General features: G+C 43.1%; 6 protein-coding genes and 1 long non-coding RNA gene across 32 annotated transcripts; 5 read left to right on the top strand and 2 right to left on the bottom strand.

Annotated features, from left to right (window-relative positions):
- The first annotated feature begins 67,395 nt into the window (after nt 1-67,395).
- GPR20 (G protein-coupled receptor 20) lies at nt 67,396-78,099 on the top strand. Its single transcript, XM_051802075.1, has 2 exons — nt 67,396-67,576; nt 76,764-78,099. Exon 2 carries the CDS (start codon nt 76,784-76,786, stop codon nt 77,843-77,845), a length of 1,062 nt encoding a protein of 353 aa, XP_051658035.1. The 5' UTR covers nt 67,396-67,576; nt 76,764-76,783; the 3' UTR covers nt 77,846-78,099.
- A 43,359-nt stretch (nt 78,100-121,458) lies between these two features.
- SLC45A4 (solute carrier family 45 member 4) lies at nt 121,459-209,842 on the top strand. Of its 7 annotated transcripts, XM_051802068.1 has the most exons (9): nt 144,058-144,176; nt 146,333-146,457; nt 171,797-172,417; nt 197,578-197,766; nt 200,128-200,307; nt 200,415-201,490; nt 201,592-201,691; nt 202,696-202,907; nt 203,701-209,842. In XM_051802068.1, the coding sequence occupies exons 3-9, from the start codon at nt 172,174-172,176 to the stop codon at nt 204,061-204,063; spliced, it is 2,364 nt and encodes a 787-aa protein (XP_051658028.1). In that variant the 5' UTR covers nt 144,058-144,176; nt 146,333-146,457; nt 171,797-172,173; the 3' UTR covers nt 204,064-209,842. The 7 variants fall into 7 exon arrangements, with proteins under 7 accessions (XP_051658026.1, XP_051658031.1, XP_051658025.1 ...); XM_051802066.1 differs by lacking the exons at nt 144,058-144,176; nt 146,333-146,457 and adding an exon at nt 121,459-121,710; XM_051802071.1 differs by lacking the exons at nt 144,058-144,176; nt 146,333-146,457 and adding an exon at nt 122,013-122,299.
- Nucleotides 209,054-244,159, bottom strand: DENND3 (DENN domain containing 3). Its single transcript, XM_051802022.1, has 23 exons — nt 243,972-244,159; nt 238,787-239,051; nt 238,119-238,234; nt 237,472-237,611; nt 232,021-232,132; nt 230,805-230,924; nt 229,830-230,048; nt 229,410-229,531; nt 228,769-228,924; nt 226,531-226,627; nt 224,416-224,519; nt 223,947-224,131; nt 222,828-223,349; nt 222,074-222,336; nt 221,421-221,591; nt 221,110-221,239; nt 220,515-220,622; nt 219,563-219,702; nt 218,255-218,415; nt 217,184-217,317; nt 216,903-217,018; nt 216,658-216,795; nt 209,054-213,717 (listed from the first exon to the last, which is right to left on the bottom strand). Exons 1-23 carry the CDS (start codon nt 244,053-244,055, stop codon nt 213,517-213,519), a joined length of 3,804 nt encoding a protein of 1,267 aa, XP_051657982.1. The 5' UTR covers nt 244,056-244,159; the 3' UTR covers nt 209,054-213,516.
- A 44,579-nt stretch (nt 244,160-288,738) lies between these two features.
- On the top strand, nt 288,739-298,658 carry LOC127477579 (uncharacterized). 2 transcript variants are annotated; one of them, XR_007906987.1, is made up of 3 exons: nt 288,739-289,693; nt 295,244-295,322; nt 298,560-298,658. It is a non-coding gene; the product is annotated as an uncharacterized LOC127477579 (long non-coding RNA). The 2 variants fall into 2 exon arrangements; XR_007906986.1 differs by lacking the exon at nt 288,739-289,693 and adding an exon at nt 291,912-292,820.
- Nucleotides 298,659-321,924: 23,266 nt separating this feature from the next.
- PTK2 (protein tyrosine kinase 2) lies at nt 321,925-512,694 on the top strand. 18 transcript variants are annotated; one of them, XM_051802056.1, is made up of 36 exons: nt 321,925-322,067; nt 337,007-337,065; nt 362,723-362,749; nt 403,931-404,157; nt 416,054-416,220; nt 423,601-423,688; nt 437,033-437,112; nt 438,584-438,646; nt 442,685-442,739; nt 446,449-446,589; nt 447,321-447,398; nt 447,958-448,065; nt 449,052-449,169; nt 455,903-455,933; nt 458,096-458,148; nt 466,142-466,225; nt 467,392-467,409; nt 471,248-471,304; nt 472,712-472,732; nt 473,803-473,900; nt 476,600-476,684; nt 479,230-479,330; nt 480,612-480,727; nt 482,821-482,921; nt 483,818-483,907; nt 485,206-485,410; nt 491,476-491,587; nt 493,959-494,045; nt 495,250-495,387; nt 496,728-496,859; nt 503,132-503,194; nt 505,476-505,515; nt 506,174-506,283; nt 509,891-510,046; nt 510,508-510,588; nt 511,457-512,694. In XM_051802056.1, exons 4-36 carry the CDS (start codon nt 403,963-403,965, stop codon nt 511,664-511,666), a joined length of 3,282 nt encoding a protein of 1,093 aa, XP_051658016.1. In that variant the 5' UTR covers nt 321,925-322,067; nt 337,007-337,065; nt 362,723-362,749; nt 403,931-403,962; the 3' UTR covers nt 511,667-512,694. The 18 variants fall into 18 exon arrangements, with proteins under 18 accessions (XP_051658016.1, XP_051658004.1, XP_051658003.1 ...); XM_051802044.1 differs by lacking the exons at nt 321,925-322,067; nt 337,007-337,065; nt 362,723-362,749 and adding an exon at nt 379,515-380,420 and having other exon boundaries at nt 506,177-506,283; XM_051802043.1 differs by lacking the exons at nt 321,925-322,067; nt 337,007-337,065; nt 362,723-362,749 and adding an exon at nt 379,515-380,420.
- A 1,150-nt stretch (nt 512,695-513,844) lies between these two features.
- On the bottom strand, nt 513,845-515,164 carry RPLP1 (ribosomal protein lateral stalk subunit P1). Its single transcript, XM_051802079.1, has 4 exons — nt 514,965-515,164; nt 514,783-514,857; nt 514,554-514,671; nt 513,845-513,966 (listed from the first exon to the last, which is right to left on the bottom strand). The coding sequence occupies exons 1-4, from the start codon at nt 515,034-515,036 to the stop codon at nt 513,887-513,889; spliced, it is 345 nt and encodes a 114-aa protein (XP_051658039.1). The 5' UTR covers nt 515,037-515,164; the 3' UTR covers nt 513,845-513,886.
- An 8,010-nt stretch (nt 515,165-523,174) lies between these two features.
- AGO2 (argonaute RISC catalytic component 2) lies at nt 523,175-576,232 on the top strand. 2 transcript variants are annotated; one of them, XM_051802064.1, is made up of 19 exons: nt 523,175-523,338; nt 539,957-540,152; nt 543,957-544,077; nt 549,384-549,565; nt 550,825-550,961; nt 551,165-551,299; nt 552,477-552,564; nt 553,247-553,394; nt 553,580-553,699; nt 553,832-553,954; nt 554,784-554,917; nt 557,152-557,336; nt 559,317-559,476; nt 561,578-561,668; nt 562,703-562,897; nt 564,042-564,176; nt 564,907-565,008; nt 565,385-565,584; nt 565,848-576,232. In XM_051802064.1, exons 1-19 carry the CDS (start codon nt 523,308-523,310, stop codon nt 565,954-565,956), a joined length of 2,592 nt encoding a protein of 863 aa, XP_051658024.1. In that variant the 5' UTR covers nt 523,175-523,307; the 3' UTR covers nt 565,957-576,232. The 2 variants fall into 2 exon arrangements, with proteins under 2 accessions (XP_051658024.1, XP_051658023.1); XM_051802063.1 differs by having other exon boundaries at nt 549,381-549,565.
- Nucleotides 576,233-576,716: the final 484 nt, after the last annotated feature.

Here is a 576,716-nt window from a genome sequence, read left to right as displayed (position 1 = left end):
ACCATTCTGTGATTCTATATCCAGTAGAGCATGGCCCGGCCTTGTTTGGACCTGGGAGTACACCCAGAGGAGACTACTCATACTCTACCCCATCTGGTCAGTGCTTCACCACTGGCACAGACCACCTGTCAGACATGAAAACAGGCTTTGCACATAAAATCAATTGGGGTTTTTAACTCTTCCCCCCATGACTAAGGAAGGCAAAGACCAGAGTCTCCATGGTGGCTGAGGAGACAGATCCTACATGAACAGGCTGGTAAGCAAGGAAAGCTGACACGAATTGTGTGATTTCCCAAGTCATTACACAGAGTCGGGTGGGAGAAGGGGGAGGAAACTCCCCATGTGCTGCTGAAGGCTCAGGAAGGCTTTTAAGCCAGATGCCAGCTTGGAAGAGGGTAGACTTGAAGCGGGTGGTGTGGCCAGAGCTGTCCTTGGATTCCCCCAGCAATTCCCAAGTGCTCGGCAAGGCAGATCTTTATCTCCTCACAGGCTTTGAACCACACAGCTGCAAGGGGCACTGCCTCTGCCGTTGTGCAAGAAGCAACTGGGCCTTCAATCAGCCTAATTGCTGCCTCACCTCTCCACCAGGAGGGCCGGGGGGACTGCTGAACACTGCGTGTGCTCTGGAGAAACACCCACCCGCACTCCTGCCTGTACACGCTGTCTCCTACCTCCTGCATTCCTCCTTGCTCTCCGTCACTGAACAACGTGCACCCCTGTGCAGGCCAAATCCCAGCTCTCCATGTTAGGCTGCTGCCACTCCATGCACAGATTCCTGCCCTCCCTAAGAAAGTCCATAAAGTTAGGGGTTTACTGAAAGGTCTAAGTTGGCCACTCAGGGACCTGCCCAGAGAAGCTGTGGATGCCCCACCCCTGGAAGTGCTCAAGACGAGGTTGGACAGGGTTTTGAGCAACCTGGTCTGGTGGAAGGTGTCTCTGCCCATGCCAGGGGGTTGGAACAAGATGATCTTTAAGGTCCCTTCCATCCCAAACCAGTCTATGATTCTATTCTATGATTCTATGATCTCTTCCCAACTGGTGCCATGGTGCCTTAACCCATTCTTAGTTGATGATGTTGGTACTGCAAGCCCCATCACAGCCCCATATTGCAATGCCTTCAGCCCTGCAAACACTAACATCAGTGAGATCCCTCCAGCTCTAGGTGGGTGTCCCCAGTTTGGTCTCATCCCTGACTCCCTTTCCAGTCATCAGAGATCAAGAGACAACACTCCTGAGAATTGATTCAGGAGGGACTGATCTCATCCTGGCACGGACACTTCTTCCAGAGCTCCAGGACCACAGAGGGACCCCAGATCTCTTAGTTGACACAGAGACATCCACACTGGAGATATCCAAAGCCTTGGGAGATGACCCATGGCTCACAGCCCACTCTGTCCATGTTATTAACCCACCTCAGCATTCCAGCTCTCCACAGAGCCATGGAAGCAGAGGTTGCAAGGTCTCAATAAAGCCTCAACCAGCCATAGTCCAGGCTCATGAGACTGCATAAAAAAATGCTTTCTGAGGGTCGCCTTGCTCCTTGTTTGCTATGTGCTGAACCATGGTGAAACCTTTTCCTGCTTATTTTGGACTGCTGCTGGCTGTCATAGCCAGCTCTGGCTCTCCTTGGGCACAGCCCAGCTCTCATCACTGCTCCCAACAACCTGCTTGGGATCAGCCCTCTGGCAACACCTCCGCCTGAGGACATTCTGCTGCCTGAAGGGTCTTCCAGCTTCCCTCTAGGCCCACAGAGTCTTGCACCATCACCTGTGCAGGGGTGAAGGTCTCACCTCCCCCCAGGATCTGGGGGACCCTGTGGGTCTGGGCACGAGGCACAGGAAGGTGGGAGGTTCTGCCCTGCTTCTTGATGAGGTATCTGGAAACTCCCATGCACTCGGGCTGGGAGGGAAATTAAAATGTTTGCAACAAATATAACTGAAAAGTCAAGCGGGGCCTTAGGCACTGCTCGGCAAAGGCACAGGAACGCCGATCGTCGGGGGTGGGTTTTGCCCTGGGAGCTTTCCCTGGGAACAGAACAAGGAGGGGAAGGACTCTGCCCTGATTCACGGGACCATCTCCACGGTTCAGAAAGGGCGTCCTGCAGATTCCCTGCTCCATGCCATGACCACAGCAAGGAGCAGTGCTTCCCTGCCTGAGCCACTGGCCGGGCAGCACCTCCAGGCAGAATCTGTTTAGTCCGGGGAGAGCAAACATTTGAGTGGCAGGAGGGGAAGAGGCTTGCAGGGAGCCTGGAAAGGGCTGAGTCACTCGCTGTCGGCGTCAGCAACTGAGGAGAAAGCGTGACTGCCAAACAGCCACCTGGAGCTTCGTCAGCTCATCCTTAAAAAAAAAAAAAAAAATTAAAAAAAAAAGGAAAAGACTCAACTGACAGCTTCTCCCGCATCCCACTGGAGAGCTGCATGTGCCGCACGCAGCCGGGGAGTTCCCCGCAAAAGCAGTGGCTGTGGAAAATGCCCTTCCCTGGCTGCAGGTGCTGGTTTCTGTTGCAACATCTGCCTTGGGGCTCGCAGAGCAGAGGAGGCTGCGCCGCTCTCCCACAGCAGCCGGGCAGCCTCCAGGGACGTGTCACGGCCAAGCCGGGGCTCGGTCCAAGGACCGGGGGCGGAAGATGATTAGAGACCTGACGGCTCGGCGCTGAGAGAAGCACGACGCAAAAGCTGCCCCCGCCTCGCAGAGATAACTGCGGCTGACTTCAGCCAGGCACTGACTCACCTAAGCCTGGGCATCTCGTCTGGATATCAGGTGGAGACAGGGAGAAGCAATGCATTTAAATGAGCTTTGATCTTTAAAGCAAACAACGCCAGCTTGTTTTGCAGCACTCAGGCAGCCGTGGGTGACAGGGAAGGACGGCCAGGCTGGTTTTGGGGGGCCCCATTCAAGGCTCAAGTTTTTTGTGGATGGATGGTCAGCACTCAGAACAAGAGCTGTGATAAAGGGCTGTCGTGAAAACTCACCTGATGCTGCCAAATTCCAGGGCTGAACGTTTTGGGGCTCTATCTGGGTTGCAAATCTGCCAGGGAGACAGCACAGCTGGGTAATGCAGAGAGACACATGTCTGTAACTCCCCCAGCTGTAGCCAAATGACATATCTGGGAAGCAAAGTCTAGTCCTTCTCGTTGCAGGTCCTCAGTTTGTTCTATCTCCAGTCTCCATCCTGGGAATATTTCAGGATAAAGCTGTAAGCAACTGGGCTGACCCTCAGCAACAGCTGCCCTGTTTTGAGCAGGAGACCTCCTGAGGTCCCTTCCAGCCTGATTTATCCTGTAGTCCTATGACAATGCCAGAGAAGAAAAGGGCACCTTATAGCTCATAGGGTGCAAAACTGGGTCACTGAAAGAGACTCCAGAGAGATACTTCCCTCAGGGCATGTACCTTCTCCAGACACTGCACGTGTTTCCTCCAGCTCCTTCTGTCACAGTTATGGTGTCCAAGAGGGAATTATGTCCAGACTGCCTGCTCCCCACACAGACAATTCAGCATCCTCTCCCAAGTGTGGACACCAGAACTATATATTGTACCCAGTTTCATAGAATCATGGGGAAGATGCACCGAAACAGGCTGCCCAGGAAAATGGTGGAGTCACCATCAGTGGTGGTATTTAAAAGACAGGTAGATGTGGCATTTGGAGACATGGTTTAGTGGTGAATATGCTGATGCTGGATGGTTGGACTCGGTGATCTTAGAGATCTTTTCCAACCTTAATGATTCTATGATTCTATGATTTTATTTAATGTCTTCGTAGTAAGAGAGACTGACTGGTCCTTGTGGGTGTCTGTCTTTTCCCACATAATTTTTGTCCCCTCCCAGCTTCCTTGGGAGCAATTCCACCTTTATTTCCAGCTCACTGGTGAAGAAGGCTGCACGGCTTTGGGCCAAGGATTTTCCACTGTAGAAACAGATCTAGGCCCCAGTGATTCCACACTGATCACCACTCTCTGAGATCTGTCAGACAGCCAACTCTTAGCTCATTTAACACAGGCTCTACTGATGTGTGGTGCTTTTTTCCCCTCACTGGAATGCCACGCTGTACAACTCTAATATTTACAAGGATGTTGCATATGCACTTATGTTTATGGACCAACTTTGGGATCCAAAGGAATGAAGTCAACGTGGTACAACAAGATCCTTTTCCATAAAACCACATGGACTTGCATTTTTTACATTTCCGTTCTTTATGTTTCTGTTCTTATGCTTATGATCCTGAATCAGATTTTAGATCAGCTTGTTTTTATTAACAATCAGCCTGTTGTTATTAGCCTGACATCACTCCTAGACATGTCTGGCCCACAAAGGCAGTTGAGCTGCTCAGCAGGCTCCTGAGGCTTAGCACCACGTTAGCAGGGGTACCAGAGAGCAGGAGAAGATGCTGGCCCATGCATCAGGGCCTTTGCACTTCCCAAGGAACTGAGCTCTAGGCTTGCTTGGGTTGAGCCTGAAGCAGCTGCTCTACATCCAAGAACCGATTTCCTTATTTTGTTTTTAGGAAACTCAAGTAGAAGACATATAATGGCAGCATCTAAACTCAGGAGGGCTCACTGTGTCTCTGTGCACAGTGGCCAAGCAGAGGAGATGGTTGTGTGGAGCCTGGCAGGATACACCAGGTGAGACCTGAACTCACCTCTACAAGCTGTTGGAGAGGCACAGCCACAGTGACCCTGAAAAACCCTTCCTGTGGGACAGCAGCGTGCTGTGGTCCTTGACCCTTGGGCTGTGGGACAGTAGGGATCAGGCAGGATGTGATTATAGAATCACAGAATCATTAAGGTTGGAAAAGACCTCTAAGATCATCAAGTCCAACCATTAACCCAGCACCACAGTGTCCACCACTAAACCATGTCCCCAGGTACCACATTTACATGTCTTTTGAACACTTCCAGGGATGGTGACTCCACCACTTCCCTGGGCAGTCTATTCCAATGTCTGACCACCCTTTCAGTTGAGCACAGTTTTAGGGTGCACAACTTTAGGAAGCTGTTCCTCCCGTGAAAAGATTAGGAAGCCACAGCACTATTTCTAAAACATCAAAATCTACCCAAAATCAATGGTGAAGCATCTGATATGTTGAGGCCACTGAATCACACCATCAAACCCTGTGTGCCCATTTCCATGTAGACCCTCCTGTTGCCTCATCACAGATTTTGCTTGGAGCTGTTTGTCCTCATTTTATTCCACAAGTGCAGCTTCCTCTATAATGGGTGCCTCAATTCCTGATCTTCTGGGTCCCCTGGAAACCCCTAAAACTTCAGTGTGAATAAGAAAATGCCTCAGGAAAGATGCTTCAGATTTTGGACCACGCCAGATCCTGGTGCCCAGTTCCACCGCTCCCTCTCCCTGAACTCACACCTACCCCAGCCTTCTCCTCTCTCAGCCTGTGCTCAAGCAAAATCATTTCCACACTAAAAAAACCCCGCCAGTCAAAGAATCAGCCGCCCACCCGTGCTCTCAGCCTGCCACCGGCGTAGAGAATCCCCGTCCTTAAGGACACAACCTTGAACAAAAGCCAAGGAAGTAAAAAAACAAAACAAGCTTCTCTGCAGCCTGACCTTTTATTGTCTGTGCGGGGCTGCCAAACCAAACCGCGCTGCGGGTCCTTCCCGCTCCCTGTATCCCGTCTGAGGTTCCTCCCCTCCCTCTGCTCACGCAGTCCCAGCCCTGGCTGTGTCATCGGTGCTTCCCAGGAGTGAGGAAGACAATAGGGGGATCCTCGGGGTGATGTGGGCGGCTTCCTCTGCCTCCATCCAAGGACGTCCTGGGGATTGGCTCAGCGCAGGGTGGGATCCGCAGTTCCTGGCAGATGGAGCAGGGAGTGAAGGTGGAAAAGCATCTGCAGCCTGGTGGGCTTGGCAGCATTAGAAGGACCGAAGGGGACACATCAGGTTCAAATAATTTTCTCCCCTTCGGGGCCCACACAAGACACTTCAGGAGAAAAAAAAAAAAAAAAAAAAAGAAAAAGAAAAGATAATCCCCCTGCCAGTGCCTGGTGCCGGCTGCCAGAAGGAAAGCTCGGCTCAGGGCTCTGCTTGCCTCAGCAGAGCCTGCCTGGCTTTTGCCACCCCTCACATTTCCCCAGCAGCCCCCGGCTCAGCTCGAACTCCTGAGGACACGAGAGGAGCTGGAGCATCCGAGGGCCCTTTGCTGGGACGTGGGGAGCTGTGCCCTCCCTGCCTGCGAGCACACAGCCAGGGCTTGTCCACATCACACAGAACCAGCTGCCTCTCATTTGCAGTGGGTGATAAATCCAGGCAGGAGATGACAACCCAGCAGGATGGATCCAAGCGTCCTTCTCTTTCAGTTCCCTTCCTCCCATCACACACAGCTGGGCTTGCCCAGTCCCATCCCATCCCATCCCATCAAGAAGCCATCCCTCCTGGATGGGGAAGGAACTCCAATGACTGGAGTATCTGCTCTGTGCTTTTTGCTTCTGTTAGGAAGCAGAGGTTGTCCTGGCCTCCCCTTCCTGCTGGAGGTGGAAAGAGATGCCATGAGGTCTCTGCTGTTAGACCATGCAGGAGTTCAGCCACATTGTCCAGCATGGACTTGCAGTGACTGTTGGACTGGGACTCCACACTGAACACCACCATGGTTTGGTAGACAGGATGGGTGAAAAACCACCTGGTCTCATGGTTTACTTCACTGTCGGCATCCCCTCCTGCAAACAGGGCTGTTCCAAAGGGGATTTACAGAAATGAGTGTTTTGCTATGGACAACCAAGAGTGGGGGTGCCCAGCCATCCAGCGTTCCTTCCACAAGCCTTGATCCAGCCCATCACAGGAGAATGGGAGGTGCTTTAAAAGCCAGTGTGCCGTGGATGAGGCTGCATGGAGACCCCAGCACTGAGGGCTGGGGGGAGGGGGAGTGTCAGTGTAAACCCTGGCACTCCTGTGACATCCTGGAGCCTGGAAAGGGGCCAGAGATGTCAAAGAGGAGGGCAAGGCCAAGCAGGTTGTGAGCAGGATAATGGCAAAATAAAGAGTTGTATGGAGTTTCTGCCAACCCTTTACTCCGTGGCATGAGGGAATAGTCCATGCCTGCAGAATGATGCATCGTCAAGAATGATGCAACCTCGAGCTGTTGTCCCACCTTACCACCCCTCCTAGCCCACGCCAATGTTTCCTCCTGTACATCCATGCCCCTGCCACTGACCCCCACTTTCCCTGTCCAGGGCAGGGCTTGGCTGACCACATCTGCACGTTTCCATCTGGGAGAGCTGATGATTTGGGACAGGCTGTAGGTAATGCCTTTGATGTCTGGGGCTGCTGAGATGGCTGAGCAGAGGCAGCAGCAGGTTACAGGGGTTCCCATGGACCACAGACTCATAGAATGATTGCGGTTGGAAGGGGCCTTTGAAGTTCACCTAGTTCAAACACCTGGCAATGAGCAGGGACATCTTCAACTACATCATGTTGCTCAGAGCCCTGTCCAACCTGGCCTTGAATGTTTCCAGGGATGGGGTATCCACCACTTCTCTGGGCAGTGCTTTACCACCCTCATTGTAAAAACTTCTTTCTTACATCAAATCTAAATTGGCTCTTTTTCAGTTTAAAACTATTGCCCCTTATTCCACCACTACAGGCCCTACTAAAAAGTTTGTCTACACCTTTCTTATCAGCCCCTTTTGGGTACTGGAAGGTGCTATAAGGACCTACTTCTCGAGCTTGTCCAGGTCTCTCTGGATGGCACCACCTCCCTCAGGCACATCCTTCAGGATGGAAAGGCACAGTTCAGCCCATTTTTTCACCAGTGAGACTCTGCTCTTCAAACTGCCAAGCACAGGGAGGGCCCCCTCAGTGTCACAGTCAGTCCCAAGGGCAGGGGTTGCTTTTCCCCTGCAAATCTGAAGGGAACAAAATCTCCCTGAGGGCTCTTCTGCTCGGCATCGTTTGGATTGAAACTGCCCGGATCACTCACATAAATCTTGCTTCTTTAGGAAAACAAGGGAAAAAAGCTGGGGTGTGGTGTCAAAGCAGCTTACTGTGCCAAGAGCACCCCTGCTGGGTTTTCAAAGCCTTCCCTGGTGTCTTGCAACCCTTCCCTGTCATTGGCACTTCAGGGAGATCATAAACCACCACTGGACTGGCACATTTTTGGGGACCACCAGCCCTGGAGGTGATGGAGAACAATGTCTTCTCTGCAGACCTACACAAATTGCTCTGAGCCCAGCTCTGCTGCTGTCCGGGGTGGACAAGCTGTGGATTCATCCCATTCTGAGGAAAAAAAGGGCTCATGACTGTTTCTCAGCTCTGGTCCCTAAAAGGAAAGTGTGGACCTCATTGAGGGGATTTCTGCACAGTCTAGTACAGTTGTGCTCTGGTTTATGGTGCATTTTCCATCACACCAGACTTCTTCTATAATAAAAAGTGAGAAGGGATGTAGGAAGATACAAGCCTCAGGTTTGGGCTTAGGCCAGGGCTGGAGACATGCTGGACTGGGGAAGGAAGGAGGAGCTGTGGGATGTGGCTTCATACTGATGCTCGGATACATTTGGGAACACCTTGTTCAGAGCTGGAGGCTCGTGGAGGCATCTCAGAACCTACCAGCAGCCTGGGGAGGCAAACATCACTGTGAGCTGGAAGAGGAGGCAGCAGGAGAGGGCATGGATGCAGAGACAGCAAAGGAGGCTTGGGGTGTAGCCTTGAATCAGCCACTGATCTACTGCTAAATCGATTCTCATCTTTTAGAACAGCCTAGATCCTTTTTGGGGGCACAGTTTTCACTTGGTTGTTGTGAACAGTGGCTGGTACAATGGGAATGGCTGGGGCACATGGCTGGGATGGGAGAACTGCAGGTCCAGCTGTCCTTAGCCCAGCCAAGTGCTGCCCCAGTTGTACATGGAGCATCAATGACCTCTTCAGGAACCCAGCAGCACCATCACACCCTGAACTTCCCCACATGAGACAATCAGGGCACGGTCCTAAGGCAAAACTCTCTGGACTGAGTCAAGAGAGGGAAATAGAAGGGATGCAATTCATGGCAAGGCAAACTTGCTTCTGCTTCCCTCCCCCCACTACACCTCCCTGCGGGAAACAGTGGGGAAAAATAAAAGGCTAAAGAGAATAAAAGAGTCAAAATAGAATAAAAGAGAGTACCTAGGAGCAGGGCTTTGAAACTCCAGTTTGAGTGGACTTGTCCCTGTGCCAACACTGTAACAGCTGGGCAAGGCCAACCTGACCATCCCCCAGGCAGGCCTCATGCATGGCAAATACATCAGCCATGCTGGCAGCTCTCTTTCATTAGTTTCTTTTAAAAAGAAAATTATATAATTAACTGCAGGCCAATTAAACACATCAAACAATCGTTGTTGATAACTTCTGTCACCCTGTGCTGTCAGGAAATGTGAGAGTGGTAAAACAGGTCTGTCCCTTGGAGTGGGAGTAACAACAAAGTGAGATTTGCCCTGATCCAGCACCACAGCCCCAGCCCAGGCCTTCTGCAAGAGCAAAACACATGCTGCAGAAGTTTCTTCTGTTATTATGAGAGGGACCAGTCAAATTAAAAAAGCAAGTCTGTAGAACAGCAAGTGCAAAAGGTCCTGGGTTATTTATAAAGGGCTTTTAAGTATATTAGGCCTAACAAGTGCTTCTGCAGCGCACACTTGTGCAGGTGTGCCACCAGCAGTCAGTCTGGTGTCTTCTGGGATCAGTGCTGTTGAATGTGCACCCCTCGCCACAGCCCACTGACAGAAACAAGCCTGTGGTGGTTTGGGTAGGAGAAAGGCTGGCTGGAGGATTTGCATGGAGCATCTTTCTTTGGCCAGGTGCTGGAATGTCACCTCCTGGGAGTAGGCAAGAGGTGTTTGCTCTGGCGTGTGGTTGGGACTTCGGGCTGGGGCAGTTTGAGGATGGCTGTGAGTGTAGGGTAGCTCGTCCCGTGTTAAAGCTGGGGACTCCACCAGACACTACAGCCTGTTTCCCACAGGATTTCAGATTCCCTGACTTCTGTTTGTCTAGTTCAAGGTGCACCCAAGACTCTCATGGCTTGAAGATGTCAGGGATGGGCCGTGGCTGGTCACCTGGATGCCGGAATATCATGAGGCTGCCCTACATATCTCCTGCCTTCCTGGCTTCTGTGGATGCCACCAGTGTGGGTCCCCAAACCGCACAGCACCATGGCTCTGGGACACAACAGTGGGAAAACACACAGGAACATGAAGCTAAGAGCCCTCCACATGCTCCCATCAGGATGGACAAGGTGTATCCCAGCTCTTGACACCCCAGGGCTCTCAGCTTTCTGCTGCAGGCTCAGAGGAAGTCTGGCATCCACAGTGGGTTTGCCATGAATATTTTTCAGTGTTTCTCACCTGCTAGTCCAGGCTCTGGAAGAACTGAAGCCACGTACAGCAAACTGGTGCTGGAAAACCTACTGGTATAAGAAAAATAGCCCCAAGATGTCATTGTTCCAGACAGTGCCGTGCAGGAGGGTAGGAAGCTGCTGCAGGCATAGGTCTACTGCTCCTCAGGCTCTGGCCTGCAGAAGGGGTCTCTTGTATCCTGGAAGAGAACAGATTCACCAGGGATGGTGGATGGACCCTGTGCATAGCCAGGGATATGCTGTCACAATAGTTACAGGAGATTGTTCTTGAAATAACTTCACTGCTGCTGCCTTTGGAGCAACTAGACCCAACCTTTCTTGAATGAAGTCTGCCAGGACCAGCCCAAGCATTTACTCCTGCATCCTGGCTTTTAAGAAGCCCAGGAATCTCCAGAGCAGTGGTCCTAGGAGGGTGCAGCAGAGAGACTGTTCTTCCAGAGTTTTTCCAAGAGGAGCCCCACGTGACCCTGTACTGAAGCCATGCACCTCACCTTGGACTTTCAGTGTGCCTCAGCTAAAGTATTCCTTGGGGGGTGCAAAGGCTGGGGAGTTAGGAGTTGTCTCCTGATGGGCATTTATTAGTAGCAATGTACAGAAGGTGTCTTCTCCTGCCCGTGATCAGACACAACACAGGCTGGGTGCACCCCAAATTGAGCAAAATATCTAAGCATCCTTTCAGCTGGCTGGTGGGGCTGGATGTTCATGGGTGCCTACATCAAACTGGGTAATGGGAACTGAAACCTGTGAGATACCTTGTAAATGCTGACTCAGATCTTCTTCTCCTCTAAGTCATTTGTATTCATTACTTATTGTGCCACCATCTGGGGAGCTGACACACAAAAAATGGTCCCACCATGTGGTGAGGCGGATAGATATGAGTAAAGGCCTTAGATTTTTTTGGCCTTTATCTTAACTACACAATTTGAATGCTCTTAGGGGGTTTCTCTGCTTTTTTCCATTGCAAATGGAAAAGGGAATGATGCCTTGTGCTTATAGGTGGCCATATGATGTGCTTGCTTATTGGGCTAATAATTACTGGGGAAAGGTTAATGAAGGGCAGATATTTGAATAGTTAAATCCTTTTTTTTTTCTTAGTTAAGCAACAGAAAGGGTTGAATACCTTGACTGGTGGATCCATAAGAATTGTGTTCCCTGTGTTCTTGGACTAAGTTAACAAACATTTACAGGCTGGGGCTCTGTGATTTAAGCACTCAGCTGTGTGCTTAAATCTCCTTGGCCTCAGTGGTGCTTAAATGCAACCTTGTGAAACGTGCTAGATGTGAGGACCTTGGATTTTTTGGATAACAAAGACAACATTTGTCATTGCCAAACTAAAGGTCACCAAGTCACATTGCTGGCTAGCACAAAGCCCTTCATCCCTTTTGTTCTCCCTTAAATGGTGAAATAGTAGCTGACTAGGTGATTTTAACTTGTTTTTACTCTCCTTTTTTTTTTGTGGCAATGCTGTTGGTTTCTAAATTGCCTGTATGAAAATCTTTTAACCTGAGTTCTAAGTTTGTGCTTTTTTGATTTGTTTTTTTATGGTGCTGGTGCTGCTGTAATACAATCAGGAGATTTTTCTCATATCCACCAGGAGAAGAAAGTTTGCTGAGAACGTCTGATGTCCCTTTTGTGTGTGAAAATGCAGAAGGACTCACTCAGCAGGTGGCCAGAATGGTTGCTTCTCATTCATCTCTAAACGAGGCTCATGGAGCACCTCAGGAGATCAAACTCCCTTATATTCAGTGTGTGCATTTCTCTTTTCCTTGCTCTTGGACTCCCTCTGCTGATCTCAGTGATCTGTTAGACAAGAAATGCTGGTGCCAGAGCCAAGCAAAGAGCAGGGAGAAAACAGCTGTACAGCAAAAAAATGAACCAATTCATCCCAGATGAAGATGACCTGAAATTCAGAGGGCTGAACGGAAACAGCCACAGTGATAAATGTAGATGTGGCAAATTCAGTCCCTGATTTCTTTTGTCTCATGACCAGTGATAGGACCTGGGATTCTTGGACTGTCCTGTGCAGGACCAGAAGCTGGACTCAATGATCCTTGTGGACCACTTCCAACTCAGGATATTCCATGATTCTATGATTCTATGACCCTTTTCTTGGCATCGTGCCCCAGTGTGAGATGAGGTGACCATGTTTGTAAGGGCAGGGCAGGAGGCAGCTTTCCACTCCTCCACCTCTTTCTTCACAGAGCAAAGCTGTCCAGTGCTCCCTTTTCCTCCCCCAGCCTTGCAGTGACAGGGGAGGTGACCCTGTGCAACCCAAAATATGCAGGATGAGGGGTACAGATGGAATTTACCTTCCTTCACCCTCTCCAAACCATGACCAAGGACATCTGTCTGCCTCTCACCCACCCTCCTCTGTGGATGCCTCTTGGTCCTTTGGGGTGATTTTTAGCTCTACCAGCATGCTACCCCTCAAAAAAAAACAAACTCAAAATTAGAAGACTCATTGTCCAGAGAAGCTGGGGATGCCCCAACCCTGACAGTGTTCAAACCCAGGTTGGATGTAGCCTTGAGCAACCTAGTCTAGTGGAAGGTGTCCTTGCCCATAGCAGGGCAGTTGAACTAGGTGATCTTTAAGGTCCCTTCCTACCCAAACCATTCTGTGATTCTATGATTTTTATGATTCAGCTTTGGAGGCCTGAAGAAACACAACCCACAGGGGCTCAGTTAACCTTTCCCCAGACAGCCTTGCCTTTCCTAAGCCAAAAAGATAAGAACTAAGAGGGCTGCTGGGAAGCAGGGGAGAAGCACAGAGTTGCTCTATGTGTCCTTCTGAAAGTCCCAAAAGAAAAAGGTCCCTGACAAGGAGTTTATTTTCATTAAAAATGACAGGCCCAGCTCAACCAGTCAAATAAACAAAGCAAGTCTGTAGAACAGCAAGTGCAAAAGGTCCTGGGTTATTTATAAAGGGCTTTTAAGTATATTAGGCCTAACACCAAGATAAATCAACCCTGCTAGGATTCCAGAGGCATATCATATGTGGCTCTAGCTGTTGTCAGCTTTCTCCTGGAATATATTTAGTGGCCTGTTATCCTCCAAAGCCTCCTGGTTTTTTCCCTAGTGACTCCCCCTTGAAAATTAATACATTGGGACCAGACATAAGTTCCTGCCTTCAGTCACATATTGACCAGCTCAAATCTGTAGAATCACAGAGTATTTTGGGTTGGAAAAGATGTTAATCATCTCGTTCCAACCCCCCTTGCCATGGTCAGGGTCACCTTTCACTAGTCCAGGTTACTCCAAGCCCTGTCCAACCTGGCCTTGAACACTTCCAGGGATGGGGCACCCACAGTTTCTCTGGAGAACCTGTGCCAGGACCTCACCACCCTCCCTGTAAAGAATTTCTTCCTAATACCTGATCTAAATCTACCTTCTTTCACTTTGAAGCCATTCATTCCCCCTTGCCCTGGCACTCCAAACCCTCGTCAGAAGTCCCTCTTCAGAAGAGTTCAAATCCTTGCCATTGCATTCCACAAGATATTGTGCTGCCCAGAATGTTATGGAATGGCAAAGGACACTGCTCCAGACCAAGTTTGCTCAAGTCAACCAGTTTAGTTTCTTTCTTGAAACAGGTTAGTCAGTGCAGAGGGTCACCAACTTCTACCACTGAGAACTTCAGTTCAAATAAATCTGAGCAATTAGTGCTCAGCTGTTCAGAAGGAAGATGAGGATGTTTTGGATCTTGTGGCATTTGTTCACATGGCCAGTTGAAGACCCTGCAATTTGAATAAAAAAAACACAGGTGATTTGTGGAAGGGACAGAAGGGGTTGGCTCTGCTGACTCTGGGATGTGGAACTCTGGGAACCAAGGCAAGGCCCAGAAGCAAGGCAGGTGAGAGCAAGGCTTAAGGTAAAACCTGGCTCCTTCCCTTCAAGAGCTGAGCCCAAAGTTCATAGAGCAGCTGGAGGAAATTTAGGGGTCTGGTCCAGCCCAGATGCAGAAATACCTCATTTTCTGACAGCAAGTTCTTCATGTTCATACCATGGATGAAGTCAGTGATGGGAAACACTCACATGTTGGTGGCAGCTAGCTCAACCTCTCTGCATTTCAGGTCACTCCTTGCAGTGGCACGAGCACAGAAGAACTTCTTTTTGGGTGCTTTCTTCTCCAGTCCCACCAGAACAACTCTGTATCTTCCCAGAGCCAGGGTGCAGACCTAGTCCAGTACAACATGACATGTCCAGGACTGCAAAGAAGAAGAGGATTTGAGTCTGGAAATCGTGGTGTGATTGTTGGAATTTTCCTGTGCAGGGTCAGGAGCTGGACTTGATCCTTGTGGGTCCCTTCCCACTCAGGATATTCTATGATTGGCTATGGAACTGTCTACATGTCCTTTACTTTATTCTAAGGGTGCAATCTATTGTCCTAACACTGCTGTTAGATGGAGTATTGCCACTGATCTCCAACTGCAGCATATGGGTGTCCTAAGGGTCTGTGTGGCCTTCCATATGAATCTCTTGGGTATCCTGAGGTATTTTGAAGAGTACCAGCTGTTTAGGCAACGTCACCATTCTCTGTAGGTTCCCCAAAACTTGAAAAAAACTTGTCCCATTTAGTGCCTTGCATAGCAAAGTTGGGGAGAGTCCCATTTCCAAGTCTCATTCCTAGCTTTTATCGTTCCAGCTCCTGTTTGGAAAGGATGTCACATAAGGGGAGGGAACTTCAGAGGGAAAATGTTCTTAGAGCAATGTTCAGATGGGTGCCCATCATTGGGATCCCAGCTCACTTGCCAAAAAATCTGGCTGTTTTTTCATTTCTGCTGGAGGAATCTGGACAACTGGATTCGCTCTTCCAGAGAGGTTTTAGGACAGGCTTTTTGTCCTCATTTTGTGATGATGTCAGGTGCCCCTCTGTGCCACTGCCTGGGAAGGTGATGGTGTTCTTCTGTCATCTCAAGGCCAAGGCCAACATCACAGGTAAGTTTTCTGAGAGGGAATGCAGAGAGAGAAGTACCTGGTTTAGGAAATCCTTTGGATTTGCTTTTTGGTACCGAATGCCTCAGCTGTTTCCAACTTATTGAAATTAACTTCAGTTTAGTAACACCCAATAATTGCCTAATTGGTTTTAATGAATTGACTACATACAGCCCAGAAGATACCAGCTGGGCAGATCCCCTGCCTTTCTGAAAAGGCTGCAGGAATTGTCTGCTGGAACAATTGCTCAGCTGGAAAGGCAAGTCTTGCAAAATCAAGCTTCGCTGTGAGAAAAAGCTGTGGTTTTGCTCAAGTAATTCCATTTTTCTGTTTGTTTTTCTTCCCGGAAAACTCAAGTCAAATGTCATCATTTGAATAAGGTTGGTGCCAGACATTTGCTTTTAACTTTGTGCCGTAACACATACAGAGCCCCAGAAAACTCCTTCTTTCAGGTGATGCCTGTGAGCAATTTTCCCTTTTTCCTTAGCCAGACAAGAAGCAGATGAAAGCCCTGAGACTGAGGAAAATAAAAATTTGTCTATTGAGTCTTACATAGGAACTACTATTGTTGTTTTACCCTCTGGATAGGAACCAAACCTGTTTTTTCAGTGTGACACTCAGCTCTCCATCTTACATAATAAAAAATTAAAAGGTCATCTGTCTTAAAGACAGAAGTTAGCCAAATTTTAGCAACCCCGTGGACTCAGATGCCCCCTGTAAAGAACAGGGGTCCAGCCTCCTCTGCCCAGTGCTTTGCTTGCTTTCCTCCATTCCTGCACTCATCAACTTGCTGTTTGATGCCCCAAATATTTCTGAGGGAAGAATCAGGCTGAAAATGCTGAGAATGAGGGTCATCTCTCCTTGAGTCGGGCTGAGACCAACCAGGATTGTTCCGACCAGCTCTACAATCCCAGGCAAGCATTTCCACGCTGGAGCTGCTCACAGCCGGTTAATTCTGGAAACTTGCACCAGATGGCGTTACCAGCCCATCTCCAGCTTCACCTCTTAAACAGGAAAGGCAAGTTCTTAGACATCCCCGAATCGTTCGGGTTTAGGGGTATTTTGTGTGCTAAGGGCCGAAACCTGCAGGAGTCCCACTGCAATGGTCCATGTCAAGGTGTGCTCCCTTAGGACTCACTGCTGTATCCTGCCAATATCCTGTGAGGAACAGAGAGACAGGAGAGCAAACAGCCAGCACTGTGTTCAGTTAGCATTTACAGAGGTGGAATCATGTCTGGATATAAGGGCTCAGAGCGGAGTGGGGATGGAAGGTGCCGAGAGCGAGATCAGGGCTGAGCAGCAAGAGCCAGGAAGAAACAGTTCTGCCCTTTGGCCCAATAGAGTCACAGAATATCCTGAGCTGTAAGAGACCCACAAGGATCATTGAGTCCAACTTCTGCTTAGGAGACTCCAAGAATTCCACTATGTGCCTGAGAGCATTGTCCAAATGCTCCTTGATCTCTGGCAAGCTTAGGGCCATGACCACCCTCACCCCATATAGATACATAGATATTCCCACCTCAGTGGGTTAAAAGCAGCTTACACAGAGCCCTGGTAAATGCACGTGTTCCTGCTCACTGATTTCAGCCCCCACATGCTGTGACACCAATTTTACAGTGACATTAAACAGGTTTTGTTGTCTCTGAGTTTTTTGGGGCTCCCCTCCACCAGTTTCCCTGAGTGGGGCCCTGCTCAGGGAGACAAGCTGCAGCCACCTCGGTCTGCCTGGCCACAAGCATTTCCATCACCCTGATGTATGTTCCCAGTGCTCCCAGAACCTGTCAAGGAGCTGCTCAGTAAAGAGGAATTGGATTTATAAAGCTCATTCCTGGAGAGGAAGTGCTGGCAGGGGGACAGGACAGGTCCTGCACATTCCAGCTTTACCTCTGGTCAGGTGGGATCACAGCTCTGCAACCCAAAGGGCTTGTCCTGCTGTGGTGAGTGGGAGGTAGAACTCATGTCATGAGCTCTATAACTCATCTCCTGCCCATACATTGGCTTGGATCAGGATGCAGCAGGAGCAGGGTTGTGGACTGTGTATGGAAACACTTCCTGCATGGATACAAGCAGTGTGAGGAGCAGAGCTGGACAGAAAACAGGCCTGTCAAGACATCAGGTGAGAAAACTAATCTTTTTCTACATGAGCCTCTGACATGCTGGTCTGAAAAGCAGCAGCCAGTGGGCTGGGCTGGCCACATTATCTATGCAGCCAGATGCACAGACTGAAAGTATTACTTAAAAAATGCAACTTCCCAGCCTAGTTCTTCTCTGTCCAGCATTTTTGGTTACTATTTCTACCTGAACAAGACTGTGAATGTGATTTACCAGTTCAGAGAGGAGCCTGGCCTCCCTCCTATGTAGAGGTGAAGGGTGGCTCTGGAAGGAGGCAGGGAGAAGGTGGCTGGGTTGAGGAAACCAGTCTGGCCTTACTGGGACATGGTATTTGCCATTGCCTGCTGCAGAAATAATCACCTTCTCTGTGGTGTGGTGGTTTGAAAATCCTGGTCACAGCCAGCAAAAATTTCCATTCTCCATTTCTCCCCTGCAAGCACAGCCTGATCCCAGGGGAATTCTGCATCAGAATGAAAATATCTCCTAACATTAACATGTGCAAAGGTTTAGACCAGGCTGTCAAACAAACCCTGATCACTCGTTGTTTAGCAGTTATGGATCCAAGCTACGTAAATCGGTTACAGAATATACTGGGAATCCATCCACCTTTCTCTTCTGGAAGTCTTCAAGGAATTTAGCCATGGCGTGTCTAATGACCAGGCTGATTGCTCCAGGCAGTCAGGCAGATGTGTTTGCAGGTGGTGTTGACCCCCTGTATGACAGAATGAACAGGATAAGCACCATCTGACCACGGGAAGAGCTCAGGGAAGGCACGGAGGGCAGGATGCAGCAGCTTGGAGTTGGGTACCTGCCCAGGGTTGTCTCTCCCCCTCTATTCAATGGGGTGGGTAATACAATGATTTCCTTTCTCTCATAACTTCTAACTGAGAAAAAAAAAATTAAATCATCAAATTTTTCCCCAGAAAATCAAAGAGAATGGGACAGGTGCAGTTCCTTTTTCTTGGCCTGTCCACAGACAGGTCTCTTGCCACAGTTCCCATCTCTGTTCCATCCTCATCCAACTCAACTACCCATCTTCCAACCACTGCCATAAGTGAATCCACATTTACCCCTTTTATTCCAGAATCCTACAGGCTGGAAGGCTACCAGCCCTTCCCAAAGCTGGGCTCGGAGCTTTCACAGTCAAAGTAATAGAGCCCAGTACATGGTCAGTCTTCATCACTGCAAAAACCTGTTGCTGTCACATCTCCGTTACTCTGCTTTTTAAAAGCTGGTATTCACAGGAGCAGGGATTTGAACCACTGTGATCCCTGTGCTGTGGGATTTTCACATCCTCCAGGCTCAGATAAAACAGCACACAGGCTTCCTTCCTCTCTGGTTTTGACCCCAAATTCAGTCCAGGACCTGAGAAACTTTTCTCAACCGAGGTTTCATTGAAATGGGTATGTTCCCATGGAAACTTTCAGTTTCAATTAAATCAGCATTTTTCAATGGAATAAAAAAAATCATCAGAAAGCATTCCAGTCTGTCTTAGAGAAATTTACTAATATTTACCTCAAAAGAGACCCTCATGGCAGAGTTTTTTTTCACTATCAGGATGTTTGGGAAAGGCTCTGGGCTTTCAGGTTAGGCTCAGCAATCTTCTTTCTGATGTAGAAACAAGGCATGGAAGGTTTCGGATCAATGACTTTAATATGTCTTTACTTGATTAGGAGTGTTAGTGTTGGCCCTTCTCAGTTTTGCTGAAAAACCTTTTCTGGATTCAAAGGCATAATTACTGCAATCTCTAAATTCTTCAACTGAACAGGGAAAGGAGGCTGAATCCTTAATAAAGACTTCCTTCCTCCCAGTGTTATTTATTCATTGGATAAAGATAGTCTAAAATAAACAGAAATTACTGGTAAAGACTTAAAAACTTCAGTGATTAAAACATCATTTCTCCTGTGAACACTCCACATAAATTCCTTGATTCTTAGGACACTATTTCTCAGTTTCTCCAGTTCAGACTAAATGAACTCAGATGGTAGACAAAGCCAGTCTTTATCACCAACAAAGGCTGCAGATTTTTTGGAAATAAAGCACTGTGCCCTTTGTGTTTTCTGAGCTGGAGTTCCTTAAATTAGGAAGCAGTTAGGACAAATCGTGGTAAAAAAGAAATGTTTTCTGGCTCCTGATCCTGCTAGAACTCAACAAATATGCAAAAAGATGGTCAGGCAAAGGATTTGATACCAACAGAAGGAAAGGACTTTCCTTCTACACAATACATGTAATTAATTTGCGTGACTCTTTGCCACAGGATGTCATGGAGGCCAACAATATGCATGAGATCACAAAAGATTTAGTCAAGATTGTGAAGGATTTCATTGGGACAACGTAGCACAGTGATCTTGGGGCAACTTCTGCATCAGGAAATCCCTTAAATACTGACAAGTAAAGGCAGAGTCTGCCAAGTGGCTTGCTCTGGGCATCAGCATTTCTTTCTTTAAACCCACTGAAGGGGCAGCAGACTGAGATGCACTGACAGAGTTTAGCAGTTACTTATTGACCAGGGTGGCAAGGAAAGATTGGGGATTAAGGACATAATTCTGTATTTAACAGGATTTGGAGAACAGATTTTCAACTGCTGTAAATCAGTTTGTGTTCCCAGTTTTCCAGGAGACTCTGGAGATTTTCCCCTCCCAAGATCTACCTCTCCTTTTTTTTTCCAGAATGCCAGGACATCAATTTCCAGCATGCCCTCAGAAGCATGGATTGCAAAGGGTCCTAGCAAAGCTCTTGAGATTTATTGGAGGTTTCCACACATCCCTTCACTCTCTGGACCTTCCTGAGATGCTGACTGCAGCTCTGTGCCCACACAGGCTGTGCAGATTTCATGAGGGAGATGTTCACACACTCCACCATCCAGTTGCAGGGTCAATGAAGGTCAAAAAGGTCAGAAGCTGTGCGTTTTCCTCTCTTCTCCCCTGACCTTGAGCCTTTTTCTCTCCTTTCAGAACTGTGTTCGGCAGGGAGGTGGGGAATTTCTTAGGAGAAGTGCCCCAAGAACAGCAACACACACCTCTTGGGCTCCACCAGTCACTTGGGCTTTGAGTGGCTGAAGAAAGGTATAAATCAAGCCTGGTAAACTAACCATGATAAGCCAATCCTCAAAAATAAAGGCAGAAACCCTCTCTTGCCAACAGAAAGATACTGTGATACTAAGTACAGGGTGGGCAGCTGCTTGGCAGCCCCCACTCATTCCCACAGGACAACTTTATCTGTTCCTACAGGATTTGCCACCATCTTATAACATTGTAAGGTTTCTTTCCCTGTAATTCCCTGAATAAACTTTTCTAATATCCATAATGTGAACTGATCCCAGCTGCTCCACAGGCAGATGGCTCCATCACAGATTGGTATCAGATACTGACATAACACTCCAGAGCTTTGCCTTCCCTGCTTCCCATCCCTTGTGATACCCTATTTCACAGGAGCAATTCCCAGACAGCAGCTCAGCAACTAGAAACGATATGTAGAGAGGGGATCTGCTCCTGCTCTGAAGGATTTATGCCAGCTGACTCAGATTCCGTAGGCAACCAGGGAGAAATGTTGTCTCCAAACAAGGGTAATTTGGCTGGCAAGTTTTGGGGTTCCTGCTGGTTGACAGAGACTCAGCCTGGGATGGTGGCAGCCCCTGGAAAACAGGTGATTTCAGGCCTTTCCCTGATGGTTTGATTAGCACAGATCCCCTGCAGAACTGAGATCATCCACCAAGTTGTTTGGGATGAGAGGCTTGGGATTTATTGTCCTCTGAGACCAAAATATGGTATTTCTGCTAAAAGCTGAGAGAACATTAAGAGACCTGTGATGAGTAGCTTACTGCAAGATGGTAAACAGAGAATTAAAATGTCACATTCCCATTTATTTATTTGATTGAATAAATATGGGTCCTAAAATGGCAACATCCACCTCTGAACCAGTGGCTCTGCCAGTGTGGGGTTCAGTGAGGTTCTGGCATGGACACCTCACCCAAAAGCAGATGCAGGTGGCAGACCTGTATCTCTGCTGCACAGGGGTGACCAGGCTTAAATATACACCAAGGCCTGGTGCACACCCACTGTTCATCACACTCACTTCTGTCAGGGGCCTGACAATTAGGGAGTTGTCTTGTCTCCCTGGAGATGAAGCTGGGCATCCCTCTGGGTGCATGGGAGAGGCTAATCCAGAGGTGGCCCATCCACACCACAGGAAGAGGCCCTAAAGCACCACAGCCACACAAGGCAAAAGCAGCAAACATCAGCCTCAGAGGCATGATCCATGCTGCACTGCATTTCAGCTTTCCTTCTGCCTCCAGACTAGGGAGACCCACACGACCACTTGCACCAAATACAGACAGCAGTGCCACAGGCTACTCCTGCCTCCCATATGCTCCCATCACCCAGCAGCCAGATAAGGCTGTTCCGTGAAATCGAGTGCAACAGAGACATATTTCAGAGTTAAACATCCTGCTGTTCAGAAGGGGCTGCCAAAGGGGAAAAAAAATTAGTTTCCTTTCTTGCTTTACATTTTTCCAGCTTTTTACAGCTGGATACACCTTGAGGTCTTGCTGGTGTTCATTAGTCTTCTCTCCCCTGTCCCCACTGGATGGATGCATCTCTGATCCGGCACAGGCCAGGGACACAAGGTTTTGGAACCCTGAAAACCCAATGCCTGATACCAAGAATCACTATCCTTTTTCCCCAGTGCCAGTTCTGATGTCCATGGCTGTGTGGTTGTGGATCTCAAGACAATGTCACTATGCCCTCTGAGAACACCTCCTTTCCTAGGCATACTTTGGAGCCCTCACGCATCTCTAAAATAGAAGAGAGCACTGGGTCAAGACTAGAGAGAAATCTCAGGTGTCCTGACACTCAGTTTTCGTTTCAGCATCACTCTCCTTCCTTGTACCAAAAGAAACCTCACCAGGAGGTGAGGTTCTCTATTACCATACAGTTTGTTCTTTGAAAGCACTTTAAAAGCACTTCATCTCCCTTTGCAGTGGTGCATCCTCTGTCTCCTGCTCCCAGCTCTTGATCCCTTCCTTGTCCCCAGAGAGAACCAGATGAAAAAGTAGTTTCTCCTGAACCTTGCACACAGCAAAGGGCTCAGAGTAACCCCAAAAACCTGGGACAGTTTAATCATATGCTGTTTTATCCATTTAACTGACTCAGCTTTTTCTTCCTGGACTGCTTTTGCTGACCCTGGGATGCAGTTTGCTGCCCTGCCCTTGCAACCCAAACCATCTTCCCAAACCCAAATTCCTGCAGTAATCCTGTTCTTCATCAAAGAGGAAAGTCCCTTTGTAGCAGATGTGCAGCAGCAGAGAGGTTTTTGGCTCTGCCCATGACCCTGGGAGGCTCCAAGTCCATCCTTTCATCCTATGGCACCTTATCCTCTTTCTGGGTCCAACCACTGTCCCATGTTAGACACTGATGTGGACGTGAGCTCCTCCAAGGAAAAGGAGACCAAGGTGCCAGTGGATATTACAGCACTGACATCTGGATTTACACTTTGTTCCTCTAGTCCAGACATCACTTTTCACAGCTCATTGCTCTGCTTTCTGTCCAGCCCTGCTTCTAATTCCCCCTCCCTCCCCTCCCTTTACATATAGATGTTTTATTGCAAACACTCTGGTTTTTATGACCGGATTTTTCGTGCTCTGGACCACTTCCCCCATCAATTCTTTTGTCACGTTTACTGTCAGCTGCTCCTGGATAAAAATAACAAGATTAGCCAGGTTTCTTGTGCTGATCTCTGCTCCAGGGGAAACCTGCAGAGAGCAAAGGTAAAATTACACTGAATATCCTGTCAGGAGAAGCAGTTGTTAATAATAATACACTGAGTGAAGCGCACGGTGCATTATAACTCACTATTTAATTGAAATGCTGACCTTCTCTGAGGTCTTCTTCTTCTGACCAAAGAGTGACCAGGTGTTCATTAGACAGCCTCTCACAGTCCACCCCAGCCTGAGCTGGAAGCACACAGATCCTGCTGTAATTTTCCATAGAGACCCTGTTCCCATCAGAGCTGTGCTCTGTCCTGCTCCCACCCAACCATGGGACCCACCAGCCCCTCTCCCAAGCAATCCATACTGACTGATGTAAAAGGCATCATGCCATGAAGTTAATTCCAGAAGAAAACTCACCCATTCACAGACCCAGCATCTTGCCTCACAGCCCCATACCAGCAGTGTTTCATTAGGAATGGGAACAGCTCCAGGGCCAGGAAAGCCAGCTGGTTCTCCTTGTCTCAGTCAATCCTTGCTGCACCCTGTCAGCTTTGCAGCTAAGAAATCAGAATAATCCCTAATTACACACTTGGAGCAGCTAATGGTGGTTTTCTGCCACCTCAGAGTAACTAAAACTAGAGAGGGATCTTCATAAAACCCACAAGAGTTCAGTCAAGTAGAGCTGATTCTGTTTCTGCTCTTATCCCAAGCCCAACAATCATTATTTCTATGTCAGCAACTGTAGTTCTGCAGGGAAACACTACTGGGATCACGTTGGAATGTCATTTTCTATACTGGTAAACCACAGGCACAGTTATGACTGTTCTAAATGATTCTCCAACACAAAAATCAGGAGTTAGTGCCAGGCTTTCCCACCAGGTAACTTGCATACAGCCACCTCTCTTTGGATGTAAAGAGCGTTCAGCAGTGCAGATGTGCCCAGGTCATTCCCACTGAGCTCAGGGTAGTAGAGAATTCCCTGATGCTGGCAAATTTACTGTTGCAGACATCAGTGGCCCATGAAGATGAGCTGGCATCACATCTGCTGCCCTTCTGGCCTGAGCATTACTCAAGATGTAGAGCTTTGTAGGACTATTCCTTATGGGACCAGGAGTCAGTGTGACAGCCAGGGATTTTGCTTGTGTTCATGTTTGCTTACAAAAACAGTGACTGTAACTCATCCTTCACATCAGTTCCCAGCTGCTGTGACCAGCAGACCTGCTCTCTGCTGGTCTCTGTGTCCAGGAAAGCTCCATCTCCCTATTTGCCCTCCTCCAAAGCCGTTCTCTTGGCCAACCCACCAACACCCAGGCCTGGTATTAGGAACTCCAAAACACCTCCCAGTCTGAACCTTTCTGTGCCTCCACTTCTGTTTCTCTTGCTCTTTGTATTCTCCAAAAGATTTAACCTTTGCACAACAGACCTTCCTTGGCTGGTTCTCAGATAGCAAAGAGAGGGCACAATCGGGCATTTTTCTTCTCCACAGCAGAAACCTGTGGGCTGCAATTTTAGCTTTTTCTCTTTCCCTTTCCTTTCCAAGGCAGGTTTGACTGTGTTTCACATGGCAGCACACAAGGGTTAGTGGGGATTCATTTGAGCAGTGCTTCCCAAAGTTCCATAGAATCCTAGGATGGTTTGGGTTGAAAAGGAACTTAAAGATCATCTTATTCCAACCCCCTGCCATGGGCAGGGGCACCTTCCACCAGACCAGGTTGCTCAAAACCCCAACCAACCTGGCCTTGGACACTTCCAGGGATGAGGCAGCCACAACTTCTCTGGGGAACCTGTGCCAGGGCCTCACCAACTTCACAGTAAAGATTTTGTTGCTAATATCTCATCTAAACCTGCCCTCCTTCAGATTACCCTTTGTCCTGTTGCTGCATGCCCTTCTCTTCCAGTAGATTGCCACTGTCTGGCAGAATGAAAGCCAGTGCTGAAAAACAAGCAGGTACTGCTGCTCTAATGAGAGAGAAAGCAAAATTCATTTCACTTTACTGCAGGTGTCCAACAGTCAGACATTAAATATGAGCTCATCATTTAAATTTTTTGTCTTATTGGTGTCTGAATGGACTGTCCCATGTGTGTTGTAGCTGAGTGTTTTCAGATGTTAATTATTTCTGATAAAAATATCTTCCTATAAAGATGGAATATTCTCCTTTAAGTGTTTGCATATCTGCCATATAACAAGGGTTACAGTAAATGAGGTCTGGATTTGGCATAGAATTCAGCTCCTTGCAGGGAAAGAAAAACTTGATTTAGAGTCTAATAATTTTCTTTTGAAAATGATGCTGAAAAAATAATTTCTCAGGGTTTCTTCACAAGCGTAGAAGGCAATGTGGTGCAGCAGCTCATAAACACCTGGATAATGCAGCAGCTTGTCTCTAGGGATATGAATTTCATTTATATTACAAACTAAATAAAGATACTAAAGTTGCACAGGTTTTTCATTTGCATTAATGAGACTGAGAGTTTCACAGACAAAATGACACAATTGTGACTACAATTGGCAGGAGAGCACAGTTCCCAAGCTGACAGGAAAAAAATTTCCTGTCCAAATTGGATTCAAATCAGTAGATGCCTCATTTTTCGTTTCCTAGAAACTGGAAGCTTTCCAAGCATAGTGCACACCCACCAGAATTGGCATTTTATCAGTTCCACAGCCAGCAAAGCAGAGATTGATACCAACTATGCTGAAGTGCCGGAGGCAGCACCCACATTCCCCTGCTCCCGGGGTTCGCCACTCTGTGGACTCACCCAGGGCTCCAAAACTGGCAGGTTCAAGAGTTCCTGACCTGCAATCCTGGCCAGGTTCCACTGAAGCCTAACCTTGGACTCAGTAAAATCACTTTAAACCCAGGGGTTTTTTTCAAACAAAGAATTTTGTGTTTGCTGAACTGGTATTTTCCCATGACTCTTCGGCAACAAAAAAATAAAATCAATAATTCCAGTTGCTACAGTGGGTCTTTTATGTGCCTGCCCTTGATTTTACACTGACATCTGTGCAACCTCTCCTGCCCAAGGAAGGGCCAAGCATACATAACATAACCACATAGCCAATAAAAGTGGTTATTTCAGACAGCCTGGAAACAGGAGATAAAACCGCAGATTAAAAATAACTTAAACCCAGATGAAGTCAAGGTTGAAATCCTATCAGCAATTTTCAGGTAAGCAAGTTACAGGATGCCGGTGCCAAAACAAAGCATTAGAAATGCTAGGAAACCACTTTAAATTTAAAGAAATCCAACCAGTTTAATGTAAAGAAATGCAAAGTTAAGATAGTAAAAAATACTAACTGTAGCAAACTCATGCAAAACCCCACTGCACTACGATATGTGCTCTAATTCTATTTTTAAGTCATCATATAGATCGAGATGCCCAAGGTCACATTGGATACTTTCATTTTTCTCTCTTGTGATGCAATTCAGACAAAATTAACACACAGACGTCAAGAGCCTTAAAAAAAGCAGTTTTGCAGAAGTCCATGTAGGCAGTGGAATTTTCTTGCAATAACAGTCTTCTTGCTGGAGTTGTTTAAATCTGGATGAGGCACTTGAGAACGAAGCAAAGAGACAATCCCGTCCTGCTCCTGCCGGGGCATGTGGACAGGATGACCTAACAAGTCTTTCCCATCTGCCATCCCTGTGGTTCTCTGAGAAATTAAATCCCAGGAGACCCAGGGCCTGATCCTGAGAGGTGAACCCAGAGGACCACACTTCACCCTACTTAGGGTTTGCTATTAATAAGTTTGTGTCGGGGCCAATTACTGGCATTTGCCTCTTTCTCAATCCTTTCAGTCAGAACCTCTTGGCATTTAACGATGTGATTTTTCCAGCAATATGTGGATTGCGTTCACTTCTATGTTTTTCCCAGCTGTCTGACTAAGAAATGTGGGCCGACTTGGTGAAATCGAGGGTGCCAGTGCTAAAGAGATGGGCAAAGATGTAAAAAAAAAAAAAAAAAAAAATCCCCACACCCACATTTTGCAAATATTTGTGCAAAGTTAAAAATGAATCTGCCTCTCGTGTGTCTCCCCTTTGCTGAGTTTATAGTGGGAATGCCAATGGATGAGTTTTCTGGCAGCGAAACTTGGTGTATAAAGCACACATTAAATGAACATTCAAAAATACTTCAGGAGGGTTAATTTTCATGGCGCAGCCTCATCCTAGATGTCATTAATCTCACCAAAGATCAAAAACATTGCTGTTTAATCTGTGTACCCTGCAAAAAGTTAACCAGACATGAAACTGTCACTGACTGAGAAATATTTACTACCACTAGATGAAGAATAATATCCCATAATGTGTACAATCAAGAAAACCTTCATCCCCTAGGGGATAAATTAAAAACAGAAAAGGAGGCTAAATTCCTGGCATATGTTATTTAACTGAATTAAGTTCTCAGCCTTCATTTCAGTTTTTTCATATGTGCCTTCCAATATGGGGAAAACATTTGACAACCTCTTAGAACTGTTCAAAAATTTTTGGTGGGAAACTACTTATTTGTATCAAATCCACCATTTTCTGTCAAACTGGGAGTTCACACAAGAAGTTTCCATTTTTCATGTAATAATTTTAGCCAGCAAAATTGCCCTGGGACAGACATCTCAGTCAACATCTAATGGATTAGAAATTAAGTCACAGAACAGAGAATGGTTGATGTTGGAAGAGATCACTGGTGGGGTCATCTGGTCCAACCTCTCTGTTCCAGAGTGAGTTACTGAGAATTTGAAAATTATTTTCACTTGACTTTCAAACACAGAAAAACTGGAATTTTAAATATTCTAAAAACCGCATGATGTTTACAGAAAACAGCCTTTTTCACATGCACATCCGGGGGCAGAAGGTGGCCTTCTAACACATCAAAAGTTCTTCCCCATGTGCTGGCACTGCTGACAAGATCAGCAGCAGTGTTTATGCCATCCTACTGTGTCCTGTGACTGGCAGCTCCAAGAATTTGTTGTCACACCACAATGCGCTGGATTCCTTCCCCTTTGTGATCCAGTGGATCAGATACCCAGGAATCAACTGTGGAAAAATGCTGGAAAAGGAAGATGGCATCTGGCAAAGACAAGAGCCTCCAAGTTACAAGAGCTACAATTCAACAGTACACATGTATACTGTAATTCCTGCAGCAAAAGTGGCTACACAGATTTTCCAGGCCTTTTCTTGCCAACATAGACAGAACTTACTGGATAGAACTTACTACATCTATTCCATAACAATCCTTCATGAGTCAATAAAGAAAACCTCTATTGAGCCCAACTTCAGATCAGAATACCTCTCCTTGACACCTCAGAACAATATATTAAGGGGTCTTTTTGTGTACAACTGGGTGATTTTCGCCTTCTGATCCATTCCTTGGTTTCCATTTGCCAAGTCCTGTCCAGTTTTCACAGGACCACTGTTCATGGTGGAGGTGAGGGATGGCTGCCCAGAAAGGCCACTGAGCAACAGGAGGATCAAAGGTGAAGATGTCCAAGTTGAATGAAGAAAATTTAGACATGGTGCCTCGACAGATGGTAAGGACCCGGGAACAGGCAGGAGCATTGGAAACAGATGGTCTTTCAGGTCCCTTCCAACCCAAACCATTCTGTGATTTTGTGTGCGTGATTCTATGGCATTCCTGGCTCTCTCTACACTTTTTGATACTAATAGATCTGTGTCCATCTTGGACAGAACCACATCATGCACCTGAAGACAAGGCAACAAAGAGAACCTCCTCCGTGCCATGGTGTGGTTATACTCATCATTCCTGCCCCTCCACCCAAGGCCTGTGTCTGGATGCACAGATTTCTCAGCACAGTCCTGGGAAAGCTATCCCAGTCTGCCCAAGCCAAGGCACGTATTTCCTGTCCACATCTGTCCAGCCCATGCAAAGCCATGCCCTTCCCAAGGTGACAGATTCCAACAGGGAAAAATTCATACCTGTTTATCTGAGCCCTGAGAAGAACAGAGGCAGCCAGGGTGGAAGAAATTAGCACTGCTCTGTGCCTGGTAGATTCCTGCGTCTGTACCTCATCCATGAATGGAGGCTATTCCTCTTCAAAGAAAGATCATGTTTCTCTCTCAGTCAACAGCAAAACACCCAGTGACTTCAGTGGCAGAAAACAGCCTTGGGGAAAAAAAGGGTGAAAGAAAGGCAGCAAATTCATTGTTGCCATAAATGTGTCTGATTTCAGCTTTCTATCTGCAAAGGCCTTGTGTGAGCTGACCTCCTCCGTCACCACCAGCCCTCAGCCTGCCTGTGGGTGGTCAGGGCAGGTTCACAGCAGGGTGGACGTAGATCAACGAGCTGCTGAGCATCAGAACTCTTCTCTGCCCTGCTCCGAGGGGAGGTCCCACGGGCTGAGATCTCCCATGTTAGGTAGTGCTCAGGAGACACGCAAGTCTTGCCAGTCCATCGTGCCAGACCCAGGAGACAGATGAGGGAAATCAGGCGTAGGGCTGGGAGCTTCCCAGCACTGCCACACAATGTTGTGATTCAATGGTTGCTCGTTCCCTCTGAATTTCAGAGGCCGTGTATGTCAACATCATCCCATGCTGCTGACACCATGCAGATGAAGGTGATAGTACTGGGAAAGAGGCATCTGGGTGTTGTTTCTAAATGCAGCTTTCTTCAGGGTTCTTTATTTCCCAGGGAAAGGAACAGAGCCCAGGCTCCAAGGTAGCTTGCCAGGGAAGGATCCTGGAGACTCCAGCTCTGGGAATTTCACCTGTGAAACATCCTGGAGGTCCACAGAAAACCCAGCAGCCTCCACATAAAGCAGGAGAGAAATATAGCAGGAACCAGACAGATGTGCCCTACAGTCTATTTTGCTTGGAGCTTTACGGACCCAACTGGGCCTGTTGGTATGTCAGTGCCATGCAATATTCCAAGGAATGGAAGGGGCTGAACTATACTACCCATCATGAGGGTAATTATTCTTTGTTTGTCAGGTCATCTCTTGGGCAGTTAGTCTGGTGGGGCAGAAATAGCTTCTCATGTCATCTATTTAAAAAACCTTGCTCATGAAAATCCCACAGAGAAAATTAGAACATGATAGACTTGGAAACACAACTGTTCTCTTGTACATATGCCAATTTCTTTTTCTTTTCCTTTTTTTTTCCCCAGAAAGAGAAGTGTTGACAACCTTTATGGGGGAGGAGGAAGAAATATTTTGTAAGATGAAAGAGGGAGGCAGGTGCAACATGAGCTCTCATCTCACCAAGCTGTGGCTGTCAGGAGAAGGATTAGGGCATGGGATTCTCAGGCATTCATCTCCAGCTCCTGTATAAACAAAACTCTTATCCATCAAGTGAAGGCTTTATGTCCCAGGGAATGTAACATTTTTTCTCTTGAGAGCTCTTCAAAGGAAAAAGAAATGTAGTTCCAGAGCTGGACAACTTTCTTTAAGTCATTGTCACAGTTGATGTCACCATAAATAAATAAAGGAATGCTGGGGCCAACCAAGACAAAAATGTCAAATTCTTCCTTGAGCAGTTACCTTGCATGCTCTGAGAGCAAAGCAAGCTCTTGCCCAGCTGTCCAAAAGGGTCTTTGGAAAGGAACAGAGCCTGAAAAGGCCACAGAGACCTAATTGCTGACCCATATTGTCAGGAGTGCCACCATTTCCCTCAATGGGACAGAAAAGCCCCAAGAAAATTGTACTGCAGGCCAGTCCTTCCTTGTCATCCCTCACTTTGCAAACTGCAGGGTACAAAAGAAATCTATGTGGTGTGGCCAAGAGTTTACATGTGGAAGATGGTGGTGCTATTCTGAGTAACAAACGTTTGTTCTTTCCTCCTAAATTTGTCTGAAAGGAATTAAAAGACGATGAAATGGTTTGCATGACCTGCACTTCGGAGGCAGCGCAGGTTGAGACTCCCTCCAGATGAGGACACCCAAGTTTAGGTGCTGAATTTGGTGCCTGAATTTGGTGCCTCCACTACAGGCACTGGAGTTGAAGTCAGTAACCCTACAGCTCAATCCAGCCTGACCCACACTAGATACCCAACTTGGGGTGGATTTATTTGCCTGAAAGGAAACACCTAGAAACATCTGAGGTGCCCAAGGGTATCTAAGTCATCCACATGAGGCTGCTGAGATAAGACACCGGATCCATTTCAAATGAGGACTGTTTCAGCAATCAAATCCCACCCACAATGACCTCTTGTGGGTCAATGACATTGACAAATCAGGTACCCAGATCCATCCTCAGGAAACCTGAATGCTGTGTTTGCCTAAATGATTCCAGAAAATTTGGAAATAGTGCTAGGCAACTGTGCTCTCATTTCTGATAGCACAGAAACCCATACCTTCAGCTCACAAGAGTGCCAGACCATCATTTCTCCTGAACACTCTGAGGAGACACCTCAAAAGAATCCCCATTCTCCAGCTCAGTGTCATGCTGTATTAACACAGCCCCTTGATTTTCAGAAACATTCATTATATATTGGGCGTCCCACTGTTTTTGCACCATTTCCCACCTAGTTTTTTGCAGTGGGTTTGCTAGTGATGATGGAACCACCATCCAAACTACCCTGTTTGATATGAGTTTCTTCATCCTAGGAGGCTACATTTGAATGTTGGTCATGTCAGCCTATGACCACTCCGGCTCAAAAAATAAGAATTCAGAAAAAAACTGAGTCACTAGAGGCACTGTGTCTTCCTCTCTGTGTCTGAACCCAAGGTCAGTATCTCCTCGGTGCTATTGGAACATCTCCACTTGGTGTAGATGTCTCCACACTGTCAGTTCCTTCAGCATGGAGACCGAAGCAGCAATAAAACCTAAAAGCATCCATTCTCCTACTAAAATAAAGATTTCTTTGACTTCATCCAAATTGTTTTCATTCCCTGGCTCCAGTGCACCAAGCTGTACGTACATCACCTCTCCTGGACCTTTCCTCCATCCCCTGGGACTAAGAGAGAACAAGATGTGTGAGTCAGCATCCTGCCTCCAACAGTGGACGCCCGAGAAAGAACATGGGCTTAGAACAAATATATAACAATATTTCCTTAAAACACTTCCCAGCATTCAGCAGCTTGTGGGTTGGGAATTTCCCAGGTAAGAATAGGGATCTCTGCATTTCATAGTCTTCAGTGAACTTTTCTTCCAGACTTTCCCAGTCTCTTTCTGAGCACATGCAAACTTTCCAAATCCAGAACGTCCTGCGGCAAAGCACTCCACAGTTTTTATAACACACTATGTGAACAACTTCTTCTTTTCTTCAGCTTGGATCTCAGTAACTTGTGTTAGTGTCCTCTAGTTCTTGCATTGGCAAGGGCTGGGAAAAGTCATCCTCTGGTCCCCATCTTTGGGCTGCTGGAGTAATATTGTCATAAGTCCCAGCAGTCCTCACTTTTCCTAAAGTCCTAAAATCTGGCAGCGCTGCTTCTCACCAGAGCGGGTCAGCAGAGGGAGCTGATGGTCTGAGCCCTTCCAGTAGCTGATGTCTCTTTGCGTGTTGCAGCTTTTAATGCTCAGTCTAAATATAAAACAATACCCATTGTTTTTCCCAGCTGCACAGCTGAAAGCTTCAGAGGAATGAAATCAAATATCCAAGTAAGGCAATGCAGTCCAAAGGAAGAATACTGGTACATAAGAAAATGTTTTATTCTGAACAAAGGCAGATTTCAGGACTTGTCCTAAGACAGCAGCCAAGAGAATGAGAGAAGCAAGAGAAAAGAATCCTGATTCAGACTCCTTGACAATGTTGATGACTCGACCTTGACATATTTTTAGCTAGTTGCTCTCATGTGTATTAGAATATGAGAGTTCCTGCCTTGACTATCATGTACCAGTGGGATCTGCAGGAGGAAAGCTTAAGTTCTGTTGGAAATCCCCTTTAATCCTAAGAGACATCTGAGGTGTCTGTGCCTCAGTTTCTCCACACATTTATGCTTTGTCTGTCTTTATTATAGTTGCATCAGGACAAGGATCATGTCCTAGAATCACAGAATCACAGAATGGTTTGGGCTGAAAAGGAACTTAAAGATCATCTCATTCCAACCCCCTGCCATGGGAAGGGACACCTTCCACTAGACCAGGTTGCTCCAAGCCCCATCCAACCTGGCATTGAGCACTTTCAGGGATGAGGCATCCACAGCTTCTCTGGGGAACCTGTGCCAGCCTCACCACCCCCATCATCCATATCCCATGTTCAGTTGGAGGAATTACTCATCTACAACTGCCTGGAAAAGTTCAGTTTCCAGAGTCTTCCCCCAAATTCTTGGGAACCTCTCCCCTGACCCTTTCCAGCACTGTAAAAAGACTTGGCCTCAGCGTGGGGGAAACCAGGAGCGGGGGGGAATGTTGCTTAAGAAATGAGAGCTGCCATGAGATCCAAGATATGGGAAGCTCTGTCTGCAAACTCTGATTTCCCCACGTGTCCTGAACCTGAGCCCTGGACCCACCAGCTGAAACGGGCTCCCTGGGAAGCCAACTGCATCACAAGAATCAGGGGCATGATGCCCTCCAGTCCTCCAGAAACCTCAGGGGGAGAAAAATCTGGTTTTGGCCTGATTTGGACCCAAACCAGCTCATAAAAAAAAAAAATTACAACCTAACACTCGATGACATTTCCCGACGAGCAGAAAGCCAGCGAGCTCTCCCTCCCCTCCATCACCCCTGGGTTTGGCATCCTCCAGGGCCCACGTGCTTTGGCCAAGTTTCATTTGATCCGCAGCGCAAAGGAGCCTCCACGTCTCCGTTTCTGGCAGCTGGATTCCACCACCGGGTAATTCTGTGGCTAAACTGTTTAAATAACGTTAATGGCTTTACAAATTCACTTTCAAAACAGCCTGAAGTGTAAAGCCAGCGGAGCTGAAGCCTCATGCTGGGGCTTAGGCGTGTTTAGATAAGAGTGGGTGCAGAGTAAGCTTTCTACACGAGCTACTCAGGAGCCAGGAGCCAGGAGCCAGGAGCCAGAGATATCTGTAACTACCTCTCTTCCACTGCCATGGGGTAGACATTTGCTGCAGCAGGGCAAGGATTGAAAGCCAGCACAGCTGGAGGCTTTGGGATTAGTATTTTTGTTCTTCTTGGCAGCCAGCTCCCTCTGTGGCAGGTGCTGTTGGAGAAAACAACAGCAGAGCCATGGGTGTTCTCAGGTTTTCAAAACACCAATAAATAAAATTTTTAAAAAAATAAAAATAAAAGGGTTTAGCTGAGAGTGGTGAACGTATGATGAAAGGTCAAGCTTTAACACAGGGCAAATCTGGCTCATACCCACCTACTTGAGGCAAAAATTGCAGTTCTCTGGCAGGTGTCCTGCTCTTAGCTTTTATTCAGGATGCTTCCTGGCTCCTCAGTTGGTAAGGAAGAGGTCGAGGAACATAATGCAGCGTGCTGGAGAGCAAGACTCAGCACATGAACCCAGGGAAAGCGCAATCCACAGGGATAAAAGTCCAAAGGCAGAGGCAGAAACATGGCAATGTGGGCAGGGGCCACATTTCCCCATCCAGACCTTTTCTGGATTCAGCACAGGAAGCTGCAAATAGCAGAGCTCTCTGTGATTGTGTGTGTTTGTACACTGGTACCTGCACAGCCTTTGTGTCCACCCTGCAGGCCATGCTGTGATTGTGACAGTCATAACAGCATCACACAGGATTATCTGTGCCTGTTAGCAGCCCAGATTTCACAGAGGTCACCCCTTGCATCCACGTAATCGCAGTTGTACTGAATAATCTCCCTTGGCCAAATAAAAATAGGTTTAGGCTGTGTTTGTGCTTTGATTTACATCAGGATAAATCAGCTGTTCTGCCCCAGTGGTCGGCTGTCTACAGGCGAAGGGAGAGTGAGATAAGGTCAGCACAGATCTTTGGAGTGTCTGAAGCAGAGATTTAATGTCTGATAGCATGGCTTAAACCCGTATTTAGGAAACCAAACAAATTCAAAAGAAAAATTAAGTACATGTTTTAACAATGGGAGGGATAAACTACTAAAACAAGTCAGTAATGGGAAGAGGTGGATTTGCCAGTTCTTGATCCCTCAAATGAAAACCAAAGGCTTTTCTAGACAAACATCATTTACAGCAAGTGAGATGCTCTCTGGAACACCCTTCATTACAAAGCATGGAAGATTTGGGGTTCACACCAAGCAGGAAAGATGGGTTTGCAGCCAGTGTGGAGCCATCCTAATACCAGCTAAGAGGAAAACCAGATATGACCAGGTAAGACCCAAAGGCCAGACACAATCCACACTCCCAAAAATGCATTCATCCTGTCCCTCAAAGCTGTGTCCCAACCTGAACCAGAAGCTGAGCCATCCCTGGAGCCATTAAAAAAAACATGTGCAGGTGGCACTTGGGGACATGGTTTAGTGGTGGCCTTGGCGGTGCTGGGTTAATGTCAGACTTGATGATCTTAGAGATCTTTCCCAACCTTTATGATTTTATGATTCTATGAAACCATTGGGCTCCAAACATGCTCTGCACAAAGCTGATGGTGGCACAGACCTTGCACGTTCCCAAGGCTGGGTTTGGGGGGACAGTTTCACACTCAGAGCTGGGTTTAGGCACTCTGTGGGTCACGGTTCACCTTGTCATGCCTTTTCCCCATTGCACAGCTCTGTCACAGCTTCCATTTCACTCACTGGGGACTGGCAGGAGTCACTGCTCTCTCATGAGTTCCTTCCCTCCAAGTGATGAGTCATTTTCCCAGTCAGCTGAACACTGGAACAGAAAAAATTCCAATATACACTGGTCCACCAAGCTGCCCAATGCCCCTCCCTTCCCCTCCAATTGCAATCCCACAGATTCTGTGAAAAAGGACCTACGTCCAGAAAGATAGGAACAAATCATTCAAAATGGGAAATTTGGGAGAAATTACTTCAATTTGTCAGGCCAGTAGATGCTTCTCAAACATATCGTTCAATGTGTGCACATCTGGAGTTAAAACAGATGGAGAATAAAAGCATCCAGAGATTCACATGTGATGGTTGACTACTGGTCATCTACAGGATCCTTTTTCTTAATACTTCCTCCCAGAATTGTTTTGGGCAATTTACTGAGGAATGATGCAAAATCCCAAGGCTGCTGAAGTCAGGGAGAGGTCTGCCAGTGACTCTGAAGATTTTCAGTGTGGTTTTAGCCTTGATAGGAAGAGAGACATCAAATCAAACCACAGAGTCATAGAATCATCAAATATCCTGAGTTGGAAGGAACCCACAAGAATCATCCAGCCCAGATCCTGACCCTGCACAGGACAACCCCAACAATCCCATCATGTGCCTGAGAGTGTTGGCCAAACACTTCTTGAACTCTGGCAGGCTTGGTGCTGTGACCACTGCCCTGGGGATCCTGTTCCAAATGGAACAGGAAAGAGGATTTGGAGAGAGGCAATCTCTGGCCAGCACAGAAGGAAAACCAGTCGTTTGCCACAGTGGTGGTTGTGGAGACCCTGCAGTAAACACAGGCCACTGAAGGTCAGGGCTGGTCAGGCTGGAATCTCAAAGTCAAGCAAGTGTAAAGGAGAGGGTGGAAATAAGAGGTTTGAAGACAAGCTGTATCCATTACTAATGCTGTCCAACATGGCAACTTCCTCCTGGCCCAGCAGCAACCTGGAACATACCACGGCATGGTGATGGACATACCACAGCATGCTGCCTGGGATGGACCTGGCCCATAAATCCCAGTTTCTGAATCCAGACTCATCTCCTGTAATGGATACTGGACAACCTATCTCCTTGGCATTGCAACCTGTTCATCACTCACCTCAGCTGGGCTGGGGTCATGTCCCCCCACAGGCTCTGTTCAAAGCACCCACAAAGGAGGCAGCACAAGTCCATGTTTGCTGAAGATGGACACAGCACAGCAGCCTTCCTTCATCTCTCCCCAGGAGAAGGCAGGCCTATGATCCCACCCATGGAGGTTCAAGGGGCTTTGCTCTTCCCATCCCCTCAGTCCCCTTTTCTTTGTGGCCTGTCCAAGGTTGTAGGATGCCAAAGGCATCTCATGCTGCTCCAGGATGGTTGTGGCTCCTCCCAGCTCAACCTCTCCAGCAACAGTGCCCTGCATTCCTTCCCCAGCTCACTGCAATGCCAAGATTCATGGCTCTTCTCCTGCCATAGGGGAACTCTGAATTTCACCACATTTCCTGCAATAGGAAAACCAACACCAAAAAGTGCCTTTTTATACATTCTACCACCAACCCCATTTGTTCCCCTGGTCCCCTGCCCATGTTGGGCACAAACCCAACATGCCCCATGGTGCTCCCTACACAACAGTTCTTTGGGGTGCCCCTGTCCCGCACCATCCCCTACCCCTGAGTCATCACAGATGCCACCCACATCCACAAAAATGTGTCCCTTCCCCATGGAGCAAACCCTGGTCATTGCCATGCCCCCAGATGATGGTGCACGTGTAGCAGAGCAGATTGCCCAGGGAACACACCCCTGCTGACCAAGGCATGGGAAGTATCTGTGGTGCAGCAATCTCTCTCAGCATGGGCAGCTCTCTTGAGAGCTGAAAAACTCAGCAGCACATTTTATCTTTGAGGTCCCCAACCTGTTGTCATGTTTGGTTCCAAGTGGCCAAAAGCCTGAAAAGTTAGAGCTGGGAAAACCACAGGGAGAAAGATGGACAGGCGCCCATTTCCTTACAAAACTAAGCTAAAAATAAGGCAAGATCAAGCCTTGAGAAGCCGCCCAGGCCATCCCTTTGTGCCGAGGTGGGACCACTTCTACGAAAGCATTTGCGACAGACAATATTTTTAGCCCCCTCCAGCTCCTCCCCAGGCACATTGTGTTTGACCCCACCATCCTTCTCCTTCATGTCAGGGGCACACCACAGGATCACCCCTCTCTTCGAACAGTGATCCTTCCCTTTTCAGGAGCTGTTTAGAGACCTGGAGGCTGTTCACCATCTCATCCTCCTCTTCTCGCTCCTGTTTCCAAATCCATGTCAGACACACAGGCACCAGCACCCAGGGATTCCAGCACTTGCACCCAGTCAACATAAGTCACTGAAGCAAAGAGCTCTTCCTTGATTTGTACAAAATAAAATGGAGTACAATTTGTTTGCATTCCATCTATTTCTTTATGGCTAATTTCTGCTTCTTGACTCCATGGATAAGATTTTATTTCCATTTACTTCCCTGGGAGATGCTTTCCTACAGTGAATGCCATCTGCTTGATTCTCTGGTCCCTCCTTGGACCATAAACACCCAAATTTCCTTGTGCTCCTGAACATGAGATGGACCAAGCAGTCATATACAGGGTAAGATGGACAAAACCTGAGGGTGTTCTTCAACCCCCTGAAACCCACATCCTCAACAGGGGCCACATCCTTAGGAATGTCATTCCTGTTCTTTCCAAAAATCCTTCTCTCAGCTACACCCTGCCTTGAGAGTGGTGTCCAAGGAACCTGACTCTCACCTCACCCTGTTTTGAGTCAGAAAATTTGCCTTTCCCCATCTTCCTTCCTTTCTCCCACTCTGCCCCTATGGACCAGCCATCCCCTGTGGCTGTTTAATCCTGACTAAGATGTTCATTACTGTCTCACTGCAGCAAAATCAGAATTTTGTCTTTTATGTTAGGAAGTGAGGCTCTCCTTGTTTGGGGGAAAAAAAAAGGTTGAGGATTTATTGAGGGGGGAAAATGTAATAAAATAAAATCAAATAATAAAATAAAATGTAATAAAATACAGTGCAATAAAACAAAATAAAAGCACAGAGAGGAGTATAGTAGTTAACTCTCAGAACCATTAAACCACACATTTTTTACTGCCTATGTCCATGATGGGAAGACTTTGATCTGTACTGAAAATCTGCCTTCTCAGCAGCCCTTTCTTGTCCAACGATTTCCAGACAAGGGTATGTCAGCTCTAACCACGGTAGCCAGCTTGAAATGCTCCTTTGCAGCCAAGGAAACTGTAATACAGAAGATGTGACAAAAAGGGATTGGCAGATTCAGGAAGGTAATTTCCAGAAAAAAATCTTCTGGCTGGTGAGAAAAGGATGGAAAGAAAAACTTTCCTGGGACAGAAAAGCCTGTGGAGGGAGACAAGAGAATGCAGTGCTTCAGACACTCCAAACACCCAATTCTCCAGAATATAAAAATAAAACAAAGGAACATGAAGGGACAAACAAATGTAGGATAGGAACGAGTTAGTCAGAAATTCTGGAAAAGGAAATACTGCCTTTTCCAAACATGCTGGACAGGAGAAGAGCATCCAGCAACTGGGTACCCAGGCCCAGCAGGATGAGGGATCATCAAACATTTGCCCCTCATCCCTTCCCTCCTAGCTGGTGGCAGGCACAACACCCACGGTGACAGTCCCTCCAGGTCCATTGCAAAGGTCTGAGCAAGAGGAAAAATGGATCCTGCTGGTTCATGATCCAAAGGGGAGAATGAGCTTTTTGCAATTTCCTCCTCCAGTGTTTTCCACTGCCATATCTCAGGGTAGCTTTGACCTGTGCTTATTGCAGCTGCTTTGCAGTGGGATAACCCTTCTTCCCTTTCCATGCAAAGCCAACTTACCCAGTTCTCCAAGGGACTGCAGAGGGATAGAAGATGCTGCAGGAGTCCCCAGGGCCCTGGTTGCACAGTCATGTTCCTGGAAGGAGAGGGGATGTTTAGCCAGGGTGATTCCTGCTCACTGCTCTCTCACACACAGCTGGAGTTGGCAGTTTCAGAGATTTGGCTCCAAAGCTCTGTGTGTGATTTCAAATCCCGCAGTCTTTGCTGCCTCCTTGCATTGCTGCTCGTTTTCCATGTCCCTGGCAGGTGAACAGGGAGGAGATGACACATACCCTCATGGGGCTTGGGTGATTATTGCTCTTGCTGCTCACATTTAACAGCCACACGTTCCCATTGACATTTATTTCAGATGCCTTCTGTTTCTTCATGAAATGTTCATAACCCTCTGTGTAGAAAATTTAACTGCTCTAAGGATCAAGCTGTGCTGCTCATTCCATGTGGGAAGGATCGGAAGTGGTTTAAGTGGGGGTTTAAAACTCAGATTGAAATGATGGGCTGGAACAACATCTTGGTTTGGAAGCAGCACGAAAACCTCATCTCGGGTTTTGGCAAGCTGAAAGTTAGGAGTGAATTGCATGCCAGAGTCTTTCAGGCTGGAAAAAAAAGATGAGGGTTAGGAGGGATGACAGAGATTTGTAAAACCAGAACAGAACAGAAAGGGTACTGATTTTTCATGGTCTCTTTTAATGCTAAATCTAGGCTTTTAATCAAACCAACACAGCAAAGCTTCAAGGCAAATGCAAGGTGTTCTTCATGTAACGTGGTCAAACTGTAGAAATCCTCATCACAAGTTTTTGTGGGTGCTAAAAACTGCACAAGACAACAGTACTGTAGGTGATGAAGAAAAATACAGAGTTGCTAAATATGTAAAACTAACATGCAAAGCTAACCTGCAACTCATGAGACCTTTAATGCACAAGTGTTGGAGTTAGGAGAGGACTTGGAGGAAAAATTCCATGTGGGCTTACTGTATATGTACAAGCAGATCATAAAGCTGCAACTACCCTGTGAGCACAGAGGGGACTTCCAATCACTCTGGGTTGGGTAGCACACAGCAGCTCAAAAATGTCCTTGCTCCTGTCATTTCAACCAAGAGAAAACACAGGCTGTGCAAAATAGCTCAGTCACTGACAAGGGACAGTTTGTTCCTTCTGTTGATTCCCTGTTCTGACAGGCCCTTCTCCAGTAATGATAGGAAGCTTTTCCTTTGTCCACCAATGTAGTCACTCCATCATAGAAGGCCAGTGGGTTGGTCAGGCAGGACTTGCCCTTGGCTGTCCCAAATCACCTCCCTGTCCTCCATGTGTCTTACAGCTTCTAGGAGACCTGTTCCATGATCTCCCAAGGCACAGGGGTGACGCTGACTGGCCAGTCATTCACAAGTTCCTGCTGGTTATTTTTTTTTTTAATGAGTGCAACGTTTCCCTTTTTTCAGTCCCTGGAGATCACCTGGCTGCCATGACTTTTCAGATATCTTGGAGAGTGGCTTGGCAACTGCATGAACCAATTCCCTCAGAATTCTGGGATATGTCTTGTCAGGTCTCAGAGACTTATGTATGTTCATGTTCCTCAGGTGGTCATGAACGTGATTTCCTACAGGGGGAGGGACTTTGTTCACCCAGCCCCTGCCTTGCAGTCCACCCAATTTAACTGTATAGATCGTATTTATGTTCCTGGGATGCTCCTGAGTAATTTACTGCTGCAGACACAGCCTGTGCATCCTCCCAGTTCCAGTCATGGTGGTACATGTGAAAACAAAACAGCACAAAGGCTGAGCTGCAGGGACATTGAGGTGTCGGACAAGGTGAGTTTAGCTGTGACTTAAACCCCTAGTGTTCCTCATGACATGTGTGGAGATGAAAACATTGCCCACTTGATCCAACCCTGGGGCTGATGTTCCTGAGCATCAGCAATATCTCAGCATTGATTAAACACTCAGTCTCCCCCTCAGCGTGTTTGTCTCCTGCTCTGTGCTCTCAAGCTCAGACTTCCCTCAGGGGAATTGCTGCACAACTTGGCTTTAACCAAAATAAACTGTCCTGGCACAAGTTCCTGTTTTTTAAGATATAACTTTAAAATAACAAAGAGCAGTTTTTCCCCTTCTTTGCTCTTACAGGCTCCATTGTGAAAGCTTCAAAGATTGTCACCTACAACACCACAGTGACCGCAGAGAACCCATCTATTTATTCTCTCATGAGAGGCAGTTTTGTAGCCAGCGCAGATTTATAGGTTGAAAACAGTCAAGATTTTCCATTACTTGTAAACTTGTGGAAAAATCAGAGGGACAAAGACAGCTTGGGGCTTCCAAGCTATAAAACAACCCTCAGCCCATCTGATTTTAAGTGTTTTAGACTTTATATCAATATTGTTCTTCCACTGGGGGGGTAAGAAGAGGGACTCAGTAGGAAGAGGGACTCTACCCCAACAGCAGGAGAAATCTTTTGGAAACAACAACAAAACCACAGGCCTGGGTAATCCCTGTTAATGAAAACAAAGCTGCAGCTCAGATTGCATGCATAAGCTGGAATCAGGCAGATTTATTCCCGTGGTGCTGTGAGACCAAAGAGATATCAAAGTGGTCCCAGAAGTATTTTGGAAACTCTCCAAGTGCATCCTTCTGTCATCTTCTCTTTCCTCTTTCAGTTTGAAGGAATCGAGCCCCAAGTGCTGTAATCCAGCTTGGATCTCCCACTCCGTTCCTCCTGTTATTTTAACTTTAGGCACAGCAGTCCTTTGAAAAAGTGCCCCGTTCCCACTGCCTGGGAGCTATGGGAAAAAGCTATCTTGGTCCTATCAGGAATGTGCCTCGCCTCTGCCCTGCAGTTGTGTTGCCTTCGGAGAAACTGGTGTCACGAAGCACTGGAGAAGGACAGGCCACAGCGTTCCCTTGGAAGAGCTGGGGAGAGGGGGGGACAAGTGGATCAGACTGTGCTGTGCTTTTGCTTCTTAGAGCTGGAGGGAAGTTGGAAACACCTGGGTTGTTTTTCCCTGCTTCTTGGGAATCAGAACATTTTAGAGAGGTGGAAAGTTTAGGACAACATTCAGCAGGGATATGAAAAACCCATGCCCTGTGAGAAACTGGAGGCTAAATTGGACTTGATGATCTTAAAGGTCTTTTTCCAACCTTTATGATTCTGCAGTTCCATGATTCTGAGTGACATGCTGGAGAGCACCTCACAAAGGCTGGGAACCCCCACATTTGCAACTGAATCCAGACTTTTCGGGCTGGTCTCTGTTAACTAGGTCTTCACAGGGCATAATGGGAGCTCAGGCACCATGGATACATGGACATGGAGACTCCTACACATCTGGGTCTCCATCTAGAGCTGAATCCCACCCTGGAGCTGGTGAGATGAATTCCCACCTACATGGCCAAAGGGTTTCGTGGGTGTGGGGACCATGGGAATTACACAGCAAGGGTTGAGTGGGGAAGAGCAGGTTTTGTAGGTTGGGTTTGCTGCATGTTCTATCTGACACAGCTCCTGGAAGTTCATCTTTAAACACAAAGGTTCAGCCTCTTTGAAGGTGGAAGAATTTAAGTGAAAAAAGGAGTCCAATGAGCAGGGACAGACCCACAATGTAGGCAGCTGGTATTAGCCTTCTAGCCAGGAGGGATGTTAAAGTGGAAGACTTACATGCTGAACAGATACATCTGGCATTCCACAAGTACAACCCCTGCTCATGGAAAGTTAGAGTATCCTGCCCCAGATTCTCCAACAGAGCTGCAGGGAGTGACCAGGAGAGACACGCTGAGAAATTGGGACACCCAGTCTCAGAGGATGAGAGCCACCACCCTCCATCACACAGTCTATGCAAGCTGTGATGAAAGATTTGTCCGCCCAGGAGCTACAGGAGATCCACAACCTTATTAATCTGCTTATCAGCCAATATTTCCAAGGGTATCTCAAATACCACTAAAGGCTCCCATTTGGGTGACTGGAGCCTGACCATTCCTGACCATTTGACTCAACCACAGATTGAGTTCAAGAAGTGTTTGGACAGCGCTTTCAGGCACATGGTGTAATTGATTCTTGGGGTGAACCTGTGCAGGGCCAGCAGTTGGACTCAATGATCCTGATGAGTCCCTTCCAACTCAGCATATTCGATGATCTTCTCATACACCCAAACCCAGCATCTCCATCTGATTTGGAGGTTCAGCTTGTGACACCTCATTGCTCAGAGTCCAGAAATGGGTGGGTCTTTCTTCCCTTCATATCCATAGCAAAATTCACACTGAACTCTGAGGAGAGAGCCAGAAATTGCAGTTCTCAGTGGTGGAAAATGAACAGACAAGTGATGAAGAGGGAAATCACAGAAAACAGCTTAGCTGAAGCTCCCCCAAACCACTGCCATTGCCCCCTTCACCTCAGCCAGCTCCTCAAGCACATGGACCCTCATTCATGAGTGAAACTTCCAAGGACATTGCACTTGGCACCTGAAGTGTATCCCCCAAATACCCTCAGCTGTGCAAAGCGTGGTTGGCTCCAGTCTGGAAACACAAGCCACTCTGAGAAGGGCTCTTCCCCCACTTGCTGTGATTGGATAGAACTGGTTAATCCTTGGTGCTAGGCCAGCTGCCCAACCTGCCTGTGGGGAAGACATCCAAACCTGAGTCATCCTCAAGTGATTCAGATTGTTCCCTCTAGCACTTTGAAAAAGGTTATCAGTCTTCTTGCTTCAGGCCAGAGCAAGAAGGATTGATGGATACAACATGCACCACACTTAGCCACCTTCAGTGTGATTTAGGACTGGCTATTCACTTGCCCTCCACAGAAATCCATTTTCCACATGTGAAATGAAGGGATTTGCACTTCTCTGAAGTATCTGAGTGCCTCAGGAGATGACCTTGGGCTAGCCAAGCATCTACTGGACCAGGAGCCCATAAAAAGCAAAGCAAGCGGTGAGTTAAGCCCTTGGTATGCTGCCCTTGCAGCAGCTCTGCATTGGCCAGAGCACAAAGCCCAGTCAAAGAAACAGTGTGTCCAGTCCAAACACATCCTAGAGCTGGGAACAGCACACTCTCCATAGACATCCCCAGGATCACGCTGTTTTCCAGGCCCTGGAGAAACCTGGATGAGAATGCCTCATCTTTGCTGAGCCACCAAAACCAGGAGAGGAGATGATAAGCATCCAGCCACAGGTAGTCACTGCTTCCGTCCATCCTCCTTTGGAGCAAGCAGGCTCCTCATCTGCAGGCTCACAGACGGGTGGGATCTCCCTCACTGGACATGCAGCTGTGTCAGTGTGTGTCTTCTGGTAAATAACTATTCTGCACCTACAGGAGGGAGATGGGAAGAGCATCAGGGATACCTGGGAAGGACTAGGGTGAGCTGGTTCTGCAGCAACACCCCCAGCACCACCAAGCTCCACACTTGGTCATCCATCTAGATGCTCACTGAGCTCACACCTGCCTTTGCAGGCACCCCAAGGAAGGTCATACCTCAATCCCACCTGTCTTTTGTCCCTTTTCAAAAGGCAATCCAACAGCTGCTCAGGTTCTCTGCATCCAACCTTTGGTCTTTCCAGCCTGGTTTCTGGTGGAGACGTCCAGAAATTTTCCTTTCTCTGAAAAGATCCTGCCTTGCCTTGCCTTGCCTTGCCTTACCTTGCCATGTGCACATTCTCCTGCCCAGGGCTGACAGCAGGTACCTCACAATTTCCATGTATCCTGTCCACTGGCTGACTCTACAGAAGAAAACAGAAATTACACAACAAAAGGAAATTGCCTGTGGTCTCTCTGCCCTTCAGGAGGGCAGGTGAGTTTAGATAGAGCCCACATGGATATGTTTTGACCCAGCAAGGAATTACATGCCAATTCATCAACATCCACACACACATGCCCACCTCTGGCATGGAAGATACATGCCTTCAGGTGGTCATGTCTTAAGAAGCTGCCAAGAAGGCAGCTACTCGAAGTGGACCTGCTGGTTCACTTGCCAGATGCACTTGCTTAACTATCACAGGCAGGGATCAAAGGTATAATTATAGCACTTTTAAGACCAAGAATAACTTAAGAGGAGATTTAGGAGTCCTTTTGACTGAGTAATGAGCTAAAACTAAGAACAAAGCAGATCAGAATGTCACTTGCAAATACAGACTCTTTCCAAATAATGGGGTGTTAGAATAGTTCTAATTAGATCAAAGAAATAAAACAGAGGTCAGAACAAATACAATCTAAATGGGAGGTCATGTTTATGTCACCATGCCCCATCCAAAGCAGTCAGAAGTAACCTTGGAAGACCTCAGAATCAGAGGCCAATTCTGGTAACAGCACAGAATATCCACACAACCCCCATTTGTTCCTTAGCTCTTGATATGGGTTTGCATCAGAGCTGTCAGACAAAGAGGAGTAACATCACTTTCCCATTAATCTACGGCCCACATGGACACTGGGTGCATGGAATCAAACCAATATACAGCTGAGATCTCCTTCTTTCCCCCATTTTTATACCCATTGTCTTTTGCCAAAAGCTCCCAAAGCCATCAATAGCAATAAATCAATAACAGTCCTGCAATCACTTCCAGAAATGAAATATGTACCTGTTTCTATTGAACTCCTAAAGGAAAGGGGTTGGACTCCTTGCTTAAGCACACAGAAAGACTTTATAGAGTGCAAAATAAAAAATTATGAAATATACCAATGAACTAACTATTCCTTAAACATTTTACTGCTTCCTTTTGTACTAATACATCTTCTTGATGGCCTTGAGGCTGAATGGATGGAGGGAGCTTGGCACTTTGGTGCACATTGACTGAGCTCACACAGCACAGGCCCTCTAACAGGCCAGGCTGGTACAGTGGCACAGAGGGTGATGTTGGAGGCCAAGTGCAAATCAGGGAAGAGGCATTTTCTGAGTTCAGAAGGACAAAGACTCATGGCATTGTGTCCTTAACAACATCTGACTGAGTGCAGCACTGCAGTCATCTCCAAACAATGCTGAGTCCATGCTGCTGCAGCAAGGGCTAGTCCTGCTTCCCCTTCCACGACCTTCGAAGCACACATGAGCTCCCACGCTCCTTTTCTGCAGAAATCCTGGTCAGGGAACTGGTCCAGCATGGGATTAAGCAATGTTTGATTTTTCTAAGTCCCTTTCACTTCAGTTCTCTTGATTCAGTTCCTAGGAACCATCTCCAGCATTTGCCCCGTGCAGATGAGTCAGGAGAAACCCGCAGCTGGGTGGGAGGGAAGGGTGCAAAGACTGCAGAGCTCTGACCAAAGCAGAAGAAATCAACAGCACCTCAGGCATGACTTCTGCTCACCTATAGACAGCAGAGGCAATTTCAGAATGTGGCCTCCAGCCTTGAAGAACTGTCACCTGAGAGCAGTAACTTTGTCACCGCTGCAAGATCCTTTTGACCTTCCCTGTTCGTATCTTTGCTCCATGCCAGAGCAGACATGAAAAAAACCCACACTGCATTCGTATCCTTTTAAGGTATGACCAGAGGAAACTTTGTGTGTTTCAGACACAGGCTCAAAAGTCAATTTGTCTCTAGGAGCATGTCACTGCACACACCACCTTGCATGGGGATGGTTTGCCATATTCATACAAGAGCAAGACCATTTTGAATCACAGTTCAGGGACAGCACAGAAAGTTTCCTTCCCAAGGCAGGTTGCTGGCACCCTCTGATCTGGGTGTAGTCAAGGCCTCTCATTAGATACACATACCCCTGCTCATGGGAGGAGGATCACTCAGTCATGAGCGACCTGATGTTTATACGGAACATAAATAATAATAATTTGAGCTCCAGCTCAAGGTTTGTTTGGTTGTTTTTTCAAAAATTGATTTTGGAAGCCCTTTTACCCAAAATAACTATTCTGGAGAAGCCAAGAAACAGCTAATACGTCTCAAACAAAGATACAAAAAGCCCTGTGACAGCTCTTTTATTCCTGTCAGAGTGCATGACACATTGCCTACCATAATTCGTGGGGAAGATCCTGCCTGGAAGCCACACAATGGAAAGGAAAAACTCCCACTATTTTCACAGAGTCATAGAATCATGGAATGGTTTGGGTTGGAAAGGGCCTTAAAGATGAATTAGCTCTAACTCCCTTGCCATGGGCCAGGACACCTACCACTAGGTGGAAGGTTGCTCAGAGCCTCGTCCAACCTGACCCTGAACACTTCCAGGGATGGGGCATCCACAACTTCTCTGTGCAACCTGTGCCAGTGTCTCACCACCCTCACAGAAAAGAAGGTCTTCTTAGTGTCTAATCTAAACCTGCCCTCTGTCAGTTTAAAGTCATTCCCTTTTGTTCTATCACTACAAGCCCTTGTCAAAAGTCCCTCTCCAGCTTTTTCAACAGAAGACTTGGCTACAAAGGATTAACTCATTTGATTTCATCATTAGTGTTCACATTCTTTACACTGTTACTCATCAACACGGTGACATGGCCTAGGAGTCCACCTAATACCAACAGGTTGACTTTGGCCCAACAAAGTCCTGGCTGTTCCTCCACTGGTTGTACTAATCTACATAAAACAAGCGTGTTATTTTCTTTCCAAACATCTCAGCTCATTCCAGCCACAAATCATTGAGTTCACTACACCCTGAGAGTAAACTGGCTGAGAGAGCAAGGACACCCTTAATGAGATCAGGGCAGGCAGAACTTGAGTCCATGAAACTGGAAAATAAAGGGAATAGCTACTTCCCTCCTTTTTCTGCTCTGGGATAGATAAATCCCCCTAATGTCCAAGTTCATGTTTTAATAGAGATGGTCATTGATTATATACTCTCATGTGAAATGGAACCACAGAATCAAAGAATCATTAAGGCAGGAAAAAACCTCCAAGATCATCAAGTCCAACCTTTGACTGAACACCACTGTGGTAAGTAAACCATGGCACTGAGTGCCTCATCCAGTTGTTTCTTGAACACTTCCAAGGATGGTGACCCCACCACTTCCCTGGGCAGCCCATTCCAATGCCTGACCACCCTTTCAGTGAAGAAATGCACATTACTTCTCTAAGTCACTTTAAGTAACCAAGGTGCAAGTGCCCAAAGGGGCACCTTTGCCTTGAACTGGTGTTCCCCTGGTACCCAGCTTATAGTAACTCTTGTCAAAGTTGGGGACTATCCCAGCTGGTGTTGGCACTGCTGTTATGCTGCAGGGCACCCATCCCATTGGAGTGCAAGGATGGGAGCAGGTGGTTCCATCAAAAACCCAACCTCCTCCACCAGAGGTTAAACCAAGGAAAATTCCCAAGTACCAGGTGATCTGCTGTTTACCAGTCAGTCATGTATGTCCTTCTCTGACCAACTGAACTAGGACTCATATGAGTTGTGCTGTTGACCAATGGAAAGTTAAGCCTTAAGGGCTCCAAAGATTGGGCAACCGAGCCTTAAAATCGCTGTGCTTTGCCAGTTTGTCTGAGACACTTCAGGCTGTACAGAACATTGATGCTGGGCTTTTATTTTTATTTTTAATCTTAATTTTAGCCAGAATGGCAGAGTAAGAGGATGGAAGAAATGTAGTAAGTATATTTGAAATGGGCATGGAATTTTACACAGGACAGAGCTCCCAAAAATAGCTCCAAAACAGACTGCTTTAAAATATTTAAAATGACAGATTTTATTGGTGTTATAAGGGTGATTTCTCAGGGCTCTATTTACTGTGGCAAGCCTAGAAGGGATGGAACATGTATTGCTACACAACAGAAAGCAGGAGATTTGCCATTACACAGCCACACAGCTCATGAGACCAGGCTGCTCCACCATATATGCACATGACAGTGGCATTGTAGTACTATATGGTCAAATGCTTTTGTAAATACTGATTAAAGACCCCTGGAGATTTGCTCATGTCACAGGAGAGAAAGAGGAAGGCTGAAGAGGCAGATTGGTTGCTATCTACTTCTTCACTTGGTCACTGAGAAAGGGAAGAAAAATATCCATGTAACTGCTGCCACATGTTCATTTGGTAAGTAAACTCCTTGTATATGGTTTTATGTTCCCCTAAGTTATGGTCTGATACCTAAACTTCTGCAAAAGGAGAAAGGAGGGAATGGAGAAGTTCTTAGAAGAATGAACTCAGCCTGAGTTCCCTCCATCCTCACCCTGAAGCTCCCTTCACACATCAGCAAAATAAGGAAAACACAGCTCTGAATGCAAACCTTCAGCTCTGGTAAAGGCACACTGTGAGAAACAATAACCCCTGGCAGGGCTCCAAAGGGATAATTATGTCCTTATGAGCCATTGTTTCCCATTGATGGACCAGCTCTCATTCACAAAAAGCTGCTTTTGCAAGGCAAGAGGAAAAAACACATTTGGAAACACAGAAATTAGTCCCAGCATGGTCAAGGCACCAGGGGAGCACTGTGAGAATCCAGCTGTTATTTACCCTGGACTGCTGCATGGACAGTGTTGAAATATCTTCATGGACACTTGCTTTCTGCTTCAGTCCCTTATGCCTGTAAACTTTGCTATGGAGTTTTCTCTATAGAGCTAATGTTCAGCTTCAGGACCTCTAGCAGTTCCTCTTGATTTTCCATCCCACCGACACACACCATGTTGATCACATGCCTAAGGCACTGCTCAAGGGTTTAAATGAAAGCAAAAGAAGCTGAAATCTGACCTGGTTTCAGCCCTCAATTGATCACTTGGCCAAGTGACCAGATCACTGCCCACCCCGCTTGGGGCACTGTGCTGGGGCTCAATTGGGTTCTGCACTTGGTGGCACCTTGAGCCATTGGAGTTGTCCTTCAGTGCCTCTGGGAGCCCATGCAATTAAAGATAAGCAAACAGAGGCCAGGTTAACACCTCTAAAATGCTGACTGCACGTGGGCAACAGACTGGGGACCCTCCTGGCTTGTGTTGAGTCTCTGTCCAGGCTATCCAACTGTATTGACTGGATGTCCAGTGACTGGAGCCAGAATATGGGCACCCAGAGAACAGGAAAATACCAACATTTAGGAGTCTTCACATCAGACTGAATTCAGCTGTCTGTGCCATGATGTCTAGTGATGTCTGAGGTGCTTTACTAAAACCCATGCTCCTCACAGGGCTGGGACACAAGGCACAGGTCCTACTGAAGACCTGTGTGCTCAGTGGCTCCTCAGCATCTCAAATGGGACCAGGCACCTCCACACAGGCAGTTTGAGTCCAGTCCCAAGCTTCTTTTCTTTGCTTCCTCCTGTAAGCCAAGCCATGGTGATCCATGCCATGAACTGCACTTCCCCACAGAGCCCACAGTGCCAGGTTGAACTGGCTGCCAGCACCCATTCAGTGGGACCAGCCATGGTAACACACTCAGCTGGCTCTGTAGAAGGACACAGCAGGCTGTCTGGGAAAGAGGAGATGTCCTCTGCAAATGCTTTTGAAGCAAAGATCTCCCACTCTGCTCATAAGGACTCTGAAAGTGGTGTGTCCTCCTGCCCTGGGTGAGAGGAATTTTTTATGGCAGCATGAAGGGTTCAACCCTTGTTGGACTCCACCTCTGCATGATCCCTTTTGGAGGGGCCTCTGCTCTTCTGGAATGATGCAGATTTGCCTGCCTGCAGAAGTGGTTTGGAAGCAGCTGTTGGAGCTGAGAGATCCCACTCTGCTCTCTCTCCCTGGGATATCTTGAACGCTCACATCTTCAAAGCACAGAGCCATGCTCCTGCAGCCTCCAAGGACCACCTTTGCTCCCAACACTAGAAAATGCAGGAAATATTTTCTTCCACTCTAGAAAGCTCCTCAGATATGCGCCAAGCTAAACCTACACTGTCACAGCTGCTCTGTGCTCCTCTTACACTGCGTGGGCTTGGAAAGCTCATCGGCTCATTTAAGTACCTAAAAAACTCCCCAGCAGCTTGAAGCCCTGTGAGTCTGACACTGCCTGGGGTCCCTGTCCTGGGAGAAGGGGGAAGATGGGGAAAGGAGCATCTTGCTTGGACTCATGAGCAGATGAATATGCACCAGGACATCCTGAAGGCAAGGAGCAGCCGAGTCCACCCTGCAGGGCCTGGAAAGCTGCCGTTCAGCTTTAGAGAGGAAAACATCCCACAGACTGCAGCCACACAGCAGAGGACTTGTGGCACCCCTTCTTCACGGAGGGTTTGGCAGCCTAAAGCCTCTCTAGCTCTCACCTCAAGCTCAGATGTCTAGAACTGTGGTCCTAAACCTCCCCTCCACCAGCTACATCAGAACCTGAAGTCCCTAGTGTATCTAGGGGGGTTTTCCCAATATTTTGGGAGGCCGAAGCTACCTGTTTGAGCCATGAAGTAACTGTGTTTTCAGATCTGGTCTTGTCACCAGACCCATCTCGCTGCTGAGTCTTGCTCAGATCAGTGGCAGTTCAGCCCAGGAGGCACCTCAGCACAACCAGCCCTACGGAAGAGCACCAAAGGATGAAGACCTGTTTATTCAGATTTTTTTATCCAATAGCTCAAAAACTCACTCAAAATGGGGAGAGAACTCTTTTTCTCACTGCAAAGTCCCCCTGTACACACGGGGGTTCAAATCCACATCACCTGACCCTCAGTTACCCAAGATAAAATATCTGCAGGTGACAGCCTCATATTCACCTCTGTAGAAGTTCTTCCAGTTTCCACTAGGAATCCCTGTACAGACAGGGATTATTATTACATAATTGTGTAGTTACACAGCCAGGGTCATAGAAGAGATGCCATGGCACTCCCCACTCTAATGAACACCAAGATATTTCCAGAAAATCAGATCATGACTATACTTCTCCATCATTAACAGGGCAAGGGCTCCAGGCCTCCAGCAAGAGCCTCCTGTCTGAGAGGTGTGACAAAGAAGAGACCCCAAATCTCTGTCATCCTTCAGTGTTATCAGCATCTACCCATCAAGAATTATTCAATGAGAAGCCTAGATTTCTCATTTGAATTGAGACCTCTGAATCATGCCTTTCAAGTCCCTTCAGCCGGATGCAGTCCCTGTGGTGGCTGGTGGACCTCATTTCCCAGAGAAAGGGAAATGAGGCTCTCATTTCCCTCTGAGAGCCCTAGCCAGGATATGTCACACTTTGCTTTCAATCCAACACCTTCATGATCATAAGATCTCCCCGAACAACCCTTCACAGTCTCTAAAAACTGTGAAAGACTGTAAAAATCCCTACCAGGTAAAGGAAGAGTTAATATTCCTGCTACCTGGGAGGTTATCACTAAAATGGGACTCCTGCCCAGGAATGATGGCTTTATGGGCACAGGTCCACCAGGATGATTTCTTCAGACCTAGTTGGTCTGCCTTCTTCTGTTCAGGAGGTCCATTTGTAGTAAAAATCTATAAATAGTCTGATAGGTTGGGAGAAGAAATGAAAAAGGGCCAGTGCTGGGTCATTTAATGTATAGACAAAGACATGTTCACTTCATCTGCCATGTAAATCTCAACTGCTCAAGTTTATCATTCACTGCCAAAAATGCTATTACAGCAGCTTTAGATTTCAAAGACAGTTTTATTCCTGTTTCTGACTGGCCTTTGGATGGATTTTTCAACTCGGAAAAAGAAAAAAAACAGTTTATGTGCTCTGAACTGGAGTTTAGAAGGTTTAACACATTTCTAAGTATAGACATGGTGATTTACAAGGACCTCTTTTTGTGGTTTTTATAAGACTCTGTCTTTCTTCAACCATGAACAGCATATTGGTTCTGACAAGGACATCAGGAACCTTTGAGATTTTAGCATTATTTACGACAGGGAGTGTGTGATCCAGTGGATAAGAAACTGGACTTATTACTTGGCTCTGCCACAGATGTGCTGCACAACCTAAGAGCTTTCCCTTTCTGTATCTCTTCTTCTCTGCAGCAATGGTACACTGAGATAAACAACTATTTTCTGACAACTGTTTTTCAAATAAACCAGCATAGCCCAATCATTCCAGCATCACCAGATGATGCCTCCTAGTCAATAATCCCTGCTCCCTGCAAGGTTTTATTGTTACAGCTTCCAAGGGTCATCCAAACCACTCACATCAATGTCAGCAGGTAGTTGGTGCTCTTTATGAGTGCTGGTACCTGGATTCATTCAGTCTAATCTCAGTGCTCACTCCTAAGAGTTCACAATGAATGGTTTGCATCAAGGTATTGTATGAATGTGCTAATAGTTGATGACAGGCCAGTTGTGTTAAGAGGTGGGCAAATGCACCATGGAAAAGTGATCCCTGATCCAGAGAGAGCACAAGTTTAATTGCAGATGTGCAGCAGCTCCATGTTCACCATTATCTGAGGCTCTGTGATCCCAGTGCTCAAGGATTTGCATCACACTACCCAAGTGAATGGTCACAAACCCCATACAAAGCTATCAGCATTTAGGGCATGAAAGTCTTAGTTTGGAATTCCTGAAAGTTTTTTGGCCCTGCAAAGACATCTGGCTTTGCTCCAGGCCAGAAAGAAGCCCTAAATCTAGGTGTGATTAATCTGCTGTGAATAATTCAGCATTAAGATCACACTGGCAAGTTCCACTTTCTGATGGTGTTCTCCACATCCCTCACAAGCATCAGCCCTTCATATGCCCTGAAAACAGGGATGCAGAGAGCCAGGGAGGGATGTGCACACCTTGCAGCAAAAACCCCAGAATAAAACCTGAGCCTTAACCTGACAGAGCAGGACCTCAATAGGAGGCAAGTGCTCTCCAACCTCTCTATGGAGAGGTGAGTTATTCAAGTCCTTAAATCTGAATACTGTATTCTGTGACCTGTAAAATGCTGATCTGATGCACAGGCAGGTGAACACTTACCTACAACCACACGGCCCATGGAACCTGCATCTTTAAGACCATCCTTTGAGATGGTAAAAGCAACTCAAATTACCATGTCCCTATTCCCTGGAGACAGACACTGGTCTGGGCACAGAGGCAGCACAGATGGACAGCTGTGTCCACGTAGGACTGTGTAGGGGCACTAGACCTCCCTCAGCCCTCAACATTCCCCCTGAACCAGCACCCAGGTACAAAAAGGTGCCAAAGGTCGGAGGAGCAGGGTCTGTGCTCCCAGTCAGGGTGCTAGTGTGGGAAAGCACCTTCCTGTGCAGATGCACGTGGAGCGAGAACAATATTTTACACGGGCAGTTAGTGACAGGACAAGGGGAATGGTTTTAAACTGAAAAAGGAGGTATTTAGATTAGATGTCAGGAAGAAATTCTTTACTGTGAGAGTAGTGAGGCCCTGGTACAGGTTGCCCAGAGAAGCTGTGGATGCCCCATCCCTGGAAGTGATCAAGACCAGGTTGGATGGGGTTCTGTGCAAGCTGGTCTAGTGGAAGGTGTCCCTGCCCATGGCAGGGGGGTTGGAACAAGATGATCCTGAAGGCCACCTCATAGTGATTTCTGTGTGAGGGTCAGGTCTCCAGCGTACCCATGTCCAGCTGATGAGCTACATCCAGGATCCCCTGGTCTCCATAAGCATCCCTTCTTTCAGCATTAGCCCCTAAAACCTCCCACCACTGGCTACTCACATCACAAAAATCCATCTCCAGTTCATCCTCACTCCTGTCTCTTTCCGACCCCTCCCCTCCCCTCTCCCCTGAAGACATCCTTTTACCAAAACGAGCCGTGGAGGCACTAGAAAAGACACTGACGTCAACGTAAAAGTAAACCAAAGAGGTCTGGTTCCTGTATCATTCCTGTATCATCCCTGCGCCGGGCTGAGCGCTGGGGAGCGAGCCCACGGTCACTCGGTCGAGGAATCTGGGAGCGGGCTCAGGGATCAGCAGCTGAGCTTTCTCATCCCGGCTGTGTGAGTGAGTAGTGGCTGCGGCGTGTTTCGGGCTGGGAGTGAGGGGGGAGAGGGAGGGAGATTCACCAGCTGCAGCTCGGGAAGGCGGAGTGCTCCGGTCCCGGCTGGGCTGAGGCTTTGAAGACATGGGGATGGGAGTCCTTGCAAGCCGAGTCTGGAGCGAAGCACAAGGATGTGGATGCAGTTTGGCTCCGTGTGGGTTGGAGCAGCACTGGAGAGCAGGGTTTCCTACGCCAGGTGCTGGAAGGGTAGAGGAGGGTTGGGGAGTTTGGTGCATAGGAAAAGAACACCTTATTGAGGGAAATGTGGGGGTTTCTATATAACGAACTGATCAGTTTGGATGCCAAACAGCCATCTGAGGGGTTCTACATTAAACCTTGAGTATTGCTGGTAAACCTCCATATACTGATCATCTCTGCCAAGCCCAGCTACAAACACACCTATGCATCCCACAGCTGTCTCTGTATAGAGATGCAGAGCTAGACACAAGGTTTTTAAACTCAGGCCATGAAAATGTGTTCTGAGGGGGCTCAGAATGAACTTTATAGTGTAAGCTTAGGAAGCAGAAAACTTTCCCCAGGGAAACAGTACGGAAATGTCCTCACTTTGACTGCGGATGGGGGAAGTGGCCGGGTCAGAGCTGGGGTGGGTGAAAGGGATGAATGGCCTCACAAGCTCCATTGGCAAGTCTCTGCCAAGTGAGACACGTCTGGCCACAGACAGAGCATCTCCTGATGTTTACATAAACTGTACTCAGTGGTAGTTGTGATGAATTGGCAACATGGCTCTTCGGACTCATTACAGCTGTGTTTTGGTGACACAAGGCTCCTTTTCTTCTAACATTTCTCACTCACCAGGGCCAATTGCTCTTCTTCAGCAAAAATCCAGCCCTTTTCCTGAAATGATAGGTCCTTCAGCAGAGCTAACTCCCCCATTCAGAAATAAAAGAGTGGGCATACAAGTTTAATACCTATTACTCGCGCGTGACAGTCCCAATTGAAAACCACCCAGGCAAATGCCTCTGTCGCCCAAGATCAGATGCAATGCTGCCTCTCAGCTCACCGTGTAAATCTCTCCCTGAGCGGGGAAAAGCTGGGCAACCGTGGAAAAAAGGAGGCAGAAATACCTACCACCTGTTGTAGCATCTACCAGCCCGAGTGAGGGCAGAAACCCCTTTACTGAGGAACTTTTCTTTGTGCACAGGAATCTCTGCCAACCCACAGTTAGAAAGAAAATCCCTCCATCCCTTCTTACAAGGACACATGGCAACTTAGCAATGAAATTGAGCAGCTACTTCATTAATCTATCTATTTCTGAGCATTTTGTTTCACTCTGCCTAAGCCTCCTTCCCCATCTCCCCAGTGTGTTGAGATAAAACACAGACAAGGAGCCATTTCTTTCCTTCCGCAGAGCATAAAGGTGGCAAAAGCACCCTACAAGCCTTCCTTCCCCCACTTTTGAGCAGGAGGCAAAGGCCAAGGAAGGAACTGTACATGAAACATCTCTCACAGCACGTTCTCCCAGCGGCAGAGCAAGCAGAACAGAGGAGGCTGCTGAACAGAGCAATAAATCCCACCAGGCGCACGTACAACATCACCACAGCTCTGCTCCCCCTTTTGTGCATCGTGCCCTTGGGTTGACGTGGTTCCCACAGGGATACAGATTGTCCTGGCCATACATCCCCTTTGCACTCCAACTTGTCAGAAAGGCTGTGGGATTTTGGCTGTCCACGTTTTAACAGGCTGGAGACATGTAAAGAGGGATGTTTAGCAGGCAGGTACTCAGCACATTCGGGGAAACCTCACCCATGAAGGAGATGTGTGTCCTGACGCCAAAAACAGAGACATCCAAATTCCCTACACCTTTTTAAAATGTGAGACAAAAAATCTCCAGTTGTTTGGACTTCAAGTCCGGGTTGGGTGGGGCTTTGAGCAATCTCGTCTAGTGCCCCGGCCCACAGCAGAGGGGTTGGAACTAAATGGTCTTTAAGGTCCCTTCTGACCCAAACCATTCTGTCATTCTTAATGCCTATGATTTTCCTTTCCATCCTGGGCTGTTATAGCAGGTTTCTATAAATGCCCATTTGCCAGGTTTAGGCAGAGGTGAAACAATATATTACCTAAACATGCACATTAGTGAATGTTCTGTGGCATTCAAGATAAAATCTGCAGTCCCTTCTAAGGAATATCTTCTGCATCTGTAAATAGTGTGGGGACTGTGACATCCCTTCTTCCTCTCTCTTTTACCTCTGATCCATTTTTCATCCTTGCATTTTAATTTGTATCTTTTAGCTGTACAATTTTTTGTAGATCACAAATAGCCAAGCAAATCCTATTGATGGCTTAGCAGGGAAACACTTTCCATCCAGTAAATCCCAGAGAGGCACAGAAGAGTCCAGCTGAGCATGACAAAGTCCAGAGACAGCAGTAGTTGTGCTGAGGTGAAGGATGAATCAGGGGAATAGAAAAGTGAAGGTCGGAGCAAAGGGGATCAGTAAAGCTGTGGGGGTCAGATGGGATTAGGCAGAGCTGGCTGTGACACCCAGAGAAATGATGTCACCCATCAGGATGACACTAACCAGGGATGCTGCTGTTCAGTCTCAGCATGATATTTACTGGGATCAATACACCATTAGTGTATAGACACAGAGGAACTGAATTCTTTATTGTCTCTTACACATAATCCATAAAAGATGTACATCTCATCTATCAGAGCCTGAAAAGCACCTTTACAGCCATTATCACACAACAGAAAGGATGACTTCTTCCACATTGATGCAAAAAGATTTACTGTCAAATGTCGCCTCCTCTTCATGGCTCCAGCTACCTTCTCTACAAATACCTGCCAAAATGATGGGGATCTAGGAAATACCCCTTAGGTTAAAAACGTAGGGTATGGATTCCAGTCCAGCAGATAGCTCTCTGTCCATACATGCACTGAGGTTGTCACCCTCTCTATGGGACCTGGAGAGGTGGATTTGGGTCCCTTTGGGGATCTGCCCCTTAGTGAAGCTGTCTGAAGTAGGCTTTGGCCTCATGGATGAGGTTAACCTATGTTAGAGTAGCTCATTCACCACAGGAAGGCATTAGCAGCTGAAATGTCACCGAGCTCTGAGCACCCAGACCCACACAGAGACCACAGCAGGAGTTTGTAATCCTCCAGAGTCCTTCTGGAGTGATGAACCCAGAAGGACTTCTCTGGGCAACCAGTGCCAGTGCCTTACCACCTTCACAGTAAAATTTCTTCCTCAAACATAATCTAAATCTCTCTTTAATTTAAAATCATTGCCCTTGTCCCATCACTATCTGCCCATGTGAAAGACATAGAATCATAGAATGGCTTGGATTGGAAGAGACTTTAAGCAGGACTTTTAGCCAGGTGCAATTTCATCCTCATCCCAAAAGTCTGTTTCTGGCAGGATGAAGAGGGAAAGATGGGTTGTCATGCCAGGTTTCACCTGCTTGGCACTCACAGAGCTGCAATTCCCCAGCAGCCAGGCTGACTCCTTTTACCCGCGTTGAATACGCCAAGCAATACATCTCTGAGAAAAATCCAGGCTGCCAAGCCATGTTATGCTGTCTCCAGCTACCAATTATGCAGATAAATTGATTGTCATTAGAGTGATGAAGTTGCACAACAAATAAACTTTCAGGACCAAAGCAGCCCATTTTTCACACACTAGCCTCAAGGCTTCCTGCTGCTTTGATCAAACGCACAGAAAATTGTCTCCAACCCATGGAGACACAGACTTGTGAAGGCTGGAGCAAGCCAGTGAGGGGCAGAGGTTTAAAACACTCCAGTAACTGAACATTTGTGGACTGCTGTGCAAGGCAGGTTGAGCAGGGGCCATCACAAAGCTCACTCTGAGCAGCCACTGCCTTGCAGGACACCCAGGACTGAAATAGCGAGGGGCAGACGTCAGGAATCAGAGTCACTGGCAGGAGAGAGAAAGGAAGAGGAGTCGTGCTGCCTCTGGCCCCTGCCCAGATTAGGTCTGTCTCATACCAAGGCTGTTCATCTCCCACTCACAATAGTATCATGTTCACCCAGACAATCAGAGCTACTAAGACACTGGCATCAATAAATCCCAGAGGTATTATTCCTCATGAGCAGCTTACCTAAGAAAGAGTAAAATTTTTTTAAACATGCTGATTTATTAATACACCCAGGATAGATCAAACCACTAGTTCTTGCCCGAGGAAGTTCAGCAGTGGAGTTCAGCATCTTGACTCATAGTATTGGGACTGATATATGACTAATTATGATCAGATGGCATATCTAAAAATACAGAGCCTGTGGTTTATTTTTCTTGGAAAATGGAAAGACACCCAAAGAAGCACAGCCCAGTTTAGCAACCACAGCAGGCTGGATTTTTGCTTTAAAGAAGCCAGCAGAATTTGCCCCAAAGGAGGTGCCAATTTAGATTGTGTTACAGCCATGGGATTAACCTGTGGCTCTAGCACTGTGGGGGCAGCCCCCACTGCCCTGGCTGCTGCTGTGGCTCTAACTCTGAATTACAGAGGCCAGAGATGCTGATTGCACCTGACTGTCCCAGGAGACACAAGCAATAGGATTCCTCTTACTCAAAGGAGGCCTCTACACTGAGACCACCACAGTGTGGGCTGGTCATTTAGTGCAGACTGGTATTAATGAACTAAACCCTGCGATGAACCCCCCTTGCACCATTCCCAGGGAAGCTGCCACAGACATCTCTGCACCTGTTGTCAGGTTTGCCTTTGATCTTCTCTTTTCTAGATTAAACAAGTCCAGTTCTGCTGGTCTTCCCTGATAGGTCAGGTTTGCTGGCCCTCAGGTTATTCCCACTGTTTTGGTTTGGGCCTTTTTAAAGACAGAGACACATCCCCCCTTCATTAGTCATTTCACACTATTTGTTTCATCTAGTAGTGCTTTTGTAGAAAACAATCCCTCCAGGTGACATGAAGGGCATGTCAAATAGCACTCCCAACATGACAAAGACTGAAACTATCTGTAAGAAGATGAAGTTATGGAAAGGAATGATTCAGCAGTGGCAGGTTGCGTTTTTGCTTCTGGTAGAAAAATTGCTTTGAGGCCTTAAACACAAACTGGAGTTGGGTCTTAGTGTTCCCTTCATCCACTGCCCACACCTGAATGAGTTCAAGGCCTCCTTGATCATCATCAGTGACAATTTGATTCTGTCTATAACCTTATCTGAGCCAGAGAAAATATCCCCCAGGATTTCTGAACCGTCGTGTTTCCGCCTGACTCAGGTCTCAGCAGGTCCCCTCTACTCCATGTGGGAGACAAAAGGGTCCATGACCCAGTAGCAAAACCCACCACAACACAAACAGTGCCTGCTGAATTCTGCTGCCCACCCATTTGTTTTCAAGAGAAAATTGATTATTCTGGCATTGCAATTTCCAGTAAGGAACCACTTTAAATCACACATATGATCCCTTCCTTCCCATTCTGAAATCTTCCCAGGGTACTTTTGCACCTTCTGTTTAGAGGGATCATTTCAACCATGGGGAAACTGAGGCACCTCCCCAGAAAGTGGGGGTTTTGTCCCTGATGAGGCCCCTCACACGAAACTCACTGTGGGAGCAGGAACTGCCTTCAAGGACAGGATATGTAATTCCAAGCAGCTGAAAACACAAAGGAAAACACCTCCTCCAAAATAACAGGGAAAAAAAGTTCAGCAAATGTACCAGCCTCTTCCAGAGGCAGCAGTTTCAGGAATCACTTGTAACCAGGCAGCAGGGTGGTTGTTGGGTTAGGGGGTTTTTTCCCTCCCCCAATGGGGCCCTTTCTTTTCTTCTTGTTCCTATAGGGATTTTCATCACTGTGGCATTTCCTACGATAATCCATCAGACTTATGCTGCCCTGTTCCAGATCAGAGCACTGCTGAGCTCTGTGCATGTCTAACAAAAGACAGCCCTGTCCTGAGCCATTCAAAATCTCTCCAAACCAGGCGAACAAAGGGGAGGATCAGCATGTCTGTGGAGAGAGAGCAGGGAGAGGATGTCTTTCTCTAAAGCCTTTTTTCAGGATTGTGGGTCCAAATACCAGATTTTCTGAGTTGCAGGTGTCCTTCCTCCTGGGCCAGGTTGCTCACACAGCAAAGGACCTCAAAAATTCAACAGATGGCCCCGGGAGCATCCCGCTGCCCCTTTCCAGGTTTGTGGTCACTGCTAAATCAGAGCAGGTAGAGATACCAGACTGGTTCTCTAAGGCCCCACTTCTTCCTTGCCATGGGTTTACAAATGTCCCTCTGTCCTCTGCATCCTCACAGGGCACAGCACACCTTGAGTTCAAAGTTTTCCAGTTCAGCCCTGTCACACTGCGCTTCCCACCTCTCCAAATGCAGGAGCAGAGTGCTGAGAGCTCCCTGGGGGCTCCCTGAACCACCCAGGACTGCAGATTCCTGCTTTGCAGCCCTCAAACCAGAGCTGGACAAGAGCCTTTCCACCCAGAAGGACTCTGACCTCCCAGGGCATGGTGCCCAAGCGGTACCAAAGCCCAAAGCTTGTGTAGCTTTCCCCTCCAAGCATCAGTGTGCCTATGAGCCCAGTGACAAACAAAGCCAACAGGAAATACTTTGCTGGGAATTGGGGAGAGCTCTGCAGTGAGGTTGTGACACTGGACATCGAGTTCTTGGCAATTAATTTCTGAAACTTTGAAAAAATATCAAGAGAAGAACAAGACGTGGTTGCTGGCCAGACCTGGGCTGGGAGGCCAGAAAGGTCAGAGCAGGACCCTACAAGGGATCTCAATGTGGTTTGGATCTAGGGGCAGCTGAGACATGACATACTTTATTGGGTGGCCAGAGGGTCTCAGTGGCTCACTTTTTGCTGGTGCCTTGACTGAGAAACCTTGTCAGAAACCTCACTGTTGTGAGACCTGTGGTGAACTGGGCAAACTGGGGTGGAGAAAGTGATCCTGGCTCACCCTCACAGAGTACATTTATACCAGGACAGGGCACATCTAACTTCATAACCCTTGTCATGCAAGAACTGGTGAAAGGAAGAACCAAGGACCCTCCAGACAAGCCACTCAGAAGAGACCTCAGAGTTGCCCACAGGAGCAGCTCACACTGTGCCCTGCAGAGGTTTTCATTTTTCTTCCAGTTCAGCCTGGGAAGAAAAATGGAGGGGGAGGCAACGGTCAGCAAAGTCAATTCCCAACTATGCAACAGGCAGGCAGGAAACTGGCTCCTCCACACTTCCTCCCCCTTGCCTGAGTCATCTAAGAGGAGCCAGGACTGTCATTTAGGCGACACTTGTCTTTCCCTGTCTCTCATCAAACAGATGAATTGCTGCTGGATCCCATCAGCAGAGGCTCCATGTGGTGACTGATCTCCCTCCTTGCACAATGGGAGCCTGTCCAGAGGCAGGGACACACAACAATGGTGGCCTCTGGCCCTTGCAGTACTCTGAGGACTGGGAGTGACAGCCCAGTGGGTGCTGGAACATGCCTGTGATCCCAAGCAGTTGGCAGAGAACACCACCCTGCTGAGCTGCTGATGTCAGGTAGGTGCAGGTGCCTCTGGACCCTGCTGAGATGCCATCTCAGAGGCAGCTGGACCATCTTTTATGGCTCTCCACAGCCTCTGTTGCCCATGCTGAGAGTTAGGTAAAAGGCCTTGGGAGTGTTGAACATGATCAAGGGGGAGCAGTCCAAGCCCTCCTTCTCCAGGGAGGAGTAGTTGATGTTTCTTTGCCTCTTTGGAGTTTCTATCCCAGCATTGCAGGAGAGGGACAAACGCTGTCTCTTAGGGAAGAGGCAAAATCTGTCTAAGAATCAGTATGGGGGCTCTGATCTTTTCCTCCAGTCCCTCCAGCTCTCATCTTAGGCATAACCACCATGAATGTCTCAGGGTTCAGAGCCCAAAGGGGTCCCAGGATCTCCCAGATGTCCCAGCGTAGCAAACCTGAATTACCATGAAACCAGCAGAGAACAACCTCTCAGTAACCCAGCAGCTGAAGCCTCACATTCCTCTGCTTGGCTCCAAATGAGCAAGTGCCATGATCTAAAAGCCAGGCTGGATACAGATGTCAACCTTGATCTTTAAGGTTGTTTCAGCTGGACTTCCCATTCATTCTACAAAAAGTACCAGGAAAAAAAACAGATTTGCTTTCAGGATCCATCCATTTACCATGTTATTGCTTCCACCAAGCACTGGCTCGGGAGTCACCAAAGGGGAGTGTGTTCCCACGCCGCTGTCCCAGGTTTTCATTTGAAGGCAAGGCAATGTACCTCTTACTTCTCAAAGATAAGGAAGTGTGGTGGGATTGGGATTGAAACACACCTGATCAAGCCCCTTTGCAAGGAAGGAAATTCCTACACATCTGGGGAGAGCCTCAGTGTCTGCAGATTTCCCCTAAACCAAATGCTGTCTGGTGCTTTCCTGGCAGCCACCTCTGTAAAAGGTGGAGGTCGTGGAGGGTGGTCCAGCACAGCAACTTCTCCACCCTTGGCTCACCTGTGGGAGTCTACACAGTTCTCTGGGTCAATTCTGAACCTGATTCACAGCATCTCACACCAGCCCTGGAGATTGTGGAGAATTAAGATTTTAGGGCTCATGGGCAGTGCATATCATAGAGACACACATGAATGTTTTTCAGCACTTTTTAAGGTCTGGGGATCTTCTGGGACAGATATATTAGAAGGAAGAGTAGTTGGAGAGGGTAAAATGGATGTAGACTCTCCTCTGTGCCCTTAACTCTATCTGCCATGGCAAAGAGTTACTCACCTGGTAGGGAGCAGAGCCCACGTAGTTCCCACTCCATCAAACCTGCAGCTACATCAGCAGGGCAACTTCCCCTGCAAGCAGTTTTCTGAGGACAGGATTGCGCTTGTGTGTGTCTGTTGTGACTGTGGGCATTTAATCACTTCAATTTCTCCTTCTGGCTCTCCTGCCTCCCGGTGCAGGACCAAAACAGTGATAAAATACCTCAGGAGAACATTCAATGGAGGTGGCCTATGGTCATGTGAGCTCACTTTCTCTGAAGCAGACAATAAAAAGGTTTTCTGGACAGCTCAGTGAAGATCTCACCCTTCAGTGTCCTCCATGCAGCAAGGATCACTTTTTAGTGTCCTCCACACAGTCACAACCATGGGTAAAGGCTACTCAATTTTCTGACCTCTGATTCTGTTATGTCTGTGTCCAAGACCCTCTTGGGTAGGAATTCTCCTTCACTGCTGGAGAAAATAATTCATTTGTGAGGATCAGTATAACAAAGCTGAAACTCAGCTTCCTAAATAAACCCAGGCACGTTCAGACACTGGGTTCTGGTTTGGGTCAGAGGCATCTTGAAAGCTGATCTGGCCACATGCCTTAAGCCCATCTCAGCTCTGTTATAGTTTGCTGCACTGTGCCCAATCTCAATCTCTTCTCCTGCAGCAGGGGGTGAAAAGGCACTCAATTCCCCTTTTTGAATAGGACTGGAAACGTACACCCTTCTGACAGAAACAGGGGAGACATCTCCCCAGGGTGGTGTTCAGTTTTCTCTCCACCTCCTTCAAGAGCTGCCTGGTCTCCTGCTTTGCTGATCTATGCCACAGAAGACTTCTAACCAGAGCCCTATTTTGCGTGGCAAGGTTAATGGATTCCTAGGAATTACTATGGGATAGTAGGATCCCTCCCTGCTGTAACTATTAATCTTTCTCCTACATGCTGATTTTGACTGAGCCAACACCTTCTTCCACCTACAACATCACTCCAATATTTAATACCATTGTATATTCAATGAACAAGCTTGAAAATTTTCCACTTACTAAAAGTTTACTTTTTTTCCTGCCCTTCCCCCTCCCTCTGGGAGGGTGATAAATGACTGAAAATCAAGATATGATAGAAGCTCTTCATTTATCAGCTACTCCTTCTGAAGCCAAGTGTGGGAACTGGGTCTGGGACAAAGTATGGCCCTGAGCCCGGATGTGCCTTCTCCACCTTAACAGCAGCATCTGCTTCCCAATATGGCTTGTTCTGCACTATCTCAGGCACAACTTGAAACTTTGCAGCTGTTGCCACTCAGAGTCTAGCTCTAAATCCAGTGAGGAGGGAGAGGCTGGGATAGTGGGGGAGTGCAGGGCACTGATTATCCCGTGCACAGGGATGGGAACATGGCTGACGTATTATGTGGAAGTACAAAACCAAGCTAGTCCTCACATAAGAAGGGCCAGGCAGTCCCAGAGCAGGTGAACAGGCACAGTTACCAATAGCTCATCCCAGAGAAAAGTCTCCTCTTTCTTACAGTCTCACATTTGTAACTACAGAGAGACATTCCCTAAATACAAAAATGTTGTTGACAGGCTGAGGCATTTGCCACCATGGGCATTAAGAATAATTGGATCATAGAATCACAGAATGGGTTTGGCTTGGAAGAGACATTAAAGACCATCCAGTTCCACCATCATGGGCAGGGATACCTTCCACTAGACCAGATTGCTCCAAGCCCCATCCAACCTGGCCTTGAACACTTTCAGTGGTGGAGCATCCACAGCTGCTTTGGGTAACCTGTCCCAGTGCCTCCACAGGGTCCAAGTTCACCCACCCCGCCCAACGCTGGACCATGGGTTGGTTTCTTCTCTTTTGTTCTTCCCCTGTTGAACTCCAAGGATGGAAGTGAAGGCAAGCTGATCACCCAGACAGGGCTCGTGGAGACCTTCCAACCACACTTGCGTCCCAAGACGTAAGGAAAAGCAGATGAGAGCACAGGCACGTGCCTGAGCTGGAGGTCAGTTGTGGAAGGCTGGATGCCCGGATCAGAGGTCTCATAAAGTCCGTGAGGATGTTCCTGAAACTGGGGGAAGAATCTGCCCCTCAGTGTGAGGAAACTCAAAATAGAAAATCAATAAAATAACCAGACCAAAAAGATCAGCTCCGTCTTCCTGGGAAAGATCCAAGAGTGAAAAACTAATTCCAGAAAATGAGGTCAACCTTCTCTAATAACCATAGCTACTGTTTGTGCTCCAGTGAGACATGCATGTGTGGAGTTTACCTCTCCTCTATTTATGGATTTGGCCTCTTGACCTGGAATTCAATGCCTCTCAGTTGATCCTGTCGTGTTGTGACGGGCCATATCCTGTATGTTTATTGTGTTGGCACCAGCACTGTCTTTATCTAAAGGGGGATGGAAAAGAGCAAGCCAGGGCTGATACTAAAATCCAGCATCCATCCTCTCTGTCTTTCTAAACAACTAAATTTGATGGAACTTCTCTCTTTTTTTTCCTGCCTTTTTTCCCAAAATGGACCTCTAAACCCTCCCGAGGAGAACATCTGTGCAAGCCCCACAAAAAATGTCTTTTTTGGTATCCAATTTAGAGCAGAAAGTGGGACTTCAGGTGGGACTTTGGGGGATTTAGGAGATTTGAGTCCTTAGAGCATCAATCAGCAGAGATATCTTGAAAGCCATTCTGGCCGCATGATTTGAACCCACCTCAATAATTGGATAATTCATTATGCTTGTTCCAATCTAAATCTTTTCCCAGGGAGCCAAAGGTGAAGAGATACTTAAATCCCCCCTCTGAGAGGGACTTAATACCCACAATGAGTCCACCACCAGTAGGGAAGGGCTTTGTGAGGATGGAGGAACATGCTAGGGGGGTCCTCAGTGGAGCCTCGGACTCTCCATTGCTACCCATGCTCAGCCATTTCATCCCAATCCCTGGATAGATCTTATACCCCCTCTCCCAGATGGCTGCAGCCAGCACCACCAAAGTGTGCACAATCATCCTGTGCCAGAGTTTTTATCAGGGCCTGGACAGCTGGGTTGGTTCAAAGCATGTCATAGGCTTTGTGGCATTTGGTTCGGCACCTTCCTGCAACTGCCAGGGATGCCTCTGTCTAATCCCAGTTCACAACAGGAAGATGAAAAGAAGGGTATTTTCCTCATGTCACACGTATTTAGAGTGGCCTTGAGCTGGTGAGTTCTCAGCAAGGAGATTTCATTCCCACAGAGACACAGGAAAATTGACCTGGGGGCAGCAACATCAGTTTTAGTTTACTAGAGATGTTCAGGCATTAGCACCGTGAGTAAAGCTGGAGCCCTCTTTAGCATTTACAGCACTTCATAAATTTCAGAGAGATTTAGGGCAAGGAGCCAGATGTTTGGGGAGAAATTCTGAACACTAAAGACAAGTGGAAATATTTTTTTTTTTTTGGTAGTGTGTATTTTTTCCCATTAGTTGCAAGGCTATATTTAGAAGAGAGAGGGGGAGAGAGAGAGAACACGAGAGAGAGATTAGGCATTTCTTCATATTCCATAGTCACTCCAGTTGTTCTGCTTGTAGGAACAGATGTCTCTTTCCTGGGGTGATAGCATTCAGAACCACAAGGAAACTTTCTTGCCAGCAGCTCCTCTAACATAGAAAGGAGGTTGAGCGAGAGGTAAGTCAGTCTGCCGTGGAGGGATACACTGCAAGGTCATTTGCAGTGAATGCTTTGGGATATTGGTCAGAGAGTAAGGGGGGTATGGGATGGGAGAAGAGACAGTGCGGGGACAGGAGGGATTTGCTGGAGACTGGACTCCAAGCCTGCAGTGGAAAGCATGACTACTGCAGCAGGGAGCCCTGGCAGGGTTGGCAGAGAGAAGGGTCCTGTGCTGAGCAGGTGGATGAGCAGCTCGGGAAGTCTCTGGCTCTGCCTGTGCAGCAGGTGTGGAAGTTCATCAGGAGGTGCCTGACCTGAAGAGCCAGGCCATGACAGCAGCTGTGAGGGGCTGCGAGGGGCTTCTCCCTTCTGAGCTTCTCTGCTCTTGGGTTTTGGGGCAGTGTAGTGATATTTGGTTGTTTTTCAAGAAGATGGGGAGTGATGAGAAGTGTGAAAAGTTACTGGCTTTCCATTATTGAAAAGCGCTGTTCCAGCTCTTGTGAAGAGGGGTGTGATGTCTTGTTTGTACCTGTGTACTCCCAGGCATAATTAACTTTTGGCAAAAAGCATTCAGGAAGGTTTTGGAAGTCGGGAGAAGAGATGCGGTACTGCCTGGAATGGGGTCAGCTGCAAGTGGGGATGTTTTACCTGTTTGGACACAGCAGGGTGCAAACTCAGCTCTAGGAAAGGTGCTGTTTCCCTTCTCTGAACCCACTTGCTGAGTCAGTTGAAAGAGAAGCAGATCCTTTCCAATGTCCTTAACCAAACCTCTTCAGAAATGCTCCCTGTTTTCATAGCAACACACCAACAGCACAGACTTTTTCCAGGTTAACCTGTTTAATCCAAAATTTGCAAAACCATGAAGGTGCTGTGGGGTTTGCACAGCACGGTGTCATATGCGCCTAGCCAAGGAAACCACTGAAACCCATCTCCCAAAGGGTTAAGACCTGGTTGTCTATCCTGGGATGCCTCAAAAACTGTCTGCTCCCTGACTGGGTCTCTCATCTCACTGCATTCCATGGGCCAAGCCCACACATGGCTCTGTGCCTCAGTTTCTCTCTGCAGTCAAGAGAGCAGCACAACCTGGAGAGGGTGCTGGGAGGCAGAGCTGGATTGGTGGCAGGTTGGCCTGCTCCTCATGGTGCACCTGACCCCTCCACATCACCCCTTTATCCCTGCCTGCATCAGTGTCACCCTCATTCCTGGGGTGTGAGCATTGTTCCATCAGTCCTGCATTTCCAGGCCATGCAGGACCCCAGGTATTCCCCAGCAGCAAACGTCTGCTGCTGCTTTTCCTTCCCTGTCCTTTTCAGCTTCTTGCCAAGGCACAGAGCAAACAGGGAGCTGAAGGCAGAAAGGGGGAAAGTGCTCAAAGATTGCAGAATTTGCAATTAAAAATTTCCTTCTCAAAAGCAAGCAGCAATTCATGGGCCAGATGTTGCTCAGTTTAATCTCTCACAATGTTTTTGCACTTGCCTGTGAAGTTCCTGAATGTGCCTATATGGTAATTTCCACTGCAGGGTTCTCCTTGTGCACAGCCACGATAGCTGTTATTCCAAACTGACATTTCTAGCACTTTGTCTCAGGCACCCTTGAATCTCTAGATGGATTACTGTAATCCCAATAAAATCAAACTATTACAACCTCCCAAGAAGACAGGTTCAAATTCATCTCTACTGGCTGGACCCAGAAGAATCCAAATCCATATGTTTTGTTCCAGGTCTAGATTTTAAAACAAATGTTAACCATCTTGGAAAAAATTCCCCCAAAAATACGTGGTTTCCCCTCACATATACAGGTTCACAAGGGACAGAGAGGGATACAGGCAGGAAGTCATGCTCTGTTTTCTCTAAAAGTATCAGAGCTGAAAACACACAGCACTTACTGCAGAGATGTCACTCCATGCTCCCTTGTGACAGATGGCACTTGGTACGAGCCCCGACAGGGTATGAGATATTGGTCCTTTAAATGCTGACAGCATGATTTATACAGCTTTCACCAAAACATTTAGTGTTTCTGTCATTCCAAGGCCAAGATCTGGTAATGCAGAAAAAAGGGACATGAAAAATACAATGGTATTGGTAAGGCAATGTTTCAGGAGGGACTTTTCTACACAGTGGGGTATAAACAGGGAAGAAGAGGCAAAAAGCCTTTTTTAGCACCTTTATTATAGGTGACCAGTACTAGCAAGCCTCAACAAAGATGTGCTGAGGGACCTCTGCGTGCCCATGGCTGCTGGGTGGATATTTGTAGGTCTGGAGAGGCAATGTATGTACAATCCCACTTCTTTGTTTGCTTCCACACATACATCTGAGCTCCTTCTTTCAAAGGCTGATGCATTGATTTTGCAAACAGCCACGGAGGAGGTATAAGCTCATCCACCAGCATGTGAATTTCCTGCTCTGTGAACCTTTGGGAGTTTCATTTCCTATTTTTCATGTATGGTCAGAACAGGGCTGAGGAGAACCACACAGATCTTTCCAAGTTTTAAGCAGATTGTCTCTGGGCCATCCAGGACTGGTGATCCATCACCTGGTTTAAAGCAGCAGAGTGTTGGTATCTGGGCCAAGCCAAGTGGCATCTGTCCCATCTGGGTCACTTTGCTCCGTGAAGAAGAGGAATGCAGTTTGGAGAGTTGTGCTCTCCTCTTCTAATTGGCACTGATCCCTCATGGCCTAGGGCGACCTGTTGAGCTAAATCATTGCTTGGGCACCCACGGGCTATTGCTTGTCCCAGGCTGAGCCAGGAATCTGGGTCCCTTGTTCTCAGAGGATCAGATTTTGGCCTTGAGCTTGTTGGAGAGCATGGAATCAATCCATGTGCACACACAGGATTGAACACAGCATGGTGGGTGGAGCTCAGATCACAACTCAGAGCAATATGCATCACCCACCCAAGCAGGGCCTTGGAGATTAAGGGCCACATATAGGCAAAGTGGGCACCTCAGGCAGGAGTCACACAGCTCAATAGCACAACAGTAACAGCAGAATAACAACCAGCATTGCATCAACCTCCACACATCCTCAGTCAGTGATTGTTTGCATGGCTTGGAGGACAACCCCTGGCTATTTTCTGGGACTGGACATACAAGTTTTCCCTCTGGCCGGGTGGGAAATCTGATACTCATGGCCAGCATTAGAGTTGCAAAAGAGGGGATGTCCCCTCTTTACAAAGGAAATTCACACCTTTCTCCTTCCAAACAAAAGCTGTAATTCAGCAGATGACCATTCAAAACACTGGACAAAGCCAGAGTTGCTGACCATCTTCATGACAGGTGGGCAAAACACACCCAGCAAATAGCTATGATCTGTTCCCAGTCAGGCTGGTTCTGCCATGATTTGGTGCAAATCTGAAGTAATTTCTCTTTAGGAAAACAATGAGAAGCAGGCAATGCTCTCTCTTTTCAGAGAAACCACCCAGCCCCTGCCAAAGCAATTGTGAATTTGCAGGGAATACAACCTAAATGAAAGGATGTCTGGTGGAGAGTGCTAGCAAATGTCTTCCAGGTTCACATTAGAGGAAGCAAGGATCACTCTCAGTGATCAAGGATCACTCTCAGTGCCTGTTTGTGTGGTTGTCAGCTCTGATTTCCTCCGTACTCCTAATGTTTTTCAATCTACGGGCTAATTTCAACCAAAATTTGGCAGAAGGGAAAGATCACCTTAATTTTCAGGAAATTAGGCAGCAAAGAAAGGAGAAAGTCAAACAAGTGTCGGAGCCAAGGGAAGAGCTGGAATGTGAGTGCTCATTAAGGCAGCCAAGTGTCCACATGGGAAAAAGTTATAATAAGCATCTCAAGCAGGGCAGAGCATTCCCCCAGCCCTGCAAGTCACTGCAAGACACGAGGCTGTAAGAAAGCAGGTGCCATTTAATCCGACACTCACAGAACTATGTGTTTTGTGTCTCCAAAGTACCTTTTATGTCCATGGCATTAAAGGGGAAGGAATAATCCAGCTCTGGACTGGGTTTGGGTATTTCCAACTGCAATTCCCTGGCAGTTGGGTGTTTCACACACTCAATCCAGCCATCCTCAGATCTGGAGGTTTCTAAGAAACATTAATGCCCAGGAATCAAGTGAGAGCAGAGATATGATGCCTGCAAATATGGGATTGTACCTGCCCTGAGAATGACCCCATTTCTGCTTCAGGGTGGGATCTTTCTCCCCCAGACATTAGGTCCCCTCTCGGAGCCTGAAGGCTAGCTGTGCACCAACTCTTCCCTTTCAGCAGCTGGATTCATTCCCTTTCTCTCCCTTTCTCTCTTTGTTCCCACTGTCAGCAAACTCACCCTCCCCGGGCTGAGCACGAGGCACACAGAACAAGCTCTACCACATATAGGGCAAGGTCGACATGCACAAAAACACCATATTTGGCCAGTTTGAGCCATAGTTGACTGAGAGCTTGCCAGAAGGAGAATCATACAATTTAAACTGAAAGAGAGTGAGTTTAACCCTTCCTTCATAAATATGATGATAAATCACCCAGGGAACTTTAAACAAGGGGAGGCAGCAAAGCTAAACACATGCTGCTGCCACCTCAGGCAGAGAGTAACACCAGCAAGCAGGACAGGGTGAGGGGGATAGGGGGGATGATAGAGGAGCCAGGTTGACATATCGGACTTTTTGGTTCAGGACAGGGAGATGAGAAAAGCTGAAGCTGTTTATACTAAATAACACTCAGGCTTGTTAATGTCCTTTTCAACTTTCCGATCCCAGTGAGTGGCTCTGGTGTTCTCTGGGTCTGCACACAGAGATCAAATCTTCACACAACAATAAATAACCTTCTTGGACAAAGCTCAGTTGCCTGACCTGCCTTTTCTTCTGTATCCCATTGTCTAAATCACTGAGCCAGATCCAAAAGTCCCATGGGCCAAGGAAGCGAACCCTGTTAACTTCAGCAAGTGGAGGACGAGGCTTGAGGCTGACACCAAGCAAAGAGTTGGGAGAAATGGAATATGGGGTGATCAGGGATCTCCTCCTGAGGCAGATGTAGCACTGAGCTGCCCATGCTAAATGAACAAGTGTGATGCCAAGCAGTGAGTGAGCAAGGGAAGAGGTTGCAGTGACCATCTGCTTCCTATTTGGCCCAAGAGTGATGGAATTGGTTGTGTCATGCAACAATGAGAAAGTAATTCAGAGCAGGGTCCCCTCTCCCAGTGCTGAGCAGGGACCTTTATGAGAACAAGGAAAACCAGGTCAACCTCCAGTCTCTGTCCCTCCCCTTATCCCATGTCTACCCAGATGTCTGGTGTACTTTTAAGGAAATGCTACCCACAGTCTCCCAGACAGAGAGACAAAATCCAGCCTGAGAGGTATAATATAACAGCATAGGCCAACTGGCACGGTCAGACAGCGCTCAGAAGGATGCATGTTTACCCATCTTGGGTTTTGCAGACCGCCAGCTCCAAAAAAACAGGTATTGCATGAAGATCTGGGGTGCTGAGAGCTGAATTAGGCACAAAGAAGGTTGAGCTCCAAGCTCTTTGAGGATTATAGGAAGGGGGTTAGCACAAAAACTATTTACTCTTTAAGTTAAGGTGGTTGTGACAGCTCTGCATGAGCTCATGCCATAGCTACAAGTAATAAATAGTGTGAAACACAGCAAAATAAAGGTTTGCAGAGGCTGCAAAGCTTCATATATGTTTAGCCATGCCCCTCACTGACTTCCACACGCCACCACTCCATGGTGATGGGTAGCAGAACTGACTCACTTTAACACCTGCATGAGTATTTCTGATGGCAGAGATCTGATTGGGGTAATTTTAGGACTTAGAGAGGGGAAGCACTGAAAATCTTTGGAGATGTTTGCTTTTGCTCAAACATGAGGTCAGGCTGCCTTTCTGTGCCTGCTACAAAATGGGGCAATGTACCTTTCTCAAGGGCTTGGAGTCCCACAATGGAAAAATCCTTAGTAGCTGTAAGGGTTTGGTCCGGCTCCATCTCATTAAAAGCACTCAGAGGAATTCTGTTGCTTTGCTAGTCTAGTTCTCCATCCTTTCTGCTTGTGAGCCATGAGATGAGGGCAGTCCCACAAAGAAAGGAAGAGGCCATTCACCCAAACATCCATCAGTAGCTATTAGATTAGAGGAAGATTTTTCCCACCACAGCCCAAGAGGCAGCTTTTCCACAGCTTGTCAGGGAGGAAATCTTCAGGATTAATTAAATTGGCTGGGGCTTCTTTCATGTAGTTGTTTAGATTTTGAGTTCAGATAGGGCAGTGACGGACTGGGAAAAGACACAAGCTCTAATGCAGCTCCTCCTCTGCATATTCAGTTTGGGAAAGAAATGTTACCTGTTGTTTTTTAGCAGGTAAAAAATCTGGAGTTTATTTCACTGCACATGGGGCTCAGTGGAAGAGGTGACCATACAAGCCAGGACATTGCATATGCTGATGATTTTAACTCGTGTGCATGGACAGTATTCATAGTGGATCCCTTTCTATTAGTCTGTAACCTACATCCCTCCGTGGCATTGTGAGGATGATGAACATCTGAATGCACTTGGAGTTGCTGATTTCACAGAGGCAGGACAGGAAAAATAAGATGAATATCAGGTGTTTGTGATAAAGGATCTGAAACTGAAGAAAAATCTCCCAGAGGAGGCAAGCTACTAACGAGATGCAAAATCAGAGCAAAGAGCCAGTGCCACAGAATTACAATGAGAAGACAAATGCATATGCAATTCAAAACAGTCTAATGCATGCTAAGGGACGGGGTGGGTGATTTTGTCTTCTCCCCTTGCTCATCTATCTGTCTGAACACAGATACACAAGATCACACTGCACTCAATGGGCAACAAAGTCCTTATTCCTTGGCTTCCGCAGCGCTCTTCTTGAGAGCATCTGCAAAGAGAAAGCTGGGAGCAGATCCAGGTATCTGCTCATTTCAGTTTGTTTTTGCAATTAAAGAGTGAAACAAACAACTGGAGGAGTTCAGATGGCGAGAATTTTAGGAAATTATTAGAAAACAGGCCAGGGTTTTGCATCTTTCCCATACATCTTTCTCTGGTGCCAGACTTCGCAGATCCACTACCTTCAGCCAGTCTTGGGGTCAGCTTTTCCTGTTTTTCACTGTTGGCACAAAATGTAGAGACAAGACTGTCCCCCAGGAGTCTGTAGGCTCAGTCAGACCCAGACAAAATGCTGTGAACATGTGCCACCGCAGCTCAGTGCGGGGTGAGGTAATCTGGTCACTCCTGAAACACAAGATGTTCCAACATCTGGTTGCTGCTGGGGATGGCCTGATGGCAGAAGTAGACAGAAGTTACCATTGTTCCTATTTGCCCAGTAGTTCTTTGGGACATTACAGGTGGCCTGAGCCCAGGCTTCAGGATTTCAGTCCTACAGTGTACTCTGCCACTGGGTTTCATCTCAGAAGGACTTTATGTTTGAGCACCAGACATTCCAATGGACAATTCAACTCCTTGGACTTGATTGAGTGGCTACCTAAACAAATTGCCATTTGATTAGAAATAGCCTTTCAAGTTCAAGGATATTGAAAACCAGCTTTTTCTTTCACTTCTACAGACTAGGTGAGAGGCAAGAGGAAACTAGAGCAATTCCCAGACTCCAGGCCAACAAACCCAAGCTTCGTCATGATGGCAAAATCACTTCTCCAAGAATTTCCACAGGAAATTTCATACCTGGTCTTCTAAATTCTCAGTCCTAATCTCTGCTTTTGCTCAACAAATGTTCTGCTTCACATTCACCTGGCCTGAATGAACCATACAGAATATCCACCACCGGGCTGTAGCACCCCATGAGGACTCTTGACCTTGAATATTTACTATTGACCAATCACTGATGAGACACATTTGCTGTATCCAGGAAATGCAGAGAGACTTGGGAATCTCTTCTCCTAAATCTCAGTTCCCCAGCTCTCTATCCCAGAGTGCTGGAAGCCTTCTGCTTTTGTCAGGGGGTGTGGAGGAGTTTGAGAGCTGGAGAGTTACAGTTAGCAGGGATCTATCTGTAGTTCATTAGCCCGACAAATAAGCTTCTGGTGGCCAGGCAGGAAAAGGCTTTGGCACTCATCAGGCAGGCTCAGAGCTGCTGTGATGTTTTTCTGGACATAGTTAGAACTGTTCCCTGCGAAACATTTGCTTTTGGCCAGCAGGAACTCTCAGGAGGATCCACTTTTGTCCTAGGTAGCTTTCTCCCCTGCTTTGTCCATGGCCACCAATGGCTTGAAGCACCTCACAGATGAAGGAACACTTTTGGTCCATCCTCCTGATCCCCCTAAGCGGCAAAAATGATCAGTGCAAGAAAAAAGCCAGCTGCCAGAGGATGGGGTGTGCTTGGGGAGCTGGACATCCAGACTTCCCCAGCAATTCAAGTCTTCCACTCTGAGACATACAACCAGGCACCCTGAAGTTCTATGAGCGCTGGGATTTGTGTTTGTAGCTCCTTGTTTCCTAGTACTTCCACACTTGGCTCATTGGTAGCAGAGATTTCAAACCCTCATAAATCAAGTCTTTCAGCATCATTCTCTGCTGATTCAAGCTGATTTTTTTAACCTCAAACCCCTGCCCAGCCACTTTGAAGTATTCCAGACATTTTGCAACCATTTATTTTTATTTAAACCAGCCAAGTCTCTGTATATATTGTGACTCTCTTTTTAAAAAAATCTTTTTAATATACAAATCAGTTTAAAATAGTGTATAAGTCAGGAATGATTTGCAAATTAAACTGTCAAACCCTGGCAGGAGTAGTGGCTGACGCCCTTAGCTTGAAATCTCCCGTCTGCTGTTGCTGTGAGTGCAGATCTCTATAAGATGCCACACAATCTGCTTCTGCTTTCCTGGAAGATTCAGCCAGCCTTTGATTTCGGGAAAGTCTTACAGTCTCTGAAAATGCTGCTGCATGTGACTCTCTAATGGGATCACCTGCCCAGGGGAAGGATATGATATTTTAGGAGACAGATGCTGGGGCTATGGTTGTGCAAAGGTCTTCTGGCCTTAAAACCACTTTTGCACAGGGAAGAGGAAGAGAAACTTGAAGTGAGGATTGTGTGTCTTTTTCAAAACATGCATCTGACACCACTGGAAGACAGTAATTATAAATTTAGATGTTTTCCTTGCAATTATTGGTAATCCCATATTGGCAAATGGGGATCTACTCCTTGGGATGTCCAAACATGTTGGTTGAAATGTTCTTAAGGTGACAAGATTTTGAGCCCTAAGGAATTTTGACTCTTTCTTTTCTTCCAGATCGCTGTCAGTCAGCAACCATGCCGACCTCCTCCACCCAACTGCTGGCCCTTGACTCCATCAACTCCACCCAGCAACCCAACATCAGCATCTACTTGTTCTCCAAGTTCATCCACGAAGACAAAGAACTGTCCACAGAATTTTACAACCTGTGGATTGTCCTGATGGTAGTCAATGCCATCATTTTCCTCGTGGGTGTTGTGCTGAACAGCTTGGCACTGTACGTCTTCTGCTTCCGTACCAAGACAAAAACCACCTCTGTTATTTACACCATAAACTTGATTGTTACTGATCTCTTGGTAGGCTTTTCCTTGCCTGTCCGGATCATCATGTTCTACAGCGCAGGGGACTGCCAGCACTGCTCCTTGATTCACATCTTTGGCTACTTTGTCAACATGTACTGCAGCATCCTCTTCCTGACGTGCATCTGCGTCGACCGATACCTGGCCATCGTACAGGTGGAGGCCTCACGGAAATGGAGGAACCCCACCTGTGCCAAGGGAATCTGCGTCTTCATCTGGATCTTTGCCACAGTGGTGACTTTCTCCATCCTGACCATGGCAATAAAGTTTGCTGAGTGCTGCCTCTCCAAGATTCTGGTCCTGATGGTCTGCGAGTACTTCTTCCCCCTCATCATAATCATCTTCTTCACCACAAGGATTATGTGTGCCCTGTCCAAGCCCAGCCTCATGCACCAGAGCCGGGAGAGGAGGATGAGGGCTGTGCAGCTCCTGATCACCGTCCTCATCATCTTCATGATCTGCTTCACTCCTTTCCACGTGCGGCAGGTCGCAATTTCCATCAACCCAGACATGCCCCATAATGTCAGCATCCTCGTCTACCATGTGACAGTGACCCTGAGTAGCCTCAACAGCTGCATGGACCCCATTGTCTACTGCTTTGTCACCAACAACTTCCAGTCAACCATGAAAAACATCTTCAGGAAAGCTGAGCCAGAGCAAACCAACGTGGACATCCTGGGCATGAACAAGAACTCCAAGGGCTCCAATGCAATCATCGCCTTCTCAAACACAATAGGGAGCCCTGTGAGCTTGCCATCACCAAGTGCTGTCCAGATATAAACAACATCTGGTGGGACATGCTGCAGTAAACCAGTGCCATGATGCTGGAATATTACTAGGATGCACGATACTATTGTCTTTGAACTCTTTGTTTTTTAGGCTGAGGTTCAGACTAACAGTGGTGGAATTTGTTCCTCAAGAACATTGTGGTCTGTTTGGAGAATGGAACCTACAGTGCTGTTAGTACCAATATAAAGAGAGTCTATTAATGACTGTTCCCAACAGGGAAGGTTTCTTTGTATTTTAATACAGACATTTTGCTAGCAACAAATTCTTTACTGTGGTTTTCTTTTCGTGTTTGACATCGTAATGCAGGACTTCTAGGATTACTTAGAAAACAGGATATCTCTGGTTTGTAATGAAAGATTTTTGTGCCTTGGGCATGTGCTTAAGAATAAACAGTTAGAGAGATGTTTCCAGAGCTATCTGCTGCAAAGATTTTAGATGCCAATGGAATTGGAAAGAAAGTATTTTAACCCACATGTCACTAGTAACTACTCATTTGTTCCTGAAAAAGTCTGAACCTTCTCAGGGATGGGGAGATGAAGTCAAGGTGTAAAGTCTCCTCTCACTGTTTCAGCTATAAGAAAAACATATGTGTGAGTGTATATGTTTTCATACACACTACTTGGGCTTGGGTAGAGGTTAAGGATATGTCCCACCTGTATTTGGACACTAAATCTCCTAAACTACTGACAAGCTTACAAAAATCTGTGAAAATTAACATACTTCCCAGCAAACTCTGCTGTTCTGCTCTCTCTCTCTCTCCCTGAAGAACAGCCAAGATGAAACCCAGAACCAGACTATGATGCTGTACTAGTCTGGTTTGGTTTTTCTTCCAGGTATGTTGTAAAATCAAGGCTTGCTGTCCTAATTCCCACTATCAGTCTGTCCAATCAGTCACTTAAATGCTGGTACTTCCAAGCAGAGAAAAAGATCCATCTCAAGTATATAGGCTGAAATTCACTCCTGTACAAAGTCACTAGGATGATCTAAGAGCCATGTTTAAAAGGTGTGTGAAGGTAAGGATGACCCAAAACTCTGTCCACAGTGGTGGGTAAATGTTTTAGATGACATTGTACCAATGAAACAACACAAATACAAAAAAGTTATCCTGGGAAAACAGCAAAACCTGCAGCATGAACATGAATAACAGTTGTTGTTGCTCCAAGTCTCCCCACTCCCATGTCTATGGACACTCCAACTGGAAGACTACTAAGAGTTCATCAAACCTGGCTTTTCCTGGTACTCTCTGGTACCATTCAGAACAGCAGGCATTGGTCCAAGCTAGGGCACCCTAGAATACTCTGCTTCCCTGGAATCTGACCATGGGACACTCATCTCCATTTCACAGGAACACAACACAACCAATGCCTCAAACTGCCTCTTGCAGTGGGGTTTGCAAGAGTTTGCCACTTGCAACACATATATATGTTTCACCCAAACTGTTTCCCCAACCAATCAATATCAGTGGATATTCCAGTTCCTGTTCCAGACAGTGGGGTCCGTGGGGAGTGATTCAGCTCACAGAATCAGAGACCTCCCAGCTGAGTGATGCCTTCAGCTGTAGCTGGTCCATTAACTCAGGCTCTTGATTGCCCTGGGACACAGTAGTTGCCATTGCCAGGACTGTGACCTCCTTCCCCAGCACTTCAGCTGACTCAGTGCCCTTCTGCTGGGATCTCTACTCTTTTGTAGATGTGGTGATGAGGGACATCAACACTGTGGCACAATCCCATGGGAGGTAAGACTGTTGTTCTGGTCATTGTTTCCCATTCTAGACATGGTCATGAACATGGTGAGCTTTCCCAGGACCTAACTGTACTGTTGTTTCCTTATACCTCATCTATTTCCTTAATCCTCTGACATAAGCACCTCACAGCCAACACTTCTGTTAAATGATTCATCAGCACACACAGACCAGGCTCTGCCTTCTCAGCCAGACTGATCGCTTCACATTTCTGACACGATTTTCTGCCAACGCCTCATTTGGAGAAAATAACGTTATGCCTCAGAGGTCTGCACTTCCCTGCAAACCCCCAAAATCTCATGCCCACCAACCCACCACATAGTCTTAGACCTTTCCATGCCTCCTAAGCTGTTTGTAATGAAAAAGTGTGTCACATAAACAGAGCTGTTAACAGCACTACCTTTTGCCAAGGCTACTCAGAGAAACAGGAGGTTGTTGTTCCAACAACCCACAGATTCACACCTCCCATTCTCTTGCTATCAACAGTATTTTTGCCATATACAGCAAAGTCTTAACATCTTATTCAGTGCAGTTGTTCATTTGAGGTCAGTATAAAAATCTCTAAGATGATTTGCTCAGATTTTTTAAGTTCCTAAACAGCATCTCAGTCTAAGCTCTGTCTTTCTGCGGTAAACTTCACCTATGGTAGTCTGAACTCCCTTTACTGCCAGTGTATTATTCAGTCCCCATAATAACCACCCAAGACTGGATAATTCTCCTTATTTTGTAGTGCCTATTGTCTTATCCAGAGCTTTCAGTGGTCCTTTTTCATTTTATACCAGCTCCAAATCAGGGTCCCTTATCAGACACAGTCTCCAAAAATTGGAAAGAGACCAAATCCTTCACTAACTAACCTACTTTTTGTGACTTCTTGTGCTTTCTGTTCAATCTTTACTGCTTACACATCTTGCTTTTCCTCAGGGTGCAGCACTTGCTAAACTCTGTCCTGTTTAAAGTCACCCATTTGTGCTCAGGGCACAAAGCTGAAACTCAGAACTGAAAACTCATCTGCCATCAGAAATACTCCCCCAAAAGGCAGAGTTTTGAATGGGCACCTTCCACCTGCCAGTTCTCTTTGCTGCTGAAGCATCCCTCAGTTCTATGTGTTTCTGGAGACTGGGGCAAAGTCTCTTACCCCTCGACCTGCACCGTCCCTCCACTCAGGGTATCTCCTTGGGTTGCCTCTTAGCGATCTCCAACACGGATTGCAATAGTCCTGTTCCCGCCCCAACCTGCCCTTTCTCCAATGAGCACAGCCACAGATGACACCACAGGGAAGTCTCCAAGGGCAAGGTGAGAGATTCCATGCATCATTAAATACATGCAGAGACTGCTAAGGCAAAGCATACACAAGCCAGCTGTTGCAGGGTAGTCTCTTATGCAGAGTATTTAAAGATTTAGACACTGAATTCCCAACGATTTCAAATTAAATCCGGCACTTAACAACCTTTGAGGATCTGTATCATTCCCCAGAGGCTGAAATAGTAATCAGGATGGATGGGCATTGCATGTCATACTGCCACCACCAAGCCTGTAGTAGACAGAATACAGCATTCCCTAAAGAGCTTAACAGCAATAAAGAGCTCTGTAAAAAGCCACGACCTCTCAGGGAATTACAGCATTCATTCCTCTTTGATGTACTGTGCTTCTCTTGTGCATCTAAAATCCTGTAAAGTGAATTAGAAATATCCTCTTCTACCAGCTGCCCAGAGGGAGGCAAAGAAAGATGGTGAAAAATCTCACAGGTATTTCTTGGGATGGATCATGGCCATTCCTGGGACACAAGGTCTTTGCTGACCATGAGCCTGAGTCACAACACATGGATGTCTGCAGTCTGTTGGCATTCCAGGGGATGGGTATCCAGGAACATCTGAGCTTCTTTCTCTCCCTACTCTGTGTCTCACCTGTGTTGCATCCAGCACAGCCCATGTTGTCTTTGCAAAGCTTTTCCTGTTACAGCCCAGAAACCTGTAGCAAGGTAGAGCTGCAGAATAGCCAGGCCTCAGTCACACTGCCAACATATCAGGGTCCAGCAAGGCTGAAAATCTTCAATTCTGCACCAGTAAAGGAGCTCCTAACTCCACACATGGGGTTATCTGCCAGACCAGCTTCCTCCAGGGCTCTGAGCAAGCCCTGCCCTCCCCCCACAGCCATCTGGTAACTGCCAAGAGGAAACTGCACAGCCACGTGCAAAGGCAATTTCTTCCTTCCTTGTCCCCCTGGGTTTTGCTGTCCCTCAGATGTGTGCATAGCAGTCTCATTAGTCAGGCTAATCAGCATTAATAAGTACTGCTGGCAGGTATGGGCTCCACTTGGGGGAAGGCTGAGAAAAGTAGAATTGCCCCTCTTAGGACCATCAGCACAGGCCACTCTGCCTATTCTGTACCTTCTGTCTTCCAGGTGTAAGGGCAGAAGTGGCTCTGGCGCAGGATTTGGGAGAAGACAGGTCTGATCTCCACAGCTACTCCAGGACAGAGGAAGGTGGGGAAGACATTGGAGAGGAACCAGAGTCAGAAAGTAATAAGGGAGGAAGGGAAAGGAGAGGGTTAAACACCAAGCTGAGCACAGCAGAGGACAGGGCTTATAAGAACAAGGATGAGGAAGCTAGGACAGGGGAAAGTGGCCAGGGAGCACAGGGACTACCCTGTGCAGGGATACCCAGCAAAGGATGACACAGGAAAACAAGTGAGGGCTTGGCTTGCTTTTCCCCTCCTGGGCATCATTAGTCCCAAAACAGGAGCACTGGGAGGATGCCAGTGTTTGGATCAGAGCTGGAAGACTCCCATTTTAGGAAGAAAAAGCCTAAAAGCAGAGCACTTTATCCCCTTCCCATGGTGAGGGCCAGGAGAGGGACGAGAGTGATCCCTCCCATGTTCGTCTGAGCTTTAGGGTCTTGCAGTAGAAGACAGGAAGGTCTCCTGCATGCTGGGAAAGAGGAAGAGGGTCTTCATCCCTCCACCTTTGGGAAGAGGGTGCTGGGGATGCAGGAAGGGGTCTGGTGTGGTGTGGGTGCTCATGGACTAGCAGTAGTACCCATTGTGTATGTTGGCACATACTGAGCAGGATTGTCTTGGGAAGTGCTGGGTGACACTTATAAGAGATGGTGCCACCTGAAATGACACATCACAGCACATGTCCCATGCTCTGCAGGGCACCCCAGGCAGAGCAGATTGGGAGATGACAGCATGTCCCCAAGGACAAGAAATGATTGATCATTTCACTGCAGTATTTCAGTGCTCTGTGGTGAGTACTGTTTGGCTTTTGGGACCTAACAGGGATGCAAGGGGGAATATCCACTGCAATCATAGACCCGTAGAATTAAGTTGGAAAGGACCCATAAGTTCCTCAAGTCCAACCATTAACCGAGCACTGACAAGTCCATGTCATTGGACTCTAGTCCACCAAACCATGTCCCTAAGTGCCACATCTACACATCTTTTAAATATCTCCAGTGACTCACCCACTTCTCATCTTTCTCATTCCCTCTTCAGATGCTGCAAAAAGCACCAAAACTTCCCTGGCAGAGATGTGAGTTTTTCTAAGTGTTTGTAAGCTGCCAGTGCTGGCAGGATATCAAGGTCTTACTTCACGAAACTAAGTTCGTGAATCCTTCTTCAGGATTCTTGACTATAGTGTCAGAGATCAGAATAATTCAGGCATGAAGGCATGGCTCTGAGTTCTAACACAAGTCATTTTGTTTTTCTTTCATGGCTATACATAGAGATAACAGCCCAACTCATGACTGAGGTTCTTCTTTCCAGTGCTGTGCAGCAAGAGCGAGCCTGTCAGATGAAATAAAGCCAAGTTTACATGTAGGAGAATGTTCTTGTTCACCTCACAGCAATCTCAGTGAAAGCTCACAGAGAGGAGCTTCTGCCACTCCAATGAGAAGGTAAGCAGAATCATGGAATCATAAAATATCCCGAGGTGGAAGTGACCCACAGGGATCATCGAGACCAACTCCTGACCCTGCACAGGACACCTCAAGAATCCCACCACGTGTCTGAGAGTGTTGTCCAAATGCTTCTTGAACTGTGGCAGGCTCAGGCTGTGACCACTTCCCTCCAGAGCCTGTTCCAGTGCCCAACTCCCCTCTCAGTGAAAAATCTTTTCGTAATATCCAAGCTAAACCTCTCCTGACACTGCTTCATGCCATTCCCTTGGGTCTTATTACTGCTAACCAGAGAGGAGATCAGTGCCTGCTCCTCCACTTCCCCTCATGAGGAAGCTGTAGACCATGATGAGGTCTTCCCATCACTCTTGATGTTATGTCCTTTTGACTCAGTTTGAGCTGGACACTTAAATCCCTTTACCAGCCTCCTTCCAGTCCTACCACCCACTCAGCCCAGTTCTCTCATGTAACACATCTGACTTGCAGTTGCTGTAAAAGGGCTGAAGGGGACATGAAAAGCTGATCTTCCTCAAACACTCTGCTCTTGAATGCAAGATGAGATGGAGTAGGTGCTGCACAGCATGTAAGTCCTCTTGTAAGAAGGGAGATCTGACCTGCAGCTGCCCACTAAAAGATAAACACAGGCAGAGGTCAGAATGGGCTGCAGTGCTGTGCCTCAGTGAGTAAATGTGGCCCAGAGTTTGGTTCTCATGTGGCTCATGCAGGGAAGTATATCTGAGCACCAGCTGATTCTGTGACAGCCATGTAGAGAAGTACAGTGCTTCATGAATGGGTAGAATTGCCAGAAACTCTTTTATTTTGTCAAAATACCAATCAAGAGCTCTGATCTAAACATATCTCCAACAACCATATCAAATTTGCTCTTCTCAGTGGGAATAGCCAAAGAAGAAGCACTAGTCTGAGCTCCACCCCCAAAAAAACATTCTTGGGGATGCCCTGAAGGCCTTGCAGGAGACCCCTTGGCTTCTCTTTCATCCCTTAGTAGACCTTAATGGGACTTTCCTGACATGACCTTAAAACAAACAAACAAAATGCCCTCTATGTGGCTCAAGTACCTAGGAGCAAAATAGCAGCAAGGGTTTTACTCAGAGCAGTTTTACTTCCATCTGCTCCAAAAGAGGCCTCTAAAATAGGCCTAGAAGTGCTTGTTTGTCTCTACAGATGGAGAAAAGTGCAGATTGCTGCAGGTCAGTTAAAGAGATTCCCCCAAGAGACTTGCCCAGGGGAAGTCCATGCTGGAGTAGGCATGGCATGAAAGCCTTGGACCAGAGCCCATCCTTTGATCCCACAGGCAGCATCTCTCCAGCCAGAGAAGGACCCCTATAAATTAATTCCTGAAGTTCATTAGACAGGAGACTAGACCAAAGCCTAGTATGCAACCACTTGATGTTTTGGGCAGCCTGGAGACTGCCCAAATCATGTCTTCCCAGGGAATGCCTCCCTTGATTGATATTATTTAGAGTTGGAAATGCCGTCCTGCCCGCATCGCTTGGAAAACACGGTGCGCTGGAGACGCCGGTTCTGACGGACTCCTCTGCACAGCTGCCCGTTTGCAGAGCATGTGGTGGGAATCTGTTGATAGGCTCTTGACAGAAGTTATGGCTTGTTTATCTGGTAGCTTTACTTTGTGCCTCCTGCCCAACCCGGAAACCCTTCCTCTCCTAACCTCTTGGCCTGCTGTTATATACAGAGGAATCTATGCGATAATTTTGGTAACCATGATTCATCTTATGACAAACACTGCATAAAGCAAACAGATTTGTACTGTCATAATTAAAGCAAATGATTGGGTGGTTTATCCATACAATCCTAACAGTTCTGCCACTGCTGATGCTGTACCTGGCCTGCAAAGGTTTCAGCAAGGCGCCGTAGGGTGTATTAACCCATCAAATATCAAACCAGGCACGACCCTGCTGCTTCCCAAGGCTGGAAGGACTTGGAAGTCTGTAGGACTTCTTGTTAATTTTACTGCTTGCCTCACAGAGATGAGAAAGCCTCTCCCAGTCATCCCAGCATGAATCCCTTTAAATTTGAGTCCTTTTTTCAGAAAAGCCCACAGTTCTGCTCTAATTTCTCTTTGTGGTTTAGTGAAGATACAGCTCCTTCTTTGTCTTTTCAGTGTTACATTCCAAAGCTATATTTGCTATATTTGCTCTGTTGTCTAACAGATAACTACACACTGAGATGCCAGACGTTTTTTTTCCTCCCAGCAAAGGTATTTGTAAACATCACTCCATTTCTGCATTCCAAAAAAATTAAATTGCTCAGTCTCTTCCTAGGAGGCCTGTTTCCAGGGTCAGACTTTCTGGTGGTTATTTGTTGAGCTTCTTCAGATGTTTCAGCTGCCTTTTCCAGGTCAAGGCATCAGAGAAAGATGGGGATGGGGAAAGGAGGGGTGCTAGTCCATCAGTTGATTTAATGTAGGTTAAGCTCTTTCTGTACACAGGTAGGTTGGGGAGTGATACAAATGGACTGAGGGACACAGCTGCTGCTTAAGGTGCAGGAGCATGGTCCTTCTGTACCCACCACCCAGAGCTAAAGGTCTGCCAACATCAATTGGTATCCTTAATGTTTTTGGCTTCCTTTAAGCCCCTACACTATGTGGCCAGACCTGTTCAGCAAAACCCACGTACTCTGCATTTGGCAGCCATGTGTGTAACCCTTCCAAGCCCACAAGGACTGGAGGAGTGTGCAGGAGGGTGTTCTCTGCACGTTGTCTCTACAGCTGCCATGTTTAATACCAGCAGCAGCTGCTAGTTCAAGGCACGAGGACGTGCCATTTGCAACCTGACTTTCAGGATCAATAGCACAGCTGTTTGTCCTGCAAGCTCCTGGGGAGCAAGAAAAATCAATTAGTTCTGCTAAGAGTTTTTTGGAGGGTTGTTTGTCAGCAATGTTGAACGAGGTAGCAGGAAAATCCGAAGGGAGAGACTCACAGAAGAGGGTAGGACACCTGCACAGAGGCCCAGGTGTGCAGCTAAGGGTGGCAATGTAGAGTGTGTGTTTGCAGTAGCAACTGTATGATGGAAAAACAGGTCAAGGAGCTGGCAGAGGCAGCTGAAGGCAGGGAAGTCCTCTCTTCTGTGGCAGGCAGCAGGAACCTGTTTAATACACCAGCAAATTCCTGCTATGTGATGCAAATAAGACCTCACCCAGGTCCCAATCCAGCACCCACTAGCAGCCAGGGAGGATTTCAGTGGAGTGTTTGGTGTCTGTTCTGGGGCTGTTCCTGGGAGTGCTTCTCACTTGCAGTTCCAGTGGTGTGCTGCAGTTGGGGACTTTGCAAGATCCCCTGCCCAAGGACCCCAGCACCTGGCTGAATACCTGAGGACACAAACACCTAAAAAGCAGGAAAACAAATGCACTATAAATCCAAAAAGGACAAGTTTGTGCAACAATGCTTTGGGTGTGCATGTGACAAGAGAAAGAGACACTTCAACGTGGCTGGGGAGAGGACTCACAGACCCTCACCACGAGGGCACAGACCGTGAAGGGACCCAGGAGATGGTCTGCAGGACACAGGTACAGCAGGGAGGTGTGGGGTGAAAGCAAGAAGGAAACTGAGGCACAATCTCTGCATTCAGCCTCTAGTGAAAGATGTCAGGAGTTTATCTGCACCACACCCATGGGTCTCCTTAAGGGGAGTTTCCCCTTCCCATGAGTCGTGTCTGTGGTGGGAGAGCAGACAGTATTGTAGGCACCAGCAGATGACACGAGCAGATCCAAAACACAAGATAAATTTTTTTTGGGGGGGGGGTAGCCTTTTAATGCAAGTTCAGTGGGGAAGGAGATCCCTTCATTCTATCTCCAGCCACCTCAATTACAAAATTTCTTTCCCATACATGGCAAGGTGCAATGATTTTTTTTTTTTGCCCTGCCATCAGCAAAAATCTTTCACAGATTAAATGTTTTAATGGCTCTCCAGGGGAGCCTCTTTGTCCAGCTTGCAGTACATAAAATCACAGGAAATAGCCTGCCTGAGGGCTTTCCAGCAACTGGAGAGAAGATAAAGCTGCTGGACATAGGCGTAAATATCCCATCGGTTCTTTTCAGTCTCAGACCTCATCCTAAGAAGAGGTTCATCCCTTTTGCCTGCAGTCAGACCAGAGGATGCTCAGCACCAGGCAGGATTGGCATCACATCTCTCCTGGGCATTACACCAGAACAGACACCCCATTTGTCCCTGGTCCTTTCATCTTTCCGTGCTTTCACAGCTCCTCCCAGCTAGAACATACATGATATATATAACATATTGATTAAAATTAATACGTACTGTTAATTTTTCCTGAGCAGGATTTTGACCTAGGTTTCACTTTTTAAAAGTCCTGTGTGGGGAAGGGCACAGGGCCAAGGCAGGCACATGGTGGAATGAAGTGCTCCTGGTGGGCAAGTTGTGGCTGAGTGCTTGAGTGCTTGATTTTATTTTTGAACTTCACTTCCAGTCCACCCAGTCTCTCCAATTCCTCACAAGCTTTGCTCTGCCTTTATACCCGTGTTAGAGTCTCCTGCCCTCTCACCCGTCCTTACACCAATGCACCCGGTGAACTGCAATCCAGCTCTTCCTACACAGAGGTGGGATCCTAAACCTGGGCTACTCCAGCAACCCCAAGGCTGCTCTGCACCAACAAATTTGGTGTCACCAGCCCCGTACAGAGCAACTGGCCAGGAATCCCCGGCCTTGGTTCCCTTCCCGCAGCAGCATCTGCCGTGCCAGCATCCACATGGGGACCATCACAGGAGCTGTCCCCCAGTATCCCCTTCCCAGGCTTTCTGAAGCAGCTCATAGCAGCTCCACACCAATTTTGCTGTGTTTAAGTAACTTTCCCAAGGCTGCTTAGGACACACAGCTCAGTCCAGGTGGCTGGTATCCTTGCGTTGAAGGAATCTTTCCATTTTCCCGCATCTCTTCCCTTCCCACGGGAACAGCATGCCCCAGTGATGGGACACTGTGTTGTATCCTTCACTCACGTGAGCACTGGACATGGATACTGTTTAGGGAAATTTTATAAACACATACAGCAAGTTTAAGCTTTCTTATTTATTTCAACTGTGGATAACAAAATTCCAAACTTCTCGAAAAACAGCAGTAGATCCGCAATTTTAAAACAAGGTCAAGGAATCATAATTTTTTCCTTGGAAACTCTTTTTTAGATCTGTAAACTAGTGCATGGATGGGAAGAGGGAGGTTTGCTGAATTTCTCCACTGACCCACAATACCTCTGCACTGCACTGATGCAATGCAGGGAGGATCTGCTTGTAACATCCTTTTCTACAGCTTTTTTGGATATTCCACAACAGAATGATTTTAGCAAATACTCCATGGCAGTAGTTTAAGAGGTCTGATGCTGCCAGCCAAGTAGTGACCAAACCAACCACTGCCCTCTGCTGAACACAACCCAGAATCCCCACAGAGTTCCCATCCAGAAAATCATGGTTGAAATCCTGTTTTGCTGGGAGGATGGGAAAACTTAAACTACTACCTTAGATCATGAATCTCTCCTTCAGGTGAGCTGCCAAAGTGGTGTATCCCTGCTGCACCATTGCATCTCTATGGCACATTTTAATACCTACTTCAACCTCAGTTTCCCTCACTAGGAGAGCCCCAGGAGCCCTGAGGGTTTCCTCACACACACCTTGGTGTGCTGGACCCCAAAGAAATCCCTGGTGGGGTCTCCTGGCAACAGACAGCATCATTTGTACATGGCCCAGGGCAGTAAGCACTGGTGAGGCTGCACTCCAAATCCTGTGCTCAGTTTTGGGCCCCTCACAACAAAAAAGACACTGATGTACTGCAGTGTGTCTAGAGAAGGGCAATGGATCTGAGGAAGGGTCTGGAGGACAAGTCTGATGAGGAGCAGCTGAGGGAGATGGGGTTGTTTAGCCTGGAGAAAAGGAGGCTTAGAGGGGACCTTATCACTCTCTACAACTACCTGAAAGGAGGGTGTAGCCAGGTGGGGGTCATCCTCTTTTCCCAACTAACAGTGATAGGACAAGATGGCATGGCTTCTACTTGTGCCAGGGGAGGGTTAGATTGGATATTACGAAAAATATCTTTGCAGAAAGATTGGTCAAGCACTGGCACAGGCTGCTCAGGGAAGTGGTGGAGTCCCCATCCCTGGAGGGATTTAAAAGATATGTACATGTGGCACTTAGGGATGAGGTTTAGTAGTGGACTCGGCAGTGCTGGGTTAACAGTTGGACTTGATGTTGTTGCAAATCCTTTTCCACCTAAACAATTCTATGATTCTGGGATTTTTTTGTACCCCTCAGAGCTTGTTGTATACCTATCCCCAAACCCCTGAGAGTCAGTCACCGCTGCCCCCAGGGCAATCCCTGCTTCAGGCCCTCCGTCTTGGCTGGAAATGGACCCCAGAGCTGCTTTTATCTGAAGACAGAGGGTGGGGAAGCACTGGACCAGATTGCATAGAGAAGCTGTGGCTGCCCCATCCCTGGAATTGTCCAAGGCCAGGCTGGATGGGGCTCTGAGCAAACTGGTCTGGTGGAAGGTGTCCCTACCCACGGCACAGGGGTTGGAATGAAATGATCTTTGGGGTCCCTCCCAACCCAAACCGTTCTACGATTTTATGAAGACAAACAAAAAACTGTGTCACAGTTCATGACAAATCATCTTGTGGGCACAGCAGGGGAGGGGGCTGATGCTTGCCCGTGCCTTGGGAGGGGGACAGTGGCGGGGAGCTGCATGTCCCTCCCGAGGCCCCTCGGCACCGTGGCAGGGCCCCGAACACGGGCTGGGCAGTTTCCCCTTCCCCTTCTCCTCACGCCTTGCCCAAGCTGCGAGCTCGGAGCTGATTTATGGCTGCTCGGCGGGGCCTCGCCGGGCCGAGGGGGCAGCGCGGGGGAGGCTGAGGAGAGCGGGAGAGGCACCGCGGGGCCGCGAGATGGCGCTGCGGGAGAGGCCGAGGGGGAGCAGCGGCCCCTCAGCGACATGACCCCGGTCCCTTGGTGGGGGCTCAGACCTCGTCCCCTCAGTGGTCGGACCCCCGTCCCCCAGTGACAGGACTTCCCTTCTCTGCGATGGGGGGCTCAGACTACATCCCCTGAGGGAGAATCCCTGCTCTGTCCCTTAGTTTGATCATGTTCCCGCGGAGATAGGATCCCCCTGCTCTGCCGTGGGGCTCAGACCTCATCCCCTTGGAGGCAGGACCACCCCGCCCTGTGGTGGAGCTCAGACCACATCCCCTCAGAGGCAGGACCCTCACTCCATTCCTCAGTGCAGGGCTCAGACCTCGACCCCACAGAAACAGGACCCACAGACCCTTAGGTGGGTGCTCGGACTGTGTCCCCTCAGAGACAGGACCGCCCTGCTCTGTGGTGGAGCCCAGACCACAACCCCTCAGGGGCAGGACCCCCACTCCATCCCCTGGTGAGGTGCTCAGGTATCATCCCCTCAAGGTCAGGATTCCCTGCTCCATACCCTCCCTGACAGAGCCAGGCTGTTGGAGCTCTCCACACTGGTCCAGTGGGATCCAGGCCAGGTATTGATGGCCATTTGCAAGAGGAAGGCAGCTGGCACTATGGCCATAGTAAGGGACTCAGGGCTCAGCAATACAGAGAGCCCAAAGATGCTTGAGACACCCCTGTTTCCTTCAGCCTGTGACACAGGAAATGGGACATGCACCTCTCTTCACCCACCTCAGCACATAACAAACATGGGTTTGGCCCCAGTGCTCAGCTGCTCTGAGCACTGAACTGCCCAAGTGATCCCAAAGTCAGTGGCAGCCAGACACAGGACAAGGTCAGGGCTGAGAACTGTCTTTGGACAAGGTCACAGCTGGGAATCGGCTTTGGGTAATGATATGCAGGGGCAGCTCCTCAAGCCAAGCACTGGAAGGGATGTCAGCCTGCTACAGACCTTGCTCCTCTTCAGGTGGTGGTTGCGGCATCTTTACAAGAAGGGTTCCCCCATTCTTGCCTTGGCAAACTTTTGTGTAAATGACCATGGGATAGCCCTGGGATAACTTTTCCCACTGCAAGTCCCTCCTCTGTACTTGCTGTAGCCCTAGTCTGGTCTAAATAACCCCTTTCATCCTGTAACTACATGAGGGGGTCACTATCTGTGTCTTGACTTGTTTTTCAGGATGTGTTCAGTGTCCCAGACACACCTGTCTAGAGCTGCTGTGATGATCTGGAACTCATCCACTTCAGGGACAACTGGTCCAAGCCCAGGCCTCCAAGAGAACTGCAGTTATCTGGCCTGGGAACACTGCTGGAGCCAGGACTTGGAAATGCTCTGGGTCAGTCATATCACAGGCAGCAGGTATGGGAACGCTTCAGCTCCAGTATAAACCTGCATAGTTATACACTGCATTACACTCTAACAGTTTCCTGTCTGAAATTCATTTATTTGTCATCTTCTTAGTAAATCAGAAGGGAAAAAAAAAAGCTATGACTTATCCCTTCCATTCTCAAACACAAAGCGCTCCTGGTTGGGCAATGCCTGCATCAGGAATTTCCTTTGGGTTACGAAGTCACTACGGAAGGAAAAGGTCCTGATGGAAATAAGTCACCACACATCAGTCCTGGGAACCACTTACCTTGCAGCGCAGAGCCCCAGACCAGGTCACCATGGTCACCTTATGCATTGTCCCCAGGCAGTAGCTGCATGTCTGAGAGAGCCCCCCAAAAGCCTTTCAGGGTCTTACTCGATCACCACCCTCCATGGGCATCCTCAGCAGTTCCCAGTCAAGAAAAGAGTTGAAATAAAAAGGACTTAAAATCTTCCAAGGACAAAGTGCCATTGCAAAAAAGGCAGGAGACAGCGTGTTGCCAAGGTCATGGATCCATGTCAAATTATGTCACCCACCCTCTGCATTACAGAGAAGGAAGGACCCAGCCCTGTTCCCCTCTGACGTTAGGTCTGACTCTGAGATCATTTTTGGGTGTGTGGATGAGCTGGGCACTTGAAACATTTCTTTCTCCTTCTAAAAGCATGAGTGGAGTGTTCGACCTCATCCCAAGCTGATTTTCACTTGGGCCAGTCTAATGCTAGCTGGGAAAGGAAAAACCCCAGAAACAAATCAAACTCGAAGCTGAGTTCTGCATTAGGGGAAAGGTTTCCTTCCTTCTGGCAGAAACCCTGAAACATGGGAATAATTCAACATAGTCAAAATGGCATGTGACAAACTGAGAACAGCAATGATCATCTCCTTCCAACGCCTTCCTGAGAATATTGACAAATTCCACACCCTCGCCCTGGCACTTTTCCTATGCAGTCCCTTCCTCAACTTTACTTGTTGCACACTGAAACAGCTTTGATGCCTTTCTTGGAAAGGTGTCCTAAAACATCTCAGAGGCTTAGAAATACTATTCTCCTTCCCTAGCTGAAGATGCCCAATTTATTCTCACCTGATCCTGCATTGGTAACAACTTTTAACATAAATACCTTTTACTGCAGCATATTTAAGATAAATACTTCTTTCGCCTCCAAACTTCTTTGGCTTTGCTTGCAAAGAGCACCTTTCAAGCTTGGTTGACTAGGTGATCCATATGTTCTTCTCAAACAATACATTCCCCTTTCCCTGATCCAAGGGTAGACTCTGAGACTGGGCTGAATTCCACATCTTGTAACCCTCAGTGCTTAATTCCTCCTTGGTTTTCCTTAGGCACAGAAACTTCAATGATTCAAAATGCAACAAGGGAGCCAATATTTCTATTATACCTCTTCCATCCCTCACTGCACGTACCATGACACACAGCCTGCTGCAAGGCCGTGAGGCATCCATATGCTGGGAACATTTTTTGACGTTCCTTTCCTAATCCATTTGAACCCTAACAATTTGACAGGTCAGGCAGACCTAACAGGTTTTGCTCCCAGCTGTCACAGCAGAACAGAAGAGCTCATCCCCCTTTAAGTAGGACCCAAAGGACCCAGGAGGCCAGGGCACCCTCCAGCCCTGTGAAATGCACAATTCGATGGGGTGCTCAGGGAGACAATCACTAGTAATCCTGGAGCCTTCCCTCTAATCCACACTCACAGGGACAGGGCATGTAACCTGCCTGTGACTCATCTGATTCTCAGGCAAACTGCCACAAAGGAAGAACACTCAAAGTGGCCCAGGACAACTCTCTGCTGCTTTGCTCCAAATAAAACAGGAGAAGGAGCGGCAGCTGCAGAGCCTGTTTCCAAACACAGAACCACAGTGAAATGGTGACACAGCAAATTGTACAGGCCCAAAACAGAGCAGGGCTCTGACATAAGCAGCCTCTTCTACAACCCAGCCTAAAGAGGGGGGCAGCTCGCCTGGTTGGCCATTTGATCTGTCTCTGAGTGACAAATCAATGCAGAGAAGTGTGGTGATGCACCAGTCAGAAAGAGTTGTGTGCAGCTGCCAGGCAACTCCAAAACCTTCCTCCTTTCCCCTTTTTCTGCAGTGTTGTATCCCCCTTTCTGCAGTGTTGCTATTTCAGAGGCAGAGGAGTTCCCAGCCTTGCAGATGAAATGTAGACTCCAAGGAGGAAGTGCAGTGCGTGGTTACATCTGGCTAAATATCCACATGGAGAAATGATACCACTCTGGCACTGTTGTCCATCAGGTCTCTGGAGTCTCTTATACCCCCTACCCTAAAACATTAACCTACACTGGTAGATATTATGGTTTTCTCAGTATATTGACACCTTGCTTAGACACTATTAAGCCTTTATATCACCACTGTGAGAACTAAAGTAACTTTATTTCTAAGTAGCTTCATTCACTTTGCCCTGGTTTAATTGAACAGGCTTTCAATTCAACTCTTTCGGTAGTCCAGTTTAGCTTGCAAAGATGTCTCTGCAGAGATGAGGTCCCACCTAAATGCTCTGTGCTGCTTGGTGCACATCACAGGCTTCTCCGAGCTTTAGTTTAGCCTAGTTCTGGAAATGGAAGCTCTGGAAACCCCAGTAGGAAGGACTAACCTGGATAGTATTTGTAGGGTGCTATCTACATCTGCGCTGAGATGATTCAACATAAGTGTATTTACTCTCCCTTCCACCTGCTCACACAGGACCTAACTAATCCTCTTCCTACTCATGTCCATCTGCTGAGCTGAGCCCAAACCTTTAGATGTGAGTTGATACCAAAGCCAGAGTATGGGAGGGCAGAGAGACATGGGGAGAAGAGCAAATACAGCTACAGCAATCCAGGGAGAGGAGCTAGCACAAGCTGGCAGGAGCAGAATGGGATACCTGGTCTAACACCCCTGCCCTATCTAACATCCCACACCACAGCTTTGGTATCAACTCAGATCTAAAGGGTTAGGCTCAGCTCACCAGATGGGCATGAAAATGGAGCAGGGATGTTAGGTAGAGCAGGTATCCCTCTGAGGCTGTGGGGTTGTTGACAAGCCTCAGGCCATGGTGGTTGAAAAAAAGGAGAGTGTTAACAGCTCAGAGAGCAATAGCATAGGACACTGGCTCAGACTAATTCTAAACTCTTAGTCCATCCTTTGTACACACAGAAATGTGGTGGAAGGGGGTCCACCTTCACTCCCAGAGAAAACAACATCCAAGTCAACCTCTCCAGTAGAGGATGACCCCAAGTCAAAGACAAGGAAGAGGAAAAGTGGCTTTTGTGAAGAGGCCCAGCTGTACCTCAAATTCTCTTTTGCTGACAATTTAGAAACCAGCAAAGCTTAGAATCACAGAACCATAGAATATCCAGAGCTGGCTTTGTGCCATTCCCTTGGATTCTGTCACTGATCACCAGAGAGAAGAGATTAGTACTTGCCCCTCTCTTGCCCTTGTGAGGAAGCTGTAGATTGTGATAACTACTCCCCTCAGTCTCCTCTTCTCCAGGCTGAACAGACCCAGTGGTGTCAGCTGCTTCTCATACGGCTTCCCCTCTGTCATGGTTTGAGAGCTACAGGGAACCTCAAAAATCCAATTCCCTAGTCCAAACCCCCTCCCACATCTCAACCCAGTGTGAGATGGTTTTCCAGACACCACACGAGACTCAGAATGGGGGAAAAGGGAATATATTACAATGACTGTATAAAATAAATACTACAATACATTATATACAATCTTAGCTATCTCTACCATGACATTAACGTATTTACAATGGATCAAATCTCTTCTCCCCTCCAAATAAAAGTCCAGGAGGGAAGAAGGAAATGATCTTTTCTACTTTCAGAGCAGTAGTCTCTAAGGCAGCAGGCTTTCTTCTTCTCATGCATGCAGCACCTGTGATTGGATCTCTGCCAGTACTCACGAGAGGGTATCCAAGCCCTCTCAACCATTCGTCTTCAAACGAGGGTCTTCTTCCGTAGGCTGTGTTCACCAGGACAAGGGTCACTTCACTACGTCATATCACGAAGTACAGGGGTCTTCGTGACAGTCCATATCTTCAGGGGATTCAAATTCCCCTTTGCAGAGCTCTGTGCTCTGTCTCAAGCAGCGAGGGGGACAAGGTCACCCTCTCCGCATTCTTCTCGGAGCTTTTCAGCTCCTCTCTGTAGTGCATGTTGCACTTCACCCCTCCCTTCTAGGAAGTGAGGGGTCTCCAAGGAGTTTGGAGTCTTTTGGTTCAGTTTCTTACCCCAACTCTGTCTCTGTCTGAGCTTAGTTCTGTTCTCTCTGCTGCTGGCTCTCTTCTCAGACAACTCTGTGTCTCTCCTGCTTGGCTGTAATGCCTCTGCTGCTTCTTATCTCTTCTGGCTCTCTGCCACCACTTCTTCGGTCAGTGCAGTTCTGCCGCTGCTCCTGCTGCTTCTTGTAGTAGAGAAACTTCCCCCAGCTCTTAGCTACAGATGCCTGGCCCAGTTTAACACTTTTCCAAGTCTCTGTAGCCCCCCTGCCGGGGGCTGGGGGGAGCCCAGAGGCCCCAAGGGGCTCCGAGCCCCTTCCTCGTGGCTTTACAACATGGCTACTTCTTCTACAACAAAACTACAACTACCTTCTCTTCCCTTCTGCTTGTGATATGTTTATATTTTGCAGAAGCACTCATTGGGTAAAACCTCAAAACTTCAAGAGTCACCACCCTCTGGGGTTTTACCATTTTATAACTGCAGGGGGAAAACTGTTTCCCCCCACCACACCCTCCAGACCCTTCACCATCCTCGTGGGCCTCTTTTGGACACTCTCTTATGGCTTAATACCTTTCTTATATTGTGGTGCATGCAGATCCTACCAAAGCAGAGAACATGATGGATGTCTTCAGGAGGACTATCAAGCATGCAAAGGGAAGCTTACAGTAAGATGAAATGAGATACTGTATTTTTAAAAGTGTAAATTATGTCTCTGCTTGTATGTATAGATTAGATATCCCACAGATTGAAAATTTTGCATTTCCAAGAATGTCCAAACTGATCTGTATCTTCATAAAAGCTTAGTCTTCTGTTAAACCAAGGAAATGCATCATTTGAAGGAAACCTTTGTGCACTCCAGACACTAACTTCTCCAAAATCCCCCCAGCTGAGACAACTTGCTCAGAGACTTCACTCTTCTGCTGCAGGACAGGCAGTCACTGTGTTTCAGCTGACATTCTGGTTCTAGGAGAAGGTTCAAGTCTGCCCAAGGTTATAACCAATAAGTGAAATTAGCAGTGGCTTCATCTCAGTTAACCTCAAATTGCCTCTGTCTACACAGACGTGCCTTGAAGCAATTGAACTCGAGCTTTCCCTTGGCACTGGATCAAGCGCCATGGATTTGCATTTGAGTTTTAGCTCATACTTCACATAACATTTATGCAGACAACAGGCACATATGAGCATTTACCATCAGCTCCCCTTCCTTCATCCTGTTTCCACAGCAAATCGGTGATGAGTGTTTCTGACAGGCTTTTAAAACCCAAATGGTCAAAATAAATAGGTTTATTTATAAGTTTTATTTATAAACTACTAAGGCTATAGGAATAAAATGAGTCTGCCACTCAGCTGCAAAACTTTAAGTCGTGACCTTTAAATGTCCCTTGATCCCAAACTGCTCTAGGATTCTACCCAAGCCCCTCCATGCACAGGACAAGACCTTATCTGTGCACAGAGATTGTATTCACATGTGACACATGGTCACTACAGGTGAAGAGTTAGAATACTTCCAAATTGTTCCCTTTCCCCTCATCATTCCCAGAATCTTGTGGCACAGAGGTCACTGGAGCTACCTTCAGGGATCTAGTTTCACCCACGGAGTCCCATTGCCTTCCCCACTGGGAGACACAGGCAGTTAGAAAAGCCAGTGGTGCTCTGGAGATCCTGGGAGTTTGGCTCACTGCAAACAGGTGCAGGAGCTGGTGATGCAGTTTGTTTATACAGACCTTGCTTCTGTGAGTGTCCCACGTTGCACCCTGATGTTGAGTAGAGCCCAAACCCATGTGGACTGCTGTATTAGACCTCAAACACTGAAGTTCCCAAAGAGTTTGAGTTTTATGCAGATCAACACAAGCCCTTACTTGACTATGATGAGGCCTTTTATGTTCCACAGGCCATGAACCACCCTGTTGTCATGATCCAGCAGCACAAACACTGGCCTCATGGTGTTTCTGGCATTGGACGTATTGGGGAAGGCTGATCATGAAAAGAAATGAATTAATGGTTAATATTCAGGGGGGGTTGTGTAAGTACCACTGTCAACAACTCTTTATTCTTGCAAAATATAGCTGTGGTGTATCGCGGCCACACCTCTTCTGCAGTGCCCTAAAACTGGCAGCAATACCTTGCTGAGATGTGCAGATGTAAGAAAACACACAGCAAAAAGGACAGAGCCTTGGTGCAGACAAGGACAGAGTCGTGCCTTGTGCCTTCCCAGATCTCATGGGTGTCATTCAGCACAGCTCCCCATGCTTCACCCCACCAAGCTCTGCAGGAGAACAGCCTTCCTGTCACCAGTGATGTGCAACAAAACTTCAACAAATGACAAGGCTCCTTGGGAACTGTCCAGAGGAACTCAGGCATGGGCCAAAATTCGAAGGTGGCCTACACAGAGAACAAGTTCTCCTGAGATACCAGCTTTCATCCTCCTCTTTTGGGGATAACATCCACTTGGTAAATAAAAATCCATAAAAGTGATACAAAATGAACAATGGCTGGAGGAGGTGGCAGAAATCTGGCTCAGAGGAGACCACAGGCTGAGCTGCAGCAGATGTCTGCTTAGACACCAGCCAGACAAAATCCTCTTTTGTTTCTTCCCTTACAAAATAGCAGTCAGATCCACCTCAAGATCTTTTGATGTTCCTGAAATATTGTGGGGTCTTGGCAAAAGACACAGTGAGATGCCTGGGACTTTTTACCTGTTCCATGCATCTGGTAGTTGAACTGCATTTCTCAGGTCAAAAGGAGAGGCTGGGGCTTTTTTATTCCAAAAGAAATTCCCAGTTCCCTTCAACATTTCTGTTTCTTTAGCACTTTGGAAAAATCTTCCTTTGTGTTGATTTTCACTCCCATCTGAAAGTCTTTGCTGTTGGATCCAGGTGCTGCAAGATGAATCAGATATTTCCAAGGAATGAAAATCTGTCCCCATAAATGACAATGTGTCCCTTGCTTTTAAAACAAGAATCATTGGTATTGATATATTTGACAATAACAATATTACTGTCTGCTGGCTCATCTCCCTTCAATCTGTCCCCTTTCCCACTGTCCTTCTGGATATTTGCAGATTATGATGTTGTTTTCCCATCTTATGATAAATCGTCCTGCAGGCAGTTAGGTACCCACACGTATCATTGCAAGGTGGTTTCTTACTCTTTTTTCCTTTCAAACCGTTATGAACTGGAACAATTTCTACATCTATCACTGCTTCTAAATTTCAGACCACCTTTCTCAGTTGTCTCTAGAAATCAGAGACTCACACCAGCCCAGATCTCTTCCCTCAGCCTGCTCTGAGGCTCCATAGTCACTGGCAGTACTTGTTTCAAACATGATTTCACAGCAGAGACAAAACAGGAGGATGAATGAAAAGGACATGCTCACAGAAACTTCCAGAGACTCCTTTCTCTAACAGCCACCCGGGTCACAGTCCTGATGATCAGACAGAGACATCTGGAAGACATCTGTCCTTCCAAGCCCTTCAGAGCCCTCTGCAATATCTCTGCCTGGCCAAGCTCTCCAACCACACTGGGCCATGAGGGACTGCACTGATGAACTGCTCCTCCAGCAGACATAAAGTACATGTTGCTGAGCTCTGGATCTTTTTCCCTTGGCCTGTTTATAAGAGAGGATGTCGGTGTCAGGCACTTCTCGCTCACTTGGCCTGGCTGTTCGGCACAGGGGAGATGCCAGATTTGGGCCATTAGTTAGAGGCTGCCTGTTTTTCCCTCTTAAACCCCTGGTGCTGCACTTGGAAATTTTGGTCCAGAATTTAAGCAGGTAAAAATTATTATAGCACCACCAAAAGTGTTTAAGTTGCTGTAAATCAGGATGGATCTTCTGCATCCTTTGCCTCTGGTGCATCCCTGCATGTGCTGTGACTTAATAAGCCATAACTAAGAATAACATTTAGCCTCCCAACCTCAGTGCTGTCCAGAATATCAAAGTAATTCACCACAAGCGTAACAACATGACTTTCTCCTGTCCCTCACTATCATAAAAATGTCCTCACCTCCCACATTCAGGGAAAGAGTGAAGTCACTTATCCTCTAAATTGCACTGAAATCAACAGAAGGAGCAGAGTCCTTGTTTTACCTGATGTTCCACTTGAGAAGGAGCAACATGAGAGGCTCTGTCATGGCAACTGCTCGTCCCCAGCAGACGAGCTGTCTCCAGGCCTCTCCGATTACATCTTTGCCGTTATAATTCACATCCTGCACTTATTAGTGATAAGGTCAATGGGAGCAAATACAATGGGAGCTGCTGAAAACTCTGTTGTTGCACATGCTCCCAAAGACACTCACTGTGCTACAGAAACCAAAAATAACTTCCTGGTCTCTCAGAGCAGCATGGAAAATATTTCCCTGTATTTTCTAGGTTATGGATAACTTCCCTTCTTTAGGTTTGCAGTGGCTATTTCTCCAGGAGAGCTGAACACAAGTATCCCTTGGGGCATGTGCCGTTTTCCTCTGCTCTCACCCTGGAGACCTCCATGCCCTCCTTACAAGGGCAGAAATTCACTCTCCCTCACTTCTCTAACACAGCTCTAATTCAATATATATTTCTTTCTTTTTCCCAACATCCTCAGACTTATCCTCTTACTTTGGGGCTCCTAACACCTGTATGAGGGTGTGAGGTCTCAGTGCACACCCATAGCAGAGAGCAGTGACATTGCTTGTGTCCTCTGCTGTCCCTCTAAATGAAACACACAAAACCCCTGAAAGCCCCAGAGGCTCTTTTCTACTTTCCTAGTAAAGAGAAGGAAGTGTTCCAGGAGCTTCATTTCTTCCCTAAGAGCAACCACATCTGCACTGCCAGACAGCAAGACAGCAATGGACCAGGAAAATTACTTCTGCTCAAGAGATCTAAGTTTTTGCTTCTCCCTAGCACCATTTCTACCCATGCTGTCTGGCCTGGCTCTGAGTGGCAGCTGCAAAGACTGCACTGGCAGGGTCTGCTCAACTTAAAAGTTCAGGAATTATTTTTAATGGTCTGCAAACACAATTTGTTTTTTGACATACAGTTGCAAATTCCAGAACCACAGTGAGTGTCAGAGGAGATAGGAATGGGATATGAGAATACAGCTGGGATGACAGTGAGCAAGAATTGTACCCAGGGACCTTTGTGAAGGTCAAATCCTGCAGATAAGTCACCACATCATAAAAACCATTAGCACAAATGGTTTTTCCAGTGACAGTCCCAGTCCCTTCCCCTCATGTATTTTAAAATGCAACTCACACACACAAGGAGTGACCCTAGAACTGCCATGGCAGTGACACCTGGAGACCCTAGACCCAGCAAGGCCCCACTGTGCTGTCATATTGAGATGGGGTAAATCCCTGACCCCAACAGGGATAAACAGGCAGGGCAGAGAGGGCAGAGCTGACACAGGCAGTGTTGGGCAGGAGAAGAAGGGATTCAAAGCCCCTTCACTCTAAATCTATTATTGCAACAGTCACAGACAGGGATTCCTTTGCTGAACTGATCAGTCTGGCTGACCCCAGGCTCCCAAAAAAGCACATGAACTTCTGTGGTTTGAAGCAGGCTAAAGGCTTTGACTTTCCCTGATTCAGCTGCAAAAAAACACCGGCTTTCTTGACAGCTACAGCTGTGGTAATGACTCACTGTCAGAGCAAACATCTGTGTCTCATCTAACATATGGAGCAGCACAAAAAGGGACCAAGTTATTCTGCAAAGAAACCAACAATGACCTGATGATCAGGCCAAGATGAGGAAGGCTTCAAGCTGGTCTGCACTGCTCTGCAGATTCCAGACTTCTGTTAAAATGTACGAGGATATGCAAGACCTGGAACGGGGTTTATGTGCTGTTTTCTGACCTTATATGCTGCATCCAGTTAGAGACACTGAGCATCACCACTTGAGAGCAGCCAGCTGCTTAGGAAGCAAGCCTGAATTCTGTAGGAAGGATTGAATCCCGCAGGGAGAAGTAGGATCTCCTCTGAAAGGTAAAATTCCCAGCAATCATTCAGATCCCCTCCAAGCCTATGAAATTCTACCTTCTTCTACTTCCTGCTCACCTGAAACCAAGACCCCAACACTTAGACTCTGGTCTCCACCTCCTTGACCCCGTTCTCCTTGATTCCCTGTCCTTCTCAGGAGCAGCCTCCCCTGCATCCACTCCTAAACCTCACCAGTGTCCTTCCATCCCTTCTACAACCTCCATGGCCCAAACCTTGGGTGTTTTAGAGCCAGCCCATCCCAGCATAGGGAACCATTTATTTGACTCCTGCTGTCTTATGGGATCAGATGTGACAGCAATGAACACAACAGAAAAACTCTTCACTAGGGGAAATACAGGGAGACTGGAGTTCAGATCTAATGACTGGGAACCATTTCAAGTGTTAATCATTCTTTGTTGTTCTTTATCCAAGTTGAAGCTAAATCTTAATCTCCTTAATCCCGCTATTTCCATGTGAAAGGTCTGCGGGCAATGTGAGAGATAAACTCATTTATTTCTCTTAGAAGTTATGTCAAGGAGCACAACAGGAAGATCCACATAGGCAGGAATTTTTAGGTACAGTCCCCCAGGGTGTGAGAGCCATGCTCTTTTTTCAAACCTGATTAATTCTGCATCAGCTGGGCACATTACAGACACCATTTTCCTGAAGTCTACAGTGTATTCCCTGGGCCACAGCTGCTGCTTCTGCCACTACTTGCTATTTGTGGAGTGATTGCATCTGACAAATAGCAATAGGGAGAGATTTCAGGAATGACTCAGAGGCAAAGGCAATTTCAGATCCAATTTTATATCCAAGGACAACTTTTCACTGGTTACAGAAATATGAACGGATGAGGCTTACTCCCACCGCAATACCCTCTTGGGATCTTATCACATCCTAAACCATGAGTATCCATCACCCTTCGCTATTTCTTTGCTCCAGACACATGGGACAATGACTTCAAGCCCTCGGGATGTTTCTTGAGTCTCCCCCAGGTTGGTGACAGTGTGTTGGGTTTGAATGTACCTTTTTATCCCTGAAGGAGCTGCTAGAGATAGACCTCTCCATCCTGTGAGTCACAAGGATTTTTATCTCCAAGCCTGGGTGTCCTGAGACATTGCACATAGCTGTGCTGGGATCTTACTGACTTGCTCATCTAGGGGCCATCTACGCCTGTCATTTTTGCAGCCCTTCTGCTGTTTGTCACTTCTGGTGCTTCTACACCCATCTTCATCCAAAGTCCATTCCTTCCAGTCCCAACATTTCCATTATAACTCCCCAACACACACACAAATCCCTTGTCCCACTGACAACACAACACCACCTTCATGATGGTGCAAGATGTTGCCACACAGGAATCTGCACATATAGACCTCATCAGCAAAGTACATCCAAGACTTTTGAAATATAGTCTCAAGCTCCTGTGGGAAATACTGCAGGATCAACACATTCAGGCTGTTGCTCTTCAAATGCCTTTACTAGAAACAACTGTAAGGTTTTAGCCACTTTGGTGTAATCAGCCAAGAAACACTCTAAGCCAGGGCTGTATGTTCACACCGAGCTGTCCTCAGGGGATCATTTCTCTTTGCTGGTAGAGCACTGGTGTAAATTTATTTCAGGGAGGGCTAAGACAACAGAAATGCTCCCTTCCTCCCCTCCAGCACCATTCCACAGAGCAAAAGCTCTCTCTGCCCCATCCTGGGCAGATCTGTAGCATGCTCCACATCCACCAGTTTTACAAAATATAGCACCACTGGGCAGCACGTGCAGCAGAGGCATGGTAAGAGCATCCTTATGCTGTAGTGATGAATTATGCAGAGCAAGCAGCCAACCTGGCAATAATAGTGCTCAAGCTGCATCAGGGTGACTAGAATCGAGTCTGTTTCCCTTCACATCCAGTCCTTCCTGCAGCGCCACTCAAAATCCATTCAGGAAATGGAGCAGCAAGTGGCAGATGTCAGTAGAGCAGTTTGCAAGCTGCAACGTTGCTGAGCTTCACATACAATCCCAGAGCTGGCACAATCCCCACACAATTAAAAATGGATCCTCAGTGCTCAGTTTCCAAAGTGCCCAGGATATTATTTACTGGTGACAGACCATCAGGCAGGGTGGGATACGGCCACAGAAGTGACTTGCCTGCACCTGCAGGACTCACCTGTTAATGGAGGCCTAGAGAGCCCTTGTCATCCACTGTGGACAAAGTTGCCCCTGTTACCATGCCCCTGCTATCTCTGCACAGAGAATCATTGATTCACAGACTTGTTTAGGTGGGGAAAAACCTCGAAGATCATTGAGTCCAACAATTAACCCAGCACTGTCAAGTCCACCACTAAACCATGTCCCCAAGTGCCATAGCTACACATCTTCTAAATAAAGGTGACTCAACCACTTCCCCAGTCTGTTCCAATGTCTGACCACCCTGGTCAGATCAGGTTGTTCAAAACCCCATCCAACCTGGCCTTGGACACTTCCAGGCATGGGGCATCCACAGCTTCTCTGGGCAACCTGTGCCAGTGCCTCATCATGCTCACAATAAAGAATTTCATCCTCATGTCTAATCTAAACCTACCCTCTGTTAGTTTGAAGACATTCCCCCTCATCCCATCACTATATGTCCTTGTCAGAGGTCCCTCTCCAGCTCTCTTGTAGCCCCTGGCTGTCTGAGCTGCAAGCACACATTGATGGCTCATGTCCAGCCTATCATCCACCAGCACTCCCAAGCCCTTCTCCTCAGGGCTGCTCTCAATCCATTCCATGCCCAGCCTGTATTTGTGTTTGGGAATGCCCCAATGCACATACAGGACTGTGCACCTGCCCTCGCTGAACTTCATGAGGCTCTCGCAGTAATGGTAATTAACTGTAGATATTGACACCTATTTTTACTGTCACTGTTACTAATATTAATGATATGACCACACAACCACTGCCTCCTTATCCCAGGAGTTAACACTGGTGATGGTTGTTCCATGGAGCTCGTGATTTTCTCCTCTTGGCCCGGGGCCACGGGAAGGACTCTTTGTTACTCAGTGCCCTGTTTAATCATTTACACCAGAGGAAAGGTGGGACAGACACCACGTTCCCAGGATCTCAGTGCCTGTCACTGTCAGGTCTCCCAGCCTGCCCATCCTGCTTCTGCAACCCCACACCAGTCTGGCCCAGGGACTCAAACCCTGCTGTGGCAGGTCCTCTGGGAAAGCTGAGTTATTTGGAGGGGTTTCAAGCTGCTGTTTGAAACACATCCAGCCACAGATCTCTCAGGTAATGCCATTCCTGTGCTTCACACTATGTGCCTACTTGACACACACCCAGTTTTTGCCCTCCCCACCCAAGGAGAAACAAACTCCTTCCCACCCATGAGACTCCCTGTCACACCCAGGGAGCCCTGGCCGTTACCTGGTGACCTGCCAACAAACACAATCTCTGTGCCACAATGCTGACACTCGTTCTGAGCCCCAAAATGTGCCAGTGGTGCCTGGTCCCTCCCCTGGAGTCAGGAGCACCTCTGCATTCCCCACCCCCAGTGCCATGCATTGGAGGTATTCACACTCCTGGTGGGTGAGCCCCTGGACCAAGGAGTTCTCTGCCTGTCATTCTCTGAATCCTCTGCTCACAACCCCAGAGCCACAAGCACCGCAAGCACTGTGGGAACAAGAGCATCAGTAACACATAAACAGGAAGACTAAAAGAAACCTGTATGTCACAGGTGGGAGGGCCTTGTTTCCAAAGTAGTTGGGTGGATCTTCAAAGCACTGGGAAGGACATGTCAAGGTGACCTTGTCCTTCCCTCTGCCCCAAGGGAAGATCAAGCGTGCCTGAACCAGCCGTGAGAGCTCCCAGGTTAACCTGACCTTGGAACATCCAGGCCCACAACATCTGTTGCCTCCAGCTCTGCCAAGTCCCTGCCTGAGTCTCCCAACCCATGAAAGGAGGAACTAATAGAACCAGTGGATCCATTGCTGGGTTACTGGAGATGAAGGAAGGGGGGAGGGAAACCTTTGGCTGGTGATTGATGATTCACAGACATGTGGTGAAAAGCAATAAATGAGCATGGAGTGTTGAGCACCTACGGGTGTTTACACCTGCTGATGTTGATATAGCTACAAAGTTACACAAGATGATCCAGGAGTGCATATGTGCACGTTTGGTTCTCCTTGTGCTCCTCCCAGCACAGCATGGGCATTTGCCTTGCAGAGGAGTTCCCAGGGCAGGGGTTGAGACCAGGTTTCCAAGGGGTACTAGATATCTCCTTTTAACTTGTAGCAAGCCTTGCTTTTGTATCCTATTTGGCATGGAAAAGTGTGGGAATCACAATGTTGGACTTCCCAAAAAAGGTCAGTGTTTGGTAGATTGGGCCACCATCCTACTTTAGTCAGGAAAGTGGCAAGAGGATCATTATTATTTGGGCCCAGCACTGCATATATCTGACATTCATGAGAGCACATGATTGCAAGTACACCCAAAAGGGTATTTTAAAAAGGGTAGCATTTTCATGGCACTGATATCCTCAAGATTTGAACTCTACTCCTCTAGAAGACATCCTGAGCCTCCAAAGCTGGTTGATGTGGGTCCAGGTCTCTGATCAAGAAGGGAGTCTGATTGGAGATGGGAGGTGGTGAAGGCTTCAACATGGGCTGTGGGTACCAGAGCCCTTTGGATGCTGGGGCTCAGGCACAGGCCTATTTCAGATCTCTGAAACCATGCATGGGCTGCACCTCCACTGGAAAATGTGGGGAGCCACAATCAAAGTGAGGCTGAAAAACAGGCTTTTAAGCCCAGATGCTCTCCTGCAGTGTAACATACATTACAACATACATCCCAGAAACCTCCAGTGACTCCAATTTGCCAAAGGACCAGGGGGAAAAAAGCAAATTCAAATAGGATTTTTTTCCCCAATTGGAACAATAGTTTTGGCACCTGACAGAAGGCCAGAGCAAACTCAGCTGGAGTCGGTTCAGTGTCCTATACCTTATTATGTTCCTAATTTAGCTCTTAAGTCACTGCTCCAGTCACTGCTTAGAACACTAAACCTGTGTCATTAAATCATCTCACAGCCCTCCGGGGAACAGATAAGACTCAGGATGGCCTCTCAGCATTACTGTGCAATTTAGGTCTGTTTAATTCCTGTTAGCTGAGAAATATGATGAAAATGTATCTAGGAGACCAGTAATCAGCCATACAGCTTCTATTCTTGACAGATGCACAAGCCCAGCTTTCCACTGATAGTAATTGCTGAAAACTGGGACCTCATGATTTATCCAAGGCTCTTAAGAGCTTGATATCTGCTGTTCTTCCAGCATGGAAAAGCAAAGTTTAAATATAAAACCTGCCTTGAAAAGTTCTGTACAATCCAATCAGCCAGTAAATTTCTTACAGATGATAGCACGGTGATCCCGGCATAATCCAATGTTTCATAAATGTCTTAGAAGATTAAGGCATCATTTTCTGCCCAAATGACAGTGGAGATTCACATCTCTGCAGAGTAAACAGTGGCAACACTCTTGCATAAGAGCCAGCAATATTGTTAAAATTCTCCTCTGTGCTTCCTTACAAGGGCAATTACATAACCAGAAGCCTTCATCTATCAAAATAAATCCCTTTCATTGAATAAGATGCTGTAGTGTAAGTGCACAAGCACACATCCATGGGAAGGAAGGGAAGGTGGCTGGATTTCGTTGCCTGACTGACCTGGAAAGAGGATTTTACCTCTGCAATGACTCATCCCTGCTGGCTGTTCTCCTTGGTTGATTTCTAGCTCTGACTCATGAATCACAGTCCCCAACATGCCAAGCACTAGGCTTACAGTCACACATGCCCCATCCTTTACAACAAACAAGGACTGCACCTGCAAAGGAGAAGGGGTCAGAGCAAGGCTCGGGCTGAAAGACTTGCAGGTGCAGAACTGCCAAAGAAACCTCACCACACAGCTGCCAAAATTTTGAAGAACTAAGATGCTGTCCTGCTTAGCCAAGCTCCCTTAGGGAGCAGTACTTCTGCTGCTCCCTCTGCCAGAGGGTCCCTTAGTTCCCGGTTTATCCTAAGCCTCAGTGATATCTGGTAATCAGGGCAATTCCTGCCTGAATCTTGAGGTGATGGCACACAGGAGCAGGTGTCTGCACGTGAGCTTGTCATCCAGATTCCATAGCATCCATGGGGGGACATGACCTGGGATGAGATGTCCTAGTCATGCCTGTTTCTGTCAATTTATGAAGGGTGAATCTGCCACAGTCTGCAGCACCCCAGCTACTCCTGTGCATGAGTTCTGCAAACAGATACAGCAATGGGCACCTTTGTCACCACTTCCTGATACTACACATAGCAGCTATCCCAGGAAACATGACATCAACATCACATATACATGTCTGGAAGGACCATGTCCAGTTATAAAACCACCAGATATGCTAACTAACCTGGAATAAAAGATCCCTGCTGTCTTCTCCCTAACAAGGCACCCTGGGAGAGCCTGGGCTCTGACCCAGGTTTCTGCCTCACAGGGAAGCCGTGGGATCTCTTGCCCTCACTGGGGCTTTCCCTTGAGCTGGTAGCTCAGATTAGCATGTTTATTGCCCTCAGAGGAGATAAGGTCAAATTGTACAGCAGTTCTGAGGACACCCATCAGGGGTTGGGATAGGCCTCATGTCTCTCCTCTTCTTATTGCCTCCCATGGTGCATCTCCAAGGGGCAAATTAGGGTCAGAAAGGACCGGATTTAACATGCATGGTCTCCTCTGAGGCAGCTGAGGAGGGATGTAATTCACTGAAGTGCCTTCCCTCAGCAGGAGAAACCTTCCTGACAGCTGGTAATGAAATAGCAGGAAACAGTATTTTCCTGCTCAGGCCTGGCAAGCAAAGGCACAGAGGGGGGAATTCTGGCAGAGTTCCTCTAAGAGAGCAGAAGGTAACATGATAATTGGATGAAGGCAAATGGGAAGAAAGGAGGAGGAGGCCATGACAGCAAGGTCTCCAGGGAGGAGGACAGAGTCTGCAAGACAGCTCAAGACAGAGCTTGAAAGGGAAGGCAAGGAGCACAAGAAAGAAGAGATGGAACCAGGAAAAAATGGGGCAGGGAGGGAGGGGCAGGATATGGGTATCCCCCAGAGAGTTCCCACCAGGAGCAGACACACAGAACATCTGTGACCTGCTGGTGTGTCTGGGCCTCCTAAAGGGACCATCTCCCCTACAGAGTAAAAACATGAAACCACACAAGTTTATTTCTGAAAAGATCCTACCTCATACTCAGGCTCATCCACTTCTTATCTCAAAGTCTCATGTTATCTTTCATTGCCATTTCTCTGGCTTCAGTTCATGTCCGTTGGGTTTCAAGGATAAAACAGTGCAATGTCATAGAACCCCTGAATGGTTGGGGTTGGAAGGATCTTCGAGATCATCTCATTCCAACACCACTGCCATGGGCAGGGACACCTTCCACTAGACCAAGTTGGTCAGCCTGGCCTTGAACAGTTCCAGGGATGGGGCAACCACAGCTTCTCTGGCAACCTGTGCCAGGGCCTCACCACCATCACAGTAAAAAATTTCTTTCTAATATCCAATCTAAACCTGCCCTCTTTCAGTTTAAAGCCATTCCCCCTTGTCCCCATGTCACCCCACCACGACCCAGTCAACTTCAATACTTTCTTCTAGCAAACAAATAAACTTCTGTCTCTGAAGCTGCAGCTCGTTCTCATGAGTGGCAAGAGGAGTTGATATGACCAGCACAGAGACACGTACCAAGGCTGTGGTCCTCCTTTCCATCACCCAGGCCCAGGCCAGCATGACCCAGCCACAAAGCCACAAAGCCATCCTCCTGCAGTGTCACAGTTTGGGTACTCTATCAGCTCATCCAGTCCAGGACTCACAGTATGGGGAACTACAAGCCCAATGAGAGAGGACCCAACAAACCTCTGCAAATCGTTCACTGCAATGAACAAGCTGTCCTTTGAGAAGTGGATCAGTGGCACATGTTTTGAGGAGATTGGAAGGGTTTTTACTGAGAGATTTTGGAGATTGTTTGAGACACTGTTCTGGGGTAGTATATGTGTATGTGTCCTCATAGCATTGTATTTCCATTAGTGGAGGCACTGAAAGAGACTTTTCCTCAGTCCAGCAAAATATTTGCAAAAGTGGTAGCACCTTTGGTATCTACAATCTTCGGCACTTCACCAGACTTGGCTGCAATGGTGAAAAGATTCAAAGCTATGGAAGAGTGAAGGGGGGGAAGCACTTCAAGAGAAAGCAAGACAGTATTAGCTTTTTATCTCCAGTATATCAGAAATCAATATCCTCAGCTATTGACTGTGATATCCTGCTATTGAGGGAACTGGTCCTGAGAAGCTCTGAAAAGATGGCTCAGTCATTTCAGGGGTTTGGGATGATTTCGCCACTTCCCCTTAGCATTTTCAGGAAAAGCCTGGCATACAGTGGGAGGAGGGGGGTAAACACAAGGCGATTGTCTGAGTAACTTTCACATACGTTCACAGTTCACACAGGCGGCCGTGCCGTGAATAGACCCATTGAAAGGGGTTTCAAAGCCGGGCACGAGATTGGTCACAGAAAACAAAGTTTTTGTTGGAGAGTATTAGCCCTGGAACTAAATACCTGTTGTGCTCTGCCCATGGGAAGGCGGCAGCTTATCTCCCCAGCAGTGAGAAAGCAACACAACCACACCAGCAAAACAACAAACAGCAGTGGGGTTAATCAATAACACCCAAAAAAGAGATAGTGCAGAAACAAGCTGTTAATACTGTGCTCAGAGGCCAGACCTGCTCTAGGAAGCCACTTTCAAGGAGGAGTCACACTCAAGGAGGAGACAAGAAAAAACTCTTTGCAAACAATCCCCTGTGAGGGTTCCATGGGTTCAGGGAAGGTAACGCACAGGGTATGGTGAAAACCGAGGGCACCTCTCCATCCTCCGAGTCCCAGCAGAGTAAACGTGATGCTTGGGACAGTAGAAATGTCAGAGACTGCACCAGGCAGAAGGAAAAATACAAGGAAAACTGCTGATGCTGCAGTCGAGGGGATTGAAAAGCTGAGCTGACTTAGAGCAGGTCACTTCCACAGAGTTTGCAAACTGCCTTGGAATTATCCGGTCAAATGAGCGTTAGATAAGCAGAGAGTCCTTTTGGGCCTTCAGGGGAATTCAGACAAGAGGGTTATTCAGCAGCTGGGTGATGACTAAAACTTTCTGAGGCAGGTGGGGGATAAACCCCTGCTGTGACCCGAAGACTGAGCTGGTGCGGAAGGGCAGGCTGGGAGGGTGCCTGAGGAAACCGGGGTGGCTGAGTTGGGGCAGGGTCCAGCTCCATGTCCATCCTGCTCAGCCACCACATCCCCGAGCTCTTTCAGGAACCTGATTTCAAGATGGGATTTTTCTTGCTCTGGTTTATTTCTCAGCCAGGTTTCCTAAGTGACCAGGAAATCCCCTTGTGCAATGACTGTGCATGACTGCAACTCTGCCCCTGCCCAACCCCTTCAACTCAGGAATTTCAGAAGTCCAAAGAAAGGTTTTTCCTACACATGGTGTGAAAATGGGTGGGCAAGGAGAGAGAGTTGTTTGGGATCAAAGGGTTTAAGTAAAGCATGGGGTCACAGTCCCTCTTTTCCCTCCATAACACCAGGGATAGGACGAGTCTCAGCAAAAACCTGGAGGATGCCAACCCACCAACACACATCTAACTGTGGAGGTGGAAGGGAGATAGAGAGCATTCCCATCTGGTGGGGACCACCTCTGCTGTGCCTGCTCTGGGACCCTGGTGAACACACTGAGACTGTGCTGGAGAGAACCACATCTGCGGTCTGGCACTGGGCTATCCAGCCTGGCTGGAGATGGAGAGGGATGGGAGACAGGAGCCTGGCTTCTGCCCATGCGTCACTGCAGAGCTGGGCAAGCTGCCTGTTCCCTAATGCCTCCAGTTCTGGCAAAAACTAGGATATAGCTCTGTCACCATGTTGGGCTCTGAAATCAACTGAAGGAGGCAGAGAAGTGCGTGAGCCACCACAGGCCTGTCCTTGTGACCCTTGAGAAGGAAAAGGGCACAGTTTCTTCTGCAGCCAGCGGGCAGCAGTGCCACCTACACCAGCTGCTGATGATTCAAAACCTATCAGTGAGGTTAATGAAGGACACTGAAGTCATTTCTTCCCCTTCCTCTTGCTTTCCTCGCCTTGTCAAAACAAAGACTTTCTGTTTCATGTGCAATCTGAGGACCACGGAATAATTTAGGTCAGAAAGGACCTCTGGGCATCTCCAGCCCAATCTCCTGCTCTGAAAAGGGTTATCTTCAAACTTGGATTAAGATGTGACTTCTGGTTATCTACAGGCGTGGAGATAACACAGCATCCTGTGCACCTACTCTCTGAGTGAAAAAAGTTTCCTTTGCTGTTCACGGCACTGTTACAGAAATGTTCAGACTGAAGGGAATGGGGATGTTTTGTGTGGATGCCCCAGAAGGAACAGATGGCAGGGAAGGGTTGCACAAGCAGCACATTCTGGTGGTACCTGGCGGAACAAGTCAGCAAGATCCCAGCACATCTCCATGCACCATCTTGGGACACCCAGGATAGGACACAAAGGCCAGTGAGTAAATCCTGGTGACTTAGAGACACGGGACAGGATGGAGAGGTTCAACAGGTGATATCTCTTGTTGTCCGTGGCTTTGCAGGGAACTCTGGACAGATGGTTTGGACACAAGTGTTTTGGTGCCTAATTGGTGGGTACACACTGGTGCTTGTGGGCATGGAGGTCTGGATACAGTGAGGGACAACAACTTTTGTTTTGGATTGGGTTTAAAATTTAATCAACTCCCAACAAATACCTCCTGCTATTTGTCAAATATCTGCGTGAGCATCAAGAACAAGCTCTTGCACTTTTGGCAGCAAATCTTTAAGTATTTTCTGATGACAACTAACTTTCTCCACTCCATTTCATGTGTCTACTCAGCTCTGCCTGATAAATTGGCTTCCACTTCTCCATCTCTGCTGCGCAAAAACTGATTAGGAGTAAATCTAAAAGAAACAAACAATAGAAGTTTCCTGACAGTTTGGAGATGAAAGGGTGCTTTTAAATCATTAAGAAAATAAGTGAGGGGGGGTTCTTGCTCCAAAGCAGGAGCCCAGATCAGCTTTTAATTATTTCCTCGCCCCTACAGCCCAAATTGGGAAGTTATTGCCCCGGCTGGTTGAGCTCATTGTGGCCCAGAAGAGAGGGCAGGAGGCTGCAAGACAGGATGTCTGGGCTCCCTTCTGACTCTGTCCCTGACATGCTGTGGGAAACACAGCTCAGCCCTGCTCCTGGTGGGCTGCGCCTGCCTGAGCAGTGGGTTCGTGCAGCACGTGTCACTGCAGCTGTGGTTTTCACTGACCAACCACTATGGCATTCTAATGTTTCCTCGTCTTCTGGAAGTGTCAGGAAGATTAGTTGGTGTTTGCTCAGGGCTGGACAGATGTGAAGGGAGGGGAAAGGTTCCCTGCCAGCTCTTCCTTCTCACGGAGCAGTTGTAATTCTCTCTCATGTTTTCAAGCCCTGCCAGGACCCCTGTGCTTGCCTTTGCCTCTTCCCCTCTGATGGCCCTTGCAGACCAAGGTCCCAGAGCACAGCTTCTCCACCCATGGATTGGGCAGCCACATCTTCTCTAGCCAACTCCATTCTCACAGTAAAGAATTTCTTCCTAAGATCTAATCTAAACCTACCCTCTTTCAGTTTGAAGCCATTTCCCCTTGGCCTATCACTCCAGGCCCTTGTCAGAAGTTCCTCTCCAGCTCTCTCATAACCCTTTTAGGCACTGGAAGGTGCTTCAAGGTCTCCCTGGAGCCTTCTCTTCTCCAGATTGAACAATCCCAGCTCTCTCAGCCTGTCTCCAGAGCAGAGGTGCTCCAGCCCTCAGAGCACCTCTGTGGCCCAACTTCCTGTCTGGACGATCAGAGGAACGTCCTTATCCCCAAAGCTGACTTGGCCATCAGCTCTGGGGCATAAGAAGTGCCCCTCACCCCCACCAGCTCTCCCTGCCTTCCTCAGACTGCACTTGGGCCAATGAAGGCAGCACAAAGTCCCTTTGACTGAGACACTGTGAGGGGGAATTGAAAGTAGTGACACAGCACCACAGGTGACCCACGCCCCAGTGCTACCACACTGCACCACAGGTGCAGGGCAGCCTGGTTGAGCACACTCTGCAATGCAGCAGCCTTTCCTTCGTGGGTGGCCAGCCAAGAGCTGCACTGGCTCAACAGCACAAAGCCAAGCCAGGAACTGCCTCTGGCAGGGACATCCCATTTGACTCAGCTGTGGTGTCACTGGGTTCTTCATTCCTCATGCTGAGCACTGTCTGCATCCATCAAGCACCTCCTGACGCTTCCAGGTCTGCTCTGAACTGCCAGTTAGCAGCTGGACTACCCTGTCCCACAGGTCCCTTCTCCTGTGTGGCCACAGGTCAGGGTATAACATGTACACAGTTTGTAGAAAGCACCAGACAGACCATGTGTGGCCACACTGGTCGCTCCTGCAGCCCCATGAGACTGGGTATGTCAGGAGCTCTGGTTTTGTGGCCATGTCCTATGTTTGGCAGAGCTTCCCTTCCCATCATATCTCAATCTTCTTCCCAGCTAACACCCCTTCATGTTTCCCTTTGCTCCAACCCCTTCTCTAAACCACAAACTACAGTAAGCACATGCTGCTCTGCTCCACTCTGCCCCTCCAGAGAGCTGTGGCCATTTCACCAAGCCAACACTTCCATGGGGACAAACACTGTGGTTTTAATGAGCCCCGTGGGCAATAACCACTGTGAATGCAGAAAAGCAGCAGCCAAGCAGCACCACGGGTCTCCACAGCTGAACTACTGTTCGAGAAATGAAGAAATCCTATTTCATGTGACTCTGCATTTGCCCTGCTCCACTCCCTCTTTGCTGCCTGAAGCTTAGACAGTGCCACGGATTCACCCCCAGGAATGACAGGCAGGTGAGCTCTGAACTAGTTCTGCTCCCTCACACAGCCCAGTACCTGCAAAATTCCATATTGCCACCAGCTGAACCAGCTGCTGCTGGGTGTTGCTGCTCAAAGTGAAGCATTCCCATAGTTGGAGGGATGTTTCGTTAGGCCTTTACCCACAGGACTTTTTTAAATCTTATCCTAACATAACCAAAAAGAGGACAGGAATCTCATCAGTCAAAGGGACCTTCATCCAGACAAGCTTCAAACAGTTCCAAAACCCTTCCCACGAGGCAGGTTCTGGAGTGACCCTGCCATGAGCAGCCTCTTTTCATCCAAGAGCCTCTGCTGGGGCAAGGCTCCTGCTGTTGCCAAACTTCCCAGCTCTGACAGAGGACAGCAGTATGAGGCATAAAGGAGAATTTATGCAGGATGCATCCACTTCTCAAGAACAGAGAGCTGCCTCCTGGCATCCGGGCCCAAGTCAACCCACCAGGCACAGCAGCTCACCCTGGTCACACATTCAGCCAAGAAGCAAATGAAGCTCCTGTTATTAAGAGGAAAAGAGTTTCTCCAATGCACTGTGGTGCCTGGCCATGGTTTGCAAGTTGGTATTGGAGCGGTTGCCATGGCACTGCAAAGTAGGAACATTTCTGGGCTGACCAGGATTAATCATGGAATCACAGAATGGTTTGGGTTGGAAAGGACCTTCTAGACCATCTCATTCCAATCCCCCTGCCATGGGCAGGGACACCTTCCACTATCCCAGGTTGCTCCAAGACCCATCGAGCCTGGCCTTGAGCACTTCCAGGGATAAGGCAGTCAGAGATTCTCTGGGCAACCTGTGCCAAGGCCTCACCACCCTCACAGGGAAGAATGTCTTCCTTATACCTAATCTGAATCTACCCTCTTTCAGTTTGAAGCCATTCCCTTTGTCCTGTCACTACATACGCTTGCCCAAAGTCCCTCTCCAGCTCTCTTGTAGCCCCTTTAGGTACTGGAAGGTACTCTAAGGTCTCCCTGGAGCCTTCTCTTCTCCAGGCTGAACAACCCCAGCTATCCCAACTTGGCTCCAGAACAGAGGTCCTCTAACATCTCCGTGGTCTCCTCTGAGCTTGCTACTTATGCTGGGGACTCCAAAGCTGGATACAGCACTACAAATGGGAACTCAGAAGAGTGGAGTAGTGGGGGAGAATCCCCTCCCTTGACCTTCTGGTCACATTTCTTTTGATTAAGCAGTATCTTCCTGAAGAGCAGGTTCCACTCACCAGCACATCTCTGGTGTTCTGCTCTGCTTTGTGTGTGTTCATCCGAGTGCCAAAGGAGCAGCTCAGGAAGGGGTCCAGGAAACATGGGAGTGGGCTAAGCATAGGACCCCTGCAAGCTTTTCTTGCAGGGAAACAGGTGTATTTCAGGCAGAGACATTGCACATCCACAGGCCTCCCTCCTTTCAGGCACCTCTTTCACTCAGCGGTTTGTGGCCAGAGCAAAATCAAGGAGTGAGGGTGGCTCCTTCATCTTCCTGCCAAAGTCTCCACAAATTTATGGGCACAGGAATCAGAGATTTTGTGAGCAAGGCTGCAGAGCACCTCATGCTCCATGTAATGGACCACAAAGCTTCTCATGACTCTGGCTAAGAGGGACCAGTGACCAGCTGCTGTTTCAGAGTCACAGGGTTCAAGGCACACGGAGCAAACAGCGCTCAGCAATCTGCCCCCTTGCAAAACCCAGCACTGACCGCCTCTGCCAAGCCCACAACTTCCTTTTGAGCAATAGTTTTGCTGTGTTGATTTGGAGAACTCCAGCAATGGAGAACCTACTGTGCACCAGCTACCCCAGGTGGCTGTTCACAGTGGTCAACAGCCTCCACCACTTAAAACCAAAAGGGCATCGGACTGTGAACATATCTGGCCTCTGCTCCAGACCACAGGACATGGTTTGGTTTTCTCAGTGGGGCTGGAGTGTTGTTCACCCCTTGGCACCTCTTTGCATCCACTTCATCCAGGTCAGCTCCTTCCATTCTGCACTTCACCACTGCTTTGGGCATAGCTCTGACTTGTCATCCCTGGTGGCTAAGAACAGCCCTGCTCTGTTCCCTATTCTGATCCTGCTCTGAAATCCCCTGGATTTCCCTCAAGGCCAATGTTACACAAGATCTTCTCAGATGTTCAAAAAAAAGAAGAGCCACTCCAGGGGCTGGAAAATGCCAAACCAGCATCTGCCAGGCAGGTTTCTCTCAAAGAAATAACAGTGGGGGTGCAGGAGAGACACACAGGACCTGTGGATGTTAATATCTGGGGGTATTTTTACTAGAACTCAACATCATGTGCTCTCAGAATCTCTATTGACCCCCAGCACACACATTTTCAGTGACCTGGTAGTGTCAGCAGCCTGGGAACTCAGTTTCAGTCATCCTGCCTTCTCACAGGCCCACGGGCAGAGGCAGGTAATCTGTCGCTGGAGCATCTCATCCTTCCTGACAGAGACTGCTTTCAGCCTGGAGACAGACACTTTCGTGGTACTCAGGTCCAGGGTGCAGCTTGTTCTCCCCAGGTACGTCAGATCCCTGTAGGCACTCTGGGCAACTACACGGAAGTGTAGGAGGGTGGAAAAGCCCGGATCTGCCTTGTCCTTGAGTCCAACCCCCAGGCAAGTGGGTTGTTGAACCCATGTGAAAACCTGACAAGCACTGAGAAACCCAAACCTCTTAAGAGCCTTTTGCATGACCTCAGTGACCTCAGCTGCAAACCCCACCCCCACTTCTGCCTTCTACATCCCTGCGGCCACTCCGGCTGCGCTCTGGTTCCCTCATCAGCGGTGCTTTTGAACTTCCTTCTCAGCATTTAGTGCTGCCAGAGAAGCCACTTTGCCTTTCAGCTGCGAATTTCACGGTCATCTCTGATATGTCAGCACCTGCCAGGTGGGACACCGCAGGATCCCTGAGCAATGGAAGAGCCGCAGGGATGATCCACGCAACGCCTGGGCTGCAGCCGGATCTGGAGAGGAGCGAGAGAGGGAGCGCTAGCGTGTGAGATCTGACAGGCTCATAACAAACCCAGCTGGCTGGCACACACACCGAGCCCAAAACACCCCAGGCCACCCCCCTCCCACCCTCCTGATACCATCACACCCCTCTGCAGTTAATTAAAAAAGGATTAAAGCAGGCTGTAAGGACGTGGGCGATGGCTGAGGTCAAGGGGCGCCTTGCAAACCTACGCCAAGCCCCGCAGCTGGTGCTGGGACAGTGGGCTGCCTGCTGGGGATGCCAGCTTCTCCAGGAATAAGGCAGGGCTGCTTGCCTCTGGCAGTGATGCTCTGTACGGATTGCTGCAGGGCAAGGATTAGGATCAGGGTATAGGAGCCTGCAGGGAAATGCTTGTCCTGCTGGGAAGAGAGCAAGCAGTGGTTATGACATTCCTCTGAGGCCTCTGTGCTGTCCTGCTGGCCCTTCCCAGGGTTTGTTTCGCTGTGTCTCCTTCCAGAGCTCACACCTTTATCCCACATGAGCCACGTGCAACCATCCCAGCCCTGGCAGTGAGGTTCAGCTCGGGCAAGCAGCTCTGTCACAACAGTATAGGCTGTTCCTGACTGCTCCCCATTTCCCAAAATATGACTGTTTCACCAGGGCAGTGCTCAGAGGCTTTTTCCATCCAGAGTGATGCCAGGTAGATAGGTCCTTCCCACATCCAGCCTCACAGAAAGCACTGGGAATGTGTCTGTGGATGAGGGACAGTGCCAAGGAGTCCCTCGCCTTACCTGGCCAGAGGCATGGTCATAGATGGCTGGAAGTCACCTCTACATGGGTGACTTCCTTTAACCCTGGGATTAAAGCCTCAGTATCAGTGAATTGCACCTTCAAGGGGGACACTTTTTCGCAAGGAAGTAGAGAACACCCTGGCTCACTCTGAGGGCACTCCTGCCTCGTGCAGAGGTCTCCAGGAGCAGATTAAATGGCATGTGTTGGTAGCTCCCACATGGAGAGGAGCAAGGGGCAAAGCTCAGCAGGAAGGGTAAGGGCAAATGGAGATACTGTGGGAGCTGGAATTTGCTGGCACAGAAACAAGGCCATGGGGCCAGGTCTGAAATCCACCTCTGAGTGACAGGACATGCTGTGTGGTGGCAGGAGTAGAGATGTCTCAGGCTGGTGGATGACCAGACTGCACCAACGTTCCTGTGGGGAACCCTCCTCCTCTTGGCTTGTGTCACCAAATGGAGAACTGACCTGTAGGATACAAGTTGGTTCCTCATCAGCATCATGGTCCACCCAAGCCTAAAACATGGGGCCAGTCATGGCACCCAAGTGCTCCCCATTTGACCCAAATCAGTCTCACATCCCCTAAAGTATTTCAGTTCAGCCCCAACCCACCTCTTTCAGAGTGGGTTGGCCAAAACAAGCCTGAAGAGCTCAGTGAAGTTCCTCATGGTCTTTTCAGCTGTTTCTTCTATGAATTCATTGACTTTCCCTCCACAGCCTATGGGACCCCTGCTCCCCTAGAGCAGGATGCTCCATGCAGGGCCTGACCTCTCTTTTAGGTGTTCCTAAATGCTTCCAGTCATAGAATCACAGGTTGGTTTGGGTTGGAAGGGACCTTAAAGATCACCTTGTTCCAATCTCCCTGACAAAGGGAGGGAGGGACAGGAACACCTTCCACTAGATCAGGTTGCTCCGAGCCCCATCCAACCTGGCTTGGAACACTTCCAGCGATGGGGCATCCACAACTTCTCTGGGCAACCTGAGTCAGCCCCAGTGACCTCAGTAATTGCTGCTGTCCCCTAACCAACCCATCCTGCCGTCACCCAGCCTTGGAAAGTTTTCTCCCTCCTTACCTTGCACTTGCCAGAGACTGGCTGATTCATCCACTCTGCCTCAGGCATCCCACGCAGCCACTGATGATTGAGTTACTTAACAATTAAGCAGAGCCTTAAATCTTTGCAGCACTTAACATGTATTGACTAATTAATCCAAGCCTTATCTGAGGTAAGTTAGTTCAGTCTTGTGTGTAGCTTCCAAACATGCCCACGGCTGCCTCGTGGGTCAAAGGCTGAGGCAGCTCTGCAGAGGTGATAGGAGGTCCACCATCCTGATAGGAGGCCTGTGCAGCACTGCCCTTCTGTGCTGTGACTTCAGAGGTCACTGGGCCCAGGGGACCATGTCCCCAGCCCAGGACTCTTGCCAAACTTGCCCTCAAATGGGCTTTTCTCCTGCATCTTCTCTGGCCTTCCACAGTTGCTTCACTCCCTTCTCTCCCACCCAGGGGGGGCTCCCTGCACAGCCAGCAGCTGAAACCAACTTGCTGGGACAAGCAACAAGTTGCCTGAGGCTCTGCCAGACCTTGAGCACAGGTGGGAAAAACCTTTCCCTGGGGTCCTGCTGGCAGCCATCCATGAGCCCTGCTGATGCAGGAGAGCAAACCTGGCCTTCGGACAGCGATAGGAGAGCACAGCAACTGCCCTGCTGCACCCTGCTCCAGCGCCAGCCGGGGGGAGCCAGGCTTTCCCCACAGCCTGTTCACAAGGGCTGTCTCAGCCACATCAAACCCCACATCCCTGTCTCTCTGTCAGCAGGGAATGAGGCCAGGCGTGGGAGGCAGGGAACCCATTCCCTGCGTGGATGAGCTGCACAGGAGCTTCGTGCAGATGAGCGGGATGGGGAGGTGCAGAGATGCACCCAAGGTTATGCAGAGAGCCCATGGCAGAAGTCAGTGCCTGGACTTTGGGAGAGGGAAAGGAAGGGGGTTGCAGTAGCTAAAGTTATGGGTAGGGACTCAGAATGCTGAGTGGGATTCCCAGCCACACAACCCCTGAGGCCTGATCCTGAGCAAATCATCTATTTTTCTTCCAATGCGGTCACTTTAGTTGCAAGACTAAAGGAAAATCCCACATTCTTGTGCCACGCAGGTTCCCAACCTTGGCTAAGGCCAAGGCAGACATTAAAAGTTTTGCCATGCCATAGGCCTCTTGCACTGGAGCACATGATCCCCCCAGCACAAGGTACATGATGGTCTTTGACATAACACCAGCACCAAAATGTTTCGGCCCACCTGAGTCCTTTGAGCAGCTCATGCCCTTTCCCTGCCTCCCTGTCACCACTGGGTTTCAGCTCAGTGACACCCCCCTCCCCAACAGCAGGTGATGAACCCAGAGAGACACTTGATGTGAAGGACCTGGCAGCAGAAAGGCACTTTGTCAGCCTGGGGAGTCACAGAGCAGCCAGGTGGAAGAAAGCTTCATCTAAAAAACCTCATTTAGAAAAGCCAGGACCAGCAGAGTGGGGATCTGCACAAACCACGTGGAGTCTGTAACAGCAAGGTACTGGTTTGAGTCAAAAAGCATCAACCTGCACATTATAAAGCCACCTCTGCTGCTTGTAAGGGTGCCCTTCATGTGCCCTCCACCTTGTGCTGCTGAGGGTGGGGTTCCTGCCTACCCCATGGATACACCATTTGGTTGCTTTTTAACACATAGTCTAATAACACCAAATGCAGATGAGAAACTCCCCTTCCTGTGAAATTCATCCCAGAAAATCATGAGTTGTAAAGCAGAGCAACTTACAGACCAACACTTTTCCTCTAGGTCTTAAACCATCACATATATTAAGAGGGAATTTTTTTTTCCCTCAACTGAATATGTGCTGATCTCATTCATCCTGGGAAAAGCACGGGGTGTTCTCATCCAGGCTATACCTGGCAAGCTGCACACACTGTGACAGAGGGAGAGAACTTCTGAGCAGGCTCTGCAGTGGCTGCTGCCAGGCTCCTTGTGGCTCATTCCCGGAGCAAGAGGCCGGCTCCTTCACCTGGCATTCTTGGGAGAGATGAAGGGTAAGTCAGCAAATCAGCTTTATGCACTGCAGTCATCCTATGCTTTCAGCCATGGTAGAATTAGCTCAGGTTGGGATTTGCTAGTAGCCGGGCAAAAAATATCTGCAGGGCTTTTCCTCCCCATCTCCACTTCCCTTGGAAGGAGAGAAGACAAGAAAACGTTTTGAACGCGCTGCGTTGGAGGCAGGTTGTGCGGGAGCCGCGGTTCCCGGCGAGGCTCTGCAAGCACTGCCGGGGAAACCAACGGGGAACGTTCCTGATGCTATTTTAGACACCGGCAGAAAACGCCGGCTTAGCAACACCGAATTCGACGGGGCTGCACAAACCCCGGACCAGCGACAGCTCGCCCGAACCGCAGGGACCCCGAGCGAGCCGCTCGCACCGATGTGCGGGCTGTCGGTCGGTCTGTCCGTGTGTTTGCCAGCCACGACGCTGCTTTGACATGTCAGCTGGTGAGCCGGCGCCTGGATGCCTCGGTGTCACGCAGGCAGCTCCGTTTGAGCCCTGGGGAGAGCAGCTTAGATCCGCTGACCGGGGTTAAAAATGAGCCGCAGTTAAGCTGTTGAAAGGGATCCGCGCTGCCGCCAACGTGAGTGCTCCGCGCCTGCCAGGGCAGGTGGAAGTTGCATGCCTGTCTCCAAGGGGGAATGCGGCTCTTGCCGGGTGACTGCCGGCTCCATCGGGAGCCTCCTGGCTTGCTTGCCTGGGAAAGGATGGAAAGAGGGCATGCTGCGAGGCTGCTGCAGCCGGTGGGTGCTGCTGAAAGCAGCGTGTGAGATTAAAGGCGGTATCTGAGCATAAAGACACCAGAGCAGACCCTTGGCTTAGGAAAAATGAGTATTGCAGGGCTGGGTACTGCAGAAAATGTCCCCTTCATAAGTCGGGCTGTGTTTGGAGCAAAAAGAGCAATTATGCAGATTCTGCTGCAAATCATTTTGGTTGGGTTAATTTGGGAAGAGGATGTTTGCTGGCAGCCTGGCAGAGGGGTTAAGATGCAGAATTACCGGATCAGGCTGGTGTTCTGAAATGGTAGAATAATCCCAAGGCAGAGTTTGTTGTGATTTATCTTCTGAGATTGTCAGGAGCAGGGAGACCTTAGCTTAGAGGGCTTCTCTTAATAAAATAGAAAAAAAAGATTTTGAAATACAGAGCCTGTTTTGCAAAGCCCAGACCCCACAATGATGGGCACTGCTGATACCAGCTGTCCTGCCTTCGCTCTGAATGCCAAGCCTTTCCAGAAAGGCAGCTTGTAAAGGCCCTGTCTCAGGGAAGTTTTTTACTGCCCTGGTTTTGCGCGTGGTGCATTCGCATGTCCGTGTTTGGGGGGAAGAGGCATGAACTGCTCGTTGTACCCCAAACCTGACTGTGCAGCCATGGAGTTACTGTGGTGGGTGTTACGCAGGGTTGTGCTTCTAAAAGCAGAGCCTGGCTGGGTTGAACATGGTGATCCTTCCTGGAGCTTTCAGTGCTCATGGGTTTGGGCATCTCTTACCTAAAACTGGTTCCTGTTCCTCAAAAGCTGGTGTCAAATGCCCAGTGCTCCCATGGGACCTCCTGCATGGACACCGCAAGGATGAGAGGTCTTAGCTGATATGCAGCTCCAGCTGGGGTGACATAGTGAAAATGCCACAGAGGGCAGCTTGGCAGGGTTGATTTGGACAGGATGGAGATTGGAAAGGAGGGTAAATAGCAGTGAATCCTCCTGGAGAGGAGGTGACCAGGGATCAAAAGGGAGAGATGGCATTGGTGTGTGCTGGGACAGTTCTGGGATGTGGAGTGGGCAGGGGTATGTAAATACACACTCAGGTGACACAGGGACTGGTCCCTGCTCTAACCCATCACTGTCTGTGCTTGGCAGTGAGTGCACAAAGCCACAAATGAGAGATGTTGCACGTTTGCAAGAAAAGGGGAATTTGCTCCTTTCCCACTTCTCTATTAAACTTCATATTGCAAACTCTGCCTCAGCTCTCCTTCCAGAGGGAAAAGAGCAGTTGCTGTGAAGGCTCATTTTTTTAAAAGCAGTAGGATAAGAAACCTAAAGCACAACCTTCTACCAGCATAATTCTGGTCTAATTCCTAGTGGCTGTTTCAGGACTGACCATAAGCAAACCATTCAGCAGTGTAAGGGCACGTCCTCTGCAGGAGCAGCAGCCTGCCTTGGATGGCTACTTCGTTTTCTTTCACTACAGCTTTTGCACTAAATTTATGGCCTGTATTGTTTTGTCTATTGCTTGAGGACAAAGGGTTCTCTGTACTGAGCAACCCTATTAAAACGTGCCTATTAAATCTCACCCCATGAAACCACAGGGACTGGCTGCTGTGGGCACTGGGGGCAGTCCTGCTGCGGGTACTAGTCTTGAAGGTTACAAGAACCAAGCACAGACCAACAGCACTGTTATCAAAAGCTGGGGGTCTACTGGTAGGAGAGCAAGAATGGTGCATGAGGGAAGGCTCACAGCTCCCTGCCTTGCAGGAGACCTTTCAGCTGCCTTTTACCTTCAGCCTTCAACTCAGATGAAAAAGGAGACAAGAGTGAAGGCTGTTGCTTCATGGCTTATTGACAGTTTGTCAATCAGGGGTTGGAAGAGGGCTCCAGTTAACACCTGGGCATTCCTGTAATTTAGTTCCTCCAGCAACTAATGCTGGTTCACAATTTGGATCTCTGGAAATCTCTTCATCCACCTCTGGAGCAAGGCACTGCTTTGTTTGGCAGGGATGGGACACTTAGTTAGAACCTGCTGTTGACGTGGGCACAGCATTTTATCCCTCTCACCTGAAGGGACAAAGCCCCACCAGCAAACTGCCCCAGGCTGAGCTGCTCTCCTGGGCTGACAGCCTCAGGGTGCCTCTCTCTGCCATGGAGTCGTGTGTCAGTGCAAGCTGCTCTGAGAACATGGATCCAGACCCAAAACTAGGTGAGGGCAAAGACCTCCAACAGCCCAGAGCGAGGGGGATTAAATCACATGCAGAGCAAACCCCTTGCCAGTGGCTGCACCGTACGCTGAAGCAACTACACAGCCCACAGCCCTGACACAAAACGACTGAGGGAACAGCAGCCAGATCATTTTTCTTATGAGAATGCACTATTCTTGAGCAATTTTTCCAGTACATCCCACGCAAACAGGTTTTCCTTGAACACCACACAGTGGCATTTGCCATCTCTTGCCAGCTTGGTTTTTTCCTAATTGTAGGGGTTGGGAGGGCTCTCACGTAACACTTGGTGTCTCTGTGCTGGTGGGTACAGAGCCTGAGGGGCGTATCCTCATGAAAAATCCAGCACTAAACCATTTCATATGACCAGCTGTGCTGAAATCATAGAATCACAGGATGGTTTGGTTTGGAAGGAACCTTAAAAGATCACCTAGTTCCAACCCCAAGTCAGACAAAGTCCCACCTTTCTGCAGAAACCTGAGGCCTTTGACCTGGCACACACATACCACGTCCTTCCTCTTCTCATCATCACAACAGCCTTCCCAGGAAGGGCACATTGACTCTTTCCAGCTGGCATGCAGTGGATTACACTGCAGGAGCAGCGTTGATCCTTCAACACTGGCACTAGCTATTGTTATCCGTGATATTTTACTGTATCAGCTGAATTCTTTGTGCTACAAAGAGAGATGTGGAGAGAAATGTATAGTGTCTGACCTGGAGTTTGAGCTATGATGAAAACAGGGAGATTTTAAGCCATTTTTTGGCCCAATTTATCAACTTCCATTGCACAACAGCACCTCGGGGCAGCCAGGGTGTATCACCAGATACATTAATTAGCCTTCTTAGTTAGTGGTGAGTGATGGACATGTGCTATTTGTTCACAGCTAAGAGAATGAAATGGCCAGAGTCTCCCCCTTCCCACATGGGAGAGATGGAAGGATGTTTTTACGGGAGCAGCTCTGTTTCTTGGTAGATGCTTCTTTTTGATCTGGGCTTGCAATCTCGTCAGGTCCTTCATTTCTGTATGCAGGAGGGAAGAGGAAGCAAAAGCAGCACAGCTTCTCCCACTTGTCTGCCCCTGGTACCCCACACACTGACCTGATTAGAAGGGCAGGGGAAAAAAGGTATTTACCCAAGATGATCTAATTAATATTTCCAGGGTTGTCTTGTTCAATAGCAGACTGATATTCCAGTTCTCCCTTGATCTTGATCACCCTGAAAAGTCCATTAATTTTAACCTGTTGAAATAGGACCAGGGGATATAAAACTTGAGTTTCAAACAACAAAAAACAAACAGAAATTGAGTATTTTCCTTTACTTGTAATGTGACACACTGAATAATGCTCAAAAGTGGCAAATGCCTGGGGAAAATTGTTTCATCATCAATCAAACAGTTTTGCAAGGGAGAGAAGAAGAAAATCCAACAGTCATGGAGTCCATGGATATAGTGGATTGAGCCCTGTCTTTCTGCAATGGAAGCAGACTGAGTAACTTCCAGTGTCTCCTGTACTTGTCCTGTCAGATCTATCTGAGGGTATTTGAGATCATTCTTAGTTTATCTTCAGACACAGGAGCAGCTTCTGTCTGGGATCATGACTGTGCCATTAGCTGCAGACTCCTGGGTGTGATTCCTGTGTTCATAGTCAAGCAAGTACCTGTTGGGAGAGGGAGAGGATGAGCTGGGTTATGAGCTGGGTTCTTTGTGATCCATGGGCCAATTTCCACCACCAGAGGATTCAATGTGCTTTGAAAGAGAGGCGAAGGAGTTTGGGAAAACAATTCTCACACACTCAAGTCAACAGAGAAAATGATAAACACACAAAATAAAACACAGCTTACCTTTGCTTTAGCAACCTGTGAAAGCCATAGCAGCAGTGCTGCACAGGGGGGCTTGGCATGTTCTCCTCCAAGAATTAAGTAGCCCCAAAAGTGGAAAAACATGGACAACTGCCAATATATCCTGCAGTTTTCTGAGCACTCTGAGCATCCGAATTCACCTTTAGGCTGCAGAGCAGGCTGCTATCAGGAAGCTTTGGCAGTGACAGTGGAGAGGCTGGATGCTCTTGGCATCCTTTTTGCCAAGCCTGTTGTGCAGCCAGGTCTGCAGAGCCGCACTGGGCACCACAGAGAACAGTGGCCTCTCCTGAGACTGGGCAGGAGCTGTGTCTCTCCACACACGGGACAGTATCCACTCCAGCCTCCAGGACACAGCCCTGAGAGCGACGGGGACGGGACACGTTGGCTCTTTGTGTGGAGTCTGGGCAGACACATCCAGGTCACTCGCTCCAGACAGCATTCATGACCTGTGCCTTTGCTGTTTTCCAGCCGCCCAGAGGGGAGCTCGGAGCCTTGGCAGCAGCCCTGCCACAGTCCCCAGGGTCCCTGCTGAAGCATGGCTGGAGCGTGTGGCAGCTCAGGCACTTGGGAAGATGCCACCACGTCCGGCTTGGATGTGATGTGCCTCATCCCACGGTGCCTTTTGGGTTCATTTGGGCACTCAGCTCATTCTTCCGTGGCTGAAGGGAGATCTAAGCACAGGATTTAGCTCATCCTCCCCTTCCTTCTCCTCCTCGATCCTCTAGAAAGAATAAATGCAAAACAGAATGAAAGTCATCCACGGCCAAGGCAAGTCCATGCTAATCCCTCTTTGGAGTCTTGGCTGAGTCCTGCATTCAAGCTCTGGGAAATATTGGGAAATGGATAATAGAGCAGGAAATGCTGGATTTTGGTAGCTGAGAAAAAGAGAGGCACACATTACCCATGCCATAAAGAGAAAGGGGAGGGTTTCCCTCTCCTCCCCTGATTTGGATGCTGGAACTGACTGGACACAAGTGTCCAGACTGTGTGAAAAAAGACTGTGCCACCCTTCTGGTCAAGCTGAGGGACCAGACTGGGGAAAAGCCAATGGCTTGAAGATCACAGGCAGCTCATGTCGATGCCTACCCATCCTGAGCCTGCTCCTGTGGCATTTTCAGTAGACACCCTTTGGTGCATTTGAGAGGGAAAGAAAATCTGTCTGACAGCCCATTCCTCTAGCAGACCTTCTCTTCTGTTTCTGAGCCCAGCTGCCCATCTCAAAAAAGACTTTTCTCTGCCATCCTGGAGAAGGAAAAGAAAGCACAGGATCAGCTGAAAAAGCTGAACTGGCTGCAAGCAAACCCAACACCCTCTGCAACATCCAAGAGACCAGAAACTTCATTTGCTCTGTTTCTATACAACTGATCAATTGAAACCAATCGATGAAATGCTGTGGGTTGCTGTGTTCCTGCCTCCACCCCATGGGCTCTGCCTGATCTGAGCAGCAGATTGGAGCACACACAAGCACAGATCCTCCAGGGACATCCCAAGTCCTCCTGCAGGCTTGTTTTGGCTCTGAGAAAGCAAAGACCAGCTCAAAGCATTCATCCTGGTCATGGGATTTCTCATGGGTATTATTATGTAAAGCTCAGCCTGGATAAAATGGAGTTTGACAACCCTTTCCTCCCAGGCCTTCTCCCCATATATTCTCTGAACACAGTGGGCAATATGATGGGTTATCTGCCATGCAGGCAGGGCTCCTCAATGCCATCTTGTACCTCTCTATCCAAGCCCATGAGTTTAGGTTGCAGCTAAACCTTGTGCATTTTTTCAAGCTCAGCTTCTCCAGCCCCACAGGTCTCACATAGCTCTTTCTTCCTACCTCACAGAATCATAGAATCACAGAATATGCTGAGCTGGAAGGGATTCACAAGGATCATCAAGTTCAACTCTTAGCCCTGCCCAGGACCATCCCCATCACCTCATGTGCCTGAGGGTATCATCCAAACCCTTCTTGAGATCTGGCGGGCTTGGTGCTGTGACCACTTCCCTGGGGTCCTCCCATGGACCTTGATCACACTTCACTCTTACTCATTTAGGATACTGCTAGATTTTTCTCCTAATTTCTTTATTTTGCCTTGCTTCCCAGCCTGTGTCCCTCCAGTGGTTCATGCCTTCCTGTAACACTAAACTCAGGTCTTCAGTCTCAAAGTCCTGTGATGTCTCTGACTGTAGCCATTCCCACCAACAACCAGCCCCCAAGGGTAGCCAACCTCCTCCTACTTTCTATCACATCTTTGGAAGTGCTCCTCAAAAAACATCCAAAAATCAACTCCACCAGTCTCTGGTAGAAACACATCTTTGCTCCCAGCATCTGCATAATGGTCGTGTTGCCACACAACACATTGGCAAACATCACTTTCCTTCTCCACATTCCCGCTTGCCTGAGCCCACCCATTTTCCTATGTGTTAATCTTGTAATGGCAAGTGAGGGTTTGTTGCATAGCACAGCTTAGCCCAGCTGCAGCTTCTCGTCCTATGGCAACAGAAACCAGCATAATAACAGCAAGATGATGACTCATTAAAACCAATAACCTCAATAATTAGGCTTACTTAACTTTTCCAATTGTATAAACAACTGAGGAAAAAAAACCAGGATCTTATGCTTTTCCAATATTTTTTCCCTTTTCCAGTTTCTCACACAGAAACTGTCAGTATTGGGCACTTGTCACAGACAAATTTCCTCTCTCTCCCAACACAACAGTAAATTCATGGAGTGAGGGGAAATGATTGCTTTGCCCATACTCTGTGAGTGCTGAAGACTCCCCAGCACCTCTGCTCTGAGCAAGGAGACCAGCTGCAGCCCTGCCTCGGTGCCAACACTGCTCCAGCTGCTGTTGCTATAGGGGAAAAAAAAAACAAAGGCAGAACTGTCCAAGTTTTGAGTTCCTGAAAAAATCTGTTTAAATCAGCAGGGACAGAGTCTGGATGAAATTTCTCTCCATATATGATGCTCAGTGGGTGCATCTCTGCCACCCACCACTGCTACTGGTTGAAGCTGTATCCTGGTACAGCCTCTTCCCTGCCACCCCTGTAACCTGCCCCTCTCTAAATAACCCGTACCTGCCACTGCTTCTTGTCAGAGGCAGAGGAGGAGGCTTGGACCAAGGGAAGAGCTGCCCACAGGATCAAGAGAAGGAGTCTGTAGGACAAGGAGTCACTGGAAGTAGGATCAGACCTCGAGAACTTGACAGTCAAACCTGCTCTGTAAACCTCACTCCTCCCCTCCCCAAAAAAACCCCCAATGAGTACAATAATATGGTGTTAAAAATGGAAAGTGCTTATGGAGAGAGATCAGCTGCTTTGTGAGGCAGCTGTATGTTCTGAAGTTCCTTTTGATGTAAATGTGTGAAATTACACATTTACTGCAGGATTCAAATGTAGCCATGGCAACATGGTCATCAAACGGTTGCATATGGAAGTGCAAATCCATACAGGTTTCTGGCTGGTGAGATTAAACTGCCCAGAGACAGGGCTCAGTGTACGCCAAGCCCAGGCCCTTCATGCCCAAAAGGAATCAGCTCTGGCTTCTGTGCCTGGGAAAAATTACATTTCTTTGCATCCAAATTGGCTCCACTCGAGTGGGCTGACCACCAAGCAGCTGCAGGAGGGCACTAAACAGGCTGTGCCCTCAGCAGAGAGGTAGCATCGTGCACCTCCCTGCACAGGACGACCCTGTCCTCAAGGCTGGATTAAACAAACCCCTTTGCTCAGCCTTGCAGGGGGCAGGGAGAGTTCAGCCAGGAGCTGTGTCTCTGCAGAGAGGGTTTAAGTTACACCTGGAGCACGGTCAGTCTGTATTCATAGAATCCCCGTGCACAAAAACAGGCTGGGCAGCCAATGGCATCCCTTCTCCCACGGCGTCCTCATGTGACAGCAATCTGGTGACATCTGAAGAGGGGACAGCAAAGCTGGCGTGTGTACTGTCTGCAAGGAGGAAAGGGCTGTGCCCTTAGAGCCTCAAGACCACGACCTTGCTGGTCATTGCTTGGAAACAGGGCCAATCCATTAATTTTCCACAGTTGTCAGTTCCAGGCTGAGCCACAGTGTCACAGCCAAGGAAAGTCAGTCGCAGCCTTCTGCCTTGTCCCCTGGACGTGAGGCACAGTCTGAAACCTCACACAGACTGGGCTCAGATCAGGGTCCTGGTGTGCCCAGAGTGACGAGCGTATCGTCAGGTGCACTGTGAAACAACAGGGGAAAAGAGAAAGAGAAAGGGGGGGGGGGGGGGAAGGAAAAGGAAAAGAAAAAGGAAATAAAAAGAAGAAAAAGAAAAAAAATGGAACGTGCACCCCAGCACGGAAACAGGCCATTGGGAAGGAAATAAAAGTTTTAAATAGACACTGAAAGATTGGCAGAATTTGGCTGTAAATGAAAACAGAGTAGTGGAAGGGCAGAACTTTGTCCTTGTTTTGCTTTTTTTTTTTGTTTCCCAGAGACTTGATGTGGCTCTTTCACTGAGAAACACAAAAGTAGGGCACAGTCCTCCAGCAGCCACCCTGGGGTATCCATAGTCTTGAGGTTGGGGACCTGCAGCAGGAGCCCCGGCATCCCTCTGGAATCAGCTTAGTAGGACACCTAAAGCACCTGATGGCAATGCCCCCAGGCTGTCCTATAGGAATTCACAGGATGGCTTCCTTGGTAGGACGTTCCTAGAGTTAATTAACCTCTGATCCTGATTTCCAGCAGGAACACCTCTTGTTTCCATCTCTAGCAAAAAGCTCTTCTGGTGCTTTGTCTAACAGATGAGACAGCCTGCTTGCACCTGGCACCTTCTTCTGCCGCAGGTATTTCTGGGCAAAATCCCTTTCTACCTTCCTTCCTGCATGGTAAACATCCCACAGCTCCACCACAGTTTCCAAACCTGTGAAGTCCCAGATCAGCTATCCTCCTGAGCTTCTTTCTCTGCATCTTGAGGTTTTGCAGCAGAACCCCTTTACCTTCTCTCAGAGACTATTTTGAATGGTGCTGTTTCACAGGGAAAAAAATATAGGCTCTCATCACTAAAGACACACCTTTTCAGTAAACACGAGGCTTTTGATTTTAAAGGTGACAAATAGTGCTTCTTAATTAAAAACAAAAAAATTAATTTCTCCAAGAAGATTTTGAAAATTAAGAAAAACTATTGCTGTGTTCATTGCTGTTACCCAGCCAATTTTCTCATCAGCTCCTGCCTGTGACCACGCAGATACAGGTCACACATATGGAATCGGCATCCCAGGCTGCAGCAGATTAGGTATCAGATTCTTGGTTGGCCGTGAATTATCACTAAAATGAAGGCACCCCAGCCCTGCCGTTAACGCTGCCTGATGCAATGCCCAGAGTCCTGTGATATGGGAGTGCCCGTGTCATCTGCTCCCCAAATTGGATCTCTGCTCCTTGAGAAAACGGACTAAACCCTTTTAAGAGGGGAGGCAAAGCTGTTGCCCACATCTTCTTGTTCCCCTCGCTGCAGCCCTTTCATCTCAACGCTGTATTAGCATTCTGGAGAGCACTAATGGGTTTGAAGTGGCTTAAAGCCATTTTCTTTATTGCTGGATTAGTGCTGGGAGGGTATGAAACTGCCGGGGCTCGGCTCCGAGCACGTCAAGAGCTTTCTGCTCCGAGCAGACACGAGAACTCAGAGCCCCAGCCCGCCTCACACAGCCCAGTTAACTGCTTTTATGAATGGAGTTTAAAACAACACACGCCGTGAAGCTGTTGCTAAGAGGCTTTTTTTTTTTTTCCTGGTGTCCTGAGTGCTCCGGCCAATATAAGCTCCAGAGCTCCGGAGCACCACACAGCCCTGAAAGCAAGGAAGTGGGCAGGAAAAGCAAAGCACAGGTTCCCTATCTGTTCCCTGCCTGCCTTCAGCTGAGCAATTATACAACTCCAGATCTGTGATTATTCCTGGCAACGTTTGTTCATCTCATGGGAGACTTTTGGAACAACACGGTGCTTTTGTAGGGAGTGTCAACCACCAGGCGAACGTGCCTTCCAGATCTGATTTTTTTTTTTAAAGATGTAAGTAATTGTTTCTTTACAGATTGGTCTTTGCCTTTTAATGACTCACATTTCTACCTTGTCAGCTTTCAGCACGAGCCCTGCCCTCCCTCCCAGTGCTACAATCCTCCCAGATCTTACCCACGGTGCCAGGTCACCCAGGGTGAAATCCTGAAGGATGAGAATCCATTTTGTGGCATCCTGTCCAGTTGTTCTGCTTTGGAGGGCTGCTTTTTTTGGGGGGGGGCTGCAGAAACTACGGGTACGGCAGTCAGAAGGCATAAAACTGAGGTACAAACCTGCCTCTAAAATATTCAAATAGTATTTTATTTTTTGGACAAACCTAAATTTTCACAGAGATGGCTACAGACTCTCAACCCTGGCACTGCTGCTATGCCAAGTGTCTCATTCCCATTCCAGCCTCCCGTGGTGCAAACGTGCTCTTCAAAATAAAGAGGGAGAAAGCTTAAATATCCCTAAAACTAATTCTTAAGCTTTGAGCTCAGTGCAATATAACTGCAATTTTTTAAGAGGGTTTTTTTTTCTGTAACTTTTCCCCCTCCACCACCCTCCAAAAAATGTATTCAACATGAGGCAGGGAGCAATTATGGAAACTTTCAGGCTGGATAGTTAAAGCCAACTTGTAAAGTAATTTGAAACATAGAAAGGAAAATGTTTGGCAACGTGGGATAAAAGGTGCTGTGTAAGGGGAGGATTCTTTCTTACTGCAAATTCTCCTCTCTGATATGTTAATTGTGTTTGGCCTGATCCCTTGACAGTTCATTAATTTTTTGTCCAATTGCAGGCTGTTGAGGGCAGATAAATTTCAGGCTATTATGGGAACACCCTAGAAGTTTGTATAGAAAGGAAACTCTCTGTTTCCTGTATCATCCTTCTGGGGATCTTGAAAGAGTTCACAAAAGCCACTTAAGCAAACTTTCTTTGCTGGATAACGGAAGGAAAGGAAACTGTGAACAAGCAAACAACACTCAATTCCATGAGACAAGAGATACTCATAGGTCATTCCAGAGAAAGTGAAGTCCAGGAATGCAACACACACAGGCACAAAGAGAAGATATTTTGTACTCTGAAAATAACAGGAATTTCTGCACCTATGCACTATTTCTGATTTATTTAAAGGTAAATCCTGCAAACCACCAGTGAGATGGGTGGTGGAACATCTGTCTCTACAAGGCATGAAATCTTTCTGAAGTTTTTTTTGTCTTCAAATAATATATCGAGTTGGAGATGGTCATGGATCAGCTAAACAGCTTCTCTTTCTTCCTGTCACTGACAGCACGGCTGCCAGGGCTCTGCTACAACCAGCTGGGTGGGTTTTGTCACCTACAGGTGGAAGGTGAAGGTCTGAAGAGCTGTCAGTCTTCCTGGGGGATACAGGCAGAGCTCAGAGGGTTGGGGCAAAACATGGCATCAGGTGTGCAAATGCCTCCAAGCCCTGGAAATATTGGGGCCTCCAGTTCATTGGCTTGTCCCTGTTTGTGAATTCCATACCAGTTTTCTAAGTAGGTTGGTCCAACAGTGTGTCCCCTTTTCCGAGAAGTTTGAAATGTCTTGGCTTCAGCTGCATTTCAGAGGGAGATCAAAACCACAGACTGGATGAAAGGCTGCGAGTTTGTTAAAATAAGCTCTAAGAGGAAGAGATTTGCAAGTAGCTCATCTGGAATATGGATTCTGTGGTGTTTGATGTAAGTAAATCCACGTGGTAGAGAGACCTTGTGTCTGCTTAAACCACAGGAAAACAGGTTGAAGTTTGCAGCAAGGCACAGACCTGTAAGAAGAAATGGTTTGGGGGAATACTTGGTTAGCAGTAAGTTACCTATGAGGAGAAAACAGTCTATATTTCAGCTCAGCTCAGTGTTCCATAGACCCTGAATACTTCTCTGAACTTCTCAAGCCACACTCCAACCATAGCCCCACCAGACCACACTGAGAGCTCGTGGGGAACAGTGTTGCTCACCCAGACAAGAAAAATAAACCCCTTTTCATGGGCTTGTTGGGCGTCTCAGAAGGGAGGTGAAAGACCAAATGAACTGTGTCACTGTCAGTGTGAGTCTGAGAGATAAGAATAAACAAGAGGTGACTGGTGTCTGTACTGTACCTGTTGTATCATTGGAGAGAGGATTTCTGCCTCCAAGGACACTGACTGGCAATTTTTGAAAAGCATTTATGTAAATATCAATTGCGAATACATTTTTTCTGGCAGATTCTGCAGCATATGCTTCTGGTCTGACTAAAACCACTAACAGGGGGAGGAAAAAAGAGCAAGGAAAATAAATGAAATTTTTGCCAGCTGGAAAAAAAAAATTTTGTTTGAATTTGGAACAATCCACTCAGGCCAGGTCTTGTTTAATTGGGACTGAGGAGGGACTTTTCTGGCAGAAATATAGCTAATTACTTGACAGGAAAAATTCAAACTCCTCAAAACCATTTCTCCTCATTTCTTCTCAAAGTTATCCACAGCAACAGTGGTTCTCTGGGGAGCTTGTTAAACCTCCCAGACAACCTCATTGCTAGGAACTTTCTCTCCTCTCACTTTTATGAACTTCTTTATCTTAAGCCATAACCTCCTGAGTCTGCTCTTGAGGTTGCAAATGATCTCCATTCAAATCATCTGTTGCCTTTCTGTGCTCCAGCCCAGGTGAGGGCTAAGACATCCCTGCAGAGAGCATCCATCTGCCCAGCATAAATACACCTCCAGTCCAGGAAAATGGGCTGAAACCTACCCAAGGAGAAAGGTCCTTTATTCCTATTGTGACAGTAATACAAAACATTTGGTCCTATCAAAGTAGCCCTGGGTCTTTGAGGTGCTTGTCAGGAGCTTTCACCAGGCTCCCTGTATAACCAAGGAAAGGAGCTGCTGAACTAATAGGATTGTCCAGTGAAGAAGAGCAGCAGGAAAGCAAGTCTCCATTAAAATGTTTCTGGTCTTTTTGCTGTTGGCACAGTGCTTATGCACACAGCTCTACAAAAGAGCAGTGCCACCTCCAGATCCCCCTCCAGGAGGTTGTGGTGTAGTCCTGAGAAGATCTGGGAAGTGTTTGAAGAAGGTGATGAACTTGCTTGAGATGGAACTGGAAAATGCAGTTTTCCAGTTTTACAGGGGTCAGAAGTGAGAACTGAAGGGTGACTTGTTCTGTGAAAGAGCCTGACCAGGACCTGCCAGCCTCAGCAAATTCAAAAAACGTGTGGGACTGTCACACCAGTCAATGTGTGAGGTGTATTCAACAGAAAACTACTCATTTTTTATGCAGGGTTTCCCACCAAATCAACTACATGAACTGACCCATCCCAAGCCTAAACTTTTAAAATTCCTCAAGCAGAGTTCTGGAGTCCCACAGTGCATTGCCATGTATTTACCACCCAAAAATGTCTGCAAATTGCATTAATTATCCTGGATTCCAAAATGCTTCTATCCAGTAGAGTGGTTTATGGAGAGCACTGTATTTGTGTGGGCCTTCATAAAGTGCCTCTGTGGAGTTCAAGGAGCATCTGGGCAATGCTCTCAGTAATATGGTTTAGTTTTAGGTCCTGTGAGGAACAGGGACCCTCCCAGTTTGAGATATCCTATGATTCTACAGAGGATCAGCAGACGAAAAGTTGCTCCTTTTGGGAGCAAGCAGCTTTAAAATTATTTAAGCTGTAAAGTGAAACTAGAGCCCAAGAACAGCAATGTGCAGTATCCACACTGTGCTTCAGATAGAGAGACTTCCACAAACCCAACACTGAATGAAAATCAATGACTGGGCTGATAGTTCTAGGACAAGGGGAAAATTGCTGAATATACTTAACTCAAAACAACTGTTTTGAGTTAATTCCAAAAACTGAATTTTCCAAAAACTCAACTTTTAGGGGCAGCAGGGGGAGTGATTAAAATAATCCTAAAAAAATCTCAGTATTTTGTAGGGGATTTTAATGGCCACTCCAATCAACTTTGGCATTTTATTTTTTCCTCAAAGTTGGAAATTACTTTCATATGAAACACTTCAGGGTCTGCAGCTGTTTGGTTCTCTGGTTGTGTTTGGAAATTCAAGCAATTAGAATAAAAAGTATTCAGTCAATTCAGTTTCTCAGTCATAACTAAAACAGCCTGCTTGGGGTTATTCTTGAAACTTGGGTTGCTTAAGTCATTTAAATAGATTTCTATTTCAGAAACAACACGAGAGCCAACAATTTCACAATTAAAAGCTCGAGGGCTACAAAACTTGGCTTCACCTAAGACTCTTAACATTGTTTTTCATTATCTTAATCACTAGTTTCTTTACATACTAATTTTCCATCCCGTTGCCAACCAGTGCCAATCCAACTTGCTTTTTCATCACCCAGGTGAGTGTTACTCATGTTTTCATGGAAATGTGAAAAAAAAAAACAACTGAATACAGTCAGCACAACAGTGTCTATTTTTGCGACTGCTCATGGACCTCTGCTAACACTGAGTCATAGCTGCTGAAGCCACTAGCTCAGGTGTAGCTGCAGAGTTGTTTCCTAGGATTTTCCAAAAATACGGAGAAGGCTGATGGTTTCACAGATGCAGTTTTGATGACACAGGGCTAAACAATTTGTTTATGCTGGGACCCAGAATATTGCAAACACCAATTAGGTATGTGACCGATTAGGCAAGGGAAGAGATGAGATAAATCACAGCACGTAGTTGTAACAGGCCTTAGCAGAGCAAAGAGTAAAGTGAGTCCTCCAGGAAGGCTACAGAGGCTTCAGGTCCCACCTGGTGATCAAAACAGATGTGCCCAGTAACACCTGCACAGTTTGGATCCAGCTGGAGCCATAAGGCTGCAAAACAAGCAGGCAGCGTGAACAGGGATAAATGCTCAGTTGACTAGAGGTCATCATTTAGTGTCTAGAGCTAAAACTAAACACTTGTGATCAGATAAAATGCAGTATTTTGTTCTGCTCTGGGCTAGCCCAACAGATTAACAACTATTAATTAATCCACAAAACATTATGTTGTTATGAGAAAGCACTAAGTAACCAAGAATTATAGAATGGTTTGGTTGGGAAGGGACCTTCAAGACCATCTAGTTCAAAACCCTTGCCATGGGCAGGGAACACCAGACGAGGTTGCTCCAAACCCCTTCAAACCTGGTCTTGAACACTTCCAGGGATGGGGCATCCACAGCTTCTCTGGGCAACCTGTTCCAGTCCCTTACCACCCTCTGAATAAAGAATTTCTTCCTTATATCTAATCTAAATCTCCCTTCTTTTGGTTTAAAACCCTTCCCCCTTGTGTTACCACTTCCATATAAAAAGTCCCTCTCCACCTTTTTTATAAGCTCCCATTAAGCACTGAAAGGCTCTAAGATCTCTTGAGTGAAAGTTCAGCAAATTTGACTCTCTGGCATGTGGCAGGAGCCTGTGCAGACAGAAAACTAACTGGTCTTTTTTAGATATTCACCAGTGTAAACTGGCAATAATACCAGTCAGCTTTCACCAGGGTAAAGCTAATACGAATGAAAACTTGAAAATCATCTCAGACTTAAACACCCTCCTGTATTTCAGGTTTTGGTTCAGGATTTTGGTTCTTTGCACATCCAATATGACGAAAATGTATCTGTTTTTCAATAAAAGTGGAGCGATCGAAACACAAATATCCCTGTGCCGCAATGGAAACCTCATAAACATCACAGTCATGGCTTCATGAGGCAGCTCAGAAGGAAAACTGACTAATCTCAGCTCATTGCCCAAGCAGAGAGAAACAGAACGAGTAAATAGCATTTAAAAAAAAAAGAGATTCTGGTCTCTCCATGGCAAGGGAAGCAGTGACTGAACTGAACAAGCCATGCACTTCTCAAGTGCTGTCTAGCAGCGTCTTAACTGCTCTTGGCGCTTGAGGACTGAAAGCCACAGTTCTTGAAGGACTGTCAAGTCACCCCTTGTCACCTATAAACTGCTCTGGAGCTTAATTCCTCACAGTTTTATTGTGAAGATAATTATAGACCATATAAACTCAAGAGGTAGGATAATTTTTGCAGCCATTAATACCAGCTTTTAGCTGTGCAAACCAGGAAAATAATGACAGGGAACTCTTATTCTTCAAGGCATGAACTCATGATGAGACCTCACAAGTGGCAGCAGCAGCAAACCCCATTTTACAGCCTGCAAGGGCCTCTTGGGATGTAACAGCTATCATGAGCTGGTTTTTTTCCATATGGGGATGGTATGGGAAGGTATAGCTACTGCTTTTAGAATCCTAGAATCATTTCAGTTGGAAAAGACGTTTAAGATCATAAAACCCAACCATTAAACCAGCACTGCTAAGTCCACAATTAAACCATGTCCCCAGGTGCCTCATATACATGTTGTTTAAATGTCTTCAGGGATGGTGACTCCACCACTTTCCTGGGCAACCTGTGCCAGTGCTTGACTACTCTTTCTATGAAGACATTTTTCCTAATATCCAATCTAAACCTTTCCTGTGCAATCTGAGGGCATTACCTCTGAGCCTACTGCTTGTTACCTGAAGAAGAAACCAACCCCTACCTGGCTACACCCTCCTTTCAGGTAGTTGTAGAGAGAAGGTCCCCCCTGGAGCTTCCTTTCCTCCAGGCTAAACACCCCCAGCTCCCTCAGCTGCTGCTCATCAGACTTGTGCTCCAGACCCTTCCCCAGGTTATTATCCTTCTCTGGACACACTCCAGCACCTCAATATCTTTCTTGTCATGAGGGGCCCAAAACTGAACCCAGGATTCGAGGAGGGACCACACCAGTGCCCAGTACAGGGAGACTCCATGTTCCAGCTCTGGAGGAAGGCAAAGACATCTTCACCATCCTGTTTGCTCAGGACTGTTGACATTGCTCTGGGGTGACATGAACCCACTGGCTCCAGATGGGTGGACTTTGGGCTGGTGACAGGGCAAAGGGCTGAGTCACGCTCTATACCTGCAGGTCCTGTTGGAAGCCATTTGGCTCTCAGACTTCAAAGTCAGTTTTGGCCACCACAGGCCACCTGAACTGACCTGCAAATCTGCCTATCCGGGTCCCAGTCAAAAATTCACAGGGTCTCCTGCCGTTCATAAAAACCTTCTTGAGACTCATCTACATCAGGCAAAATATCTTTGGTTGACTTGCCACAAGTCTGCATCTGTAGAAAACAGAAGCATCCCAATGTCTTTAGGGGGGGAAAAAAGGCATCAAGGGACACACGCTACTTTATACAACCATTAAAGTTCCAGCATAATGACAGAGTTTCATGGGGAAGGGTGGGGAGAAGGGAAAAGAGCAGCTTCAAGCTCAGAGCCTGGGTTTCCCATCAGATATTTCACCCTTGGTGAGAGATACCCCGGGGCTAAATTACAGGCCAAATGTGTAAAAGTTGAGACTCACTTTTTCATGTCCTGTTTACAAGTACCCTGGCTGGGAGACCTCACCTGGGCTTCTGGGTGCTCAGATTTGCTTCAAGCGTAGCCTCGGGCTTCCCAAACCCATGGCCACTCCCAATTAGGAGACACCTCGGAGAGCTGGCTGTGTCAAACACCATTACGTCTGAAAGCAAGTCAAAACAATCCCGAGGGCTTCTGTCCATCCACATGAAGAATTACCTTTTTTTTTGAAAGTCACAGCTTTGAAAGGATTTAGGAGCAGTGGCAGTCTCAGGAGGTTTGGATGAGTTTCATATAAAGCAATTCACACTAGATCTGAACACTGGCAAACAGTCAGCTAAATCCATTATCGCATGATAATGCTCAAACATTTCATTAAGTCCTAACCAGCTGTCCTCTGCTCCCTTACCCCTTTCATCATACAAACATTTCTTTAACTGTCTGAGGGAGGGGAGAGGGAGGATCAGACACAGCCTTGTAAAATTCCTTCACCCGCTTGGCCCGCAGCAAAGTTATTTCTTTTGACACGTGTGTAAAATAATATTGGGGGTGGTGTTTGTTTGGCTTGGCTGGATGGTGAGTTTTCATAACAATTTGGGAAGCCAAGTACCTGCGAAATGGAGTACAGAGAACTCACAGCAGCTTGTTGACAATCCTGCCAGCTGGTTAATTAACATATCTCGTTAAATAGGGAAGACCCCTCGCTCCAGTGTCTATGCCAAGACACAAGGCAAGGCGTTCCGAGCACGATATTGCTCCCTAGTGTTCTGAGGTCCCGTAGCTTATTCCTTTCTTAAAGTTCTTGGGCACTCCATGCCAAACAAACCAGGGGAAGCGAGAGATTGGTACCTTGGGGGGTTCTCCAACTTCCCAGCTCACAAAGTGGATATGTGCATAAGAAGAGTCAGAGAGATTTTAAGGTGACTTCGGGGTACTTTCTTTAGGGAAAGCTTTCCCCAAAGTGCCTCAAATCTCTACACACTGCGCAGGGACGCTCCAAGGAACGGGATTCATCACCCTGCTGAGGAGAGGCAGACCCTCACCCACACCGGGGAGCAGAGTGTGTCTCTAATTCCCTCTAAACCACAGTTCAGGGGCTTTTCTCCCAGTCCCTCTCCCAGGCAAACATAGCACACGCCTGGACAGCACATCAGTCTCCTGACTGACACTCATTTCTCCCCTGCCAAGACATGAGAATGCGTTTATTTATTATGGGTTAAATATTTGGAGTTGAGTAAGAACCTTAGAGGGAAAAGGTGGGTCTGCTTCCTTGGGTATTTTTTTTCCACCCCCTCACTCTTGTTATAAAAAAAATTGGATTTTTTTAAACTAAAATGTTTGTTTTATGGAAAATTACTCTTTCTGACTTTAGGCTCAGCTAAGGGCTGACAATTAACAACTCTTGAGCAAAAATAAAACGAGGAAATACAATGGAGAAATATCTGGACACGTCTGGACATGTCCGGACATTGCCAGAACGGGTCTAAAATGTCAGGGTGAGGTAAGAATCACGCTTTGCCACAAAAGCAGGCAACAAAAACACTAAAAAAAAAAAGTACTTTTAAATTTTTTTTAGCTATTTTAAAGCAGAGTGTCAAAACATTAGGTAGTCCAGTCTGCCACAAACCTATGAGTAACAAGAAGCACACCTTAGAAGTTGTAACTACATCTTGAGATCCCTTCTCAGTGTTTTCAGGTGTGTTAGGGTCTCATAGAATTTCCACTAAAATCGCCGAAGTCTTTTCTCTCACCACGGGGTCATTAGGCTTTTTTACTTCTATAAATACAGGCACATTTTGTTTCTTCCATGGAATAAACTGCATTGTTTTATTAAGCAATATCACAGCTGTGATACAAAGGATGTTGTTCTACTGTCAAGAGTAGGTGTTACACTGGGTTGTCATCAGTGTGGTAGCTTTATCTTCACCATTTGGCTAATTAAGATAATTATTTTGCCACTTTTTGTATCTATAAACATCAGTAACATGTCTTAAAAACAATCATTCTTCTAACAGACTTCGGGAATCCTCACCAGAGGATGGATAGTTTACTGAGTTGTGCATGACTGTGGTCATGCAAGCTTTTCAGCTGAATTAGCCTAAAAATAAATACATATTGATAATAGCATTGTAGAATAAATTATTAATGCCAGTTTTTGTTTCTTTAGGGCTTGTACTAGAGCCTCTTTGTTAGACTCCAGATTCATCTTGGTTTTTAATAGCACGTAGATGTGTACAGTTCTTCCATTTTGCCTTCTGTGGTTTTCCTTTTCTGAAGTCTGGTATGCTTCGTGGTTTATTTATTCATGAGCTGCAGAGAAAGAAGTTCACCATAAAAAAAAATTGTTTTGGAATATATACTTAACGGCGTGTCAAGAAACAGAAAACAATTACACTTACGCAACGTAACGTGCATTTTTACACGCCGCTCGCATGCTGCTTTATGCCTCCCCAGTTTATGTAAGTAATGAAAATTAAATATCATGCTACTCTGCCCAATGTAGTCAGCACAATTAAGGCTAGGAGATGTTAACTGGGAATAAAAAGAACCATGGTCTCTTATGGCAAGTTTGCAGCGGGTGCTTCCAATGTGGCAGGGCTGTGGCTGCCACAGGGAATGAAGCGTTTTAATGTCCTGAGGGTTGTGTTCCACAGATGTGACAAATACATGACAAATGCCACATGTCACCCTCACCATGGTGGCCTGGCACACACATCCCATTGCAGTGCTAGGCTGGACATGAGAGATGCCTCGTGGCCTCCGGAGAGCAGCAGGGGTGAGGCAATGTGGCAGGATGGGAACCTTCCCTCTGGCCAAACATGAGGAAAGGTGTTATTTTTCCTCACGATGAAGGACAATTCTGGCAATTTTGGGCCAGAGTGTTTGCAATATCTCAGGTAGAGAAGGGCACCCATTCCTGCACTTTCCAAGCTGTTGGTTCGGAGCTGTGCTTGGCACAACTTTGCCTGACAGGGACAAGGGACTCCTTGTCATGTTTCTGTGCAAACACCCAATACCTCAGTGGGTACAGCACAGGTGGAAGGCTCCATTCACCCTCAAGTTGCCACTTGGGCTCCCTTTCCAACCAAGAACCCCTCTTCAAACCGAGAGCGGTGCCAGCAGGCTCATCCTTCCCCGCCACGCAGCAGGAATAGCCCTGACACAAAATGGGGAATGAGATGCTGGAAAGCAGTGCCATGGAAAAGGGTCTGGGGGTCCTGGTTGATGGCAAGTTGAATATGAGTCAGCAGTGCCCTGGCAGCCAGGAGGGCCAACCGTGTCCCAGGGGTCATCAGGCAAAGCATCGCCAGCCAGGCCAGGGAAGAGATTGTCCCACTCTGCTCTGCACTGGAGTGTCCCCACCTTGAGTACTGTGTGCACTTTTGGGCACCATGATATAAGAAAAATATTAAGCTATTAGACAGTGTCCAAGGGAGCACTACAAAGATGGTGAAGGGCCTTGTGGGGAAGCCATATGAGGAGTGGCTGAGGGCACTTGGCTTGTTCAGCCTGGAGAAGAGGAGATTGAGGGAGACCTCATGGCAGGTACAACTTGCTTGTCAGGAGAAGTGGAAGGGCAGGCACTGATCTTTGCTCGCTGGTGACTAGTGACAGGACCAAAGGCAAGGGCATGAAGCTGTTTCAGGGGAAGTTTAGGTTGGATATTAGGAAAAGGTTTTTCACTCAGAAGGGTGGTCGGGTACTGAACAGGCTCCTCAGGGAAGTGCTCAAGCACCAAGCCCGACAGAGCTCAAAGAGCATTTGGACAACGCTCTCAGGCATATGGTGGGATTTTGTGCAGGACCAGCAGTCGGACTCGATGGTCCCTGTGAATTTTCAGTGTGATTCTGTGGCTCTGTGGCTCAGTGACACCTGCCCCGCCATCCCCCTCCCCGGCTCCCCTCAGGTGGGCGCCCCTGGGGGGGACGCCAGGGTGCCTCCGTAGCCCCCCGCCCGTCACCAGACAACGCCCCCCGCCCCCTCCCCAGCGAGGCCACGCCTACTCATACATATTCATGATGCTCCGTGCCACCCCTCAGAGAGACCACGCCCCTCATTGCATATTCACGACGCACCCCCTAGACCCCAACGGGGAGGCCACGCCTCTCGTTGCATATTCATGATCGGGGGCGGGAGGGGGCGGAAGCGGAAGCGGAAGCGGTGCCGGTTCCCCAGGTCCCGGTTATAAAGCGGCCGCCGCTGCCCCGGAGCCGCCGCGCTCGCGCCGCCGCCGCCCGTGACTGCGTCCCTTCCCCACCGCCCTCCCTCACCCCCTCACCCCCCCTCCGCCGCACGGAGCAGGTCCCGGGTGCTGGGGGAGACCCGGGGGCAGGTAAGGGGGGCGTCGGGGTGTGAAAGGTGATTGGAGCGAGGAGGAGGTGTGGGAGAGTGGGGCGGCTGGGAGCGGTGGGGGGAGGGAGGTCAGGGCTTGGTGGGGGTGAGGGAGCGTTTGAGGTGAGGGAGATGAGGGGCGAAGGGGAGAGGGAGATGAGGGGCTTGGGGAGAGGGAGATGAGGGGCGAAGGGGAGAGGGAGATGAGGGGCGAAGGGGAGAGGGAGATGAGGGGCGAAGGGGAGAGGGAGATGAGGGGCGAAGGGGAGAGGGAGATGAGGGGCGAAGGGGAGAGGGAGATGAGGGGCGAAGGGGAGAGGGAGATGAGGGGCGAAGGGGAGAGGGAGATGAGGGGCGAAGGGGAGAGGGAGATGAGGGGCGAAGGGGAGAGGGAGATGAGGGGCGAAGGGGAGAGGGAGATGAGGGGCGAAGGGGAGAGGGAGATGAGGGGCGAAGGGGAGAGGGAGATGAGGGGCGAAGGGGAGAGGGAGATGAGGGGCGAAGGGGAGAGGGAGATGAGGGGCGAAGGGGAGAGGGAGATGAGGGGCGAAGGGGAGAGGGAGATGAGGGGCGAAGGGGAGAGGGAGATGAGGGGCGAAGGGGAGAGGGAGATGAGGGGCGAAGGGGAGAGGGAGATGAGGGGCGAAGGGGAGAGGGAGATGAGGGGCGAAGGGGAGAGGGAGATGAGGGGCGAAGGGGAGAGGGAGATGAGGGGCGAAGGGGAGAGGGAGATGAGGGGCGAAGGGGAGAGGGAGATGAGGGGCGAAGGGGAGAGGGAGATGAGGGGCGAAGGGGAGAGGGAGATGAGGGGCGAAGGGGAGAGGGAGATGAGGGGCGAAGGGGAGAGGGAGATGAGGGGCGAAGGGGAGAGGGAGATGAGGGGCGAAGGGGAGAGGGAGATGAGGGAGGTGAAGGGCTGGTGAAGGCAAGGAAGGGTTTGAATTGAGGGAAATATGGGGTTGGTGAAGGTGAAGAAGGATTTGGAGTGAGGGAGGTGAAGGGCTGGTGAAGGCAAGGAAGGGTTTGAATTGAGGGAAATATGGGGTTGGTGAAGGTGAAGAAGGATTTGGAGTGAGGGAGGTGAAGGGCTGAATGTGAGGAACGGTTTGGGGAGAGGGAGATGATGGGTTTGGGGTGAGGGTGATGAAGGGCTAGTGAAGGTGAGGAAGAGTTTGGGGTGAAGGTGAGGAAGGATTTGGGAGGAGGGAGGTGAAGGGCTGAAGGTGAGGAAGAGTTTGGGGTGAGGGGCTGAGAAGCTTTTTTGGATGAAGGAGTTAAGGGGCTGGAGAGGTGAGAAAGCAGTGAGGAGCTTTGGGATGTGGGGTATGTGAGGCCATAAAGATGGAAAGGGAATGAGGACCTTGGGGGTGAAGAAGATATGGGGCTACAGAGGTGGAAACTGGAAATGTTATGTGCTGTGGTGAGGGATTGGGCCAAAGGAGATGCTGGGCTGCAGAGATTGGGAAGGGGTAAGGAGTGAACAGTGGGATGAGTAAGGTGAGGTTGGAGAGACTTCTTTGGGGTGTCTGTGATAGTGAGTCCTACAGAGGTGAGGATGAGAGAGGTGGCTTGTTGCCCCTTTGGGATTGTGTTGGGTGGAGACTGTGCTGAAGGAGGACCTGACAAAGGGACCAAAGATGGAAAGTAGTGTAGTTTTTCAGACTATTAAGCATCACTGGCTTGCCATTTGAATAATTCCACACTTAATCTGTAACCTGATCTCAATGGTTTATCATAAAACAGTCTCCCTTGCCTGATAGGATGGTGGGAGGGTACTGGGGGAATAAATTAGCACTTAACTCTTAAATCTCTCATGACAGCAGCACTTTTCCTTAAGATGATGTTATCAGTGATTTGCAGCTCTAAGATGCCTTAATTTAGTACTTTTAGCAGGTGCAGAAACTGCTTGGCTTTGAGAAATCCTCTCCCTGTGGGGCAGTTTTCTGTTGGAGTGATTTGCCTCCAGTATTCTTTATGTATAGAGGGGAAAAAGGAGGGGAGGAAGAGTTTTAACCAAGGCTCTGACTTGGCACTGGGTGCTGTGAGTGAATCAACGTTGCTGGAGCTTGGCTAATGCAGGGAATTACAAATGGGAGAGGATGGGAAATATATTGCAGGACGTTGAATGTTGGACAGGGGAGATGATTTTCTCTCCTTCAGGAAAGGAGATGTTGCAAGAAGTGGATCTGCAGGGACAGGCAGCACTAGGTGCAGAGCACAGACAAATAACTGCAGCATGATGAGGATCCATGGGAAGGAACTGCACTGTTACAGGATGTATCCTTTCTGCTCTGTAAGAACTGCTCCAGTGTGAGCTGCGTCATGTTCCACTGCCTTGATCAGACAGTGCTGCTAAAATATTTCATGAGATATGGCTTGAGCAGGTGAATTTTTCCTGCTTCCCTTCAGAAGTCAGACTTTTTTTGTAAATACCTGGCAGAGGTGGTTGGTGATGTGATTGCACTGACATGGCTTGTGTGTGCCTTCCTCCCTCCCACCACTATTGCGAAAACAAGGTCCTCCTCTCTTGGTTTGTTTAGTGACTGTACTGGATTGATGAAATGTCCAACAGACCTGATTTTTTCCTTCCTAAATAAGAGGTTTCAGACAAGAGATTAAGGTATTTACTCAATGCTTTGGCTATAAATGCTTCCAGAAGTGCATTTTACTGTAAGTTTGAAAAGATGACAGTACCTTAATCTCCTAAAACTGCATCCAGTAGTCTCTGAGGCATCCAAAAACATATCTGAGTTCCTGTGTCTGTCAAAGGTAGTGGCAGCTGCTGTCTTGGAAGCGAGAGCTTCATTCCTCTATTAATGAGATTAAATTGGATATTTAAGGGAGTTTTCATGACAAAATAACAATTTCCATGATGTAATGGATGGGATCAGTGGAACAACTTCTATTTTAGTTTGCTGTTTGTAATGTCAGGGACTGGTTTACACGAGTTGGCTCGTGCCCCTCCTAGCAAGTAAATGATAGCAGTTCTCATGCTCAATTATGTATGACTGAGGCATCTTCAGTAAAAGGAAAATGTAATGGTTCTATGGATAAACCCTCCTGTGTAACTGTGGGTTAACCCCTGCAGGACCCTACTGCTCCTTGGAAGTCTGTTGCTGAGAAAGGAATGAGCAGTACCTGCTCATCTTGCTTGGATGCTGTGGGGACTGCCTGCAGTCAAGGGCAATCCCCTCCCTCCAAATTGAAATATGCCTTAAAAATTCAGTCAGTCTTCAATACAGTTGTATTATCCTGCCTTATGCTGACAAGGGAGGTTGTCTTTTGCTGGAGGTGTCCTTCCTTAGTGGTGAGAAGGTGGCAAGAACACTGACTGACAGCTGGTGAACTTGCTGCCCCTTCTGTGTCATGTTACAACAAAACTCATGGAGTGCAACTCTGTTCATGTGCCTTCTCAGTGGGGCAGCACAAGTGGAATATTTTCATGGCATCCAGCGAAGCGTGGTGTAACTCTGACTGAAACAATGCACATGCTTGTATGTCCAAGTGCATGTGACCTTAAATTTTCACACTGAAGCAAATGTTGGAGCCTGTTTGAGGAGCTTTCTGAAGTAACTGCCTTTATTCTTACATGTGGAAATGCAGGCTCTGAGGAGCTTAGAGCAGGCTGAAGTTGGACCCGTCTTACAGGGCTGTGACCTCCGGGGTTAATTACCTTTACACTCGTTCCAGTCCTGGATTCACTGACAGCTACAAAGTTAGGACTTGGTGATTTAATGTGGCTCTGCTTGTGTGCTGGGGTGGGAATGTGTGGACTCTGCCTCTATCCCTGTGTAAATATAAATGGATCATTTATAAAAGTAATGAGAATATTAACGCTGGATGGTACCTGCAGAGTAAGTCACCAGTGAAACTGCATCTAATGTTTGAAAAACCTTCTTAAAGTCAAAATGTGTTGCCAACTGAGTGGCTTAGAAAAGATGTTGAGGCTTTGAGAGGCATCTTATAAATTCTTGGGTGGAAAGATGATGTCTGGAATGACCTGGTAGCTGCTAGGTACTGCCTGCAGTTGTGAACACAGCTGCATGTAACACTTCAGTACTTCCAGTAGACACTGATTTAAGCTATAAACAGTTGCTTTACACAGGAGCATTTGATCTTGTCCAGCTTAGTCTGTAAAATCTGCCTGTGATGTACTGCTGTCATCCTTACTTGAACACCTCATGACTCCCAGCATCAATTCCTGGAGTGGGAAGCCAGTTTCACTCGCAGTCTGTGGGCACCTCTACTTGAACATTAGACAAAACCAGTGCAATCCTTCACATTGCCCATCACAGGCTGCAGCTGGCAGGTCCTTTTGAGCTTAACCAGGGGTCTGTCCCTCTGAACAGCACAAGCCTCCCTAAAATACTCACACCAAATGATCAAGCATGTGTGTTGAGCAGCAGTGCACATGTGCTGGTGTCATGTTTGAAGTGAAAACAAGTTTCACTTGCCCTTCAAACTGACTGCAGTGTGATGGGCTACTTTTAATAGTGTCAAGGCTGTTGGAGTTGAAATGGAGCTTTCCAGTTGATCTGCCAAGAGACCCACTGTGGAAGCAACGGGGCTGTCGTGACAGGGGGAAGCTTTAGCAGCTTGCAGAGTAACAAATAACATGAAGAACTATTTGTGCTGCATTTTAGTTTTGCAAAGGTCATTTCCCATGACCTTTATATCTGTAATACTTGCAAGATCCCAGGCTGTGACCTATTCCAACTATGAGCATAAGATTCATCAAAACTGCAATGGAACAGCCTTGTGTGCAGTCATTTCCCTTAGAGATGGGTTAACTGATTTGATACAGATTCTGTTGGAGGTCCTGGTCCTTCAATTTAGTGTCAGCCTTACTGAACACTTCCACTCAATCTGTTGATTTGAGGATTACAGAGTGTAGCAGTCATAGCTTTCTTTAATATAACAGCACGAAACTGGTATGAGTGGTTGAAAAAATCCTTCTCCTAAGCAGAGCATTACACCTGCCTGGTAACTGCTGTATTGAGTCCAATAAATTTCTAATGGAGTTGTGTGTTTAGGTCTCCATGCAAAAGCAGAAAACAAATGATTCTGGTGTGTCCAGTTGTCAGAGTTGAAGCAGAATGCTGTCAGGATGAGTGATACCACATGTGTAGCTTGACAGATAGCTCATGTTTCAGCCTGAGAGTCACCTTCCTGACAGGAGATCCTGGAGACCCCAGAAACCAAGCCTGGAAGCAGACCCTGCTCAGCTGTGGAGTGCTGTGAACTAAAGACTTAGCATGTTTTTAGTAAGCTGCTGCTGGTTGGGTGACTCTTACAGTCAGCAGCTTATCAGTCACCCACACATCTTGTTTGGGTCACAGCCCTGCTTGGAGTAACCACCCAAAACTTCCACTGGTAACAGATATCATGTTCTACATCTGGGACTGTTAGGGGCTCCTGAATCCAAGCACTGGATAATTATTACTATTCTGAATAAACTGATTGCTCTGAAGTGTGGTACAGAAGCATAACACTACTCCAAGTGGATCAAGATACTCTGCATGAAAAAGAGCTGAGTTCATACTATTAAATCTAGAGCTCAGATAGAGTTGCCTGAGACTGAATTTGCCTTGAGTTAAAAGCTGAACTTTGGGCATCTCAGCGATGGGTTCAGAGCTCTGCAGTGTCTGAGCCATGGAGTGGTTTGTGCTGTGAACTGGCACACGGGAGCTATTAACTAAAGCCCCTTGTTGCTGGTGCTTCCAACAAGTGCTGTGCAGTCATTTAGACTGCCACTGGCATACGGCTTTATAACAACTTGGGACAAGCAGCCAGGTTTCCTCATCAAACTTGCGCTTGGCAAGTGACTCTGGCAAGCACCAGGACACAGGGCTTTTGTTGGGTAATGATGGGGTTTGGCTTAGGATCTGCTCCTGACCTTGGTTTTCCCTCAGTGGCACGTAGTCTGCTCCAACATGAATATCAATGTATAGATGATGGGAAGTTGGTCTCCACAGTTTGGACAACTAATAAAACTTAAAACCCAGTTAAATCTGGGGAAGACTTGATTTCCAGGACTCCTATCTATGAAGGATACAGACTATTAAATTGATCTCTTTAGCTTTAGGAGATCTGGCTGACCCAACACTTTAGGCTTGACTCAGCCTCCTTTGCAGTGTTGTATGAAGACTGACTAATCTGGTGGCCTGAGGTGCTCTGGGAATGGACTGAGACATACTTTCCTTGCACGACTGCAATTGTGAGTCAATAGCTGCTGCTCGTGTAGCAAGGCATAAAAGGGCAGGAGATAAAGCTTAGCCCTAAGGAATAGACCAAAGATGCTTCTAAGAAAGCCTTGGTGTGTAAATGGCAGCAGGAAAGCATTACCCCAAACTGTTTTGCTGAAGTCTGAGGTGGATTTTATCAGTGTTCTGGGGAAAGTAAGGCTGGTGCTCTCAGCAGAGTGGAGAGAGGACCTAGTTTCCTCATCTTGTTTTAAATGAGAGCTCTAATGTTTTTGTAACTGAAATTGAAACCAGTGTTATGCTGACCCTGCATATTTTCTATCCTCTGCTGGCTGGCCTGGACTACTTCTGCATGCAGTATAGTTCATTTATTTTGGAGACTTGAAAACAAGCCATTATCACCCTCTGATGCCAGATAAATAAATGATCTAACTGGGGGCCGAGCCCAAAGTGCTCTTTTACAAAAGCACAACTGCATGTCACACTTATCTTCTGCATTCTGTCCTTGAATATATGATCAGTCTTTCTGGACCACATCCAGAAAACAGTGGCTTAACCCAGCAAGCGATGACCGCAGAGCAGTCAGATTTCTGTGCCACTTAATTTCCTATCATCACTTATGCTCAGAAAACAATCTTCCAGAATACACTTAATCTGCTTAACCTACAACTTGCTTATCAATCATACGGGAGTACAAATAGCAGGAACAGGAATTAACTATTAAATAGTCTTGATGCTGGTTCTTTGCTTCCAGGTAATGAGAGTTTCAGGGATTTGTTGGGTGGGGAGAAGGCACATATGCTGGGTAAAAAATACTCCTCCCATTTTATGAGGGGAATATCTGAGCAAGTACACTGGCCTGAGCAGTCTGGCTCTGGGTACTCCCAGAGGAGTGATTTGACAGTCTGAACTATTGCTCCTTGGAGTAGTGTGGCTGGCCAGCTAACTCCCAAGAGTTCAAAAAATAACCCAAAACAAATGCACAAACTTGCTTTAACACCAGCACATCTAGTGCACATGTCCCATTTGCAGTCTGAAATGTATCTGGGGGAATCAGCTTGTGCTATGGGCTTGTTCTTTTTCTTGGCTCTTGTGCTGCTTCTAACTGTGGTGTAGGGAGGGAATAGGCTTGCATTTCTCAGCACTGGAGGTATCTTGATTGTTTCTTAACATTGTAGCACTTCCACCTGCCTAAAAATCAAAGCATTTTCTTCAGTGGGCTTAAAAAGAGTGAATGGGCAGTTACTTATCTGTCCCCTTCATGTTCCCACATTTATTTCTGGCCTTAGGAGCTTGTTTTGCTGCTTTGCTTTCAAATCACCTTCCCAATTTGTCATCTTCCCGTTTTGTCTGTTCAAAACTTTTCATGTGCAGCTGCACAGGAGTAGATCTCTCAGTCAACAGGAGAAATGGAACTGAATCAGATAAGGTATGTCCTCTTCCAGATGGTTGCTCTGCAATAATTTGTGTGGCAGTTCAGGGTGCCATTTGAAAATAAGCCTTTTGACCCTGTAGTACTAGTAAGTTCTAGTCTTCTTTGTATGCATATGACCTGGACACTACCACAGCCTTTCAGTTGTGTAGTGGTCCCCAGTGAAGCTATATATAAAAGGGTTTGAGTTCCCATACAGTGAATTTTGTCCTAACATCTTCCCCAGGTGGCCATTCATCTAGTGACCTTGGTATTATATGGTTAGTTATCTCTTACTAGTTAGGAACAGTAGGATATACTCGTGGGCAAGTAATAGTCTTTGATGTGATGGCTTAAGATAAAGCCTCACTGCTTTGTCTCAGCATATTCTTAGCCTGTTCATGGCTAGATCTCAATAATATCACTTTGTCTACATAAAACCTAATGAGTCTTAGGGGTGTTCAGTATAAACTTGACTCTGTACTCCTTGAACAGATTTCCTTGCATCATCCCACCTATGTACAAGTCACTTCATGGAAAGATAGGCTCACACAAAAAACTTCCAATGCTCAATAGCTGCAAACTATTAAACATGTACTTTCATCAGCCTACAAACTTCCAGGTCATTCCAGCAGCCCAACCTGCACAGTATTTCCCTGAACTGCACTTAGTAGCTTTCTCTTCCTCATTAACTATGCTCCTAAATTAACACTTTCTAAGAGGTCAGTTCCAGTGCCATGTTAATGCTGGTTACTGAATAACTGGTTGTAATTAATGTGTGAATTTATCATTGCTACAATAATGACTACACTGTTTCCTGCACTTCAGCCTCTTTCAGGAGCTTTTGGTGAACACTCCTGTCTGCGTGGCTCTGTGAGGAGCCTGTGTATTGCTGAGTATCACTTGCAGGACCCTTCAATGAACCTGACAAGTTGCCTTAATTGTGGATCACAACCTCCTTCTGCCTGTTTGGAATTTAGTGATTGATGTGTCCCTGAAGGTCTTTGCTGATTTCTGAAGTTTAGGGGCTTTCCTGGTTACAGCCACTTGATGGGAAGTGGTCAAACATTCCAACTGGAGAAAGCTTTAAGTCCCCACATAGTAATTACAGTATTGACTGGAGATATATATATATATATGTATATATATATATATATACAGACACACACACCATAGCTCAAAGAAGACAATTTTTTTAAGTAAATAGGGAATAAGATTTCAACTTCACATGCAGAAATTGCTGCTGTCCAAATGAGTTGGAAATCTCACCTTAGGAAACAGGATAAGAAAGCTGCTGCAATTCTGTGCTTCAGGCATTCTCAGTTTGCCTTGTATGTGAAAAAAAGTCTCATCTAGAGGTGTTGGTAATGGCTCCCCAAACTTCAATACTAAAAGCATATTGTCTAATAAGGGCAGAGTCTAATGTCATTATGTTTAAATACTTCAGCTCTGTATTTATAAAATTGCCATGCAATTTACTGTCAGTCTTGCATTTAAATTGGTGTGGTCAGGGTGGAAGTACTGTGCAAATGAAAGCAACACTTTGTTTGTCTCCAGTAGCAGCATTCAGTTCATTAATATTGCATATACCTGTAACTTGGAAAATTAGTTGGAAGCCTACCTGTGGCAAATATTAAATAAAAATGGGTTCCTTCCTTTTGCATCAATGACTGTCCAGCATAATTTTTAATTCTTACCTGGTGCAGTTATACCAGTGCCATTATAATGCTTCATTTTCTTGCTGGCTGTTGATGTAGGGATTAAATAACTTCCTTTCTCATTGTCTGGGTAATAGTCATATCTTTTCAAAGAATGAGAATAACAAGAACACTGGCCAACTCTTGGCTTTCACCAGAGAAATTTTTAAAATGTTGGACTAGACTGAGAGCAAAGCAGGAAGCCAAGGCTGGAAAATTCTCTGCTCTGTCCTATCTGATAAAGCAAGAGCCCAGAACTTTCCTTCCTTAATTTGTTAGCCTCACACGGCAAACTGGAGCTCTAAGTTGTTTGATGTGAGCAGCTAAGACTACAGCTATACAAATCTGACATTTTGCATCTGAAAGGACCTGGGTTTGTAGTAATGCTGTGACCCTTCCAGCCTTGCAGGAAGGAATGAAAATCCAGCTTACGTGGGTGATGAATACATCTCACATTGCTTATATCTGGGCCTGTAATATAATGTTACAGCTGCACTCCCCAGACTGCTAAGTAGGAGTTTAGGCACAGAATTAAACTGTAGATTGTGCAGGCAAAGCCTGAAGGTCTGAGTAGCTCTTTTGATCACTGAGGTGCAGTGTCACAGTATGTGGGCAGGATGTATCCAAAGTGACAGACGAGTGTCACTGTTCGCAGTCTCGTGGGATTCGAAGTGTGGCTCCAGTGTAGAGCTGCCAATGCTTCTGAAATCAGTGTCATCTCAGCAAATGGTAGTCAGGCCTGCTCCTCCTGGTAGGAAGTGTTTAATAAAAAGCATGTGAGAAGGCACATACATGTGTGCAGTTTATTTTCTGTTCAGCAGAGAAATCTGGGATCAGGCCACTCAAGATCCTGTCCGGATGGCTGACTTCCCCCATGTGTGTCCTAAAGTAAACTGGAGTCTTTTTGATTGCATTATTTTTCAGAAGGAATTTACATTTTGTACCTGGGAGAGCTGTCTCTGCTAATTCCAGTTCCATGTTTTGAAGGCTGGTAACACTTTATTTGCAGAGTTTTGGTCTCCATTCCAGTGAAGGTTTGAGCGTGGATGATGCTTACAGGACAAGTATTCTTCCATCAGGCAAAATACAGGATATAGTTGCACATTTTATATTCATCCTGTTTCTCCAGACTTCACATGTGAGTGGTGAGCAAGGGCACACCAAGTCCTCAGAGGAAGATGGAAAAGCTTTCCTGGCCAAGACTTGTTTGAGTTATCTCTAGTCAGTGTGAACTGCAGTGTGTGTAAGTAGGAAGAATTGTACAGGCACCACATGAACTCTTTTCCTGCAGGATTTGGTCAGAGCACAGTCCAAAAAAGGCCATGATTGGGGGTTTGATCCCCGTAGGGGCCATTCACTTACAATTCAGACTCAATGATCCTTGTTGGTCCCTTCCAGCTCAGAATATTCTGTGATTTAGTTTTTCCTGCTAAACTAGGAATTTGTTATCCCCTAACTGTCTATCCAAATTAACTTAAACTCACTCCACTGTTTGATTTCAAACCAGGATGCAAGATAAGCATAGTGATGTCACATCACAGCTGTTTTAATGTGGAACTGAAGCTTAAATTTAAGTATCTTTTTGCTTAAAAGGAAAGGTTTAAAACAAAATAGAAGTGACCTTTCGAATTATGACTGGTTTACTACATGATCATCTGTACTTCTCTAGAGAATGTGTTTTGCAGAAATATTTATGTAGAGGTAATACATTGAACTTTGAAATTTGTTGCTGGAAGAATAAAAACTTAAAGCTCTTACAGGATGATAAATGCATTTCACTTAAATGACATAAGAGGGATGTGGTGCCCGTTTTATCTATTAAATTTTGACTGCTATACAAAGCAACATTAAAATATTTCAAGTCTATTTAGGCTCTTAACCTAAAACATTTAAGGATTTCTTATGCTTAACTGCTGATTGCTTTAATCAAATCTTATTCCTCCCAAAAATCTGGCAGGTGATTGTTCAAATGGTAAACACATTAGTTTATTGCATAAGCTGGTCCTGTAATTGAAAAAGTAAAATGACTAAGCACAATGTTCTCAGTAAAGATGCCAAAATAAAATACAGCCCAGAAGGGCAAGCCATGCTTTTCATTAAAATAAGCTTCAATAACCATGAAATTTATCACCCTAAGGGCTTCCTCACTCTGACAAGCAATTAAAGTGTAAAATGTCAAATTCCTCTATGTACTGACCAGTGACTTGCATCAACTTTAAGATCTTTTTTTAGTCAAATAGTAGATGTACTTTCTTGTTCACAAGCTACAAGAAATTGAGTTTTCTTTTTCAGCTTCCTGTGTTACTGCTGAAGGCTCACACCTACACATGCAGCACTTGCAAATGTCTGTGCCTTTGTGTGTCCTGGTAGGTGGGAAACTGTGTGCTCACAAGTGAAGATGTAAGAATGGCAGGGAGCAACCTCAGCTGGTAGAGCCATGGGATGTTGATCCATGAGTGTGGCAATGAAGGAGTGAACCTGCTTGTTGTCTTCCTCATGAGGGATAACAATTCTGTTACTGGTGTAGAAAATATGCTTTAATTCTGGTTACAGCTTGGGCCAATCATTACCTTTCTGATGAAGAAGAGATCACTTCATGTTGTCCTTTCAACAGCTTTCATACTTAAAACCCTCTGTCAAGCTTTTGTTTAGATAATTAGAATAATATGCCCTTCAGACTTTGTAGTCACATCTTCTGGCTCCTGTCCTTTTGATTATTTCCTCTCTCAGTTTTTTCTGGTTGTACAGCGTGCTCTGCTCACTGAAGTGTTTGGCTTGAAAGTTGTTGTGATTTGATGAGGAATTATTAGTCATGTGAGGTGCTCCTCACTCTAAGAGAACATCAGAATAAAAGTGAGAATATCTCCTTTCAACAGGTTACTGACTTGGGTTCTGCTTCTCTGCTGTAATCCACAGGTCTTCTGAAAAATGTGTAATCCCTTCTCTAGTTGACCTGCTTTCAGGAGCAGTGTTTCCATCAACGTTTGCTGGTTTTTGTTTTTATTTCACACTATCCTTTGCAATCCTCACAGATCTCTGTTCACTACACCTGCTCTCAGTGCATGAGCTGATAATACTTCTGGACCAACACCAGAAAGCTCCTGAAACCCTACTTGGAAATACTGTTTTGGAGTCAGCTGCTCTTCACAGCAAAAGTTGTGGAAGCTGCTGTTGTAATGTCCTCTAAGTCCACCTGAGCATCCTACCCACACTGGTTTCATCTAAGGTTGACAGAGCCTGAAAATAGACATACATGGCACATACTACAGCTTTTTAGTAAAATCTGTGAAATCCTACATGACTGCTAATTTATTAAAACCTGCAAGTGTTTCAGAGTAGGATTTTTCCTGGAAGACTTCTTGAGTGACCAAATCAGGCAATTCTAGTTGTCCAGAATCAATTCTAAAATCTCTGACTGGAACCAGAGGTCTATAACAAGCTATCCAATATGCCAAAGTGCTTACAAAGGCTTTTAGAAATTCTAGGGAAAATTAATGTCACCACAGCATGACCAGGATTACTGCCAACTGCTCAAAGCCTTGATATTTTTGGTTTTCCTGCTCTTAACACCCCTATACTTTAAGCAGGTGTAGCAGCTCAAATACTTAGGACTAATATGCACACCATTATGTCAAGGTAACAACTTTTTATCTGATTTTCAAGGACTTGGCCAAGAATGTGGTGAAGTTGAATGATAAGTCTGCTCATTTCCACAAACTGTTGCCTATAAACACCTTGCAGACATTGAGGGAACCAGCCCAAAGCAGCAAAATAATTCAGGGGTGAATGTTCTATCCCTTATCAACTCCATGTGTGATAAATGGATTTAGCTGGTTCTAATGTTAGACAAAGGAATCTGTAAGTGTTAACTGTCTTCATGGGAACTGGGTTGGAAGCCAAGCCACTATCTTGTACCAGAATAAACTGATAAGAGAATACATTCAGTTAAAAGTAGAGCAGTTCTTTAAAGAAATAGTCTGAAGACCTAAAACTCTTGAAGAAGTTGAGATTAGGTAATGTTATGTGCAGTATTCATTCAACCTGACTACTTTAATTTTGCAACTTTTACTCATCCCTTTGTTGTAGAAATTACAACTGTCCTGCTGTTTTCTCCCACAGGTGCAAGCCTGTGATTTCCTCTGCAGCACAGAAAGAAAACACCTCTTTGAAATTCATCTAGTCAAAGACACCAAACAGCCTCAGCCAGGTGTTTGTGTGTTGACATCATACCTGGTCTGAGCTCTGCCATTAGTGATGCTCCTTGCTTGGGATGCTACTGTGGGCAGTGGTCATCTCCTGGAAGATGAACATCAAATCAGTTTTGAAAATGGAACAATTTAATATATTATTGCAAATAGAAGCTTGGAATAGTAAGTTGTAAGTTGATTAGGAGTGACAGGTCAGGGAGCTGGAAGTGTAGCATCTGGAATATTGTAAGGTCAGGCTCAGTTTTCCGGAGAAAGTGAGAAGACTGTCCATTATACTTTTAAGATCAGAGAACAGAAAGCACTGAGAGCTTACAGAGCTGAATGCCCTACCTTGCGGTGTGCCTGTTCTCAACAGCTGCTGCTGGACCACAAAGATGATTAAACCAGAGAAAAGAGTAGAGACTAAAAATCTTGTACTGGTATTTCTTCTACTGCATGAGCAGAGCAGCAGAGATGAATCCAAACTGAATGTGAGTGCAGCAGGATGAGGAAAAGTCAGTGATGCGACCACAAACTTTAAGCAGTTTAATAAAGGTGTGTGCATGACAGAAGATGAATGAGAGCTATTTAACTTTCTTCATGAAGCCCACACTGTTGCTAGATGTTATTACTCAAGTGTAGAGAATGCTCCTATCAAACTGTTGAAATTCATAAGCAGGTATCTTCAGTGCATTGAAGGCAGCATTCATGTATCAGCTCTCAGTTTGGTCAGCTGTTCCTCTCTTACGTTCTGGAACAGCTCTACAGCCCTCAGATGGGAGGTCTTTTAATGTCAGGTGCTTGTTAGACTAATCTCAAGACTTCTCTGAGCAAGACAATTCTGTTCCTGTTTATCCTTCAAATCAACCCCCACCAAACACTTACCAAACTGTAGTTGTTGTTCCTTTTAAAGAGGTGATACTCAAAGTCTTCATCTGTATTCACTTGACCAGTTCTCGGATCCTAGATTTAAGTGGTAGCTGTAATTTGCACCTACTCACATAGTCTGTGGAGTCCCTTTTATATTCCTTCCTCGGAAGATGGCTTACACCGACTCAATGTGTATCTTGGTGTCTCCTTAAACAATAGAGGCACAAAACCAAACTTATCTTGTCAGGTGTTCAGGTTGTTGCTTCTTTCTCTGGATTTCCCACTCGGCTTGAGATTTCAGGATCTATCCAGGGTATTAGAATGAGCAACAAAGATTGCTTGTTCTCTGAGTATACTTCTTAGAGAGGATCCCATGCCTTTCTGAGGATATTAGATGTCTAGTAGGATAACCTGCCAGCTCAACTGTTACATTTCAGTATTGTGCTATTCTGTGCTCTGGAATTCTGGCATTTCCCTCGTTTTGCTCTTTTCATGCGCTGCCTGCAAATATTAAAGCAACTCTACCTGCTCAGAGAAATGCCGGTGATACTATCTGACCACAAATTCATTCTGCCTCTGAGAATGATCTGGAAAGGCACTCTGGCTGGTATGCAATTAGCCTTGCATAAAGAAACAACCACTAGATTAGCTTTGTTTTCTAGACAATCAATCATGTTTGTATAGGCTGAACCTTTCACTGCCCTGTTCTTTATGCCAGCAGCCCTGCTTTGAATCTTACAGGTAAATTACATTGGCTAGGACTTGTTGACTTTAAATATCATTTTTATGCAAAGAAACTCTCTCCTTCCTAAAAGAAGCCTGCCTAGTTCTGTAGAAACTATTGCAACAATATTTTGTTCTTATGGATATTCAGGAAAAGCTGCTTTAGTATGTGTAAGATTAATTCACTGAGGATGTCTTAGGTAATTCAAAGCTGCATTATCTGATAGTAACCTCGAACAGAAAATGCTTGTGAGAGACTGGATGCTTTTCAAACAGCATTTATTTCTTGTTTGGTTTCTGGGTTTGTTTTTTCTTGGGTTTTTTTTGGAGAGAGGTTAATGGTTTATAAGGGCAACCAATATTCAAGGTAGGTAAATGTACATTAACATCTTCACTGCCTTTGCAGCCTGCTTGTGGTAGCCCCAGCTGGCTTGTAACATTGTTATAGTGCAGCTGATGAAACCATCGATTCCTCTTAACCACTCTGCCCCTGGAAAATTGTCCCTGTGGGGATTTAAAGGAGTGCAAGTTCTATGCTCCAGATGATGTGATGATACTTAGAGTTGCATGGATGAGAGATGCCCCCATCTCACAATGCAGCTTTGTCCCTAAAGGATTCTTTGGGTGATATGTAGAGTTTTCCTTGGAGGATGGCAGCTGTATATTGTACAGGAAGAGTTGATGGACTGACAGAGCATGCTTGAATTGTCTGAAAGGGACAGGACCAAACCTAGATGAGATGTGTTTACTTTCGTTTTCACCTGCTGAAAGTGACTGTCAGCTGCAAGAACTGTAGTGATTGCACTGACAGAACAGCAGGATATAAACACTTCTTTGGTGCAGATCTGCTGCAGGTCTCATCCCACAGAGGTCCAGATGTCTGCTGTTAAAGTGGCATGGATGCTGGAGCTTGTACATCCTATAAGAGAAGAACAGCTGACAGTCATTCCCAAATTAGGTAAAAATGCCAAATTGTGACAAGCCTTTGCCAAGTGTTTCGTAGTTCTACAGAGTCACAAATGGAAGAGATCTGTGTCCTCTAAATATTTTCCTGCTAGCTGGTCTTCATGTATCAAGTCCAACTGCCAAGCACTTGTACCCTCTTATTATTTTAGTGTACGTGTCAGTAAATAACTTATCCTGCCAGTTCTAACAGGGTTACAGCTTGGCAAAACACATTGCTAAAATACCATTCCTTCATAATCCAAAATCAAAATATGCCCTGATCAAGCTGCTCTTAAATGTGGCCACCAGCTTTCTACAGGGCTGCTGATAAACCAGCTAAGGCTAAAGCACATTATCTGCAATAAAACTGCCAAAAATGGATGGTTTGTAAATTAGCCCAAGTGTTGTCTGTTCATTACCTGTATTTTTGTCCCCTATAAGGCGTAACCTACTTTACTTGAAGTACTGCTTGTGGAAGTTCTTACTGTATTGTGCCTAAATGCTCTGGATATGGGCTGAAATCAGTGTGGTGATGCAACCCTTCTAAGGACTAATTTAACCATATTAGTGACCAAACAGTATTTCTCTGATTTTCTTAAGGTTTGTTTGTTATTGGGTTTAAGAGGGGATTCTTAATTTCGTTTATCTTACACCTTACTTAAAATATACGGGCTGTGCATCACTGCTAGGTCAGTTCAAATGTTTATTTAAATAATTGAGGACCTAAATCAAATAGCTCTGCTTCATGGCAGTATACATAAACACGTCTGTCACGCTGGTATTTGGGACAGCCTAAAAAACTGGAGCAGGGATCTGCTCAAGTGCTCTAAGCAATGCTTTTTATGGAGTGTGCTTTCTCAACGTGTGTTTGTAACTATTTGTACTTCTAAAGGGAGGCACTGGAGGTGTTTACCGAAGGTGCTGCACCCTAAAACTGCAGTTTTCTCTATTAGCACCACCTCATGCACTGCAGGTGTGGGGCAGGGGGTGAGAAGCAGCTATTTCACCACACCCTTTGCAACGTGGTTTTAGGAGGAGGCGAGATTCCTTTGATGCCAGGGAGGAAGTAAGTAAGAAATAAATTTTTATCTCTAAACACCTTTTATTCATTTCTTTCAGTACTACAGCAGTCAGCTCCATTTAATACTTCGCCAGGGGATGTCAGAATATTTTCCTTGGCCCAGATGGAGGGAAGCTCTACGAGGCTTGGGTGGGGAAGGGAAGGGACCTCTCTCATTTGTGCTGACAAGGACAATTTCCAGCAATCAGGATGAGCCTGTGTGGGCTCACACTGCAGGTTAGGCTGTAAACGGTGGCTTTTTGCCAAGCCATCACAGTGATGAGGGACCCGTTTGATCTGCGAGTCCGCTCAAAGGAGGCAAAATGAGAACACTTAGTGCAAGATGATATAACCAGTTATATATAGTTGTTTACAAGCCCTTCGGAGAATCTGAAATGTGAGAAACCCTCTTCTGCCTTGTTTTGGTTTTTCTCTGAGGGAGTAATTATTTCCTCAGACTTAGTAAAATCCGGTCAAAACCTGTCTTCTCCATCTTTGTTGGAGGGTGAACAAAATTCTAGGGATGTTTTCAAAACCTTCCTTTAATGGAGTTTTCTGAGATTGAATGATGGTAATGCGTTTAGGGACTGGTAATTGGAGATAATTCCAATGAATTAGACTTTACAGACGTTAATGATATGCTAGAGGAAGTCAGCTTACGAAGATCTATGCTGTGCTCTTTTTTTGTCTTGATCTACTGAATAGCTTCTGTAATTGTCTAATACATATTCTGGCAGTATTTGGGTTTCTTAAGCATTTGCAGCATGAAGAAGCCAGCCTGTGAATTTTTAGAGCAGAGAATATAATTGGTTTAAATGCCAGTACGTGAAAATAATGTGCTTTTCATCGTAGGTACAGTAACATCTGCAAGGAATGTCTAACTTTGCAGGTACAGATGAAGTAATCAGCTTGACTACTTTTATGGATGAATATTCATGCAAAACACTACTCTCAACCTATTATAGACAGTATTGCTCATTCTGGAGAGTAACTTGCAAAGGTCACTCTGGTGTACTTCATTTCCCACACTGCAGTCAGGAGGGGACAGCCCTGCTAAAGGAACTTGCTGAAAAAAATGCTACTGCCAACAATGTCCTGATAGGATTATTCTTGCAGCACCAGCCCCACTGGGTTGGACATTGCCCTTCCTCCTGCAGGAAAGTGGGACTGTTGCAGTTAATCTACTTGGTAATGTATTAAGATGTTCTCTGATTGATAGCCTTAGTTTTCTAGCCATTAGGAAATTTGCAGATGACACTAAGTTGGGGGGGAGTGTCAATCAGCTGGAAGGCAGGAGGGCTCTGCAGAGGGACCTGGACAGGCTGGAGAGTTGGGCTGATTCCAGTGGGATGAGGTTCAACAAGGCCAAGTGCCAGGTCCTGCACTTTGGCCACAACAACCCCCTGCAGCCCCATGGGCTGGGGACAGACTGGCTGGAGAGCAGCCAGGCAGGAAGGGACCTAGGAGTTTGGATTGACAGGAGGCTGAACAGGAGCCAGAGTGTGCCCAGGTGGGCAAGAAGGCCAATCGATCCTGGCCTGGATCAGGAACAGTGTGGCCAACAGGTCCAGGGAAGTGATTCTTGCCCTGGACTCAGTGCTGGTGAGGCCACACCTCGAGTGCTGTGTCCAGTTCTGGGCCCTCAGCTCAGGAAGGACATGGAGGGGCTGGAGCAGGTCCAGAGAAGAGCAACAAGGCTGGTGAAGGGACTGGAGCACAATTCCCATGAGGAGAGGCTGAGGGAGCTGGGGTTGTTCAGCCTGGAGAAGAGGAGGCTCAGGGGAGACCTCCTCACTCTCTACAACTCCCTGAAAGGAGGTTGTAGCCAGGTGGGGGTTGGTCTCTTTTCCCAGGCAACTATCAGCAAGACAAGAGGGCATGGTCTTTAGCTCTGCCAGGGGAGGTTTAGGTTAGATATTAGGAAGAAATTCTTTACAGAGGGGCTAATCAGGCATTGGAATGGGCTGCCCAGGGAGGTGGTGGATTCACTGTCCCTGGAGGTGTTTAAGATGAGACTGGATGTGGCACTTAGTGCCATGGTCTGGTAACCACAGTGGTAGTGGATCAAGGGTTGGACTTGATGATCTCAGAGGTCCCTTCCAACCCAACTGATTCTATGATTCTATGATTCTTTTCCTCTGTTCTACCTCATAGAGACAGAGGGAGTGAATCCTTTTATTTCTGATGGGAGATAATGCTCTTGTTCAAGGTTTAAAACCTTAAGGATCCTTTTGTAGGGCATTGCAAGCTGGGCCATATTTAGCTTGAGCCAGACTAAAGTTTTTGCCTATCTGACCAAATCAGTGGGTTTTCTTAGTGAAAGTCATTATTTGCAGCAATGTCAGCCCTTAACAGCGTATTTGCACACTGGGCTGAATAATCTTTGTCGCATGAGTTTTTTAGTTCTTTGTGCTTTTGTGATGACTCAGTTGTTATTTTTTGGTTTTGCAAGTTCTTGGCTGTTAGTGCTTGCTATCTTGCCCTTTACGAGATTTTGAGGGTAGAACCTGCTAACTGGAGATCCAGCTGTCACAAATGAGATATGCCTGTCTTTGCTGTGCTGTGAAACTGCTTCTTTGTGCCTGTTTTTTCTCCAGCATCACTGGTCCCAGCTGTTACGTTTGCCACAAGCTCTGAAGGCTTCTCTATTGCTGTTTATGCCCATACCCCCTTAGCTGTTTACTTTTGCAATGTACCTGTATTACTAAACATGAGGGTAACGTGAGCATCTATGAAGTTTTTAACCATCAGTAAAACAAAAAGTACGTTTAATCAGATAATGCCACCTCTCCAGTTTAACAAAATGAAGTATTTCCTACTAAAAACAGCAGCAGCAGTGATTTAACAATGTAATCTGATCCAATATTAGTAACAGACTGTGCCTTTGGGGAGCAGTATAATATCCAATTCACTGAATAAAGTCTGTCTCACATTAAATTCTGGATCCCTCTTAAAAAGATGGCTTCCCAGAATTGTTTCAGTAATTTCATAAAGACCTGTGATTTCCTACCTCTTTTTCCCAGTAATGAATGGAGAAATTACACTGGCCTCCAAAACACAAAGAATGATTAAATAGTGTTGTCTTACAAAGATGTCACGAGCACCTCCATCTCCCCACCTTACCTCTTGAGCTTTCCATTCCTCCTCATGTGTCTGGGCAGGAAAAAGCCCATCAAGGGAGTTTGTAATTCCCACATTGCCATCTGTGACTGCTTTGCTTCCAGCAGGAGCCAAAATCTTACTCTTGGTCACTTTCTGAGTAAGCTGGGAGGGGGTGGAAGGAGGGTCCCAAGAAAGCCAAGGGGTTTCTAGTCAAGGCCATGTTTTATTTAAACAAGTAGGCAGGAAACCCTCTGGAAGATTGAACATTGGCAGGGCTGGAGTTTGTAAGCCTGTATATGTCAGGTTTGTATCCACACGAAGGAAAGGGTGCAACAAGTCTTCATTAACCCTTTTGAAATGAAGAGGTTCACACCCTTGCTTTTTAGGTTTTGGATTGTGGTTTAGATATTTATTTGCTGGAGGAGTTGAGAATATCAGATGTTCAGCCTTAATAGTAGGAAAGCTGCCAACATCATCTGCTTCTCTTAGATGAATATGTATTTCAAACATTGTGCCCTGGCTTAAACAGAAGGGCAGGGGTTGTAAAAGACAACAACTGACTTACGGTATGTGAAAAGTCCTGAGGGCAGGCAAAAGTTTGTGTTGGAAGAAGTGGAAAAAATGCAGTTTCTCCGTGTGAGGTGGATTGCTCCATATCATTTTAATTCACAACGTGCTGCAGAATGACTTACCCCCGCCCAGACCTTGCTTCGGTGGCCTAAATTGTGTTGTAGCCTCGAAAGTAGGTCATGTTGCAAAAGCACTGTGCTGCTTCCAGTGGCTTTTTTCTTTGTTGCTTTTTTTCTTTTTAAATCTCAGGTTTCAATACGAACTTGCTAAAAATCTCATCTAAGCCTGCAGTCGGTGTCAGTCGTAGGGTTGTTGAGGCGTGGTGTCCTTGTTCAACAAGCTGGCTTATGCTGTTGTGTTTCAATGCCTTTGATTACCTGAATGTTGAATTAGATGTTAGGACATGTCAAATGTGGTTCTTTATTGCACCCAGTTAGCCTTAACCCTTTTGCTTTGGCAGGCTTTTAGTGATTCACAACAGGCCAGGCCAGTTAAATGTAAGACTGGTTTAAAATGAGACGTTGACTTTCAGGATCTGGAGTAACATTGCTCACATATGGGTCAAGTAACATATGGTATAACTGATTTTTAAAAATTATTCCTGAACAAGTGTGGTCTTCTCCCTTTGATAGGGTTAATACAGCTGTGTCTTTAGAAAGCAGTAGCTAAAAACCTTTCTATGTTGGCATTTGACTATGTCAGAAGCCTTAATGGGAATTTAAACAACTACCTGCCTGTGATTGCTGCCCTTTTGAACCAAAGGCCTCATGACTCACCTGTGTGATGGTGCTTCTACAAAGTCACAGAGTTTGAGTCTACACCTTTATGAGGGAGCAACCCAATCAGATCACAGCAGCATTCAGCCCTTCCGCTGAACTTCAAGTAAGTCTGTTGAGCACATTTGTCCAGCTGGGCCAAAAACTCCAGGCATGTTTTCTAGACACTCTTCTTCCTACTGCAGTGACTGAACACTTGAGTACTGACATGGGCCAGAAAAACTTCCCTTGTGGCCAGTTCTGTTACTATAAACAGCTGCTAATAATTAGCAACAGAGCCGCAAAACAACCGGGCAGAAAATAGCTGCCTCTTGGCCGAGTAAGTGGTGCTCTGCCTTGCATCTGGTGAGTACAAGGAGGCAGAGTACATGGAGAGCTCTCCCAGCATGCCCCAGGATCCTTCTGCTTTCTGAACAGGTCTTGATCTGGGCAGATTAGTTTTTGACCTTGTAGCCACAGAGGTGCATCAACAACTTCTTTGCGAGCTGCAGTTTCACACTGGCTTTGGGTATTGCTGCCCAAAGGAGCACTTTTAGCTGCCCCTCCCTGTTGTGATGGGCTGGATCTGTGTGGCCCTGCAATCAGGTAAAAACAACCTGGCTTTATAAAGGATTTCTTTTGGCTTCTTGGATGCGTTTCTGTCAGTTTAGTTTTCGGCCCAAATCAGTTACAGTGTGTAGTTCACGGCTGAGCCGCTCGTGTTGTGCGGAGGAAATGGCGGGAGTAAGGAACCAGGGGCAGAGAAAAGGAAGAGCTGCTGCTCTTAGAGGAAGTACTTGTTTATACCATCTTAAAGTGATGGAGAAACCCAGAGTGTCAGCAGTATAATAAGGGACTAATGTATTCTATGTGGTATTTCTATACAAAATCAGTTGCATTGGCTGCTTACAGAGTAATTTTTAATGTATTTTGAGAATTGACAAGTTTTTGTGAGGTGGTGTTGTAGCCACACTTGCAGAGGGGTGAAGGTCAACCTTGCCTTTAAGAGCTGCTTTTTCACAGCAGCATTCTCTTTGTCTGTTGGTGTGGTGGAGCACAGAGCATTTGAACTCAAAACATTAGCAATTATCCTTGGCCAGGTGCCATTTTACTCTGAAAAAGGCACAAGCCCAAACGATGCATCGTTTCGCAAGCCAGTCAGATGCTGAAGCAGAACCCAGTGTCCACTTTGAGTTGAGTTGTGGAAGGAATAATAAGTGATGTTTGTCTGCAACGTGGGGGTAGAAGTGTTCAGCCAAACATTTATTTAGCCTGAGGAAAAGCCAGATAAACCCAGAATGCCTTTCTTTCCAATGCTAATATTAAAGCTAAACTTAAATCAGCCTAGATAACTTTTCAAGATATGGCCATATTACTTGAAAAGCTGAGCATAAACCAGCTTGGCAGAAAAGTATCTGGCAAATGACTGGGCACTTTGAGGCTTGCTGGACTGACATGATTCACAGGTGAAATAGAGTGGTTATTAAAATGGATGTCTTGGGATGCACTCAGTGAAGAATTGGAGGAGGGTAAGGTGTGAGGCTCTGTGAGGAACAGAAATCTGGATTCTTACACTTTTTTATCAAACAAACATTTAAATATTTCTTGAGTTAGAAGCACTTACTTGGGTTTTTTGTTGTTTATGGGTTTTTTGATGTGTTGAGCAGAATGGATCACTGACAGGTCCTAATGTGACAATGACAACTGTGACCAGAACCATTAAAGCTACTTAAATTCTGTAAGAATTGGTTCTTAGCTATTTTCCCTTATGAAGTTAGTGGTAAACAATGAAGAGACATTGTATGCAATGATGACTCAAGTTGTCTCTTCACCCTTCCTTTCAGCATGAAGAAGGTGGAATTCATTTAAACAGTAGAATCTAACAGGAGTTAGATTATTTCCTACATCACTAGATGATAATCCCTGTGAGCAAAACTGAATGCAGTTCTTTGTGATTTGAGACAACCTTGGTCAGAATGTATTCTCCCATGTAAAATGTCGTGATAATGTAGGAGGCAGATCTTGAAGACAAGGGATGACTAAATAAATTATTAGAAGCTAATGCAATAAACTTTAAAGACCAGGATGAAAGAATGGGTAGTTTGCTTCAGCTCAACCCTCTCCTTTTCCCCTTAGATAGTCAACAGTGTTTGAACAGAATTATCTCAATCCTTTGTGGTTTGCTCATTCCAGTGTTTCTTGGGCTCAGCTTATTTTCCCTACAGTGCCTTGGGGTTTTATAGCTGGTGCACACCTACCCTGTTGAGATTATTTCTTACACCAGTAAATGCCTTAAGGATTGCCTAATGGCTTCAGAGGAAGAAAACCCTCTAAAAGATTTGAAATTGTCTCGTTTTCTTCAGTTGGACCCATTTAACTTTATCTACTTGACAAGCTTTATTACTGCTCAAGAAAATACGTGTGCGATTTTACCTGAGACTTGCTGTGTACTCCCCAGCTCACAGTCACGTGCTTTGGCACTGGTTCAGGGAATCTGGTTTCTTTTCAAACAGTGCATTCCTATTCCTTGTTAGCAAGAGAGATCTGGAAACATGCATTAAAAATAGTTCAGTCTTAAAGATTTGGGCAGGATCACCGTTAACCCCCTTTATTTTGGTATAGATGGTGCTGCCAGTCTGCTGACCTCCAGGTCATGATATCACAAATGCAGCAGCACTGCTTGTCAACCCTCAAGTCCTGAACTTAGACACAGAAGTGTGATAGAAGTCATTTGCCTGAGGCATCTTGTTGTATAATTGTCTGACGTGGGCTTTTTGCATCTTAGTGTTCACTAGGGAAAAGAAAACCACTGAATTTTGTGGGCCACAAATATGACCTATATAACACTTCCTCTTCGGAAAGCCCTAAAGAAAGGCAGTAATTTTCCTCTGGTTCTTTGATGGTTCACACATTTCTTTCTGCTAACACAACCTGTTTGAGGCACAGGGTTATTGTGATACAGCCTTGTCGAGCCTGTAACATGTTTTGTGCTCCACTTAGTCATGACTTAGGCCTCAGTGGAAGATAGATAGTAAAAGTGTAACAGATAAGATTGGAAGCAATTTGAGCAGCTTTATAAAATTATGGTTATAGATTAGTTTTCAGGATATATTACTTGCTTGTTTTGTTGAAATATTAACTATTGCTTTACAGATTTTGTCATTGCCTCAATGTGGCCAAAGGTCAAAGTAAAACACGTGCAATTAAGTTGAAGAAGAGCCAGTGTGATCAGGCCCCTCCTTCCATAAACACTTGGCAAGATCAGTATCTGCATCTAAACTTCTCTTCACACCAACCTCTGTACAATGCCCAACATGAACCTCTTCCATGGCTGAAATTCTTCATTCTACTGCCTTATTTGTTGTTAATCATGAAAATGCCCTTCAAAACCAGCCATGAAAAACAATTTGTGCTGGATGCAGATAGAGGAGAATCGCTGTTTGGTATTTTAATCCAGCTCCTCTTCAGATGCCATTTATTTTGAAGTTCTTTGCTGCATAAAAACCTCTGTAATATTTACTTCCATCAGGTAAATGAATTTGTCCTGGGTAAGAGAGAATGCCACTCTTCAAACTTGCCAAATTCAAAATGAACTTGGAAAAAGCAGTGGCAGAATCTGGATCAGTCTAAAATGAATATGAACACAACAGAGCAGGGCTTAGGAAAGAACTGAAGACCTTTCTGAGAGGCTATTGTTATTCTCTGGCTCTTGTATTAGACGTGCACTTGGAGTCAGATGAAAGTGCTGCAGGAAGTCTAGCGCTGTGCTTACCACAAAATTGACATAATGGAACAGTAATTCTCTGTTCTTTTAGATAAAACCTGTCCATTGTGCTTCTTGCTGCTGCACTTGAACACTGTAACCGCTTTTTCTGGCATGTTTAAAATGTGCTGTTCTTATCTGTGTCAATTACAGCTTCAAAGTCTACCTCCATCCACCATCCATTATTCCTGGCTCCTAAATTATCTGATCACTTCCCATCATCTTCCACTTCAGAAATAACTTTTTCAGTCATCCCTTAAGAGCCTGGCTCAAATGGGCTAAATCTCAGATATCCTCTTTTGTCCTGCCTCTTTATCCTTTCCAGGGACAAATGCTCCCAGCCTGGTGTCATCCCTCCTGTGTGTGCAGGCTGCCCCAGTGCATCACAGAATATTCTGGTGTGATGAATCCTCTGTGCCTTGTCCTGCTACCCTGTCACTGCATATGGAATGAGGTGTTAATGGAAAGGGAATTAAATCCTTCATAGGCAGTGACAGGAGGGGAAATTAGACATGAGAGAACAGTGGAGACCTTAAAGCCATCTCGTACAGGAGTGTAATCCATGACCCTTAGTCTGGAATGCAACACACACGTTCTGAGTGATTTTGGAATAGTAAGAGCTAATGTGTACTTTCAAATTCTACTGAATGTCTTTTTGCCTAGGTCTGCCAGCAATTAAACATTTTGTTACTAGTCTATAATTAAAATAATTGCTCCTACTCCGGAACATGTATTTTGTAGGCTTTACTCACTCAGAACTTGTGTTATGTGAAGTGGATGTGCTTTTTAATACATAGAGTACTTTGTATTTATGATAAACTACTTGCATCTTCTGTTAATTCTGAGTGGGTGGAGAAATGCTTTCTTGAGTCCTTTTTGTTGAGTTATTTAAATGCTTATAGATTAAAACCTCGAACTCAAAACTTGGTTTATAGAACTTGTTTAGTAAGTTACTTTAACTTTCTCATGTGATTTAAAGGTTTGTCCAGCTCGAATGAAAAATTTAATGTTAGTTTGTTGATGAGGTGATCAAATATAAGAATTGCGGTAATCCTGGGGAGCCTGAAAGATGAAAAAACCCACACCAAAAAAGCTGATTTTGAAAGGGAGAACAAAATACATGCAATAAACAGCTCGAAGGAGGTGTCAGCAGGAGGGAGTGCTCAAGATGATGTTCCCGTGATGGCCTTCTAGTAGAACAGTATCTCAGGTCACACTGGAACAGAGCTGGTGTTGTGACGTGCTTTAAACACCAGGCATGTCAGCTGTGTCCTAAGGCTCATTTTTAGGCTCACCACTTAATGATCTGGTCTGTGCTCAAGCCCACAAAGAGTTTTTGTTACCAGAGCTTAAGGGACTGGGAATTGCAGTGTGGGGATTTCTCAGGCCAGCTCTGCTCCCAGAGCCCACATCTCGTGGAACCATTTCCCTGAGGGGTTTTGTCCCGGGATAGGAGTTCAGTCACACAGTGTGCATAGATGTAAATATGCTTCCTTCTAGTACAAATATCATGTAATCTGACTTCTTATAAGATACTTTGTCTCTTTCTCATAAGTGCTTGAACTCATTTTGATTGACATGCCACAGTATATAAATCTACCAAGGTTTTGTCTATGGCACAAAGGAATGGAAAATACAGGAGAAGCTTGTCTTACCTGGTTGGAATATATTTGAATAATTTTAATGTATGGTGGGAGATACTGTACCATTCTGCTTTCATGAATTTCAGCAGCCTCACAGGCTGTGGGAGTAAGATGCTCTGGTCTTGTGTGCAGAAAGATGAATTCATATGCTGTATATATCTTCATTAGAAGTTGAAATATTTAAATATCGCTCCTTAGTTATATTCATCATGGCTTGTTTTGCTCATGCTTGCTTGAGGAATATCTTCAGTATAAGATGGTGTGATGGTTACTGCAAAGTAATTGGCAACTTCCAAAAGCCTAAATGGAGATGTCTGTGTGACCATGGCAATTGATGAATCATCTTCCTGGCATAGTGCTGGAATATCCTATGCTGTTTCTGAAATGGAAGCTGCTTTAAATTTCCCAGAACTTGTCTTATGCTCAGTGTTCTGAGGATCTCAGACAAATACCCTGATATTCTCCTGTGGCTTTGTGTGGGACCACAAACCAGAGGAACTTGAGTACAGTAAAGCATCATTTAAATACGAGGCGTAACTGCCTTTCAATGGAAAGTGCAGAGGTAGGAGGGAACGTGGGATAAAAGACCCTGTGCTAGGCAAGGACAATGGAAAGCAGGAAACAGGGTATATGGTTAAGGGGGGGGGGCACAATATCCTGAAAAATGCTATTGAAATTTTTAAATGCTTGCTTTTTGTTGCAGATTAATCAGCCACTCGATGGGGATTAACAGTGGAGCACCTCTTTGTGTCGCCTTTCCACCTCTCTGTAGCACGAATAACAACTTCAGCACTTCTTCAATAATAATTATGAAACTGGTATTAACTGAATGGCAATTATGGATTTTTAACTCTAACTCACAGTAAACCAGCAAGCCATATGTTGAAATTCCTACCAAATAGCTTTTCGTTCTTGATGTCTCGTATCTATACAAGAAGTTGCAAGATACCTGTTTGTACAAGAGGAATATAAGCATTACTTGCCTGAGGAACAGAAGCAGAAAAGAGAAGACACCCTAACTTGTTCGTGGAGTTATGGTAGTATTATTTATATAGATATAACAAATATATATATATTTTTATGGTAATGAAAATGGCTCCTCAGAATGCTGACTCGGAATCTATGCAAGTTCAAGATCTACCTGTGGCACAGCTTCAGAAACCAGAGAACAAGGAGAATGAAAGTAGGGAGGAGACCATTAGTGAAGGATCCATAGACCGGATACCAATACGCCTGTGGGTGATGCATGGTGCAGTAATGTTTGGCAGGGAGTTTTGCTATGCCATGGAGACAGCTTTGGTAACACCTGTGTTGTTACAAATTGGTAAGTAATCCTCGTTTCTGTTAGTCAAAGCTTTCTGTGTATTTTTGCATTGATTGAAGCCAGAGGAAGAGGGGAGTGGTGTCTACCAGCTCAAAGTGCACAAGGTAAAAAGGTTTTGGGGATTTTTTTCATTATTATCTGTGCCACAGGTTCAACTGTGTAAACATGTTTAGGTGGGAAGGATTTCTATAGGCATTCATCTTCTGTCTAATATTGCTTCCCTCTGTAAAAAATGTAACCTGATTTTAATCTATAATTCTTTACTACAAGGTAAGTGTCCTAGAAACTAGAAACAATATTAGGCTATAAAGGATTGAAGTGAAGCTTTTTTTTAATTTATGGAGAAATGCTTTAGGTTGCAGTACTTTAGAATAAGCGGTTGGATAAATGTGTTTTTCGAGCTACTAGTCAAATATTGCATTTATTTCAATCCACTAGTGAGTCTTGTTTTATGTGATTTATCTGTCTAGTTTATAACACATGACTACATATGAATAAACCACGATACCAATAGCCTTAGATGATAATGGGGGGTGTGATGAGGTTTAGAATAGGCGTAGCCAGTGTTAAACTTTGTGGTGAGTCCTGTCATTAGCTTTCCAATAAACTGTTTACAGTGTTAACAGTATCTGGTATTACCTTTATCAAATCCAAGAACTCATTTTCTCAATCAGACATCATAAAGTATTACATGACACTGAATGGAAATACCAGGCTGACCGTGGTTCCATGAGGGAATAAATCAACCATGTGTGTGCACTGTATAATTGTATATACAATATTTGTATATTATATGTTTGCTTGTGCTTATCTGTGCAGTTGTGCCTTACAGCTTGCTCGACTGTGGCCAAACAGAAGCACTCAACCAACTAGAAAACAATGTTCAGTGAATACTATTTACAACATCATTAAAAAATTTCAAGGTTGGCACCTTGAATGAAACACCCATATTTTTATATTTGATATGAGAAAAGGGCATTATAGTTTCAGCTTGTGAACAAATCCTTTCATGCAGTCTTCCTGCAGTCAAAAATGTATTTTCATATTAAATTGCTATTTGGTTTATTTTGAATCAACAAAGGAGTGAATAATCAGTGCAGTTAGTGCCATGGGAGATGTTGATGAGTTATGCCTCCATGTTTTCCTGGAAATTTTCCTTTTTAGAGCTCATCATGGATCTATTGGTGGCATAGTTAAAATAGACATTAAAAAGCTCCAAATAGCTTTTCTAATCGACCTGACTTGCTAAATAAAACACAAGCAACTTCATCTAGGAATTGCTTGTAATGTCCATAACTTGTTTTGAGGTTTCGTGGTTTGGGTAAGTTGAGATTTAGAGACTTAAATCATTTGTACTGGCAGCATTGGTTCTGTCACTGTCTGCCTTAAACTCAAACTTGCATCCTGCTTTGCATGGAGATGATCTTTTTTAAGTGTCCTGTCCCTTTTTGTTGGCTTTGTTTGTGCTGGATGATAAATGCATGTCTGGCTAAGCTGACTTTACCTTACCATAGGGTAAGGTCAGACAGTATAAATAAACCATCCTCTTAATTACTGAGCACTCTACCAGTTTACATTTCTTTTGTGAGCGTTTCTAGCTGTTTCCTCCAGATAATTGAGAAATATCTCTTCCCTTCCTTCCCTAACCCCAGTGATCAAAATAACGTTGGGATTTGGGGGAAGGGAAGGAGAGAGATCTCACTTCCAAAAAAGCTGCAAATCGACAAGAGTGATGCCAAAGGCTGTGGGGATGCAGATGATGTTCCATGCCATAGAGATAAGAAATGGAGGAGGCTGTTACAAATATTAGTGCTTTGGGAACTAATTGAAATTTTTCGTGCTCGGCTCATGTTCCCTCAGCAGGGGAATAAACAATGTTGGATTCACTGAAGGGTTAAAGTTATTCACGGGTGACTTATCTGGCCTGTTTGGTAATTACCTCTTACATGGGTCTGTTTACCTTTATCAACCCCAACATCTGTCTGCCTCAGCATGAGCTATATTTATTCCTCACTGGAGGGGGTTGCAATATTACCATTGAACTGCTGTAATATTCCCTTTGCATCTTGTTCTGGTAAAAGCAACGTTCAGTTTCTATGAGATTAAATTGGCTCAAGCAACCATATTTGAGAAGTGGCACCTGGGGAAGTGTGGTGACTCAACCAACTTTATTTATAATAAATTGAAGAACAAGAAGCCTTTTGGGCATCCAAAAAAACCCCCAAAACCTCCTCACAGAGTGTGCTGAATATTAACAATTAAACTTTACAGTGTGTTCTGTACCTCTGAGAAAACTTTGGTCACTGGAATCATTTGAGATTCTTATCAGATGCCGCCATGAAAACCTTGGGCACCTTAGTCTGGTGTAACACACTTTCTGTTTGCAGGTAATTTGACTTCCTTTGCAGTTTTTGGAGCCTGGATCAGAGAGGTAGTTATGATTTGGCAGATGAACAACGAAATTTCATCAGCTGAAGGAGATACGGTCCTTTGGATGATCCTTTTCCAATTCAGTGGTGGTTGAATTCTCATTGTGTTTAAATTTCCTGAAGTTCCCAAATCTTAACAGAAGAACTAAAGGCACCACTGAAAGCTGCTTGAATCAATGGATACTGTGGAGAGGTTATGAAGTGCCTGAGTTGCTGTATCCATACCAAAAGAAGTTCTGATTTCTGACTTCAATCATTGTTTTTATTGCTGTGTTTAGGTCAGAAATAAATGCAGCTACAAACCTATAACAGCCTTGTAGTCATAACTGGGCTTTAGTAGCTTAGCAACAAGAACAAGCCAAATATATATTACATGTTGTTTTTAATTCTAACTTGCTCTTTGGTTTCTTAGTGCCTGCATCTTAAGAATTCAAAATGAAGCAGCAAACTTTTTGGGAAGAATTCAGAGGATGTCAGAATATAGCAAATATGGGAAGTGGCAGCCTCAGTCCAGATGAAATTATGTTAGTTCACACTTTCAGAAGTTATAATCTCTCAAAATCTTTATTAACCTTTCTGAGACTTGTTCAATGAGCAGTTTGTCCCAGCTAGTGTTAAAACTTTACCAGAAGATAAACCTTCAGCACTCGAGGTTTACTTGTTCAACAGCCCAAGGGTTTTGAGGAACTGATTCCATGTTACCCTTGGATATACTCTATGCATTAACTCTGCTGTTTGCTTTCCCTCCACATAAACTACTACAAATTCCATAGGAGCAGGATGAGGCCTTTGTCTTCTGAAACATCTGGTACTTAGTGCTGCTTATCTGTGAGAGGGAATTAAAATCCCTGCTATTGTTTATAAATGACAGTGTATTTTCTTCCATCATTGAACTTGGCTGCTAAGGATTAAATTTCTAAAACTACTTTCAGTTCATAAGTTCATGGAAGATTTGGATACATGATAAAATTATTTTGGAAGGGATTTTGCTTGAATAAAAGCAAAAGGAAGGGAAACTGATGACTGGTGTGGTGTAAACTTGGAGAAACTGTTATCTTTTTGAAGAAACTGGTTCAATGAAATCACAGTACATGATTTCTGGTAATAACACTTTAAACCATTAATAAATAAATAATTTGGTAATTTCGTATTATTTCCATTGTAATTCAAACAAAATTGGAGTTGTAATGTAAGCAGTAAATCCCTTTTAGTTCTTCTGAAAGGTGGGATTCATGTGCCTGTTTCATTAGGACTGTGGAAGAAAAAAATCTGTATGTTGTGACTTGGAGTGGCTGCTGCTTTCAGCATGAAAACCTCACTGTCTGACTAATGAGTAGTGGTGGCTGTAAACATGAAGTTTCACGTTTTATATTTAATATGATAAAAGCTTTGTCAAACCTTTACTGTTGCTTCAAAGGCTCTTTCAATGCTATTGAGTGTTTTATGAATAGTTAATAGGCACAGAAGTGACTGTCAGCACCAGAGCTGTTCCTCATTCCCCTGCATAAATTAAATATATTACACCAGTGCTTTTAAAAAGAAACCATGTACATTTACATTGTTTCATGAAGAAACATAAGGTAAATCAGTTTACATGTGCTGCTTACCTTTATAGTGTCACTTAAATTTAGGGATGTTTCCCTAGTGTGGTACAGGAATAGCCTTGGGTTTTCTGCATTTCAAATCTGGGTGCCTGCATGCGATGGCATTACTTTGTTTTGCTGTGAGAGTTATTTGGTGCTTGTAGTGAACATAGGCCAGTCTAGCATTAAATATTGAAGTTGGTCATTTTAAGCTTAACCCTGAGGATGGTGGTGTTTTTAGGCAATAACACTAAGGAGTAGCATTACTGCAAACTGTGTATTTCAGTGCTAATTAATAGATTTTACTAAGGAGAAAGACTGAGCTAAGCAGAGCAAAATAACATAGATTATTTTTGTTTGGAAAAGAAATTATTTCTTTCATTAGGTCCTTTCAAATCAACAAGATACTATAGTTGCTCCTATCTCATATATGTAGGAAAGCTGCTCAGGGATTTGGGCTGTTATTTTACAGCTAAAGCATTTAGATATAATGTCTCAGAAAAAAAATAATTATCTAATATTCAGAATTCACCCAGCCTGAAGCTTAGCAGACCGTGCTTAAAGGGTCTTGAAAATCTAGTTCATGTGAAATTGCCAGTATGGAAAAAGTGTATTAAGCAATAATTCAAAGTGCTGATTCTGAGAAATCTCTATGGTAGCTGAGAACTCATTATGCTGAAGAGGTTGAATATTACAGAGTGAACTCTTTTAGTGTGAAGTGGTGACTGTCCCCATTGAAATTTAGTGTTGATACCTGCCTGAGAAGAATGGGTGTAGGTAGAGGGGAGATTATGGAGATGTATTTAGAAACCAAGCATGAAATATTACGGATAAATCAGCTCCTAGGTCTGTTTCTTCAAAGGAATTAAGGTATCAACTGCTGACTCAATTCGGTGTGGAAGGAGGATAGTCTTCCTAAGGCTAAGCCTGAGATCAAAGGAAATCTAAAATCCTTAAAGATCTGGTGGGGCAGGCGGGAACAAAGGGATTGGATGGGCTGTTAGAGGCTGCCTATAATTCAAGTGTAAAAGGGCTGAGTGGCTGGAAAACCTCTCGAAGATGGAGGAAGCTCTTCAACACAAAGCAGCACTGACCCTATTTCAGCTCAGCTCAAGTAGTCGAGTTTATTCCTCATCCCTGCCAGAGGTTACATTAAGGTTATATGTATTTATAACTGTCTTCCATTGCAGCTGTGGCTTACCTTACCTTGTCTTACCAGGAAGAAACTGAGTTGCTGTAACCTGCTCTTTGACTCCCAAAGTTAAATTCCTGTTCAGTCCAGCTGCATTTGATGCCAAGAGTGAACTGCAGGATCTGAAATCCTCCTGGGAAGAATAAGTGGCTTGAGAGCTGACCTGTCCCAAGAGGGGACTGTAACATGGCTCACCTAAGGGCAGGAACTGAATATACAGTGGATCCAGAAAACCTGGAATAATCAACAATTAAATACTTTTTTCAGCCTTGTTAGCTTTGCAGTTAGTCTATAAGATCATGTCCAGTTTGTATTCAGATCTCATGTGGTGAAATGCATAAGACTGCAAATATTGTGCCTGAGGCACATGTAAATTGCTCTGTAAAACCTCCCCACCCATCATTTTTTACTTATTCACTAATTTTATGCCCACCAAGGGGTTGTGTAAGACTAATTTTACTGTCCTTTTTGGTTTTTTTACCAAAAAGCATGTCAGGCTTTCATATCATGTATCACTCTTACATAAAATATGTTTTGACCTCAAAGTAATAGCAGCACAGATTTTGAACACAGATAGCCCTAAGTGGAAGGTTTGGTTAAAGATCTGTTTAAAGCACCTGTAAAAGAAAGGTGCTGTGGAACTATTCAGATTTTTAATCCTGAGGGCAGTTGGGAACATGTGCTTTATTTTCATAGCAAGGCAAACACCACGTGGTCTGGCAGTTGTGCAACAGCCGTTACTGACAGCTTTTTTTAATATATAATGTTCTGTTTTTCTTTAAGGAACACTGAATTTGGCCTTCAGAGGCACCACTGATAACACACAGCAGGTTTTGAGCTGGGCTAACGTGAGGATTCGGGCTGGCTGTAGGGTCATACAGACTGTGGGACTTTGGATGAAAAGCCTTTCTAGGAGAGGGAAGTTGAGTGCAAACGACTTCAGAGGCTTCTCCCATGGCACAAAATATTCCTTAGCAGTAGGTGACTTTTTTGTTCCCTTTTTTTTTCTTTTTTTTGACTGAATAAGGTCTGCTGAGAAGCTACTTCTAAAATAAGGTTCATGCTTACTACAGTGCTGTTTTTTCCCCTTCCAAATCTTTAACAAAAGTCCTTGATCTTTTAAGTGTGTACAATGGGAACGTTAATGCTTTTTTTTCCCCCTAGCGTAGAGTGCTCACAGTGAAAAGTGTGTAAACACTTTTTTGAATCCTCAGAAGTTTTCCTTTAAAGGAGCACATGACCAATATATGACTTAACAGGTCTGAGACCTGTGGACTGATAGAAGCAGGACGTGCTCCAAGGCAAAGCAAACTGTATAAAACCAGAGACTGTTAGCAAAGGATGGGGTTTAAAAGCAGATTTTTTATTTCATTGTTCTTTAGTCTGTGATTTGTCAGAAGAGCTTGAGGCCTCCAAAAATAATCACTCTCTGAAAAGGAAATGCACATTTCTATCTTTATGTATCTTCCTACCAATAAGTCTTCCCTGTCCAGCATGCTGCTTCCTTTTTGTCTGGAGTAGCCAAGGTTTAGGAGAGACCAAACTGTTTGGAATGACTTAGGTGTGCATACTTTGAGATCTGTGTTCTCCTCCTTTCCCAAATCCCTCCTCTCCTGCCCCAAAGAGATCCAGTAAAGCAGCAGAAATAAGGACTATTTAATAACACTGCTACAAGCTAATACTGGTGAACTGGTTATGGACTATATTAAAATATTTTTTTATTTTAATTTAAATATCAGCCAGTAGCTTTTTTTTTTACTCTATTGTAAACATGCTTTTGACTTCTCTTTTACCCTTGGGTCACTGAACTGACTTGAAATTCTTTCCTCCCACACACAGTGGACCCACCTTTTTTCAGTGAAGGCAAGCCAGTAGGTCTTCTGCTGCTTTCAAGGGCAGTTCTAGAGTGGAAATGGGCACAGATGGGAGTCAAGGAACTGCAGGATCCTTGGATTTTTACTAAGATTTCCTTTGAGTAGTAGGGAAAGGATGGGAGAAGTAGGGACAGACTTTGACCTCCTGGAAATGTGCTAAAATTGAATGGTTTTAAACACAAGTTATGCAACCTTTTCCTGAGCCTACACCCATCCTCTTAGTCTGCTTTCCATCCACATCTCTTTATACTCCTGTCTCAAGACCCTGACCTAGAGTAGGATGTCAGTGAAACTGTAAATGCATCTGCACGAGTTTTTCTGCTCAGAGTTTGAGTTTGACCCTTGATTCTGCCCAAGAGGTAACTTTGCCATAGAAATAACACAAGAAATTATAGTGCTGCCATGCTCCTTATTACAAAGTAATTGCCACCAGGGCAGTTTTCCAACAGGCAATTGCCTGTTCTTTACTATAAAAAGAAACCTTTCAGCTCTTGGATGGAGTTCTGGTGGCGGAGACTTGCAGATGCAGAGCTGAGCTTTGGGTGCCCAACATTGGAACTTGCAGCTCCAAGACTCAAATAAATGGGTGTCTGTTGAACATGGATTGTGAAACAGGTTATGAAAAGGGAATGGCTGACAACTCCTCAGTGAACAGGAGTCTTACTTTCCAAGGAAATAAAATTAAAGCCACTTTGGAAATGAAATGAAAAGAATGTCAACAGGCTGCTGGCAAGTCCTGTAATGCTTTAATAAAGGATTGTCAGAGCTGCAGCCCTGTGAGCTATGTTCTCCTCAGTCTCCTGTGTGCTTATTGCAACAGTCATTCTGTTGTGATGCCCCATTGGGATCCCCTTTAATAATCCTCTTTTCACCAAACAACAGTTGAGGAATTTTCAGATATGCTTCCTGCAGGCTGTTTTGCAAGAAATTATTGGAAACATTTTGTGCTACTGATTCAGTTTGATGATAAAATTAATACAAGTCCATTTTAACTAAAGAGGGGAAACTCATGTCATAGAGTGTATTTACATTGGCTTGGATAAATCCCCTATAGCTCAGGTCACTCCATAAACATATTCCCCTCTCTGAAGTCTTGAGTGACTGGGTACAAAGCTGCACAGGTGCAGATTTTTCCACAAATAGATAAACCAACACTGTATTAACACTTGGTGATCTTTAGTTGGAGTCTCAAGGTGGATTTTTTTGCAGTGTAGTAGGTGCAGAGTTTATACAGAAATAAATTGAATTTAAGAGGGTTTCATCAGACAAGGAAGTATAACCAGGCCATAATCAGAATGGCCTGGAACCCTAAATTCTGCAAAGAGTAGATGGCAAAGGGGAGGGAAAGTCTTTTATTTGGTGGCAGTGCTGGACAGGGAGTGGCTGGGGAGAGCACTGGAATACTTAGTGAATGCTATTCAACCTGGTAGGTGATTCCAACTGTGCTTTGAAACTGAGGAGAGATTTGAGTCTTTTGCTTATTGTCACCCCTTAGTAACAACACTAATCCCCATTCCCACTGCTGGGGAGGATGTCCAGCAAAGAGGGTTTCCCCCTTCCAGCAGCTGTCCTTGGAAACTGTTCCACTTCGTGTAAAACAGCATCAAAGTTCATGAAAGCAGGTTTTCTAAATAGCTGCTGTCCCTGTTTGTGGTGAATCCCAATGTGAAGTAGGTGCTTTATGAAGTTGTTCCAGCCTTGAAATGTCCCTTGGTCCATGTGCTGCTCTGAAAAATAAAGATTTGGATGCTTGAACCCCTCTTGAGCCTGGGTAAACAGAAGGATTTGAGTCTGAGTTTCTGTTATTTATAGGGAATGGTGACTCCTGGATGACAGTTCTCTGCAGCAAAGTTAGGGGCCATCTCACCAGGCTTTTAGGGTGAGGACAGAGCTTCCACACTCAGTTCCAGAAACCTTCACACACTTCTAGAGCAGACTACTTTTACCTACGGAGGTGCTGATAAGGAGAATGGTGAAGAGAAAGGCTCCGTCACTGCAGTGGCCTGGTTCTGTCCTTGGTGTCAACTCTGTCTTTGGCGAGCGTCCCACCACGAGGCACTGCAATTGCCTTTAATATGCTGATACATTTTGTATAAATTCTGCTCACATCATCTTAACCTTGAATTTCTCTCCTCCCCTGGATCCCACTGTCTGTTCTTTCTGGCTCAAGTGATAAACTGGGCCGGATCATTTTCTATGTGTTCTCATGTATAGACTGTATAAAAACATTAATTTCCTCCTTTTATCAGTTGTGCTGCTCTGTAAACAATGGTCTTTCAATAATTCAGTCTATCAGAATTGAGGTCCCCCCCAGATAATCTGCAAATTCCAAAAATATCCTGCTGGCTTTAAATGAGCTCTTGATCTAGAAGTGTTTTAATACCTCTTACAAATGTTATATCTGGACACTTCTGGAAAGTGTTTCTTTGGAGAATGGAGATCAAGTTCATGCCCTTCAGAGTTCATGTAGGTGGCAGGAAAATTAATATTAAATTACATATTCCAGAACTAGTATTAAACTTTGACACTCTAGGAGAAATCTTAACAAATCTAAGCCCAGCAAAGCGCTTTGGGTATTCAGATAAATGATTGTTTACCGGGGTTAATTACTTGTAGTGGAGACAGTTGCAGCATTCACTGTTTTCTTTGCCTGATTTGGAAAGTCAGGCATAGTGTCCTACCAAGCCAGACATTTTCTGGTAAAGAAGAGTCATTACAGGCATATCTGCTGTCCTACATGGCCTGCATCAGGTGACTTCAGAATGATTGTTTATTGTACTCAGATGCAAATTAAACAATTGATGTGGCGATGGGAGGTTGCTGCAGCCTTGGAAATGTCTGAACTGCTGTTTTATTCCACAGAAATGAAGATCAGATGCCTCATGCTCTGCTCCTTTTTTCTCCCCTTGAGTCATTATTCTGTAAAACTTTACGAAAATAGGTTTCTGGTTGCTAGATTTTGGTGTCAGCTTATCACCTCTGTAGAGGTTCTGCACTACATCTGCCTTTTTAGAAAATCTGCTTATACAAAGAGGTTTTTCAGTAAGGGGTATAGGCCTGATATTAGTGCCTTTGCAACACAGAATCCCAGATTGATTTGAGTTGGAAGGGACCTTCAAGACCATCTCATTCCAACCCCCCTGCCATGGGCAGGGACACCTTCCACTAGCCCATGTTGCTCCAAGCTCCATCCAAACTGACCTCAAACACTTCCAGAGATGGGGCATCCACAGATTCTCTGGGCAACCTGTGCCGGGGCCTCACCACCCTCACAGTAAAGAATTTCTTCCTAATATCAAACCTAAACCTACCCTCTTACACAAACTAAGCGATGCTATAAGAGCAGAATGAAACTTTGTCATCGGCCTGAAATAAAAATTGAACTTGAATTTTTTTCCTCTTCTTTCCTTTACAACAAACAGAAGTGTGCCAGAAACACAGTTTTCAAACCCAAACAGGGTAACATCTCAGAGGTCATCACTAGGACCTGTGGAGAGCAGCAGTGTTGACACCCCTTCCCCGGGGACGTTGGGTCCACCCAGTGCAGACACCCTGTAACTGTGGAGTGCATGGGGGAGCTTCTAGGATATTTGGGGACAGCATGAGAAAATCAGATTATGTATCAGTTGAAAAGCTGAGGGTGGCTTTTTCTCTGTAATTTAATTAAGGAATAGTTTAACAAGTGCTCCCCCTTCTCTGAGTTAGTCAAAGTCATGGGTCATAAATCTTGTGCCAAGGACTCCATTGGTTTGGATCACAGCGTGTGCCAGAGGTTATGGAGATAAATGAAGAGAAAGGTTATTTTTCTGCACTGTGTTTTCTTACCCTGTTGACATGGAAAATGTCTTCAAATGTTTTTAAGCTGTAACCTTCAGGAGAGGAGTTTGGTACAACTTTCCCTTCATCAGATACGAAAGGATTGCCAAATTCAATCTTGAAAATTATTGTGGTTTCAATCTTAAAAAGTATTCAGGTTCTTTGTCGCATGACTGGATAATGCTGTGTTGCTGACTACACCTGTAACCTATAGAACTTATATATATATATGTATATATATTATGTGACATATATTTAACATATATAATAATATATACATATGTAATAATATATACATGTATATATAATATATAACTCATTCCATTCTTTTGTAAGTTCAAATGACAAGAAAAAGGTTACTAGCAGAGTGATGTAAATGAAAACAGCTTTTCACAATAGGATAAAAACACTTGTATGGTTGTGTGCTGGTTTAAAAGTTAACCAGCAGGGGGAATGAACTCAACTCAAAGGAGAGATTGTAAGTCAGAATAACAATTTATTAAAATAATACAGTAAGTACAATAATACAAACAAACAATTGGTCTCAACCCACAAAAACCCAAATGTATAACCCAGTACCCTGGGGCCTGAACAAAGTGGTGTTCCTTGGGCCCTGTTTGAGTCCAAAGTAAAGGGAGAGGGGAAGAACCTGCTGGTGGGAGAGCTGCTGCAGTCTGGCCAGAACTGGTGATCGCAGTCCAGTGGTGGTCTAAGTCTGGTTGAGAGCGATGAGATGCAGCCGTCCTCTGGATCCCACAAGTGGGTTGAAAAATGTTCCAAAACTCCAAGATTATATATCCTCCAGTTCAGGCAGGAATGTTCAGTGCTCCCCTCAGGGCGGGGAGTTCCACAAAGGGTGTGAGGACAGAAACATCCCCCTATCTCACAGGCCTCTTAACACCTAGTTTATAGCCTGAGGAGTCAGGCTCTATGGGCAGAGGGTGCGAATAGTCTATTGACAACAATAGTCTAGTTTCTGGGAAATGACATGGAAGGCTATAGAATACAGTTTTGGGTTACACCCACCATGATGAACTGATCTCAGCTGTCCTAACTAGGACAGGTTGTTGGAAAAGGGTTCTGTTCTGCTTTGTCCCCAGTGGGGCCTAACTCTCATAATTTGCACATTTGGAAAGGAAATGTTTGCTATCTTATTGGCTAGTGTGCTCTGCTTGTTTGACTTCAGATTTTATTACTATCAATTCCAGTTATCTGGTGCAAAGTGACTCCATGGATCTCATTACCCTTCACATAGAAATGCCAGTTGTATAATTTTTTGAAACAGCTCAGTGAGAGTTGAGGAGCCACTTCTCTGGGACACAGTGAATGAGTTATTTGGAGTGATGCCTGAGACTCTGCTCTAGTTACCAAAATTTCCCGTGTATGTAACTTTGTAGTATGACCCTGCAAGCTCAAAATACTAAGATCAAGGGTTTTATTTAACTAGAGTTTAGAAGACTTCAATGTGAAAGCAGCTCTGCTTTTAAATCTCTCCTGTACACATGTTCCATGTAAGTTAATGTTCAAGCCAACACATGCAAGTGTAGGAAAGTTTGAAAGTTAAAGACAGGCTCCATAAACACCAACACTGTCTAATCAGCCCCAAAATTTCATCTGAGAGGATGATTTTCTATAATGCTTCACCCACAACGCGGGTGGCTGATGGCATGAATAGCTATAGGGGAAATACACATTTTTTGTGGGGAGACACCCTCAGTTGATTAAAACTCTTTGTCTCATAGTCCTCTCCAGCATTTTTACATCTAGAGATTAAAACCACTGGTGAACTGCAGTGTTTTTGCTGGAGCAATGGTCTACATGGAAAGCTCTGCCTGAAAACTCCAACCTGCAGTTCATTTGTTGAAGCAAACAGGGAAAGCACTAATAGGATTTATGTTCTGCTTGATATAGCCACATGAGGAATTAACCTCAATAAAGGCAACTGTGTAGAGGAATGCAGTTTCTCTTTAGGAGCTTAGTATGGGTTATTTGCAGAATTCCTCTGTTGCTGGGTTTTTTAAGCATACAGTGAATAATGTGTTAGAGGAATCAGCGTGTTTCTTTATGTATTCATTCATATAATTCAACAGTACTTTTAAAACAGCAAATAATTTAAAAGGAAATGTGCTACCATTCTCTGCTGAACCTTTAGCTGGTAGAGCTTCCCAGTAGCACAGTTCTGACTAAAGTGATCCCAGGCAGAGTGTTTATTCCCAGCATAAACAAACCTATAGTCCAAAAGCCTTTAGAAAGGCCAGAAGGTTGATTTTTCAGCATGGTAACAATTAACAATACACTTTTTGTAAACCTGTTATGGGAATGGTGCCTTTTTGGGAGGCTTTAAGTATTGAAAAGGGGAGTAAAGCACTTTGAGACCTCACGATGACAATGGCCTAAGGAGTGTAGGTAGAATCAATTCAACTTTTTTCCCCCTCTGGCAGTTTGGGCATTTCTAGCTGGATAAAAAAAATTACTTCTAGAATATGAAGTGTCTATTGTGTATCTATAATGTTTATTAGCTATTTTTTGTGTTGGGTTCAGGCAGGGTAATTATAGAAGGAACTGCTTGTACCATCCACTGACCCTTAAAAGGACTATGAAAATGTGATCCCGGATGAAAGGTAAAGATCAACTGTCTGGTCAGTAATCCTTGGGAAGATGGAGGTTCTCAGATGGTGTCTGCAGGGGTACACAGGCCAAGAACCACCTCCTTGGGTCACTGTGTTCACATGGCTTCCAAGAGTGTAATCAAGCCTAAAATTGGGGAAGGAGAGGATGACTTTTATCAATGTGCAGAGACAAACTCCTTGGGTTTTACTCTCAAGGCTGGAAATGAACTGTTTTCCTTGCTGTTTGCAATTCAAGGGCACAAATATCAAACTGACCCAACTCCATCTGGCTGCCTGCTCAACAAAAAAATACTTTTTTGGCTACCCTCAAGTCTGCTTGCCTTCCTTTTCCAAGTTCTGTTCCTGGATACACTGCCCAGATGCCATGCTGGGCTGTGTACATGCCAGTCATTTGTTTGGCAGCGTGAACCAGATCCTTTATGATTCCCGAGGGCTTGGGGGTCAGTGGGGTGGAACGGACACATCAGGGGTAAACTTGTGCTGCAGTGAATGGGAATTAATATCCAGGTGATGCCTTCCAGCCCAGTGTTTGCTACAATAGTGGTTTAAAAGCCTTGACTGTGAGCAAGTCTCAGAAAATTTGGGATGTCTGAGCCGTGCTCTTCACCTTGCCCTTGCTCAGTTTTGTCAGTCAGGCTTTCACCTCCTCTCGGGGTCTGGATAGAGCAGTGTGGAAGGGCAGTCAAAGCTTCCCTTGGACACAAACTGCTTGCCCTGTGGAGCAGAAGAGGACCAGAGCTCCAGGGGCTCAGGCTGCACCTGCTGCTGCCTCATAGTGCTGTGGGCAGCCCCCTATTGAATAGGTCTCTGTTAAGCAAGTATGATTTTAATTGAAAACTTGTTCTTAAGGTGAAACTCTGTTCGTTAACCAGATTTTTTTAGGCAGTGGGAGGTTTGGTTCAATCTGGGTTGAGTACCCAGAGTTAACAAGTCAGGTTTGGATCAACTTGGACAAAAACAATAGGTATTAACACAAGTTTTTGGTTAGGATTTGACTCAGTTGTGTAAGTAGATGATCATATCCCAGGGTATTAACGTGTTAATCACTGCAACAAAAACTCCAATGTCAATTCACAGCACAGGTTGCTCGAAGTCATGCTGACAGATTTTCTGTTGTATATGTAAGAGCCTCTTGAGTTTGGGAATTCTAAAGGCATTTTGAAGCCAAAGTGCCTTTGTTTATAAATGTGCCGATACTCTGGAAGTGGTGACAAAAAGCCCTATTGAGCTTTGGATAAACTGGGATGCTGCATATCTTCAGGCAACACATGTCACAGTAATTGATGTGTAATCTTGCAGTGAGACGAGCAGGGAAGTGCTGCAGAGTTACGTAATGAACTGGGGCATCACGTACAGCTGATGCATTTTAATTACATCCCGTAAGGGCGAGGGAAGGATCAGTGTGGGGAAAGGGCTTATTGATTGCTGCCTTCAAACACGGGGCTGCATACATTAAGACCCTTGGGAGTGATGGGAAATGGATGCTGGTGATGCTTGTGTGCGTGACCTTTCAGTTCTTCTGTATCTGCAGCTTGCTCAACTGGCCAGTGACAGGAGAGACAGGCTGGGAATAAATACATTGACGTTGTGAAGTCAGCCTCGGGTGGTTCTATTATAGAGAACACAGCCTGTGTTTTTCTGGAACAGGGAAGAAAGTTTTCAGCTTTTTATTTGATGTAAACACCTCTGTTATACCCTTAAAACTGCTCTGCAGTAGTGGTTAAAACGAAATTTTTTTATTCCTGCTGGTTCAGCACATTAGAAGTTGCATCAAATTTAATCTATATTCCATTTCAGCTCATTAAAGCACTGTGATGCAAATTTCTTGTTAGTGTCAAAGTGATATATTTCTAAATATTGGTTAATAAGTGAGAGAGGAAGAAAAGTTAAAAACAAGTTTCCCAAGAGCCAAAAAGGATGGCACAGATAATCTAGAAAACTCAAGTGAATCTGCTTCAGCAGTCGATAGGAGCTCTTGGCAATGTTTTTTCCTTGCTCTCTCTGGAGCTTATTTACCTGCTGCAGCATTGGGAAAGCTTGTTTGGCACTCTCAGTGTTTGTGCTTAAAACGTTCAGCTTCTGGCTTAAGTAAACCTGGCACTTCTCACTGGTCTGAATGTACCCTGGCAAAAATAAATACCATGGGTTTGATAAGGATATAATTCCGTGGAACCTATAGGAATTGCTAATTAGCTGTAATTAAAAAATCTACAACAGCAGTTGATTCTTTGTTTTTAACTTGAGCAAGGCATGTCATAGGCATTGCCTTCGATTCCTTCTCTTTAGCAGCAGCAGGAGTAGCAAATAAATCAAGTAACAGACATATATGCCAATACTGGATAAGGAAGTAGAAAACTGGATTGTTGTAAGGGCAGTAAGCTAGAAATAGCTTACTTCTACCTGAATTACTGCAGGTTACTCCCGTGAAAGTAGGTTAGTAGGAGGGTTAGAAACTTTAAAATAAATAATTGAAGCTTTAAAAGCTGTACTTGGCAGCATTTGTGATCATGCTAAAAGGAAAACCACATTTGCCTGCCTGTAGATCAGCCCTGGTGTTCTCTCTCTGATGCCTCAAACCTCAGCTGTTCTCAGGCTTTTGCTTCCCCTTTCCCCCCTTCCACACATACCTTTGGCTCCCTTCTCCTAACATACGCTTCTCTTTCCTGACACAGCACCATAAAACTGGGTTATAACCAGAGATTGTCAGGGAAGCCACATAAACCTTTCTACAACTTTGGCAGAAGGGCAGAGGAGGAGCAGAGCTTAATGAAACACTGACGGCTCCCACGGTTGCCAAATATGAGAAGGGGAGGACAGTAGTAGGAGGCTGAGAAGCATTAATTGAGCAGAGACAGAAAATGGGAGAGCTGGATGATGAAATCCTTTAAGAGGCCTGTCACTTATTTCCTTAATTCCATTTTCCAGAAGTGTTATTTAACCCACTGTGGTTGCTGCTGGCGTGCTGTTGCATGGGGGATTTCAAAAGGCAGAAGAGCTTTGCCAGAAGGAGATATTACTCTTCTGCAGCTTAAAAGCACCTCCAGAACTCTGTATGTGAAACACCACACTAATATTTCTGTACTGAAGCTGTTGAAGAGCAAGAGCTTTGTTTTATTACCAGTTTGGTTGGTCTTTCAAAATGGGTCTCTCTAGTCTAAGTGCAGACATGGCATGTTAATAGTTTCCAAATTTTTGGAATTTGTTTCTGCTGTAACAGTGTGACTTGTTTGCATCCAGCTCCTGAGGAAATTTAAAATTTGAAATACAAGTTTTAAGGAAATGTTGGGCAGTTTTCCTGCATCTCAAACCTAATGTCATTATTTTAATTTTCCTAATTATTTGTTCCTGTATCTCTAATGTAGATTCAGATTTTGTCTATAATCTTGTCCTTATGGCAAGGAGTAGCAAAAGCAGACATGTGAGTGCATTTTAAAGGCCTGAATGTGCTGTAAGATGTTTGGATGCCACAGCAATGCAGGGAGCAGGTTCCTGTCCTGGAAGAGGATGGCAGACATGCCCTGGTCCTCTCCCCTGCAAAGTGTCTCTTCAGTCCTGTGGTTTTTTCCCCAAGCATTCCAGGTGGGCTCCAGCTGACTTGTGATGGTCGTTCTGGGAAGAATTTTCTGCATTTTGCCTTTGGATTTCAGTCCTTTTGAAGTACTATGCTATTTATGTCCTTGTAATATTCCTATTAATGATCTGTTCTCTTGATTATCGCTCCCTCAGTGCTCATAACCCCATCCAAATGGAGGCATTTATCCCTCCACTCTCATGTCCCAGAACAAATTCCTCTTTTGCACAGAGCTAACCAGGAAGAGGAGGAGGGAGAGGGGAGACTTCTTGCAAGTGGGTGATGTTTGTGCTCCAGAAAAGTGTGTTCAGCTTGCCGGGTGCACGTCCTCCTGCCTGTGAGATGCATATAATGTGCTGACAGCTCGTGAATGTTGCAGGCTAAGCAGAAGATTTGACAGGCACAAGAGGAATTTCAGGATGTGAATTTTACCAGTGGGAAGATTGAAGCCACAGTTTTGATATTGCTCCTGTTTTATGTGATGTTTATGCAGTAGGTCACTCCCGAAACACTGAGCAAATAAAGATGCCTGACAGCTTGTTGGGCAATCATTTTAGGGTACAAAGCCAGCAGCAATGAAAAACTTCATTTTTGCTCTGAGCTCTTCCTCCTGAGCTTGTGCAAATAAACTGAGCCTTTGATCACAGGTATTGATCAGTATAATTTTTCTCCAATGTTGTTGTGCTGTTTGCTGCTTGTTCCGAGTGGCTTCTGAGCAAATGCTTGGCTTGAGGAAGTGTCTTACACAGGCTGAGCAGGAGTCACTGAATGAAAAGCAAAACTTTCCACATAAAAATCAAGTCCAGTATAAGGCTTCATTTCTTCTGCAAGATACTGTAACATTTGGGTGCAAATTAGAGTCTGCCTTGTCTCCTGTGCTACCAGACTCTGATTTCAAGTAGCACTTTCAAATTATTTCCTTCCTAAAAGCTTGTATTGTCACTACTCAAATCATGATAATGGACACCAGGAGAAATTACTGTGCTTTTTCATATCCCTTCCCTGTTGGTCAGAATTCCTATTTCAATGCAGAAGTTAAAAGGTGGTTTCTCATGGGTGCAACAAACTCTATGTACAATTGCTGACTGTACACCAGTAGTACTCAGACCACCAGTCAAGCCTATTCCCAGTGCATTGATTCAACATATATTGGCTCAGGAATGGGGTTTTTTTGGCAGTTCCAAGTCCCACACAAGCTCTAAGCCATTAGAAGTCCTAAAATCTGAGGGGAGATAGCAAGAACCAAAGGATTTGTGGTCAAATTTTCATGGTGATGAAGTTGTCAAAATAGGCATTGCAACTTGTTTGCAGTTTCTCTGGGGGACCCAGAGGGAGGTTGCCCAGAGAAGTTTTGGATGCCCCATCCCTGGAAGTGTTCAAGGCCCTGGGGCTCTGAGTAACCTGTTCTAGTGGAAAGTGTCCCTGCCCGTGGCTGGGGAGTTGAAATGACCTGGTCTTGAAGGTCCCTTCCAAGCCAAAGCATTGTATGACTTTTATTCTATGACCCAAATGTGTGGCAACTCTGCATTTTTATTTTAAATATGACAGTGCATATTTGGGTGCCTTTATGTAATGATGAAGCCCCCATGCCTCATATAGACTAAACTGCTCGAGTTTGCAGTGGTTTCTACAATTTTGTTGTATAAGATGAAAAGCAGATACCAGGATTCAAACTTTTCCACAGCTCTTTGACAAGCATTGGTTCTGGTTGCTACACTCCTAAAAAACCCAGCCTTAACCAAAGCAGCTTGTATAAGCAATGCATTTTTAAGCAGATCAATGTGAAACATTTTTAGTAGCACACAGTATTTATACAGGAATGAAATTGTGGAATAGAAAGTATTTGCAGGGCATGAACAACTTCTTGTGTTCGTTCAGAAATTTGTATGGTGTTTACTTAAAGTGTATAAACAAAGTCTCTAGGTGATGATTTCTGACAAATGAAAATAGGACCTTAGCATCCTATTCCCATATCAGATCTTATTGTTAAGCTTATAAAGAACTATTTTTCCCCCAATAGAACTTATCAAAAAGAGGTTTTGAATAGAAACTGCTGCATGTGACTTAATCTTTCTTCCATGTAACTCGTGACCTCACGCAGCCCTTAGACTGATGGTGACACAGTGAGCATTTCCTGTGAACCGTGAGCAGTGCTGGTCCCACTATTGTTGGGCACTTTTTTTGTCTGGGAAAAAACAAACCCTTATTTACTAGAAGCCAGTGTCCTGTTTGTTTGTAGCTGGCTGGGAAATGCCATATTACAAGGGTCTCAGTGGCAGTCGTCGCTGCTCACAGAAGCTGTTGTTGTGTTTTGCTCTTTTTCTCACTGATTTGTATGAGACTTTAGAGTCTGCCTTGTGACCTGCTCCACATTCAGTTCACAAATACTAACCTTGTTTATCCAATATGTTTTTTTCCTCCTCGGTGTTTCCTCAGATTAGCTGTCAGTAAAAGGCTAAATAATAATCCTCAAGGTTTTTTTTTAATTCCTCCCCCGTGAGGCCACTGGGATGGATGCTTTTCCAAACTGGCCTATAGTGGTTTTGCTGTAAGAGCTGCTACCTGGCAAGGCAAGTGTGGTGGTGGAAAATTACAGACAAAATAAAGGAACAGCATCAAACTGGTAATGGGATGCAGCTGCTTTGGCCTTCCAGTCAGTATGTGAGTCTCAGCAGCCTTTGGTGAAGGCACATGCTGCGTGGAGCCGCTCTTGGCCATACTAAATCAGTCCCAGCCGAGCTGCAGCCTGTTCCAGGTGGATGCAGCAGCTCTCAGCAGTTGGGACGTTTCACATTTGGCTGCAGGAGGCTGTGGCAAGGCTGTCACATGGATGACAAGCTCTTGGCTGGGCAGTGCTGCCCTGAAATCCAGTCAAAAGCAGCATCCCTGCATCTGTTGTGCACGTCAGAGCCTGGATGCTGAAGGGCTGCCGGCCCAGCACATCCCTGTAGCCAAGTTATTTAAAATACACACTCCATCCGAGTCCTTGCCACTGGATGGGGGTGTCAGAAGGAACTTCTTGGTGTCAAAACATTCCCTCTATCCCCACATTTCTGTTTATTGTTGTCTTGTACTGGCTTGGCTGCCTTCTGAACTGTCTTCCTATTTTAAAATATTGCATAAAATTATGAATTTCTGTAGGTGTAGCAGCATATATATACAGAGAAAGGACATGTAATTACCTTCCACAACTTTCTAACGCCCTTGCAGACAGAATTTCTATCAAGTTTCATTATTGGAGCTCATTCTTGTGAGGCAGAAAACCTCTGGAAGACTTGGGGGTTTTTCTGTTATTTATACACACACACACACACACACACACATACATATGTACACACACACAATCTCTTTAAGTATTTCAATTTTCAGTCTTATTTCTTTTGCTTCTCCTGCCAAACCACGCATGCCAACCTAAATATGCATATCATGTACGCAGACATTCGAGGTACTAAAACCAGAACAGCCTCTTTTAAGGGAAAAAAAGTATTTTGGGGTTGGAGTTCTCCTTGTCTGTCTGGAACTTTCTCATTTATATGAGAATGTCTAGCACTAAAGCTGCTGTTGAAAGGATTAAGGTCCTGGAGGCTCTGCCAGCACGAAGTGTGAATTTTAGGAAGAACATCTGCAGGGTACGTTTTTAAGTCTCACTTTGTGGGGCAGTGGGGGTCACGCTCAGTGCCTTGGAATGCTCTTTCCTGGAAATCTCATGGTAGAACAGGGCTGTGAGCTTTAAAAAAGTCTGACTTCCCACAGCAACAGTGCACGGACATCAGGTGACACCTAAATCTGTGCAGAGAGAAAAGGCTCTCCTGGGCACCAGAACTCTCAGAGTTTTGGTGGACTGGGCAGACTGAGCATATCAATAACACATCTCAACTTCTAGATATAGGAAGCAAACATTAAAGGAAACTCTGGATAATTCACTTCCCTGCCAAGTGCTAAAATGATTGCTCTGCCTGTACATTGCTCAGGTGAGGAGTCTCAGACAGGTTCAGGAGGGAATTCTTCTGCCAGTAAATTCATTTTTCTTATACTGCTGTAGTTTAGCTTTCATGAGCACCCCTTCCCATCAGCAATCTTCTCTAACCCCACTCTGTAGTTTTCCACTCAAGTAACCAACTAAATTCTGATGTGAGGACCTCACAGTTTACATACTTACAGTAAAGCCGTACACTTAATAAATTATAACTGTTTTGAATTCTGCACCACTGTATGTAAAACACACGTGATGATTTTATGAACTGCTGGCTTACACTTGGAATGCAGTTTGTCAGAGCCCTGCCACTTAGGCTGTGGAAGCAGTCCCATGGCATGGCTTCTCCAGCAGGAGAGAAAGCAGGTTGTGCTCATATTGACGATTCCCATTACACAATCTGTGGGAATGGCTCGTGTTTCACTTGAAAGTTATCCCTTTCCTGTTTACTTGGGGGAGCACTCAAAAACTTTTTAGAAATTCTTCCATTTTTCTTGGCATGGAGCTATTAATTCCCGTATAGATTTTTATTGTGGCCTAGATATAGAAACTGCTGCCAGCGAGTAGTTCAGTAAAAAAAATATCAAAGTGGTTTGTCTAAAGAAGGGACTCCAAACATAATCTTTGTGGGGTTTTAAGTGTCCTTTTTACTCTTCCATGAAAGCTACATCCATAGTTCCATTCTGAGATCACTGAGATTCACACCTCTTGCAAAGTAAGCCATTTTCACTGTAAATATTTAGATTTAGGCTTTTATTTATAATACTTAGATGTTAGGAAGATCACCCCTTTCAGTCAGTGAAAATAAAGCCTTCCCAAGAAAGCATTTCATTCCCTCTTCTCTGACTCATACATGGAAAGGTAAAAATCCTTGATTTTAGGAATGTAACAGAGGTTGGGTAAAAACCCTTCTTTCCTTTCTTTTACTGACCTGTAAAGTCAAAGCAGAATGTATACCTTAATCTGATTTTGAGTTATAACATTTTTAGTAAGTACTTGAAGTCAAGTACTGAGTGTTTTTAAATAATTTTAGGACATTTTTATGACAGTTAACTGTGGCTGTAAAGCATAAAAAAATACCTATCTGTCCAGTTTAGAAATGTGCAGGTTTTACAGTTGAAGGGCAAATATTTGTAAACAGTTTTTAATTCTCTGCACATGTCATTTTGAATCATCATTTCAAATGGATTATGTGTTTCCAGATCTTTTTTTTTCTAAAATTTCTATACACCACAAGGAAGTGTCATTGCAGACTGGAGACAAAGTCCTCAAGGACAGAGGGACAGGGAGCTGTGCCAGCCCCTGGTGTCCCTGGATATGCCCTCTCCTATTGCTTCTTCCTCATATACCAGAGTTTCCTTGTTGTTTCTGCTCAGAGTCTCCATTAAAATGAGTTGGTTGTCTCAATGGATGTTGGAATGTTAAAAGAGAATCTCTTAATTAGGTTCATTTTTCTTAAATCTGTCTATTTAAGGTTGTTTATTCATGTGAGATAGGATGAGGCTTATAATGTGGGTGACAGAGCTCTTGCCAGCCCTCACCCCTGTGTTTATTTAAAGCCACTGTGTGATTTACTGCAAAACCTTCCCAACGTCTCCCAAGTGTTTACTGATGGATGAGCTCGATTGAGACGCCCCAGCTCATAATTCACAAGTCACAACATAATTCAGCAAAGAAATGTCTGCTTTCAGCACACAGCACTTGTGCAGTGATACAACATCGAGTTATTCCAGATGTTGGTGATCCATACAATAAAGATCCCTGGTGTTGGTTCAGCTGCAGCTCCTCACTTTGTTTAAAACAGACTCTGCAGTGACTTTGGCCTCACACAGTAGCAGCCTCTGGTGCTTAACCACTGCTCCCAGGATGGCTTTGTGGAGGCAAAGTGGGATGAATATTTACACGTTTCTTTTTTTTTCTGTGTCCTGCAGAAAAATAACTCACCCTAAATGAATCATACCCAGCCCACCATTTAGTTTTACTTTCCTTGAACCAAATGTTTCCTCTTCCCCATCATTATAAATATTTTTTAAAATATTTCTTATTTAAATATTTATTATTTAAATATCCCTGTGAATTGTGCCAGCTCAGGCATTGATGAGCATCATCATCCTCATCCTGGAGCAGGTGAGGGGCCATTTCAACACACAGTGCCTGAACCTGCTTTTGTGCTTAGGACACTGTTAAACTTGGTGAAATTTAAAAGGAATGTTAAAAACACGGGGACATGGAAGTTTTGCCTGCACTTTTACTGGAACTACTGGCTTCCTGACTTGCACCTTTGATGAGGATAGTGCTCATGAAGAGAAGCTGGGTGGTGCCAACAAATATTGGGGTCTGGAGGGACAGTGCCAACACTTGTGTCTACTTGAACAAAAGCTTTAAACCTAATATGGACACACAGACAGAGCCTGTGTCTCAGCTGAAACTTCTGTGTCAGCCAAGACATCACCAAACAGTAGGAAAAGCTGAGCAGGAGTGTTTTGAACCATGATGTGACCATGGTGCCACATGTACAAACCCAACCTGTGCAAAAGGAGTCAGTACTTAAATGGTAAGTGCTGACCAGTACAGGCCTGGAACAAGGAAAGGTGGCTGAATCATGGTACCATCCCCTGTGCCAGGGGGGAATGTTTGGACCAAATGTGGCATGTTTGGTCCGAAAACACGGGTGGGGCAGTTTCAGAAGTGGCAAGTCTCTTCCAAAAACTCTGTACTCATCAGGGCAGCTGTGGCCATTCACTTGTCCATTAGCCAAAGTTGAGTCCAATCACACAGACCTTAGCCTCAGAGCTGGATTTCAAATTCTGATGGTGAAATTGGTTATTTATGCCAAAAACTAGCTTATTTTCCTATCATTTAATCTGTGTATCACACACAGCATGCAGCACTCTTGGGAAAATCTGATTTATCTCGTGGAAGAAGTCAGCATTGCTAGTCAAGATTTGGTGGTCCTTTAAACAGCAGGAGATTAGACTTCCAAATTTGCAGCAGAGGCTATTCTGGGCAGGGATTGGTATAATCCTGCGTGGTAATGGATGCCTCAGTGTGCTGAACAGGGAGCACAAGGTACAGGTTGATCTCTCCAGCAAAGGTCAAATGCTGCTCACTCTCACCATATATGGGTTTGAATAATAAATGGTTTTCCTTCCTGGGATAAAGACACTGACTTTTTCTATCTTGGCATCAGCTGGACTGCAAGAAATGGATTGTTTTGTTTTTAATGCTTTGCTAAGAAACACGTCAGAGTGGTTACCTGCCCTGTGCTGATAAACGGGAGGGAGGCAGAGCCCAAAGGAGCTGGCTGGTGCTGTGGGCCAGCCTGCCATCTGCAGGCCACTGCTGCCATGCTGGGGACGTGGACAGCAGGGCTCTGGGGGCTCTTTAGTCTCCAGAAATTATGTGTAACAAGTTGTTTTTTCCTAATAAATGCTATGTAATAAATCCAAGTTTTTCCCATCCGATCCTATGAATAGTCACCTCTGTTCTTAAAAAAACACAACCAAGGATAGTAGAGATAAACAAACCTTCTCTAGAAGCTGATGAGTAATTGCTAATTGGTTTTTTTATTGTCTGTTGTTCACTTTTATAAAAAAATTTTTTGTGCTTAGAAATTGGACATTTCATATGACAGTCAAATTCTCTCCATCGTTCTCAGTCCATTAAATGTTTAATGACTCTTTATGGGGATGGCCTTAGATGAACAGCACCACTATAATGTTCAACTGTCGAATCTTAGAAGTTTTGTTGAGAAGGGGATATGTGTATATGACAAACAGGTAGCTTCCAAGCACCCCAGAATCTTTGTTTTTATACTCCACAAATGGTTAGTGGATACAGTAATTTAAATATTCTGATTGTTACCTTCTTATTGCCCAGGTATTTGAAGGATAAATGATCTGTGCTTTCCTTAGCTGTTTTATTAACCATTGCTAAGAAATCTCAGCTGAGTTTTTAATTTGGGAGAGAAGTCACTGTAGTTAAATTACTACTCAATTTACAGTTTTCAAAGGTATGACTGAATTTCCTGTTTAAAGTGAAACCTTTGGTGTGCACCACATAGCCCTTCAGTCGTTTTTGTCTTTCTTTTAGGTCTTCCTGAACAATACTACAGCCTCACTTGGTTCCTCAGCCCCATCCTGGGCTTGATCTTCACTCCGCTCATCGGTTCGGCCAGTGACCGCTGCACCCTGAGCTGGGGCCGCCGGCGGCCTTTCATCCTCGCCCTCTGCATTGGTGTCCTCTTTGGAGTTGCACTTTTCCTTAATGGTTCTGTTATAGGTAAATAACAAGGAACCCCCTTGCCTGTGTCTCCTAACACACCTGCTTTAAGGTTTTAGTGTAGGAAGTAAAGATAGTGCTCTGCAATTGGTGTAAGGGTGTAAGTCATATTTAATATTAAAATCACGAGAGATCTCCACAACCCTGCACTTGAGCTTTGTCCACCTTGTGTGGTTTTATTCTTACTCACAGGTTGCTGTGCTGGGTGTTGTGCAGTCATGGCTGTTACTGGTAGCACAGTGTTATTAATACAACGATTGCCAGAATAAAGTTTGCAGTCTCTGAGACGAATTTGGTCAATCCTTGACATGGGAAAATTGTAGCAACCTGTTCACAGGGAAATGTTTCCTGTTGTGATCCATTTTCCCTTTAATGCATATCTGGCAACACATCCTGTTTCCAGCATTATTTCAAAAATTATCTTTTCACTTTTTCTTGTGCTTTTCTTAGACTCAGTATTGAAATAGTCCAGAACACAGTTAATATTTGTTTATCAAAAACCATGTGGGAAAATAATTTTTCCTGAACCCCCATCAAAGCTGGTAAAAATAGTTTCCCTTGAACGTAGTTTACTACGGAATTTAATCTACAATCTCTTTGTAAATTTAGTGCAGGAGAGGTGACAGCAAGAACCTTTGGGGAATTGTTTACATCACGGTTGGACTGATGCAAACGAAAGGAACTTAGCACCTAATAACATCCTCTTGGCTCTCTTTTTTTGGGTTAGGTGCAGCTCTATTGTGAAAAAGTTAAAGTAATTGAGGGAAATGAGTGGAACATTATCTTGGCTCAGCTTGTTAAAGCCAGACTGGGATGCCATATGATGGGTTTCAATTTTCTGCAAAGTGCAGTGAACAAACTATTCAGATAAATGACATTTAGCTTATGCTTTTTTAATTTACCCAAGCAATAAATATTATTTATTTGAATTGCTATCGTATGGCATCAATTGTACTTTGTTGTGGTGTCTCAAAGGCTTATTCCTCCCCCTCCAGATGTTTGCAGGATGTTAGATGTAGCCCTCTTACACGATTTTAAGTGACAAGAAGCTCCCAGTTCCATACAGGAGTGTCGGGTTTAGGTGCCATCGATACCTGCAAGCAAACCTCATGCTCAGTTTATAGTCTTATTTTCAAGACTTTTAATAAATTAGCAAAAAATATTGTGCTAATCTTTTATTTTTCTTGTTCACTTTCCTACCCTTAGTCTACAGTTACTTACAATCCTAATTGCAATTTGGGGAAACAGGAGATGCTTCAAAACCGCGGGGGTCACTGTATTGGACCCTCTTCCTTAGTGTGGCTTTTGCCAGTAGGAGTCATAGGGAGGGGAACAAGGAGCACAGAGGTTTGCTAATCCCAGTAATGATACAACCATGTCCCAGGGGACAACTGAACCCTTGCTCTCTCCTGCACTGTTCAGATTTCCAGCAGATCTAAAGCACTGACACCATTGGTGTTTTCTGCTGTAGGGCTTAGCTGAGCCTGGAACACTTATAACCTTCTTCAGCCTTCAAAGCACTTGGTATAAATGAGGATTGAATATGCAGGAATCAGCACTTGAGATTTAAATGATTCTTGGTGGCTTAGCCAGTTCATCTCCTTCCACAGTTATTTTCATCAGTTACACTAATGGTTTTATCAGAGCCTCGCACGCGTAACTTCTAAATCTCTCTGATTCAAGTAATTTCATGCTTTTGTCACTGGTTCATCTCATGACAAATTATCCAGCTCTACACTAATGCTGCCTTTCTACTTTGCAGACAAAAAGCATTTCATCCCGTGCTGTCAACAGAAGCTGACTGATGCCTTTTGCAATGCAAAATACCTTCATGTTGCTTCATCCTTAAAAGTTTTGCTTGCAAAAAGGGATCTAGAAAGTGGGAATGTTTAAGAAAAGCAAAGAGAGAGGCAAAGGGGTTAAATTTCAGTTTATCCTGGGGTACTGTGACCCTTGCATGTAAAGCACCATGTCAGGAATGCTGTCAGCAGTGCAATTACCTGTGGTTGTAACTAACAGGTGATATATCTAATTTTTGGTGTTCCCCTCTCCCACCATGTCTTTTATAAAAACAGCCTTCAGCAGCTGAAGGGAAATACATGGGAGGAATATGAAATAATTTAAGAGATACTGCAGAAATAACATTCTGAAAAATAAATATCAGTCTTAGGAACATAAGAACATACTCTTTGTCCCAGACCTTCCATGATGCCAAAGAGCTGAAATTGCCAATTTGCTCCTTTGTAAAGGAATGTTTGCAGCAAGCCTGTTGGCCACCTCTCTCTTAAGGAGTTAAGCTTGCTCTTAGGAGTTTTCCCTTTTTGAATGACATGCCCAGATTCCTCTTCCCTTTTCCCTCAGGTCTGGCTATTGGTGACGTCCCGGACAAGCAGCCCATCGGAATCGTCCTCACGGTGCTCGGTGTGGTGGTGTTGGATTTCTGCGCTGATGCCACCGAAGGGCCAATTCGGGCCTACCTGTTGGATGTGGTGGACAGTGAAGAGCAAGACATGGCCCTTAACATCCATGCCTTTTCAGCTGGTATGGACTTAGCTGAGATGTTTTTGGCAGCAGATCAGTCTTCCTGATGACCAAATTGTGACTGAATTGATTTTTCCTGAACTGACTTCTTTTTTTTTCTTCCACAGGCCTTGGAGGAGCAATTGGTTATATGTTAGGAGGGCTGGACTGGACACAGACCTTCTTGGGTGGTATTTTTAAATCTCAACAGCAAGTCCTTTTCTTCTTCGCAGCTATTATTTTCTCTGTCTCCGTTGCTCTCCACCTTTTCAGCATTGAGGAGGAGCAATATAACCCTCAGCAGGACAGGATCGATGAGGAAGGAGACACGCTGTCCAGTGTCAAATTCAGTGGCAGTCTCCCCCCTCTGAATCGACTGAATGTAATCAGTGAGGAAGAACCATATGGAACTTCCATGTTCCATGATGAGGTTCAGTCAGAGCATGATCTCAATATGGAGTTCCTGGAGGTGAACATTGTGAGAAGCAAGAGTGACTCGGTTCTGCACATGCCTGATGCCACACTGGAGATCGAATCAGAGCTGCTTTTCCTGCACGACATCGAACCCTCCATTTTTCAGGATGCTTCATATCCAAACACTCCCCACAACACAAGCCAGGAGATCATGAAGTCCAAACTCAACCACCTCTCTGCTTTCCTCAGGGACAGTGAGAAGGAGGAGGAGATGTTGCTCGATAATCGCTTAAACGAAGATAAAGTCCCAAACATCAACGGCTCCCTACCAAAAGAGTTCCTCAACGGGCACGCCAGGATAGGCATGAAGCAATCCAGCACTTCCAACTCCATGCGGAGGCGGCGGCACATGTTCTACCGGCAGCCGTCCTACACCTTCTCCTACTACGGCAAGATCGGCTCCCACCGGTACCGGTTCCGCCGCGCCAACGCCATCGTGCTGATCAAGTCGTCGCGCAGCATGAACGACATCTACGACATGCAGAAACGGCAGCGCCAGCGGTGCCGCCACCGCAACCAGAGCGGCACCACCAACTCCAGCGGGGACACCGAGAGCGAGGAGGGCGAGACCGAGACCACCGTCAGGCTCCTGTGGCTGTCCATGCTCAAGATGCCGAAGGAGCTGCTGAGGCTCTGCGTCTGTCACCTCTTGACTTGGTTTTCCATCATCGCCGAGGCCGTGTTCTACACGGATTTCATGGGACAGGTCATCTTCCAGGGCGATCCGAAGGTAAGGGGACGGTTCCCATGGGCAGACCTGCTTTTGGGGTTCCTCGTTTCTGAGATGTGCTGGGTACAAGAAAGCAACATTTGTGTTTGTGTCTGTTACAGGCCCCTTCCAACTCGACTGAGCTGCACGCCTACAACGCTGGGGTTCAGATGGGCTGCTGGGGGCTGGTGATTTATGCTGCTACTGCTGCTGTTTGTTCGGGTAGGAGACTGCACAATCTCACAGTGGAATGCACCTCAAACATGTATTTATTAGAATATGTGAATTTTAACATCATAGAATATCCTTACCTGGAAGGGACCGAGGATCATCGAGTCCAACTCTTGTCCCTGAAATAGTTTTTGCTTCAGTTTGCATCCACCTCCTTGTTTGGAGTGAAGGATATCATGGAAAAGCATTTCACATGGTCATAAGGGGAAGGGCTTCTTTAAAAATCAATGTGAAAAAGTTCCTCCAAATGTAGAGGTGGAAAAATGAGCAGATGGTGAAGTGGCATAAAGTACAAAATGAAATCAAAGGATCTTGAGTGGCATTTAGCGAGTCATCAGGAAACTGAAATCATGCTTGGTAGAAGATTCAAGCATATGTTAAGAGGGTTTTTGCAAAGATTGTTTTTAAATCAAAATTATAAATATGTATTTCTGAAAGTCATTCTGCAGATAATTTGGACTTGGACTAGACTCTAAAATTGAGAGTTTTTGCCAAACTTAAATTCTGCCTTTTGCAGCACATGTGCACGCACGTCTGCACAGCTCAGTGGGGGCGGGCTCTTCCTGAAGCAGGAATTCATCCTTTTCCCAGTGAGGACTGGGCTGTGCTGCTCAGAGAACCCAAGTAGGCACTGAGCATCCACGTCCTAAACAGCACTTCGAGCTGCCATGGCCACATCAATACCCTAAAACTTCAGTGACTGAACTGGGATTTAAGGGGAAATGGTTTCAAACTGAAAGAGGCTAGATTTAGATTAGGTATTAGGAAAAAATCTTTTCTGTGAGGGTAGTGAGGCACTGGAACAGGTTGCCCAGAGAAGCTGTGGATGCCCTATCCGTGGAAGTGTTCAAGGACAGGTTGGATGGCCTCTGAGCTCTAGAGGAAGGTGTCCCTGCCCATGGCAGAGAGGTTGGAACTAGATGATCTTTAAGGTGCCTTTCAACCCAACCTATTTTATGATTCTATGATTTCTGTTTCATTCTTTATCTCTGCAGCCTTGTTGCAGAAATATTTGGATAACTATGACCTGAGCATAAAAGTGATCTACATCCTGGGCACGCTGGGTTTTTCCCTTGGCACTGCAGTGATGGCCATGTTCCCCAACGTCTACGTCACCATGATAATGATCAGCACGATGGGAATAGTGTCCATGAGCATCTCCTACTGCCCCTATGCGCTTCTGGGACAATACCATGAGATTAAACAGGTATGTGGAATATTTGAATCAAGGCAGAGCATTCTTGTTTCCCTGAAGAACACAGTGGCAAAATGGATTTACTAAATCCCATTGTTGGAGATACCTGCTTTGCTGGGATGTGTGCCAAAGCTCTAATGGATAGTTAATAGCAGGAGATGGTACTGAAATCAGATGGTCTTGGCATCGAGTTGGCTCAGGGAGTCATGACTGCACATACCCTGTGCATATGGTAGACAAAGAGAGATTAAATTATTATTGGAGTATTTACTATGTACATAGTTGTTACTGCTGTCTTGGATGTGGTGCTTTAGTGTTACTCAGTCTTGGACATTGAGGTGAGTGTGGAAATGCAGCTGTAATTTTGGGGAGACAAAAGGCAAACTGATTCTGCTGGAAACAAGGACAGTTTTACTTCTTTTTCACCACTATTCTGTTTGGATTGCAAATTACAGGAAGATCATTTATTACAACATGTCTCTGCTTTGGGATCGGGAGGGAGATTCCTTTTTATAATCATAAAAATAATTCCCACCAAATGTTTCATGTAAATCTATTTTAAAAAAAAACCTAATCTTGGAGCTCACTTGTGCCACAAGTGACCCAGCAAATACCTGCCTCATGCTGCAAGGTGAGGAGGCTGTTGATGAGTAGATGAGGAGACTTGTTTCTCTGGAGTTGTGATGCCACAAGGAGGACGTGAAGTCACCCACAAGGCTGAGAAGTTCAAGGAAGGTTCTGCATTTGAGTGTTTGCTTTCAGCCACTGTTTTACCTCCCCTAACACATTTTTTGTCTTTTCACAGTACATTCACCACAGCCCTGGGAACTCGAAGCGAGGGTTCGGCATAGACTGCGCCATCCTGTCATGCCAAGTTTATATCTCCCAGATCCTCGTGGCCTCCGCGCTCGGCGGCGTGGTGGACGCGGTCGGCACCGTCAGAGTCATCCCCATGGTGGCTTCCGTGGGGTCCTTCCTGGGGTTTTTGACAGCCACCTTCTTGGTGATTTACCCCGAAGTGAACGAAGAGCCAAAGGAAGAGCAGAAAGGACTGGGTCCTCCGGAGGCAGCCGAGGGCGGCGGCGCGGGCGTGGAGAAGCCGACGGTGCTGAAGCTGACGCGCAAAGGAGCCACGGCGGCCGAGCCCGAGGGCGAGTCAGCCGTATGAGCCCCTCGCTGCTCACCCACATTCCAAGGAGTGCAGGTGCAGGATCAAGAACTTTTGTTGGTTTCGTTTTTTGGGTTTGGTTGTTTGTTGTTTTTTTTTTTTCAGGAAAAAAAAAACAAATTAGGACCTTCACTACTCGTAACTAAAATCTGCAGAAGAAAAGGCAGTTTCGTGCAAAAGTGTAAATGAAGTTCTGTAGTCCTTCCTCTAGGTTTGAGCGGGTCGCTCGGATGCTGATTGCTTTCTCTACAACTTAGAGACGTCATTTCTGAACACTTTTTTTATTAAGAACACATTTAGGTTTCAAGTAAGTTTTATTAATCTGCATGAGACTCACAGTGTATACAATTAGCAGTTAGAAAAAAATTCAAGTTTTCGGCTGTTTTTAAACTAACGAAAAATGGAAGCGATCTCCACCTCTAGTCTCTTGCCATTTTTTGTCTGAACATTTCAGATTTCACTAGTGTAATACCCGAATCAAACGCTCAGACAACAATCATTTTTTTTTTCAGGAGCATGGTATTACTGGTCTGACAGCTACTTTAATTTTAGATTTCATGTTTTTGTTAGTGCAATTACTACAGAATCCTTTGATTTGCAATTATTTTGAAGAAAAGCAAAAGCAATTACTGCGGTTTCTGAGAAACTGCCATGAATTCTTCTTTAGTCATAACTGTTCACAGCCACTCCCAAATCTGCTGCTCTTCAGGGGAGGGTGACACTGTGTGCTGTATTTCAGCTCTGGACGGAAGGAGCAGCAGCTGGGAGAGGTGACCAGCACTCACAGGTTTTTTTATCACAAGTGCTGCATTTTATGAATGTCGTTGGAATACGCTGTGACAATTTTTAGCTGGGAATTTTACGTGCTGTGGTGAACTGAGGGGGGTTTTCTTGGCATTTAAACCTGATCATCTCTGGATGAAGCTGCCACGGAGAAAGGGCGTCTCCGGGATCAGCTTCATGGGAGGGGGCGTGCGGATTCTCTTCCACAGGGAAAGGAAGTCGTGGATTAATTGCACTTTTTATGATCCTTTAACCTCCTGGCTGGGAGCGCCGCAGCCGAGGTGAAGGCACGGGGTCAGTACAACAAGGTGAGCCCAAGGCCTACCTCTGTCACTTTATGGCATAGTCTGGGTTTGTAAAAATCTCTGTCAGAAACAGTTTTTTAGGCCTTAAAATTCCAGTGTTGCTGTTCCAGTCCCTGTGTTAGAGGAATTGTAGGCTGGAGCTCTCCCGAGCTGCCATTCCAGTGTCGTCAACACATCCTCCTGCCCCCTTCCGTGGTTCAGGACACAGCTGCAGTGCAAAGACATTCTTCTGGGAAGAGTTTGCAAGAGTTGTGCTAGTCTGATTCAAAATAGGTTTGGATCACTATCCAGCAGCCACTTAAAGCAACTTTCGAAACCAAACTTAGTTTGTCCTTTGTCAGAAGAGTTTGTGATGCTCTGGACTCGTTTTGGGGTGGGCCCCCGGGCTGCCCTCAATCCATGTGCTGGACATACACAGAGCGGTGTGACATTCCTGCTGCCTCAAACTCCTCCTGCTCCAAGACTTTCAAATGCCTGTGTCAATCATGCTGCAGTCCAGGCAAAGAAGCTCTACTTCAAAATGAGAAGCTGTTTTTAATACATTACTTGAATTGTCCATGTGTTTGAGAAATGGATGTTTGAGTGTATTTGAGGGCTGGCATCCCTGTCGAATTCCTGGTGGCATCCATGGATTTCTCAGCTGAAGGCTTCCAGTCAGCACCAATGGCCTCTGTTGTCAAGGGTGACATCACAAAGTTCTGAAGTACATGTGATCACACAGGATGTAGGGGCTGGTTTTTTTAACAAGTATCTTGAGAAACTCTTTTTTTTTTTCCCTTTGGGGTGAATATTTTTTTACTGAGAACATGTACTGTGAACTGTGTTCAGCCAGGGGAGCGATACTACTGAAGGGTATGAGACCTTACTGAAGAAATCAGTCATGAGAAATCCTTGAACTGAACTTCTGCCGTGAATTTTATCATCTCAGTTACATTTAATATATTCTGGTGATATTCACTGTTGCAGAGACGAGTGTTGTGTTCCACCCTAGAACTGGCATTCGTGTAAGTTACACACTTTAAAGTGGCTTTAATGTCTTAGTTTTGAAGCTCCCTGAAGATTCTGCTTTCTGTTAAATGACCTCTGTCAAGTACTCCTCATTTTAATCTCTCCTGCTGGAAAGGGTCTTCAGCAGTTTAAAAACCTGCATCTTCTGACCAGTGCCAGCCTTACCCTTTTCCCACGAGTTCCATTGATCAGCCTGGATCAAATCCTGGTTACTCCACATTGCACCTTCTAAGCCAAGCTCTCTTTTGCTGCACCATCCCACTGACCAAGGACCTGCAGAGAGGGAGGAGAGGTCAAAGCTCCCTCTGACTTCACACCCACCAGAGGGACCATGACACCATTTTGGGGGTGAGCTCACCCACGTTTATTGAGCTTTCTCAGCCAGGGAAGGGCGAGGAGGGAGGAAGGACCTTTCAAATGATGTTTCCAACCCAGAGGTTTCAAGCAAAGGCGGGGCAGGGCCAGTTTTGTCCTGGGCAGTGCTTGGGACAGCTTCATTTCTAAGAACTGGATGTCAAAATCCATCTCTAGAGTTGTTTGTGGGGCTCATAAGGCAGGAGTATGCGGCTGCCGTAGCAGGAAGCTGATTTCACTCCCCAGTAACAGTGAAGGAAATAATTATTCATTGTAAACACACTGAAATATTTGTAGTGTTGCCAGAAGAATTAACTTGGGCAGCCCCAGCCAAAGCATCTCCTCCTGTCCCTAGGCCAGCCTGGGAAACCCCCACGCCACCTTTACCTGCTGAGGGCTTTTCCTTGGATTTGAGTTTTCTTTCTCACCCCAGCACTTCTCAGGGTAGAGTGGGCAACAATTTATTTCTTCATCTGTCCCTCACCTTATCTTTTGATACAGAAATGATTATTTTTTTTGCCACAATTTAAAGTAAAGTTATACAATTTTAAGTGTTTATTGCAGAAGTTGTGGGAAGAGAGATTTGAAGTGGCTTTTTCGTTGTTGTTCCTTGTGACAACAAGCACCACTTTTTGTTTGTGGGTATCACTGTCTACTCAAAGTCATCCCCTTGGACCTTCACTGCAGTAGGACTGAAGTTTGGTGGTTTAATTCTGCGTTGCTTGATACTATAAACAATTTGAACCTGTTCTGCTGCAGTGACACCTCAGACACGAGGCTCAGAGTCTCCAGGGCTGGAGATGTTTGATGTGAGAGCAGAGAAGCTTTAACTTCCACCCCTTGGAAAGGCAGAGTGTGGGTTTGGCCCTGTTGGGTCATTCCAAGAGTCCAGTCAGATCTGTGCTGTTCGTGGATGGCAATTTCAGACTCCAGAAGCAATAATTTCTTAGGAATGTTTCTCTTCCTGCTGGTTTGATGACTTTATAGAGATTTATTGCCTAAATAGCCTTTTAATAACAGGAATCTGGTGTTTTGCTGGCGCTGGCTGTGAGCAGTTATGGGAAGACTGGGGTTGATCATCACCAGGAGGGAGGAAGCCAGTAAAGCCAACAGAGGTCCTTCTCCCCTTTCCCTTGGAGCCTCTTTCCAGGCTCTGAAATATTGGGCTGGAAAGGAGGCGGCTGCAAATTCACCCTCCTGGTTTTCCTGCCAATGGATGGTGGCACACAGACCCTGGGATGGAGCAGGATGTGTGGGGTTTGCCACAGAGGCAAGGACTGAGTCTTTCTTTTCTCCCTCCTATCTAATCTGAATCCCCCAACATCTGGAATGACAGTGTCAACAATGGTGCTTCTTGCCAGGTACCTCGTTAAAACCTGGTTCCATCCTTAGGAACAGGTTCCCTGGGTGAGCTTGCATTCCTCCAGCATCCACCACAAAAGGCAGGATTTTCCTGGCTGGCAGGTCTCACAGCCCTGCAGGCTGAGTCACATTTAGGGGTAAAGGTGGAGAAAGTCAGTTTGTTCTTGAGAACACTGCACCCACATCTGGGCAGGAGGGAAGTGCAGGGAGGGCAGGTGCCTTCCTGGAGTCCCTGAATCATAGTCCAGTCACTGAGATCTGGGGTTTTAGAGGTGTGTGTGTGTGTCTGTGTGTCTGTACGTTTTCAGACACACTGCTCAGTCAAAATACCTTTGGGGGTTGTGTGCTCACTGTCACCACTCCACAATGTCTTCAACTGAGTTCTTCCAGGTTTCCCCTCATCCCAGTCCGATGCTCAGCTATAAATATGTATCCTATTTAAATGAACAAGTAAACTCCTGCATGATATTCCAAGCACATGTAGCAGCTTCGGCATCTGAAGTATCTGTTGTGAGAGAGAAGTTGGTTTTCTTTGCAGCTGTTTTGTCCTCGTTTCCTTTGAATAGGCCAAATAAATGTAACGGACACCAAATGTTGCACAGAAATGTTGTTGATGACTGTGTGGAAGAAATACCAAATTTTATTTTTCTTTGCAGAAACTTTATGGTTCCAGAGAGTCCTTTAGCTGTTTTCCTTCCTTAAACGACAAAGCTGAACATTTGTAAAGCACGTCAAAAAAGAAAAAAAAAAAGGTCATTTGGAAAAAAAAGGGGAGCTACCCAAAGTTTTCTGTCTTGTCATGTTGCATCCAAAGGAGCTGCAGAAGGTCAAATACCAACTGGGGTTTGATTCTGAGGCTCAGCAGTTCAGAAATTGCCTTCGAAAACAACAAAAAGGCTCAATTCCTTCTCCTAACACAGCGCTCACTCCCACCGATCTGCTCATTAAGATGTTCCAGGTTTTCCTGGAAATCACCTCCTGGAAAACTTGATTTGGTTTGGTTCCTCATCCCGAGCAGCACTGTGGCTTCACCTGAAACCCAATGTCACCCTCCCTGCCCCAGGGAGGGCGAGGGGTGCCCAGGAGGGGCAAATACAACCCCCCCTAAAAGGAAGCATCTGCTATAATTAAAGGGCTTTTGATGCCCTTGTGACCTGCAAAAATTTTAGGGAAAACCCAGGACACAGTTCAATTTGACATGCTCTGGCACATTCATTCTTAAACTTGGAAGCTGGGAGTGAAGCTCTGGGCGTGTTTAGCCAAACTCTGGATCTTCTCAGTCCTTGGCAAGAGCCGAATTGTAATAAATAACCCCAAAATTCAGACCTTTCTCTCAACAAATTGGCAGTTCCCCACGTGAATTTGGTTTTCCTGATGTAACATGAACACTAAGCCCTTTTGGTAGCCAAATGACCAGCTTATTTTAAATGCCTCATATTACTAGAAAGCTGCATATAGGCATCTCATAGCGGGGAAAAATAAAATTAAAAAAAATTTAAAAAAAAAAAGAGAATATTTAGTTCCTTTGTGAACTGGCCATATGACAACTACTTTTTTATCAACTTATTAAGTTGGGGCACTATAATAGCTCTTGCTGAGTTTAGCAATGTTTATAAGCATGTGTTAAACACATAATGTTGTTTTATGAGGAAAAAGGGATAAAGAAAAGTGATGTCACAGATGAATGTTTGAGTGCGTAGACGGCATAATGTATGTATGATTTTTATTTCTACACTGTTGAGCTTATTTTCTGTTTTAAGGTTAAAACAAAAAAAAAAAAGATTTGTTGCATGAGAACTGTTTTATTGTGTTCTGCACTTTCTGTTCTTTTTTGTATAATCTTGATTTTTTTTTTCATTTACGCATAGAAAAGGAAAACAAATCAATTTAGAGATATTCTACTCCACGAGACATTGTGTTCCGATCCGTTGTTCCGAAGTTCGATCTTAATAAACATTTCAGTAAGAGTTGGTGGCTCGTGTCCCTGTGGTGTTTGTAGGGAAGGGGAGGAGGAGGACACCCGGTCCCTGAGCTGTCCAAAACAACACTCACCTGCACCCCAAAGCTTCACTGATATTTCCAAAACCGCTCCTGCCAAACAAACATTGCCTGGCAAAAAAAATCAAGTGTCACAGTTCACAAATGCTTGGTGAATTGGGGTCCCTCGGCACAGGACGGCCTGGGAGTGTTTCGGAGGAAAGAAGCATCACCTGCAAGTCCATGATTCCATAGCCCTAAGCAGCTTCCAGAGAATTCAGTTCCCATCCAAACTGATCAACCTCTTGGGCCATTGGGAGTGACAAGAAGGGAAAGCCGGAGGGACCCCTGGATGAGATCACAAGCTGACAGGGTTAAACTTGCAGTGAAGAGCTCAGTTGTCCCGTTTGATTCAGTTTGATTCGTACTTTCTGTGACAGATTTGACCTGTGACTTCTCCTGAAGGAAATTCCTCATAATCAGTATCGGCAGCTCCAAGAATTCAGTGCCAAGTCAATGCCCACCCAGAGTTTGGTTTATTTTTGACTTAACACGGCTCAGCCACCATCTTGTCACTCGACTGAGGTTAAGGAAGAACTGAAAACATAAAGTAAATCCAGCTTTCAGCCGATTTATTAACTTGCTTTTTCACCAGCACCGAGGGAAGAGCACGGGAAGGAGCCTCTCCAGATTCCTACAGGACACCCAGACCAGGCTGGTTTTGGGTGGATAGAGCTGATTTACTTTGTAGTACCTACTACAGGGCTACTATGAAGTGAGCAAGTGACGAGGGCAAGAGCCTCCCCTGCTGGCCCTGGGCTCCTCCTTACCTTGGGGAAACTCCACCTGGAGAGCCCAAAGCCCCCGCTTGGCTCAGGGGATGTGACCCATCCCTGGCCCTCGGAGAGGGACAGCGATCCCTGTCCGGAGCACCCGGTCCCTCCTGGGGCTGGGAGCGGCTGCTGGGTCTGGGCTGGCCGGGGAGGGGGCGAGGACAGAGGGGCTGGGTCACTCCCTGAGCTGTTTGTTACAAAACAGCTCACAGGGCCTTGGAGCGGCTGGGAACGGCCCGGGGAGGAGCTGTTCCAGCGCGGCCTCCACTTCTTAGTCTTGACCGAGGGTAGGGGCAGCAGGACAGTGGCCCAAATCCTGGGGGCAAGGGTGGCATGTGCTCCTCCAGCTTCCAGCCCTGAGCAGGCAGCGTTTCCCTCCTTTCCAGGGGGCTGCACCAAGTGGGATTTGTGCAGCACCATCCCCGTCCTGACACCTGAGTGGGAGAGGAAAACTCCCCCTGGAGAGGGGAGCCAGATCCCCGGGAATGCTGCAGGTGACAGGTGGCACATTAAATGGATGCAGACGGGTAAGAAGTCCTCGGCAGGGGGCGAGAATGGGCTTTTGCTCCGACAGGATTACAGGGACAGGCAGGATTCAACCGGCACCGAAGGAAAAAGGGGCCTGGTCCCACGAACAGACCCCCAGCAGCCCGGGGGCGCGGGCTGGGAAGCAGAGGAAGGGGCTGTTTCCTCCCTCCCTGCATGGCCCTGGCGGGGAGATCACAGCCAGCACACGACAGCCTGAACTTCCAAGCAGCTCCATCGCCACAGCCGGATTATTTCTGGAAGCAAACACTGCCATCCCTTGGTTTGAGCGTAGAATTACAGAATAGTTCAAGGTGCAAGGGACCCATCAAGTCCCAACTCCCTCACAGCACTACCAAAAACTGAACCACATGACGAAGAGCGTCGTGGGCTCCCTTCAGGTTCCCCCAGTTCAGGGGACCAGGAAAAAAAATTAACAGCAAAAAGGAGTTGAACAAACGTTAGCCTTGAGGCTTCCAAGAAATGGGCAGTGGCACAGTGGCACAAGGCTGATCAACCCACAAACCATCTGAGAAGGCGAAACCAGGTTTAAAAATTCTATCAGGAATAAAAACCAATGAAGGCAGCGACAGGCAGGCGGCAGGTTGGTGCTCCTGGTTCATTTCTGCAGCCAGGGAAAGTTCATTAACAGCCCCCGTGTTTCTGTGCAGAGAAATCTCTGAACTCAGTAAATAATTCCTGTCACCCCCAACAGCCAGAGAGCACCAGGGGAGGAAAGAAGGAACCTGGAAGTCACAGATGTGGGGCTCAAAGGGGACATGTTACAGCAGAAGCTGCTTCAGAAAGGAGAATATGCAGAGAATAAAACCAGGCAATTATTCTTCACAGCACACAGAGGATGAAAGTCAGTGCTAAAATCATCACTCCTGTGTATGGAGTTACACAGGAAAAAGAACAAAGAGAGGCCAGAGTATCAATATAGTGTTTAATATTCTTACATTGATAAAAAAAACCTAAAAAAGAATTTCAGGTTGCCATCATATGATAAAAACTTTTATCACAGCAGAAATATTACATGGAGTACATTTCCAGTCATTTACCCTTCTATTAGCCCTACAGTGGTTTATTTGTATTAACAAAAGTAGCAGCCCATTTTTGTCCTTCTATTTACAGTATTTTAAACACTGTTTTCCACTGTACTCAGCACTGATACAGGTAAAACTACTCTGCACGTATTTATTGTTTTACTTGTATTTGTCATCAGTGGAAAAACCACTGTGCATCAGGCAGGGATCAGGGAACGCTGCTCTGGAGACTCCCCCAGGATGCAGCCCAGTGGTGTTCACTCCAGGGGTGGAGGAGGAGTTTGAGGACCCTGCAGAATTCAAAAATGAAGCAGGTTCTACCCAAAATAACTGCAATTCCTCCAGCTGCAGAAAGAGGGACTGAAGGGAGGAGGGGCAGGGGTTGGTTTGCATAGGGAGTGAGAGGTGCTTCCAAAAGCAAATATATACAGGAATTAAATAAATTAGTGCTCCAGATAAAAATATTCAGTTTCACAAACTTTTAGAAACACCAAGTGCTGTGCATTGCCTTTAAAGGAAAAACAAGTTTAAGAAGTAAAACAGTCATTGAAAATATCCCAGTATCTTGTCTCAGCTGCAGGAGCTTTCAGTGCTGTGGGGGAGAGCCTGTCAGTGTCTGCATTTTAAACAAAACAGCCCCATAAATCCCACCAAGGGTAGGGATGCTCTGCCCAGCCACAGCTCCGAGCTCAGCACTGACAGCAATTCCATGAGTACAAGTGCACTTGGTTTTTGTGTTTCAGTGCCCATTTCCAGCTATTCCAGGCTGTGAAGCCAGCATCAAATCCCATTTTTAGGCAACCCTGCACTGCCCAGAGAGAGCTCCCATGGAATTGCTGAGCTGGCTCCAGCATTCCCAACACCACCTGCACCAGGCAGTCTGGCCTGGAACCCTGACCCTCCACACCACCTCGTGTCCAGTCTGAAGCCAGTGACCCCCCTGCTCACACTTCCATTCCTTTATCAAACGTGCAGGAGCAGAACCAGGTGTGAGGGGAGATTTGGTTCGATTTCCATTTTCCACAACAATGTAGGGACTGAAATAACTCAATAAATACAACACAATAACACTGACAGGTGGTTGAAAGAGACGCCAAATGCTGGAGTAAACACAGCCCGAGGTCTTCGCCTTTTCCCAGCACAGGCAGACACACTTGGAACAGTTTGTCTATCCAGCCTTCCCAGCACAGGCAGACACACTTGGAACAGTTTGTCTATCCAGCCTTCCCAGCACAGGCAGACACACCTGGAACAGCTTGTCTATCCAGCCTTCCAAATGGCAATCTTGCCTTCCTCCTTCCCAGAGCCGCTGAGGACGTACCTGTCCTCGGCCGAGCACAGTGCCCTCACCGCGGCCGCGTGGCCGACCAGCTCCTTCTCCACGCTCCTCCTCTCGGCACTGACCACGTAGATCTTCCCTTTGCTCTTGCCTTGCAGCTTCCCACTGCTGCCAACCCACAGCTGGGGGAACAGAACAAACCCACAGTCACTTCCACTGCTTTGCACTGCAGTCCAGGACACGGGTGAGGAGATTTACGTGGGGTTGGGACAGTGAGGGTTTTACTCCTCTGCTGTAACTAAAACTGCCCAGAGACAGGAACAGCTGTCATGTGAGCAGAGGTCATGGAATGCCAGAATGGTTTGGCTTGGAAGGGTCCTTAAAGGTCATGGAATTCCAACCCCCTTGCCACAGGCAGGGACACCTTTCTCTAGACCAGGTTGCTCCAAGCCCCATCCAGCCTGGCCTTGGACACTTCCAGGGATGGGGCAGCCACAGCTTCTCTGGGCAACCTGTGCCAGGGCCTCACCACCCTCCCAGGAAAGATGGAAAAGTCAAGATTCCTTAGGCTGGAGAGCATCTAAGGAGGGATCTCATCAAGGTTTACAAAATCACAGAAGGGCAGATAAGCAGAATATAGAAGCACTGCTCAACACGTCCCAGAATGAGGGAAGTCAGGGACGTGTGGGAACCAGTAAGAGTTCAGTTTCACTGAGAAGAAATTACTTCTCTGTACAGGGCTGGCAGTGAAATTCAGGAACCTGCTGCTCCACGAAACTGGGGCACCAGCAAGTTGAAAATTAAATCAGAGCCACAGAGACGGGGTCCAAAAGCACATTGAAAGAGAGAGGCTCAGGTGCACACTTCAGTAGTAGCCCTAAAGATGAAAAATGGCTTGCTTTTAATTAAAACACTTTAATTAAAGCCTGTGACTGACAGCCCTACCAGTGTTGTTGTCAGCCTTTACCAGGCTGCAAGTTCACAGTCAGTGACTGCACTGCTGTGGAGGAGGCAGGGCACAGAGGGGTGTGAGGGTGGCACAGGGTCTAGTTGGAGGCCTGTCACCAGTGCTGTCCCCAAGGGTCAATACTGGGCCCAGTATTGCTTAACTTTTTCATCAATGATTTGGATGAAGGGGGAGATGCCTCCTCAGCCAGTTTGCTGATGACACAAAGCTGGGAGGAGTGGCTGAACCCCCAGAGGGCTGTGCAGCCCTTCAACACCTCGACAGGCAGGAGGGATGGGCAGAGAAGAACTGTCTGAAATTCAACAAAGGCAGATGCAGGGTCTTGCACCTGGGGGAGAATAATCCCATGTACCAGGAAAAGCTGGGGGCCCACCTGCTGGAAAGCAGCTCTGTGAGGAAGGACCTGGGGGTCCTGGTGGACAACAAGGTGTCCCCGAGCCAGCAATGTGTTCTTGTGGCCAAGGCCGATGGTATCTGGGGTGCACTGGGAAAAGCATTGCCAGCAGGTCAAGGGAGATGATCCCACCCTCCACTCAGCCCTGGTGAGGCCACACCTGAAGTACTGTGTCCAATTCTGGGCTCCTCAGTACAGGAGATACATGGAGCTCCTGGAGCAGGGCCAGTGGAGGGCAACTAAATACAATTAAAGGACTGGAGCATCTCTCTCACAAGGAAAGGCTGAGGGAGCTGGGGCTGTTCAGCCTCAAGAAGAGACAGTGAGAGAGAACCTCACCCATGTCTGTCAGGGTCTGCAGGGAGGGGGCAGAGGATGGACCAGGCTCTGCTCAGGGGTGCCCAGCAATGGGACAAAAGGGAATGGGCAGGAACTGATGCCCAGAAAGTTCCACTTGACTGTGAGGAAGAACTTCTTTCCTGTGCAGTGACTGATCACTGAACAGGTTGCCCAGAGAGGGTGTGGAGTCTCCCTCACTGGGGATATTCCAGAACCATCTGGACACAATCCTGTGCCTTGTGCTCTGGGATGACCCTGCTTGAGCAGGAGGGTTGGATCAGATGACCCACTGTGGTCCCTTCCAACCCTTCTGTGATTCTGTGGAATATGGGTACTCCACCTACTCCACCAACTCCCCCTTTGGACAAACAGGGTTGCCAAACTGTTGGCAGGTGGAAAGATGGCACAGTGAACACAGGTTCAGGAAATGGAGCATACAGGGATATTTTCCAGTCCTTACTTTTGTATCAATGAGCTGGACTACAATGTTAGTTAAAGTGAAGCTGAATGAGGAGTAAGTGTAAGGGAAAAGGAACAAAGTTCTTCAGTGGAACAAAAAAGAGAGCTTAATGGCTTGGGGGTTTCAAACAATCCTCTCATTCCCTTAAAGCAAAGGTTAAAGATATCAATCTCTGCTTTGGGGAACAGTATCTTAAAAGGATTTTCCATTTTAGTTCACAAACCTAACCAAGGGCTGAATACAGAGAAAGCTTCCCTATTTCATTAGGCATGTCATGAAAAAGGTCATTTTTGAGGAAGGAAGGAGGGTAAATCTAAGAAAAAGATTCTGAAGGTTGCTTTCCCAGTAGATAAATAAATACATTAGCTATTTATTTGAATATTAATTAACCCTGGACCTGCCCATGTGGTAGCACAACTACAATCATTTGCACAGCTACTGGTACCATACAAAGAGCAGGTACACAGAGGTCCACAGTGACATGGACACCAGATGCCAAGGTAGGAAGCTGTTGGCTCCTTTGGTCTCTCTTGAATTAGGAATGTGGTAACTAACCAAGGAAAAGGTCATGTACAAAAACAGGCCAATTAATTGGCATTTATTGTTTGTCTGTTAACCTTTTTTCAAGGCTTAGTCTGAGGAGCCCTGAGATGAAATATCAAAGGATGTAAACTTTCAGCTTCTACAGTTCCCTGAAATGTCAATGACTAATAAATGCCACCATGCATTTAATTACTGATGAGGCTTCTGGCTTGACATACATTTTGGGGTACATCTGTAACAGCCAGTTGTGTTGGACAAGGCATTAACTCCTCTGATTTCAAAGAGTAATGAACACTCCAAACCTGTACATACACACAGCCCCAGTGTGGAAGCAATTACAGCCCACAAGAGCTACAAACAAACAAAACTCCAGTCAAGAAATCCACAACAGGTAAAAAAAAGCCCAAATGCCTTCTCACCTGATTTTTAACTCTTATCATACAAGTGATCTCAGAGCAATCTTGAAGATGGATCTTCTCAGGGGTACTTGAAAGGTCTTTGGTGTTCCAAATGTACAGGTCACTGCTCCCTGAGTAAAATGCCCACATTTCATCTCTCTAAAGCACAGAAAGATATGTTTGACATGAGCACTGCTGACAGGAAATATGTGGCAGTAACTAGGGCTTGTAAAGCTACATGGTCATGATTCCTGTAAGGGTAATACCTCAGGAAAGAGCTGGAAGCCAAGAAAACAGGCACACACATCCTCCAGGTGATGCTCGATTTTCATCTGCAGCTGAAACTCATGAGTTGACATCACAAGAATGCAACTCCTGGTACCTTCAACATTAAAGATAAAGAGTTAGTAACAGAGGTGCCTGTTTCTTTCATTTCCCCAAAACATGGAGATAAAAGGTAAAATAAAATGGATGCACCTAACAACTGTCTTATTTCTTTATCTGAAGATGATTTTTTTTTTTTTAATTATTTGAGGAATGGACTTACAGCACCACAGTTGGTCATTCTGCAGCTTGATAGAGGTGAGATTTTGGCAGGGCAGCTGAAAGACACGGTTCACTTTCAGAGTGCTGATGTTCCAAGCAATCACTGTTCCATCTAAACTGCTGGAGTAAGCTTCACTGTTGGCATGGATTAAAAAACAATAATAGTACAGTTCTGCACTCTGTTTAGAAAAGAGTGCAGACATAGAAGAGACATACTTGCAAAATAAACAATTTTACAGTAAGACAAATTAATGTTCCCTTTTAATTCTTCACAAACTCTGAGTCACTGGAAACACTGCAAGCTAACTCAGAGCTCGTGTTACATCGTGCATGAGGAGCTGATTACAACAAAACATTCCCTGTAATTCTTCTGAACGTTGCTGCCTGATGGGATTTTTTTCTCTTAAGACAAAAACATCTCAAAACTGGTTTTCTTTGCTAATGCACCTCAGAAAACAAATTATAGCATCCCTTTTCTTTTTACCTTTATCATTTGCTGCCTTAGGATGACAAAACCTGTTTCAGGAGGTTCCAAGAACACCTAAACAAATCTTTCCTGAAACCCAGTTACACCTGCTGCACCACAGGCTGGCTGACCACTGTGCCTGACCTTGGAGTTGCTGTTCCCATGGGAAGACAGCAGGGTAAGGCCTCCAGCCAACACTCTTCCCCAGTGCTACCAAAATATCAAAATCACTTTGCCTGAACAGAACAGTAAATGTATTATTTCTCTTACAAACAGGCAAGAAAAATCCAGAAGCCTGCTGTAAACATCTGGTTGATGATGGGCTCAAAGCAAAAGTGAAGTGGCCTTCAAACTGCATCTGTATTGATTCATCACTGGATGCTGCCAATTCCTGGATGCTCTCATCCTCATCCAAAAGAGCATTCCTTTATCCCCTTTGTTCCAAATTAAACAGTGCTCCTTATTTAAAAAGGAAATTCCTAGTTGAGCATGGACAATATGGGAGATACAAAAATGGGCTAAGTGAAGGCTTATGTTAGCAGAATAAGCCTCCCTGTTTGAAACGATAAATTCTTTCCATATCTAGGGAAATCAAATTAGATGTACCTGGGTGTTCCATTCTTGCTCTCCACAATGATGTCTGTAACATCAGAGCGATGATCATTCAGTTGTTTATTACAGGACATACTGTGGGTGTTGATTATATAAATAATGGAGTCCTGAGAACCAATCCACACTTGGCTCTGTTCCACCATGACCATACAAGTCTGGGGAGAAAAGGCAGGGTTAAACAAAGTCTGGAAGAAAAAAAATCATTCTTTAATATAACATGGCAAAAGGCTGTGTTCAGATGCTACAGTTTTCTGGTGATCACAGCAAGAGATCAAGACCTGGCTCTCCAGTATTCTGTCCTTTGCTCTGCTCTATAAATAATGTGAGAGGTCAGAGCTCTTTGCCAAGTCTGTCCTTCAGAAAATAGGATTAATAATTTCTCTTGGGAACTGACTCAAAGGTGTGTTTCCTGGCCCAAACCAAGTTACAAAGGGCATCAGGGGAACCACAGCTTCTGAGCTGGACTGGAAGTCAAGCTACCTGCCTGATATAACCCTATTTCCTACTTTAGTTAGTAGTGTCTAAGAAAATACTGTCTCCTCTACTGTCTCTGGAATGTCCTTCCCTCAATCACAAGCTCTTCATTTATCTCCCTCCAGAGTCCCATCAGTTGCAAATTTTTTTTCTTCTTTAGGACAGGTCAGTATCCAACTCTTCTGGAATTCCATCCTTCCTCTTCACCATCAGCTTTACCTCTCCCTTTTTGACCCTCCTTCAAACTCATCCACAGGGATATATTTCATCTTTCACACAAGTGATACATCCAATCCCTTTTCCTGTGTGCTCTCTCTGCTGTTTTTCACTCAGGCTGCACTCCTGGTTCAGTTCTCCCTTTCATCAAGAGTTATTCTTTCAGCTGGTCTTTCACAAGCAACTCTTTCACCAGCTGGCTGAGTCACCTTCTTTTACCTCTCTCTCTCTTTCAGTAACATCTACTTGTTTTCCTTACACCTTTCCCTAATTTGCAGTTCTTCTGCACATTTTTGTCAATTCTTAGGATTCCTCTTCTCATTTTCTCTTCACATTGATTCTTTTATTCTTTCTCCTGAGCTGTTTCAAACCTGCCCTCCTGGCCCAAGAACCCATCAGGCCCTCCCAGATCCAGCCCATCACTTCTCACCAGTTGATTTGTTTTACTACGAATCCACTTCCTCTCTTTTCTCCTTTCCTCAAAAATCTCCATCTTTCCAAGTTAAATGAAGCCCAGACAACTCAAAAACTTTTAAGGAACAATGTGATTCAGGGCCACAGCAACAAACCCCCCAGCCAAAGCAGGAACTGTGGGACCTGTGCCAGCCTTACCAGTTTAGAGCGGCCCATTCTGAAGCAGTGCTGCTGGATAGACCAGGTGGAGGCATCAAAGACCACCACCCTCCCCTCATTTAAAGCACACCAGAGTTTTGGGTGAGCATTGCCAAGTCTTTCTGAAGGGTCAAGGTGCCCTAGAAATGAAGCAGAGAAGATGAGAGAGGTAGAAGAAAAAGCACTTCTGGAGACCTGCAGGAAAACCATTATGAGGCAGAAGCACATCTGTGTTCTGGGACTTGCATCACCAGTTATTGACTGACACAGCTGGCACAGGGAATTTGTGTGAGTTCTCATCTGTTTTTTGAGTTCAGCCAATGATTTAATCTTACACTCCAAAGTTATTCAGAGCAGGGATAATCCCTTTCTTTGATGACTAAGTGCTGAGCTAACTGGGATTGCAGGAAGGCTATTTTAAGCCCTGTGAAACTCAACTAATAAATCAACTCTCTGTCTGCTCCATTAGAGCTTCTCTTGGAAGCCTCATACTATGAAGAGAGAAAAATCACCATTGAATCCAACACTCCCCACACTATTCCTTGCACTGTGGTTCAACCAAACATGTGGTTCAAACTCCCACAGGAGCCCACTGAAAAATAAAAACATAACAGTGAACACTGATCAAGGGTGGAGCATCATCCACCCACCCTGCTCAGTTAAGTGAGGCAGAAGTCTTAATGAGCACATTAACACAGAATTGAAGTCTATGATATGGCACATATGACACAGAAAGACAGATTAAGGCTGTGAAAACTATGCCTTGGAGTGCCTTAATATGCAATATTGCTGTTCTTTTTTAATGACTTTTCTGGTTTAGTATTCAACACACAACCAAAGCACATCAGAATGGGAACCATCAGGCAGGCACAATCCCAGGTGTTGTGAGATAATGTGCTTTTTGGGCTAATTAGAGCTGGGCCAACCTAAGGAGAGCAATACATCACCTTACCTGGAGTATAAAGCAACACATCTATTGCCTGTGGAAATGTCTCTCCAGCTGAGGGGTTGATCTTGTGCTTTAATGTCTCTGAAGTTGTTTTGGGGACCATCATAGGCACTAAAACAGATTTTCAGAAGGCCATGAAATGCACACTTATGCCTGAAATAGATCTGTGGTTCTTATTTTGCACTATTTATTCCCATTTCTCACTTTTCTCTCCCTCTAGCCTTAGCTGACTAGTAGAGCCCAAACACCATTTGTATGAATTCTGGTAGCAGAGGGATCCACCACCCAGGGAGACTAAAAAAGCAAGACAAAAAACACAGCAGCCAACATGGAGACAGAAGGTTCCAATGCACAGAAGCAAAAAAAACAAACCAAAACCAAACCAAAACACCCCCCCACACACCTTAATAAACCCTAAACTTTCTATTAACACTATTTAATAAACTACATAATGTGAAAGTGCAATTAGGCACAAAATACAAAAAATACTTTTTGTATTTCTACCCATAACCAGTTTGAAAAACAGAATATAAACAGAAAGAGCAGAGACAGATGATGACACACCAGCAAGGCTTTGGAGCATTTCTGTGTGACTGACCTTCATTTTTCATCCTGTCAAAGTAAGACAGTTTAGAAGCTGCATAGATGCTTTTGGAGGACTGCAGGGCACCAACCACAGCATCCATCAGGAGAACATTTGTCAGTGCTTGCTGAATATACTGAGGATCCTAAAGACAAAAGCCTTACTGTAGCTTATCTGTTGCTCATTATTCTTACAAGTCATCATGCCCAGCAGTCAGAATGTCTGTCGTGCCCAGCACAAACACCAGCCAGTGCATGGATTATTTAGAACAGAGACAGAAAGCACATACTTCAAACTTAATTGGTTACAAATTCCCATATTTATACCTTGTGATCATCTGCCATTTTCTTTCCAGCCCACATCTCTTTCACTATCAGGTACCAGAGATCACACTCAGTTTTAAGGTTGGCTTCAAAGACTGCTTTTTTAGATAATGTTTTAATCCTCAGAGTAGGTATTCTCAACAGAAGGAAAGCTACGGTCGTGCTCTTAACGTCCTGGAAAGGTATGGAAAAGAGAAAACAAGTGGGATGTACCATGCAATCCCAGCACTCAGCCTACAGGGCAACTTTCTCTAATTATAGCTGATTATTTCAATTGTCCATACACACCATTAAGCAGAGATGGTTTTATGAAAATAAAAGTTCTAAACAGCATCACACAGATTTTGTTCCACAGTGGATACAAGCTGATACCTCAGTCACACTTAATGCTTTTGTTATTAAACTTCTCTACTCCATAACCGATGTACTGCACTTTGCACACTTCTCTGCATCCAGAGGTTATGACATCTTAATTTTGGTCATGGAATTTTTGGTCCAAAACCCCAGAATTTTATGTAATCACTCACTCATTACTGACTTCAGCAATGTTTCCTACTCTCCTTACTGAAACTTTACACTGAGAGCCAGATCATCTTGCAGAAAAGAACACTGCCAATATCCATAGTCATGCCAGAGAGCAGGAAGTTGATGCTCACCTCTATATCCCTGAAAGCAGCAATCTGGACATAGCCAGGACACCCCCCTTCAGTCAGCAGGAACAGGCGCTTTTGGGTCAGAGCTATTTTCCCCACCCCACAGTTGGTTTTCACTGAGCAGGATAACTTGTAGACACACTCATTTTTATCCAGGTGCTCTATCACTGCTGGTGGCAGATTCACCTCTTGAGCTTCTGCTTCAGTTTCTTTCCAGTAGTTGTAGAAATCTCTGAATGTTTCAGGATCAATTTGCTTCTGCTGTCCTAAAAAAATTTTGAAAACCCTTTTACTGTGAGAAACTATTATACAGATTTGCACAGAAGGGTGGCTTCAAAAAAGACAGTAACTTTCAAATTGTGCCTCTTTATTGCACATGCAACTAGAGACGTTCTAGACATAGAACCTATTCTCCATAATTATCCTAATTAAATAAAAGGGTCCATAAATTCTGTAAACTGATAATGTGAGTCCTTCAAGGGTGCTTGCAGTTGCTGATGGTGTGGAGACCCAGGAGGGGTCTCTCTGTTTGGCACATGACCCTGAGCAAGGGCAGTCAAACCACCCTCTGATCCAGCAGCTGCTCAGCGAAGAGTCCCCACAAGAGGACACTCACAGACTAGTCAGGCACAAGGGTCTCAGTGTTCCTGGGGCACTGGCAGACTAATCAAACACCAAGGGTTTGACTAAATATCCCCTTTTCACATGGCAGTGCTAAACAGTAATTAAAAAAGGAAAACACCAGTCTTACACTCACCCACTGTCAGGGCATCAAATAACCGGTGGATAGTGTCTATATCCCTGACGATCCCAGATTCCTGGATCCTCTTCACAAAGTCATCCAGCTGCATGTGTGTCTTTGGCAACTCGAAATTTTTCACGTGGTCATCTATTTTCAGAACTTCCCTTTGTTTTTCCATCACTCGGCTTATCAGCCTCTTGAGCTCGGGTTTGCGGTCTGCCTGCAAGCACTCCGAGGGAGGCATGGTCTCCACTATTTTTCTTACAAGATCAGTGGGGAAAATTCTTAAGTCTGTTTTTTCTAGGTTCTGAAAGTCAGAAAGTGCATTTAGTAGTTTCCCTTGCATCAAGCTAATAAGTCCCCGGAGGTAGAAGTACCTTGCCAGCAACGCGGAGTTCTCGGGGGGTGAGGTGTTGATGGCTTTGCTGAGGTGGTTGAAGAAGTCTGTGTAGTAGGAGTGAACACACTGGAACATCAGAGGGAAGTGGATTTCTGGGATTTTGAAGGTGCTGATGGATTTGGAGGGCATTTTCACAGCTAGAAACAAACACCAGAAGAGTACTTTGATTAGGGTAAGGAGTAAAAGTGGGAGCACCTTCATAACAAGTAACACTGAAAACAAGGAGCACCCCACCACAGCAACAAGCAATTGCAAGGGAAAAGGTAAGATTACAGCTGTGCCAGGGACACAAATACAGTTCTGTGTCCATTGTCCCTATTATCAGAATATTCCCTAATCTGAAAATATCAATTCTGGGAAAGAAAAGAAAAAGGAAAAAAGATTCAAAAAAACCCATTCAGTTTCTTCTAAACAGCAAAAGGTTAAGTTTGTGTTTAAATTAAAGGTAGTGGAGAACAGGACATAAGGTGGATGAGGACAGGGCATGGTTACTGACTCAGGAATCCTTCCTCCAATCAATCCCATTGGGACCAATGAGTCTTTTGTGGTCTAGCAAAACTTACAGCAGGTTCCAGACTGATTTCACAAGCATGGACAGGCCCCAGGTCAAAGTGACCCAGCTCACCATTTCCTCCCAGCATCTGACACCATTTCTGTGAATTTTTTTCACTGATGTCACTCAAAGAGACACCAGAAAAAAACCACTGTATTTGTTCAACACATTCTTCCCTTACCAACAACACCTGTTCCTGTTCTTCTAAGTGAGGAGTTTCTGGAGGGGCCCTCTGGCAGTTTGATGTCCTGCAGGTTGGGCAAACTCATCACCATGCGCCGGCTGATCTTCTGCTCCGGAGTGAGACGTTGGGAAGCCATTTTCTCCATCGTCAGCCTTCTGGGGCTGTGAAACACCAAATCAAACCTGAGAAAAGTGAAAATAGTACAGAACTGGTTTTAGAACTCAGTACACACACACACACACTAAATTAGTGCTTGGTTTTATTTTTTTGTGTAATAGTATTAAATCTACCATGTCAACAGCCAGTGGTTCATGTCACTCTCTTACAATAATCTTAATTAAATGAGTTGTCAGTTAGACAACTATTATTTAGAGATGACCTCATCTCATACCAGTAGTCAAAAGGACTTCTGTCAGTGATCCCAACAGAAGACTGAAAAACAGAATAAGGAATGAGAAAACTTTACCCGTCCTCTTCAGACTGGATGCTCAGCTCGAGTCGAGCAAAGGCGTCCATCTTCCTGTTCAGACGAGCTTTGAGGAAAGAGTGAAACATGTAGGTCTCTAAAACCTGTGAGACACAAGGGGGTTAACTGTGGATGCTTCATTAATTACTTTTTTATGAGCATGTTTTGCTCATTTTTATTACCTTTACATATGCAAAGCAGAACTTCCAATTTAGCAATCACAAACACAAAAGGACTGGAAAGCTTCCACAGAAAACTAACTCAGTTTCCATTCACCTTCCAGGCTTTGGTGGTATTTGCTCAGTGGCAAACAGTAATCTCAGACTGCCCTCCAATACATGAAACCAAACACAAAAGAGAAGTACTGAGCAAAACACAGCTACGAGATTAATGTATTTTCTGCCTAAACAAAGTGCTGATAATATTGCCTATAGTGTGAAAAAATAGTTTGGGGCACTCTAAACTAACATTATGCCATCATACTGAAAAGACAAGTGAGTCATCTTTTCCCCTGGTAACCCCAAAAACTTTTTCCCTGCTCAGGTAATTATTGTGGTGTCATCCTGAAATAACTTCTAAAAGGTCAAACTGCTACTTTTAGGACAGAGAACACCATAAAAAAAATGCCAAGTATGACTTAAAAAGGGGGGAAAGCCACCATCTTCCACCTCTGCACATTAAAACAAGGGAAAAGCTGGGATTTGTGGCAATACAACGTGTATTTTATAAATGTTCAAATGCCTCTTATCAATCCATTTGCAATGTACTGTGGAAAACAGCATCTCCAAAGCATTAAGATTCCTGATTTTCAGTAATTCTCCAGTAGATGGCAGATTTTGCTGGCAATTGTATGTACAGGAGTTTTAGTTCTTTCTAATGTTTTTTTTGAGTTCTCTTCGTATAATTCCAGATACCACTAGTAACTACTCCATACTGTGTTATTTTCTAAGATTTACTTGAAAGCAAACCTGCCACTTTACTGTTTAATATTTAAGTGAGTCAGCCACTCAAAGCTCTTAAGTATACACATCTCTTCTTAAGGATGCACATCTTAGTCTTAAATTATTTTTAAATTTCAATTCATAAAATCGCCACCATTTCATTTATAGCATTAGAAATTGCTACTGAAAATATTTTAATTATTTCTATTCATTTGAAATCCCAGTCAGAACATTTCCAATTAATTTCTCTCCTGAGGACACATTAATAGGTTCTTTTTAACTTTTCCTTTTTGTTTGTTTTTGAGAATGTTTGCTAGTGCTGGAAGCTTTATCCAACAAACATTATTTCCCATTTAGGATTCATCAGGTTGTAACCTTTAAATTGGCAGATATTCTGCCAAGTTTGGAAACTACTACTTAATTAAAATTTCCTTACACACTGACATCCTATTTAAATGTATGTTTAGAAATTTTTAGGGTATGTTTCAAGCAGGAAACAAAAAAGGTGTTATAAACCACAAGCAGTTGATGTTAATGATCAGATCTTTTTGCCAGGAATAAAACAGTTACTCCAGAGAGCCAAAGGAGAGCAAAGAAAACCTCTGTAGCTTTCCCATGCACCCATGGAAAATAATTAAAAGCAAATATAAAACAGCAGATGCATTTCCTTACATTCCTTGTTAAACCTTTCCTTTGACCCACTGGTTTGTTAAACAAGTTACAGTATCACCAAAAAAGGGAAGAAACACTAATATTTTATTTTTTGAGAAGCTGAAGTAACAGCACCACATGTCTTGCTGTTGGTTACAGTAAGAAGCTACTTAATAAAGCACAGACTTGCTGAAAATTCATGTCTATGAATGGAATTTGGTCCAGTCTGGACAAGTGCCTGTGCTTAAAATACAGTTTAGATGTAGCTTTACTGACCATCTGCCATAGGATAATCTCACCCCTGAGGAATTATTTAATTTGCTCTGGAATTACATAGTACCTTGCTCTCCAAAACTGTGTCTACTATTTTATCTGTTTGTAGTAAATAAATTTGGTAAAGCATTCTGTGAAAGCTGGTGGTTCAACACCACTACACAGACCAGACTGTGACTATTCTATCAATATTTGGCATTAATCCTAAAATACAGATTTATTAATAACAGAACCACAACACTGGATTTACCTTTTTGTAAAATGGCTGGTCTCTGATTGCCCTTGTTTTCAGAAATTCTTCACTGTTAAACACTCTGTGTTCATAATTTAGATGGTCTTTTACCTCCCTGGAATAAAAAAAAAAAATAAATAGATAAATCTGCTTGGAGATTTGTAAGCAAGTTGTGCTTTTGCAGCAGCAGCCCACTGGTACTACTGGAAATATGCTGCAGTATCATAAGACAAAACAGAAATCTGCAGTATCAGAAGGCAAACTCAGCTTTAATGAACAAGTCTGAGTTACTGAATCATAGCAAAAGAATTCAAATTCTCATAAGAAGTCAGGCAGGCCACCTGCTGCCACTGCCATTTCAAATCACCAAATCCACTTAAGATTCTGTGGGATTTAGGAGACCATGAAGGAGACTCCATAAATCATGACTTAGGCTCCAATCCTGGAATTACTTTTACATACACAGTTCCTGAATCACAAACCACCCATTGGAGCACGAAGAGGACAAGTGTACCCATCACAGGTCATTTGAAAGATGTGACCTGACCTCACACTGTCCCATCACACTGCATCTGTAACAGGCACATGAAATACAGGGCTCTTCTTATTACATCTTATTAGCACTTTAACAGGCCACAGGGGCACAGGGAAAAAGATGGTTAATAAAAGCACATAGTTCCATGTAATTCCACATCATTTAGCACTGTTTGCTTTAAACATGGAACCTCCATGCACACAAAATCACTGCTGAAGACAGAGCAACTGGCAGCACAATTGCATCAGAGATTTACTTTCCTTCACTCCTGGACACTGGCAGAATTAGAAGACAGAAGAAACAAGGCTGAAAAAGAGAACAAAGAAAGAAAGTTTGAAGGAAAGGAGGAAGAAAGCAAGAGAAGAATCAACCCCTTTGTGACACATATTATCTCTTAAGAGAGCAAAGCATCTGTTTATTTTTTGCAGCCAAATGTTTAGTGTATTAAAGAGTTCAAGTTTGTTATGAGCAAAATGCATTTCTCCTCATCTTTGTCTGCAATTATTGTTGCCAAACACTAAAATCCACCAAATCTCCCAGCAGAAACACACCAGGTTGTAAATGCATTTCAGTTTCCACATCCAGCTGTCTGTAAAGTGTGTTCCATTCCCCACATCCAGCAGCTACTGTCCTTCCTGGAGGGCCCAGCCACTTGTAGGAGTACTTCCTAAGCTGATCCAATAACACACACCTGATATTTGCTCTCAGTCAATTAACCCAGCACCTTCTGACTGAGGGTGTCAGGGATAATCCATGTGAGCAGTTTGGTAGCTCATGCAAAGGGCAGCACCATCTCCAGCAAGAGGAGGCAAGGAATAGCTGGGGATGGTTACTTTGCCCAGCTCTTTGCAGAACTTTGTCCCTGTAATCAGATTCTTTAGGAATACCAGGCAGGCAGTTTCATTGTCATAGTTGAGTATGTTACTATCTATGCAAAAAGAAAGGAAGCATATGCAAACCAGCTACCTATTTTCTGCACCTTTTTGTAGGAATCACTCACCCACCCACCACACTTCCATTCTCTCCCCAGATATAAAGTAACAGCAGGATTTACAACCATTACTCAGACTGATAAGATAAGGCAGCTGTGGGTATCAACATATTAATTAGATTAAGAGCAAGGAAAATTAGCATATATAAAAAAAGAACAAAACCATCACATCACTGTTACAATGTCTGTCCCAAACACGGCCAATACCCAGCATCTCTTATCATGGAATCATGGAATATCCTGAGTTGGAAGGGACCCACAAGGATCAGGTCGAACACTTTGTCCTTGAGCTTAAACAGCTCCTCTCCCTCCTCATCCATTCTCTCATCCATTCTCAGCCATTTGCTCAATTAGCCAAAACACATCCAGGTGTTCTGATCTCCAGATCCTGCTTTCAGCTCTTCTACCCTGTCCTGGTTTGAATTCACGTTCCTCTAACAAGAGTGGCCAAGGCTGTGTCCTTGACTGACATCCCTACTGGGCCTTCAGCTTTTCCAAGGACTGCACTTCTCTGCCTGGAATCTTCACACAAAAGGCAAGTTCAACATTAGAATAGTTTTATCTAAGATATTCCAGCAATGTATACCTCCTTCTCATATTCCCTCACAAAACCAAAGAGCTTTGCAAAATATCTCTAAAATAAGACCAAATGAAAATATTTTGAGTAACAGGGGAAGGGTCTTAACCAGTACCATATGCTCTTAGAATAAAAAATAGTATATCCACTCACCTGAAGATATTAACAATTAACTGCAGGGTGGTTTGCTGAACCTCCATGTTGAGTTTCTGCTGCCAAGCCCTTCTGCGAGTTTGGAGCTCAACAAGGTCTGTGCTGGCTCGGAGGTGGCAGAGCTCCAGATCATAATGCAGCTGGAGACTTTCCACTCTGCACAGAGAAGAAAATTATCACCTTACATCCTAACCCCAACCACTGTTTTCATACCTTTTAAAAAAAAAAAAAGTCATTTAGGCCCCGTGCATCTCACAGCCAGAGAAGTGCAAGATTGATTTGCAAGTGCTGACAAGCTCCCAAGATCCCTGGAGCCCCATTAGTGCATGTAAATCACAGTGCACTCAGTCTCCTTTGTAAAGAAGAGTAAAGTTCAGAGAATAATCTGTATCAATAATAAAAAAAAGAAACAAAGCATTCCAGGTGTTGCAAAAAAAAAAAAATCTTGTGACAATTACTAATTGTAATATGCAATATGACTACTTGTATACTAATTAATTGAAATTTTCAATTTGCCCTTACAAAATACAGTGGGGTTTATATGAAGGAAACAATAATAAATAATGCAAAATAAAAACCTTAGAAAAAGCATCAGCAAAGATTTAGGCACTAAGATAAAAATATCTTCAAAATCTTGTCACCTTTTAATGAAAGTTTCCGCTGCTTGTGCTGGAACATCTGGAATCTCAAGTTCCTCTTCAGCCATTTTTGAATGGCTGATATCTCCATTATCTATATTAATTAGAATTAAATCTTCAGCTTCCTTTTAACAAAAGAAAATAGAATGACTGTAAACATACTTATATTGTAAAAAATATTTACTTCTCCTTTGCATACTCTTCAGACAGTTGATGATTTCATCAAGGAGTTAAACCAGAAAAGGATGGAAATTTCTTCCACAACTTGAAGATTGTATGGATAACTAAATAACTACTTCCAAGAAAAATAATGTCATTAAATTAATAGATTTTAATCTCAGCACATAAATGCTTAGTAACCTCATGTAAGGGGACAAATGCACTGCAAATGAACAGCAAGAGTGGTAACGGTCTAAAACTTACTGTGCTGACTTCGTCAAAATGATCAATATGACACCCCATAAGGAAAGATGTTGGAGCCATCACAAAATCCAGCATCTGACGAGAGAGAATGGGCACAAAAGTGTGCTGCCACTGCAGAGGGTGAAGGTACAGCATAAAGCATTCAGCAACGAGTGTCAGCAGAGCCCAGTCGGAAGAGAAGAAAACTATTCTCTGCTCGGTCAAAATACAGGTCATAATCTGAAAAACAAACCCAAAATGTTAAATGTTTAAAAAGGATTATCTGGAACATACTGGATATGCACAAATATTGCATCTGCTTCTGAAACTCAGCCTCACAAATTCTGATTTTTAAGAGCTACCTAAAGGCTGAGGAGGTTTTTCAGGAGAAGTGGCACCAAGAACAGTGATGACCTCAAACAACCTAATTTAACTCCACAGGTGGTCTTGGAGCAGGGAATTGGATCAGGAAGCCTACAAAGGATGCTCCAAGCCAAAATTATTGTAAGATTCTGTGAAGCACTGGAAAAAATTCTTTGTAAAAAGCTTTTTGTTATTTTCCTCTCTTTCTACATCATTTACACTTTATCTGTATGAGAGTGCCAACTGTTTTCAATCCTTCCTACAGGTCCCTTTCTCACACATGAAGAAAGTACACGAAATTACACATGAAATGCATGTAATGAGAACTCAAAATAAAACCTGTCAATCAGCTTGGGCATTTACATTTTAAAATATATTCTTAAGAAATTTAGCACCTGTTTCTAAACCACAGGGGAAAAGAGTGCAATATGCCTTAATCCAATCTGGTCTATAAATAACAAAACTTATTATTAAGAAGTATATTTTATTGTGCCGTATCTCAGAACTAAGACTATTATGAATTCCTGGGTTTATAAAGTTTTTTTGGTAAATAAACATCTTGATTTCTTCCTAAACCACAAGTTACCAGTACTGTCAATCTCTAAAATATTTTAAAGCATCAGTTGGTTTTACCTGCAGCACCTGCTCTGGCTTGAAACAAAGCAATGGAAGATGAAGATCCAAGTCAATAATTGGACTGTCCGGATCCTCTCGTGAAGGAATTATTATCTGAAGTGGTTTCATATTAAATACCTGTAATAACACATGGTTTCCATTTACTCCTTAAAGAAAATGTTCCCACAGCACATTTAATTTGGGATTTTAGTTCCAACTACAAAATGTTAACGTTAATTGAGAGCAAGAAGACAGGCATTTGCGTACCACGGAAAAGTGAAATAAAAAGAGGGAAATATTAAAAAACATAATAACTGGTTTGAAAGATTAATATGGACTTGTCTCCTCTCTTTCTCAAGGGGTGTTTGGCCAATAAACAAAATCTTTTAACAGAATTAAACTTGCTTTGTTGTAAAGCAAAACAAAATAACTGAATTTACATTTGTAGATACAACTGGGAATCCAAAACAGAAAACAAAAAAAGCATGAACAAAATAAGTGAGTTTAGGTGGCCACACTAAGGAAATAAAACAAGCCAAAAGGAATGAGCTCTCCCAGTGTTTCAAATTCTCCAGCTCAGATCTCTGGGGGTCAGATCCTGCATGTGCTGCATATTTCAGCACTTGGCAGCTGGTTTAGCCCATCACACAGGCAATTGTCCAACTATGCTATTTTTTCCTTCACTCCCAACCCCTCATCCCAGGGTCAGGGAAAGCAGCTAAGGGAGAAGGCCATGGCCAAAGCACTGCTTCCCCATTGCAGCAGAGAAAACAGTGTGTGCTGATATCACTGACTTCTGGCTTGACTTGCAAAGGGTCAGAAAGAAGAAAATACAGCCCTGAATACAAATGCTGATGGGAGTTTCCCCTCTCAGCAGCCAACCCAGGACACTTCATCCACCACACACTGTTCTGCTGTTCCCAGACCTACCCAGGCATCATCTCAGCCCACAAAGAGCTGGCATGAGCCAAATCCTCCCTAGAGGAATAATGCAAAGTAAAGAACATGAGTGGTATGCCAGTGCTCAAGCCTGACCCTGGCCACACTGTTGTTTTCTGACCTAATAATGCACAGCTTGATTTTTAAAGCACAGGTATTAACATCAGTTTCACATCAACAGATACAATCTCTGACCTGACACTCAAGAATGTTGCCCAGTTTATAGAAAACAGCACCTTGGTATTTTATAAGACATAATGTTGAAGTGATTATGAAATTCAGGGTGAGTAGTTACCAAGTGGAGTGGTCCTGGTGGCGGGCTGGGAATTAAAAACAGCTTTGCTGCAAATTCTTTTATGTGCTCCTCAACATCTAAATCCTTGAAAGGTCGTAGATGCACCAGTAAGCTGTAATTAAATTATAAGAAATTACTTATCAATAGTAACATGCAAACACAAAAAAGCCTTTTTGCTGATAATCTAGAAAAAAAATACTAGGAGCAATGAAGCTATTATTCCAACTAATTAGTTTCTAATTTATTAGATACTTGAGCAGCTCCATTTAATTTTAATGATGCTGCTGTGTCAGAAGCAGTTTTTTGGTTTTTTTTTTTTACTTCCATGCACAAAATACTGCTGCATCATATCCAGTCCAGAGGACTCAGCACAGTGGGTCCCAGGATGGCCAAAGAAAACCACATGTGAGATGAGAGGGTGAGATGCAGCTAAAGGAAGTGTCTTACAGAGGTTGCTTGAGGAACCAAACACCCACAGCTGCAACACAGTGCCTTGGTGTTTCTTCATTCCCAAGTATCAGACACCAGCTCTGGGATGGAAAACAGCACCAGAGGAAAAGAGGTTGTGGATATGGGCTTGACTGCAGAGGAATGTGAAGCAAGAGCCACACTTAGCTGCAGGCCTAGGCCTGGATGAACCCTGCTCTTTGCTGTCATTCCTGCTCACACAAAGAACAAGAACATTTGTGCAAACCTGCCAAATGTTTCTGTTTCAGAACTGTATTACCCTAACAAAGGTCAGTTTTATATTATCAAGGTTTATATTATGCACCAAATCAATTCAGGAGCATCTAAACATACACACTATTAAGACTGCAAACTTAAGTCCAACAGCATTTCTGAAATGTAACAACTAACAAGTAGGATATTTGTAGTCAGAGAGGGCGTTTCATTCAATAAAAATTTCAGGGATATGTTAGCAGCAAAAAACCCAAATCTTTACAAAATGAGAAACCTAGGCCTGCAAACCTATACATACAGAAACTAGGAACTGAATATGGTTATCTTCTCCCTTGAGGTTTTACTTCAGTTTGCAGGTTTACTGGTTTCCTGCAGAATACTTGCTCTTCAGGAAGAAAGTGGTCTAGAAAGTAACGGAATAGGTAAAAAAATACATGTGAACCCAGGACACCATATCAGTGTATAGCATTTGGATTCCAGAAGAAAGATATTCTGTCATATATTACTGCACTTCTAAATGAGATATTTAAATTCACTATATTCCTATTTGGAAAAAGCCCTGGGCTAAGTACTAAGCTGTTATATATATCCTCAAAAAGCCCATCAGCTATTCACGGGTGCAGAGGGAGCAGAGAAGTGGAATTTAAGCATTATCAAAGAAAAACAGACACTAGATTCATCAATTTAAACAAATACTCTGTCACACTTGGTAATGCCTTAGGTGTGACCTAACAGAATAGGTAGACCTGTTTTGGCTTTTTTCTTTTGAGACAAAAATCTGGTCTCAAGAGATCCAGTAAATGTCACAACAGAATTAATGTGACTGAAAAAGCAGCAGATGCACAGAGAGGGCAGTCAGAGCTCCCTAATCAGGACACGGGGCCCATTAATGCAACTTAACAGCAGCTGACAGGCCTGCACTGCAAACTTCTGCTGAAATAATGAAGTCATCTCTGAAACACTCAAGTGGAGAGCTAAGGAGTTTATGAACCTTTCATTACTGCTATTAACTGTCCACAGACAGGTGTTTCAGGAAGCAAGAACAGCTCAGAATAGGCCCCCTCTGCTGCCTCAATGCTGGGAGCTATTTGCACACTCCCACCTTTTCTGAAGGCAAGGACTAATACACAGGTTGGAAGATTTACTGTTTGAATGGAGCCTATTCATCCATCCAAGACAGGAGTTCATCCAGGAGATTACTGCCAGGAATATTTCACTTCTCATGCAGTGTAACAAATTCAGGTAAAACCACCTGTGCAAAGTGCCTAAACCTCTCAAGTTAAAACTGAACATTTCAAATAATGTAGAATAATCCAACAGCCACTGGGTTGTGAAATGGTCTATGTGCACATCTGCTTGCTTTGGAGACAGGCAGACACACTCCATTCAAATTGTTCTGGATTTGGAAGCACTGTGTGCTAGTAAAATGGGAATTAGTTATAAAATAATTGGCACTGAATACAAAGACCTTTGTTACTATGATGATAGTTTGCAAGATCCCCTTCTAATTCAAAGCACCTACATGGATTTACAGTTTGATGTTGCCTGTGCATTTCAGTTTTTAATCTCAGTCTGATCTCAGTTTTCAGCTGTGATTTCTACCACACTTTGCCACTTGAAAAAGTTTAGGAACCTGGATTTTATCTGGGAATAATTATGACAATAGAATAACACTGATGACTGTTCTGACTGAAAACAAGTACCATCCCCTCTACAAGCAATTCTGTGCACTCAGGTCCTGAAGAAAATAATCTATGAACAGCAGAGTTCTGAAGGAAAAGGAAACCTTTTGCTGCAAAAAAAAAGTCCTGAATGGAAGCAGAACCCCTTTAATTGCTACTTCAACATCAGGTCTTCAGGAGCAACAGCATTCTTCCACTAGTTCTCACAAGGAAAGGGCTACACACTAGGTAGTTGAGGTTCACCAGCAAGTGTTTTCAAATCCCCTGACTTAGGAATGGGTAATCAGTGGAAGCATCCTGCAAAACTCCACTGCAGCATTCCAAGGATTCCAGTGTGCTCTTGGAGGTGTTATTATTTGTTTAGTACAGGAGGCACTGCTACTTGAGGACACTCAGTCAATGAAAACACTTATTAGATTTTTAACCCACTGGCCACCTGATTACAGCTAAGGAATCCCAAATTACACACAGTAACTCCCTTTCTGCTTTACAGAGACAAAACGTCGATGCTTTGTCATGTTACAAGAAGCCGAAACATTTCCAGCTGTACAGGGCACTACACTCAAAATACATCCTAGAGTCTTTGCTATAATTGCTTATACTGCATTCAGAACATCCACACATCCCAGGCGCTGTTTCATAACACATGGAAGAACCTCAGTAGCACAACCAAAATAAGGAAAACTGGTACCTCTTCACCCCTTCCTTTCCCTCTGCCCAAGTGCACAGTGAAATATAAAAAAAAAAAAAAAAAAAAAAAAACAACAAAACAAACACTAAAACCAGAAGGGCAGACACTCTGAAACTGTCCACTAAGTAGTATCAAGAAAAATGAGATTTAGAAAAAATTCCAGAAGAAAATTTAATGGAAACTTCATCAGTTGAGTTTCCAGTAGAGTGGGAAATAGCAACACCAAATGAGCTTTGTCACTCACTCACTCCCTTTCCTCCCAGTCACACACACATCTGACAGATGCAGAAGCAAAAGAGCTGTGCAACTACGTGACAAATTCCCCTGTTAAGAGACCAGGACAACACACAGGACTCACACAGAAGGTTACTGTCCTGTTGAACTCCCCTATAATTATTCACCTATTTACAGATCACTTAAAGCTGAGATGGCAGGGTACTGACCAGTGTGAGCTCCCCTCAGAGTCCAGCACAGATTCAGTTAAAAGGGAAAAGCACAGACTCAGTTAAAAGGGAAAAGCCATCCATGGTAGTAACCCTGGACATTAATGCCTTAGATAGGTGCCAAACCTTACTATATGTGACCAAGGCAGAGGTGTTTAATTATAATGTTTAAAATACCCACCCAGAGGCAGGAGCTTGCCCCTCCAGAGGGTTAACTCCACCTGCTTCTTGTCTGCTCTGAACAGATACGAGGCCTAGAAACATTTTTATAACTTCTGGAATTTTCCATGCTTCTCCTGAATATTTTCCCACTTCTCCTTTAGTGGCCTCTTAAAAAACCCATTTGCCAATCAACTGCTTCTCCCAGCTCAGAGATGTCTCACTTCAGAGAGGAAATTGCTCATTTATGACCATACTACAAAAACCACTGATGAGCACTGGAACTGTAAAGCTGAATCCATACTATTTCCTACCCAGTGGAAAGCTGGTGTGAGGTGAGCCCTGACACAGCTGAGCCCACAGAATAAAAGCAGGTACACAGCTGAAAGAGCTCCACATGCAGAGCAGCATTTACTTGAGAACTGAGACTATAAAAAGGTAATGAATGAGTTCCTGCAATACCAAGGGCTGATGTAATGGACTTAAATATAAAGACCGGAAAAAGTGATCTGGGTGGGAAAAGAGAAAGGAAAACAAATATTTCCTTTTTATGTCACTGAACATATCAATGTTCCATCGTGTTGGAGTCCTTTGTCCACATCAAACCCCTGTACTAATGCTTTGAAAATGACAGAGCAGAGGTCCAAGCCCTTAAGGACTGCCAGAGTGACTCATTCCCGATCTCACAGCTTTTCCAGAGGCAACATCCCAACTGCCCAAGAGAAAGGCACTGCTTTGTTCCTCAGGGCTCTCTGCACCAGGGAAAGCTAGTCAACGCTCCAACAGATCCAAGCCCACAGCACAGGGAAGAAGCAGTGTGTGGAGGGGGGAAAGGAGTGCTCAGGTCTCATCCTGGAGTGGAGCCAGGTTAGGGCCTAGTGATGCACCTCAGCCAGTAGCCAGGGAGCACATCCTTGCTCATCTCCTCTGGATACGATCACTGGCACAACAAATGGGAATATATAAGCTCCAACCTAAAACCCAACATCTCTCAACTTATGTATAAGAACAAATTCCAACTCAGCATATTCTGTGAAAAAGAGAACACCTGGCTTCAAATTTGACTCTAGAAAGCTTGACTGGAATTTAGTGAAGAAAACCTCTCCAAGTTAAGACACCCAGTAATACTGAATGCACACAGACAAGATCCCTGGTGTCAGGAGGTTTTAATCCATAATAGATGCACATAGATCTTAACAATTTAACAATAAAGTAACCTCAAAGTAAGTGAAGTTACTAAATAACAAGATAGACCCATGTTCACTCACCTTCCAAATCATCTACACTGCAGAGTATTTGAATGTTTCTACCAGTGTATCCCAAGAATTTCTCTCCAAGTAACCACTGTACTTCCTCAACTGACTTAGGTTATTTCTTTAAAGTGTCATTAACTGTTTACTAATACAGATATTCATGTTCTTATGACATTTATTTGGTGCATTATAAAGAGCTTTTTGTGCACTGAAAGTGATTTTCACAAGTGTGTGAAAATTACAGTTAATCCTCTTCCAAAAAACAGTATCTGTGAGAAATCTGTTCCCTGCACATTAGTATTTTCTAGACTTAGCAAAAACCTCAAAGAACATGGAGACAACATTCAAAATTTTCACTTTCTGTCTGGACAATATTCACACAGAATTTCTTCTTTTCCTCTCCCACACATCCCACACTACCTTAACATAAAATTAACCACTGCTCTAGCATTACACAGCTCTCCTGACCACATCATGCAAATTCATGCATTAAAACCTGCCCAGTCATTTCCAGCAGAAACACACAGGACAGCAAATCTTACCTAGAGAGACAATCCTTGAGGGCATTAAAATATGGATATCTGGATATAACACAAACAGCAAATGGCACAAAACAGACAGGCACCTTCCCAGTCTGCGCTGATTCCCGGTGGGCCTGCCTGTTCCAGGAGATCCAGCCATCCTGCAAGGAAACTACACCTTAATGGGTTCATGTCAATCATTAATTTATGTCTGATATTTTCTTGAGAACCTTAGAGGTAGGATACCCAATTCCCTCTAAATTTCAAAGGGATTTGGATGTCTGTCTCCCTTAAGATCTTCAGAAAAACGTCAGCCTACAAGACTGAAACATAAGTATTAAAAAGAATTTCAGCACAAAATGTATTTAGAAAGAACACAGGGTACAGTCTTCACCAAAAAAACACCCAAGGGATAAAGTCTGCTCCTAAATATCCAAATCTCCTAAATGAAATCCGTAACAAGGTTTTCCTAATGCAGTGTGTTCCAAAATAATTCAATCCACAATGGCAATGTAAAGTATGATTTGCCCTGTAGTCCTTCTAACATAAAAACATATCTGTTAACCAATTTCATAAATTAAAGCTGACATTATTCTCCAAGTGTTTTGCTTTGTTTTATTTTGTATCTTTTCATATGTTCTAACAAAAGCAGGAGTTAAATAACATACTTGCATGGGCTGGTAGTGCTGTGCAACAACACCGTATGTTCTGTTACCACAGACGTCAGTGAAGACCAGGAAATGAATGTGGTCCTCTTTTGATTCAGAAGTTACATAAAGTCCTCCTGAAATGAAAGCAGAAACCTTTTTTTAATTGCATAGTTAACTGCAGCTGCGTGAAAAGCAATTAATGACAAATACTGCACATGGCCACTTCATTTCAAGAGAAATATCTCATTTTTAAGGGATTAAAATGCACATATACAGTCCATTTGATCTAAGGGTTGTTACAGAGGCTGCAAGCTGCACACTACTGAACAAGCAACAATAGAATTATTCTCCATTTTCAGTGGCAAAATACAATAAATGGGCTTTTTCCCCTTTTTTTCTTTCCTTTCAAGATGCTAATAAGGTCTGTAATAGTGACATGCATACTAAAATTTCTGCAATTAAACCTGGAGGGAACATTCACTATTTCAGGTATACCTAAATACCAAATGAAAAGTGAGGGAGTTCTCAGCCATTTGGGGGGCAAAAAAATAGTCTTTAAAGTGTGTGCATGTGTGCACTTCACTCAAAGCAAGATTTCCCAATGAGGGCTAAAAAAATACAACTGGCTGTGCTATGGGTAAAACAAATCTATACATTAAAACAGCTCTCAGTGAGCCCTCATGTACCTGGGAAGCACAGCTGTGGCAGAGCAACAAGATCAATGTCCTTGGGAACTGTAACATCTTCTGTGTCAGGTGCTTTCTGCTCCCCGTTGACGCTCTTGACGTTTTCCATCTTGGGTCTCTCCTTCTTCTTTCGGAAGGACCTGCGTTTACTTTTATTCAAGTTATTGCCACCATGGAGCACCTGAACGTCATCTCTGCTGATAAATGGAGGCACAAACACAGAGAGGACTTCTGGATCAAGGCTTCTGGGTTTTCTTTGAGTGCCCTATTGAAAAAAAAAACAAACAAACAACAACTAAATTGACGCTTGTCCTGATAGGTTTTTTTAAAATGACTTTTAACCCTGTTTTCTCTCTACTCCTAAAACTGTGGGTTTAGAATACACTTTTTCTTCTTCCTAAATAATCAATTTTTCCTTCTAATTTTTTGCTTTACATATGTTAATGCAAGGGAAATACTCTGTGAATTTTCAGGAGGCAAGGAATCATTTTCATCATTCAAAATGGACCATAACAACATTATGGTTTGGGCAAAAGAAACTAACAAATATGAAATACGGTATTTCCTCCTTTGCAGTGTTGGGATATACTTAAGCTATACTTAAAATAAACACTGGCAGTAAGAGAAAACAGGCAGCAAATAAATGAAAACAGAGAAAAACAGCAGAACTTCCCAGATAAGTCATTGTTCAACTTTAGGAAAAGCTACATTTTCACTCAGAATAACCTACAGGAAAAAAAAGGGAAAAAAAAACCACACAGGATTTCACAAGACAACTTTTAACTTTATAAGGCAATTAAAGAAAGTGCAATTAAAAATCACAATCACTGTAACAATAAACACAATTTTAAGACACTGTAAAACATGAAGCCATAAAAACCTCTCCATATACTGAAGACTGAGTGGAAGAGGCATCCCAAGAGCATGTACGAAATTACAGCATTTTTACAACTGGCCAGAAAGCCCCCCCAGCCTTGCAATGAAAAACCTGTGGAGGAAGCAACTAGAGATTTCCTTGTGCTTGAGAGCACTTTTTGTATTCTTGACCATATAGTAGAGACAAGTAGCTGCCTTTTCAATTACTTCACTGCAATTGTAATTCTTCCTGCAAGGTCAAAACAACAAATAAAAGCTTTGTTTAGCCAACGGATATTTGGAAACAGGAAAGGCGAGTCCCACTGTGGCTAAAAAGCTGTTTCATTTTCGGCTTTTTGCTAACAGCTCCAAAATCAGAGGAGATGAAGCCTATGTGCTTGCTTTTGCCTTCAGACATGATGCAAGATGCTCCTTGAGAACCACTGCTGGCCTCATTCATCATTTCCCTAATTTTTAAAATAGCTACAACATACGAAGCTCTATTGCTTCACTGAAGCCAATCTTCCACTGTCCAAGTCTCAGCTCATAGATCTTAACAGATGAGTCCCCCAATAGCTTTTTTCACATTTGAGCAGCATAGGAAAAATACTTCATGATGCATTAGTTATTGTATCTTAAGCTCCATAAACTCCACCGTATTTATAATAGGATACTCGAAAGAAACTACTTCACTAAAAAAAAGGAGTGAAAAAATACTCTTTAATGAACACATAGAGTGTGAATTAGAAATAAATTGGAGTGAATAAGATAAAAGTTCAGATAATATCCACTGGGATATTCAGAAGTTAGCAATGACCTTAAAAAGCCCGTCACAAATTGGGGTACCGAGATCCACATCCTCCCATGCTAAAAACTTGAGGTGTCATTTTCCTTAGTTGGTCTGGAAACACAGATAATCCAACATGATCACTCTCAAACTAACACGCAGCTAAATATTTCAGGAGGAAATTCAGAATTAAGGCTCACCCCCGAGGCTGTTATGCAAGAAAAGCACAGACCCACTCAAACAGGAGCAATCTCAGCTTGGCAGATTTGCCCCGCCGAGGTTTTCACACAGAGCTGCTTTGACAGGGCAATCCCTGACTGACACTGAAGGCATCTTTGTGCTCCAAAGTGCTGGATGACAGCCAGCAACTTAATGGCCTTAGCGTAACAGCTCCTGAAATGGCAGGTCCTTGATGTCTTGAACTACAACAGAGGCATTAAACACCATTTTTTTCTCACAGAACAGCACTGTCAGCACAGTCTCTGACCCAGTGACTCAGTCACCAGCATTCAAGTCAGCTCATATTAATGTCTCGGCCAAAGTCACATTTCCTTACTCCTTCACTTCAGGGATAGTGAATGGGCAGTAACAGTAACACTTGTTTTTGCTATTCTTTGTCTCTGCTTCTACTGTTACTTCTTCATTTTGAAATGTTTCTCTTCTGTTGCTCTCTACCATCAAATCTCCTTGCATCACACCCCCCATAAACACTAATGCCTTCTCTTTCCCGCGAGTCTGCACAATCCCACAAGTCAAGGATTTTATTCCATCGCCATTTACTGGCTCTGTTCCTATAACAGTGGTGCCATAAAGGACATGGACATGAGACAGACTTTTACAGTGACTGCAGTATTTAGACACAAACAAGAAGGAGTGTGTTGAAATCACAGATCAGAGCATGACCTCAGCTTTTTGGTGTTTCCTTGATCTCATTCTCCTCTTCCCATGACTGAAGAAGTTGATTTCACTTTGAATGTCATGAAAGAACCAGCTTCTTTAAGGAATAATTGGGTAGGGAAAAGTCTGAAGACTTATAAAAATTAGGTTAGACTTGACAATTAGGTTGTAGTGACAGAAAAAGAGGAAATGGCTTTAAACTGACAGAGGGCAGGTTTAGATTAGATATTAGGAAGAAATTCTTCCCTGAGAGGGTGGTGAGGGGCCCTGGAATAGGTTGCCCTGAGAAGTTGTGGATGCCCCAATCCCAGAAGTGTTCAGGGCCACCTCAGATGGGGCTTTGAGCAACCTGGTCTAGTGGAAGGTGGAAGTGGAAAGGGTTGGAACAAGCTGATCCTTAAGGTCACTTCCAATCCAAACCACTCTAGGATGACCTCTGGAGATTCTAGTGCAACTCTTTGCTCAAAGCAATGATAATGTTGAAGTCAGATCAGGTTGCTTTGGGTCTCATACAGTGAAGTTTCAGAAGTCTCTCAGGAAGGAGATTACTCCCCTCTCATGCCCCAGCCCTCACGTAGCTCAATTTATGTTGGTGTCACTCCTGTTTGTCAGCAGTTCTCTAATATCTAAGCTAAACCTGCCCTCTGCCAGTTTGAAACCATCCCCCCTCGTCAAAAGTCCCTCTCCAGCTTTCTTGTAGCCTCTCCATGTACTGAAAGGCTGTAATGAAGTCACCACAGAACCTTCTCCAGGTTAAACAGTCTCAATTCCCTCAGTCGTCCTCACAGGAGAGGTGCTCCACCCCTCTAATCATCTTCATGACCCTCCTTTACTTTAGAGACAAGCTCTGTACCACTCACTGTGGTGGGTAGATACAGAACCCAACAGTGGAGCTGACAGGAAGATCTGAGACAAGTCACAGACAGCTTGCACATGATACTTGCCAAATCAAAACCGAGCTTTAGAGCTGCAGATAACTTAAGGGAAAGAAGCTTCACATTGTCTATTTTCATTCTTACAAAATACACACCTTCAACATTAAAAAATAAACCTCCAGCTGAAAACAGATGCCTTTGATGGCTTCAAATTGAAATGTCAGGGTGACAGTCTTCTTGGCAATAAGGACAATTGATGGATGACAGCCCAGAAAATTCTGTTTCATGAGCTTCAGTGCAAAACTGTACTTTTTTTCCTGGAATCCCCATTGACAACAGGCCAGTCATAGAAGGCTTTTCTTACTTTGGAAGTGAGTTCTATAATATTCTCATTGACTTTATCACTCCGTGTTGCAATAAAGTTAAGAATGCACAAACATGCTTTCAAGACCAAGATTTGAAGCACGATCAAGATTTTTACCTACTGTAAATATCATCAGAGATCCACTACTCTCCACTGAAATGTTCTCATTTTCTGTCAATAAGGTCTCTTCTTTCTGCATTCACTAAAATTAGACATAAAACATGTTCCACCCTTTCCTCGTGTAGATAGTGTTGCAGAAGGAAAAGGAAGTGGAGTAAATCTATAAGCTTGCCCTAAGACAGTGATTGAAATCCCTGCAGTGCAACAGCTTGTAGGGACCTTACTGTAGTTAATGTTGATAAGAACAGGGACTACTTTCTTTTCTGACACCTTTTTGTATCTTGAGCAAAGAAACAATTCAAAACCTGTTGTGTGATCAGAATATCAGAATGCCTTTACTTTCTGTAGCCAGTTTCTTATTTGTTGTTCCACAGGGGTTTTTTTGAGAGCAACGAGATCAAACTGAGCAAACTGGAACGAATAAGAAATTCCCCTTCTTCTGGGTTCACTTCTCAGGCAGATAACGAAACACCACATGCACCCCCGATTTCACAAGTCTGGTGGTGACATTTAGGAACTGTATTCCCATGCTGAATGTACACATGAATGAGACCCTGGAATGCGAACCTCTGCTCGGCTGTTATCGCTTAAGGGGCTGACATCAGCAAAAGTCGCCTCCTGAGCGGGCGAGCAAGCAACGAGCCCAACAAAGACCTCTTTATCTAATGCTATTAGAGCGCGCAATCAAATTCAAGTTCAAGCAATAAGAGCCGAGATCCCTGGGAGCTGTTTTGGCTTTTCCGCACGTGCTGGCACCGCGGCAGTTCCCACAGCCATTCCCGAAGCTTTTCCCACAGCGGGGCGGCTCGTGGGTACGGGAACCAACGCCCTCTGCCCATCTGAACCCAGCAGAATCGGGAGGAGGGCTTTCGCTGTGAACTCGCACGTGAATAATTATATAGTTATAAACCGCACATTCAAAGCGGAAACCAACCCATCGGCTCCCGCCGCATCCGAGCGGCGCCGGTTGTGCCAAACTCAGAGCACTGAGCTCACGGCTGTTTAGAACTCGTGTTTTCCTCAGGATCTCCAGCGGAAGACGGGACGTGGATTATCATCCAGTCGAGGACACGCGTTTTGCTGTCCCTGCTTGTATGAAGCTACAGTGAGTTCTCCATCTACACTCGGACCTTTGGAAAAGTGAGATCACCTCACACCGCTACCAAACTCCCCCTGCCCTGCTGACGTCCGCCTGTCAAAACAAGTTTTTGCTGAGGTATCTCAGCCCCATCCGCGGACAGACGCTGCCCCACAGACGCTGCCCTGCACACCCGAACCCCCCCTCACCTGGAGCAGCGCCCGCACCCGCTCCCGGGGCGCACCGACCAGCAGGCAGACCTCCAGCAGGCCCGAGGGCAGCAAGTCCTCCATGGCACGGCGGGCACAGGGCAGCTCCTTCCCCCGAGACAGCGGCGGCGCCGACTCCGTCCGCCCGTCCCTCAGGACGGCCGCCCCGTCCCGCCCTCAGCGGCGCCCGGGCCGTGCCGCGGGCGGGACGGACGGAGAGCCCGCCCTTCCCAGCTCGTCACGGAGATGCGAACGCTAATTGGCCATCTCTCCCGTCGCTCTAAGGAGCTCCGGCCAATAAGAACAGGAGTACGTGTGAAGGGGCGGGCAGGAGCGGGGCTTTGGGAGAAACTGAGGGATGAGAGTTGAGGGCCTCGGGCGCTCCATGCGGGGGGCTGGGAGAGGACGGGCTGAGGAGCGGGGACTGAGAGTTCGAGCTAGGGGGTTGAGAATTGAGGGCTGAGGGACTCAGGGTTGAGGATCTGAAGTCTGAGGGGCTCGGTGCTGGGGGATGAGGAGTTTGGGCTGAGGGGTTAATGGCTGGAGGCTGAGAGCTGAGGACTGAGGGGCTCAGAGTTGAGGGGCTGAGGCACTGAGGGGATAAGGTGCTGAGGGATCAGGAGCTGCGAGATGAGGAGCTGATAGCTGAGGGGTTCAGGGCTGAGGGGCCGGGGTCCAAGGAGTGAGGGTTGAGGGCTGAGGGGCTGAAGGGCTCAGCTGAGGGTTGGGGGCTGAGGTCTGAGAGTTGAGGGCTGGGGAGATGAGGGGTTCAGGACTGAAGGGATGAGGGTCTGAAGGGCTCAGGGTTGAGGGATGAGGGGCTGAAGGTTAAGCCGAGGGCTGGGGGCTGAGGGGCTCAGGGATGAGGGGATGGGGGTTGGGAGGCTGAAGGCTGAGGGTGCAGGGCTGAGGCACTGTCGGCCCTGTTAAAGACCGTAGTGATGTAGTTCATGATTTACAGTCATGTGATTTACTGGTTGGCATGACCAAGAACTATAAGATTTGCTAGTTTTAAGCAACAAGTTGAAGACCAAAGTTGGAATGAGAGGAGCCTGCAGTTGCTGCCCCATCCCTGAAAGTGTTCAAGGCCGGGTTGGATGGGTCTCTGAGCAACCTGGCCTAGTGCAAAGGATCCCTGTACGTGGCAGGAGATTAGAACTGGACGATCTTGAAGGTCCCTTCCAACCCAGACCATTCCGTGATTCTTTCTGCACCGCGTTTCACTGCCCCACTGGGACAGCCCCAGGGAAAGAAGTTTCCTGACCCAAGGGCAAGTTAATTTTTTTCCATGGGCTGTTTTCCCAGAGGGGATGTTGGCCCCAAGGAGCTGAGGTGCCTCAGGGCTGCCGGTCGCCCTGTCAGACATGGGTGAAGTCACGGTCTGGCACTTGCATAAGTGTAGCAAACTCCTGTTTGCTCCAGGTGACTCAGCAGGACTGTGTCACTTCAGCAGGACTGTGTCACTTCAGCAGGACTGTGTCACTTCAGCAGGACTGTGTCACTGCCACTACGTGAGAGTCTTCTATTTATGTTACCATGGGTCACAGTTTCAGTGGGCTGTAGGCACAGAGCTGATGCTTTCCCCTCCAGAGCAATGGGGCTGCCTGCACAGCAGAGATGCAGCACAGGGAACTCCACGATTTCTTTTTGAGCTGTTTAATCTAAACACACTGTGAGTCACTCTGTATGTATTGGCTCTCTGCAGACCTTCACTGAGAGAATGTGTTTCCTCTGGGACCAGTACCTGAAACTAGAGAGTGGTTTCTCTGAAACTGAAGGTACAAGACGTAGTTTCATCACAGTCACAGATATGGTTTTTTGTGGACTAGTGTTCACGTATTTTAAATGCAAAAAAATCCCAGTATTAATGGTTCCAGGCTTTCTCGAGTTTCTTCTCAGGCCAGGGGTCAGAATAGACTTCCTCAAAAAAGCACAAAGCAGGTGGGGATTTTACTATCTGAATTCTTGTGGTGTTAAAGCTCAGGATTATGTGGCCTCTGGTGTTCTCAAATTTAGAGGAAGACACACATGCAGAATGTAGGAAACTCTTTATATAGCAGTAACTAAAAGAAGGAAATTCTTGAAAACCTGGAAGTTCAGAGATCACTTCTTCAAAGTGATAGAAGAACATAGGCTCAAAGATTTATGTTCATGAACGTTGAGGTCATAAGGGATTGTTAAAATGATCTTGTTTGGCCTGTGTAGCCCAGCTCCCAGAATCAGAGTGATTCCTGTGTTAACTCTGTAACTTCTGGCTGAGGCCATGCAATTGGAATTGTTAACATTCACTGTTAAAAGTTGGGCATCTCATTTTTAGTTTCAAGTTTTTAGCTCAGCTCTTTGTCACTGGATCACGTTACTTTGGCTGCTGCTTGAACAGACTCTTTACTACGAAAAGATTTCTCCCTGCAGAGTTCAAGATTATCAATGTCTATTTCTAAAAGATTATACAACTCATATGTTTAAAATTCCTTTCCTAATCACTTGTGTGCATCCTTTCTCAGAATTTTCCAATATTATTTTTGAATTATGAATGCCAAAGCCAAGCCTTATTATTGCTGAATATACAGTGGTAAATCACATTGCTGTTTCAGACTGATATCCCCACCTAATTAAAACAGAGACAGACAGATACATGAATCATTCAGAAAGGGTGTAGTGTTTAATTAGTTATCCACTGCAACCCTGTATGGTTTTCTTAGGGTTATTACTTCCAACATGACAGTCCTACATCTTACATTGCTTGACCTATGACTGTGACTGAGCATTTGACCATATTAAAAGAAAATAACAAATGAACAGAGGCCATTAAGCAGTTCAGGTCACCCTGTAGTTAATTAATCTGTATCATGATTATTTTCTGATTTCTCTGCTATATGCAATGATAAATACTGGATTATTCTTGTTCATAATTAATGTAGCCCTCAAAGCAAGGATGAAGTTATTATCAAAACAGAACTACAAGATGAAAGGTACTAATGTGAATCTGATAAAATCTTAAGAACCCTGGAAGTGGGGAACTTGTTATATGGGGGTCACTATAAGAGATGAAATAATTCACAGTGAGAAGAATCCCTCTGTGCTACGAAAAGACTCATGAGGCTGAGTAATTTTTTCCTAGGAAAAATTGTCATCTGAGGAAGAAATGCCAGCTTTTAATGTGTGTTTTCTTTTTTGTAAGGTCACAAATACAGTAAATGTTTGTTTGTTCACTATCTGAAGTGGTACTGGGCTGCTTAAAGATCTATGCAGAAAAAAACTGCTGTTCTTGATATGTCCTCAACATGGGAAAGGCTTTATCAGACCTGCGGGGCTGTATCTGAATAATTAAAGATTCCCCTGACATAGAAATCTCATTTACCTTCCAAATGCAGTGTTCCTGTTTTAGCCAGACCGCCTCTGTTAAGGGGAGAAAATAATTTCACAAGTGGTGTTTCTTTGATGTGATAAAATAGCTCTGAGTGACTCTTTGAGTCGCAGATGCCTCCACTGTGAACACCCCAGTCCTGAGGGATGTGGGCCAACTGAAGAGTCGGGCCCCTGAATTTTAGGAGAGCAAACTTTTAGTTTTTTAAGGAATGAGTGAATGGGACCCCCTGGAAAACTGCATTCAAGGAGCTGGAAAGATCTGGCAACTCTTTAAGGACATTATTCTTAGAGTGCAGGAGCGATTCATTCCCATGTGTAGGAAATGAAGCAAGGACAGGACGAGACTGGCAGGGGTCAGTCAGGACATCCTGGTCCACCTAAACTGTAAGAAGGAAATGGAACAAGCAGTGGAACAAGGGACATATATCCTGGGAAGAATATAGGGACGCTGCCTGGATGTGTAGGGATGGGATCAGGAAAGCTGAATTTGTCAAAGACTGTGAAGAATAGTAAGGGCTTCTACAGGTATGTTGGCCAAAACAGGAAGATTAAAGAAAGATTCCACACACCCACACACACAGAGAGAAATAAGACAGGACAGCTGGAGAAAAACATGAAGAAGGCTGATTTTCACTCCTGCTTGTTCACCCTTCCAAACAGAGCTGAGAACTAAACACAGGCCAACTCAGGGCTTGTATATGAACTCTCACAGAGTTTCACCATGATGGGTGTCAGGACTGCAGGAATTTTCCTTTTGAAGCTGGATATAGACATCACTTGTGTTCTGCAGGTTTATTGATGCTGCTGCTCAGTTACATACTGTGTCTTTGGCTTATGATTAAGGCTGTGGCACAGCAGTATTTGCAGGTGAGAACTGAAACTCAGAGCACTGCTTCCTTCCACTACCTGGCTCACAGAACTGTACATTGCCCACAGAGGTGGTGGATGCCCCATCCCTGGAAACATTAAGTTCAGGTTGGACGGGGCTCTGAGCAACCTGATCTGGTTGAAGATGTCCCTGCTCGTTGCAGGGTGACCTTTAAAGGTCACTTCCAACCCAAACTATTCTATGATTCTGATTTCTGTGTCTGTGCTAAGCAAGATTGCATAGAGAAGTCTTTATTCTGTCTGGTAAGAATGGTGTGCTCCAGCCAAAGAGAAGACAGGACATACAGCGTGAACTGTGTTGCTCTAACACGTATCAGACAATTCTTTGCTGTTTGGAAGTCAATGAAAAAGCACCACAACTCAGGATTTTAAACCCCTTGTCTCTAAGCCCAGTTCTTGTCATCAAGGTCATTCACAGGGAGGAGGATTTATTTTGAACAAAACTCAGGGAGTCAGTTTGACATATTCTCTCCAACTTCAGTGTTTCTCATTTCATATTCCGTCTTCCAGAATAATGAAGCAGGAGGGTTCTGTGAATCTGCAGAGAAAGATCTTTGCTGACAGACATAACATTTCTTTCATTCAGGACACTTCACCTTCTAAAATTATACTGATATTAGCAACCAAGCAACCACTGACTATGCAAATCAAATAACGATTTTCAAATTAGGGCCCTGCACAGACTTAAAATTCCTCTCTCAGTGTGTCTCAGGAATTTATTCCCACTCTTAATAATGCTACAAAAACCTACTACGAGAATTCTTTATTGTTGTGGGTATCATCCAACTGAATGCTATGACTTTGGCCCCAAAATTATTCCATGAAAGGTCACCAGGTTGAGCATAAACATGTCAGAGGGGAAGGATGACAGTTCAGGGAGATCTGTGTCTATTAACAGTTTCATTTGCATCTTCTTTCTTTTTCACTTGGCTTGTCTGGTTTGTGCTGACACTATTTAAGGTATTACAGGATACAAATTTTCTGCAACATTAACTGTCATTTATCATGCATCTCTTTAAAAATACACAGATTAAACGCCAGCATTTAAGGTGTCAGCATATGGAATTTGTGTTCTCCTTGAACACGAAGCTTGAACCTCCTTTGTGCGGGAGGTTGGACGAGAGATCTCCCGAGATCCTTTCCAACCTGGATGATTCTGTCACTCTCAGGGTCTCTGTGTACAAACACAGCAAGAGGGTTAAAAATTTGTATGTGAAGGGAACAAAATGTTAGAATTACAGCCAACAAAGTAGGGGCAATCCCCAGCCAGTTGTACAGTCAATGACCTTTCAATTGAACACAGTTTTTCTGTGATGGGATAACTGAGTCCCAAGGAAATAGCTTTGGGTGTCAAAGCAACACTTATTCCTCATCATCTCTGTATTTCTGATAAGAAGGCTGGCTGTAGTTTTATTTTCCAGAGAAAAAAATAGTATGTTGAAAATCCTAGGAGGAAAAAAAAGAGAGATTAGCTTTATCACAGCCCCTGCATCTAGAGAAATGTAGCAACACTGAGCTGTCAGGTCTTGGCAAAGAACCAGACTAATGTGAGTGCTCTGAATATTAGAAACACTTTGCATTGTAGAAGCTGTGAGATATTCCTGAGGCTACAGAAGAGCTTATTCCTGCATCTCATCACTCTAGGGGCAGTTTTAGCAGTGTTTTATTTATGTGGGATGCATAACATGCCCCTCAAATCTGGCTGGCTTAACATGACATTTATTATACTTCCAATTCTTTACCATCTGGCACAATCTCAGGCAGTCAAAGAGATTTTGCAGCTGCTTTTTATAGCAGCATTAAGATTTCATAACATTTGTTCTTTTACAGCGTTGCTGTAAAAGAAATGCAGATTCAGAATTCCTGAAGTGGTGGGACAAGAGAGAGGAGAGGGCAGTTATTGCACAAAGATGGACAGTCAGATGCAGAAAATAAAATTTCAGATAGAACAGGTTTTGTGTAATAGCTTCTTGTAAACATCACTGTAAGAAACCTTAAAATACATCAGCACAGATATTATCATCCATAACTATGAACTGCTTTTTTTTTTTCTTAATTTAATAAAGTATGCTTGGTTTTCTCCCTGGAATCTGAACAATCTCTTAGGATGCTCCACTGTATTCAGAAAAGATCTATCAGAAGTTCATAGCTCGATAAAAGCACAGTATAGTAAACTTCATTCCTCATTTTAGCTTAGTGAAACACTAATAAAAAGACAAAAACTTTCCTTCTTGATCTTTTTGTAGCTGCCCCTATATCACTCTCTTTATGAAAAACAGCGTATGTGAAAAAAAAAAAAAAGCTTTTTTATATAAGAAACAATCTTCTCTAAGCTTGGGATCTGTTTATATATGAAAAGGTTGTTCATTTTCAAATATTCACATTACAAGGCTGTTGAAGAAGATTAATCCAGGCCTGGATCCAGCCAGAATACCACATAAAATAACCACCTTCCAAATGACCTCTGTTTATCTCCAGAATAAAAAATGCATAAAGAAGAACCACAAAAAAGCAGCATAGAGAGAGTATCCTTTGGAGCAGCCTGATGTAGAGAATCCATGGGCATTACCCAGTAGAGCTGTGGATAACATGAGACCGTCCTGACCTGTCAGCATTCCATGCTGGTGCTCCTCATTCCCTAGCAGGCAGTGTTACATTGTGCAGCAAAACCTCATGAAAACCATTTGTAAGCACAGAAGACACAGAACAACCCCCCATCCTTGTATCCAAGTTGGGATCCAACTGTCATCCACCTGAAAAGGGTTTGCAAAGAGGAGCAACACAAACTCTTCTCAGAGCACACAGTGAGAGCACAAGAGGCAACACTTGAAAGTTGCAACAAGGGATGTTCTGATTGATTACAAGGAAAAAGATTTTCACCCTGAGAGTGACTAAGCACTTGAGCAGGTTCTCCAAGGAGCCAATGTGATCTCCTTTGGAGGTTTTTAAAAAACTTGGCTGGATGAGGAGCAGGGCAACCGGATTTAACTTTGAAGTTGTTGCTGCTTTGAGCAAAGACTCGGACTAGAGACCTCCAAAGATCCCTTCTAAACAACACTTGCCTGTGATTCTATAATTAATTAAGCCCATATTGCTTTATTTGCATCCAAGAGCCCTTAGAGATTTAGCAGTGCAGCAGACAGAGAACAAAGTTCAACCATTTGCATGGCTAAACATATCGTTTACTTTTAGGTGTACTGCTATTGCACTATAAAAGGAGTGTATTTAAATATTGCCTGGCATCTCAAATACAGTAATTAGGCACGTGTTGCTGTGTCATGTATGACTGAAACTGGACAGAAAATAACCTCATAAATCATTAACTCCTATTTAATCATGGCCAGCTTCTGCTGTGAGGGCAGGCCAAGGAGGATCCTGTACAGCTGATTATATAGAGAAAAGGGCACTTATACAAACACCACCCAACACTCTGTGCTTGTTTTCCATATTGCACTTCTCCTAATGTTAAAAAAATTACCAAATTTTGAGTTGGAAAACTTAATTTTGACAGCGTGCCCCCACTGTTTTGCTTTCTATGGTTCTTATTTATTCCTCCATAATGGCTGTTTCAGTTTTCTGGAGGGCATCCAGTTAGTTGAAGAGCAAAGAGAATATCTCACCTACAAGGTGAATTATTCATCAAAGATATTTTAAGAAATAATTTTTAGAGCAATTTAGGCTTTCTTTTCTGGCACAGCTGAATCTAATGTTGTCTTTCCTTATTTCAATTATTGTTCTTTGGTGTTCGGAGAATTTTTCAGGATTGATTCATCTCAAATCTTCAAGTAGGAGAAACCCACCAAAATATAACATTTCAGCTTGGGGAAGTAACATAACCTGACATAAACGGAAATGACTGGGAATTATAAAAGTGGGTTCATATTCTACAAAGATTAACCTTATGTCTGATTTTCAAGTGCCAGAAAGAGCAAACCATTTATAACATCTGGCCTTCCTAGTGCAAGATGATCCTTCTGAAGGGTGGCTCTAAGTTTTCTGTGTTTGCAGAGCTCACACACCACCAGGAGTCCAGTTTGGTCAGCTGCCAAGTACTGTTATAATGTTACAGGAGTGCTCATGGTGACTGTGAAAAAAAAAAAGAGTTCTTTTATCAGGAGTTGTTGCGAAGGAAAAGGCAATTATTGGAGTGTAAAAGGAGTTTGTCATGTGATTTGGGAAAGCTTCCTATTAAGAGAAGCAGTGACTCAGAAAACACTGCTCATAGCTTCCATAGTATTGTCTGTAATAAATCAACGGTTCACCTACTGAGGGTAAAGGATGAAATATAAAATACAGAGAGAATTTTCAGAGTTTGTATTCAGTACATTTGTATGAAAAACTAAAAATAGACGTAGCCTAAGCTCGAGCTAGAAACAAATTTATTAGTACTTCCACAGAGAATAGTAGTTACTTTTAAGTCTTGGCTAAAACAGAGAGATTCTTTTGAGTTCTCCCGTTATGCAGACTGAAGGCTTAAACAACAACGTTTTCTTATTAGTTCTGTTCTTAGCTATATTTTTTTAATCGGCAACTTCACTTGCTGCATCTTTTCTAAAACTAAGCCTTCAGCTCCTCATTTTTTTTTCCTCAGGATCAAGCCCACGCAACTCATTATCGCACTGCAACCTGAGACTGGGAATGCCCGAGGGCGGGAGGCGTTTCTCCCAGTGGGGAGCAGTTACCCTGCAGAGCAAGGCACCGATCCAAGGCTGCGGAAGCAGCACAACAACCGACTGCTTTCTGACATCTCCTTGTTGAAGTTCTCCATTGTTTTAGAGGGAAGCTGGTTTACATCTCTCAGCAGGTTGCATTTTGGCCCCTTCACCGACCATGGCTGGACGGGATGGTAACATAAATTGGGAAATACCTGGTTCTGCGTTCTGCGCTGTCCCTGTTGCATCGAAGGAGAGGTGATTTTCAAAGCATGTTAGGAATGTGTAGTTCTGCACAACCATGTGAGGCGTTTCCTTTCAGACCTTTCTTTGGGCAGTGCAAGTTGCTCAGAGGTGAAAAAGTGATCGTACACTGATAGAATCCATGTGTCTTTGATGACCAGAGTACACGCTGCTTGTAAAAGCTGGTTCAACAAAATTCCTTGTGTCTTGCCTTGGCTGCAGTTACACGAAAGCAACATTGTTTAATTGAGAAAGCACATTAGCCGAGTTCATAAATGAATCTATGAACAGATTTTCCTGCCAAGCCTCTTCTATAATTCATATTTCCCTGGGTTTTCTCCCAGGTTTAAGAAGATTTTTCACAGAAGCTTTCTTACAGCGATTTGCTGCCAGTATATTGCAGCACCACCAGAGAGCTGACTGACTTGAACAAGATACGATCACCTCTTCATAATGACATGCATGATTGCCTCTGCAAATCATGTAATTATGATAAAGATTTCAAAGGAAAGAAGGTAATTTATTTACATACTGTCCAGAAACATTAAGTCTCTTGTGAAGCAAAACCTGAATCTCAATATGGAAGTCTTTAGAGATACTGTAACAAGATCAATCAGTTAACCAGGAAGGAATCAAAGAGGTTATTAATAAAGCAGTGCCAAGAAAAGTGCTGCAGGCCACTCTGCTGCAGTGTATAGTTACAATATGCTATAAAGGCTGCGTTTATTTCAAAATTAACGTCTTTAAAAAACAGCAAATTTTATTTGGGAGAAAGCAACACTCGAGTTTCCAAGTGATCTGGACCTTTCTAAATCTTGTCAAATAACAACAGCCAAGCCTTCTGTTTTTCAGCTCAGCCAAAAAGCAAACCTTAAACATAAACAGCACTAAAGCTTTGGCACTAAGTGGAATTTTTAATTCAGCACTGAGCCAACTATTGAATTTATTTTTCCTAACACCTAAATACCCCTTTGGGCTTGTAACACCCTGGATGCTTGGTGCCCTCCAGCCCCAGTCTTCTCTCCAAAGAGCTCACAGAACCCACAGCCAAGCAGCATGGATTTGTTTTGCCTTTATTCTCTGAGTACAGATGGCGTTTGGTTCTGCTAAGTTAAAATAAATATCAGGACTTAAATATAACAGCCACGTCCTCCAGACAAGTGATTGCATAAATATGCAGAGTTTGTGTCCTTGCTTCCATATTAATTCTGACTGCATCTCAGTTACATCATCAGGCAGAGTTTGCTCCTTATTATCTTTCACTACCTGTCTCATTTCAGGCAGCAAAGCCAACTCCAACACATGCCAACTCTGGGATAACAGAACATCCATGGCTACCTCTGTAGTCTGTGGCAGAGCTCTGGAAAGCTGTGCTTACCCAGCAAAGAAAAAGGAGCCGGTTCATGAGGTTGTCAGTGCATAAGCAACAGCTACTGACCTCTGCTTTCCCATTCTGTTCACTGCAGAAAGAGCATGCCCAGCTCTTCACAGCTTTCCCATGAGTTTTCTACCTCAGGTCCTCTCCTTCACCTCTTCATCCCGTTTCCCTGCTTAATCTCAGTCAGGCATCTGCTCTCACACCTTAGGATGGCAGGGTCCAGATTGCCTGTGACCACAGCAATCCTGAACTGTCTATGCCTGAAAAACAGGGGGTTTATTGGTATCCTCTCTTTTCAGTGCTTAACATTTGTTCATGTTGCTTTCACCCTGTGGCTGTAGCACCACTGAAATGGAAATGCCCAGTGAATCATTTTTCCTTTTGTCATGTACCAGACATTTTCTAATTTGCAGCAGGGGAATGTGCCAGGTTTCTGTGAAAACAAAAGGTCAGGAAGGAGGCTGAGGTCATCAGGTTTTTCAATTAAACAGAGTTTATAGACTGCCTGGCCCTTACCTTTGGCAATGGAGCTCAAAATGGTTCCCACAGAAGTCATTAGTACTTGTACTACAGTGGTACCTAAAGCCGTCAGGATCCAGACTGCTAAATTCAGTATAAACTTGAAGTCTTTGCCCTAGGGAATGTTTTCTCTCCACCCTTGCTTACCCTCATTGCATATTCTGCCCCAAAGGGTGAATGGGAGCAGTTAGTGGTACCTGTAACATGATTGCTGCCATGTGAACACTTCCCACTGCAAACTGTGGGGATGCCAACACTGAGTTCTCTTCACAGAACTGATTTCAGGACATTCAGCCACCCTCACTAATGGTTAAGTCTGAATTGCAAAGGAGGTCCTAGTCTCCCCTCCTGCAATCATCTATCTATCCAGTCTTAATTCCTTCTAATTGATAAAGAGAGGTGGTGAAATTCACATTCCTGGACAACCTAACCTGATTTCCATGTTAGCCTTGATTCAAGAAGGGGATTGGGCTAGAGACCTCCAGAGATCCCTTCCAACTGGAGTTTTTCTTTGATCCTACATTTTATAAGAGCAGGTTCATTGGGTGTCCATGTCCAGGTGTTGTGAGTGGAGGGACCACAGGTGTGGTCTCTGAGAGAAGAGTCCAGGGCTGCCCCTGCTTCAGAGCCAGCAGTCCATGGAGAAGACCATGGTGATGAAGATTTTCCCCCTGCAGCCCATAGAGAACCCCACTGGAGCAGGTGGATGTGCCCTGAAGGAACCTGCAGCCCATGGAGAGTCCACACCAGAGGACTCTGCAGCCTGTGGAGAGGAGCCTGTTCAGGAGAATGGTTTCTGGCAGGACCTGTAGCCTGTGGGGGACCCATGTTGGAACCGTCTGTTCCTGAAGGATTGTATCCCATGAAAAAGACACACACTGGAGCAGTTCTTGAAGAGCTACAGCCCATGGGAAGGACCCACTCCAGAGAAGTTTGTGAAGGGCCATATCTTGTGTGAGGGACTGCACACTGCAGCAGGGGAAGAGCATGAGGAGGAAGGAGCAGCAGAGAGGAAGTGTTATGGACTGACCATAACCCCTAATCCCATTCCCCTGCATTGAAAAGAGAGGGGGGAGGTAGAAGAGCTGAGAAGGAAGAAGTGAAGTTGAGCCTGGGAAATAAGAGGGAGTGGGAGAAAAGTGTTTTTAGTTTTATCTTTTTTCCTCACTATCCAGCTTATTTTTAACTGGCGAAAAATTAAATTAGTTTACTCCAAGTCTGTCTTGCCCATGATGGTAACTGAGAAGGGATGTCTCTGTCTTTATCATGACCTTTATCTTTATCTTGAGCTTTTCCATCTCATTCCTCCCCCCCATCCTCTTGAGAAGAGGGAGGGAAAGCAGCTGGGTGGGGTCTGTCAGCCAGCCAAGGTCAAACCCGATACCAAACAGCAGATACTGAACTTCCCAAGCAACTGCTGGGGTCTATCAGTGCTGCTCACTTTTTAAACAGCACCTCCTAAGGGCACATGAGCAACAATTCCCAAATGTCAGAAGTCAAGCAGGCAAGGCAGAAGGCCAGCTTAGGTGAACAGGAATCTTCTCTTGGAAATAAGGCAAAAAAAGGAAGGTGTATGCCCAGTTGGAAGCAAGGTCAAGTGACATGGGAAGAATTTCAAGATGCTGCTTCCGGCTGTAAGGGAGAAAATTCATGTGGCCAAAGCTCAGCTGGAAGTTGAAGTTGCCAGAAATGTGGGAGATAATTAGAAGAATTTCTTCAAATACATTAATGGCAATAGGCAGTATAGAAATGTCATTGCCCTGTTGCAGGATGAGGATGGTCACCTCACAAACAGGAACAGAGACAAGGCAGAGTTATTTAATGCTTTCTTTGCCTCTGTCTTCAGCATGGATGACAGACCAAGGGGGTCTCAGTGCCCTCAGCTGGAGGACTATGGCTGTGAGAATAAACTCCCAGACCCTGAAATTGTGCAGGATCTGCTGCTCCCGCTGGATCCCTACAAATCTATGGGGCCTGATGGGATTCATTCTAGAATCCTCCAAGAACTAGCTGATGTCATTGCAAAACCTCTCTCAGTGATTTTTGGACTGTCTTGGGAATACAGAGAGGTCTCAGCTGACTGGAAGCTGGTGAACATTGTCCCAGTTTTGAAGAAGGGCAAGAAGGAGGACCCTGGAAGCTCAAGACCTGTCAGTCTCACTTCAGTGCGTGGTGAAGGAGAAGATTATGAAGAAGATTATTCTGGAAAATATTGAAAAACACCTGAAAGACAAGGCTGTCATCGGTCACAGGCAGCATGGCTTCAAGAGAGGAAAGTTGTGCTATCAAACCTGATTTCCTTCTATGACAAGGTAACTCACCTGGCTGATCAAGAGAAGCCAGTTGATATAATCTTTTTGGATTTCAGTAAAGTTTTTGATACTGTCTCTCACAGGAGCCTTCTGGACAAAATGTCAAGTCCACAGCTGGATAAATACATGGTGTGGTGGGTGAGCTCAAGAAGCGTTGGGACAACACACTCAGGCACATGGTGTGACTCTTGCGGCTGGTTCTGTGCAGGGCTAAGAGTGGAATTCGATGATCCTTGTGGGTCCCTTCCAACTCAGCATCTTCTGTGATTCTGTGAAGTAACCTTCTGTGATACTGGGAAGTAACTTCTTCTATGCAGAAGCTGGTGACAGGTGAGGATGTTCCACAGCATTTGAATTTCTGAGCATCACTGCCACTAATTTTTTATGTTAGCAGGCCACAGCAAGTCTTCCTTCCAGCCTGTCATGCTTCAGGCCTGTAGATACTGCTTACAGGATATAAGCATTATCTATATATGATATAAGTAAGATAGATAGATAGATAGATAGGTAGATTATCTATATAAGGATATAGAATATAGTACATAAAGATGATCAATTGGTTTTGAAAGTGTATTTCCTGCTTGTAACAACTGTGAAGAAACTTAGACCAGGGTTCAGATGGATGGTGAGACAAGAACACCACTGAGAACAGAAGGAGCTTAGGCTGGATTTCAGCTTAGGTATTTCAGCTGATACCTAAAGATTGATGTGATAAACCTCAGATTAATTGTTGTAAAAGAGTACAGAGACACAAGAATGACTAATAAATACATATGGGAAGTTGCAAATTTCTCAAGAAGCATTTGCATGTCTGCATCTTTCCAGTTACAACTGAGGCAAAAAAATCCCACACTCGATGTCATCTGCACGTTCACTGCTTAGACTGTCATTGAAATGATTAAGAAGGTGATATGGAGGGGTTTTTCAGCTTTTTATTGACTGATATCAATTACTAAGGCTGGCAAATGACTCTGCCTGAAAGATTAGTCCCAAGTCTATAATTCAGATGAAAAAAAACCCAGCACAATGGATTTCCCTTCCCTGCCAGTCCACTTGTGTTGAATAGTTCCAGCAGCATTTTCTGTGTGATGCACAGTAATGCTGTTATTTGGTTCCTCTGGTTTATAAATAAAATACTTGTATCTGCACCTCTCTTCCCCATGACCGACCTCTGTAAGACCACATGGGGAAATCAGTGCACTGCTTTCTTCTCTGTCAGGCCAACAGTGCTGGCTGCCATCATGCCTTGACACTCAGGGCCTGATCTCCCTCCTCCTTTGTTTCACCTCTGTGCAGAAAAAGCAGGTACAGAAGCTCCACAGGATTTATTTTTAACCAGCTTATTTACCTTGCTCCACCTGTTCAAAGCAAACAAACATTGTGAACGGGATAGGTGAGAGGCTGAACTGGATGTATACAGAGGTAATTACCTCTGTTGTATTTTATTCAACTCCTGATCTTCAAATTTAATAAACAAGAACTTCTTTCAGGTGCAGATGAAGAGCATACTTCTTTCTTTCATTCTTTCTTTGGAATATAAGAACATCCCAAATGGAAGCAAGGAGTTTCAAAAGTAGCTACTCATTTTGACTATGTTTTTATATATTGAGTTTGAAGTAGCTTAATAGACATTTTCAGCAATGTTGTATCTCTGTGGTTGTATTCAATATAAATTGGATGTGTATTGCCATCACAGCTTCTTGGCAGCCAAAGACGCCTCTCAGGAAGCTTTGGGAAAAATTACTTACCCTTTCTCTGAAAAACAGAAGTCAGATGAAATGCTGGTGAACTGTGGACTTCCCATCCCTTCTCTTCCGCTGCTGATAAAAGAGGAGAAAAAGCTATAATTATTTGCTCCTGCCACTGTGTGAAATCAAAGTCCTGTCTTCCCCGAAGGACCTATTTGGAGTGAACTGTTTCCTATAACTGAGCTTGGGGTTTCCCCCACCACAAAGTACTCCTTTTATCTTCCTTTTTTATGTGCAGTGTCTTCCAGCTGAGAAAACCCCAGCTCCTTTTGTCCACAGCCACTTAACTTTTGGTAGGCCTAGTTCCAGATTCCCCAGGAAAACTGTCTGTTTGATTTTCATTGAGACTCAACAATCCTATTTTAGGTTTCACAGAGACTTATAAAATTTGACTTGATAAAATACCCCAACACGTGTGTCCACAGCCACAGAGTGAGCTCCTCTCTGAGCTTGCCTGAAACTAGAGCTCAGGACTTGTTAAATTAGTTTAACATCAGTCTACACAGATCATCTAGACCACCACCTCCCTCAAGGACAGGGAAATACTTCCCATGTCATAAACTTCCTTTTTGGTATAGGGTGATCAGACACATAATTGTCTGAAAGAGGAACAATGCTGTTCTTCTACAGGCTCCAGCTCTGAAGGTCATGAGGAGAAGGCAGGACTCACTTCAATTGGTAATGACAGAAAATATTCATTCAAATACATTCAGTGTGTCAAGTGGCACTTTAAAAACCCTTTGAGGGCAAGACGGACACAGCTGCAGGCGACTGCTTCTGTCTAGGCAGGAACAGGGCACAGAGGGGTCACATTTGCTCAGGCCTGAATCATCTCGCCCAAATCACATTAGAAAGATCTTTCTAAAGGCTTCTTGAGAGAGATCAGATATGACAACCTCAAATTCAACTCTTTAAACTAGGACAGAGAAAATATCGTAAGTTTACAAAATTGTAATAGATAAACTCTTTGCAGTAGTTCAAAAGGATACAAGCCCAGAGGATCTGTTTTTCAGGAAATACACTTTAGCTGCTGTTGCATATCACAAATAACTGTAACTTCATACAAAGCCTTTTTCAGAGTGGTTCTCCCAGTTGTCTTCACTGCAGACTGCAAAGAGTGTTCAGGGTCAGTGGGCCGTGTCAGGAATTGCCTCTGAGGAGCTTTGTGAGATTAAAAGTTGGAGTTCTTTTCACTTTAGAAGTTATTTTCTGTTCCAAAGAATAGTTTCAAGATCAAATTTTATGTGGGGTTAGCCATGATGCTTCCTTCATTACAGTTCCCCACTTGTGCTGAGATGGGCTAACTGCTTCGACAGGAACGTGCTGGCTCAAAGTCTTGCTGTGTATTTTAGTTCTCCCCATGCCAACACACATAAGGAGTTTTCTCGCCCCCAGTGAAATGTCTTTTACTTCCCGAAATCAACACACACTGTGCTGAAGTCAGAGCAGCCACCATCAGTATTTTAGCCACTGAAAATGAAAATAAAACCAATCTGATATGGCAGAAGCTGCAATCGCTAAAAAATCCCTTTGGCAATTTTCATTTTAATGACCTCCTCTGCTGATATCAGAAGGTTATGGCCTGGCAGCTTCCAATTTCTGCACTCACTGCCTGTCTAAAGTCACGCTGCCTTTCTTTAAAATGATTCTAAGACTTTTCCCTGGACTGATTCATTTAACAACACTCTTCAATGGTATTTAAAGGCACTTAGACATGCTCATGAATTAACCTTCATAACCTCCATTACGAATTCATGAGTGTCATACTTACTACACAAATTAGTTACTGTTAGATGTTCAAACAATCAATTTCACACTTTCTTTCATGCTCTGGGCTTACAAAAATATTTACAGAGCTCTCTCATTAGCTTTTCTCAAATCCTTCATTAAAATTTCTTTTGCCACAATAGAGAAGCCTTGGCAACAGCTCCTGCCCTGTACTGGCTGCCTATCACACTCATCTGGATTGCTTCACCATTGCCTTAAATTCCCCTCCGTGACTGTACCCATCTGTTGTTTCATGTCTTATACCTCAGAAGCAATTTGGGACAGGATTAGCTTTTCATTTCAGACTTTTATTGCTTCAGTCACAATGGGATCATTTTCTGTGACTGAAATCCAACATGCAACGTGCACAGTAGTGAACAAATGAGGAGACAGATAGGGAAAGGCAAAATGCTCAAAATATCCTGTGAAAGCTGGGAGTGAGGGCACTGTTCATCTTTCTGTGCCTGCATCCTTTTTCTCACTGTTGTCATCCTTCTCCTTAAAGGGGAATTCCAGGCATTCTAGCAAGGATGAAAAATCAAATTTAAAAAAAAGGAAGGAAGATTACCAGGGGTAAATCTAGGGAAGGGGAAGAGTAACTCCTCCAATTTTCCAAAAGCTCCTATGAAAATGAGCTAAGCTCATATAAAACGTGTCATGGGTGTCTTTAACCACTAGGAGCCGTATTCAGACCATCTCCCGCCTGTAACGGACCTGGCAAATTTTAGCATTTAGGTCAGGGGAACAGAATCATAGAATCGTTTAGGATGGAAAAGACCTCCAAGTCGAGTCCAACCAGTGAAGATCTTCCATCATCCAGGGCTACCAGATGCTGTAGTCACCTGCACCTCATCCATACTTGCGTTTGGGATTGCTGAGCTTTCCAGATGCCCAGGAAGGATCAACATGCCCCAGCCTGACCTGAGTGTAAAGCTCATGCTCTATGTCCAGTCTGGCTTTCCTCGCTGTCCCAGTGCAATCCCATCACACCCTGCACAGACAGCCAGTATTGACAGAGCTGGAGGGAGGGGAAATGGTTCTGCTGAATCTTACACAGAAACTTTTGGTAGTGTTTTCAAAGAGGGTTGTAGGCATTTCTGATTCCAGAGGGATTTGTAGCTACAACTCTGACTTCTCAGGAAGTCACTTCGGATGAAAGGCCCATTCTCATCAACGACCCATCCTGTTTTCACAAAGCTCTGGATCCACAAAGTTCTGGAGCAGGGGCGAACATGACTTGGCTGGGATTGTTAATTGCTGTGAGTTAATATACATTTTTTGCCTTCGATTTGCCTGAAAACCTGATCACATTTGGTATTTGATTGTTTTAAATATTTGTTCTTGCAAAGCTTGAAATGTGTCTCTTGGAGCATTTTGCACTCTTGTGATATTCACCATTTAAAAGCTCAGATATCCCAAATGCCTCTAGAAAAGTAAGCCAGGTCTGCTGCAGAATGACTGGAATGTCTGTCCACTGCCTGGTTACCAAACAGGCTGAAAATATGAGGAGCTTAATGCAAAAAATCCTGATCTTTTCCACTTTCCTCAATCAAATTCTGTCCAGTCTAACCAGTTTGCACACACACACACACCTGAAAATTATTTAGAAGCCAAACCTCTTGTTCTCTTTTTCACTATCCAAGGAAGTCAATAATAAACAAATCTTCATTTAAAATTACATATACAAATTTTTAGATGTTATAGGTGTGATTTATTATAGCAACTTCAACAGCCTCACTCCACTGGCCACCTCCCTGGAAGCTGAAACCCATCATCCCATATTTCCCAGCCTACTACAGATGTGAACGAGGAGGATTAATTAGTTGACACTTTGAGAGGTATTTAATTTCTGTGTGATGCCACAGGATTGCAGTGCTGGCCACTTCTCATATAAAGAAGCAGCATTTGATGAACACCTGAATAAACTACAGATGAAATTTGGTCCCATGAGGTTTAGAGTTCAACAGGTGTGAGCCAAACAGGTGTGAGAAGAAGTAGCACTGAAGGCATCTTTAGTGAAGTGTGTGGCACGAGGGTGACCAGTGTGTGCAGTCTGGATGTGGGTTTGAATCAAAGCGCTTTGAGAACCTCAGGCTGAAGGGGTAAATTTGGATGTTCTGTTAAGTAGTATGTGAATTATTTCGAAGATGAGTCTGCATTTGCAGCATGTGGTGTTGACACACTGATGGCCTTTCCTAAAAGGAAGCAGTGACATGGCTGTGCACCAGGTTTTCGTAAACCAGTTGTGCAGAGAAGACTTTGTAGCAACCTGTAAAACCTGTAATGTACTTGCACAAGCAATTTTTGAGCACCAGCACCAGTGAATCCTTGTTTCCTGGAGCCTTGTGCCCTGACTGACTGTGTCCCAAGCAAAATCACCAAGTGAAGGTTTTCCCAGAATAGCAGCACCTACAAGATGTCCTTCCCACCCAGAATTCTCTGATGATGCATGAGTTTCCAGCCATTACTTCAGTAGCTTTGCTTACAGGTGCTTTATTTTTCTACCTGTCTTCCTATTTTCACAGAGATGGCATGAACTTCTGTTCAGGATTTTGCCCTTCTGTCTTATTTGACTGAAAACAGATTTAAATGTTATTAGCAAGAGAAGAAAGGATGGGAAAATCCATCGGGTGCCGTAGTTCTGCAAGTCTCCATAGGAAACCAATCAGAAAATAAGGAATTAAACTCCAGCCAGCATCAGAGAAAGACAGGAAGGCACAACTGTCATCAGACAGAATGAAAATGCTCCGACAGGAAAAAATAACAACTCTTCTACTCTCTGTGCAGATCTCTTTCCAGGCAGAACAGAACATCCAAATACAACCTTTCCTTTGGATTTTTTTGCTCAGTTTGCATATGCTGTTGCTGTACTCAGGAAGCATCTAGGTCTTTATCTGATCTCTGTGGTAAAAAAGCAAGAATAGACAGGTAAATTTGCAAAATCTGCTTTTTATTTCCCTGCTTAGAGAAAATAAATTCTGTTGAGGGGGCACGGAGAGAAGGGCTGACAACTTTCTGGAGACAGCGCAAAGACTTCTTTGGCTACATTTTCAGTAGAAAAACATTCACTGTCACAATGTTAATTGTGTCACACACATCCACACCTTTCTATGCTTTTCCAGGAGTTCATACTGGCTGCTGCAGACCCAGCTCTGGTGGAACCCTCCCTGCTCTGCAGGGTTAATGTCTGCAGACAAGTGCAGAATCATTTGTTTCTGCTCAGCTGCAGGGACAATGCAGACACAGTTATGTGCAAACAACTCCTCCTCTTGTGGGCAGCAAGTCACATGCCTGACATTAAGTGTAAATCATGTGCAATCTCATCTCTGGCCCTTGTCCAAATCCCTGTCTTCCCTCCCATATCCAAACATACAGCATTAGGTGGCACTGACCACCCCAGTTGAAACTCTTTTTAGTTTACTGAAGTAAAGGACCACAGTTCCTTTGGTCTTTGCCAGCACACAGGTGGGAAAAGCCTTCTTGGTCCCAAATTACTGTCAGAAGGCAGCATACTTAAGCATCTTACCACATTGCCAGACCATCTTTACTTCTAAAAACAGTTCAGATACCTCTTGCCAGGCTTGGCAGAGCCTGGCCCCTATGGGCTAGCAGTCATGGGTAGCAGGTGGCCTGAATTGCCCTCCTGAACTCAGGACACCCTGTTGTTCCATCTGTCACTGACACCATAAGGGATGCCCACCCTATACATTATGCCTGCCATGGAGGGTGAGCTGCCCAGCTGGGGCTGGGGTCTGCTTGCTGGTTTCTCCAGCCCTCTCGTTTCTCTGTCCCCAGATCACTGAGCACAGGGATCAGCTGAACCAGAGGAAGCAGCAGCTGAACAGCAATTAGGAGCAACTCAGTGCCATCCCAGCCCTCCTGACAAGGTTCTAACCCCAGGGTCTCCTAAAGCCTTTGACCCTTGGCTAAAGGGTACCTTGTGGTGTAATCAGCAGGGCCAGGTTTAATATGTGATTTGAACACAGCCACAGTAAGCAGGTGGGCGAAGTCTTTAAAGTTATATGTTACAATAGAGTTATAATTAAATATATGTAATTATAGATATTTAGACTCATTCTAGGAGGTTGTTAAGATCCAGCTGTGAAGTTTTTGTGCTTGACAGTCCAAATGCTGTTTGTGCACATCCCAAACAGTGCAAGGGGCCAGCACAGCACACAACACCTCACCTGGAAAGAATTCCCTCCAGGCTCCCATGGGAGCAGAGGTTGGTTGTATCCACGGCTCAGCAGAGCATGAGGGGAGCTGAGTGCCATCCCCTCACTTGACAGGCTCTGAGATGTGGACACTTGCTATTTAATATTCTGGCTAGAGGTTGTAGCACTTCAGATATGCTTTTTAACTTCAAAAAAAGCACACCTGACAGCACAAATTAGTCACAGCTAAGGAAAACCTAAGAAAATGCATTAAAATTAGAGCAAAGACTTGGCTCCCAGGAGAGACTAGTGTTTTCATTAGCTGCAAAGTACAGATAAGATTCTGTGGCTGTTTCCTATTTACATTTTGAGAGCCAGAGTTGCTGGATATTCCCTTCAACCAGGAGCTCTGGAGTGCTTCACACCCCACTTGTTTTCCATGATTTCTACACTAATCGCTTCTCTTCTGGAAAATTCAGTTCAAGCCCATGTCTAACGTAGTGAATCCTTGAGGATCTGAGGTATATTCTTTCTGCATCAGTCTATTTTTGTATCACTAAAACATTTTCCTGCTGCGTGGGTCTGCAACAAAGTCCTTACCTCCCGAGGTACGATAGGGAAGGAAACCCAGAGGGAAATGTCCCTTTTGCAGGTTGTGGGGAGGCCTTGTGAGCCAAAACACAGATGAGGTTGAAAGGACTCACAGGAGTACCAGAGGTGTCCACCTCTCACCGCTGCAGCTGGAGCAGGATATTTTGCCAGGAAGGAAATCACCTTCTCACCCCCGGTGGGATTTCCCCTGGTTTGCAGATGGCTCTGGTGTGACACAAAAGTCCCATTGCTTCCTAAGCCATTCCTCATCCTCCTGCAGTGCCATCAGCAGCCTCACTGCTGAGGCTGCTCTCAGGTTTTACAGGGAGCAAAACGCTGCTGGGCAACTATCAGCCCTGCCCAGGCAATGGGATGAGCAAGGATCTGGCTCCAGCAAGGAAACCGTAGGACCTTTAGTTCATGGTCCAGCTCTAGTACTCTACCAAGGAAGGATTTCACTGAGTTATGTTCAGGACCAGTAATTAGACTGTTTCCAGATGCTGCTCAGAGAGGGACTCTGAAGGAGGAAAGGAGGTGGTGGATTTAATAGTTTTATAAAAGGTTTGTTTTCTGACAGCTGGACTGGTTTTAAACAGCCTGGCAAAACCTTAACTCAGTTTTAAAGATGTGCTTTACTACAAAGTGATTCTGCTACCAAAAAAAACCCAGCCGGGGAAATAGGTTTGTTTTTTATACAAATATTTCAAATGATCATTCTAGCAGAGGAAGTGAGAAAAAAGGCCAGCTCAAAATTTCACACTGTCTTCCCCATGGAGAATAATCCATCACTATCTACAACATGCAGTGCAGGTGGATGGGAAAGGAAGAGGTGAGGTCCTGATGGACCAGGACACGGGAGTTCAGATGCAGAAGGAAGATTGCACATTCTTTGGTGTTATGATGTATGAAGGCAATGCTTAGCCAGCAGTGATGCCCCAAAAGCACAGAATACCACAAGGTTTTCATAATAAAAGCAGAATTATAGCCATGAAGGAACAATTAGTTTAAAGGACAGATAAATTAAAGTTTGGCCGTTTACCTGAAGCCTCATATCAACACATTAATCAGGTGGAGAACAAGGGACGGATCCCAGAGCGAGGGAAACGGACAGTGCCAAACCCAGGTCTGTGCAGATAAATCATCACAGAGGAAGAACATTAACATTAATTTAGTAATGAATATTAATTTGTGTCCCTGTGCTTTTTAGGGGCTTGAGATAAATCCTGTTTGGGGTGTATCTACCAGAGTCCTGTGCAGTGCTAGGGAATTCGCTCCTGAAATTCAGGGCTGAAATCAGGAACTGTGTGGTCATATAGACAAGAATCTACAGCTATATATATATAAAGATTTACACTTTGGAGAGGTGGCAATCACAGTCTGTGATAGCCTTAAACTGCTTAAACTTTGTAATGAAGTGGACTGAAAATATGAGGTGAGGGAAATGGGTTCACAAGGATGGGTGACTCTGGACCAAGGTGAGTAAGGTGACCTCTGAGTAAGGTGACTGAAAGTAAGGATTTGAGCTAGAGATCCTGAAAAGACACTGGATCAGGACAAGACCTGGGAGATTTCATGGCTGAGCATGACTACCCTTTCCATTGCAGCTGGGATGGCAATCTCCTGCCTGAGCTGTTGCTGTAAGCATGGGGGCTCATTCCTGGTGACAAATGTGTTTCTTTCCACACACCTTGAACAATTCTGTGCCTGCATTTCCCTTCTCATGTGGCTTTCAGATAGGTCCTGGAGGATGCAGCACTTGATGTTCCTGGTTGTGAACTGCCACACGAAGTGCAGAAGCACCTTGTACAGGCTGTGCTGAGATACCTGCCAGACCATCTGCCCCCACCTTCACCCTTCTTAAGGCAGCACCTCTTGCCTTTTGTGTTGTGGCCCTTTGGCACATGGCCTCTCCCTGCTTCCTATACTACAGAGGGAAGCAGTTTTTAAACTCTCCTGAGGTCCCTTCCCTTCCTCCCTCTGCATAGGCATCGCTGCCCATCCACTGCAGCAGCACTGGATACCAGCACTGTGAGTAAAGGCTGGGAGACTACCAGCAGAGGAAATGCTTTGAAAATGAGATCTCTTACTTCTGTGCAGAGAAACAGGCTATTTTGGGAGCAGATTGTGTTGGAGATATGGGCTGGGACAGGATTACTGCAGCTGCTGAAGGACATGCTGCTGTACCGAGAGCTTCCCAGTAAGCAAGGCCAATAGATGTCACATAAAGAAACCCTCCAGGTTCATCAGTTCCTCTCCTCTCTCTTTGGCATGGCCTCTGGACTCAGGCATGGAGTCTCCCCAACCCCAGAGACCACCTCTGGTTTACAGCAATGTAAGGGACCAACCCCACCATTCCCATCTTCCCAAGAGAATAAAATTTTCACACAGGTTCCAAATTACAGTAGAAAGGGTTGTCCTGCTGTGAGTCTGAGGGCAACACAGAGGAGTGTGGTAACACTAAGTTCCAGCAGTCCTGGGCATGTTTAACAAGTGTTAAGAAAAATTCAGTCCTGAGCAGCTCCCAAGGCAATAACACCCCATTGTCTGCCTGAGATTCACTGATTCCTCCTCCAGCTGCAGCTCCCCAGACATTTAAATGACGTCTGATAATTAAACATGCTGTGAAAGCAGCTACAGTGCTTGTCAAAGCTCTGTTGGGTTTCACCAGAGATGCTTCAGCTGAAACCTTCAGTTCTTCAATTTCTGGTGAGTGGTCTGTTGGGACTGGCAGGGCACAAATGTTTGTCATCACCTGCATCTTCAGTGCACAGGCCCCATCTGCCAAGGCAGCAGTCTCCAGCCTGCAATCCCTAAAGCAATCCCAGTAGCCTGACTTGGTATATAATTCCCCAAGCTAAATCCATGAGCAGGAGGGGGTGCAAGCCAGGCTGCAGAGCCCTGCAGACCTCTGTCCGTCATCGTGCTGAACGGCCGCTCCGAGAATTACCTGCAGATTTATTACCCTTCACTGTAACTTGAGAAGAACGTTGCTGTCTCTATTCTCACAGAGATTTACAGCTCATTCTGCCTAGAAATGAGGCTTTTTTCTTTTTTTAATTGAGTGATCTGTCTTTTGGGGAAATATTTTATTTTGTGCTGCATGTTTCAAGGTCTTTGACTGTGTCACTTCCACTTTATTTAGCCACCCTGTCACACCAGCCTTGTACTCTCCCTGCTCCACTATCCATGGCAACATTCATGGCTCATACATTTATTTTTCCTTGACTCAGCTCCGTGGTTCTTCCCAAACTGACTCTAGAGACTGGAATGTATAGATAAGTCCTAAATTAGGACTTATCTACGTGGGAGACTGTTCCAGAGATTTTGGGGTAACTCCTCTCTGTGGAAAGCCTTACTCTGGCATCCGTGTGCACAGCTGGGAGTTACACCACAGAGCTGTCATAGTTCACTGTGCCTCTGTGCCACAATAAATTAGTACAAGCACTGACTCTGGAAAAGTCCTTGGCTATTACTGGAGAAAGGTCAGCTGAGAACTGTGTTCACTGTGTGTCCGCATCCAAAAAGCAAACGTAGACAAGGCTATATAAAGGATGGGCTGAAGGGTTATATAATTCAGTTACACAATGTATGTGATTGCTGTCAGCGGAAGACGGTCTCCAGTGCTTGTTAGTCTGTTTCAAAAATAAATAACAGGACTGGGGAGTTCAGGGACAAGCAGCATTCTTACAGCGATGAACAAAAAAAAGTAAAGGATTGGAGCCATTTATCTGGGAAGGAAGGGTAAGATGCGATAAATCAAACCATGAGTGGTCTAGGACATGTGGCTTAAGAATGCCTGTTTCCCCCTTTCATAAAATAAAAGAGCAAAGTGTCATTTGAAGAGATGAGAAATAGCAAATTACAATTTTACAGCAGCACTTGCTCGACGTCCTTACAAACCACAGAGCTCTGGAATTTACTGAAAACCCAGAACATGGGAAATCTTGATGTGGTAACAGGAACGTATACAGTTGCAACACTGAAAGCTAAAAAATAAAACCCAAAAAAGAGAAGGGAGATGAATGCTTTGGTATCTGTTATATATAGGGGATTGATAATACACCATCAGGGAAAAAGAGATATCAAGGCTTGCCTCCACCCTCTACTGATGTCTCCATTACTAAACCCTCTCAGAAACAAGCAATCCCACCAAATGACCATGGATCCAACAGTATAGTGATGTCTGTGTTCCCAAGGAACAATAACAGCACTGAAGGCAAAGGAGCTGCCTCTTATTTCCAGGAATGTGTAACGTCTGCCTATTGTGCCCTTGCTGATACTTGCCATGGCCGTGCACACTGGAGCCACTGTTCACAAACAACTTCCAAAGATGTCAGTTCAGCCAGTGAAAAATATTATGTCTGAAGGAGCTCAGATTTGGTGAACTTTCATCAAATCTGAATTCTGTCTCTGGTTGTCCTGGAAACATTGAGATGCTGAAGGCATCTCATCTCAGAGCAGCTTTTCCAAGGGGTTTCCTCAGGCTCCTCTCAGCCCCTGCAGCCCTTGCTGAGACACCAACCAGAGCATGTCTGACTCAGCAACTGCAGGGTGGGTCAGATTGCTCCTTCCTGGATTTACCATTGGTTTATATCCAGCCCAGACCTTTTGAGCTGAGTTTTCTTAGTCCAGATGCACATCTATGCCATATGGCAGCTGCACCTGGCTGTGGGTCCCTCATTCCCCCAGGTGGATGTCTCAGGTTTGCCCTGACAAAGTGGCAGAGGGAACTCAGGCAGTTCAAACCCATCCCAGAAGAAAGTGAACAGTGAAAGCACTTCTGCTACCAAGCACACCACTGCTCTCCAGTTGCACTGTGAGTTACATGAAGCTGGGAAACTGCACCAATTACAGATTTCATTCAGATTTATGTGTGCTAGGTGCCCCTCAGACCAGAACCCCATTTTATCCTGCTCTAAGGGATGATATTTAGTGGCCAAGTTTCTCCCTCAATCCCAAGGTGTTTTACAAAACTCTAATGACAAATTTATGCAACCACAATCTAAATCCTGAGATTATGGGACATAATAGGAATTAATCATAGAATAATTTAGGTTGAAAAAGACCCTTAAGATAACAGAGTCCAACCATTAACCTAATTAACTGCCAAGTTCACCACTAAACCTTGTCCCTAAGTGCCAAATCTACACATTTTTTAAATGTCTCCAGGGATGGTGATTCACCCACTTCCCTGGGCAGCCTGTTCCAATACTTGACCACCTTTGTTGGAGGAATTTTTAATAATATTGAATCTAAATCTCCCCTGGTGCAATTTCAGGCCATTTCCTCTACTCCTGTTGCTTGTCACTTGGGAGAAGAGACCAACACCCACCAGATCAAGTTCTAGTTGGGCTTTGGCCCAAATTAGAAATTTTCTCCCTACAAAACCTCCAAAAGTCATAAACTTTTTTTCCCTCTGAGTTCCAGCCAAGGCTTTTTGTCCAGCCAAAATGGTCCTCTTCCCCCCTATCTTGTCTTTTGGTACATGGGGATGGTTGTTCCTGTTCTTTTAAGATTTCCTTCTTGAAGAATGTCCTGGTCCCCTTTGCCCTTCAGGACTGCCTCCCAAGGGACTGTGTCTACCAGACTTCTCATTTGGGGCCTTCTGCTTCCCTCAGAGAGGAGTCTCCTATGACAATGACCCATCTTAATTTCTTTATGGAAGCACCTTTGACTTAACCTCAGCAACACCTCTAACCTAGAGGAACCATCACTCTCATCATTGTTCAGTTCCCCTTGCAGACCCTCCTACCTGTTACTCTGGGGCACCTGGGGGTTCAGTTCCCCTTGCAGACCCTCATACCTGTTACTCTGGGGCACCTGGGGGTTCAGTTCCCCTTGCAGACCCTCATACCTGTTACCACAGGAGAGTCACTTTAACTTTCACATTGATAGAATGAGGTTAATAAGAACACCCTGTTTCACTGGCAGGAGGATGCTATTCAAGATTATGGGTTGTCCAACTTAGAAGAAGCTGGAGACCATTAAGTATCCAAGCAAAGAGACTCATGGAGGAAACACAGGTAGAAGAAAGCACCAGAGCTGGAAGTTTGACTGTGCTCCACACTTGCTGTCAGGCCACCACGGTGGCAGCCCAGCCTGAGGGAACCCAGAAGCAAAGTGGAACTGGAGACTGGCTGCAGGCAAGGTTTCCACAGAGATCTTTCTGGTAAACACATTCAGACCAAGTAGTCATTAGGACTAAACACAAGCTTTGGATTAGATTTTGTTTTCGCAACCTGTCCGACCCAACGCGGGCTTCCCAGTTGTTTCCTTAGTAACCAGTCCATATGTCAGGATAGTTAAGGTTGTTATGTATGAGGTAAACAACTCAAGATTCAAAGGATACCTCATACCTACCTGATTTAGGCAAGAAAGCCACAAAATTTCCCTAATTTCTATTAATTCTTTTACATACATGGGAAGGAAGTGTCTGTGGACTGAAAATCATGAAACTCTCATCTCTGCTGTGGATTTATTGACTGGGTAGAGAAAGAAGCAATTACAGTTGAGGGAATAGTATGAAAAATAACTGCTTCTGAATATTTCTTTCCAATTTTAATCAATGTTGGATGTAACAGTGGAAAAGTCAGTGTTTATATTTAATGTCTAGGACAATATCTCTGAAAATTATAAGGTTATTTTCAGGTAAAAGCATTGATAGGGAGCATGTTTCACATTCAGGATGAATGGCTAAGATCAGATATATATTCATGCTTGATCTTTCATGCCCTTGAATATGCAGGGAATGAAAACAGCATCACATTACTTCTCCAACTAGGTGGAAATAACATAGCCCTAATGTTGAATCAATTCACAAAATAAACCCTGTGAATAGCTGCTGAGGAAATCAATATGAGGAAGGAGTGAACTGAACATCTGTTCTGTTCTGAAAATCATCAGAAAAAGAAAAAATAGATTGTGGCTGTCTTGGTTTTGGTATCTCTAGAAATTCTGGGCCTAAAAACCCCATCTAAATCAACAAATTAATTGAGAACCAAGTGGGGGGGTTGTGGAGAAAGAAACAAAGGGGAAAAATGGAACATAGAAAAAATTGAAATTAAAAAAATTAAGTAAAAGAAGAAGGGTGATGGAGGGAAGCTGCACAGTTACAGATAAGAAGTAGCTTAATGGATAAGTTCTATGGACAAGCTTAATGGATAAAAAAGAAAACTAATGGAGAGGTGGGGGGAGAAGAGTATCAAGGGAAGGAGCAGTTCAAAAGAGGGGGGTTAAAGGCAGCAGGTAGAGAATAAGTTGAACATTTTTCTTTCTGATACAAGATGGGAGTGCCAGCAGGAAGTACCTGTAAGAGAAAAACTGTGAGATGAGGAGGACAAGACCTCTGAGAAAGTGGAGGGAGAAAGGTGCCAGAAATAGAGTCAGACATGACCACTAGATTTTATGTCCTGTATAGCACAACCCTTAAATTTCACCTGCTGCCCTCTCCCTTTTTGACAAATGGCAGGTTTCCCTGAGGTGATGTGGTACTAAAGACTTGAAGAGATGGAAAATTATCTCGGATAGCTGTGATATGGCCTGTGATAGAGGAAGGATTCCAGAGACAGCATGACCAAAAGAGGAGGACAGGAGGACGATGGCTGAAAGGAGTGAGAGTATACAGAGGTAATGGAAGGGGAGGGTCAGAAAAGAGAGAAATGTTAAAGATGAGTCAAAAAAACCCCAGACTGTAAATAAAGGTTTGTGCTGGTGAGAGGAGGAGAGGAGTGAGGTGAAGAGGAGAAGGAAGAGATGACTGGTCTAATGGGGATTAAGATGACATCAGAACTGTCTGTGCATTGAGCTGACACAGCAACCAGTTAGCCCAGGCAAGAAGTAGATAATTGATACCACCCCTTAGGAGCTGCAGTTCATCAAAACCCTTTAGGGTAACCTCAGAAACCAACAGTCTCTCCTTGCCCTTAAATTGTTTTAATGGAACACTTTTCCTGCGTCTTCCTGTATTTTTAGCAACTCCTTGCAACCTTCTTTATCCTCAGCAAGTGATAAGCTGCTGGTAACCTTGTTTGCAATTTGCAGTTCATTAGAAGTTCAGTCAGAGGCAAGGGCAGCACCTGTGTGCTGAGTGAATTATTGAGCAGATGTGTTTGGTCTGAGCCTTGTCTCTACCAGCCTCTTAAAGGTGCCACCTAATCCTGATTAGTCAGCACTCACCGGGGTTTCCTGCTCTGCAACACTGGTGTCAGTGGTGGAAAAAACCCCAAGTATTAGATGCAGAAAAACACAACGTCATTGAGAAAAACAAGGGGCAGGGTAAGATGAGCAATAAGGTTAAGAGATTTATATACAAAAACACAGAGAAGCCCATCTCCTCTGCGTATGGTGCCCTAATCATATATACAGTGCCTGATTGTATATATATTGTATACATGTCATATATACAGTGCCCTGATTGTGTATACAGTGCAATGAGACTCCAGGCAGAAGCCTAGCACCCTTTTCAGTCTTTCTGGTTTTCACTGTTGTTCCCCAAACAACATCTTTAAGCACTGCAAAAGGGTGCCAGAAGGAACAGAGGCAGCTCCCTCGTTCCCAAAGAGATGCAGGATTTGGTCCTGTCACATGGGAAATGTCCCCCAAACACAGAATTTCTAGAAAAGCTGTGGCTCGGCAGCACAGCTCCTTATCCATAATCTGTGCAACAGATGCACCAAGCAAAGCATCTCCTGTATTGTCAGCTGTTGCTTTAGAGTCTTGTATCTCCAGGGTTTGCTCTTTTTCCTCTAATCTGCTGGATGAGGGTAATGAATATTTAAGTGCTCGGTGCAAACCCGTCTGTCCTGGCGGAGAGGCTGGAGCTGTGCAAGCCGCGGAGCCGAGAGGATCATTGTAATCTGCTCCATGGGTGGTGCTGCCTGTGGCCAAATGGATTCCATATGTGAGATCATCTGTCATGCAGAAGGCATCATCATTAGTTCCCCTTTCTAGGAAGCCCTTCTGCTCTCCTGGATGAAATACACTGCCACTGAACCCAGAATGTTGATTTGCCATGATGGTGCCAGTATGGAGCGAGCTCTTTGGTGACTTTCAAAATTCCAGTGCCTCTGTTCATTTTTTTGGACTTCAGGCAGATAATGTTGTTATTTTATTAATTGTATTCTTGATGCAATTTTGAACCTCTGCATGAAGATCATTCCAGTGTCCAGATACCTTTGAGGAACATCATCTTGGGTAAGGAGAGTAGTGTGGATTAAAGATATGCCACACCTGTGCTTTTAATTTTAGCTTTACACTATTAACCAAAGAGCCACAAGCTGTCACTCTGCTGATCTGTGTAACATACTGGACAGTCACTCTATTGCAGCCAACATCTTCATCCTCATTTCTCTTTTTATTAGGAAGGCAGGTTCTTCTGCCCAGACCTGCTCAGAGAATCTTATATGACAGTGGGCAAGGTGCCTGTGGAAAGGGAGATTGTAAACTACTCTCCATGTCCCCTGGGGAGGGTCAGGTATAAGGAACTGAAACCAAAGAGTTAAGTTAAAGATGGCAGAACCCTGTTTGTTAGAGGACAGACAGTGGATAGGTGCCTGGGAAGGCTGTGAAACCTCTGGCACTGGCAGTTTGTCCAATCTGTCTCTCATCTCCCAGGGATTAGTTGGGGGCTACTTCATCTGTATCTTTTACCAGCTAGGTTTTCAACTCTGCTTTCGGCTGTTATTTAGCAGCAGATGTTCAGATTCTGAATATTCTCCAAAGCTACACAGTTGTTATTGTTAGGCATAATTAACACCAGGAACCTTAATCCATAAGCCTCCTTTAGGTTGGACTCAGTCCTATTCTGTGTTTACAAAATAAAACCTTCATGTGAAGATCACCTCTTTGAAAAGTAATTAGCAATCCTAGCTCCCTGTGAGGAAGAGAAATACTTGTAGAATTTGGAAAGCAAGGAATATTGCTGGAACACATAGCTGTTTGTCCTAACAGCAGCACAACTTAACACTTACAAACTCTCCAAATTTATAGTGCTGAATTAATTACTTAGCCATGTATCTAAATTACTTAGCCATATATCTAAATCAAATGTTCAGGAAAGTCATTAATATTACTCAGAACTACCAGTTTATGGATCATTGTCTGTAATCAGGTTGTGGTAGTTCAACGAGATCTGCATTTCCTGTGGCTGACAATGGATTATTCACGTAGGATGTGCAGCATAACTGAGTTAAGGCTATGGAAGCAAACATACCTTCTGGAATTTTCCCAATCTGAGGTCATATAGCTTAATAAAGATAAAGTTGTATAATTCCAGGGGTATTTTTAAGCACTTGCACTAAACAAACACCGTGTCCATGCCTTCTGAAGAACAACAATAGGATAGGAACAGTTGTTTTATTCTAGGATCTAGTTAAATAAATTGGAAGTGCAGTGCAGTGTTTGGGAGGTTTCAGTTCTAAAGCTATTTCAAGAAACCCATGAGGATTTCACTAAAAATCTGCAGCTGCAGTATGTGCAGGCAAACAGGATGCTGTTCTATCACCAAAGGAATAACAAACAATTCCAAAAGAGGGGGTAATTTAGTTAAATATAGCACTTAAAATAATATACTAAGAATCTACATCTTTTGTGATCATTCTACCTTTTTATGCAGTGGATAGTTGCAAAATCCTCAAACTGATAATGACTGCAAGTGGTGTTCCCATAAGAGGAGAAATGAAAATCTGCAGATAACAGGCTGAAGGACAGTGAGGCAGGCACAGGCTCATGAAAATGAGATAGAATGTCTGATATCATTGCTTTGTCTGCTTCCTAGGTTGGGTCTTTGAGGTCTGTGCTGGTTTTGGCGGAGGCAATTTTCATCATAATAGCAAGTATGGGACTGTGTTTTGGATTTGTGATGAAAACAGTGTTGGTAATTCAGGGATGTTTTCATTATTGCTGAGCAGAGCTTACACAGAGTCAAGGCTTTTTCTGCTCCTCACTCCACCCCACCAGTGAGTGGGCTGGGAGTGCAGAGGAATTTGGGAGAGTACACAGCTGTGACAGCTGACCCCAATTGGCCCAAGGGATATTCCAGAGTGTAGGACATCATGCTCAGCATCTGAGGAGAGAAGAAGGAAGGGGAGACATTCAGCATGATGGTGTTTGATTTCCCAGGTCACTGTTACATGTGCTGGAGCCCAGCTTTCCTGGGCACGGCCAAACACCTGCCTGTAGGAAGTGGTGAATGAATTCCTTGTTTTGCTTTGTTTGTGTGTACAGCTTTTCCTTCCCCTATTAAATTGTCTTTGTCCCAACCCACGAGATTTCTCACTTTTCCAGTTCTGTCCCCCCTCCCACCAGAGAGGAGCGAGCAAGGGCTGTGTAGGGCTGAGTTCCTGGCTAGGATTAAACCATGACAAGTCTAAAATACACAGCAATGCTGAGAAAAGTGTGCAACACCCAAACCACTGTGAAGGGGCTGCTGGTCAGTGCATGAGCTTGTTCCTTGATTCAGTGCAGCCCAAGGACCAACCTCCATTGTCTCTAAGAATCTCTCTCTGACATCAGCCAAAGCAGATGCCTCAGGAAGGGAGTAAGAACTGGACAAAGCAGACTCCCATTTTGCAACTATTTCCAGTTCAGGCCCTTCCTGAAAAGGTGGGCTTGGTATATTAATAACACTCAATCTCTCTCTTCCTCGAAGAGGCTGCTTGAAGGGATGCTTTTGAAGCCACATCAGTTTTTGGTTCCCACAACACAGTGTGGCAGGAAGTTCCAAAGTTTAACTCCAGGCATGAAGAGTCACTTCCTTCCGTTTGCTTTGAGCGTGTCCTCTCCTACTTAAAATCACTGGTTCCTTCTTCTGTTATTGGAAAGTGCAATGAAAAATCAATCTCTTCACCTTCCCCATGATGTTCATGATGTTATAGATTTATCATTTAGATTTATATCTTCCCTTCCCTTTCCCTGTACAGAGGTGTGCTTGCCTGAAAGTTTCTCTTCGACATTGAGGTAAAATTGTGGGAAGGTGGGGGAAGCTTAGAGATTGAATTTTTGTGGTGGTTCAAACCACCACAATTGAAGTAGTAACTTATTTAGTTTTCCCTTACATCAAGTAGTTACAGATTCCTTATCAGCCTTTTAACCCACATCTGAATCTTTTTACATCTATTGTTTCCCTTTCAAGTGAGAGGACCAGAGCTGCACACAGGATTCCAGCTAGAAAAGCCATAGAGTTATACAGTTGTGTAGTAACATTCTCTGCTTTTCTCTCTTGTCCTTTCCCTGGCAATTCCCAACATTTGATTTGTTTTAATGCTTAGCTGATGTTTCCATGGAACTACCTGTTATAGCCCTAACTCTTCACTCCTGGCTGGTAACAGCCATCTCAGAGCTACTTGCGAGCTGAGGGCTGCTTTTCCCCTTGGGCATCATTTGTCTGTCCAGTCACTGAGATTCTGCAATTCTTCCCAGTCTTTCCTCATCTTTAATACCCAGAGTAGTTTTGAATCATAACTAAACCTTGTCACTTCACTGTTTCTTCCTTTCCAGCTCATGAAGGATTCTGTGAGCAAACAGCACAAATCTCCAGGGGACACCACTGCTGATCAACCTCCACCACAAGACCTGACCATGAGCTCTCACTCTCTGTTTCCTGGGTTTTTTATTCATTCCCTTTTTATTCATCCAGGGACCTTCCCATTTACGCCTTGTCTTTCCTTAAAAGCCTGTGGTGAGAGATGCTGTCTGCAGCTCTCAGGAAATACAAGCTGGTTATATCAGCAGGATATCCTTTATCCAAAGGCTTGTTGACACCTTCAGAAAACTCCAGTGGGACCATATGGCAGGACTTCCCTTTATAAAAGCCATGCTGACTTTCACAGCACATCACAATTACCTCTGTGTCCACAACTTCCATTTTTATTTTTTTTCCAACTTTATACAAAGCAACAGCACAATACCAACCTGCACTGAACTTCTTACACTGCTGGAAGAGCTGAGACCTCACATTAAGCTGAAAGGCTGGGACAAAGGTGCTCCCACTGGACCTGTATTTTCCAGATCGTGACTTTCAGGTGCCGGAAGAGCAGGAGATATTTTTTCCAGAATTTCCTCTTGGTGTTTACTGTTGTTTCAGTCAGGATTCCTCTACCTACTCTAAAATGTTACATGCAAAATTCCCTGCTCTGGTCAGCCCCCTCCATGTTGTCAGAACTGAAAGAGAAGCACTGACTTCCTTTTGGTTACATCTCCAAGGGGCAGGAAATGCCCCTTTTTTCACACGTCCCCTAAAAACCTGGGGGTGGGAGTCCTGCCAAGGAGGGAAGGAGGCACCAGACAAGTTGGTTGCTGGCAGCTGCCCCTTGCAGTCAATCCCCAGGGAAAGATGTTATTTGGAGTGAGCTGGAATGAGTCTGTGCCATGAATCAGAAGCACGGTCACAACTCCCAGACAGACGAACCCCTCCCTCCCTTTTCAGAGAGAATTTCATGCAGGCAACAGTCTGGCTTCATCGAATAAGACAAAGTGAATTATTCCCTGATCACATCAGTGATGATTTTTGGTTTTGAGGGCGCAGATTCATCAATCAATTTATCTGCACTGATTGCCTGGAAAAGCAGAGGACTGGTTAAATCATCTAAGCTGTCTCATACCGTTCTTCTTCTTGGGGTGGTGGGGTTATGACTTCTTCTTTACATTTTGGAAAATATTAAAAGCAAAATAAATGATGGAGAAAGAGCAGCTGCTGAACAGCTCAAAAAGGTCATTTCCTCAAAAATAAACCATCAAAAGGCAAACAAGCATGCTCCCTTCCCATGAGGAGTATATCTCATCCCTCTTTAGGTTTGAACAGTTTTTTAATGGAGTGAAACACCAGCACTTTTGGGACTTCATTGACTGCAGAGATCTTTCTGGAGCCCTAAGCTACCCCAAAGAACATGATGCCTTCAGTGTTTTCACAAAACCCATTCCCACATATTGCACTGGGCTCACGGCACAAAGCTGACCTCTCTGGGAAATCTGAAGAGGTGTAAAGGTTTTAGCAGACACCAGTAGGACCCAGCTGCTGCCACACTGCAGAGTGACTCACTCTGCAGAGTGCTTCTGGCAGGAGCACAGATGTGCAGGAAGCCAACCTTTGTCAGGCTGAGTAACTCAGGTGATCACAGGCGACACCTGAAGGCACAGACGTGTTGGGTGTGATGCATAAGGTTGTGCAACCCCCTGTGTCCTTGGATAGGTGACCTCAGGCATCTGTGTTATGGCTTCCCAGTACTTTGAATGGGAACCACTGTCCCCTGTCATGGAGGAGATTCCACCTGCCTGCACCAAGGGAAGCCAGGCATGCTTGCCCACCATGCCTCCTACCTCTCTCCCAGCAGCCCCGGCGTGTTCCCAGATTACCAAATCAAGAAGCCTCTGATTTGTTCTGAAGATTTCTGAGATCAGCACAAGCATGGGAGGCTGTGAGAGAGATGGGAGATAAAGGCTGGCAAGCCTCAAGACTGCCTTTACTGCTTATCTCATTCCCTTAAGAAGGGCAGAGGTATCCTGAACACCATCTGATTGACCAGCTCCTGAAGAAGAAAAGAGATTGCATTTGTTGAACAAATTCCAATACCTCAGTTCTCACACTGGAACTGAAGGGCAGCTGTTACAGGATATGCAGCTCCACAGGGGTCTGGGTAACTGTGATTTTATTATACAGTGGAGCCAACCTACCTTTGAGCATTGCCAAGAAGGATGTCCGGCTCCCTGGCGCTGTCCCTGACCCCAGCATGCATCCTGCAACTTCCCTTTCACCTCACTGCTGTGTCCCTGGCCCACAGAGTGCCAGCCCAGGGAGCTAAACCAGCACTGAGCCCTCCAGGTTTTGTGCCCCAGAAGGTTTTTTTGCTCGTGTAGTTCCCAGCACCAGAATGCAGCAGGACCAACAAAAAGGGCATAGTGGAAATGTGCAGCCTGGTGAGCCTGACCACCCATTCCAACAACACCTACCCACTAATTACGACCAAAAATATGATAAAATCTCACTCTCAATCTCCTCATACCACTGTGCCATGCAGAGAACAATGGTGAATGCCAGGGAAGAAGCAAAGGGCTGTAAGAGGAAGAAACATGCACTTGTGAATGACTGTGAGAATTAATTTCTGCCATAAAATATGGCTCATAATATGAAATGTCTGTGAACCATCTCAAAACTTCATCCTCTAGCAGCTGGTTTTAAAAGTATTAGTTATGGCTTGACACCACCTGAAAGCAGCAAATGCCTTGCAGCAGAGCCTGACAGGCAGGGCTGCCACCAGGGGAACCTGCAATCTCATTAGGGCTTGGCAGCACCAGGGCCACTGTGGGGAAAAGAGAAAATTAAGGGCAGCAGGTGAAGCTGTGATGGCAACAGGTACCACCATGTGGCTCAGTCATGGGCACAGTGGAGGGATCTGCTGGACAGGGAGGATGGAAAACCTCTCATGTCTGGCAGGGAAGGGACCAGTGGAGTACCTGTTTGAAAGTTTGATGGAAGTTTTCCCTATTGCTTCACCCTGTGGATATACTTGGGGAAAAGGCAGTTGTTAGAGAGGAATCTGGAGGAATCTGCAGTGCCCTCCTGGCTCCCAGCACGGCCTGGTGCTGCTGCAGGTGGGCAGAAAGCAAAGCGTAGAGAATCAGTCTGTAAAGGAGGGGTGACAGGGACACATCTGCTGCCTGAACAACTGACCTGGAGGCACAGGGAGGGATGTGAGCAGCTGGATGCACGAGCACGGATCCTATCGATTAGTGAACGGGCTCCTGGAACCGTCACAGTTGCAATACAAGTTAAAGAGAGGCACTTCAGTGAAGAGAAAACCCAGTAACAAAAAGACCTTTCTGTTCTTTGGAAACACCATCTGAAGAGGGTTGTTTCTAACTCACTGTCCAAACCAAGTCATACTGTTTGCATGAATTACCTTGGCCTGTAACAGACAGTTTAGGAGCTGCCAAAGTCAAAGCCAGTATGAGCTCAGGAGAGGTTGCCAGTCCCGTGGAGTGGGGCTGGTCCCATCATGGATGGGAATGGTCTAAAGAAAAGCCAGAGTGTAGGAAGAAGGTGGACTGGGTGACCTGCTTCCATCGGACATGGTGCTGAGCCAGGAGCTTTGTGTGGTGATAAAAACCACCTCCAGGAGAGCAACATGTATAATCACATGTATAACAGACACTGTGCATCCTTTACGTGCTGCATCTCCCTCTGCAGCCCACTGGGTCTGTGGTGTTACTCTGCTCCAAGCAGTACAGCAGGATACCACTCAATGCAGATACACTTTTACATTCAAGTCATCCCACAAAATAGGAGGCTTGCTGACATTTCCAGAGATGCCACTGAAATTCTGCTCAATCCCCTAACCCACGCTCAAAGAGAAACAATACAGATTTCTCCTGTCTATCATTAATGTTAGGAATAATCACTTGCATCATTCCCAAGGTGTACGAGCTCTTCATAGTCACCCAGTCTCTATTCATCCATTCTGGTTCTTAAATAAGCTGTTACATACTGACATCCTCTAAACTGAACCCAGAAGTGTTTACTGGACTGAAAAAGACATCACCAGATGGCTGCAATATCAGCCTAGAAGGATTTCTGTTCTTCAACAGGCGCTAAATGTGGCTGCAAAAGCAGCAGGCTGTAGAGCATCTGCATAGTCAAATCACCTCTAAGAGGCTTTGTAACTGCATTCAGTTCTGCTGTGCTGGAAAATGAGGATAATAAGCTCAATGTATTACACTTACACTGGGGCTACACTCCATAGAGAGCGGCAATAAGAAACACAGGCTGAGGTTTTAACAGCAGCCAGCGGGGCTCAGCACTTTGCTTGGTGGAAAAAGGAGATGCCAAACTACTTCTTTAGCTCCCTTGAGAGTCACAGACATGAGCTCCTGAGTTCCCAGAAGTCCCCCATGATGTGAGATAACCTATTTCAGGTAGAATCATAGAATGGTTTGGGTTGGAAGGGACCTTAATGATCACCTCGTTCCACCCCCCTGCCATGGGCAGGGATACCTTCCACTAGACCAGATTGCTCCAAGCCCCATCCAGTCTGGTCTTGAACACTTCCAGGGATGGAGCAGCCACAGCTTCTCTGGGCAACCTGCGCCAGTGCCTCACCAGCCTTATGGTAAAGAATTTCTTCCTAATATCTAATCTAACCCAGCCCTCTGCAAGCTTAAAGGCACTCCCCCTTGTCCTATCTTTCCATGCCCTTGTGAAAAGTCTCTCTCCAGCTCTCTTGGAGCCCCTTTAGGTATGGAAGGGGCTCTAAGGTCTCCTTGAAGCCTTCTCTTCTCCAGGCTGAACGACATCATCTCTCTCAGCCTGTCTCAGTTGTGTGAACAGCTGAGTTCTGACTTCTCAGTTATTCAATCACAAGCTTTATTCTTTCTGATACAGAAGCTTTACTAATCATAAAGGTATTTCATTTTGTCTTGCTTTGCCTGCCTTTCATTCCCACCTTTCATTTTTCATCTCTGTGCACATGAACGGTGCTGAAGAGTTTACGAATAGTTTTCCAATACTATCCACCAAAAAGTCTTCAATGCATCTCTATGAACATCTTCTCTGTGCATCGAGTTCTTTCCAACAAAACCTAAAAAATACCTGGTCTTTTCCTATTTTCAGTCTGGTTTTACTGCACTAGGAGTGGTGCTCTGGGTGGGTAAGTCAGTAGTAGATGTCAGTGATTAGATAAGTCACTCCACTGAGTTTCACTTTAAAGGAGTCCTTTCTCTTCATGCCATAGGCTGTCAAACACTTTCTCTAGCTACTATGTCAATTCAAGCAATCCCAACATTTCCTTGTGCTGCCCACTCAGTTGTGTCAGTACAACTTTCCATGGGCTGCCCAATAAATCCTGCAGGGATCAATATGGGATAATAATAACCTGACCAAACATGACTTCCTTTTTTTCTTCTTAAAGCCCTTTTAACCCTCATTGACTCCACTTAGCTCAGTGCTACCGCTGAAAAATTGCACACCAGGCTGCATCAGGAGCAAAAGGGAATAAATTTGAAAGCTGGTTTCAAATTACTTCTGTGGGTCAACCAGACACATTGTGGTATGGAAATTCAGTGCAAAGTCTCATGTTCTTGTTAATCATCAGGCTTGGATGAGAGAATGTTCTCCCCCGCAGACTCTCACTCCAGTTGTAGCCCTGTTCCAGGCACAACCTATTTTTAAGTGTCACAAAACCTTCAGCAAACTTGGTCCCACCATGGATGCAAAAGCCCAGTGAGGGATGCCAAAATCCTTCTGCAGTCCCTAGAGAGAGCAAGGCATTTTGTACGGACAACATGACACCACAGACACTGACCTGGGGGTTGGATGGAATAAACCAACAGGAAACACAAAACCAGTGGCTGTGCCAGCATATCTTTAAGGTCTCTTCCAACTCAACCCATTCTATGATTCTGTGATCTCTCCTCTGTGCAGCCCGTGAGCTGCAAAATGGACATTAGTTACACACTCTGTTCAACTGAGAGGTGCCTCTCACCCTACTGATTACAAAAGTGACCCGAGTGAGTTCTCAGGACCCACACTGTAAATCCACAGATTGTCAGACGGATCCTGGCACTGGAACAGACTCCCCAGGGCAGTGGTCACAGCACCAAGAGTGCCAGAGCTAAAGAAGCGTTTGGACAATGCTCTCAGGCACAATTCTTGGGGCTGTCCTGTGCAGGGACAGGATTTGGACTTTGATGATCTTTGTGGGTCCCTTTCAGCTCAGTATATTCTGGGATTCTGTGATCCCATGCCTGTGAATTTTCAGAATGTGGTAGCTGCTTAAGTAGGTTGGCTGGACTGCAACTCCACCAGGATCATTACTCTAACTTCATCTCATTGTTGGCTTGATCCTTTGGACCTTCCAGGTCACAGACTATCACGAGCTGGGATGGCAATAAAAATGGATGTTTCTTGTAATGGGCTTCAAAGCACTTGACAAAGATCACTACAAAGACAGTGCCTTGTTCTAAAACAGTTGATTGAACTGGCTTGCAAGTTACTGGTTCTAGTGTGGAGGCCTTTGCTCCTTGGACGTCAGAGGAGAAGGTCATCTTGGCCCTTTATGTCTGTGGCTGGCAGTTACCTGACCACTGCCAGCCCAGTGCTCCTGAAAATGCTCTGACATGGCCCACAGGAGATCAGAGTTCCCTCCCACAGCCTTGTCTGTAAGCTCTGACAAAGCCTGCAGAGAAAGTCAGCCTGTGGTGCAGGAGCCACCTCTGACTCCTGTCAGTCAAACTTTGGCAGCTGTGCTCTCTGGTTTTTTTTTTCTGGGGGTTTTGTGAATGGGTTTTCACCCCTTCACATTCCATTCTATACTCATTTTCTCATCTGCACCTTTCAAGGCACTACAGAATATCTCAACACTCAGAAACCATCTTTCCATCACGCTTAACCTGGAGTTGGACTCCAGCCATCAGCTCTTCACTGAAAGGTTTCCAGCCCCTCAGCTCTCAGTTGCCCAACACTTCCTCCAGGCTTGTGGGACGTTTCTGTGTAACCCAGACTGTCAGTCCCTGCCCAGCACAGACTATTATTACACTGCCTGCATCATCCCTTTGCGTGGCTCACTGGAGACAAATCAAATAACTGGGTACTGCAACTTAAATTAGAAAGAATAGACCACAGGAACAACTGCAGCGGTAGCAGGAGTGGCTATAAATAAAGGAAAATGTTTCTCTTAGAAACCTTTGTGCCACAGAGGGAAACTGTAGCAGTGGTCCAGGATATTTTTGTTGCTGCTTTTTAATTTGAAATTTCATCTCTGGAAGCACTTACAGACGTAGAGGGTTGTGCAATGTTTTCGCTTGCAGTACAGCGATTGCTAAGATTAGCACAGTAACAGATCTTTTCAGGATAAATTGCATATAATTAATAGGAAGCAGGAGGAAAAAAAAGAATAATTGTATTTAATCCAAATGCTAGTTAGTTGTCCCAGAAGGTGGAACCAGCACTAAGGCCATGCTGAAAGAGGGGCCCGTTCTGTTCAGCTGAGTAATAAACAACAATTATGTTCCCATATTGCAAATTCTGGTTTCCAATTTGTTTTACCAAAGTGCAGGGATATTCAAGATGGAATTTCCTTCAGGTCCTTCCTAGCAACAGTGGAGATTATTGCTTTGTGCTTCTGGCTTGTCTCCCATCCAATGTCAAAGCTACAGGCATTAAAACAGCATTTCCCTGTGAAGGAGCTGCATAAAATCTGTACAACACAACTTACATTTTGGTCTCTGAGGCAGGACTTCATCAGGAATCCAAACCTGGCTCCAGTTCATCATTCCTGAAGAGAGGCCTCAATGTCTCATGGAAGAAAAGAGCAATTCCTCTCTAGGTGGGCACACAGAGATTCAGCACCAGGACGAAAGCTCCTACAGCCCAGACAGGGTTTCTGTGTCTTAAAAATCCTGTGACAACCCACAAGAGGTGATCCCACCTCTCATTCCAGCATGAGTAATTACAGCATTCTCCCTGACCACTTTTGGAATTCATGGTTAATAGGGGACCTAGGTGGGCAGTAGCTTGAGGGAGGTGATCCTCCCTCTCTACTCAGCCCTTGTGAGACCCCCCCCGGAGCACTGCATCCAGCTCTGGAGCCCTCAGCACAAAAAAGACATTGACCTGTTGGAGTGAGTCCAGAGAAGGTCACAGAAATACTCAAAGGGATGGAGCACCTCTGCTATGGAGACAGACTGGGAGAGCTGAGAGTGTTCAGCCTGGAGAAGAGATGGTTCTGGGGAGACCTTAGAGTACCTTACAGGACATAAATGAAGTTTATAAAAAAGAGAGAGACTTTTTTACATGGGCACATAGTGATAGGACAAGGGTGAATGGTTTTAAATGAAAAGAGGAGAGATTTATATCAGATGTTAAGGAGAAATTCTTTACTGTGAGGGTGGTGAGGCCCTGGCACAGGTTGCCCAGAGAAGCTGTGGCTGCTCCATCCCTGGAAGTGTTCAAGGCCAGGTTGGATGTGGCCCTGAACAAGCTGGTCTAATGGAAGGGGTACCCCCCCACGGCAGGAAGGATGGAACCAGATGGTCTTGAGGTCCTTTCCAAAGCCAAACCATTCCATAATTCTATGACCTGTGCTGAAGCCTCATTGCATTGATGAGCTTCCATCTTCCATCCCACTGAAGCACTTGAATTTCCCAGTGGATCATAAGGATAAGGAGGGACAAGTCCACACATCTGCTTTACTCGACGTGTTTCTCAGCTCTTCACACCCCCCCACAGACATTCCCCCCTGAAGCCCTTACAGCATCCCAATATTGCCAGATGCACAGCTCAATAAAAGTACCAAAATAAATCATTGCAGCCAAGGTTTCACTTAGCTGCTGTTATTAATCATTAGCAATAGCTATTGCTAATTAATGTCATTACACATCATGACTATTAATCACAATCTGCTGATGCAAGACATATTGTGTCTTGTAGATAAGAAAGAGGAAAAAAGCAAGTGAGCAATAACCAAACTTGAAAATGATGATGGGCAGTGCTGGCAAATTCACGTTGCAAACTCCTGGTTAAAATACATGAGACAACGTCCCTGCCTTGGTGGCTGCATCTCAGCTGTGCTTGAGCAACACCACTTGTCACAAAACCACCAAAGCTGGGCGTAGAGCCTTAATGCATTATTTAGTATATGACATCTTTTGATGATACAAGCTCTTAAACCATGTGGGAATGAGATTTCAATTAAACTGTCTTTTCCATAGCACTATACTGGTCCCCACCCCCTCCCCAAGAATACCCCCACGTTGCCATCTATACATCAGGGTTTTTCAAACAGGGTTAAACTGTTCAGTTCCAACACAGGCTGTTGGGCTGTATGCAAAAATCACCCAGGAAATGCACATGACCTTTGCCAGGTAGAAGGTGCAATTAGCTGACCCTAAAGATCAGCTGGGCCATGAAGTCTACAAAATGCCACAGTGCAGCAAATCATAAAGTGCTGGGTCATTAGGATGTGTTTGTCATTAGGATTTACTCATTAATCACTTTTTTTTCATCACAAGGGAGGAAAGGGAGATTTCCTTCTTCTTATATTTTAACCTCAAGTAGAAATTTAAATGCAAGACTGTAATCAATTCTACAGCTCACAAGATTGATTTGCCCAGACCTGAATTTGCAATATTTCCCCTTAAGCAGGCAGTGAGAGCTGCAAGCACTCCAGTATTCCTGGTTTCCCTGTGGCACAGGAGAGAGCTCACACAGAGCCTCCAGCTACCTGCCCTCACACTGATGGACATGGACATTGCCTGCTCAGGGGTGAAATCTCTAGGCAGGAAGCTCTTGGCAGTGTTTATACAGAAATTCCCTGCAATAGGAGTCTCACAAAGGCACGGTGCAAAGAACAGGGCATATCTGCTGGCTTTGGGTCCACAGACTCCAGGGCAAAGGGGTGCCAAGGATAGCTGTACAGAGGAGAAGGTGTCAGTCCTCTTAAACAAGGTGTTTCTGCCACACGTTTGGATGGCCACGTCTCCATCTGCCGCGGGAGAAGGGGCTGTTGGTCACAGTGGTGAGCTCATTAAAGCGAGATCAATAGAGATTTAATCTAATGCCGAGGATTACTCGAAGTGGAATGCTCAATTAAGTGTGGAGGGGAAAAATGCTACACATGAAATGAATTGCCAGCTGATTCCCCTGCTTTATTTGGAATTTAGCCCAATATCAGGGAGGGCTGATAAGCTAAAGCAGAGCGGTGAAAAAACAGCTGGTGCCGGGGGCAGCGGTCAGCAAACACCAGTGAAATGTGCCACATCATTACTCACACATTTTGCAGTGAGCTCCACAGGTACGTAGGGTTTGGCTGGGATTATGTACTTCCAATTTCCACTTTCGTTCACACCAGTGGCTCTAAGAATATTTGAAAGCCGCTAAGGTGAGGATTTGCATAAATGGGATTTGCCACGGCTTTTGGAAAAATGGGAAGAGTTAAGTGAGATGAGTGCTACAAAACTTGTCTTTTCTTGGTAGTTTTTCTGTAATCCGGCCCATTTCTCCCTCCCTGCTCCTCCACCCCCCAAAATCGAAACTGCTGCCGCCTCCCCAGCTCCCTCACCTCTCCGAGCAGCGGCCATACAGGGACAAAGAGGATTCTGTTTTGAATGAAACATTTTATTCTCGAGGCACGAAAACGCAGGAGCAGGCAGGGAGCCAGGAAGCAAGAAAAGAGAAACATATTCGTTAATTAAAACAAGCACTGGTTGCTTTGAACTAAGAAAATCATGTTACAAAAAAAAATGGAGCGATGAGTTCCCGGCCCCTGGAAGAACAGAACACGCTCCAGCCCCAGGAGGGGCAGCGGCCCAGGGAGCTGCGTTGCTGCAGGAGTGGGGAGGAGCGCGGGATGCATTCCCCAAACTCACTAATTGGCAGGCGCGGGGCCCCTGCCGCTCCCAGGGAGAATCCATCCGAACACGAACAGCTCTGCGGCCCGTTGGCACAATATCACAGCGATTTCTTCTTCCAGCAAGTCGCATTTAATCTCTGCCCAGACATTTCAAGGCAGAGCTGTCTTATTTCTCCCGTTACGGCAGGACACCTTCCCACGCCATTCCCTGGAGTCAGAGTTTTTGGGAGCGCAGCAGGACGAGGTCCAGCCAGTCACAAACCTCCCTCATGTGTCGTCTTCTTTTTCTCTATGAGCCCACGATTGCCTCTGAGAAGCTCAGCAATTTGTTATCCTGAATATTCCACCCCAGCTCCTACAATCTGCCCTCCCCTTCGTGAGGAGGGAGGTTAAAAACACCCAGAGGCTGCCCATTGTGAGTGGTGGATGAAGCAGTGCTGCCTTCAAGGCTTTCCACATTCCTCTGTGTCCAGGGTGGGAAAGGCCAAGCACAGAGTTATCTTCTGCTGCCTTTTACCACCTACCCCTGGCCCAGTTTCTTTGCCATTTATCACTGTTGTTATCACTATTATTATAATCTCTTTTTATCTGTGGTCCAGGGTACACAGCAGGAGTTTTCCTCCCACTCCCCCTGTGCTGTTCTAAAGAGAGGGTGTGCTTTGTAGGGTGGTTCATGATGGAATCATGGGTGGGAAACCACGAGCCGTGGGTGGGGAAGCTGGAATGGCACCTGTGGCTACAGATTCCTCAAAACAACTGACTTTGGTATGTTTTGTTGCAATTCCCCACCAAGTGGGAACAGCAGTTTTGCAGGCCCCCAGCAGTAATCCCTCTGCTCTCTGTTTCTCTGCCTCTGCAAAGTTTTTCCGGGGTTTTTGACAAAGCTTTTTGAACTCAGAGGAAGAAGAGCTGCACTGGCACTGAGGGGGTTGCATTACCCCATCTGGCCCCAAACTGGGGAAAATACCTGTGGTATTTGTAGGCTCTCCTGTCATTGCCCTCAGGACCCTCCCAGCTGATCCTGCTGAGAAGAAACTGTGTTCTCCTGGGATTATAATGCAGACGATTCTCAGACAGTCACTCCACATCGAGGCCTCTGTAGCAAACTGGAAGAACAACACAAAACCAGAGCTGCTGTAGGATGAAACAGAGAGATTTGATGGAAAATTCCTCCAAAATTTTTTCATACGTTGTGGTAGTTTGGTCTGGGCCTTCCTTGGTGACCAGCTTGTAACCAAGGAAGGGCCCAGATTTACCCAGTATTCCCTACGATTTTTATGTAAGCCAGGCTATAAGAAGAAAGGAGGAAAGGCCTTCGCTCTCTTTCCTTTGGGCGGCTTGGAGGTGCAGGTTCCCTGCTGTTGAGTCTGCCGTGTTGGGGAGCGAGGCCTGGTAAGGCCTTGTCGACCTTGGGAGATGGAGGTTGCTGGCGATCGTTCCGGAGCGACTCTCGGTTGTCCCACGGACAGTAGTGAGATATTTCTTTGCTAATTCTTTTAGTTGCTAGATATTGGGCTACTAATCAGGATATATATATTTTTTTTATTTTGGTTTTGTTCCTTTTCCCTTTCCCCTTCCTTTTTCCTTGTGAAAATTGTATATATATTTTAATTGTATGTAACTGTAACATAAGTGTAAATATATTTATATATATATTGCTTTAGCTGTCTCTCGTTTCGGTTTTCTTGGTTGTTTTTTTCCCTCTTCTCCCTGAGGTTTGGGGCAGGGGGGGACTTCTTGTGGTAAGGTTTGGAGACTTGGCAGGGAGCCAGCTTCAAACCATATCATACATTTATGCAAGGGCATCCTGTAGGACACACTGTGGGATGTGGGGTCCAACATCCTGCCTTGTCCTGGCACTACCAGTGTCACGGGACCTGCTGACCCTTTGAGGGAACCAACAGGGCCAGTGAACCTACCAGAATAATTTCAGTGGCAAAAATCCACACCAATGCTTCTGGTGTCAGCACATTGTCTAAAGCTTGTAAAGTCTGGACTAAGAGCTCCAAAAGAGTGGCATTTGAAATGAAAAAAAAAAATAATAAAATAAAATAAAATAAAAAAAAAAAAAAAAAAATCCTACATTGAGGAATCTAAGCTCCTTAACACCATGACCAACACATTCCAGAGGCCAGCAGGTGTGATACTTTCTATGGCATGAATAGACATGGAAATGGAATTTGGTAAGAGCTACCATGGGGTGCAAGGCAGAAAAGTTTGAGGGGCTTGCTAGTTGAGTGACAGTGACTACAAAACTTTAATCTTGTACAAATACAGCAGATAAGTAAAAAATAAACAGTGCTCCCTGGAAAAAAAAGGGTAAATTATGAGAAAAAAACTCAATATGATTTATGTATAACATTGATCTGTATGCCTGGTACTTTTACAGTCATAAATTCAAGACTTTCTGTAATGTTTTGGCAATGTTTTGTCTTGGGGTTATTTTGGGGATGTTAGAGACAGAAAGTGCCCAACTTGGGTGACATTTGAAGTGGAAGTGGAGGTTTGCTGGTGCAATTCCACCCCAAACACAGCATCACCTTCCAGTGGCCAAAGGGAATCAGCACTGGCCCCAATGCCTGTGTGATGTGTCAAGTGCCAGGATCAGTCTTCATAGAGAAATACCACTGTGGCTCAACACTCCCTTGAGCAGCCGAGCAGTATCTAATGCTTTCACTCTCCATGTCCTTGCTAGAGCCAGCAGCAGGAGAAGCTTTAAGAGATGAAGATAAATTCCCAGATCAGGAGTTTTCAAGGAGAAGAGTTAAGCAGCAGAATTCAACCCGGGATTGGTGCAAATGTGGCGTGTCTGCGCAGCCCTGGGCACCCTGCATTGTCCCCAGTCGTGCAATTCTTTGAAAACAAGCAACTTTTTGCAATTATTTGCTGGCATTCCATGAAAAGCAATGCCCCCTTCAATTCTTCCTTTCTGGGCTTTTTATTGAAACCAGGCAGTCAAAAAAATTCCAGTTCTATTGGAAAAAGGACACGAGGATGGTTTTTGCCTGTGTGGCAATTTTCTTCTTCTTGCTCCTGGCGACAGCCTATTCTTCTGCAGGACTTGAACAATAAAGGTCTCAAACAAAGGCAGGTCTCACAGCTGGGGAAAGGACACTTGAGGTCAGGGCTCCTTCCTTAACCCCCAGTGAGGTCAGTGTCATGGGTTGTGCTGGTCCTGCTTTCCTGGGTGAGACTCTGCACAGCCTGTGGGAACTGATTCACCAAGCCCAGGGGGGAAGGAATTACAAGATCTCCTGCAGGATGGGGTTCACAGTGCTCTCAGACCACTGGGATTCGGCCCCTCGTGCTGCAGAGAGGCCGCCTCCACCAAGGCCCGTGCCAGCCCTGGGCTGAGGGACTCCCTCCACCACTCCAATCTGACTCCTCTTCTTAAAAGTAATTTTTAAGCCACAATTTTAGACTTCCTGACTGAGTGGGGATTTTTTAAACAACATTTTCTTAGCCAAATCCATCAATTTAGGAAAACTCACACATACAGAAATGCACAAATATATATTCTGTGTGCAGTTCTGTACCACTCAATAACACTTTTTTTTTTCCCTTTGGACTCCACAGCCCCTCTTTAACATGGAAAACCCATTTGTCTACCTCACTGGATACTGAGTGGATGAATACATTAACTGCTTTGCAGCACGTTGGCCTGGTTTCTTCCTGGTCAGGAACATCAGCATATCTGCACCTCAGCCAGACTCTGGGAAATCAGTGAACCACGTAAACCACAACACCGTGGGGAGACTGAAGTGAGCTAATGCTCAGCTCATACAAACCACGTGGTTATTGAGACTCAGGAAAAGAAACTGATGACAGAGCCAGGTAAAACTGGCACAATCCAGTGTATTTGTGGAGTTAAACTCCTATCTTCCATGGCAAGGTGAGACAAAAATGGCAGGCTGTCATCGCTCTCTCTATTTTTATTTCCTCCCTGTCACTCAGTACCAAAATGCCTTTTTTGTTGGAAATTCTGTCTGGTCCATCCCAAAGGTGGTGCCTGGTGCCTCCTCTTGCTGCTCTGGAGCCTTCCTGCCTCCCTTTCACAGGCACAGACATTTTCATGACATAGTAGTGAGCAGAACCCCCAAACCAGCCACCACAACCAGAGACATCTCCTGCTGTGTAACTTGGGAGGGACTTCACACTCTCAGACTATCATTTCAGTCCCTGGAATCTTCCATGGTGGGAGTTCAGCAAGAGCCAAAGGCATTTCTCCTTGCAAACAGCATTGCAAGGCACTTCTCTCTGCCTCCCCATTTGCAGTAGAGCTCCCGCTTTCTCTTTCTTACCATGTTCTTTTTACCCCCTTTTGAACTCATGTGGCAACACACATCTTCCCCAGTGGTGGCTTAGTAATAGGTTTGGCTTAAACCACTTCCTCTTGCCCTGTCACTCCATGCCCTTGTCCAAAATCCCTCTCCAGCTTTTTCAGGTCCTGGAAGGGTCAATAAGGCCTCCCCAGAGCCTTCTCTTCTCCAGCCTGAACAACCCCAATTCTCTCCACAGATACAGAACTTGTCCCTTTAAAACAGCAATGTCAGAGGGTTTGTTTAGGAGCTGAGAGGTGTTTGGCTGCTTCAATTCTGTCATTTTGTAAGATCACATGATTCAGATGTGCACTGGAGCAGATTCTTGTGGATTCATATGGCATCAGCTTACTCTGAAATCTGGCTGTTGATGACCTACAGGGGAGGTTTTGGCTGAAGGAATAGCCCAACGTTAGGCATCACTTTAGCTGCGGGTGGCTGTGCCATAATTTGTAGATAAAACCCTGGAGGCTTTCAGCTTGCACTCAAAGGGCCTCATGTCAGGTAACAGGAGTCCAAAACAGTAGAAAAATGAAGGATTTTAAGTCTTTATTGTGAGAAGAATTCTTACCCCCATCTGCAAGTGTACAAGCATGCAGGTATGTGGTTATGCTGTCAAAGTCGAGTGGAAAATCCCTCTGGGATGGGAGGAAAAAAGATTCCTTTATGCCTATACAGCAAGAAATCTCAATGGTCTTGTCATCAAAAGAACAGGTCTGGAGCACGATCCTGCAGTTCAGGATGGAGGGATATGGAGATGCCCTGTCTTTGCCTCTGGAAAAGAGGCAGGTTGGGGTCCTCACCTGCAGCACTATTTGATATAAACACCCATTTTGTGGCAGCAAAGCCGCCTACAAGCACTGGAATAGCTCCATCCCAGCTTGGGACTCCCTCTTCACCCTTTATACTTGTGTACAGCTGGGGGCCAAACTGGAAGCATCCCATTCCCAGTGAATTGCTATCACAAAATTATGTGTATTTTTCTTCTGCTATGTTCCCAATTGGGATGTTTTGGTTTCTTTCCTAGTTCAGAATATTTAACATATTTTAACTTTTGTGACAGAAAAGAGTTTGCTATTGCCATTACATCAAAAATCAAGTCAGCACCTGGTGGGTTTGGCTCGCATTAGTACCTTCTGGTAACTCAACCGTGTGAAGAAGGGAATAGAAATACTGAGTCCCTGAACACAAAACCCTCCCTGCCTGCAAGGACAGTTCCCCCAGTGCCTCTTTTTGATGGCCATAACCCCTGAGCAGGTGGCAGCTGAGAGGACAAGCACAGGGCTGCATTTTTCTATGAAAAACAGAATGGGAAGTGCAGTCACTGATGCTGGTTGGGGGCTGCCTGGTACTCTTCAATTTTTTAATAACCTTCTCGACTGGAGAGCCAGCTTCCCCTTTGATGTGGTGCTGGTTTCATTAGTACTTGCTCAAGGTGAATACCTGATTAGCCACAGGGAGCTGAAAGGGTCTTTCTTCTCCTTTTTATTTCTACTTTCATAATACTTACTACTGACAAAGAGTCCCTGTGCCCTTCTCGAGTTAGAAATAAAAAAAAAAAAGTGGTATTGGGCCAAAATAAGTGAGTTTGGACATGTTTGGCAGTTCAAACGGATTAAATCTCACAGCCACAGCTGAGCTTTTTCTGTGAGTTATTTCCCCGCTGCACTTCATGGTGTTTTCAGGCTTTTGGGGCTCTTTCCTCTCTCTCAAATCCAGGGCAGCTGCAGAAGGGCTGGGAACAAGGATTTCATTGCCCCTCATCACAGTGGCCCTTCTGCACAAGGACCATGAGGGATTTGAGAGCACAGAAGGTCTTACTGGGGGTCTGATTCCTACACCTGCAGGAACAGAGCTCTGCAGATGGATGAGTTTCAGCAAGGCCAAGGCTCTTCTTCCAGTTTTCTGCTGATATAGACCTGTCAACCCACTGGGAAACGGTCCTTCTGAGATGCCAGATAGACCCTAAGTGTCTTTTTATCCCTTCTTTCCCCAGGAAAGCACTACAATAAGAGACAGGTTATCCAGTCTCATATGTGAGTTCAAGAAGAGGGCTGCAGTTTGGGGGGAAAAAGGTAGGAAAGCTTTGGTTACCAGAGAACTCCTGAGAAATAAAGTCATCTGACCACTTGCAAAGACTTCACAGATTTCTGTCTTTGATTTCCTTCATGATTTTGAAGACAGAAGACACAGTAACAAGTACTCAGAGGCTTCTCAGAGATGCTACAAGCTGTTGACTGAATTTCAGGCCAGTTTAGACATCACTCCTGCTCTCTTTCCAGAGCCCATCAATTTGTCATTCTAGATAAGCTCAATTATTGGTGCAAAGGGAAAGAAACTACTTTCTCCTGCTTTGGAATCATAATATAATTGTAACAGCAAGCACTTAAAGAGCTGTTCTGCACTGGAGGTGCCAATATGCTCTGTGAAATACTGTATTGCAGCCAAGGCAATGGACACATGGGAAGGTAGTGACTTGCCTGTTGCAAGAGGAGGAGATAGGTCCCCTGAGGGGGATGTATTGGCATAGCTAAAGTCAGCTTTGCATGAAACCTTCGGCCTTTTCCACAATATTTTGCCATTTCACAGTAATTCTGATTTTGAACTTATTTTTCCCATTCTCCTGGTAGCATGCAAGGACTCCAGGACCTAAAGTTCCCATCTACTGGCTCAGACCTGGGGTTGATAGCTCATGAGGCTCCATCCAAAAGCAGAGAGCCTTTGAACACTGTTCCCCAAGTGTATCTTGCAGGGACCAGCCTTTCCCAGCACCCCGCTGAGTCTGCTGCCTGTGACAGACAGTGCTGCATCATTCCAGAAAATGGTGTGGAACACCACTTGTATAATCAAATATCACCAGTGTCCTTACCAGCATCTTGCAGATTCAGAGGTTTTTTAAAGGCAGGAAGAACCACCAGCTCAATTCTGACAGCACACAGCACAGCCTCCTCCTCTAGCCCTGCTCTCAACCCAGTGACCTGGTGCTTCCCCCACAAAGCCCACAGGCACAGGCACCACGTCACCCCTTGGTCTTCTTTGGATAAACCCAACAGACAGAGCTCCTACATCTGGCTACAAAATATTTTTGGTAGTCCTTGGGTTGTCTCCAGCTTCTCCCTCCCACCAACACCAGCTCAGCCCAGCCTCCAACATTTTCTAAACCTGAACACACAATGGGATTGCAGTGCTTCAGCCACCAAAGGCCAAAATTCCCCCCCAGGCTGCCCCCCAGCTTGCCCTGGCAGTGGGGGGACAGCACAGCTTTGCATCCCTCCACTTTAAGGTAGATTTTATTTGCTCAAATCAGTTTATTAAGTCGTGTGTCTTGCAGTGAGTGACATTCTCCCTTTTTAGCAGGATGGGATTTTAATGGAAATTGCCCTCTCACATCACTGTGAAATCAAGGTGGTTGGTCAGCTGGTAAAATCCTCTTATAGAAAGCCCAGCTTTCATTCTTTTTATGCTGCTTCAGTCCTGGGAAATTATCCCTTTGGAGCTACCCAATATATTCATTACTGTGCTGGTCCATCCTCTATCCTCTCTCCTGCCTCTATTGAATCCGAGTCCCAGCCATATGCTCCTCAGACACTGTCAGCTTCCAACACACAGACCAATCTGTCAGGATGGAATCTGAAATACTGTTATCTCGTGTTGGGTGTAATATCTCCTGGGCTAGAAAATGATCACACATCATTTGAGAAACTTCAAAGAGATTTATTTCTGGTTATATGAGACTCCCAGCATACATCTTTATGATTGAAGTCTCCCATTACCCGGTATTTCTTTCCATTTATTACGGATAAAAGCTCCAGAAGCAGCTCACCTCTTAATGTAAACCCATGGTCTGTAATCCCCTTTACAGGCACCACACACTCACCTCTCTCTATACCTCCCAACTTCTATAGTCAGGGCTTTAATATCTCTGTATTTAACAGCTAAACGGGTCACGGTCTCTTTTCCCCTCTGCCTTTTCTCTTGGGCACACACTGCTGTTCACACACACGTTGTACTCAGCAGTTTAAATGCTTCAGTCATACAAATCAGCCTCCCCTCACTCCATTTTGGCCACTGTATCAGATTTCTTTTAGTTAACAAACATTTTCAATTCCTGCCATTGTCAGAAGCATGAAGAATGAAGGAGGAAAGTGTTCATACAGCCACCGGAAATTAAACAATTTGCTTGGGCCTGTGATCTGCCTCGATGGATAAAACAAATCTGCCAGTGGCATTTTGGAAGGTGCTCTTAGGCAAACCACTGCTTCTGCCCTGCTACACCAGGCAGCATGATGGAGGAGTGCTATTAAACATTGTCAGTCAGACATCTGGGGAGTAATAAATAAAATTCATGGAAGAAATGGGATAAAAGCAGGGAGCTGCAGGGGACTCTGCAGCATCTGCAGAAGATGTTCAAAGCCAACCTTGCAGCTCCTGCTTGGAGGAAAGCCCTCTGCCTTTGTTTGGGCCTCAGCAGGAAGGGATGTTTATAGGTTGTGTCTTTTAAAGTACAGCAGGACTGAGTCAGAGTGTGTGTTTACATTGGGTTGTTGGGTGTTTTAAATATCAGCACCAAGTCCCAAGAATAAATTACTATGGTGGGAAAATAAGGTAATGTCACTTTGTACTGATGCAACAAATTTTAGTGCTGCAAAGCTAGTGGGTAACAGGGCAAGGCTGTGCCTGGTGATACACCTGGTGCAGTGGTGTTTGCTCACAAAGCTGAGCACTGGCAGGTCCACGGGATTTAGAGGAGGAAAGACACATGGTGGTACAAAACACCACCTTATTAATGACAGCTTTTTGGTCCAGGCAGATGTAAACAGGCCAGGGAGGAGGCGTAGCAGTAATTGCTCCAGGAGTAGGAGGCAGCCATTCCTAAAATAACCAAAACTTCCTCAAAGTCTCTGAAAACACTCTTCATAACCACAGCAAGAAGAGACTGGGACCAGTTCAAACCAGCACTGCACCGTGTACTGGGATTCCTCTCCGTGGTGGGGAGTGGTTCCCCCTTGGCAGAAAAAAACATTGACCAACCCAGGAAGAGTTAAAATCTCACTGCAGTTCACAGAATCATGAAACAGGCTGGGTTGGAAGAGACTTTTAAAGTTCATCCAGTCCAACCCCCTTGCAATGAGCAGGGACATCAACTAGATCAGGTTGCTCAGAGCCCTGTCCAACCTGGCCTTGAACATTTCCAGGGATGGGGCAGCCACAACCTCTATGGGAAACGTGTTCTTGTGCTTCACCTCCTCCTGAGTAAAGAATTTCTTCCTAATATTTAATACCTATCTAATATCTTCATTTTTTCCAACCAGCTTCTAAGAGCCTGGACTCAACTCCAAAGAAATTGGTCTCGATTTAGTGAAGAGGCTTGGACGTGTGTGAAACCCAAATGAATGGGCAGCAGGACCAGGTAAGAGAGTTGAAGGTGAGATCTCTAAACAAGGTGTCCCTCCCAGTGTTTTCATGGGGAGGGCCTCTTGTGCTGTTCAAAATTATTTCCTTCTGTTAGGTTTGGTTTATTCTGTATTTTTATGCACCACTAATATGGTGGAGCCCTGCCAAAAATGGATGTTAAAATGCCAAAAGGAGGAGAGGCTCTGCTGAAACCTTTCTGAGTCAGTAGGAGCCAGGAAGCAGGGAAGCCACAGGCACTTCTGTTCATGCACAAGTTCCAGCCCCCAAGTGCAGGCACTGGAAGCTGGATTTTACCTAATCATCTGCATTAGACCCATAATGATCTGTCACAGTTTTAAGCAGGTGCACATTTACCAAGGCTACAAATTGCCCTGAGATATCCACAGCCCAAAATCCTAAGAGAGTCCAAATCCCTCTGTGAGGCACTAACACATTCAGTATGAATTTCACACAGAAGACCTTTTTTTATTTGTTTTTAACATGAATACTGTCCTTGGCATCCTATAAGACATGCTACATTCCCAGGGTCATAAATGGAGGTTTGTTGCAGCTTTGACTGGTCTCTTGTCAGACATACAACATCTAATTCACTGCAGTGTTTCTACTTGTCCCACTCTGGTTGGATGTACACACTCCCAGCCATTCCACTACTCCTTCTGGCTGGGAGGGTTCATATCTTCTTTGATTCCTTCATCTCCTGAAAAGGAAAGGAAAAGGGGACAGTGCTGGAGATCGATTGGTGTGTGGCTCAGCCCCAAAGTTGGGGCAAGGTATCTCGAGGGACCTTTCCATTTGTACAGAGTGGAATAGTGGTGTTTGTCCACAGGGAGCATCCAGTCTCTCTCCCTGGGTGTTCCTCTCATCCCAACCTGCAAATCGCCTGTGAGTGCCTACATCTGGATTTGGTTTATGATTTGCTTTTTTAGTCAGGGGAGAGAAGCAGGTTCAGGAAGGATGTGGTTCATCTCATCTTAAATTTGGTGTCTGAACCTGCTTGGGTGAACTGCCCCTGGGATGAGTCTCTGCCATCATCAGTGGAAAGGGTTGTCCAGCTGCTCGGATGGGTCTGTGCCCACTTTTAGGTTCGGTCTGAGGAAAAATGTGGAGACCTTCTGGCCTCTGATCATCCTTGCTGAGCTGAGAAAGAAAGACTCTCAGGCACAGCGTGTAAAACACTTCCCTTCCCACAGCCTTTTCCTCTCTGTTTGGTGAGAAGATGACATTTCCATTCACACAGCATTCAGCACAAGGCACCCCCATTCCCATTTCATCCTTGGGCGCCGCTCTAGGAAAAATAATAAACAGCTGAGTGTGGTGGTGGGGTTTGGGAACGGTTCCAGCTCACAGTTAAAGGACAGGCCCCGTTATTTCTTGATGAATAACAGCATTTACAGAAGGCCTTTCACCCCGAGGTGCTTCACAAACTATAAACATACATCACCACATCACAGAACGGGCAAAACAGCCAACTTCAAAGTTACAGCTGGGAAAATCCCACAGGCAGCCCAGTGCAGGGAACTACTCACCTGCCAGATACCAAAAAGCAAGGCAGTCTTACACACAGGGAGGGGCTGCTGCTAGACTTAGGCATGTCCAAGCTGCAAAGTAGACCACAGGATTGTCCTTCTCCTCTCTGGAAATTATCTATATGGTCTTTAAATGTCTGTGTTTAAACAATGCTACTCCCTCACTGCCAAAGTTGAAACCATCTATGTTTTATTGTGTTCCAACATGTTTGTAAGGTCCATGTGATTGTTCACCTTTATTTCCTCTCCAAACAAGGGTTCCTCTCCATTTCCTTCACACATGCCTGTGCCAGCCACAAACGACTGCTGGTTGATGCAACACTACACCAGTGCAAAGACCCAAAGGAGCAACTAAAAAGATGCATAAAAGATGTATAAAAATGACAGCTAAAGGGGCCTTAAAAAAGATGATTCAGGAGTTTTTAGTGTCAGGAAAACTCAGCTGCCAAGATTTGGTTTCACAACTTTGAAAACCTCAGAGAGTGAAAGAGCCTGAACTGAGTGTGGAGGTGAGGAGTGTGCCCCGAAGGTGGGTCTGGAAGGATCTGGAGCCCCCTGTCCTGAGGGTCCAGCACCTTCCCTCTGACAGCAAATGTGGGATCAAAACAGGACCATGCCATGCACAGGCTGCATCATGGACATTTCTCAGCATCACTGACCACCTGGGTGATTTTACCCCCACCTTCAGGAGCCTGGATAGGGATCAGCAAATGGAACCTCATGCTCCAGTTAAGTGACACTTTTACAGAGGAATCACAGGACATAAAGTGTGTAAAAAGCCCAAGGGTTCAGAGACAAATTTCAGCATCTGACTGTCATCCTTGGTTTGCATTCACCAGTTTATACTGGGACTTTCTGCTTTCTAGAAGGTTCCCTGCCCCAGTGAAGGGGCTTCAGTGCTGGTGGTGAGCATGGAGGCTTTGCAGCCAGGACTTTTCTCCTGGTTTAGGTAGCACAATGCAGGTTCATTCATTCCTTGCTGGAACAGACTGAATCAGCAGACAGACAAGGCAGTAGAAGGACATCATTACAGTCAGGGGTGAGCAGGGAATGGTAAATGTAATTTCAGATGTAATTGTCCAAAGGAAAATGCAGATGATGCAAAAAGAAAAGCTTCTCAACAGTGTAATTTAAGGCACTAAAAAATAAGCACACAAACTAAATACAGGAACCCCCAAATTAGAGACATCTAGAAACCATCTGAACATTTTCTTCCTCACTCCAGTTTCCCCAGTGCTCTGACTGCCACAGTTAGTTCTGCACGGCCAGGTTTGGTTTCAGAGTGATTAATGATTAGCAGCAGCCACAATTTTTTTCAATCCTTTCTGAAGATCAGGGGAGGGGAAAAAATGCAGCTCAGTCAGAATTTCTGCCTCATGTTCCGTGCTCTCAGCAGGGCTGGGCTCTTGGAACACCAGTGGGAGCTACAGGAGCAGAGAGTATTACCAGGAGAGGATTTGCTCCATCTCACAAGTGACCCACCCCTTTGGAGCTGGTCTTCCTTTTCTTTTCTGCTATTTATATGAATAAACCCCTCCCCAAACAGTTTGCTGAGTGATAAGAACTCGGATCATCCATTACCCGCCTCGTGTCAGGCGGCTGCCGCGGTGGGAATGAGATTTGCATGTGGTCAGGCACATGGTCCTGCAATCACAGCCTCCCCTAATTGCACATTAGCATGAATTAAGGCCTGGCTGCAGGGATGTTGCTTCCCTGTTTCGTCCCTGCAATGGTTTCTGTTGTGGCAGTTGCTGCTGAAAAATCCCCGCTTTGGTGATCAAACCAAACCTGAAAGTGGTGTTGGGCTGCACCACAAACAGTCCATTTTAGGCAGCAGATACAGTTTCCAGTGGAACAGCGTTGCCCTTGCTGAGTTACCTCCCTCTCCCAGTGCTTCCTGTTTTTTCATCGTCTTTGAAGCTTTACATTTATTTGTAAGCATTAAATCAGAATTTAGTTACACTAAGAAACATTGGAATTATAAATAATCTAATCCTAATACATGTACAGAAATCAATAGGTATGGAATACTGAAAAGGTATCACTGGAGTCTCTCCTCTTAAACAGGTAGTGTAGAAGACATGATTATACATTCTTGTGCCAAGGTGTGAGAACATATCATGCCTAGACATTATCTCATTAACATCCTGTTCATTCTCAAATCTAAATCCAGATAACAATTGTTTCATTTTGTGTGTATATATAATTTGTGGGTTGTCTGCCTTTTGGTGAAGTCAAGACATACAAGGCTAATGCAAATACATGAATTTCATTCCCACAGCAGACCAGCATCTTCCACAGGTCCCTTCTTTGACATTAAAAGGCATATTTGAAAAGGACTTTTTTTTTAATTACCCTCTTTGCATCCAGGAAAATGATTGAATTGGTACTGACCATACCATGTACAGGTCACTAAAGTATGTACCACGACCTAAACCCCATTCCATCCATTCCTAACAGGGCAAATACATTCGGAGCATATTGTGCAGATGCTGCTGTAGCTGGAGAAAGGAAAGACAGTCTGATTAACCTCATTCCCTGATAAAAATCACACCAAACACTCTGAGAGAAGAGGATAAACATCCTGCCTCAAAGTCTCATTTTACCCACATTGCCCTCCAAGTGCTTGAGAAGCCACAGAGGGACTGCACTTTGTCGATATCCCAACGGAAGGCTGAGGTTACCTCCAACACACCAGAAATTTTTTTGAACACCTTCAGCTTACAAATCCTTTATGGAATTACAAACAAGAGATTCTCTGGTTTCAAAGGGGTGGCAAAAAAGCAGACTCTCCTCCAGGACATGGCTCAGTGGATCATATAACCACCTTCCGAAGAGAGAGCCTGAAACACCAGCACCGTCTGTAGCAGCTTTTCACCTTGCCAAGAGCAAGGCTGTGGGGGCAAAGATAGTTTATGTAGTGCTGTGCTGGTGTGCCCACCTTGCTGCTGATACCCAAACGTGGCAGTTGAACACTGTATCTCCCATTACCCCATTTTTAATGCAGCTTGGGGGAGTTTTGTATTAGATTTCCAGTCCGGCTGATGAGGGAATTGATGCTGGGCTTCTGTAAGAAATGTGTCTTGTAACAGTGCAGCACGTTGATGAAGTAACCAAAACAATATAAAACCACTGTGAAACACATTAAATGGATTAAGAATTGGCTAACTTAATGTCTTAAATACAATTATAACCAGAGAAATTTTCTTTGAGTGGGTGTGTGTTTGGACAGATCCCGCAGGGACTGGTTCTTGGCTCTACACTATTGTATTTTATCAACAACTTAGGAAAAAACCTTTAAATCATTATCAACAGATTTTTCAGATGAAAAAGGCTGGGAAAATGGTCAAAAGAAGGAAATCAGGTCACTGATACAAACAGGTAATTAGCAATCTGAAGGTAAGCAAGTGCAACCAAGTCACAATATCGGAGAAAGAAGAACTTTGCCTGGTGGGGGCTGTGGTGATTCTACACTGGAAAGCCATGACCAAAAAAGGGTTGCAAGTCAAAATGAGTAATCAACTGTCCATGAACTGACCCTAATCTTTGTATGTATAAGCAGAGGAAATCCAGGGAGAAGAGGTTGATAATGTTGTCTGGGTATTCCCCGTCTCTTGAAACTGCTGCCAACCCATTGTGCCCTGATCTTATGTCCCCAAAGCAAGTGGGAGGTTGAAAAGCTGGAGACAATTCAAGAAAGGGGCACAAGAATGTACACAAGTCTGAGAAAGATGACTTGCAGGGAGAGATTTAAGAAGCTTAGTCCATGTAGCATGTTAAAAGAAAGCTAAGGGGAGGCTGGACACATCCAAGAACCTCCAGGGAGAAATCCAATATCCAAAGTTGTCTTCAGCCTTGCCAACAGGAATGTCCCATGTCACCAGCCTTGGTCCAAGTTCCCACACCAGGTACACGCCTTGGTCATGTCCTACCACCTTAGGTGGGGAACACACCAACCTGTCTCTCAAGGAGAAATCCAGGTGCCTGGCCCAACCAGAGCTATGGCAGCTCTGGCAGGTCCTCCCAGCCAGCAAAGCCAGGACTGGGAGCCTGTTGTGTACCAGATTTTGAGTGTGAATGTGGCCAAAGAATTCAGGGCTGGGATCCTCCAGCTCTGTTTTCATTCTGTGGTTTCTGTCTCTGTTCTGATCCCAGTGCCAAGGAAATGTTGCATTGTTTGAGAGATGTGAATCTGGTGGCATAGCCTGTCTCAGGACAGGCTCTTCCAATGCTCTCATCTGATCTCTCAAGAGAGAGGCTAAACTAAGGGACAGAGATCACAAGCTCAGGCAGGGAACTGCTGTGCCTTTTCCCCCAAAAGGAAGGAAGGATTATGCACTGACCAGCTCAAGCAAGAGAAAAAGGGAAAGGCTGGAGAGCAGCAACACTTCGGAATGCTGTACATGAGAAAGACATTAAAAATAAGCTTTTTGCTGGGTCCATATATCAGCAGCATTTATTTCCCTCATCCTACCTGCCCCTTTCGGAGACCTCTTATCTCATCACTTCAAAGGCCAGTAGCCAAAGACAACAGTTGCACAAAGGTCAGACAGGGGTGGTTCACATCAGGATGATCCATCTGGATGCAGATCCTGCCTGGAGTGCGGCCCCTCCCTTCGTGTGGGGGTTTTCTTCTCAGCTCTACTGGGAGATGGCTGGAAGTACAATGAGGGGGAAAAAAAACCAAAAATGGTGAATACGTAACAGGAACAATTTGTTCTTGGATTTAGAGCTGTCTATGGACAGTATGTAAGGCAGTGTTTTGAGTGAAATATTTGACTAATGATCCCTACAAGGAGTATGGAGTAATTAGTGCCTGGAAGTGATACAGAGGGATATGGGGAAGTTGGAAGTGGGTGGAACAGAGTGGGATCACAGCAGCAGCTGAGAAAAGCCCACACCGTTGGAGGGAGATTTTCATGGGGGAAAAAACTGTAAAGAAAGTATGTGCTGAAGAACAAGCTGGATGCTTTAGCACACTTTTAAAGTGTCCTTAACACATTATAAGAATGTGCTAAAAACAATGTTCCTGCCTTTTACAAGCTGCATATTTTTAATTGCAGCAAATTATTGACTTGCACAAGCTTTACACAGCATTGGTGAAACTCAGGCTATTATACTTCAGAATAATTGCATGAATTACTTTAATATTCAAACATTGGTGAATAAACAAGTATTGTCTTGCATTAAGTTCTCAACAAACAGTTGCTTCTTCTGGTTGAACCTTGTGGTCGCTGCAAAGACGACTTTCTTGCAGCACCTCCAAAAGCTTCCATGCAAGTGCAAATGCGACGCATAATTTGAGGTCTCTTTCGCTAATTGCCCACGCAGCTGAATTCTACACAGCAGCCACATTCCAAAAAGGCAGAATCTGAGCTGTTTGTTTATTTTCCCTTCAGCGGGGAACGAAGCTTTCCACGAAGGAGCGACTGCAGCTGAGATGAATTCAGCATCACAATGGTGAAACAAGAAGTGCATTCATGTACCAGCACGTTCAACTGCGAGTGGCGTTTGAGCCCCTCTGCGCCGTGGTTGCTATGGCGCCTGTGGGTGGTGGTGGGGACGGCAGGAGATTCCCAGCATAAATGCCAAACCACGCTCTAATATATCTCACACTGACCCACTATTAATTCAGTGGCTGCTCTTTTATCGTTAAAGGAAAAGAAAAAAAAAAATCAGCTCAACTTTCACTTCCAGAAGGGATGTGAAATTCAAACCAGCAGCAGCTGTAAGGGTGTAAATCACATGACAGAAACTTAAAAGGTTTGGGGTTTTTTGTGTTGCTGGGGCTTTCTGAGCCCATAGAAGGATTATAAGGAAATGGGAATAAGCTGATAGCCACACCAAAAAGTTGGGCTGTGCACTGGCCCGTGGACTTTCATCTTGCCATAAAATGTAAGGATTGTCAGAAATGCATATTGACTGAAATATGAGGTTTCAATTCCCTGTGAGTTTTCTCTAGGTGAGCAGGAAACCTGTAGCAGAGCTGGGTATTTCTTTGGTCCTGTTCTCTTTATTTACACAAACTTTGGAGGTTTCTTTTCCTTAATCTGGAGAAGAATCAATAAAAAAATCTCTTTCATGGTCTTTTTTCTTGAGACTGTACTTATCATCTTTGTGCCAGAGGCTGGGACTTCTTTTTTCAGCTCCATGGAAGCTGTTCTCCATCCAGGTGTCCTGCACACACCTTTGTTTAGTCAAGGACAAGGGATTTTGTGTAATTGCTGCAATTGTTTCAATTATCTGTGTCTTTAACAAAGATCACTGGCTACTTACAGTTACATTAATTCTAACATGGCTCTAAAATAGTGTTGTGCATTGAAATATAAATAAACAGGAAGCAGAAGGTATGGATTTGTGTTTCCTACTCCAGGTGAGCCCTTCATAAGCATCCTATCTGAACCATGCTGGTGGCTTTGTGCCCTCAGGGAGGTGACACCCTTCCTGGAAGCACACATTTTTGTAACAGCTCTGGAGGTTGGTATCAACAGGAATTTAGAGTCTGATGGCACTGGGCTCTTCCCAAGGGAGCAGCCTGCCTTAAACCTGGGCTTATCTGATGGCTACAACAGGCTGTCCATGGTGAAAGGTGGGGAGTAAGACATTACTGCTGGCACTGGAGAGTAAGATACCACCAGAAACAGGCTCAGCAGAGGATGTGAAACAGGCTCATAGGTGCCAGGACTTGTCTTCTTGCCTTTCCCTGCATTGTTTCCTGCCTGGCAGATCCTGACCAAGGTCACAGGCTGTTTCCGTCAGCCCCTAGCCCTGGAGCAGGGAATACTGGGACTATTCACGGAGAGCACGCAATCTCACTGCACAGAGGCAGCCAGGGTTTTTCTCCTGTTCTGCACCAGCATTTCAGCTCATCTGGCACTTTTCATTCAGGAGCATTAACCTACAGTCTAATATAATTATGTACTATATGCGTTTAAATTTTTAATTAGTTACATGCACTCGAGAGCAAATGGTCCCTTTTTCCCCTGATACACACACAGAACTCCTCTCAGCCTTAATGGGGTTTACATGGGTTTATCAAGTGATAATAAAAGCCTAAACATTGGCTTCTGCTAACATTTACTGGGTAATTCCCTGCTCTCTCGGTGCATGGGAAGTGTAACTGTGCACTGTTAAGTGCAACATAATGGGGAGAAAAAACATTTAAGGTTAATTCTTGGCTTTACCCATGTTACATACACGGTTCTCTTGGAAGTGTTAAGACAAATCCCACAGAAGGAAGCAAACCAAAGGGAAAACTGATTTAAAAGTCCTAGGTGGGTGTTTTCTCCCCTGCAAAGGGCACATCTGTACCTTGGAACATCTGGGTGAGTCTCTTTGCAGGAGGCTGCATGTTGGAGGCTGCAGTACAGAGAGTCCCTGCAGCACCTCACTCTTGCTTGGAGGGGAATCCATGAAGGAGATAACACCAGCTGGGCTCTGAGGGGAAGCATGAGGAGATAACACAGCTGGGCTGATTTAATCTACTCTCATGTGCCTCCAGCCTCCCATCAGGCAGGCGTGAAGCAACAAGTACTTCAGTGCTACCCAGGCATTCCTTGGGGCTGGAAACAGGGTTCAGTCCCAAAGGGTGAGACTTACCTCTCCCAAATTCAGCTGTCTGCAGCCCAGGGCCCCCCATGGCTTTCTTGTCCCCACAGCACTTACATCTTTTCCCTGATACTGAGAAATAAAACTATTGCACTGAAGTTCAGTGACAGCAATTCCACCTGAACTGTGTGTTAATGTCCCTGGCTTCTCTATGATTTCTGGCTACAAAGCCTTGGCCTGTTTCTCGACCTGAAAGTGCCCTGGTCTTTAATGGTGAGAATAAACTGCTACAAATGGGTGTGCCCAAGTTGTGTCTCACCCCTGCTCTGTCCAGGCAGCTTTGGGGAAGAAAGGGCTACATTATGAACTGGATTATTGAGTCTCAGCCATTGTCACAGTTGTTCAAAACTAACCATTTTAAAGTCTCTTCATAGTAGCAGTATTTTTTAATGCTTTGGGGGCTGAGTTTTGCATTAAGAACTCACTTTCTGTGGAGGTTTCCCATGCAACACACACAAACACACAGCCTGGGTGTATTTGCTATGCAGGTTCAGTGCAGAGTCTCAATATTGCTCTCCCAGCCATTTCTGATGTGCCACAGCAGAGGTAACTTTTAGAATCATTTGGTTTGGAAGGGACCTTAAAGATCAAGCATTTCCAATCCCCTGCCATGGGCAGGGACACCTCCTACTAGACCAGGACTTGCAAAGAGGAAGCGGAGTGGGAAGGGAGTATGGAAACACCAGCAATTTTAGTCACCATTAATAAAATTTCTAGCCACATGCTTAACCACTTCCCAGAGAAAATCAGGTTGGCATTAGCAGCAACACCATGCAGATCTGTTTATTGGAAAAATTGAAAAGGAAAACCTCTTTGGAGAGTGAGTGCTCCAGGCTGGTCTGCTGTTGGACAGATGCTGAAAACTGATCTCTCCAGGAACCCCACAACCAGGAGGGACAAGCATTTATTGTGCCACTGCAATGCAGCTCCATGGAATTTGCTGCCTTTTATCCAGTGAGTGAAATAAAATAGGAAAGGGTTGGGGTTTTTTAAAACTTTCATATTGGAAAACTTGCCTGTTCTAAGGGGAATGTGGTGCAGGCTCAGCTGCAGGCAAATACAGCCAGAGGCATCCCACACACATACCAGCACATACACAGGAGCCATACACAATATGCAAACACTCTGAAATCCCAAACAAATATCTCGAAAATCAGTTGTGCTCCACATGGAACAAGGGGCCTGCCCACACACAGAATTAAGAAGTTAATTAGTGTTTAAATATTTTTTTGCAAGCTTTGGCACTATTGCTGCTTCAGTGAGTATAAAACTAGCAAGAACAAGTGGCTAGGGGGGAGAAGAATTACTCTGGTTTTCACTGTGCTCTGATAAATTATAAAAATCATGCAGGTAAACTGTGCATGTTTTTTATTACAGCTTTACTGTGACAGGACTGGGAACTGAGGGAAATACTTCTTTTTAAAAGCATATTCATTTTGATCTAGCAGTGACCTTTTAATACGTTCAGGTCCCTGCAGGGAAGATGAAGCTACTTGTGGTCTTATGTAAGAAAGGATGAGGAAAAAAGGCACCTCAAGATGACATAAAATCAAGGATCAGCCATGGGGAAATAAGTTTTCACCGTCTGAGGTATTTCACCAGACTTGATGATCTATTCATTTTGATACATTCCCCTGTATGACCCCACGGTGGGATGGGGTTTGTTGGCTCTGCCAAGAAGACTCATTTGTCAGCTGGAGTTAGAAAAGGTTGGCTCTGGTTGGCTCTGGGCAGTGAGATACTGCTCACCCCTTCCTGCAGTCATTTTTATATTTACCCACGTGGGATAGGATTTTCAGTTGGAGAGGACCTACAATGAACACCTAGTCCCACTTCCTGACCACCTCAGGGCTGTCCAAATGTTAAAGCCTATCTTAAGGACACTATCCAAAGTTTTTTAACTCACTGGTTTTTAATTTACCTCTAGTTTGCCAAGTTTGCAGGTTTGCTCTGAAGGCACAGCGCTTCTACTGCAGGTATTGAAGCTGTACATTTCTCTTTTCTGGCCTCTAGGGACTGAGTTTTAATTTAGGTGCTTCTGCTTCCAGAAACATGACTAGCAAGTCAAAATGGAGAGATCCTTGAATACGGCATTTGAAAAAGCCTGAGCAGTGAAGGGTTTGCAGGCTGAAGCACTCTGTGATCACAGTACTCGCTCACCAAGCTCAGAGTCTAGCAAATAGTTTTACACAGGACCAAGGCCTTATGGAAACAGGCATCAAGGATGGAGAGGGAAAACATCAGCACTTTAGTGCTTAGCAATTGCTGTCTGCACTACAGTGGTGACAGCCCAACCCTTCACAGTTCGTTTCTCTCGAGGGTTGATAAATGGTTTGATTTTCTGTGAGATTCTTTGTCTAGAGAAGTTCCCTGGTATCACCAAGAGTCAGACCAATGTTCTGAGCACAGCTGCAGTGAGGCAGCTGGCTGCCATCAGGATGTATTAACTCACCTCTACAAGTTCTCCTCCAGCCTTGCCACCGACTCGTCTTTCTGACCTTGAGCAGGATGTTTTATCCATTGAGGTGCCTCCTGGTGTGCCTGCAGATGGGAATCCTTCCTGCCTTTCAGTGACCCCTATCAATTAGCTAAACCTGAACCTCTAACATGCTCTGAGCCCTTTAGATGAACCATCCCAGAACTGCAGCTGTTATTGAAACACATGGGTACAAGCAATGGATGAAAACATCTTTCTGGAAATGATGCTCACAGACTCAACTGCCTGTGTGCAGGATTTGTCCTCAGCACACCCTGGACACAAAGGCTGAATGTGTTTTTTTTTCTTTTGGTCATGCAGAGGTGGATCAGCAATGAGAATATGGCCCTGAATACGTAAATATGGCCCAGAGAGCCAATCGTGTCCTGGGCTGCACCAAAAGCAGCGTGGCCTGATCCAGGGAGAGGATTCTGCCCCTCTGCTCCACGCTGGTGAGACCCACCTGCAGTGCTGCCTGCAGCTCCAGGGTTGTCAGCACAGGGAAGGCATGGACCTGTTGGAGAAAGTCCAGAGGAGGTCACAAAGGTGATTAGAGGGATGGAACCCTCTCCTATGAGGAAAGGCTGGGAGAACTGGGATTGTTCTGCCTGGAAAAAACAAGGCTTTGGGGTGACCTAATTGTGGCCTTCCAATATGTGAAGGGACCTACAGGAAAGATGGACAGAGACTATCAGTGACAGGACAAGGGGAAATGGCTGCAAACTGACAGAGGGCAGGCTTAGATTAGATATCAGGAAGAAATTCTTCCCTGTGAGGGTGGTGACGCCCTGGCACAGGTTGCCCAGAGAATCTGTGGCTGCCCCATCCCTGGAAGTGTTCAAGGCCAGGTTGGATGGGGCTCTGAACAACCTGGGCTAGTGGAAGGTGTCCCTGCCCATGGCAGGTGAGATGATCTTGAAGGTCCCTTCCAGCCCAAACCATTCTACAGTTCTATGAATATTCTTTTATCTTATTAGAAAACAGTGCTTCCATTTAACTGTGACTAAGACAAAATGTAAATAAATGGAAGGGTTTTTTTCCTCCCTTCTGGTTTCCACAACTGATTTGCATGTTTGTGGGCATTTTTCTTACAACTTTTAATCGTATTTAAGAACCGTATAATGGTTGAGAAGCAAACACGTGTTTTTAAGGCAGACAAGCTCCATAGTCCAGCTCTCAACCCAGCCCTTCAGGAGCCTTTACTGATACTGTTGTAGTGCACAGGGCTGGAGTGAAGAGCCAGGAATGGGCATTTAATTGAGCATTGCTTTGAGGACTCAGCATCTTAAAACCCTGTCCCAAAGGATTCTCTTTCATCAGGAAAATGCAACCCTGAGAATACTAAGGATGGGAAATTTATCTGCCACAGCAGATGATCTCTATGCAAGGAGGGCAGAACAGGTGAAAAGAAGGGAGGAGAAAGAAAAGAATTATTTAACCTATGGTACAACGTGGGGAAAAAGGCAAACGAAACGTCACAGACAGTTTTGTGCTTGAATTCAACCAGTTCAGGATCAGGCTCATGAGGTGGTTGGTGACAGCAGGACTCAGGGGCTTCCTTTTAGTCCCAACCTTCAGGATGACCCGAATCTATATATTTGCAAACTTTTATCAGGATATATTCCCAGGCCTGAGTATGTCCTTGCATAAAAATAATAATGGATGCTAAAGAGTAGCATTTATTGTAAAATAAATAATAAATATGAATAAAAGCAGAAGATAAAAGGCTTGGTCCTCAGTTGGGATGAACAGGGGCAGCTCTGCTCTCTTCTGTGGCCACACTATGGTAGTGAAGGATTTGGTTCTGATAAAATTAAGCACCAAAAAAGGACTTGATCTTTTGCTCTAGGAGTACCATTAGCTCCTTCCTCAGTCCCTTCTTCCAAAATTCTGCTGAAGAAGAGAGGCAAAAGGATTAGTCATTGCAAAGCTGCAAATATTTGGCCAGTTTAAGAGAGAAAAAGCCATTCTCCTATAGAATCTCTTCCTCTGTGGGCTCACTGCAGTTTATTTTAGCTCATGAATGAATGTATCGAGTTGTCTCTTGAAATTCAAGACAAATACTTTAATTCAGAGTGAAAAGGCAAAATAATGAAGGATTGTTGCTCTGTGTACTTAAAAATAAACATCATCAAGCCTGTGTTTAAGGATGTCAGATATTCCACAGGTGACTTTCCGGTAATTTTAGTACTTCACACTACAGCTGCAGCATAAGAAAGACAACAGTGGCCTCAATTCCTCATTTATTGTGGTCAATAGTCATGCATTTGTGTTATTTTTCTGAGGGGGACATTGTTCAGCACAGTAGCTTAAAAATAACAGTCCTATTGCTATTGAATTTGTTCTTCTTTGGTTTTGTTTCCTGTGGGCTATTTCTTAGGCAGAGACTGACTGGAAGTGTGCAGGGACTGGATCTATCCACAGAAGAACTAGTGCTGAGAACTTTCTCTTAATTTCCACTAGATATAAATAAAACTGCTGCAACTCCTCACCAGCCCCAGAGAAAGGGTGTAGTCTGCACTGCAGGGAAAATACAGATAAACTTGAAATTCCAGAAGCTCTGTTGCCAAACTTCATGGATCTAAAATTCACCTTTTTATCTTTCCAGGACAACACTGCTTTCCAATAGCTCAGTGGTTAAATCTCTCAGGTACCACATTAAAGCAAGCAGTGTAAGATAGCAACTCTGTGCACAAAATAGACTTTTTGGGGGGGATAGAACACACTTAGAAAAAAAATAAAATAATTGTTTTGAAACTTTCCAACCCCCAAAGATAAATCCAACAGTAAGACTGAACACATGCATTCGAGATCAAAATAGCAACAACTATAAAATTAGTAACTAATTTTATGAAAAGATAACGTTTTATATAATAAGAGCATTAACTTACCATGAATGTTTTTAAACTAACAGAGAGCAGGTTTCGATTAGATATTAGGGAAAAATTCCTTACTTGTGAGGGTGGTGAGGCCCTGGCACAGGTTGCCCAGAGAAGCTGTAACTTATCCCTAAAGGTGTTCAAGGCCAGGTTGGTTGGGCTCTGAGCAACCTGGGATAGTGGAAGGTGTCCCTGCCCATGGCAGGGGGTTAGAACTGGATGATCTTGAAGGTCTCTTCCAACTCAAACCATTCCATGATTTTATGAATGTGCACCTCTACAGACAACAATTTGCTTTTTAAGCGTGAAATCTGTCAAATGTCTTAACAGTCCTTTTTTTATTACATATTTTGTAACATATTTATTGCTTCTTTTTATTACACTTTGTTCACATTAATCTGTTTTAAATCACAGTGAAAGACAGCACTGGAATAAACTAACAGGAGCTTGAGAAATCTCTACACTTGCTGCACCTGCTTGGTAAATAAACACAGCAGCTCAGCCTGTAACTAGCTCAACATAAACAGATTTTCAAAACAGTCTGACACTAGAGCTGATCTAGCAACATCAAAACAAAACAGCAAGGAAATTTTGCCTCTCTGTTACACACAACTTCAGTTCCTCTCCGAAACTGTAGGAGGGTTTTTATTAGGATACAGATAAGAGGGCTGGAAAAACAACAACTGTATGAAGAAAGAGAAAAAACTTGGCTTGTACACTTTGTTTTCAATGTTCAGCAGCTTCAGTCTCTTTTCTGAACCTCTCCTTATTGTAACTCCTGGTATCTTCCCATAGGGTCACGTTACTACACTGATTATACAGACTAGAACCGGAGGCATCAAAACACTAAATGACATCAAACCTCACATGAAGTTCAGAGCAGACCTAACAGTGCACTGCTGCTTTAACTTGTAAATGATGTGACTTAAATATCCCGTATATGTGTTATGTTGAGATGTAAAGCTCTTACGAAGTTAATATTGTGATATGTATAAAATGTTTCTAAATAAATAGGGTAACATTTCAAGAACAAATTCCATTAAAAGCTGTGTTACAGATGATTCAGCTGCTGTCAATTCACTTTTCAGTGGCCAATAGTGACACTGGTGCAAGAATGTTAGATTGCCACAAAGTGCAAAAATTCAGGGCAAACTGAAAAGCACCTGGCTGGACTAGAGGACCTGTAAGGTGCCTTCCAAGCCTTAACATTCTGTGGTTCTAAGTCAGCCACAGGTCTTCTCTCTTACCTTCTTTGGTGTGCAATATTCTTCCTAAAAAGTAAATAACCTCAGGTGAGGTATTGAGGCAGCCAGATACAAAGGCACTTCACAGAACACCTGAGAGACACAAAGTTGTTGTGCCTACACTGAGGAAAGCAGGGTAGGACAGTGTGTGCAACGTGGAAAAGAAGACCATGTCTTCTAACCATACCTGGTATGGTAGTTACCTCCATATTTTATGCTTTCCAGAGGCTCTATTCAAAAACTTGGTGCAAGAGCAGTATCCTTTTTCTGCAGAATCCTAAATGAGGACAAACAATGAATTTTTAATTAGGCAACTAAAGAGCAAAGACCTGAGCTCAAGAAAATTACAATGCTCTTTTATTCCATTTTTATTCCAGTTGTCAAAGCAGCACAGGACGAACAAATCAGAGGAATGCCAGAAGCTTTGTGCCTCCTGGCTGACTTAAATTTCTGAGGTCACTCATTCAGTGGTTCCCAAGGAATGACTTCATGTGGACAGCAGGGACTCTCTGTGCAGCCATTGTAAAATGAATTCATACAGGTCAGCAGTATCTTGCCTATAACTTAGAGTAACTCTTTTTGCCAGGAGGGAAATGGAATGCAAGAGGATTGTCTCTGGAACAGGACACAGGATAGGAAGACTCACCCCTGAGAGCTGGAGAGGGACTTTTTCCAAGGGCATGTAGTGATAGGAACAAGGGGTAATGGGTTTAAACTGACAGAGGGCAGGCTTAGATTAAATATCATGAAGAAATTCTTCCCTGTGAGGATTGTGAGACACTGGAACAGGTTGCCCAGAGAAGCTGTGGCTGCCCCATCCCTGGAAGTGTTCAAGGCCAGGTTGGACTGGGCTTGGAGCAACCTGGAATAGTGGAAGGTGTCCCTGCCCATGGCAGGGTGGTTGGAACAAGGTGGGCTTTAAAGTTCCTTCTAAGCCAAACCATTCTGTGATTCTGTGAAAGAATCTGATGTATACACAGGGTAGTCCTGTATGCCACTCCTAACATCCAAATCAAAGTAGTATCAAAGTCTTCATGACTTTAGGGCAGATTCCAAAATTACTGTCACCTTGTCTCATCAGAACTCCTTACACCTAGAATTAAAATTGGGTATATAACAAATCTGTAGATAGTACAGATGAACAGAGACTGGAAAATAAAGAAAACTTTAGAAGAATCAATATTCCTATACATTCAAAATCAATATTCACATACATTCAAAATCATCCACCGAATATGAGAATGGTCAGTAATGACCATTAATTCCCACACATAACAGTCTCCCTGCTCAATGTATTTGGGTCTGTGTTTGAAAATAAATCTTCAGAAAATGATTCTCTGGTAACTAAAATGTCATTTGAAGTGGCCAAAAGAATTGCAGAAAGAAGATGATTTGGGTGGGGTTTTTTGGTGTGTTTTTTTTGTTTGTTTGTTTGTTTTGGTTTTGGATTTTTTTTTTTTGCCATTTGCTCAGATGTTGAAAAAAATGTGAAAGGAAAAAAAGATAAGTTTTCCTAAATGTGGTCATTGTAACCTTTTAGCTGGTGGGTGTTCAGAATATTAGTTAAAATTATCATAAATGGAGAAACCTTAACACAGTCTTAAAAATAAGGAAGTTAAAGTATTCCTCCCCAGTCATCCCTGCCCTCCTTGCCTGCTGGACTGGTGTCCCGAGGGACCAGTGAAGATCCAGAGGATTAAATCCATACCTTCCCATCTGACTGCTATACATGTGCTGAAATTTGCATTAAGTACAAGAACTCCTTTGATCAAAACATCGCACACATTTTACACATCAAGGGACTCCACGGAAAAGCGGGAGCTTCCAAAGCAGCTGGAGGGATTTTGGGAGGGATTTGACAGGGAACAGAGTGATGATGTGACTGTCACAGTTCCTGCAAAAAGCTTGATCTGATTAAAGACAAAGAACTGGAACTGTGTAAGGACAAAATAGAAAAAAACCCAAAACTGAGCTTATTCAATACCAGTTTGAATAAATAAAAATAAGAGGATCTGGAGTTGGCTCAGAACTGAACAAGCCTAAAGGCTGTGTCTTTACTGGGAAAGCACTCCTGGAATGTAAGCCCTGCAGCTCCAACCCTGGATGTCCCAGGAGTGTGTCCCACTGACAGTGCACACTCCTGAGCATCCTCAACACCCTCCTTCTCTCCTGAGCCTTTCTGAGAGCAGTGGGCACCACAGCTCAGTGCAGCAAAATGGTAGAAAAGAGCAGAAGGTGAGTCAAAGAATTCAGGTGTTTCTAAATGTCCTTAAGAACTCTGTCCCTTATGTTGCTGGGTCTCAAGAGAATGCAATTTTAAAAGATATGGTTTGATTTGGCTCAGCAACAAGTTTGCCTGAGGTGTGGTGGGGAAAGAAAAAACATCCAAGAAGTTGACTTTAATCTTGGAGGCCAAAATAAAATGAGAAGAAAAGCCTATCTGATGGGAAGTACAGCCCTTTAGGACAGATCACGAGTCTTACTTCCCATGCCATCACACCAGGGCTCCATCTGAGAGTGTCCTGACTTCAGTTCTTCCTTGGGACAATTCTAAGTCAATGTGGGATCTTTCCTTTCTTTCTAGAAATCAAAGCTAGCAGTCAGGACAAGGATTTTGTTTGATTTTCCAGAAAGATAAATAAACTCCTGAATCCCATGGTTCGAGCCGGTCGCCATCCTGTAGGACAAGTCAGGGGACATTAGGGCAGAGATGCTGCAAGCCCACATCAGAAAATGAAGATGCAGCACTGGGAGGGTTCCCTTCTTGCCATGTTTGGTTTTAGCCAGTTATATCCAGAACAAAAATTGCCTTGTTTTTGTTTTGTTTTGTTTCCCACTGGGAAATCTAGGAGGTTATTACCCTGCTGCTAATTAACACATTAACATTTGCTTTGGAGGTCTTAGTTAATAACAGCAACTCATCAAGTGGGTCCCCCAGCTGCTAATTAGTTTTTTCCACACCAAATTTTGTACCTGAAAATTCCTTCCTGATCCTGTGTAAGTTTGCCGATTTCCCTTGGAACTTTTCTTAAGAATTTCTTTGTGTTTTGTTTTGTTTAATAAATTAGAAAAACCTCCACTGGTGACTTTCCATTCAGCTCCTACTCCAGACACTGCCCAGAAATGCTGATGTAATGCTTAATCTTTTTTTTCTCCTAAATCCAAAGAGAAGCAGAGATGTACCAACATTCATATTTTGGTGCCTTTAATTGTATTTACTGTATACTTTTCCTTCACCAGTGCCAGAGTGCTATGTAGACCCCTAATATATGCAGTTGACTTCTTCATTTGAGGCTGATTCAGAGTATTTAAAAAAAAAAAGAAATAAATCCTCTTATGATGAAGGATGTTACTGTGTATTTTCTGAAATATTTAGCATCTTGCCTTTTTTTTTTTTTTAAATTTTCCCAAATCCCCCTGCACTTCATCAGCACAGCTTGAAATAGCCCTGCATTTCAGAGCTACCTGCTCGTTCTGGTTGCTTTAATGAATATTTACCATCCTGCAGAAGAGTGGAGGATGCCTGACTGCAGCTGTGCTCCCAAACACCGGAAAGAACTCGATGTCTTCAGAGCCATTACCCCCAATTCCATCATTTAATAAAAGGAAAGACAATACATGCCACACTATAATGAAATTTCCTACCTTTTTGTTTATACCAATACAGCCCAAGTTTAATAATCACTGTAAATTAAATGAGGTAATGGCATGGACTGCACAAATAATACCACTAGTATTAAACTGAATGTCTTACCTTAATATTAATCATTCCATCCTAAATTATAGGGATAGCTGTCTTTTCCACCTGCCAACAACCTCTGTGTAGACAGGGCAGGCAAGAAAATTATTTTACTTTTCTGCACAGGTTCTCAGGAATCAGAAGAAAACAAGAATCTTGGAAGACAAAGGGGCAAGTCACAACTTATAAAAGTTTAGCTGTGTAAAGATTTAGGTTAATTACCAAGGCTTTCCCTTAGTTAATTGAGAAAAATAGGGGTAATCAGAGAGTGATTCACTGGATTCTCAATAAGTAGGATGGATGGACAGACGGAAGAGCTACTGGAAGTGCCTTTTTCATTAGTTTGGATGAGGTCCTGAAGTTGGAGGGGGGGAAAGAAGGCAGAGCTTTTTATCTGGATGCCTGGTAGTCCTTACAGAAGCTGTGACTATCATCCTGCTCACACCTCCTGACTTTCTGCTGAAATTACCATTTTGGATGATCAAATAACTTTTCACTGGACATCACCACAGCTCCCCTCTCCCAGCTGAGTGCTCAAATCATCAGCTTTTATGGAACTAAAAATTGCATTCTGTAACATGAGAAAGATTCCCTAGCATTTTTATCAGTGTGTTGCTGAAGGTTTCTGCTTTTACAAGCATTTTGCTGATGAAAGGAAGCAATAAGAAACCAAGGAAAAATTGTCACCAGGACCTGAAACAGAGACTTTTCAGGAATTGCTACAAACCATCATTTTGATAGATTATTTTGGGCTTGCCATCATCCCATTAAAACCAATGGGAAAGCTGAATTCCAGGGAGTTCAGACAGCCTCCTTCTTTTCCATACAAAAATGTTGTAAATATAAAAGACAGAACAGAATTTAAGAATCAGATTCACAGCGCTACCATTGCTCTGGCTTTATTCTGTCTCCGCCATAAATCACCCAAATATCTCTGATAGTTTTTCCACCTGTAAAATGGAGATAATTGGTACATTGATGTTGCCCAGAGAAACTGCAGAGCATGAAGTTCTAAGAACACAGGAATAATAATTATTTATTAAAGAAAGGACATTTGAAAAGACACCTAAATAAAGAATGTTTAGTAAACCTGCATATAAAATCAATAGGACATACTGTGCATGACACAAAGGAGGTATTGCTGCCCTCCTGAATGTGTAGGATACAGCTCTGGAGAGGAGGCCTGTTCATCCACTGAGTAATGTGTGAATTTGGCAACTCAAATACTGCCTCAGCCTTCCACTGTGAAAAATGGGGACAACTATCTGCTTCTCAAGTTTGCTCAGAGGCTTGACATCTTTGGATGAAGGCTGAGACAGAGGAGAAATGATTAGTAATTGGGATCAAATGCTGGGAAGGGTCATTTAATGCAATTCCCTGCTGTTGTTAACAACTGTATCATAAAAATTTATGAAACTCCATTTTCCCATCTACTTTCTCTATTTGTTTTATATTTCCAGTATTTATACCACCCCTTCCCTGTATATTAATCAGAACACAGGCTCCTGTTTTACTTATGCATTTCCTCCCATTTTTGCTATCCCAGTCCTCAAGAGCATTTGATTTTTCCTATGTGTTACCATGAACATCCTCTTTATTGATGTCTCCCAACTTTCTGTCATCAGTAATTTTAATTAGCACATTTCTATCTTTTCTGGCAAGAGCATCAATAGTGATCCCAAGACCAATAATTATAAAATAACTGAAATCATTCTTCCTTCCTTCCTTCCTTCCTTCCTTCATTTCTGCACAGTGGTCCAGCTTCAGTAGAAAGGGTAGAGTGTATTTTCTATCCTGTCTCCAGGATATCCAACAGCCTGCTGGTTGGAGGCCCCTCCTTTAATGGCCCAGCATTTCCATAAAGGATTGATGGGAATACTGTACTGCTGTTTAAAAGAGAGTTTCTAGGAATTATTTTTACATGGTGTTTAATGCATTTGTTTCACATCCAGAGCTTACTCAATGGTTTCGCTCCTGGAGGGGCTTGAGAGATTTTAGGTGGGATTCAACTGAAAATCTGTATTCACAGTCTAGATCCCTAACTGTTTTGCATCTCTACCTTGAGTTTCTTTGTAGTGCCTGGAAAACTTATAAACATAGGCAAGTTTAGGAGTGTTATTTGGTTACCCTGAAATAAACTGCCCATGTTTGATCAATGGAATCACATCCCAAGTGCCATCGATTATACTGACTAATTCTCCGTCAACCCTAAGGCTGCCCAGTAGGCTCAGCTGCAGATGGGTTTAAACCAAACCAAGATGCAGTCTGGGAGTTGGACTTGATGATGCTGGTGGGTCCCTCCAGTGTCCAGATACCCTGTAACTTCCAGAGGTAGAGGTTCAGGATCCACCCAAGTTCCAGCAGCCTGGGGCTGAGAAGATCTCCTGATTTCAGGAGAACAAAACCCGAGTTCAGCTGCCTCTAGAGGTAAGCGATAGACTGAGACATTTCAATGGCTATTTCACAGAATCACAGACTCATTCAGGTTTGAAAAGACCCCCAAGATCATCAAGTCCAGCCTGTGACTGGCAACTAAACTACAGCACTAAGAGCCACATCCAGTTGTTTCTTGAACACATCCAGGAACACATCCAAACTGTTCCCTGGGCAACCCCTTCCAATGCTTGACAACCCTTTCCGTGAAGTTCTTCCTGATGTCCAACCTGAACCTTCCCTCGTGCGGCTTGAGGCCATTTCCTCTTGTCCTGTTGCTGGTTGCCTGAGAAAAGAGGACAACCCCCACATTTCATCTGGAGTGCTGTGTCCGGTTCTGGGCTCCTCTGTACAAGAGAGACATGGAGCTCCTGGAGCAAGTCCAGTAGAGGGCAACTAAATATGATTAAAGCACTGGAGCATCTCTCTTACAGGGAAAGGCTGAGGGTGTGGGCCTGTTCAGTCCTGGGAAGAGACAGTGAGAGGGGACCTCATCCATGTCTATCAGTGTCTGCAGGGAGGGGGCAGAGGATGGATCAGGCTGTGCTTGGGAGTGCCCAGCAATGGGACAAAAGGCAACGGGCAGAAACTCATGCCCAGGAAGTTCCACCTGAATATTGGGAAGAACTTCTTTACTGTGCAGTGACCAAGCACTGAACAGGTTGCCCACAGAAGGTGTGGAGTCTCCCTGACTGGAGATATTCCAGAACTGTCTGGACACAATCCTGTGCCATGTGCTCCAGGATGACCCTGCTGGAGCAGGGAGGTCAGACCCACTGTGGTCTCTTCCAACCTGATACATTCTGTGATTCTGTGATATTTTCTTTCAAGGAAAATTTACTTAAATAGGAACACAAAGTTTGAGTGCTCATCGGTCATCGAGTATATTCAGCAACCTAAGTCTGAAGTTACAGAATCACGGAATGGGGCAGGTTGGAAGGGACCACAGCAGATCCAACCTTTCTGCTCCAACAGGGTCATGCCACAGCACATGTAACAGGATTGCATCCAGACAGTTCTGGAATATTTCCAACGAGGGAAACTCCACAATTGGAACATCCCAGCTTAGGAACAAGAGAACAACTGTGCCAGCTGGTGCCACTGAGCGAGGACAAGGGGTTAAACTTCGCCTCTTCCCGAGCGAATTGGCCAGATCCCGCCAGGATCCGCGCTGCCTCGGGGAAGCAAGGAAGGAGGGAGGGAGGGAGTGCGTGAGAGCAGAGCCATGAGGCCGGCGGGGGACGGGACATCTCACCCTCCCCCGCCCCGGTTCCTGAGGGGCAGCACCGTGACCCCCCCGCGGCCATGTTGTGGGGGGCAGCGGCGCATCCCATGGTGCAGCGCGCCGGGAGGGCGGGGAGACAGGGAAGGAGGGAGGGAGGGAAAGAGGGAGGGAGGCGGCACTGCTCGCGCAGACCCTTCGGAGCCTTCTCGTCCTGCTCCTCCTCCGCTGCTTCTCCTCCTGGCCGCGGCCCCGGAGGCGGCCGTGCCCGCAGCGCGGTGAGTGCGGGCGGCGGGGGCTGCCCGGGGAGGGGGCGGGCGGAGCGGCCCCGGTTTTACATCGCGGGGAGGGGGCGCGGCGGGGGCAGCGGCGGTTCCTTCCTTGTCTCCCCCTCCACCCACCCGGGCTCGTGGAGCGGCGGCGGCTCCGCAGGGAAGGGAAGGTTGTCCCCGGTGCCGCCCGTTCCCGTGTCCCCGGGGAGGGGCCGCCGCGGACACCGGGGCGCAGGAGGGTGGGCTGGGGGGTCTCCGGGCAGAGCCGCTTCCCTGCCCGGGAAGGGCAGGCTGGGAAGGGGATGGGAGAGGAGGAGGCTGCGGGGAGAGGTCAGTGGTGCCCCGCCTGCCCCGTCCCCCTCCCGGGGGGGACCCGGCCGCCCCCTCCGCCCTGCCCGCCCCGCATTCCCGGCCGGTCCCACCGGATGTGTCGGGAGGCGGCGAGGTGGAGCGGGACGGTCCGCAAAGTAAACAAAGGGAAAGGGAAGGGAGGAGGAGGAGGAGGTGTCCCCTCGCTGCCGGAGCCGGGCTGTGCCGGGCTTGCCCCTTCCCCTCCCCAGGCGGGCGCGTAAATCCGCGGCTGCCGCTCGGAGCCGCGGTGGGAGCGCAGGGGAAGTGGTTGAGGTTCCTTCTTTTGGGGGGTTGGTTTATTTTTTTTTTAGGTGTGTGGGGTTTTTGGGGGTTTATTTTTGGTTTGCTCTCTTACTGCTGTCGCTGGGACGGTGTGATCCGAAGGGAATCGGGGTCAGTGCTTTGGTCCCCAACCCTTAAGCCGGGCACAGCCTCCGGCATCTGGAGCGGGGAAGGGGAGCAAGTGCTTCCTCAGCGTGGATTTTGGGCGACTCGCTGGTGCCACAGAAGTTGGGTCAGATGGAGGAGCCTTTGCACTTCTTGGAGAAATCTGATATTTTTTCTTTATCCGGTTGTAAACCTGATTTTTGGAGTACAGTGAGAACTGCACTCCTGCAGCTGTAACAGGGAATCGTTCTCCTCCAAATCCCCGCGACTAATTCTGAAGCATGTGCTGTACATTGCCAGTTCTCACATCCATTCTCTTCCCAGACCTCCTGTACTCAGATGATGCTTTTTTGGAACAAGGGAGAGTCTTTTCTCTTTGATTTCCCGTTCTTTTTTTGTTGTTTGCTGGCTGAAGCGCTGTTCCCTGTATCGTTTCTGTGTTAGCTGGCTTGCAGTCAATCCTATTCCAGTGCTGAGTGTATCCTGCAGGCCCTGGCACTGGAGTAGCATCAGCCTGCAGCTCAGTTTTTGGCAATTTCATTGGGGTAAGGTACTGTGCTGTAGTAAATGCGCTGAATAAAAAGTTCAGTTGAAAGGAGAAACACTTGGGGATTCATATTGAATTATTTAATGTAAATGTTAGCTTAAAAGTGAAATGATATTGCAGTGTCCCTTTAAAATTCACACTCCTTCGGCATTTGGTTGTTTGGTATATTTCTTTTATTTGCACTGTATTAATTGGGAAAGTCCCACATTCCTCAAAGCTAATCTGCCTTTGTCGTCTCTGGTTCTGTTAAATCTGGGTAAGGTCAAGAGCACAACTGGATTGGGGACAGAAATATTAGAAGTTATATTGTTTATTTGGAACAGTTTGTTATCTCACTGATGTTGTCCAAAATTCCACCACTTCCTTTTTCCACCTGACCCCTCTTTTGTTACCCCCTGAAATCAGGTTGTTATGCTACCTCCAGTCTTTGTTGGAACACCTTTGCTTATGTGGTGTGATTTGGGATGACGACCACAGCCCTTAGAGTTCTTAAATCAAGTTTTGTGGCTGAGATTCTGTACAGAATGTGTGTGTGTGTACCTTTGAAATCACCCCATGCAGTAAATTTAATGGACCTAAAATCAGGTGTCCTGTTAACAGAACAAACAAAAAAAAACCCAAAGAAGGAGGAGACTAAACTGGACTGTAAACTCTACAGGCAATTCAACAAGAGAAAAGAGTCCTGAAATTAATTTGTCTTTTGTGCTGTTATGTCTTAAATGTAGTTTTTGTAGAACATGGCTGGGATTGATGTTTGTGTTGGTTGACCTTTTATTTTTCAGGAAGGTTAAAATGTACACATGAAAGGAAAATGACATAGTGCTTATTTGTCAAAAGCTCTAAGCTTTATTTGGCCTCAGCCTTGGGTATTATTAAAGGTACTAAGTATATGTAGTGACACAGCAGTCAACTAGTAGTGTATTGGAATACTTCATCCAGAAAGGAATATTCTTAGAATAGCACTCTTGTGTCTTGAATGTGTAATTTGCTGAAATAGCGTTAAAAATGGTTTCAACTTCTGGGTATCTGGTGATGTGACTTTGCTCCAAAATATGTTATGTGTTGTGGAAAGGGCTTATTTTTGCTAATACAATGGTTTACCACGTGATGACTAATGAATGGGGGACCTTGGTTTTGTGAGCTCCACCGAGCTAATATTTTGGGGGATGATAGGAGAGAAAAGCAGGAGTGCTTTTTAGAGCTTAAGTAGTAAAAGAGGTGGCTTTGGCAGTTCTTTTTTAAATGCATCTATAAATGTGGTAGGGTTTTTTTTCAGTAAGAGGGTAACTCAAGAATCAATAAGTTTTATTTCTTGCCATTTGGATAACAAAATGATCATATTTTTCTTCCCCTGGTAGGCATTGCTGTGTGTAGCAATATGTTCTTTATTTTGATATAACATTCATAGTAATGGTACAGGCTATTCCCATTCATTTTATATCTTCTTTTCACTATGAGAGAGAGAACTTTCTGTCTTCTCAAAGTGCAGTTTTGAAGAATGCTGGTAACTATTAATAAGTTGTAATTTTGCTGTTAAATCTATATAAAACCACATGACATGAATAGTCTTGCATATTTTTTTGTCTTAAATTGAACATTTGTACCTTTACATTTGATGCAGATTATTGCAAAAAGTGTGTTTTCATATTCTGGATAAATTTTAGTAAATGGGCTGAAGGTAATTACAAAGGACACTCTTGTGCTAGAATTCATCTTCCGTATCTGTTTCCTTGTGTCCACTCTGGGATGGTAGCAGTGAAAACATGGCATTTATTTACTTCTTACCAGAAAGCTTCTGAGTCCTCATTTGGGAGAGCTGTCAGTGAAGTTTGACTGACATTTAGTTCCATCAGATGTGGTTTTCAGACTAAATGTGTGTTTCCTCTTATCTTGTGTTAGTGCAATTCTGAAGTTTCAAGTACCATTGAAAACATGGACATACTGACTTAATTTCTTGGGAAGGTTTTAATTAGAGGTCAGGATTTTAAAAACTGCAACAAACAAACCCTTACTGTATGACTTTGAGCTCTTGTATTGAATAAGAGCAGAAATGGTACAGGAACACTCTAAAAGTCAGTTTTGAATGCATTTATTTAGCACCTGAGCTAAAGTGATTCTTGTCTCCTTGAATAGTAACTTCTGCAGGATAGTTGTGTATTAAAAACTGTCTTTTTTATTCTAAATGAAAAAAAAAAAGCCCCCAGAACTGAATGCAAATTAATGGAAGATTAGAGTTTGTAAATTGTTAGCAATTTCAAGTGAGTCCACTTAGGAGCCTTGGAAATCCAGTGTGTTCTACCACAGTATTCCATGAGTGTGGTTTATTGTGTGCGTTACAAAAACATGAAGCTGAAAGAAAGGGGAATTAAGTGGAAAACCTGATAACTCTCCAGGTAACTCTCTGGTTTTAAATAGGTTTTTCTGGTGTAGGAGAGGAAGAACTTCTGTGGAGATGATCAAGTAGATCTTTCTGAAAGCTCTCGTTACTCATGTCCTGCTCTCCATCTTGAGGCAATAGTTAATGGCTAATCAGAAAAGCTATTGAAGAAAGTGGCTATTTCAGGACTGAACGGCTTTAAAACCTGCAGATTTGGGGTTGTAGGCTTCAATTTTTATTTTCCCTATCCCATTTCTTTGTAACTTGTGTTCTATCCACTTGTTGGCTTCCTAAGATAGGTGTTTGCTGTTTGTTCAGCATTAAGTGTTCCTGGTGCTGGGATGCAAGTCTTGTGTTTGGGCAGACTTCTGAGTGTTAGGTCTTTTATTTAAAAAAAAAAACCTAAATCACAAAACCAAAAGCACAAAAACCTCCAGCTGGCTTGATCTGATTTTTCTGGATTTGTATTTAAAGCAGACACAAGAGAGACAGCTGTGATTACCCAGGTGTGTGGGAGCTTTCCAAATATCCCCTTGCAAATTTTAGCAGTTCATACACCTTTCAGCATGTCAGAGGTGGCAGGAGAACCACAGAAACTGATGCTCTGTGGCTCTGAAGGTGCCAGATGAAATGTGGAGATGCAGATCAGTGATGGTGTCAGTGGTTTGTCAGTTAGGATGAAATTGGAGAATAGTTTCTGAAATCTGATTTAAAAGGTTTGAATGCAACTTCTGTCAAGTGAAAATCAGAGTGGAAGAAGTAAATAACAAATGCTGAAGACAACAGGCTTTGTTAGAGAACATCTGACTCACTTGCATTAATGTGAATTTTGGGTGCATTTAAATTTTCTTCAGCTCTGCAGCAGTCCATGGCTGAGCTGGTAAAACTCTCCTGGACTGGATTTCCTTTGTCCCCTGTAACTTCAAGACTTTTTTCCCTGCCTTCTCTCTCTCTGCACTGTTCCTCTGCCCTTTTTTGTGGTGTTCAGTGCAGAAGGGGCATAAGGAAGACGTTTAAGTAGCCTTTGTTAGCTTCCTATTGCTTCCCTCTGGGAAGGGGACCTGACAAACACTCAACTCAGTTTCTTTTTTGCTGCAGGGTTCCAACTTGATAGAATGTAATATAGGTCAGTTTAGAGTTAATCCTTAAGATTAATCTTGACCCTTTCCCTGCCCATGGAACCATAATTTAACTTGTTCTGAGACCCTGGACTAATTTCCTTCCTTTGTCCCAAAAACCTATAAACAAAATGTGGGCATCAGTGTCCTGCAGACAGCAGTGACACATGATATATTCTGTGCCAATGCTGTTGTTCCAGGTACACTGAACAATAAATCTGGAAGCATTTAGCCAGTGTGTATGTCAGGAGTCCTTGCATGGGGCACTTGTTGCCTTTGCAGAGGTAGAAGTGACCGAGGCTGTTCCCAGAGCTGGGGCAGTGAGGAGGAGGTCAGAGGGCTCTGCTGACTCTGAGCTGCTCCTGCTTCCTGCTGCCAACCCCGGGCCTTGCATTGTTTATCCACACATGAAAATGTGCAATTCCTGCTTTTGTTTTATTTTGATTTGGGGGAGGGCAGAGGGAGCAAACCATCTGAGCCTCTAAAGTGTCTTTGGAAGGCAGAGATAACTTTTCCTTTAGTCCCACTGAAGTTCCTGGGAAGGATTCGAAGCAGCAAATGATTTTTTTTTTTTTTTCCTTAATAAGGGAAGGAGGAGCTGCTGGTCTTTCCTGTTTTCTTGCTGCAAATAATGGGGTTGCAGGGGGGTACCAGAAGTCTAGTTTAGGAGCAGCTCAGAATGAGTTAAATGATACATTTTGCAGCTCTGAATGCAGGTACCTACTTCTTTTCCCAGGCCTTTAACACTGCATGGAGTGTTTACTGATACAGTCCATGGGATGTACAGTAGCCAGAAAGGTTTCTACTCCATCAGCATTTGATAAATAATTTCCTAGCAGTGCCTTCAACATTACTGCTATTGAAGGTACTAGTGAGAGACTTATAAATCCCAATGTCTGAATTACACCCAGTGGTGGAGATTTACATCAATCAATACCTGTTTCATCCTGTCTTTTGTAGGTTTTATGTTCAGTGTGAATGCTGAGGCAAGTTTGTTCTCAGTAATACTCTGTAGCTTTGAGATTGAGAAATTCTGTGATCTTCAAAAGAGAATTTCCTCTTACTGATTTTAGGCAATCTCTTAAATTCTTTTTCTATGAAAGATACCACGAAAACATAAAATCTACCACCATTTTCTTATTTGCACATAGGTATCTCTTCTTGATTTCCATTTTTTTGAACTAGGCAGTTCTAATCTTCCTGTCCTTTGAGGGGAAAATTGTCTGTGTTCTGGTTTAGAACACTGGAATTTTTATTGCTCACTTTTTTCAAGTAAAGGTTAATACAGAAAGAAGAAAAATAAAGTTAGTGTTTAAAAGAGTACAGTTCCTTTTTATTTTTGGTTAACCAACCAAGTTGTTTACCAGTTTTTTTCCCCCTGCTGTTTCTAATACACTTTTCAAGCAGAAATTCCTTTTGCTGGTGGCTGAATGCTCTTGTGGTTCTTTTATGCCTGTGTGTACCTCAGGTTTTAACAGTCTCCTCCTTTATCCTCTTTGCTGTTTTACTGATGCTTTTCTGTAGTGGAAACTGTTTAAAGGCAGAGGTTCACAATGGATTTTACAGTCTAGACAGTAGCACACAAAAGTAATGTGTAACAGGTACCTTCCAACAGCTGTTGGAACTAACTTTGTGTGAAGAGATGAACTTCATGCTTTAATCTTCTATCAGCCCTTACCTCCCTTCCTTCCCCCTTTCCCTCTGCAAGTTCCAGGACTTGTTGGAGGTATTCTTGTATTTTTGCCACTGCCCAGGACCTTTCATGCCTGATAGCACTGCTTTTGTCAACCAGTGGTGCAGAGAGATGGGAAACACTGATACAACCACAATATCGGAAGTTGAGACAAGAATTTTGTTTCTATTTCTTCTGTGGCTTCTCCTGTTCCTTTTGATGGCAGAACTAATTCAGCTGCTGTGCAGGTTTTTATTCCCCTTTAAAATAAGGACAGTGAACCCTGGCACAGAAACACATGTCAGTTCTGAAGCGCTTTCTGGGAAGGGGTTTCAAGTGCCCATCACAAGGAGAAGTAGAAACCATGATGTTGGATCTGAGTTGATAATTTAAGGTGCCATCTCACTGCTTGGAATGAACCTTGGCATGGCCACTGCAGTTAATCCAAGTGGTCATTGTGCTCATGATGCCTCACTCAGAACTGCATTTGCTAAATAAAAGGTATTTTATTTTACAGGTAGGGAAGGAAAAAAGGCTGATTGATAACATGTACAGAAAAATGTAAGTCCCAGGTAATAAACCACAAATTGGAGGGTTTTAATCGTTTAAATTCCATTTTTAATCGTATTGAACACTATTTAATATTGTTACATTTTTGACTCGTTTTCCACTGCCAACCCTCACATACTGCCGACATGTGCTGGTCTCTCACTCTCAGTGAAGCTCTTTGCAAATGTTACAAATTACACTTTCAGTTCTTACTCTGGTGTTAACAGCTCCATTATGGGAACGCTGTTAATTAATGGCTAAAGAAGTAATTCTGAATTTTTATCAGCTCTCATTTTCTATTCCAGGCTTAAGCACTGTATCCTAGAGGCTTCTAGATTTCAATTGGTTTATTAATTATCTTGTCATTTCCACTTCAGTTTGTATAAATCACAAAGCTGGCTGTTTTCTGTACTTGTTCAGCTCTGCAGCCTCTGCTCCTACTGTTTAGTGCGTTTTGAATTTTGTTGTTCAAATGTCTGCTCAAAACATGCCTTTGAAGTTGTACAAGAGCTGAGTAGATTGGGGTGTGCAGGTTATTCATTGATGGGTGCTCAGTTTGTGGTTAACCTTGTTCTGCTGGTGCAGAAAAAGAAGTACTCTGCTGTGGTGTAGCAAGGGGGTAAATACTTTAGGTAGTTGTTCTGCTGAATTCAGTACTGGTAGGATTTAGTAAGAATTCTGTGAGTTTGGGGCACTGGACATTGAGGAAGGGTTTTCCTCTTTTGGATACTTTTAGTAGCAGAAGATGCCTGAGAATATGACACCCAAGAATTGAACAAATTAAGATGTTAACTTCTTATCTCTTTGTAGTCTTTAAGTTATTCACATGCATTAGGCTACTACAAGGATGAAGAAGATAAAAGATTAAGGGGACTAAAATGAGAATTAGTTGATTTAAATAATAGGACTGAAGACTTGGGTTATTTTACTTAGGGAGCAAGACCTCTAATGCTAAGAATAATAAACCATTGTAGATTAGAGAAGGGACTGGTCCCTGACAGTCTTTAAGAAGAAATTGGACATCTGTCAGGAAGGGAATGCTGTTTATTCCTGCTGTTTATTCCTGCGTCAGGAGGGGCAGCTTGACAAGGTGACCTGAAGTCCTATCCACTGATTTTAGTGATGTGAACAGGTAGAGAATGTGGGGTTGTTATTTCCAGGTTGATGGTGATAATCAGAAGGTGGCTGACAGTATCCCCAGCAACTGAGAGTTTTCTCGGAGCTCGTGCAACCACATCCTATCTGTTATCTTGGCAGGTTTTGCCTGAGATTGTGCAGCTTTGATGTGAATTTACTGTAGTCAAAGTAGCTTGTTTTCCTTCTTGTGGAAGGCTGTAAAGGTCACGGAGAGAAGAACTTTTCTGTACGTGAAACTGTCATGTTCTTCAGTACATGCAGATGTTACCTGGATGTGGCTTGGAAAACAGAATTATGAACTGGTTACTGATATTAGAACAATTAGTTGCCATTTTGCCATGTGCTTACAAATTTCATAGCAGAAAACATGCAAGAATTGTAAACTGTGTAAGCAAGTTAATAAAGTGACCTTAGGATGACTTGTCTTATTCCTTTTGGTAATTACCAAAGAAATAAGAATGACTATATATTATTAAATATTAAGAAACTGAGCTTTGTTTTTAGAATAATAGGAACTTCTGGTTACTCTATACTTTCTTTCTCTGACAGTCTTTCACTCTTGAATATGATAATTTGTATTTTGATGTTTTGATGATTATGCTTCCTCTTAATCATAACTCAAATTAATCTCTTTTAAAGTAAGTCAGACTTAAGGTTTGTTTCTTGGCATTTTGTCACGGAAGGAGTAAGTCACTACTGAGATTGGGAAACAGAGTTAAGTAATCTTTAGTGGAAATGTGTATGGAGACAAAATGTGGTAATCATGGCTGGCTGTACCTGGTCCAGCTGCTGCTGGCAACCAGTACCAGTGAAGCAGCCTGCATTTGAGATGATCCTTATGAAAGAGTAAATGGATGGAGCTGATAGCTTTTTAATCACTATGTTAAAAAAAAAATTAGGGGTAGAAGCTACTGAAACTAACAGTGCTGCATCTGAGTTTTCAAGGAGCTAAAAGGTAAAGCTAAGAATCTGTGCAATGTGTATGAACTTCTGTAAGCTGTTTGCTGTGGTCTGGGGAACTAAACATCATTTAAGAAAACCCCTATGTGGTGTGGAGGCAAAGGGAAGCCTCTTTGTTGTAATTTGTGTTAAAGTCTCTTTAATCAGTTATAAAAACACCTAATCAGACTGGATATTAACTCTTCATTATTGGGATAATAATTTCAGATTTACATGGACTTCTTGTTTAGTTCTTTGTAAATTGTGGGATTTTGACTGGTGACAGGGGTGGATCTCCTTCAGGGAGGAGGATTTCAGTGTTATTGCATTCCTTAGTGCTTATGTACAGAGAATGTTTTAGACATATTAATTAATCAGTGGTTATCAGGAAAAATCAATCCATTTTCATAAGTGAATAATATTCTTTTTATTTTACCCATGTATTTTGATGATACAGTTTAAGGATTAAAGTTTATAGGAGAAATAGGGGGGGGGGAAGTATATGCATGTTTGCAATTATTCTGGCATGGTCTCTTTTTGAACACTTTGTGAATGTTAGATTTAGTACTTGTATGTCTTGGGTTGTGGATGGAAACAAAAATATCAGTCAGAACCTCTGTAAAACTTAGTCAAAGAATGGAGTCAAAAGAAGGAGTGGGGTATAACATGGAATACACCTCTGTTCCATTTCCTGCCTCGAGTTCATGTCAGTGTTTCATTTATATAAGAAACTGAGCTTTAGGATTCTGGATTTTATTCTCTTGTTGATGGAAATTTGTTGCCTACGTGACTTTATTAAACAACCAGGTGAATTTCCTCAGAAGATTAGGCCCCTTTGGAAGAAGATGGTGTGCAGCACAGATGAGTAATTGTGGGTTTAAGTGAAGCAGAAGTTTAGTTGTGTCACAGGCTACAAACCCCTGCTTATTCAGCCTCAGCAGAAGGGGGGAGTTCCTTTGTGTGATGGCAGAACTGCTCCTCTCACGCTGTTCCAGGGCTTTCAACAGCCAGTTTTATGCCTTTCTCTCCTTTCATCAGAGGAGGAGAGGGAATTCTTCAAGACAGGAGTGTGTATCGTTGGCTTCATTTTACGACTGAATCAGCTTTCTCTTCTCTTAAAGGCAAACAAAACCTTTAAACTCTTCCACAGTTTAACACTCTGAAGAGAGTGTTAAGCAGAGCTTCCCTTCCTAGGAAACAAATTTTGGAGTTCTATAACATATTTATCTGTGTGGCTTTTTTGACGTGAATGGGGGTTGCATTGAAGTTCTTTCTTTCAAAAACCTTTGTTACCTCTGTTGAAATAGCTACTGAACCCCAGTATTCTCAAGTGGGAGCAGGAACATTGGTCACATTATACCGAGGAAGAGATCAGAGAGTGGAAGTACAGAAAGGGTGAGGGCTGCAGCAAGTTGTGAAAATAAATGTACATAAAGCACATTTCCTTTAATACCTTACTCTTGACGTTGTTAGAAGGACTAAAACAAGGCAAGACCTTGTGGGTTGCTGAGTCCAGCTCAGTTTTGGAAAGACGAGATGAAAGCGGTGAGTTTGAGAAAGGATTTGGAGCACAGTCAAAGTGAAGTGGGGAGGGGGAGAGCAGTGCCCATGTGCATATAATGTGAGTACTTAATGCACAGCTGTTGCTTGAAATATGATAGTTTTTTGGACTGAGTCTGTCTTACAGCAGTTTTAAGTGTTATGTGAAACTTGTGTTCTGCACTGTTAAACTCATGTCTTTATAGCAGATTCTGTGTGATGGGTTTTACGAATAGGAGGTGATAGTAAGTATGGACTCCTTTTTTTGTGTGTGTGTGTTTTTAGTATGATAAAGAATTGATATCTTACTGAAGTTTGACTTTCTTTCCCCAGTTAAATTACAACAATCTGGTTAAAAGGTTCTGCAGAACTACTGGTGGTGCAGCTGATGGTGGCCATATGGGTGTGTTTTGGGGTGACATGCTTAGGATCTGTGTTTGGGTCCAGTGGGTCTGCACCAAATTCTGCTTTATGGACTGTGTTCTTCTGGTGTCCAGGCTACTAAACAATGTTAAGATGAAGTCAGTAATTGTGTACCAGTTATCCTGAAACAAGATTGTCAAATCTTCACAGCATTGTGTCCATGCAAACCAGGCTTTTGAGTTAGTCTAATATTCAGTGGCAGTTCCAGGGCTTTTCCTGCAGAGGTCCTTTGGTAATAGGTGGTACCCAGGGCTGTGGTGTATTATTCTTTGGCATAGGTGTGTTTTTGGTGCTGCTGCTGAAAGTGCTCCGGGCAGATCCATTGCCCTCGTTGCTTGAGATGTAGAGGAGCTGTGGAATCATAGAATATCTCAAGTTGGAAGGGACCTGTAAGGATCATTGAGTCCAACTAGGGCTTGGTGCTGTGACCACTTTCCTGAGGAACCTGTTCCAGTGACTGACAGCCCTCTCTGTGAAGAACTTTTTCCTAATGTCCAGTCTGAACTCGCTCTAATACTGCTTCTTCCCATTTCCTTGTGTCTGAAATACATATGTTCATCCAGACTACATTTTCTCAAAAGACCTATGGCATGCTTCACTTGCTATCTTCTTAAAAGATTAAAGCTTAGATCTTTTCTGCCTCTTAAAAACAGGTGACTGGAGAATAATTCCCAATGACCAGTGTACAATTCCCTAATACAGATTTAAGTTTGTGGTTGCTCCGTGACTGCCAGAGTTCACTGGATTCAGTTGTTTGTGCAAGATACAAGAGAGCACAGCTAACAGGAATAATAACTGCAGATAACTTACTTATGATTGTCTCATCTCTGCTAAAGAAAATATTACTTGTCCAGCAGTTGTTTCTGTTCTGTCTCTGCTCTGGCAGAGCTCTTGAAGTCTTTCCTGTCTACTGTGATCTTTATGGAGTTTTCCTGTGACTTACTGTGGTGCCAAAGGGGCATCATTAGAGACCAGGATAAAAAGGATAAAAAGGATGCATTGCATAAAATTCTTTATTTGCTTTGTTGCTGAGAATCAGAATTAGGAGAGGGAAGTGAAACAAATAATGTTGGTCTTTAGTAGTTCATCTTTAGCTTTATAAGGTTTGAGGTGTAAGAATTTACATTGAATTATTTGTAAGAATTTCTGTGTTGAAATGGAGAGGAGGATTTGGGAGGAGAGGAATTTGTGGAGACTAAATTAATGTAGTGATGAAAAAAGAGTGAAGGGGACAAATTTTCTTGAAGTGCATGACTGAGGAGCTTTAAAGGTAGCTGAAGAAAAACATAAGGAAGCTGAGGAATGAGCTCCGTGCCTAGAAGATATTTTAAGATTTTTACTCTCGGACAGTAGACATGAGCTTATGGCTCAGCAGTGTGCTTGGTGAAGGCAGCAAACTGGAGAGGGAGTAGAATGATACTGGAGGACAAAACTTAGAATTTCGGGCATTTAGATCTCCAGGTAAGATGCTTTATCTTTTAACTGAAATACAGCTAGGACAAGATAAGGAAACAAATCAAACTGCATCAAACAGGTACTTAGAGCCAGTTTCAAATGGAATAGCTTTTCAAAAAAAAATGTATTAGATTTAACGTTTAAATATTGTGACCTTACTGAAAACCTTTCCCATGTGGAGAGAGGTAGAGAAATTACAAAAGCTATGAAAAATCCTCCCCCCTCCGAGCAGATGTATTTGATTTTTTTACTTAAAAAAAAATTGTAATAAATATAGATTTTTTTTTTTTTACAGAAAGTTGAAATAAGCACAATACTTTAAGCCAAACCACTTTTTTCATTTATTCTCCTTTTGACCACTTTACAAGCTCTCAGCTTTTATCCCCATTAGAATGAGACTAATTGTTGTTTTTTTTTAAGAAGTGTTACAACTGGTCGAACTTGAGTGGAGCATGGGAGAGTTCTTGTCACCACTTGCTTCCTAAGTAACTGATAAATGAAAGAAATCAGTAAGTAACCTGTGAAAACAAATATTGGGAAGGTGTGCCTGGAAACGGCTGTTGGTGTAAAGGAGATGAAATGATCCTGTGTTTGGATCATCTCTGTGTTACTCTCTAATGAGCAAACGAGAGGCCCTTTATCTGTCCTCTGGGGTTGCCATCCAACATCAAATCAAATCACAGTGCCATGCATTTTTTACACTGAATTTTACACACATGGGTGCTTCTATTGAAAATCAGTGGGATAACTTGTGTGGAAAATTTAACATGCCTGTAAGTGTTTGCATTATTGATGCCTCAGCAATTAAAATAATATTTTTCTATTATTTGTGCTTGGTACATTTTTGATGTTGTGTGTAAGTCCCCTGATGTCACACACACAATTATTTTAACAAATGTTTTAAGGGTGCTAATGACGTGACTTCCCAGAGCAGGGAAAGATCATTACTACTGGCCTTGGAAATTAAAAGTAGCTTTTGCCTTATCAGAAAACATCTTTAGTTAAATCAAAAACTGCACAGGTTTCTCAGTCCGAGAAACAGTCTCATGAGCAATTTCCCTTTCCATAAAGGGCTTGTCATGATATCATCCCCATTGTGTTAATCCTTGGTGTTTTCACAAATTGTCCCAAATCATGACTAATTCCATAAAAACATTCAGAGCAGACGTGATTCTGGGGAAAGCTGTCGTTTTGCACTCAGTCTGGCAGAGGGGATGGGACAGCAGGCTGAACTAGCAGATTCTGTGTTAACTATAAAATCAGTATTTTGAGGCAGTGCCATTCATCTTGCATGCCACCATAAAAGCAAGTAATATTTTTCCCAAGGGTATGGATGTGTGTTTCAGGTGAGTGTCTGTGACTCTTTTTTTTTTTTTTTCTTTTGCTTTCATGTAGAAATTCAAGTTTTTTGGCTTTCTTATTTTTTTTCAGTTTATTATAACTTAGATGAACTCTTAAAAGAAACCCTGCAGAGATTATTTTAACTTTTTGTTTCGCTTTATCTCATCAGATTCTCTTGTGGAAGTATTTTGGTGGCCTTTGTGTGTGGGGAAAATTAAGTAGCTAAAGTGAATAAAGGTTCAGAAACAGTTCTTAGAACTCCAGTTTTAAGTGCAGAATATGTAAGCTTGGGCTTTCTCCTGGTACTGCCTTTGTCCCTATAGTATATATTTGTTTGAAAGGCAAAAGAACAAAAACAACTAGCAAGGTAGCAAACCCAGCTCTGGATTATTTGGCTCTGGAATTCTTTCAGATCAATTGTTTCCTTTAAGGGACAAAATCACAACTTTCTGGACGGTGTATTACGTGTGTGTTGAGCAATATCTGTGTATATTTGTTACTTCATCTGAAAACTGGCTTGGCTGCCCTGTGATGCACATGCCCTGAGGAAATAAATGCTTTTCACTAGTTCCTCCCACACATTTTTTTATTTTCCAGGGAAGCACTTTCTAATTCTAGATCTGGATGCTGCTAATGTTCTGAATCACTCATGGGGGTTTTCAATGCTCGCTCAATTGTTGTTGCCATTAAGTGTATATTAACCATATTAAAGGTTCACTTCAGAATCCTTCTTTAAACCTTCTCCTTCTTCAAATGACAAATCCATATAACTTGTGAAATTTTTAGTTTGCTTTCATGCAAACATGAAACCAGATTTCAGGCAACTTGCTTTTTAAGATGTCTGTTTTGAGTTCAAATGTTAGTCCTTGGCTCTATGAACATCTTTTGTGCTTGGTTTTATGGGGCTTATTTGTTTGTTTTTACCTAAGGATTTTCAGCTAAATAATCTGCCCTTTTAAAGTAAGGTGCATACTGCAGCTTGTTCCTTAGGAAGGTTATCTTGTCTTCATAACAAGAATATCAGTTATTTGGATATCAGTTTCTTGGATATTTGACTACTTTGACATTATTTAAGAAAATATCCTAATAAATTCTAAATGTTTATTTCAGATTTCATGTTTCACCCTGTACTGAGCACCTGCTGCTGAGAGCTGGAAAGTCTACTTAGGGTATGTACATCATCTAATGATTTCACTGTCACACGGAGTTTTACTTGAGGTAAAACAGGTCAAGCTGAGATTTTTTGTAGTTGTTCTTCTTTCCTTGTTATTATTGTTGAAAATCCTGATTATTAAACAGTGGGTGTTATAACAGGATTTCTTGGTTTGTCTTTTCCCTGAGTCTCCTGGAACTGGCCTTTTCCTGGCAGGCTGTCCCTGGTCCTTCCCTCAGCCCCAGGGTACAGAGGTGGGCAGAGCTGTGCAGCAAGTCATTTACAGTGCAGGGAGGAATTTGTGAGGTGTTTGCTCACCTACCAAAACCACTCAGCTGGAAATTGTCTGACCAGTCCCACCTGCTGCCTTTGAAGCAGAATGTTAATAATTATCTGATCTCGTGTTCTGCTTTTCTGTAGCACATAAAAACTTTGTCTTAAACCACATCTTCGCTGTAGGGGCACTTGGCCTAATCTCAAGTAATTAGCTGTAAGCAGGAGTAAAGAAGTTATAGCCACAGTATTTTTTGTACTACAGGAATTTATTTGTGGTCTCCCTACCTTATTGATTCCTTTTGACACCCCCCCACTCCTTTCTCCCAGGGGGAATGGTTATATTTGCAAACTTCAGTTTTGTTCCTCACTGTAGTTGGTATTTCTGACTTCTGCTTTTACTGCTGCTGATATATGTGGATGTTTGGAATATTCTTACATTTGAGTGTGGCTAGAATAACTTGTTGGATTTTTTTGTTTGTTTGTGGTTTGGTTTCCCCCCTTTCTACAGCTTTCCCTGTGGTTGGTGGTTTGGGAGCCTCTATTACATTATTTATTTTCCTATTGCTGAGGCTTTGACAGGTAACAAAATCTGCTACTTCAAGTACACTTTTGAATCTAACTTGTGGATGTGATTACCCTTATTTAAAACTTTGATATCACCTGTTTTAGTTTCATTAATGTTCCTGCCTGGAGTATAATGCACTTGAGAACAAAGATGTGGTTGCATTTCACGTGGACTAGGCCCCTAATGGGACTTCAGACTGTGATCTTGGATCCATATTTGCATCTTCAGGAATCAGCAGAGGGTCACTTAGTGTTTCCTGAGTATCTAAATTTGCAGGGGGAGATATCTTTATTCTTCAGTAGTTTACTTCAGGAGTGTTGTGGATGTAGTCAGCCTTTCTTAAACTTCAGTTTTCAAGTTTATGGTGACTAATTGTTTCTCCTTTCCAATTTCTCTCTTCTGGTATGGGATGATGATTGTTTATATTATGCAATTAGTTTTTCCAAGAAATTCCATCTATTTTCACTACTCCAAAGAACCAGCTGAATGGTTTAAAAAAATCTTCTGTTTGTCACTTAAATTGGAAAAAGCCCAAAGTATTTCAGTTGGAACAAAAAGCTCCAGTACTGATATTTTTATCAATTAGGGCTAAAATTTGTTGCCTTATGTCTCATATTAATTGACTTATGATTCGTATGGAAACCCAGACACTTTAAAAATATTTTCTGAACATGAAAAACTAATAATGTGGGAAATCCAGAAAACAAGGAAGGGGATGGTGGGAGCAAGACAGGCCCCTCTTCACTTTATCATATATAAAGGCCTCCAAATCAGACCTGTGATTTCAGGCCTTTTTTGGTGCTTCCTTTAATTTTGTTTGACCTTTTAAAAGGAACAGCTCTGACTGTTGTGATGTCATAAGCAAAAAAGCACACTTGTATGTTTTGTGAACTGTAGCCATTTGCTCTCTGGGATCTGTGGTTCCAAGTGAGTCATATCCTGGTCAAACCATGACAACCAAGTATTTATTAGTTTGTTAGGTAAATACCTTGCACTACCTGCCTAGATAAGACTTTCTGGAAAACCAGCCCAGGGTTCACAACAAGGCTGTGAATTACAATGTAGAGGAAACAGTGAAAAATCTTAAATATAAATTGCAAGTACTTCTGACTTGTCAGGTTTACGTTAAATATGTGAATTTTTTTCTGGCTGGGGATTTGGTAGGAGCAAGAGATTAGTGCTACTTACTCTTTGAAAGTGGTGTTGTATATGCAAATACTGGAATGACAGTTCCAGTGGAAATGACAGAAAAAGTGTACTGGATTTCCTGCTTATTCAACTGCTTTATAAACTGTTATTTTAAGCCTTGTATTTGTATTGCAAAAATTCAAGCTCCTGCCTGTGTCACGATAGTCTTTCCATTATGTGATCACATACTTTGTTCCACAGAACCACTACCTGTTTGGTCCCAAAATATCCTTGTCTATTCATGGCAGTGTTCAAGCCCTCCTCTTACAGGATGGATTTTTCCTGTTAAGTTTACTGTGATAGTGGTGGCTTCACCCATTCATCTTATGGTATTATTAGTATTTGTATTGGTATTATTATTTGTATTGGATGGAGTCACAGAACTTGGGATGAAAGAGTTTAATTTTAGGTCCCCGCTTAGACATGCCTTTTTTTGTTGTAACACTTAAAATTCACACTCAAAGTGGAGCTCTCACTGATTTGAATAACACCTGGAATTCCTTGGCAGATCTGTTTAACCCCCCAGGTGTCAAGACATGTCCATGAAAGAAGAGCTTGGTAATTGCAGGGAACTTGGTGACTCTGCTGGGGTCATCCAGAAACCCTGAATGCAGAGGTGACAGTTGCTTCAGCTCCTGCAATGTTCTGTCTTCTTCCTGATGCTGGTATTTACTCAGATTACCTGGTCACCAGGGGGGTTCCCCAGGGCTGTGTTTGGGCCAGCTCTGTTTAATATCCTTATCAATGATCTGGATGAGGGGTCTGAGGGCACCCCCAGCAAGTTTGCAGCTGTGACACCAGGTTGGGTGGGAGTGTTCATCTGCTGGAGGGCAGGAAGGCTCTGCAGAGGATCTGGGCAGGCTGGATCAATGGGCCAAGGCCAAATGTATGAGGTTCAACAAGGCAAAGTGCTGGGTCCTGCCCTTGGGTCACAACATTCCCCTGCAGCGCTCCAGGATGGGGGCAGAGTGGCTGGAAAGCTGCCCACTGGGGAAGGACCTGGGGGTGGTGGGTTACAGCAGGTGAACATGAGCCCAGGGGTGCCCAGATGGGCAAGAAGGGCAATGGCACCTGGGCTGTACCAGCAATAGTGGGGCAGCAGGACCGGGGCAGGGATTGTCCCTCTGGGCTGGGCACTGGTGAGGCCACAGCTCAAATCCTGTGTCCAGTTCTGGGCCCCTCAGGACAAGAAAGACACTGAGGAGCTGGGGGAGCTCAGCCTGGAGAAAAGGAGCCTTTGTCTCCAAGAGGGACAGACCTTCTCACACTCTACAACTCCCTGAAAGGAGGTTGTAGCCAGGTCAGGGGCAATCTCCCAGGTAACAAGTGACAGGACAAGAGGAAATGGCCTCAAGTTGCAGCAGGGGAGGTTTAGGTTGGATATGAGGAGCAGTTTCTTCACCAGAAGGGTGTTTATTGGAACGGTCTGCCCAGGTCAGTGGGGGAGATGCTATCCCTGGAAATCTTTCAAAGACGTGCAGATGTGGCACTTGAGGACATGGTTCAGTAGTGGCCTTGGCAGTGCTGGGTTGATGGTTGGACTCAATGGTCTTAGAGGTCTTTTCCAACCATAGTAATTCCATGATTCGTAATTAGTGTGTGCAGAAGACACCTATTGATAGGATGGGATATGAGCAGCAGTTCTGTTAACTTTACAATTCTAACTTACTCCTCAGGCCATTGTTGGAGCATGGAATTGCTGCAGGCATTCTGTAAATAAAAGTACATGTAATTTTACTTATTGTGTGATTTCAAACATACTGGTCAGCCATTGACAGTAGGTGGTGCCAGCACTTCCACCTAAGATGCAGCTTCCAGAAGGTGTTCTCTGGATTGTGTCTCTACTGCAAGTGACTTCAGGTGCCTTCTGACTGTACAGTTCTATTTCAGTTGGAGTTAAACTAGTAGATGATGAGAAACCTTGTTGCATCCAGCATAACACTTGCTTAAATACAGTATAACAGATGGGGAAATTAATGTTCCTTTTTATCTCTTATGGCTAGAAACACATCCCTATGGGGTTTTGTGTATTTTGGATGTTAGACATGTAATTTCATTTTAATACATTTGGGGATTTTCCCTTCTTGATACAAAATTTGTTTAAAAAGACTTCAGTTGGTGCTTAAGACTAAAGAACAACCACGCCGTTCTCAAGTGTAAGGCTAATTAATGGATGTTGCTCCTTCCCAGCAACACCTACATGCTTATAGCTCCTCCTGGCTTCTGGAAGTGGAATTTTGCTGGGATTGCTGGCTGGTTTGTTATTCTGGACTTCTGGGTCATTGGAGAAAGATTTACTTTGCCACCAAAGTTATAATAAGCTGCTTCCAGGCAGGCTGGGCTTCCACGTGTGTGAGCTGGGTACAGAACATGCTCTTCTCTCTGGCTGGGCCCTTCCTGGGAAGGGCTCTGTGCTCTGTCTGTGCTGACAGGCGCCACCAGGGTTTTAAAACCAATAAACTTGGATGTAAGAAACACAAGACATTCCATGTGGTGCCCAGTGCCTTTCTGAGCTCTGTCCCAGCCTTTGCTCAGCATAGTTGATACTCCTCAGCCTGTCCCCAGAGCAACTGTTGTCTCTTACAGAGGAGAAAGTGGGCTGAGGGAAATAAATTTCAGTGCTTGTGATATTCTCTTTAATTTATGTCCCATCCCTCAGTGGAGTTCAATAAAACCTCAGCCTGTCGGGATTGTCTTGGAATATGTTATCGAGATAGAATGAAGTAGAGCTTTAGTTTTCCCTCTGGAGGTGCCAAAGATCTTCTGTATACCAAACAAGTTATTTGTTTTGGTTGTTAATCCTTCTGGTATATGTGGATAGGCAAATATAAAGCACAAACCAAAGTTTGACTCTGTAAATAGTGCTGCTCTGCAGTGTGACTTGGAGGAGCCTGTAGCAGCACATGCTGATGGTGCCAGGGATGGCCATGCAGTGCTGCTGCTGCTGCCTTCCAGGCTGTTAAATGGCAGATGCAAATAATGGTATTTTATTTATTACCTGCAGTAAAGTTTGTAGCTCTACTTCTTTCAGAGCACTTAATTTGCTCTCTGGTAATGTATAATTGTCCTTCGATGCTGTATTTTGGCAAATGGTTGCGGTCTGTACTGGCTGTTATTTAATTCAAAGCAAGGATCCAAAATTCCCATTTTTACCTTTAAAACTGAGTTAGGTTTTCCAGGCTTCCTGTTGTCCTTTGGGATAGTGTTTGCTACTGGTGTGTAGCATCTTGAGTTGTAGTTGTGGGGCAGGGTGTTGAGTATCCTCACAAGAAAAGGAACATTAGTGGATACAAATGTACTGACAGGTCATAAAATATGGTGAAAAAAAAATACTGTCCAGCTTGATGGGCAGCAGGAGCAGCAAGGGACAAGCCAGGGGCTGCCAAGGTTGGTTTGTGTGTGCTGTGGTAAGGGAAGGATCTGGGTTGTTTCCTGGCAGACGTTCATGGAGAACTTCCTCTGAAGGGAAGCGGGCTGGAGTTCACTTCCTGAAACGTGTTTTAATTAGCAGTGCCTGGGAGGCAGGGAATTCCACTCCTCAGGAAGCTCAGGGCTTGTAAATGCTGTCCTGTGCTCAAAGTGGAACTTGACATTTCAGCTTAGCCTTATCAGCACTGTATGAAGTGAAACCATTACTCGTCTCCCTTAGGTTTGGCACACCTTGTTCACAAGTCCCAATATAATATTACTTTTTAATTTTGCCCCTTCTCTCAATAGTCTCAATAGCTCTTGTTCACTTTTGATTCACTAAACTCTGAAGATTTTCTGTGGTATTACTGCCTTCCTAGTAAATCTCACTTGGTTTATGCAGGGTTGGTTATTCTTTCCTAGTTGTAAAACTGGTGGAAAACCATAGGATGGTGTTGGAAGCCTCTGATTTTCCTTCTCATGTGTTTATAAGACACATCAGGGATATGTGAACACCCAGTATAAAACCCTTCCAATCAGCCTGATTCCCTTTTATGCCTAGATGCTTGTAGATAATTAGGTTTGGTTATTCTGTATTCCTTGAGTTGCATAAATCTTCCTAATGCATCATAATTCTGTAGATACCAATTTCTTTTGAAACCACTGAGTTTTTGAAATAAAAATGCTGTGTTTTCATGGGCTTGAATTTCATTAAATCTATTTATGGTAGCCAGAATTAGCAAAAATCGTGGATTATTGTTTATTATATTATGTACTGCCCACACATATTGCTGTCTTGGGTACAGAGTAGGTGACTGTCAGAAGTGATATGATTTGTTTCTGACCAGTAGATGTGGGTCAGTACTCTCTTTTCCTTGGCAAGAAGTAAAGCAGGCAACTTGAATTCCCTGTCAAGAGTCCAGACAAAAGTAGCTTGGGCAGAGTTTCCTTATTAAGGAGGATGAAGTGGACATGAGAATGCAATAACAGACTATAACTGCATCCAAAAATGAATGCTTTAAATGAGAGAAAATGCTCTGTACCAAGAGGGAGCCTTGATCACCTGGCAGAAGTTAATATTTGTCCCAGGTACCACTGAAATTGTGCCCTTTAACAACACGTGGGAGGTTTATTGTAACACTCCGCTCCCAGCTGTGCTGGGGATGGTGCAGTCTTTAAATTGCTGACTGGGATTCCCATTAGAAAAAAGGTCATTTCTTATTTTAGTAAAATAGTATTTAGATTGTGCAGAGCTAAAGGGCACTTAAAAAGTCACGGTTGTCAACAGGACTCCAAGTTTGGCATTCCAGGTTATTTTTGTGTGTATTGTAAGCAGGTGGTTGTGTTGTCATTTCCCTCTTTCAGGATCAGTCTACTCAGCTGAACTTTCAGGATAGGATGGTAAAAGCCTGGCAGAATTGTAGAGGGTGTTAAGGTCCAAAGGAATTGGAGAAGCTGTAATCATAGTTTTTCCTTCTGCCTATTCCGTTATTAACAATGACTTGTGTAAGAGCAATATCAAAATGAATGGTTATTATATGATTTTTCTAATAGTATAATACTTATGTATTTTAACTTTCACTTCTTTCTGAAAGTCTTTTCATGTTGTAGTCTTTGCTAGTTGTAATATTCGCAGGAGTCTGAACTGTATTGTATCCTAGTTCTTTTAAACAGAACAATTCAGGTTGTATTCCTCTGCCTTAAATGTATGCTGACTCTTGCAAGTCGCTTAATGTAGAAATTTGAGTTGGACTCCTAACGTGGTAAATAATTTCCCTTAGAAGCCTTTGCATCATAATTTTTGACTTTGAAAAAAACCCCAAGCAAACAGGATGTTGACTTGCCCCTCCATTTTGTGTGGTGTTAGGGGCTGTGCATTAATCCTTCTTTGATACCTTAAAAAAATTCCTAAGCACAGGATGTGTTTGTATCCAGCCTGAGCCTTGTGCTTCTGTGCTGTGCTAAATCCTAAACAGGTGTGACCCCAAATGAAAGTGGTTGTTAAAACAGTGAGTTCTGTATCTTTTTTTGTGGGGAGGCTTTTTTGGGTGGATTTTTGCTTTTAATTTGAGGCCCTCTTTCTGCAGGAGATCTTGTATGGATGTAATTAGTCAATGAAGAACAGGACATCTGATGCTGGTGGTGAAGTCTGGGCTTCAGCTCTGAGTTTTCTTGTTGATAAGGTTTGAGGAGAAGCCAAGTCAAAACTACCTGAAAGATTTGCTCTGGGAGATGTGTGGGCCTCTATAAACACATATGGTGTGAAACTTTCACCAATTACTCTTCTGCTTTTTGAAGGGAAAAATTAAGAGCTCTATATTAAATCCAGAGTTTGAGTGACATAAAAATCACTGAATCCCACTACTAATACAAGGAATTAATGTTTTTGGTGTTGCTTTTGATAATAAACACTTAGCTTTTAAAACAGAACCTAAATGCAGCTCTCCCCCTGTAAAGGAGAAAGAAGGACATAAAAAAACCAGTGACTTATATTCCTTAATATCCTGTATTCATATATCTATACATCAGGAGAACCTGCACAGAATGTTGCTACCATCACTGCAATAACTGCACACAAGCAGTGTGAGAAATGGGTCAGAAGATGCTGCTTTAGCTTTTCTAACCGAAACTCCCACTAAAGATACCCTCATACAACGAAAATTTGAGATGACCATATCCATGGGAGCATCACAGATTTAAAAAGCAGCTGAAATGCACAAATACAGAGTTAATTATTCTTTTGGCATCAATGCTTTTCTCTTGGAAGTTCTGTATCCCCTAATTTTTAGAGGGCAAAGTGTGGAAGTCCTGAGGTGGGGAAGGAGGGTTGGATTCAATTGGATGGCTCTACATAGTCACTTCATTCAAATTCCTCACCTGGATTATATTTTTAGAGAAACATTTAATTGCTAACTTTGCATCTGAACTGTGAAGTATTTTTATCAGAAAAAACTAATTCCTGTGTTATTTTGGTGAGTTGGAGTTTCAGTTTGTTGCTTTAGTATGTACCTCCTTTTTCCTATTTTTTTCAAAATAATTTTTCAAGATAAATTAGTGTGAACCTGTGGACATTTGAAAAGCAGTTGGTGGGAAGGACCCAGAGCTTACCTCCAGTTTAGAATTTTTGCTCTCAGAAATAAGCATTAATTCTAGAAATTACAAAAACTGAACAAAAGACTGGTTAATTTTTGGGGTGGTAGAACTATTATTTTTCTCAGTCATCTGAAGTGCAGGCAGTGCAGAATTTCTGCAAATTGGCCCAATTCATGTAATACTGGTTTTCTTGTCTGCAGCATCCGTGTTTTCTATGGAGCTGATCTGATGACTAATTGAGGTCAGACACAGTCAGTTCAGGACATCCTTGTAACTTCGCATTTTCTTATTTTTACTGTTCTCTCATATCATCAGAGGTGCCTAAAATGTTTTTTGAAGCAAGGACATGTCTCGATTTGCCCCCTGGATCTCAAATTTCTGAAGAATGCAGAAATCTGAGGGCAGAAATTTGAGGGAGGGAAACAGTCAGGGATGTGAGCAACCCAAGGACAAGGAAACATTTCCAAGCCTACTTTATTCCCTGTGATAGAAAGAGAAACATGCAGGAAAAATATGGCTCTGGATTTTTGGATTATGCAAATGATGATACACATGAACCATTTGTAGCTTAAATGGGGTGATTGTTCCCAAACTTTTGTTAAAATCGGGAGGTATTAAAAGAAATTACATGGAAATATTCATAGGATGTAATTGCTGAGGCTGTTGATGGTATTTATTTCCTTTTGTGGTTTACAATATATAATTTGTACATTGCTTCTGATACATTTTTAGCTCCTACACTGACTGCAAATTAAATATTGATTTGTGCATTGCTGGTTTTTAAGCCTCAAGGCACTTCTGAGTTGTGGTTAATTGATCTCCAACTCCAAACTTTAACACACAGAGTTTCTGAGACCAAGGCATTTGAATTACAAATTACAGTGTTTTACACACGTGGTTCACGTATTTAACCAGCTTCACAAACTTAATATTAGTTTTATTGTGCAGTTTGCTCTTTGAAATGCTTGTAAATACGAAGGGAAAATAAGGCTAGAACAAAATAAGAAATAAGCTACTGCTGGCAAGTTTTCTAATGTGAATGTAATGTTATTTACCTGTAAAATATTTGGAAATTCCACTCTCTTACCATTGAAGGTGTCCATCCCATGTCATTCAGTTTCCCAAAAACCCCGAAAGACCTTGATTTTTGTGGAGCTTTCATCACAAATGTCAGTATTTAGCCACTAATCAGGGCTGTAAATCCAGTCCACGGACGTTCCCAATTTAGGTTTCTGGTAGCTTAGTCTCACAACTTAATACACAGGAATTAAATAAATTTCATCATCTGTCATGTTTGTCTTGAATGAGAGGATTTTGTCCCTAAAAATAATTTTTTGTGGCTGCTGTATAAGGCCATATGAGTTGTTTTTAACATTTTATGCTACTTAAAAGTATTTGGATGTGTGTTCTTTTGGTTCTTAATAAATGTTACAGTTGATGGCCTTTCATTTGAATAAAGTACCTGTCTTTAAAGGGTGTTGGGGTGGAAGTCCACTAGGTCTCTAGTCATGGTCATAATGTGACATTTAAAAGCCCACCATGCTTTTCAAATCTCTGTTTTGCAAAGGGCAGCTGTGGAGTTCAGCAGTTGGAAAGAGCCTGAGCATTAGGGTTTGGGATGGAGGCTGAGGAAACAGTGGAGCTCCTGTGGAGCTTAAAGTCCTGGAAGAATAAGTAAAGACCTTAATTTCTCAGTCTGGCTTGGTATATTTGTGCTTTGAGGAAGATATGGAGGAGGTAGAACTTTATAATCTCTTAGTATTAAGTTCTTTAAAAGCCAACCTTTTCAGAAATGGACATTCTGGATGTAGGACGCTTCAGAAGGTAAAACTTGGCTGTGAGTGCTTTGCAAAGAGACCTTGGATTGAGCCATGGCAAAGTCACTGCCATCTGCCCAACCTCAAAACTGCACTTCATGGCTTTTGGAGCAGTGTCTAATTTGTAGGCTTCAAATTTTGGAGTTTTATGTAATTGCCAAACCCGTTGACATTTTGAAAATGTCTTCATTAGAAAAGTGGGGAAAACCTGAAATCTTTTTGGGGTTGCTTTTTCTGAGGTGAACTAAGTGAGTTTTAGCTGGTAGACTGTAGCTGTACATATTTTGTGTCTGTTCTCTGTGAGAGGTAGTTTGGACCAGGTGATAGCCTTCTTCCCTGCACAGAAACTCCTTAGGCAGGACGAAACCATTACAAGTCACCCCCGTCATCCCACTTACCCCCTTTCTGTGGTTGTGTTACTCGTGACAATATTGTCTGCTGTTACCTTAGTTTCCTAAATAATTAGGCTTGTGCTGCTTGACATCTGTTATCCTCTCCCCTACACTTATTTGACCATAAGCTGGTTCCTACCAAGCTGCACAGAGGCAGAAGCTTCAGAGCAGAGCTGAGCGGAGCTGCTGATCTCGGGCTGTCGACAGCAGCGTGCACACGTAGGATCATGGAATCATTTAGGTTGGAAAAGACCTCTGAGGTCATCAATTGCAGAGGTCTTCTCCAACCTAGATGACTCTGTGATTTCCCTTTGGATGTCCCACATTCTGTGATGTCCCCCAAACCTGGTACACTTGCAGCTTTCAACCACCCAGAGCACTCTGAAGGAGGTGGCTTGGGGGCTCAGGGGCTCAGGTGAGTCTCAGGTGTTCAGGTGTGTTGGGATAAAGGGGCCACAGTGATGGTGGTGGTGCTTTCTCCTTGCTCAAGGGTGTTCTGAACACAGTTGTGTTGTTGACTATTATGGGTTTGTTGTAAATAATGCTTTATTGGTCTATTTAGAAAAGTGTCTCAATTTTAAATTTAAGTTTGATATTTAATGTATTTAAGTATTTTAATATTTAAAGAAGGTAAAATAGTGTTTGAAGAGTGTAAGGTGGTCCTGTGGTCTTGGATATGCTATTTATTTAACACATTGCTGTGCCATTCATTTGCATCTTAGTTTTGCTTTTTAAATTAGAAAGCTTTCTGGCATTGCTTCAGTTCTCATTAGCACTGTAAAAAGTGATCCTTACAGTTGCTGAGGTAAGAATAAGTCTGAAAGCTTATAAAAACAAATCCAGTAAGGGGAAGGGATTCATATGGCTAAATGGGATAGCAGGAGGAATTAATGCTTTTCTAGAGTTCCTGTTTTAGAAAAACTCTGAGGAAGGGAAAGCCTTGGGATTCTGGACTTGACAAGTGGTACCAGATAGGGGTTTCCAGGTAATTCTCCAGCTACAGAAAACTTTTTGCAAGGGTTTTTGTTTGGTTTTGGGTTTTGTTGTTAGTTATTTGGTTTTTTTTAACTGTAGGTTGATCAGGGAGACCTGTAATTGCACTGTGGAAAAAAAAATTGTGTCTGCTTTTAAAAAACAGAGATACTTTTTACCAGGCCTGTAGTGACAGGACAAGGGGGTAATGGTTTAAAACTGAAAGAGGGTAGATTTAGACTGAACATGAGGAAGAAATTTGTTCCTTCCCTTTATTGGGGAGGCCCTGGCACAGGCTGCCCAGAGAAGCTGTGGCTGCCCCGTCCCTGGAAGTGTTCAAGGCCAGGCTGGATGGGGCTCTGAGCAACCTGTTCAAGTGGAAGGTTTCCCTGCCTGTGGTAGGTGGGTTGGAATGAGATGGTCTTTAAAGGTCCCTTCCAACCGAAACCATTCTTTGATTCCAGCCTTGCTGGGAACGATTTAGGCACCTGACAGATCCAGTCAGATCTGTTCCAGTGACATGAGGAGTTCAGTGGTCAGAGTTGCCCAGTTTACCCCAAATTGTTCTAAAGGATTTCTGTACTTTTTCTCGTGGCTGTAAGCAGACACACTCCATCGGTTCCCTTCTGCCCTCATGACTTAGTTACTGCTCTGTGATTCAGGGATTGGGAAAAAGGAGATAAATGGACTTAGCTAAACTGCATTCATGTGGCAGCAGAGTTAACACCCCTGTCATTTAGGCTGAAAATAATTCTTTGGTCCTTTGAACTTCCTCTCGTTTGCTCTGAGCTTTGTGGCCTGTTATTAAGAACTTGTGCGTTTCTTCTTCTGTGGGGCTGCAGCAGACAAATTCAATTAGAAATGATTCCAACTCCAATTCCATGACATGTTGTTTGCATATGCAGCCTGAAATTCCTTTGTACTGTCACAAATGCTTAGTTTGCAGGATGACGAAATAAATATTAACTGTACCAGAGCAGACACTGGGGTAAATACACAGTGCAGTTCTTTAATTTGATCTCCCTCTGCATATCAGCAAAGAGGGATGTGTTCAGAAGCTCCTGAAATACCAGCATCCTTGTGCAGTAGCTGCCTGATTTTGTGCCAGAATTACTTTAATCTATTCAAGCAAATTTAAGTTCACGTCCACTCTGAACCTGATTAGATCTTGGAGAGCTTGAAAATGAGTCTCTTTAATAATTATTGGAAATTTGAATAAGGTTTTTAATTTGAACCTTAAACCATTTTCTTTCTCATTTCCACCTCAAGCTTGAACTCAAATGATTATTTTTTTTTCAGGGTGAGTTTTAGGATACCTTCAACAGCAATTTAGAGAGGGAAGACTCAATGTCTTTTCAGTATTTTAATTTAAATTTTTTAATAAGCATTGCATATGTATTCTGCACATTACGGGAGACAGAGTTACAACGTATCCGAAATAATTTAGTGTGCTTGGGGTACCTGACACTTCATACATGATAAATTGAAAACTAGATCACAGAGTAATTAAAAAATGTTCACCACCTTCGCATTGCTGAGGTTGGAAGTGCGTGAAACAACTGTCAGTTCAGCTCTACATCATCACTGAGACCAGGTCAAGTCTTTGTTCTTGTGGGATTCAGTGGTATCTCACTTTGTCCCAAGTTGGAGCAGGAGCAGAGAAAACTGGATAGGTTTTGTACTGGTCTTCCCTGGAATGGAAAAGCTCTTTAGAGAATAATCCTCAAATAATTTATCCTTGTTTGAAATAAGAAAAGAAGTGAGCTGGTGTTTTTTCAGTCCTGTGGAATGGTATGGCAACGAATAAACTACAATATCAGTGAAGAATTTAAAAAGCTTCACAATGTGTTTCTTGGTTTAGACTTTATTGCTGATGCTGTACTTTCTTATGGATTATATTGTGATACAAAAGATTTACATTTTGCTGCCTCCCAGCACTCACTGCTGAGGCAAAACCCACATTTCTTCTGTACACTTCTTTGTGGTCTTGAATTCTAATCTTTGTGCAGAAAACATTTGTTCACCGAGTCCAACCTACACAGGGCTGTACCAAATGAGCTTATATAATTAGGATATTTGTGGCTCTTTTCTGTTTATTCTTAAAGGACTACATCATGATTTTCTTTATATGCTCCAGCTAACTTGGCTTGCTGATAAGGACTTGTTATACATCAGCAGGGTATGTATTCACCATTAGGATTCCATTTTATATATCAACAAAGCAAGCTGAAGTAAGATGTAATTGTACAAGTGTATACACAGTGTGATCCCTTTGCATAAATCGAAGAAACTGTTACTGAAATATTTGACTGTACTTTCAAGTGAAGCAGCCCTGTTTCCCAACATTAGAAGCAGAAATAGTAAGTTTCAGACTTTTTAATAGTAGATGCATTTTGTATTGGAAATTTTTTTTTTTTTAAGAAGTCATGTCTAGGTACAAAGTCACGATAGACTTAAAATCCATTTTAAATGGACTTGTAATACTCTACTTAAATACTTATGAGGCAAGTCAGAGTTACTAAGGGACGAAGTGATTCTTAGCTAAGGAAGTAATGAGCGGCGCGATGTCGGGATTCCTTTCCCTGCTGCTGCCCTTAAAATTGCCTTGTTAGTTATTTGTGAGGAAAATTGGTTTGACAGCCCTGAAGGCAGAAGTGTTCATTTCACAGTGCAAGTAGTGCCATCATGCCACAGCCTTGGCCCTGAGGTGACAAGAGCTGCTTCTTGGTGAACCAGCTCCAGCCTCGCCCCAGGACTGTTTAGGAACTTCCAGCTCCGGGGCTGAGCCTTGGATGGACACATGGATGTAACTTGTGTTATCTGGGAGCTTCAGGACTCCAAACATCCTTATACAGCAGCCTTCTGTCATTATCTTTCCATATTCTGTGGATAATCTAATGAGTTTAAATTGAACCTTGATAAATTTTGGGTAGGGGTGTAAGCTGCTTGTTACCTCATTTAGAACGTCAAGGACCTGGACCTACAACATGTTCTGTTTGGACCCGTACCTTTATCCAGTCTGGTTATGGCCAGCAGGCTACACAGGATATTTATATTATATATAAATCAAAAGTTGTCTTTATTGTCCTTGTTCTTTCTGCCAAGTGTCTGTGGAATTTGTCAGTATTGTATGAAATAGTATTTTAGGTGATCTGACTTTAAAAATTGCTGTCGTGGCTCGTGTAGGAAGCTTGACTTGGGTTATCTGCTGGGGGGTAATTGCAGCCTTAACTGAAACCCACAACTTTTAGACTTAGAGTATTATGGCATATCTAATATTTATCTGCCACCCAACATGTAATGAATCTTAAATCTTCCTGCAAGTATTTCTGGTGGTCCTAATCTTCTTCATGCCAGAGGCAGAGAGAAATAATGCTTCCAGTTTTGTCAAATTAAGTTTTTACTGTGCATTAAATTGATTAAATAGAGCAGCAGATTAAGGCGAAAAAGACTATCTTAAATTGCAATTCAGGGCTGATAGAATCTTAATGATGCCAAGCTGAAATTTTTCAGAGGGTTTGTGGAGATGAGAATCCATTACTCACACACGCTTGACTTCGCGTGGTGCCGTATTACAAACAAACTGCCTGCCCTGTTCCCTTTGCCCAGATGAGCAATGGCCAAGCTTGGAAGTTGCAGCAAATGGAACATGGGAGCTGCATGTGTGTTGTGTGCTGTCAGGCCAGCTGGGGCTCTTGTTTGATCACGTTCTTGCAGAGAACAGACGTGTTGGGGGGTTTCCCGTTACTCGTCTTTTGAATCGCTCTCTGACGGCTACATGACAGAACCAATTAGGAGAAGAAAGCCTGTCTCATGTTGTGTTCTGCAGTTCTTCTGTCTGCACTCTTGTTACCCCATCACCCCCTTTTTTTCCTTCATAATCCAGTTTTGTCAGTCATCTCTTTGGGTTTCTTTGTCCTGATGTATGTGTGTATTTTTCTTTTGCAAGTTTTTTTTTTTTTTTTCTGCCTGTGGTTCCTCCCTACCTCACTTGTCATCTTTTTTGCTGTCTTAATTTGTTCTTCGTCTCTTCCATCTGGAAAACTTTATAAAAGGGGACAGAGATAGCAGAGGAGAAGCTAGGGAAAAGTTTTTTCTCTGTTTCTGCTGGTGCATCTGCCTTGTGGGGAGAGGAGAGGACTGAACACAGCTACTGCTAACACACAACATAGCAAGAAAAAATAATTGTAATTTCAGATGAATACATAATATATTACTCTATAATTACTCTTTTGCCCTTTCTTGATTTGTTGTCTTCATTTCTGTTGCCCCTGAACTCCTGTTCACACCCTGAAGTAGGCTCTGTGTCTCTTTGGCTTACAAAGAATTGCATATTCTTGTGTAATGATAGAAATAATGTTTGTTTTTACCCCTTGCTAATTTTCCTTGCCTTGTATCTGCTCTGTTCTTCGACAAATAATTTATTCAATCTAGATGGTTCTTGAAAAAATGTTACTTTGTAACCTCAGGGGGTTTTGGTTGGTTGGTTGGGTTTTTGGGTGGGTTTTTTGTTGTTGATTTTTGGGGGATTTCTTGGGTTTTCTTGTTTTTTTTGGTAAGCACAATGTGTGTGCAAAGGTGATAATCTTCTGACAAACTTCTGACAAACTGCTTTGTGTGTGTTCTTTACTGGAAAGCTCTTAAGTGTTTTTCTTCCTCATTGCATGCTGGCTGCATTGATTATGTTCAACCTTCTTTCACCCGTCTTGAATGTCCTGTAACTTCAAATAAGAAAAACCTAAAACCTTAATTCTAGCTCCTGGAAAACTGCTGTTAACAATGGAATCCATGTGTGGGCCAGAACCATGGAAACAGCATAATTTTACAGTGGTGAAACATGAAAGGAAATGACTCGCCCAACTTTCTAAGAATTTATCTTTAAAATAAAACAAAAAAACCCCACCCAAAACTTGCAAAATGCTGTTCTGGTATTCCAAAAAGAAACTTGGGTGGTTTTTTGTTACCTTGTTAGTCTGTTACTCTAAATCTCTCTAACTAGTTATCATTTTAAAAAGGGAACAAACCCCCACCCCCTCCTAAAAAAACACCCAAGAAAGCGGTTTTCTGTTGCATTGTGGTCTGGGATGTTTAGCTCTGTTTTGAATTTTTTAATATTTTGCCTGAAGTAATTTCTTCTCATTCTCTGCTGTTTGTGGTTGTGTCCTTGGCATTCATTTCTGTACCTGGGAACACATTGATTTTACATTCTGAAAGATCTACATGCTCTTTGCTAACTTCCTGCCATAGCTAGAGCACAACCCAGCTTTTCTGACATGCAGGGCTAATTTGTATTTCAGTACAGGAACTACAAAATCCTGTCACCTTTTGAAGGCGTGGGTGACTCGTGGTGGCACACTTGTTCTGTGTCACAAGTCCATCATGGAAAACGACAAGGGAGTTTCAATCATAGCAAGCAATGTCAAGGCAATGTTTTTTGAAAGAAAAACATCCACTAAAGCCATCACTTGGAAGAACAAACACTCTGTAGTACAAATGGCAGGTGGCTCTACACGTATAGAGTGCAGTTCTGCAGCTTTCCCTAAGCCTGCCTGAGGGCCTGAATTGTTATGTTCATAAAATGTCACAGTATTTCCATCAGGATTATGTGATCACAGGTCGTAGTGGTGGAGACATCCCTGATAGATCTGAACCATTGTCAGCACACACGTGTCCCCCCTTAAACATCTGAAGTGCTTCTGAAGTTTCCTGGTTGTTCAGAGTTAGCCATGTCTCCTTTTGCAGTGAGCCATTAAAGGATAAGAACATTCCTGTAATGGTGCTGGCATTCTTAGAAGAGCACTTCTGATTGAGTAGGTATGTTCTTACAGGTGATGTCTCAGCTCGTGGCTGTTCCACATCTTCACAGAGCCTTGGCAGGGAGTTAAGGAACACGACAATAATGGAATCATTTTAGTTGGAAAAGACCTTTAGGATTGTTGGTTTCAACCCAGCACTGCCAAGGCCACCACTAACCCATGTCCCCAAGTGCCACATCTACATGGCTTTTAAATTCCTCCAGGGATCGTGACCCTACCACTGCCCTGGGCAGCCTGTGCCAGGGCTTGACAACCCTTTCCTTGAAACAATTTCTTAATATTCAGTCTAAATCTCCCCTGGTGCAACTTGAGGGCATTTCCCCTTTTCCTGTTGCTTATTATTTGGGATAGAGACTGACCTCCACCTGGCAACAACCTTCTTTCAGGTAGTTGTGAAGAGCAGTAAGGTCCCCCCAAGTCTTCTTTCCTCCAGGCTGATCCCCCTCAGATCCCTCAGCTGCTCCTCATCAGAACTGTCCTCCACACCCTTCCCCAGCTCTGTTGCCCTTCTCTGGGCATGCTTCAGCCCCTCAATGTCTGTCTTCTTGTGCAGGGCCCAAAACTGAACCCAGGATTCAAGGTGTGGCCTTACCAGGGCCCAGCACAGGGGTATGGTCACTGCCCTCATCCTCCTGGCCACACTACTGCTGGTACAAAAGATGATCCTCCAGCCCAGCAGTGTGTCTTGGTGGCAATAGTAGGTGTTTGTCCATACAACAGGAGTTTGCACACCTGGTCCTGTATTTCCTCAGCATCCCCATTGCAGCTGAGATGGCAGCTGGTACCTCCCTGACTGGTCCTTGTTGTCTTTTCCTTATCAACCCTCTGTGAGTAGGACAACTGCCTTTGAGCTGGCTGATGGTACCTGCCTCCACACCTTTCTCTTGCAGAAACTTCAGGAAGCTCAATGCCAGCTGTGGAGAGGCACTGGGTTGGAGCTGATCTCCAGTAGTTTTCTCAAATGCTTCCTATTAATGCTGAAGGGTGGAGCTGCATGGATTTGCTTTCTCTTTTTTTTTTCCTTTTTTTTCTTCCCCCCCCCCTACTTGTAAGCTGTGGTCATATTCATTGTGAACCTCATGTCCTCCCAGCTGAGGGGCCCCAGATTTGGTAATCTATCTTTACTTGGCAGCTCTTCCATCCCTTGATCACTTCAGCTGCCCTGCTCCAGACATCTCTACCTCTGTATTCCTGCTGGTGCAGAGACCAGAACTGGACACAACATGTTGATGCTTTATTGTTTTGCACAGTAATAGGCTTAAGTACCATGTTTTCAGTACCCTTCCTAATGAGACACAATGTTTTATTGCCTTTGGCCAGCTACTACAGCTTGAGCTGATGATTTCAGAGAAAACAGTGACTCAGCCTTCCTCCCGCAAGCTGGAACTGGAAAAAGTGCAAGTGTTACTTGGTTAAGGAGGTATTGCTGGTTTTTTTTCCCTGGATGCATTACATCACAGCGCTGTGCTGAAGTGTTTTTGCTGACTTTTAGCAACTTGCTTCATTTTGTGAGATCCTTGTTGATTTTTTTCTCCTGTTGTGGCTTTTGGTGACCTGTAAGAGCTTAATATCACCTCTAGACTGGAGAATTTCACTCACCCATTTTGTGATGCTGATTAAAACCAATTCTTGGGGAACTGCTCTAATCTCTTCCCTATTCACACCTCTCTTCCTGATAGGCAAGAGGTGTGTATAGTACTTATGTAGGTATTGAGAATAAATTCTTTATCTGAGTTGCCTAGATACTGCATGTTCTGTAACTCACTGTGTAATGAGATTGATCCCACCTGCCCTGAGTAATGATTGAGTAATTTCTCCTGCTCTTCTTAACCTCCTTAAATGTAGCTTCCACCAGAACCTTTTCATTTAATATCCTACTGTTCAGTGTGCCTGGTCTGAAATTTGGCTCCTGTGGCTGGGTAGATAACTCTGGTCATGCTCAGTGAGGTGGTGTAAACTAATTTGAAGTTTCCAGGTGCATGCGGAGTTCATCAGAGCAGAGTTCAGCTGAGATGGAGGAAAACATGTGGAATACTCTCCGGGTCTGAATCAGTCTGGATTTTTTTCAATTTCAAAAACTAGTATTTAAGAACCATAAGCAGAGTGATTTTGGAGCAGTTTCAATAGAAGAGGGGAAACTCTGATTTGAAACTGCTGAATGATTTTTTTTTTTTTTTTGTAGATGCTATAAACTAAGAGACTAAATATTGATTTTGTTTTCAAATTGGAAGAGGAAAGCAGGTATAAAGAGAAGATTGAGGTAATGAGAGGAATGCAACAGTAAACTGACAACAAATTGACAAATTAAGGAAGCAGATATGAACTGAAGGTGTTCTCAAGGTAGAGGATGATTTAGCTGATGCTGATGCTTGTTGTACTGGTGTCATACCACAATACTTTTGCATATCTAAAGCTATTTGAGGTATATTAGATGTGATCACACTATAGTTGTGCCTAGTACCTGTTTTATCAGCCGAACATATAATCTGAAAAAGCCCTTAGTGTTCTTTGCAGTACTTCAGTTGGTCCTCTCATTTTCCCTTGCCTTAATTTTCTGTTGCTTTTGATTTTCAGAGGCAGCAGCTTGCCTTTAATAACTGGTTAAACAGAACTTCTGAAAAGCATAACACAGGCAGTGCACGTTTCCTGGGGAGGGTGTCAGAGGGCTTCATTCTCTTTAACCTTTTCAGCAGACAGAAATGAAAGCATTAAATCATTACTGCTGATACTCACAGCTGAAGCAAAGATTTAAACCAAGATAATAAAGGACTCCTGTGCAACGTGGATCTCCTGTGAAGTAGGGGCTGTAAACACGAGATGTGTGGGTTTGTACGCTGAATTTCTCCTGATCTGGCCAAAGCACAAAATAATTGCAGTGGGGTTTAGAGGATGGAGGTGTCTGTCCTATAATTGTCCCATTCCATCTCTCCCCAGGGTAACAGATGAAGATTTGCAGCTAAGCTGGATATTCAGCTGCTGCTGTGCCTGAGGCAAATGCAATAAATATGTCAATAGGGGCAAAAACTCCATCTAAGTAAGCAAATGGTATTTTTAGTGCTGTTCTGATTGACATATGAGGAGTGTGTCAGGTACTGGTGTTTGCAAATTGGGGGAGCTACTGGAAGCAAAAATAGTCTGAGCATTTAAAGACTTGTAAGAGTAATCAAAGGTTTAGGAAAAATGGGGCTTTGCAGTGAGCCCCTTCTGCACCTTATTCTACATGGCTAATGTACAAAAAGGTTTTATTGAGTCGCTCCTGAAAATTGCCCTAAAATTGCCTTAATGTAAAATGATAGAATAAAAGGTTGTTAACATTTAGCCCTGCAGATTGCTAAATTAGAAGTAGGTTAGATTTAGCATAGAATTAAGAGGTGCACTTTCAGTAATGAAGAGGAAAAAAATACATATATGGAACAACGCAAATGGTGGTTTATACCATCTTTTAGTCATATTGTAAAACTTTTTAATAGCTTTCCCTTAATGGGTGCGCTGTCAGGATTAGTTCATTGTGTCTCAAGGTATTTGCTCAAAAAATTGGATGGTCATGGATAAATCCCTGAGCTTCTCAACAAATGGAATTTTACAAAGTTATTTGGGTTTTTTTTTTTTTTTAAGAGGTGACTTCTGTTTATTTTTTTGCTCTTTAAAAGAAAATATTTTGACATAGACAATGAGATCTCAACTTCATTAAAGACTGGAGGAACATTCAGCTGCCTTTTTAGCCTGTCAGACAGTATAGGAAGGGAGACTTCCAGGTGGTTGGATCCAGCCTTTAAGAGAACACCCTTCAGCATCAGCCATGGAAAGGCTAAAAGCTGAATATGCATCTGTATTCCTAAGTTATTTTGGTAGATAAATAGGAAAACTGCATTTAATGTTGTCTGTGATATTCCTCAGCAGTTGGAAGGATTGTTGTCCATGACATGTGCTGCTCAGCTTCCTGGAGACTGTGGTCTGTGGTTCATCGTGTGCTGTGAGCCTTTACTTTTCCCTGGAAAGAGATTGTGAACTGAATAGCTGAATGAATTTCAAGGGAATACCATTAGGGTAGAGTCAGCCAGCTCCTGCTACAGGAGAACAGGATTAAATTTCTTGTGGTCTGTGCTTACCACAGCTCTGGAAGGAGATCAGTGCTACAGATGGGGTGAGAGTCTGAGCCTCTGGAGTTGTCTGTGGAGCCATATTCTCATTTTACCTTGAGGTAGGAATAGGAAGCTCACAAAATATTCCTGTTTTCGATGATGAGATGTTACTCTTGGAAGGAAGAGTTTAAGTTGTGGCTCCGTTTCTAAGAAAACATTGGGTTTTCTGCAATGTAAAATGCATAGTTTCATAAGAGCAAATACACTGTTAGAGAGATCTGGTCCTGAAGGCATCCATAAATCATAGGAAAAAAACCTGTTGGTGCTGGGATCCACAAAGCCCATTTGAGGACTGTACTGCCCCCAAACCATCTCGGTGAATATAGAAGTAATAGTAGTACTCTTTCTTTAGAATACTGTCCTTTTTAATTCCTCAGTGAATTCACGTACATAATTGGTTTACTTGGAAAGTTTTTTTTGACTGAGGAACTTTCTTACTTTGTAGCACCTCTAATGTCATTTCAGCTTGTTTTCTGGTCTGTTATAGTCATCTGTGTACGATATTACAGAAACCTTGGGTGGAAAGGAGCTCTTGAGGCCGTCTGCCCCATCTTCCCAGTATCTATATGGGATAAAATCAGTTTTCCCTGAGAATTGTTTAACCTTTACAAATTATGTAAAAGTCTGATTATGATAAAGAATATGGTGTGAAAGTAATTTTTCTCTCTGCCTATTCAGACTGGCAGTTTGCTCCCTACCAAGCAGCACGGTGAGATATGGAAGAATATAAATGCAGAACATGAGTGATCTCCTGAAAGGATCAGTAGGAACCAGAAGGACATGAAAAGTTGATTCATTTTAGATTTCACTTTGAAGAACCACCTTGGAGCAGACAGAAATGTAGGACTGGTTCATGTTGTACAGCTGCTGTGAACGTGGTTTGTGTGACAGCACTCCAAGCATTCAGGAACTGAGCTGTAGGAGGAAAGTCAGTCCAGGCCTCCCATCATGTGAGGGAATCCTTTTAAGAGGACAGCTCTCCAAAATGCTCTCCAGCTTCTCTTTGAGTTGCAAACCAGATTAATCTTTTTTGTTTTTTTCTCTTCAAGTCATAGCATTGGTTGAATTTCTTGTCTCTAGAGATCGAATTGCAATCGTGTGCTTCAAAAAGGGGGAAGTTTTGCACAGTAAAGAAGGCAAGTTTGTAAATGCAATCTGACGTGAGTAGCTACCTAAATTCCTGTTCTCAGTTTACCTCTCAGTGAAGAGAGCTTTTTAAGTGCTGCCAGAATCCACTCATCTTCTTTCAGTGTTAGGTGTTAAATGAAAAACCATATTTGGAGGATAAAGCTGAAAAGTTTTGAGCCAGAAGAGATGAGAGTGAGCTGGGGAGACGGGGTAAACCCCAGGGTAAGGAAGTGTCTCCACAGCTGATAGAAACACATGGAGGTAATGAGCATTTTACTTCCTGTTGTGGTGTCTGCATACACAAAGGAGTGGAATTGCTACTTTCATCTTTGGAATCGCGACAGTGTTTATTTCATTTATGCTGTTATGAGTTAATACTTTGTAGTGGCTGGTGTTTGCCAGAATTAAGATACATCAGCCTATAGAGGATCTTGTGCTTAATGGAAATCATTGAAAAATATGATACAAGTAACTTCCTAAGTGCATTTATGCAATTGTAAGTAGATTGATATGACCTTCAGGCTTCAGCGTCCTCTGACTTGTTTTTAAATCTAATGCGTGTCAATTAGAAATTAAAAACAGTCTCTTACACTAAATTGTAATAGAAGAAGGTGCAGTTGCAGGAAGCTGTTCAGTGTAGTTGTCCCAGGGGTGCAGCATCTCTTCACTTAATGCACTGATGGGACTAATTTGCAGTGGAAGGTGGAAGTAAGAAATCTTTACAGTGTTTGACTTAAATACAGCCACGGTGCTGATGGTGTGGGTGCCCCACTGGGGAAGGCCCTGGTGCAGTAAGGGGATCTGTGGGAGTGCTGGCAGGGAGAGATCCCAGCGGAAACAGCGGCTCAGGTGTTGGGGACAAACACTGGAACATGATCAGGTCTTTCTTAAGTTAAAAATATGTGTGTCTTGGCTGCAGAGCTTTCCCTGGAAGTGTTCAAATCCTGAGATGTAAATGCATGTTTTCTGCCTCTCTGTGTATATATGATAACACACCTTTCTGGTTGTTGTGTTTACTGTTATTTTATTGAAATGTGTTGTGTAGGCACATGTAACCAAATAATCTGCTCTGAGTAATAAATGCTGTGATAAAACACTCCCAATACAACAGGAATTAGAAGAAGATTTTAATGTGGTTCATAAGTTTCTGTAGTGACTTAAATTTCTTGATGTTCGTTAATTTTAATGGAATTTAGGGATTAGTTCCCATCACTGTAGAATAATTAACATCAAATATGGTGTTTCCTAATCCATAGCTTTAGATGTTTTACTCATGTGGCTGCAGTTGTTGATATTGTGTAGCCTAGTGACAAGCAGGAATTTTTTTGTGCCTTTATAAAAAAAAAAGTACCTGGAAACTATTAAACATATGTAAACAGACAAAAAGATGCAACACTTATCTTCATGTAACTTTCCAAAATAACTGTCACTGCAGCATTTCTCTGATGGAAGAAAGCTCCACTCCATATGTGCTGATCTGGTCTGTGCAGGAGCTGTTGCAGGAGGCAACTTGAGGTTTTTGCTTCCTGCAGTTCCTGTGTCTCCTTGGCCCAGTTTTTCCTGTCTCGAGGCATTTCTTACATGTTAAAATGTAAGAAATGTAACATGTTTTGTTCCCAAGCAGATGATGAGCATCTTTGAGATGTACTTTACTATCTTTTTAAACTACATGTTCTACCAGACTAAGGCAGGCAGTGTTTTCTCTGGGGTTTTTTGGTGGTGTCCCATTCCATTTTCATTTTGTACTTTCTGTGTTTCAGCTTTCTGTTGTTGCTGTTTCACCATCTCCTCAGGGTAGGACAGTTCATTTTGGAAATTTTTAGTGGGCTGCCTTTAAGTTTCAGGTGGAATTCTCTTGGGTGTTCAGGTTTTATCATGTTTTCCGGCCACAGACATGGACTGTAAATGAAAGGAAGCATGATGTTAAATCTGTTGGTGAGAGCAGGGCTGATAAATTTATTAAGTCTCATTATTTCTTCAAATAGGTGACCACCTGCCCTGATAATCTCTGCATCTGTTTCACTTGCTGCAGCTACGGTTAAAGTTCAGTTTCCAAGTGGATTTTGTACCCAGTATGACAATTTATTACTCAACATTTCTATTTCCTTTAACTAAATAACTATGCAGACCTTTTTCTTAGGTTCAGTTTTTTTCTCATTTGTTTTACTGGTTCCTCTTTTTCATCCCCCCCCCACTTGTATTTATTCCAGTTTTCATTAACTTCTTGATATGTGTCCCCAGTTCTTGTCCTTACAGACTTGAGGAATTCTTGCTTTCTAGTTCTTTGTGGGTTTTGATTTCTGTTCTGAGCTCTGGTGGGCTCAACTACCAGTTACAAGCAGGTATACTAAAATGACAAGTATATGTATGAAAAGCAGGCAGAAAGAATATAATGAGTTATAGTTAATATAATTAACTATTTAGGAAAACTTAATTTCTATTTTTTTAGTATATAATTTTTACTATGATCTGTTTAGGCTCTGAGACTGGTCACTGTTTGCAGCTCAAGGAAGCCTTTGAATTTACTACAGCAAGTTTATCCCTGACACTTTGAGCTCAGTAATTCTGTAGGTGGTGGTGAATTCTGCACTAATTTGGGCATAGTGACCTGTATTCTGCTGCAGTAATTACACTCATTGCCTTATAGTGTAATCTTTGTCCTTCAGTTAGGTGAGCAAAGAGTAATCTTGTTAATGAGCAGGGTGAGACAAGGAAAATGCTTTTGATTTGCTTGTGGCATCCCTGGCAGCCAGCAAATTGCTTCAGATGATGTGCTTTATTAAACAAGTACAGCCTTGCAGAAAATTTATTAGGCCAATGCAATTGGAGACCTATTTTCCCCTTCTGTTTCTAAGTGTATTTCTTTATTGTTACAGATATTTCAAGACTTCCCTTGCCAGCAGGTAAGTCCTCTGCTTTCACTTATGCCTTGATGCGACAGCAGATAGCTTTTAAGGGCTTGCTTGTGATACAGTCATGCTTTTATATAATCAGAATATCGGTTCTTATTGGCACTGTCATGGTACTTAGTCATGTGGGGATCTGAGGTTAAAACAAAACCTGTTGAGGTACAGATTTTTTTTCATTTAAATAGTATATTTTGACAAGGGGAGGAGGTAACTGAGGTGTATTTATAGGCAGTTGTTAAATGTGTGTGAGATGGTTAGTGCTTAAAGCGACTCAGACCTACGTGTGATGCAGCTCTCAGGGGAACAGATTAGGAACAGCCACAAATAGTATTAGTGGTGATTCAGAGGGACAATGTGCAAGGAAAGGAGGATGGAGGAGTTTATGGGTGGCAGGAATCTCCTCAGGTGGTAGTAGGGAAGGTGACACTGTTCACCTGGCTGGGGTCACAGGAGATTTGTGTCAGAGCTGGAAATACCCCCTGCTCTATTGAACCCTGTCTCTCCTATCAGTGGTGTTTAAAAATTAAAAACAAACCCCCCTAAACCGAAACCTAAAAACTGACAATAAACCACACCAAAAGCACTGACCTCACAAAAAAACTCAACCCATCCCCTCAAAACAACCAAGCAACCAAAAAACCTAAAACCCACTGACCTGATTATTTAAAAATAACATTTTTTTGTTTACTGTTTGTTACATTTGGTTTTTAACCAAGTACTGAACTTCATAAATGCATTCGTGCCATGGGCTCAAGTTGGGCTGCAGAGCTCAGAGTGAGGATGCCTCCTGTTCCCTGGCAGATGGAATTTGTCCATCTCTTCAGTGCTTGCAATGTGAATTCTGGAATCCTGACTTAAGTGCTGGTTGATTGAGGCATTGGATGTTCACTGTCAGACCTGCTGCCTTTTGTCCTTGCCCTCTGCCTCATTGATTTTGCTCGTGTATCTTTATGTATTCTTTCATTTCTCCTTGCTGAGATGTAATCCCTGCTCTGAAGGTAGTTGCTCTTTACTGTTGAAATCAAGTGGCAATTTCATTTAAAAGCTTGATAGCTGATATGTTGTAGTCTTTCCACAAGAACTTTAGAGCAGCTCTTCTGAAAAAAAAACCCCAATGTTTTCAAGAATCAATGAAGAGAACTCTAAATGTGTTTTCTTTTAGAAGAAAACTTCTAAACAAGTTTTCTCTTAAAGAAAGCATCTTTAAAATTGTTTTGAGTGCTGAGAGTGGTTGTCAGGCAGGCAAGTACTTATGGAAAATAATGGAAAAATATGTACTCGATGTTTAGGTCAGGCTGATGGGAAGATAAGGGTTGTTGTGGTTTTTTCTCTGCTGCTTCTAGAACAAGGATGTGTGATGAAACTTTTTCTGAGTTTATATTTGGGACTTGAAGAGTTTGTCCAGTGTGAATCACAGTGAGATTATTCTTTTCAATTCGAATATGTATGTGGGAGTGTCCTAATTGTGCTTTTTAGCTGTGTCCTGGAAGTACTGATAGAGGGCAAAAGTTTGCCCAGGATTTTGAAATGGTGAGCTTTTCCCATGGCATGGCAGGAGGCCTTTATAGAGGATATAAAAGCTATACAACATGGCTTGCCTGTAGCAGGGGTTTGGCAATTCCCACTGATAAAGGAACTAAGGAAACCTGTTTTAAAGACATGCTTAAAATATTGTCAGAAGGGAAGGATGGAGTCTCTCAGGAATCTGACTTGTCTTTGTTATTACAATATTTTTATTAATGACCGTGGTGATGGACTTTCTGTGCCTTTATCTGACAGTAACATCAACATAAAATGAGTTACGAGCACGTTGAATGATGGGATTAAAATTCAAAAGAAATTTGAATAATAATAAATTGGAAAAACAGTCTGGATAAAAGATATAATGGAATGAAGATAGGGTTCTGCATTCAGATGGGAAGTTTTAATCATCAGAACTCGTCACTGCAATAAATAATGGCATTTTCTTATTTCAAGTTTGGAAGAACTTTATCTCTTTTTTTTCCTTGATGCTGCTTTCAGCAGTGGACAATAGATGTCACTAGAAATGTTCTCACTTTGGCCACCTCATTTTAGTACTTAAAATTTTCATCATCATGTGGGACAAGGGGGCTTTTGCAGTGTTTGAAGACTTTGCAGGAAGGAGGATGCTGCTTGAAGTCGTCTTGACTGTGGTGTCTTGTTTGAGGTTGTGTTGCACGTAAATTTGGTACAGTCAGGGGTACACCAAGGTCACCCAGAACACTTATTTTCATAGCAAAACCTTGTACAGAAAGATTGTTTGTGGGCAGGTGAATGCGTAAGTTGATGAGGTTGTTGGTTAAATCATTACTCAGGAGTGTTATCCTGCATTAATCTGTGCCACTGCTTTGGGTAGCTTAGGTTTTTACTACCTTGTAATGGAGGCCATGGAGATGAGCATAGAAAATTTTTGGAATGTGAACCAGGAAGGGCTTGGAGAGCAACTTGCTAAAATGCAGTTTCAAAGGTGGATAGAGAGCACAGTTCTCCTGTCTGTGTGTGAAGTTCTCTTGCAACCTGAGTGTGTTCACAGTATGCCTGGAGGCATGAAATACCAGTTTCCTTTGGTAATTGCAGTTAAACTTTCCCTGTTGACACTGTTGGGATTAGAAACAATCCCTCCTGGATTTTGTCACATTGAATTTAAAACAGCTGTAGCATCTGTGTGATGTAGGTGACTTTTCTTCAGAGCTGGTCCTTTGTTCCTGACCCTGTAGTGCAAATATTCATCACAGAATCAAGAAATCGTAAGGCAGCAAAAAGCTGTATCAAAGAACTAGAGGAAAATAAAGACAAATATAAGAAATGAGCATATACTGGGTTTTGTTTAAAAATGGAACAAAAAATTCTCACAGAATGGATTCTCAGGTACAGATGTTTGTTCTTGATGATGCTCTCCTCCAGACAGAATTTGAGTCAAGTAAAATCTTGCTCTCTCTTAGCATAAGGTATAAAAAAAATAATAGGAAATAAGTGTTCTTTGTGTAGCTTAGTCCCAGATATGCAGCATATTTGATACCTGCTGTTTCTGTGTGCATTTTTTGATGTACAGTTTGGGTAAGCACCGTTCACACAGAATCATTGTTATCTTGAAATATTAAATGGCTTTGTAACTATTTTTAGTTCCAAGTGTCATTTAGGACAAAACAAAAAAGAAAGTTACACAACTTCAGCTCAACCTAAAGAATTTCTGAATTTCAAGCCTGTCCTCATTCAGTCTGTTGTTGGTGTGCATGGCCTTGCTGCTTCCATAGGATGGGGCCTGCTCTGTCTGCTCCTCTGTCCACCTGATCCCTTAATGAATCCAAGTTCAGCTCCTGGCACCTTCCACGGGAGCACAGGGCCTCAGAACAACCTGCTGCTGCTTTTTTCTCTTACATCTTCCGTATCCTAAATCTACACCTGCCTGTGTGATGAACTCAAATGCAGCAGCTCCAGTTTCAAAAGCCCCAATGGCTTTGTGTACTTGCTAAGATGCTAAAAGTTGGAAAATGAAAAATCAGTTGAGGAATTACCAGAGTTGCAGTAGCAAGAATTGACAGAATTGAGGTTATGCAGAATTCTTAAAATAAATGTTCACATGTATTACCGAGGGTAATAAATTATGCAGTGATTATTCATGCAGCTGAGAATAAACTCAGTAACACGAGCTGTTGTTAATATCCCTGCTTAAAGAGGGGAAAAGGTAACCAACTCTGTAGTCAGAAATAAAAAAAAAAAAAAAGGTACAAAATAGTGGCTTTTTGATTTGTCTCTTCAACTTTAAATAAGAATTAAATACAAGCTGCAGTAAGGCTGAAGAGTTCCTCTCATGTCAGAGTGCCCGGTGTGGTGCTTACGGGATTACATGAGGAAACCTGCACTTTTTCACTAAAAGCTGTATTTTCAGTAATCCCTTGAAAATCAGGAATTTTTTTCCTTCTAGGAATCTTTGCAAGTGCTGTTAAGAATTCTGATTTTTGTGCAACTGTAAACTTAATTTTCATATATTTGTAAAGGCTTGGGTTGTAATGGTTTTATTTGCATGATGAGATATTCTTACAAGTGAGAGAGTAAAAGCATCTCTATTTATGAAATATTACTGCTATCAAGTTAGAATAGCTGCCTGCTTACAGTTCAGAAGGTTTGAGAAAAATTTCCTTATTTTGATGCAGATGTGCCCTGTAGTTTCAATTCTTTCACTACCACTACACCTGAGGCAGGTGCTATTTCTAGATTTCCAAATTCCATATCACAAAACTCCTATTACTACTGGGTGAGATTATTGCTGAAAAAAACTTAAATGTCACTCTGAGGAAGTTTCCCTTGCTATTTGTATATTAAAACCTTCTAATTTGATAGTTTTGTAGAGTAGTTTTAATAAGTTCATCACCTCTACCTCATAAAATGCATTTTCTCATTGTTGTAATACCTCCGATACTTAGAAAAACAATGTATTTATCCTTTTAGAAGCTATTGCTGTTGGATGTCTGAGGATTTTTTGTGTTGAGCACTTGGGGAGGTAACAACTAAGGTCTTGACATTGAATCTTATCTGTTTGCAAGCCTTTCCAGTGAAACTTTCTGTGCTTATTTTGGCTGTGCTTTTGATGCCGCCCTCTTGCCTGTTCCCATCCATATTTTATAGCTAATGCCCACAAGGACAATAACAACAGCTTGGTTTGGTAAGAATAACATTTTTATCAGTGAGGCTGACCTATGAAGTAGTGTTGACATGATGAGATGTATTAAGCACCTCAAGAAATTGTAAGTTATCGAAATCTTAGTGTTTTTCCTTTGAAAAGTTGAGCTGGACAGTTCAGAGAGTTTCCAGGTCATCTCACTGTCCATTTATTTAGTCCCTAACTTCATCAGTTTGTCTATTAGGATGTTGTCATGGGAGACAGTGTTGAAAGTCTTACTGAAATTAAGAGAAATGACAACTCCTTGTCCACCAAACTGGTATTTCCATCACAGAAGTCCATGAGGTTGGTCAGGTGTGTTTTCCCTTTCATACATCCGTGCTGACCACCCTTGATCACCTCCTTGTCCTTACTGTTTGTTTGTAAATGGCTTTCTGGGTCGTTTGTTCCATCACCTTGTCAGGAATGGAGTAAGAGTGACCAGCCCACAGCCATCCAGACACTCCCTTCTTGAAGACAGGAGTTTTTTGCCTTCTTCCAGCTGTCAGGAACATCCCCCATTTGCCATGACTGCCTGTAAAATGGTTCATTGTTAAGAACCTTGCCCTGGCTGGAGGACATTGTTTTTCTGAGAGTGTGGGTAAGGATGGAGGAAAAAGGAGGAGATGGGGTAGAAAGAAAGAAGTTTCAAGGTAGATTATTGAGAGTAGTATTAAACAAAAAATTCAGGACATAAATCAGGAGTATTGGGAATGTAGTGGCACCCCTCATATCTGCTCTACTCTGATGCTCAAAGAAGGTGAAATTTGATATACTGGTCACTCACTGGGACGATGACATGATGAGGGAGAAGGAGTGAATTGAGGACTTGAAAAGCCCCTTGTTCCTATCAATGTTAACAGGCTGGATCAATAGTCTGATAGTTTAGAATAAACAAACAAATCAGCAGTTCACCACATTACTCTATTGTTTCCTGTCTGGAGTTCTGACTCCCAGGGTTTTGGGGACACCCACACTGCTTACTTGTTCTTGCTTACTCCTGTGCAATCACCTCCAAGTGGAAGAATTTTAGCAGTCAGGGGTGCATCAAATAGAAATTGTATCACTTGAATGGATAGTGTCTAAGATTTTTTTTTCTTTGTTCTAATTGATCTCTATTTTAGGACAAATTGGAAATTTTTATCTGCTTCCTTAGAAATTAATATTAGATATGATGTCTTTAGGAATTATGCTGTTCAGGGGGGGTAAGGAGACTTTTCCCAGGAAAAATTGTGCAACTTTTTGCAAGTAGCAGAAAAAGATGTGACTGCTCCACTCTGGATAACATGAAGTATCCTGATTTCCAGTGTTGTAGTCCAGCTTTAAATTAAGTCAACGGCACATATTCTTAATTCTTTTAGATAGTTCACTTCATTTTATTCCTAGTTTGAAAAGTTTGTTTTAGAAATAGTAAGATTATATATATTTTCACACTGAGGATGATGGAGAAGCAACTTGAGCTTCAGTGTCATGCAGGCACCTGGTGACACTCCTCAGCCAGGTTTTCCTGAAAGAGGTTTCTTAGTCTTTCATTTGAGACATGAGTGATTTGTCTCATATAGTTAGGGGTGCAGGGAAAGGGGATCATCCAGTGCTTTATTTTAAACATATTAAGAGTTGGTGTTCTTCTTAAGGAAGAAAAAAAAAAGGCAAGTTTTTGACAGAGCTTTTGGACAAAATGTAAAAGAAGAAAACCCTGAAAATTCTATAGGGTTTGCTTTTTGGGGGAAGTGGACACTTAGGACAGAAACTATGGGATTTTACAGATTTTTGGCAGTAGAATATCAGAAGAATTGCAGCGGGACTTAGAACTCTGTACTACATGCTGTCACAAAATAAATAACTTGTGGTAATGTTTTACTTGGAACAGATGCGTGTGTGCTGTTTACCTGTTTTGGTGTCAAAGGAATACAGAGGAACACACAATAAATATGTGTGTCCAGGACCTGGCAGCTCAGATTCCCAAGTGAAGGAAGTTCATTCCACTCTGTACACCCACATGTATGTTCTTGCTGGCAAACTGGCTGGTGGTGGTTGTGCAGAAACAGCTGAAAGGATGTTGATAAGGATTATTCAAACGATGTACTTGGAGACCTAGATTAGAATTTTGTCTGGACTCCACCAAGGTTACAGAAATGGGACATGTTTGTAGAAATTTCAGAGGGATTTTTAGAGGGTATTTGGTAAGGGGTTAGGAACTTCCAAGGTTGATTTTTACTTTTGTAGTAGCAAGGGTTTTTCTACTTAATAGAAGGTTTTGTATAGGCAAGTTAGGGGGTGGGTATCTGCTAAGAGTGACTGGAGAATTCATCTGTCTCCTTTTACAGGATAAAAAATAAATCCAGGAGCAGAGGCAGCCTCACAAATGGAGGGCAGTGAGCTACAATCAGGGCATCAGGTCATTGGGAAGGAGATTCTGTTGGTCCTTTACAGCACAGCCTTCAGTGGCAGTCACTGAAAGGGTCTTGTTCTGGTGCAGAATTACTTCAGGAAAAGATGAAATTTGGCAAAGTGAAGAAACCAATAATTATGGTACCTAAATGTGTGTTCTTTACTCTGTTCTGCTGAGGCCTGTGATGCGTTTTCACTCCGTTTCTCAACAACTGTTCCACAGAAAGTGCACTTTCCATGAATTTCTGGGACCCCCTGCTGTAGTGTCGGAGTGTGCTGGTGCCCAAGGTTTTCACAGCAAGAGCTGTGGAGTAAAGGAAGGGTGGGGATAACAGTGTTACTGAAAGCAAGAATCTGAAAATCGAGCTGGATCTTGTGTAGTTGGTTTATACAAAATGTTAGTGTGTGTTTTTGTTCTGCAAGACCTGGGCTGGGAGTGCCTTGGGATCTTCTCCCAAAATACACATGGGCTTGTTTGAAGAGTAACATCACGGACTACAGTGAACCAAGAGGAAAAACACTGCACAGCTGAACTGTAATCAACTACTTTGTTATAAGTTACGCCTAAAATGGCCATAAATAAAGGATTATGTGATCTTTTCTTTAGTTTATTTTTACATCCTTGACAACTCTTAATGTATAGCTCCACTGCTCAGCTTGTGTCTTAGCTCATAACTTATTTGTGCTGGGTTTGTTTGCTCAGCAGAAGACTGGAAAAAGGAAGTAGTGACAAAAATTGTGCATATTGTGCCTATGGCTTCCTCCCCCATTCCCTTTTTTATTTGCAGAAGGTTAAGAACATATTTAAGAAGATATCCCATCACCTTATGATGGCTGTGGTGTCTCCTTCAGGCAGATCAATAATCTGAATATGAAAATCTGCAGAAGTTATTTTATCAGGTGTAAAGCTGATGTTCTTCAGGTTTTCCTATGGAAGGGTCAAACGTACCAGCACTAACAAAGTCTGTTCTTTGTAGCAAGCACATTTTTTTTCTCAGGACTTCATTCTGACAAAGGGTCAGGATAACAGAAGTGGGGTGTTAAATGCCTGTGCTTCCATTAGTGGGCTGGAATCACACTTGAGATGGATGTGAAACTTCTTAAGAAATTCTTAAATTGCTTAACTCTGGCACAAAGATGTTTTCCAGATTATATCTTCATTCACTAATTATTCCTCTAAGAAGATCCTTAAAACTAAAGTTTTCTAGTTATTGTCCATTCAAATTACTTACTGGAATGGTTTCACATGGTTTGATTTTTATTTTTTTTTTTAATTATTATTTTTTAAGTTGTTTTTTTTTCCATGGTAATTTGTGAGAGTTATCTGTGGTAACTGTTTCTGTGAAAGATTTAATACAGAGAAATATTGGAACTGTATTTCCAGGATTAATAGAATTTATGTTATGATTCAGATTGTCTTCAGATGTTTTAGTGGAGCAAACCTGAGGCTTTACGATAGAGAAGGGTGAGGGAACCAAATGAAACAGTGACACTTTAGAGGTAGTGACTGTGGTTGAGGTTCTGGAGACATCAGTAACTGAATTATCGAATTTTTTTATATAGAACTTCCTAAAGTAGGGTTTTAAGTAGAAATTTTAAGGACAGTGATCAGACTTTGTCTAATGACCTGCATCCTTCCAAACTTGAGGGGATAAAGGAAGTCTGTCCTTCTAGCCTAAGGCAGAACTGACTAAAGTCATTCCTTGAAGGTATTTAACCTATTAAAGTGTCATTTTCACATCTTCTGCAATTTAAAAATTCTTACTATGCATTTATTTTGGGGTACTTGAACTTTCCTACTCCCATTTTAAGTTTACTACACTTGTTCTTCACGTCTGGGTGGCAGAACAAAGTTTATATTCTGCCTCTGGTTATGCAGTCACTGATTTTTATCCCAGTCTCATGTTCACTTAAAAGCTTTAGTACTAGAGTCTTGGCTGAAATGCATCAAATGGGATTGGGGAGAGCAGTACCAGAGGTTTTTTGGAAGCTGTGCTCTACAGCTCAGCACTGCACAGGAGATGAGCTCCTGGCCCTGTCAGATGCTGTTACATGCTGACAGTGTTGTTCTTGTGATCTTTGGTAATGTAGGTCATTCAGGCTGCCATCAGAAAGTGGCTTTTTGATGTTTTGTTTACTGTTTGAAGACATAGGATACTTATTTAACATCCCTTAGATCTGTGCCCAAACAGCTCTTTCCCAGCTGTATCAGTTGGTCTTGTACATCTTGGTCTTGCCTAGTTTAATTTTCATAACAGAATTCTTGCATGTCTTTCCAGCTTCATCAAAGCACTGCCTTTTGTGCTGAAGTTTGTCCTCAAGTCAACGGGTGAAGTTTAGCACACTTAAAGCTCAGATGAGTTTGGAGCTACAGAGATGTTGTTGTATTGGTCTGCTCATCAATTTATGCCTTATAAAAGGTGGCATGAGCTGCCTTTGACACACCGAGTGCTGTTCCATCTTGTTTCACAGCTGGTTACCTAAACAAGCTTGAGCTGTATTTGGTGGTGAGCTCCTGGAAGCCTTTTTTTTAAACTAAGCAACATGTTCTTGTGTTCTCTGAGCTCTTTGATACCTCTCTGCAGGCATTTTCATAGGTAAACAGAACTTGTTCAGCAGAACTGTGCTGCCTTGTGTAATTGGAGGAGCAAATGAGGCTATGGATTTTGCATGGAATAAAAGGTTTTGTGTTAGCTGAAGATGACCTTTCATTCCCTGTAACAGCATAAAATGACTGCCTGAGAAGCTGCTCCTTGAAAGTTTATTGCTGTTCTCATAAAGCAGTGATACAGGTTAAAGCCCTTGTAAATGTAATGTCCTTTCTTGGTACAAAAATAGGGAAAGAGGTTGAATAAAGTGAATAAGAATTGAATTTTCTGTGTTTTGGAGGCTCAGCGATACCTGGCCTCTGCTGGTCGTTCTCCTAAACAAAACATCAAACTGTTTTTTGGAATTTTTCAATCCAAATTATGCTAACTGGAGAGGGAAGGGGGGATTTGTGTCTGTTTTACAGTATTTTCTTATTTTTCTAAAATACACTGGTCTTTGCTTGATAGCTCAGGCACAGAATTTGCTTGGTTATTAGAGCAATCTTAATGTTTGTACTGTGAAACTTTAAAAAGATGTTTTGTAAAAATTAATAATTAATTTTTAATTTTCTGTTTTCTTAGACTTGGAGGGTATCAGCACTGGCTTGTAGATTTGTTCTGCAACACTGGAACTTTAAACTTAAATAGCTATTTGCTTGAGCCTATAAGAGTTTGTTTACACATAGGGGATTTATGCTATGCTCATCCTTCACTAAGAAGTACAACGTGAACTGTTCCACCAGTGTGTTTATATATATGTATAAATGGAATAATGTTGCATTACTATGAGCTCATGGATTATTTTTTTATTCAGTTTGTAATTGCATTTAATGATTTGAAAGTCTGAGGAGTTTCTAATGTTTTATTTGTGGTTTAGGTAACACCGGGAATCAGATACAACTCATGTTAATCAGCTACAACTTTATGCTAAAAAGATGTTGGCAACTATAAGTTTTTTGGTAAACTGTTGCTCTAACTTTGTATTTAGCATATGGAGGAGAAGCAGGACAAGAGAGACGTGTCCAGACTGTACCATTTCTGATAAATTAGTTGTACCCTCTGTGGCTGCAGTTTTCTCAATTTCTTTCCTGTAACTGGTATTGGATGAGCAAGAAAGCAGCCCAGATGTGAACAGACACTAAAGAGACTTGCTGTGACCCATAAGCAACTTCATTTTCCTATATCCCTTTTAGCAGATGTGACTAATTATTTCTAGGTTAGCCTTGAATTAATAAAGATGGATTTTAAGAAAAGTCAACTGATCCACTCATGGATCCCTTCCACTGAACAAAAGTAATCCCCTCAGAATGCATTTTCGTTAAACAGCATCAAAGGGTTGAGGTCCTCCCCCTTCAGATACCTTCTGCTGTGTTCACCTCATAAATGGAAGGTTTTCCCCATAAATAAAGGAAGTTTTATAAGGTCAAGAAAGGTTCTGGTGACCATTTGGATTGCTTTGTCTCACTCATTCTCCAGTCATCCCTGATCTTCCACGTTGGAAAAGGCTGAAGAGAAGCAGTGCAAACTGGTGCACACAGTGAACCTGTGGCAGAGCAAAAGTATCAGATTTTATTTTGCAGTAAGATGAGGAATAGCATGTGTAGAGATCACTTTTCTTCCTCTTTTCACCTCTTCTTTCCAGGTCTCCATGAAGCAGATTTTAATTTTAAGCACTGGAATTGTGAAGTAACTTCTCAAAGATGACTTGAGGATAGCAGTGGTTTTGTTGGTTGGGTTTTTCTGTAAATAGCCTAGAACATGAAGAGACAGAAGACTGGAATCAGTGCCCTAAGGAAGGAGCAATTTTAAACCACTCTAAGCTTTCATGGTGTTGACTTTATCCTTCTCTCCAGTAAAGCCTTCAAAAAATAAATGGAAGGAAGTGGGAGAATATGAGCGGGTGAGTCCACCCACAAGGAAATCTGCTACAACTTTCATGCCTGAAAACTAATACAACCCATATGGGTTTAAAAAATGGCTAGTCTTTATTTATGAAATAATAAAAATAAAGTTAATTTAGTGGTCCTTCTAACATCTGTTGTCTCAACAGCAGGGGCTGGGAGGCTGCGTTGCTGTCTGCTCTGCTGCACAGCATCAGGAGATCCCTCGGGAAGGGGAGGTATGGGAAACTTCATTAACACTGCATTCCTCCTGCTCTCTCCCAACATCCTGCTCTGTTTTGTTCCCCACCTCACTACTACCAGTAGGTTGAGATTTGGAAAGGAAACCAGTGAATTCTGACCACTACTTTTTTAAAATGTAGCTCAGAGGATACTACGGCTGAAGAGGTGACTGTGGTCCAGAAGGTGATGAAGTGTCGCTTTAAAACTCTGCACTTTTTGGCTATACCCAAGATGTATCCTACTATACAATTCACCAGTTGGAGGAAGATAACAGTAAATTCAGTATTGGACTGAATTTTTTGACAGAAGAATGTCCTATGCAGAGCTCCTCAGCAGTTTATATTCTAGAATGGGCTTACGTAAGTCATCTCTGCTTTTTCAGACTTCAAGAGAAAAATGTCCTAATCTAGTCTAGAGTGTGGAATTAGAGTTTGTCTGTATTGCAAACAGTCAAATGAACTCATGGAAGTGATGCTGCTTCTCAGCTGTGCTGAATTATTTCTGTTGAAGGACTGGACTTGGATTTTGACACTCAAAGTAGTGTGTCATTTTTCTTTCAGTTTTGTCTGTTGAAATGCTCATACTTAAATAAGAAGGACCATCTCTGGTGGCAGCAGAATGATGACTGAGCTTCTTGGGTGTTCAGAGACCCTTGGAGGACATGAAACCCATCACTCTTGTTCTCCTTCAGGAGAAAAGTGTTCTAGAGAAGATGGGGGTGAAAGGGCAAGAGCTTGGTAGTGGTCAAGGATGATAAATTTAGAGACCAGGTAATCAAAGGTAGATTTACAAGACAGCCTTAGCAAACCTGAGCTCAGAGTAGGGCAGACTTCAGGAACCATAATTTGAGATTTGATATAATGGTGATGAACCATTTTTCAGCAGTTCCTGTGAACAAAGATGATGTTTGATTCTTGCTAAAGGGAAACTCTGGGCAGATCATCTTTTCCACTCTTAAATATTATGCACAAACTCACAAAATAACAATAGTAATTAACAAAAAAACACATAAAAAACAAACTTGAGAAAATGAAGAGGAACAAAGATTACAGTGCAGTTTCAGTGCCTGGAGAGGGTGTTTGCAAAATTCTGGATACTAACATGGAAAAGCAGATTAATTAGGATGCAGAAGATTGTCACACGATCAATAAACATGTTTTAATTTTCAGCACACTCATCAGGCACTCTCACCTTTACAGGCTGTTCTGCAGTTGTCTCAGTAAAAAGCATTTGTGGCTTTACCAAAAAAAAAAAATATTCCACTTGTCCTGAGGGCATCTTTGGTTTGGAAACTTTCTTTATTAGCAAGATGAATGTAATGAATTTTTTCTGTTTCCTACATGAATATGCAGATCTCCTTCAAAACAATGCATTTGTTCTTCACCTTCTAGTAACTATTCGAGGGATAAACAGTAGCTGTGAAGTGACTAAGTCTGTGAATTATGGAGTCCAAAATAATAATAATCATAGAATGGTTTGGGTTGGAAGGCACCTTCAAGATCATCTCGTTCCAACCGCATTGCCAGGGGCAGTGACACCGTCCACTAGGCCATGTTGTTCAGAGTCCCATCCAGCCTGGCCTTGGACACTTCCAGGGTTGGAGCAGCCACAGCTTCTCTGGGCAACCTGTGCCAGGGCCTCACTACCCTCACAGGGAAGAATTTCTTCCTAATATCTAATCTAAACGTACTCTATTTCATTCCAGAACCATTCCCCCTTGTCCTATCATGCCATGCCCTTGTGGAATGTCCCTCTCCAGCTCTCTTGTAGCCGCTTTAGGTACTGGAAAGTCTGAAGTCTCCCTGGAGCCTTATCTTCTCCAGCCTGAACAACCCCAGCTCTCTCAGCCTTTCCTCACAGGAGAGGTGCTCCAGCCCTCATGCTGATGCAGTTGCTGTGCTCTAGGCTGGAGCTCTTGGGGTTTGTTAGAACAAGTGATTGGGCTGCTCTCCTCTCTCTTGGAGGAGCTCTGTTGCTGGTGTGTTCATCTGGTGGCTGAGGTGTTGCAGGAGAGAAACTGAAAGCAGATCTCTGTTCTGCTGTCCAACATTACTCTGGTACAGCTCTGACTGCTTTCTTCACACTTTCCAAATACTGAATTCAGTTTGGTTTTTCAGGGCAATGGAACTCGGACAAGTGTTCTGTGTTTGGCTCTGTCCTGGTCCCCTTCTCCAACTCGCCTGCCAGTTCGATGGAAATTTGATGAATAGTGATATGAGCTGATGTGAAAATAATCAGTTGAATAGCAGAGAGATCCTAATGATGCTGTTCACTGAGGGAGAAACGCTGGTTGGCTCTGTGCTGATGAGGTCTCTAGGACACCCCCCAGGAGCTCAAGCTCTGGGCACAACCCTAGAGAAAGCCAGGCTTTGCCAGTTTGTCTGACAGGCGGTTTAGATCTTTTATTTTTGTTTGGATAAGCTTGCGTGGAAAAAATTAGACAACCTTTTATGTGCCTCCCAGTTGTACAAAACTGTTGTTTAACCTTTTGTTCCCCAAAGCTTTGTGATTTTTGCAGGTGACTTCACTATGAGACAGGATCAGTGCTGCAGACAGAATTAAAACAAAAACTAAATGCCTTGATACAATTCAAAAAAAGCTTCTGACTTCCCCCCCACACACACTTTCCAAAACCTGATGCTGATTTCAGTAGTCTTTAAAACCAGGCTGAAATTGAGCAACCAAAATCGTAGTCACAGCAGAAAAGTCTTAACTTGAATTTCCTTGAGGCAAAATGCCATTTCTTCACTGAAGACCTTGGCCTGTCTGTTCTTACTGGGGTCATCTGAGCTTTTTTCTCTGGTTACAGTGTGTGTTTTGGGAAAATAGCCAGTGGTTCTGTGTGTTCTTAGTGGAAATAGATGCATTATTTTTTTTAAATAAATATTATTTTGGAATTATCTTTGATAGGTGTTAACACCATTGCTTACTCAGTGACTACTGTGCAGATACTATCAATGTGTGTCAGCAATATGGATCTTGCACAACAAAAACTTAACGTTCCCCTTTCACAGTCCTAATTTCTGACAGATGTTTCTTACCTCAGTAAATGGTATAATCTGATGGGCATGACTTAAAACAGATTATTTTACATAAATGCTACTCAGATACCTACTTGATGAGCCGTATTTATGAAATGTTGTAAATACTTGATATTAAGTGTACTGGAGACATATTTAACTTTTCAAGTTTTTTTTTTTTTACTTTGTGCCTTGTCTCCTGCTCCAGCCCTGCCCCCCTTCCTTCCTGCAACTTGGAATTTTGGGGTTTCTGATTATCTTCAGAACACAGATTTTATGCTTTTGGCCTTTTTTTTTTTTTGCAGAAAAATTATGTTATTTGAAAGAAGAGAATGAGCATATGTCTACAGGGTACCTCTAACAGAAACAGTTCTTAATTAAGAAATTAAATATTTTTTTTAAATCTTAGCATCAAGGAAGCACCTGGCTTATGTGAAAAAATAAATAGAGTGTAAAATGCTGGATAGCCTCTAAAATTGAATAAAAAAATCTCTCATACTATGAAGTACTGTGTTTTCACCTTCATTTTGTAGCCTAATACAGCAAGAAGAAAGTATGTCCTTGAGGAGAATGATGCTAATACTGGTATTATATGAGCAGGCAGTTTCTCTTGACACTTGGATTGATAATCTGTATTAGCCTCATCTGTTAAAAGTGTAAAGAAAAATGTGAGTCCACACATTCTGTTTATTAAACTCTCCTTGGTAATGCACTTACCAGTTGATATTTAAAGGGTTTTGTTTTCATGAATAAAATTTTAATTTAGACTTTCCCCTTTTTACTTCTGGATTTTTGTAGCAGCTTATCTACAAAACACTTTGTTTTTATGGAAGAAACACATTTTTTTAATATATTTTACACCCTAGAGCACAGATCAAACCAACTTAAGGAAAACTGAAGAAGTATCTGTGGCTTTCCTTTTTCTGAGGAAACAAGTCTGACTTGCTCAAGGTCACCAAGGAAAGCCCATGGCAGAGCTGGATGTGTAAAAGCAGCTTTCCTGCCCTGTGAGCTGCAGAACCAGAAGGGCACCGAGCCCCTGTCTGTGCCTCTTCTGTACCCACACAAATACAATAACTGGTATTTTAAATATTATTATAGCATGTTTTGCTTTATTACTGAAGGTAAATACAATCGACCTTGTCCCTGAAAGTGTTTGTCTGTCTGTGTAGCACTGAAGGGCTTTGAAAACTTTATGGTGGGGGGAGGAAGGCACCCAGGCATGTCTTCAGTTCCCTTTGGCTTTCTCCAGCCCCAGAAAGAGCTTTGTGCCTGAGCAGTGATGCAGAACATCTGATGGGCCTGGTTGTGGCCTAATCTCTCTCTCGCTCTTTTTTTTCTCAGTGAATATTTTTTCTCCTCTAAATAGAGAAGAAAACAATACTTAAATGCAGTTGCTGCTTTGTTGTTTTTGGTTTTTTTTTAATCAAAAATTTTGACGTACACCACTAATTCTGCATAGCCAGTGTATTGAGAAATGAGATGGCAGCAAAGAATGGTAATTAAACATATGCTGTAGACGAGTGCGTGCTGCTACAAGTAGGCAGATAGGTTAAGTTGAAGGCTGCTGGTTTTAGATTAATTCCCTTTTGGTGCTAGTCTTGGATAAGCCTTACGCCTTACTGCTGAGGGCTGGGAGTGAGAAGAGATTACAGTGGAATATATAAAGAGCTTTAATGATCTGTGTGAGTCTTGTTCCTGTTGAATTATTATTAATATGTATTTTAGCTAATTCAAGTTATTTATAAGTTTTTTGAAATATTTGCTGGATGTAAAAGAGATTTTTTTTTTTTAAATTCCGTATACACATTCTGCCTGGATGTGTGTTTATAAACACAGGCTTTTTCAACGTTTACACTCACGATTTTAAAAGAAAAACGGTTGTAAGCAGTTTTTGATGTTAGGTACTGCAAAGTTAAGAAGAAACAAAGGCCGTGCACCATCTGGGGTGTATGTTTGAGGTGACCTTTGCCTTCTGATGAGATAAAGAAACCCTGGGTTTAGAGCGGGGCTGGATGTGGCACCGAGTAACCACTGGGCGTGGGCTGTGATATTCGCTGTTTAAGGCAAAGCATCACCACCAGCGTTCTTCCGTCAATGACTCCTGTGGAGTGGGGCAGGTGGTGATGGAGGGTGTGACCCCAATTCCTGCTGAAGTTTAGGGAAGTTCCCGTGCGGTTATAGGGAAGTTCTCCTGTGCTTTCACGGTGTCTGGAGTTGTGTCAGTAAGCGGAGATCAAAACCGTATAAAAGCGATGGCAGAACGCGGGTTTTGGGGAGTAAGGGGCTGTTCGGGGGTGGCCGGTGTGCCGCCGGATCAGGCGGGATTTCCAGCCCTGCCTTTCCGCAGCGGGTGAACCGGAGGCTGCCGGGCGCGGGCAGCAGACGGGGATTAGCATATTAATAGGCGCTGGGTAATCGCCTCCCGCCCCTGCCCGCCCTCCTCCGCAGGGCTCACTCCGCCTCGGCACCGCACCCGGGGAGGAGGAAGAGGAGGCGGAGGAGGAGGGGGATGCTGCGGGGCGGGGGAGGATGAGGCAGCGGGGCAGCATCCCCGCTCCGGAGCGCGGCGGTGCCCCGGGCGGGCTGCGGGACCGCGCTCCCCCCGCAGCCGGGTGAGGCCGCAGGGCTGGGGCTCCCTCCTCCTCTCCTGGGGCTCCCTCCCCGCCGGGGGATCCAGCACGTCCAGGCGGCTCCGGGAGCGGTGAATCGGGACATTGTGTGCCGGGGCTGGCCGGGATATCGGGCACGGTCCGTGTATGTGGCTGCTGGAGGTGGCCGGGCAGCAGCCCCCGAGGCGGGCAGGTGCGGGCTGCATGGAGAAGAGCGGCTGCAGCCCCTTCCCGATGTGCTGGGCGAAAGGTATGCGGCTTTTATATATATACAAGTGTTTATTCATTTGATGTATAAATATATGTATATTTATTTCCCCCCTCTTAATGTAACGTTTTACCACCTGTGGTTCTGTAGGTTTTTCCTTATCAAAGCAGAAAGCAAAGCTAGGAAATAAAATATTCTGGTCATGCGCTTGCAGTGCGGAGCTGCCCCTCCGCAGGAGCTGCTTCACCTGACAGCTGGGATGCTTTGGGGTTGGTTTTCCCCCCACACACACCCCTTCTGCCTTTGAGAATGATTTGAAATGAAAGAGCGCTTGAGCTGTTTGGTTTGTACTTGCACTGATGTGAGGATCTGACGGCTTTGTTTGTGATCTTTGTATGTTTGAAGCCACTGCGAGGGTGATTCTGCTTTTCACTCACCTTTTGGAAGAAGTAGTTTTTCAAGTGTCTGAGCGTAGGCAGCGTTTGCAGTGGAAGAATAACATCTTTTTACTTGATGTCTCGGAAGTTGCCACCCCTATTATCCACCCCCCAAACCAGAGACAATAAGTAGCCACAGAGCATGCATTTATTACAATGAGAGGGTTGGACTTGAAATTGAGGCTTAACAATAGTTAGATGGACATGGGAAACTCACTCACGTGATAATCTTAACTTGCACCCCGAGACATTAATATTTACCGTATTATAATCTAGGAGGTATCTGTATATTGGAGTTGTGGGTGTGAGTATACAGGGATTAAGCTCCAAATTCTGTTAGTAGCCAAAGAATCAAGTCTTCCTTAGATGGAAAACAACTAAAAGGTTGAGTGTTGCTGGTCGTAAGCATAACTTTCCTCGTGCTTGCTTTCATTTCAGTGTACTTTCTTTTTTGGAAGAGAAGCTGGCAGTGAAGTATTGCGTCACCGTAATCTTGGAGCACAGACAGGCTGTTACTTCAGAAGTTCAGGGCAAATGTATCTGAACTAAGGATTTGGTAGGCAGAGCTGATGAATAGTTGTCTTGGAAAAAAATAACGTTAAGTTTATTTAGAATTTTTATTGTCTCGTCATTTGGAGGACACACGAAGGAGCATTTAACACTGTCTTTGTCTTGCCTGCTTTCTGCACCTTGCTGAACTGTTCAGCTAAACTAGTATTTGCCACACGTAGACGTATTATAGTAGCACACAGAGGAGAAATAACTTAGGAATGGGAGAACTTGGAACACCACACCCTGGTAATGTCTCACAAAGTACAGAACCTGTCAACTCTCGGGGGAATAATAGTTAATAAACAGTGAGTAACAGTAGCTGGAAACAAAGCTAAAACAGAGTGTGCTTTGTGCTTTGCTTTTAGTAAAACTTGTTTACCGTGAAAGGATAATAACAATGCCAGATCCTGCGTGTCATAAATTGGAAAACAAAAGTATTAGATGAAATTTGGATTTGTCTCTTCAGAGTATTGTGAGGGTCAGGATGAAGGTACCTCTCAGAGAGTAACTTCTAAAAGCAGGGAACAAAAATCTTCTATGAGCAAAAGCAAGTAGTTGCCATCTGTTGTTAAGGCTGGTTAGTATTGGGGTATCAGTTTTCCCCCTCTTGTTCTAACCCCAGATGATGCCACAGCAGGGCTGGGGATGGCTGCCTTGGGCCACGATAAAAGGTATCGATTCCCCCCCACCCACTCCAGCAACTAAAATGAATGAAAAATAATCCCTCTCTTCCCCTGGTCACCTGTGTTCTCAGAACCCAACTGCAGGGGAGATTGCCTAACCAGCCTCCTGTGCCCTGAAATACAGAGAGCAGCCCTGTAATCTCTCTTCATTCCTGTTGGGGGGAGAAGGGGGACACCAGGAGTTGCATAAGAGGACAAAGGCACCAGCGTCTTTGTGGCTGTCAATTGTAATGATTTCTAGAAAAAGCTACATCTCGGGCTCCCCAAAAAATAGGACAGATGAGAAATAGCTTGAGCTATATTTGTCATTGAATGGTGGCCATGCCTTAGTCGATGATTACTCTGTGTACTGTTCACCGGCTTAACCTTAGGGAAATGAGACGGATCTGGCCTACTTTGATAAGGGCTGTGAGATATCTGCAGTCAAAGAAAGGTAATATATTAATGAGAGAAACATTTAGTTGGATATCTTTATGTTGGCTCTTTGGTTTTTCTGTTAAGGCTTCAGGTTACCTGCAGCAAAACCTGATAAAACTTCTGAAAGTATTTTATAACGTCTTAAAATGTGATCTTAATGCGTATGTTCTGTTATCTATAACTTCTTTCTAAGTGATCTGTTTTCTTTTGAATGGGACAGATTAAGCTTTCTCTGTATCAGGTGTGATCTCAGCAAACCTTTGTTCTCTGAAAAATGCTTTGAAATATTTCAGTGAGTCTGTGTTCATAACAGAGCTTCTGCTTTTTTTTTAGCATTCTTAAATCTAAAATCGTCAAATCTTCTTAGCGATAGCGCGGGATGACCTAATTGCAGCCAATTCTGTGGCTCTGTCTGTAGGACTGCATCAAAGAATACGATCTTTGCTTGATTTATAAAGTACTTGCATAGTCTGTGTTGACAGGTTTTTACCTTCTCTTCACGCTGAACTCCAGTCTAAACAGTGTTACTGAATTCAGTCATTTAGTCTGGATCTGCACACTCCAGATTTCAGGGTATTTCCATGGGTGATTGAAGGGAAAGTTCGTGTTTTGCTACTGGCATATTTCTTCTCAGAGAGTCTGTATTACTTTACTTTAGTAGTGATAGGAGTAAGACATTTTTGGCTGCTTCCTCCTCTCCCATTAAGTAATTTGAAACTTAAAATCTCTGGTCTTGTGGAATAAACATCCTCAAACTCGGTTACAACTTCGGGTGTCTTGATGCATAGGAGGGCAGTACTTGTTTCCCAGTTAAGTGCTAAAACTTTGTGCTGGTATCATACTGGGATGTTTTCTTTCTGCCTCTAACAGCAGACTAGAAAGTAGTCATGGATCATTAAAGACTAACATCTCTGAACTTCACCAAGACTATTAATGGTATAATGTGTTGTACTTCGGCTTAGATACTTTTTTTGGTGAGCTTTTTCCCTGTGTTTGCTGTGAATTCCTGCCAGGTAAACCCTACAGACTAACTCGGTGACAGCAATCTAAATGTGACAGTTCAGGATAGTTGGGCAGCTCTGCTGTAGATCTGTGAATTATCCACCCCAAGGAGGAGGAAATTTATTGAATGACTTCCATGTAAAGAGCTCTGTTTAATCATTTATGAACAATTAGTTGACGTGATGTTAAATGTGTGTCACACAAGTTAGTGACGGGTGATCACAGTTCTTGAACTCAACCCTTCAGACCAACATGGAAAGGTCTACATTGGCTTAAGATAATCAAGCCCAATTCAGTCAAAAACCTTGTCTTGATTAAAATAACTGTTAAAAAATCTAAGCTGGTGGCATTATGAAATATAATAATTCTACTGGGAAAGAATTTAGCCCTGTCTATCGCAATCTGTTAATGTTGCAATCTTTTTTTTAAAGAGATAAGCAGTTCCAAGTTAAATGTTGTTTTATTTTCTGGTGAGCCCTGCTGATTCAGGGGGCGTGTTCACATGGAACTTGCTGCTGTTCTGTTGAGTATAAGCAAGATAGTTGGATACATAAGAGAAAAATTCAATGCTGTTTCTCCTTTGCCTCCCTAAGTCTTGCTGTTTTGCTAACAAGAGTGAAGATTTTCAGTCCAACAGACCCTCAGGCTTTTAGGTGAAAGGTAATCACTAAGAGGGACACGGTGGTAGAAAACAGAGTAAAGGAGGTTGCTGATACCACGAAGGTGGGCTGAGAAATAATCTCTAACCCGAGACTTCTAGTTCTCTGATGCAGACACTGTATATATAACATAGAAATATAATTGCTCTTGTGTATTAGGAAAGGGAAAAAAGCCTTTGCGTTGGTGTGAGTGTTCTGCTGCATCTTCACAGTGGGTTTCAGTTGAGGTGACTGGAGGGAAGCACCCACTGTTGCACTTTTTGTGGATCTATAGGTGTAATTTGGGAATGCTGTGAAGTGCCCTTTCCTTGGTGTCTGAGGGCATTACAACTCGGAAGAGTCTAGTCTGTCATTTGGCAATCTGTTGTTGACTACATTGGTTACATCAGCTGTTTCCTTCCAAATCATAAACTTGCCTAAACTTTTGTTAAACTTGATTAACTTTGTAGCTTCTTAAGCTGTGAGATTTGCAAATCGTAAAAAGCATCTCTGAATTCCTGCGTGCCTGGGTGGGGTTTTTTTGCAGTCTTTGTAGAAAAAAAAGAAAAATAATGTTAATCTCATCAAACTAATTTAAAATTTAAAAACAGTTCATAGAATGGTTTGGGCTAGAAGGGACTTTAAAGATCATCTTGTTCCAACTCCCCTGCTGTGGGCAGGGACACCTTCCACTAGACCAGGTTTCTCAGAGTATGATATTCCAGAAATGCCTGTGTATATTTGAAAGGAGGAAATAGTCTGGAAAAGCAGGAGGGAGTCTTTACTTCAGTGCTACAGCACAGCATGCAGAAGCATTGATATTCTTAAAAGCATACAGGAACTATGGAGCTACGGGAGTACTGGTGTATTCCCATTAGGGTGATTTGTTCCTTATTCAAAGGCTACTGGAATGGAAGATGGAGCTCGAGATAGTTTTACAAGAAAGGAAAGTGATTGTTTTAAGGGCTGGGGGAGCATTTGGTGTTCCCTGGGTAATGGAGATGTGTGATCTTATCAATTGTAGCACCTGGTAATGAGCCAGTGAACCAGCTTGGAATTACATTCTGAGTTGCCAGGGAAAACCTGAAACTTAAGTAAGGAAAACAAAATGTTTTAAATATCCTTTTAAAGATGCATTAGAAGAAGGCTGAGGAGCAAACTGTGGGAGTCAGCACTTAAGTGGATGTTGCCTTGATGGAAATAATGCATTAAACTAAAAAGTGAATGGGGAGTTTGTGGCCCTAATAGCTTTCTTATTCGGTTTATATTCGAAATTTTTATTGCAAGTCTCACTGTGTGTATATATTTACTTTCTGTATGGAAAATACATATACAGACATGCATAATTTTCCTTGCCCAGTTAGCCTGGCAACAGTTGCAGTATTTCATCCTTAGATACTGAACATGATCTCTTACCTGGTTTTCTGTTTTTAGCAAACACGATTCATTGGGCAACTGATCTTAATGCACAGCTTTATTGGAAGGACTGTGGTAGTGAAATTTGCTTTTATGAGGCTTTTTATGTTGCATTTTAAGAAATGTCTTGGCTTGTCTCAGTCCTTCACTTGTTGAAGTGTTGCTTATATAGAATAGTTGCACATTTGTGTCTTGTAAAAATTTTGATGTACCAGCAGAGAGTATGTATTTTTCATTAATTATCTGAAAAAAAACCCTCACTAGTGTTCTTAAATTCATGACCTGACATGGATTTGTTCATGGTAATCTATTAAAAACTGGAGACATTTTAAATTAATATATGCTGTAACATTACAGTAGGCAAACCCTTAGAAGCTGCTGAATTCCATAACCTGGAACAGCAAACAAAAGCCAGACATAAGGAAATGTCTTTGTAACTGTTATATTAAAACAAACCTAAGTACAGGACATGATAAATGTATTTGATTATAGCAGTTATAAAAATATTGTAGCATTCAGGAAGATTTTCATACCAACTTCCAGAATGAATGAGATCCCTGCAGTATCTCCTGTTGAATCCAGGTTGACAATTAATGGTGCCAGTTTTTTCGTGGTTATAAAGGATAGGGGTTGCTGAGGTTATGGAGGTAACTGGTGGTTGCCCAGCAGTAAAGTGACATAAAGGCAGAGGGTTGGATTTTCCTCTTCTGATATTTAATGTAGCTTAGCATAGATGTTATGAAAAGTATTTCTGTGTGCATTCAATCCTGCTGAGTCATTTCATTGAAAATCATCTGTAAACAAACTCCTTTTATTTCTCTATTTATTTACTTATTTGGTAGCCAGGGTTTGTTACTTTGCCAGAAGAGAGATTGCTTAATCCTTTTCCCAAGCACCTTCATTGCCTTCTGAAATAGTGTTTCCTCTGCCAGTGATTTCACATCCATAAAACTGGGCTCTGGGGGTTTTGGTTGAATTTTTTATTTAAATTGGACTCACTCTGTGAATTAAGTGTTGTCCCATGCTGTATTGAGGAAATGTCTAAGGAAAAACAGCTTTCCCCATGACCTAGGTCTTCTCATCTTCAGTAAATACGGGAGGAAAATCAGTGTGTGTGACTTTGAGTTCTGCCGTGACTTGGTACAGCTGCTCAGCAACTGAGCACATCAGTGGTGAGCTGTACAGGGTGTCACATCAACAGGTCACAAACATCATAAACTGAGATGTGAGTGGCATTTTGAGACTGAAAGCCAAACTTTGACTTCAGTCTGGTGTGCTGGAGAACTAAAAGTAAAACCAGACTTTCCGTACTTGAACGATCCTTCTTGGTAAAGCTGAATTAATTATTGCCAGTGTTTGGTCATGGATCCCAATACTGGCTGAGTTTTCTAATAACCATATGAAGATAATGGTAGCAAAGAACAGTTTCATCACAAGTGGTTGCAGGGTGAGTAATGGTCTGTGGTCCTCCTAAATCTTTATTTCTAGGAAGGAGGGTGTGAAGGAATTGGGTGTGTTCCCAAAGCTTCTCAGCTGACTTTGGAAGATAAGGGGCAGTAAGATTCAGGCTCTTCTCATAGGCTTTCTGCTCTTATGGTTGCAATTCAGCAATGATCTGTTGTCCTTGCTGCTGTGTGAGATACAAGGAATCATATTCCTGAAATCCTAGTGTATTCAATTCAAAGGGGTTTTTGTCTGGCCTGTGACACGATGGTTGGTCAAGATAATCTGGAGAATTGCAACAAAGATACTTTAAAGTAGAGCAGCCTTTTCGATTTGATCCTAACAAATGATTCCCATACAACAACTTGCATTGCCAGGGACCTGAACAGCAGCTTTTTGTCCATTCAGGTGTTTGATTGCAGCAGTTTGGACTCGTCCTGGCAGAGTTAAAAGGTCTCTGAGCGATGGTTGTATGTAGCTGTACCTGTCCAACGGGAGCATATTTGAGCTGCAGATTCCATTCCAAGGCATCACTCAGGTGACAGGGAGCTGTGTGTCTGTTCTTATTCCAGTGATAATTCCTGTATTATGTTTATGTGAGCAGGAAATAAATTATGATTTGCCCTCTGAGCTATTCCGAGCACGGTGCCCTCTGGCACGGAGGTGGGATGGGCAGATAATGGTGGTGCCTGTCAGGTCAATAAGTTAATGTTTTATCAACTATCTGCAGGTTTAGCAGAAGGTAGGCTTTTCTGTGTGTGTTTCTGAACCTGAAATTAAGGGGATTTTGTTCTAGTTATAATTTGGAGAACTTAATGCCTGGGTTTTTCTGCCCATAGGAGAATGTCATACGGTCATGGAATGGTTTGGGTTAGAAGGAATCTCCAAGATCATCTTGTTTCAATCCCTGTGCCATGGGCAGGGACACCTTCGACTATCCCAGGTTGCTCCAAGCCTCATCCAACCTGGCCTTGAACACTTCCAGGGATGGGGCATCCACAGCTTCTCTGGGCAACCTGTGCCAGTGTCTCACCATCCTCACAGGAAAGAATTTCTTCCTTTTCTGCCCTTGAGATGAAAGATTTTCCCCTTTGTGATTTTGGTTTGCTTTCATATTTTTATATATATACACAGTATTTCATAGAGTATATAATATAAAATACAAAGTGTATTGTGTACTATATATATGATTTTATAGACATAATATATATAAACTGAATATGTGGATGCAAGGTATAATCAGTGCTTTGGAAGGAAAACTTGTTCTTTTTTCCAGAGTAATTTTGGGAGCGGTATAGGCTCTGGTTTTATCTGATGCTGAACAATCTTTTTGCTGGTTTTGGAGGCACTTGATCTAGTTTTACTGGAAGAAGCTGTGCAACCTGCATTGGCAGTGGTGTTGGACTTCCATGTTTGAAGTACCAAGTTTGCACATCTAAATATAATTCAGATATCTTTTGTCAGTCTGGAGGTGCAATAAAAATTCATTTGGAATATTGCTCTTAACTGTCACATCTCTCTTGAGAACTCTGGATGTGGTCCATTTGTGCAGTTTAAGTACAGTGTCCTACACTGATGAAAACCAAGGTGTTACAGTAGGAACAGCAGCACTTGCTGTGGCTGCCTAATAATTTCGGTGGTAAACCCTCCTTCAGGTCATCTTCTACTCAGAATTATCAGAGTCCTTGTTGCTCCTGCTGAAATCAGTCTGGAATGTCAAAAATTGCTCATCCCTAAAATTTGAAGGGAAAATATTTGTGCTGTTTCTGTGTCCGGTCTGTTCTGCAAGGGAGCAGTGACTGTTGGAGACAGGAGTGGGAATGAGCTGGGAGTAAGAATTGTCTGAAATCAGGAACAAGGACACCCTGGATACTCCTGGATACACAGCAAGGTCATGTCCATTATTCCTGTTTCATGTTGTAGGAAAAGCAGGGCAAGTTACAGCACAATAATGTTTATCCAGTATAGAAAAGCAAAGGCAGCCACTCACCTCTGTTTAATCCAGATTTATCTCCAGTTTGGTTTTTCTTATGTTAAAACCACAGTCAAGCCAAAGTAAAGTAAACCAGGGTTTGGATGTAAAAATCTCAGGAAGAAGAAAAAAAAAAATCATCAAAACAGGGGAAAACCTCTTGTATTTGAAACTGGTTGTAAGATGGGATTGTACTTGGGTCTGCATTTATGAGTAAAGAGAGAGGTCAGCAGTAGTGGCTTAAGAATGTTATGTTCAGGTATCTGAAGTTACTTGTGTGGCTGCCATGGCTTGTGCATCTTCAGAAGGAGAAATGAAGGCAGATTTGAAACTTCCACTCACAACTCTCGTGTCTTTCTGCAGCATGATTTTGGGCAATTCAGAGAAGTTTAGTGTAAGCACAGTACTTAGACACGTAAAATCAAGAGGTAGAATAACAAATCTCACCTTAAAATGGTTTTTCACATCTGCCAAAAAGAATAATTTTATTTTAAAGAATCAGTGAATGATGCTTTAATCCAGTCAGTGTTTTCCTGCTCAGTGATAGGAATATAAACAAGAGGTTGAGTAAACTTCAGTTTTTCAAATAATGCTGCATTTTGGGGAGTGGGAGCCATTCCCTTTCCCTGGTGTGGATGATGCCTGCACAGAGGACTTGACAGAATTTTGTTTCTATCTGTGGTACCTGTGATGCTTCAGCCCTAGAATAATCATACAAAGCAGTAGTTAATCTATAACTTTTTGTGAGTTTTTAGCATAAAATTCTTGAAGGGAATATTTTTCCTTCTTTTATTAAGACTTCCTTTGCTCTGTATATCCAATTTACACTCAGATTATTAATGTTGCTCCGATTTTTTGGGGAATGGGAGTAAAAATATGCTGGTTTGCTTCTGTTCTCTGCTAGGAAAAGTATTTCTCAGATCAGGCAGTAGGTAGGACGGGAGCTGTTACCCTTCTGTAGTTGCAAGGACAGTAATGTGATAAAGTTGCTTGTAAAATGTGTCCTTTGTGACCGACTGGGCAGTTTTTGCAGGGCTGGGTCCTTTCAGGTGTTGAAAACCTCCTCCTTCCTTTATGCACATACACGTACATATTCCAGCTCTCACCACCTGTCCATAAACATCTTGTGTATTCCCATCTGACATTCTCCTGGAAATCCACAGGGATGGCCATTGCCTTGCAAAATTAAGGCTGTACTGAGGGAAATGGGTGGATCTTGAACGCTTTAGGTTGTTGATTTGTTAATTATCGCCTGTGTTTTCTTTGACATCGGTGGTATGGTGTAATTTGGCATTGCATTTTTAGATGGCCTGTTATTTTTGGGTTTAATTACTACTTATTTGTGGGTTTTTTCCCTTTACGCGAACTCCTTTCACGACAGAGAGATGCTGTTTGTTTTATCACTGTGAACTGTTTTGTTTAGCATGTAAGAGTAGATTATATAAATGTTATAATAACTTGATTTATAGTTCAGAGCTTTCTGTCAAAACAGCATGTTCTTAGGAATACTCCCAGCATAATTTGTTGTCTCTCTTTAATCTTAATTTTGTTGCATTGAAACAAGCAAACAAGTAATTTAAACCTTTCTGCAAGATGTCCTGAAAGAATTGACAAACTCTATCTGAAATAATTACTTCGTAAATAGACCTTATATTGGTGTACACCTTTGCTAAGTGCCTTTTAAAACATTAGGGCAAATCTCTAAGTTTAATATATGCTGTGCAGAAATGTGTTCCCTTTTTTAAAATAGGCTCTGAAAGAATGAATCCAGTTCTAAAATGATGGCTTATATCTGGAAAATAAGAAGCAGTGTCTTTTTTTTCCTGGACATTTGTCCGAATTATAAAAGCATCAACTCTTAATTTACTGAGTTTTTTATATCAAGTGTTTTACAGGCAACAGAATTTAACAATGAAGGCACTCCAGTGAAAAATATTCTCTCCTTTTTTACTATTACTGTTGCAATGACTAAATTGCAATATGCAAGAGAAGATGGATAAGAGATGTTTTTAAGAAATAACCTTGTATATCATAAAAGTGAAGTAAATAGAAACTGAACCAAGCTTTTGTTTGGTTTTGGTATTAGTTGTCTTTGTCTCCATAATCTTTATGCTGTGAGTTTCTTTTGATTAATTAAAACAGTGAAGAATCTCGAGTTGTCTGGTTTTAAGAAAAAAAATGGAGAATTGGTTGGCATTGAGGAAAGTCTTCCACAGTTCGAGAGGAATCTCAATCTAATGAAGGAATCTTGAAAGAAATTCAGCTTTCTGACCTTGAGCCTGGTAGAGCATCGTTAAAATATGTGGATAAATGGGGGTGGGCTGTGCTGCAGCTTTGGCAGTGAGGAAGCATGCCAGGATTAGTTCCTGAAGGGTTTTTTTCTTACAGCATCACCCTTGTGTGTATCTCACTTCTGCTGTGAGTACAGCAGTGTCACAGTCTGTGCAGCTCAAGTTCTTGCTGTGAAAAATACATTTTTCCACAAGTAGAGTGGAAAAGGGATGTTTTCAGTCTCTTAATTAACTGACATCCTAAATAAGGAATTAGCGTTGCACGTTAATGAGTCAGAATTTGCTCTTTCTTTTCAAAACTTTTCAATTGCAGTAAGTGAAGGATGGTGGCTTGAGGGTGTTTGTTGAGGGGGTTGGTCTTTATTTTTATTTTTTTAAATTTTTATTTGTTTTGCCTAGAGGGATAGAGTAAACCATGAAGTCTCATCAAGTATGCTACTCTGTACTCTTTGTATTAGCAAAGTATTCTTCTGTTCACCTCTTAAAGTGGGAAAACTAATTTCCTTCTGGAGTGTGAAAATCGTTTGCAGCTTATTTCTTTGGAGCAAATCGTATTAACTCCTAATGTCTCAGATTTTCCTCCGAATAGTGTTGTCTTTGACAGAAGAAAATAACTGCATTTTGAGTGAGCTTTTCTCTTTGAATTCCTGTCAGCCACGAGACTCACTCGCTCTGTGAATATTCTGCAGCTGATTAAAATGTAATGGAATCATGCTTCCGACAAATGCTGAGCATCTTTAAAGACCGTACTTTGACATTTACAAAATATTGAGAAATAATTAGACGTTAGTTGTGCTTATGCTGCCGTTGACTGTGCCAGGCATATCTCAAATTAACCTCTTCCTTTACACTTCATTGTAGTTACTTGTTCTGTCCTGTGTTCAAATGGTCTCTGGCCAAAAAGAAGCACAGCATTATCTGCTAAAAGTAACTACCACCTCTTCAAATTGCAGTCCCTGGCTGGAGACCTGTAGATGGTGCCACGATAGTGAACTCTCAGGTGCTTTGTTGATTTTGGTGCAAATTACAGGTGCTCATCACCGGCTTCCTGGTATCACATGCAAACAGACCCTACTTGTTTATCCTGCTCTCTGGGAATTCCATCCACTTCTGCCTGTGGTAAAGATTTTTGGTCTTCCCCCCCCCCTCCCCCGCAAATCTGCCCGTTTAGTTAGTCAGAGTTGTCTGGGTACCAGCTAATAGTTGATAAATGGCTTTAAAGGATGAGGAAGAAAAGAAGGTTAAAGTTGAAAATGACACTCAAATTGCTAATATTGGTATTTTAACCAAATTATTTTTGCTTTCTTTAATCATTATAGTGGAATAGTTCCTGTTCCTCTCCTACCTCTGGCCTGCCCTCCCTTTCTCTCTCTTCACCTCTCTCTTGACCAGGTGTTGAAAACCATTAAATGGTAAATAGTTTGGTGTCAGAGGCTCAGAGCTGTGAGATTTGGACTGTTGAACACCAAGCAAAACTAAACCCCCACCCATCCCCAAAGCCAGAAAACAAGAAGCCTGGACTGATCTCTTTTATCGTAAGAGAAAAATCATTTAAACAGCACCAGGAGGCCACATAAAGGAATCAAGGGCTGCAGAGTTAGGAAAAGTGGACGAGGAAACCCTTGGCAGGAAGGAAAGGAGGGTAGTAAGTTCTGCAGCTTTGGCAGCAGCAAGGGCAAATTATTAAGTTGGTGAAGCCGCCTGTGGTGACAACTTACTTGCTTTGACAAATTAACTCAAGCCTCTATACAAATACACTCTTCAGAAATAATCATAGATCAATCCTGTAGCTTCTTACAGAGGCAGATCTGAGAAACCAGAAAATTCCCTTAATGATATTTGACCATTAACCATTGAAGTGTGTGCAAGAAAGTATTTTATGTTTTTTAAAAAAAACCCTCAGAAAATATTGCATGAGTGATGGGACATCTTTAACTTAATTGGGTTTTTTTTAACATACATATATGAACCTTTTTAAGGATCAGAATCCACAGTGTGGGCTTTTTGGATGCGTTCATAGATGTGCTTTTTTCCTAGAATAGTTTTATTTTCTGATTTGTTCTATCATAAAAATGTTATTTGAGTTCTTTTAGTTTTCTGACTTTATGTCAGTCTTTTCCAAGCCTGGAAGTCATCATCTTGCACTGGCAGCTATTGACTTGATAAATGCAGTCTATAAAACCTGTCTCTTCATCTGAACTTTTTGGAAGCACTAATGGTCGTATTGGACCTGTTGTAATGAGTCCAGAGGAGAAAACAGACTGGAGCATCTCTGCTCTGGAGACAGGCTGAGAGAGTTGCAGTTGTTCATTCTGGATAAGAAAAGGCTCCAGGGAGGTCTTGGAGCACCTTCCAGTACCTGAAGGGGCTCCAAGAGAGCTGGAGAGGGACTTTTTACAAGGGCATGGACTGATAGGACAAGGGGGAATGGCATTGTGGTATTGAAGGAGGGCAAGTTTAGATTAGATATCATGAAGAAATTCTTTACTGTGAGGGTAGTGAGGCACTGGAACAGGTTTCTCAGAGAAGTTGTGGCTGCCCCATCCCTGGAAATGTCCAAGGCCAGGTTGGACGGGGCTCTGAGCACCCTGATCTAGTGGAAGGCGTCCCTGCCCATGGCAGAGGTTTGGAATGAGATGAGAAGAGATCGGTTTTTCATTTTGTCTCTATCTACCATTAGGTGGTTATTTTAAGATAAATATAAGTGTATTAGGAGCACAGGTTGCCAATATATAAAACGTCTACTTCCTGAAGTTCACGTGCGAACGTGTTTTAGTTACCAGAACCTTTTGTGTTTTCAGATTGTGTTTTCAGGCCAAGTACAATTCAGCATTTAAAAACTGCACATGTTGAAGTAGCCCCTCCTCACCCCAAATTAATATTCCTGTATGTTCTAATAGGGGCTGAAGAAGATGGATTGATAGCTCTGTGTGTGGTGTTGGCTTATGGAGGTGTCTTGTTTGTGTAACACCAACTTAATTTATTACCACCTGCTGTTTCTGCAAATGGTGAGATTGTCGCACACAAATTGCATATTTCATCACTGTGATGGTGGGAATTGATTTATTGTTTCCAGGGAAATAATTGAGTAGAATAAAGATGCACTATAAAGTAAGTTTCATCTTTATGAGCTTCTTAATACCTGTTCATGATCAAATATGTTATAAAAAGATGCAGTAAATTCTTGTGGGGGTAGTGAAACCTTTACTTGATGTCTTCAGGCTTGCCTCAGTTTCTTGACCATGAAGATGTTAAACCAGTCACCCCTTATCTCCAGTGGTACCCTCCCTGATGAGGGCACACACTGGTGGTTTGGTAGGTCTGTGCTCATGCCTATGCTCATTCGCCCGCTGATGGGTTGTCAAAGAATGTGCCAAAACTGAATTTCACTGCTGTTTTTGAAATGTGTAGCAGTTGAATCAGATATTTCTGATATTTCTGCCCCCATTCCATGTTGTTTGAAATTAGGTAACTGTCAGTAAGTACTGAATATGTGGATTTTCTCAGGTGGGATGAGGTGGACCGAGCAGTCACTCTCGTGGAAGAGGCTGACGCTGGTTGTGGCAGAGGCTGTGTTGGGTTTGTTGCTCATGCATTGCAAAGCACGATGTGGTTCTGACCCAGGGTGTCCCCTGCCAGGGGAGGCTGGAAAATGGTGCCACATACCAGGATCGAGTATTCTTGAGGTGTTCATGCTTGATTTCTTCCACAATTTGAAGTGACAAAACCAATGAAGCTTCATTGTAGCAAGACTTGTCTTGCTGTAGGGGATTGAACCCAGGTCTTCCAGGTTCCAGTTAACTTTTCTGCCACAGACCAATATTTTATCCTTTCAAGTATTAGGTTTCTCTTCCTTTGTTGAAGGAAGCCCTAAAGTAAATGTGTTTCAACTGATTAATACCAATTGAAATGGCTTTTTTCCCGCGTTTAAAACCTCAAGAAGTGATTCAGTTGGAAGTAGAATGGTCTAATCGCAAGTGTTACCTTCTTCAGCTCAGAAGTTTTAACTTTTTTGATGGTTTATATCTCATTCAAAGCCAAGTCTTTGGCTGATCTGAGGTATGTGCTTGAGATGGTTATAGAAAAAAGAAAATTAAATCATTTTTCTAGCATCAGTACTTTGGTAAGTGGTTGTCTTTTTCCTGTCCCCACTTACTGCACATTGAGGAAACACCCAAAACAAACATTCTGAACCCACTTTATATGGTAATCATGTTACCTAAGTGAGAGCTTTCCCTTAAAATTGTGACTTCCTAAATGTCAAACATCAGGACCTTTGGTATTTTAAACATACTTTAATTAATCTAAACTCAAGGAAGGTTCAGTAATCCTGTGTTAGTACACTGGTGGTAAATGAGTGAAAAATACCTTTGGTGGAGGCCAAGGGTGTTTTCCTGGATGATACCAGTTTTCAGAGCTTTTCAGTGTTGATGGTTCTTTTCAGGGACTTAATGGAACATTGACTGGAAGACAAAAATCAGTAGCATCAACTTCAATGGGATTAAATTAAAAAGAGCAAAGGCAGTGAATGCCCTTCCCAGTAGATGTGTGGTGTCACAGTAAGGAAGTCCCTGGTTTTGAGGGGACAGGGAATGTGTCCAAGGGAGAATTCCAGCTGCATTGAGGTTGTGAGTGCAAGGACACAGGTCCTGGGTTTAGTTTCAGCCCTACACAGGATGTCAAGAGCATAAAACAATATGGAATCATTGATATTGACTCCAGAAGTCTTGAGAGGGCTCTGATGTTCTTAGTGGATGATTGTTTTAAATTGCCTTTCTAAGGCTGTATGAAGTTGTGCATGATTTTGGGGTGTTTCTTCTTGGTTTGTAGTTTGTTTGGTTTTTTTCCTACTAAAAAAATCTTAATGTGTCTGTAAATTGTGTATCTATCTGCCTCTAGCTTGACTTAGCCAGAGTACTGAGACTTATTAATCATCATAGTAGGGACTTGGACTTGTGATCGTGTCAGTACATGAATCCTGGAGGCCACCAACTGATTCCTCACCAGACACGATGCCTTTACTTGTCTGTTAAGTCAAATAGCACATTTGGGAAAGTTTTGCCTCTCTTCTTTGATAGGTTAAGCTAATTCTGCTTATGCTTCTTTGGGGCAGGAAATGGAGATTGCCAGGCTAGTGAATGGTGTTGCTGGCATTTAGGTCCTCAAACATAGCACAGAGCCTTGAGGAGCTAAGAGAATTGATTCCTAAGGGGATCCAAGGGAATATCACTACCTATATCCAGTGTTCAGCATCTTATGTGAGAATGCAAAGAGACAAATGGTACATGCCCAGTTCCACCTATGAAAATCGCTGATATTTGTGTGTGTGTGTGTGTGTGTGTGTGTAGATACACTGAAGGATCATCTCAAAAAGCTTGTGATAGGAAAATTATTGTGGTCAGCCTACACTGAACTTCCATTCAGTCAATTGAATAAGAATCACTTTATTCATAATTTCTACTTATATACCAAAGGCTGTAATTACTGGCTTTGGAAAACACTTGGACCATAATAGGCTTGAGGAAAATTTTTTACAGGTCATTGAATTTTGTAATAGGCCGTTGTCATGCTGTTCCTCTTGGTCACTTAAGTGCCTTTTATCTGATGGTTAAAACTATTAAGGGGGATTAAACATTAAAAGACAGTTGGAACATTTTGAATTATAGACAATAATGTAAAACTAGGAAAGGCAGGGTTCAAGTCAAGTGATAGCCAAACCCAAATGTGATACTGCACAGCTAGAATACCTTACTGCTCTCCTCACTGCCTCTAGTTTCAGGCCATTCTAGTTTTTAATTTCTGAGATCCACACTTGCATCATCACCAGTTCTCATGAGTTTTACTGCTCTAGAAGGACAATAAACTCTTCCTGCTTGTATTTACTTCTAAAGGTGTTTAGAAGAAGAGCTTGTGCTATGCGTGGCCTCCATGGAGCAGCATTTCAGTCAGGAGTATTAGAAAAGGTTATTTGAATTCATACAGCTCACTTTGGTGTCTTGTTTTGATGTTCATAGGAAGGGCTGCTGCCAACCAGTAGTACGGCTTCAAAATAGATAGAATTTAATTTTAACCTTTATTTTAAAACTGCACATTTATTATTTGCTCATTTCTGTGGTGCCTCTTGAAAGAAAACTGCTCCCCTTTAATTCTCTAGAGCTTGCTAGAAGCAAGCAACAGCAGATGCAAGGGAAGATTAGTGTTTACTTGGATTTCAGTGGTGCCCAGGGACCACAGTGAAAGTTCAGAGTGCTATTGAGAAATTAGGCAAGTATCTAACTGGATACCATGTTCTAATTAAAGCATGTACAGACATTGATTTTCTTGTATTCCCAATACAACTCATGTTTCCTCACTATTAAATTTTTAACATTAAAAATAGAAAACGGTGCCAACTCCAAAGGGAATTGCTGGTAGTGCATATTATGCAATGTTTCAATAAAATTGGGTTAAACTGAGTGTTTAAGGTACCTTAGGGCTTAATCCTGTGGGATTTTTAGTGAGAAGGGTGGGTAATGTTTTCAATGTCACCGGGTGGACAGTGAGCAAGACATCTTGGGAATTTGAAAAGTTGCTGCTTGACACTACAAATAGTTCAACCTCTTGTCAGGCCACTGAAACTTTTCTCTATCCCTTCATCCCAAGGTGCAGCTTGCCAAGTAACAGCTACTACTTCCCTGGCACTCAGCAAAAGGCACTCACAAGTCCTCGAGCAGCCTCTGTCCATAGCAGCTGTATGGGGAATGTGCCCTTGTTTCATTTAATTCAGGCAATACACTTATTTATTAATTTATTTTTTGCTGAGTTACACTTGTCTTTGTGTTTAACAGGCCCAGGGTTGTCGTACTGCTTTGGTTCATGTGGGTCTTGTAGTTCACAGTCTCTGAATTCTTCCTTTATGCTCCCCTGAAGGTTTAATCTCCTAGAACATTGATATAATTGAAATAAGTTTTCCCATATTGGCAACTTATATTGCTAAACTTGTTTTGACTTTGGTCTGTATTACCTTTGAACTGTTGAAACATAGAATTAGTAACTGTTCAGGCAATATTCCCTGAGGGGAAGGGGAAATGGAATTGCCAGTACTGTTTTTCCATTTCATATTGATACACTGAAATACTTGGTGAGTCAATTTAGGCAAAAATAGATAATAAGAATTCGATTTTAAAATTGTTTTAATGTGTCTGGCTTTATACTTTGACCTGGGAGCCTTGATAAATGCTTTTAGCTGCAAATATTATACTTAAAAATACCTATTTTATCTGGAGGAGTGAGGAGAGAGCAGTGACCGGGGGGGATCAAAGAAGAGGCAGCAAGAGAAATAAATAAATGCCTTCTTGGATGTAGTCATAGCAAATATTACCAATAACAGTGGATATAGCTGAAAGATGTCGAAGGAAAAACAAAGAATTGCTGCTTTTTTCTTCTGCTTTTGAACATCAGCATTAGCTGAAAGGATAAGAACAAGAAAAATAAGCTCAGCAGGGAACAAACAGGGACATTCCAACGTGACTTATGGAAATAGCTGAAATTATTGACTGTCTCTGAAGGCTAAAGTGATCATTCAGGGAAAAAATACCCCATTTCCTCTCTTCCTATATTTGTTCCTAATTTGAAATCACAAACCTAATGGTTTTCTCAAAGTTTCACCCTTAAATCTGCATCCTTAAATGTGTAACAAGATGTTGACATCAGGGAAATGCAGAAAGCCTTGTGGCACACCTGGAATGTTTGCTACTTCTTCCCTGTGGCATCTCTGTGTTTGTAACAGGCAGGGACACACCAAAAGTCAGCAACGTTCTGGCTCTTAACACAGACCCTGAAAATACCAGCTTTGTCATGGGGATAGTGGTTGAAATTGTACATAACACCCTGACTTTCTGGGGGCTTGAGATAGTCAAGTGAATGTTTGCAAGGTGAGTTACAGCAGGATTTAATGCAGGCTGTGAAAACGGCTTGAGCTTGAAATTCATGAGATGTTTACTGTCTGATGTGAGATGTGTTATGGATAATTTATGAACTTAAGAGTGTGAAATAAATTCTTAATTTACTTTTCACCTCCAAATCACAAAATTTCAGAGGTTGGAAGGGAGATAGTTTGGTCCCACTCCGCTGCTCAAGCAGGACCAGCTACAGCAGATAGTTCAGGACTGGGTCTGGTTGTGATTTGAATGTCTTCATGGATGGGGATTCCACAATCTCTGGGCATCCTGTTGCAGTGTTCACCCACCTGTGTAGTGCAAAAACTTCCTCTTAATATTTAAAATGGGAGTTCCTGTTTTTTCACATTATGTCCATTAAAGCAGTGTTGTTTGTCAAGGATGCAAGTAATCTAAAGTATTTTATTTATGTTAATAATTATAATATTTGAAAGTGTTTTAAGTCTTGTAGAAGAATTATTACACCAGAACCAGTGAAAGAATCGAACTCTGAATTTTTATTGTATTTTTTATAGATTCTAATATTTTTAAACAGATTTGATAGATTTTTACTGATTTTTATAGGTTTGAATTGAGATGGACCGAGTTATAACCCATAGATGTCAATGCCTTCAAGCCTGAGATGGCTATCAGAATGTGGAGGTTGAGCAACAATAAAATTTCATGGTGTCTACAAAGGACAACGTGAAGTCACCCTGTGAATAATTACAACTTGGTTCCTTGTAGCTGAACCTGTTAACACTGTGTTGTTGGCCATCTGCCAACACTAATATGAGGAACTGTTGTTTGGGTTTTTTTTTATTATATTATCAAACTGCTGATGTTGAAGACATTATTGACATTGAAACTATTTCCCATATGAGACGACTTGACTTTAGTATCAGTTTATTAATCAATTCGTAGCTAATTGATTTAAATATTTTTTAATGACTTTTGACTATCTCGTTAGTGGAAATGATTTAATTTCCAAGTACTCAGAGGTGGTGGTGAAACGTGACTTTGAACTTTGATTGTGCTACTGGAAGTCATAACAGTGGCTTTGTTCTTGATATAGTTAGCAAATGTGGGGATCTGTCAGCAGGAGTCACACTGAGCAGGAAATGGCTTCTAGAAGGATTTAACTTCCCTCAGCCTCAGGTGCTCCCACCACAGTAAAGAAAATCATCTGAACAATAATGTACCATAGTCTGGTAACAACTGCAGCATCTCAGCAGACCCACTCAGGATTTCTAGGCCAGGGCTGGTTTGCTTTTCTCTTCCCCACAAGCTTGGAATAATCCTTCACAGGACTGAGAAATCCATGTTTTCTCTGAAGGGTGAGCACTGGAGATCAGTATGGAAGCTCCAAGGCACGCTGGCACACGTGTTCACATACAGATTTGACCACCCTTGATTTCATACCACTGGCCTGAATGTGCCCCAGCTCGGTTTTGCCACAATATCCAATAAAATACAGTAGAATTAAGTCACAGAATCAGAGAGGGCTTTGGGTCAGAAGGGACTTTCAAGACCATCTTGTTCCAACCCCCCACCATGGGCAGGGACACCTTCCACTAGACCAGGTTGGCCTGTCCAATCTTGAGTACTTCCAGTGAGGGGCATCCACAGATGTGACCTATTCCATTGTCTCAAAATTTCTGACCCATTTCTAATCTAAATCTGCCTTCTCTTAGTTGACTGTAGCTTGTTTCTGCTCCATGGTAGCACACACTGCTTTTCTGTTTAATACCAAGAGAACTAAAGCTGCTCATTTAAACTGAGGTCTGTAATGGCAGGATTACACACCAGTCTGGTTTGAATTTAGAAAGCCCAAATAAGCATCCTGGTCTTGTCTGAGCTTTCTTTGTATCATAAAACAACCAGGCAACTCTTGTGAAGTAGTTGTTTAACAGCAGCTGTGTTTTACAAAGTTTTGGCCTGGGGCAGAGTTTTACAGTCACATTACAAGCTCAAACCCAGGGGCTAGTTTTAATGGGAACATTAATAGGTCCATAACCAGAGATATGGCATGTGTGTCTATACCTCAAGCTATCAAGTTTATTGCTCTTTTTGTGCTTCATAAAGTAAGCATTGGGATTTTTAAAGGAAGTTGTAAGAAACTGAAGGAAAACTTGCTTTTCTAATTTTTCAGAGAGGGTTGTTTTGCCTTTAAAAACCTCTGTGAAATAAAACCTTGTAAAAATTGACCCTGTATCCAGTACTGTCAGTCTGATGTTTAATTCCACAGTTTCCCCTCAATGTAATGAATATGGAAAAAAGTATAATAGTGTTTTGCCTGTCCATTGAAATTATGTCTTGTAAGAGCACTTCTCTGTTTAGGAACTGGTGTCTTGCATCACTTTTCTGCTCCAAAGGGATGTAGATTGTCCATACTAAGTCTGTGATCTTCTAAATGCTTGTTTTGGTATTTCCCTGTAGCTTTTCTCCCTGTTCTTTTTCAGCCACATAAAACCTGATGAATATGTGTATGAAGTAGATGGGGTATGGTGAATTAATATTAAAGCAGGCATTCTTTTGGTTCTCCTCTATGAAAAAATGACTCATCTCACTTTGGTTTGTACCAAATTTCCCTGCTGTTCTCATATGTAAACTTCAAATAAAGCTCAGTGGTTTCATTAGTGACCTTGAGGTAGGGGAGGATGTTCTGAAGGAGGCAGAGCATCCTGCACAAGGTCAGTGGCTTTGTCCAAGCCTGAGAACCAATTTCATTCTGAGCAGTTGTACTGTTGAAGGGCTTCATTTGCTTGAATGTGTCCTGGTGAAACTCGTTGTGGGCCTTTGGAGTGAACCTGTGGCTATTTTAACCTTAGAAGAAAGGAACCTCGCAGTCAGGAGCTTGTATGGTCATGTCATCTTGGTCTTGAGCTGCCACGGGGGAGATTTTTGTGCCTGTTTCAGCTTTAAAGTCGATGTTTATATGAAAACAGCTGGCAGGCTCTTTTGATGAGAAGTCAAGAGTTGCTGAGAGGCTCCTGGCATTTTCAGATCTGTATCTGTTGGTGTGGGGTGGGGAGGAGGAGAGGCTTCAATGTGAGCATAAGGTTGGCTTAAGATGTGTGTATTGATAGCCAGAAAAAAGGAACAATAAAGCTGTAGTGGTTTCTTGAGTTTTCAGACAGATAGGAAACTGTAACAGGTGGGGGAAGTGTCCCTCAATGGTCAGACACTGGGGAAGTGTTTGGGAGAAGTCTCCTTGATTTCTCTTACCATCTTCCCTGAGGGCAGGATGTTACAGGCCTTTTGTCTGCCCAGTGTTAAATTCTTACAGTTCTGTTGGACAAATGCAATTCAACCATTTATTCAAGAGGTAAAGACATCCTGCCCAGATGGGCTGTTATTTCCTCTTTATCTGGTGGGCTGAATCAGATAGATGATGCTTAAGACCTCTAGTCCTGTTTTAGCCTCACAAATGTTGTCATCTACGGTCTTTAGATTTCAAGCCCTGATACTGCTGGTGTTAATTCCTGTTAGCTGAGCTCATGGCGTGGTTTGGCCTTGCTGGTGTGAGGACCAGCTGCTGCTGTGGGGGAGGATGCTGTCCCCTCACTCCTCACCCTGACCACAGGCTGCTTCTGCTGCCCTTCCTATCTGGCAGCTTCAGGCAGCCATGGTATAAAACTAAGCCAGCCCTGAAAACCAAATCACCGGTTGGGTTTTTTTTCCCCTGATGGTTTCCTGAAGCAGAGCGCCGTGGTGGGTGGCAGGTTGGTGGCTGAAGCTCTGAGGGGCAGCCAGGCATTACAGGAGCTCAGCTGGGATCAGGGATCTCTCTCTTGCCTCACTGTGAAGTAAACCCAGGGCTCAGGCGTTCAGTTTACTACCAGAAAGGCGTTTGGAGCACTGTGCCAAAAAGATCAAGTTTAGTTTATTTTTAACTTCTCCACATTTTCAAAACTGCCTCTCCACTGGCTGCTCACTGTGAAGAGGAGGAGGTATGGAAAGCTCTGTGCACTTATCCAAGCCCTGGAGCAAAGCCCTGCAGTTCTTTGCGCTCTCCAGCCAGCAGACTGGAATGATGCTCAAGACTGGCAGGCAGGAAGAAGGTACTGTTTGCTCTTTTTCTCTTGGACTGCATTGATTTCACAGACACCATCTGCTTGTGGCTGACTAATTAGGAGCAGTAGCCAAGAGGCAGTTTTCTTCTCTTTCCTTTGAGATGCAGACTCATACCAAGGCATGCCTTTTGCCACCAGAGTTGGAAATCAGTGTGGCTGAAGATAAAACTTGTTCAGGAGTGGATGAGAGGAAGGTCAGGAGTCTTAATGCTTCCTCAGCAAAGAATGAATTTAGCTCTGGTCACACTGATTCCCAAAATAACACAAAACAAGTGATGTGACAGTGTCTTAGCCTTGAATAGGAGAGCCTGGTGGTAGTGTGCGTTTTTGTAGTGGAGACGTTCCTTAAGACCAGACTTGGCAGATTTTAGGGATGGAAACTCCTGTTAAAACTGGAAGGTGCTGTTTGGTCTTGAAGGCTTTGTCAGGGACCTGGGTTAAGTCACTGGGAAACTAAAAGAAGAGGTTTGCTTCAGATACCACTTTTGTAAATGATTGTATTGTTCAAATTCAGATCATTTGCTCCAATGGGGTTGCAGTTTCTCTGGTAGTCATCTGGATACTTTTTATGTTTGTAGATACCTATCTGTTTTAGTTGCCTTCCAAAAAGGCAAGGAGTCTTTATGGTTTTCCAGTAAAAGCCTTATATAAATCAGTGTAAAATCCAGGTATAACTAAAATGAATTCCTTTTTTGTTTCCCTTTTCTAGAATATGACAGATACCTAGCATCCAGCAAAACCATGGCAGCAGCTTACCTTGATCCAAACTTGAATCATACACCAAGTTCGAGTGCAAAGACGCACCTCAGTACTGGGATGGAACGTTCCCCGGGGGCCATGGAACGAGTCCTGAAGGTTTTCCACTACTTTGAAAACAGCAGTGAACCAACTACGTGGGCCAGCATTATCCGGCATGGAGATGCTACTGACGTCCGTGTAAGTCTGTTTTTAGCATTCTTGTGCTGTCTTTAGGTTAAGTTTTAACTTAAAAAATGAGAGGTGAAAGTCTGGAAGCAAACAAACTCGAAAGTTTCGGGGTTTATTTTAAAAGAATCTTTACCTGTTGTATTTTGTGAGTAACTTCAGAAGCTTTAAATGGTACCAACCTTCCTTGAGAATAAAAAACCTTAATGATTATGTATTGTTCTAAAGAAATGAGAATTCTTATTTTGAAATTTAAAACAGTGGTTGTCAGTCTAGATGCCACTACTGATGTCTGTTAGTTGACTTTTACCACTTTATACTCCCTGAAAGCCTGTCTGACACCTCATGGCAGGAATGAGAGCTGGGACGAAGATGACATTAAATTGCACTTCTCATGTTTCAAAAAATAAAATTTATATTTAAATGTAAGATATGTGTGCATTCACACATTTAAAATGTTTAAATATAGTTTGTACATCACTTTAAAAAGTATTGTTTGAAAACTCCTTGCCCCACAGTGTTAGAAAATTAAGCTGAAGGGCTCTTTTGTCCCCCAATAAGTCCATTTGTTCCCCTCCTCCCTGGTAGTCACCTGTTGCTTGTATTTTCATAATGTTGTCCTTCAGTTCATCTATGGAAAACAACAAAGGTTGGGATTTTTTAAAGAGTCAGTATCTGTAATCTTAGAGGTATGTGGAAATGTTATGTATGCATGGAAACACTGTTTATTCTGAAGCATCTTTAATGCTGAGATATATACTTACCTTTTACTACACTTATTCTTTCGATTTTTGAGGTATTGCAGTATTTAAACTGAAATGAAGCTCAGTCTAACATGTCAAAATGCTTTTGTGGTTTGCTTGATTTTTAGTTATCCTCCAAGAGCAGAATCTTACATGGTGGTAGGTGGTGTGGGGGTTGTTTTCTGCTGTGAGGTTCTTGCTGTAGAAGCAGGTTCCCATCTGCTCCTTCCTTCCAACAGTACTTCAGATTCCACTCCAAAGACGAGATGCTGCTGAAGGGAGAGAGTTGTCAGAGTAGAGGTGACCTGTTGTCTCCTCCTGCCCACTGGAAAACCAAGTAAAAAAAAATACTGAAGAGTTTTGGATGTTTGCTCTTCCTTTCCTACTGTTTGTTTCCATGACTGCATATGCTCAAGACCCAAGAGCATTCCTCAGTGGAACAGGTCTTGTGGCCTTGATCTTACACCTGTGAAATCCAAGGATTTTCATTGGCAATGATCAGGAAATCTGTCTCTTGTCAATTCAGTAAGCTCATATCTCTGTTCAGGGATAATTTGGTGAGCAGGCAGATTAGGGGTACAACAGGAACCTTCACCATCAAACTGCATACACTTATTTTTACATGGAATAGGGGTTTTTGGGTTCCACTTGAAACATTGTTGCTCCCTGGCTTAATTACAATGGTTTCATGTATCTGATCTGATTGATTTATTTCATAAAGTGTATTACTTGGTACAAGGAGAGAAAAACTATGTCTCGGTATGTTTTTAACCTCGCAAACCTCTCCTGTGAGTGAATGTCCAGGGGTCCTAATGTGGTACTTGAAATGGAGGCTTCTTTTTCTGAAGTGTGTAAAACCTGAAAAACAAAAGCAGAGATCAAATCTGTTTTTTCCAGCTCAGAAATAACCTATGGTTATGGACTTTAAAGATACAAAACTTACACTCCCTGTAAGAAATTCCATGCTGAGCTCAGTTTGCATTTACATTCTTGCTTTAAGCAAGAATATGTCTTTTTTATATAAAAACAGGATCAAAAGAAAGGCAAGTAGCAGTTATTTGAGGCTTGCCTTAATTTTTAATTCTTATATGTACATTTAATTGGGTGATTGTTTCCAAAAGAAATTTGATTTTTGTGTTCTTCTTTCCTGATAAAGAAGCTGATGGGAAGCTGTTAAACTTCCTTCTTTTAACAAATGGTGGTTTTTTTTTTTTATTTTGTTAGACTGGGACAGTGACTGTTGAATGTGCAGGTACTCCATAGTAAAGGACTGGCATTGATGTATTACCATGACATTTATTTTAGAAACAGTAAACCCTTGTTGGAGTACAAGCCTACATTCCATTGGAATGACTGCTGTTCGACCAAGCCGAATAATTTAAGATTAAAATAGCCTTGAAGGTTTTTTTGCCTTAGTTTTACCCCCTCCCTCCTTTTGTGGAGGAGACAGAGCTTCCATTTCTTCTGAATTACAACCTGAGGAGGAGACTGGAGCTAGGTTTGGCCTTTGGCTTGTTTCCAAGGAACTTTGAAGGATATTCAGAGGTGAATGTCTTTGAGACAGTTCTGCAATTAAAAGAAAAAAGGTCTTTTAAGACTCTTCCCTGGTCAGCACAGCTGCTGGGATGATGGCTGGGGGAACATTTCCAGTACTCAAAGGAAGTCAGACTTGGTCTGAAATCTCCAGAAGAGCCAATTAAAGGTACTTCTGCTGGTAAAGCAGAGGGCTTCATGGAAAGTACTAATATCAAGGGAAAATAAATCCTGATTTGTGGTTTGAAACATCATCTGTTTCTAACAGAGTCCACTTTGTGAATGGAAAGGGGGTGTTTGACGGTCAAAGAAGTGAGGAAAAGGGCCTTTCACTACTTCCTAAGAGTAGATTGGAAACAGTGCTTTAGCTGTATGCCTTATCCACAAATCCTTGATCATGAGAGGAAACCCTTTTCATTAAAACTCATGTTATTAAGCTCATAGGAACAGAACTTGGCTTTCTATAGGAGTCTGTTAAGAGTCCAGACTGTGATTTCCTTGCTGTTTGTCTTAAAATACCTTTCACCAAGACAACAGTGTGGCTACGCGAAGGCTTTGCTTTGAGGAGAACTTTGGGCTATCGACCTCTGCTTATTCTGGATGGATTTAGTCCCTTAAGGCAGCTGTTTCCTTGGAGGGATGAAGGCTGTAGTCTACAGTGGATGCAGAGGCAGCTTCTCAATTCTGGGAAATGCTTTCTTGGATTTCAAAGAACTGGCGTGCTCTCTTCACCTTTTTCTCCTTTGGTATTACGCTACAGACACGCTTCACTTCCAGAAGAAAAAAAAGGCATTTATGAATGTGCAAACAGTGGTGTCCTCCTGTGAATGTGTATGTAGACAGACATGCATTTTCCAGGGAAAGAAGGGTTGTTTATCTTCCCTGTTTATCTTGGTATGACTTCATTTGGATGTGTTGTCTGGGTGCATATGCACAATGAGGGATTTCCAGGCTTTGGGCTTGGAGAGAATGCAGGGCATGCTCTGCCCTGCTCACAGCCCCAGGTGTGGCATATGAGGAGGTGGGTGTTGCTGAGATGGAATTTCTTTGGGCTCAAGTGCACCCTGAAAGTAAACACTGCCACCACATCTTGATCAGCGCTTGGAGTAAATCACCTCTCTGTTTTCAGAAGTTGTGGTTGAAGCAGAATTGTAGCCATATTTGACAAAAAAAAAATAGTGCTATGCATTTAGAAGATTTGAGGAGTGGGAAGGGTTGGGATTTTTAGAAAAGAGGCATTTGGAAGCCTCGTGTGAGCCCTTACTGGGTGGCTTTTGCTGAAGTGCAGATCTTCTGTATGGTCTTGGTTTCCCACCCCAGAGGTGCCCAGCTTGCATCCATTACACCTTCTTTTAAATTTCTAGCCCTTAAAGCTTGTCCTTGATTCTTGACTAGTAGTTGTGAGATGTAAAGGTGGCATTATTTATATGGAAGTAATAACCACAAATCTCAAACCAGGTTATTGCCAGACATGCATCCTACTGTGATCCTCATACAGGTTTATTTTCTTCCAGTTTTGTTACACTGTCTAAAACATAAACTGGATAGAGACAGCATTAAAACTTCCAGCTGTCAGCTTTGTCCTTATTTCTGGAGTTAGAGAGAAGTGTGGTTAGAGCTCTTGAACAAGTAAAGGTACAATGTCCAGGGTTCTCTGAACCTGTCCATAATTTGGACATCTTTTTCTTCCTTTTCTATCCAGTACCACCCCAAAATGTCAGCTTCTTTAATATTGACAGAATAAGAACTCAAAAAGCTGAATAAAAAAAGAAAAACATCCTTAGCTAAGGGTAAGAATATATCTAACCTTAAAAAAATTGACATGCTTTGGCTGTGTCCGATCCCTACATCATAGTAAAAGACCAGAGCAACTTCATCAACTTCCCTATCCTCCTGCAAAATCTTACTTTTCACAGGTAGAAGATATGGGTGCAGGATTGGAAGGTTGTGTATTCCAGTCTGTTCCCTAAGTTGAACTTTTTAGGAGAAGGGCTGAAGCACATTCAGCTGAGTCATCTCTAAAGTAGTTTATTCAACTGCATTGCTGTGTTAGTATTTCTTGGTTGTTTTTTCCTGTTTGTTTCCCATTCAATCCATGCTGTACTTTTACCTTGTAGTATAAGAGACCAGAGTACTCGATTGGAGATGCAGTTTGTGGTGGAGGAGTGGAAACATTGTGTAGTGCAAAGGTCTACAATTCAAATTTATCCTGGTTAGACACGTGTTTCTTCTGGCAGCTGTGCCAGCTCCCTTCTTGCTGTTTGTTTTCTTGTGCTACCACCGTAGTTGTGCTGGCATAGGTGGTGTGTGACTGTTTGGCAGACTCAGTCCAAGTTAAAATGAATGCTTGTTTTACTGTTGCCTTTAATCCAGATCAGTTCTGTAATCTTGTTAGCTGCATCGTCTTGCAAACTGACACAGCTGAGGAGGCTGGGGGAAGAAAGGAAATCCCTGTTTATGCTGGCACTGTAGTATGCACCACTAGTGAATAGAGTATTAAAGCTTTATTGATGAGCAGCGTTCCTGTTTCCAGACATTTCCCAAGAAGGATGTTGCCTGTTCTGAAAAAAGGCAAGAGATTTGTCAGTCCAACCTCAGTCACAGAGAAGACTTAACTTCCAGCCACAATTCCACCCATTCACCTTCATCTCTGTCTTCCAAGTCTGTCCCCCTTTTTTAAACCCGCCTTATTTTGACCCAATATCTGGACAAAAGGTCCCAAAAGCCTACTGTGGCTAGCCTGGAGCAGAGCTGGTCTACACCATACTGGTTCTGGTTGACCAGATATCCAGCAGTTGAACTCACTGCTTCCCAACTGTGGAATGGGCCAGATGTGCTTTGTTGCTGCTCAGTTCCTCCTAAACCCACCAGAAGCTTGAAGAGTTATAGGAGAATGAGCATGTGGTAGGGCTGCTCTTATGTATCTGCTGCTGTCTGTAAAGGAGATGCAAGTGTATTCCTCAGAAAAGGTTTTATCTGAGGGATTTCTCTTTAAAAATAGACTCATGATAATACAGTAACAGGATGAGCAGATTGGTCACACCTGTGGAAAAAGTTCTGTGGAAAGAGTCTGAGCACTGGCAGGACTGCAAACCATGCCAGGTTAGTATTTTTGGTGAAGTCTGCTGTATACAGCAATGGTTACATATTCAAATCTAATTTCTATGTGTATAGTAATATATGTGCTTTGAGGTGGTGGAACTATTTGATGTATAGAAGCAGACTGGAGTCCACTGATTCTAACATCAACCAGATATATGTAAAAAATGTATAAAATCATTCCTGATCTAGTATAAGAGCTAGAAAATCAGTACAATTTACATCCCTTCCTTCCTTCTCTCCTCTGTCTGCCTGCTTTGTACCAGGTGAACAAGGTGTGGTTGTAGTGTTAGTTTGGAGGTGCCTCCCTTCTGAGAACCTGAAAAAAGTATAAGGACTCAAAACTACAGACCTGCAAATGTAAACAGTAGAAAAAAGGTGTATGGTACTGTGATAATCTATCTGATTATAACAGACTTGAGCTTTAGAATTCCTGTTTTACTTGTGCAGAATACTCTTGATAGCCTTGGGTGAGATGCACATGCAAAATAGCATTTTAAAACCAATATAAATAGCCCTCTGTTTTTTTCAGAAGACACCTAGATCTGTAGATGATTTCAAGTGAACAGCACATCCTGCATCAGTACTTAACCATACAAGAACTGGACCCAAGGGAACTCTTAGACTTTGCAAGTGCAACTGAGGATAAGGAATAGTGAATCAGAAAAATCTGGGTTGGAAAGGACCTTTAAAGGTCATCTATTCCAGCCCTGCTGCAATGAGCAGGGACATCAACTAGATCAGATTGTTCAGAGCCCAGTCTAACCTGGTCTGAATCTTTCCAGGGATGAGACATCCACCACCTCTCTGGGCAACCTATGCCAGTGTTTTACCACCCTCACTGTAAAAAAACTTCATAATATCTAAACTCAACCTACTCTCTTTCAGTGTAAAGCCATTCACCCTTGTCCTGTCACTCCACGCCCTTGCAAAAAGTCCCTTTCCAGCTCTCTTGGAGCCCCTTTAGGTACTGGAAGGGGCTCTAAGGTCCCCCTGGAGCCTTTTCTTACCCAGAATGAACAACCCCAACTCTCACATCCTGTCTCTGCAGCAGAGGTGCTCCAGCCCTCTGATCACCTTTGCAGCCTTGCTCCAACAGGTCCTTGTCCTTCCTATGCTGGGGACTCCAGAGCTGGATGCAGTTCTCCAGGTGGGGTCTCACCAGAGGGGAATAGAGGGGCAGAATCCCCTCCCTTGATCTGTTGCCCACATTACTTTTGATGTTAAGCTCTGGAAAACTAAACTTCCTGTCAACATTTCAAACACTGTTATGTTTATTTGGGAAGTGTGCAGTAGGATCAGAAAAGTGCTGATTCATCCAAGAAGACTGGAAAGGCTCTGTCAGTCCTGTTGGCATGTGCTTGGAGGGTTCCATGTGGAATTATGTGTGGGTGTGGAGAGGTGCTTGGGATGACAGATGTGAGTATGGCCTGATTGTGAAAGGCTCTGAGGCACTTGAGTAGATGAGGTGCTTGAGCCGAGGGTGTCTCTGGACTGGAAAGGTGAAAGGACCCTGGGCACACCAGCACAGCCTCTGTTCAGGTGGTATTTTCAATATAAACTTGTAGGGTTTCAGTGGCGGAGTCCTGTTCATCCTGATCAGTTCTCCAGTCTAGTTTGTCATAAAATACAGAAACTTGTTTGCTGGATCAGCACCGGAGAAAGCACCATAATGAGAAAAAGATGCACGTGGGCTTTTCTCTTTGAATGTCAGACGTGGTGTTATCTGAGGACAAGCCAGCTTTTGGTGTTGTGAGCATGCTCTAGAGTTTTCCTTTATAGAAATTTTAAGTTAATTTCCATCATAGCTGTGTCATTTACTTTTGTCCAGCTTTTCATTTAAGCTACCCATATAAATCTCTCATCAGGAGTTACAATACTTGATATAGATAGTGTTTGACATATTTGAAGGGCTGCACAAACATTAATACACTGTGCCTATATCAGAGGAGCTCCTTAAAGACTTTTTCTAGTGCAAGAAACTTTCTCCTTCCTACTAAATAAGGAAATTAGGTTTGTAGTCACACTGGGAGTATATTATTCCATCTTCAATTTATTCATAGTAGCACATCAGCTCTGTTAATTTACAAGCAAGCAATTCATTTTCCCTCATTTACAGGAGGATGAGGTAGTATTGGTACATACTGGGAGAGCCCTGTGCCTTTCGGCCTTTCTCTGGTCTTGTCTTGATTTTTCAACATTCAAATACACTCTGCTGTAAATGGTTTTTTTGCCACATTCTCCTGATTTAGGACAAATATTAATTTTCAAATTAGCTGTGTTGAATATCTGTGGGTTCTTTAGACAAATGAGTAAAAGTGAGTGCTATCGAGTTTTCTAGCTGTAGAAAAAGCTTTTTCTTCTTCCCTCTGGGGTAAAGGGAGGGAAGGGTGACCCATCTGTTGTTGATAGGAAGTTCCTCTGGGGGCTTCCCACTCTCTCTTGCTCAGCTCTATCAGCCTATTTTATGTTCAGGATGTAAATGTCAGCTTTGGAAACCTAATTAAAGTCAATGTGATTATGGTAAACAGCATTCAAGGGACCCGTGATTGTGTGACTGCCTTGCAGTTGTAGGGAGTTACCAACAGACTCGTGAAAACTCCTCAGAGGAATTTATGGAGGTACCCCATTTACCCACAGTGAAATCTCATTCTGGAGTAGGTTTCTGCTGGAGTTAAGCTCCAAGACGAGTATTCTGGCTGTGATTAATTGGAAGTCAGAAGTTTGTAATCCAGGGTGAAACTCTGGTGTTCTGTACCTGTTTTTTTTCCACTCAAGAATGCATCTGAGGAGCTTCCTGAGCTACCAGGCGGGTTGTAGCAGAGTCTGGAGAGATTTCGGATTTCTTGGCTGTGCTTCCAGTTCAAGCGCTGTGGTGACATGTCTCAGCAGGATGCTGTAGACACTATTGTGCAGTGGATAAGCAGTTAAATTGTTTGTCTGGAAACTTGTGATTAAGCATTCTGATCACTGCCACAGAGAATATCAGGCTGCTGCTGGCAGGGCTCCTCACAGTGCCACTGTGGAAGGCAGAGAGGTTGTCACCCATCCTGGAGTGATGGCAGTGGCTTTGTTTGACATTCCAAACGTCTCCACTGGGTCTGTGGAGGATGTCCAGGGCTTGAGGATACTGAACATGTTGTTTAGTACTGATCAGGGTTAAATGCACTGACCTGGTGATGGCTGCAGTGCCAGTGCAAGTCTTGGAGATTAATCTTGGACTGTTTGGAAAGAGCAGCCAGATAAAACAAACCCTGTGGTGGTGCAGGGGAACTCGCTGTCCTGTGTGTGTGTTGTGCTGCTGGGTTCTTTTGATGGAAGGTGTGCCTCTAAATGTTTTAAAATTCAAATTCTCTGGTTTATTAAAAAAAAGTTAAATAACCAAATAGATGTTTTACTTGAGAGGCCTCCCCTGCAAACCAAAGGAGTGTCTTAGTTTTAGTGTCTTAATCACCCGATTTCCTTATTTCTCTGGATTTTGTTTCTGGCTGTGGTTTGATAGCATCTGGAGTGATCTCTGTGGCTTTCCTAAACAAGAGAGGAGCCACTGAAAGTGTTTGTTTCACATAAAGCATCACTTCTTCTTTCCTGAGAATACATGACTTCTTAGAATATGTTTTCAAACACTTGGACTTGACCTCCTTTGCACCCATGCTGCTGTCTCCTTAGTGTTTGCATTGACTTTTTCTTGATTTGCTGTATGTACTAATTATTACTAATTCTTTTCTTGGGGTGATACCAACTACCTGGCCAGAAGGGATGGTGTACCCTTCCTACGTAATGTTTACCATCATTTTGATTCTGTGATAGGTTTAGCATGGATTGATGAAACAAAAAGCATAGAGGCTTAAAAATCTCCCTCACTGTTGGTGGGAATTAGGACATCCGGCTTCTCCAGTCCTTATAAAATCCCAACCTGAAGATTAGAGTCTAAGATGTCCGACTTGATTCTTTCCTGAGTAAACACCAATGGTTTCAGCTGAGCCTTATGCATCAGTAGCCTCAGTGGTTCAGGGTCATAGATAATTTTGCCCTAATTTTTTTCCTTTCCAAGGCTGTTTCTTATCACAGTAGACATAATATCATTTAAGAACATGTGCCTCCGTTTTCATTATCAACTGACAGTGTCAGAGACAGGGGAAGGGATGGGTTTCCAAAAAGAAACGCTGTACGTTACATGCTCTGTGCAGGCTGCAGGAAGAGATGGAAATGAATGAATCTCTTCTGTTTGCATGTTGAAAAGCTGGCAGCATTCCCCTTGGATGAGAGCTTGTCTGCCAAAATGTTAGGCTTTACTAACTAAGCAGAGATTGTGCCTTGGGTGAAGAAGAGGTTAAATGTGTCTCTGTGGCTTCTCAGAGCTCTTGGTGGTTGTTGTGTGTTTCCAGGGATACAGGCAACTGTTATCCTTTGTAGTATTAGATACAAAGACCCTCAAATGCAGGCAAGAAACAAACTTAACCAATTTACATTTAATTCAGATTTAAAGCCATTCACTGACCTGATCATAGACCTTTGGAATTGCTGGGGAAGGCTGCAAAAAGTTAACTGCTTTAAGAGGAGACAGAATGAGTAATTGGAAGAGTTTCACTGAAGGCTGATGAATGACAAACAATGCTTGGCTTGGGAAATCCACTGGGATAAAAATAGTCTGAGGTTAGGGGAGCACTTGGGAAGTGCCCTGTGTGCTTGCCTGGTGTCGCCTCTTTGCCTGTTGTCGGCTTTAAAAAATTTTGTTATACATTTCACTGCATTGCTTCTGGAAGATTATTTAAAGGTTGCAGTTTGAGATGTGTGAGCTGATTTAACAGCTTGATATCACCTCACCAACAGCATGATTCCACTCCTACATGTGTCATCTTCCCCCTCGATTCAGATTTAGTGCTTCCTTAATTGTCTTTTTTTGCTTGCTTAATTTGCAGAATCAGGGTCTTAAACAACTTCTTTGGGATATAAAATAACAAATTTTCAGAAGCAGTGATGGAATCATTTAGGTTGGAAAAGATCTCTGAGGTCATCAGGTCCAGCCATCAACCCGGTCCCCACCACGTTCAGCACTAAGCAGTGTCCTCAGGTGCCATATCCACGTGTTTTTTGAACTCTTCAAGGAATGACTCCACCACTTCCCTGGGTGGCCTATTTCAGTGCTTGACAACCCTTTCAGGGAAGATATTTTTTCTGATATCCAATCTAAACCTCCTCCAGTGCAACTTTAGGCCCTTTCCTCTGGGAGAAGAGGCCACTTACCTGGTAGAAGAGACTGAACCCCCCGCCTGGCTGCAGCCTCCTTTCAAGGAGTTACAGAGCATTAAGGTCCCCCCAACCCTCCTTTTCTCCATGCTAAACACCCCCAGCTCCCTCAGCTGCTCCTCACCAGGCTTGTGCTCCAGACCTTTGTGTCATCCTATAAAAAACCTTTTGCCTAACTCGCTCCAGTATCCCACCTTGGGCTCTTGTAGAACTTCCAGCTGACTCACCTGTTGATGTTTTCTGCAATTCTGAGCAAGAATCAGCAGCTTGTGCATCATCGTGGGCTTATATGTGTGTGTGTGTGTATCTGTATCTATGTGCACACTCACACATGAGCATTTTCAGTAGGAAATTTTCAGGCCATTACAGCCTCACACGCCAAGGGCTGTGAATTCCTGGCAGAAGTGTCTGGGAGCAGTGATATCCTGTGCTCCTGCTGAGCCCTGAACTCTGTACCAGAGGGGATCTGCCACCTTGCAGGGAGAGGAGCCTTCCCTTCACTGGGCTGTGAGGCAGCCCTTGGATCTCCTGCTGGCTCCCTAATCGAGATAAGATCAGGACATGCTGCACCTGCTCATCCCTGCTCCACTAACACCTTTGATTTTTGGGTACTGCATTTTAGACCTGTTGAATGTCTGACACGGAAGGGAAAGCTGTTGAGGTTTTATTTGAAATGTTCCTTTCTTGGGCAAGAGATCCTCAAACTCTGAAATTTACCTCAGGGCATTTGTTTTGTTTAAAGATCTTGCCAGATAATTGTCTTTTGCATCGTTTTATAAGAGATCTGTGCTGAATTTCAGGAGAAAATGAGTGGGAGGAGATAAGGAAACAAGGGGCTGTGGTGTGACCTCCCAAATCCTGGCTGTTGGGGCAGGATGAAAGTCTTTAGATGATTTTCCAATTCTAGGTGGAGACTGACTTTTAAAAGGTGATTTTTTTTTTTGAACAAATACATCCTGCTTTCATCACAAATCTGCTTTTTATATTTTGGCTTTCATGTTATTCTGTTTTACATAGAGGAAATATGGCTTAATTCTGATAAAATGCACAGAAATTTATTTACTGATGTTTCATGAAACCATGCTGGTAAAACTTCAGAATTTGTAAATATTGTCTGAAATAGCAGCTTACAATTAAATATGTTTAGTATTCTTAATAAAGGTGCTACCTGATTTATTGCTTAGTATTTTGTGTAGGGTATTACATAATAATATTTTAAATTTTTAAAATCTCTAAGCGTTGCATTTCATGGCTTGTAAGGAGTGTGTGTTTCTCTGTTTTAGGGCATAATTCAGAAGATTGTGGACAGTCACAAAGTGAAAAACGTGGCCTGCTATGGGTTACGGCTCAGTCACCTGCAGTCTGAGGAGGTTCACTGGCTACACCTGGACATGGGGGTGTCCAATGTGAGAGAGAAATTTGAACTAGCCCACCCTCCAGAAGAATGGAAGTAAGAGTATAAGTCTGTTCAGTGTCAGAAGTCGAGTCGTGTAAATCTTTTTGCCTTGTCTTTACAAAATATTCTGTAATTTTTTTTTATTAAGGAAGATCCTCTTGTGGTGGAATGGAGATGGTGGAACGGTGGGAGAAATAAACCCACCAAACTTTTCACTGAGAGCTGTAAGCAGTGTTTTGTTTGCTTTAAAGGGGTTTTGTTTTTATGAAGGGTTTCCTGCAAACCGAAGAGAACTGAAGAGAAACCTGGGATTTAGAGGAAGCATAAAATAGGAACAGAAATCTCCTGTTCATTTGCCTTGAAATCTGCAAGTTTTGTCATCCTTAAAAGTTTTAGGACAGAAAAGCTATTCCTTTTTATGGTATAAGCACACTGCTGCAATTTTAGCAGGATAAATCTTGTTATTTAAATAAAGCCAAAAAGATACTGTTAACTACTGGTGGTATTTGTGTGTGTATATATATATAAATACTTATATATAAATACTTGTACATAGATATAAGTAGGAGAAATGTGATTTGAAAAGAGCAAAATGCAGTCAAAAATCAGTTTATCCCTCGACTGTGGAAAAACTTTTCAGTTGTTAAACTTCTTTATATTGAGGCCCAGAGCAGTGAGTGACATCTGCCTTCCTTCTGACTGATCTTCTCAAGTTATACCAGGAACAGTGAACAATAGAAAAGGTCACTGCAGAATTTTGAGGGTTTTTTTCATAACATTTGCTGAGATATTTTCATGATCTGGTTAGTTGGTTCCAAGAAGTGGTGTGACCTGGGTTTCTTCAGCTTTTTAGGAGGGCGAGCTGATGGTTCACGTTCAGGAGAGGATGTGGGCAGGAGAGGAAGGAGAGAAACACTGTCCACTTTCCTGGTAGAAAGACAAGAGAAGACTAAAGTATATTTAAAACTGAAGTATATTTGTGCAGAAAAACATAATAGTCTACCAGAGAGGACGGGGAGCTCAGAGTTCAAAATACTGTCAAACGTGACTAAACTCTCCTGGGAACACCAAAACTAGTGATTACTAGTTCATGGCAGGGAGGTTATGCATCTGTTTCTGTGGTTTATGTTCGTAACCACAGTTTATGCAGAAGTCATTTTAAAGGCTGCACATACCTTCTGGAAAATTACTGTGAATAGTCTATGCTTAATTTCTCTCAAATGGAGTTTTAGTCTAGCAGATGTCACAGTTGGCAATCTTTATTTATAAATTTTCTTTAGAGTCCCAGTTTTAACAAATTCCACAAATTCAAAGAAATTAGGAACGTTTAAAAGCTGGGTTTCAGAAATGTTGCACGTTGTCTTCTGTGCATGCTGCATTTTATTGTTCCTGAGATGTACATGGATCACAAGTAATTTTTCATTGATAATACTGTAAAATCACAGCTTGGAAAGGAGAAGATTCCTGAACTTTTCCAGGATAGTGGTGGTATCATGTGGTGGATAAGATGTGAATAATTTATGCTGTGGAAATTTGTTACCTAATGTACAGGTGTCAGTTCCATTTTTATTAGGCAGTACAAGTCGTGTCGTACACATTGCAGAACACGTTTAATTGGTTTTAAAAGCAAAGTTAGATATTGTTTTGAAGTTTGTGGAAAGGAATTGTATAAAATACTCATGAAAGAGCTGTGATAGGGTGTAAATTATTCAATACCTTTCCAAAGTGTCATTTAATGTGTTATCGAATCCATGCAGCGTGACATACCTTTTAAACCCAGAGAGATTTGCTGTGCATAATCAAAACGCTGCTGTCATATTTGTAATACCATAGCAGAGTGTCTAAGATCATATGACAGTACTTGTAGAAATATTTAGATTACTAAAGGGGAAGTAGTCTTGGAATGGTTCTTAAATGAAAAGCTTCCTATAGTGTTAATAAACCACTAAAATTGAGTCACATGTGGTTGTTTTTTTCTTTTTTTTAATCATCTACATTAAAAGGGTTTTATATTGACAGTGTTCAGAAATTAGAACTTGGAATTCTCCTGGTCTAATCCAGGTACTAGAAGTTACATGGATTATGAGTGGGCTATACACAAAAGTCAGCAGAATAAAATCCATATCCTGTACATGCAGCTTCTCTTTGGTGCTGGTGGTGATCCTGCAGAAGATGAGTTAATGCAGGGAAGAAATGGGGTATTTCTTACCTGGAGAAGAGAAAGCTCTGGGGAGGCCTTAGAGCACCTTCCAGTAACTTAAGGTGCTACAAAAGAGCTGGAGAGGGACTTAGGACAAGGGCATGAAGTGACAGGACAAGGGGGAATGGCTTCAAACTGACAGAGGCCTGGTTTAGTTTAGATATTAGGAACTAATTGTTTCCTGTGAGGGTTTTGAGGCACTGGCACAGGTTGCCTAGAGGAAGTGTGGCTCCATCCCTGGAAGTGTTCACACCTCACATTTGCTTTTGTATTATAGTAGTTCAACCTGCTTCATGCTATAAAAAGGTTTGTATTTAGCATGAGATAGTTCAAACCTTTGCTATCTTGTGGTGGATTTTTTATTTGTTTTAAATAAAAATCAGTAAAGACGTAGTGCTTTACTTTTTCTTAGAAAGAAGAAAGATTGGCACTAAAAGTCAAAAAGAAGCATTTTATTGCCTGTCTCTGCATTGTCACTGTATGTTTACTCTAGGAATGTTTATGCTAGTTAACTGTATCAAACCAAATATCCTGTTTCCATTTTATTTTGCTCTCTGGCTATAAACATAATTCTGTCCAATATCACAAAATTCCTAATGGCTCTAAATCATGCTGCCAGAAATGATCAGAGTTATAATTACTTGTTTGTTTGTAGTAGTTTGTTCAGGAAATAAGTCTTCTTGAGTCTGCTGTGGTTTATGTCACACTGGGTAATACTGACTTATTTCTTTGAGCTGTGCAAGATTTAGCACTATAGAAGCATTGTATAATTTGAGTGTAATTCCATGTAATTGCTTCAGAATAACTGTAGTCTTCCAGATGCAGTCTGAGGGTTCTATTCATTACTGAATTGCAGTAACCCTGCTGCTGTTAGGTTTAACTTTCAGTAGCATAAACTGTAGCTGTTACTTAAACTTTTACTTGTGTGAAGGCCTGTATACCTGTGTGTGTGAGGTGATCCCAGGTGACAAGTAAAATACAAACAAAATCCCAGAGCTTTTTAAGGCAATAAAGACTGGAATGGATCGGTCTGCTTCAGGTTTCCTCTTAGCATTTATGCCAGTAAGGCATGTGTTAAACTCACATTTTTATCGAGGAAATTCCTCTTCACTTGTAATATTACTTTTATTTGAATGATTGGATCTTGCCAAGGGCAAGGGGAGGAGAGGTAAAAGAGCCTTCCTCCATTAACCTTCATCTTTACCTCTGGGTACAGATGAGGATTACAGGTGGGGGAACCAGGTTAGCAGGATGAAGGACTCTTAAATCATAGATAGCATCAACCCTCATCATTTTTTGCAATACTGAGCCTTAAACAGCAGTCACAGGTAGTTTCCTCTATGTCTCCAGAATTGCTGTGTGCCAGAGCATTGTTCCTTTTGCTGGCCTTTTTTGCCCCACAAAGGGAATGCCAAGAGGTTCAAGAAACAAGTTGTATGTCTCGGAACACAGTGTGTTCCCCACAGGGTAGACACCTCCTGGTTCTGTAGTTAAGGTTTGTAAAGCAGGTCCTCGTGACCAGGTGACATTCCTGCTTTGGCTCTAACAGGTAGAAGACACCCCAGTGCTCAGCAGTCCTGGGCTGTAAGTTTTGGTAGCTGTGAGACAAAAGCCCTGGCACCACAGACACAAAGGCCAGACCACCTGCGGGACAGTTTCACGAGGGGGCTAAATTGATCAACAGCTCTGTCCCCCTCCTCTCCACAGTGTGTCTTCTCCCTTCTCTTGCTTCCAGTTATCCAGTCCTATGAGCTTTAATGCCTGTCTAATCCTTCAGTGAGCCGATCCAGTTCATTAAACTCACACAAGGCTTCTCCTTTGTCCACCCCTTTTTGTTCCCATCTGCTCTCTTCTGGTTCCTTTCTTGTTGATGTGAACTGAATCAGAACCTGCTGGAGGCAACCTACGTGGTTGGGACTGGTGGGATTTTTTCTTTCAGTGACTCAAAGTATTAAGAGTTGGACCATCCTTTCTTTTTTGGCTCCACCAGCTGCCCAAGTAGTGCTTGTTACTCAGAGGGAAGCCCCCAGAACTGCTCAGTGATGTTCACTGTGCTGTGGAAGGGTCACTTCACTGTACCACTTGTGAACCATATGGATTCCCACCTTTCTGAGGTCTGAGTGGAGGCTCACTGTGTGTCAGAGTGCTTCTGTACCCCAGTATAGGTGCAGAGCAGTTAAGTAGGATAGTGATCTTCAAGTAATAATTTATCAAACATGAGGGAGGTCGTCAGCAGCTGAGATACTTGCTCCAAAAGTAGGCCTGGTTAGTGAGGGACTTGTCATCCTCATCACTTGGCTGCACTTCAAAGACAGGAAATTTAGAGGGTATTGAAATCAAGCCCATCCTTGAGCTGGCCTTTGGAAGTCAGCTTCTTTATTCCCATAGGCCTCGTCAGAGATTAGGGTATAAATAGGTAATGAAGGTCACCTGAGGTGACTGTCCCAGCCAAGCTGGTTTGCTTTAACCTGATTTTCTCATGAGATCCTGTTGCAAAAAGCAGCACTTCTCACAGCTGCTCGGGTAAGAAGACAAGTCCCTCTAAAGGAGAGAGATTGCTTTTCCTCTTTATCCCAGAGAGTAATGGTGTTCTGCTTCCTAGAATCACAGAATTGTTTGCGTTGGAAGAGACCTCTAAGATCATCAAGTCCAACCTTTAATGCAGCACTACCCAGGCCACCACTAATCCGTGTCCTCAAGTGCCACATCTACATGTCTTTTAAATCCCTCCCTGAGCAGCCTGTTCCAGTGTTTGACAGCCCTTCTCCATGAATAAATTTTTCCTAATATCCAGTATCCAATTTTGTAAAATCCAATCCAGTCTAAACTGCTCCTGGTGCAACATGAGACTGTGTTCTCTTGTCCTAACACTTGTTACCTGGGAGAAGAGAGACCAACGCCACCTGGCCACAACCTCCTCTCAGGTAGTTGTTGAGAGCAGTAAGGTCCTCCCTGAGCCTCCTTTTCTCCAGGCTGAGCTCCCACAGCTCCCTCAGCCGCTCCTCATCAGACCTGTGCTCCAGGGGAGGTTTAGGTTGGATATTGGGAACAGTTGCTTCGCTGTAAGGGCAGTCATGCATTGGAACAGGCTGCCCAGGGAAGTGATGGAATCACCATCCCTGGAAGTGTTCAAAAAACATGTGGATGTGGCAGTTGAGGACACGGTTTAGTGGTGAAACCTGGTGGTGGTGCTGCATTGAGTGTTGGACTCAGTGATCTTTAAGGTCTTTTCCAACCTTAATGATTCTGTGATTCTAAAATGCACTGGACCCCCTCAAAAAACTAAGCAAGTAATTCTTTTACACAGACCTGTTTTATTCCACGTCAGTCTCTGCAGTGGTGTCCAGCAGTAGATTTTAGTGGATAAGGCAGAATCAGGCAATGGGGGAGGTTTTACTTTTCTGCAGGTGGACAATGTGCTCATGCTACCTTCTCTCACTGGCATGTAAATACCTGGAGGTACAGTTTGGCTGATACCTAAAATTTTAGGGAATAATTAGATATGTGTACGGTGTCATGGAACATACAGGCTGATGGGCAATAGAGGGTGATTCTGTGAGCCTTCACAGGTTAGACTAATTTGTGAAGGTTTGTCTTAACTCTGACTTGGAATGTTTCTGTTAATACACGGCTGTGTTGTATCAGAGAATGGTTTGGATTGAGAAGGACCTTTAAGGATTGTCTACTCCAGCCCCCCTGCCATGGGCAGGGACACCTTCCACTATCCCAGGTTGCTCCAAGCCCCATCCAGCCTGGCCTTGAACACTTCCAGAGATGGGGCAGCCACAGCTTCTCTGGGCAGCCTGGTGCAGTGTCTCATCACCCTCATCACAAAACATTTCTTCCTTATTATATTCTAAATCTACTCTCTCTCAGGTGTTCTCAACCTTCCCTGTATATCCTACAGCCTGAAGACTCCTTAATTTAAGAACATGTTTTCTGTGCAAAGTAATTATGAAATAAATTGCCATACTACAAAAAACATCCCTCTAAGTATCCCTGATTTGTATACAGTGTGTGCATGTGTTTACAGTTTCCAAATGTTTTCCTTATTTTAACAGTTTCTAACAGGACAATGTATTTTCAAGGATTTCATAGCAAATAAGAATATTGCAACTTCTGCTTGCAGTGGAATCCTAAGCAGCACTTATTCCTAGTAACTTTTTACCCAGTCCCCATATAAATCTTGTTAACAGGCAGCCAAATCAGTTGCTGAAAAGAGGTTCTTGTCCTGTTGAAACCAACAGAGTGAAATGTTGTAATACGTGCTCTTATCATAAGTAGATTGTTAAATATACTTATTTTGGGAAGGACTGTAAAGAGTGTTATTTAGGATATGCTGTACTGGCACAGCCAAAGGGAGGGAGACATTTATTATCAGAATTTCATTGAAGGAATGTGTCAGAGGAGGAAGCAAGCAGTGTGTCAAACATTGTGGTCTGTTACCACAGGACAAGCAATAATACTAAATTTAGGGGTTGGAAGCAGAAGTTTAGGTTTGAGAAAGGACACTGATTTATGTAGTCATGGATCAAAGCTCATTTTGAATTCCCTCACTTGTGGTGTACTGTTAACTTGAACAGTGTGGTTGTCAGGTTGAAAACTGGTTTCTTGGGCTTTTGTGTGTGTCCTGACGATGAATAAGGGAGCAGGAAACCTCTTATACAGAGAAATCCCTTCAAAACCTATGGAAAATTCAGAGGTGAATATTAGAGATCACTCAGAGTAGGAGCAGAGTCCTGTTCCTTGTTCTGTCTGTAGGATGTGGCTCCCTGGGGAGTGACAGTGTTTGCCTCTCTTGGAGCAGCAGATCAGTGTTTTAAGTATCTGCTTGTGATAACCAGAGATAAAAGCTGTTGCCAGAGGTCTTGTTAGTGGTTCTGGCAGCTCATCTGCTGTTGTCACCTAATTGGGGCCTCCCTTCCCATGGATTTGGAGCTTTATCTGCTCCTGATGTTTCTGTCCTCTCTGAAGCTCTGAGAAGGCAGCAGGGCTCTGGTTGCTTCTGTTACAAAGGTCCTTTGTAAACATCTGTATGAAGTGGCAGGTACAGGTAAATTCCAGGTTAGTTCTCTTGATTAGTCGGAGGAAATTTTGCACTACTTAGAAATTCTAAATTTGTTTTGATTTTATCCTTACTTTTAAGAAAGTTTGAAGGCATCTTTAATATGTGAGTAAATCTTAACTGTCATTTGTTGCTCAGCAGTTCTAATTCTCTTCTTCTTGCTTTTCAGATATGAATTAAGAATTCGGTATTTGCCAAAAGGATTTCTAAACCAGTTCACTGAGGACAAACCCACTCTAAATTTTTTCTATCAGCAGGTATGTTGAGTTCTACTACTTTGTCTTTTGCTGATTTTGCTCCGTTTGGAAGACTCTGGATTTGTTTTTGTGGGTGACACATCACTGTGGAAACAGAAACTGGAAAAAATTTAAGGTTGCATCCATAAAGCAGAAAGGGCACAAAGCCCATGACACCTTTCTCCTTGGGAAGCAGTGAGGAATATTTTCCAAGGACAAGGTAATTGTGCAGTTGTCTTAACTCAGATAAAATTGTCTGTTGTTCCACTGGCTTCTTACAGTTAATTCACACTTTATGAAATTGTTGAAGTTTTTCATTTTTGCAAGCGTAAATAAGTGACAATTTCACTACAAACCGTCAAATATTCACTCTGCTTATATTGTTAGGTTATTTTCCTGGTTTGAGGCTCTCTTATGGATCACTAGAACTGTATAATAGTCAAAGCTTATATAAATTAAGCACCTAAATTTTAATTTCATTCAGTTAAATGATTTTAATCTGATTTTAGACTGAGAAGCTCGCTGTAAAACTTTGTGGGGATATCTTTTAGGGGCGTCAGGACTAGAATGGTTACTGTGTCCCCTAACTTTAACAAGCACAGTTGTACCCACATGTTCCTGTCTTAGGTGAAGACAGGAATATTTTATTTTTTTTACTGTGTAATGCAATTTTTGTATTGATATATGATGGACTTCCCAGAAGACAATTCTTCTGCAGTGCTTCTCTGGACTTAGCATTGTAGTTTAACTGACCTTTGTGATATGTGGTTTCAGCCTAAAGATGTGTGGATTTTGGCAACTTTTTAGTACTGCCAGGGGCTCTTGTAGAAAAAACAAAATCATGTTCCTTATTCCTTTAGCAGGAAGTGACTTCCTTCATACTGGCTTTAAACACAGGAGATCTGTGTTTCCTGTGAGGCAGAAGTGGGTGATGAGGTCCAAACTGATTTCCTGAACTCCATCACTTACCTGTTCCAATACTTGGCAAGCCTGCAGTGCCCTGTCACTTCTGCCTCAGAGAAGTGTTTCCTTCAGGCAGGGAATCTGAAATGCCACAGGAATATTTGTTAACATTCTAATTAAATTTGGAGATATCATTAGAAACAGATCAAGTGGCTCAGAATAGCAAGAAGGTTTGTGAAGGTGATTTGATAGGCAAAGCTGAGACCTGTGTGTGTCTGACAGTGCCCCGAATCCCAGTTCTGTTATAAAGTGAAGATCAGAGGTTCTTGTCTCCTTGCTCTGCACACCATCCCACTTATTTTCTCTTCCCCTTTTTTCTTCACCTTATCATGAGGTATTTCTAAATTCAGTTCTTTGTTTTGGGGTGCTGCAAGGTATTTGGGGCTCCGTTGTCATGGAAACCAGGTGCAGAACTTCTCAGAGCTGTCATTCTCTATCCATGATTCTGTTTCGCTCCATAAACCTCACTTGGCCTCTTGGTTAAATTAGGACAATTACTTTTATCTGGTAAAGTGTTAAGGCAGCACCACTGACATATTAAAAAAAGGCAAGAGAAGAATTTTGGCAGTAACACTGTGTCATAAGCCAGACCTACAACAGAGGGGGGGGTGAAAAAAAACAAGGAAAGATGATTTTTCACATTCTGTTCCCGTGTCATTCATGCAGCATTTTAGCATCCTCTTTTGCTAACCACAGCTCTCAGTCAGATACTTCATGTTGTATTTAGGCAAGAAAAATTGAATGTACAGAAATTCTATGTGCATACGTAGATATCTTGAGCTTTCTGCACAGAACTAACTGCTAAAGATAATGAACATAGGACTAAGTTACACAGTTTAAAAAAATCCAACAGACAGTGTTCTGTTGGTTGAGTTGTTTTTTGTAGATGTGAAAGTCAAATAAATTGCCTTGTGTGTTATAAATGAGAAAAAAATGAGAAAAAGATTTTTTTGAGGACCGGATGCTGCCTGTGACTTTCTTTTCAAGATGAGACTGGGAACCTATTGCTGACTTGGTAACATCCACATGTTGTCTGTCTTATTAAAAATGTACAGCATCACATTAAAAAGTTCATGGGGAAGGAAAAGAAACATGGTAACCTGTCACCTGTGGATTTTGGAAATGAAATTATTTTCTTGAATATGAGCTGCAGAGCAGCAGCACTGTTGAAGGAGAAGCTGAAAGTTTAAATCCTCAAGTGATCTTCATCTTCCAGAAAGGCACAGAACATTTTGTAAGGATAACAAAATGTTACATTAATCGCTGTCAACAGACAGTTACCCAGTTCACCCAAACCACAATCACCAGGCTGTTAAACCCCAAACTGGCACACGTTTGTGCCTCCACATGCATGACTTCTCCCATTCACTGCAGCGGGAGCGCTGCCCTGTGTAAATCCGTGCGTTTCAGGCTTCTCATCTTGGACTTAATATGTCAAGTCGTTATTTTATCCTTGTTTTTGATTGTTTTAAGGATTCCTGTGACCTTTCTTTGCTTTTGCATGTTCTTTATTTCCAAGAGTCTTGAACAGATCAAGACCTGGTGCCCGTGTTTGTGGCTTGACGTGCTGCGATCGCGGCGGTCGCTCTGCCATCTGCGGTGGGCGTGAGCTGCTCTAATTGGAAGTATAAAGCAGGGCACTTAATGAGACCTTTCACAGAGTGCCCCTGGTCTGCAATCTGTACAGCAAGGGATTAAAATCACTCTGTGTGCAGGGAGAAACCCACACAACTTGTTAATAACATCAGAATCAGTCCTGCTAACATCGGTGCCACGTGGTGCGCTGAAGGATCCTGTGCTCAGGCTGTGCTCAGAGATGGGGGAGAGGCTGATGTGTGGAGTCATTCCCCTTGGCTGGAGGAGTTGTGTGTTCAGGTCATGTCATTTTAAATCCCAGTTGAGAGCTCTGATCAACAGACTAATGCTAAAACTGTGTCTTTCTGTTTTGTTCCCACTCTCTTTGGCGGGTGTCAAGGGTAGTGAGTGGCAGGTCTTCAGGTGTGTCTTCTCTTTTTTCCATCACTGGAGCATTTAGGTGGTGATTCTGCATTGACTGCATTACTCCCTTGGGCCCAACTGCTTACAATTTCAGCCAAATTAGGCAAATTGGATCCCACCCAGTGCTGTTGGAATTGTGGGGCTGAAGTATTCAAAAATCAGGAGAAGCCAGATTTATGGTTGCGTGCACAGTTGGCAGATGCTCACTGCACAGATTTTACATACCAGCCTTCAGTTGTGTCCCCTGATATTGAATAACCCAAACCTGAACCAAAGTGAACTCCAGTCCCACCCCCAAACCCTTAAACGTGAACTACAAAGGGTTCCTGACTCAAAATACTGTGAGTTTTATCAAGAACTAACATCCTTTTTGTGTGTGTGTGTTCATGTGTTCTGTTGACTCTTTTGTAAATCTCAAAAGACTAAAGATAGCTGGTTGTTATATGATTTTTTAACATTTTTCAGAGGAAATGACCGTAAAGGTACAAAAGGAGAATAAAAAAATCGTAGTTTTTGAGTAATGAAAGTGGAACTTCCTCTTTTTCTTGTGCTTTTTGGGAGCACTTGTGGTTGCTTTAGGTAAGTGTTGGTGAAATTCACTGTGAGTGTCTTCCATTCCCTCTGTCCCAGTGACATGGCTGTTGGGAAGTGGAAATAAAGAAAACAGGCTTCTCTCTTTTGCCTTAGTGGCTGAGTGAGGAACAAAAGCCATATCTCAAACTGAGATAGAATATGGCTTTTTAAAGCATTCTTATAATGAGAATCAGACGTAAGCTACTTGAATTGCCTTCCTTTTATTGTGGGACAAGAGCCTGCACACATTTATCCTTGAATAACATGTTAGCCTGCAGTAATTGGAGATGGTTTATCCCTTGATGAAAAGGGAGTAAGCATCTGTACAGGGGGGTGGGGGCAGCTCTTGGGCATCAGCTGTTCCATTGTTGGTGTCCTTGTGCTTCAAACAGAAGACTTTTAAAGTAACTTTTTGGGGTTTTTTAGATCCCAACGAACAAGAAAAGGTTGTTTTTATCCGTGTAGAATTAGTCTCTGCTGCCTCTTTTAGCCTGCAGTGTGGAGCTGCCCTGGAGATGTTCATATATATAATATATAATAAAGGAGACCATAGGACTGAACTGTGTTTTGAATTTGCTTTTTAAAATGAGCCAAAGTTTGTGTAATGCACAAGAGAAAAATGGAGCTGAATTCTGTGCCACAAGGGCTGTATGTCTCATCAGACAAGTACAAGGTTCATTTTTATAGGAAAACTGTTTTTAAAAAGAGAAGATAAAAGTTATACTTTTTCTTATTAAAAAAAAGGTAGAAAAAAGATTCTCTAAAAAGAAGAGGCAAAGTTTCTTGTAGACCAATGGCATTTTCTTGCTCTATCTCTGTAGTGTCTGTAAAAATAATGCTCTTGCTTAAAATGTATTTCATTACATGAAAAATCTCTTTATATTGTGGCAGATAAATACATCATGCAAATTAAATTATTTTTATAACTCTGTCCCTGACATGTAGGAAATTTTAAGTCCAAGCAATTACTGTAATAACTTAATGATTAAAGTTTTATAAGGCTTTAGGTGCCTGAGATGTAATTTGAAATGCAGGCTGGGAATTAGACTCTTTAACCTAATTAAATAACAACATCTCTTATATCCTAATAAAAATAGGAGACCTAAAGCAAATGACTTTGACAGGAAAAGCTTTGAGGGAAATCAAGGACACAGGGAGAAAAGCTGTCGTTTTTCATGATGTTGGCAGCCTGTTTAAAACAACAACAAAAAATCAAACCAGATCTTTCAGGAAGAGTTAATGGCTGACACATAAACTGTGCCCTACAGGGAGGTGGCAATAAATGTAAGAATTGCAGCTGCTTAAAAAGATAATAAAAAAATGCAATTTTTTAAAAAACATGTAAGTCAAACTGGGCATCTTGTCTGCTCCTTACAGCTTGCAAAGGCAATTTTAAGTGAGATTTCCTTGACAGGAGTTGGTTTCTGAAGTTGCTGAAATTCACACTGCCCCATAAAGTACTTATTTTTTACATAAAAAAATTGATTTACACTTTCAGAACTTTGCTGATGTTCTTGTTTTAGGCTTTGCTGTTTGTATAGTTGTGGAGCTACTTTGGTTATCTCCCAAATGTTGTGTGCCCCAGTGTCTGCCTTCCCTTAGCAGTGCTGTGTGGTAGGAATGTAAAACTTACTCCTGTTCCTTAACACCTCTTCAATGGTTAGCCAAGCTCAGGCCAAAGAGAAAAGGCTGCTTTGGTTTAAAATTTCCACCTGTCAGACAGAGTGGTGAAAATAATCCTTGTGGGCTCTTTTGCAGTCATATGTGAGTTGCTCTTAATCCAACATGATAAATTTAAGATGCTTGGGACAGGTTCCCATGTACTGACGTGAGGGTAATGTCTTTGTTAGTGGTCTGGTACAAAATGTTTCTCCAATTAGTGTATTAGGTTGTATATAACAAAAAAAAAACAACAAACCAAACCAAAAAACACCCACAACCAAAACCCAAAAAAGTTGATTCACACTGATGCTTGGACTCATTTGTTCTGGAAAATCAATATGCCGTGTCGGGGAGAAGTATAAAATTAGCTGAGAGCAAGGCCTGCTTAGTAGGCTGAGCCCTGTATGGCTCCCAGGAGTATAGTCCTACTTTGTGGAAGGTCTGTGAGGCAGCAGCAGCGTCCCTTGCAGTGACATCTGGAGCTCGGCCCCCTCGGACAGACGGGGTCGTTTTTAGCCAGCCTGTCCCTAACAATGCCTCCTCAGAAGTTGGTTTCCCCCCCAGCCCTTCTCTAATGCCCTTATTATGAACAGAGGAGCTTCCAAAATTGGTTAGAGATGTCAAAGATCACCTCTAGATAATACAGAGACTGTGACCTTGGGAGAAGAGGAGGAGGAGCAGCTGAGGGCAGATGGCAGATGAATGTTATCCTGATACTGGATCTGGGCTTTTAACTCCCCTAGATGAGGCCAAAGCCCTAATTTTCCCTAATGTTGACTTATCTCCTGTAGCAAGTCTAATATTATCAGATGGGTAAATAGGGGTGGAAACACATATGTGTTTCCCTCCTGTGTGTATTTTAAAAACTACCATTATGATCATTAAGGTGGCTCCTAAAAAATACTGATGACATTAGGAGCAGGCCTTGGGCTTTTGTGCATCTGGGGCTTCATTCAGAGCAGATGAGGCACAAATCTTACAGGGTTGATTCTGCATCAGATTTCTGAAGCTGTAGGTTGAGATCCTCTTCTTTTAAGCTGGTTATTTTGATTTTGTAGGGATGAAAATTCAGTGTCCTGCAAGAACTTGCTGTTGGGAAACAAGGATGGAGGAGCCACCTCCTTTTACAGTTTGGTGATGAGATATGAGCAGTTACACTGGGTGACTGTTCCACACTGACCCAGTGATGTGTACACTGGGTACACTGCAGCATTTCTGTGGTGTATTGAATGCTATAAGAAGGATTACTCTGGAAACCACAGAATATTTCAGATAGTTCTGTCTGGTGGGATACCACGGAAGAGCCGTGTCATGGATCATAGTGGATTTGTGTGTGGCACCTGCTGCAAGTGCAGGATAGAGACACATCTTTCGTTTTGGTTAGGAAATTGTGATGAAAACAAGTGTGCTCTATACTTCAGTTTTTGTTCTGTCACATAAGTGGTCCCTTATGTAGTTCCTTATAAGTAGAAAATCAGCTTTTCCCATGGATATATTGAGGTATTCTGGTCTTTCATGTTACAGAAACTGGAATTGGTAAATTACAGGAATGTCTTTGGATTTTGGTAGGATAGATGTCACCAGAAGTGTTGTGTGTTAGTGTGAAACAAAGATCCTGGCTGAATTCAGCCTCTGTGGCTGAGGTTGGATTACAACATACAAAACCAAACATAGAATCACCTGCCAGTGGTAGAAAATTTAATGTTTAGAAGAAAGTGCTAGAACACACCTGAGCTGTTGAAAACAAAGTAAGATAAATTACTGAGAATAAATAAACTATTGTGTATACAGGATGATTAAGAGGAATTGTATTTTTTTAGTATAAATGACACCAACTAAACAGAAGTACGTAATTTCTGAATATATAAAAGCACCAGCTACCAATATCTGTATAGAACAAATGGATAATGAGAAAATGATGTAATGTAAATCTTTGTTTTCCATGCTTCATTAAATGGTTATAATTACTATTCATGTGCTATATACTAAATGGAGTACAGAGGACATTTTGTTTCTTTGTTTGCTTATCTAATATCTTATATGTTGTGATGATGATTTTTTTGGTTATGCACTTAACTCTTCAGGGGGTACTTAATCACTAAAGGGTTCTATAAATGCAGTTTTCAAAGCAATGCAAATTTGGGGGAAAAAAATAAATTAAAAAAGGACTAAGTTGTGTAAGTAGGTCATAGACATTGAAAGAAAAGCCAGAAAAATAGATTGCTTATTTTTAAACTGTCCTCCTGAAAAATTGGAGATTATCCTGTGGGAAATTTCTTGGTACCATTAAATGAGCTGGCAGAGCTAGTGTAGTGGCTAATTATTGGTATTTGCCCTTTTTGAGACATCATTTGATAGTACTGTTGCTAAAGAATTTCCACAGTATTTACACTTGAAAACTCAGTGTGAAGTTTGATCATTTTATTTAATAATTTCTAAGGCTATAAATGAATTTAAACCTAAAATATCTTTTTAAGACACAGTACACAGGTTTTTTTTTTAAATCCCTAAACTCCCGGAAAGCGTTTACTAAGTTCAGAATTATTTTACTCTTGTTCTTAATAACGAAATCTAAATCCAGCGTGGTGTTTTTATGAACTGCTTGTCAGCTTGGGTGAACCTTCTTCTGAAATAGTGCAGCTGCATAAAAACCTCGTGTGCAGGAAAATGAAGCAGATGGCTTTTGAAAGTAGCAGCTGGTATAGAAAATACGAGGCCAGTGATAGATTTCTCCTTAAATCATGTGTGCTGGCATAGGGCTATTCTCTGGTTTCTCCATCTTCACAAACACGGGTTTCCCCCTGTCTCCAGTTTTTATTTTAAATTATTCTGTCTGGGATTTGCAACCCATTTCTGTAGCTGGGAAACTGCCCATTAGCTCCTAGTAAATTTTGAGGAGTTGGAAGTGGCACCGTCAGTAATTTGCCCCTTCAAGTAAAAGAACAAGTATTTTACAGGTCTGACATCAGAAACGAAACAGGGCTTGTGCCCATCTTCCATGTGGGAAAAGCTTTTCAGTTCACGGTTCAGTGTTCACCTCCTTTCTTTTGTTATGATGTCTTTTAACTTTTAATGCCCCAATGACTAGAGACAGAAGAGAGATCTGTGCTCTGGCTAAAAGGTGAAGAATAGTGATAGAAAATATTTTAAAAATATTGTTAAGACTAGGAAGTGAACAAAGTGAATTCTCATGGAATGTCAGGAAGTATGTTAGTGTGTTGGAGGATTGTGTTGGACTTCTAAGTCCTTGTTTGCTTTAAATACTGCTCCCCTTTCTAAGCATGTATTCACTGAACACAGATGTTGTATGTTGGGGGTGGGGGTGACAATTTTGTTTCCCTTTTTATTTTGTCAGAACACGTTAAAGACTTTTCCTACTTCCAAGAGGTGCATTTATGTTTGGCATTCCTATTTTCCTCACCTTGCATCCCTTCCTTGTAGTGCACTGTTTGTAGCTGTTGTGACCAAGAAGTTGGCTCCAAATGTGAGGTGTAGGCCACACTTTAATTCTTATTTGCCAGCCTATGAATGAGCAAATGCAGGTACAGTTGCTTCCTCTACCCCTGACACTGCCCTAGTGCTCATCTGGAAGCCTGGAGCAGTTTGTATTTCCATTATACCATGTTTAATGGAACTTAAGTACACTAATCCTTTCCCCCCAAAGCATACACCTGCTTGACTGTAAATCTGATTTAAACTTGTTAGAACATTTAAAAAAAAATAATCTGAGGGAAGAGGTGTTTGAAATCAACACCACAGTTTGCAGTAAGAAATTATTTTGGTCTCTCTTCTCCTTTAAACTGTTTTCCAGTATATTTTTCCTTGTGTGTTCAGATAAGCACATTATGCTGGAATGCAAAAGGAGTAAGTCAGTGGAAGCAGGTGTGTTGTAAGCAACATATACCCAAGTGATTCACTCCAGGCATCATATTTTGGGGGTTTGATTGTTAACAAATTAAAAGTATGTAGGCTTTTAGCTGTGTGACAGTTGAATTCGTAATCCTGGTGTAAATCCAGGTGTTTGCCTTGTTAATTTGGCACCTTTGTGTTGCTGTAATATTGGACCATGAAGTATTTGAGATTACTACAGACTTCATGTAGTTTTATCATAGAGTATGTGTGTGTGTCTATATATATATGTGTGTGTGTGTGTGTGATGTATCTCTTGATGTACTCGTGAGCCTTCCTCCAGGCCTTGCACGCTGGTAACTGAATTTCCAAGGCATAAGTAAAGGTCTGCATGTACCACCAAGGAGGGCAGTTCTGCAGGTGTAACATGAACTCAGAGATAACAGGATCTCCAAACCCCCAGGGATCAGGATTCATTCCCTCTTAACATGTGAATTTGTAATAAACACGAAAATAAACCCGATAGGTTTTGTTAGATCTCTAAGAGTTCAGTTTTTATGTCTTTGTGTGTATATAGGCTTTATACTCTTGAAAGTGGGGTCTTTTTTGTCTGAAACAGACAGAAAATATTCTCATTTCTCTCAATTATATTAACAACAATAATAATAATAATAAAAGTTATAATTGAGCAAACACAAAAGACTTCTAGGAACACACTGCCTGTGGCAGTGCACTTAATTAGCATTAAATTATCTCTTGTATCTCTTCCACTTAATATTTGTTCAGGCTTTTTCCTTAGGAGGTTGTGCTGAACCTCTTACAAAATTCTTATCTAACCTCTGCACGAGCATTAGTTCATGCATGGATCTGATGCCATCTCAAAGAGAATAGTCAAGTGAAATTAAAGGTGATAAGAGATGTTCTCATTAGTATTCTGGGAGTAGAAATTGAATCTGCTGGGTTTTTTTCTTAGTGAAAGTTAAAGAACGTGTGCGGGCAGGTTTCTGAAAAAAGATAAAATTAATTCCTTCTATCAATTTATTATCTCTGCTATCTGTAATAGGACACTGCTCAATCTAGACCACTAGATTATGGACAGAGGCTTCCTGAAGCTTATAATCTCTTTGCATACCTTCCAGAATTTAAACACCAAAATAAATAGGTGTTTATAATGTAAAATACTTATTTTTTCTTCCAAAATGTTGGACTGGGGGAGGGTCTTTTAAATTTTCTTAGTCCTCAGTTCTGGTACCTGTGATTTCAGGGTCAAACTGAGGGAAACATGACTGGAATTTGTGAAAGCTCACAAGCCAGAGGGCACGAGGAAATAAACCCCAAAATGTTTGGTAATGTTGCTTTTTTATTTATGGAATAGTAGTTTTGTGAGGCTGGCAGCATTTTAAAATCACGTTTGCATGACACTGGAGATGTTCTTAAGCTGTTTAGTTTAACAAATGAAGTACTTGAGTACTGGGATCCACAAGGCAACGAACTGTGGAGATAAATGAACACACATTTGATCATGATACAGTGGGCCTCAAATTAGCATAGTTTCTGCAAGGGGAAGTTTTATAGGTCAGGACTGAAAAAATGCTTTTCTACTACCAGTTCTTTTTGGTGTCTGAGTACCTCAAGGAATGGATGGGTAACAGTTCTGAAATTTCCTGGTAATGCAAAACTGTTGAAATGGTTCAAAAAATTGTAAGTCTAGCTAAAAAAAAAAAAAGTTTAATTAAATATAAGTGTTCTGGGCAATGAGTATTTGATTTGGGTGGATGTAAGGCTGGCTAGGGATTTTGTGAACAGGAGTGTGCTTTTTAAATGAAGTAACTTAGGCTGTACATGAAGGTGAATTCTCAAGAAAAAGATGGGAGAATTTCTGGAATATGAGTATCCATATGTGATCTTAACTCATACAGAAATTTGCATCTTAAGTTTGTTTCTTCCTCTGGAAATATCCCCATGTAGACCTGAGGATGAGGAGTGCTGTGCTGATATTTGACACCAATGTATGGTTGCAGAGGTCATTTATAGCAGTAACAGGGAGCCTGAAAACTGCATTCCTGATTTCCCTGCTCTGAGCTTGGGTCTGACAGTTTTAGTGCAGGACCAGTTTCTTGTCCTTACCGATGACCAGAAGTTCGGATTTAATTGTCTAAGTTATTATGTCATGCTATTTATAGAATCATAGAATTATTTAGGTTGGAAGAGACCTCAGGTATCATTGAGTCCAACCATTAACCCATCACTGCCAGATCCAACACTAAACCACGTCCCCAAGTGCCACATCCATCCTCTTTTTGAACACTTCCAGAGATGCTGACTCCACCACTTCCCTGGACAGCCTGTTCCAATGCCTGAGCACCCTTTCAGTGAAGATATTTTCCCTAATATCCAGTCTAAGCCTCCCCTGGTACAGCCTGAGGCCATTTCCTCTCATCCTAATATATCCATTGTGGTTTGTAAATTATTTAATAAGTTAGAGATGTCTCATCCACTGGAGCAGGGACTGTGTACTTTGCTAACTCAGGACTCTCTGCACTCAGGGACCCTCATGGTTTTGAATGAAAATACAGAATCAAAACATCCTGACTTCCTGGAAAATGCATCTTTCAGTTTATATCACTTAAAGCCATTGGAATTATCAAATATATAATATGTCTGTGGTTTGTGGTTGACTTTTTCTTTTGACCTTCAATCAGATAAACCTTTTTAAATGTTACCAGAAAAATTCAAAATGAAGACTGTTTCACATGGGAGGTTGTTTGTTGGTTTTGATTTTTAATTGTGAGCATAATGGAGAGGAGAATTATGAATTCTGCGTATTTTGTATACTATTACCATGGGAATACAGAATTATTATTTCCATATGTGTATACAAATAGCAAATACGTGATGCTGAAGGACAATTATTCTCCTGTCTCATTAGTATTTGCAGGAATTGAATTGAGAAGAGCTAAAAGCTCATTGTTTTGTCATGTTGAGTTCCTGTATGAATTCAAATGCAAGAAGATTTTTTTTTCCTCACATTTCAGCTGTCGTAGTAATTCATTTTCTCACTCTTGCACAGTTTATCATATTTCTTCTTTCACATCTTTCAGAAACAAATTAAAGCTTTTTATGCAGTTTAGAACCAGGAAGGTCTCAGGGTTTCTAGTCTGGGGCTGGATCCAGCTGCCACCCCGTGCTAATGGAGTGCTGTGGTGGATGCTCACATGTTAGGAGGAGGATGCTGACTAGAGAGGACTCCCAGCTGTTGAATCCACAACTGTACTTCCTTATCTTTGAAATTATGAATTTCATAGCAGTAGTAGTTTGAAATAGTTTTCCTCACAACTTATCATCACTCAAAAACCCCATTTTGTGAAATGTGTTGCTTTCATAGTGTATCATCTTCTCTTTGATCTGCAAGTCAGTCATGTGGATTTTTGTGACATTTTGGGGCTTTCTGCAGCTTTAGGATCTTAGGCTTTAGGATCTCAATAGCAACTTCATGATTTCATAGAGGATACCATGAGCTGTTAAGGAAAAGCTGTACTTCTGCAGAGATTTGTTACTGGGGAAAAGCACCTGTTGTGCAAAAGAGTGAAGTTCTTCAGCACTGGTTCTGTCCTCTCTTACTGTCTGGTGGTTTTTTGCTGTTGTTGTTGTTATTATTAGTTACTGTATAAATTATTCCAATGCGCTGAAAATATTACCTCAAAAAAGTAGGATTCTGCCTACATCGATGTTGGTAAATAAAACTACTCCAGGACACGTGATGAGGCTTTAAAGTATTTCCTGCTCTAGATGGTGACAATCTAGTTTCACTCTTGGTGGTTCTTCTCGTTAGTTCAGGCATTATTTTAGGTCAGTGTGCGGTACAATTTCCACATAATACTCTTTTCACTTCTGTTTTTATTTTCACTGTAATGCCCGGGCATTTGTCAGTTTTATTTTTATATTTAGATCCACCTACAAAATAAAATCCTTTTGCCCAAGATGATTCAAGAACACAGCCTTCCTTCTCATAGCCTGAATGCAGGTGCAACCACCTGCTCAACCTCCTGTGAAGATTCTGATTGTATTTAATAAAACATAGATAATATTGACATAGGTAAAGAATTTTTAAATCAAGTTCACTGTGGTTGAAATGGGTTTCTTACTAAAGTGCAGCTCATTTGTGGAGAATATGAAAGTAACTTTTTTTTCCCCTTCATGCCCTGTGAATAGTCATTCAAAAAAAATTAAGATGTATTTATTTTAAAGTAGTTTGGGCAGTGTTTTAGTCTGTGTTGGAACTGACCTTTCTGTGATGCCTACCTGCTTCTTTTGCTGTAGGTGAAAAATGACTATATGTTAGAAATAGCAGATCAAGTGGACCAGGAAATTGCTTTGAAACTAGGTTGCCTTGAAATCCGGTAAGCTGATAATTTAATTTATTATTCAACATCTTTCTGACAGAATATATACATTAATTTTGAAACTGCTTATAGTTAATCAATTTCTGACCAGTAGAGTTGAATAAAACATCATAAGACTTTTTTTTACTACAAAGTAATTTGAAGAAAAACTGAATAGACTGTATTTTAACCAATTTCTAGTGGTTTTTAAATTAACATTATTTTTAAATTTTAATTAATTACATCTTGATGCTGCCTTTTGGGTGAATTCATCTGAATAATTCAAAGGCCTGTAGAGAACATTGAAGTATGCTCAAAAAAAAAATGCATCTGTGGTGTTATTTAGCAAATAGTCTTGTGATTCTGCATATATAAATCCTACAGCTAAAGAATGTAATTATAGATAAATGCTGCTACCTTTCCTCTCTGTATTTACTCAATTTTTAATGTGCTGTTTTGGAATGATTAAATCTTAAGGATCCTTTTGGGTGTTTTTGATGTTCTTGTCAACTGTATAGACAGCTGGAAAATAAAGATAAATATATCAGATTAAGAGATCCTTGAGAGAGTTCCCAGCTTTGAAATGCATGTGTTGGGTTTTGCTAATTTATGGAGAATTTCAAGCCTGAAACATTTGCTTTAGTTCTGCTGATGTCTCGAACAGGGAGATTAAGGAAGAAGTAAAATTGATAAGAAATGAATGACAAATGTAAACTTGTTAGCAGAGAATAAAAGTGTCCTTTGAACAGTATTTTCCAAATTAACCCAAAATTTAGATTTATGAAATTGCCCAGGTATCACAGGAGAACCTGATGTCTTTGTTATAAGTTTTGCTGGTCGCCCCAGAGCAAACAAAAATTCTTTGTGTTATTGGGAGCTCCTTACAAAATCCTTGGTGCCTCATTTCGAAACAAGTAATGAGGACAATAATCCGTGATCGTGTTGTCAGCCAAGTCCTGCTTTCCCTGTTTCGAAAGCTGTGGCTCTTCAGAACATTTTCATGAGACATTTCTAGTAGATGACTACTTAGACTCTTACCCTGAGCGTTCCTGGTCCACTTTCTCCGTGAAAACGACAACCCAGCCTTCTCCTGACAACAGCTTATCTTATTTATTAGTTTGTTTTTTTAATGTGAATATGCCTGGGTTGAAACATTAAAGTTTTCATTGTGCCCTGCTTCCTCTGGTTCTCCCTGTTCCATGCCCAGAGTCCTCTTACAAAGGTCTCTGTAGGTGGAGAAGAGCTGCTGAGGGGCAGGTTGGGGCACTTCTTTTGTTAGCAGCAGTGGTTTGAAGTGGTTCTGAAAATGCAATTAATTTGTAAAATAAGTATCTGTTTAGGTAGAAGAATAATGTACTGCTATTTATACTGTAATTCTTTCTGGCAGTGTTTTCTGATGGTAAGTGAAAGATTTGACTAAATTGATGTTGTAGTTTTTAGGCTGGATCATCCAATAATTGTTGCTTTCAAATATTTTTCCTGACTTCAGGAGATCCTACGGAGAGATGAGAGGCAATGCATTAGAAAAGAAGTCCAACTATGAAGTGTTAGAGTAAGTATTGTGTTCTGGCTCGAGGTTTGAACTCTCTTCTTTCATCAGGAACATTAAATTCAGTTCAATAGCAGAACATTTTTGCTGTAGTTTTTAATTCCAAGTGTGTTGAGATGCTTTAAAGTAAGAAAATGATGATGAAACCTGAAGGTGTAAAAGTAGGAAGAGCATCTTTAACTGTGGTCCAGTGAAACAGGTTTGGAGTTGTTTGAACTTGGCTTATTATGATTTTTAGCAATTTTGCTAATGATTATGGGGTTCATCAACTCTAGTTCTAAGGTGATTTTGTTCCTAAATGTGTTTCTGTGCCCAGTTGCATTCCTCAGTGGTCATTCATCTGTGGCAAAGTTTGAGTTACTTGAAAATGTTTGTGGTATTGTTTTTCTTTGTTTGCCCAGTTTGCATTTTCTGAGTTCTGACTTTGCAGTTAACAAGTTCATTATTTATCTGTGTATCCCAAATTTTAAGAGGACCAAGAAGCATCCTTGTACTGAGAGTATTTTGGTTGCTTAATCATATGGTACAGGAGATGGCTGCAGTTCAGACAAACCAAAGTCCTTTAGAAGCTTCAGGGATTGAAAACTGGGTATATTTGTGTTTATACAGTGGAATGAGTTTCAGACATTTGTGCACCAGTGATATGCTCATCACTACTAATTACCTTTGTGAAAAGATGCTGTACAGTTTAACATAAAATTGGGATAAAAGGTTGGTGTAGCAATCAAGTCTCTATTTTTTTTTCCTTATTTTTAATGACAGTGTGTGCTAACTTTTAGAGGTGTGAAATTAGAACATTTGGAGGTGGAAGATACAGTCAGTAAATTCACAAGGATTTTTGGGGAAATTGTATGATTGTAATAAAAAGATAACTTTGATGAATTGATTGCTTATCTGTAGAGTAGTTGGTGTTTCTGTAGTGCTCCTCTATCTATGTGGGATTTTTAAAGCCTCAGTTTTGTTTGAATTAAGGGTATTTTTTTAAGGACTTTAGTTTTTTGTCTGTAGTCACTAGTAGAAATATCCTGGGTTTGAGAAGCAAGATGTGATTTTTTTTGAGATATAGCTGAGAGAAATGAAAAACACCTTCAACTGACTATAGTATAGATAATTACAAGCTAATAAGAGTCTGCAAAACATGCCAGTGATTACCAAAACGTACTAATTTGATCTTACCACCTTAGTAGCCCATAAAGATTTAACTACATAAGAAATATTTATTGCTCAAGAGAGGCTTTTTGTTAATTTTTGAGGGGGGCTGCTAGTTTTGGTACATCATGAGGCACTTAACCAGCTGAGAACAATTTTTAAATGGCCTTTTTTTTTTTTCATTGTGTGTGATTGCTCCTTGCCTGTCTTTGTCAGATGTCTATTTGATGTATATTTGTCTTTGATCAGATTGTCATACAAAGCCAGATCTGGATGGGAAATGGTAGATAGAATCAAACTGTTAAGTAGCCTTTAATAGTTGGGCCTTCATGGAATGAAAGAAGAATTCTTTCATAATAAATGTGAAGCCTGTTAACATAGAACAGGGATAATTACAACTACAGAAATGGGAGCTATAGGAAGGAACAGCTGCAGCCACAATTTGGTAAAAAGCATGTTAAAGTGTATTATGTTAATTTAATGTTACTTTGTTGTTGTAACTTCAGTTGAGATAAAAAAATACAAACAAAGATATATGTTGCCTAAAGCTGCTTATCATTATATGACAAGCGGCATCATCTATTTGCAGTTGTTGTTTTATTAATCCTATTGAACTTTATACATTAAAAATAAAAGAATTTACATTTAAGCCCCACAAGAAGGCTGGAGTAGATGAGGTTAAACACAAAGCTGTAGTAGAGCTGTATGAACCAGGATCTCATTATCTCTTGCTGGCAATCAGAAAGCAGATGACTGAGTTGGTGTCTCCCTTGCTGGCCATTTCACCCCCACGCAGCACAGCTGGGCAGGAGTGTGTAGGTTGTGTGTTTGAAACTGTTTGTATGTTCCAATTTCCTGTGTTTATTCTCTTATTTATAGGTATCCATAGGTTGTTGTGGAGCAGGGCATTAAATCTTTGTGGTTGTTACATTAAATTCTCTTCCGGTAAATAAATTTGCGATCTCAGCTAAACACTGTTTTATTAATAAATTTTAATTATTAAGAGTTGTGGTCCATTGTACTCTGCATAAGAATTTCTTAATTTGTTGCACTCAGATCAGTACAAAAGGCCACTGTACAACTTGTTTTAGTAATGAGTCAAATGAGATGGTCACAGCTAGGTGCTGCAGGACTGTTAAGATGTGGAATACTGGGGTGATGCAGGAGCTTCGTTTCAAAACCACCATCTCTCCCTCAAATGCCTAGTGTTAAACTAATATATCCCTTGTCAAAATGTCTTTGCATATTACTGAGATGGTAATAGTATGTGAGATTCATTGTAACTGTGTGGGATGATAAACTGCATATCATTTGCATTTGAGAAGAAATGCATCAAAGGAATTAACATTTATGGAAGTTTTATAATCTTGCAGCTTACTGTCATTGCACAGATGCCAGTGTTCGTGTGCACAGGAACGTTCTGCTCCTCTTAGCTAAGGATGTTTTTGGTATGGAATTGTGTACTGCTCATCTTCAGAGAGCTTTAAAAATATCCTGGTTTATTCTCTTTTGAGAGAGCTTTTTATATTGACTTTAATGTTGGCTTTGTTCTTGTGCCGTTAGGTAGCAGTAAATAAATCCTGAATATCTCTGCTTGCTAAAGGCCTTTTCTTTCTTTGCCAAAAGTAAGAATTCCAGATGTATTTCTGTATATGTTCAAAGCATGGAAAGCTTGCTTTCATACTTGCTCCAGAAGCAGATAAGAGTGTTTGAAAGAGATGGTAACCTCTTAAATTGAAAGGGAAAGAAATCAGTAACACCTTTGAGAGGCAAAGGATATAAATTCTTTTCCTATTTACACTTTTCACTTATTTTTTCCTTCTTTACACACAGATTTTTTGCTAATACTGTAGTTCATGGTCACACAATGTTTTTACACCTGATTGTACAGAGGTCATCTTCTGCACCAACATATCCCTGGCAACTTCTCAAGGACTTATTTTGAAGCTCATGTTTAGTTGTGGTGGAACAAACACACCTTAGACCTAAACTGGGTGCTGCACATGACACAAATGTTTAATCTAATGGCTCTGCTTTTCAAACCAGGGCTACACACCTAAGTGTGAAGGTGAGCTCCATGTAATTTAGTTTGCAGCATTCAAGCTAACAGGCAGAATTAGGATCCTGACTTACAAATACAAAAATTGAGATTATATGGAAGAAAAAAGCTGCAAATTTAAACGTTGGATGGTCCATATGAGGAAAAAATGACAGTAGAAATTTAAAGGGACTTTAATTATAGTTCTTCAGAGGGTAAAACAGTAGTGGAATGGCAGTCAACATGCTTAGTGAGGTGATATCATGAGGATTCCTATATGGATTCCTGGGTACTTTAGGCCAGGTTGGGGCTCTGGTCAACTTGGTGTAGTGGAAGGACTAGATGGTCATTAAGGTCCCTTCCAGCCCAAAGCATTCTGTGAGTCTGTGTTGTATCTCCTACTCCATTCTAATAGGGGTTTATCAGTTTTCCATTTTCATGTTGCTCCCTCTTCACCTGAATAAGAATAGTTTTTCAATACTCTTTAAATTTTTAAAACATTTACAAAGAACTGGCTTTATTCTCAAAACTCCTCTGTGCCCACGCCAACATTTCAAGTAACAGACTTCCCACAAAGGTACCTGTTTAAATGCAATATCCTTTTGAGTTGAAACTAGAGGTGCTGCTATCCTTCATTTGCCATGGAAGTGGCCATGCTTGGAGTTTTAGTTGTACTGTTTGTGTTGCTCTGAGATTGCCAATGACCTTACCATGAAAGTTGTTTGCTATATTGTATGTGCCAGTTAAAAAGCAAAACAAGCAGAAAACAGGCCCAAAACACCACCCTGAAAAAGAGCATTATAATAATATGCAATGTTTTGGATATTAATACCATGTGTATTTTTTTTTTTCAGGAAGGATGTTGGTTTGAGACGTTTTTTCCCGAAGAGTTTACTAGATTCAGTGAAGGTAATTATAGTTCCAGTCAATCCTATACTACTTTAAAGAAAAAAGTGTCAGAAATCTGAAAATTGCATTATCATTTTCACTGTATAGTGCTGAGGGAATTGCTGTGCAGTTGTGCTTTCTTGGTGAAAAAACATCCAAGCTGTTTATCGGATTGGTAGGATCTAAATCCTGGTAATACAGCCATGCATCTGGCAGGACTGGGATAACAGGGATTCACATGGCCTTGGTGAGCTTCTGTGAGAGGGGCACAGCTCTGCCTCTCAAACCTTGGGGACAGAAATGCAAAATAAGTCCTTGGATCCTCATATATCAAATAACTTTTTTTTTTTTTCTTCCTCAAAAGAAAAATGAGACTTCTGGAGAAAGAGGAAGGGGACAGAAAAAAGCATTTTTTACTGGCAACTTGATAAGGCATGCTCTGCCTTCCTTGCTTGAAACTCTATCCAGCTCATTCAAGGAAGATTTCCAGTAATTTCTACTTATGTTAATCCCAGTTAAGACTATAAACATTACTTGAATCTCACTCCTATTGAAGTCCATATGTTCTCAGAGTAAAAAATGCAAATTTTTCTCAACATGTGTTGAAAAGGGGGATTAGGACTGGTCACCAAGTATTTTACAGCTACAGCCACCTTGATATGAATGTCTTGGTTAAGATACCTATTTACCATTCATACATGAAAGTATAAGTCATAAATTGCTATTTTGGAGCTGGTTTTGGTAGGCAGTGGTGCTTTATAGAAATAATAGAATTCAGCTTCAGATTTGCATTGTGATTTAAATGGGTAAATAGAAAAGGTCTGTCATGACAGGGTTTTGTTTCAAAAGACTTTTGAAAATCAGGAGCTAATGAAGTCAAGTGGATTTAAGTAATCCCTCTGCATTTTAATTTAAGCAATTATCTGAAACTGTATTCCCTGCTATCGGGAGAAATTGTGGTGAAAGGCTCCAGACGTAAAAAGTAAGAATAACGGTCTCAAAAATGGGATTGTGGAGCCAGAAAACTGACTGACCAAGAAAACTGCTCTTTAGAAATCCTGAAAGGGGGAGAGTAGCAGAAAGAAGAAGCAGAAATTGCCAGAAGGTGAAGCTGAGCAGAGCTTTGCAAAGTCATGAAAAAAATGGTTGGATGTATGAAGAGGAAAAAACAAGGGAAGGAAAAGCGGGTTTGCTTTTTAATGAAAATTAAATCCCTATTCAAAATAATCTAGGATCAGTCCAAATTCTTAAATGACTCTTGCACTTTGTGAAGACCAATGATTTTGAACTGGTAGGCAAAGGAGGGCTCCTGATGGCCGTGAAATATGAAATTACTTATTTCTCTTGATTCTCTCTGCCTTGAACAAATGCAGAGGGAAAAAAATGGTTCTTAGACAAGCTTTTAAGAGCAAGTTTTCAGTGCATTTCCTTTGAGGTTGCCATTTGCAGATATTTATGATAGATGCCCCCCTTCTGTTATGGAGGTGGTGTGTTTTTTGGGCCTTTTCAACCTGGAGAAGGGAAGGGTGGGGAGACCTTAGAGCCCCTTCCAGTGCCTAAAGGTGCTCCAAGAGGACTGGAGAGGGACTTTGGGCAAGTGATTGGACAAGGGGGAATGGCTTTAAGCTAAAGGAGTGTAGTTTTAGATTCAATATTAGGAAGAAATTCTTCCCTGTGAGGGTAGTGAGGCCCTGGAACAGGTTCCCAGAGAAGCTGTGGATGCCCCATCCCTGGAAGTGTCCAAGGCCAGGTTGGATGGGGCTTGGAACAGCCTGGTCTAGTGGAAGGTGTCCCTATCCATGGGAGCAGGTTGGAAACTGGATGATCTTTAAGGTCCTTTCCAAGCCAAACCAGTCTATGGTTCTGACTGACTTTCTGTCTTTACACCTTTGCTAATGATCTCAGTGTTAAAGCGAGGAGTAGTTCTTGGTGGACTGGAAAAAGCCAGGTAACACATGTCAGTATTCATGGCAGTAAAGGTCGTGTGGGAACGGGTCTGGAAAACAAACCACGGACCCAATAAAGTATCTTTAAACAACTGAGTAGCTGAAATAATTGGGACAACTTCAGCTGGCAGATTTTTTTTTTTTGTTTTGTAGTGACTTGGTCCTCGTATTTGCCAGGTGATAAGCTAAGGCTGAGGTTTGCAGTTCCCTTGTTGTTGGTTTTCTCAGTAAAAATAAAGATAACAGAAAGGTCCAGTGTAGGATGTGGGAGTCCCAACAAAGTCTGAGGCAGCTCTGGATGCAGAAGGGAGTTCTCCTGGTTGCCAGATGCTCTATTGTCTTACCCAGCTCTGCAGCCTGGTTAGAGTAATGATCCACCTGATAGTTGCTGAAAGGTTCTGCTAAATTGACACAGTAATTTGAAATTAGACCAAAGTGACAGATTTCTTTGTTAACTTTACAACAATGTGTTCAGGGATAAGGGTTTTTTCAACCTGTATATGCATCATTGCAAAACTGATCATTATTTTGGATGTGAAAGTGCAACAACCCTGGATCACTGCTACTGGCGTTCCTTCTGAACACTCTTGATAAAAAATTCTTGCTGTTTTGACTTCTAAGTGTTCTGTTAAGGCTTACTAAAAATGAGTGCCTGATCTGGCTGGAAGTGCTAATGAGAAAAGGAAGTTGATATTTGTTTAGTGCCTGGAGCTTTAACAGGCAAAGTGAAAGAATAAAGGAGTTTTATTGCTGTTACAATGGGACATTCAGATATGTTTGGGTGCAGGAACAATGGTAATTCCTGTCTTAACCTTGGCATCTTGCAAAGATAAGCTGGTTTTGCTTCTGTTCGTTGTTGTTAGTTGGAAGGTACATTAGAAATGGTCTTTTAAGCCCATTGAGTCACTTTAGGCAGATATTTTAATTCAGGATTCTTGATTGCTTGTTCACTTTGGGGGCATGTTAGAGATTGCTTCTCAGGTCCTGTTTTTAGTTTCATGAGTGGCAGCCTTTCCAGGGATTATACTTATATACAGACAGATACTTCACTTTTCATGAATCTTGATATAGCTTGTCCTTGTAGTTCTTATATCCTTTACTTGCTTTCTCTTTCAGGATGTGTAATTAGGTGTCTTGCTCTGCCCTAGATGTTGGAAGATTGATATGTACTGCTCCAAGTGGTTATTTACACCCTGGAAATAGTCCATAAAATTATATGCAATATAGTTAAAATAGTTAATCTACGTATTTGCTATACTTTTTACATTTCACTTACTATTTAAATTTTACCTTTTTATATGGAAGTTACTTTGCATCTTGTGAGACTGAAAGAATCCACTATGTAATGGATAGTCTTAAATTATTGTGTGCAGAGATAAAGATACAGCTACAGCTGGCTTGTTATTACCAGGTAAGAGAGAGAAGGGTGATTGAGGTTTAAAACCTTGTATGAAGGTATAAATTGCTGTGGTTTTGTATTGGTACTCAGTTCAGAAGTTGGGGGAATGAGGAATCTAAAAAAAATATTCCTGGAAAGATTAACATGTTGTCTTTTACTATAATTTATTCAAGATATTATTAGTTAAGACATCCCCTCTATAATATAGCAGAAATTTAAAAGGCAGAACTGTTACTTATATTTTGAAGCTTCTTTTTTTTAGTTGAGAATTGTCTGCTTTTCATTGATAAAGACACTGTTTGTGCTGCTAAGTGAGCAAAACTCTTAAAATGCCTCTCACTGATGAGATTTAAAATAGTTGTTCTCCGAATATTTTAATACCCAGGCCAAAACACTACGGAAATTAATCCAGCAAACATTTCGACAATTTGCCAACCTCAATAGAGAAGAAAGTATTTTGAAATTCTTTGAGATCCTCTCTCCAGTGTACAGATTTGACAAGGAATGCTTCAAGTGTGCTCTTGGTGTAAGTAGAGGAATGTGACAATCACCACAATACATGCTGTTATAAATCTAATTTCATTTGCTTAGTTCGGCACTAATTGTTTGCTTAGTTTCTGTTTTGATGTAGAGACAATTGGATTTCAGTAACAACAAAATGTATTTATTGATTTTATTTACAACTTTCTCCACTGACTGTTTAAAAAAAAACAAACATCATTCATTAGTAGGGTAAGAATTGTATGCTATTAAATATTTTTATTGGTGCTTTGCTTGTGGAAGTCAAGTGCTTTTCTCAGCTGTTTTCGTGAGCAGATGAGGCTTCTCAGCTTCTCTTGTTAGTAAATTTTGTTCTAATGCCTGTTAATCTCTACTCATTTCAAAAAAATTTTGAGGAAGGGCTGTAAGTCTGCAAATTCTGTGAAAATGGACACTAGAGTAGAAATTAGAACTTGAACATCAGTGTCCATGAGAAGAGGAAATAGAGGAAATCCATAGTTCTCATGTAGACCTAAGATAAAACACATGGAAATGCATTTTGAGTAGCAGGGATCCCCCGGAAACCAGTCATGAGGAGTTTTGCTGCTTACAGAATTACTTGATTTTAATATATTTCTAAAATGTTTGAAGAGCTTAAAAAGCTTCTAGATGTTAATTACTGAAACCTGTAACTGTAATGATGGAGGATAGTATTTCTTAGCAAGGTTTTGTCTTACTATTGAAATTTTGCACTGTCTTTCTCCTTTGGTTCTGAAGTCAAGCTGGATTATTTCAGTAGAACTGGCAATTGGCCCAGAAGAAGGAATCAGTTACCTGACAGACAAGGGTGCAAATGTAAGTCTGCTTCTCTTTGGGTGGGTTTCTTCTCAGTTACTGCCTTAGCAACCAAGTGAACTGAACTGTCACACAAGGGGGAATGACAAGGGTGATCTCTGAGTTAAACACAGAATTCAACACAGGAGAGCTGCAGCTCAGCTTATACAGCTGTTGGTCAGATACGAGATTGTGGTCTGGGATAAAAACATACATTTTCCAGCAGTCTGGAGGGATGTTGAGTAGCTGTGAGCACAGACTCCATGTGGTTTCCCCGTTGAGGTTTTTCTCTCTTAACATCCAAGAGGTTGTTCCCTCTTCGGCATGTTCCTGGAGTTACTCAACAGTGACCTCTGTGGGCACAGTGGTGGTGCTGGATTAATTTTCCAGGCACTGTGGATAATTGTGTGTTCTTAGCCAGTGGTAATGGAACTGTAGAAAGAAACAGAGGAACAGATTCCTGCAAGTGTAGTTTGGAGATCAAAGTCTCCGTGTGCTTTTGCAGCATCAGGGATAAAGGTGAAGTATTTTGCTGTAATTTTGATTTTTTTCCCCCCACTTTTTTGTGGCCTTTCTGCAGCCAACTCATCTGGCAGACTTCAATCAAGTGCAAACTATTCAGTATTCAAACAGTGAAGACAAGGACAGAAAAGGGATGTTGCAACTCAAGATAGCAGGTGCACCTGAGGTATGTTATTGACAGTTGTGACAAACTACTACTAACTTTCGTTTTCCTGGGAAGGGGTGGAGATTAGTATGCTCTTAATGTGGATATTCTGTATATTGTACTCTTGTTCTGGGTTTGGTGTTAAAGCACATTTAGAGGTCATTATGTGTTTTAAATTTTGTGTCTCGTGCTTTTAGACTTTGATATTTTTACAAGAAGCTTAATGTAAAAATATTAGCTCTTCAGTGTGGTTTAATAGCACTGCATGATACTGTGTCCTAAAGAGGGAACTGAGCAATTTTCCTTTTGTGAATAAAGGAAATGTGAAAAAGAGAGCAGTTGTTTTTTGGGATTACATGGAGGCAGCACTGAAGGTGAAATCACATCTTTTCCTCGGTCCAGTGCACCAGGAAGCACTCACTTTGGTAGAGGAGGGAGGACTGAGGGAAGTTGTCAGATCTGTGCAGAGGATGATGAATGTTGATATTAAAATTAAGAGCTTGTCTGTATGTTTCTCATCTCTTTTTCCACTGTCCATCTTTTATTTTTTATTGTTATTATTATTACCTGTCTTCAAATTGGGAGGGGTTGTTTTTAGGCAAAGAATAAATTGCTGCAAAGAGTGGGAAAAAAGATAGCACCTGTGAGGGCTTTAAGGAATAAGCAGCTTCTGCAGAATTGTGAATAGAGCAATAAAGTCATAGCAGTTGTATTGGACAGGGCTTGACTGGAAGTTTAGCCAGCAAGCCACTTCATAAACCCAAATTAGTATTACATGTGGGTGGAGGGTTTTATCAGTTGTGCTTTCTGAACCTCCTGTTGGAAATCTGCTACACGAAAGGTAAAGTGAGAATCTCTCTGGTGGTTCTCTGCTCTCCCCCAGTTTTCTGTTTACTGTTTGCAAGCGTGTGTGAAGTTCTGATGCAATGACACAGCTGTTCTGCTCAGTGTTTGCAACTACAATAATCCCTCTTTGTTGGTGCCTTGTTTTTTTTTCCCCTCTGTAGCCTCTGACAGTGACAGCACCATCCTTAACCATTGCAGAGAACATGGCAGACCTGATAGACGGGTATTGCCGGCTGGTGAACGGAGCCACGCAATCCTTCATTATCAGGCCACAGAAAGGTAAGAGGATGTTCAGTCTGGTGGTTCCTGCACTCATATCTACTCAGAGATTATTTTGCATTTGAATAGAAGGCACAAGGCAGCAGCAAAACTCTCACTTGGAAGCTCTTTCCTTTCAGGGAGGAGCCGTGAGGTGTTTTTGTTCTGAGGAACACTGATAGTAAATGTCACTCCATCAAAAATTACTTAATGGCTGATAATTTAGACTAGTTGTCAGCAATCACTGCCTTACACTGATTCTAGACTTAAGTAACAGGAGTAAATTGTAGTTAAAGGCACTCCTAACAAGGTTGTGTTATCTTTTAATGTGATTCCCTAATATACAAGTGGAAATTTTGGCTAGAAAGCATTTGGATAAGGTTCTGGCTAGTGATGTTTTTTAAATTTCTGCCTTCCTCCTGGATACTCAAAACATGTCTGTTTAAAAAATAACAACGTAAAGAGAAGTCTCCTGAGTTTCTCTCATAAAATAGAACTAAAGCAATGATGCATTTTGGAGTATCAGTCAGTTTTTATAGCAACTCACAAGCTGGAAGCAGTGAGATGAGAGTGCAGGTACACCTAGATTTAAAGAGAGAATTCTAATTAATTTCATTACAATTTTTTCTAATATCAGTCAGCTTTTGTTGTGGAAAAACATCCAAACAAGGCTGCTCAAGAATGCAGTTTTCTGTCCTCATGTACTAATCTTTACATGTGGAAATTCGTCCAACTTTTCCACTTTCTAAAACAACTATGTCCTTCTTCCCTACTTGTAATACAGGAAGATACACAAACTGTCCCAGCATCTCTCCAATCTGAAACTGAGTCCCTTTTTAGCCACGCACTTGCTTTTTTGTGCCACTGGTTTTCCCTGTTCTCTAGTTACTCAAGTGGGGTGACATTATTAACATAGTTCAGGTCCATCTGTAGCATCTGTGCATGGCACAAAACATACCCAGACTGAAACTCAGTCATTCAGTAATGAAGAAATGTGATTTTAAGGTGTTAGATGCTATGACAACATTTAGTAGTTGTTCATATTATTCTTAAGTTTGCCTGTTTGTTTAGTATTTCTGACCCCTAGTGTGTGTGACTGACCTTTAGCTCCAACACAAGCAGCTTTGTTATAACTTAGGTTAGTTGTGCAGCCTTATCTCCATACAAATGAAAATCTTCCCTCAACACAAAGTCAGCTTTCCAAGCCAACCTGGTACACAACCCAGAGATGATGAAGCATTTGCCCCAGAACTGACACCAAAATGATAGTTTATTGTTCTAAAAGTAAAATAGGCATCACAAACCAAGATTTTCATTTTGCTAGACTAGTCTGTTCCTGTGAGCAGTTGTCCTTTGTGCCTCTTCTTTTCTGAAAAATCTTGGTTTGGGGTTTGTTACAGTCCTTATTATTCACTCCCCACACTTTCATTCTAATACCAGTGGATTGGCTGTTTTTCAGCCTGAACTGTAGTAGCCACAGTTGAGCTTTTAAAACTTTTTCATGTCTTAACACGTTACTTCTCCCTGCCTCTCTGTGTATTACTGAGTCAGTGGATAGCTCTGACTCTGTCTCTGCTTTTCTTTTGGGGAGACATGTGGACTGTGTGCAGTTCTTGCTACTTCCACACTGGTGGCATTTCAGAAATCTGGTCTGTTCACTCTGCATTGCCAGTGCTATTACTGGCTTTCCTTTTCTTACCTGTTCTTGCCCAAGCAAGGGAGCAGCTCCCAGTCCAAATCTCTACAGGATTCACCATGTCCTTTTTTAATACCTGGTGCATACAAGCAGCTGCCATCTCATTTATCAGCTGGGCACGAGGATCCTGACTTATTGCTGCTGAAGTTGCCAAAAAAATTGACTCACTCTCTTTGCACTTTTTCTAATTCTTGTCTTGCTCTGACCTGACTTGCTTATCGTGAGCTCTTACATCTTCTAGATTCCCTAAGCTCTGTGAAGGGCAATATCCCTGATTTTCCTGTGCCTTGCACTGAAGTTTGCTGGTACATGTGAATGCAGAATAAATCAATGCATTTAATGCAGTGTGTTTATTTGAGTGATACTCTGATAATATGGAATTTTAACATGGAGCAAATGACAGTGTTTAGTTAAAGGAACATCATGGAGCACTTTGGGAACAGTCCTCTTTATGCATACATGAAGAGAACCCCTCTGGTTAAAATAAATTGTGGGTTTCTTTTGTCTGAGGTTTCTTTTTTTGAAGTTCATAGCAATACTCAATACATTAATTAAACATTTTGTAGGAGAGTTGTCCCCACCCTGATCTGCGTTCCCAGATCCCTCCCACAGTGAACTTTGACTGTATAAGACACATCAGAAGCAAATCATGTAGCAACTCTTGATCCAACAGATGTGTTTTATCCCCCCTTTGAGCTTTCTCGGCCCCTCTTTGTTGTAAATTTGCATGTTTATTGCAAGTCTCCTCATAAATTGTCCTTCTTGATTACTAATAGAGCCCATTTTTGTGATATCTGTCTTGCTCTCCATTAATGATCCAGTTGCTCTTAATTTGGTGAGAGCATGGAAATGTTTAAGACCTGGACAGTGTTTGGCATTTTTCCACTCAGTTTGTTTTATTTTTCATAAATATTTTAATATACAGGTCCCCTTAGACCAGTGTGGAAACTTTACATTTAATACTTGGTTTCCATTGTCACACTTAACACTTACAGGCAAAGAGCACAAATGAAAAAAATCATAAAAAGTGGAACTGATAAAAACTTTAGTTTAGGAGGTGTTTAACCATGAGCATCATTTTCATTTTAATGAAATGGCAACATGTGTTCACATTCTGAGGATGCTGTTACCTCTTGGACTAGTTTGACCCCTTGCTGATTTTGTTTTCACAATCATTTCAGTCAGGTGGGGACAGTTTACACTGTGGTAAATCAAAATACCTGAGGGTTCTTTTCACATCTCCTGGAGCCTGGGGTTACAGGAGTGGTGGAAGGTGTTGGGTGGGTGCTGTCAAAGTTTTGGTAGCCACGGGGCTGCTGGGGTGGCTGCTCTGGGAACAAACCAGAGCCTGTCCTGTGCTAGCTGCCTCCACACCATTCCCCCATTGCCTCTGTGACACCCAGACTTGATAATTATCATTAAAATACACATTCATCACACATTCTTTACAACTTGCACTTCATCAGCAAAAATTCCCAACATAGAATGCAGGGGGGCTGCTGGAGCCATCTGGAACTGGCTGTGTGTGCCATGGGACAGCCCTGGATTCTCCTCACAATGAAACACCTGAATGTGGACACTCCAATACAATCACACATATCCCTTTTTTTTAACAGAATATAGAACTGGGAAAAATGTTGTGGGTTTCAATTTGTGAAAAACAACATATGCTTTTACTGGGATGCTGTTAGTCAGGAATTCTGACTTCAGACCCACAAGGGTACTAATGAATATTGGGGATAAAAGCTGTTAAAAGGATGAGCACCAACGTGGGAACCAGTGCCTGAAGTGAGCAGTTTGTATCCAGAGAGCATGTGGGCGTCTGCAAATCAGTAGTTCGTGTGGATTTTTTAATTTTCTCCAATGAAAGAGGAGGCACAGAATCATAGAAAGAATCATACAGTAGTTAGGGTTTGCTGATACCTTTAAAAATCTCCTTCCAATCCCCCTGCCATGGACAGGAACACCTTCCACTATCCCAGGTTGCTCCAAGCCCCATCCAACCTGCCCTTGGACACTTGCAGGGATGGGGCAGCCACAGCTTCTCTGGGCAGCCTCTAGTACTACGACCTCTGGACATCTCTGATTCTACTTAACAGTAGGGTGTTTGGGGTTTTTTTATGCCTTCTTTTTCTAGCATCTGCTTGCTTTTCCAGTTTCCCCTGTCCATTTATGACCCTGCCCTTGACACACATCTCCAGCAGCCAGATGGGGGATGTTGTCCTGTAGCCAGTCAGTGCAGGCATCAGGCTGTGTCTTAAAAGTGATGCCAGGTGATCCTTCTTTCTTCCCGTGGCTGAGCCTGTGTTATCCACATCTCCCAGCCCCCTCAACCCCGAGGACAGGGGGCCAGATCTGTTACTCTGATGCTAATGAGCACAAAACCAGACATACCCCATGGATTTTGGCAAGGAACAGTGAAAAGGAACGTGGTGAGATGGAACAGACCCATGCATGCTGCTGCCTGGTTTTCCAGCCAACCTGGAACCAAACATTCGTTTAACATTCATTAGAGTCTCTACTTTTCTCTGTCCATCCTCATCTTTTCCTCACAGTTTTCTGGACAGCTTCAATTCCTTTCACCTTTCCTTCAATTCCTTTTACCTTTCCCTCAATTTCTTTCATCATTCCCAAACTCCACTCATTTAACTGGGTCATACTGCTACTCAACTAACTGCATAAGACCACTTGTATTCATACACTCCTTATCACACAGAACATGTAGAAAGGATTTGCAGTTAAAATGGAATCAAAGTTTTGTTTTGTTATGATATATTATCATTTATTATGATCTTTGCTTTGCATTTTGCACTGATAGGAGGCTGTTCAGTCAGTTGAATGGAGGCTTGCAGGAATGGAATGAGATTCCCTTCGTTAAGGAAATGTAATACCACACTGGAAAGTTAGATTGTCTCTTTATCTCCCTTAGATCCTTTTTGATAGGTAGTATTTGACTTCAGCACACACTGGCAGCTGCCACCTGCGGTATTTCTCCCTTTCTTGAGAGGTTGGAGGAGGGAGAAACAATGAGATCTTTTCTGAGGGCAGTACCTTGAACATATGAAGCATCGTGGCCCTGCAAAGTATTATGAAATCATTCCTAGCAAGTGTAATGAAATCATTCACTGATCTTTCTGAAGTCCCCAAATATGATACTCCACACACATACAAAAAAAAAGCCCTAGAGGAAATTAAAATTCCATCTTTAGAATACACTGTGAATAGTGTGCAGTTAATATGCGATGGAGCTACATATTAAAGAGCAAGGAAAATCAGTTTGAATAGCTGCTTATTAATTATACATATTATCTTGATTTAAAAATATGGAATGATAAAGTTAACTGTGCAGTTTAATAAAGCTCTTTTATCACAGAGGTTTGTATCTTTCTAAACCTTTAGAAACAATAGACTGCAAGTATGTTCCACCAGTAACACTTGTAATTAATCAGCACCCTCTAAACCCTTAAATCCATTGCCAAATGTAGGGATAGCATTGGAATAACCAGTAGTAGCAGCATATCTTGGTGTGAACCAGAACACATTGTGATTTCACAACTAATGCCTGACAGGTAATGTAGGTGTCAGGTAGAATTTAAGATTCTTTTGAGTGATCTTCACAGCCCTGGGGAGGCCTGCATAGAAGTGGGCCGGGCTCCTGTGCCTATTTCTCCAAGTTTGATGTCTTTTGCCCAGTTTTATCCAGGTTGAATCCTGTGCCTGTCTCTCTTTTGAGGTACCTACCCCCCAGTCTTTTATTGCCAGGCTACACCTTCGTGCCACTGACCTCATACTCATCACTCCACACTCCCTCTAAGGATCTTTGCCTTTGTTTCCTTCCCCAAAAGGTATCACTTACTTTAACAAAGGTATCACAATACCTTTATCTCCCACCTCATGGTGCTTGTATAGTCTTACTGTCCTTCCTCTGCCCTCCAGTTTCAGGTGCTTGCTCTTGTCACTTTGCTGAGCTGCTCCAGGTCTTCCAAATGGCAGCTCCTGGTTTCCTTTCTTTCCTGCATCTTCCTTCTCAACAGCCCCCATCAGACAGATCAAAACAGACCTACACTGCTGAGCCAAATGATGTTGTTCTACTTGCAGACAGCAGAAAAATTGTACCAAAATACTGTATTTGAGCCTGGCTTCAGGGTATCAGGTGTTTGTGTGCTCAGTCCCGTGATACACAGAGGTGAAACTGCAGTTCTTTAATGTCTGGAAATTTCAGAAATTTTAACATAGGAAAGAAACAAATGGCAATGATTTTGTGTAAACAGTGTATGTCAATATTTTCTGTTAATGTGGCTATTCCATTTTATCTCCCTTTATCAGAGCTATAGATTTAGAGAGTGAAGCTCATTTTAATAACCCACCTTCTCTCCTTCCCTGCATACTCCGATGTACTTTAAAGGTTCTATACTAAAGAATTAGTAACTTGCCCATCCCACATAAATACCAAGTGTCTCATCAAATCCAATAGAAAAAAAAAAACAAACCTTGAGTATGTACATCCAAGCCTTTATACACAATTATCATTATCAAAGAAAGACTGGCAAGAATTTGAAAATACTTTTTAAAAAGCTGACTTATTTGCTGGCACTAAACATTACTATTGTATAATCTCAACCCAATGTGAAATCAATATGATAAGTTACGTGCTTTAATGATTTATTTCAGGTGTCTTACTTGGAAATCCAAGTTGGCTTGGATTGTTTTATTTATATGTTAGCACTTAGGACATCTTGAAGATAAAAGAAATGCATTTTCTTACTAGAGAGATGAGATAGTGTCACACCTTCTGCAAGTGATTTATTGGAGTTATTTGTTAAGAATATAAAAGAGCTTTTGTGTTCTGTATATGTTGTTTCCTCCAATAAGAGTTTGCCAAAAGGTATCACTGGTTAGGAGGAGTTGTGTTGACACACTGCTCTTTAGATATGTATAGAACATTGTTTTGAATAAGTTTCCTGAGAGATTGTGATGATTATTGTCTCATTGCACCTTGAGAGAGGTTGTTTGAAAACTTATAAAAGCTTTAATCCTGTTTTCTTCTTGTTTACACAGAAGGTGAAAGAGCTTTACCATCAATACCAAAGTAAGTTTTGTGCTTTTCTGTTTTATGTATTAAAAAAAAAAGTTTTGAAAAATAGTTTTGCTTAAGGATGCTTTAGGAGTTTTTACATGGGCCTAATTTTTATTGTTTGTTTTGGATTCTAGAACAGGTAGCAGGTGGTGCACAAAAACCTCACAGCAATATTAAACTGTAAAGGTACCAGAAGGAAAATCTGAGGGGAAAAGTGCATAATACATCAGTCATATTTGACAGTAACAGAAGCAGGATGTATTGGAAAATACTTGAGTGAGATTCAGGCTATTTCTTTTGAGTCCATGAGTAAATTTAATTGTAGGAGTGATGCTGAACAGTTTTTGACTTGTGGTTTCAATCTGTGAGTCGATCTGTGCTTGTTTTTCCTATTTGTCCCCTTTTCTTTTTATGTGAAATACTGAAAATACTTTTTTTGCCCTTATCATAAATCTGTCCTGTCACCTTTTCCTAATAAAATTTCCATAATGGGGCCAGTCTAAGTTGGGATCTGGTTTCAGTGTAATAAAGAATACCAACTACATAGTAAAAACATCTTTATTTTTTTAAATATAGTAAAATAGAAAAGCTCTCCTCTGATAATAATTGTGGATGTGTAGAAAATGCTAATCTATGTCAGGCAAATAGAGATGCGTTTTTTCCTGTGGTTGGTTTTATGGTGACACCATATCCAAGGTGTGCTAAGGCATGTTATCTGCATCTAATGATTCTTATAAAGGGTGCTAAGATACTTCTGCATTTTTCTCCCTCCCAGACTTTAAGGTAAATAAGAATAAATTTCTAATTTATTATTAATATATTATTTTGTACCCTCCTGGTGCCAGTGGCTGGGTCAGGCAGAATCACCTGTATCCAGTAGCACGTGACAACTGTTGGAAGATCAAATGACATTTAGTGCTTTATAGTGTCTTAACCTCTCTGTTTTTCTTAAATTATTATTATTACTTTCTTAACTAGTGGATGGAGTGTGGAACACAACTTGTTCCTGAATTAGTGGTTACTCTTCCTACACAGGTCCTGCTGCAGTCCTCACTAGCCAGGCAGCTTTCTCGTGGTGTAGAAAGAGAGAGGTTAAAACTGAGGGAAGAAAAGGAAATTAAAGTTGAGGCTGAAAACAGTAAAACTGGTAAACTTAGTCTGCACTCATGGAACAGGAAGATTTCTTTTTACTTAAATAGACACAACTTAGAAATACAGAATAACATCCTAATTACATAAAGTTACCTTGTTTTTATTGGTAGGGATTTCTGGGGTAAAATAAGGTTTGAAGGAAAAGCTTCTTCCCAATTTTGGGACAGTTTACCAAAAGTAAATTGGTACTCTTGAGCCTATTTAACAAGAGCAGCACATATGCTCTGAGTCTGGCAGCAGAGCAGTGGGCTTTTACCAGATACATAAAACTACCAGCCAACAGCATCTTGCATCTGGGGAGATCTGCCTGTGCCAGATGAAATTCCTGATTTCTGAAAGCATGTGGTGCAGTGTGCTCTGACCATTAATATTGTGGATATATGTGTAAGTGAAAAAAACATGGAGAATTTGTTAGAATTTCTGATAATAATGAACATTTATACGTAACATAACAGACACATAACATATACATAATGTAATGAACATGTCTACATAAGGAACAATACAGAATATATACATAATATAGTGAACATTTATATATAAAATGAGCAATACATTTATACATAGTGAGCAATATATAATATATACAAAACATAATGAACATTTATTCATAACTACATTTAAATGTGATTGGTTTTCTTCCTTTACTTGATATGTAAATTAATTCAAAATTGTACAGGATAAGTCATCTTACAGACAAACTCTCGGTTCATACTGTTTCCAGCAGATCATACAGAAAGTAGAAGCACAGATCACACACATCTTAAAAGTGTGTACAACTTGGGTTTTGTGTTTGCCTTTAAATTTACTCCGTCTCTGAGACTCCACACGCTCATTTAATTGAAATGTGCTCTCACTCCCCCGAGGGGTTGAAATGGTAGGTTCCTCTCTGACTTCTCCCCCTGGCTGTGGGAGGTGGACCGGCCCTGCTAATTGCAGTAGGTGCCTGTTGGGCTGAATTCCCCGAGCGTGTGCCCCTGAAGGATGTACAGCATTCAGCGATTCCAACCTCTCTTTTACAGGCTGGCCAACAATGAGAAGCAGGGAGTGAGGTCACACACGGTCTCTGTGTCAGGTAAGGCTCATAAAAACCCGAGGCACGGGTTCGTTTGTGGAGCTGGCAGAGGTGTAGGCAGGTTTTCCACTCGCACTCAGTTCACTGCTGCTCCGTGGCTGCTGACTTTCCAAATGCAGGGCTGTGCTGCCTCTGCAGAGCAGTTCCTAAAGAGAAACTTTCATGCAGCAGCCACGTCCATTGAGATGCTTCAAAGCCAGGCCCCTTGTCAGCATTTCCACTTTACTTTGTGGTGAAGCAGAATGTTGTCGGCTAAACTCAAATTTACCTGAGTGTGTGCTAATTGTGGAGGAGCAGCTTTGAAAAGGGAAAATAGGCAATTAAATATTAATTGTTGCTTTTTGGAAGGAAGGAACTTTAATAGCTGTTTTTTTCTGTAGCTGCTGTTTAGATCAAAGCATTTAATTTTTGCTGTTGAAAATGACAAGTTAATTGAAGGATGAGCATGTGAGGTAATACATGTTGTTTCTGTACCTTATAGGCTTCTAAGATTTCTGTTAGTTACTGTGGTTTTTTTAAGTTTTATAATTGAGAGAGAACATTTTTCTGTTACAAAATCTTAAGTAATTTTGAAGGATTGATTGATCTTAGTAGAAAATGCATTTCTAAATCCATACACATAATATTTATTAAGGAGATTTTAATGCAAAAGTGTATTTATATTATATGTTTCTATAGGTTTCTAGTATTTGGCAACAAACTTGAGGAACCAACACTGTGACTCAGTGGATTTCCCACCCATGACTTCAGCCCCACTTTAACATTTATATTAACACTTAGTGGCCATATTCAAAAACCCAACCTATTTTGTACAAAAAGGAGGAAAGATACGCAGGCATTTGATTAATTTCCTACTTTTCAGATTCCTTTCTTCACCCTTAACCATTTTTTACAGATGTTTGAGATTCACCCCTTGGCATAGGAAGCCCAAGTAAATAGAAGTTGTGCAAGAAAACGGGTGAGAGGATCTGGAGTTAAAATGTGTCTCAAGGTGCAGTGGTGCACAAACACTTCTCTACTCTTTTAAAGTAGCATTTTGATATTATTGTAGGGAGATTAGCTGTAATACCCCCATCTCTGGCATTCAGAGCATCCCAAAAAGGTGGATGATGGGGAAATGAGAGCTTTATGTAGCCCCACAGAAGAAACAGAAGTAGCAGCACTGGAGGTGAGCTGGTTGTTCAGGTGAATGTCGGGGACACTGTAAGGTGCAAAGCTGGCTCCAGTAAGCAAAACAGTACAGTTAAACCAGAAAATATCATTCTGATTCTTTCCAGTGCCAAAATGAAAACTGATCAGGTATTATTCTTGTATTGTAGTACCATTTTATATCTTTCCAGAATCATTGTGTTGATGCACTGGAAACACTGACATAATACTGGGAAATTATTCAACTTAATGCATTTATTATTCGCTCTCAAGGGTTTGTTCTTCTAATACAATGACACAAAACACATACATACTTTTTTTGTTGCTGAGGGTTTTTTGTCCCCAAATTATTTGAAATGCATTGAGAGTGTCATAGATGTCAGTGTAATAAATTTGAACCACAGGCAGATTGCTGAGATGAAGTTAACATGATACAGGCTTTTCCTCAGGAGATGCTTTCTCTGAGAATCTGAGTCCCCAAAGGAATCAGTTTGTTACAAATGAGGTAATACTTGATGTAGATGTGAAGAGGTGTCACTACTGTTGTCACATGCAGCTCATCCATCAGTGTGGAACAAGGGAGGCAACAGCTGTACATAATGCTCAGTTAACCCGGAGTCACAGGTCAGCAGAGCCTGACAGCTGGCAGTGCAGAGCCAGCTGTGGGGGATCTTGGTGTGCAGAGTAAGAGCTTTTCTCTGGTGACATTTCAATGACTTAGAACCAAGAACCACAGGCTTCAGACAAGACAAGCTTTTACAACTCACTGTCAGCCGTGCCTGTCATGCCTTTGATAGTTTAAATCATAAATTAACGCTGCTGCTTGCTTTCAGTGAGATTTCTCCCCTTTGTTTAGACCTCTCCTGATGCTAAAGCTAAATAGCAAAAATCTGAGACAGATTCAACAGGAAAATTAAGCAGTCAGGCATATTTGTAGTATTAACGTTCTTAGTTCAAAAGGAAAGTTTCACAGTGAGTTCCCCACCACAATTTAGGGGAGCCAGCAATATCCAAACCCAGTGTCAAACATGGTTTAGTGGTCTAAAAGTTCGGGTATTTATCTGAAGTTTTCTAGGTTTAAAAAGGAACCTGTTAATGAAAGACACCTTGTCTTTTTGAAATATTTATTAACATACCTTGGAGTATTTCTGGTCTAGTGAAATGAAAACTAGGTCTTTCCAAGTGCTTCAATATTCCAAAGCATACAAAGATAGAGAGGTTTTTAATCTTTTTTTTTTTTCTCTCTAAATAAAGGCCTTTTCAAACTACTGAAGGGCAAAGTTGGTTTCAGGAATCCAAAGCAGCAGATTGCTGGACTTGGGAGTCTTGTGTCTCGCTGAACCAGATTTCACCACACACCTCTTACTGCTGTGTGCTTCTCTTTCTTCTGGTGTTATTTGTTGGCCTTACTTATTAAATTCCATGTTCCTTGCAGTGGGCACGGCGTTTCACTGTGTGCAAGTAAGAGGCCTGCAAGATTTCCCCTTTTCTTAAAGCACAGTAATAATTTTATTCCTCAGTGCATTTCTGTGTCTATAAGATTATAAATAACTACAAATAAACCAAATTAAATGAGTTGGATTTTAGATTTCTTTGGTAGTCATCTCATGCTTTGTCTGAATTTACTGTGATTCACCAGAAGCAATGACCTATTAGATGAGTAATTGCAGCTTTTGCCTCCTTCTCCCTTTACATCTCTCTTTATATTAAAAAAGAGTTTTTTGTACGTAGCCAAAAGTGTGCACTCAGGAAATGGTAAGGCTAAACTATTTGCTCTGTGCAAACAGTGTATCAAATGTGCAAGAAGCAGCACACCAGTTAACTATAATTTTATTGACTATATTTCCGCTGTTTTGCTTGGAGACACCTTATTAAAACACTCTACCCTGGACTAAAGGAACTTACTTTGGCCAGCACTTTGTTTTGAAGTAGAAAACATTAGCATTAGTAAGGTGATGCTTATATTTCCTGATACACTTATTTCCAAAAATAATAATTTACCTGGTCAGTTATATATTCTAAAAGGTTCTTCATAAAATGAAATCAGTAAAGCAGTAGTTGCTGGCTCCCTTTTTATGTAAATTCTTTCTGACACAGGGTTCTTTGGTTTCTTCTGCCCCTTCCTTGCTAATGTAAATATGACTAGGAAGAACAAATATGCTTTTGCTTCCCATGGCTAATCACTGGGCTTGCTTTGCCCTAGAGAATTCCTAAGTTTTTTTTAATCATAGCTCTAATGCTACTTAACATGCAGTGCCACAGAATATGACATTTCAGGCCCACTTGTCTCAGTGAGTATTGAACAAGCAGAGCATTGACCAAGTCTTGGCAGGTTCTTGGCAGTGCTGGGTTTGCAGTTGGACTTGATGATGTTAAGGGTCTTTTCCAACTTAAAGGATCCTGTGATTCTAGGCAGTCACTCCTGGCATTTGGATGTTCACGTACTTCTGGGTCTAATAACGTGTTTGTAGGGATGGAGCTGTAGATGGGAAGGTGACAGTGAGGGAGAAGATAAGCTGTCCTGCAGCAGACAACACAAGGGATGTGTCTGAAGGGGGTTTTAGGATGTCCCACGGGATTGGTGTCGGTTCAAAGCAGGTGCTGGTTTTGCAGCTTTAGTATGTGCTTTTTTTGTGAAGGAAATTCAAAGGTCTTTGAAAATACAGTCCCTGTTTCAGACGTTAAAACAAACTGTTTGAGTCATCTGAGAAACAAACCCCAGGACAGAAGCCTTTAAGAGGGAAATAGGTGTCTTAAAGAGAAATTGGTTTGTCATCTTGTTCCCCAACTCATGCAGCTGCTGTCACTGGCACAGGCAGCATTTTGAAGTCAAAGGGGGGTAGCTCTGAATGCATGGTGATGTGATGGCAGAAGTTTCTAATTATGCTGGTGTGCCATTGCCTCTCTGCCCCATGGTTTAGACACACCCAGTACATACCCTGTGAAGGAGAAACTGGATCTCCTTGGAGCAAGCTTCTATATAGGAGCTGAAGGATTTTAGTATCCTGGAAGAGGGACTTCTCAGCAAGTTGTCAGGTTCTGCCTTAGAATTGCATTTACAATATTGTTACACCTAAATCACACTGTGGTTTACTTCTGATCATGGCAGTGAAGTGGCATGAGAGTTCTGTGAGGTGCTACTCAGGAGCAGATCCTTTTTGAAGTAGTTGTAAATTTAGTCATGCAAGTTAGCTGAAATTTCGATTCAAGTGAAAAAAAAAATCTGTTTTGAAGGAGATAAGCCTGATTTAAGGGAGGTTTTAGCATGCAGGAAAAAACAATTATATGCTGTAGTTTGTGAGAGAGACTTCCAGGAGATTGCCTAGAACAAACTGAAATAGAGCAGGAGCCAACTGTCAAAACACAACAAGCAGGAGAGGAAAATAAAGATGAATAAATTCACCTGATGCCAGTGTTACAACGCTTTAAAGTGCTCTGAATGAAGGAGATCTTGGGTATGAAGGGACCTGTCTGTAGGGATGAGTGGTGCAGGGTAATCCCCAGCAAAGCCTTGAGCAGGATGGAAAGACAAATAGAATTTTATTGAATCATTCTGTTTGCAGAGCACAGTGCAGGCTCTGTGTTGTGATTCCTGTGCTCCAAATGAAGGTCTGCTCAGTTCTGAAAGTGTTTCTTATGTAGGACTTCAATTTCCCACTTCCATTTGAATTAGTTGGTAGGGAGGAAAAAGGTGTCCTTTGCTCGAGGTTGTTTTATAATGTCCATTTTATCAAGTCACTCCAGAAAGACAAAGCTGAGAAGTGTAAGTAAATTTTTAAATGAAAAATTGTATCTTGAGCACTCTTGGTTATGTCTGCCAGCTCAGCTGTGTTGTACTCTACAGCTCACTCCTGAAAAGAAAGACTAACAGTCTTGGCAGAAATTACATAGTTATAAATTCAAATTATTAAGTAATTTGAGGAATATAAAGACCTTGTTACAGCTGTAGCTTTGCCATATGGTCACAGCACTGGGAGACGTTCAAGCTTAAGGTTTACTGCAAATTAATTTTACAAACCTTGAGCAAGTTATTAGTCTCCATGTTCATGGAGGGAACTCATCCAGCTATTCTGCTGATTAATAAGATTATATAGTTAAAAATACCCTTAATGCTAATAAATTACAGTGTTTCAGATTCCCATCACAGTTGAATAGCCTGGTGCTGTTCTCTTTTTCTATTTCAGCCTGACTGACTAAAAGACTTCTTTTCATGCATAAAAAGACAAGAATGAATTGTGGTGACAATCTGAAGAAATTTCCTCCATATCAGTGTCCAGGAAGTTCCTGCATTGATTCCATCAGTCTGTGGTGTTGGTTAAGGAATTCTGACTCTCCTATGCTCCTCCTTTGTGTTTCATTCATTTACTTTGAGCAGACACTTCTGCATTGCTGTAGTAACACTGTAGTAAGACTAAGGACATGTTCCATGCAGTGTCAGGTTTGGGGGTTTGTTGTTTGTGTAGAAACACATTTGGTGTGATAACCCCATAGTGCTCATTTTAGTTCAAAAGCTTGAAACACAATAGATTTATTCTTCCTATAGATTTGGGTGGGTTTTCTTTAGGGTTTATTTCCTGAAACTAATTCAGGAATATACAACTAAAATAGAATGGGCATTATAAATTTCAGCCTTTCAGTATTGGTTGTCTTGTACAATACTAATGAGGAGCTCCAGTAGTAACTGCCCTTTAGCCTGATTTTTTCTTTCTTTTTTTCTTTCTTTCTTTTTCTTTTTTTTTTTTTTTTTTTGATACACAGTAATTTTACTGAGTGCTTAGTACTGAGAAGAGGAACTAAATAGAAAAAGAAGTCCCAGTCTGCAATGTCCAGCAGCATTTCTGAGCTTTAGGGCCATTCAGGTAGACACCAGTGATATCCTGGCTGGAGGCCAGTGTGTAATGGTGGAAATCCTTTTAAGTAGTATTCATTTCAAGCAAGTATTTGCTAAGCTTTTGGAAAAGTGTTGGAACATTTTTTTTTATACTCAGAATCAACTTGTTACCTAAATAATCTTACTTTAGTAGCTAGACTTGCAGATGTGGTGAGTTTAAGGCAAAGTGTCTTCCATTTAGTCTGACAGAAGAGTTGAACAAGCTTTAGACAGTAAATCATAAAGGCAAAGTTTGAAATGCAGGGGAAGAGCTGGACTGTCACATCCCAGGGCATCAGTGTGTGTACATGATGAATTAAAACCACTCTTGCCTTTTCAGTGTGCCCTTCATCTGAAATGGTTTAGTCAGATTTCAGCCCCCCATGTGTCACTGTGAGGGTGAGCAGCATTTCAGCAGTTCAGGCTTAAATTAGCTTTGTAGCCTGAGCAGGCAGGTCAGGAGTTGAAGCGTCTCTTCCCTTTTAGATCACTTGAGTTGCTTCCAGCGACTCTATACCTGTTCTTCTGTGTCAGTACAGAGTGTTGGGTTCCTTCATTTTCATGTCAACACCTTTTCAGTAGTCACTTAAAACAGCTGCAGAATTGTTTTCTTTTCTTCCATAGTATGTCTGAAGTTTTTTATGAATGTTACCTGAGGTTTGTGTTAGAATGACAGCGCTGAAAATTGCGTCAAGTGATGTTAGGGAGAGAAGTCACTTTGGATTGCAGTAGTGTGGGATGCATGGAAATACTGATACACTTAGTCAAGAATTTTGCCCTGTTTTAGTTTTTAGCATTCAATCTGATTAGTGTTCCGTGATTTTCAGTGAAGTACATTTTCATTGTTTGTTGAAGTTGCTTTTATTAGCGTGTAATTCTCCTTTCCCACACTTCCTCCACTCCTCCCACCACTGGCCAGGAGCTGTCCTAGCACGCTGCTGCCTTAGGACTCGGCTTCTCTTTTAACACCTGGACCCCCAGCCTGTAGAACTCAAGGTGGCTGGACCTCACTCTTGAGTTTGGGCTGTGAAGAGCTACCAGCAACAAGATGCTGGTTTTTTTTGTTTGATTGGCTTTTTAAACGACCTCTCACATTTCTGAGATAGGGGAGAAAGGGAAAAAAGGAAAGCAGAGAGGAGCAAACAGGTAACAAGAGAAATAAAAGGAGCAGGTATCTGCAGGTGCTGAGTGTCATCTTGTGTCCTTCTTTCTCACCTTCTGAAATCAGTCATGGCTTCTTTGCATTTTCTTCTACTCCAAAATCTCTCTCCTCCTGAGAAGTACTTTGCTATAATTAAATGCAGTGGGGTGACTGGGAAGGGGGACATTGAGGACAGTGTCATGGGGTGTTCACCCAGAGATCCTTGGAGAGCTGGAATATCCATTGCTAAGACAGGCCTGCACTAGGGATAAGACTCCAGTGGCAGATTTCAGATCATACAATATATCAGTGCTCTGTTTTTGGAGATAAACTGTGTTCTTCCTTTCTTATGTAACCCTGCTCTGTGAAATATTTGTTTTGTGTTGTTTCAAGGGTTCAGACAGTCAATACATACATATTTAAGTCTGGTGACTGCCCCTTCAATTGGAATCTAGCTGTAGCACAGTCTGGTAGAACTTAGATGGGGAACTTGGAAAAGTGGGTTGGACTTCTGGGATAGACAATGTTCTTTGTGTTGTTAATGAATGGTGTATATGATTGGCAAAAGCTGGCTTTATATTAATAGATTCTAGTCTCATTTTTAAAAATTGAAATAAGAATTACTGTGGAAAGGAATTTGAAAGAAAATATCAAATATTCTTCAGAGTTTCAACAACATTCTAAATCCGTTTTTGTATAGAGAATTGTAATGTAAACCTTTACTTTTATGTTCGTTCATTGTAGATGTTCTCTTCAGTCTCTTTTCTTTTATTTCCAAATAATTTGTTTCTGTTTCTTTTTTTTCTCTTTCCTTTTCTTGCCTCTTTGTAAAGGAGTCAATCACTGTCAGCATAAAGTAAAGAAAGCTAGACGCTTTCTGCCTTTCGTCTTCTGTGCCCATGAGTCGCCGCCCAAGGGTACTGCTCTGCTCTTTGTCTAGGCTGCCTTATTAACCCAAAAGCTGAATATACTAACTCAGTTACTGTTTGTAAACTACTTTAGCCTCAGGTAAACAGAGTTCCAAGAATAACTTCATTTGGTTTTCCTCCTGTTGAATTGGATTTTCATGCAGCGTCACCAGCTTGCTGGCCCCCGTTTTTATGGGGGGCTTCTTTTCAAGCATCACACGCTACAATGACAAACATATTAATGATTTTATTTGTGTAGTTATGCAGCCCCTGTCTGCCATGGGTTTTTTTGTTACTATATTTTGACTTCATTCTTGGACCCCTGATGCAGCATGCGTATGAATGAAATAGAACAGCAACAATAAGCATCGGCTGAGATCACTTTGAATTAAACACTGAAAACAGCGATGCTTTTGGCTGCGTGCTGGTTCAGCACTTGGACTGGACCGGTTTGGCTTTGTTAGGGGTAAGAAGAATTACCTTTTATTTATAAATACTGTGTAAAGTGCCTTAGCTTGTGCTGTGGGTGTTGGTGTGCAGTAGGGTTGCTGCAGTACACGTGGAATCCGGTGCTCCTTCGAGCCTCTTCCCTGTAGAGTCGCTCCCTTTGCCACTCGTTTAAATTCCAACTTTGTATGACTGCAATTGTAATACTGCTCTGTGTGATTGATACTTAAATGGTTCCATTTCTTAGTCATATCTTGGTGATAGCACAGGAGTGACAGGAGTGCACTTGCTCTGAAAGGGTCAGCGTCAACTCTGCTTATCCAAAATCCTCAGTGTTATGTGCAGAGTCAAGTTGAACCAACTCCTCTGGCTGTAGACCTGTTTGGAAGTACTGAATAAAACCCAAAACTGACTTTTCTTAACAGTGCATTAAAATAACTAGTTCCACTCCCAAATTTAATTCCTGTGTACATTTGTGTTTGAAAGTCCTTAACTGTTTCATCATACGAGCTTCTTAGGGCATATCTTTGTCCCTTGGGTTTTAGGTGAGAAGTCTTAAATTCTACTACTTTTCTGGTTTCTCTTGAGTCAGGTATATAAGATAACTACAGTCTGAATACTTTTGGATTACTCATGAATTTAATAGTATATTTTCCCCTCCCCCTTCTCTGTCCCCTCTCTCTCCCCCTCTGTTTTTCTCTCTCCTTGCATGCCACCTGGATCTGCAGATGAAATTAGTGGGGACGGTAATACGTTTTCTAGTCTGTGTGTTACTAACGTGCAATATGCAACTCTTATATCCATATACCACTTAATGCACATTTCAGTAATACGTTTTATGCAGTTTTTTAGTGTTAAAAAGCAGTCTGCTTTGGATATTAGCTGATATATATTGTACTTTACAGGCTGTGCCAACTAACGCTTTCTGCTAAACTGGAGTTGAAAAAGGACAAACTATGTCAAACACACGGGGATGTGGGACTGCATGTGTTTGCATTCAGACCCGTGGCATGATGCAGAGAAGGTTTAGAGGTTTGCAAGAGTGTCCAGTTTGATTGAAATGGTTATATCACAATCAATTTGGTCAGTGAGCGAGATCAGCACCTGAGAAATGAGTCTACTGGGTAAAGCTTTAAAGGCATCAAAGTGCTCCTTGCATGAAAAGAAGCTGTACATGATAGATTAATGCAGATTGGAGACATGAGTGTTAATCAAGCTTCAGCTACTCAAACCGCTAATTTTAAAGACAGATTTTAATGTTTTGGGTTTTCTTTACAAAACTTTGAAACTCATTACAAAATATTTAACTTCTGCAGACTTCATCAGTCTTTTTTCCTCTGAAAACAAGTTGGGTTTTGGTTTTTTAAAAGAGATTTTTTTTAGCTGTTTTTCTAAAGGATTCCATCTGATGTTGGGGGGAAAAAAAAAACGAACTGCTGGTACTGATACTGTATGTATCTTTATTCTTCTGAGTAGGAGATACTAAAAGGGCATAAAAGCAGCATGCAAAGGAAGGTGATCAGAGGAAATAGAAATCATGTCTTGTGACTGTCCTTCCACTAAAATGTAAAGGGAGTGTATAATTTTTCATCTCCTTGCTCTCCTTAAGATATAAACTAAAGATACCACCCCAGTTTTCTTTCTTTTCTTAAACATTAAAAGGATACCTTTTCTGTCATAAATTATATTTCAGATACTGACCCTAGGTAGCTTTTTATTAGAGCTTGTCATCTTTTATAAATTACAAGCTCTGATAAATGGGAAAAATCATGAAAAGTTCAAACAGGTGTTAAGATCATGGATTAACTATTGTGGATTTAATATCCTGGGATGATTTTTCCTACTGTTTAATAAATGCATTCAGATTTAGTAAAGCTCAAACTGGCTCATTCACATGTGTGACCACCACTACCTTTGTCCAAAAGTGACCTGTTTGTTTTTCCATCTCCAAGAATCTGGGGTTGAAAACAAGTGAAAAGGTTCAGTGCTGGGTTTAAAATGTACGAGAGAGCAGCAGTGATGAGCCCTGTTATTAAATCTGAGTTTTTCTAGACTTACCAAGACCTCAAAGACATCTGGAATCGCTGCTTTGTTGTGAGTGTTCAGCTCTTGCGAGTGCTCTGACACATTCTGCTTTGTGGAGCAGCCTGCAGAGCCTTGCCTGGCTCAGTTGTGCTTTAGGCCCCATGTAGGTTCTGGAATATCCCTTGGCAAACACAGCTCTGGTCTGAGCAGAGCTGCCAACAGTGTCACAGGCTGTGACTAACTGTGGGGTCGAGCCTGTACGTGAGGGAGGTCAGTTGTCCTTATTGCAAAACACTTTGAGCACATCAGTGTTAATGCCTTGATTGAATTTTCCTCTGATTCCCAGAAACAATGACAGATATATATATATATATATATATATATATATATATATATATATATATGAATTATTTTCTGAATTCTTATTGTATATTCCTCTCCAGAGCGTTAAATGTGTAACAAGAAATATTTGTGTAGTTAATTGCATACATTTAATTTATCTGGGTTGACTGTGAAGACTCTTTTGGTTTCATGATGGTTTTGAGCAATGGATCAAAACCCTGTAAAGGTCTCTGTGCTGTTCTGAGATTGCTTTTAGTATAAATTAACTCATTAATTTAAAGTAGAGTGATGAACAAGCCATGTCATTGATCACATTTTGTAAGCTCTGTTCCATAACCTACTGTGACAAGTAGGTTAGGGGATTTTTTAAGTGGCTTCACTTCTTGTTTCCAGACTTTTAAAATTTTTCTCAAATATGTTTATAATGTCTTTCATCCAGCCTATTTTTTACATAGATTAATAAATTTCTGGTATCCTCCACGAAAGTTAAAAAACACCCTGCAATGATGTTAGAAGGAAACAAAGTGATTTAGCCTCATCACATTGGTGTCACACAACTGATTCCTTTCAAACAGATGCTCATTTTTTAGATTAAACTGAGGCTTATTTTCTGCAAAAACCTTAGTTTATAATGTAAGGGAGGAAAAAAATACCAAGAAAGAGATAAGTGCTTCTGGAGTGTGTTGCCTATTCAGAATTGTGCACTGTCTTCATAATTAATTGAATTTTCATTAGGTAACTCTGTTTCACAGTGTCCTAAACTGCAACTGCCTAGCAAAAATTCTAATTACATAGGATTTCCTGATTCTGTTTTTACAAGACCTGGTATATTCCTAGAGGAGTTCAAAAGAAAAATAACTTTAATTCTATTTAAGTAGTAAGAAGCTGGGATCATAAAACTACATAAACTGCATTTACTCCCTAAAGTGTGTTGAACTCCAAGGTTTATAGGCAACCTGTAGTTTCCTAATTGCTGAATATTGGGTTTGTCTGAAAACTAAGCCTCTGGTTTATCTGTGTGTATAATATTGCTGAGCCTTGCTCTGGTTTCAGAGTTGGCTTACGCTGGTTGAACTGGGGGCTGCTGCCAAAAGGGATCATCCCATCCTTCTTCCCACTCTCACTGTGGCTTTGTCCCATTCACCAGCCAGAAACCATCACTCTGGAAATCATGCCAGGGGAGGTGTAGGGATATTCATATGCTCCAGGGCAGATGGGGGAAAAGGGGAAGTAAATCATGGCTTTCAGGGGCTTTCCAGTGTGTGATCAACCACGAAAACTGCACACTGGGTTTGAAATTATTCAATTTCGAGAACTTCTCTATAAATTTCGAGTTGGTGAGTATATTTTAACAACCTTGAAGTAAAAAAATTATCCTACTGTTGTGGACTGGCTTTGTAACCCCTGGAGGAATTTATCTGACCTTCAGGAGATGATCTGCACACAATGGAAGTTCTTTAGAGCAAGAGAAGGACCTTCTGATATGACTTGACACCATTTAAACCATTTTGAGAACAGATGATGTAAAAGTTGTAAGTTTTAAACAGAGGACAAAAGGCTCTCTCATTTTTCTGAAAAATTTTGGGAAGTTGTTTTCAAACCCTGTCCATGAGATCTTGACTCTTGACAGCAAAACTAGTGGTGAATTTCCACTAATTAAGGAAAATTGAGACTAATGCAAGAAAAATGGATGTAAGGTGAGAGTGTGGCTTAAAAGGTCTTTGTGCTCTAGAAGACTGTGGTAAATAACTCACCTGGTCACACTGACAGAAGGTGGATGCTGCCCTGGAACATCATTAGTGTCTTATGCCTGTTTGACATAAAAAGCTAGCAGACTGTTTTTCATGCTTTATTGAAGGTTTTTAATTGAAGCAATTTAATCTATTAATAATGTTTTTTCCTTACTGCAATGGAATTCGCTGTTAAAAAGATTTTAAGCCAGCAATTTAGATGGGTTTTAGTTACAGAACTCGAATTTTGAATACAAATGAATCTTCCTTGTTGAATGCATCTATGTGACGTAATGTAATTGGCACTGAGGTCATTCTCATACCATGATTTATGCATGAGCAAGTTTTATTCATGCTTCTGTAAACGTGTCTCAGCAATGCTGAACTTGGGGGTTGTGACATAGGAGTTTTGATAAATTGGAGATGTTGTTCTGGAGAATTGTTTTCATCTGCTTTTCCCGAAACTCTTCAATTCCTCCCTTTGCAGAGACTGATGACTATGCAGAGATTATAGATGAGGAAGACACTTATACAATGCCATCAAGTAAGTGCAGTGGTTAACTTGGGAACTTTTCTATCCAAAAAATATTTCAGCCTTAAATAATATGTGTGCAGAGAAAATGTTCTTTATGATCTTGTGAAAACTCACAGAGTCAGTGATTTTCAAGTTCAGGTTTTAAATCGAATAAAACCAAATTCTGTTTTGCTGCTGTCAGTGACTTTACAGTGAAATTCTCTTTATGTCTCAAAATGTATTTTTTTTTGATTGTGATGCTGAGCTTAAAGATTGGATAAGATCTCTGTGATAAGAGCAAACAGTTTGGAAAGCTTTGTGTATTGCTGTCTAACTGTATCTCACCTTGCTCTGTGACAGACCTGCTGCTCTCCAGTTCCATGAGAGAGGAAATCTCAACTGAGCCACATGCAATTTTGTTAAAGATGAAAGACTTCAGGAACAAAAATAAAAATTCAAAGTTCTACTGAGTCTTCATCTTTGAAGTAAAAACAATGATGCTGTAGCCACCACAAGGATTTTTGTCTTAATGACCTGTTCGAATTATAATCTGAAATCAAAGCTCTTTCATTCAACAGCAAAGTCCAATATTTCGATTTTAGAAGTTGTGTCTGCAAAATTCCAGTTGCATATTGGCAACCCAGGATTTCTCCAGAAGCAGACAACCTTTTGATACACAATCCTGCAAAAAACATGAGTTTTGGTTAATGCAAGAGGGGAGGGTGGTGCTAAACTGGTGCCATGTTCTGCTGAACAGCCTTGAATGTATGTGTAGTTTTCTGAGTTTCCCACTCCCCCCACGTGGCAGGAGTGTTTCACAATCACCTCAGTGTTTACAACATCGTTTCCACTACTGTGGAAAATATTTGAAAAACAAGAATATATGTTTGGCAAAACATATATTTTTGAGCGTCAGTATTTGAAAAGCAAGAATATATGTTTTCCAGAAATAAACAGTGTGTTTTGAATGTCTTGCAGTAAGTCACTACGTGATTCTGTTCACATGATTGCAGGATCAAAACATACTGTGATAAATTATATCCTTTATTTTTTATTAACAGATTAACTTCGTGTAATTTATTCCCCCCCCCTAATCTTTTTATTTAAATTCTCATGGAAGTAATTACTTGTGGGCCCAGCCCTGGATGGTGCTGAACACTTAAGGATGACTTCAATCCAAAACCCATGAGGTGGGCTGTGGAGGGAAATTCATTAAGTGCTTTGCTGGATTGAAGGGGACTCAAATGTTCAGCTCCCAAAGGACTGAGCCAGTAAAGATGACAAGAACACACCTGTGACTTTTGCTAATGTAAACTTAAAATTGCATCAGTATACTTCTTCATATTTCAGAAAAAATGTTAAAAAAATGTTTGTCCTTGTCTTGATTTTTAAGAAGCTCTAAGTAAGCATTTGATTTTTCTCTTAATTGCACTGCAGAAAGCTATGGAATAGATGAAGGTAACAGGAGACCCTTTACCCATCCCTGTATGCTTGCAGTTTGGAATGATGTGGAATTTTTAAGTTTACTATTCACTTTCATTTAATAAACATTTTTTATTTATAGTTAAACCAGTTAGCTTTGGGATTTTAAAGAGGAAAATGCAGTACTTAAAAAAAAGAGATGGAAAAGGCATTTATCACCTTGTTATCCAGCTCTAGATGACATAATTTCTGTAGTGTGAATGATGTTCAAATCAAGGTTATGAAGTTCTAAGCTGGTTGGTTATATTTTTTTCTCTGAATAACACAAGTAAAGGTGAAAACATATAGTGTATGTGCTTTTCTGCTATTCCTGAAATATTTTTCCATGTCTGCGAGAAATTAAATTGCAAATGAAGTCATTCAATTGCAATTGATTAAATGTTTTGCTGAAGTACTGAGCCATTTTTATCAGCAATATTCTCAGCCTATTAAACCATAACATGAACAAAATTGCATAAGTCCACGAGACATCTCAATTTTGCTTCAGTTACACACTGACGGAGGTGTAGTGCACTCCAAATTTTGCTCTTCCATTTTATCCTTTTTTGCCATGCTCTCGTTTCTGTATTTTTTTTTCTTGCAGTTACCTCTTTAAAAATTCTCTGGGCTCTTTTGATGGTTCCAAAACCTAAAATACCACATAGTGGAGTTCTCTTAACCATCCAGAGGGATGTGTTTAAAACTCAGGCTGTATTTAACATTGGCGTGACCCTAAGCTGTTTGCTTTGTCTTTCACCAGCTGTAATTAAGAAGGATTCAATTATGTTTATTGCACTTGAATCAGTGCACAGTAGCCAATTTAGCAGTTTAGATTTCACAATTCCTTTCCCATTGCCTTGGTTCAAACATTTGTTTCAGAGGTTTAAGAGGTCTCCACTGTGTGTGTGTGCAGCATCTGCATAGGTTGGTGTGCTGCAAACTGTTAATCTTAGCTATTCATATGTGAGACATTGAGTGACTTACTTTTGAGTTTTGTGTCTTGTGGATTATTTCTCTTGCCCTTCATCAGAAAAACTTAATATTTTAAGTGCATTATATTCTTGTAGCCAGAGATTATGAAATTCAAAGGGAGAGAATTGAGCTGGGGCGCTGCATTGGGGAAGGACAGTTTGGAGATGTGCACCAAGGAGTTTACATGAGCCCGGTAAGCCTCCTTCTAAAATAAAAACAAACAAACAATAAAGCTTTTCTATTTAAAAAAAACAAGTGTATTCCTTAGAGGCCTTGGTTTGACTCTTCCAGAACCAGTAAAAATTTGCTCCACTGACCATCTCAATGGATCTCTCACAGAGAAGCTTAATAAAGTTACTACTTTTTCCTGAAAGATACAAAATGCTTGGACACTGATCCATCAAAACACCAACACACAAGAGTCACATCAGTGAAACCAGGGAGGTTGGCAGCACTTGTGTAATTTAGGCTGGTGTTTATGTGTTTTACTAGGCTGCAGCCACAAAGGCTAAGACTGCTAATTAAATAGATCAAAATGAAGTTTTGTGGAAAAAAGGCAAGAGAAGGCTGCAAAAATGAGTTAATTTCAACCAATTTCAAGCTTATAATAAAGTAACTCTGCAAGTGTAAAATGAAGATTTATTTCATATCAGAAAAAAAAGTGGAATTTTTGATAGATGATACAAGAATTCATGTGGACAGTAATTAATTCTGACTTCAGAAACACTATTTCCAAAGAACAGCTGGTTGGTTAGGGTCCAAGGCTTAGTGGGTTAATGTTTAAGTAAACAAGGATAAATTTTATCTATTTCAGAAAAGCTTGAAGTCTGTTCTGGTGCCTTCACTTAAAAAGCAAATCTGATACACTTTGCTTCGAGGGAGATTCTTATTTTTCATTTAATTCTGTCCAAGTTAACAGGAGTACTGAGGAGTGATGTTTCACTGCACTTGGGGCATGGTGGATAAATCTAGAGCTCTGTAAAACCAATTAAAGACCCTTCTCTGTTTTTTTTTTAAAATGTTGGCTTGTCTCCATTTTTTTTGTGAATTAGAAAGGAGATTTTACTCAGGCATCCTGTGACTACTATGGTATTTTTAAACAGCAACCAGCTGATTACTTTTATTAGTAAAATTTTACTACATTTAAGACACTGGAATATGTGAAGGGGAAACAGAAAGTTGATGTTATTAAATTTTAATGTTCTGGTCACAGAGTGTAACTTACACTCTGGGAAGAAATCTTACAATAGACAAAAGATTAGTTCCAAGAACATGACAGTGTTTCCATATATATGTTTGGCTTGTGTGCAAAAATACAGGGGAGATTTCTTGCCTCTTGTTCTGCTAGCTCAGATTTGAATCTCCAAAATTCCTTATATCCCTTTCACTGCACTTGTAAAGTTCTTATTCTGGTGACTGTACAGCATCCACCTCTTCTGGAATGCTGGTTTCTCCTGGGTGTTCCTGAAGTATCCCAGCCAGCCTGTACTTGTAGGATACTGGATGGAAAATGGGTGTATATATACAGGGTGTATATATACAGCCAGTAAGACTGACTTTAAAGGCTCATTAGCTGTGGAGTTAATGCCAAAGTGTCATTTAAAATAGGGTTTGCTGCTCAGGAAACAAACTGTGGCCAGTCTGATACATCCTCACTGGTTTGTCTCCTTATCCAAAACCAAAATATCAGCAAAACCCTGATATCAGGCCTTTTCCTGTGTTCATTGTGCAAAATGTCTGGGGTCTCTGATGGTTGCAGACACTGAAACTCTTCCTTTTGATGCTCCTGTTGGTTATGAGATGTTTCAAAAACTTGATGTGTAACCAGGAGAGGGATGGGTCTGTCAGGCATCCAGGGCTGATTGTTCAATCCTGATTTCATAAGGGAATAAAATCATGATTTACCACCAGTTTTTCAGTCAGTTTATGGGCATTTTATGTATGAGAAGAGGATTTAATCAATATTTTCCAGCTAAGTCAACTTGAAGATCTATGTTGTGAGCAACTTAGAAAATAAACATTTAAGCCTGCAAAATATAAATACTACTCTAATTCTGGTAATGTTTGTCTTTACTAATAGATTTAAAATAGAGCAGTCATGAGCAGACATAGAACATAACTGTGAATCTTCACCTCTCAGTGGCCTTAAAAACTGGGTTTTAAGGACGTACATCAACCCTGTAGTCTTTCAAGGAAAGGTTCATTTGTAAACTGCCCATTAAAAATGGCCAGCTTAATGTAATGTAGAAGCTTAGTTTTAAAACATTTCAACCTTTTTCAGTCCACTAAGAACTTCTCATTTTTCAGTATTCAAAAGATGAGCAATTAGACTGGAAAAATCTGTTTGGTTTTGAATACATGTCATTCTGTTTAACTTGGTTTTAAAGCCTTGGTCTGCCTGATTGTGAAGATAATATATAAAAATCTTTGTTTTACTTTCCTTTGTAGTTTGGGTTCACAATTGCAGCAAGTCTTTCCTCTGCAAGAACCACAGAAATTCCTTTACTTGGCTTTCCAGGTTGCTTACTTGCATAAGCCAAGTGTTATTTTTAGGATATATCTCCTCGTTTCCTGTATTTTTGCTAAATGTTGTCAAGAGTTTACCATCCTCAATAGCACAAAAGGTTTCACTTAAACTTACCACCTTTTGTCGTAATTTTTGCACAATATTAACATGGTTTAAAACAGATTAAATATTTCCAAGACACATTAGATGTAAATGTTGCACACAAGGTGTCTTGACTATAATGGCGCTGAAGCTTTCATCATGTGATTTCTTAGCTAAAGGTATTTTATTTAATAGTAATTTTCTCCAAAGCAGTTCTTGCTGGAATTTTAAAGGACAGCTTTTGATGGGCTGCCTTAGAGTTGTTTCTCAATCATGTCTTTCAGGAAAATCCAGCCATGGCCGTTGCAATCAAAACGTGTAAAAACTGCACCTCTGACAGCGTTAGAGAAAAATTCTTACAAGAAGCCTGTGAGTATTAAATAACTTCTTTGGGGATCACTTCTCTAATTGCTCCCTGCAAAGACTATGACCACGTGTGCCAGAAACTTCTGAGGCTAATGTAAATCTTTTATTAATATATGGCCTGACTTTTTCCTCTCCAGCAATATGTGCCAGGAGAGCACTTTACTTCCTTGCATTGCCCATGTATATGGTTGTCTGTGGGTTCCTTGATTCTCCAAATTAAATGGTGATTTCTGACTCCTCTAAAGCTTTAGAGCCAGTTTTGGCATGTTATAGATCTGATCCTCTATTTCCTTCTTAATGAATTTAAAAAAAAAAGCCCAGCACTTCTTTTGGTGTATTACTTTAGAAGGTCAGGTAGTTGTTTTTGCTAGAAATGTTATGTCTAAGAGAGATCTGCTTTGAAAATTCAGAGTTAAAATTTATGGAAGAATAAACCATTTTTCTAAATAATTGCCCACAAATGGCGCATTTCATATGTGGAGGAAGGCTTTTTGTTGAGATGAATAGGAACAGGAAACTTTTGTAAGAATATTCAAGTTAACAATTCCTCTATTGTTTGGTTTTGTAAGCAAATTAAGATATGGGACTTAGGCCTTAATTTTTGCCTATTATCCTCTGCTATTGTGTATCTATAAATGTTGTAAAGGTATTGTATTATATCAATAAATTAATTGGTTATGGTCAGATATTACAGTGTATTTTATTCAGTATTCCTTTATTCAAGGATTTTTTCCTAATTATTCAGAAGATCTGTGTTCACAGTTAATGGCTTCTTACTTTTGAATGTCAGATTTTTCTTAAATTATTATAATTTTTTCCACTACATTTCTATCTGTTGGAACAGTAAAAACCACTGCTTACAGTAATAACTCAGCACTCACAGGTAGGCTGCTGTCTCCTAACAATGTAGAAAATAATTGCTCATTGAGTGCTCCCTATTATGCCTTTGAGTTTGACAGATTAGGAAATGCCACCATAGTCGACAGATAAATAATGCTTTTCGATTTTGATTTAATAGTTTTGCCATTTCTTCTTTCTCTTTTTCATTCTAATTCCCATCCCTTACCTTTGACTTGTGTTCAGATTGCAAACTCACTCAGAACAGTTGGTTACTTCACTGACTTAATAAATGTATTTCCTAATATTTTAGTATTAGGAATATTAAGATATTTTCGTGGAGTTTCAACACTGCAAAGGTTTAGCAGTTGTTATTGCCTGTATGACATTTCACCATGTTATTTATTCCTTTTTATTAATGTTTTAAGCTATGTCAATGATGGGGATGTTTGTTTCCTTGGGGTTTTTTTCCTGTATTATTCATAACATTAGTGTTTTAAAGAATATGTTATCTTAAGTTTGCCCCTAAAGTTTTCTTTGCTGGAAAGTATGTTATTAAACTATTGTAACTTTTGGTCTTAGGATCAGAATTGTCTAAGGATTTTTGTTGGGGTCATTTGGTTACACAGCTGCTGTGTACCCACATGCAGAAGTAGAATTCAGAGCTGTTCAGAGTAAAAAAAACCCAGAAATGCTTCCTGGTTTTAGCTTGAGATGAGTTTAAAGCCAAAAGAGAGCAGGTTCTATTCTTGCCTAACTTCAGGCAAACTGAGGCAGACTTTGCACTTTAGTAATTACCATGTATCTCTGCTGACATTACAGACTGTAAATGTAGAAAGAAATACTACTTGAGGATCAAATTAAGGATGTTTTGTCAAGAATACATTAAGGATGTATTTAAGGATGTATTTAAAGACGTGTGCTAAGGATATATTTAAGGATGTTTTTGCCATGCGTGTGTTGGGAGAGAAGAACTTAATCAGAGGACTGATGTTTGATTTAAACTGCCAGACACGTGTCCCCAAAACATTAGCAAGCCTTCAGTCAGTCTCTGAAATGAGCAGTTCCAGGATGAGGGATGTGGAGGACTCCATCCCTGGAGGTGTTCAAGACCAGGCCAGATGGGGCTTGGAGCAACCTGGAAGGTGTCCCTGCCCATGGCAGGGGAGTTGGAACTGGTTGATCTTGATGGGCCCTTCCAGCCCAAACCATTCTGTGATTCATATGTCACTGCATAAAGCATACTGTGACTGCACTGCTGAGACTGAAAAGTTAATTAACTCCATGGGAAATAAAATGAGATATGAATACAATGATTAAATAAGATTTTTGTTTATGTCATAAACTGACAGACATTTATTTCCAGTAATTGAATTATACAGACTGTTTCGTCTTGCCTCCTCTTCCAGTAGAAGGGCACAGGTTAAGTGGCCATGCACTGGTTTGACAGGGCATTAACTTTGGTCATGCTCAGCCAGGACTGAGAGCCAGCCCCTGACTTGACTGGCACCTTCCACAGCAGTTTGCATTTCTGTGAGTGGAGAACAGCACAAATAAAGCAAACAGCATTTCCCACTGCCCACAACAGATGAAGTGACCAGACATAACTGCTTGCAACAGTTGTTTCAGGCTGTTTCAAGACCTGTGATTATATTTTGCGGTCGCAGGCGAAATGCTTCTTAACCACCGAATTGTTTTCATTTCCTTTCAGTAACAATGCGTCAGTTCGATCACCCTCACATTGTGAAGCTCATTGGAGTCATTACAGAGAACCCAGTTTGGATAATCATGGAGCTCTGCACGCTTGGAGAGGTATGGAAACCCCTCGTGCAGCTTTGGTCTCCTCTCCGTTAGCTCACAGATCACTTTACGGAAGACCGAAAGAACACTTCCCAGTACTAACACATGATATCAAACATGATATCATACTCCTTTGTGGAATTGTGGGCTCAGAAACAGGAGTGGCAGCGTTTGACCTCCTCCTCCACTGAGGGAACTGCATCACCTCATTCCAAAGCCATTTAGTCAAGAGTTTTCAGAGAATTCAATTGCAGTTCCAGAGTGAGAGCATGACCTCTGTCAAGATGATGATAATATGATATCATTTAAACAGCATTTGCAAACATACCTTCTAGAAGTGAAATTGTGGTACATCTTTTATTCTTCCTGAGTAACGCTGCATTTTCCCTTGAAATATGTTAGGGTTTTTTCTGTAGAGTCTCTGCAGCAGAGGCCCTAGATAAGATGACTTCCCTCATTATTTTGTTTTTTTGGATGAATGGTTCAAGCAAAACTAGAATCTCACTCTTTATAATCGATTAGTTTTCTTTGAGCCTCATGTTTCTGAAAATGCGAGCTGCAGTGACATTTCATTCTGCATTGTGTATTGTCATTGTAATTATCAAACTGCAGTACATTGTCCAGAAGAAAAAGGAGAGGAGGCAGAAAAAAACCTGTAGTGGAGAAGTCATTTTCTGTCAGAAAATTACAGATTTCCTTTCCAGTGCCCAAATGACTTTTCAAAGCCCTGTTTTAATTTTTAAGGAGATTCAAGTGCCAGCTTCCAGTAGGTGCTAACTGCCTTATACTGGGAATATAGCTTATAAATATTCTGCATTTATATTGGTACTCTCTGCTAAATTCAGTTGTTTTAGCACATGTAGGTTAAAATAATGCCTCCAAAACAATACTGATCTACTCAGTGTTTGGCTTGGCCAGGTACTGTTAAGTTCTTAAATTATTTAGGCTGTAAACATGTGCTGTACTCAAGGGCAGAGTCAGTAAAAGTCCAGGAGGGCTTCACTGTGGAACAGCAGCAGCAGATGTTCTGCAAAAGGAACCTGAAAGTAGTGCACAAAATAACTGGATTTTTTTTCTTTGGCTAACCATTTTCATGTAGGAAAAAACTGGTTGAATTTAACCCAGAGTTAATTTTATTCATGGGAAGTGATTTCCTTTTCTCATCCAGCCTTCAGGGAAGGAAGTCATGCCCGTCGATACTCGTGTAAACTTTACAGTTTGAGATATGCCTCGTTCAAACTTGTTGGTTTTGGTCCTCATTTCTTTCTGTTTCTTCCTTCCTTGTGCAAAAAGCTGAGATCGTTTTTGCAAGTAAGAAAATACAGCTTGGACCTGGCCTCTCTGATCCTCTACGCTTACCAGCTGAGCACAGCACTTGCCTACTTAGAGAGCAAAAGATTTGTACATAGGTAAGATTTCATACATACATGTGTGTACGTGTCTATTTTCATGTGCAACTACTTCATATTTTAGGCAATGTCATTTTTGCAGAGGCTTCCACCAGAATGACACCCTTTTCAAGGGTGACACCTGCTGGCCCACTCCTGGATTGACTCGGAGCTGGTGCCCGATTTTAATTGGAGTCGTTTTTGACTTGATTGTTGCTTTGTGGTTACAGTATTTTTTTAAAGCTGTGAGTCAACTGTAATCTTTCAAATATAGAAAAGCAAAACAAGGGCAGATGGCTTCTTAAGTAAAGAAGAGGGAAAACAAAATATTTATAAAATACAAGTACTTGCTTAACCAGAAAATGAACCTAAATTTCCTTTGCAGTGTGTTTTGAATTTTATTCCCTTGAATCTGAACATGAACTTTCTAGGGAGAAGAGACTGACTTCAGCCTCTTACTGCATGCAATTAAGAGTTCACAGCACTCCAGTTTATGATGTACCATTAATTTTGAACTTCAGCTGTTTATTTGTGTTTAAATACTTACAGTCAAACTCTATATGTGTTGTGATAATGTGTATGCAACCACTTACATATAAAGTAATACCTATATATCTATATGCATAGATATTTATGTTAAAAATATTTTAAATAGCAGACCCATGCGATTGTTATGGCTACTTGGATTTTAACTTGCTGCTCATGGCTTGGACAAGTGAATTCTTTGCTGGGTTAGGAACTGGCTGCATGGCTGTACTCAGAGTGGTGGGGAATGGTGTCACACCCGGTTGGGGTCTGGTCACCAGTGGTGTTCCCCAGGGCTCAGTGTTGGGGCCAGTCCTGTTTAATGTCTTTATCAGTCATCTGGACAAGGGGATCAAGGGCACCCTCAGTCAAACAACACCCAGCTGGGCAGGAGTGTTGATCTGCTGGAAGGCAGGAAGGCTCTGCAGAGAGATCTGGACAGGCTGGATCAAAGGGCCACAGCCAACAGTGTGAGGTTCAGCAAGACCAAGTGCCAAGTCCTGCACTTGGGTCACAACAATCCAACCACAAAAGGACCTGGGGGTGCTGGTCAACAGTGGCTGAACATGAGTCAGGATGTGCCCAGGTGGGCAAGAAGGGCAATGGCACCTGGGCTGTACCAGCAATAGTGTGGCAGAAGGACCAGGGCAGGGATTGTCCCTCTGGGCTGGGCACTGGTGAGGCCACACCTCAAATCCTGGGTTCAGTTTTGAGTCCCTCACAACCAGAAAGACATTGAGGGGCTGGAGTGTGTCCAGAGAAGGGCAGTGGAGCTGAAGAAGGGTCTGGAGTACAGCTGGAGGAGCAGCTGAGGGATCTGGGAGATGTTTAGCCTGGAGAAAAGGAGGCTCAGGGAGACCTTATCCCCTCTTCAGCTCCCTGAAAGGAGGTCATAGCCAGGTGGGGGTTGGTCTCTTCTCCCGCGTAACAAGTGACAGGACAAGAGGAAACAGCTTCAGGCTGTACCAGAGCATGTTTAGATCGGATATTAGGGAAAATTTCTTAATTAAAAGGGCTGCCAGATCCTGGGAGAGGCTGCCCAGGGCAGTGGTTGATTCCCCATCCCTGGAGGTATTTAAAAATGTGTAGATGTGGCACTTGGGGACATGGTTAAGTGGTGGCATTGGCAGAGTTGGTTTAATGGTTGAACTTGATGATCTTTTCCAACCAAAGTGATTATATGATTTCAGCCAAGTAGCTGTTTATTTTAACTGTAGCAATAAACTCACAAAACACAACTGACACTGCAATGAAGTGGGAGAAAGCAGCACTGCTCAGTTTGCTGTACTGACATCACTGCTCAAAGCTAAATCTGTCAGTACTTAGTCACCTCTGCTGACATCCAGAGTCCAGAGACACACATAAGGGAAGTTGTCTCACCTGGGAAACTGCAAGACAGAAATTCCAAAGTCTTTCCATAATCCCTGTGGTATCACCAAAATCTGAGCTCCTTATTAGGAAACCTCATACAGGACTGAGATCTTAAACCCCTTCCTTACCTTTGCAGGCCAGGAGGTAAATTTTCTTCAGGTGGTACTTCACCACTTTGCTTTTAAATTACTAGAAATACTATTCCCTCTCTTTGGCAGGGATATTGCTGCTAGAAATGTGCTGGTGTCTACCACTGACTGTGTGAAATTGGGTGACTTTGGTTTGTCCCGATACATGGAAGACAGTACTTACTACAAAGGTAAGTTGACACTCTGGGTCCTTCTTGCAGGACAGTTAGTACACAGTTGCCTCCCTCAATATTGAGGAATTAACCAGATTTCCTTGGTCTGGCTGTTGTATTTGTATGAAAAGACAAGTTAGTCAACAGTTTAATAATGGCAGTAAATTCCTACATATGTGCTTAAGGAGAAGGATCACAAGATCTGATTTCAGTTAGAAGAAGTATCAGGTTCACATGTAGGTACACATAAATGTTGAGTCTGTGCTGTCAGTTATGCTGCAGACTTCAGATGCCACTGAACTAGGGAGATTCAGTACAAAAATGTCTTTGAAGCCTACGTTTTTCCCCATTTTGGGTGGAATACTGATCTTGAGTGCCTCCAGCAGCTGAGAGATGTCCCGCAGTGCCTGATAGAAGGGAAGTGCAGCAGGAGAATAGAGATTGCATGTTGGGTACTAAACAGTAGCATTTCAAAGCTGGCTTATATTGTTAAAGCACATATTCATAAATCTCATCTTCATTATATTCCTGGTTGCAGTTATATATTTAAAAATATGCTTTATCTGTCCCCTTACACTTCGTTATATTTCCTTGTTTCATTTGTCTCATTTCACTGAGCTACATTTCATTTTTTAATTGCTGAGAGGGGAAATAATTTTGACATGATCATTTCTTGGTGTGCTTTTAAGGTTTGTTGTTGAGGCCTTTATTGGGAGGTTTGGGGGATTATTATTGTTTTGGGTTTTGTTGGTTCTTTTTTCTGGTTTAGGTAAAGCCAAACAACTTTATTTATCGATAGTTGAAGTGCTTCACTGGAGATGGGGTTTGCATATGAATTGTTTCCCTGAGAACAAAATCTGTGTTTGAGCTCAGTAGTAGAGATAACAGCCTGCCCTCTCTTGCCTCCCCTGTAGCTTCCAAAGGAAAATTACCTATCAAATGGATGGCTCCAGAGTCAATCAACTTCCGACGGTTTACCTCAGCTAGTGATGTGTGGATGTTTGGTAAGTGAACACCACACGGTGGGGATTCTTTAATGTCTTGTTCGAGAAGTTCAGTGTTCCATTTTAACTACTAAAAATGAATAATTTCCAGATATTTGGCACAATGTTTACTGTACTTTCTGAAAATCCAGTTTCTTCCAGCATATTTTCCATCTTTGTATTTATTTTATTTTTTTTTTCTACTCAGTAAGCCTGAAGTTTCATGTGCCTTTTTACCTCTAGTAAGAAGCTGACAGAAATGAAAGTACAGGGAAATTATTTCACAGTTAAAAAGGAGATGATTTTTGGAGCTTTGCTTTTGTTTTTCTTTTTTTTTTGTGTTATACCATTGTCATTGCTTGTTTCTATTTTGTATTTTGAGTTTTATGGTGATAAACCTTGCTTAATGCATAACTCATCGTATGTAATACCCTGTTTCTAGATCTTTAATGCCAGATTCCCACTTAATTTGTCTTTCATAGCTCCTGTCAGTTTACAGAGTATGATCAGACACTGAGTAAAAATGAGGCTAAATAGGCATATCCTGAAGCTTTGATCTTTTTTCCTAAATATATGAGTTTTTTTATGTATCTGATCACCTGTGCTCAAACTGGTTCATACAACTGGTCTGGGCAGATGGAACACAGGCTGTTTTAGGGAACAAAGGTGATGAGACTTGGAATCAGAGCAAGGAAAGTCAAGCAAGAGTTCACCCTTTTTACAAATTAAAATTTGAATGTTGTTAATTGAGGGGTATGTAATAGTTTGAAGAAAACTCTAGTACAGTCAGAGGTAGAGAAATGAATTCTAATGTAAAATCTTGGCCAATCTAAAGCAACAGACCACGTTTCCCTTTGTGCTTTTAATGCTGTTTCAGTAGAAAGAGGTTTATTACATAGTTTCAACACAAAAAAATCTGGATGGATGCCAGCGTTAAAAACACCCTCAAAGTGAAAATACACCCTACCTGTCGAAACAGGCCAGTTGGAACGAGCCAAAGGGAAAAGCAAACACAGCTCATTCCACCTCGTATGAAAGATTTGAATATGAGCAACCCCTGTGACTTAGAGCAGGTAAAGGTAAAAGGCAGTGCAGTGGGAGGCCAGGCTGTGGGTCGTGCTGCCTCATCAGTAGGTGAGGTTGGTGCTGTGTGAGTGATCACTCCTCTGCTGCCAGCTGGTAAGTCCAAACCTATTCCCTGGCTGCACGCTTCGGAATAAATCGCAGTGTTAGTACAAAATTGGGGGTTGTTTCTTTCTTTAACAGGTCTTGTCGTTTGCTGGCAGTGGGGAAAACGTTGCTTTGTGTGTATTTCTCAGGTGTGTGTATGTGGGAGATCCTCATGCACGGGGTAAAACCCTTCCAGGGAGTGAAGAACAATGATGTGATTGGGCGGATCGAGAACGGTGAGCGGCTCCCAATGCCTCCAAACTGCCCTCCCACCCTCTACAGCCTTATGACCAAGTGCTGGGCCTACGACCCCAGCAGGAGACCCAGGTTTACTGAACTTAAAGCACAACTCAGGTAGGGTTTTACTTCTGAAAGGTCGTTTTCCTTGTTCAGAAATATTTATTTTCGCTTTATCTTCTGTTATGCTATTTTCTCTCTGTGGAAAACACGAGACATGGTGTGTTAAGTTTTATCTTCAGAAGGCCAGGTTGTTGTTAGTCTTTTGGAAAACCGGACCTTATCTGCTAGAGAAGATTAGATTCGGCAGTAAATTCAGATAATTGGAAGTATGAATCATCTTCTTTCTCTCCCAAGAAAAACTTCACATTTTACCAGCAATTTGTTTATAACTTTAGCTACCATCTTTGGGGAGACAGGTAGAAAGAATTTAGAGTAATTATCCCGACAACCATGTTGTGCACATTTGGGGTAAAAATGTATCTTTTCTTAAATAACTGAAGCATCAGGTGAGTGCTCTTGGAAGTTATTTTCACAGCATGTAGCACAGTGGTTGCACAGACACAGCTGTCACAGGGCAGTTACAAAGCCTGCAATAAATGCAGCATCACTGACTAGAAATTCTTTTGCCCTTTGTACACCAGGATATAGACTACCTTTTGTTTGTCTTGGAGTGAATGTGAGCACACAGCTTGGAGACCAGTCTAAATTCACACCTTAGTTTAATCTGCAATAATAAATATATTCCTGTGTGTATCTCCGTTTCGTCAGCCCCAAAGTGGGAGCGATGTTTAAACTTTGAAACCTCACTGAGATAACGTACAGACAGATTTGATATTTGTGACCAAATTGGGTCACAAATGTTGTGACTTCCGGATTTTATGAGGGCTGAGTGTGTATTTTGCGTGAGTCAGTACAGGGTTCAAACAATGCACAGGTGTTGTACATTGACAATCCGCTCTTGGATTTATTTAATTCAGTGCCAGGTTCTTCAGTTTTATTTTACGTCTTGTTTCTAAGTTGTGCTTTGTGACATGTTTTATTTTCATAATATCATTCTTTGCTGTCACTGGATGTTCATAGTTCAAGATAATTCTGTGATGGTTAAAATAAGGGACAATTTGAATATAATTATGATGCTGTTTCAGAGTTGCTATATGGATAACTTAAATACCTTTAAGTTTTTTTTCCTATTTCTTAAAATTTCATACAGTTTCATCATCTGTTAGTCTGGGAGCTCCTGTGTAGACTTATAATTCACAGAGCTAGAAGAACACTTCTCCCTTATCGTAGATAACTTACCATTATCCTCTTGACTGCATGGAGTTAACCACAAAGGAAGGAATGGCAGGGCTGGGTAGGGATTGCAAGGAAATGATGCGTGGGGAATAGGTGGGAATTGGCAGTTCACTTGATTTTTCTCTTTTGTTTTGTTTCTGGAAGAATAGGATTCTTGTCAATTTGCAGTCAGGTTGTACTGATAACTTAAAGCTGGTTGGCACAGGTGAGAATGAAGCCCTGAAAAATGTTACTGGGAAGATGGCAGTGGTGTGTAAACCCAAGCAGGGAGAGTATCTCACCGGGAAAGTAAGAGGATGAGTAAATCCAGAGTGTGCTCAGGAGCTTGGCTCTCCTCAGAACCAGCAGTCAGGGCATGTGACAAGTCAGAGTCTCCTTTGGTTACACACCAAAATATGTCCCATCGGTGAGCTCTGAAACAGGCCATGCAGAAAGACTCTGGAATTTCCATGCTGGCAGACTCTCAAACTTTGACTGCAAAAGGCTCTGAGGAGCTGGCCCTTACTGTGCATGAAGCCCAGCTTCACCAGGAGATTGGATTCCACACCTCCAGCAGCCCCTTCCAAGCTAAACCATTCTCTCACTCAGATGGAAAATACACCGAGTGTGGAGGGGTTTTTGCTTCTCTACTCATACTGGGAGATTTGAGGCATTGCTTAGAGGACAGCCTCTCTCCTGGGGCCATTGCAACCCTAAAATCCATTTTTTACTCTGTTCCCACCAAAGCAGAGCTTTCTGCCACTCCAAACTGGTGACCTTTATTTCCCAAAGTTAGGCAGCACGGTTGTCCTTGGGGCTGCTTTGCACTGCTCGTAGACAGACTTAGCCTCTTGCTGGAAAGGTTGCCAATTCCCTGATGATGAGGCAATCTCAGGCAGCTAGGAAAGGTTGGGTTTCAAAACTCAGATTCCCATGAACTTGCAAAAACAAGCCATTTCCCTGGTGGCCTTTCCCTGTGGTGTTGCTGCTGCACATTCTGGATCCTGTCCAGGGTAGTCTCTTCAAGCTGAGAGCAGACTGGATGTTTGCTTGGAGCCAGTGCTCCAGCATTGCAGCATTCCTCTCTGGTTTAATGAGAAAAGAGTCCCTGGCTTTGGGAAAAAACTCCTGCATCTGAAATAGCACTGATGGGACCATAAGCATTTCATGTGGTCTCTGTTATTTGGTGCTTTCCCCGTTTCATAGTAACAGCTGCTTTGCACAAACTGTATTTGCAGCTGATTGTGCAATGCAAAGGTGCTGATTTCTGTACAATTTATACACTGTTATTTGTTATTACATATGAATTTATGTAGTGGTATTAGGGTAGTAATTTTTATAGCATTTGATCTGTCTTAAGTGGACAGGGTTGAGTCAGTCTTCCCAGCAAACACAGAAACAAATGGGTGGGTTATGGATTTCCAAATTTAATTCCTCCTTGGATTCCAAGTCCCTTTTTCAAGTGGTGGGGAGGGGTTAAAAGTCAGATTAGGTCAGGACAGTGAGGTGCAATCCTGCTCTCCTGTGACTCTCACTGACTTGGTCAGAGTTAGAATATGAGATATTTTTAATTGGGAATCATGTCACCTTGCTGGTTTTGTGTAGAACAGATTTTTTGTCTTGCACTACGTGTTAAATAATATAAAAGGATCTTAATTTTGAGCTTTCAAATTAATGTAATTTTATGACATTTGCACTGAATCATGGAATGAATTTTGTTTAAAGTACCTCTCACTAATCCTTCCTGCTACAAATCACAAAATAAACAGCAGTTGTGTCATTGCTGAAGTTGTTGGTCACAGGTTTTAACAGAGTGCATGACCCCACTGGCATCCTTGGGCTGCAGTTCACATTGAATACAGCTGGGAAAAAAAAGACTGATTCTATGCTTTTAAGGTCTGGTTTTATATCAACAATGAGATAATTAGCTGCTGAGAACTTAACTTGAACCTTTTTGTCACTGCATTTGATGTAGATCTTGAAACGTTGCTTATAAATAAAAGGAAAAAAAACCGGGAAGGGTGAGGGTGGTTTGAATCCTCTTCTTTTGTGGCATCCTGACAAAAAAATACTATAGCACATACTTGAAATACATGTTGGAGGCTGCAAAATGCTTCATTATTGCTCCTTGATGGTGACCATTAGGAATAACGTGTAATTAATATACAAGTGCTTTCATATTAGAACAGGATGTGAAAATACGTTCATCTGCATCCAATGTGGCATTTCTGGTGGCTGGAGATCACAGAGAGAAAGGAAGAAGCAGCTTTTTTGGGGTCAGCACTTACTGTAGATTCCCACATCACACTGGTGCTGCTGGGCCTTTTGGAATGTGAGGATACAGTTCAGTATTTAAAATATTCCTACACTCAGGCTCCCAGTAAGTGTTTCCTTTTCAGTCACAGGCCAATTTCTGTAAAAAGTCCTTTGTAAATTAAATAAGTTTATCAATTATATGGACTTGTAATAATTGGGATTTTTCATCAGCCCTCACCTCGCTCAGAAGCTGAGCTGAGTTTGTCTGTTCTACCTCAGGGTTTGCTAGGGAAACCATAGGGATGGAATTCTCTGCTTGCTCCTCGTTGCTGCTAAAAATATGTGCAGTTTGGGAAAATATGCCTAGATCTGACTTTTCCTGACCTTCTGCATATTCTAATAAACTGTTCAGAGAACTTGAGCAGCTGCACTGAGGAAACGTCAAAAATATCTCTTGGCACACTCTGACTCCATGCACGGATCGGTCTCCCCTTTGTGAAAACAAAGACCTTTCTGTGAGTCATTTATATTCTTTGTGGTTTTTTTCAAGTAATGCTTCTCTGAGGCATTTCTACTTTATATTCTTGTCAGCAGAATCAAGGGCATCCAAGTACAGTTTCAGCCTGAGACCTCTGGGCTGCTGGGAAAGAACCTCCCGTTGGTACAGGCGACGGGAGAGCAGGGTGGGATGAGTTGGGGTTGTAAGGCAGAAAGCTGAGCCCCTGTTAAGAAAACCAGGTCACTTCAATAGAAGTTTGTAATTTCCAGTGATAGGGGTTTAAGTTGATGGTGTTGAATGCTGTGGCATCACAGATAAAATGGCTTTGATAGCAAGGCAGAGAGGGGTATTGGGGTTTTACTCCATTCTACAGAAGAACAGGACTGTGCTGTGACATATTCCACCCGTGGCCCCAAATTGTCAATAAGCCACCTCTAAATTTAGTCAGCTGCTAGTAGCCAACTCTGGTCTGTTCTTCTGCTCAGATTAGAGCAACTGCTGTATCAACAGCTTGGTTAAAAATCTATAGTTTATTCGTGCTTTATTCATTAATCTGGGCAGATTTTCTGGTTTGTTTTGTTTTGGGTCTTTTTAATTTGGATGTATTCCTTGAAAGATGGTAATCGTGGTTCATGGTTGTGGATGTGTGTTGGCTGGTTTCTTATATAAAAACTTATGCTGGATATTTGAAGTGTGACTTGGCTTTAAAGCAGTGGGGGTTTTGCTAGTTCTTCATGGGTTCAAGTATGAAATCTTGCATTTTCCTTATTCTGAAGCAAAAGAGAGGTAAAATAGAAAGATTCTCTCTTTATTCCCTCTCTTGGGCTGTAGTTGTTTCTGTGGTATTTCCAGTAAGATGACTTTTGCAAATAACTTGTCTGATTTTGTTTTTGTTCCACATTCTTGTGTTGCTTCAGCAATGATGGATTGAAATTGCAGCAATACTTATAAACTTGATTTAGCTGCAGTGAGACGAGATGACTTCTCTGCTTTTTAGAAGTGGCATCGTTTGGTTGGTTTTTTTTTTTGGCTGAGTAAGGAAAAGCAAAGTTCTCGTCTCCAGCAGGAATTTATTCTTGAAATAAGCACTGAAAGTTCCACGATGAGAATAGATTGCTGGAGTTGATCTCATCCCCTGCATGAGTAATTCTGGGTGGTTGTTAGCAGACTGAACAGGAGATTATAAACTCAGAACCTAGCTTTGTTTCTGGAAACTCCTGAGTGATAAAGGAGCTGGGAATAGCTCCTTCACAGAATTATCTTTACACTGGGGATGGCGATATGGAAATAATCTGCCCCGCTCACATCTCCAGACTGTCCCCGTAGCGCGCAGCTCCAAGGAATTGGCAGCTCCCTCTTTCAAAGCTTCATTCTGAGTATTTTTCAAATGGCAAATATCCAACATTAATAAGCCACATAGCAGAGCTGGGAGGAGGCTGGATGTGGGGGCAGCAGGAGCACGTTCAGCTTCAAACAGGCTTTGTAATAGTCAGAACAGTGGTAAGTAGCAAACTGGTTTTACTACTGTCTTGTACTTTGTGAAAATGCAGCCTTTTGACCTGAATGCTTAGAAGCTGAGTGAATGCTGTCAGATCTTTCTGTTTTGCTAAATTGCTTTGCTGAATGTGTTCCTGGCTGGGCTAAAGCGTGAGAGCAGAAGTATTTAAAATGGTTTTTGATTGCTTTGTTCAAAAAGGAAAAAAAAAAAAATCCCAGTGATCTGAAGCTCTTGAGTTTCAGTAAAGAACATTTTCGATTTGTTTTGAACCTTTGCAGCAGTTCAGTAGCATATTTTCTTGTGAAGAATAAGCTTTCATGCAAGTAAGTGCTTGATTGATTGTCTTTGAGGATTTCTCTGTCTAATTGTACATAAAAAGAACTGTTATGCAAAACCAATTTTGTGCAAGATGAACCACAGCTTTCTGAAAATTTGATGCTGCTTCTGTTTTCAAAAGTAATCCTACAGAAATATTTCTTCCTGACACTGGTTTTCAGAAACTGAACTAGTGGATGTGAAAGAAGGTGGTTTTTCTGTGCTCAGTCACTTTGTTAAGTAGTGTTTATCAGTCTGAAAAATGCAGGAGCTCTGGGGAGAGGTTTGTTCATCGCTGAACTGGAGTTTTACTTAATTACGATATGTTTTTCTTAGTACAATACTGGAGGAAGAGAAGCTGCAGCAAGAAGAACGAATGAGAATGGAATCCAGGCGACAAGTCACAGTATCCTGGGACTCAGGAGGATCAGATGAAGCTCCTCCCAAGGTAGCTAAGACTGCAAATTACGTGTATTTAAAAAAAAACAAACAGAACCCCTCTTTTTATTCCATTTATTTCTTCAAAGCCTCCTCTGATGGGTTTGTTCAAACCACAACATTCTGGCCAGATTTGTCATCATCTGTGAATCCTGAAATGACCCAGTTCTGCTTAAGCTGTGATTAGAACTGATCTGTGCCATGATATTTCACTAATGATTTTTATTCCTTGTTGTTTGATTTGTAAAAGGCAACCATAGTTGCCACAAAATTATTTCCTGGCCTTTTCTTTTTTTTTTCTTTCTTGCAGCACTCTACGCTGGCTAGTGAGCCCTCGGGCCCCTGTGAAGTTTATTTATAACACATTGGTGAAATGATAGAAGTCAGCTAATTGTATTTTCCTTCTTCTGGTCAGAAAAATTAGGGGTTTGCTGCCAAGGAACTTATGTGGTTTAGTTTCCACTTCGTTATGTTTCATTACTGTCCTGGTTGGATGTCACTGATGTGTTATGCAGCTGTGGGAGTCCAACCCCACCAGTTCCTGAGCGCTCTCCCCTCTCAGTGACTTGTCTGCTTCTCCTCAGAGTTATTTTTGCCAATTATTTTGAAGGCTCGAGCCTGTATTTTGAAGAATTTAATTCTGTGCAGTCACCACTGTAATGTGGAATATTGTCTGTGTCATGATCAGTTTGTGGTGAATTCCTGGAGCTTTATACACAGGCTCTGGAACTGATAATGATTCCAGGACCTTCTGCTGCACACACTCCCCAACACTCACAGGAAGGCAACTTATTTTTATTTTCTTTTGTTTCCCCATATCCAGGTTGTTGCCTGGTTGTTGCTTAGTTCTGCATTTTGATAACTTTGTGACACCCCAGGAATAAGGGCAGTGAAATTGTTGCTTTCATTTCAGACCTGTTCAGACATCTGAGATGAATTAGCAGGATTTAGTGTTTATCTAAATAGACAATGTTCCAAGTTACAGAAGCAGATAAATTGTTCCACAAATTGGAACAATATGCTGCTTGATTATTACAGCCTTGTTTGAAGAATTTGTTTAGTCTTGAAGCTTTGGGGCTAATCCAGGTAGAATAAGTTCCCTTTACCAATGTAATATGTGAGCTGCACTATATGTGAAATTATAATCGTTGGAGCTTTGTGTGTGATATATAGAAACACTGGACCAAAGAAGTGTCAAAACTGCAGTTAATTCTGCCACTGCATGTCTCTTTTGAGGGGGTCACTGTGTCCTCACTGTGTTTGTAATGCAGGTGTTGGTTATGTTTTTTATACGCTATTTTTGTGTGAAATATGGATGTGCATAATAATGGCATTGGAACAAGTTGAATTCTCTAGAAAGGAGATTTTTTAAGTGTCTTCTTAATTATTATTAATCTTCTAATGCTGACAACTAATTTTTTTTCTTCTTCCCAAGATTCATTATAAAAGTTTTATGTTGTTATAGGTCTTAAACTCTATTTTATTCGTAGCCTTGCACACGTTCTCAAATAATTCACAGCTATCACAGTCCATACTATGAAATTGCTTTTATCTCACAGTGATATTTCTGTTAGAAACCTGAGACAGAAAACATCCTGCTCCAGAATGATAATGACTTTTTTCATAAAGTAATGATAAATTCTACAACATCAAAGTAATGTGGTCTGAAGGAGCCCTTTGCAGAATGATGAGGTTTGGGGTTTTTTTCCCCCTCTTTGTTTGATTCTCCTCATGAAACAACTAGCAGCACTGTTCCTTATCAAAAAAAAAAACACCCAAACAAACCTCAAATATACCTTTGGAGGTTCCGAATCTGATCAAAAGCACCTTCCTGGTTGAGGCAATTAGTTACAGAGAAGTTAACTATCAGAACTAACTTTATACCTCAGAAAACCACATGGATATAATCATGGTAAACAAACCAGTTTGGTTTGTGTTATTCTGACTGAAGCAAAAGAATTTACTTTTGGGAACAGTCACAAAAGCCACAAATTAACAGCAAAATTTGGAAACAATGCTCTATTTGCACCTGGAAACTTGGGTTTAAGAATTATGTTCTTAGCTGATGTCCTCTCTGAACAGCACAGAGCAGGTCACTTGGTGCAAGCAATTAAATGAACAAAGAATTCACAGAGCAAGCATTATTTATCGATGTACCAAGCAAACAATTGAGCTGCATCAATTTCCAGGCAAAAATGGAGGAAAACTTAATTTCAGTTGTTTTAAAAAAGTGGTAGTAGTTGTAGAAAATCTATTTTAGGGGGGATTTTTTGAGTTTGTTTTTGGGATCACCACCTGTAAATGTTTGTCTCACTGAAAAGTAATTTTCTGGTTTTAGTTTTCTGTTTCTAAAGACTCCAAAAATTCCTTTATGTTTGCAGCCCAGTAGACCTGGTTACCCCAGTCCCAGATCCAGTGAAGGGTTTTATCCAAGTCCACAGCATATGGTACAGCCAAATCATTACCAGGTACTACATTTAATCCTGTGAACGTTTTTTGGTTTTTTTTTCAAATGGGGCTTTCTATCTCAGTTGCAGCTGGTGGGATTGATTCACTTCTTATGTGGTTTATTTTAATCCAGTTCTGTTCAATGAGTTTTGTTTTGCATCAGAAAAAAAAAAACAACACAAACTGAGCCTAGTAGGTTTACTCCAGATGGCAGATATTTCCATATCTGATGTGGTGTTCAGATTCCTGAAACTGCAGTAAAACACATCAGCCATTTCCATATTTATTGAAGGAATGTGGTGTTCATGTTAACATTTGTGCTGAGCTATGAAATTACTTGCCTTATAAAGTGGGGGACTTTCCTTGGGATCATTCATATTTTATTTTCTGTTGCCTGATAGCTGCTCTACCTTTTGTATCCTCAGAGGTTTTGCTTTTCTTCCTAACACTGCTGAAGAAATTTAAAGCAAAAGTTTTTCATTAAAGGACTTTGAGTCAATTTTAGGTTAGTTCAAGGCTACAACTGTTTACAGGCATCTCGGTCAAGGGTTTTTTTCATGGAGAGGGGGAGGTTTTCCTTGGTTTAATAAGTACTTCAGGCTCATTAAAACGACTTGGATTTTCCTGTGGAGAACTTCCCAGGCCATGCAGTTAAGCACACTAATTACATGGTGTCACTCAAGTCTTAAGCCTGTAACATACAGCAGGAGGTACATTTTTATGGGGCTCTGTAGGGTGATGTTTGCAGGCTCCTATTAACTGGAACATGAGCTCTGCGTGTGTAGCTCTTACATATGTATCTATAGATTTAGTTTTGTTCTCAGAGGACTATTTAGTTTTGTCCTCAGAGGACTTTGATCTTCTTGACTGAAGAGCTTAGAACACACTTTAATGCTCCTGGTTTGATAGGCACCCTCAAATAGTTTTAGTTATCCCCAAAAGTTATATTTCTATATAATAATATATATATATAGGTATTCTAAAATAGATAGGCATCATCAAAGACTAAAAAAAGAGGGGTTTTGTCATGTTTTGGCTCAGCTTCCTTCTTCTGATGTTGCTTCCCCTCTTCCCTCTCAGCGACTGAATTGAGTCATTTCTGTGCTTTCATTTTTACTGTCGGGGGGGGGACGTAGCTACTAATTATGGGGAAGCACAGGTCTTATTAATATCTCCCTTTTTTCTTGTTTTTCTTTGTGTGGGGTTTTTTTGCCCCCCCCAAAGGTGTCTGGCTACCCTGGTTCTCATGGGATACCAGCCATGGCAGGCAGCATTTATCCTGGGCAAGCTTCTCTCTTGGATCAAGCAGATTCCTGGAACCATCGGCCTCAGGAAATATCAGTGTGGCAACCAAACATGGAGGTATTGTGAACTGGCACGTCTGGTTTTGTGTTCTTTACAGTTAAACACAATTTTTATTATTACAAATTATATTACTGTTATTATTTAGGTAGATCTGTTGTAGGAAACTTAAGTGTTTCTCTGGTGCTTTTTAAAATTGCCTCACTTCGGTGGGCTGGGAGTCAGGACTGAATTCTGTTCCTTTTGAAACAAATCCTTCTGTGTGAGGCTGGGCATGAAGTGTCAACACAAATTCTTGATTGTTACTTGTTGTTACTACTTATTATCTTAACTGACTGATAGCAAATATTTGGGGTTAGTTAAAAGAAGGCTTTACTGGAACTTAGTGCTGTTGATAGAGATGGGAACGTTTCACGTAAAATACATAATATCATTACTGTGTAAAAATACCCCTCGTGGGAGATACCCAGCTCAGATGAAGGATCTGAGGCTTCTCTGTAACTTATCCAGAACAGAAAATGAAATAGTCTGCAAAGCTCTTCTTCCTGAGTTTTATTCCTTTTGGATGCTCTTCAGCCCCTTGTGATGTCACGGAGCTGCTGAAAGGAACATCAAATTAATTCCCTTTTTAACCTTCTGTCATTTCTTTTCCTTTCTCCAGTGTTAAATACATTTGCATTCCATTTTTTTCCTTCCACAGAGATTCACTTTATGCAAGCTTCTGTCTTAAATCCATTCCTTCTCTAACCAGCTCTATTCCCTGTTCTTCTGATAAACATTTAAGTGATAGCTGAGACTTACCTGTTTGTTACCAAATTCCCCTTGGTTTTTTTAAAAACACTAATTTATACACTATTTGCTAATGATTTCCAGGCAACATTGGGATATGGTATGTGGAGTATTTGTAAGCTTAAGGCAGGCATAAATATTTGCTCAAAAATTCATTAAAAAATGTTTTTGTGACATGCTTTGCAAGTGTTGGCTAACATTGAACAGCATATTTATTTTGAGTAAAAAAAACCCAACTTATCTTGCAGCTTCTAACAACTGGATGGTTACATTATTGCTCAAACCAAGAAAACAAAATTGATAAATCTGGTTTTGTTGTCCAACTCAAATGAAGTGCAATAAGAAGCAACAATGTTGCTGAAAACCAGAACAGAATCTTTCAAATCTGTTTGTTTGCAGTGACTTAGGACCGAGGCAGATAAAATGTTTGCAGTTGGAAAGAGTTTCTTCTGCTGCTCTGCTTCAGTTTATGAGGAGTTCGAGGAACTCTGTTTGGCTGCTGTTGCACATTGGGCTTCTAAAAATCTGTTCTTTTATAAGCTATAAGTTCTTGCAGCTGTTTATACAAATTTTAAGTTGTGAGACTGAATAAACTTAACCCTGGATTGTAGGATTCGGGCACTATGGACATACGAGGGATGAGCCAAGTTCTCCCCACACACCTCATGGAGGAGAGGTTGATACGACAGCAACAAGAGATGGAGGAAGATCAGCGCTGGCTGGAGAAAGAGGAACGATTCCTGGTAATCCTTTCTTTCAGAGTGCTTCTTAATTCCTTCTAATTGTTTTCTTTTTTATTGCAGCTTGCTAAATGTTGTCATTTCTGTGAAATGAGAAAATTTACTGAACGCAGGAGTCACTACTAAATGTGGGTTTGAATTAAGCGTTCAGCTAGTGAGTCCTCTATTGCAGATATCTTGAACATCTGTGACCTTTGGTGAATCTCATTATATCCAGTTGAGTGTTTATGTGTGGGAAGTTGTGGATAAAATTCTGTGCCAGTCTGGAGTTTGCCAGTTTGTTCTAAAGGAGATGGATCTGTGGGTATTCCACCCCTGAAAAAGGGATAATCAGCCATCTAAGGGCTCTGACTGTGCTAAGAGTTGTAAGCAGTCCTGCAGTGGAGGAATAATGACATGTGTTAGTGGGAAGAAGTACAAGGAGAGCTCTGTGAGGTGAGGAAGAGCTCTGAACATCACCAGAAGGAGGAGGAAGAAATCATTGGTAATGGGATCTTCCAAAGCCATTTCTCTGCAATTCCATATTTCCTTGTTGTCAGTGCCCCTGGTGTATGTTTTTCGGTTCAACTCTGGCTTCCCACTTGTCAAAATTCAAGTTCTTTGTTAAAATTCTCCTGCTTGAGGCTCATGGCTCCAGGTGGAGCAGAAGGTGGCAGTAGCAGGTTACTCTGTGCAGGCTCCTGGGGAACCTGTGAGTTCCTGAGCCTCGTGGGACAGGTAGATAATTTACAGTGCTGGTGTGGGTTGTGACAGACATCACTCATGTGTTTGATCTCAAGCACGTTTCAAGGGATGTTTCAGTTTGGAAGTCTTTCATGTTGTACGTATTTACAAAACGTGCCTGTATCCATGCAGGTTCCTTGGGTGTGTTGTGGAAGGTACATTTGGATAAATGAGCTCTCCATTTAAAGCAGATGGTGACAAATAGTCTGTGGTCTCTGGAAGAGTTCTCTGCACTGTCTAGAAGTGGTCTCCAGGAAAATCTTACAAGTGGATTAATTTTATTTTAGACACCAAAATTGCTGGTTGTGTTTGTCTCACAGAACATGAAATGGTCTTCTAGGGATCTTTAACCCAAGACATTGAATTCCTTGAAAACAAGAATTGATGCTTTATTCTCCAGGAAGCCAGAGGTCAGGAAAGGAGAGCAGGTCTTGTATGTAGGCATTACCAAGACCTCATTCCTTTCCAGTTGACTTGTCTTAGTCTCTCAGGAATTCAGTTATGTTTGGTATTCCCAACTGTTCCAACCAGCCAGTGGCTGTAAAGACAACCAAGGCAGGATAAATCTTTTGAGAGCTACTGATAGATGCCCCTATGTCCAGGACATACTGAGATTCATGTTGTACCAGAGTTAAGAAGTTACTTTTGATTCAAGGATATCAAAGCTGGTTTTCTTCTAAATCCACTCAGGAGTTTGCAGTTTGCCACTGGGTGACAGTAAAGAAACCACTGTGCCCAGATTGCTTTGTCCAGTTTGTTACAAGCTGAAGAGAGGGAGGGGAAAGGAAAATTTCTTCCCTAATTTAGGCATTAGTTTTCCAGTCTTGAGTGGCACCAGTTGCTTGTGACTTACACAACCCAGGAGGTCAAACTCATCCCATTGACAGTTAAAACTTCCAAGGTGGTCAAGAACTTGTTGAGGAATTAATGTGCCTACTGGGAATGAGGCATTCATGTTTCAGGTGGGAGTAGGTTGTGTGGGAACTTCCTGCAGAGAACTTTCTGAGTTTTTCTGCAGAATAAATGATAAATATTTCTAGTGTTTGCTCTGTTTTGATTCAGTCTCTGGACCATTAGGATGTTTATTATACCCCAGATTGATGTTGAGGAGGATCTTGCTGATTTTTCTTTTATCTCCAGTACAGTCTTGGCATATGTTTGGAAGAGTGTGTTTTCATTATGTGTTAGTTTTATTCCAAGGAGACACCATCTCTGTTGCATCTATTCTATTGAGGAATTGGAATCCATAAGGGACTTCAGTTCTTTTTTTTTCCCCATTAGCATTTTGACTATCGAGATTTTGGGGTTCAGACTTGAATGCCCTTTACAGATTTATACCCTGTGTCAGAAGCTGAACAAGCTGCTGATAGGCAAAGGGTGTCTTTGAGCTCATGGCAGGATGTGTGTCAGGGAAATCTTCCATTTATAGATGGGTGTTTCTTGGAAGAGGAATGTGGATTTCGGCGTTTAGCCCTGGAGGAATCACGATGGTAAAAGAGTCGTTGTGGGGAGTCACTCTTGGAAGCCTTGCAGATCTCCTGAAGGATATCCACAGCTCATGCATGACAGTCCAAACACATAAAAATAAGGCATTAAGGTCCACGTAATAAGGTCCAGCATAGAAATAAGCCACAAATTACACACACACATGTTCCTTGGCCCATGTCCTCTGGTGAGTGACTAGTGACATTTCTGCTTTTAGGAGAAGTACTTTCCCTATTTTCACTCCAGGTGATTTAGGAAGAAGTCTTGGACCTCCCTGCTTCAGGTAGGTTTCAGAAGAATATTTGCCCTTTTGAGCACAGAGAAGAACAAAGAGAGGAGAGCCAGATTTTAATATTTAACTTACGTAGAAAAAACATTTAATATTTATGTAACCATCTGTAATATTCTCAGTGTAAACTGTCTACTTCCAAAAGCATCTCTGTTTACCTGTCTACTTCCAAAAGCATCTCTGTTTACCCAGTCTTCAGGCTCTACAGCACATCCCACTTGTGTACTGCTGGGAGTTGGACTCACAGAGAGCAACTGCAAAACATTTAATGTAAGACACTTCAACGAGACAAAAAATCCTCTGTGGGATTTCTGTTGGTACAATTTTTGTTTCCCCAGAGTAACAGCAACTTGCTCACGACTTGGAATTTATTGCTGCTTCTACAGGGAGAAAGCACAACTCACAGCACGTTAGGACATGGATAAACAGTGCTGATGTGTGCTGGAAGGGACACCCCAGATGGGGAATTAAGTTGCAGTGGCATTGAAATGGAAATGTGCTGGTCTTTGGGGAGGTTGTTATCAGTGTAAGCAGTTTGCCTGAAACTGGTCCTTGGAGAACATGGGACTAGTCAGTGCTTGAGAGGAGACAGAAATGTTTGCTGCAGCCTTAGCACAATCCAGAATTCTGAGATTCTGCTGTAAAAAGAGAAAACAAACAGGTCTCTCCTCATGGGAAGCTCCTGAATGCAAATGAATCTGTTGTGTAAAAACCTGAAGAGTAAAGAAGTGTTTAATTTTAAATTGTACCAAATACATTCACTGGGAGGTGAGAAGAGAATTGGTGAAGGGGTTGATTTTCAGGGATCTAGGACTGACACTCCCTCCCAGCCCCTGCCAGGGAGGGGATGTGGATACAGCCCAATAGTCTGGCAGCTTTAATGGGCACTGATTAAACTTGTGGACTTTCATGCTCTCTTGATAGCAAGTGCTTTGGAGATGAGCATCTCCAGGAAGGACAGAAATATCCAAATTATTTTTGAGAAAGCTGAAGCGAAGACAAAGCATTACTGCACCTAAAGCTTGATACAGGTCACTGCAGGAGACAATCTCTGTCCAGGGCATGTGCAGGTGGAGGGTGAGAAGCTGCACTACAAACATGTTACTATCTCTGAACATTTTATACAACAGTTCTTTTCTTTTGGGCCTGTTTAACTCCCTCTTTATGTGGAGTTTCCAGTTTGAACCTTTCTTTGTGACTGTACTGATGTTACGTGCATTACTTTTAATCATATAAATAAAGATATATATGTTCGTGCCTTTTAGTGACTCCTCAGCAGACAGAACAGTGTTCTGCTGAGAAATTTATAGTCCTTTCTGGGATAGGCTAAGAAGAAATAACTCACATAGTTTCTTTATCATGCTTGGATTTGGGTTTTTTTTCTGAAATTCCCACATAGTTGTGGTTTTGTCCTGTTTTGACACTGAGAACTGCAATTCAAGTATAATTGATGTGAGCTGTTGCTAAAATAAGATTTTAATTTTTAGCTTGAGAAAATCCCACCAAGACATTAAAATTCGACATGTCCTGAGAACGCCAAGACTTGCATGTTCTTTTATTAGCAAGTAGCCAGAAATAGTGGAAATAAAGTAGATTATGTCCCCGTTTGTCAACGTTACAGATCCTATCTGAAAAATCCTCTTGACATTTCCAAAGATTTCAAATAGCAGACTATTTATTAGACAAAAGATCCCTTTACTTTTGAAAGATTTTGTTTTTCTGCAAGATTTTAACAACACAAGAGTTCTCCCTCTCTTCTGTTTTTTGGGAGGGCTGCCATGGCAGGGACTGGAAACATGGCAGGACGTGCTTTGGGGCTGTGAAGTGGTGTGTGAAGTACAGAACGGCTTAGTTTTGGTGTGAGGCTGATTTTTGACCAAGAGAATGTTGCACTAAACACTCTCAGTATTAAAAATCCAGCAATGCATTGCTGTCAGGCCAGCATGAGGGGCTCAAGTTGAAGTTCTTGCCACTGCAGAGGCATAAGAATTGCTGCTAAGTAGTATTTTAAAATACAACGGGAGTTTGATCATCCAAATCACCTTTACTGTAAAGTAACTTGTCTTTTGAAATTTCCACAGATACACAAATGAATAAATCACAGTATCATTTACTAAAATGGGAGCTGTTAGAATTTATTAGAACACTGAAGTCAATAAATATGTAATTGGCCTTTTCTTGGACACTGGACACAGAAGTGTGTTGAATATTTCTCTGTTGTTCCTTGTGTTCCTGACTATCCACGTTTTGATGGGGCAGAGGAGAATGTTGGGAAAAGATGAAAGAAGTTTATGGGGTTAAATATTTCCCTGTCTGATATGATTGTCTATTTTTAATCTGCAAGTTTTTTCAGGCAGTGACCATTTCTGGCTGTTCCTCACTCAGTCTGCAGAAGACTGAATGAAAATTCCAAATATAAGCCTTCCTGACAAATTGAAAGCACAACTGGAGTATTTTTAATGACAAAAGATCAGTACTAGTGTATCTTTGCAAGTTCCTTCTGCCCTGCTGGTTTTTAGATTCTCTTAGCAGGATATGTGAGTTGGAATTATTCTTTAGGGTTTTTAAAAGGAGGAAAGGGATCTGGAGTAGCTTTAAACAAGAAAAGGATATATTTGTCCCCCCCCAGACTAACCCTGAAAGGACATGGGGTCAGTTTAGTTACACTCAGTATTCGCACGCCTACGTTTCTCTAAATAAAAAATGTTCCTTCTCATGCTGTGTGTGACCATTTTATGTATAAATACATGCAGACATGTGAAGGAAGTTGTATTTACACTGCTGTAGATGTGCATTTTATCCCCTTTCATTAACTCCTCATCCAGTCTCGTAGGAGAGTCAGATAAATCCTCTGGTTTTAAGTGCCGGAATTTGTGCACTAGAGACATGCTCTCATTCTTGTGAGCTTGTGTTGGCAGATCAGGGTTAACCTTGGTTTCACATCCACTGTTCTTTGTCTTTCCATGTAATTAACCTTGTCCTTGAAGAATAAATACAAACTACCTGGATTTGCTGTGGAGACATGTGGGGTTTTCCAGTGCAGGGGCAGGAGTTGGACCCAGTGATCCTGGTAGATCCCTTCCAACTTAGGATATTCTATGAGAAAAATTACCAGTTTCTTTGGGGGGGGAAGGTGTGGTTTAATTTCTACTTTTTTAGGACAACCAATCCCCGGGTTCCTGTGCTTAAAACATAAAATAGACATTTTTGTTGCTTGTAGGGGGAGAAAATGGCATCTGCATGGCTTTGTTAGCTTGCTGTATCCAAATGGACTGTTTAAAGAGCTCCAGTAATTGGCCCCATTTGCAGGCTTGGAGAGGGAGCCAAGTACATATAAGCCATCCTGGGGCAGGAAGCGGGAATTTATGCACAGCGTTTCTCATCCTGTGGTTGGAATTTTGCTGTTGGGAAGCAAGCGATTTTGTTTCTTTTTCTTCTTCTTTTTTTTTTTTTTTTTTTAAAGAAAACCACAACTTTTGCTGCCTTTGAGAAAGTTAAAATGCAGGTTTTCCAGTGTTGTGCTGGGGCAATGGTACTATGGATATTCATTAGGGTGTTTTTAGCCCCGTGCTGGGAGTGGGTGCTGGAGGAGCGGGAGCAGCCGAGGCTGCCAAGGGCTTCAGGAGCTGCGGTGGGGGTGTAGGGGCTGGAATGAAATGACATCTGGATTTGTCAGTGTGTGCTTTTAACAGGATTTTCCTGGCTTTTTCAATGCCTCTAAGCTGAGGGCATGAGGGGTGAGGAGAGCACAGAGTGAGATGTTTGATTTCTGTTTCAGAAACCCGACGTGCGGCTCTCCAGGGGCAGCATCGACCGGGAGGATGGAGGTCTCCAGGGCCCAGTGAGTATATGTGGGATCTTTTCCTCCGGTTTCCTGGTAGAACGTGTCATACCCCGTCTCAGTTGTTGGAGACAACTTAAAGTTTTTGCTAAATATTTCCACTGTTATTACGTGGTTGTACAACTTTTCCAAGAGGCTCAGCTTCAGCGAGAATGGCAGCCACGGCAAACGGGTTCATGCAGCAGTTTTGGGGGGTTTGTGGGTTTGTTTTGTTTTGTGTTTGTTTTTTTCCCCCCCGTTGGAGCTGTTCTTGAAACAAATCCTAAAATGTTTCTATAAATATGTTGCAATAATTTTCAAGTGGTCATGTGCTGTAGAATTGGGGCTTTTATTTAAGAATGTGGATTGTTTTCTGCAAGTTCTGTCAACAGGAAGCAGGATTAAAGTAACTTTTGCAGTTGTTTAAATGGGTTTTCTTGCAAGGAATGTAAATGTTGCTGTTGTATGACCCAGAAATCTGTTTGGGGTAAATGATTCTCTGTGAAACAATGGGAATAAATCCCACAGCCATTCCTTTATTCCCAGACAGCAGCTGCAGCTCGAGTGTTCTTTTTCAATGGCTTAACTCCTGTGTGTTTAACTAAAACCATCTCTCTAATTGTTTAATTGCCATTGGAATCTCTGGATCATACTGATTAGTTTAGGGATTGTTAATGACACAAACCTGGTGCTTCACCCACTGTTTTTCCCTAGGGGTCACCTTTAAAGTAGAGAATATTTTAAATTCACTCTCCTGGTTCATTTGGGATGAGATTGTAAACTCCTAGTTTGGCTTCAGCATTTCTTCACCATTTAAGAATTAGGGATTCTTCCTCCATTTGCAGCCAAAGCACAGTCATGAATGAGTGTATAACTGACACACTGCAGAATGATCCCTGGAGACATTCATGTCTGGAAGCTCCTAAGATTTTTTCCATGAAATTGGACAAGACTATTAGTTACTGTTATGCCTTGGATATTGTTGCATCTTTATATAAGAGCAAGTTCTGTGCTGCTTCTGAAGATGTTCTGAGATGCCCTGGAGATTTTGAGGTCATGTCACAGGTTACAGCCCCCAGATCCCAAACTGTTTGTAGGGGAAGTCCTGTCTGCCCAGAGGAGGTAGTACAATTTCACACTCCATTTGAAAGAGTGTGAAGAAAACACTTGGTGATCATGGGCAAAATGAGTTTTAAAGAGACTCTAATTCGTGATAACTACACTTCTGGTTCCAGAAATTGATTTTGCAGTTTTATCATTCTCAGTAGATTCAGAACATACTCTGTCTTCATTTGCAGTGGGAAGTGCCTCATGCTGCTGTGAGTCAACTTCAGTTTCTCATCGAGAGGATGAGAAATCGGGCAGTGACACAAATGAGGAGTTACCACACACATTTTAGTATTTCCTGACTGATCACATGCTTTTCACATATACTCTCATTACACAATTTTCCAGAAGTTAAAGTTCAAGAATTATCTTAGTGGGATTTTACTCTCCTTCCTCTCTTGCCCCCTTTATTTTCCCCCGGGATTATCAGATTTGAAATATTTAGGTTAACAGCACAAATCAAACTTAATGACATGACCAAATGTCTCCACTTTGTCTGTGTCCCTATTTGTGAGGTGACCAACCTCATCAAGCAACAGACCAATGTTATTTCTATTCTCCTTTAGCTGTTGGGGCTTTTAAAAAGCCCCTTCTGTTGTGCTGTCCAGCTGGAACTGTGGTCGACCTTTGACCGCACAAATCGTCTCCCTGCAGTGGCAAACAGCATCTCTGTAGGAATGTCACCTATCCCTGTCACCTGTCCTTGTTTCCAAAGTTTGTACACTTCCTTTGTCCACCTGAGTTCCAGAAGAAGATCCCTGCTCCACCAGACCAGCCTTCTGCCCTACTTGTTTGACTTCCAGCGCTTTGGAATTGCCTGTCTTTGTGCTCTTAAAAAACAACCAGCATCCATGGGCCCCAGTACCATTTCTCCTTCACCACTGTGACCTCTACAGTTGGATCTGTGGACACAGGCTGGAAATGCCTGTGACTATCCCACCACGGTTGAGTAACAAGGAAGGATAAACTGTGATGTAGAGGCAGGGCTGTTGTGAGCGATACAAGATACATGAAAATGCTTTTCTTACTCTGTAACTAATAGACCTGTAGTGAGGGGCTGATGATGGTGAATAGGGATGTATTTTTAACTGTTGGGAAATGTGCTGAGAACTGGCTGCTCTCAGTGTTTGAGACAGTGCTGATGAAAGCTGTGAGCACTGCAATAACTACTTCAAATGTTTATTTTGTTTTATAGGCTGGTAACCAGCACATATATCAGCCTGTGGGTAAACCAGGTAAGCAGTAAGTTCACTGTCATCTTGAATCCTTGATTACAAGTCTTCCAGCAGCAGTAGTGACAAAGGTTCGTGCCATTTCCATACAGGGTGAATTCAGTTCCAGGTACTACACACAGATGTTTGGTGCAGTGTGTGTTCAGATTCCTTGTGCAGGTCCCAGACATGCAGTCAGCAAAGCCAGGGAAGTGTTTAGATCAACAGGCAGGAAGTGTCTAGAGGAAGATGAGTCAGTGTGGGACTTCACCCAGTGTGGAGTTCAGACATGTAAAACAGAAGTAGACACCTGAAGCTGGGTTTCCCAGTCTCAAAGTGAATCACACCCAGGATTCCTTCCAGGAAGAAGTCCAGTTTTCCCAGACACACACACAGCGTGTTGGTACTGAGAGGTGAGAACCTCTCAGAGGTGGAGCAGGTGTGTTGGGAGCAGTAGTGGTTGCCTCCCATAGGGAATTTTTCAAAGTATCCTATAAAACAGTCGAGTTCTCACAAAGTGCAGCTCCTACAAACAGTGAATTCACTGCAAGACACATTAAGATGTCCATCTCCTGTGCTAGTAGAGAAGAGCACGTGCAGCCTGTGTAGCGTGGGCAGACCAGAATGGTGCAGGTACTTCTGGCATGTTGGTCCTCTAAAAATGTGAATTGTGTCTGTTAAGCAGATCACGCAGCTCCGCCAAAGAAGCCCCCGCGCCCCGGAGCCCCCGGACATCTGGGCAGCCTGGCCAGCCTGAACAGCCCCGTGGACAGCTACAACGAGGGCGTGAAGGTACATTGCTCAGTGCCACCTGAAACACCCTCAGAAAGTCACACATTACTGCTGTGGGGTAGTTGGGTGCTCCTGAAGTCGAAAGTGTGGAAAGCAGAGGTGACCAAACAGCCCAAAGTAAATGCTGCCCTGGCAGCTCTCCAGGGAGGTGGGGAGGTCACTGGTAGGCTCGGGTCCTCCATGACTGTGATTCAGCGTGTTCCTCACCTAGAGCCTTGCCCAGGTGAGCTTGTTTCTAGTTTGAAGAGCATATGAGATGTCCCATATGGACACAGCCTCCTTTCCCTGCTCAGTGGGAAGGAGCACACCCAGGGTTCCCAGTTGCTTGGGTGGTACCAAAGTGTCTTGTTCTCGGTCAGAGGGAAGTAAGACCTGTCTGAACTGTGGTGCTCAAAGAGCTCTTGCTGCAGCACCCAGGCTCCTCAAACCCTACGAGCTCTGGGGAATAAAGAGGGGAAATGGGCTGTCTGACCTGGGCTTGAGATACTTCCCTTGTGTTGTTTCATCTCCATAAATAGGCAATAAAGCCAAAACTGAAACGTGACAGCAGTTGTGTAGCAGAGATGCTGCTGTGAAACACAGTGTCCTGCCCCTGCTGCAGTTGGTGTCCACAGAACTGCTCCTGAGGATGTCAGGCACTTGCAGAACCATCCCTGTGTGCTGTTCCCTGCCAGTGGGGCTCCTGTTACCTTTCTAATTGTCAGGAAAGAATGCCAATCCTGTAGTAAAGAGAGGGAATCCATGTTGTGGTGGCCACAGCAGTTGGGATAAGTCACCCTTATTTTAGGTGCTTTGAGAAAGTACAGAAAAGGCCCAGTTTATCTAAGCATGAAATTCAAAACCTGCCATCAGAGCAGTATGTTCAGCACAAATTGATCCCAGGCACTGCCAGCCTGTGTCTCACTCCTGCTCTTGTTCTGGGATTATTGGAATGTGTAAGAATCAGCGTAAACAGCTAGCAGTGATGAATTTGAGCAGGATTATTTATTATAAGCTGATGCCAGTGCTTTTTGAGCTGCCAAGCCTCAGAAAATGTCAAAAAGCAGTAACAGATGGGTTACTAAACTTGGCTTCTCTAAAGTTTCCTTTCTAAATGCTGATACTGGAACATGAAAAATGTTTTCTGAAATACATCCTTTTGATAAACAAACTAAACCTGAGCAGCCAAAGACATCAGTAGTGACAAGTGAACAGGATTTGTGTTACTAAATAGCTTCTTGAGTAGGAAAGAAGGGCTGATTTTATTTTTTTCTGTTAAGATTTTCTTGAAATTAGATTGGTTTATGTCCCATGAGGAAAACAGCCTGTTATTTTTTGGTATAGCTTTGTTAATGACTGCAGTCCTAAACTGAAGATGCTTCTAGGATTCATTTCAGACTCCCTTTTCTGTACACCAGGTTCAGATTCCCGTTTCAGTCTCCCTTCTCTGCAGAACACAAATAAAGAGGATTGGGACTGCTTGTCCTCAGGAGTTTTCAGGGGAGGCCCTGGGGAGCACATGGGTCTGTGTTCGTGGCTGAGGCAGTGTCAGCCAGTTCCACAAGGAAACTCAGCACTTCACAGTCTGCAGAGCAATAGTGTTGATGTTGGGGAAAAACAAAGAGAAATCAAGTGTTAAGAAATACAGTGTCCATAGTTTTGGAAGGTTAGGGCCTGGAATTCCATGGGTTGGGTATCATCTAGAGTGGGTTCTTGGTAGTTCACCCCAACTGTGATTAGTCATTGAGAACGAGAGCGGCACAGTTACATGACCATGTTTTTTCTATCATGACTTCCCAAAACAAAAAGAAAAGTTTCAGAAAGATGGCTACAACATTTTCTTAAATCCAGTGAGTACTGGATTGTTTGTGTAAAGGGCCCAGCATTCCCAGGACAGGTTGTTCCCCACCACTGCCCAGGCCCTCTGCTCCATTCACACTCTGCTGCTTGCCAGACTGGCTTGCTCCTGTCCAGCTTTGCATGATGTCCTCCCATGTGTTTAGTCAGAAGGAAGCATGGGTGCATGGCAAACCCTTCCACTGCCCACACGGGTGCACAGCAGGTCATTCTGTAACACACAGACCAAGAGCTAACACGAGTGACTGCCGGGAATGGTGAGGATGCATTTCCGTTGCAGGCTTTTTAACTGGTCTCTTATTGCTACACATGTTTTGGGTTTGGTTTGGTTTGGGGTTTTTTTTTTCCCCTGCTGAGTTTTATTAATATTGTTTTTCTTTTTTTCCCTTCTTTTGGTAAATTTCTTTAACCTTCCCCCACATTCTGCTCAACCATAGCCATGGAGGGTAAGCAGTGCGTGAGCGTGTGTGTCCGTGCCCTATTCCAAAATGTCTTTGCATGTGACTTTGCCAAATGACTTTAACTTCTCGATTGCTGAAACCAATTGGAATCACAGCCTTTCCCTGCTGATTGAGCTGATTACAGTGTTCTTTTTCCTGAAGTACTTTCTGATCAATGCACTAGATTGAATCTCTGTAATAGCTGTTGGTATCTACTTAATGAAGTGCTACAAAACGAAATCACCACATGCTAAATCCTGCACTCCTTCCTTATAGAGAAAGTCTCATCCAAGTATTTCATAATTTCCTCAGGGCAGTATGTCAGGTGCTTCCAGTGAAACATCTCTGGAGCTGGGACCAGTCCTGAGAACCAGCAGTAACCCAGTGTGGGGGGCTGAAGCACCACAAGCCATTTCAGATTGCCAGGGTGGGTAAACCACCCTGTGACCAAGAGGAAATCAGCAGTTTTTTAACCTTCTTCTTCCACTGAGTGGTTGCTTGGGCATCCCATAGCAGGGAATAGCTATGGGAAAGTGGGATACCTGTAGCTTTACAGTTCAGAGATACTGAGGACCTTACAGAAGAAGTTTGCAAATTTTTTTTTCGTTTCTGTCCCAGGATTATTTCAGTCTGTCTTGAATTTAACTCCAGACAGGCTTGACTCATTGGAAGTTTTGCATGAATAAGGACTACAGGATTTTTAACCTATTAGGTTTTTTTCTGATCTATTGGAAATCAACTTTCTAAAAGCAGTCCATGTTTCCCACCTGTTTACAGGTGACACCATTTTTGTTAACCTGCTGTGGATTTTCATTAACAAAAGAATAATGTTACAGAATCATAAAATGGTTTGGGTCTGAAGGGACCCAAGATTATCTCATTCCAATTTTCCTTTCCATATCAGTGTGTTATTATATGCTCTGACATTGCTTTGGAGCACAAAAAAAAGCTCCTGGAATGAGGGACCTGATACCTGTTGCCTTAACAGTGGAACTTGAACCACTTAGACATATCAAGTACTTTGGTACTTGTCGTTCCTCAGATTATTCTCTGTTGAGGGAGTTATACTGGAAGCTCTTCAGGAAAATCCTGGTAAAAATTGCCCGGTGTAATTTCACAGATCAGGTTCAGTCAGAAGAACTAAAAGAAAATTCCTTGAGATCCTGGAGCGAGTGTGCTCAGCCAGGACAGGGCACCAGGGGGACCGAGCGGGGGGGGGCTGTTGGGAATATGAGGAATGTGAGCCCTTCCCGGCCGCCTGCAGAGGTTGGGAAGCTGCTGAGCCCCATCTGCTGGGGACAGGAGGTTCAGCAGCCGCTCTCTGCTTCCAGATTCAGCCGCAGGAGATCAGTCCTCCTCCCACGGCCAACCTGGACCGCTCCAATGACAAAGTCTATGAAAATGTAACCGGGCTGGTGAAGGCAGTGATAGAGATGTCCAGTAAAATCCAGCCAGCTCCGCCCGAGGAGTACGTGCCCATGGTGAAGGTATGGAGACATTCCTAAAATTGGGGGTTATTTGTTTCCTGGATCTTCAAGTGGCGTAGGAGAAACTTTCTGTGAAGCTGCAAATTAAAAGCTTTTTGTGTTTGCGGGGTGGGTGACTTGTGGTCAGAGGCTGGAGCTTTGGATCCTGTTCCCAGTATTACGCACAACAGTGCTTTATTCCCCAACTTGCCTGTGCTTATCCAGGGTGGTAAATTGTGCACTGTCTTCTCCACATTTTCACTTTTTTAAGGAAAACTTTGTATTAACCCTTTGGCAACTTGTTTTGATGGTGAAACACGCAATTGCAGGTGGGATTTTGAAGTGTCTCAGCCATGTTCTAACTCCCTTCTTATCCATATGAGGAACTAAGTGTGTGTGCTGCCTCCTGCATTCATACAATTCTCTCATCTATTCATTCTAAGTCTTTAAACTTTATTTCCTTAATTTTTTTTTTTTCTTAGGAGGTTGGTTTGGCACTAAGAACCTTACTGGCAACTGTAGATGAGACCCTCCCAGTGCTTCCTCCGAGCACCCACAGAGAGGTATGTGGAGCTCACCTGAGCTCAGCCTTTATCTTTCCACAACCTCAGCCAGTGGGGACACGTTTTGGTGCTCCCTTCTTGGCACGGGCACACATTTTGGTTCACTGAGCAGGCTGAACTCCTGGGCTATAAGTCTACATTAAATGAATTTTATTAGAATTGCTGCATGGACATACATAGGCTTAGTATTAGTGAAGATGCTCAAACTGGATGTAAGTAATAAGGAAGGAGACATAAAGCCCAGTATTCCAAGGCAGGGACACCACTGGGGGTTAATTCAAAGTCATTGAACAGGTAATTGAGCAGAGCTTGGTGCAGCTGGAAGGTTTCCTGTAGTAACCTAGTTCTGGATGAGAAGTGACAGAGCTTTCAGTGAAGTTCATGAGTAAAACCGTTTTCTTCCAAAATCTTGGAACAAATGTGATAATGAGAAGGACAGAGAATGGTTCTGTAAGTGCCATCTAAGACAATCATCCTGGCTTAGCCATGTGGTTAAGCAACCTGTATGTGCCTTCTTGACCTGTTTTATTTTGTAGAGCTACTGCTATGCCTATAGAGCTGCTTTAGTAATAAAAAGAGTGATGATAACAAGGACCTGGAAACCCATAACAAGGTGTTAGTGCCAAGATGTGGGTTAAAATCCACTACCTGGGTCTTGGTGGTGTTTAACCAGCAGGTGGCTCAGCAGCTGATCAGGGCTGCTCCTGATCTCCACCCAGGGTAGAGCAGCAGCTGCCAAATTCCATATGCTGCTCCACGTGGTGCCCACAAAACAGCCCCAGCTGCAGTCAGGGATCTCAGGCAGGGGCTGTGTCTCTGAGTGCAGTGCTCCAAACACCCCCCAGCTGACAGAACCATCTCGTTGCAGATTGAGATGGCACAGAAGCTGCTGAACTCGGACCTGGCCGAGCTCATCAACAAGATGAAACTGGCCCAGCAGTACGTGATGACCAGCCTGCAGCAGGAGTACAAGAAGCAAATGCTGACGGCTGCTCACGCTCTGGCTGTGGATGCCAAAAACCTGCTGGATGTTATCGACCAAGCCAGACTGAAAATCAGCCAGTCCAGGCCACACTAAGCACTGAGGGAAGAGTGTCATCAGTCTCGGAATTCTGCTTGCGACAGGATGTTCTTCACCTTCCACCAGCAGTGAGGATTAACCCAGTGCAGTCCTGGCTTTCCAGCGCCTCTCGCTTCAGCAGACCTGACCGACCGCCGCTGGTTCTCCCATCGCAGCAGTTTAACCCAGTCTTTATCATAAAGCCAAGCTGGTCTGGGATTCAGAAGTGGCATCACCACAGATGAGGTTTGTACAGGAGCCCTCGGGAACTCACGGCCCCGGAGCGCAGGGCCCTTTGCACCATCGCATGGAGCTGCCACAGGGTCACGATCTCGGAGCCACAACTGTTGGAGCAGCAGATCAGAGAAAGATATTGTGAAGTGAAGAATTCGGGGAAACCTCAGGGCTGAGAATTCTTGCCCACAGTATATGAACTATCCAGACTGGAATTTTTTTTTATTAGAACACTTATGTCGCAATATGCTAATCACGATTTACAGAGAAAGAATAAAAAGCTATATTTTCAAGACTTCGGTCATTTCAAGACAAACTAAAGCCCTCTTCATCTTCCTGCCTTTTTCTTTTATGTGACTGTGTGAAGCATTTGTTTGGAACTAGCTGTAGGACACAACTGAACACTCGTCTTTTTCACCAGGATAACGTGCCAGTTCTTTTGTAGCAATGTTGTTTTCCTTGGAAGTGAAAATGCTGCTTTGTACCAGAGCAATTCAGAGCTGCATTTAGAGGAGTTCTGTAACCATCCATGTCCCCCATTTTTATATAATTTATAAAGACAGATTAAAGCCATGATGACTATTTTAAATCCACTGTAGTTAACTAACCCATCCTTTTGTCTATCTTGCCTGGGAGGAGTTACAGTAGAGCAGTGTAATTAGATTTTCCTTGGTTTTCCAGTTATGCCATCTGTTCTGTTGAAATAAAAACCACACTCCCTTTTTGCTGTTGAGGGATATAAATTATTCTCAGGAAGAATATAATAAACTGTACAGTTACTTTGACCTATTAAAAAGGTGTTACCAGTGAAACTCTGACTGTATTATTTCATGTGTGTGCACTGCAGAAGAAATCACTGAGGATTTTCTCTGCTTGGAGTTTTCCCCCCACCCTAATTCACAAGCTTTTAAGAATTCATTTATGCAGGACTTGAAGAGCAACAGTAGATAAGCACTGAAGGAGGAAATCCCAAGATTTAGTTCTTTTGAGAAAGCAGTTTTTCCTCCAGCACAGAACAAGTCAGTGTTACCACCTGTGTGACTTGTAATTACTTTGGAAGTCCTTTAGACCTTTATAATTTTGGTGGAGGTTACTTTAAAAAGGGTTACTTTAAACAGTGGAGGGTTTGCAGGAGCTATTTTGGAAGCTCAGGTGAGTGCTCAGCAGCAGCACAGGGACCAAATTCTTCTATGAGTGCCTGTGTTTTTTAAAATGAGCTTCCCACAAAACTAATTCCATTTTTTTGTGAAGATGGGATAGTGCAGAGTGCATCAGTGTTTGGTTTAGATGTGGAACTACCCTCCTACACAACTTGAGAGCCCTTCTTACACACCTGGGACATCTTGCAATGCTTAATTTTAATACTTTGGAATACACATTTGGAACAGTCTTTAACATGTTCAATTGCTCTGGAAATTAAGTTGCTCCTTTCACAGAGCAATGTTAAATCATCTCCCACACCCACCCTCCAAAGCAGTTTTCAGAGACCTTTTTTTTCTGGAATGGCAAAATAATTCTGTACCTTACACTGCCTCAGGCCTTCACCTGAGATTTGCAGCCTTTTCCTGCACTGTGAAATGCACCTGATCCCTGCAGTGCCACCACCCTGCTTTGTCCCATCACCTGGGACAAGGTGGGGGCTGAACTGTTGGTAAGGCTTGAACTAGAAATGTTACAGCTTCTCTTGAGCTGTAACCAGTCAAGTCTGAGCGCTTCTGATAAACACAACCACACATCCTGTAGCTCCAAGCCATTGTCACATCCCATGCTCAGTGGGATTACATTCCCACCTTTGTCCATAGGTTATGGATGCAGTTAGTAGCCTTAACTCTGTTTGTGGAGTACAAAAAACCTACAAGTTGTAAAGCCCCAGATTAATGCACAAAGACAGTTTTGGCATCCACAGGTAACACCCTCATGTTCCACCCATTCCCCTTCACACTGATCCACGTGAGACAGGAGTACAAGTAGATGTTCTTTATTACAGGCAAGTACAAAACTTAATTAGTCAAAAAGACCAAAGCCCATGTCATCATCAGATTCCTCTGATTCTTCTTTCTTTTCCTCTTCTTTCTTCTCCTCAGCTAGAAAAGGAGAAAGGAGTCAGGTTTTATGTCCATGTTATCAGCTTAGAAGTCACCTGCCACAGAAGGCTTCACATATACTAACTAACATCAAGAAGCAAGACCTGAGCAGTCCTAAAAATCTAAGCCAGCAAGGCAAGGAGACCAGTGTTTGCACTACTAGGAATGTGGCTCTGTGCCTTCAAAACTAATTTCTATCAAACCTGAAAAACTTTAGAAGAGACCCTGATGACATATGGGAAGATCAGCCCTAACTCTGAGCTAATACTAATGCTGCAACACTGACTCAACGTGCAACATCAGCCTTTCCAAAGGGGAGGGTGCTTTGCTCTAGAAGACTGGCACAGACTTTGAGGCACAAGTCACATTAAAGCAGCGCCTGTAACTGCTCCCTCCAAAGCTGCGCATGCCCCGTCCCTGGAAGTGTTCAAGGCCGGGCTGGATGAGGCTCTGAGCAACCCCTCCTAGTGGAGATATTCCTGCCTATGGCAGGGGGGTTGACTAGCTGACCTCTAAGCTCCCTCCCCCCCCAACCCATCCCATGGATCCCCGTTTCCAGGCCCCGGCCGAGCACAGCCGCCACTCACCGGGGGCGGCTCCTCCGGCGGGCGCGGCACCTCCCGCGGGGGCGGCGGCAGCCGGGGCCCCTCCGCCGCCCGCGCCCACGTTACAGATCAGGCTCCCGATGTCGATGTTCGCCAGCGCCTGTGGGGAACAAGGAGCGGCAGCGAAGCCTCGTTAACAGGGGGTGAGGGTTGGGGGGAAGGGGGAGCGCCACACGCCGCCCCAGCACAACTCGCGGCCCCTCTCGCCCACCTTGGCGAACAGCCCCGGCCAGAATGGCTCCACGTTCACTCCGGCCGCCTTGATGAGCGCGTTGATCTTGTCCTCCTGCAACGAGAGGGTGGCGGTGAGAGCGCGCCCGGCCCGGCGCGGCGCGGCCCCTCAGGCGGCCATGCCGCGCGCCCGCCGCCGCCATCTTGTGCGGCCGCACTCACCGTCACGGTGACCTCGTCGTCGTGCAGGATGAGGGCGGAGTAGATGCAGGCGAGCTCGGAGACGGAGGCCATGGCGGGGCGCGGTGCTGGTCGCCGGGTGGTTCGGCCTTAGCTTCGTGAGAAGGACTCAGCACCTTGGGCCGCCGCGGAGCGAGAGGGGGCGGGAGGCGCGGCGCGGCTTTATAATGGCGGTGCTGTGATGTCATCGGAGACGTCACGCCCCGTGACCCGCCGCGCATGGCGGGCGCTCGCCGCTCCTCCCTCCCGCCGTTCCTCACCGCCCTCACAGCGAGGAATTCATTCCCAAACATCCAATGCCCTGGAATAGCCCTCATCACCGTCTCCAGCCGTTCTCCCAGCACTGCCAAGCCCACCCGTGTCCCCAAGTGCCACATCTACACGGCTTTTAAATCCCTCCAGGGGTGGGGACTCCATCACCGCCCTGGGCAGTGCCAGGGCTGGAAAACTCCTTTGGTGAAGAAATTTTCCCTAGTATCCAAACTAATCCTCCCTGGTGCAACTTGAGGAACAAACTCTCCCTCCCCCCCGCTGTTTGGGGTGTCACTGCCTCGCGAACCGTGCCATTTTCTGTAAGTTATATGTAACAAATGTGGATAGAGCCTTCCCAAATATTCGTTTGCAAAGCCTAGCCATGATGTAACAGGGGAAAAAAGGTGCAGAATGAGCCGTTGGTGAAAACTTCCCACTGCCTGGCTTCTCCAGAACTCTGTACCCTGTGTAACCTGACTTCTTCCACCTGAATATGAAGAAGAATTTCTTTCTGATGCGTGTGACTGCACACTGGAACAAGTTGCCCCGAGGAATTGTGGAGTCTCCCTCACTGGAGATATTCCAGAACTGTCCGGATGCAATCCTGTGCCATGTGCTCTGGGATGACCCTGCTCGAGCAGGGGGGTTGGACCCGCTGTGGTCCCTTCCAACCTGAGCTATTCTCTGATTCTGTGATTCTGATGAGCCTCAGCAAATTCCAGCATTTTACTCCAAAGCAATAATCAGATTGTGAAAAAGAAATGATCACTCAGTTTTTTTCGTGTTCTTGACAGATGTGCATTTGATAAGCCTCACTCTGTGCATGGGAAGATCATGGATCCTCCTAGATCCTCCTTCTTCCTGCCAAAGCAGATGAAGAACAGGGAGGAGATTTGGGACAGCCAGCACAGCTTCACTATGGGCAAGTCCTTCCTGACCAACTGAGGGGTCTTCTGTGTTGGAATGACTCCATCAGTGGAGAAAGGAAGGGCTACAGACATCATTTATCTGGATTTCTGTCAAGCCTTTGACACAGATCCCCACAACATCCTTCTCTCTAAATTGGAGAGAGGAATCTGATGGATAGACTGCTCAGTGGATGAGGAATCACATCCAGTGCTCGATGTCCAGCTGGATGAGTGATGAGGGGTGTCCCTCAAGGGTCCGTACTGGCACCAGAATGGTTTAATATCTTCATCAATGCCATGAGCAGGGGGATTGAGTGCACCCTCAGCGGATTTGCAGACGACTCCAAGGTGAGAGGTGTGGCTGACATGCCTGAGGGATGGGATGCCACCCAGGGTGAATGGGGCTCTGAACAACTTGATCTAGGAAAAGATGTCCCTGCTCGTTGCATTGGGGCTGGACTAGCTGACCTTTAAAGGTCCCTTCCAACACAAACCATTCCATTATAAATAAGTCAAACTTTCAAAAATAAGCTAGAACAAAATTATTTGATAATTTGCAAAAAACTTGAAAGCTTAGAATCCTAAAATGACACTTCTCCATTACCAGCAAAGCATATCTGACACCCTGCTGTTATAATGTTCTCTCATAAAAACTTGAGGATATATTTGACCATTACAAGTGAAAACTGAGGTAGGCAAGAGGGACTTGACCTCTTGTATCCATCCCTTCCTAATGATCAGAAACAACTCAGAATTTCACTAAATGAAGTTCTGACACTACTCACTGATGGAGATGAAAAATGCAGAGCCTTGCAGTGCTTGACTTGTGGGTGCTTAACCCTATTAAGTGGGGTCACCACCTCTGAATTTAAGCATTTACTTAAATGTCCTATTGAAGGCACAGGGCAATTGGTCTACATTTTTATACCTACCTCAAAGTAGCAAATAAATGCATCTTCCCAGTGGGATGTAATATCCTGGAACCTGTGTCGTTGTTGGGTGCTTGAGGATGGGATTTCACAAATGACTTGCATGAACCTGCCTTGACTGTCCCTCACTCCAGTGTTGCCAAACCGTCCTGTGCCGGTGGTCCGTGAGATGATCTGACTGGAAACTAGCAACATGGAAATAAGGTTCCTTTTCAATCAAATGAACTTGGCAATGATGCTGGCGTGGCAGATTGTGCAAACAGACAACAAAATTAAAGGTTTCATAAACGTGGTTTTATAATGGTTCTGGTAGCAAATGTGGGTAGAGCCCTTCCCAAATCTTCGTTTGCGAAGCCTAGCCATGATGATGATGATGATGATAATGGTTCTGGTATAACAGTCTTTAAGCTAAAAATTTTGAGACATGCTGATGCGTTGTTAAAAAATAAAATATGAAGACCTAAAATTTAAATGTGACATTCACATAAGCTTAGGCTTTGGTTGTCAAAGATGTTAATTAAATGAGATTTGCCTGCATCCTTGCTTCATGGCTGTCTTGCTGCATCTATTGACTGACACTGATAAAGCTGCTCTGTAGGAGCTCAGAATAAAGTTCTGATGAAAACAAATTGCTGTGTAATAAGAAAGCAAAAAAACCTCCAGTTGTGCTGCTTCAAAAATCTTTTTGAAACCTATGTATCTGGTCAGGATTGCTGGTTAATAAAGCTTAATTCCAAGGGAGGCCAAGGGTCTAGAAATTTGCAGAGGCACATTCTTTTCACCTCTGATCCTGTAACTGTCTATACTCTTTACTATCTAACACATTGTCATTCTTTTGGAGAAGAGCAGTCTCCATTCTGGATGAAGATATAGCACATAGATGAGGGCTTAAAAAAAAAAGGTTTTTACATACTTGTGTGTATTCTACAATTCCAGGGCAGTGACTTATTTCCAGGGTGATGAGGTTTAGGATGATAATACAACTGTTTTACTAACAAGCTGTTACAGGATTGCACAGGACTGTCTTCATGATAAACAAAACACATAACTTGGCTATGAAACTTCTCTGAAGTGGATATTTTACACTTAGGGGACAGTAAAGAGCAGTGGCAGAGATCTGGCAGGATATGCTTGTGGATTGCTTAGCAGCCAAGAAAGGAAGACATCAGCAAGATGCAGATTAATTTGTTTTGTGTGTGTGTATATTCATGCAGCATTTAAAGAATTAGAGATTCCTGTGCTGTAAGTGCTTAGAACACTGACAAATTGTGACAGTTTCAAAATTTAAAACAAAACCTTGCAATTAGTTCTCCCAATCATTATCACTACATATTCGTTCTGACACTTTATCTGTTACTATTGCTGCAGATGCAAAGCAGTCAGTCCCTAGCACTTCATCCTGAATAAGCTGTGAGTGTGCACCACTACAGAGCTGATGCCTTATTGTTAGAACATGACTGAGGTCACTGGTATTCATCAAAGCTGTCAAACTCAAGAGTTCTTCACTAAGGAGACCTGAAGTTGATAGTTCCTTTCTCTTTCCCTGCCCTTGATTAACTATTTTGTTGATGCTTTTAATCTTCCTGAGGTGATTCTTCCTTCTTTCTTAAAAGCAAGCCTTTCTCCAGCTCTCAAGGCTTCACTTTCTAAGTGACCAAAGGCAATAGTGAGGCCTCACCTTGAATTCTGTGTTCAGATTTGGGTTCTTTACTGCAGGAAAGACATTGAGGTGCTGGAGTGTGTCTGAGGAAGAGTAACAGAGCTGGGGAAGGAGCTTCCTGGAAAGGAGGTTGTAGCCAAGGGGGGGTTGGTCTTTTCTCCCAAGTAACAAACAACGGGACAAGAGGAAATGGCCTCAAGTTGTGCCATGGGAGGTTTGGAATGGATATTAGGAAAAATTTCTCCATAGGAAGGATTGTCAAGGATTGGAACAGGCTGCCCAGGGAAGTGATTGAGTCAACAACCCTGGAGGTGTTTAGAAGACATGTAGATGTGGTACTGAGGAACACGGTTTAGTGGTGAACTAGACACTGCTGGGTTAATGGTTGGACTCGATGATCTTTTCTAACCTAAGGCAACAGGTTAAATTCTTTCCAACTTCCACAGGTGGGAAGGTGTTGGTAGATAATTATAAAATTAGATAATTATAGAATTATAATTAGATAATTATAGAATAAAGTCATAGAATAGTTTGGGTTAGAAGGGACCTTAAAGACCATCTCGTTCCAACCCCCCTTGCACTAGACCAGGTTGTTGAGAGCCCCATCCAGCCTGGCCTAGAACACTTCCAGGGATGGGGCAGACACAGCTTCTCTGGGCTGGTTTCACTCATCTAATTTGAGTCCCTGTTTATGTGCTGTTAACCAGGACAGTCATCCCCTCCTGCAACTGTTTTCCACTGTTTCTTTGCAGTTGTGCCTGCTGTGCTGTACTGATCTGGTAGAGTTTAGAGTTTGATATAAGAACTGTAGACTTTCAAGTTGCTATCTTGAATTCTGTTGATGAGCAGTTTCGAGTACAGTATTTGCTTCCTTTATCTTCTTTTTAGAAACTCCTTTTCTCCTTGGATAGGTTTTTTTGGTTTTGTTTCCTTATAACAAGGTCAGTACAACACAGAACACAACTCTGATACTACTTAGAATTGTAATAATCAGTGTATGTAACACATCCCCAATAGGTGGTGCTGCATCTTTTTTCATAGTGTCTAATTGCTGTATTATTGGCCCTGATCACCTGAAAAAGTTGTCTTTTTGAGTAAACTTAAGTTTGTAATCTAATAATAAGAAATGCTTTTTTAAAAAAAATAAATATTGTAATTCATTTAAGAAAAGGAATCAAATGTGGCTTTGTAGCTTAGTAGCTGGAACAGTTATCTTATTGTAGAAAGACAAAAATCAGGTTTTGGTCCATCTACTGTGGATTAATTGTGATTAAATCATTAATTGTTGAAATAACAAACAGTCCCTGAGTAGGGGACCAGACCCTCAAAGTCTTTGTAGCCATATGAACACATTAGATCATAGAGCCATGGTCTTCTTCACTTTTGTTCTGATTTTAAACTCTTATGCAAAGCAGAACATGATGGGTCTAATGCACACACTCCAGGTAACATCCTAAAAGTTATAAGATGGAAAAGATAAGCTTAAATCCCCTCCAAGTCAAGAATAAAATTTACATCTTTCTGCTCTGAGTAAAAATTTTTGCCACTGTATTATTGTAACCAATGACTACAAGACATTTAAAAACTCTGGAGCTTTTAAAGTAATTTAGTTTTTAAAGGGAAGAGTTGATAGTTATCACGATCAATATATGTTTTCTCATCAAAAGAAAAGCCATATAATTTGCCAGTAGCCTGCTTGTATATAAAATATTTTCCCCAGATTGCTGCTGCTATAAATGAGTTTTAAAAGCTGTTCCTAAATACCATCTTTGCTTCCAAAATGATTAGAACATTCTCTTTTTTTTCAAAAATAATGATTTCTTCCGTGAGAGATATCACAGAAGATATTCTCTGAGAGTTCTGGGAAATGTCATCTTGGAATGATGACAGCAGTTAGGACAGGTATTGTGTCCAACAGTCACTCAATTTTTTCTTTAGAGAAACCTAATTTTAAGTGTTTAAGCAGCTGTTCTTATACTACCATATAATTGTTAATACAGCATATAAAGAACGTGTTATAAAAGAATGCTGTTACAGAGCTTTCAAACCTCTCTTTCAGACCAAATCTTTTCAAGAACTGAGGCCTTTTTTGGGTGAAATTTCCCAGTAAGACATAATTAGGTTTCACTGTTCTCCAAAACATCAGTTGTCAGTGACAGAAAGCATTAGAAATAAAGCAAGTGACGTGGCCCAAAATGAGTGTGTGAACAGAGGTAGAAGAGAGCTGTAACTCTCCTTCCTCAGATGCACAGAAATGATGCTGCAAGAACTCAGCACCATGAAAATATGCCTCCAGGAACAGCAGCACTTCTAGATGAGAAAACAGTGCTTAAATAAAACTGTTTAACCAATTTATTATTTAACTGTGCAGTCCTGCAGTTCTGTATAAACGGTGATAAGCCCTTTTGCCTATGAAGTGCTAAATCCACAGGAATCAGCTTTAAATCAGTACAATTATATTACACTCTAAGATGTTCAAGGTATTAATTGCTGTTTTCAGGATCTCTATTTTTCAGGGAACTTCTGAAATCAATTTCAGAGCATCCTGTGGAGCTGGAGAGAAGTGTTGGGTATGTGTTTACTGTTTTGTAAAACCTCCCCTTGTATTCCACCTGTCTTCTGTTGCTTGTTAGCGTGTTACTTTCAAACTGCTACCAGCATACCATAATGTACTTTTAGCCTCAGTGTTAGTGCTGCTCATCAGGGTGACCAAATTAGTCAAGTGGGCATTTCTAGAAACCCATCAGTGTATTTTTATGCTCTTTTTTTCTTAAATGCAGGTCTAACAGGCATGATAGTCTGTGTAATCGTCAGGAGAGTTATATTCCTGATTAGATTGAAGAGATTGATTTAAATAATAATATAAAAAAAAATAGATGTCGATTCAGGGACTGCATGGTTTCTCCTGTCACCTCAGCAGAAAAGCCAAATTTGCCTCAGAAAACTCTCTTCTGGCTCTTGGTTTTGGGTGGTTGTGAAAAAAGGTTACCCAGCTCCTCACAGAGAGGAAAACAGCAACCCCCTTGCCAGCTCCCTTGTTTATCTTTTTACTAGAGTTGCCTGGTTTTACTTTAAAACTAAAGTTGACCCATAATTTTGTCCTTTATTTGTTTATAGTTGCGGGTAAATCTTTACTTTCCAGCAACTTGAGAAGCTTGGAATGGAGACAAATCCAAAATCACTCCAGTGGAAACTCTAGTGGTGACAATGGTTTCAGGAACAGTTCACTTGAAATGAAAGCTGAGCTGTTAATAGCAGCCCTTAAGTATCTGCAAGTATGACCAAAAGGGTAAACACTTTGGAGCACTGAGATGCTTCGTTATCACTTCAAATATGAACTGATGAAGGAGGATATTAATTGGTTTGATGAACCATAGAAGCCATATGTTTGCCTTGTCCTTTGGCAGATAATATCTAGTGAAGGAATTCGGTTGAATTTGAAGGGGCTTGACTGATCTGGGGTGAAAACTGCATGAATTTATGAAAGGCTTCCACATTGACATGGAGGAGGTGATTGAAAGGATGGATTGTGGTGCTGTACTGTAACTCTGTAGGTAACTCCTGGTGGAAGCGAGCATCATTAAATTGCTCTTTGACTCCTTAGTAGGTTTAAGATTTTTTTTTCTCCTTTCTTCTGCTGAAAGGAAGAGGTACCACTTAGATGATTACAAAAGCATGACAGTTCCTGCAGGAACCATCATCACTGATACAGCTGAGTTTCATAGATCTGTGTCTAAAAGTATCTGTGTCCATACGATGTGGTAAGGAGGTGCAAGATCCATGAGGTGACCTAAGGTTTTCACAGCTACAGGAGAAATAAGAGAAGTGAAACAATCAAATCCAAATTTCAAGTAAAGAGAGCATACATATGTGTAACACGGGTATCATTCCAGCATCCCTTTTAAACACGTGTAAGGAGGAGAGGTAGTGCAGAGAGCTGGAGGCACACAGTCATTTTCCAAGGTCTCATTGAAAGCGACGGGACGAGAGGACACAGTCTTAAGCTGCGCCAGGAGAGGTTTAGGTTGGACATGAGGAAGAAATTCTTCACAGAAAGGGTGATTTAACATTGGAATGTGCTGCCTAGGGAGGCCGTGGAGTCACCGTCCCTGGAGGTGTTTCAGGAAAGACCGGACGTGGCACTCAGTGTCATGGTCTGGCTGACACTGTTGGTGTGCGGTCATAGGTTGGACTCGGTCATCTCAGAGACCTTTTCCAACCTAACTGACCCTGGGCTTCTCTTGCTTCTCCTTCTCCTGCTCTGCTCCCGCTTCCCGCCCGCCCGGGCCGGAGGGCGGAGCGCCCCTTCCCCGTGACCCCGCGGCTCCTCCCTTCTCTCCTCCCCGCTCCTCAGTGCCGCCGAGTAACCTGGATTCCCGGCCCTCCTCCTCCTCCCTCTTTCTTTTCTTTTTTTTTTTTTTTTTTTCCTCCTCTCCCCTTTTCTTTTCCTCCCCCCTCCCCTCCCCTTCCTCCTCCTCCTCCCCTTCCCCCGACAGCGTAGCCGGGGCTCAGGCTCGCTCCCTCCCCTGTGCCCTCCCCTGGAGCCGCCGCCGCCTCCGCCGTCGCACACGGAGACATGTACCCGGGAGCCCCCTCCGCCGGACCCGGTGAGGCTGCGACCGGGTTTCTTTCCCTCCCCCGCTCCCCCTGGAGCGGCTTTCCCGGCCCGTGTCCGCGGGGAGCCCCGGGAGCGCTCTCCCCCCGCGGCTCGGGCCTGGCTGGAGCCGCGGCCGGGGGAGGAAGGAGGGTCAGGGCGCCGCCGCCACCTCGGGCAGGGCGGCCGCGTGTCCGGAGGCCCCTCTGAGGGGAGGCTCTCCTCCCCTGCCCCGCTCTCTCCTCCCTCTGCCGAGCCCCGGGGCCGGCGCAGCTCCCGCCGCGGAGCGGGGTCTCCATTTCCTCGCTCCCGGCTCCATCCTGGGATTCCCGGCTCGCCGCGTGTTCGGCCGCGCTGCGATAGTTGGTGTTGTGGAGGTGCGGGAGAAGCGCGTCCACATGTCGGGAGCAGCTGGGAGAGGTGATGGGCTGCCTGAGCTGTCCTCGGGCTCTGTCTGTGGTGAAATCTGGGAGTAAAAGGAAATGTGGACGTGGAGAGAAGAGTTACTAACTCACTCAGAGACATTTAATATTGTTTAGGGGAAATACAGGTTAATACTGCGCGAGTTTTTGCAGTTCATTATGGGACGGTGTTTTAGGCTGTTTCTGTGGTGGGAATTCTTATGTATAAACTGCAGTGTTTGTGTGACCGGCACCCAGTTTTCTTCTAGAAAAGTTTTAAAATAAACGGAACTTTATTTGATGTTGGTCTTCTCAACGGTTTTGCATAAAATCTCTTCCCTTAGGGTGATAATCTAGCAAAGAATAGTTTAGTGAAATACAGGACCCAGAACTGAGATGTCTTTGACCGCTCCTCTTACAGATGCTTCTTCTGTAAAAGCACTAAAGCATTCGTATCTTGGGATCCACAGTTAGGTGCTGGCTTCTTTTTTTTTTTTTTTGTCTGATTTGGTTCTCTACAAGGGACAAGAATCAAGAAAGACAATCAGGATGATTGTTTTGAAGTACAGCTCCTCTGTTTTTACTTTCTTTTCTTTCTACAGTGCACGAAAACTCTCCCTAGCACAGCAGAGAGACAGGTCTCTGCAGCTCGTGTGTCCAGAGGGACATTCATGATTTTGCTTTCATGTGTAACATCATTTGCACATTTCTGTACCAATAGCTGTGTATAATATTGATGTAATCCTTTGGTGTCTTCTGGTGTGGAGTTCTCTTGCTCAGGTACAGCTACACTTTGAGTTTACAGGTGTTCACGGTGCTGTTGCTGCCGAGGCTGTTGTGTTCACTTCCTGGTGATACATCTTGTTCCAAATGGTGCTTAAGGAGGCAGATAATTAAAAATATTACCAGCGTGTGGGCTGAGAGTAGTTTTATGTATGGGAGTCTCTTTATCTTCTTTTATTTACTCTCTGTCCGATCCTGCCACTTTACTTTTCACTCAGAATGATCTTAGCTCCAGTTGGTGGTTGCTGTTTACCTTCAGGGACCTACGTTCAGTGTTGAAAGGATGTGTTCCCCTTCCTGGAACAACCGTCTCTCAACCCCGGGCTCTAGGTAGAACAACTTTCACTGAGTTCAGGGTTGCTGTGTGTTGTTCCTGGTGTGTGTCTTGGGCTCCTTGCTGTTCTGCTCCCTCCAGCCGAGCTCATCTTGTGCCTTGTTTACTTCCGAGTTTATCTATGTGGCTCAGCCCTTTCCCCCCGTGCAGAGCTGGGCAGTGGCAGTGTCTGTGCTGGGCTATGAGCTGTGAGTCGTTCTTTACATGGTGAGGCTCTGCTTCCTTCCTGTGAAATCATCCACGGAGAGCCTCAGCAGCACAGTGGCTTCCAGCGGCCCAGACAGCTTCCTGCTGCACTCCAAAATCACAAAATCTTGGAGTTTTTTAGGAGAGTGTGGCTGTACTGTGGACCAGCAAACAGGGACTGTCAGAAAAGATGCTTCGCTGCCTTGTGCAAGGCTACATGTGGCCTGTGAGCTACCAGGGAAGTCCCATTCCAAACACACAGAAATCCCGTTCAGGGGAGAGAGCAGAAGTGTGGTTTACAACCCCTCCCCGAGCTGCAGCTGCTGTGAGTGCACCGGAGCTCCAGCCTCTACACATCTGTCAGCAGATCCTTGACACCGAGTAAACGCTCCATCCCTGTTGCCATAACCCGGATCCCGACGCCAGTCCCTGCTCAGTCACTGATCCACACAAGCTACTTTGTTCTTCCAGCTCCCACTGCCAGACTGGACCCTGCAGCCAAACCCATTTGGAGGGTGCCGGTGGTGCTGGACTCCTGCCAGTGTAATCGCTCCATTTGCCACAGGGTTTGCTATTTTAGGCTTAATTCTTTCTCTGGAAACAGTATCAAGAGAGTTGGGAGGCCGTATGTGACTAATTTCAAAAAGTTGCTGCTGAACCTGGAAACTTCATTCAAACGTGCTGTTATGTCTGGAGTAAGGTGGTTTTTTGTGCACGAGGGGGACATCATGAAATCACTCTTTCCATGGTTAGGAAACCTGTGATCCCTTTTCCTTTTCCCCCAAGTGCTGTCTGAGTTTTTGCCTTGGTGTTGAACTTGCTGTGATATTGTGCCCATACCTTTTTTTTTGCCTTCAGGAAACTGTGAAAAGTAAAAAATATGAAAATCTAAGAGAGAATTCTTTGTTTTTTAAAGAAAAGATTTGATACTGCTACTTTTTGGTTTGTCTTTTTCTATAAGGACAGAAAAATGTTGAAGTGGCGTAATAGAAATAGTCTCAGTTAAAAGACTTGATTAAAAGTTGAATAAACTTCTGGAACTACACTCCTTGGTGTTGATGTACTTATAAATTCTAAACTTTGCACATCATAGATCCCTTTTTTGTTCTTTGAAAGGATTTTTGGGTTTTGCCTGCTACACAAGGTCTTAATTTACTGTTGAAGCAGCGGTTGTCTAAAAAAGAGTGACTTCATGGAAAGGATTATGGCTTTGCATGTGAAATAAAAACTTTTTTACCCAGCACAAGAAACAACTTTATCAAATCAGTGAAATTAAGGTTATTTTCTTACTTGTTGTTTAGTCTTTAAAACTGTGAATAGACTGTTGAAACTTGTAAGTCTTTTTTGTTTCTCAGTGCATCTGCTTGTTTTTACCTCCCATATATTTTCTTGAAGACATGAGATGTTGGATGTTGATTCTCTTTAGGAGTCTTTAGTCCCAAAATGTGATGCAGGGAAAGGTGTGCTCATGCCTTAGTTGGGGTGGTAGAAATGGCAACTTCTTCATCTCATGGAATTTAAATCCACCAGTGTCCTATTGGCTTGTGTTTCAGCAGCAGCTGAAACCTCCTGTCAAAGTTGTGCCTTTGTCTTCTTAGAGAGGCTTTTTCTATTCTTTTGGGGGTGGATCTGGACCTGCTCTTACTGTACTAAATCTACTGGTATCACAGAGTCACCCAGTTTCTTTGGCTTAATTTTAGACAGTAAATTAAAGCTGAAACTCACTGTAAGCTGCCACATGTAGAGGAGGGAGTGAGAACTTCACGTAGTTTCAGCTCTCTTCCTTTTTGTGTGAGAGTTTTTCCTAAAATCGAAATTGCCTTTGACAAAGTTACAGCCTACAACACACAGCACAGCTTTTCCAGGCATATTGTGTTTGTGACCAGTATATTTTCCTAAGGAAGGCCAAGATTCCGTGTGGCTGTGTTGTCTCAGCCAGCTGTGTAGTCTTCAGGTGGCTGAGGATGAGGTAGTCGTTTGAGTCGATGGTGTCAAATGTGCAAACCAAACTTTCTCCTTTGCTTGGTGAACTGAAGGATCCTGTCTGCTATTGAAAAGTGAAACATTGTGTTCAGCAGTGGTTCTCTTACTGATTCTGCACTTCAATGGGATTTTGGGAACTTATTTTTTTCTTGTCTTGAAGTTTTTCACTTTCGCAGAATCGTCGTGTGTGCTCGTACATGTGTAGTGGTGTGTTGTAACATATACAAAGAGTACAGAGGAACAGCCAAACCTTTCTGACTTCCAGGAAAGTTCTTTTTTTCACAGTTTGTACCCCCTCCTTCACTGCTATCACCACCACTCTACCTCTGTTTCACAGAAGGGTGGGAAAGACATACAAATGTTTTAACTGTGTAAGAGAAAATATGTCTTACATTGTCATATGATGCTCTTTTGCCCACTTAGAACTGTGTAGGAGGGAAAGATTTCTCCGGTTCAGAAACCAGTCTTTCCAAACACTTCTGGCTTTCCAGAAATTTCAGAGATTGAGCTGATGAACACAGTAAACTTCTAACTGCTAAATTGGCTTTGCAAACATAGACAGTTCTAACTAATGAGGAACTTTACATGCCTGATGGAAGTCTTGTTTGTGTCAGCTAAGCATGTACTGACAACAGCTTTATAGAACTTCTTGCAAGACTTGTCAAAATTCTGGGGTGTTTTGCCTCCCCTAATTTTTTTGTCACATTTAAGCGAAATACTTGGTCATATTTTTAGTGATGGAATTTCTTAATACTCAGCCTACCAGAAAATATTACTAAATCTGAAAATGAAGAAAAGTCAGCCTCCAGTATCTTATTTTTGGTAAGTTATGAACTAGAAAAAAGTAGCTGGTGGAAAATATTACGTAGTTGTAGCTGTAGTGGCTGTGGGTAGGGATCTGTTCCATGCATTGTCCAATTAGTTTGTTTTAGTATCATGCATCCTTTCTGATGCACTCACAAAGCAGCCCACTAGAATGTAAAGTATCTTTTACCCTATTGACTAGGGAAGTGCAGCACTTTGAACTCAGTGCAAGGCTTTTTTTTGTTTTTTTTCCCCCTCACACTTAAACATTTCATTATATGTTTTATACTATAAAAATTGGAAAAAGACAGGCCTGAGTAGCATCAACCCCAGCTGGACTGAACTTGAGTATCTCATGTCTTACACCAGAGCTGTAATTTGTTGGTACACAGTCCCCTTTGGTAGCCATTTCTAAGAATTAGTGCTTTGAAGAGACTTTTCAGTACTGGCCAGGAAGTGGTTTTTTAAATCCTCAAGGCTGAGGTGGTGTCTGTAGTTTTATATAATCAGGACTGAATTAATAGGTAGCATCTTTTTATGTGTTTTGCGAGCACCACAGGTTAGTGCAAATCACTTCAACTTCTCCATTTTAATTTGGTTTGCTTTTACTGTTCTCTTTTCAGAGTAAACTTAGTGCTTTTAAATACAGAGTTTTAGAATGAGCATCCTGCTTTATAGCTTTGCTGCAACTGTGAAGACCTGTGGTACCTGGTGCCCAGGTTTCAAGGAAGAAAAGTTTTGTTGTTTTTGTTTTTTTTTTTAACTGTATAACTTCACAAAACTGGACACAGCCAAGGTAGAAGCAAAACATTGATTTAAATGGGAAAGTACAGTGGATAATGACATAATCAAATCAGTCCAAAGTTTGCTTTGAGTTTTTCTCCTTTGCTGCCATCAGTGTTGTCTTTTGAATTGGGTTCTCATTGAGCTGTCCACAGTGCTACCAAATTCTATTACTGTTTGGATTGTGAAATGGATTTATTTAATTTTTTTAATTACAGGTGTGGTGAGAGTCATTCATTCCCTCCTGCTGTAATTTTTGTCCTGTTCTATTTTTTTTTTTGTAGCGCTGCTCAGTTGTGTTTTGTCTTTGTATTCCGTCTCCAAGTGGAGTTGTTATGGCACAGGTCCCAGTGTTAATATATGTATGCCATGGTAGCTCTGGAGTTGAGAATGCCTCTGTCTTTGAGGGAAGTGTTGAAATGTTTAGCTTTTCAGAGATACAAGGTACCTCCAGGCATTTGCAGTTTTGGGCTCCACAGTCTTTCCCAACAACCTGATTTTGTTCCCTTGTACAAGCTGCTTTATAATCAGAAGGTGGAGAAGATGCTTAATTTTAACTCTTACACCTGTGTGAAGAGTTAAATTCCATAGCACAAAATTCCATAAGATATGTGTAATTCTGAAGACTGTGTTTAAACAGGTATAATTTTATATCTCATTGTACCACTTCAACCTGTGCTGGGTGTGACTGAAACAAGGGGTCTTTTGAGGAATAACCTAATCTGAGCATGTCATCTTGGGAAACTTGAAAATGTACTTCTGAAACTGTATGCATAGACAATGAAATGGATGATCATGTATATATAGTCTAGAAAAAAAGTAACTGTTCTGTGGCCAGACCAGGAGGTGACTTGGCAGTGTCAGGTACCATGGGTACCTGTTTGAGTTCCTCATGTCATAGAGTGGAGCACTGCAAATTCTGTCTCAGTGATGCTTTTTTTGTGTTCCTAGTTCAGTCATGGAATTTACATTGGAGCTTGTTAATGTGAGAAAATAATGAAATTTAAATTTTAATTTAGTAGTAGGAAGTGTGTGTGGATGTGCTAATTTAGATTTATTTTAAATAAGCCAATTTTAGAAGAATTCCCAAGAGGGGAGGTTTCACTGGGTGAGCTAGATCAATCTAAAAATTGTTTGAAGTTAAACTTGTCATGTAGATGAATAAGGCTTTAAAACATAATTATTACTCGTTATATACCTTCTGAAACTTGTTCAGCAAGTGTTTGCTATTAAAGGTCTCTTCACACGGGGGGGTGAGTTCCTGTCTAAATATTGCTGTGTCCTTGGCTTTGCTTATCCTCTGATTATGAACTTATTTCATTGTCCTTTCATGCAGCTTGTGGTTTGCAGTGAATGCTCCCTTTCTACTCTTTTTTTACCAATTTCTCTGCTGGTTGTGCTCTCTTATCCCATTATACTCTGTAGTTTCTGAAATCCTCATGGAGGACAAGACTTTGGGAGGGCAGGGGTTTTCTCGTTTGTGGTTTTTAACTGCCAGTGAAACATAAGCTTTCTTAAATAACAGTACTTGTCAGCTTCAGCTCTGCTGACTTAGACACTTCTGTTGAGAGACATGGGTTTAAAAAGAAACCCCAAAAAACCACCAACCCTCCAAACCACAAACAAAACAAAAATAAAATAGAGAAGAACCCCAAGCTGAGGTAGAAATGACAATACAAGAGAATGAACGTCTCAGTGCACAAGTGTGTTTCACTTGGGGAAGAGCTTCAGTGTTTAATGAGGGAATGCTTAGGAATAACTTGTAGGGATTCAGAATATTTGCATAAGGGTGTGTTGTGTAAAATGTCAGAGCTTCTTCCAGAAGGAGGAAACTTCCCACCAGGGCAAGGAAATGAAGGTTTGTTGTTTGGGTCTCCTTATGTGATCAGAATACAGTAGTGGTGGGTTTTTTCCTAATTGCTTGGCTTACAAATGCCCTTTAAAATCAGACTTCATGGAGGCCTCTCTGTAGCAAACTTGTGACTTTCTTTACCTTTCATAGCTGAGTTTTATTTTGTATCAACTAATGTGAGAACTTCTGTTGCTTACAAGAAGCAGGTGGAGGAAAAAACCCTGAGATGTAATAGGAAAAAAAATTCTGATGGGGGACTTCTGCTGCCAGCCTACACTCTGTGATATCTCAGTTATTCCAGTATTGTGAACCTGCATTTTACACTCTTTGCAGTGATGCTGGAAACCACAACCCTATCTCTGGAAACCGCATTAGATACCATTGGATGTCAAAGATGCTCCTACAGCTGCTTTCACTATCTAAAATGATAAAATAAAGCATAACCTCAGCTCTTAGCTGGGAATTTTTCTTTTCTGAGACTAAACCACGAGAGTGTTCCTGTTTTTGTAGATTAATCCAGTGTGGGTATGGGAAAAGATTTCTTTTTTCTCAAGGAAGGCATGGCTACTTCTGAGTTGTAGCTCAGCAGCTGAGTTTTGTATATTTTTTTAGGAACGAAGACAATTTTTATTTTTAGGTTTGACACAAAAACAGTGTCAGCCAAAGTCTGTGCGGGTATGAATGTGCTTGCAAAGGTACAGAACAAAATAAAGCCATCCTGCCTTATTTCTCTAATTAGCCAAGGACAGATCACTTCTGTGTTTCATTAAGTTGTATACAATGTGAATACCACAGGGAACATGGATCTAGGGCCTCTGTGGCACCAGATCTCAGCTGGTGAGGCACAGCACACTGGAAAGACATGCCAGTGGCCAGTGAGTAAAGCCCGAGCCATTAGAGCTCGTTAAATTTGGTGGATGTTGTGGTCCTGTGGGCACTAATGTCTCTAATGACACAGAGGGCCGGAGGAGAGACAGGAATGTAATGGCAAGGGAAGGGAAGGGAAAGGGAAAGTGTTGGTGGACAGGCTGGGGGAGCAACTTTGTGCTCTGGTTCAGGTGACTTAATCTATCCAGCATCTGCTCGTGAGCTGCAATGCGGAGACCAGTTCTTACAGTTTCTGAGGAAAAAAATAATCCATGAAAGACTGAGATCTGGAGGTGTGGAGGTGATGGAGTGTCACAGTGAGCTGTACAGTTCCAGTGGTGTTATGTGATGGCAGTTTGTGTGTGCAGAAGGTGTTGAAGTGCTTAATGGTGGGGTTGTGGCCACGGACCCCTGGCTGAGCTCAGCTCTGCACCTGGAGGAGCTGGAATGACTGTGCTCCTGGGGACTGAATGCAAGTGCTTGTTTGTCTCACCTTCACACCAACTAGATGGATGGAAACTCCAGTCTGTGTGTTAAAGTTAAATTATTGGGAGAGTCAGTCCTGATGTATGAAGAAGTTGTGCTTTACCAGCTTGAAAAAAGTAAAGTAAAGACAGTGGGGGGTGGGTTAGATTGTTTCTGACAGACCTGTGCAGTTGCAAGTGTCAGGTAATATAGAAGGAGGGGGAGCCACACTTCTTTCGTAACCTAAATGCAGCATTTCAGCAAACAAGGATAAGCAAAAAGTGTAATGTGGGATGATGAATACATAATTTCTGGTCATACCTTCTGTAGGGGAGAAGCAGCCTGAAGGGAGTAATAGGGGCCAGTGGGTGGGTTGTTTTATTTTTATTCCCCTCCCCCCCCCAAGATATGTTTATTCACTTTGGGCCTTTTGGAATGGCAAAGAAGAGAGATTGTACTGAATGGAGGCATTGCTCTTTATGAATGCAGAAAATACCATTATATTCTGTATTTCAAATTGTTAGAAAAGACATCTGGAATTAGTTCATTTTCTAAGGCGTGGAAAAGAGAATGAATCATTATGGTCGAGTGTGTTAAACAGCACTAAGAATGTTCTCCATTTCCCCCTTCGTGGAGCAGAGGTTTGTCTGGAGATGGAGTTATTTTGTACTTTGAGTTCACATTTAGCTTTAAACTGGATTGCTGACTTGTGGGGGAGATGTAAGCATCCCTCCATTGTTTGCATAGGGCTTGCTGTTTGGAGGACTTAATTCAAGTTGCAGCTTGTAATTAAAAGCATTTCCCTGCATCCCTTCAGAAGGACTGTGGTGGTACTTTGTCCAATTTCACATGCAGGGGTGGGTCAAGCCACCTGGATCTTTGACAGTAAGGGTGGAAGTTCTGCACTCTGGATGTTCTGTAGGTGCTCTTATGGTGCTCTGCTCTGCTCTTCCCACTTGCAGGTGGTGAGAACCAGCTCGTTGGTGTTCTAAAATGTGGAGGCTGACTTTGAAGGTCGAGGCTGAAAGGGGAATGTGGGAGGAAACCAAAGTACTAACACTTGGTGTCTTCTGCTGGTTGACATTGTCCAGAAGCAGCTTGTGGGCTGGAAAGAACCATTCTTAGTTTCTCGCCCGCTGCTTTCTGCTGGAGCCTTGATCTCTTCCTCTTTGGTTCCCTGGCCTTTTGTTCTTAGTCTTTCACATATTCTTCTTTGAAATGTGGCCCTAACTCACAAAGCAAACTGGATTGATGTCTTGTTTCTCCCTTTGATCTGTGGCTGCAGCACCCGCTCGCACCGCTGGTGTCTGGGAGTGATTCCGGTCTCAGTGGATCATATCACTTCTGGCACCATGAAGAGATCACATCTCTGTCTTACAGAGGTCAGAAAGGAACCAGAATAATCAAGGGACCTGTAGATCTGTAACTGATTATTTATTCCAGACAAAATCATCATGGAATGGTTTGGGTTGGGAGGGTCCTTTAAAAGTCATCCTGTCCAACCTGCCTGCCATGGGCAGGGACATCTCTCAGTAGATCAAAGGGTTGACTTGAGAGTTCACCTTGTTCGAATTCTTTTGCAGGAAATGACAATTATTCAATAAAAATCATGTCTAGAGTATGTCTGCTGAACATAATGAGATTACAAGTTGAAGGCAATGCTGTTTATCTGACACTTCTACTGTTTGTTAAGGTATTTAATTTCATACTCCAATGCTAAGAAATTGGAAGCAGTCTGGCAGAGTGGGATCTAATGTCTCAGTAGTCCTACAAGGGACTTAAAATATGACCAAATGTGAGGACAGCTCCTTCATGTTTGCTCATCAGTGTTGAATCAGCCCTTGTTCTCATAGCTCACCTCAGCACATGTAATGTGCTGTTGCTAGGAACTGCTCACTGAGATGCCAGAAGAACCTTAGAGAGGGTTTTATCAAAATTGATAACTGAAGATCTGATCACATCATCTCCTCTGCTCTGCTTGTGGTTTGTTGAATTATTGGGGATTAACAGATAAGTCTATAACCTTTTTTTCTTGTGTATTATCTAGTCAAAAAGTGTTACAGCTTGACTGAAGAACTTCTAGTGTCCGTACTCTAGAACATCCTTAATGAGCAGCAGACAGACCTACAGGGTCCATATAGATTTCTCTGCCCCCATAATATCAAAGGACTATGAGCTGCAGCTTTGAGTTTTCCTTATCTCATGGAAGACACTGCCAGCCTCCCTCCTATCATTCCCTAACGGTTCTTAACAGAAAATTGGTGTGAAAGTTGAACTTTTTACAAACCCCAGACTGTCAGGAAACTTGAAGACAGAAACTTCAGGACCGTTTAGTTGGGTCCTAAAAAGAAAAAGGTTGAACTCCATGTATTCCTTTATTGCCCTGACTACGTATGTGTAAATAAAATACATAAAACCTCTGTGCAGCTCCTGTTAAGAATTTGTATTGGATGTTTTCCACAATCTTTCTGAATTCCCTCTATTACTGGTAATTGAATAACTATTTCAGGAAGATAGAGCCAGACTTGTGGCAGGTGCACCAGAACAGGGCAGAAGCTGGAGCACAGGAAACTCCAGTTGAATAGAAGGCAAGTTTATTTTACCACGGGGGTGGAACAGGTTGTAAGGGGAGATGTGGAAACTCCGTCCTTTAAGATATTCAAAACTTGACTGGACTAGTCAGCCTGGTCCCTTCCAACCTATGTTATTCACTGTTCCTGATGCTCAGTTCTTCTGGAGCAGCTGCTGGAGGCTCTTCCTTGCCAGTCTTGGTTCTTTTTAACCTGATCACGATGAACATGTGTGTCATTTTGTTATTTCCTGCAGTTCTGGAGGCAAAATAGGTGATGACTACTAGTTGAGGGCAAGTTATTAAACCCCTTTTTTTGCCCAAGGATCAATACCTTCTCTCTGGGTCTGTGTGGTGGCATCAGTGACTGACCTGAAGGCAGCAATGAATGTGCATGATGGTGGTACCTGAAAACACCCGAAGTGATGATCCAGAAACCTTAACTGAAAGTGATGCTTCCAAATAAGGCTTCTTTCCTTCCTTCCTCCACCTTACTTTCACTTAGAGACTGTATTTTTGAAAAATGGGTTTAGAGAGTCTGCCTTTTGATAGACATAGGTTGGGTTAGCCCAGTGCTAAAACATACTGTGAGTTGTGAAAGCATCACCTGATTATTAAATATGAGTTAGGACTTGCCACACAAGGAAACTTATTGATATAATTGCACTGGTGTAATTATGCTCAGATGATTTCCTGTGTCGACAAGCCCTTCGATGCAACTGCTTTGGCCCCTTCTTATTCAGTAACTCATTAGGCCTCTGACTGCACATTAAAATTGCATAATTCTCAGCTAAAAAATCTTCAACCTGCACGTTTAACGCCCTGGCAGCACTTCCAGTGTGCTGGGCAGACCAGCAGTTGAGCTTTAAAAAATGATGAAGAATGAAGGACAAAAGAAATGAACTCTCCCAATCTGAGGAAGGGTTGTGGAGCAAACGGTCCTGAAAAATATCATTACATAATTGTGTGGATTTTGGAGTAGACATGGCTCATCCAAGTGTGTGGCTCATTCACACCTTTTATAGACTTGGAGTGTCTTGGCCTGTCTGCTCCTTGAGTCACCCTTATCTCTGATTTTGATCCCCAGCAATGGCTGGAGTAGGAGCACACACACAGCCAGCTTTGGGTTTGCAATAGCTTTCAATTAGCAATTTTACTTTTTTTTTTTTACTAAAACCACATTTCTGTGATTGCTCAGTGTTCTTCTACAGCTGCCTTTCCCCCACCACTCTCTTTTGACAGAAGAATTTTGTTGGATTATTATTTTTATTTGATAAAACTGCCACAAGACTGTTACTTTTCTAGTATCTGTCTTTGCTAGGTTTTCTTTCTTTCTTTTTTTTTTTTGGTAGAAATTGCTGTTTTTAAGATTGATAACTATGAACATTTAGTTTATGGAAATAGGATGAATTATAATGGGAAGTCTGTGTTTTTTCCAGATAAAAATAAGCCTAAAGGCAGGATACTGTCACCTCATTATTCCACACCCAGCTTACCTTAATTCACACTTGAAAATGGGGCTCTTGATGGTCTCAATCATCATATCAAGGCTGAAATGTTCTCATTATTCATTGTATGGTCTAGCAAATGAATGAGGAGCTTCCGATACTTTATCACATGGATGCTCCAGTTGATTAGTCTTTCATCTTTTTTTCTAGTTCCTTCTTTCCTTGACAGCACTTTAAAAGTAGAATCCAGGAATGCATGTAGATTTTCCAGTGCTTTGGGATACTGTCTCTCCCAAAGCATCATCTATGTTCATGATGGTGTCTCCATGTGCATTGGGATGTGAATTTTGGCAGGTTTCCTGGGGCAGGGCATCACTTCCAGCTCTGATGTCCAGTGGCATCCTCTGTAACACGCCTCACCATGCTGCAAAAGCTTCCCAGTAGGAACCTTTGCACTAAGGAAAGCATTCCTGTGTCCATACAGCTTCTGTCACATTGAAAAGTGAGTGATGGGAATTCTGCAGGAGTCCTTGGACAGGGAGTTGGGGCAGCTGAATCACTTTGAACGTTGGCAATTGCATCTCATGATCAAGGCTCAAGGCTTCTATCATGTTTTGATACAAGGTGGAGCCTTATCCCTCTGTTCTGTCAGCACCAAATTCATTCTGTAATGCTACACTTTGCAGCTGGTTGCTGTAGTAAGTTTAACACAAGATAGTGTGGGTTTGCATTCTTAATTTGAGGCAGTAGTCCAAAAAGTGACTTCAGATCAATGGCTGTATTATTTAGCTTTTTTCCCCCTGGAGTTCAATTCCCACCCCTCAGCTCTGTAGTTAACACAGAGTCTCTGTTTGAGGCGGCAGAAATGTAGGCTGAGTGCTTATCGGGTCAGTGCTGCTGTTTAATAAACAGTACTTATCTCCTTGAAGCAACACCCTGCCCTAAATAAGTTTGCCTTGGGAGTTGAGCCAGAAATAGCTTCCTTTTTTTTTTTTTTTTAAATTTTTTTTCTTTAATTGGATCGTAAAAAAGAAATCATTGAAAAACTGTTTCAAACGAAAATGCAGGTGGCAGTGGTGCTGCTTTCTGAACAGCTTGGTGCTTTTTTTTTCCCCCCCTCCATGAGTCATGCAGGTTGTAAAACTGTGTTCACATCTTTCCCCAGGAGTTGTGCCTCTCTCAGCATTTTATCTTATTCTCAAAACTGAGTCTGTGCCCTCACTTTTATTCACTGAAATGCCAGTGGAGGGATGTGGTGATGTTGTTTGGTGATGGCCAACATGTCTTTGTGTTGGTCCCTGAACAATTACAGATATGGCTCCACTGTGCCCCTGTGAAGCAAAACCCAATCCCATTTTAATATAGAGGGAGGAGGGTCTATTGCTTAATTACAAAATTACTTTAATTGGCAGCATAAATAGCTTGTTGGGGGTGTATGTCCCCTTCCATGATACTTGTCTTTGTACTTCCAATTCCTAAGTTTAATTTTTTTTTTATTTCTGAAATCTAGTCATGATGTAGCACAAAAAAAGGAAGGGCAGCGAAATTAGGATGTGGAACTAGATACAGAAATGTTAGAAGGCCTAAAAATAAACAGGAAAGAGAAGGGAATTGCTCAATATTGATAGCAGTTGGCCAGGTAATAGTGGTAAGGACATGCCTGGAATGCAGAGTGTGGGTAACAAGCATTGGAAATGTTAAAATACAAATTCCAGGAGCCTGAGTGGAAAATTAAAATATTTTTGAATGGATGGTGTTATGGGGATCATGGAAATACACCAAAAAATCACAGAATAACGTTAATGATTAGGACATGATTTTCAAATTGGGACGTTCCGTTAGGGGAAGATGAAAATAAAAATATGTGCAGTGATGAGCTGTAAAGAATTCAGCAACAGAATGGCTGGAATCATATGTGGGAGACAGATTTCTTTGGGAAAAAGATGGTGAATGAGATTCTGGAGGCGTAGAGGCAGGTGCTTGGTGCACATCCTCCTGATCGGATTTGGGCGTGGATCGTGGAAACCTTTGGCATATTGCAAGTGTAAATATTTGTGGGAGTATTTTTTCTGTTATTTCCAGCTGTAGTGATAATGCTATAAATAGCTTTGTTAGGTGTCTTACCTACAGCAGAGGATACTTTTCCACCTAATGGCACAGAAACTGTGAATTTGCCACACCAAACGAGGGGATGTGGTGATCACCTGAGTGAGTTAATCACCTTCAGAAAAATATGAAGGAAGGAGAGGGCCTGTAAGTGGTGGGAAAAAGTGAAAAGTCACGTCTGAGAAGTCAAGATGTGAGGGAATTAAGAAAAAAAGTTGCCAAAGGTTGAGCAGAACTAGCGAGCTGAGTATTTTGTCTTTCCTTCAGGGTTGGAAGTGGCCAAGGTCAGGTGCAGAGGCAGATGTGCTGCTCCTGGCAGGACTGGGTCCCAGATAACAGTCGAGCTGAGGTGACCCTTTGCTCCATTTCTCAGGGCAGGTGTTGGTACTGCAAAGGCAATTGGGATGGTTAATGTTAAAGTGAGAATTGCTGTATTGCTATTGAAGGCAAAACTGAAGTTTTAAGTCATGGAAATGCAGATCTTCAGCAACAAGTGTCTTTAATGTTTTGATGGAGTTAGTGCTGGAGAATCACAGGCTTTAATGGCAGTGTTTATAAAAGAGAGGGGAAAAAGCAAATGGAATTTTGGTGGCACGACATTAAAAGGGTGGATGCCTCAGAATATGTTTGGGAGACAAGATCTGAAGCAGGATTTAAAAAAAATAATAATTTAACAAATCTGCCTGGCATGTTCCCAATATCAAACCCAGTTATCTGGATTCTGATGAAATATTTAGTATGTGGGGAAATTGGTGCTGAAAGTCAGGTTAGTAGGATGGTAAAAATAAGGAGATATTGATGAGTGGGGAAAGAGGCCATGGGGAATCTTGAAGGGTAAAGTGGGGAAATGATGCTACTAATGATGGGAATGGTCTTATTATTTCATTAACGAGCTTTGCATAAATGTTAGGAATAAGTTCGTGAAACTTCACTGTGGAGTATAGGAGGCATTGTCAGATTTATGAGAAGAGACTGACAGAAGTAGTTTAGTCTAGAATTAAGTATTAAATGGGAATTTGGTTTAAATCTAAAAATGCAGTCAGGAGTGCTCAGTCTGAAGAAACACAGAGTATAACCTGCCAATGAATAAATAAAAATAGAAGGATGTTTCTGAGCGTTGAAGCATCACAGTTCTGGAACAGCTTTCCAGTAGGGAAAGCAAGGGTAGAAAAGTGGTGAGTGATCTGTTAATGAAGGGATGTGTGTTGTTTCTGGTGCTAGCAGAGAACTGAGTTTGATAATCCCAGGACACCACACCTGGCTTCTTACGTAAGTAATGAGAAACCTCCTGGGTTACTTCACATGTGAAGGTTTTGCTGCAAGTTGTTATTGCTCCAGAGCACAGAACACCTGAGTACTGAGGCTGAAGTTTTCAGTACCTGAGTTGGTACCTCACACATTTCTCTGTGGATTTTAATGGAATTTCCTAGATTGAAACAATGACAAGCAGCTATTGTGCTTCTGCTTCACGTTGTCTGATCTATGTCTGATGTTTGAGCTCAAGAATTCAGTACAGCAGCAATAGAGTATTTGCTCTGATGGCTTCCTGTGTAAAGGAAGCAGTAGGATATAGTTAATTCTAATACACAGTGTTTTCCAGAGAGCTGCAGCGTGGAGGAAAGTGGTGGAAACTCCATTTTATAGGTGTTTGCCTTAAATAAAAATGTTTAAGTGATTTGTTTTGAAACCAAGGTTCTTCCCTATAAGGAAGATCTTGGTTCTCACTTTCTCAGCAGTGCCCACTTGGACTATGACATTCCCACCTACCTGACTTGTAGTATAGGAAAATGCAACTGATTTTAAGATTCTGTTCAGTAATCAAGACTAGGAAATACAGCAAGTGGTGAACAAGCATGGGAAGAAGATAGAATTCATGGACTCCTGATAGCAGGGTTTTTTGATTATTTGTATTTTTGTATGCTTTTGATTGTTTAAAAAAAGCTACCAGTTGAAATGTGCTGTGATTCATTGTCAGATAGCCATTGGTAAATTTGTTGAGCTGTCAGTTTGATACAGCTGATGGCTAAGCTGTGCTTTCTCTCTCTTTCAGTGCTCACACCTCCTCCACCGTTGCCACCACCAATACAGGGATATGCCTTTAAACCACCTCCTCGACCAGATTTTGGCACTTCAGGGAGAACAATCAAACTGCAGGCCAACTTCTTTGAAATGGACATTCCTAAAATAGATATCTACCATTATGAATTGGATATAAAGCCAGAAAAATGCCCTAGAAGAGTTAACAGGTAATACTGTGCTTTGCTTTTCCTCAGTTTATTTACAGTCTTGTTTTCCTTTGAAAATGCTGGACCCATGTGCTTTCCCCGATGGCTGAGAGGATGTGTCTGGCTTTAGCCACTGGTTGTATTGATCACTTCCAACTTTGCATATCCATCCGTGGGCTCTTTATTTCCCTCCAAGTCTTTATTTGGATTGAATTCATCAGCATCTTAAGATGCTGCTGATCAAAGCCACTGGTGACAGATGGATAAACTGTACTAGCTCTAGTGGAGCTGGGTCAGTATGAGCCAACTTTTTAAATATGATTTAGTATTGCTTGTTTAAATATTGAAGTGCAATTGATGAGTCCTTCAGCAGGGAGTTGGTGTAACCAGCTTGTTTTCCCACCTTTCCCTACTCCCAAAGGAAGGAAAAACCCATTTGTTTGTGCTGCTGTGAGAGGATCGTAGAGGTACTAAATTAGGTAAGAAATTATCCTCCATCAGTAGATTCTATATAAGGGAAAGCTGTGCTCCTGAAACAGATAGCAAGGTGGCCAAGGAAACAAGCAGGCAGGTCTTGCACTTGGCATGTGTGCCTTGTTAGTCAGAGTGTGCAGCTTCATTGACTTGAAAAAGAGCAGCGTTGCCAGAAGTGAAACTTGAGAACGAGACTTGGCACTGACTGGAAAACCACAAGTGTCATCATCATAACTACCTACATGTCAGCTGTAGAGGATCAGAATGGCTTGTTTATATATTCAAGAGCAAAACCTTTCCTTGTTAAAAAAGGTCACATGGGTGGAATATGAAATCATGAAAATGAACGAAGTGTGGAGTCAAAAAAGCCACCTGAAAGCCACGGTTTTCTTAACGTGATTTAATAAACCTGAGGGCATTCTCTGTTGTTATTCTGAGGAGTTGGTGATGATAGTGTTTTCATAAAGCAGCATCACTCTGCTTTGCTGTCCTTTTTTTTTTTCCTGTGGTGATCTGTTATAAATTTAATTTTTCAAGTAGTTGAGAACTGAGTTCAGTTTTAAAAGCAAAGACTGTTGTTAAATGTATTAAGCTGAACTCTCTTCTTGCCCAAGGGCAAGTGCTGATTTTACCAACGTGCTCCTACTGCACTGGACCACTGAAAACCACTTTGAGCAGTCACTTTTTTCACAGTGGGAGCCATGAGAGCTTTGCTTTCATTAACTGATATTCCTGCCACTGCTCCAGCCCTCACAACTGCTGCTAGCTGATCCACAGTGATCCACATTGCCTCTGTAGCTCCTCTGGGAGCTGAGTGCTGCACGGCTTGTGTGTGTTGTAGTTCTGTGTGATCCCTCTATTATGGTCCTGCATGTGGGTGCTTGCCAGTGGCAGAGAGCATAATTATTAAAGCAGTTTTTCCTCACTGAAAAGGCAGATTATGTTCAGCAGCAAGTTTTCTCCACTTCCAGCTCTTGTCCTGCTCTGCTTTGTCAGGTTGGTCACTCCTCTGTTGTAACAGGAGTGGGGACAGATCTGCACAGATTAAATGCCCTTTGCAGTAAGCAGAGATGTCATAAATGCATTCAGCAGTGGTGTGGTGCACGTTTCTCAGTGCAGTGTGGTAAGAATACAGATTGGATTCACTTACTGAACTGTATGTTTTATTTCTTCTGAGTTCTTAGTGCTGTGTGTATTACCCTGTAATGTCCCTGCACTCACCTGCCCCTACCTGGGTTGTTGTGAGCTGTGACCTTTCAGTCCTATGTGTGTACTGGGATACATGGGATATGGGATATCTGTATATGGGATTATGCAGGATGCACGTGTAATCCAATTCTAAATGATGCTTTTTTCCAGCTGGCTTACATGTTTCTAGTATTTTGGTTATGTAATTCAGATGTATATTTTCAGTAAGTAGTTTTTATGATTACTTTACATGTTGTAACCTCTAAAAAGGATAGAGGGAGATTTTTTTTTTACTCTACTCCCTCATCTGTCCCAGCTTCATTCTTCAGTTTTACTCTAGGGTTTACTCCAGCTCATGCTGTGGTCCTGCAGATCCCTGTAGGATGTGTAGTGTACGTGCAAGTTCCACACTGAGACATGAGCTGGAGCAGGACTGGGAAACACACAGCTGAGACAACGTGCTGCTGTGCCAAATTAATACAGTCTGGCTGCAATTCTTCATGTGTGGCAGAAAGGCCAGGTCTATTTGGGGAGTTGGACAGGCTGAGTGAGCAGTGTGAGTTTGGTTATACACTTTAATTCACGAGGACCTGTTCAGCGTGGAGGATGAACTGTGGGTCCAGTTGCTGGCCCAGAGTTCTTGGTGTGCTTACAGGAGCTCAGTAGAACAGTAGTCTCAAAGGGCTGAAGTTGGTGAATTTGTAAATAACTCTTCTTTTAACTTCACATGGAGAAAAAATAACGTAGTTTTCATTGATATCTCCACCCACAGCTGAGAAGCTCTGTTGCTAAATGTGGATGTGGTTTGAAGCTTGAAAACATTAAGTGGAAGTGTTAATTTTTTTATATAAAGCAGTTCACAGTCAGAAGAACTTGCTCAGAAAAAGAGTGGAGTTTCCATAGCTCAATCTTTAACTCAAGGTTGAAAAACACCTCCTTCGTCCCACCCTTCAAATTATCTACTTGTTCAGTCAGACACTGCAGACCTGAGGCAGATATTACTGGGTCAGGTTTGATTCATACTGCACAGGAAGTCATAAGAATTTCTTTCAGTGGTCACATCTTATTTTAAGATAAGTCTTGGGACACAGCAAAGAAATTACCAGTTAAAACAGTCTTAATTCTTTTCTTGAATGAGCTCAGAGTTTCATCTCAGGTTTTGCAGCACTCTCATACTTGACTGTGTGCTGGGTTAATTCTCTTGCCAAGTGGAGGTGTCTGAAGCACTCACCTGCAGCATCTCTGAGCTGGTGGTTGTCAGCAGTGCTGAAGGAACAGTGGTTTCCTTTCTCTGTTGTTTTAACCTCTTAATGCCCTTTTGCCCCAGGCTCTGTGTTCAGATTGCAGATTGCTGATGGATTTTGAATATCACACGTGGCCTGAAGGATGTCTCTCTGGGACACTGGGACCAAAGACCTTTGGCATCAAAGGGTGTTATTACTCCAGCTGACCTCCCATGGCTGCTGAACTGCTTTGCATGACCAGTGTGTAAACACTGTGGTTTGACAAGAACTGTGTGAGTGGTTTCCCCATTCATACAGACATGCAGCCTAATTCCAGCCATGCTTAAATGAATATTTTTAATATACACAGGTCCTGGTGAAAGGGCATATCCAGCTCTGTTGGGTGGATCCCAGTTTTTCTGGGGACATGAAAAAATTGAATTTAAAAGTTATCCTGGTGCAATGCAAAAAGTTTGCATGTTGCTGTCATCATAGAAGTGTCATCATTACACTGAGGCTGTAAGATGGGATAGTGATATTTTTGAAAGCTGCTTAGTCTGCTGAGTTTTTGGTCTCTGGTCCTCTGCAGAAAGGGCTGTAGGACAGGGAAGCAGAAGCCCCAGGAGATACCCAGCACCTCTCGTTTTGAGCGTGAGAAAGCACAAGCTTTCACTTCACCACTTTCATTAGATCACAGAAAAGAGGAAGGAAAGTTTAAACCTGAAAAAGCTAAAAATAGCAGTTTTAAGAAAACAGTATAGTCTAGGAAAAGATTGCATTAATTCAGAACAGTCAAACAAATCTTGCCTTTAATAGCCAAAAGTGGACAATCCTTTCATTTACCTGATATCTGTATTGGTAAATATTAGTGTTAGTATTCGTCTGCTACTTAACATTCAAAGTAAAACGTTGAATTAACTTAATCTTTTTGTATTTTCAGAGAAATAGTGGAGCATATGGTTCAGCACTTTAAAACCCAGATTTTTGGGGACCGCAAACCAGTGTTTGATGGAAGAAAAAACCTTTACACAGCTATGCCACTTCCCATCGGGAGAGATAAAGTAAGTTTTAAATAGAAAAGTTTCTAGTTGAAGATTTTCAGGTGGTATTTTCAGAGCCTGTCTAACAGCTGATAGAACAGATTGTTTCTGGAGTAGATGTCTCCTGCTGTTGTTGCTCTGCTCAGGGTGTGGTTTGCCAGGACTCAAGTGTTGTTGCTGTTGGAGTGGTCACTCCCCCTTCCATCTCCCTTCTTTCTTCCCTCTCTTCCTCTCCTCTGATGTGGTTTCTGCTGCATTGGTGAGCTGGATCAGCTGCCCCAGACACTGGACCAGCTCCAGACTGGCACTGGGGAGAAAGTGAGAACAGAGCTGAGTTTAGAGGGGACTGGGAACACCCTCCAGGCAGCAGCAGCTGTTCTCTCACCTCGCTAATCTCATCAAGGCTCACTCTAAGCTTATTCTCTCTATCAGTAGCTGGAAGAAGCTCCTCCATCTCTCTGTTGGCCTGTATAGAACCTCTTCCCTAATCCTTTATGAGTGAGAGCCAAACTAATTTAAACTGCACAGGTTAAGACCTGCTATCTTAGCCCTGGGGCAGTTGGAGGGGACTATTCTCTTTGCCAGCCCTCCGTGGGGCGGTGACCTCTTCGGGCTCTGGTTGGAGCTGCTCCAGTGCCCATTGACTGGTGAAGTAGAAGGGACTGTTGGAATATACTAACACACAGCCCTATAAAATAACAGCCTGGGCATCTGTGATCCGATACCAGTTTGAATTTTCCGTGGCCTTTTTATCGTTAATTTTCATTCATTTTTCATTCCTGGTGGTAGTACAGTAAGTCCCTTCTGCTATGGGTGCAAGGTGAGGCCTGCACAGTTACAGGGAAGGACTATCCTATCCCATAAGAGTTGATTACAACCTCAAGAGACAAAAATAAAATGTAAGGGGTAAAGGGGAATACAGAAAAATGTAGAAACTGGGAACAGAGCTCAGGTGTTCTGAAATTCAGCAGCTCTAAAATAGTTCTTTGCTGTCCCATCCTGTTTGCCTGTGCAGTGCTTGACATAGTTAATAGTTCTACCTGAATCAAGCTCTTAATCTCATATGTGAAATTTTTTATTCCCTCCCAATCTGTTTAAGTGAATGTCGTGCAGTAAAGGTCAATCTCTCCTCCAGTCTTAATTACTCTTCATTAACCAATAAGGTAATGTCTGGGTAAACTGTAAAGGGCTCATTAAAAGTATTAGAGATTACTCTTTTTTTCCTCATCCAGGAAAAAAGTTCCCAGTCTTGCCAGAGTGATGATCACATGGAATAGGTGGTCGCTGAGGAGGTGTTTTTAGTGGAGGTTTAGTGGAAAGTTCAGGTGGTTTCATCTGTGGCTCACATTTAGGCTCACTTTCAATAAACTCCTGTTTTTTTTACTGTTTCCCATGGGATACAGGACACTGTCAGTTGTTCTGCTCTACATGTATTAATGTTCCCCTGGAGGAAAGAGCTAATAGAGATAAACCTTGAGCCGTTTAAAATCGGATGTGGGAAAATTTAGCTTAATGCAGGAAATTTTTACATGGTGCTAAATTGGTTTAAGCATGATTTAAACCAGTGTGAAGCTTGTAGGTATTAGGACTTTGCTCCAGCATAATTAGATTAAGTTTCTTTGGTGGGGTTTTCTTTGTTCTGTACATAAAAAATGAGTAAGCTTGCTGCACATCTGATTACATTTAGGATCATATTGAAAAGATTCATGAACATACAGTGATTAATAGATGATCCTTAATCTACGTGGAAGATCTTAACTTACTTGCAGTATGCTTTGGTGGTGGAAGAACTGGTGCTAAACAGAGGGCTGACACCAAATTGCACTCTCTCCTCATCTCTTGTTGGTAGTGGTTGTTGTGGCCTGGGTTTTTTTGGTCCTTGCTGACAGCTCTGCTTCTTTTATATCTTTTTCTGTTTAGATAAATACTCTTCTGCTTAGCTTTCCTGGTTATCAAACCTGTTTTCATTCTTTCCTTATTGTACCTTATTTTCACTCTTTAATTTCTTCATTTCTTTAGACCTTTCAGAACAAATATGGAATATGTAAATATTAACATGATATTTTCTTAGTTTTTACTTGTACACATTGAGAAGAAAGACAGTGTTAAGGTAGGAAGATATTTAATAGTCTCCTCTTTCCTCATATGTTCAAGCAGCAAACCCAGGTCACCTCCAACAGCAGCTTTGTACTCAATTCCTGCATTACTTATGTATCTCCCTAAAATGTCCCTCTGCAATTAAAAGCTAGAATTTAATTTTAATTGAACTTGAGAGTTCTCTCACCTAGCGAGATACAGGAACATCTGATAGATCTTAACCTACATCTTAATTAGTCTTTAATTAGAAAAACAGTAATTATGAATGAACCATTCAGAGCAGTTGGATACAGCAATCCTGCTGCTGTTCCCCTTTCCAGAAGGAAAATCTCAGTCCTGTGCATGGCCACAAACTCCTCTCTGTGCTTGAAGTACTGCTGAGAGCCCTGTACATGACAGAAGCAGAGCTCTTTCCTACATCCATAGCTTGAGGTTTCCACACAAGGCTGTGGGAGGTAGGCAACCAAATATTTGATTGGGAATTGTTCATCTGCTTTCCCCTGAATCCATGGGGAGGAAAAGCTCTTGGATTAATAGAGAAAAGGTACTTTGTATGCTCAAAACACGACAAAATAATCATGTAATGTTACCTATATTTTATACAGAAGAAAGAGTACTGAGAATTCCCCAAAAACACATGGTCAGGTTTAATTTTTATTATTTTTAAACAGTGCTATTATGATTTGTATTAGTAATTCAGACCACATCAGCTTCAAGACCTATTCTTTTTAAGAATGGCTTTAAAATTTTTCTACAGGATTAATGATTTTTTTCATCCTGACAGTAAAATCTCTTTCATTTAGTTCCTTTAGCTGCAAAATTATGTTAACTGTCTTGCAGTTTAGCAGTGGGTCTAGCAGGTAGCAGGTTAGTGACTGAGACTGTAAATTTTTTTTATTATTTGGGGATAGATTATAAATCAAACATTAAATTTTGCTGTAGAGTTTATCCCTAATAGTTATGGACATAGTAAAATTCCCATTTAAAATTACTTTCTTTTTGAAATTTTTCTTGTTATGTTTACTCTGTCAAACATAAATGTGTTCATTTGTCCTTATAAAACTATAGGGTGGAATAAATAAAATATTACTGAAAGATATAGACTCTGATTAGTAGTGCCTAAAAGTATATGTGAACTTGTGCATGAGGATTAAGGACACATTTTTTTATATTTTTGTGTTTTGTTTGGTTTTTTTTTTTAACTACACATAAACTTTCAGTAGTGTGTAAATGAAGTGAGATATTTAAGGGGAAAAAAAAAAACCAAACAGGAAAGTTGGATTTAAAACTTATTTATTTGAGCAGTGACTCTTAAGTCAACTCTTCTGAAGTGGAGTCAGACCCAGCAGCAAAAACTGCTTGGGCCAAATTCAGCAGTCACAGCTCTGCTAAACTTCATCAGTGTTTGCAGTCGAACACCTGGAATAGAAATTCTTCAATCCTGGGTCGTTTATTTCCACCAGGGACATGGATACTGCAACACATTCTTCATCTTCCATTCTATCATGGTGAAGGAGTTTTCTAAATAGACACCAGGGGAGGGCGAAAAAAAGTAAAATTAAATCCTTTTTTTAGATTAAGGGTGCCAACAATTGTTAATAATCAGATTAGTTGTGTATTGACAGTATTGGGAATAAGTGTAGAATGGTTTTGTTTGGAAGGGACCTTAAAGGTCATGTCATTCCAACCCCCTACCATAGCAGGGCCACCTCCACTAGACCAAGTTGCTCAAGCAGAAATTACAAAACTTGGAGGAGGAGAGAGGTTTAAAGGAAAATACACCTCAGGAGTGATAGACTCTTCCACCTACTGTACATGAGAGCCAAGTTGAGGACCTTTTCATGGTGTGATGGAAAAAAAGGTTTCATGGAGAACTTCCAGCCTGTGTGAGCTGAAAACTTGTCCCTGTCTTTGCACAGATTTGAGCTGAGCTGACCTTCTGGGCCAGATTGACCGCAGTGACCCGTGATTAGACTCCAGTTCCCGTTGCTCTCCCACAGCCGTGCAGCTCCTTCCTCTGCTTGGGTCTCCTGGGGAATGATGTTTGTGCTAGAGGAGAGATGCAGCTGTAATATTAATTTTGTGTGCCTACTATAGATGGTCAGCTCATTTTGGGGGCACAGGGGAAGGCTTGTTATTTGTGTTTTATCTTTCCTTCCTATTTTTGGACAGAAGAATCGAACTGTCGCAAGAGACCAGATGCTGGCAGATCCTGGTTTGCTGTTACCCACCTATTATTTTTGCTGGCCCACTAATTGCAGTTTGTCTGTTAACTGGATGCCTTTTGTATTTAAATTGCAAGCTCCCTAGGACAGGAAAATACAACGTTTTTTGTTTGTATCCAGCACAAAGGATACTCTGATCTTGTTATTTCTTGTAGTCACTCCCACAACTGCTAATCATTTCAGACAAGCCTTAATTTTAGTCGGCTTAAGAACTTTGGTGCTCAGACTTTCTTTAGGAAAGAGGAGAAATCAGCATTACAAATAATTACAAGTAATTGGATGAAGTAATTTACCATAATGTAGTTTGTCAGTGTTTTTTTAGACAAAAAAATTCAAAGTAGGCATAAGATGGCATAAGATGTTTCGTGCCTAATATCATCATTAGTACTTGGGGGTCACCATTTATTCTTTCTTTGGTATTTCAAAATAAGAGTGTTCTGGCTTGGTGGGTTTTGTGGGTTTTTTGGTTTTTGGGGGGGGTTGGTGTTTGGTTTTTTAATCTCTGTTTTAAAGCTCCTGTTTTCTCTTGTTTGAACTGTGTCTACAGCAGTAGTATATAAAGCACTCGAGTGCTCTAGAGAGCAAATACCAGAAATTCATGAGTCTTGGCAGGTGGTGACAGCCCATGTTTTATTTTGGGCGTGCTGGAGCTGACATGAGCAGTGATGCATTGGGACGTGGTAGGGATCTGAAATCAGGTTATCGGATCTTCACCGAGACCTCCCGGTTGATACAAGCGCTCCCAAATTACAGTGTTGCCTGACAGAGGGAGATAGCTGCCAGCTGGGAAGCACTCCAGGTTTCTGAAATACACCTTTGGGAAGATCTCAGCTGCAAAAAGAGGCTGTACCTAATGCATATTGTTGCTTCATCACTGCTTTTTGTCTCCTCCCGTGCTTTATAGGGCTGTTCAGAGGAATCCATCGTCCCTTCCGAGCCCCTTCCATTTCCCCCCCTCTTTCAATGGAAAGAATCATCTTGGTTTGTTGTTTGGCATTGTTGCAGGTGGAGCTGGAGGTCACGCTGCCAGGAGAAGGAAAGGACAGAATATTTAAGGTGGCTATAAAGTGGATGTCCTGTGTGAGTTTGCAGGCTTTACATGATGCTCTTTCTGGCCGGCTGCCAAGTGTCCCGTTTGAGACCATCCAGGCACTGGATGTAGTGATGAGGCACTTGCCTTCCATGAGGTGAGGGGAAGACCTTGACGTGGTTTAGGTGTTATTTAAATCGCTTTGGTGGCCTTTTTGGGTAGGATGTGCTTTCATAGCTCAACCACAGCAGATGGCAGGCTCAGGCAAGGGGCAACACGGTGCTTTTCACTCATCCAGTGGGATTAGGAGCCTCCAGCCTGGGACACGAGACCCTTCCCCCAGTGTTCTGGCTCCCTGTTTGTGTGCTTTTGGCTCAGGGGTGTCCTGCCATCTCCCTCTTTTCCCTGTAGCCTTGGAGAAGGAAGCTCTCCCCGAGTGGGAGATACTTGGAGGTTGGTAGAGGTGGAAGGGTGGTTTTAAATCAACTTGTTACCCTTTTCCTATGTGTCCTTGGGCAGATGTTCATTGCCAGTTCTGTATAAAGGATACAGTGCTGGGGGGACATTAATGGCACCCTATATGGCTATTTTTATAGAAAAGAAAAACTGAAAAACTACTTGACTTGTTTTATTTTCCAAGTAAGTGGGATCTACAGTATTTTCAGTCACACCAAGAGATACTGGGCTTAATTCTGCTGCCACGAAACAGGTCACTTAAGACCACTGTGCAAATTATATTCAATTGGAAAGTAAAGTTTAGTAGGGCTGAACATTTCCATTTTGAAGGGCTAAACAGGGAATATGAGTTAAACTTATGCAAATTACTTTAAATAGCCTTATAGTATGTTGACTCTATCCTCATGTTATGGATTAAAAAGGTTTTTAACTTTAATCAGGTTTTACAGCACAGAAAACAGCCCATTCTGTCAGATAGCTTGTTCAGAGGATCATACTGGCTCTGGATATGATTAGTTTGCTATTAAGTGTGCAGGACTTAATTATCAAGAGGAAAGATGTATCAGAAATGTTTATTAGATCACTTGTTTACCCACACATAATGTCTGTTGTGTTTCAGAGTAGCACAAGTAAGGGGAGAGATTATTGCATTGATGTTTAAATAGCAGAGATGTTTAATTCTTTTCTTACTGAAGCGCAGCTGAATTTTTAATAGAATGCAAATAAAAATGCTTTTTGTCTGAATTGGTAGATATATTAAAGAGTATACTGAAAATGAAGTTAAACTTGAGTAGTAGCCAGTTTCTCACTGTAATGAGCTGGATTTTAGAGGTGTAACTAGAGTCCTGCCAGGAATCTCAGATTATTGGTTCTTTGAATCTCTGACATTTCTGTGCTTTTGTGAACAGGAATTTTTTTTTGCTTTAGTTGTCTGATGTGCATTTTTTTGCTTTATTGCAGGTATACTCCCGTGGGGAGATCTTTTTTTACAGCATCAGAAGGGTGCTCAAATCCTTTGGGTGGTGGCAGGGAGGTTTGGTTTGGCTTCCATCAGTCAGTCAGACCTTCATTGTGGAAAATGATGTTAAATATTGATGGTAGGTGCTACAAAATATAATGTATTGTTTCTTCTTTCTCAAATACAGTTCCATTTGTTGGATTTCTTAAAAATGTTCTTAAAAATGTTCTTAAAAATGTTCTTAAAAATGTTCTTAAAAATGTTCTTAAAAATGTTCTTAAAAATGTTCTTAAAAATTTCCTCTGTGTTGTTGCAACACACCATTAATGTTTCTGTCTGCAGTGTCTGCAACTGCATTTTACAAAGCACAGCCAGTGATTGAGTTCGTATGTGAAGTTCTGGACTTCAAAAGTATTGAAGAACAACAAAAACCTCTGACAGATTCCCAAAGGGTAAAGTTTACCAAAGAAATAAAAGGTAATAAATTATATGAAACTTCTTTATTCGTCTGATGTGTTACCATGACATCTGCAAAATACTTTCTATATCAGTCACTGTATTTGGAGATAAAAGCTTAATATTTTTCACTTTTGAAACATATCAGTAGTGCCAATCCCAGTTCCATGACAAAGATACTCCAGTTCCTAATCTGTTGATTTCTAAATATTTACAAAGATTGAGATTTCATGTTTTTTTAATTATCCAAGCTTAAATTTTTCCAATTGCTGATGTTGGGATTTTCATATTCCAGTTCCACTCAACAGTACAATTCCAACTCCAGTTACTGATATCAGGATGTTAGTAAAATCCGGAATACAATGAATTAACAATGTGGCTTTGCATGCTTAGGTATATTTCATACATACACTCTCCTGGAAGTAAATTACAGTTATTCTGCTGTATAGTGGCTGAAGCAAAGAGTCCAGGAGGAAGAAGTCTTACTGGTTTTGTTCACTTAAGGTTTCTCCTGGAAAACGGAGATCCTTCTTCCTGATATTCTTGGTAGAAAGAAAACAAGTTAAAAAGAAAAACTCCATAAATCTATCCTGCACCTTCCTTTCTTGTTTCCACAAAATGCACACAAAATTATCTTTGCCCAGCTAGAAGTTAGCATGAAAAGTATAAGTGAATCCAGAGTTTGTGTTGGTTGTAAATGTTCTGAAAAAATATCGGGCACTGAGTTGCTTCATTCCATGAGCTCCTGGAGGCTGTCTGGGTGTTTTTTTCTTCCCCACTCCCAATTCATTAGTTCAGGGCTGGCTGCAATAGTTGGAGGTCTCACAGACATTGTATGTTTAGACAAAAAATATAAACAAGGTGTTTTGTTTCAAGGAGGTTGTGTGCCCTTTCTGTCCTTTCCCCATCCTGGACTTCCTTGGAGGTACAGAACTGGAGTTCTCAGGATGTGTTCAGCGTCATCTGTGAACTCCTGGGCCTTTGGGATTTCATCTTGTCTCTAAAATTCTGTGTTGAACTTTGGCTGAAGCTCGGCAGCTCTGAATTTTAAGGCTGTAAATTACTGGTTTTGAGTTCTCTGTGGGATACCCTTTGGTGCTAAATAGGAAATGGCTTCACTGCACAGTTTAAGTGGTCTTGTGTAGAGGCTGACACCTTGATTTTGAAGAGATGGTGATATATGTTTTCCGATTTTTAGGTCTAAAGGTGGAGATAACACACTGTGGACAAATGAAAAGGAAGTACAGAGTGTGCAATGTCACCAGACGACCAGCAAGCCACCAAACGTAAAGGATTTTGCTGCTTTTTAAGCATGTTTGGTCTCAAACTGGAAAAACACCTCGCTTGCATTGCTGACAGAGGAAAAGTTACTTGAAAAATGATGCTTTTTTTTGGTTGATACCCTTAAAAGATACCAGTATTTTCCCAGCTTTGCTGTTCTTTTTGTTCCGTTTTATACTATAATGAAGGCCATGGCATTTGAACCAATTGCTTCATTTTGAATTTGGGGAGTTTTTTGGTTGGTTGGGTTTTTCTTCTTTCTTCCTTTCTTTTTTGGATTTCTTCAACACTGGAAGAACAGGGTGTCCTGTTCGTAGCCTGCTGTTTCTCACAACTTTCAAATAGAACAGTAATGCCTGCTGATATCAGCTTTCTAATCTTGCTTATTGCCCATCTATTTTTCCTCTGGAAAAAAATGTTTCTTTTTAATCACTGACCAGAGGTTTGCAGATAACTTGAATATGGAGGTATTGAATCCCATTTTTAAGGAAGTAATATAAGGAACAAAACTGATAGCAGCTTTTTACAAGAAGATAACTGATGGTATCTAAATCTAGCATTTCATTGTTCAGGCTTTGTTTTATGCTCTTTCAATAAGCTTAACTTGTGCCAAGAAATGTATTGAGGAACTGTGGGAAAGTATTTTGCATGAAGTAACAGCTTCTTTTCATATTTACTTTCCAATAGATTCCCACTTCAGCAGGAGAATGGACAAACAGTTGAATGCACTGTAGCTCAGTATTTCAAGGACAGGCATAAATTAGTTTTACGCTATCCTCACCTTCCATGTTTACAAGTTGGACAGGAGCAGAAACACACATACCTTCCTCTGGAGGCAAGTAAACTCATGGATAATACTGTATTCTGGGACTGGGGGAAAGGGGACAGAGGGGGGAAAAGGTTCAAATGTTGACAAACTGCTTTTTGAGTAGCCAACTTCAGAAATTCTGTAGCGCAGCAATGAACCAAAACACAGTTGCATTTTGGTTTTTAATTTCCTTTCTGTGGTGGATATTTTAGGTGTGCAACATAGTGGCAGGACAAAGATGCATAAAGAAACTCACTGACAATCAAACTTCCACTATGATTCGAGCCACTGCCAGATCAGCACCAGACCGTCAAGAGGAGATCAGCAAGTTGGTGAGTGTTGTGTCAAACACGAGTGAGGTGTTGTGAGGAACTTAATTTTGCCTGCCTTTGGCACGTACTGAATGTGTTCATGCCCTGCATACAAGTGATGAGCTTGTTTTTTATCAATTTTTTTAATTCCAGATGCGGAGTGCAAGTTTTAACACCGACCCTTACGTTCGGGAATTTGGGATAATGGTCAAAGATGAAATGACGGATGTGACCGGCAGAGTCCTCCAGCCTCCCTCAATCCTCTATGGAGGCAGGGTATGTCCAAGGGATACTGTACCCAAGGGATACACACCAGTCTGTGATGGCTTCCAGCACCAGCTGGGATAACTCCTGTAATATGGCTGTTTTAAATTAGTTATGTTGGATGTAAGGGGTAAAGTTGGCATAGGTGTAATGTTTGGAATTTACATTTAGGTTCTCAAAGTCCTTAAATGTAATGGCTGTGTTGCATCTCCCTCAGTTGCTTCCTTATTTCTGAAAGCAAAGCTGGGTTAAAAATGTGTCTGTGTAAACTCAGAAGGGTGGTTGGGCACTGGAACAGGCACATGGCTCTCAGGCACATGGTGGGATTCTTGGGGTTGTCCTGTGCAGGGCCAGGAGTTGGACTTGGATGATCCTTGTCAGTCCCTTCCAACTCAGGGTATTCCATGCTTCACTATTTACCAGTACTTAGTGATGTGCAAAATATTCATAGTATTTAAATTAGGTCCCTCTTGGAAAAATTCACTGAGCAGCTGTAAAGTGCCACTGTAGAAATGTAGGTTCTCTTTAATGTTCCATACCAGGTGAATCTGACTTACTCTCTGTAACTAATTTTAATCTGCTGCTGATTTATACAACCAAAGGAAATGATCACCAATAAAAATGAACAACATGTCTTTATTTTTCACCTGTTAACAAGCTGTCTTGCTACACGGATAGAATGATTGCTAAAAGATAGAATGGATATTTGCACAGGGAAGAGAAAGATCTGAGAGTACAAATCACCTGCCAGGTGGAGGGAACTAGAAGCATAACTACTTTTTATTTAGCATGAATCAAGTTTTGCCTTATTGTTTTATTTTCTTTTTCCTTCCACTTCCAGAATAAAGCAATTGCTACACCAGTTCAAGGAGTCTGGGACATGAGGAATAAACAGTTTCACACTGGGATTGAAATAAAGGTCTGGGCAATCGCGTGCTTTGCTCCCCAGCGCCAGTGCACTGAAGTTCATCTGAAGTAAGTGTGGTTTGTAAGATGGTGATTTTATTACTTATTATGGATGGAAGTGTCATGATTTCACTTATTCATTTAGAATATATATTTTGTTAAATCGTTTAACATATGGCAGTACATCTTTAACAGTGTTTTTGAAGTTCGGTCTCTCTTTGGGTGATGCCAGTATGATTTCAATGCTAGCATCAGGAAATCCTGCAAATCAGACTTAACAAAACCCATTTATGCTTCGTGGCGGATTTCTGACCAGTGATGGGTGTTTGTGTCAAGAGTGAAGGCTAACATGTAGGTTCTGTTGGGTTCTGTTCTGGTTGGAATTGCTTTATTTGTGCTGAACTTACGTAAAAGGAAAATTAAAAAGCAATCCAACTTCTGTCTAAAACTTTTTCCCCTTTAGAGTTCCTGGATTGTGCAAGTTGCTGTATTTGCCAGATGAGTAGGACTAGTTGTTTCGTTGACTTTGAGCATTTATATGAAACTTTCAGATTTGGTTTCTTTATCTTTGGATGGAATATGATAGTTGAAAGAGTGTTGTTAAAAGTGACATCTACCATCTTGGATGTGGGAAAGTGTGCAGGCCTGGGTGGATGCCTGGTTGCTTCTTCCACACACAGCTGCTTTCCCTTTGTGCATGGGCAAGTGCTGCTTTTGGAGCTGCCCTGAAAGGTGACTCACCTTCTTTTTGTGAGGTGAATGCAGGGCAGTGGCTGCTCATACCAGTGCTATTGCCATAGCAGGGTTCCTTCAGATGATTTGCCAAATAGCATGGGAATTTTTCCCTGACAAGTGATGAGCAAAGGGTGGGAATCTTACTTTTTCTGCCCATTGTGTAAGGGAGGAACTTGTTCCCTCCAGACAGATGGTAGGAACGAGGCTGCCACGGAATTTTCCCTTCCATGCTGTTTCTTCCAGTGGAAATGCTGCATAAGTGAAGTGATTCAGTTTTGAGAAATAGGCAGAATTCTTCAACACAGTGAGCCAAAGTGAAATTATTTGATAGCTTAGATGGAGATGGTCCTTACCAGGAGAGGACATTTCTCCATGCAAGGAATATGGCTGTGTCCAGTTCCATCTTGTGGGCTCTTGTTACAACTTGTTGAGAAAGTTGGAACTCAGATGCTGTAGATAATGTCAGAGTAAACCCTCAAATTCCCTAAGAGTCTTCCAAATCATCCTGCTTTACCTCTTGGGAACGGGCAGAAAACCTTAGACACCTTACTTCCAGATGGACTTCTAAAACAGCTCAGGTTTTGAGCCATGAGACTTGAATGTTAAAACCAGAGAATGATTTGAGTTGGAAGGGAGAGTAAACCTCTTCTTGTTCCACTCCATTGCCACTGGCAGGGACACCTTCCACTAGACCAGGTTGCTCCAAGCCCCATCCAACCTGGCCTTTAACACTTCCAGGAATAGGGGGATGTTCTGCCACTGACTCTGCTACAGTGGTGAGTGTCTGTTTTTCCAGGGGAAGTACCGTGCCCGTGTTCTGCCAGGAGCCCCAGGCTGCAGGGCTGGAGCTCACACACTATTATGATTCATGCAAGTTAACAATGGGTTTGGAAGAAACTAAATCTTCACACCCTCTCAGTGGGTGGCACCTTGGCACCCTTTGGTGAAGCAGTTTAGACACCTCTGGGGGCACCCACCCCAACATAAAGGGGGCTTTTATCAGTGAGCTAAAAGGGCTTCACTGGTGGAAGCCTCTGAAAAACTTGGGTTGTCTCTATTTCTGACCAGTTCCATCCACTTACATTTGCACTGTCCTTGGAGAAGGTTTGTCTTCACCTCCAGGATACACCTTTTCTCTGGTATCTAGCAAGTTTTTCTTGTGTATTATTATTGATGTTAGATCAATTCAGTGGGACAGTTGCTGGTAACTTCTGTTGGTTGTTTCCCTCAGCAAGAAGAAGGAAGTCCAGCCCTTTCTGTAGTGTAGTACCACATGGAATTAAGGTGGAGCAGGCTATCCAAAATGTCATTGTTGCAGTGTTTTTGAAAAAAAAGTAGCTTGTGCTGTATCTCCTGTAGAAAGATGAAATCAGGTGGAATTTGCTTTGGAAATGATGTTTTTATTAATGCAGCATATTTCCTGTTTTTCCTTCCGTGACTACACAGACGATTAAAGATGCACTTGGGGTAAATGTTCAGGTTTTTGGACTGTTCAGTTAAAAATAAGAACAAAAACCAAGATGAGTTTTGCTACCTGAGAACCTGATGTATTTATTTACATCCTTCAGGTCCTTTACAGAACAACTGAGGAAGATTTCCAGGGATGCTGGAATGCCAATCCAGGGGCAGCCGTGCTTCTGTAAATACGCGCAGGGAGCCGACAGCGTGGAGCCCATGTTCAGACACCTCAAGAACACTTACACTGGGCTGCAGCTTGTCGTGGTGATTCTGCCAGGAAAAACACCAGTCTATGGTCAGTAAGTGGAAATTGTGTGTTTCAGTCACAACTTCATGTGGTTTTTGGGAAGTATCCAAATGAGAGAGGTTTAATGCTGGTTTAACTATATAAATTCCATTTAGGGAACGGGCTATAAATTACTTTTATTATTCTTTTTGTGTTGCATGATGTTTCATTATTTTTTCTGTGCTTTTAATTTGCTTTTCCATATTCTTCCTGCTGGTTGCATTTGAGATGCAGGTTGTGAGTGAGAAAGCTAAACCAGGGCTTTGGTGAGATTGATGAGATTGGTACACAGTGGGTTAAAATATTCTTAATGTAACCTGTGTGCTGAAGATTCCAAGTGATTGAAGAAGTAATGACCTCCAGAACTGTGTAGCTTTTAGAGCATCTTTGCTTACTCACACTATCACCCTTTGGCAAAAAATCACAGAAGATGCTGAGTTGGAAGGGATCCACAAGGATCATTGAGTCCAACTCTTAGCCCTGCACATGACCAACCCCAAGAGTCAAACCATGTGCCTGAGAGCATTGTTCAAACACATTTGAACTCAAAATGTTTGAGTGAAGGAGAAGATTTCTGTCTGGTTTTCCTATTATTTCAGTTTTTTAACTCTGGTTGTGAGGATGCAGATGCATGCAAAGTGAAAGCTCAGCAAGCTAAACTGTTTCTTGGAAACAGAGGGACAGTCAGTGCATTTTGCATAGCACACACACACAGGTTTTAATGTTTTAGAGAAATCATGCATTTTGGTTTGAACCAACTCTTCCTAAAGGCAAGACTGCTTGTTTTCCTGTCCCCTTTTCGCTTACCTTGCCTAATTGGAGCAGCATCCACTATTTTTCTTCTCTGGCTTCATGGACTCTCTTCTCTAATGGCTCAGATCTACCAAGCAGCTGCAGATTTGTTTTATCCCATCCCTCACTCTCACCAATTTAACATAACACAAAATAATTTTCTAAATTTGAGATTATCTCATTCAAGATGAAAGGAGAGATTAAACAAGGAACCTTAAGGAAACAGTACTTTGTTTTCCCCTCGAGTTCAGCCTTGCAAAGGAAGTGGCTCATCTCTAATCTGTTCAATAGAAATTCAGTGCAAAATGGCGTTTTCACTTTTCCTGCTTGGCATTAAAAGGGAACTCTTTCCTTTACTTAAACACTGAGAGGATGTGGTACCATTCTCATCTGCTTTCCTTGTCATTATCTTTAATTACAGTTATTTCTGCCCCCTCTAATCATCTCTCCTTATTTTCTCCCTGTGCTCTTCCCTGCCCTGCACTTCCTATGCCCACAGCCTTGTCTTTTCTCCTCTTCCCACCCTGCTCTTTTCCTCTCCTGTTACCAGAGTGGAGGTTGCATCTTCTCTGAGCCAGTCTTGGAGCCTAAATTTCCTCCCTGAGTGTAAGAGTATGGCTCTCTTAAAGCCTTTGAGTCTCAGTTTTGTTGTTAATTATAGGATTTGGTTTTAACCTTTGGAATTGTACAGTACTTAATGAGTTTTTTTGAGTTTTAAGGGCCATCCTTTGCTGAACTGACCACTTTCTATGCAAGTAATAAACTTGCAGTGGGGAAGTGATAAACTGGTTAGCTGAATGTTACTCAGCACGTTACTATTAGGTTTGTGTTACTAGTCCAGTGCTCAGTAATGAAACAAGTGCTCATCATCCTGATATTACCCACATCATTAACTAAAGGTGATGATATAACACTATAATTCTAAAATAACAATTAAAAAAAATTCTTAATATAAAAGCCAACAGTGCCTTTAGTTATTATATTTAGTCACTGGGAAGGTGGAGCAGTGCAGGACTGGGGGGAGGTTCATTGGAGGCTGTGTTGGGTTTTGGGGTTAGGTTTTGCCTTGTTCCTTTAAGTTTGCTGACCTCTTTGCTACAACTCTAGGTGTAGTTAATTGGTGCTGAATTCACATTTCCTGGGTGGTTTGATTTGCAATTTGCAAATGTTTTTTGTTTGTTTCTTTCTGTTCTGCAGCGGAGGTGAAGCGTGTCGGGGACACCGTGCTGGGAATGGCCACACAGTGTGTTCAGATGAAAAACGTCCAGAGAACAACACCACAAACCCTGTCTAACCTTTGCTTAAAAATAAATGTCAAATTAGGAGGCGTAAATAACATTCTGCTGCCACAGGGAAGGTAAGTCATCTTTCAGAAAGGAGGAGGGGATTGTGTTGTAAATTGAACGTGCCGTCATACTGAGATAACCGAGTGCTTTTATCTGCAGTCGTAGCCCTGTAGCTTAAGAGACTCTTCAGACAAACTCTCTTTTGGCTTGTAATAAGTAGTCCTGCAAAAGTTAGGTTCCCCAGACCGGAGAGGAATTCTTGTTTCTGTTGGAATTTATAATAAAAATATTGTTATTGCGATCTGCCCATTGAAGAGCACAACTTCCACTTGAATGAAAAAATCTGTAATATTCTGTTTGCCTTGAGTTTTCAGAAAGAAGCAGAGACCCTCTAGAATAGTAGTGCCTTTTCCTGGATAGTTTAATTGTGGTCAAAATTCTTCATTTTGTTGTATGTCTTAACTTACACAGACATTTAAAGAACGAAAAGCTGGGAGCAGAAAACTCAGTTGGTTTCCAGGTCCAGTTTAACTTGTAATTTCTTACTTGTGTTACATTGATAAGGTTTGATTATACTATGACTATAATTCAGTGAAGTTATCTTGCTGCTACTGAATTCCATATCTGATGTGTCACTGAAGTCCTGTGTGGAGTTGAGAAGGAGTGAAACAAATGCTGTTTGTCAAAAAAAGAGGGACCTTGCCTTTAACATCTTAAAACAAACATTCTCAAATTGAAACTTCTTACCATTTTTATTAAAAAATCAGTGACAAGAAATTCTAATGGGAGAATGGACAAAATACAGCTTGTTTTTTCTTACCTGTGCAGGATAGAGAAGCCTAATGTAAAGATAGATAAAGTTACTTCAATCAAAATGAACAAATGTGTCTCTACATCAGTAAAAAGAGGGCCTTTTTACAATCATTGCATTTCCAAGTTGCAGAGAGAGCTCAGGGAATAACCTGCTACATCATTCTTGGGAACCTGGTTCAGAGAAATCAACATTCTGTTCTGCACTGATAAGCAAATTTTCACTTAAGAGTATTTAGGCTGGTCAGGAGGCACCTGCTCAAAAATAATCCAACAAGTACTTAGGGAAGAAGAAAAAGAACACATTACCAAAGGGATGTATATCTGTGTATCTTGTTAAATTCTGTGTATTGAACTCAATAGACTCAGCCTGGGTTTGTTGGAGCCTCCTGTTAAAGCAACTGAAATCATGGTACTGCAGAGTGTGTGATTCAGAAAGGCACAGTGGTGGGGGTTTTGTTGGGTTTTGGATTTGTTTTTTTGTGAAAATGGAGTTAAGTAAAGGGGGAAAATGGCACAACTACACACAACACCTTGGCATTCTGTAAAAGTGCAGGTTTTGGGTATTGAAAACAGAACTCGCTAATTATTATTTTCTGTTGGCTGAGGAAATGGGAATAGAACTGGCATTGCATGTTACATTGTTATAATTACCTTCCCATTTCTTTTTAGAGAAGGTCTTCAAATAGCTTAATTTATCCCCATAACCATTTAACCACTCCCCTACACACCCACATACACACAAAAAAATTCTGGTGGTGGCTTAAGATTTTCTCTTTAAAAATGCTTTATTAAGGAGTAGAGTTGAAGCTTAAAATTTGCATTGTAATGTTGTGGTGTTCTGCTCTTGGTGCAGTGGATTAATAACTTAAAGGTTTGTTTAAAGCTTTGAAGCATACTTTTTAAAAAATCTACTTTTAAAATAATAATTTTAGTAGCTACAGTTTTTGTACTTCTTCACCAGCACAGAAAAAAATATTTTTATTCGTAGCATCTTTTATATTTCCCAGTCCTTTAATTTTCTCAGATGCCAATTGATGCTAAGGGATCAACTTTTATTCTTTTCCATGGTCTGATTAATAAAGGCTCCAATTCTCCAAGTTAAAAAAAAGATATATTTTTAAAGTAATTTGTAATTAAGAGTAGTAATTAGCTGTGCTTTAAAAATCTACCCAAGTATTTAGTATGAGAACCTTAATCAGGATTTCTAATCACTGCCACAGGACAAGTGATCAGCTCTGCTCAAGTGCCAGTTGTTGAGGAATTCACTGCAGGAGTACAGAGCGCTGTCTATTGGAGTTTTAATGTGCTTTATTAAGCAGAAATCTTGCTGCTTTTACAAATTTCCTCTCTCTTTGCCAGACCCCCAGTATTCCAGCAGCCTGTCATATTCCTTGGTGCAGATGTAACTCACCCACCAGCTGGAGATGGGAAAAAGCCTTCCATTGCTGCAGTGAGTGAATTGTGTCCTGATCTTTAACCCCAGCTCTCTCCTGCTGCTCAACTCTAATGCAGTTTATTGCTTTCAGTTCATTTGTGGTCCATTGCTTCTGATTGCCTAATTATAGTATTATAAATTATTTTTCTGCAGGAATCTAATGAAACTTCAGAGAGCTTGCTCTGCTGCTAATTACTTAAATGGGTGTATTAGCTTGTAAAATGCCTGAGCTGCTCTTGCACGGAGGAGCTTTCCTGGGAGCTGATATTTATCAGCAGCCTGTAATGAGCTGGTGCATGTTTAAATCTGCTTCTTCAGCAGTAAGAAATGTTAAGAATTTCTTCACTGCTGATAGGGAACTCGACTGGCTCACTTGTGGGTTTTGGGGGCTCAGGCTTCCTGACCACACAGAATGTGCAGTGATCTCTTGGAAATATGCTCCTGAATGTAGGACACTGTGAAACACCTGTAATGGCTGCTCTGGATTATTTAATAATGAAGATCTTTGATGGTATGTGCAGTATCGTAGCCTGTAATGCTAAATAAACAAATACCTGTTTTAGAAAGTTATTACACCTGTGTGTCCAGGGAAAATGAATGCTGGTGTTTCATAAACATAAATCCATTCCCTTGGTGTGGATATTTCTGTAGTGCCTCACTGTTTCAGTTTGATGGACTTATCCCCAGTGTCCCGAAAAGGGACTTGGTCTTCCAGAGTTCAAATTCCTGTTCTGCAGTCTGAACTAAATCAATGGTTTCATGATATCAGGTCTCCAAATTGTATTTGATTTTTTTTTTTTTTTAAGTATGTAGGTGCAAATGGGAAATTAGTCTTCTAGATTTAAAATAAGTTTTCCCTTTCAGCAGGGTGTGTTGCCACAGGCGGGCAGAACTCCAAAGTCTTTCCAAGCCCATTTTAGTTTCAGCTACATCTTTACCAGGTCAACCACTTGGTTTGCAAGACCCCGTTAAAAAGACAGTGCAGTTTTCTTATGAAATACCTTTATTAAAGTGCTCTTTGGTTCGAGACTGAGCATCTTTTCCCCCAGGTTGTGGGAAGCATGGACGCTCATCCCAACCGATACTGTGCCACCGTTCGGGTCCAGCAGCACCGGCAAGAAATCATCCAGGATTTGGCTGCCATGGTCAGGGAGCTGCTCATCCAGTTCTACAAATCAACGAGGTTCAAACCCACTCGGATCATCTTCTACAGGGACGGTGTTTCGGAGGGGCAGTTTCAACAGGTGATGTTTTCCTTTTTGAAATGTAGTTTACTGGTAGTAATGTGGTTTTATGTGATTTGAGTTATGCAAAAAAAAAACCATATCCTCAGCAAATCTTCCCTCGGCAAATTTGTTGGGTTCTAACCAAGCAGGGCAGGAGAAGTGTTTCCATATTTTTCACGTGGTTTTTAAAATACTTTTCCCCTTTAAAATAATTCCCTTTACAAATTATAGATTATGAAGTATAGTTTTAGCACTCGAGTTATGTTCCACATCTGTGACCTGTTCAAGATGTATTAGTCAGACTGTATCACACAGAATGTGGGCAGTAAAGAAAAATTAACTGTAAACTAATGTTCCTACTTTTTAAACCGGGATTAATAAATGGTGTATTTTCACACTGCCACTTTTAATTGATTCCTTTTAAAACTCATCAGATACTTTGTTGTATTTATTTTGTTTGCTTGCAAAGACCATATTTTATGAAATATTTTTCTATATATTTTACAGATATTTACATACACTTTCTTTTCCAGTATTTGTATGTAAATTAAAATATACAGAATGTAGTCAACTTCTCAAAACCCAAGGGGAAGGGAGTAAAGGTCACTTAATTAACTTGAATTGATAAAATAATCTTTGTATGAAATTTTCTTTTTCAATTACCACTGGTTTTCACTGAATTTTTAACGTATAATTAACCTAAATTTCAAATCATTGCTTTTTTGTTTATTCCACTTTCCTTATTATTGATGCCTGTAGTCCTGCATGAGATTTCACAAAGCTGGGAAAGAGCAGCTGAGTAATTCTGGATTTTATCCCTTGTACTAGTCTGAAAAATAATTAGTCTGCTGTATATTCAACAGCCTAATTAAATGTTCATTTGTATTTGGCAGTTAAAAAGATTTTGACATGCAGTGTATTAGTCCGAGCCTAATGCTTGGAGCTGAACAAATATGGAAGCAGCTCTCGTCTGGCTCAGGAAACTGGTGACCTAATTTGTTCTCATTAAGGGAAAAAATTAAGGTTTGATCCTGAATGCTTTGACATCTCATTACTCTGAGTGACAGTGCAAGAAGGAACATGATAAATAAGCTGTAGATAAATAAACCTGTGGGATTGCAGCGGTTCATATTTGTCACACCTCTCTGTGTTTGTGGTTCAGGTGCTGCACCACGAGCTGCTGGCCATCAGAGAGGCTTGCATTAAACTAGAGAAGGATTATCAGCCTGGAATCACATTTATAGTTGTGCAGAAAAGGCATCACACCAGACTCTTCTGCACGGATAAAAACGAACGGGTATGTTCTGATTGTGACCAGCACGTGTCCAGCAGGCAGCCAAGGCACCTGTTGCTGCTGATTTTTGGGACTTTCTGTGTGGAGAGGAGACTCCCCAAGCCCAGGACGGAGCTACTGTTGGGAATGGAGAGTTCCTAATGGCAAATCTCTGCTCACAGATACGGCTCTTCATGTTCTCTTTCCTTCTGTCAGGCTTCTCTGTGGGAGCACTTGAAACCCACTAGATTTCAAGGCAGTAATTATTAACTTCTAATGCTGACATGAAGGTAGTTGTTAAATTAATAAATGCTCTGATTACAGTTGTTAAATTGTTTGAAAGTAAAGAGTATTTTTTTAGTTCTGCTTTGAAGAGTTTTTGAGGGAAGAGGCAGCCTGTCTGGCAACTGAGGATTGTCCCCTCTCAGGTATAAACAGGAAAAGTTACAGAGGAATAACCTGTCCTGGAGTGGGAAGGTGAAAAGAATTTGACAAATCAGTTGCAGAAGCTCCTTTTGACTTTATTCAGAAAAACTGATCTTTTTAGATAATATCTAAGAGCAGCTTGTCTCTTTTTTTCCTCCATACTAGAGACACTGCAGATTTTCACTTGAACAAAATTTCAGTTTTGCTCATTCTCCTTCACTTTCTGCTTTTTGTGGATCTTTTTCTTGTGTTTTTTTCCTTGCTATAGAACTGAAAAGGAAAAAAACAACTTTGTGTGCCTTACTGTCTGCATTTTCTGTTCCCACAGGTTGGAAAGAGTGGAAACATTCCAGCTGGTACCACAGTGGACACAAAAATCACCCACCCATCAGAGTTTGACTTTTATCTGTGTAGTCATGCTGGGATTCAGGTAAGGCATTTTGTGTGGGATGGTAACTTTTCAGCTGTTAAAGCACCTTTAGGCAAAATGTTGTCTGATGGCTTTTTGTCAGATGTAAGTTTGTCAAGATGAAAGTGCATTTCAATACGACCATTTAATTTCAGTAACAGGGATGAAATTCTAGAAAACACAATCCTATCAAAAAGGAGAAAGGGATTAGTAAGGTGGGGAGCAAGGAAGGAGGTTGTTTACCTTGCCTTTTAAAGGAAAGATTTGCAGAAATCTGTAGAACTGCTCCCTGTGATTTTTAAGGAAGCGGCCGTTCCGCTGCAGTTCACCTGCAGGGGTGGAAATTTAAGGAGATGTTTTTGAAAAGCTGATGTCCCTGTGTGTCCTGTGCCCCCAGGGAACAAGCAGACCCTCTCATTACCATGTCCTGTGGGATGACAATCGTTTCTCCTCGGATGAGCTGCAGATCCTCACCTACCAGCTGTGTCACACGTACGTACGCTGCACCCGCTCCGTGTCCATCCCCGCACCGGCGTATTACGCACACCTGGTTGCCTTCAGAGCCAGGTACCATCTGGTGGATAAAGAGCATGACAGGTGAGTCCAGAGTTTTGGAATTCTTACAGAACTTGAAAGGAAGCAGGAAGGCAGTGGGCTTGCTAAGTCTGTAATCAGTGGTGTCCTCAGCAGTTTGAGGGGAAATTTTACTGTTACCACTGGGGTGATTAACTTTTGACCATTCTGTTCAAAAGAACCAATAATACAAAAAACACCTGCAAGGAGAGGCAGATTAAACAGGGTTTCTCTTCCCCCCTCCCCCAACCTGTTGTGTTTTGTTTCCCCCCCCCCCTCTCTTGCAGTGCTGAAGGAAGCCACACTTCTGGTCAGAGCAATGGCAGAGACCACCAAGCACTTGCCAAGGCAGTTCAAGTTCACCAGGACACGCTGCGCACGATGTACTTTGCTTGACATGTTTTAATGTTTAGCGACTCCGTACGAGACAGAGTTGGATTCACACAAGACCAGCTGCACTTAGACCAACCCCAGCTCCAGGGGCAGCCAGCAATGAGTGACACATCTTAATTCCTTTCTTTCCCGTTTTGCAAGGAAGCCTTCCGTCCAGAATTTCAGACTTGATTACAAACTGCATTCTTGTACCAAACCCCACTATTGTTGGAAATGTGGTTTGCCAAAAAATCTCTAAGCTGCTTGGTATAAAACAGACCCATTTTATAATTAAATCAAGAGCTGCAATCTCAGGGCTTAGGGAAGGAAAAAACAAACAAACAAAAAACCAACAACCCAACCCACAAAACTCCTCATTCAGTTTGCTGTTCATTGAGTTGCTTTTAATAATTTGGAAAGATCTAATTCATACTAAGGTTTGATGAGCTAAAATGCTGTGAATTAGCTTTTAATGCAAAGCAAAGCATTTTTTTACTATTTATGAAGCCTTGATTATTCTAGATGAATTTACAAAATTTTTATTTTCAAAATAAGAGAGTGACAAAATCCTGGTTTTCAACTGTCTTATAAAGATTATTCTCAGATTATTCTCTGTGTGTCTAAGGGCAAATGTATTTTCTGAAGCTTGTTCTTGAATGTTTTTTATTGTGCTGCATTTGAAAATGTTTTTCATAGGCTAAAGATGAATTTAAAAAAAAAAAAAGAATAAACTTGTACCTAAGCTTTTAATAGCTCCAGTTAGATTGGCAAAAGAAAATGTGCCATTTAAAAAACTTGTAAAGATTTTTTTAAAAATCATACTGACAGCTAACTTTAGGATTTGTCATACAGGACTGTGACACTTACTTTCCAAAGTCTATAAAGAATACGGGTCTGTGGTGATAAATACAGTACAATCCTTTTTCACTGTAGTTTGAGTTAATGTAAATTTTATATATGTTTCACAGTATTAATGTGATAGACTAGATGCTATTATTTATTTTTATTTACTAAGGAGTGCTCATTATACTTCTGTTAACATATCAAGAATGCTTTGAACTTAGAAAGTGAAAACCTTCTCGTGGGGACATTTACTCTTCAAATGCAAAAATATGCAATCGAGGTGGTGAGAGCTCAGAGATACAAACAGTGTCTATTGTAGCTTGGGATTTGTAGAAAGGCTTTTCAAACGTGCACACAACACAGCAGGTTTTACCTCTGCGGTTCAGAGACGCACACGAGACCAACACCCTCTGTTCATTCAAGCACAAAACAATTGTATTTTATTTATATGTTGAAGATTGGTGAAGCAGGAGCTCCAGTAGGGGAGAGTGGCTCGCTGCAGGTTGGACAGAAGTCAAGAGAATCTATGCAGTAAAGATAAATCGTAGGAAAACTGAAGTTTACTTAGGGAGGGAGGTGAAACTCTCTTCGTTATGCATGAGGTCCATAGGAAATGTGAGAGTTTTGCCGTTCTCTGAGGAGAAGCATTAATTACAACTGATAATTTCTAGACAGACGCTTCTGTTAGTTTGCACACTGGATTCATAAAAACCATAACACACATGTAAACCATTGCACTAATTACAATGCCACAGGCAGGTTTAGGAGAAAATGGAAAAAGCCCAGAAAACTTGTTTATGCTGACTTGATCTTGTTTGTTTTGCCATCGGAAAACTGAAATAACGTGCTAAAGAGGCAGGTTTGAAAATTTTCATTCTCTTCCACTGGTGGATTTTGCTTTTTTTCCCTTTTCTCTGAGCAGCTGCTCAGTCTGGTTTGGATACTTTTACCTCTGGCCACTGGGACGGGCGAGTAGCTTTAACCCACACAGTGCTCTGGGCCATGGAGCAGATCCACTGCAACCAGTTGTTGTTGGATAAGCTAGAAAATGCCCAACCTTTGCTGCATAAAGACTTTTAGGTACATAATTTTGTGCAAGTTCAGATCTTTACCTTGTAGCAGTTGTGTTGGTTGTTGGTGTTTTTTGAGTGAGATGTAAAAACTATTAATGGAATCATTGTGTTTGTATTTTTCTAATTTGGTGATTAGGCTGCTGGGGCAGAGTGTCTTCTTGGTTGTAGTTATATAAATTCAGATTTAAAGCAAATCTTAAGCCAAGCTTAGGTAGCACTGTCTGTCTTGCTGTGTCCCAGCCAGGTTATACCTACCTCCCCCCAAGCACCCTAAACTGCAGAACCTTCCCATGGTGGGTGTGTTGCACTTCCCCGTCTTTCCTTGAGAGGTTTCGTATTTCAGTGAAGATTTTAATTTGGCAAAAGTTTTTATATAAGAATTATTTTTTTATATGATATGTTCTTAACACATAGGAAAAAGACCATCTGTTTTAAGACACCATTTAGTTTATCTTGCTGTCTGTTATGCAGAGACCTCTTGGATGTGAAATTCATCCCCCTCTTTCCATGCAGATCTGGGATAAATGACTTGTACAGGTAGTCAGATGGGGCAAGGAGGGCAGGATCTGTCTTGACCTCAAATCTCATTTCTGAAGCAGACTGTGGGACTTCACTGCATCCTATTTAGGATGTTTTCTTTGTGAGAAAAGGTGTTTTAAGCAGGCCCTTAATCTGAGAGTAGCTGTTGTCTGTGTATCTTCTTGGAATTAGCAGAAATTTTGTGTAGCTTTCCTTCCCTGAGTATGAAGAACTTGGGATGGTTATGTGCATTTCAGGACATTTTTACCCTTTACAGATCTTTCTAAGCCTCTAATACTGCTAATTCTTTATGCCTTGATGTCTCCCTCCTTTCCCCTCCCACCAGTGATGAATTTCTGAATAATTTAAAGCATTTTTCTAAAAAACACTGATTAAGTATATACTTTGAAAAGTACAGCATGCTGGCAGTCCAGCAGCTCTCTTTCTGGGATTATTCTTAATATAAATTACGTATTCAGGAATGTCTCCTGTGAAAAAAACCCACCTCAAACACCTAAAATCCTACTATTTTTTTTTCCTTACCTCCCACGTGTTTGGTGTAGAACAGCAACATCTCAGGTCAACACAAAGCTGAAGAAGTCTCAGTCTCACCCAGGTTCCTGCTGTAGCAGTTCCAGTTGAGGTCACAACTGTAACCACTGTGCAGCTCAGGGCAGCAATAACCAAATGTCACCCCCGGGCACTTGGGATATTTTCCAGTCATGTGACTCCCACTGCACAGCCCCCCAAAAACCAGCATCAGCAAGGACAAAATGCTCCCCTTGGGAGGTAAAAAGTACTATCAGCAGATGTAAAACACTTAAAAGTTCTCTCTTCCCCCCCCCCCCGCAATGTGCAAAACCTAATGCAATAACAAGGTTTGCCCGGTGGTGGAAATTTCTGCTCCAGTGGCTGAATAGAATAACATGTCCAATTCCATCTGTTCTAGCACCCAGGAAACAGCTGAGTTGATCCTTAGGAGAAAATGTCCTGCTGGGAAATGCTGGAAGTAGGTGGATTTGTCTCTGCCTTTCTGTGAGTTTGCATTTCAGACAGCCCCTATGCAATGTAACCCTTCAGTGTGTGTGTGCACTGACGGACTGAGGGAGATCACTTGTTTTATCAGAGCTCCTTATTTTGGCTTGGCTTGGTTTTGAATATTTGACTTTGTGAATCACAATCAATGATCTTCTGTGTCCCAGGAGCTTTGGCACATTAATCCCCTCATTTCTAGATCTGTCAGGGTCGGCTGAGTTTGCTCTTTGTTGTTAGGGAAGGCTCTTCTGTCTTAATCTGCCGGGGCCAACATGGAAAATTTACAGGAAACTTATGTTTAAAACAAGAAATCCATAGTAAATACTTTTGAAATCCATAACAAATACCTTTGATCTCCTTTCAGGCCCCCAGGCAGCGTTCCCTGATTGTAAAAGCAAAAAGGTTGTGAAGGTTTAGCTTTAATTCTGCCTCTGTCAGTAACTCCTGCAGCCTTCGTCCATTTGAACAGTGTCTTGTTCTTGTTGGAATATTTTTATAACATGAGATATTTCCACAAGGGTTTTAAAATTTAAACTCTAGGTGTGAGGAGTTTGGAGTTTTGTGTGCCCAAGTTATTTTCTGAAAAGACTGAAGTTTCTAAGATGCTTCTAAGGTTTTTTTTTGTACATATGTCCAAAGGCTTTTGATGAAGTTGAAGGTTTTGATCTGAGGGCTTTTTGATTGCTGTTAGGGCTCTTTGCTTTGCTGCAGCAGCTGATCCCTCAGACACAGGCTCACCTGTGTCTCACCTGTAGGAACCCCCATTTCCTTCATGCCCATGAATCCAAAATTTAACTGAGAGCAAGGCCAGGAGTAAGGCCTGTGTTAACACCCCCCAGCCAAATTCAGTGGATTGTTGTAGGGATTTTAGTGGACTTGCAAATTGTTTCTTTTTGAGGAAAATGTTGATCTTGGGAGAGAGGAGAGGTTGGTTCTGCAGGTTCTGCTTATTCAGGACTGCATGTGCTGGGAATGCAGGACTGGGACCTTTGGAGATCAGATGGATATACTTGCTCTGGACTCAGTCAAATAAGCATCTCTGGTGGCATAAATAACCATTAGGGACTCTTGTGTTGTTGTTTTTTTTTTTAGGACATCTTTTACGCATTAAATAAATGAATGTAAGAAGAGTTCTCAGTATTTTTCACACTCGAGACCAGTGTAATTAAAATCACTTGTTTTCCTGGTTTTTTTAGTGTTCTTCTGCCATAGCATCTCTCTTTGTGTATGAGTCCTGCCAGTGTGGCTTTCCCCATTCCTAATGCAGGGCAGTCCTTTGTTTTTTACTTTTATATCCATTTGGTAACATGCTTCTTCATGCACACTTGCCATCTTTTCTAAGGAGAACTTCCAAGTAGAAGGTAATTGCACTGATTTGTTTTGGGGTTTTTTTTTTAAACTCTCTTTTTACTGTAAGACTTCTTTGTGTTCTTTGAGGTTTTTTTGCATCTGCTGTAGCTGTTTAAAAATACTGTAAATAGTGCTCTTACAGCAAATACTGAAATGCTGGGGATACCATTCCTGGTTCTGTTTTCCAGAATACGGCCATATTTTACAGTGTCGAGATACAAGCTTTGGTGTTTAAATGTTGTTGTACTTTGACTGCATTATGGTGTCAATTCAAGAAGGGCACAGTTGCTTTATTACAGTGGAAGTATTTAGGGTTTGCCTGAATTTATAAAACATTTCTTTCTTCTCTCCTCTGTGCGCGTTTCTCCCGCACCACAGGGATGCAGTTTTTAAGCTCTCCCTGTGCTCGCTGCCTGTGCAATGTTCCAATGCCAATTTTGGTGTCAGTGAGATGACTAAAAGCATTAATGAGATATCTGGATTATCAGCTGTAGCTGTCACCAGTTTTTCTTGCTTATTCCAGCAGCTGATCCTTGTGTTGTAGAAGCAGAACCAGTTATGTGGCAGAATTAGTGGAATAAGAGGGATTTGGGATCCGCATTACGGTGTCTTGCCGTCTGTCCCTCCGTGGCTGTGGGATTGGGGACTGCAGTGGATGTTTTAGTGCTCTGAGATAAGGAGTAGTGTTGGCTCTGGTTGATTTCCCATCCCTCAGCAATTGCCTTTTGCTTCCATATGCCTCAGGAATGGGAGAGACTCCAACTCCAGCCCCCTTGTCCAGAGTTAGGATGCAAACCAGCCTGGTTTTGAGGGTTAATGATTGGAAAGATGCATTTCTGAGGGATGTGTGAAGGAGGTGCTGTGTGTGTGTGGTGTGGCACAGAATCAGTTTGATCCCAGTCAGTGTTCCTGTTGCTCTGTCACAGATGTTTCTTTGCCTGAAGTGTTGATATGAATGTAATTGCTTGGCCAAATCACTACAAAATGGGTTTGTGACACTCCTTAGATACGAAGCAGGTGCAGTCCAAGGCTACCTCCTGTATTCCTTCCCAGGTGAATCAATTTAAGTGAATTTACCACTAAGCAGCCAAAATCCCTGTTTGGGCCAGTCGCTTAGGAGTTGGACTCTGATCCTTGTGGGTCCCTTCCAACTCAGCTCCCTCTGTAACCTTTCCCTTCACTTGAGTTTCTGTACTGTTTTTCCAAATGAAAAATGTTTCTGTACTTCAGGTTTTCACTGAAAATGATACGAAGGTGCTTGAAATATATTTTGAATCTGAGGCAAAAAAATATGTATTGGATTATTTTTTTAATGTATTTTTTAGATAAGTTGACATGAGACTGTAAGAGTGAGAATACTTTATTCCCTTCTCAGAAAATTATAAACTTCAAAACGGGCAAAAAAATCCCCCCATACCAAAACACCAAAAAACAACCCTAAGCCTGGGTATGTTCTTCTTGTGACTATTTAATGTCAGTTCTCTGCAAAGTCTTGGCTGAAACTCAACCTTGACAGAAGTGCATATAGACTGAAGGTGCTTTAAGTGACCTGAAATGAAACTGTAGAAAACTGTGCTAATACATCAGACTTTGTTTACAATGAATCCAAACAAGCTTCCTCGTCTCAGAATGAACCACTCTGCTGACAGAAGTGCTACCTGTTGGGAGCACAGTGTGCTGGTGTGGTTTCATAGCAGTGTTAGAGTTTAGTTTTATTCAAAAGTAACTGGGCTTTGTGCTGTGGATTTTGGCCTCTCAGGAGTGAGTTTGGTGGGATTCTGTGTTCCCTGCAATTTCCTCTTGATCTCTGGGTGTAGACACTAATGAAGCTCATCCATGGATGAGCTGGAGGATTGCTGAAGTTCTGACTTTCTAGGAGCCAGTTTTTGTGAGTGACTGAATAAATCATTATAAATCAGCTCATTAATAACCGAATGGGGTAAAATCCTCAAAATTTGGTTCAGTTCTCAGTTATCATTTAATGAAGCTCCTCCAAAAGTGTGAAGTACAGGGTAAATGGCTGCTTTTGAGAAGGTATTTCACTACATCCTGTGCTGCAGATCCACGGCCACTATTGCTGTTGTGGCCTGGCAGGGGTTTCACTGTGCAGGGATGCTGGAATGGCTTCTCCCTTATTGATGGGAGGGGAGCTGTGTGCTTCCCAGACTATGTCTGCAAACCTGGGATCATCAGGAAGTTCGGGCAAGGGAAGAGCCCCGTGCTGGATGCTGGTCATGCTGTAGGGAAGAGCAATGCCAGGCACCCCCTCCCTTGAGGATCTGAGCTGAGGAGTGAGGGGAAGCATTTTCTTGCAAAATTGCTAATTAAGCACTTGTTAAGGTGACTGTTTAATTCTTGGTTTCCCTTTTGGCTTCCCTGCCAGGCCCCTCACATATCCACCTTCCCCACACCCATCCATTGGCCCCTTCCCCACAGGGGGAGTGTTGGGAGGGAGCTCCTCAAGGTGATTTGTGGTGTCAGTGCTTCGTGTCTGAGAACTTTGGGCTTGGCTGGAGCCAGGACAGGGGTGTTGCTGGATTTGGAGGGGAGAGAGGCTGACAAGAGTTCATTTTGAGATTTTTGCACATGGCAGTGCTATGACCCTACAGCACCAGGTGAAGGGTGGCTGCTCCTCCCTCCCACCTAAATATCCCCAGAAGAGCAATTGCTTTGGATTTGTCCATGTGCTGCCTCTGCAGATGCATCTTAAAACTCCCTGTGGCTGCTCTTCCACCAAAGCTCCCTGTGGGATTTTGGAGAGCCCAGGATTGCAGGGCAGGTCTGTATCAAAGGGCATATTCTTTTCTCTAAGGTTCTTAGGAGTGCTCAGGTTTTGGTTGTGTTTTTCCCACATTTTTGGATGTGCTGTTGTACCGGGCGCTTTAGTTTTGTTTTTTTCCCCCCCTTCTTTAAGCACAACTAAACCACCTGCTGGAATAACTACTACCTGCTCATCAGCAGGGATTGCAGATCCTGTCTGAGAATTGTCCACAAGAACTAAATTGAAACTTTTCTGGCCATCTTATGGGGTTTTTTTGAGTGTACTTGGCAAGCATGAATGGTGAACAGGTCAGCAGGCAAAGCTTGGGAGCCTCTAATCCCCTGGCTGGTGCTGTTTGTGCTTGCTTTGTTAGGTTAGATTTCCTGTCAGGGGGAAAAAAATATAATGTGGACTCTTTTCTATATTTATCAGCTTTTCCTGGTTTCAAATCCATGAACAGAGGAACTTTACTCATGCCAGTATCTGTAAAATTGCACATTTTTGCCTGCCATGTACTTGACTCAGAGCAGGTCAGGGCTGGGCTTTCGGGACATGCAAAATCTCAGCTATGGGGTCATGTGCTGTGGGTTGGATCACAGTCCTCCTGTATCAGCAGGACATGCAATGAAGTTTCTTTCTAGATTTCACCAAAGTTAATTCTGCATCAGCTGTGAGATGCTCAGATGCAACTGTTTCTGTGCTATTGAAAAAAATACATATATTGACCCAAATTTTGGTATTCCTGATATGTTTCCTCATGTAACTTAATATGATCGAGCCCTTCAATTGCTCATCTCATAAGTGACATCTTTGTAATTTCATTTTAAAGCAAACAAAACAAGGGGGGGAAAAAAACCCCAAACAAACCATCAAAAACCATTAAGGAGTGAGTTTCAGAAACACCTATCTTGGAAAATCAAGTTTTCACTGAGGTGCAATGAGAAATTACATTTGGCAAAGTTCTGTGCTATCCTGAAGAGTGTTACCGCTTGCTTTCTGTAATTTGTTGATCAAGTTTAGTAGATTTTATAGATATATGTGTGTGTGTGTGTATCTGTTTATGTGTGTGAGTTTACACACAGTTAGTGAAAGGCGACAGTTTATAGACTGTCTATAAAAGATAGAAAGGCAGTATTTTGCTGGAAATAATAAGCACAATTTCCCTGGCTTACTCAGTGTTTTATTAGTTTGTACAATCACGAAAGTCTCAGCATTTAGGGCAGTTGATAAATGAAGATCCAGCCCCAATTTCTGTGCAGCAAAGTGGTTAATTCGATCTCGGGAGGGCAAGATGGAAAACAGAATGTATTCATTAAATCCATATTTCCTTTTTTTCTTTAATCCTGGTACATTGCACATTTAACTGACATCTGTTAAGGTTTTAATCTTTTGTTTAATAGTTTCTAAATCTTATTTTTTTTAATAAAATAATTGAAAAAGAACCAAAAATCAACTCAAAAGTTTCATATTGTAAATGTTCCCTTGAAGAATCAAAATGTTTTTATGGCCACTTAAAGTTTACTATTTTTTGTTGGGGGGGTTGGGAAAGAAAAAGCTCTGATGTTAAGGTCGTTTCAAGTGGTACTAAATGTGTGCTTAGTTTGTGTGTGTGTTGCATCTGTGCTGAACTGTCTTGTGCTTGCATATAACCAATGTAGTGCTGGCTGGGTAAGAGTAGCACTTGTAATGCAAAAACAGACCCAGAAATACCCTCAGCTGACTTCTGAGTGCATCCCTGGTGTTGCAGGATTTCCCACACGGGTTGTACATGTTGCTTTGTGTTCCTCCAGCCGTGGGGTGTCTCGAGGGGGGCGTGTGTGTAGTTCACCTCCCGTGTCTATCTCGTAGGGGAGCATTTGTGTGGCGACGCCACTTTAAACTAAGCCTTAACAAAATGATGGATTAGTCAGATTTTTCTCTCAGAGTATGCAAAAATACTGTTTAACACGGGGAGGTGTAAAGCTTAAATGTTAGTAAAGGAAGTCTTCTCACCTGGGGAATAGGGGGCACCTGCAGCTCTATACTGTGATGCCTCTTCAGGCACTGGCTGTCGTGTGCTCTCGGGTTCCTCTGGCAGCCAACGCCAAACAGGCTTTCCCAAATCCCAGCTTTCTGTTGTTGAACATACTCTCCTCCCTTCCCCCTGCCAGCAAAATCTCTGCCTGAAGGAGGATTGTGATTTTAACACTTAAATTTACATCCAAAAAAAAAGAAAAAAAAAAAAATCCATTCTTGAGTTCCGTGCTCGCTTCAGACGGTGCCATCGCTTCCACTTCTCACGACTGACATAGAACCCTTAAAACATTTTAAATAGAGGCAAAAAAAAAAAAAGTGTTGGGGACCCAGCTTGCTTTTTCTTTTTTCTTTTTTTTTTTTTTCTGATTTGGATCTACCTCATGTAACCAGTTGGGTGCTAATTGCTTAAATTGTCGAGGAGATTGGCAAAACAGCGACCAAACCGCGCGTGACGTCCGACCTTCGGCGCCCGCGCCCCAAAACCTCGGGGTTATTGTTCAGAGACAACAATCTTGGATTTGAGTTTTATTCTTTGTGCCTTTGTGGTTGTTTTTTTTTTTTTTAGTGGGGTTTTTTTTTTGGTTTTGGTGGTTTTTTTTCCCCCCCAGTGCGTAACAATCAAAACTCGTCTTCTTAATTAAAAACAGCAAATGGGTTTTAACGGCCAAGTAAAAAAAAAAAAAAAAAAAAAAGGCAAAAAAAAGTCACGAAATGGGAGTTTTAGCGAATTTGAAGCTATTTTTTCAGTGTAGCAAGTTGTAAAATGTACAGTATCACAGCTGACCTAGGCAAAGAGAAACGCCCAATAAAGTTTAAAATGTATAATCCTGACCCCAAATCTGTAACCTGTGTGTCTCTATATATGCATATATCACACACATATAGCACATAACTGTATGTGTGTGCATGTATATATATATATATATTTAAAAATGAGTGGATACACGTGTAAGGGTGAGGGAATAAAATGTCATTGACCTTTCCACAATTTTATAAGTTTGTAAGTTTACAACTACGTGTAAGTTTTTCTATGATGTGAACCTTTTTTACTTCAAAAGAATTCATTTTTGGAAAGCTTTAAGTTGTGATACTCTATCATTTTTTGAAGTTTAAAAAATAATAATTAAAAAAAATCGACTTTTTACCAGTACCTACAATGGGGGGGGTAGGGGGGGAATCTTTGTTGT

This window comes from Manacus candei, unplaced genomic scaffold (assembly GCF_025592945.1).
Source record: "Manacus candei isolate 608988 ecotype Guabito, Panama unplaced genomic scaffold, ASM2559294v1 h1tg000054l, whole genome shotgun sequence".
Taxonomy (NCBI): domain Eukaryota; kingdom Metazoa; phylum Chordata; class Aves; order Passeriformes; family Pipridae; genus Manacus; species Manacus candei.
Note: the sequence above shows the minus strand (reverse complement) of the source record. Positions and strands in the feature narration are given on the sequence as shown.

Coding starts and splice junctions, on each gene's coding strand:
- GPR20 (XM_051802075.1), top strand. CDS start 76,784: ATGCCGACCTCCTCCACCCAACTGCTGGCCCTTGACTCCATCAACTCC.
- SLC45A4 (XM_051802066.1), top strand. CDS start 172,174: ATGGTAATGAAAATGGCTCCTCAGAATGCTGACTCGGAATCTATGCAA. Junction 200,308..200,414: donor CATCCATGCCTTTTCAGCTG/GTATGGACTTAG, acceptor TTTCTTCCACAG/GCCTTGGAGGAGCAATTGGT. Junction 202,908..203,700: donor AATACCATGAGATTAAACAG/GTATGTGGAATA, acceptor GTCTTTTCACAG/TACATTCACCACAGCCCTGG.
- DENND3 (XM_051802022.1), bottom strand. CDS start 244,055: ATGGAGGACTTGCTGCCCTCGGGCCTGCTGGAGGTCTGCCTGCTGGTC. Junction 232,133..237,471: donor CTCAAGGATTGTCTCTCTAG/GTAAGATTTGCT, acceptor ATTTAATTACAG/CTTACTGGTGCATCTACGAC. Junction 217,019..217,183: donor GAATGACCAACTGTGGTGCT/GTAAGTCCATTC, acceptor TTAATGTTGAAG/GTACCAGGAGTTGCATTCTT.
- PTK2 (XM_051802043.1), top strand. CDS start 380,318: ATGTGGCTGCTGGAGGTGGCCGGGCAGCAGCCCCCGAGGCGGGCAGGT. Junction 448,066..449,051: donor AGATAGCAGGTGCACCTGAG/GTATGTTATTGA, acceptor TCCCCTCTGTAG/CCTCTGACAGTGACAGCACC. Junction 455,934..458,095: donor GCTTTACCATCAATACCAAA/GTAAGTTTTGTG, acceptor TCTCTTTTACAG/GCTGGCCAACAATGAGAAGC.
- RPLP1 (XM_051802079.1), bottom strand. CDS start 515,036: ATGGCCTCCGTCTCCGAGCTCGCCTGCATCTACTCCGCCCTCATCCTG. Junction 514,858..514,964: donor ACGACGAGGTCACCGTGACG/GTGAGTGCGGCC, acceptor CTCTCGTTGCAG/GAGGACAAGATCAACGCGCT. Junction 514,672..514,782: donor GGCCGGGGCTGTTCGCCAAG/GTGGGCGAGAGG, acceptor TGTTCCCCACAG/GCGCTGGCGAACATCGACAT.
- AGO2 (XM_051802063.1), top strand. CDS start 523,308: ATGTACCCGGGAGCCCCCTCCGCCGGACCCG. Junction 550,962..551,164: donor AATGATGTTAAATATTGATG/GTAGGTGCTACA, acceptor TTCTGTCTGCAG/TGTCTGCAACTGCATTTTAC. Junction 561,669..562,702: donor AAAAGCCTTCCATTGCTGCA/GTGAGTGAATTG, acceptor CTTTTCCCCCAG/GTTGTGGGAAGCATGGACGC.